At 38.9% G+C, this 568907-nt stretch overlaps 5 protein-coding genes and 1 long non-coding RNA gene across 52 annotated transcripts; 2 read left to right on the top strand and 4 right to left on the bottom strand.

The window, feature by feature from the left end:
• Positions 1-1115: 1115 nt before the first annotated feature.
• On the bottom strand, positions 1116-121898 carry ptprk (protein tyrosine phosphatase receptor type K). 24 transcript variants are annotated; one of them, XM_044168611.1, is made up of 42 exons: positions 121556-121898; positions 114899-114922; positions 72995-73117; positions 65428-65588; positions 64293-64344; positions 64132-64190; positions 59654-59735; positions 58063-58178; positions 56735-56909; positions 49010-49122; positions 47756-47936; positions 38517-38699; positions 38113-38232; positions 37591-37700; positions 37277-37478; positions 37067-37172; positions 36086-36158; positions 35690-35812; positions 34466-34540; positions 34250-34286; positions 27564-27699; positions 23747-23776; positions 20394-20554; positions 19321-19356; positions 17271-17282; positions 16661-16848; positions 15288-15387; positions 14412-14557; positions 13016-13033; positions 12258-12294; positions 12020-12117; positions 11445-11561; positions 11014-11168; positions 10718-10841; positions 9444-9593; positions 8675-8848; positions 7732-7749; positions 6862-6993; positions 5943-6068; positions 5676-5839; positions 5043-5178; positions 1116-4153 (listed from the first exon to the last, which is right to left on the bottom strand). In XM_044168611.1, the coding sequence occupies exons 1-42, from the start codon at positions 121635-121637 to the stop codon at positions 4100-4102; spliced, it is 4509 nt and encodes a 1502-aa protein (XP_044024546.1). In that variant the 5' UTR covers positions 121638-121898; the 3' UTR covers positions 1116-4099. The 24 variants fall into 24 exon arrangements, with proteins under 24 accessions (XP_044024546.1, XP_044024567.1, XP_044024544.1 ...); XM_044168632.1 differs by lacking the exon at positions 114899-114922 and adding an exon at positions 112174-112270 and having other exon boundaries at positions 10706-10841; positions 121556-121897; XM_044168609.1 differs by having other exon boundaries at positions 10706-10841; positions 15288-15375; positions 121556-121897.
• A 12971-nt stretch (positions 121899-134869) lies between these two features.
• On the top strand, positions 134870-137550 carry LOC122863254. The gene is made up of 3 exons (XR_006374956.1): positions 134870-135514; positions 135687-135728; positions 137226-137550. It is a non-coding gene; the product is annotated as an uncharacterized LOC122863254 (long non-coding RNA).
• Positions 137551-160573: 23023 nt separating this feature from the next.
• On the bottom strand, positions 160574-175504 carry LOC122863550 (vesicular inhibitory amino acid transporter-like). The gene is made up of 9 exons (XM_044170126.1): positions 175444-175504; positions 174682-174859; positions 173194-173911; positions 166383-166519; positions 165419-165545; positions 165122-165324; positions 163594-163831; positions 163136-163298; positions 160574-162647 (listed from the first exon to the last, which is right to left on the bottom strand). Exons 1-9 carry the CDS (start codon positions 175502-175504, stop codon positions 162328-162330), a joined length of 2145 nt encoding a protein of 714 aa, XP_044026061.1. The 3' UTR covers positions 160574-162327.
• Positions 175505-176695: 1191 nt separating this feature from the next.
• lama2 (laminin, alpha 2) lies at positions 176696-366617 on the top strand. Of its 10 annotated transcripts, none has more exons than XM_044168814.1 (74): positions 176697-176891; positions 214599-214769; positions 217165-217277; positions 230702-230753; positions 231587-231777; positions 237085-237264; positions 238725-238814; positions 241489-241606; positions 243097-243275; positions 243376-243475; positions 243950-244007; positions 244972-245074; positions 245274-245414; positions 248321-248485; positions 261395-261499; positions 265593-265804; positions 266784-266895; positions 267871-267984; positions 271096-271223; positions 275690-275776; positions 283125-283336; positions 289326-289432; positions 290313-290585; positions 291668-291848; positions 295098-295234; positions 297277-297408; positions 298346-298450; positions 301178-301321; positions 307861-308037; positions 308272-308457; positions 308691-308809; positions 309199-309316; positions 310933-311085; positions 314559-314683; positions 314881-314967; positions 315381-315574; positions 319004-319146; positions 320392-320490; positions 322474-322585; positions 328313-328475; positions 332239-332317; positions 332410-332541; positions 333851-333967; positions 334226-334389; positions 334762-334900; positions 336192-336294; positions 336634-336750; positions 338106-338288; positions 338607-338612; positions 339381-339535; positions 340188-340331; positions 342538-342671; positions 344014-344173; positions 344259-344383; positions 344825-344987; positions 345584-345728; positions 346146-346284; positions 347538-347658; positions 348793-348948; positions 349798-349851; positions 353667-353818; positions 353913-354089; positions 355384-355552; positions 357607-357693; positions 361164-361276; positions 362697-362790; positions 363116-363211; positions 363671-363751; positions 363912-363989; positions 364196-364274; positions 364368-364499; positions 364674-364804; positions 365221-365440; positions 365583-366617. In XM_044168814.1, exons 1-74 carry the CDS (start codon positions 176825-176827, stop codon positions 365741-365743), a joined length of 9759 nt encoding a protein of 3252 aa, XP_044024749.1. In that variant the 5' UTR covers positions 176697-176824; the 3' UTR covers positions 365744-366617. The 10 variants fall into 10 exon arrangements, with proteins under 10 accessions (XP_044024752.1, XP_044024749.1, XP_044024755.1 ...); XM_044168820.1 differs by having other exon boundaries at positions 315381-315436; XM_044168818.1 differs by lacking the exon at positions 176697-176891 and adding an exon at positions 176981-177114.
• A 678-nt stretch (positions 366618-367295) lies between these two features.
• rgs6 (regulator of G protein signaling 6) lies at positions 367296-457513 on the bottom strand. 8 transcript variants are annotated; one of them, XM_044168831.1, is made up of 19 exons: positions 457392-457511; positions 455730-455800; positions 451902-452212; positions 392789-392885; positions 390316-390366; positions 389170-389276; positions 386332-386383; positions 384207-384271; positions 383908-383984; positions 382260-382341; positions 382078-382152; positions 381574-381675; positions 381307-381368; positions 377414-377524; positions 375387-375512; positions 372516-372702; positions 370077-370166; positions 369591-369644; positions 367296-368643 (listed from the first exon to the last, which is right to left on the bottom strand). In XM_044168831.1, the coding sequence occupies exons 3-19, from the start codon at positions 452109-452111 to the stop codon at positions 368593-368595; spliced, it is 1599 nt and encodes a 532-aa protein (XP_044024766.1). In that variant the 5' UTR covers positions 452112-452212; positions 455730-455800; positions 457392-457511; the 3' UTR covers positions 367296-368592. The 8 variants fall into 8 exon arrangements, with proteins under 8 accessions (XP_044024766.1, XP_044024761.1, XP_044024764.1 ...); XM_044168826.1 differs by having other exon boundaries at positions 451902-452215; XM_044168829.1 differs by lacking the exon at positions 455730-455800 and having other exon boundaries at positions 451902-452215; positions 457392-457513.
• A 10123-nt stretch (positions 457514-467636) lies between these two features.
• On the bottom strand, positions 467637-553136 carry sipa1l1 (signal-induced proliferation-associated 1 like 1). 8 transcript variants are annotated; one of them, XM_044169484.1, is made up of 27 exons: positions 552854-553135; positions 523675-523743; positions 510964-511038; positions 506445-506520; positions 503298-503480; positions 501392-502966; positions 500910-501132; positions 500305-500435; positions 498046-498234; positions 497236-497410; positions 495143-495246; positions 494627-494784; positions 488737-489316; positions 486469-486567; positions 485995-486170; positions 485330-485614; positions 484705-484854; positions 483862-483992; positions 479318-479415; positions 478527-479017; positions 477210-477401; positions 476098-476266; positions 475275-475509; positions 474702-474872; positions 474276-474387; positions 473272-473350; positions 467637-471781 (listed from the first exon to the last, which is right to left on the bottom strand). In XM_044169484.1, exons 6-27 carry the CDS (start codon positions 502829-502831, stop codon positions 471638-471640), a joined length of 5532 nt encoding a protein of 1843 aa, XP_044025419.1. In that variant the 5' UTR covers positions 502832-502966; positions 503298-503480; positions 506445-506520; positions 510964-511038; positions 523675-523743; positions 552854-553135; the 3' UTR covers positions 467637-471637. The 8 variants fall into 8 exon arrangements, with proteins under 8 accessions (XP_044025419.1, XP_044025420.1, XP_044025425.1 ...); XM_044169485.1 differs by lacking the exon at positions 506445-506520 and adding an exon at positions 544153-544313; XM_044169490.1 differs by lacking the exon at positions 506445-506520 and having other exon boundaries at positions 500910-501129; positions 552854-553136.
• Between the last annotated feature and the right edge of the window lie 15771 nt (positions 553137-568907).

Here is a 568907-nt window from a genome sequence, read left to right on the forward strand (position 1 = left end):
ATTGTGCATGCTGGCTCACTGCCACACTGCCACGGCTTACTGGGAGACTTGAAGCACCTATGGCATAAAGTGCAGAGGCACAGAATATATGTTTACATGAACTGTTTTATCCCAGAAACATAAACTACACTGCAAAAACAAGATGTCAAGCAGTAGTGAGGGAAGTCAGTTGTGTGGGTGGTGGATGTGTGAGGTATGTTGGAAGGTAAACAATAAATCAACAAAAACACAGTATATGAAGAGACCTTCACTGAGGGGGTCTGAAGTGGATCCTCTTATAGAGCTTGAGGAGCATTGGAACCAGGTGTTCCCAGTTGTACAGCCCTGCCCACCAGTTACCATGGCAGACATTTTTGTCATAGCAGGAAAAGCACAGGTGTGATTAATAACATTGAAGATGTACATATCTGACTAGTTTTGCCAGTTTCAGGGCACTGGTATTGCTTCTTGGTACGACTTTAGCCATCGTTAATGTTATTGGTTGCACCTGTGCTTTTCCTGCTACGACAAGTCAAAATGTCTGCTGTGTAAAAGGTTTAGTAGAACAACAAGCAGAGGGCTGTTACAACTACTAAACAAATGGAGCTTAAATTCACATGTTTATTGTCACAACCACTGACTTCCTCTTATCGTTTTGTTAAGTTTCTGCAGTGGAAAAAGTGGGCTGTGAAGATCATGACACAACATGCCTCAGTCTTAAAATGCTGTCAATATAAACAGTGGCATAACAGGGCCTGAACACCCACACAGGTGTTTTCAATTTCTCTGGCTAATAAGACCTCAAGTCAGGCGGTGCTGGCAATTACGTGATGTCATCAAACTGTATGGACTAATGAGTGTAACTGTTCTGCCTCACAAGCCATAATTAAGCCCAGTTTGTACACACACACACAGTCTTGAACAGAGGGCTTATCCACATAAGTGTAAACACCTTTGTGGGTGGACTATGGGTGTGTCGGTGCTTTAAGGGTAACAGTGTGAATATCATCAGGTTGTTGGATCAGAACAGCTTGGTTGAAGGTATCAGAAACTACCTCATCCATCCCAACATCTGTGTCTTTTTTAACTTAACATCCTTTTAATTGTAAGCTAACAACAGAACACGCCCAACAGAATTTTAATTAAAGAAGTGGTCTTTATTACAGCAAAGAAGCCAAACATTACAGACAAGAATAATTATGAACCATGAATATCAATTCTATACTCAGACTGGCCTCTCATCCATACACCTGCTTCATTCACTACTCTTCAGGGCCATTACTTCAGATTTATTAAGGAGGAATTATGGGCATCTTAACAGGATTTGCTCCTTAGTTTTCCCCTAAAGTGTGTGGTTAAGAAGGTTGACATACTGTATTAAATTTCTGTCATTGACCGCTTCCCTTTTCTCTCTCTGCATGCTATAGAGATTGCCATCAGTTTTGTCCCACTGGTAAACCCCATCATCACTGAAGGCAATATATGGCTGGATTATCATGGTGTTACAGCCTCTGAATTTTCTCTCCCTTCAAAAAACTGAAACTTGATGTTCCACTAACAGAATACACTTCTGTATTCAGTGGAAACTATAATGCTTTTTAAACAATATCTGTCAAAATTTGAAGTTGAATCCCCCAGGAGTACAATCTCTGACTTTTTATCTACAACAGAACTAATATTCTGACATTGCATCCATCATCTTAATCTCTACTGTTCGTCCAACAATAGAGCCTTTTAGAGTACTCATGATAGTCTATTTACAATAACATCCTTAACAGTAGACCTGGACTACTCTTGTTCCAACCGAGTGGAACCTCCGACATTTTATTTACAATAAAGTTGTTGTTTTTTTCTGAATCAGTTTGTGCACAACAGAAACACATCTGGTATTCGTTAAGCCTGTAAAGCCTGACAAAGAATTCATGAAGCATTCTGATTAATAAAACACATTGAATCATGGTCCAAAAGGTATTCAAAACATTGATCGTCCATGAGAACGCATTCAACGAAGCCCTGGTTTGCGATCTAAGATGCTGTTAAAATGCTTGTATCAAGAAGGAGATGGCATATGATTAGGCACAATAAATGTTTTTTGTTTCACAGTCCTGCATGTTTCACTCACTAAGCCTGTTTGCATCACTGTGTATTCAAGGATAATGGTGAGCAGGATATGAGGATGAAGATAAACAGCTTATCCCGACTACGACGTTAAGAGGGATAGGAGCTATTATCCAAAATACTTTGTGCATAAAAATGCACTGATGTTCTACTGACCACAAACAGAGCAATGGGGCTTTTACACAAATAAACCACGGTAACATCACAGAGAGTTTCATTAAGTGAAAACAAGACAATACTACTGAATTCCACCTAAATACTGAAAAACTACTTCTAATGCTTTAATATACAGCTTCTATCAGGGGTTCTTAAACTTTTCTTCATGGACCCAAATTGGACAGATGTAGCCTCTTACCTCAGGATCCATTACGGGCTCATTAAATCATGCTAAAACTCTCAATACTCCAGAGGAAACAAACTTGCAGCCCATTTTGCGTCCCAACTCACAGTTTAAGAAACGCTGGTGGTAGAGTAAACGTGGAATGAAGAATGATTGTTCTTACAAGCAATGCAAGTAAACAAACAATAAATACAAACAATGTGCTTTATCCATATAGACATATTTACACAAAGTCTTTGGCTTATGAATAAACATCAGCTACAAAATAATAATAAAAACAAAGAAAACAAGTGTTGGCCACCAGTGCACAAAACAAATTAGGCCTGGGGTCAGTTCACTTCCAATTCCATTCAAACCATAAATGGAAACTGTAATTGACCTGTTCATGAAAGATCATTTAATCTCAGTCTTATCTAAGAGTAAATAAACCGATTCCCTCGCACGCAAAATCTGTTTTGAAATTAAAATATCCCATTTGTGATTTGGTTGAATTGAAAGTGCATTGGGCCCAGCCCTGAAACATGATTATGCTAATGTCATATGGTTGAACAAAATCTCAAATGTTCAATTTTTACAATTTGGGGTACAAAGAAGACTTCAAAACTTCTATCCAGTAGATCAGTAAATGCCGCAACAAAAGCAGTCAGAGAAAATCAACTCTGCAGCTCACAATGACTGCAGAAAACATAAACAATGACACATATCACACTTTTTTGAGTCGTCTACATTTTAGTGAAAATCCTACACATTTTTCAAGTTGCCACTTCATGATATCGTAAAAAACAAAACAAAAAATCTAAAAGCCTAATACTTCCCATGTAAACTTTTTGTTTTTGTTTCATTGTCAGTCTTGATTCTTAAATGCTACTTTATCTAATTAGCAAACTTATATAGATATTTAGGTTATTTTCTATCTCTATGTATTCTGTTATCTGACAATCTACTGTATGTAACCAATGTAAAATGTGTTCAAAGGGGCTAGTAGGTACTTAATTGACTGAAAGTCACATGAAGATGCTGCTGATGTATGGAGTAGAAAACAGAAGCATTCACAGATATTGGCCAGGCTGTAACTTTAAGTTTCTTGTTCTTGTACAAAAGTACTGGCTGCAAATATTCAAACATCACCATGATGAGATGCCGAACACTGTTAAGTTACTCAGAAATTAGCATGAGAGCAGGAATGTGGGGCCACTGAAAACTTGAACTTGCAGTTATTCAAAAGCTGTGTTTGCAAGGGGGAGGGAGACATCTACAGTGCACATTGAGTACTGTAGCTGAAACAGCATGAGGCATCAAGTCCATGGGAGGAGGCTGTGGTGAGACGCTAAACATTTAAATGGGGCCCAAAACATACAGGGGCCCGCTGGCACTCAAAAAGCTGTACAATAAGCGTAAAGGAGTAAAAGGAGTAAAATCTCTTCCTCTGTTGCACTCCCAGCAGCTCCTTCTGTTAAAAGTCTCAACTTTTCCCTTTGTTTGGATGCTTTACAACACTGCATGAGGAGCCGATTTCGCTTGTACCATTTGTAGGGACGCAAAATGGGTGCTACAGAACGACCACCACAGAGGGGAGGTGACCAAGCGAAAACAAAGGATCGAACACACGGGAAGTGAAAAGATGTTCTGCTCTTCTCCACCTCCTCCTCTTCTACCCTCTGTTTAGGAGGACTCGATAAACTCCAGTGACAGGTCGTAGCAGAACCGATACTGTTCCTGTAGACAGACACAGACACATGAACTGAACTTAATATCTGGGTGGTCACATTTTGGTTTTACTTTGCAAATATCACAACAAATCAAAGCAGTTGAAGTGCAGACTATCTATTTTAAGGTGAACTAGAACTAGAACTTTGAACTAGAGCCATATTCAATCATAATCATGTGAAACATATTAACTTTATACATACTTAAACTTATATCAACTTTATACACATATTAACTTTATACATACTTAATGAAGTTAAAATAGGCATATTTAATTAAATTTTGTTTATAGGATTTTACATGGCAGTGCTCCCAGCTACTTTTACAATTATTTTAAGAAGGTGGGGGATGTCAATAGTCACAACAGCAGAGCCAGTGTAGCAGACTAGTGCAATGGAAAGGAATAAGCTACCTTCTTTAATTACAATTCAAATCCTCCTGTCTTTAAAGTGAGAACTAAACAATGGCTGCTAGATAGTATTCCCTAAGTGAATGTGGAGATTGTATTTGTATAATCTACCTTCTCCTTCACTGATATTTGCATCTTAAACCTGTTTCACAACCGTTGTCATTTATGATTATTTTCTTTTGAGTGTCTTTGATACTTTTAACCTTGTCTGCTTTCTGAGAAGATTTTATCAACTGTTTAGTAATATGATTCAGTTTTTTGTGCTTAGTATCTAATATATATCTAAATGTCAGACATTGAATGCCTGTCTCCTTCTATATAATGATTGGTGGACTGTGTAAACACCAGGGCCAACAATAGAAAAAAGGTCCAGGACTTTATCATTCTATCTCTGATACCTGGTACCTTTATAAATATATTGAAATGTTGTCAGTAAACCAAACTTATCTCCCTCTGTTACTCTCACGCTCCCCCTACTTTCTAACTCACCGGAGTATCCACCATATTAGGTTTGCTGTTCCTCAGGGTCTTTACGGCGTGGAAAACATCAACCACACTCTGCCTCTTGGCCATCTCGCACACAATGCTGCTGGCACAGAAAACTCCACTACGCCCACCTCCATTTCTGTAAACACACAGATAATAATACAGAGATATGTGACAAAATGCACAATTTAATATTTGTAGTTTTGCCGCCTCTCACAGTGTTGATGGCCCTGATTTTGGTACAAATCATCCTGCTTGTCAGTAAATGTTGTGCATCATCAGACAAAGATCTTCTGGTAAAAGAAAAGTGTCACTCTGAGTGAGTTCATTAACATGTTTACAATAATCCCCAAATGGTGCCAAGATAACTGGTACTACCATAACTACCATTCCTCAAGTGGATATAAGTCCTTATTAGACCACTGCTAGATAGTCTAAACAAACATGTTAGGCACATTTGGCAACCTTTTTTTATTCTTTTCATATTCACTTGAACAGATTAACAAATATTTTTTCACAACAGAATGCTCATTTGTTCCTTACAGAGCTGCCGATTTTTTTTTTTAAACACACTCTTGCTGAATGGAAGAGGGCGATAAAAAAGTGTATGAGACCGTATTCCTGGTGTGTACTCACAGGCAGTGCACGATGGTTCTTCCCTCTCCCTCCTCTCCCTCACGCTGCCACTGGTCGACCTGCAGGATCAATTTGAGGAAGGAGCGTTTGGAGGCGGGGACTTCTCTATGTCCCGCCCACCCCAGGTACTGGAACTGACGAACCATCAGGTAGCCTTCCTGAGGCTGAGAGTTCAAACAACATGCACATTTAGAGGAACAGATTCTGTTAAACAGCAGCCTTGTGTTGACCTCAGCCAAAAAATAATAACAGTATGAATCTACTAACCCTGGTGAGGTTGCAGACTCTGAAGAGTCTACTGATAACATCACAGTCCATTGAGCAGGACATACATTCCACCTGGACCGGACCATAACGCAACATGCCCTCCTCTGGCCAGTACTGGGGACAACCCTGAGTAGAAACAATAACAGTATTTAGATACAGTATGCAGACAGAAACTGAGATAAATGGCATTAAAAAAATTCTAAGTTTTAAACATTTTTCTTGCTATTATTTTCTTTATGTTATATGATATGATATAAGCCTATTTGAGACCTGGGTGAGCAAAGGACAATTTTCTACCTTTGTAGACAGTGAAGTTGTATTCTGTTCATATATGCTGACTTTGGTGTGAAATCGATATTGAGGCTTGACTGACATTTTAAGCCAATATTAGCCTTTTAATACAAATTTGCACTAACTGCAAGGCAGGATTATCTTCTTCAGTATTATAAAGGTTCCTCTATGTTCACAGACTAGAGTTTAATTGGATTTTTCTTTGATACAGCTGACCATAGAAATCATTCCAGTGTGGCGTGCAGAGTTTTTACTATACAGCTTTAGGAATGGCACAGTATAAAACATTAAAACATACAATTTTGCCCATATTCAAAGATGATACCTGTGTTAGTATCTGTTTTATTTGTGGAACTCTACAATATTGCCCCTATTATTCTTGGTTATGACCTTCATTGCTTAAAATGTAGGTGTATCTTTGTTACATATGTCTGTGTATAAGGGTATATATAGTAGGTATATGTTTCCAGTATAATAACGTTATTAAAAGTTATATTACTATATTTATTGATGTTGTTGGATGAAAGCTATATATCTCCAAAATATCAGCCTCTCAGAAACAGTAACAGATCTTTGACATATTGAAATGATTAAGTTATGATACAAAGGCAACAGAAAAGTGAATTACCTGAGCCAGGTCAATCTCATTCAGCATCACCAAACTGGTACATCCATAGTCGTAAACCAGACGCCAAAAGTCTTTGACAGTGTTAGGCAAAGGATGCTGGGTAACGATGAATGCAGCAGGCTGTCTGTAGCTCTGCAGGAAACAAACAAAAATAATGTCAGGTCTTTCATACACACAGTGGTGTCATTTTGTCCACAAACTTAAATTGTTTGTTTTTTTAATTCAGCAGTATGAAGCAGTAAGTTGAGCTTTTCATATACATCCTTCACATCTCTGCACCTAAATATCTTTATCCTTGTTTTTATTACATCTTCTCTCAAACATACACACACACCAAAACACAAACAGCAAAGCAGAGTGGGACAATTTGTGGGACAGCAAGCAACACAGATGATGTTTGGTCACATGATCATGCAGTGGGCCTACTAAATTGTGAGGGTGAGGAGCATGCATTGCATATACAAATACACTGTACATATAGTACATCTACATCTATATCTAGGGTCAGTTAACTTCATGTTCAGTTAAGTTTACATTAAAAATGTCTCTAATGGCAAATTTTGCAGTCAGAACATAAAAGAGAAAATCGACAAAAAGACTCACAGTTTCTATTGATATAATGATCTGACTGAACTGAAAGTGAACTGAGCCCAACTCATCCTGAATGAAAATGTGCAGCCACATGTGTGACATGGGTATGAATGACTTTGGTGACTTGTAATCATGAGGAGAATCGAACGTGAGGGGGTCAGGTTTAGGATTTAGGATTTAGGGTATAAATGGCTTTGCTAAACATAAACCTGGTGGCAGAACGACACTGAAGCCATGAAACAAATCCAGTATTGGAGATTTTAAGTAAAATCCCATTACCTGGAACTCTTCTGACAGCTTGGTTAGAGAGAGGCCAAAAGTAAGTAACTAAACTTGAAATGTAAACTTTAAAAATTGGACTGAATTCCATAAGTTTTACAGCAATTGCAGTATTTTTGTTGGAGAGAAGCCAGTTTTCTTTCCACACCATGCATGTATTACATTTTGTGTTTCAACCATTATTATAAACTCACATACTGTATCTACAGCCCACCCCTATCTTTCCCTCTCTAATGTATGAAGACAGACCTGCTAATAAACATTAAATTGTAATTATGTCTGACAATGACCAGATATTGCTATCTTACCTTAAACTGCTACCTTCTTAATGACTTTGTTTTTCAAGTCATGGTACACTGGCAACATGTTGAGACAATGTCAACTGTTGCTAATGTAAACAATGTCCTGCAACAATGTTAAAGATTGGGTGGTGGCCAGAGAAGCTAGTGGTCTTTTAAGAACCTGGATTTGTCTCTAGCCTTCTGCTGCTAAAACCACAAACACAGCATCACACAAACAAGGAGGGGAGTCTGTGTGTGTGTGTGTGTGTGTGTGTGTGTGTGTGTGTGTGTGTGTGAGAGAGAGAGAGTGAGTGAGTGATTGAGTGAGTGAGTGTTATATACATATGTGCATAAATATATGAATGTACATGAGTGTTTCTCTTTATTATCATTTGTGTGTGTTTTGTTTTCAACAAATATGTAATTGCAGTCTGGGACAACAGACCTTATAAATTATTATTATTTTTTTTTTTACTTTTTCACATTGTATATACTCAAATTGTGTTAAAAGCAACACATCTGTTAGTCTAAAAGGCTATGTCCACATGTACTCATCAAAAAAGAACACACACAGTGTGAAAATGTCCCAAACTGCTCTTGCTTGATATGTTGAAACTAACACAACCTTACTTTATGTGCATGTGAGTGTGTTATAGACTTACATCCATCAGAGCAGCATTGATGTAGTTGCTGCTTTCTCCATCTATTGTAATGAGGAAGGGTAGGCATCTATCAGGAGGAAGGCCATCCATAAAGCGGTTCTTATCTTGGTTTCTAGGCAACAATGCAATGCTGCAGTCTTCAGGCTGAGGCTGAGGAGTTACCGAGTTTAACGTCTGGGCAAAGAGAGAGATATGTATAAGTTAGTGCATAAGCATTTTTTTAGGTCCCTAAAATGCTTTACCTTCTTGTGCAAAGTTAGGAATCAAAGGTGGGTCATATTAAGATGGAAATATATTCTAAAATCATGCTAGAAAAACAGGTGTCCATAACAAATGTGTTGCTGGTACGTTAAAGGCACCCTGTGGAGTTTTTGACCACTACTAGCACTATGGGGCAATATTTTTACAAGTGAGTCTCAGTTTTGTTTGTATCGTGTTTGTATCATTCCTGCTGTTTGTCATGCTGTTCCACTGATCGACAGTTAGTGGCGGTAACGCGCCAAGAAATACAGAAATGCGCCAGCAAAAGCAAAGAAGAGGAAGACTGTTAGCAAGTAAATGCAGGATTTAAAATACTTTAAAAAATTGGCTCTGCAAATAACTGCTATAATAACTCAGCTTCTAAATGCATTTTAACTGATATGAATTCAAGCTGACCACAGACTCTGTTCTTCTTGACGGAAAGAACTGTAAACTTCTTACAGCCAAGATAGATTTTGTAGGGAGTGTCACTTTAAGGGCTTAAGATACAGATTACAATCAGGTTTACCTGGAACTCATCCTTCAGATGTGACGAGTTGGTCTGCGAGTCGATGCGGATCAGCTCATAAAAAGCCGCTTTGAACTCGCAGACTGGTATGGCTGTTTCTCCACATAGACAAGCCTCTAGTATGGCATCATGGATGAATATATACTGCTCCTGAAGACATATAATTCAAGACATGCATATCATCATACGCATACACATCTTTCACTCCTAGATAAAAACATTGGCAAACAATAAAACACTCACAACTTGTCACATGGATAACACAAACAGCTGTGATAACAAATGAAAGTGAGCATGCTGACACTATGAGTGAGTGATGACTGATGGGAGATGGAGCTATGAATGAGATGAGATGATGACTTTGGTTTGCTTCACTTCAGGAAACTGACTTGTGAATGTGCTTTGTTATCTGAATCTGATGGATGACATAAACTGTTGGATTGTTACACTGCTACAGACTAATATTTCCTAAATTTTAGAAGTGTGAACTGATAGTTAAAAAAATTACTACAGTATGTGAAAATTATGATACTGACAAAAAGTGTCCATGAAAGAATGTATGGAGCTTGTGTTCCCAACAAAATAAAAATAACTCTAAGAGCAGCAAATACATTAAGAAAGCAACAAAGTTCTTCTTTGGATGTTTAGAAGGGTCACTTGTGCTTGGATGTGTCTGATTGTTAATAGTGAATATTTAATCGTGTATTCTGTACAGTATTTACCTACTAAGTAACCAGATGTACATACTTTACAGAGAATGCTAACAATTGGAAAACAGCTACTGTTACTTCCATGTAGGCATGCATTCCATGTTTGTATCTGTATGTGCTAGGACTTTTCTTTATTCAGTAAATGTTTACTGAGGATCACTGTCTAAAATTGTGGGTGATGGAGGTGCTTCATTCTAGGTGTATCATGCATCACTGTCTGCCACAGTGTAATTCTCGATCCTACCACTGGATGGCCCCAAAGTAAGATATTTTCAAATCCTTGAAAAAGTGGCTTTAAATAAATTATGATGAAGATGAATTTCACCTTTATCCAGGTCACAATAACATTCTTACAGAGAAATATATATTACATTAAATTGTATGTTTACTGTGTTTATATAGTGAGATGACATGTTTATGAATGGGTGGCAGATAGAGGGCTTGATGTAGTCACTTCAGCATGCACAATGCTGAGGGCTGAGTCTTATAGTGAGGGTTCATTGAGTATATTCTAAGATGTGGATGCAGATGGAGGATGGGTAATGCAGTCACCTCAGTCTGTACCATGTTGATCCTCCTGGAGCGAAGAGCCTTCACACAGTTGTAGATGTCGACCACTCCTTCTCTCTCCGCCATGTCCAACATGATGTCAATGACTATGAAACAGCCTGTACGCCCTGCTCCAGCACTGCAGAGAGAAACAGAGAGAGATCATTTTTTATGTCTATAATTGAGTGCGAAGAGATTTTAGTCTGATATATTTATGACTTTTTATGTATATTTTAGATGTAAATGTAGATATGCATATTGATCATATGTGAGTATGTAAAGTATATAAAGGTCTGCATGTATTTTTATACCTGCAGTGGACCACAATTGGCCCAGCAGAGGGTGGATTGGAGATTTTAACTCTGCGGATGAAGGAAAGTAGTCCCGTGGCGTGATATGGAACTCCGTGATCAGGCCAGCCTGTGAAGTGGAACTGCTTGACTTCCCGCACCTCGTTGAAACCACGCTGAGTAAAGACAAAAGACATCTTTAAGATTCATTTCATACCTGTCAAGTTCACATTTCATTATATATGTTCCATCATTGAAAATAATTAGTGTGGAGCTCCCTGGAGCCACACGGACAGACATCCTCAACAAGTCACACCCCACATTTTTCATCATTAGTTTAATCAGGTATGAGAATTACAAATGTAAATATTTTGCAATACTGTAAATGATGCTAAACACAAAATAAACGCAAAAAGGACACAGAGTCATTATGCTAAAAAAATATCACTCACCCTCTCCAGTGTAAATGTGCGAACCACATATTCAGCAAGAGGTTCAACCTCCACAAAAGTCACCTTGAAGTCTCCGTACACCTCTGCATCATCTGGCCAATACTTATAGCACTTAACCTGTTAAAAATTAATTTATGATTAGTATTTGATCAGTATAATACAGGGACAACAGACAATACAGTATAATGATTGTAATAAAACATATTAAAAGACCTGGATCAAGTGAAAGATATAGCATCTTATCTAATAGAAAAAATAGAATATAATGCCGCAGCAGAGACGGGCCACTCATTTCTTTGCACCAGTCAGCTGATCGACATTTTTTCAATTAGCACAAATTCAAGTCAACACAATCAAAAAATAAAATGCTTGAAGAATATCTCTCTGGCATACGTGCTAAAGCTACTTCAAAGTGTTACATGATTCTGATACATGATTTCTGACTTATTATTATTTTTTTAAATCTGACTATCCAATTGTCAAAGGGCATGAATATACTTTGCATGGCAAAACGCAAGTAAAAAACTAAAACTGCACAACAGAAGAGTACAGAAGAGAGGAAAAGAGCAACTTACCCTTCCAACTTCCACCAGATTGGTCACCATGACGATGCAGGCTGACTGTTCCTGCCACACCATCCTCCAGAAGTCATACACTGTCTCATGAACAGGACCTACACACAGATATGCAAAGACACATATTCAGTACTTTGTAGGATTGCTATGTGTGAAGAAAATGTTCTCATTTGTAACATCCTGTATAACAACGTTTTTTGTATTATAGCATGTATTTGACAGTGCTGCAGTCTCTTACCCTGAGTAGCAATGTAGTGACTTGGTCTCTGGTAGCCCTGAAAATACACAGGGCAATAACACAACAACTCAATATGCATAAAAACTGTATTTATCACTTTGTAAAATGTTAAAAGTCTCTTATCACAGTTGGTGACATCCACAGTGCAACATTACAACTGACAAAACAAATCTGTCACAATATAAACATTATGGAGCATCTCCAAGAAGTTTATAGTAAAGTTAACAGAAATATTTTGACAATATAATGAATGCAATTGTCATTTTTGGGCTACATGTTGCACTACATATTATTTGTATTCAAGAATTTGAAAAGTTGGTCATCTCATCAAGGTGATGGGATGTGGGAGAACCTTTACTCTAAATACTCGTACCTGACATTTCTGAATTATCAAAACAAAGCTGCAAAATTATGCCCAAAGTAAGGCCCTGCCAAAGTCTACAGATGACTCTGCATTGATGCCTGTCACCTTTAAAACAACTGTTAGGTGTAAAAAGCTTTGACAACCACTGATCTGGGTTTCTTGATGGCAACAAGACAAAAACAGGTACTACGCAAAAGCACATTTGTGGGATGTAAGGAGGACTGGTGGGAGGGCAAGATGGAGTGAAATCTTTCATGCAGCAGAGGCCCCAACAACTCAAAATGTACGGACAACGTGACTTGATGCATGTCATGACAAGTGTATGAATGGATGTATAGGTGAATAGGTGTAAAGGTTGAGGGGCATGAATGAAAGAATCCACAGTGATACTTACATCCCTGTACAGCCAAATCTATAGCCCAAGCCACAGGCAGAAAGAACAAGTGGAAGAAAGAAAGAAAGAAAGAAAGAAAGAAAGAAAGAAAGAAAGAAAGAAAGAAAGAAAGAAAGAAAGAAAGAAAGAAAGAAAGCACAACAATGTCAGTGAGTGTCAATCAGAAAAAGAAAAGTTGCATTGACATAATGGGAGTTTGAACAGGACATGCAGAAAAAAAACATGATCTGAAATTTAGGATTAGACTGAATAGAAAGGACACTTCCTGATGTCATTTGACCACCTCACAGGCAAAGCACATCAAGGTCTAAAGCCCAAAGACTCAGAAAGCTGATTGTTTACAATCTCATTTATATTGTTGTTGACAAGCTTTCTTTGTCTCAAGGCTTTTTGAGTAAAATTCAAATTATGTTACAGTCATCTAACTATAGTTGTACCAACATAGACTAGCTGGATACACCAGGGAGTGTCCACTCTATTCATTCTAATTCTAGCTTATTGTGAGTGGTAGCATGCATGTGACAGTTTTAATGACAGTTAATGACAATATAGAAGACAATGCTATAAGCAGTATTGGTGTTTAAAAAAAGCACAATGTGTGAGACTAACATGCAGATGATTGTTGTAAGGTGACAGCAGAGTGGAGAGGTGGAGATAGAAAAAGATGAATGGGTGGGTGGATGGATGCGTCTTTAGATGGCGTTATGGAGTGATTGGTGAAAGGACAGACAAACGATCGAACGAAAATGAAGGGTATATACATAAAATGGATGAATGCATTGAAGGCTAAATGCAGTGACTTACAGGAAATTATTCACTTTTTTGCCTAGAGTTAGATGAGAAGATCGGTACCACTCTCACGTCTGTACAATAAATATGAAACTAGCACCAGCAGCCGATTAGCTTAGCTTAGCATAAAGACTAAAAACAGGTTGAAACAGCTAGCCTGGCTCTGTCCATAGGTAACAAAGTCCAACTACCAGCATGAAAGAAAAGCAAATACGTTTTCCAAAATGCCAAACTATTTCATTAAAAGAGAGTCAGAATATGAAGAAATAACAACATCTCTCTTTGTATAGCTCTTAGTGGTATATGGTTGTATTTCTGTAAAACCGAGTCCTACTAAATCCAAACAATGACTAAAAATCTAATGTTGTATTTAATGTAACTCACATAGTCTAAATTGTAATTTAAACTGGCTGTATTAGGATACTATGATAAATTCAGAATGGATGGATACATGAATACATGAATAGAGACAGGAGAAAGACAGCAACACTGACACCTGAGAAAGACACTGTAGTGTATGTATGATGTGTTTTCGGGGTGGCTGGATGCATAAAATGGTACGATGGATGACTGGTAGACGCAATAAAGGTATAGAGGCCTGACATACGAGCGAGGGAGTGTGGTTTCGTTGGTTTCGTTGGGAGCCAATAGTAGCATTCGATGCGTTTCCACTTACATCGATGTAGTTGGCGTTGATGTAGTCGGAGGAGGGGTCGTCTTCAATGGGCTGGAGAATAACCCTTGAATGGTCATCTAAAGAAAGACACATGAATACAGTGTTGAAGAGAGCAAAAGAAAGCGATAAAAACAAAGAGAGAGATGGTGAGATAGAGAGGAAAGCAAAAAGAACAAATATTTTTTTAGGGCAGAAAATGGCACTGACGGGGTTTAAGCCTCTGAAAACGTATCTTCTCAATTGGTTTCTTACTATGACTAATAGGATCTTCACTGTCAATCAAATCTGATTAAACCACACCTACACAGTCCTGATAAAGCAGAATAAATGACTTTTTATGTGTTAAACTAATAATATGTAATACCTAAATCTTTTTTTTTCATTGTTTTTTGCTTTTTCTATGATGAATATTTAATATTACAGAGAAAAAACTAAAATTTTTGTTTTCTAGTGGCTTTAAGAGAACATATGTACAGCATTTCTCTCATCTGAAAAACAGACTACATTTAGGGAAAATAGGTTCTATGGCTCTGTAGAGGCTTTAAGTTGATGGTCCTAAAGTTTCATAGTATACTGTCATAAGTAGTTCTTGCTATAACACTGTATCCTATATTAGACATAAGGCAGAACTACAGAATAGATCTTAGTTGTGAGTCCTTGAAATGTTCTCTTGTCTATTTGTTGTTGTTGTTGTTGTTAGTTTATTGACATAAATATCACAATTACGCTCCTCTTTCCCCTTTTCTTCCTCCTGTAAAGCACATTGTAACTTCTGTTGTGAACATACAATAAAGCTTGCTTGCTTACATGCTATAATGTTCCCATAGCGGTTCTTGGTACGGTTCTGCTCCTTCTTGGCCACATCCCAGGAGGCCGACTGGCCCTCAAAGAAGCTCTGTATCACCAACAACAGACAAAACAATAGGAAGGAAAATTACACGTCATGGATTCTTAAAAATAACATTCCTGCTGGATAACTGTGAGCAGAAAGAAGTACTTAAATGATTGTTTTACTCTAGTGGTTTTATTCCAAGAGTGCATGAGTGGTGACATAATGCTTATTAGATACAAAAGAAAGGGGGCAATAAATATAAGGTTTGTAGCTTTTTGACTGTTTAGTCAATAAGGAAAAAATTAAGAGGCAATGCTGTTCAGTGCAGAGGCAGCACCAGCAAACCCTCCCAGACCTATTCACTCAAGCATGCCAAGACTTCAGCCTGACCTGAAGAAAACCAAGACAACTTTTAGGTCCCCCCCCCCCAATCACACACCTACACACTGGAGGCTGGAAGCACTTTCACTTACCTTGAGTCCACCATCACCAACAACCTGTCACCTGATGCTGAACTCAACAGCCGCATTGGAAAAGCAGCCTCTACTTTTGGGAAGCTCACAGCTAAAGTATGGGACAATGGCGAACTCACAGTCCACACAAAGGTACAGGTGTACAGAGCCTGTGTCATCAGCACACTCCTGTATGGTAGTGAAGCTTGGACCATGCTGGGAATCACCTGGACGGACAGGATCACACACACAGCAGTCCTGGAGAGAGTGCAGCTTCCCAGTATGTACTCTCTCCTGAGGCAGCCATGTCTCCTCTGGCTGGCCCATGTCCGACAGACGAATCCTGAAGGACATTCTCTACGCGGAACTGTCATCTATCAAGAGACAAACTGGCCGCCCACAGCTACGGTATAAGAATGTCTGCAAGCAAGACCTCAAGTCCTTTGACATAAATCCCATCAACTGGGAAGAGGCCACTCAGGACTGTCCTCAATGGCAGCAGGCACTCTGTAGTGGGCTGCTGACAAATGAAACCGCCTTGGCTCAATGCCGAGAAGCAAAAAGAACGAAGAGGAAGCAACAACAGGACACCACCACATCACCAACATCAGCAGGGCTGATTGAACTTCACAGCCACAGCAGACGAGGCGCTAAAACCTAACTCCCAGGCACAGGAAATCTATGGTCTTCTGAGACTGCGATGCCGACGATGTGTACAGTACATTTCAGATATCTTAATGTATTGCACTGTCAACTCCTCCGATATAGGATCATAAATATCTTTGTCTGGGTTATACTTAAGGTAATAACATGTGCATTACTACTAACCAGGCTACTAATACTACTGTTTTTGTTATTAGCACTGGTAATAAAAGTACTGCTAATAATAATCTTACTTCGTACTCCTCCTTAAAGCCGTAGCTGTCAGACGTTTTCATTAGGTTGATGTGCTGCAGAAGGTCGGCGACTCTGATGGCAGGGTGGAGCTGTCCTGTCTGATAAGGAGATTCAGTTCCTTCACAGTGATACCGAGGAACATCCAGAAGCCTGCTGTTCTCTGCTGCAGAGGCACTGTGGTTCTCATCTACAAGAAGAGAGGAAATTACTGGTCAATTCAATCGCAAAATAACCTAAGTTTGCATTGCATTTATCAGTGCCTTCACTAAAGGCACTAAAAGCAGCGTTTTATACTGTCCAGGGTAGAAAACAAATAAAATAGATTTAGAAAATTTCTTATCAGGTTGGAGGGATGAGTCATGCAGTAAAAGCATTTCCAAGGCTGTGTAAGTTAAGGTAGGTTGTATAAAATCATGTACATTCACTGATTACTGGCTTGAAGAAAACATATTATTTTTACCCATATAAGAGTTACGAAATAATGACTTTTTCCTCTTCCCAAAACCAGTACTAGCTGCTGGCTTTGAACTATTTCCATAAAAACAATACTGCATTTTCCTCAAACCAAACGAAAACATTAGTCACTTTGTTTTCTCTGTCTATACTCACCTGTGATTGGAACTACATGTCAAAGCAGCAGAAAAAGAAAAGAGCAAAAAGGTTTAGTCAGACTGCAGGATAAGACGATTTGTTAGTAAGACTCTAAACATGAACTACAGGTTACGTTGACACCTTTGATCGATCTACAAGGACCTCAAAGGTTTATACATAATGGATGATCCAAAAAAATAGTAGATGATCTCACAAAATAATGGAGCATGACCAAAAAATGATAATAACAAATCCCTCTAAAGTGTTGAACATTAAGTGAATTTTGCCACTTTATATAACAACATCTATAGCAACATAAAAGACACTAAACAGCAGGACACACCAACTTAAAATGAGCCTAACAATGCCCAATGCTATTTACAACTCCAATTAAGTAACTGCTGCTTCAAACATATATTTCACTCTACTATTCCAAGCTTTCAATTCCTTCCATACGCATTGTAATGGAAAAAGTCGGTGGTTTTATTCAATATTTACAAGGTTCACCACATGAACATATTTCAACACCTTGAACTATATTATAATCTGTTAGTCAGTTTGAGAATAAATCAATACATTTAAACTACTATATAGTGCAGGAAGGCTGCAGGTTCAATTATCACTTGTGAGTATAGCATCTATGATATAATTAAGCTTGTACATTGAAAAAGTATTTCAGTTGCAGGTAATTATGGGGTCAAATTGTTTCAGAACGTCCAGGTGAACGTTTCTGCGCTATGGAGAATAATGTGAGTTGGCAGTAGTAATGCACAGACTGACAGGTTGTATAATGGAGTAGCTTGCGGTTGCAGCACAACCAACTGATTTCATCTTCACCACTGTTTATTAACTGACACTGTTTATTTCATCCAACTGATGCTTTTCTCTGCTCTGAGGACATGTTAGCTCATTACTGATTGTTAAAGGTTTGTTAAGCCCCTCGTCAGGCCAATTAACAGTAAACTTGACCCGACACTGCCTCTTAATTTGCTACTTCCTGCTACTTCTTCCCACTCTGTGATGTGATTGGCCAAGACAGATTGTAACTGCAGCCTTCACTCCAAATTAGAGGTTATGGAACAGTTAATTAACACAGTTTGGTGGCGTTGTGGATTGTGGAGCCCTTAAGGGTATGTTAGAACTCCACATCATGCTGCAGTGTCAACACTAGACTAAAGATAAACACATTGCAGTGCAATGCTGGAGCTACAGTAACATCCAACTTGGCAAAAACTACTGCTTTCATGACTTAGACTGGGGCATCAGCAACAAAACAAGCCTAGGGAATAACACAGATGGTAGATACTCAAGCAGACTCCTAGATCCAGTGCACAGAAAAACTTCCACCAAACATACAGGGCTGTAGGCACCAAGTTGTTCAGTGTCACTTGATTTCACAGATTTAATCTGCAGTCGTTTTGCAGTGGCAATGTGACAAATTGTCTTCCTCCTTTTAAGCATCAGTCTGTCGTTCTCATTCTGTCGTTTTTGGGACAGGAAATGGCACGCCTTAAAACAACTCCAAACTGTGGAAAAAATGAGGTCTCTCAGGGAGAAGGATGGTAATTACAGTGAATATCAATAACTCTCAGTAGGAAACAGAAACCATGGCTGGATTGGGAGTGACTGAACCTAGGGAAAACACAGTACGATAGATGAAGTGCTTGGCTGTTGGAGTTTTTAGTACCGGCCATGTTTTACACAGAGAGTTTATGGGTCCCTATCTGTGGTAATACTTGAGACCTTTGTTAAACATCTAGCACTTCGAAAATATAGATAAGAGACAACATCGTGGTACCGAAACTTCAATCAAGCCAAACTATCCACCCACATAAACATACAGTACATAACAGAGGTCAAAGTACATAACACTGCAGGATGTAATGGAAACTTTGACCATGTCTGATATTTTAACTGGGCATTTGGACACAAAATTTGGACCTATGTAATGATGCACAAAGACATACAAGACGGGGCTACAAGAACAGGGGCTTTGAGATGATGATGGGTGATCAATAAAGGGAACTAGCGGTAAATGTGACATATCCAACCATGCCAGAAGTCTCACCTAGCACAGCAGTAGGAACCAGAGGATCGTTGGGCACTGCAGGAGGAAACAAGGTGAGGAAATGTTCTAAATGTCAACGTTATTTAAACATAGATGAGGACCTATAAGTGAGTAGTGAGCATCAGGAAAAGTCAAACGCTCACAAAAATGGGGAGCTGTCAATGGCTACTGATGGACTACACGTTCTCCAGTCATGACTTACACATGAGTGAAAAAGATACATCTTAAAGATCATCTATCTTGGCAAAACCATCCCACGATTTTTGCTTTGCTCAATGTGGTCTGGTCTTTAACCTGAGTTAATTTAAAACAATTTCTTTACAACAGATGATCAGCAGTTCTCTCAGACATAAACATGTACCCTTTCTTTGTTTCCAATTTTCAAACTGTAAAACTTATCATGGCTGAATTGATTCTTCAGTTGTTATTTCTACAGCTGAATAATTAAGCGATTAATCAGTCAGTTGACAGAACATCAATTGGTAAGTATTTTGATCATCGATTCATCATTTCAGTCATTTTCCAGGCAAAAATACCTCCAAACATAACCTAGTTCCTGCTTCTCCAATGTAACTTTTTTTTATATCACTGTAAACTGAATATCTTTGGGTTTTGGACTTTTGGTTGGACAAAACAAGACATTTGACAATGTCACTTTAGAATCTGGGAAACCGTGATGGGCATTTTTCACTATTTTCAGACATGTAGAGACCAAATGATTAGCCCAAAAAAACTAATTGGGAGATTAATGAATAATGAAAATAATCCTTAGTTGCAGCTCTAGTTGTTTCTGCATTTAAATGTTGTAGTGAAAACTGAATTTGTGAACTATAACCTGGCTGTTAGTAAAAATAACCTTGCAATTGTAAAATTCAAGTCTCATCAGTGATGATAGAAGAGAAGAAAGATGAAAATACATAGATGAGTTAGAATGGAAAAGGATAAAACAGAATATTAGAATATAAATTCACTTATTGACAGAGTTTTGTGTTTTGAAGATAGTCCATGGTTTTCACTACTATGGTTAAAAATGATAATAGTAATAGTGATAATAGTCTTGTTTATGAACCTACATCTGTTGTTGTAGTTGTGAGAGTCCATGAATGTCACAGCCATGGGATCCTCTCCATGCAGAGTGCTCTGGTCAGCATAGCTGCGATCCATGGCATTCACCATGTGAGTCATTTCCTGCCGTGTCGTTCCGATGGCGTCTTTACGTTTTTTAGCCAGTTTCCTGTCAGGGACAGAGACAGACATGGTCAGGCACCTTATAAACAAATGATACAAAGATCAACTAGCCTGCAGACCACGGCCTTGTAATGAACAGTCTCAAATTTGTAAGTATGGTATGATTTTGTATGAAGTAGGTGGTATCACGTCTTTCTTGGTAATAACAGCACGGCTGGGGGCTGCAGGCTGCTGATTCAAGATGCAGAGTTTAGAACCAACAAGGAAGAGAAAAGGAGAAAAGAAAAAAGGTGGGGAGAAGAGAAAAAGAGAGGAGGGAAAGAGGAGAGAACAGGCAAAGGAGGCAGAGGAAAGGCTTGTTTGTAAATCGCAGCATGTAACAGGCTCAGCTATAGGAGCAGAGGGAAAATAGTATCTAATACAGACCAGGGAAACTGACCTATGACCGACAAGTAGCAAAGGGAAAACCTGTGATCAACCTCGGTACAATAGATGAGCTGTCAGATGAAAGCCTTTGAAAAACGTGTTTTATTCTCAACTCTATATTTGTCTGAAACTCTAATTCCATGAGCTTTCTTCATTATCAGATGTAGGCTTTCAATAAAACAAAAAAATTATAATATTTGGTTTTCATCCGACAGCAAAGATAGGAAAAATCCCATTAATGAAAACAACAGTAAGGGAATGACTTATGATCTATAGAAGCTGAGGGAAAACTATTTACCAACCAAAGTACCACAGTTATCATCCTCATTTCATAAATAGTCAGTCCAGAATTACGAAAGAGCGGTACACAGTATTTCTAGGAAAGATACATTTTAGAGATACCTGATTTTCAATTTTATTCTCCTATTTTTCTTCACAGGCAGTTTTGTATTGTGGAATTAAATGGTATTTTCATTTTTTTTTGCCAGCAACAGAAATCTCTCTTTATCGTGCCTAGTGAAGAAAAATAACAGGTTAAAATATATATATATATATTTTATATCAAAGTATCCTTTTTAGGTTTAATTCTCTCAGTGTGTGCAATCCATATAATCCCAGGAAAATAACTGTAGAGGGCTTAATACTTCGAGCATGACAGAGCATGACAGAGCATGCAGGAACATTTTGTACCCAGAGCCATAGATGTACATCAGTTAGGAGAACATCTGTACAGGTCAACAAACATTTGTCATATTTTTACATGGCCTGCTTTAAATGAGTTATATCAATTTGAGCTCCAACATAAATGTAAAACATATTGTCTCAGAGGTTTGATGAAGAAATCAATTTGTGATTGTTGCATAACTGATACAATGTACGGCTCTGACTTTTTCCCAGTAAACGGACAGAAAGCATGCTGTGTTTTATTGTATATTTTACCTCTTGACCCCAAAATACACCAACTCCACCTCTAAGACCACATACACACATAATATACACACACGCTCACACACTCAGTAGGAACACTGATTTAACTTCTGACCAGGTATAGCTGTTTGTGTGAGTGTTTGTGAGTGTTTTATTGGTTGTCTAACAAAAAATGAAACTAGGACAGAAGGCGATATATATATATATATGTATATTATAAACCACTATATGCCGTGTACTTGTACTGTATATATTGTAACGGACAGAGAAACAGAGAGAAAGAGAGGGGGTAGATGTGACCAGAACTAGAGTGGATCTCTATTTGAGTTTTATTTATTTTTAAGGTCTGAACTGTAAAATTAAATTGTGTTGAATTGATTTTGAGCACAATATGTCTTAAAATGTACTGTAATATCTATTGGACATGTCTGATCATTAAAATGGTAAATGTATGCCAAGACACCCTGCAAATCTCTTATTAATGAATAACAAAACTAAAAGCATGGCAATGTCCTCTCCTGCAAAGAGATAATCTTTGTGAGAGTGGTTTGGTAAAATATGCCAGGAGATGAATTTATAAATTTGAAAAATCGTTTAAAAAGGTTAGATGATCTGTATGAGGACAAAAAGAGACATTTTAACAGTAAATGCTGTTCCTGATAAATGTGAACAGATGCTAAATTGTCTCGCCATTTCACTTGAACTTCTTGGAAAACTGCTATTACTACTGGTAAATAGCAAGTAGTGGTGACCTTGTGCTATACTAGTGGGTTTAGCGATTTAGCTATTTTTGAACAATCCCATCTTTCTGCCCATCTTATCAAATCAAATGATTTATAACTGATACAACATTACTTTACACTTATAATTGATCAGTAACTGCCATGTTTCAAAGAGATGTAAATCACATTAAAAACGTTTTGGCACCATTTCATGGGACTTTAAAGCTACACGATTAATGCTAACTTCTCATGCCTTATGTTGGCTACATTTTATTTATGTGTCTGGTGAATGCAGGCACAAGCTGTTGATAAATAAATATCCATATATATTTATTAATCTATGCTTTTGTTACTGCTAAATAGTGCACTAAACAATCCTTTTTAAAGGAAGTGATTAGGGATCCAATTTGGTCACAGCTGGAAAGAGACAAAGAGAGACAGAGTAGAGAATGGAGTACCCACAACATGAGAAAAACCACCAAGAACTACCAAAATCAGAGCCATGTGCTTCAAATAGGAAGCTGACTGTTTCAGGACGGGAACCAGGAAAGAGACACTGAGCATGTGTCGCAGAGTTACCATGATACCTGTGACTTGATGGGCGGATGGATGATCACATGACTACATGCACACAAAGAGCTACAAGTCACAAGTGCAGCATTCTTTTTTCAAATAACACGCTTAGGCCTGTGTCGTCCAACTTTGGCCTGCTTTGTTGTGGTTTATGGCCAACTTTGGCCTTTATAGCCTGCTTCAGAGCAACTTTGGAGCATGTAGAGGACACCACGGCTGAGGTCAATTCACAGTCGGTTCAGTCCCTTTAATAGAAGCTGACACTAAATTTGTTAATAATTCAGCATTTATTTATTTCTTGTTATGTTTAGACAGGAAACCATCAACATTCTCTTGCTTAAACACGTTTTCATTTAAATATATTTATATAAATGGTTGAAAATAACTGACTGACATGAAAGTGAATTGACCCCCACCCTGGCAAGGCGTCAATGAGGATGGCTTTGGCTGGTTGGTCAGAGCTGAAAATGTGTTTTGTCTTGAAAAAAGTATACTGCATCTTTAAAAATAACAACAACTAGCCACTAATAATTCGCCCAATAAGATAACAGCAGCTAGGTGAGCTGATTGTTGATTGGTTGTTTACTTACAGGTAATAAGAGTATGAATAGTAGGTCCTCCTGGGGTTGTGAGCCAATCAGAAAGCAAAGAGTGAGACACAAGGGTCATGAATATGCAAATTAGGACAATACTGTCCTGTCCCAACCAGCAACAACAGAAACAGAAGAAAACACCTTTTGATTACTAAGAGACTTAAGAAAACTATTACTAAAATAACAACGAACTATCAATATTTGACTTTTAACATGCAGTCTTTCTCTCCTTTGCTTCTGAAAGTGTCATATTTAAAATATTCATGCAATATTTATAATTTTATAACTGCATTTACTGTAACGGCCTTGATTGGAGATGTTTAGCCCTAATCAGCCAATCACCTTTACTTACTCCTATGGATACTAAACAATTTTTCAAAACTAATATAAAGCTATCTGATCTGTAACATCACGCAACTCGCTTCCTGTAAAGCAAGCATGATGTCATTGCGATGTCATCATGTCCCACCATTTTAAAGATGCAGTATTGTTCAAAGTTCAACGGTTCAATGACAATGAAGATTGATCTCCCCAGAAACCTTTATGGAAAAACTACTAAACATTGTCAGCATAACCTCACACTCATGAGAGTGACATAAAATCACAAATCTTTTGATACAATTAAAATAATTTTCTTAGTCACTTGTCACAGTTTAGTTACAAATCAATCTAAAAATGTCAGAATGAACATTTATTTTCAGAGGCTAACACAAATGATGTCATAATTAAAAAATAAACATAAATTAGACTGAAACCAAGTTTTTAGGACTCACTTTAAGTAGCTCAAAGGCAATTTTCTATCCCATGCAGAGATATGCAAATAGGTTTTCTCTACCAGAAATGATGTCATGAGTTGATCGTTGGTTGCTACACACTCTCATAAATCAAAATCAAAATGTAACTAAAAAAACAAACCATCACATCAAGTATATACCAAGAAACATATTTAAACATAATACTTGTTTATGTAAATATTAATTGTTTCCAAAAATAACATTCCTGTTGTTCATGTTGGTAATATGTAGTTTCAGCCTGTCAGAAATCAACCTAAATATAACATTTTAACATGGTGTTTTACTTTACAGGAACACTGTCATCCTGTGGCAGTCCCTTGAATGCTTAGTGATCTAGTGCTAACGTTTATATGACGTCTCCTCTAGCCCAAATGCATGAATGCAGCTTGAGCTGGTTACAGTTCAAAACAACAACAGACACTGAATTCGGTTCCTCCAGGCTGTGCATGCAATTACAGAGTCGCAAACAACAGTTGCCTTTCAAAAATGCATTATCTTTCAATTTGGACCAATTTTCTATTATCAAAAGGCCTTAAATCCTCAAGGGACAGATAATGTTCAGTAAAACATGTTACAGTAGTCAGGCCACTGAGTGCAAACTATGGATCAAACACTGTCAAGTTTTTGGGATGACACTGAGTATATTTCAAACACTGTTGGGTATCACGTAATAGTAACAGCTTATAATAGATAAATAGAATATTTCTACCCTACACTTTAAGCTTTAAGTCCTTTGGTTATCATTTACAATTACAGTTTGACATTAAAGCAGCAGCACAAATGCTGGATCACATGAATTCATTGAGAATTAGAATAAAAATATGGAGGTCAGCGGCTGCTGCGGTGACGAGCGTTACATAATTACTGACAGTAATTTATGTCTGTAATTGTTTTTGATTTGCTGAGTGAGCTCATGATTGGTTGTAATTGAGAGACTGGTTGCTCTGTAAAGCCTCTAGCAAGATGCAATACTTCAGTGTTCAGAGGAGATCATGTACAGTATCTCCTGAAAGAGACATTTTCTTATGTTGATGATAATTACATATATATTTCTTGTAATGTGTTCAAGATACATGATGGTCAATGAGCAAACCAAGCTATTTTTGTTGGTACTTTCTATTATAATAAGAAAAGATGTGATATGATGCACTTGACATGAATGTTTCTGCCCCGAATATGCAAATTAGAGTCCTAATTATTCTCTTTTTAATGAGGCACTCAGGTTCTCTGAACACCAGATTTTAATTGAAAGGTCACAGGAAGAACGACATGTTTAATTATTACACACATACACTTGTGTACATGACTTTTAAATGTGCATACACATATGCACACACACGCCCTGAAAAGTACAAAGACATAATTCAACCTCATGTAACCTCACAGTGACTCTGAAATTTGTTGAATAGATAGTGGTTTTTGTACAAAACAAAAATTGTATAGACTTGGTGTGGGGTGTTGAGTTTAAAGCATGAAGATGGCTCTCCTAGCAGCTTCACAGACTTTTGACGTGATTATATTACACAATTCAAGTAAGCCACTGTGAAGTGCCTTGTGTTGTGTCATAGCTGGAAACAATAAGGATATTCCGTGAACTTTTCTATTTCAGTGTCTGATGATGTTCGTATCCTACTAGACAGACAACTATGGTACTGTAATGGTACAGCAATGCTAATTACTGTGGTGGTTCATGAATAATGCGGCTATCATGTTAATAATCCTCAAACATGTTTCATTGGAGGCAGATGTGAAGCACTGGAAATTAAATTACTTCTGGTGAGGCAAAACAACTTGTGGTGCTTCATAGACATACCGTAACAGTAGCCATCCTAACTTATTACAGAAATTGGACAATAGCATAAGACTACCAGGTTTCTAAAGGAAATGTCACAGACATATAAATAAGAGTTATCTTCTCACTACTGTCTAAAAACTGCAGCTGCATTCTCATGTTGTAACTGTGTTTAGCCACCACATGGTGGAGCCCTGCACCAAACTAACACATCACAGCCCAAAACGTTTTAGTGACACCAGGACCAACTGTGACTCTTCTCAATACTATTCTTGAAGTGAAGGATGAGACAATAATAATATCGTTCTTTCAGTCTTTACGTTCACATTTTCTTTCTTTTCTTCTTTTGTCTAAAAAAGCCTTAATCATACCTGTACAAACAACTTTTAAGTGTGAAATCTAGTACACCACATTACATTAAATTGTTGCTCTTAAATTCTTTAAAGTGTGAGCCTGAACAAATAAAGTGTATGGGGCAATGTCTGTGCTCCAGAGTCTTAAAAAAGATTAATGTCTTTGTCAACACCTCTAGCCCTAACTCCAGCCAACCACCCTTCACTCTCCACTTTCCAACATTTTGCTTTTTCCTCAATCAACTTTGTCAAAATCTCAATTTTTATTCACAATGGACCTTCATCTATGTCTCCCTTTTTCTCTACAATACAAATATAAGTTTTTATTAGATATTATGTTATGTTACATATAATATATTTGTTATTATATCTTCTGCTTGAGGATCTCTTTCACTGTTTCTCTTTCTTACTCTCAGTTGAGTCAGTTGTTCTGAGTGATTGATTTGTCTAGTTTAAATCAACAGCTGTACTGTTGCAAGAAAAACAAATATGGCTTCATATCTTTCTTGCACTAAATCACACAACTGTGAGGCAAGAGTTTCTAATTTTGGAAATACCATATTTTCGCATGGATCTTAGGAAAACAAGCCTTCAGCTATTTATTGCCTTAAAAACAGAACAAACTTCAGGAAGTGATCAAGCTGGATCTGAAGGGAGATCAACGTTTATGGTGGATGGATGGAAGATGGTGTTACTACAGCAAATACTGGACCAACACACAACAAGAGAATGGATTTAGGTGCACATTTGTGTCTGTGTGTAGTTGCATCTGCATGCGTGTTGGTGTATTACTGTTGTTCATGTAGTATTTGCACTCTTCATGAAACCCTCTATTAAAGCTGTTTTAGTGGGCGGGGTTAGGGGTTATCACTCACCTCTTCTTGACCAATAGGATGGCTACCAGCACCAGCAGTATAAAGACAAGAACACCAGCACTGATCCCAGCAATCTTCACCACGCGATCCGTCTGTTTAGCAGGGTCAGGGATAACTTCTGGCTCCTCTGTAGCACCTATAACATAATGACAATAAAATGACATCAATACTGTGAACCTAACATAATATCAGCTCAACCTACCAGAATACTACAGTTATTATTACTGACTCCTTGGTGGTGTTAGGAGTGGACAAAATAATCAAAATGATAAGAAAAGGTCATTTTACATCCCCATTTGTAAAACACTGGTGTATTTACAAGATGCAAAGTGAAAAACACCACTAAAAATATTATTATTATTGTTAAAATAAAGGTTATCTTGTGCTATTTATATATAATATACATTTCAGTGGAAAGCTGCTAAATGACATTCAAGGGACATCAGCAGGACTTCAAAATCTTAGGGAGACAAGTGAAAAAAATAACAACTTCTTGAAATGCTGCAAAAGTATAAAAAATCCAAAACGAAGGCTGTGAAAAGTGGATTTAAAAAAAAAAAAACAACAATTTGTAGTTCTTCTTTTATGTTTCTTGAGTTATCTTATGGAGTTAAGGCTGAAGTGCGGGACTTTTACAGAAAATGAACGCCCGTTACATTCAAGCCCTTGCCAAACAAGTTCACACAATGCTGATTAAACCTTTCAGCGCTGGGTAAATCTCTCTGTATTTCGCAGTATACGGAATTTTTATATTTGGTGTCTTTCCTGTGCTGGCCCACCGGTAGTGATGCGTTTTACGTCAACTAGCAATGATTGGTTTGCCAGAGCTGAAGGGGGGAGCAACCCTAGAGACGGAGTAGGCTACAGCAACTAGAAGTATGGCGGAGCATATACATCATAAGCACGCGTTGACAGTGTTTGTGTAATTACTCGCTAAGCAGAAGGGAGAAAAGTTCTGCACTGCAGGTTTAATGTTTGCTGGAAAAGTGAAAAAAAAACCCAAACGTCTCTCACACTGTAACCTCTGAGATATCACTCACTAAAGTACTAAAAGCTGTGCAAGGTTGAGGTTGCTCTATGTTATGTGGAATACATGTGTATAAAATTTCCAAAAATTTCCAGTATATTTCTTTTAACTGACAAGCTAAATTTTTCTAGCTTTCAATACAACTACTGTAAGACACTGAAATTATTTTTGTAAAGTCAAAGTTCCAACAAAGACTGTTTTTTCAGCAGTAGCTTAACAAACTGAAAGACAAACATTAACAGTTGGAATTATCTTCAAAAGCTGTATCGTCTGGGTTCTTCCTATCAGTGCGTTTTTTTTACCAAAGAGCTGCATGATATCAGACAAAGAAAAGGTTAAATAGTGACAATGTTTATAACCACCCAAACCCTTTGTTTGTGAAAAAATCTTCTGAGGCAGCGAACCAGTCAAATAAAACCAATCCCACCAGTCAACTAAGCTTTCCAGGAACCCTGAATCAGTGGTGTAGACCTTCTCCATATTTCAGAAATGTTGTTCTCTTGCACTGACTATAAGCCTATTATACAAGTAATAGAATCTTGGCACTATTTTGAAGTATTTACATAACCCTGTGTCACCTAAGGCACGCAAAGTATGCCACCCAACAGCCTCAGGAATTGTGTTTGTTTTCTCTCAAGCTGTCTTTACAAAATGCCCTCACATCAGCTAAGTGGTGAGTGTGATAAGGAAGCAAATCCTGATGAGCCATTTAAGTAGGACGGTTTAATCATCCCTGTGCTAAAGATCAGGTAAATATCAAGTAATTCAGACAACTGCCAACACAAATGCCATGGTAACTCCTCATTCATGATGCAGATATAGCCAAAAAAATTTTAACAGTAAATTCTTCATTATTTTGATTGATCTGTAATAATGAACAAAAGAGATTGTTTCTACCCACAAGAGTCGTTTCTGCTGAACAGGTCACATCTGAACATTTTAGAGAATGTGTTTTATAGTAGACATCTGGGCATAAAACAGGTATAACTTTAGCAACACAAAAAAGAAACGCGACTCTACAGACTCTAAGAGTCTATTAGTAGTTGAGATATTTCAGTCTGGACCAAAGTGGTTGATCAATCTAGGGCCATGGCGCTAGCTAGCTAAAAACTATTCATGAGAAATTAGTTTACTTAACAATTCTACATTTTTTTGTAAACTGTAAAGATAAAATCCTGTTAAAAGGCAGTAACAGTATCAGTGGAAGCTGACAATGTTTATCCCTGCCCTGTACCATCTTCTGGAGATGGTTCATTTGAACTAAAAACACTCAGCTTACACAGATTTCAGCTTCACATTCATTTTGTTGTATCACCTGATGGTAAATGTACTGAACCAGTGAACTCTGCACACTCACTACTCCTACTCCAAGCTGCAACCACACTAAAGAAAACATAAAAAATGAACAGACATTGACTACATATTCACAAATAAAGAAATGCTCAACTGACTGTGTCTTGCAATGTGCCTTTTCAGTGTATTTCAGGTTATCCTTGGCATCATGCGCTCATTGGGAAATGCCTTTGAAATTAAATTTGACTGTAGCTGTCCAGTGTTTCTGCACCAGTGTCACTGTACTCAAACTCATTTCTGTTCCTGATGACTTCAGAGAATTGTCTGAACTCCCTGATTTCGTCTGTCTGGAATATAACTCACAAATGATATTTCGGGCAGAGTGCAAGCTGTAGTGGAGATTCAACCCTGTTGCTCATGGACAGAAAGTCAACAGAAAGAGAGCGAGCATCTGTTTTCATGCTCCTAAGCTTAGTGATCTGATCCCATAAAGCCAGAATAGTTCGTACTGCAACGTAAGAACATTATCATGCATTATGATAATCCAAATAATCCAACACAAAGACATATGCACAAAAGTCAATATAATGCAATACATCATCAAACAATAATCCACTTCTAATTCTAAATATCCACAAGATAAACATAATCTCCCTCTCTCTCTCTTTATCTCCCTCAATATTTGTGACCTTAACATATTATTTTGTTAGAAAATGTTTTCTGCCGCGGAAATCTTTGAAATGCCCCTATCCAGCCCCATGTCATTATGTAACAATATTACACTAAAACACAGGACTCAGATTGACAGATGAAGCATGAGCAGTGATGTGTCAGCCAAAATGTTGCTTTACAGGATAAGGTTGGCGTTCTATTCTATATATTTCTTATTGTCAGCAAATCCCATGAAAAAGTATATACACAATATATACACACCTCTGAGAGCCTCTTGGTTCTGGCACTCAGCTTTAAAGGGACAGTTCACCCCAAAATCAAAAATACATATTTTTCCTCTTACCTGTAATGCTTTTTATCCATCTATAATTTATGTTTAGCAAGTATATAACAGTTATAAGTAATATCATTTGAATGTAAGTCACAGCAGAACCTACCCATAAATGCCACTGATGAGCTTACTACTGTAGGTAGCTACTGAATATGTGTCCTAAAGTTACTTATAGAGTTAGACCGATACATTGGCCAATATTAGCTTATTGCAGAAATAATAATAATTGCAGTTTATATGTGGATCCATACGTAAAAAGAAACTGTGGTAAAGAAATGCCAAAAAATGCTTGAGGTAATTTAGAAACAGTGTCTCCGTTACATTATTTGTCCACCAGAGAGCAGTGACAAGTTTAGCTTTCACTCATGAAATTTCCGCTCAGCATATATCTTGGTCACAATTCTTTAAAAAAATAAAAAATAAAAATGAAAGGTCCTTATTATTTTTTTTAATATTATGAGTTCATGAAAAAAGACAAAAAAAATGTTTATGTTATGAGTTTGTGAAAATAAGATTGGCCGATATATCATTATTGATATGGGCAACAGCCTCAATCATCTAGTATGCTTTAGGCTGTAGTTTAAAAAATTAGGTCAAATCTGTCTTAAATATTTAGCAACCACCAATTTCTTGTTTTATGTTAAACAAGGGTGACTCTATGACTCCAAATAATTTTGCATTCGTGACAGTATGAAAATGGCCTCATGATCTTTTGGTTAATGGCACAAATCTATACCGCACTTACTTTTTTTCCCAATGACTGTCAGACCAGAAATCAATGGACAAAGGTTATCAAAACAAGACATAATAAAAAAGAAAAGCAATCTTTAAAAGGTTCTGAGTCTGACCTCATAATGTCAGCAGTAGCTCTTAATGTCTGTAAAAATTATTCAGGTCAGTACACTAACACTCACAACTTACCCACACAGCCACAACACAAACACACAACCCTGAGGCAGCAATGACAATACACAATACCCCAGATGACCTAATAGGACCACCATCACTTAATCCTCCCTCCTGGACGCATGGTTGACCGCACACACACATGCAGAGGGACGGAGAGAGAGAGAGAGAGGAAGGGACAGTCGTCTGACCTCTCTGTCCATTAGTGTGTCTTTCTGCCTTATTAAAAAAAAAAAAATAATAATAAAATAAGTCTTTCAGCTTCACTCAGAACTCCTCAGGCTAGAAAGACAGAGCGTTACCTCTTTCCTTAACCACCTGTTCTAGTAACTACAAACACCAGCAATTCTTGAAATATGATGACACTGGAAACATAGTAACTTCCCACATTTTCTCTTCTTTTAGAGTGGAAACATGACACCTTACAGGCACTGGAGGGTTTGAACCACACCTTTGATCTATTCCATGGGATAAATTTCCTATGAGCCTACTGGCTTACATGTCTTGGCCACATTGAACTCAGTGACCTAGAGAGAAAATAGGCAAATTCCTATCAAAAGGTGGGCTTTGTTTTATGAGCATGCACACTTTTATATTAACTACAAATATCTTAACTTATTCAACAATTCCAGTTCTTTTCAACTTGGCCCTTCTTTTATTCTAATTTATTTATTATTTAATTTTATAGGGACAAGTATATAACATGGAACAATGCCACATACCACAGTATTTATTGCCTAAGCTAGCTTACAGTGTCTGTCCCTAGATGGGTTGTTATAAAAATACACAACTCTACCAGCCATAATGATTATTTCTACAATCATTGTGGATGATTGTGCTGAAGATTATGTCACTTTTACCGTGTAGTTTTATGATTCTTCAGCACTAGAAGGTCAAAACAAGGACCATCAGTTGTTCACCACACCTTATTGAATGTTTTGTAAATATGACATCAACCTTCTACAGTATATAAGTAATTTTATAGGCTTTTATCTCACACCTATTGTCTCAAATTGTCGATATGTGTCAACACAACAAGGAATTAACCATGTCCAATGTATTTATAGCTTTTCAAAAAGCTACAAACATTTCCTGTTTGTTCATTAATAATTGCTGTCTGTTCATGACTGTTGACTGTAGAGCTGAAAAGATTAGTCGATTAACAGAAAATTAATCTGCAACTATTCTGATAATCGATTGGTTATTTTTATCATTTTCCAAGCAAAAATACCATACTTGTTCCAGCGAGCTCTGAGAAATTGTGCTAGGCATTTTTCACTATTTTCTGACATGTAAAATACAAAACGATTATTCGACTAATCAAAAAGAAATGATCAGCCAATTAATGGATAATAAAAATAATTATTAGCTGCAGCCCAGCTAATAATTATTTTCATTATCCATTCATCGGCTGATCTTGTTTTTTTTTATTAGTTGACTGTTGTTTGTCAGACCAACATTACCACTGTGCTACGCCTATAGCATACCTTAAAAAACATGGAAAATAAGGCCCAGGCTGAAAATAACCAGAATGCAGTTACAGTTTTCGTGCAAACGTGAGCACATTCTATTTTCATTCATCTTTTCACCTCTGTTTGCCTTCTAGTTTTGCGTTACTAGCCAAATAAATACTTAAATGTCGTAACTGTTTGAAACTCAACACTACCAGCCACCAGGATTGTCAGTTTCATCGAAAACATGGTAATGTATTTTTCTGTTTATCTTTGTTCTTACTCCACACAGCTAAACTCTGATCCATCAGCAGCATTTCTAAAAATCTTTCCTGAAAACAGTGTGTGTGCACTTGTGTGTGTTTCTGTGTGTGTGTGTGTGTGTGTGTGTGTGTGTGTGTGTGTGTGTACTTATGTGCGGTTGCCCAGGGATTAACTCCACACCATTTAATACCAGTCTGATAATCTATCAACATATGGCTGCTAGTAAAAACATGACATTTAGACTGTGTGCATATATGGGGGCTAAATGTGCACACAAACACATAACATGAATGTGTTTTCTCTCTCTAACATGCAAAACATTATATTGTCCCCACTAATACTCATAATACAGAAACATACCCTTCTCTGTTGGAGACACATTGGAGTAAGGAACTAAGCAGATTGTTAACAGTTGTATCATAACAATCTGTATCATAACAAACTTGATGCGCAGGAAATATAATAAAAAATATAATAAATATCAGATTAACAACAATCATTAAGGGACAGTAAGCAACTTAACAACACAAGATAAGCATAGTTGACAAGACACAAAAATACATAAATATAGTTACTGTACTATTATTAGTGATATCCAAAAAAATATTCTGCAATGTTTTTTCTCAGCGGCCAAATTCTGGAAACATTTTTGACCACCTGAGTTGCATCTGATTGTCCAGTTAACACTGATCTAGGGTCATTTTTGACAGAAAATGGTATCAACAGTGACAGTAACACTTACCTTTAATAGCCAGCCTCAGACACTGTGTCTTAGTTTCCTGAAGAAAAAAGACAAAATAAGAGAAATATCTGAGTCCCAAGTCCACACACACAGCACACTATAGCATCAACCAATGAATGTGTACAAATAGTATATTTACTCATAGCAGCTAGCAGGTGAGAGCTGTAAGTTCACTGTGTGTTTACTGTGTCTTCGCATGAATAAATATTTATTTACCCTCTCTGTGCTGCTGACAGCTTGAAGGTAGATGTTGTAGTTCTTTCTTGGAGCCAGTGGAGGATTCCAGAAACCCTGGGGATTAAAAGGAAGTGATCATCAACTTTATAAGAGGCTAAATACACGTAGATTGTCAGGTTCTGACACGTATTACCTCTGCTAAAGAGGATATGTTTTCTGCCTTATTGGTTTCTCTCTTTGTTTGTTAGTTAGAAGGATATCGCCGATATCGGTAAAGGAAAAGTTCAACATTTTAAGAAATATGCTTATTCGCTTTCTTGCCAAGAGTAGATGACTCATGTCTGTACACTAAATATGAACATATAGCCAGCAGCCGGCTAACTTACAAAACAGATTATAAACAGTACAAAGGTAACAAAATCCACCTTCCAGCACCTCTAAAGCTCACAAATTAATACATTATGTGTTGTTTATTTAACATGCACAAAATCTAAGTTGTAAAAACGTCAATTTGGCGTTTCTTATCTAACTCTCTGCCAGAAAGAAAATCAGCACATTTCTCAAAATGTTGAACTATTCCTTTAACAGATTTCAATTCAATCTGATGGAAAGCTAGGCCAAGACCACAAAAGAAATTATTTTTGTTGTTTTTTGTGCATTAGGCATTTGTGTGCATTTTCACTATTTTCTCATGAACTACTGCACTTGGTTAAGTGAAGAAATTCTGGCACATGCATACAGCACATGATAAACGTGCCAGATATCTAAACATTTGGATTTTGCAGCCTTGGTGGATGTACTGTATGTGTTCTCTGTGGGCTCTATAGTCTGTTTGGTTGTAAGTTTAACCATCGTCAAGAATAAAACCCATTGTATTACAGTATATCATAACAACCCAAGTTAACTCAAACTTAATTTCCCCTTGTCTGTTACCTTTTTTGCTATGAGGGAAGTGCACATTCCTATACTTCTATAAGCTTTAAGTTTACGATGATTTATTTTTTCACTTTTTCACATTTTTGCAGAACTACATACAGAATATGTTGCTCAAGGGCGCTCTGGTAGCTTACCTGGTAGAGCGTGTAGCATGTATCAAGGCTGAGTCTTTACCGCATCGGCCCAGGTTTGATCCCAGCCCGGGTCCTTTGCTGTCTCTCTCTCTCCCCTGCCTTTCCTGTCTCTCTCTAGCTATCACTATCGTAATAAAGCAGAGATGCCCCCAAAGAATATGAATGAATATGTCGCTTAGATAAAAAGTCTTGCCTGATATGTCTTGTTGTCTCCCACAGTGAAAGGGAGTGGCTCAGGTAGGTTGCTGGGGGACAGCTGGGCGGCATAATAATATGGAGATCCACCGCTAGATGCACTGTGGTAGGAAACTGGGACCTGGGAAAGAGGATATATTTACATAGAAAATAATATGTCTATAAATCTGGCTCACAAAAAGAATGTAGATTCAGTTAAACTGGAGATTTTCTTCTGCAAATAAAAGGTCTGCTTTACAAGAGTTGTGATCCAAAACTACAATGGACTATGGACAAATGGTGTATATCTAGTGTAAAATTAATCTTTTTCGGAATGAAAGCAAACAAGCATGTATATTAGAAAGGTTGTAAAGGCACAGCTTTGTAAACCTATGTTGAACAGATTAATAATCACCTCGTAACAGTCAGAGGAAGCTTGACGACGAGTTCGCTGAGGATTCACTTCCTCAACTACAATCTGGTATGCACTGTAGACAAGAAGACAACGTAAATATGTTATTAATTGACTTTTTGTTTTTTCATTAATACACTCATGATGAACAAAATATTTCTTAGGTCTAATTTCAAAAACAGGTTGCGTAGTCACATGTCATGTTTATGTGGCCTTGCTAATTTAATTACTGTTTGTCAACTTGTTTTTTGACAAGAATACCTCTGATTCCATGTTACTTCCAGAAAATAACATGTTTGGCATAATTATAATAATAGCTGATTGTACTGTAATACACATGTTCAAGTTTGACCACTGCATTTTTCACAAATATACTTCAAGGCTTAATGGTTGCTTTACATTAAAGGTGGGGTATGCGATTCTGGAGAAATCCAATACCATGATATAGAGCAAACAACGACAAAGCAAGTGATGTAACTAGCTAGGTTGTGAGTTAGCTTAACTAGATTGTAGGTTAGCAAACTGTTGCTACAGTTGCTGCTGCGAAGCTAACAGCCAGAGAGGATGAGACAGTTTCCCAGAGCCAGCACAGCAGCTCCAGACAGCGATACTCACAACTCTCCTGCTACTATAGCTAACATCCCAACAACAGCATATCTTGGCAAACTAGAAAGTAAGCTGAATGTCCGTGGGTCATTAAGTCATTTAACGTTACCAGACACACAAATCATGGCTGGAAAGGCTGGAATAGCCTAACACACTGAACGGACAGCTAGCGGACCGTGAGGAGATATTCGCTGAATTTGATAAAAAGATGTGTATTGGATTAGAATCACATACCACACCTTTTCGCAGAGATCTAAATATGTACAATATACACACCAATTACATGCTAAAAGTAAGAAATACATATACTGGTGTGACAAATGCCAGGTTTGGGTATGCACTGTATACTGTATATGTATATATGTATGCATGCAGTACCTTATAGGTGCTCCCTTGGCCTGGGCAGGTTTGAGCAGGACAGTGATGGTTGTTGCAGTTTCATTCAGGAAGGCCTCTGACCCATCGTACTCATCTATTGTCGGGGCTGAAGAAAGAGCATGAGTCTGTATTAGTGTCCATGTATCGCCTTGCGATTCCGAAATAAAATCAATAAACAATCAATAGACAATAAAACATATTATTTTCCACCTGAAATATTAGTAGTCACGTTGAGCGTGGTTGCAGGACCGAACCCTTTGGAGGTGGATGCACGTATAGAGAGCTGGTACGTGACACCAGGGTGGAGCTGGGAAAATAGGTGATGGGTGGCGTTTGAGGGCAGAGACACTGTGAGCCCTGGCCGCTGGAGAGGCACCGAAGGGTCAAATGAACGCACACCACTGTAGCTTATCTGAGGTGGGGCAGAGAGACAGAATCTCGGTTTATACATTTTCCCCACTTAGCACTAGTGATTGTTTGGCTCCTACAACAATTACTATTCCTACTGCTTCTGCTAAGAGTACCTCATATTGTATGATGACTCCATTGGGTTCAGCCGGTTCCTTCCAGTAAAGAAGAATTCTGTCTTCAAATGGAGTTGCTCTTAGTGACTGACTGGGAACTGTGCCTGGAACTGTTAACACACACACCGACAGACAAAATTATACAATGCTAATAAAATTAACAGTAAAATTCTGTCCTCCAAATGAAGGAGTTCATAGTAAACACAGCAGTGGCTTTCCTGAACCATGTTGAAGTAATACATGTACCCCACAGTTATAGTTGAAGACATTTCTTCATTTCATGTGGCTTTCCCAAAAATATCAGCAACAAAGGTAGGATGTGACGTGCCTTTTTTATTCACAACATCCTAGCACTAGTCATGATCTTTTTTGCGCATTTTGTACTACTTCCCAACAGTGGCGGTTGTGTCACCTAAACTGTCAAAGTATCTGTAAATAAGCTCTGCACATAAGCATCACAGCATTAGAAGCATTTACTTTTACTTTAACTCTTATTTATAAAAAGTGCTTTGTGCATCGCACCATCTTCATCAGTTTGTATGATGGTCTCGTCACTCTCTTTCCGTCCCTCTGGATTAGTCAGAATCATCTTCAGACTGACGTTGGTGTAAGGTGGCAGGTTTCCCACCAGGTGGCGTGGTGCTGAGAAGAAAAAACATACATAACTCTATTGTAAAACAATAATGTATAACATTTTTACTGCATTTAGGGCTGCAACTAACAAGTATTGTTCCTACGTACTACTTCATAGTTCTGCAAATCCCACTGCGAATCAGCACCCCAGAAAAAATTATTCACATGCCAATACTGCAAACGTTAGGTACACTCCCACTGGACTACTCAATCAAGTATTCAATGTATAACAGTAAAACAGCAGTATAAGTAATGGTAACAAAGCCTGTATTAATAGTTAAACTGAGTATTACCTTTAGGGTCCATGTCCAAGCAGTCAGCTTTGCTGCGGTTGTTGGCAGTCATATAATGGTAGCAGATGGTGACGTTAAAGGTGTGACAGCGAGTGATGTTGTAACCCAACGATTCCCAGTCCACCGCTATAAGACGAGACCTGGTCTCAGCAATCTTTAGCCTCTTAGGAGTCCGCATAGGTTCTACAGAGAAACAGAGGAGAACACAGGGAAAGACAATATCATGAGTTTTCATGTGTTACCCAACAGATTATTTCCATATGCACTGTGTTAGACTGTAGCACTCTGATCATAAATATGCCGTTAAATAAAATAAAAAAAATCATCATTCTTTGACGAGATACAGTAATATGTGAAAAAACTTTGGTGAACTAAGACGGTGTAGTCCCTCATTCGTTCAGGAGTGTTCTATCGTAGAAAAGGTTTCAGTTGTAGTCATCTGGACACTGTTTAACAAACATGTTCGGTGAACTTAAAAAATATTTACAAAGTTTCTTAGGTTTACAATTCTGGTGCACTGTGTGTGTAAGAGGTAGATGGACTCGGTGTTGCCAAAAAAAGAGCAAGAGCGCTGAGTCATCATTTTCCCCAAGATGAAACAAGAGGGTTTTACGAACATCTATTTCTGCTCCTCACTGCTCATAATTTCCACAAGGCACGTCTTTGGTTTCCATCTTTTATATGTATTCAGAACTGTTATTGTCAATATAATCTACTTTCTCTTCCGCCTTCCCAGGGCTTTAATTGCCTTAACTGGCTCATTTAAATGGATCAACAACCCCCAGACCCCACCCACCTCCACACAGACACACATACTCACACACAGTCACAGTCAAGACCGCAAACACAAAACCAAACCTTTCCTCATCTGCTTTCTACTGTCTCATATCTACTATATTTCAGGCACTACATTCATTGAATGTTTACCAACTTGTGCTTCCCAGCCATTCAACAATAAGGGTGGACCACCTCACATAAAAGAGCTACTCCTCAAGCTGCTGTGGCTACCCATCTACCTGGAGGAGCTGCCGTTTTCTGTAGGAAAGCTATAATCTTTAGCAGCTACAAATTGTTGTAGAATAGTTATTTCTCTAGGTAAGACAACTACTTCTATAACAAAAGCAGATACCACTCAATCAAGAAGGTTGGTATTACTCCAGAAGAAATATCACTCTTTCTACCACTCACACAACAGTTACCACTTGATCTACATGGGTTAAAGCATGATGTATACATCTGCATCAGGGTGTTCAGATGGCTGCAGTTACATAGGAAGCAGCTATGCATCTTCTCAAAACTGGAGCTACAGTTTGGGGCTACAAATGTGTAATTTTTTGTCTTTTCAGAGATACTAAATGAAGACCAAACGATTGGTTGAGCTACTTGTGTTTTCTTCTACATGTGTCTGATAACGGTACATATACATTTGCCAGAGAAGTAGTAGTGGAAGTATTCAAACCTAAAATACTCCATTACTTGCAAACTTTTAAATGTTACTTACGTTAAAGTATGTAAGGATTATCAGTACAAATGTACTTAAAGTATCAAAAGTAACAGTAAAATTGACCCTGGGAGTGATAATAATATGACATATCATATTACCAGATTATTAATGTGTAAGTAGCATTTTCCAGTAATGGTGTAGTAAGTTGAGGTGGAGCTAATTTTAACTATTTCATATACTGTTAGGTAGTTTAATCTGTACCACTGCATCATAATTCATAAGCTGGTCATGTATGTAAATTTTTAAACATTAACTATCAACTATAGTTATCAGATAAATGTAGTAAGTAAAATGCACAATAATTCCATCTGCGATCTACTGGAGTAGAAGTATAAAGTAAAACTGAAATACTCAGGTAAAGTAAATAAGTGTACCTCAAATTTGTACAGCACTTGAGTAAATGCTATATTGCACCACTGTAGTGAAGATACCATGCGCCAAGTTGAAGAAAGGTTTAGTAAAAAGTTTTTTTTTTCAGTTAAGACTAGATGATTTAATATTTTTGACAGCTAAGAGCGCAATAGGTTATCATGACAAAAAAAAATCTTGTTTGATCAGGCTCAATGCAGCCAATACCAAATATGCCTTGACACTGATCTTGCAGATTGGCTCTGGCCATCCCCAGACTAAAGTGGAATCTATTACTGGGCAACCAGAACTAATTTAATTAAAAGTGTTGTTTATTGTTCCTTGTCATAAACTGTCTTCATTCACAGTGATAGTCATTCTATCACCTGTTGATGTCCCTTCCCTTTCTATCTCTGTCTAGCTGTAACCCACCTGTTTCCTTAAGTCCTTCCAGGAGTTTTTAATAAAAACAGCTCACCTTAAATAGAGACGCAAGTCTCTCCCCCAACCCCTCCTTGTCTCACTCTCTGTTTTTCTCTGGGTCTTCCTCTCTCAGAGGAGACAACACAAGGACACAAACTTGTCGCTTCTTCTGACAACCCTTTATCTGCCTGTCACTCACATGCACAGAAACTCACAGGCACGGGCACTCTAACACTCGGTTATTACCCTAATACACACACACACGCGCTTCAGGTTGTGACAGAATCAAGATTAAATCTGGGCAGAGCATGTATAGGTGTGTGTTTATGTGTGTGTGTGCACGTTTCAATAAAACTTCTCATAATAAGAATGTACCATCAAGGACAAACAACTCTGATACAGGCTCACACACACAGAGCTGTAAGCGAAATACAAACATGTTGAGGTTTGTTAAGTCATTTAGATGTAAATAGCTCTCTAATAAACAGACATATGAGAGAAAACGAGAAAGAAAGAAAAAAGACAGAGAGGAACGAAGGTTGTGAAGACACCCGGGCAGGTAATTGTCTGCTGAGCAAATATTATTGCTTAACTGTGTGTGTGTGTGTATGTGTGTGTGTGTGTGTGTGTGTGTGTGTGTGTGTGGTGTGTGTTAATAGCTGAGGGGTCAGAGCATTTCATTTTTGCTTCAACCTGTTATTGGATGGTTGACATTTAAATAGAGCGAGAGGGAGACCTATTGCTTTCTCTGCCTGTCTCTCCCTCAATTTCTGTCTCTTGTCTTGTCTTGGTCTCTTCCTCTCTGTCTGTCTCCCAGTTTAAATCAATACTTGTGATCCTCACCATAAACCTGGCTATTAGGACACATGCGCACAAACACACACACACATACACACACAGTTAGGGCAGCGTAATAAATTGTATTGATTTCAGGGAATTTCGATGCTAACACTGCTTCACAGTGAGGCAGTCTTCAACATGGAATTAAAACAAAACATATGACTAGCTGCCTGTCACACACACAACGCACACACACTTCTAACCTGCATTTCAAAACCCCATTCCCCTCCTGACCCATAATGCATTGCTGCTTATATCTGTCTATTTACTGTAGGTAGTGAAAGAGCGTAGAGAGCAAGGTAGGAGGAGAAACAATGAGAGAATATGGACAAATAGAGGAAAGAAAGACAGACAGTAGGGCAAAGAGAGTAGCATAGAAAATGAGTAAAAAAGAGTGCAAAAGCAAAGCAATGCGTGGAAAAATGAAACAGGGGCTGGAGGGAGCGAGCGACTGATAAAGGGAGCAGAGAGGGAAAGAGAGAGGCTGAGAGGAGGAACGGGGAGAGATGATAACTAGTTTGGAACGTGGCCAGAGTCAAGCGGGACCAGGTCCAACGGTAAACCACAGAGGCTGCCTTGTCCCTTTCCCCTCCTCCGGTAGACAGACAAATGGCTGGATTCATGTTGGAACTAAAAGGCTTTGTTCTCCACAGTGGAGCTTTGAAAACAACAACAATACCAATAAACAGCAACAATAACACCAAGGACGGCAAGCTTCATATCAGCAGAATCCAGAGGTTGGAATTAAAGAACGGAAAACAAAAGGAAAGGAAATGAAACTAAATTAAATAGAAGTACGCTAAGGGCGGGAAAAAAACCTGTCCCCCAACATGAAGCATTGGGAAGAGCCAAGAAATATACAGTAAAAAGACCATAGAGCAGGAGAAAGAAGCTTAAAGAAAAGCTGAGAAGAAAAGAGGTAAGGAAAGGGGAGAGGATAGGAGGGGGGAAACAGAAAAGGTTGACAGGAGATGCAGCTAAATCCAAGTTAATCTGTCCAATTAGTTCCTGGTAATCCTTCCACTGTCATGAGGAAGACAAATGAAACTCTGGTTATTCATTCTGTCTCTAACCCTCATTTTCTCTCTGCATGTCTCTGTCTCTCTCTGGGTCAGATATAAGCACATCAAAGGTGCAAATCTGCACTGCAACATTCATTCAATTTGCACTTGGGAGCTATGTGGAATTTGATTCTGATTTGCCTATGCAGAGGCTAATTTTGAAATCAGCAACCAGGACTGTCTTCGAGAGTTTAAAAAAATGGTATAGATGTTGGTAAAGTGGTAGGATTTGTCAGATATTAACAAGCTTAGAAAAGAAATTAATAAGGTAACAACATTCAAAAACATTTAATCCCAAAAAAGGTTGGTAAAAGCAATGAGGTAAGAGTCATTAGGACTTAATAAAAAGGTGTGCCTTCCCAAAAAAAAAATGTTGCTACATGTCAGGGCTACAGCGGCTAAGGAGATACCACGTGGGGACCGCAATTATTAAGAGTAACATGAACATGAAGCATGGTGAAAAAATATATACGGTGATCCTGCGGCATAGTCCCATATTCAGTAATGAAACAAGGGGGACCTTCCCACCATCACTCATATCACAAAGTAAAAGAAAGAATATAAAAACAGTTACTGTGAGGAATATAATTAAAACACGATACAGCCTGATCATGTACGATACATCCATTTAGTGTTGCGGTGGAGCTATCAATGGATGAAATCAAACGCTGAACTATAAATCAAAGCCTACACCAAAGGTATCTACGGCAAGACTCCCGTTAGCCCTTTGTTTCAACTATAAATCCAGTTTAAGAGTGCAATCACACTCATCCCTAAAATAGTATGGCGATTCTGGTTCACTTTCTGATATTTTATCTATTGTATTAATCTGTACATAATACTTATTACTGCATGAAAATGCCTTGCTTTACATTAACAGCTCATTTTAGTTCACAGCTACAACTCTCCATCTCATTGTTGTTTTTAATGCTTTTCTTGGTAAAATGGTCTATTGATGGACTGTTTTTCCTTCTGAGAAGCTGTCACGTTTTGTCTTTGAACTCTATCTTTCCAGCTCCCCCTTTTTTTGAGATTTATATACATTAGAGTTATTCTTCCCCAAATCTACAAATCTGCATGTGCCTATTAAAGGCAGACAATTATCCATGCAAAACTGACCCTTGCAAATTAGTGAACCTTAGTAAAACCATCAAAAATTGCTGTAATCTACCACATGCACACACACAAACACACAGCGGACAGTACTGTCTGTATATCTCTTAGCTGCTATTTCAAGGGCCTGGCCTTTAAAGCGGCATACTGCTGACTGTGTGTGTGTGTGTGTGTGTGTGTGTGTGTGTTTTTTCACATATATAAAGAAGTACATGTGATATATTGTGTGTGATTCCTACAACATCTGTGCTTGTGTATCTGGAAATATATGTTTTGTGATTCCATTCTTTCATTAATCCAAGTGATGCTGAGTTTGAGCAACACCCGAGAAATACTGACTCTCTGAACTGTGTGTGTGTGTGTGTGTGTGTGTGTGTGCCTGTACATTTCTCTCCATTTCGATACCTCTTAGTGTGTCTCTCTTCTGTGTGTGTTCATGCCTGTTAGTGTGTGTCCGTGTGTGTGTGTGTCTAACCTGCCATGACCAAGAGGTTTTCGGCAGAAAATTCAGGATTTGGATTAAAAGCTACTTCATCACCTTCTTCTGTCACACACACACGTCCACACAACACACACACACACTCACTAACTCTTCACTTCAAGTTGATTATTTTTCACCCTTCAGACGAGAGCAATAAATCACCGCAGAAGAAAAATCAAGAAGAGCTGCAGAGAAGGAGAGACAGAGGGAGCATGAGAAAGAAGTAGAGATAGAAAAGAAATAAAAAGTGCAGAGGAAGAGATGAAAAGAGAAAAGAAGAGAGGAGAGGAAGAGATGAAATCCTTCCTGTTATCATATCAATTGCTCTGCAGTGTGATTTCTGCTCTGTATCTTATTAACTTTATTGGTTTTTAATTAAACAGTGTTTTGTGTGGTGACATGCTTGGGTTTATGCATGACGTTTGTGCACATATTTCCCTGTGTGAGCGTGTGTGCATGTTTTTATTATTTTGCGTTGAACTAAATATTCAGTAAACTACAGGTGGTGGGATCAGACAAACCTAACCAAACAGAAAAAGCAAAGGAATCATTACCATTTAAATAACATTTGTACCCTGTGTGTGTGTGTGTCTGTCTCTCTTCTCTCTCTCAACAGACACAAATATACACAAGTCCATCTCCAAAAGTGTGTGTGTGTGTGTGTGTGTGTGTGTGTGTGAATGACCTTAATCACACTGGAAACAAAGAGAAGGGAAAGACAGGTAGGATAAGATATAAGGTAAGATATCACTACAATAATAATAAAGTCAGAAGAATATCCCAGTAATAACAACTTAGTGTCATAACCTAGTGATGTCAATGTATGTTGTCTATTCAAGGTATTTATAATATAACGAATTGTGTCCAATTCATGTAGTATTGTATTTAGCATTTAAATTGTATGTACTCCGTTATGTAAACTGTGTTTTTTCACTGTGTGATACAGGAAAATTATTTATCTTACCAAATATGAGGTTAAAAACGTATTCATAAAGGAATAGCTTGACATTTTGGGAAATGCGTTTTTTCATTTTCTTGCCAATAGTTACATGAGATAAGAAGCTACAGCCAGCAGCTTGTTAGCCTAGCCTAGCATAAAGACTGTAAACAGGGAAAAACAGCTAGCTATGCTCTGTTCAAAGGTGATAAAATTTGCCTACCAGCACCTAAAGCTCACTACTCAACATGTTATATCTTGTTTCATTAATCTGTACAAAAACTGAAGTGTAAAAATGTCAAATTGTGGTTTCACAGGATGTTATGTGCTGGACTATTTCTTGGCTGTTGTTGCCTTCATGAGGCGGAGACCCCAGAAAGTTACTACACTCAGCCCAAATCCCCAGGAACTGCGCTGGGCTGTGAGGAAATTTTGGCGTAGTGGCCACATTTGTTATTGCACCTTACGGCAGCATCTCGTGACACACATTGGCCCAAAAAGCATTTTTCCCATACACAATCATTGCTGAAAAACGGTGAATAAGGTCTAGAAAAGCCATATGATTATTAATTCCGTTTTCCCATTCATGTATGCTGGGAGCCAACAGGAAGTCAGCCGGCTCGGTCAGCGGAAGTCTTGGAAGTGCATGCTCTCAACCAGCTCGGCTGGAGAAGGACTCTAGTGCGCATGCTCCATGGGCCCAAAAACGCAGAAGCACGAGGAAGCCTGCAAAGTTTTTTTGGCATATGCAACTTTCATAGGACTGAATGGTCCTGACTGAATTTCCCAAAATGTTAATCCTTTAAAGCAGGACAGAGAGCAGAGTGAGGTTTCCAATACAAATAAACTCTTTTTCAATAACTATGCTTTCCTAGTATATCTGGGGATTTCTTTTTTTGCATTGTTTCAAGAAATGAACACCTGTTTTAATTACAAAATTAAGTGGAATAGTCTCCACCATATTATCAGCATTTTTACATTTCATTTACAAATACATTTACAACTAAAACAAAACTAGATGTTGATGTAGAAGCTGTTCATTCGGACATTTGCTGCAGTGCTAGTGTTGGAAATGCATTAGAGTCAAAATCCCTCAAAAACTCATGAAAGATTTTTTCACCTATGATCATCACTCTTACACTTGATACACTGAATAGATCCGAGTCAGTAGACAAAAATTATTCAGATATACAGAATGATTTGATGTAATTCTCTAAATTCATAATCATATTTCCCTGCTTTGGTCTGATATCAACACATCATGTGGATTACAATGAGTTATTGTTGTAACTCAAATGTGTTTCTGCGTGAGTGAGGAGAAGAAGATTAATTTCCTCTTCCTGTCAAACAGGAAACTGTTCAATACATGAGTCGCCTGAACAAGTCTATGACTTCCTCTCTGTCAATAAACACACAGGCACACGCACACATACAGATTCATTCATACATACACACATGGGTTGCAAGACATCAGTCGGGCCCCGTGGTTATGAGTTTTCATCTCTCTTTCATTTTCATTCTCCAGTTTCATCATTCTCTCGCCTCCCGTGCTCCCCCCCATTCTCTCCTCTTTCTTTTCTCGCTTTATTGTTTTTCATCATCTCTAGCTCGCTCCTTTATTCTGTTTCTCATTCAAACTCACTGCTTTTCTTTCTGTCTCTTTCTCTCTCATATCAACTCTCTCTCGCTCACTCCGTCTCTCTCCCTCAGGCTAGCTGTGTTTATATTTCAGTCGTTTATTTCTACAAATGTCAGACAGTGTTTCTGCCCTCCGTCTATTGATCCACAGAGAGAGAAAGAGATGGGGAGAGAGAGAGGCAGTGCGAAAGAGGGAAAGGCAGCGACAAAGAACGAAGTACAAAGAGATATATAGAAGGAGGAATGGGACTTATGAGAGAAAGGAGGAGTAGCAGTGAGAAAGCAGGAATGAGGTGAGAGAAGAAAAGAAAAAGCAGGATAAAAAGTGAGAAAGGTTGAGAGAGCCTCCAGTATTTTAATCACTCTTTCTCTCAGATCACTAAGCAATCATGGACTGACTCAGGCTCTCCCCTCCTTTTTTCTCTTATGCTACCTCCTCGTTACACCTCTCCGCTCCTCTCCCTGCCTGCTCATAGTACAAATATCACTCCAGCAACTAAAATATAGATACTAAGACGAAGAGAACAATGATATATGGACAGATCGATCGACAATCAGACAGACAGAAAAAGATGTGTGCACAAGCAGACCTGACTAATGTCAAATCACCTACTTTTTTCTTGCAGAATACAATTTATCTTATTTTAGGTGGACATACATGTTTATGATCCACCTTCATGGAATTCATTATAGTAAAAACTGTGAGGAAATAGTGTAAATATAAAGTTGTTTAATGGAAAACTTACAATCATTTAAGATTATAACTAATATAAACTGTTCAATTTATTTTTGCAATTATTGATGGCTGTTTTCCTAATAGTAATCACAAAATGGATTAGTTTAGCCATAATACTGTATACAGTATAATATAGTATGTATGTGTCTATGTCCTACCTGCACATTTGGTCCGGGTAATGAGTGGTGGTCCAGGTTTGCCTGTCCCTCCCTCTCCTGGTCTGGTTAGTAACACTCTGATCTCATACTCTGTGTCTGGGTCAAGATGCCATAACTTATAGTTGGGAGAGTTCACAGCGTGAGTCTCCGTCCAGCTTCCTGATGTCATACGGTACTCAACCTAAAGGAAAAAAATTAAATATTACATATTATAATTATGTGAGTATTCAGTATTAATCAGACTTTATGCTCAGTATCATTGTAAATGTCAAATTATAAATAAAAAATATTATTAGCTTTCAGATACTATTCATCTAGTGGGAAATAAAATCAGTCATCCATCTTAAAGGAATAGTATGACATTTAGTTAGAAATAGTTCCGGACAACTTTTTGCCTCTGACCAGTTGCCAGGCAACCAGTAGAGACTCCAGGAAGTTACTGGTCCCAGCCAAGAAAAAGTCCGGCACATGATTCCCCATAAAATGGCAAATTGTCATTTTTACACTTTGGTTTTTGTACAGACAAAAACAAATAAAATATGAAATCTTAATTAATGAGTTTTGGAGGTGCTGTTAGATAGATTTTGTTACTGCCGGACAGAGCCAGAGCACTATAGGCGGTTTCCACCTGTTTACAGTCTTTGTGCTAAGCTAAGCTAACTGGCTACGGTATAGTCTCATTTCCATTTCTTATCTAACTCTCTGCCACAACGTAAATAAGTGTATTTCCCAAAATGTTGAACCATTTCTTTAAAATAGTTGGCATTGTAAAATACTCTATAAATACACAGACATGATCACATACAATGTCAGCAAAATATCAATACATTAGTCCAAAATTACCGCTTATATCACTGCTTAAAGAAATTGTTTGAGAGTTTGGGAAATACGCTTTTTTGCTGAGTTAGAAGGGAAGATCAATATCACATGTCTGCACACTAAATATGAAGCTACGCCTGGAGACAGCATAGCTTAGCATAAAGACTGGAAACAGGGAACTGGAAACTCAGCAAGAAAGCGAATAAGCCTATTTCCCAAAATGTTGAACTATTCCTTTGACATATGTCAATTAGAAACCATTCTATTTTCCTGCTTTCTTGTGATAAATGTTCATTGAAGATTTACTTAACATTTAAGTAATTTTTAGGATAAACGCATCATCACTGTGATGTCCTGATTTACAGTGGATTCATACAATGTTGTTACATACAAGTCATAGCTTATAAACCATACAATTTCTCATACTGAACATACCTCTTTCAGGATAATAGGTCCATCTCCAAATATGGAGTTAGCATTTAGCTGAATCAGCAGATATGTAGGGCCGACGCCTAGCAGCTGGGGTGGGGCGATGGGGTGCGGAGGCTCTGAGGAGAGAAAACAATTAACAAGATCATAAAAGAAGGTTTTGAATTGCCTCACAAGATGAATGACACACTGTAGAACAAGGTCACAGCAGAACAAAAGAGGGTAGTGGCACAAGGAATAACATACTGTAGTCACTGTGATACAAAGCCTTGTTGGTTTAACAGCTGATGTGATATTTGTGAGCTGAAATGAATATTTTAAACAAACTACCAGTAAACAATGACAACTATACTAATGGCACAGATTATAAGGGACATCCTAACAAGTAACAATTGCACTGACCTGCAATATTATCACAACCAAGCTGTGTGAATGTCATGGTGTACTAATTGGCTAAACATTTGTGGTCATGCAGTGGAGTAGAGAGTAAGTACTATTTCTCAGTATATCTCTATACTATATCTCACTAGCTGATGTTGTTTGGAATTTTATTTCAATCCTGCATTCCTGTTCTTACTTTACAACAAATAATAATTTAATACTAGATTTTATTTATAGAGTGCTTTTCAAGATACTCAAAGACGCTTCACATAACATACTTTATATACAGTTACTTTCATCTAACAGCTTGTAGCCATATTATTTCACGCACTGACACTCCTTTGCTGTGTTGTGGGAGTTATAATGAACTTAATATTAATGCAAACACACCCTTTGCAGCTGCTTCACATCAAAAGCCTTCCACGTTCAAAACAAGAAACTGGAAGGCTTTTATTGTGAGCTTCAGAAAGTATCTACCATAGTGACCGATACTTTGAGCCCTTTTCAGACATGGAATATGTAAATTTCCCGGCTTCATTTGACTGTTAAAGTAATGGCTTTTTGTCGTTCAGACATAGGTGTCTGTTATTTAAACGTTCCTTACGACATTTATGGAAAGAGCCATAATGCTAGCGTGATATTTTGGTCTGGCGCAAGAGCTGGTACCTCTCAAGAACTTTCGAACCTTCGAGTTTTAAAAATAATAATATGAAGTAAAGAAGAGTGTTTTTCTCTTACAGGCTGCATGAGTGATAGATTAAAAAACTTACTTTGCTGCTGAAGTGAATTCTCTAATAAACATTCTCATCAGTTTCATCATTTAATGCTATTAAACAGTGATATCCACTGCCTATTTTATAAAGTCCATCAGTGCACAAGCAGAAAATGACAAGATGCTAAGTTAACGTCTTTTGCCCTCGGTCACGCTCAGATTTTTTTTAGAATGATTTTACATGAGAAGGATCAACTCAACAACTTCATATTGGCTCTTCACAGTGTTTTTTTGGTTTATTAAACTGGTTTCATTTTCTTTCTTTACCTGCTGCAGCCTTTACGTTAATCTAACAGCATTTTGACTTGTGCCATGCTGAAAGCGAAAGCAGAAATGCTACTAGGTCCGACCTAGTCAGATTATGCTGTTGTGACTTTTATGTACAAGTGACTCAGCCGCTTATTCAGACATGTGACCTAAATGTTAAATTGGCAGATTCAGATTAATGTAAAGGGGTGCAAGTCCTAAAGGGGCTTTGGTTAGCAATTGCTTGCTAACTGCAATATAAATAGGTATGCATCTAGATTTTGACATTTTTTCTGCACATTTTGCTAGCAGGATCAGGGGTTCTGATCATGTTTGCTCACAGTGTCATTATGTATCCCAATGTAAAGTCCAAATGTTTCTCTAATTGGTCTGCTTCTCATTTTTGATTGGTATAGATTTTGCAAGGGAAACAGTAAGGCATAATCACCTTTACCTACTTGGATTTGACTGTATTTTATAAAAAGTGACTTTAAAATATTGTGTATGTGTAATCCAAACTATAAAAACAATTGAATGAGCAATTACTTTTTATTTTATTTTAAATAATTTGATTGCCTTCAGTCATGTACCACGTCCATGATGCTCTCAGTGAATAAATACTGTGTGTATGTACTTGTATGTTAATGTGATGGATGTGTGATGGTTCAGGGCCAGTCAGTCAGATCAGAGCTAACTGTCAAGCATCTGTGATTGACAAGCTGAAAGCACAACACACACAACCTTAAAACACGCTACATCAAAGATTTATCTACTTGACATATATACACACACAGATCAACACATGAATTAATCACAAACACTCTCCACACACACACACACACACACATACACGCTGTGGTCTATCTCATGCACAGTAAATCATACAGATTTTATCTCTCTCAGACACATACTCAAACACACCACCAGGCAATATTGCTATCAGTATGAAGATAGGGGAAAATGTGATTTTTTTGCAATCCAGCTTCAATCATATATCAAAGTAAGTATTATCTAAATTATATGTGCGTGCATGTGTGTTGCTGTGCATGTTGTTCCTTTAATAGTTATATTTTGCATTGCTGTCACCTCTTTTTATCTGTGTGTGTGTTTGCATTTCTGTGTGTGTGTGTGTGTGTGTGTGTGTGTGTGTGTGTGTGTGTGTGTGTGTGTGTGTGTGTGTGTGTGTGTGTTGAATATGGCTGTCAGAGAGGTGCAGGCTGGGAAGTGTCTTTTTAGCATCAGATGAAACACTGTAGTTTGACAGCACATGCGTGTGTGCAAATGCAAATACACACACACATACACACACACACACACACACACACACACAAACAAACACATGCAGACAGAGTTGAATTCAGATAATGAATGTTGAAGCGACTTCAGAAAACCAACAACGTCAACAACATGTCAGCTCTCAACGCCATCAAATAAACAAAGTAAACAGCTTGATGATTAACAAACAAACAAATAAAGAAATAAAGCAAAAAAAAAAGATAAGATTATTCAAGGAAACAAAAGAGTAGGTTCGTCTGCATGCAGCCGGTGTGTTAACTTGAATACATGTTTGTGTGTTAGTTAAAAACCTATTGAATATCTAAAAGAAAAATAATAGACTTAAAAATGAAACAGTAAGAAATGTAAGTGGGTCGTTATGTGACTCCAGAGAAAACAAGAGCTGGAACGGGTTCATGCTTTTGATTTTCTTCTTCATTTTGTTTCATCACTTGTCATTTGTACAGTTGACCTAAAAAAATCTAACAAATCATCAATGGTGTTGTTTTGCGATGGGTTTGTTGTCATAATCTTTTTTTATTATTAATCACATGTGTGAATGTGTGAACTCTATTATCATTTCTCATTTTTTGGGTCAAATGTAAATGATAATAACAAAACAAATAACATTGGGAAAACTTCAAATGTCGTTTCTGACCTAACCCATCTGCGTGATTAATTTGTTTTCACTGTCACTCACTTTCTTTACTGATATTAGAATTAAAAAAGCTTGGGAAGGCATTGGTAGAGGGTTTGGTAGATTTTCTGATGTAGTAAACAAACATCAAGACAGAGACAGACCAGCATAAAGAAAGATAGACAGAAAGAATGAGGATAGACAGTTATTTTGTTGGTGATTGGCGCCCACTAGGCATGTTCTTCTTTGTTGTCCATCGTCAGCAACCTTGTCAATAAAGTTTAGTTTTCACAAACTGCTGCTGACATCACCATGGAGCTCACTGGAGGACATCTGACCTCCAGAACAAGAGATGTGTATGAGTGTGTGTGTGTGTGTTTCAGTCGTATCGACAGCCAACAGTGGTAGTAGATTTTCTATAGTTCCATAATGCCTGAAGCTTCACCTGTCACTATTACTTAGAGTGTGTGCCTGTGTGTGTGTGTGTGATAGGTTAAAAGGAGAAAGGGACATTTTAGAAGTGAACCATTACAGGTTTAAGACAGTTGTATAAATTCAAGTCAGTTGTGTGTCTGCATACATGTGTGTGTGTTTGTGTGCATGTGTGTGGCAATAATATTGCAGGAGCTTTTTAGGCCATGGGTTGTGTGTAATGCATGCTGGCATGGAGTGTGTGTATGTGTGTGTGTGTGTGAGTGTGATACGAGCTGGCGTGATGATGCGCTCTGTCACCGTAGGAACCAGAGGGCAAGGCTTTATTAGAGCTTGGCTCTGACCAAACCACTAGTGACACACACACACACACACACACACAGACTCAAATACACAGTCAGACTCTCTCATACCTCTTTGTCTCTCAGACACACAACAATTATATACTATTCATCTACAGTAAAACTTGCCATCCATCCATCTAGTGTTGAAACGTAGGGCTGGGTATCGAACTTCAATACCTTTTGGGTCCTGACCAAAAACTGTAAAATAACAAAAGCTGGCATTGAATGTCTTGTTCAATTTGTAATCTTGTTTACTTACTGTTTGAACAAATAGCTCCTAATTTGAATCAAATGTTTGCAATTTTAGACTGATTAATGAAAGATCTTGTATGGATGCTTGTGTTTAGACAATATTTAATATTTTAAGTTTGGCTTTTTTTTGTTAAGTAAAAAAAAAGAATGTGTAGAAAAACAAGTTTATACTTGCTTTACTATGCTGATACTGAAAAAAGTCTAACTGAATTGTTTTGGTATCCATACAGAAACATGGGTACCATATCACCACTAGTACTGAAAATGATACCCAGCCCTGCTGAAATGATTAGTCGCATAAATGATCGATAAACAGAAAATTCATCATCATCATTCATCAATTAAATATTTACATGCCAAACTCAAATGTGAGGGTTGGCTGCTTTTTTCCGTTTTATGTTTGTAAGTTGAATACTAGAGCTGAAACGTAAATTAATTGACAAGTCAATTGACAGAAAAATAAACAGTAACTATTTTGAATGTCAATGTATGCTGGTTTTCTTAACTTTCTATGAACTGAATATCTTTTCTATTTGAAGACGTCACCTTGCGCTCTGGGCATTTGTCACATTTTGCCATTTTTGGCCATTTTGTAGACTAAACAAATAATTAACTTATTGGAAAAAAATACTAGATGTAGAATTATCTGGGAATCTTATATCACACCTCTCATGCTCCCATGATGCACCTCTGTCTCTACAAAATGTGCTTCTTTTCCCTGATCTTGACAGCTCCAGCACACAATGGCACATCTCTGTCATCTACATGTTGTAAATAGCAATAGACTAGGCCTGTGCGTACCTGCACTGAGGCAATCACATATCACCCAGGGGGAACACTTTTCAGGCTTTGAAAATGAAACCTTGGTTACTGTCCAACTGCCAAACATTTTTAATATATACAAGTCATATTTTGGCACTTCCCTATGATTCTTTCTTGCATCTTCCTGTTCATCAGATTCCTACCAGATACATAATTCCTCCAGTAATCATCCCTCATCTTTCCTCCTCTCTCTTAAATATAAAAAGTAAAATATTCAGAGTGAAAATATTAATAATGCAGCTTAATTCTGTCCATATTCATGGCCGTCAATGTCCTGCAGGAACCTCAAATCTCTGACACGCATACTTTTCAAGAAGTGAAATAAACATATTCCCTGTTCCTTTGATTTCTCTCTAGCTCTCATCTCCCATCTGATATTTATAATAAATAAACATGAGGCTCCTCTCCTTCCACATTCATACATGCAATCCTCATTCTTTTATTGTGATATCTTTCTAACAACCAGACTCTGGATCAATATTCATAATCACCAATATCCCTCAGAGCTCCAAAAGCATCTTTTCACAGATTGTGAATGTGGCTGGTTTTCAAGCCAATGCCTGGCTATGAAATACACAGCACCCAATATGTCAAACCTGAATTTATTTTCATATATGTAGATTGGTCCTATTCATGTTTAGACACGTGTCTCCTGCTGTGCGGACTCCTCATCTCTCTCCTCTTTGCCTTCTCAAATTCAAAAAAAGATGTTGATGATAAATAAACATTAGCCACTCATGTATTCTTACTATATCAACGGGAAAAGGTTTGTTTCCCAAACCACCATATTTTCTTGACCAAAGAAAAAACATCTATTCATTCCCAGTGGAGATTGTAACCCTAACTCTGGCGGTGTTAGTGTCTTCCTCAAACGAAACAGAGAGTTGAATTCCTAAAGTGGACAGTGTAAGAGCTCCATTAGCTGAGCCACACCAGCTAATATTCATATTCATGCAGCTCGCTTCTGCTTTGATTTCTCATTTCTTTCTCCTCTGCCATTTCTTATGCAGAATAATAAACATGACTCTGCTCAGCTGTTTACATATTCAGACATATTCCTGATTCTGATATGGATATTCTTGGGATAATGAGCAGACTATTTACATTTAACTTTTCTTCACCATCTCCACTCCTCTCTTTGCTCACCCTCCTCTGTCTCCCATTTCTCCCTCCTCCTTTCTGTCACTCCCGTATCATTCTTCCTGAATTTCCTTCGCCTTTACCCTCTCTCTGCCCTCCTCCTTTCTCTCTCTCTCTCTCTCTCTCTCTCTGGGAGATGAATTGAATATGTAAGCTATTGGATGTGAATGAATAAAGCATCCCGTCTCAAACACACATCGGTGACACCTTATTAACCACATGTCAGCTGCACATGACAGCCGGAGCACACACAGCTTCCACACACATTCACAGCATACACATGTGCACATAGACACTAACGCAGCTCGTTCACACCCACACGAGCATCCACACACACACACACACACAGACACACACAAAGAGCATTTGCACATACACCCACACACGTACAAACACAAGGCTGGCATACGCAAATTTGCATACACTCACACACAAACTCTCCTCATTAGTCTATATTGTGTTAGTGACTAACATTTATCATTTAGACACAGTGAATGTGCATTTGATTGCAAAGACATTTGACAATGGAAAAGTTATTCACACTAAAAAGTAACTCATAACGCAAAATATATAACAGGGTCAAGAAAATAACTTTGGTCAGCGACAGGATCACTGAAAGATTCAAATCAACTTTATAACTGACCATAGCTAAACGCCTCTGCCTAGCAGTGAATGTTCAATGTTAGCTTAGCAACCGTAATTAGGCACAATGGCTCTGTCAAGCTTTGGATTTTTCAAAATGGTGAAGCAGTATAAGAGTGATGCTTGGTATATAAAGAGTTTGGAGGGTGGGGTCTTATTTTTTTTAAACTTATTTATATATTTATTTGCCTTTCCAAAAACACATGAGCAAAAGTGTAAGAAAAGGATTAAACAGTGTGTTTATATGCTCTAACGTCAGTTGCAAACTTTAGCATGTAAGCCTACTAGCTTACTACATACAGTAGTAACCTAGCTTTTACCTCAGAATAGTTAGCATACCATTAACTAATTATATACGTTTGTGGAGTTGGACGACATGACAGCACCCCAAAAGTGAAGCCAAAACATCGGCTGGCTGCAGTATAGGTCATAAACCCCGCCCTGCCATGTTAGTGGAAGGGACATGGTCCAAACTAAAAACTCAAAGTACACGTCAAATACATTTTTCCCAAAGATGGTTTCTGTAATTTTAGGTAGTTTAGTGATAAGCCTGCTGCTGTCTACCTCTGTCTGACATCAACGACCCATAGTTTCATAAATTACTAAAAATGTTGAGTTATCATTGTAAACTGCATTATGTGCAGTGCGAGAACGGAAGGCTTGACAGCAACAGAAACTAAGGGGGACTGGCCTTAGCAAAAATACTGAACCACCTTTGTTACTTTCCACTAAAAGCTATCTGCTAAAGCAGAGAAAAAAATCTCCAAAAATATTTTTTAAATCCTCACCTCTGACGATAAGACCCGCAAAATTAGACACCCCGGAGCCACGCTCTGACTGGGTGACGCAGCGGTACAGATCTTGATCCTGATTAGTGACTTCTTTGAGGTGGAAGGAGGCAGCGAACCGTCTGTGGTTGATGTTTTTGGTTTGAGCCACAGGAATATCTTCTCCATTTCTCCTCTGAATCAGAGAAAAACACACACAGACAGATCAGGTGATGCAGAGGCTGGTAGAGGGTTAACTGCCTTGCTCAAGGTCACAAGGCAGCACTGGACCACATACGCCCACGTGCACACACACACACACACACACACACACACACACACACACACACACACACCCCTCCCTCTACTTCACTGACAGCAGGTTTGAAGGTCATGACTACAATAGAGCCATAATGAAATCAGCGGCTATTAAACGTTTAATCATGTTAGCTTCTAGGATGTATGGCCTGGAGTCCCTCTGTGTGTGAGTGTGTGTGTGTGAGTGTGTGTGTGTGTGTGGGGATGACACTTTATTATTGGGCGTACCAGTCCTGAGGGTGGCACAGTGAGTACAATGTTTCATCTCTTTGTGTTTGTCTATTTCTACACCATCATATTGGGGAAATATATATATTTGTACTTCAACATTAGAATGCAAAAATATTCCAGATATAGCCAAGATTGAACGGCCCGCCCAGCAAAGATGAACAATAATATTTAAGGGTTGTTTCACATAAATGACAAAAAAAACATATTTTCTCACTTACCTCTAGTGGTATCTAGCCATGTCTTTTTTGAAATACTTTTTCAATACAGTATTTCTGATTCTGATGTAGATTTTGGTTATATTTGCTCAGTTTTTGAGATAGCTGTCTTTGTTATTTCTGCCTCCAAACATATAAAAAATGTTTGTGGTGCTCACAGCATTGAACAACTGTCAACTGTTTTCATGACGACTGTTTTTTGGTTGAAAGTAGTTCAAATGAAAACTGCTCACAGTGCACTTTGTGGATTATCTAGTAACGAGGTGGTGCTGTTAAATTTTGCAAACGTAACTTTTCAGTGCTGTGAAATTAACCACAAATTAAATTCTATTCACAGATATTTGAAAACATGGGCAAATAAAACTTTTAAACTTCTATTAAATAAAACTATTTTCATGGCTAGACACAACAAGAGGTGAGTAAGAAAATATGTTGTAGTAATATGGATGAACAGCCCCTTTCAAAACAGGTACATTGCATTTACACTTTATATATGTTTAGCTGTAGTTTCTTGTTCACCCCATAGCAGTAGACTGAAGCATGATTTGTATTTACGTGTGTGTACATGCATGTGTACAGCTGTACCTGTAGCCAGAGTTTATTGTTCGATGTGTCTCGTCCCGTAGCAATACACTGAAAGGTGGCGTTTTGTCCGGCGTTCACCTCCACGTCTCCGAGACGCAGGAAATGAGGGGATTTATCTGCAGAAAACAATAAAGAAAATGAGTTTACAGGAAGGTTATATGTATTTGTATTTTAAAATGTTTTTGGTTTAATTTTATTTGTCTGTTCAAAGTGGAATTGAGGTGACAGAGCCAGAGGGAGCTATGGATACAAATAGGTCGAGTTATCGCAAACACACCAAATACATTTCAGGACGTTTTCTAACCCTAAGGAATATGTTCATTATTACTGCGATTAGATTTTATTGGAGTCAGATGAAACCAAAGCACAGTACTGCATTGCCACTGGGAGGTAACATCAATGTCACATCCAGTATATATAATTCACATAGTTACCAATTCTAAATGACCATGCTAAAATATGAGATACTGTAAGCCTTTTAGACCCTGAAGATGCAGTTCAGCTATGACATTTTTATTCTGGGGAGGTGATTGCAATCATAGATAGCAGCTACTATGGTGAATGAAAACACACACACGCACACACACACAAACTTGTGTGTCCAGAAATGCAGCTGTGAGAATGAATGCTTCCACTGTGGAGACTAAGTACTAATTCCTTTTCAACTACTTGCTCCTTCCTATTAGGAGTCCTGCTCCTGTGCCTTTAAAAGACTGGGGCTCTTCTTTTTATATTTTCTCAGATTCCACTTTATCACTCACTTTATTGATAAAATGAATGTCCAGGAGACATATCGTTAACTTCTGATGGAGACAGGGACAACAGGGATGCCAAGACCTCACAAACTGTACAAGAGGACGGTGCAAGACAGTTTATTTTTATGACTTATAATCAATAGAATCTATTCCGAAGCAAAATTGTCCTTAAAGATTTCAGTGCTGCTACTAGACAGATGACCGAAAAGAAGTTATAATTGCTTCCTTTTCAGCATAGGGACCCTCCAGGAACCTGCCTATGGCTCAAGACTAACAGACCCTTCTGTTAACAGTAACAGTTTGTCGTCACAACTCTTTTTTGGCCTCTAGAAGTAAGGAAACACTCAAGCGAAGGAGAGAAGACTTGAGACGTAGCGAGAATTTAAAATGGATCGTAGTCCTCATCTCTTTCCTGTCAGTGTGAGACAAGACAACTACTGTTCACTGCTCTGTGTGTGTGTGTGCGTGTGTGTGTGTGTGTGTGTGTGTGTGTGTGTGTGCACGTGGGTTAAAGAGAGAGAGAGAAAGTGCTGAGTGGTCAGAATCTTCTCTCTCTATGATTGGCCTAATACTGTCTCATTTCCCGCTTCACTTTCTCCTATTCCCTCTTTCTGTTTCTCCCTCTCACAATCTCTCTCTCCTTTTTATTTCTCTCATTTTTCTCTACGACTTGTCTTTCTCCTCTCACTGCATCCCTCCTCTCCTGTGTCACCTTCCCACTTATCTACCCATTCAACTGCAACAGAAACCATCCCAGGTACAGTCTAATTAGTGGCCAAAGCTATCAGCGTCTATTCAGCGAACTAGGACTAATTGCTGGCATGCTAATGACTCACCGCACGGGTAGCTGAGCACCTGAATGTCGTCAATGGCGATGAAGCCGGTTTTGCTGTCCGAAACCTCTGCTTCAAATATGACCTGAGAAAAGAGAGAGAGAGAGATTTAGCTATTACTGTCTTCATTATTATCAATATTATATAGCATTTTTTTTAAATAATAAATCCTTTATTTAAACAGGTAGTCTCATTGAGATCCAGATGTCCTTTTCAAGAGAGACCTGTGAACAAGATTTCACACACAATTTACATACACAAAACAGTGGTTCCACATTAATGAAAACAATTACAAGTAGCAATAAAAATGCTTGAGAATAAAATATACAAAAGAAATGAGAGCATCGAATACTATTCTATTTTTAATTTACCCTTTGAATTTGTTTGTTGTTATATTTGTTCTGATGAGTGTACTTGCAAAGTAAGATAGTGAATTAGAATATCAAGTAATTTCTGACCCTCTATTAGCCTGGAAATGGAAAAGCTTGAGCATACAAAATGTACAAAAACAAAATACAGCAAAAGCAAAAACACTGGAAATGCCGTTCCTAGGAGAAAACTGAAACTTACATAACCTACAAATGCTCTGCTTGCACATCACAAACCCTCTATGGCACTGTTACCAAATCATCAACCCTCTTTAGTGTTATTACCAAATCAGACACTGTGCCTCTGAACTGAGTTTTAGATTAATTCTGAGTGTACTGGAAGCTACAAAGTAAGACTGTTGCCATTTAAATTAGCTGTCAAAGTGATGGATCCAATCTAAGTTGTCACAGGATAGATAGAAAGTCAGTGACAGCCACCAGTGATGCGCAATAAACTGGATAAATACAAAGCTGCCATCCTGACTGCTGCTGGATTTATACATTCTGGCCAACAAGCCAGGAAGGATATATGAGATACTTCCTGTTGGATCATAGTAATCTCCTTTGGTACACATAAAATGGCTTCCAGAGAAATGATAATAATGAAATCAAACGCGGTAAGGTAGAGAATGAAGGTTTAGAGCCTGTCTATTTGTTTTTCTTTCCCATCCCATCCCTCTCTGTCTTGTCCCTACTTTCATTTCATTCTTCTCAACTTCTTTTGCAACGTCTACATCTGCTTCTTTTCTTGATATGACCACATTGTAAAACAAGTGTGACTTGAAAATTTGTGAAAATTACAAAAATAACGTGTTTTTTTGCCACGCTAGCGTTGTTAGCGCTAACATTACCTATACATTACATACACACCTATACTAAACACCAGCATGTTAACATTGTAATTCTGAACATGTTAGCATGCTGGCATTAGCATTTAACTCAAAGCACCACTGTCCCCAAGTAGAGCCTCACTGAGCCTCTAGCGTGGCTGCAGACTCTTAGTCTTGTTTACTTCAATTTCTGGTTGAGAAACTGGTATGAACACATGTTACTCAGCAGACTATGAGTTCATTTATCTGTATTTCAACACACAAAAATGGAATAACGAGTCAGTTTTTTTTAAATCAAATAAATAGAAAAAACATGAGAAAAGTTGTTGTTTATATTGCCAACCTGTTTCTCTAAATTCTATATTTCGAGTAGAGTGCTAATACTGCATTCAACAGGTGCTTCCATTTACCACCATCTCAGTTCATCAACTCGTGATCTCATTTATCTCTCTTCCCTCCCTCCTCCTTGTCCATACATTAGCTCTCTAACTCCCTCCACTCTTTATTTCTTCCATCACCATCCCTCTTTCTAACAATTTCTGTCTCTCACTTGCCGTCTCTGTTTTCTAACAGTGTTTACTCAGAGAGGAGCACTGTAATGAACAGAGGAGAGGAGGGAGGAGAGGAGGTCGCTATCAAAAAGAGAGACAGAGGGAGAAAAAGAGTGAGGGGGTGAGCAGTTGTTGTCATTCATCACCTGTAAGAGGAAATCTGCCATGAACTGTTTACCCATAGCTTATCATCCCCTGCTTGTCACACTCTCCCCCTCTCTGTCTCCCTCCCCTACCAATCTATCTTGTCTCTCTCTCCTATCATCTTTCACTCTTAGCTCACTGAGGAGCACAGCAGAAAGACATCGGTTGACTTTTAATACCGTCATCTGTGTCTGCCTGAAGACTGGCTTGCCTGTCTGCCTGCCTCCCCAGTCTGCTGATCGTTGTTTGTTATTATAACCACGTTTGTTTTGGTAGCCATAACTGACATGACCTAATGACTTCTTCTCCTTTGTGTGCACAAGTACGTGTGCAAATGTATAAAAGTTATCTTTCTGAAAAGTCCAGTTTTTGTAGAAAGTATTAACTTCATTATTAAGACAATATTCAGAGACTTAAATCTTTAAATCATTATGATCTGAATGTCAGATTTGAATTTGTTTTTGTTGTTGCTTTCAAATCTCAAGCCAAGTCCCTTGGCAGTGAAGTCATGTTTCACAGCAGTCAAGTTTCATTTTTGTCTCAAGTCTATTGCTCTGTTAATGATCATGTATTTCAGAAAGTGGATTTGAAATGCCTAGGGTCACTGCGGCCTGGATGCAACTAATTGCTCATTTTGTTTCCTTGTAGAATTCAATTATCAACCGTAAGACCCTTTGCATTCTGTAATCCATGGATCCGATGGTGGTCGTCTCTGAGGAGACAGTATTTTGATCATGCAGGTGTCAAGCACTCACTGACTGACTGGTGTCATCAGTGTGAGGCAGGATTACTGATAGCTTGGGTTTATAAGTTCTCACATGGGCAAAGCAACTCTGAAACGCTGAAGGCTGAGGACTGACATATCATCACTCCAGAGCAGGGTTGGACGATAGCGTACATCCTCTTATCAACCAATCGCATATATCACTTTGATGTATGCATGTATGGGCACTGAATCAAAAATGTTTGAATCAGCAGGCAAGGAGTGTTTATAGTTTGAATCCTCTCAGTCATGAGAAATGTCAGCTGGGTTTACATACCTGTACTTGTAAAAAAATGTTAAAACGGCAAAAAGCAGCACTGAGACTTCTAATACTGATGGAAAACAAAACAATGTGGCCAGTGCCACAAATCCTGAAATTCATCAGAAAATATAAACGAAGGGCTGCAAGTAATGATTATTTTAGTTAGTCAAAAATTTGTTTAAAAAACTTCCATGCCAGTTTCCCAAAGTTCAAGATAGCATCTTCAAATTACTATTTTTGTCCGACTAACAGGTATATGACAAAGAAAAACATAAAACTTAACATTAGAGAAGCTGAAACCAGCAAATTGTTGGCATTTTTGCTTAAAGAAATGACTGAAATGATTAATCAATTATCAAAATAGTTGATTAATTTTCTGTCGATAGACTAATCAATTAATTGACTAATCGTTGCAGCTCTTATAAAGTAAAAATTAGACCAAATTAATTCAACCAAATAAGGTTGCTTAACTCTATTGCAGTCTAGTGATTGTCAAGGAACTCACTCATCAACTGAAAACAATGTTTTCATTCAAAATAAAGAAGAAATAAAGACAAAACTGTAATTACAAGGTCTATCGAAATAGTGCAGCGAGGGAGTGTGTGTGCGTTTTGTGTGCGCATCAATTCTTGTGTGAGAGTGTGTGTGTGACTACATGTGTCTGCATGTGCCTAGTCTTCCCCTGGTGAAACCAATCTCATTACAACTCAAGCTAAAGTGCTAACACAGAAACATGTTCCAACATGAAAAAATACCTTCATAACCTCAAATCTAATAACCTGATTCATAGCCTGAAAAAGCTACATAAGCCTCAGCAAACCAGGATGATTATGTTCTATTAAAACATGTTGACACACAAGTTTCATGCTGGTCCTCCCATAGTCACTGAGGGCCATTTTGGCTCCAGATGGGCCATTTGGAGGATGCTTTCACACTTCACCTTACAGTAATACTATAGGGTCCCCAGGCTATGTGTGTTAACATGATCTGTGTGTGTGTGTGTGTGTGTGTGTGTGTGTGTGTGTGTGTGTGTGTGTGTGTGTGTGTATGCCTGCTAGGACATTTTGAGACAAGCTATCCCACAGCATGCACACATCTGTCAGCACCAGCCAACAAACACACACAGATCACGCTGACTGCCTGTCATAAAACAAGATAGAAGAAGAAACATACAAACACATGTGTTCAGTAGAATGCAATCCACTTCAACAGTCCTGCAATAGTTTTCTACCTCTGTGACCTCTAATCTTATACTGTTCAGGTTTTGAGAGCATGTACAACAACACTCACAACAATATCAATGTCCAGCACGGTGACACACCCCCATGCATGCAAACACATGTGCACATACATGCACACACACATTTTTTTTCAGTCTCTAGCCTAATCGTCGCCTCCTGAGCCTCTGTCGACACAAATAAATCAGCTGCCTGCCTCACAGCATGTGTTTGTATTTGTTTGTGTGTTGTGTATTCACATGAACACAAGTGGAAATAAAGAAATATGTACATGATTAAGGAATCATGCATAAACACAGCCGTTGGTGGTTATTTGAGGAGTTACCTGATATTCATTGGGCCAAAAGGTGGAAACGGCGAGTTCGGCTCTCAGCCAGTCTTTACCTGAAAGACAACATTACAGTCAACACAAGCAAATAAAATCACAAAAGTGTCAGAATAAGTTATGAAATGAGAGGTTGAGTGGTGCTCTGCGCCTGTCTTTACCAGTGTAGGACGTCACATTCCATATAGGGTTGGCCAAGGGACCCTTGTTTACCTAGAAATAACACAGAGCACAATATCAGTCACAAAATAGTTCACACAAAAATGAACCTAAAAAACATACAGTCCTTTGCATTTCCTGATGCACTCAGAGAGGCCTCCTATCCATTTCACTGAGATGTCTTTAATTACACAAACATAATAATAATGGCATAGATTATAAGACATTTAAGTCTAAATCGTGCTTGTCCCTGTCAACAAGGAGGCCAGAGGTCAAGGTCATTGAAGGGCAGTCTTAATGCTCCCCTGCTGCTCAGAACCAGGAAGTGGTAGAATCAGTAAAATGGCAATCTTCTGTTAATGTGTTTTCTAACTTCCACAAATTATAAGGAAACTCAGGACGAGGAGAGATGGACGCGAAGACAGGACAAGACAGTGTTTTGGAAACAACTAAAGTGGAGGGAAGTTAGGATCATTGCATCATAAAATGCAACCAGGTTAAATGCATCCTGAGTGTATCCCCCACACTTTGTACTTTGACAGATGTCATACAAAATAACATAATCTTACATCACAATGTAAAAACAAAGAATGATTACAAAAGTCAATATTTTATTGTTAAATCAATCGTTAATGCTTAATTAGGCAACCTTACACAAACTCTCGGTTAAGGCAAGGCAGTCAGCAGCCTCTATTGCATGCTAGCTGCATTACTTGTGGCTGTGTTTCACAAAATCCAGACCACATTTCCCATAAATCCTGTTTTGTTTTGTTTTAACCAAAGAGGCTCTGTTTACCATCTGCCATTGTGACAAACAGAAAGCTTTAACTCAGCACTTGAACTCATCCAGAGTTGATTTTGGAGTAAAAATTCAGTCCAGCTTGTGTCTCATGAAATCAATCAACCTTGCCTCACACAGTGTAAACTGCTATGTAGAGGCCAGTAAAGGCATTGAGATGGTCTTGTCTGTTTACATTATTAATGTTAATGTCTCAAAATGAACAAGGTAAGGAAAGATTGTTTACTGGGCAGGTAATACCATATAAATTGAACCAGTACAATCAGTTGCAGTCCGCAAAGACATATTAACTACTGCATCTCTATTTTATTCTGTTCTGTCGTGTTTTTTCTCATTACCTTCACTAGGACATTGAGGGTGCCAGGGCTGGAGCCGTCAGGGCTGGTGAGAAGATAGTTGAAGTCGATACAGTGTGTGTCATTCTCCTTCATGACTGGCAGCTGAAACCTGGCCTTCTCCCCAACGTCATACTGAGAGATGTCCACATACATGTAGGAACCTGGACACAGAGACAGAGACAAGGAGAGGGTCACCAAAGATATAAAAAGGCAACATCACATGTAATTCGAGGGGGATCGGGTTCACAGTGTAAATCTGACCAGAATCAAGACCCATGAATCAGCTCATTTTTGTTTGCAGCTGTTTGTGCTTGTACACCATATACCTGCTGAAATTCACTTCCTGAACAGACTAGCAATGGTGCCCTCTGAGGAGGTAGTTAGTGTGTAGACACTGTGAGTGTTATGACTGGACTTGCCAAAGAGTAGGCTGTATGCCCATTGCCTGTGTTAAATGTACCTATGTAGAATAGAACCAACTCTTTTTGCTTTTTTCATTCCCTCTGTTTTTCTAATTTTCCTGATAGAACTTCTCCCCTTGCACATTATTTAAGACTTGTCAGGTCAGTAAATTTAAGTTATCATAGTTTATCTAAATTCAAACCTTCTGTTTATACTCTGTCTATTGTATATTGCATATTCTGGTTTTGTTGTCTGTCTTGTGATGCGTGTCACTTTAAATTTCACTGTACATCCTGTGGTGTGCATGTGATGAATAAAAAAATCCTTGAATCTTAAATCTAAATCACCGCTTACCCTTTTCTGTATCTCTCTGATAGTTAGTATTACTATATATCCATGTCTGTGTGTGATGTCTCCAAAGTACGCCGAGGTATAAAGTAAGCCAATCAGGAAACCAGGACATTCTCCTGTGACAACAGTGTGCGTTTGAGTCCAGTCAATTACACTTTGAATTTGGCCTTCCCACTTTGACATAGACACTTTAAATTAGTGAGTTTCTTGTCATGGGAACAAAAACCTAAAAAGAACCTTTATTCTTTCCCTTTATGTTTGCATGTTTTTACTCACTTCTGTTTTTCTCTCCTCTCATTTCTTCTGGGCTCACAGTACAAGAATCAGTCATCAGTCCACCCCAGACACATAAAGCAAACCCCTGTTACTACTACGACTGTGTCATTTGTTTCTCCTTCGTGATTGTGGGGCTGTTTCTCAGCAAGCCAACAACAAATAAAGACAGGAAATGGGAAAGAGAAGAGAAAAGCTACTTCCTATTCCTCATTTTATGTTCTTATGAAATCACCCAATTTTCTTTCTTCTCCTCTAATCTTTTGTTCAACCTTCTCTTCTCTGTATTCCCTGTCTCCTTTCATTTCTGTATATGAACTGTGTAGCTTCCAGGTGATAATGATGGTAAATGTGTGAGTGTAAAAGCAGAGATACATATTAACAAAATTAGTGAAACTTGATCAAAATCGTGTAAAGTGGCCAGCCGCTGTAGTTTGCACAGGCTCCTTATCCACCCTGGTCAAAATTTTCCACAGCTTGCAATATATCATTGCCTGCAACTACCCAGCAGTGTCACATGATCAGCTGCATTTTTCATAGCTATCTTCTGGGCTGTGTTTTCTGGTTTACTTATTTTATTTGCATTATGTTCCTCCTTTCTTTACATAAGTCCATTCATTTTGTTATTCTAATATGATGTCACTGCTGATGAGAAAGATGAGTAAGTCAAGAATACATGTGCATCAGGTACTTTGTTATGCCTACTGCCACTGCTATACCTTGTACTATACCTTGTACCTATAGTAGCTGACAGCAGGAAATGGAGCTCGAAATAATACATAATCTGGGTGTGCTGACAGGACAGTCAGACAGCCCATCCAGATGTTTCAGTAATCAGCTCAGACCTCAACCAGATGTTGTTCCAGTGAAATATGATGAAATGTGATCCTTTCCTGCCTCATGTCTAATCTCGAAATCTCACATTAGCTCATCACAAACAGAGAGAAAGTAGCCATGATAGTTTTTTTTTCTATTTATAGAATTGAATTTAATTGAACTAGAGCTGAAAAACTGCATTGATTAATGGGTTGGTCAATCTTTGAAAATCGATCAATCATTTAAGTCATTTCTCAAGCAAAAATGCTAAACATATGTTGGTTTCAGCCTCTCAAATGTGAGGATTTACTGCTTTTCTCTATTTTATTTTGTTGTAAATTTAATATCTTTGGGTTTTAGACTGTTGTTCGGAAAACAAGCAATGTGAAGACATCACTGTGGACTGTGATGGGTATTTTTTCAGTTATTTTCTGATATTTTATAGGCTAAGTGATTAGTCGAGTCACTGAAAAAATAACTGATAGATTAATCAATAATGAAAACAATTACATTGTTAGTTGAAGCCCTAAATATAACAGAAGAGAACAGAATAGAGTAGAACAAAACAGAACAGAATAGAATAAAGCAGAACAAAATAGAGTAGAACAAAACAGAATAGAGCAGAACAAAATAGAGTAGAACAAAACAGAACAGAGCAGAACAAAATAGAGTAGAACAAAACAGAACAGAGCAGAATAGAGTAAAATAGAACAGAGTAGAACACAACAGAACACAACAGACCAAAATAGAATAGATCAGAACAAAACAAAACAGAACAGAATAGATTAGAATAGAAAATAACATAATACAATACAATGCAATATAATACAACACAATATCTGTGCTCCAGTCAAACAAACACAACACTCCATCCTAACTGGTTAATTATATTTGCGTATTTTACCATGCACAATATGTTCTATACAATGAGCTGTAGGACAATAATGATTATCACTTATTGTTTAGCTAATCTACTGTGAGAAAACACTTCTCTCTGCAGAATACTGCAGAACATAACAGGCTTTCAACTAGTGCACACAAACATGAGCGTGCATGAACACACACACACACACACACACACACACACATCAGCTTTTCAAAGCCAAACACTGTATCCTAGTTATTGGATTGGCCCTTTCTCTCTGTTGATCTCTATTCTCCTCTGTTTCTCTGTCATTACCAACCCACCATTGCCTCGACACACACAAACACACATACACTTCTATTTCAGTCATAGCAGCATTAGAAAAATCTTACTTCCTGGTTTTGAATGTCACCAACCAGACAGAAAATGAGAACGTCCAAACTGGACTATAGCCAATCAGACCAGAAACAAGACCAGACCAGTACCATTCTCTATAACCAAATTTGTAATCTAAATCCATCCAAAATGAACACACAATGGATGTCACTCCTTTTCCTTCATTTTTGGCACTGATACTAAAATGGTGACATGAGAAAAGTGCCTTTAAGATGGCTGCCAAGATGGTGTGCCAGCTAAAACTACTCCTATCAGTCAGAGACCCAAATATGTCACAACATACACAACATGGCAAAAATATAACCTTTAGCACTTCAGCTAATCATAACTCTGCCTGCTAAAATGGATTAGGTATAGGTAAAAATAACTGAATGATATTTGGTAAATAGGGCTCTCAGCAATGTCCAACATGTTATAGCGTTACCCAATGCATAGTTACTGAAATAATATTCAATAATATTCTAGAAATCATTCAAATGCTTCAATATCAGCCAAGAGAGACAGGACAATAACAACACCTAATCTGAGACAAAAATAGCATTGGAAAATATGAGTAATAAAAGACTGACAGTACATGAAACTGATACAACACCCATGCTAAGAAAGCAGACCTTGTGATGCCAAGAACATCTGACACCTAGTCTGCCAGTTTCTAAAATGGCTGATTTCTTTGAACTGCCAAAGTCTAAAATGGCCGCTATTAGAATGACGACAAAATAAAACGATGAGACTAAAAATATCCCTGTGACAGCCTTAAGACCTAGATATGTCACATAACAACAACAGCAGCAGCGTGGTAGACAGAGGACAGTATTCTTCAGCAAAACAGTAACAGCCTGCTGTTGGGATAACAGCTAAAGGGAGAGTACTTTCAGCATTTTATGGTATCAACCATATTAGGCGGGTTACAAAATAGCTGACAACCTCTTGGATTTAAAATTCCACAGTAAAAAACATGCAGCTCATCCACAATAAAGAAACAAGACTCACCATGAACTTCACTAATACTAGTCAAATATGGAACTGATTTTAATATCATTTCATTCATTTTGTCAACACTGCATGGCCCAAAACAGCTTGTGTCTCCTCAGTCTGTATACCATGTATACATATACCATTTTTCTCTCGATTAATCCATTATTTGTTTGGTCTATAAATTGCCAAAAGTGGCATCTTCAAATGTCTTGTTTTGTCCAACAAACAAAGATATTCAATTTACTACTGAATTTACTACTACTATATAAGACAAAAAATCCCTGTAAATCTTCATTTGAAAAGCTGTAATCGGGGAATTTTTGGCTCGAAAAATGATTTGAATGCTTAATCGATCATCAAAATTATTTCTGAATTTCCTAATTTAATTAAGTGATCGTTTCAAGCTCTTGTGCTCTATGATTAACTTGACATGTCTTAACAATCTAAATGCTTAACAAATAAATATAGGATTTACAATTTCACTTGAACTAAAATTAGATGGGATGTATATGTTTAAAATCCAGTCAGAGAGGTTTGATTTAATGGTAATTTTAAGGCTGTATAGTTTGTGTTGCTGTATCCATCATTATTCACTCATTAAAACATCCAGTGGACAAGGGACCAACTCTACTGCAGTTTAAATGCCTTTTTTCTCCTCCCTTATTAGATATTACACTGTGGAAAACAAGAGGAAAGAGAGAGACATAGAGCGAATGGCATGCCAAATAGGTTTAGAGTGGTACTGGCTGACAACATTATGAGTCAAGAGTATCTGCTTTAGTCCACTGAGCCACAGAGCCCCAGCCCATGAATGTTCAACTGGCACAACAAACATTGCCAGCGTAGCATCTAGACCCTGCCATGGTGGCTAGTGCCAACATCTACCCCCAGAGAGATTACATAGAATAGTTTTATCTCTATTACGAAAACTGCCAAACCATCCCTCCCCACTCAGTACTGCCTTAAGCATAAATGGTGATTAGCAACTGTGACAAATCAATGTGGGTTATAAGGAACAAAAGTATAATTGTTGGCTGAGCTATCAAATGACTCTAAAACGATTCTGCGTTAAGCCCTAAGATGACTTCTTTCTTCTGCCAATACCTTTGACAGTATATAACCCTCTGAACTACTAATCAGCAAAATATACTTACTCCCAAAGGTCTTTGAGATGCCATATACCCTTAACAACTCCCCAAAAGCAAAGGGGATAGGTGTATCTAAACTTTCAGGGGTCAAAAGCTAAAAAGGTTTAGTGCCTATGCTCTAAATCATGCCATGCCCTCAGGAAGACTGCAGCTAGCCAGACCAGAGTACTTTTAAATTACTGGTGGCTAGGATTGCCTGAGAAAACAACAATTCTAATAATAGACATTACCAATGTGTCCCTGGGCAAGGCATTTAAGCTACCAACTCAACCCTTCATCCATTCCCTATTACTTCTTCCAAATACAAAACCTAGCCAAGTGTTGTATCTGTAATCCCCTCCAGCAGCCTCGTTTTCCATCCACAGCAACACTGTCCCACACCCTGCTGGCAATATTAACACATCAAATGTCAGTTCATGCTCCCGTACCTTTAGGCAATGCTCTGAACCCCCCTTTAGCAATCAACATCTCCAAAGCATTAACCTGCCCTGCCATCCCCATGCCCCTGCTCATTCCACCAGCTTCTACAGGCGTTAATGCTATGCTAATTCCAGGCATTACCTCTGCGCTCTTGGGCAAGGTATTTAACCTCTTCAAACTGCCAACTCTGCCCTCTCTGCATAGTGACACCACTTGGTATTAATAACAGTAAATGCTAGACTTTGGCTCTGTACCACTGGGCAAGGCACCCCACCCTTGTGTCATGGCTTAAATATATGCAAGACCACATGCAAGCAAGCAAACACACACACATTTTGGGAGGAAATGTGTGTGTGTTTGTGTGAAAATCATAAAGAGCTGGTGTTGAACTGAACCTTTCTCTAAATGTCAGTGAGACTGGGTTGTCATGATGATAAGCAGGAGAGATAAATAATGGCATTACATTGTCATGGCAACAAAGTCATAATTTTCCACAACAGAGGAAGAGAGGAGTGGGGATAAGGGGAGAGGAAATAAGGGGACAGGTGAGTTAAGGAAAGCATAGGAGAGGAAAGGATCGGAGAGGAGACGAAAGGAGACGAGAGGACAGGGAAGGAGAGGAGACAAGAGGATAGGAAAGAAAAGAAAAGGAGAGAAGAAAAGAGGACAAGAAAAAAGAATGAAGATGAAAGGAGACAAGAGAAGAAAAGAGGGGAAAGAGACGAGAGAGGTGGAGATAAAATTAATGAACAAACTCGTGTTTGCATGTTTGTGGTTGTTTCATTTTAAAATAGTTCATACACCAGTCAACATTCTTACTCTGTGGTTTTAATTTTGTAAAGCCAGTTACTATCTCAACATTGCATAGCTGGTTATTGTTATAACATTTTGCTTTTAACATTGTAAAGCAGGCAACCTTCCCTGTTCCCTGCCGTTGATTAATGACCTCATATTCTGTTAATTAGACCCTCAGCCCTGAGGCAGAAAGATTTAATTTCCCCTTCATCATCATCATGGAGAAAAAAACAACTGATTAAAGAGGAGAGGAGAGGATGTCTTGGAAAAGAGCAGAGAGAGAAGAGATGGGAATGGGATATAGAAGAGAACGAGGTGTCAGTGGTGGAAGAAGTAGTCAAATCCTTTACTTTAGTAAAAGTACTGATACAACAATGTAAAAATACTCCATTATAAGTCCTGTATTCAAGCTCCTACTTACGTACACAAGTATTTTCAAAATGTACATACAAGTATCAAAAATAAAAAGTAAAAATAATAAAGTACTGATTATGCAGAAAATGGCCCCTGTGACTGATATATATTACATGCTTAGATTGTTAATACTGATGCATCGATATGTAAGACACATTTTACTGCTGTAGCTGGTCAAGGTGGAGCTAGTTTTGACTACTTTACATACAGTTCAGAAGTTTAGTCCAGTGGTTCCAAAGCTGGGGGTCAGACCCCCTACAAAGGGTCACAAAATAGATCTGGAGAGTTGTCAAATGAAAGAAGAAATGAAGTTCTGCTACACAAACTTTTACTCACAGACATCTGAACCATGACAAGTGGCCCCAACTAGACACTGCTTTTTTACAAGTGGTCACAAGCCAAAAAGCTTGGGAACCACTGGTTTAATCTTTAACATTATATTGTATTTTATAAGCTTATCATATTTTGTTCTATGAAAAATGTTAATCTGAAAAGTACCTATTAAAATTAGCTGTCAAATTAATAAAAAGTAAAATATTTTCCTCTGAAATGTAGTGGAGTAGAAGTTAAGTATAAAATGGAAATACTCAAGTAAAGTACAGGTGACTCAAAATTGTACTTGAGTAAATGTACTTAGTTACTTTCCCCCACTGTGAGGTGCTGAACTCCAGAAGTAGATGACAAAGACAGGAAGAAGGAAGTCAAGTCTCACCTTGTGGCAGGTCTGGTGAGACGTATGGCACTTCCTGGGTGTTGATGTGCGTCCAGTCAAAGTCATCATAGGGATCTTGCTGGTAATCACACTGAGAGAATCCCTCATCAAATGTACAGCTCCCTGCAAAGAAAAACACAATATGATTTAGTTCACCGCATAGCATCAATGATTATTATGACTGAATTCACTAAATGTAATTATTTTGAATGCAACATGAATTCCTCTCTGGTCTTATCCAGTAAAACTTTAGATTCTTTCCTGTATGTTGTTTTCTGTGTGTGCCTGTGTCTCAGCTCATTAACAAACCACCAGGAGTCTGAGCTCCAACAGTCATCACTCAAGGCCAGTCAGCATCACCTCTGACTCAACCATCAGGGCCTTCAGCTGATCATCTGAGCCCATCACCACAGCCTCGGGACAACCATGTGCGAGCTGGCCGCCTGTGGCCCCGCTTTAACAGGAAGTCGCTCTAATACAGAGAGATGCCACTTGTCCCTGACGGCAAGCTGAGATAATCAACTTGCAATGATATGTGGCTTGTACTGGCAATATTGCTGATAGAAATAGCATGCTGGCTACTGCTAGCTATCTGATTCATTGACCTACGAGTGATGCACGGCTTGTGTTAAGAAAATGGCTAGAAGAGATATGGCTAAGAAAAGCCACAATGCCATCTGATTCAAGTCACTGGTAGTTAGTGGTCACACAGATGTGTCCTCCTTTCCCTTCTTGACATTGGATAAAGTAGAAGTGGTGGATATGGATACAATCTTCCATATGTAGTTTTATGATAGTGATATGATATAGTACACTTACATAGTGCATATAGTACACAAATACACAAAGAAACCATTCATAGGTAAAATAAATAGATTAATTGGACTAAGCGCTGGGCAATATTGACAAACTGAAATATTGTGTTATTTTAACACAAATACTATTAATTATCAAAATAGTTGGAATTAATTAACTAATCGTTTCGGCTCTAATTAATATAACCAAACCCAAGACGATACTGAATTGTTTATCACAATATAAAAATCATAGTGGTTTATTGCCCAGCTCTAGGCTAAAGCCCAGTTCAACCATAACACAGAAACAAACAAATAGGACTGTGCATAGTTGAAAGGACATTATTTAATGACTGAACTTATTTGGCCACATTAAATTTGCCAAAATTACTTTATTTAGCCACATTCTGCCACAGGGCCTTTGTCAAAACAATGTGAAGAACAACATCATTACAATTGCACACAATAGGAAATGGCGATAATGCTGACAAGGCCAAAGTTTGGCTAAACAAGAACACAAACCACTGAGAACATTTTCATATTTTTTTCTTTCTTGCGAAATGTGCAAATTTTTAGTTACTGAACCTTTTGTTTTCTAGAGAGTGGAAGACATGAAAGAGTGGCAAACCTCAACACCAAGATACACGGATGGCATGTTTATACAATATCCACAACCACTAAGAAACCACTAAGAAAGAAGGTATATGAGAGCAAGCCACCATGAAGCACTATCAGCAACCAGTCTGCCAGCAACATAAATCTCCTAGCATTCAGTTAGCGCTACTGCTTTGCTACCTGTGTCCTAGAGCGAGCTGCGGCGGCTGTGATGGAGAGCAGAACGACAGGCCCTCAGATACCCCACTGATCTGAGCTCCCTCTACAGAGGGATACCAAGAGGTGACAGCCGCCGCCGGAGGAGAAACAAGTTAACATCAAACTAAGCGACTGTCTTCGGCTGCCGGCTGTATGGCTGGCTGTGACTCACAGCCTCAGAGATGCACTGGATCAAATTCCTCTCGGCGTCATTCTTTAAAACAGCCTCTCTTCGTGCAATTCTGTTCACTCCCATTCAATTCAATTAAGTCTTTGTCACAGCAAGTTACCTCCAGTCATAATGCGAAAAATGCTGGGACATGTAGAGGGCACAAAGCACAACAACACACATTTTTCTACTCCAAACTATTCTATTATAAACTCAACTTGGACGTACAGACTCTAATTCTACTGATGTCTAACAAATGCTGCTGTATGTGTGTGTGTGTGTTTGTAAAACTCGTGACTCCATGACTTCCTGTCTCCCACAGTGTGTGTGTGTCAGTTTACATCTTGCTGTCAGGTAGCTCTCTCTGCATGGGTTAAAAGAACAAAGTCTGGAGTAACAAACTACTATACGGTTAAACACATGCTAATTATCACATATAACATGACATGTAATGGGTGTAACAGTTTGTAAATGTGTATGTGTGCGTGTTTTAAGATGTGAAGCACCTCATTCACGTTTTGAGCTTTTCTCTGCATTCATCAAAAGTGAGGACAAGTGTAGGTATGTTTTATGTTACTAACCGTCGGTATAGAGAAAGGGTAAACTTGTGCATGTTTTGCAGCTGTGGTGGAAAATAATATCCTTTGTTAACAACAGGATAGTACATTTTCCACTTTCTTAGAACAAAAACTGAATTCCTAACTGTTGGCAAAGTGAGAGTTAAAACTGGGCAACCCAGTAGTTTCATTATGCTTTTATTATGCAATTTATTATGCATTTACATATTTGTTTGAATTACTCTGTATAATCTCTCAGTAATTATTTTAGCTTTAATGACTGTGATTAAGGTATGCAACATTTTTTATTTCTTTAGAAAGCTTCCAAATAAGGAGAGCGTGTGTGTATGTATGTGCATCTGTGTGTGTGCGACTGTGATAATATCAGGGGTAGGGGAAGGGCGTTATTATGTAAACAGAAATATTCAACAGATTTCTTCACTCTAATTGAAGATACCAATGAAGCCTGAAACCACATCTAGTACCACACTGCTCTAAGCAATCAGAATTGCATCCATGTCTGGCATGGCTTTTATAGTACTATTGGTTTACACCACACAGTATTCTACGTACATACTCCTGGTGGGTTGTGGCAGTGACCACATGCACAGCAGTACTATATGGTTCTTTGTAAGAGTAGAGCTTTGCTTCAGATTAAACTGTGTCTTTGTTCCAAAATGACTCCCAAAAGGCTCAATCATTCAAACACTTAGTGAAGATGATCTTCAAGTTTAATTAACAAGGTGGGAATATTTAAAATGCTAGCTATGATTGTTTAATTAATGTGGCCTTTGATTAGCTTGCAATTTATGATGAGACAAGGCAGTTGTCATATAATAGTATCCAATATTAAGTTTGATTGCTAATGTGCATGATAACACTGTATTATGCTAGTTCAAAAGCACTGCAGTTTACTGTGAAGCTGGTCCTCAAAGGGTGGTGGGCATTTAAAGTATCACAGAGACAGATGAGTGTTGAAAATACAAACCCACTGCAACAGTTCAAAATTCATGTCAATCTCAGTCGTATGTAAGTTATTTTGTATAAAACTGATTCCATGTAAAAACTGATGTGAAACATAATTTATTCCTTGCTCACCTAGCGTTTTGTGCTCAGTACTGCTACTGGTGGCTGGAAACTGGGACGATACTGATATATTTTTGAGTATTAGTCTAGTGTAAAGCCTATAGACATTCTGTGTTTTCTTTAAGTGATAAATTGTTAGGCCACTGTTTTGACAATGCATAAGCACTTAGCCTTGGTTTACCTGCTGCAGCGTTTGTTTGCCCTTGTTTAACCTTGCTGAAGCTACAAAATATATACAGAAGCTCTACTTAGTCTCAAAGCTTTTTTCTGGAATGTATGCTTCTGAAAGCAGTATACAGTACAGTGTACAGCAAAACTGGATTTAAACCCATCGAGTTTAAAATATGTGCTGTGGGCTTTTAACTGTGTATACACACACACACACACACACACACACACAGTGAGTTCCACTCAGCTCTGATTTAGTGCCGTGGTAGAAGAGGTATTTTGCCTTGGCTTAGCTTGTTTTAAATTCCGCTTTACTGACTGGTTTACAGTAAAAGAACATTTCTCAATCGTAAAGCATTCCTCTCTTCTTGACTGCACACCTCTGATAGACGTTCTCACTGCTTTGAGCTGCTAACATACTAAAGAAAGTAGTTGTGTGTTCGTGTATACGTGTGTGTGTGTGTCTGCTGAAAATGGGGTCTGCAGAAACCAAATATGTGTGAAACTGTCTGCACACACAAACCTCACGCTAGCTCGCCCACATTCTCAGTTAACACTTCTCTCTTTCCTAAATGTCCTGCCAAGTTAAACCAACTCACACACACACATCAACAGGCCTCTTGGGGGCAGCAGAAACAAGCTGTAAAAAGTTTATATGGCGCACTTGTTAGCAAACAGTTGCCTGCCATTCATTTGGAACCGTGTTTAAGGCAACCTTATGAATGTAAGTGCAATATTCACTGTCCTCTTAGATCTGTTTTGGTCTCCACAAAGTCTTGAGGGAAATATCTGGCTCTTTAGCAGCTAAATTAAGCCTGGGCGATAAAACGATATGAGCGATATGTACCGGCGATAGACGCTTCATCATGGAGTGAGAAAGTGAGTGCAGCGGGTGAGGAAACTGTTGTTGAAATTAGCTCAGTTAGGTGTGCAGCTAACTTAGTGGTTCTAGCTCAGGAGCTTTGGACGGCCGAGAGGAGAAGGTTTTCAGGAGCGGGTAAAGGAAAGAAACTTGAATTCAGGAGGTGTATGGTTGTATTGTTCTGTTTTTGAATGTTTTTAACTCTCAAGTCTTAAATTCTTACACATTGCACCTTTAAAAATAGGTCATTAAAAATGATCAATAATTATCGATACCAACTAAAACATTTTATTGTGATAGATTTTTCAGCTATATCGCCCAGCCCTATGCTAAATGCTCCACTGAATTCACCAGCTAGTCGCTAACTGTGTCCGTCTGGTATTTGGTGCTGGGCAGCTAGTGTACTGTGGGGCTTTTACAGCTTTTTTGCGGAAAACAGGTGTCTGCTGTGGCTGAAAACGACACGAGGGTGGTCAGAGTGAACCAAAATAGTAAAATTGAAGCAAGTAAAACCAAACCAATTTGATCTATTGTTGTTATAAAAATATCGATTATAACTGCTTTAAACATGTTCCAGAAATACAGTGTGTATTTGTGTATTTGTACTGTGTCTGTCTGTATGTTTTAATTGTATTATATTGTATAACAAATGCTTACAACAATTTTCCAACTATATGCACGAGTGTGTGTCCAGATGGGTCATTATTGCCCTCCTCCCCTCCATTCACAAGGACATAGGAAGAGAGAGAGACCAACTGCATGCTAATCACTTCCTAATCAGCTTCTGTGATTGGCTGCCTCGCTAATGAAATAATGGAGACTCATTTGCATAATAAAATAATTAGAAGGACTTGATAAAGGCTCAAGGGCAGAGAGAGGAGCCATACACACACACATACACACATAGTGACATAGGAAAGCCACAGTCTTTTCTAAAAGATTGTTGAATGGCATCAGACACAACATCTGCCACCGTCACTCAGAATCATTTTGTGGTGATTTGCATTGACCTCCACCTCCAGGAGGTAAGTCAAACAAAAGTGCTTTGACAGAAACTGTTCAGAAACATGGATGCAGACAGCCCCCAGGGGGTCGCCAGCAAAGAAGAGGACCATGTTCATTTCTCAGTTATTAGCTTAGATCAAGATTATTAGTTGGCAACACGGCATGAATGTGTAACAATTCTCAGACAAACAACTAGTTTGATTAGCTTTCCTTTTCTCCAATGTGATCTAGCCAATCTTCAGAATAGACAGTATTAAATCAGATCTAACACCTATAGTCTGCTCAGATAGAAGTCCCTGGGACATGTTTAAATCAAATGAAGGTCTGAGGTGCTTTTTTCTTTCTCTAGACAATTCCTGAAAATCTATTATGACAAAGAAACTCCATTATAAGACATGGCTGATTATCGAATATAAGAATGGTAAGTCAATACTTGTGCCCTTGTGCAAAACATTCCTCCTTGGTTGTCTCAGACAAATTTCTCAGGGAACTGACAGACGCAACTGACAAATGCTATGGTCAGATTTGCTTTCCTTTTACATTTTCCCAGTTTGCAGAGTCAGTTCTTTGTCGGACATAAAGAACTTGGACGTTGTTGGAGCCACGTTGAAAAAGACAACATGTGAAGCTGCTCTGAGTGACCTTGTTAAATTACAAGGGATTAGGGACTAGATTCAATACTAACCTTAATCACGGTTAACATTATTTTCATTATTATGAAAAGAAACAACCATGACTTATTTTAACATAGAAAGACACACAGCAAGTTTCCATCATATATGTTTTCTTCAAACTACCCAAAAGAATGGTCTACATTCAACAATGCATGCTGGGAAGTCTGTTAATATGCAGATCCTGTTTTTTTTTAAGAAACTTAATTTAATGAGTTGAATGAACTCTGTAGTACATTCATTCAACTCAACATGTAGCAAGTTAGAAGAACTCATGTTTATAAGTTCTGAAGTGGTCTGAAAATAAAACTAGCAATATTAAGTTAAATTAACTTGAAATTAATAAAAAATATATCTATGTTAAGTTAATGAGAATGTGTTGATTCCACTTAATTCCTGTATGATGATGTGCCATAGCACATCTACAGACTCAACACCCGAGTGCACTCATATTAATCTCGGGTGACTTCAACCATGTCAGTGTTTCAACAACACTGACTAATTTCACCCAGTATGTGAGCTGTCCTACTAGAGAGGAGAGGACACTGGACCTGCTGTATGCCAACGTTAAGGACGCATACAGCTCTTCCCCCCTCCCCCCTCTGGGTAGGTCAGACCACAACCTGGTTCATCTTAAACCCTGCTATGTGCCTCTGGTTAAAAGGCAGCCTGTGACCACAAGGACAGTGAGGAGATGGTCAAAGGACGCCTATGAGACACTGCAGGAATGTTTCGAAGTGACAAACTGGGATGCACTCTGTGAGCCTCATGGAGAGGACATTGACGGGCTCACTGAGTGCATCACTGGCTACATTAACTTCTGTGTGGACTGCAATGTCCCAACCAAGACGGTCCATTGTTACCCAAATAACAAACCGTGGGTAACAAAAGACATCAAGGACATTCTAAATGCCAAGAGGAGGGCCTTTACTGATGGTAATAGGGAGGAGGTGAGGGCAATCCAGGCCGACCTGAAGGTGAAAATCAGGGAGGCCAAAGAGAAGTACAGGAGGAAGCTGGAGCGGAAACTCCAGCAGAACAACATGAGGGAGGTCTGGAGCGGCATGAAGACCATCACTGGCTTCAGACCGACTGGCAGCAGAGGAGTTGAAGGCAGCTTGGACAGGGCCAACGAACTGAATCTGTTCTTTAACAGATTCGACACACCGGCTCCTGCTCATCCCCCCTCTAACTCAGCTGCTGTCGGCCCTCAATCTCCTCTGAGTACTCTGCTCCCCCTCCCCATCAGGCTAACGGCCCTCTCCAGACCGACGACTCCCCCTCCCCACCTGTAACTTCTGCTGTGTGCCTGACTGCTGACCAGGTGAGAGGACAGCTGATGAGGCTCCACTCGAACAAGGCTGCAGGCCCCGATGGCGTTAGCCCCGGGTGCTAAAAGCCTGTGCCCCCAGCTTTGTGGAGTCCTTCAACACGTCTTTAACCTGAGCCTGAGTCTTCAAAGGGTCCCCATTCTGTGGAAGACATCTTGCCTCGTTCCTGTGCCGAAGACGCCACGTCCCAGTGGCTCCAAGGACTACAGACCGGTGGCACTGACCTCCCACATAATGAAGACCCTGGAGAGACTAGTGCTGGAACAGCTGCGCCCATGGTCAGACCCCTCCTGGATCCCCTTCAGTTCGCCTACCAGCCCCGACTGGGAGTTGAGGACGCCATCATCTACCTGCTTAACCGCATCCACACCCACCTGGACAGGCCGGCAAGCACGGTGAGGATCATGTTTTTGACTTCTCCAGTGCTTTTAACACCATCCGGCCTGCCCTGCTGGGAGAGAAGCTGGCAGCGATGCAGGTGGACGCCCCCTTGTGTCCTGGATTGTGGACTACCTGACTGGCAGACCACAGCATGTGCGGCTGCAGCACTGTGTGTCAGACAGCGTGGTCAGCAACACTGGGGCCCCTCAGGGGACTGTCCTCTCTCCCTTCCTCTTCACCATCTACACCACAGACTTCAGCTACCACACAGAGTCCTGCCACCTTCAGAAGTTTTCTGATGACTCTGCTGTGGTGGGATGTGTCAGCGGTGGTGATGAGACGGAGTACAGGGCTGTGGTGGGTAACTTTGTTTCATGGTGTGAGCAGAACCATCTGCAGCTCAATGCAACAAAGTCAAAGGAGCTGATTGTGGATCTACGGAGGACCAAGGCACCGCGACCCGGTTTCCATCCAGGGGTCAGTGTGGACATTGTGGAGGACTACAAGTACCTGGGAGTACACTTGGATAATAAACTGGACTGGACCAGGAACACTCAGGCTGTTTACAGGAAGGGCCAGAGCCGCCTCTATTTTCTGAGGAGGCTGAGGTCCTTCAACATCTGCCGGACAATGCTGAAGATGTTCTATGAGTCTGTGGTGGCCAGTGCTATCCTGTATGCTGTTGCATGCTGGGGCAGCAGGTTAAAGGTAGCGGACGCAAACAGACTGAACAAACTGATCCGTAAGGCCAGTAACATTGTGGGGTGGAGCTGGACTCTCTGGCGGTGGTGTCAGAGAGGAGGATGCTGGCCAAACTACACGCCATCTTGGACAGTGTCTCCCACCCGCTCCATGACGTGCTGGCTAAACAAAGGAGCACCTTCAGTGGAAGACTCATCCCACCAAAGAGCACCACAGAGCGCCACAGGAAGTCATTCCTGCCTGTGGCCATCAAACTATTTAACTCCTCCCTCTAAGGATTAGTCTGTTTGACCCTAGGTCACTAAACTGGACATTGAGCATTACATCTTAATAATAATTGTGCAATATTCTGTTCACTACTCAAGTGCAATATTAGTTTTCCCTTGTTAGTTTTTCTTATTACTGTTACGGATATACCTCAATTACTCTCGACAGTACATGCACCTCCGCTTTTACTATTATTTATTACATAATTAGTGACATTGTATTTATACTGTACTTCACCATCTACCAGTAAACCCACTTGGTACTCGACACTTAGTTTATCTTATACTTATACCAACATGTTACTTAATTTATTTCGGACCTGTTTATAGTTTAAATTATCGTTTTCTCCTGTGTGCACTGACGTAAAGAAGAGCTACTGGAACAAAGAGTTTCCCTACGGGGATCAATAAAGTATTTCTGATTCTGATTCTGATTCTGATACAGTGTAATATATTGGGGCCAATCAGATGACGGTGACATTACTAAAGGTTGGTTGTGTCTATCATCACGTCTTGGCCCTGTTCACAAGCTGAGGCCAAGCTTTCAAACTGTCTTTCTATCTTTTTCAGCATTAATAACAAGTTTAATGAGGATCAATAAATATTAAATTGAATCACATTTATACAACATGAAGAGAAGAGAAGAGGTGAGGAGAGGCAAGGAGAGGAGACGAGGAGAGGAAGAGGAAGAGAAGCTCCATTTTGCAAATGGAAACAATTTTCAAGGACAATAATTACATTTACATCATTAAAATCCAACTCCAACCACCAGTAATCCTGTTTCCCTCCAAATCAGTACAATTTTGGCTGAGTCCAGTTAATAATTACGTTTGCTGACCTGGATTTCTAATCATATGTGGCTTTGTGGGACATTACATACCAGTGAATCACTTGAGCGGTTTTAGTTTTTGGCTCAAATGCATGAAGAAAGCTTAAAAAAGGAGAGGTATAGCATGACTCACTTTACATGATCATAATGTCTTATATATTATACACTATCCCTTTATAATGCCCTCTTGACATTGCTCTGTACTGTGGCATATTATACTCTGTACTCCTGTTGCTGTGTTTGTAGTTTTTAATCCATGTGTGTGTGCGCGCATCACTGAGTAGCCCTGACGTCGACCGCTTCAAGGACACTAATAAAGTTGTACCTTATCATTTACTTTCTCTGTGTTGTCTCTATTTTTTTGTTCTCTTTCTCTGCCTCTTGTTCTCTCTCTCTCACTCTCTGAGAATAGGTGAAATTAGCCTGAAATGATACAAGGTGACATCAGAGAGGCTGACACACACACACACACACATAAACTCTCACTCGTCACGCCTCAGTGGCCCTTGCAGCGCAGCGCGACGCCATCAAAGCCAAGCCCCATATACACACACCTCGCCTGTTAAACATACACACTGGCACGCGCATTCACACACCCAAATACACACGACTTACACAGCAACACACTGTCATGCAGACACATGCACACTGTCACACACACTGACACGCATGCGTGCACGCACACACACTCAGAGCGGTAGTTTAATTGGAAGTGCTGAAGGCTGAAGAATTTCGCCTTCATCTCACAATGCTGTAATTGAATCTGAGACGTGTGTGTGTGTGTGTGTGTTCAGCTGATTCAGGAGTTTCCATTGACTGTAACAGTAAAACAGAAATGTGTGTTTTTCCTTCTGTGAGGAGCCTTTCCATCCTTCCATCCCTGACTATCTTCTCCCCTCACCCTGCTCCTCTCTTGGGGTTAATGCGGCTTTTCAATTCAAATTCAAACTCAAGCAGTTTTCGAGCACCACATTATTTTCCACAAACTGATGATTTGGTCGTACAGGCTCTTTGGTGAAAGGCAGTGGGAAAAAAATAGCAGTGCACAGAGCACCCAATCTTCAAAACTGTATTGGGTGCTGGTCATAAAAAGGATCACAACAAACAGAATGCCGGGACTCATAGATAAATAGTCTTCTTGTTTATTGTGGGCAAAAATGAACGTGTTTCAACTAGAAGCCATCATCAGCGTCATCATAGCTGAAACGCATTTGTTCTTGCCCACAACAAGCAAGAATACTGTTTATCTGTGAGTCCTGTCATTCTATTTGTTGTGATCTTTGGTGAAAGGCAGCCATGACCTCCATCACTGCATGTTGGCATTTCATTGACCAACATGTCTGGATAGAGAATGTTTTTAAAAATAAAACTTTACTGACTGAGGCAACAGTTAATTCTGAGTTGTGACCGAGAAATAGCTCACTTGATGAAGGTCGAGTACTTTCCTTATAAAATTGTAATAACATAGTCTTTTGCTGTTGAATGAGGCTCTCATTGCTATGTTGTAAGACAAAAGAAGCTGAATGTAGTACCTGAAAACACATCTCTGCTTGGACAACTGCAAACAAAAAGCACCATCAGCAGACAATGAGGCATGAACGATTTACTAATGACCTGCCATCACAGTATCACTGTCACACAATACAATGGGAATGGGAACTGAGCTGCGAGGAACCATCTTTTGATGCTACAGTGGCCCTTTTTTGAGCAAACTATTTGGTTCCACATGGCAACCTTATCATTAAAAGGTTCAATCTGAAAAAGAAAATAGTCTTTCTTACTCTTTAAAGCGATGTTGCATCAACTGCAGTCTGGAAAAGGTTGTAATATTGCCTGTAACAGGGCTGGTGCATACTACATATGGATCAATGTAAAAGAAATGGTATTAAGAAGGGCAAATCACAAGTTTCCAGAGCTCCAAATTGAATGATTTGCCAAAACTAGCTAAAAAAAAAGCTAGACAGGGTCTAAATGGGCCAGGTTGATACATTGGTCGTTATTAGCCTGTTGCAGATATATTGGTAACAGTATATGTCGGCTGATATGTAACAAGAAATTTCAGTACAGAAATACCAAACTAGGTTTGAGGAAACAGTGTCACCTAATGTTTTTAGGTATTTTTGCTTGCAATTAAAAACAAAAAATCTAACTGTCAATTCATTTTCAGCATTAATACTCTAAGTAGCTCTAAATTCCTCATGTTAGTGACATAATTAAAAAACCTAAATGACCTGTTGACAGTCAACATGACACCTAACCTCTAAATACATCACACCTCTATGGGATTATCTCTTTTCTCCATTTCTTTCTTTCTTTTTCTCTTTGTCTGACCACTGTAATCAGTATGTGTGTGTCCGTCCAGAGATAGCTGTTAGCACTGTTAGCAGGGGTCGAAACCTTCCATAGACACTATCTTTATGACATTAACCTCCCTCCTGTGCTTTCTCTATCTCCCTCTTATGCTCTCTGTGTATCTCTCTATCATTAATCTCTATTACTATTCAAATGCTGACATTTAAAGCAACTTCACATGCTGACTGACTGACTGGCTAGCAGATAAGGCACGATAAGAGAGGACAGGAGAGTAGGTGGGGATGATAGAGAGACAGAGAGAAGAGCTTGTCGTTGACAAAGAAAATTGGGAAAATCTTCCTCACCTCTCTTTTACATCCCTCCCCCCTTCATGCCGTCTGTGAATGAGTTTACCCATAAGCCCCAAAGGGAGTCAGATTTCACTCGTTCTCAGGAAAGCTGAACCATCCCCTCCTCTTTTTGTGTGTTTGTTCACCCATTTACCTCTCCCCACACCCACTTCTCTGTTTACTGTCTCCCTGTCCACTTCTTTCTTTCTGTCGCTGCCAGTGTGAGTTACAATACAGTTTGGTACTAGAGGTGCCCATTTAACAATTCACTATAAAATATAGAGGTCATCAGTGAACACTGACACACTTCAGATTTTTGTCAAAGACGACAGGTCAACTTTCTGTTCCCTTTCTGTAGCAATAAGAGCTGAACTGAAACAGACAGAAAAGTTTTATGGCTGGCAATAAAGCTTTAAGGTGACTCTAGACATTGGTAGCTTCTAACGTCACAGAAAGTCGAACCCATAAACCATCGACACGATCAGATCCCATGTCAGTGTGTCATTCTGAATGAGTCAGGGGGGAGTAATTATTGAGCCCTTAGACGGCACTCAGCTCAGCTCAGAACTGAGAGCACAGCTGGTATTTTCTTTCAAGTAAAATCCCCAAACAACAAGTCTCAACAGGCTGCTTCTCTCCACCCTTCATCGCACAGTTGACCTCAAAAATGCTGACTGGCTGACTCACTACAGACACTCAGCCTGTATAAACTTTAACCATATTATGACTCAAAGTGGGAAAAATCCAGGAAGCAATTAATATTTTATCGCAGATCTCTTCTCCAAGCATCTAAACATCATGTGAGTGATCTGAAAGTCATAAGAAATATTACTTCCAGGTTTTGCTGTACAGCTCCATAGACACACACAATGTGAATGAGGCTAGATGGAAAAGTTCCGTTGAGTTATACAAAAGGGGCCTGGACTGTAAAGGGATCAATACTGGACAGAATGGGGTCAGAATGATTGCTAGCGATTGGTGGCATTTGGGCGGAGCAGCGAGCCCCGCACCTGTATGTACTCACATGCCACCATAGAGAGCGAGCTTCTTTACACTCTGACACTAAACCATTCATCATGTTCCCTGATAGCTAACTGATAAATTACCAGGAGAATACAATGAAATAATGCTTCATCCATTGCAGAGGATTTGAATGGGCCAATTACAGAGCAGACAGGAGGTTTGTTTCTGAGCCAATCAGGGCACAGCTGATGTTTTGGACTGAAAAGCAGGTCTGTTGTGGACGAGATAAGAGCAGAACAAACACACACTAAACACCAACCCCCAGAGACATGCACACACACACACTCAAACAGACACACAAGGTAAGTAAGGCCAGATGGAGAAGGAAAGAGGGACATTTACGGAAAACAGAAGGGAAGTAGAGGGACGAAAGACTGAAGAGGAAGGGAAGAGTCAGAAAAGCGAGAAGAGAAAGAAACCTGATTGTGAGTTTAGAAAAAAAAAATCCCACCCAAGAGCTATAAGCAGGTTAAATCTGAAGCAGCTAGCTTAGCAAGTCAGCACAGAGGCTGGTGACACACTGAACTGCCTGGCTGACTTCTCCAATTGTCCAGCAAGCTGGTTCAAAGGCTGGCTGACTTATTTACTGACTGACCGACTGGCGGGTCGGATTTAGTCTATCCTATGTTTGTGCAGCAGAAGCATTTCTCTTGTTCAGCCTGTCGGACAAAAAGCAGTTCTCCACACAGACACACAAAGAACAACCTGAAACAGCACTAATACTGGAGAGACCAACAGAGACGAAAAGAGAAAAAAGACAAACAAATAAACACACATTTAAAAAGGCCTCTAAAACATCTAACTTCAAAGAAGATAAAAGCACCTAAAATAACAATTGGAAAATGTTTCTGGGACTTCTGAAACCAATAAAAATCAAATATGAAAAAATAATATATCTCAAATAGAAAAAAAAAATGTGTCAAAGAAGCTCTTTTATCTGTGGTTGTGACACAGTTCTGTCGAACAACAAAAGATACCTAACGATAGCATTTACTGTCCTGGAGGAAATTTATTTTTTACTGCAAGCACAGAAAAAAGAGCACATTACAGTGGTGAAAACCATAGAGACCCAAACAAAGGGAATAACATACAAGTGGGAATAACAGGCTTAGAAGGCCAGACAACTACCAATGCACCTATTTCTGAGACTGTCTGCAGAGCTAAACATACATTACAAATTTCTGTTAGCCTGTCAGGATGGTGGCTGTGCTGAGGGTAAAAACTATGTTTGCAATGATAACATGCATAAATAAAGACCATAGCTGTTTGTCACAAGTGCCAAGACCATGTGTATGAATGTAAAACAACATGTAACAATATTTACAGCTATGTTTGCACTGTGGTCAGTGGGTTTACTTCCAAAGGCAGGTGTATATTAAATGGGAATTCAGTTTAATGCAATCTATGTGTTATTTTTGTACTTTTGGCCATCATTCCTATCAGTGATAATAACACTGCTGTCATCAAGTTAATTGCTGACATCTGGGAAGTAGGCAACATTTCTAAAAACACGTCAGACGGGAGAGAGAAACATGGGCGGGCAAATGATCAAACAGGTTTGGAACAAACTGCTGCATTAAATTATTGCATGAACTGTATTTTATAAACATCTATCACAGTTTAAAGAAAAACTTTCTTATTCAAGTTTGACCTACTATACTTGCTGTTGCTGTGTGCACATAGTTTGGGTGCACTCACTTCTGGTTTTACCTCCAATAAAGTGGTTTATAATCTGGCTAAACTGTTGAGTTGTTTACAACCTTACTGATCATATGATGGCTCATGTTTCTTGCCCTATGTGACTTCATTGTAGCGATGTTGTGGGGTCACTGTTTCCAGTTTACCGTAGGATGTTTTTTTAAGGGCCCGATGTGGCCCCCTTTTATCGTGCCAAGCCGCGAATACATGCATTTCCAGTGCAGCCTCTCAGCAGGGGATAACTGTGACAACCCACGCTGTTGACCGGGGCCAACCTGGGACGGTCTCCTCAGTTTAAACCAGAACTTAAGACAAATCATGAACAAGTTTAAACTTGTTGATGATTGGCTCAGAGTTTCTGGTTCAACGTTGACCTACCGTACGTGCCGTAGATGTGCTCACACTGTTTTCCTGTGCAATAAAGGAATATTATCGACATTGTGGGTTGCACTCACTATCAGTTTTACCCCCAAATAAAGTGGTTTAGATAATCTGACTAAACTGTTGGTTTGATTACAACCATTCAATTCAACTGATGGGTCGTGTTTTTTGGAGGGGATAACTGTGCCAACCCCCGCTAACAGGGCTGACTGTGGCCAACCTGGGACGGTCTCCGCCCTAAAACCAAGCCTTGTGTTGCATTACACTTAAGACTTTCTGGTTCAACTTTGACCTTCTGCACTTGTTGTAGTTGTGTGCAAACAGTTTTCCCGTGCAATGAAGGATCATTACCGACATTTCGGCTGTCCCCTTTTTAAGCTTTATCTTGAAATAAAGTGCTTAAAATAATCTGGCTGAACTGTAGGCTTGTTTACATCCTGACTGATCAGGCTTGTGTTTTTTACCTTCTCTTGACTTTGTAGTAGCAATGCTGCTGTGTTCCCAAATCTCAGTAATTCAGGAATTTATTCAGGAAGTCAGTCAAGAAATCAGGATTTAATTTGCAAGAAAGACAGGACAACAAATTACATACTGTATATACAAGATCACAACAAAATAATCTTCACACACACAGAAACACTGATTAAAACAATCACAAATATTAAAATATTGGTAAGTACAATTTTAAAGTGTCTAACTTTTGTTTGTTTTACAGTTCACTCCAGTAGTGAGGTACACAATACCAGAAACCAGTTTTGCTCAGTCTACCTTATAACTGACAGAAATGATGGAGAAAACTACAAAAATAAGACCCCAGTTGTAATATACCAGAATTTTCCTTTAATCAAGTTATCGAAATGTGTAGCATCTCAAGTTTCAATTGTAACAGCTACTCTTCAAAGAGAAATTACAGGAATGTGAACACACTACTACACTCCTACTTTCTCTTCTGTCTCTTTTCCCTTCCAAACACACAATCAGACACACTAGCCTGAGGACTGGAGAGAGTATATAACTGCAGAGTGTGCATGAATATGAGTGTGTACGTTGTCACCTTCAGCAGCTAAAATGTGGTCAAACGTCACTTATGGCCTGAAAAAGAGAGAGATATGAGACAGAAAAAGAGAGAGACAGCGGCAGAGAGAGAGAGAAAAAGAGAGGGTGAAATAAGTGCTACAGAGACCTCCACTCCCCCTGCCTCCAGGTTCACAGCGTGTGCATGTGTGTGTGTGTGTGTGTGTGTGTGTGTGGTAAATGAGTTTTGGGAGTTGTCGTCTCTTTACGATAGCTGTAACTGGCCAGAGGACAGCTGTTATTACACTTTACAACAGGGAAATACTGTATGTGAGTGAGTGTGTGTGTGTGTGTGTGTGTGTGAGAGAGAGACAGAGTGCGTGTGTGTGTGCATAGTTTTCAGAGAAAGAAATGGAGAAACACTATGGTCATGTACTTGGTACTTGTGTCGTGTGAGTTTAATGATAAGGAAAATTAAAGATGTTTTGGATGGGCTCATTTGGAAAACGAGTCATTTATATTATGGCAAATTATATTAATTCACCTTGATTCAATAATTCACCCAAATCGAGTTATATAAACTCTTATGTTTCTATGAGTGTGTGTATGTGTGTCTTGGCACTCAGGAGTGGCTCATGGGAGGGAGAGGCCAGTTACCTACAGGGGAGTGGTCTTTTAATAGATATGTGTGTGTGTGTGTGTGTGTGTGTGTGTGTGTGTGTGTGTGTGTGTGTGTGTGTGTGTGTGTGTGTGTGTCCATTGTTAAATGACAAAGCTCTGAGCAGGAAATGAGTCGAACCGGTTTCTGATTCACATTCAGGTTACAGAGCATTGCCTCAGGCTTACACACACACACACACACACACACACACACACACACACACACACACGTACACACTCATGTACACACTATTAACACCAGACACCATTGTTAAATGTGTCCCTTCTCATTGTTTCTTTATCTCAGTCTGCACATATTGAGGTCAATAGACAAATATATGGGCTAGTTTGAAGCTTAATGGTCAGAGCGATGACTGGAGGGTTGCTAGTTTGAATCCCTGCATGTATACACACACACACACACACACACACACACAGAGCACCAGACTATAACCAGTGGCCTGTCTTTCAGCCGTTGGTGTGTTGAGTGAACACCATGAACTCTGGGTCACTGAAACCCTGTCAGCCTTTCATTAGGAAAAACTCTGAGGCCTTGAGTATCAGAGCAGCTTTTTTTTGTTTACCAAAAGAAGAAAATTCTAGTGCAATCCAGCTCAGAATTTAGCCATATAATTAATCATTTGGTCAATAAAACCAGTTACAAATAGTGAAAAATGTTCATCACAATTACCTATAGCCCAAGGTGACGTCTTTAAATGTTTTGTTTTGTCCAACCAAAAGTCCAAAACCCAAAAAATATTCAGTTTAAAATTACATAAAACAGATAAAAGCAGGAACACTGAGATCAGCGGGGACCATGTGAAACACATTGTAAATCCACTACAGCAGAGTATGAAAAAAAACAGTCCTGCACAGTTGGCAGATGTACTCGTGTACATGTATCTTGTCAGTGCTGTACAGATATCACCGTCAATTTTCCTCCAGCTGACAGCAAACACTGTCTCCTGTAAGCAGAAAATGTTTCCTGACCTTGACAGAAAGCCTGGCCATTGATTTGGGGTCGGCAGTGCATGAATGAGTCTTTCTGGAAATAGTGATGTAAAATGTCAAAAATACAACAATTTAAAAAATGGCAAGTAAAAAAAACCTTCCAGAGATACAAAGCTTCTGCCTGGCCCTGACAACATTGTATGCATTGCAAAATCTTAAACCATTTGTAAACTGCATGAATGCAAAGCTGAATTAAAGGGCACCATTGATTGTCATGTAGAACTGTATAAAGAAACATCAAGATAAAGAAAATATTTCCTCAAGGATGCCGGGCATGTAGCTGACCCTGAAATGTCCATTTCATGGAGAGTGTGTGTGCACATTTTGAGGGGTTGTAGCCTATTGCTCCAGGGCATCAGACCCTGTTTTATCAAGCAAGGACTCACACTAAGACAGACCCTTTAATGTCAGAGTCATAGGAAGAAATATAGACGAGGGCATCATTGAAGCATACACACACATTCCATGACCTAAGACCCAGACATGAACACAGCACAGGCTACACAAAGCACGTATTACAAGTCAGCTCACAATGTACAATGTACATAGTAGCATAGATTACTTCCATAAGATTTCCTTTATGCAGCACAGGAAGCCTATGGTACTCATACAAAGACTCCTGTTGCTAGTTGTGAGTTGCATATATTCTTGTTCTACCTTTTCCCAGCTGAAATTAAGAGAGGAATCAAACTCTGTGGAGAGGTTTTTTCTGTAAACATGCTCTTTAACTGAAACATTTTGGAGGGGAAGGAACAATTTAATGTGATACTTTCTTTATTGACCCTTGTGGGTAAATGTTCTTTTGTGTGCACCCCTCTGGAAAGATCCAGATGCCTGCAGGTGGTAAAGATGAACTGTTTTACACAGAGACATTTCAGCACTGCTACATGTCACTGCACAGTATCTTATGATTACAGCTGAACACATCCGTCCCTGAATATATCAATCTGTTTCCAAGGTCAAGAATTTTTTAGGCTAGAAGTGTACATGTGTTTATTTTAAAAATGTGTTTGAGGTAGAGGTATATACATTTAGAAGTAAATGCTGCTAAAATGGTAGCAATATAGAAGGGATTGCTGATGCTCACCAACAGAAGCAGCCATTTAAAAACATTTGAAAGATAGCAGTGTCTTTCTATAGTCATTATAGTAAAAAAAACTACCCCACTCTCCTTAAAATGCATCATCAAATTGACAAATTCAATCATAAACAGCCCAACAGCGACTGCAAATTGATGTCATTTAATTACCTAACTATTCAGTTATATGAGTTGCATGTTTCCAGTTTATTCCTCATTGGTTAGGTAGAGTGATTGTGAAACAAATCAAAGGGTGGTGACTTCAGAAATGATCACCTAAGCAGTGCCAGTTGACTTGACATGAGGGAACACTTTCCCAGCTCTGTGGGGTATTCTGTAACATTTTGTATTGCTAAATATTTTTCTATAATATAAATATTGTTACTCCCCAATTATAGAAGATCAAAAAAGATTCGCTCTAGTTGGAACAAAGTGGCTGCTTATGACCACCCGTGTGTGAGTGTTGCCCTACATCTTTTAAACTTTCCCACAGTATTGTCCTTTCTATCCTTGTCTCTGTCACACATACAAGCTCTCTTCCTTTTGTTTTATATACATGCACAAACATTCACAAGCTCTTACTCCCATTGCGGCACGTAGCCCACAATGTGTGCCAAGTAATTAACGCTGTTTGTGTTTGTTCTGTGAACTGTTTGGAACCTTGATAATGGAAAACAAGTACGGACTGGCCACATTTTCATTTATCCCATCGATCTATCCATGTCCATCTTTCTATCCATCCCTCCTTCTGTTGATCTCTCATCCCTCCCACCACGACCACTAAACACACACACTTCATCGCTTTCTTTCTCCTCCTCCCTCCATGTTGGTGCCATCGTTCACGGCAGGCAGGCAGAAAATGTTCGTTCCTCTCTGGTTTGTCGCACAAGGAAACCATTGGTTGTTATACAACAACCCAACAATCACTGCCCTGTTTGGTTGTTGACTTGTGTCTGGGCTGAATTTACACACACACATAATCATACCCAGTCACTCTCTCTTGCTCTATAGCGCGCACACACGCAAATCCAGAGAGCAGTCTTTTTCTTGCTCACGTTAATGTAAGTAATCAAAGTGGACAAGGGGCTTTGTAATACTGAGAGAGTGAGGGGGGGGGGGAATCATCTCCTTTAACTGTCCACTCCTCTCTGCCTCCTGTCCTGCAGGCGAGGGGGAAGGGAGAGAGGGACGAGGAAAGGAGGAAGGGAAACTGATAGTGACACAGGCAGAGGAAAGAGAGGAAATACAGACGTGATGAAAGAGAAGATCAAACCAGTTTGCCACTTTACCAGCATTAACAGCCCATTCGGTCCTCAAACTGGGATTTTGCGATCAAAACATTTTTGTTTCCTTTCAGAATGAACAAATCCCCTGACAATGCACAATGTGGACCATTTACTGAACATTTACTCCATAAAACCCATGAGATGGACTATAATTTTCCCAAATCACTGCACGATATTACAGCAAAAAAGCATCAACTAGCAGTCTGTTGCAGCTCCATCCTTTGATTTACAACAAATCTACATCCATCAGTGAAACATACAGAAGCTGCTGTAAAAACTCCTACCATAACAACAGATGCAATTTGAGAAAAATATACACACACATTTACAGAATAACTGGACTGCATAGTGTTTCTGGCAGGTGAGCTAGACAGATCTGGCTTCTGGTTTTGGACAGCACCTCTTACCATCGCTGCTGCTTCAATAGGAAAAGATGCAACCAGAAAATGTTTATGGATGTTTGTGTTTGTGTGTTATTATGCCATGCCCACAGGAGTAGAAGTCCAAACGATCAGGACTAAAAATGTGCGTTCCCACATATCTCTCTGAATGCATGCATGCGTGTGTGTGTGTGTGTGTGTGTGTGTGTGTGTGTGTGTGTGTGTGTGAGATAGTGCCAAGGGCGTTGTGTAAAATCCTCTCAAACAAACAACTTGAAGAGTAAAAAACAGCTTCCTTGGACCGAATATGTAGCCATGGGCAATATGGTGGAGTGTGGATGTGTGTGTGTGGATGTTGGCCTGAGGCAGTGTGTGTGTGTGAGGAGTGGATTGCTTCATGCCTGGACAGACATGAAAGGTAGAAAGAGACAGAGAGCATGCCCACACACACACACTGCAAACAGGAAAAGCCTTTTGCCATAGTATTCATGTATGGATGCGTGAACAAACAGACAATTGAATGTACCCATCTACTTTCAGTATGAACCCAGAAGACACAGACATTAAAACACTCATGATCATTGTGAACAGTAAGGCAGAGAGTTTTTCAATAACTTCTAAGTCGAGGGAGGTGAGAGAAGGGGATTATTCATATTTTACCCCATTGGTTTTAGATTCTTGTTTTTGTGGGTTATTTTAACAATAAATAGTGTTGTTTTTATTATAAGTGATATTTAGGCCAATTATTTATGATCTTAACACATTGTTCTACTGTGTATTAGTTCAGAGAACAGTAATAATGACAGTTGTTTGCAATGCCTAACTACATGCAAATAATGTACGTTGTCTACTTAAAACACAAAGTCTGCAACTAATGATCATTTTCATTATCAATTAATCTGTAGAATAGTTTTCAAATGAATCGTTTAGCCTATAAAATGTGAGAAAACTGTGACAAAAGGCGTTAACAATTTCCAAGAGCCCTTCTTGACCAAAAAAACACAAAGATATTCAATTTACAGTGATAAAAAGAGGAAAAAGCAGCAAATCTTCACATTTGACAAGCTAAAACCAGCAAATGTCTAGTATTTTTACTTGACAAATGAATTAAAAAAACTAATTCATTAATTAATTAAAGAGATTATTATGACATGATTATGAAGGAAACAGAGAGTGGACAGGGATAGGCATTTTATCAAAAATGATCAGAACTAAATTACATACCTCCCTCTCTGTAGTGATTTTGGTGGCCAGACTTTTCCCTTCTTTGGGTGAATTTAGAGAAGCATAATGTAATCTTAAAATTAGCCTGTACCAGAAAAATATGTTCAGATACATGGAGAGAGGGGGGACCAAGTGGAAAATCATGCCAACATCGCAAGTTAAAAAAATCAAAAGCTATAATGATAGAATCCATGCTGACTTGTATGTAGTTGACTCTCTCCACTGTCAGTCTAAAATGGTAAGAAGTGATAACTTTGCATTTAAAGTAGGACCAGTTAGTAGTGGTCGATATGTATCCACTGATCTTTAGAATATTAAATGGGTGAATCTGTCTGTAACAGCAGAAAGGCTGAATGGAGCACATTCCTCCATACAGACTGAAGCTGATTTCATTACAGATAAATCAGATTCATCTATTCAGTGTCTCTTTCTATCTGTCGGTCCCATTCCATTTCTCTCCCCTTCTTCCTCTCTATTACTTTTCCCCAATTCTAGCGCTCTCTCTCTCTCTCTCTCTCTCTCTCTCTCCCCCTTCATTTTAGAGCCTTTCCTTATTCCTCCTTTCCTTATCTTTGTAATATAATACATTTGCACACAGATGAGTAGAAAAGAAAAGAAGAGAAGAGATTCGAGGAATAAAAAGCAGTGGATAGTAGAAAGAAACCAGGGGGAAAAGAGAGGAGAAAACAGAAAAAAAAGAAGTGTGTTAAAAAGCTGAGTCCACCAGAGCACTCACAACAAATTCATCTCTCTCTCTCTCTCTCTCTCTCTCCATTCCTTCTTTCTTTCTCTCGCTCTCCCTCTGATACAAGCTGGCCACAGTAATACAATAAAGAACTTGGCTCAGCTCCGTGCGTCTGCATGCATGACACTGTGTGTATGTGAGTGTGTGTGTGTGTGTGTGTGTAAGGTAGACGACACCTCTTACTCCCTACTCTCTGTCTCATCATTGCAGCTGTTCCACAGAGGTGTGTTTCAATATATCACCCTGTCACACACACACACATACACACACACTCAGTCCCTGCTTAATAAGCAGTATTCAGAGCTCCAGGGTTTATAGAAGCTGAAACTGCACTCCTGCACAAAACTGGAGCCTTTCTCTCCTTAGGTCCTTCTTCATTTCTTTTTCTTTATTCCCTTTCTTTTGGCTTTTTGCCATATTTCCTTTGTTGCCATTTCTTCCTTCCTTATATATCTTATTTAAATATACATATTTTTTGTTCTATTTTTTCATATCTTATTGTCTATTTTCTATTTATGCTTTTTGACTTGCAGTAATTGCTTTATCTTTCTTTATATTTTCTTCTTGCTGTGTTTTTTGTTATGCACCAAAATACCAAAGCAAATTCCTTGTATGTGTAAACCTACTTGGCAATAAACCTAATTCTGATTCTGATTTCTTCCCTTCTTGGCTTGCCTTCCCTGTATTTCTTCTACTGTTCTTATTAATTTCATCTCTTTCCTATTCCCTGATTCTTTTCTTGACCTTCAATCCATCCTTCTTTACTTCCTTCATCCTTCAGACAAACATTGAATTGAGTAACTTGAAGCAAGTAGTGTTATACAAATAGATTTAAACCAGTGGCTAGCTCTTTCAATGACCATCACTAGAGCTAAAGCTATGGACACTAAACCAGAAGAACAAAGAACAGAAAAGTGCCTGAACGTAATCAAAAACACTACTAACTAACTGTGTTTGCAATCTCCCAAGAGCTAAATTTCCACATTTTTTAATGCCACTGATCATTAAAAGCAGTTGATTTGTGCCTAAAATACACAAGCAATTTAATATGAATGACCCAAAGACATTATTTTAATATTTAAATGAATAGTTCGACATTTTAGGAAATGCAATTATTCGCTTTCTTGCAGAGAGTTAGATGAGAATATTGACAGGCCTACCACTCTCATATCTGTCCATTAAATCTGAAGCTACAGCCAGCAGCTGGTTAGCTTAGCTTAGCTTAAAGACTGGAATATGTAGTTTTTCCACTTTGGTTATTGTATTGATTTAAAAAAGTCAAGATTTAATGTAGTAATTAGTGACTTTTAGAGGTGCTGGTAAGTGGATTTTGAACAGAGCCATGTTTCCAGTTTTTATGCTAAGTCAAGCTAATCAGCTGCTGGCTGTAGCTACAGCTTTAGCATACAGACATGAGAGTGGTATTGATCTTCTAATGAAACTCTCAGCATCACAGCAATAAAAGCTTATTTCACAAAATGTCAAACTATTTCTTTGAGGGGTATGATATCAAATTAACGGTTACCATCAACATGAATACAAATCAGATTTAGCATGACAAACTGTAAGTGTAAATAATCACCACCAAGGAGAGTAAAAGCACTGTTGGGCCATTTCACATCTTTTCGTTAACTACACAGTTCATGTTGATTTTATTCTTTCCTTTGCTTTACTGTTTGTTCTTTGTCCTGACTAGCTGTCACACTGAATGTGAGGAATGTCAGTGGTCGAGTGATTTTTATACATGGATACAACAGAAAGCAAAGAGAAAACAGAAAAGAGAGGAAAAAGAGCAAAGAAGCCGGAAGAGGAAAGTGGACACCTGGATGCGTCCTGAGGCTCTGCAGGGAGGAGGAGAGAAATCAAGGAGGAGGGAGGATGGGTAGAAGGGTGGGCCGTTTCCTTCAGCTGTTCCCTCATATGGGTGCGTATGTGCTGTTAAGTGTGTGTGTGTGTGTGTGTGTACGGTCCATATGTGCATTAGTGCTGGAGGAGTTGAACAGGGGGTCATACCAGATGGACACACACAGATAGACACACAAATGGCAGATTCCACCCACTAGCATCATGTAACCACAATTCAGCAGTTCCTGATTGCATGCTATTTCACATACAGTATTCTCACTTTAAAGCTGCAACATAAGAAGATGCTTTGCCCATGGAAAGTGTGAGGTTTTTTCTCCAATTCTGTTAGATTCAACAAAATGAACTGTTACAAGGTTTTTTACTGTTGCTCTTTGAATTAAATGGGTCCAAATTGTTCTTCTGTGGCACTGATTTCAACAGTCATCAAGTAATTCACAGACATTTTGTTTTTATCTACCAGTACATCAAAGCTCCTCCTTTGATTGCAGATGGGAAACACCTGCTGTAACATCACAGACTGGGATGTGGCCAGAAGTGCAACAAAGTTTCTCCCCAAAGAGAGCAGTGGAGCGCTAATTTAAATCGATTTAATTTAAGATTTGAAAAGCCTCTAATCTTTACAAAGTTCCTTTTTAACACTGTAGAAGGGCTGCAACTAGCAATTATTTTCATTCATCGATTAATCATTTCTGGCCTATAAAATGTCAGAAAATAGTGAAAAATGCTAATTGCAATTTCCTAGAGCCCAAGGTGACTTCTTCATATTGCTTATTAAGTCCAACCAACAGTCCAAAACCCCAAATTATTACATTTAATATCATAGAAGACAAAAAACCCTAGCAAATATTCACATTCAAGAAGCTGGAACCAGGGAATTTTGGACATTATTGCTTAGAAAATGACAAATGATTATTAGATTATCAGAATTGTTGGCCATTAATCTTCTGTCAAAAAGTTTCTACAACTAAGTGTTGCAGCTCTGTATCTCAACTCATTACAAAACTTCCTAAAATTAGTCTTTATAGCACTGTGTATAGTTGTGCTACTTGTCAGGTCTACACAGAATCATTTTGGTTAAGAGTGGATCCTGCAAAGCTCTCAAAGATAAATTGTGTCTATTGACCCCGATCAACCTCTCACTCAACACACACACACACACACATCACAAACATCACAAACATACAGACACTGACTATCTCTTGCTCTCACACCCACAAACACACTCCACTTTATATCCTCAGCACTCCACTCACCACTCCATTCCTCATCCAGTAAATTAGCTCTTTGTGTGTGTCTGTGTGTGTGTATAAGCTGAGGTGAAAGGTTAAATGATGGCCATTAAGATTCATCTCTGAGTTCACTACCAGCAAACCAAACACACACACACACACACTCATTCACACACAGACAGAATCAAACGAGGGTGGTCTCGCTGTCAGAGTGCAGCAATTGTCTCTCCTCTTCTGTTTGTCTCTCGCCTGTCATTTAGACTAATTCAAATCACTGAATGCATAATGAATGCAGTAATTGTAGCATTAAAGCAGTGGTAAAAAGCAGAGATCACAACAAGCTACTCATTTTGTTGCTTCTCGATTTTGGCTTCAAACTCCTTATTTGTTAAGCGATTTCGAGAGACGAACGGCATGTTTAATAATTCCTGCATAAATAACTTTTTGTACATCTGACCATCTCTCTGTGGATCTGTTGTGGCATGCCATCTACACATTTCATAATATTCGCTCTCTCTCTCTGCCCTCCTGCTGCCTCCTGGGATGAATAAAGGAAAAGAGGGCTGAAGTGGAGAGGGTTACAGATAAAGGGGACAAAGAGAGGGAAGAATCAAGTGATGATTGAAATCATTCCATCTTCACACCTACAGATTGGAAATCGCCAAGCAATTTCCTACTTTCAATATGTACTCACAAAAAGAGTGTGAGTGTGTGTGTGTGCGTGTGTGTGTGTGCGTGTGTGTGTGTGTGAATGTGTGCCTCTCAGTTAATCCCTTCCTCACTGACTAATTGACTGACTGACTAACAAGGAAGTAACTGGCTGACTGACCAACTGTCTCATTTTCTTCAATCTGAACTTTTACACACAGAGACACACACACACACATAACACACACACACACAGATACAGTTTATACACACACAGCATGATGAATGAGTGGACCCTGTGTCAATCCCAGCATGCCTCTCTGCTTGGAGGCAGGAGATTCTGTCATCACCACAGTTACTGTCAGGACGCATCATCGGTAGCCGTGGCAACTAATTAAGACCTGCCTGTCAGGCCTGTGGTCAGTGTGCGCATGTGGAAACATATATGACCGGACAAACACATTCGTATAATTAACTACCTGTCATAAACACACGTGCGTGCACACACACACACACACACACACACACACACACACACACACACACTCTTTTTCAGCCAAAGCTAATGTATCTGCCAGTATGCATCAACATACCCAGTGTGTTACTCACCACGACTCACCAGTCATTGGTCCCACACACACCCACTTCACACATAAACTTAAATCCTTGTGGAGACTTATTCATATGTGGGAAACCATTGGTTTCATTTTTATTTTTTTTGTACTAAAGTCCTTGCAGTTGTAAAGAATTTGTGTTATTATTAAATTTGTTAATCACAATGCTTGGTAGTGTGGAGCAGTGGTGGAAGAAGAATACAGATCTTTTACTTAAGTAAAAGTAGCAATACTACAATGTAAAAGGACTTGGTTACAACAAGTCCTGCATTGAAAAAGTAAAAAAAAAAAAAAAGTATTTTCAGCAAAATGTACTTAAAGTATCAAGTAAAAGTATTTAATGCAGAAAAATAGCCTTTGTGGCCCTTGAGTGTTGTAACTTGCTATATTTTATTATGATTACACTATTACTGATGCATTAATGTGTAATAAGAATTTTAATGTTGTAGTTGGTCGAGGTGGAGCTAATTTTAAACTATTTTATATACTGTTGGGTAGAGCTGAAACGATGGGATTAATCAATTTACACAAAAAGAATCTATAATATAATATTTGGATAATCGATTAATTGCTTCAGTCATTTTTCAAAAAAAAAAAAAGCCAAACATTTGATGGTTCCAGCTTCTCAAACTGGAAGATGCCGCTTTCCTTAGCAGTATATCATTGTAAATTGAATATCTTTGGGCTTTGGACTTTGGTCAGAAATATAAGACATTTGAAGACAACACTTTGGGCTCTGAGAAACTGTGATAAATTATCAGATTAATCGAAAATATTGTGAAAATAATTGTTAGATGCAGCCCTACTGCTGGATAGTTTAGTTTATTCATATTTTAGAAGCTGTCCATATTTTATATTTTATAGTTTGTAAAATCTTAATTTGTAAAAAGACTCGTAACTACAGCTGTCAGATAAATATAGTGGAGTAAAAAGTCCAATATTTGCCTCTAAAATGCAGTGTCATAGAAGTGTAAATGGGAATACTCGAGTAAAGTACAATTCCTCAAATTTGTACTTAAGTACAGTACTTGAGTAAATGTACTTAGTTACTTTCCACCACTACTGTGGGTATTTTGTTTTTTAAAATTGCTTTTGATGATGATGGACTACTTTTTGTCTGTCACTATAGCTCTGTCTCAACTCTCAAAACAAGCAACTAATATATATCGTCCAGTTAAACAACATTAAAATCATGTTGCAGCCAGTTGCACTCTCTATCTCTCTCCCACACACTATTACTAGTGAGCGTCCACATCCGTCCTCAGCACATTACGCAATGATGCAGGGTCACTGACTGAAAAGTGTGTGTGTGTGTGTGTGTGTGTGTACGGTCAGTAATGAGGTGTGACTAGTGTGTGTCAGTGAAAGTTGAGTGATCAGCATAATGAGCAACAGAACATGGAGTTAAAGAGAGAGCAGACAGGAGGAGAAGAACGACAGGAGATGTAATGGAAATCAGAATCAGAAATACTTTATTGATCCCCGAGGGGAAACTCTTTCGTTACAGCTGCTCACGAAGGATGTATTAATATCTTTTTCATAACGATTGATTACACATCTAAAGGCAGTCTGTGTCTCTGCAAGTTGTTTTTGATGCTACTGGTGTTTGATGGGACAGACCAAAGAATGACTGCATATAAGAGACTTAAGGAAAATGATACCATTGTTGTCAGTCTGAAATCAGGTTCAAGTTACTCTCTAACGTTATTTATTTCCTTGATGATGAATTGACTGATGTCTTAAAATGAGAGACATTCTGTAACAGATAGAAGCCTGCCATCACAACAATATATCAATCAGGATACTGGTATCTAACAACCGGTTTTATTTGCATCACAACTAATACAACACTTACGGCCAGTAAGTTCTTGTGATATGTCAGGAATAGGGGTGTAAGCGGTACGTGTATTCGTCCCAAACCATTCGGTACAGGACGCTCGGTTCGGTATGTGACTTCCTCGGATCGGTACACCCTGTGACCCAAACTGTCAAAATAGTCTGTTTATGTTGACTACTCGCACCCACGGAACAGAAATTCTAGAGCATGAGTTTTGCCCGGAACGTTTTGGCAAAGCACCAGTTGCTGTCTATCAGCTGTAGCATGCTAGTCGGCTTAGCCCGGTTAATCAAGCTCATACAGTGTCGCTGCTTTTGAATGGTAAACATAAATGAGAGACCAGAGCTGGAGGATCCTCCCTGACATTAAGATCCACTGTATGGGAACATTACAGTTTGCCGGTTAGCAACTATGAGTGTCAAACTGTATGCCGACATTGTTCAACTGAAGTCGGGTATGTCTGTGAAAACAATTCAAACGTCATTTACAATGGCATCACCCGAATGTGTTGATTAGCAGAACGAGACAAAACCACACTGGAAGCCGACTCCGTCTCCCCACACAGATTCAGACTGTGCCAAAGTAATAACTAAGGCTATGGGAGTGTTTATCGCTGCAGGTATGCGATTATACTCTGCCTATATATGGGTCGTCTATGGGTCGTAAAGAATACAGAATTTAAGCATATGGAAAAAGTGCTTGAGCCCCGATACAATGTGCCTTCACGTGTGCATTTCAGCACAAGCAGAACTTATCAACAGTCTTACAATGGAGCATTACTGACATTTGTCTTATTTATTTATTCTTATTGACAATATGACAGTATTTGAGCGCATTAAATGCGACAGTAAGAATCATGGCCAATGAGCCGCTGTTTAATGTTACATAACATTTAATACATTTTTTCAAAATAAACCACAAAAATATATTTTTTTCCCTTTCTTTTAATCTATTATGTTTAAATATGAGCATTTTTTAATGGAAAATGGTAATATTTCACTTTTGGTGAAGGGGGCAGGTTACACCAGCTGTTCCTAACCTCAAACTTAGTCTAATTGTAAGTTAAGTGTTTACAAAGTAGAGATTTAAGCAATACTAAGTTAAAACTGATTACACCAAACAAATTACTTCTTACATAGAGATTAGTTGTTAATAAATATTTACACCGAGTACTGCCAGGTGCGTAGCTACCTGAACCAAATGACAAAATTAATGTTAGCTTTCTAATTTAAATGTATAAATTGAATATTGATTAGTAATGATTTAGACTGTGAATTTTTTTAATTACATTTCACAAAAATAGCACAATACACCTGAAGTAACAAAACAGTAAGCCAATAATATGAACAAATGAACAAATAACATTGGTTACGTTGTGTGATTTGAATTTTTCAACTGATTCTAAACACTGCCAAGTCTCTCCATGTATGCATTTATAAATAATACAAAAGTCATACCTATATATTACAACGTTTAATATATATTTTGGCCCGATAAAAATGTTATTTTTGGAAGTTCTGTTACAGCTTGTGATACTACCATGACTTCTTGTTTACATGATTGATTGCTTTTGATTGGATGCCGCTACAGATGTTACACATTAATAAAGCCTTTACTAGCTAAGACATTCCTTAAGTTTTAATGGTGCAACCGGATTGAGTAAAGGACTAGTTTGAACTAGTTAGTAGCTAAAAAGAACGCAGCCTTTACAAACAAACTTACTAATGGATTTACAAATAGCTGGTGCAACCCAATCCAGATCTCAATGTAACATTCTTTATGCTAGTATAACTTCATGTAAGTACATCATGCATTTGGATTTATGCGACCTTTAAGAGGTGGGTCACATGTGAAAATTAGGTGGGCCAGAATGTGAAGAATGTGAAACAGAAACAGGTCCCCTGAAAGACAAACAAACTGATTTCAGAGCAGAAACCTATCAACCTCTGCTCATGATTCCAGCCAGTTAGCAATGTCAACACACACACACACACACACACACACACACACACACACACACAAGAACAAGGAACAAAGTGCATCTCTCAAGTCTCTGCCTCCATCTGTGTGAATATGGAACATATACAAGTTGTATATGGAATATACCACTTGTTTTTGTCCTCTTTCTGCTGGTCAAAGTGTAACCCAACTACAACCTCAAATCAGAAAGCAAGGCAATGCTTTCTGGTCCCTTCTCCACATGGTAGCAGTGAGTGTGTTTGAGCATTAAACCCAAAAACAGGACTTAAGAGGAGGAAAAACTAGCTTTACAGACCAAGATGAGACAAAGGAAATCCAACCTCTGCATCTTATCAAACCAGCATAACTTTCCCTCCCTCCCTCTGTCTCGCTCCTCTGTTGTTATCAGCAGATATGAAGGGGGTAAGGAATGAAAGAGTGCAGCTGCAAGAGTTTGTTGTGTCAATCTGCTCTGTTCTTGCGTAGTTCCTTATCACACTTCAAACAGCTCTTGCTCCTTCTCCCACACACTTTTCTCTGCCCACTTCTATTTTTTGTCATTTACTCCCAATTCACTCTCCTCCATTTTGTAAAAGGATTATAGTCCAAGTCTGTGTCACCCAGGTTAGGACCTGTAACGTACATATAAATAGCTTCTTATCGTGGTTCTAAGCCATCTATGTCAATCTGCTCTTTTCTATTCTACTTTCTTAAATTCTGCTTTGTTCTATTCTATGCAGAAGAAACAACATTACACAGCAAACTGCCTTCCTATCAACTTCTATGGTATATTGAGAGAAAAAGTTAAGCTATAAGACCAAATAATGGTGACAGTAATGGTGACTCTTTTATTAGTCTTAGTTGTAGATCAAATCCAAACATATACATATATATATATATACATATATATATATATATATATATATATATATATATATATACATATATATATATATATATATATATATATATATCTGCTAGCCAAGCCATATTTTTAAGTATTTGTTACTTCACCTCTCGACAAACTGTATAAAGGTGAGACATTGCAAATTTGCGAAGCTGACACCCATGAAAACAGACTGGTAGCAATACTACCCTGGTTGTCAACAAAGAGGTTCAGCAGAGACCTCATCAGTGGATTCAATTTCCATTTACAGGGCTCATGATTTTAAGGTGATCTGATTCAGTACATGGCAACTAGAAACGCTGCCACTATTCAGTCAAATCTTGAAATAAATCAATTTCACTTTTGCTACACTCATATTGTGCACATTGTTCAAACAACAACCGTGCCTTAAAACAATTTCGTAAGGTGAGTTTTCACATCTACAAATGCTCCTAGAACACACATATAACAATATATTTGTGGCAAAAGAGAAAGCTTTCTAAATGAGCTTATTGAAAAAGCCAACAACAAAGAAAAATGGCATCGTAGTCCCAAGATACATTAAATTTAAGTTTGTTAAACCATGCTTCATTATACTCTAATAACACGCTAAATTGATATCACAGCAGCCAAGAAAAATGATTTACAATTCAGTTAAGGAGTCAGGATAGTGCGCTTGCAATAACAGCCATGGAGTGAAAAAAACAGGCTTCTGTCAAGCCCACACTTTGTTCACACTGTCATTTAGAAGAAGTTTGGCTTTCTCATTTGCTCTCACAAGTAGGTGGAGGTTTTGCACTGTTCTAGGACGTGTTGGTTGCAAGCAACAGGCTGTTGTTTTTCCTCTGATTCTAAGAAAAACCAGGCGATATCATTAATGTGACTCATGTCATAAGGAATCCCAAAAGAGAAAGCTACAAGTTGAGTCTCTGGTGCAAAATCACCATACAAATAATAAATATAGACCAAACTACTTATGTTACATTGACAAAGTTGAGGATCCAGTTAACCCCTTCACATGCAGTTTTTCCTTTTTTTTCTCCCCTTAAGTAGCTTTGAGGTTGTAAATATTTACAGTATTTGACATATTTGAATTCTATATCAGTTTGTTCAGTCTTCATTAGAGCTCTATGATCGTTAAAGTGAAATATTCAAACCCATCCATCAAATAGAAATATTGTAGATGTCTTGTACATCATTTTATACACATTTCCCCAAAATTCAGCATGAAATATTTGGTATCTTTGAAAAACGTTGGGATTTCTGCTAGAATATCAAATAAAGTTGTGTGAGTTTGAAAATGTTTAGCTGCACAACATGTGTTTGTAACGTGCAGTCAATACTAGATCTGATTAAATTTACGATCTTAAGACAATTAAACATGTTCACAAAAGTCACACAAACACTTGTATTGCTTTGTATCTTTGTATGCATGTGTGTTTTCAATCGTGTTTGTACATTTAAGACAACTGGCAACAAAAGCTCTAAAAAGTTCTCACAATCTGCAACTCTTCACTAACTTACGTAACAGTCACAACTTTGTAAAAAAAAAAATAAACAAAACATCACTAAGCTTGGTCTGTTTGAACTTCAAAAAATGCTCAGTTTAACTTAAATGAAATCTGGCATCTTTGAAGAGAAAGAATATACCAAAGAGCAAAGAGAAGTGTCTTCTTTCTCACATTATACAGACAGAGCTGTGGATAAAACCAGAGCAACTCTTCAACAACTTTAAATGACTACATAAGAGGTCATTTCAACCCCCAGAATATTCAGCCTATACCCTTAACCTAAGCACACTGGTGAAATACAAGGTGTTTTGTATTAAAACTGGTGCTACCATCTATGACATTATGGGTCCATGTATATATCTTGGAAGAATCAAGTAAATGGGTATATCCAAAGAATACTAACACCAGTTAATTACGACTGGCTTGGCTAGTGGGATGTTAACTTTGTGTAAAGGGCATACGGTTTTAAAAAACAAGAATACTGTATTAAGTATTTACTTTGGCAATTTAACATGTATCAATGTTTACACTTGTAGATGTGCCATACAAGAACAGGAGAATCCACTTGGATCTATATGAGAGAAAAAGTGCAAAAGAAAAAATATATAGAATACTATTCCTATTATTAACAACAGAAAATAGATCCTTGAACAGCAGTTTTTTTTTTTTTTTTCTATAAGCCTACATGAAATAAAATCCCTGCCATGACCTGTTTTATTAGGTCCATATTGTTAAGCTTTAACATCACCAGCTCAACACCATCACAATGATGAAATAATTATGTTTAGGTCATACACACAGCTAGAAGTAAATTCACTAAAAACCTGCAGTCGCTCTACTTCTCCTCTTTCACTCCCTCTCCCACTTCTGCTGCCTCAATTAAAGTCTCTCTGCCCCCTTCTTCAATCTCTCTTGCTCTCTTTGGACCACTAACCTTGATTCACTGTTCTCACTGTACTCGACTGCCTGGGACTGGGACATGCATTCATACACACACACACACACACACACACACACTAAACACATACACTAAACACAGACACATGTACAGACAGAAAGATTTACAAGCCAACACGCAGAACTGAACGGGAGATATACGCATGTACTTGACCATGGTAAAGTAGAAGTGGTTAGTTTGGGGCCAGTGTGAGGGGAAAGTGTGGCTAACCAAAACCACATGTGGCTGACTCTCTCTCGCTCCATCCAGAGGTATGCGAGCCTCTGGAGTGTGTCAGTGTGTGTGTATGTGGAGGGGGAGGTGTGATAGCAAATAGAATGAGAATGAGAGGCAGAGCAAGCTCATGGCTTGACTTTAACCTTTATTTATCCAGGGAACAGTTCTGTTGAGCAGACATGCTGTTTCGTAGCCATACTGCTATACATTCACAAGGTTACACGCTTGGGAGCGGCCCCACTGTAACTACAGTTTTCTACTGGTGGCCACTGCAGCAGTGCCACTAGATCAGTCAAAGGTGAAGTGCTTTGCTCAAGGGCAGAGTTACAACAAGTACAAAGTAGTAGTTACTGAAGCCATGGCATACATCAGAAATTGCTGTTTATGAGTCAAATAGGACACTGACAATACAATAGTTTTTCAAACTGTTTCAAATCAAAATGTTTGCGTCCAAACAATTACAAAAAATGTCTCTCTTCTGTTTCTTCCTTCATAGTTTCAGTACAGCCAATCTCACAACATAAAATATGTCACTGTATATATTTTTGCTTCTACTGTCAGACGTCAACAGCAGTAATTTAATTACGGATAACGTGACTGCACCTGTTTACTGATGCAGTCGTTTGACAGCATAAACTTGAAAACATGTCAATGAAAACTCCCATATTGCATGATCAGCTACACATTGGCATACATCTCACAGTATTTTTCGACCTTGGTCTTATTTTCATAATTGTGGCGATTCTGAATATGGGTCATAATAGCTTTACATAGTTGAGAACTGAGAAGTATTCTACAGGTTGTCATTTGAGTTTTTCATCTAAAGAATCCATTCATACAACAAAACATCAACACAGTTTTTTCCCATTCCGAACTCAACACACAGACTGCAGTAGTCCTGTTTCAAACCTGTATTTAACTTCAGATAGCTCACTTTGTAGTGAGGGACTAACCCTACAAGACAGAGCGACGCTGTGTGTTAAGGTAGTATTGTGTGCATGTGTGTGTGTGTCTGTATGTGTGAGGTTGACTGTAAGAGACAGTTTATGTCATGGGGAGGTAGAGCTGTATCTGCTAACCGTTACTCCAACAAGACAGCTCGCTTGGCTCACACACACACACACACTAACGCACACACAACGAACACACACGAGATGCACATACCAACACTTTATTTACCTTTGGCCCAATATAGACATAGTGACAGTTAACCTAGCCACTTAATACAAAGAGACAGTTTCTTCTACAAAGACTTATATTCACAGTGGGTGGGGGAGTGCGTGTGTGTGTGTGTGTGAGTCAGAGTAAATCTGGCTGAACTGAAAACAGAGCAGAGAGAGAAAACACTAACAAAAGCATTCCAGAAAGTGGGTGAGAGAGATAGCAAGAAAGAGAAAGAGCAAGGGAGAGAGACCTTGACGTGATACAGGAGGGGGTGAGGTAGAGACGAAGGGGTGAGATGTTTTGTGCCAGCGTGACACCGTAGAGAGGAATTTGTTGTTTAGTTTTTGATAAAACACACAGAATCATCATTGGTTCGTTTGCCAGCTAACTGACATCAACTGGCAATGGTTGAGGTAAACTGTAATTACTTTTTGTTATTTTGATAATCGATTAAATATTTAAGTGATTTGCCAAATATTTTCTGGTTCTCGTGAGGATTTGCTGCTTTTATCTGTTTTCTATTACTGTAAACTGAATATCTTGGACTGTTGGTTGGATAAAACACAATCTGAAGATGTCACCTTGGGCTTTAGAAAACTGTAATGTACATTTTTTACTTTTTTCTGACAGTTTTATACACCAAACCAAAATTCAATTCAATTTCTACATTAGTTCATGTATTGCTTTTCTTGTGTTGGCTCACCTTTGATATGTTTGTCCTGTTTAATTACAGTAAAACGAGTTTAGGACACTGGGCTGTTGGCTGATTGGTTGGCTGAACCTTGTCTTAGATGTCAGTGGTTGTTGCAGCTATGGTCTATGGTTTATAGATAATTATTGAAAATTGCAGTATGAGTAAATTTAGGTCAGTAAGAGATTCATAATGTCTGTAATTCAATAAATTAGGATTACTGTTCAGCCCTAATAAGAAACAGTGCTTTTGAATCAAACTCACATAACTCACTTTTAACTTGTTCTAAAAGTACAGTATTGTTTTTATGTTCCTATTGTCCCCATGGTGTTCCTATGTTGCCCTGTGTATAGCTCCCTTCACAATTAAAATTTCCACCTTAAACAGAATCCACACACTTTATCCATGTAATACAACACCATTCAGTCTGGATTTGGGAACACAAAATCCCACCCTTGGTCTTGTTGTGGGTCTTTGGAGGGGAAAGCACTGAAACTGGAGAAACAGGGAGGAGAGGAGGTGGGATGAAGAGGGGGAATAAAGGGGCAGTGGATGTGGGGAGTGGAAGTAGGAGGAGGACTATTTGGGAGAGGGGGGATAAGGAGTCCATGAGAAGGGGGGGAGGGATTGATAAACATTGTGTTGCTTTGTTTAGGTTAGTGGACCATAAATTCCAAGGAAAGGGAGGGAGGAGGACTGGAAGTGGGGACTGAGGTAAAATGACCATTAGGAGAAGCTTGGATGGGAGAAAAGGAGGGAGTTGTACTTGGATATGTTTGGAGAGAAGGGAGGGAGTAGTGAAGGGAGAGGAGAGTTCGTTTGACTAAACTGACAGATTTCACTTGACTCCACCAGACACGGTGGAGTCTGCGTAGTATCAACATCACTGGGGAGTGTGTGTGCGCCTGTGTGTGTGTGTGTTGCGCTAGTGAGTATCGACATAAAAAATCAAATACCTTCACAATAAGGATCTCACGGCTACCTCCGCGTGAAAACCTCACATGTCCTATTTTGGTGTTTTTCTTGGTTCACATGTTGCTCTACAGCTGTGTGTCCGTTGGGAATTCCACTGCACTGCCATCTTATCACTTCCAGTGGAAAGGACACACTATTTGCACCCTTCAAAAAAACTCTGCAGTACTCTAATCGGTGCAGCTGAACTCCCAAAAGGATTTATTCAGTGCTGCTCACTTAAAAACAGAAGTGCCTTGGGGAAATACGTTTTCAGTAGGTGTCCTGAGCTGACAATCTATGGAAACCGTGGGAAAACTATTGTTTAGTTCCATGAATGCATGGAAATAAATCTAAATAGCTGAATGTTTGGAGGTATGAAGTTGTAAATCAGCAGGCAACCCTGGCCCCTCTGTCTGTTTAAGCAGTTGGTGGTACTGCATATTTTAATTTTGAAGTAAGCAAGTAAAATACTGTGATGTTTACACATCATTTGTGACCTCTTCTTAATCCCTGAGAAGAATGCATTTCAGTTGAAATGACCCAGGCTACAAGGCAGTAATACTGTTTTGTAAGGATTCCATTAAATTAATCTCTTGTCCGTACTGGCCATCAAGAGATGCCTTCCAAGTGCAACTCCAGTGGGGTACAAAAATGCATTTGAGAGTTATTTGAACCAGCATAATACAATAGTTTGATAGTAACACTTTGCATTAAAAACACTCACTAAGACTGCTGACACTTCAGACTCTTCAGACTTTTTGTACAGAATGAGGACTGAAGATTTCAAACCAAATCTTTTCCATTAAAATCCATTAAAATCTCTTCATAGATAGAAAGGACAGGAGGAACAATTACAGCAACCTTCTGACACTTTCAATGTATATATGGACATGTGAGTATTGTTTTAAGACAGACTTGAAAAAATGTGAATCTGTTGATTATTCTTTTATAAACAATGAATTGTTCCCTCTATCAAATATCAGAAAACTGTGAAAATGTCCATCACTATTTTCCAGCGTCAATGTTAACGTCTTTAAACTGCTTGTTTTGTGTGACCAAAGAGTCTAAAACCCAAAGATATTCAATTTACAATGAATATAAACATGAAAAAAATCATCAATTCCTCACGTTTGGGAAACTTGAACCAGCAAATGTTTGGCGTTTTGGGTTGATAAATAACTTAAACGGTTACTCAATAACCACATATAAATAACTTGGTTAATTAAATGTTTCAGCATTTCTTTTTTTATTTAATTTGTGAGTCATTGGGCTCAGCTCTCTTTAAAATATTTATACCAGTAAAGTGGAAAGTTTGCAGAAATCAAAGGTCAATGATCCTCTATATATTAACTTGTTACTTACTTGCTAAATTTTATCATATTTTATTCTTACTTGTTTTGGAGTTGACAATTAAGACACCATTATATTTATATATTTAGAATGCTTTCCCTTAAATACTCTAATGTGTATATGTTAAACATGCTACATTTATGACTGAAATATTAATATTTGGCTTCATCACAGACAGTGTTTCAGAAATCAAGGCTGAGGAGGACCAACCAGAAAACTGACAGACAGATGTTCAACATTTAAATGTCTGTCTGAAAACTCCCACACACAGCCTGTCTGTTAGAGTGATTGACTGTAGGTGCGTATACGCAATTGCTGTCAGGCTGACCATGTGTCTGCAGTCATCTAGTCATTTGCAGACAGGAGGGACACACACACCGGCTGGCTGGCAGGCAGACAGACAGATAAAACGACAGATTAGGATGGCAGACAGACAGATAAAAAAAAAACCTGTGTAACATCATTTAGAGGAAAAAGATAGCTCTGGAATATCTGCTAGAAGATTTAAATATCTGCTTACACAGACAGACAGAGGACCAGCATCGTGGTGATGTGAAGATACATGGTCAGGGATGGAGATGATAATCTTAATGGACTGGTCATCTGTCTGTGAGCCCCTAATTCACACACACACACACACACACACACAGTGAAGGGTTTATATATCTTGAAAGCTTTCTACTGCTTAAAGCTTATAGCTTAAAGGGCAGAGGAGAGTTATTAGAAAAGACTGTAACAACAGTAAAAATAGCGTTCTTTTTGATATCAGGATATACGTACTGTAGCGGTATGGCTGAAAGTGACTGTAGCAGAATGTCTTCTGGGATTTTATCATGAGACTACACACAGAGATCAGAACGGAGACTTGCTATGGTATACTGTATTGCTACTTCTGTGTGTGTGTGTTTGGTTCAGCTTCATGACAGATGTTTGGCCATGTCTATAAATCCAGTCCACCTGAAGGCTAACATGAAGAGGCTCAATCTTTCCCACACACACACAAACACAGCTTTGTTGTCACATTTACTCAACACACAGACAAAAGCACTGCCTAAAGTAAAGGAAAAAACAAAGATGTCTCAGTTTGGAACAAATTATGGTGTTATCTGTCACTTTAAAGACACCTTCTTATCTTAATTTGTGTAAAGTGTCTCTTAAGGAGCTTTGAGGGTGACAAAAAATAGCTCTAGCAAGTACACTAAAAGGCACAAGCCCCTAAAATGTTATACTCTGGATGATCTTCCCATTGAAATTCTCCATTAAAAGATCATTTTTGGGGAATTTGTCTTTATTAGGTAGTTGATAGTAGAGGGAGAAAAAAAGAAGTGTGTTAATGTGGCACACATCCCAGGACAGATTTGAAGCAAGGACACACAGTTACACTTTGACCAAGTGAGCCACCAGAATTCCCCAACACTCATATATTTTTGTCTGAGTGGTTTGGCTTGACCCCAGTATCAAACATTTGCTAAACATGTGGGACAATTGCAGGGTTTGGTCACAGTGACAACAGGGAAACTAGAGGCCGACACTCAGATCAGCCTCAGGATGAGTTCTTCACTTTAAGTTCCTTGTATGAAACCTTCACAATAGTATGTTAACGTTAATATTATGGTATTAATAACTAATTTACAGAACTGGCTTTCAAAAGAGTTTTGATTTTAAGTTTGAGTCTGTCCCTATAAATTAGAAATGAATGGAGATTTGTAGTAAATCCACAGCCAATCAACTAAATCGCCTTCAAATTACAGGAAGATTAAAGACTAAATCAGAACCTATCCTTTTAAACACTACACCTTTATTAATTTCTACCTCATCTACAAACTATCAAATAAGAACTATAAATTGCAGATCTTACAAACACATCCTGTCTCAGGGACTGAGTTGAGTGTAATCTACTGAGATTAGTGAGAGCTCATGTAGAACCTACCAAAACCATTTTCAAGACCTGTCCTGCTTAATATGACCTGACAGTATTTCTGCCTCGATGGGCTTTCATTAGGTCTCTATTATTTTTGTATTAAATAATTTGTGTTTTGGAGCATAGCACTCCAAATTCTATGTTTGACTCCCATACACATAGAAATCAAAGCTTAATTTTTTCAGTTTTTAAGGATTAACCAGAATGTGACTTTGTGTAAAATGAACTGAGGATTTTTATTGTCTTTGATTTTTGTGAATAAAAATATAAACATCCTATTTGCTTTGATTTTTTTCTCACAGCAAAGCCTTGTGGGATACCAAACTCTACAGTTACACATGATCTCTCTCTGCGGTGTGTCTGCAATGTATTTTACTGTCACTTTCACACAAAAAACCCATCTCCCTCATTAACAACCATCCGCAGTGAATGTTTGTGTGTCAAAGAGAGAAAGACAGAGGGGGAAGGAAATATAGAGGATATGTGTGAGATAGAGTGAGAGGATGTGTGGTTGCTTAAGTGGACAGTTATAAGGAGAGAAGAGAAGAAGAAGAAGAGAAGAGACGAAGAAGAGAAGAAAGGAAGAGGTGTGTTTGGCTACTGCGGGAACAAAGTTACTCAGAGCTCCTTGATTAAAGACCAGGCTCAACTAAATAAACAGCACCTGGAAACTTCAAACCTACCGACAGCTGTCTAACTACACAAAGACAGACAGAGACAGGAGGGGAGACACACAGACAAATGGCAAATAGATTTAACTGACAGCCAGGTCGGCAGAGTCACAAAGACAACAGCAAACCAGTACAAGAGCGCTTCAAATATTTCATCAATTCGATTCAAGTTTGTCATTGTAGAAATGACTTCCACCAAAATAGCTGCAGACATGACCTGAAAGTTCGAAGAAGCACTGAAACTATTTTGACATTGAATCAAATAATTCATGGTCCTAATAAACATTTTCATACTGTGAAAATGTCTAAATATCACTGCATACTGAACCTTAATATTGGCTTAATAAGGTGTTTATAATATTACAAAAGACGTTGTACTGGTGAGTAAAGGTGAAATTGCAAAAACAACTATAAATGAGCACTGAGTCTAAATTGGATGGTTAGTAAAGACACATCAGCTAAAAGATGAGATGACAAAACTAACAATTAGATCACTAAAACGGATGTCTACACATTGAAAAGGGAACTTTAAGTGACAGTTAAGGTGAAGACCATGGGCTAATGATGACGACACTAAAGACTATGACAAAACGATGATGATGACTATGACAGATGAAGCTCAGCTCTCGGCTGGCCGCTCACTCATAACTCACCCTTCTCCGCGCGCCCCATGTGAGCTGGATCCAACAGAAGCAAAGCAGAGAATAAGACAGAATTAGATTGGATAGCATGCACAGGCGTATAGTCACATATACAGGAGAGAAGCTCTGTATTTTAAGATGTGTAGGGCGACAACTAATGATTATTTTCTTTATTAATCAATTAAATGTTTGGTCTATAAAATGTCAGAAAAACGTGAAAAATGCCCATCACAATTTCCTATAACCCAAAGTGATGTCTTCAAACAACAAATTCCATAACAATGTGGCTTCAGTGGCTACGTAAATGCCACGTGGGGGACTGCAAGAACTGTGATTGGTCAGCTTGTTTTTTCTCCTACAAGTTTCGGGTGCTGATAGAGCTTGTTGATAGTGAAGACAACATAAGGAAGTTGAAGAAAGACTCAGAAGTAAACATCAAAAAGTATGCAGTGTGTATATATGGCTGGACTCCCATTACCCCTTGCGTCAAACATAAATCTGGCTTTAATGCAGCAGCATCCAAATGAACCAACAGCTTCAGAAATCATATAAAATAAAATTAAACATGAAAATATAACCTCACATTTGACATAACACACACAAATCTGTATTAAAAAAGTAGTGAGGACAATCTGTTGACTTGCACATGTTCTAAACCTCTGGCCAACAGATGCCCAACCTCAACCTTTACCCTCTGCTTCACCCAACCCTCATGTTAACCATAAAAATAATCATTTTCCCAAGACTGTCGTCACCTGCTGCCACATCTCCCAATCTCTCTCTCCCTTACACACACACGCACACACCAGCCATGCCTCCATTATATATATATCATTATCACCACACACACACTACTACACAGTGCTCACATCTGTGTCTGTGTGAGTTTGAGGGTAAGAGAGAGAGTGTGTATGTGCACTGTAATGTAATTAATCAGCTGAGAGTGTTGATTACTTAATCTGTCATTAGCCAATGGTGTGTGTAAGTGTGTGTGTGTGTGTGTATATGAGTGTGTATGTGAGGCAGCAGGGTGTTTCAAGGCCCTCTTGTACCGACAGCTGTAACCAGAGCCAAACAGGGCAGAGCAGAGATTGATGATACTGGACTAATACCATCATTCATCAGGGATGTGATATTTCAGGGATTTGGGATTTGTTTTGGATGTGCTGCCTCCCTTCATTTCCAATAGGACTTTAACACTTTCTTGGTTCACTTCCTGCTTGATGACTGATGATTTACACCCATCATGTATGCATCTAAAGGTTAATCCTAACTATAACATTAGGTACATTTCCATCTGCCTGTTTTTATGTATTTATTTTTCAATTTGTGCATTTAAATGCCTGAGTAGAAACACCAGAAACTCATGAAGTTGAAAAGTTGAAATATTGTGTATCAATTTGCCTGGGGTGAAAAAGTTGTGAGATCAACACTGGAACAGATTTTAAATACTTGATGATGATAATATTGCAGTACCTGCTTCTGCTTCTTCCACTTAGGACAAAGCATCCATGTCATCCTGCCACTCACTGTTACCTGCCTCTACTCCACCAGAAATCCCAGAAAATAAAGAATACGTCTCAGGTGTACATGACCACAACTTCCCCAGTTCGAGTCCAGATGGAGGCCCCTGTTCCCCCTTCTCTATCACCATAGCGGCTGCTAAACAGCACAGGGGACATGTGGATCAGGAGACAAATTAATTCATTAAAAAAATAACAAATGCTATTATAAGAGCTGCAACAATTTGTCGATTAATCAATTAGTCGGTCAGCAGAAATTTAATCAGCAACTATTTTTATATTCAACTTATTATCATTTTTTAAAGCAACAACTCCAAATATTCTCTGGTTACAGCTTCTGTGGTGATTTACTACTTTTCTCTGTTTAATATCTTTGTAAAATGAATCTCTTTGGTTTTTGGACCGTTGTTTGGACAAAACAAGCAATTTCAAGATGTCACCTTGGGCTTCACCTCTCCATTTTCTGACAGATTGTAGACTAGGCAACCAACGATCATGTACATTATCGATTAATGTGCTGATTACATTCTCCATTAAAAATTGGGGGGAAATGGCCATCACAATTCTCAGAGCCCATTCATTCAGTTTACAATGATGTAAAACAAAGAAAAACAGTTCATCAATACAATGGAAGAGCGGGAACTTGTGAATGTTTGGCATTTTTGAATATGACCGATACAATTAATCAATTATCAAAATAGTTATATTAATTTCTACCAATCGACTAACTGATTAGCTATTCGACTATCATTTAAGGTCTATTATAAACTAAATGAATAATCAAGAAAAGAATTGGCAGGTAAACAATAGTGAAAATAATCGTTAGTTAATCTTAGGTGGGAAGCGGCAATGACATGCCATGATGTCTTCCTGGTGCTTGATTAATTATGATGATAAAGATAGTTGATGGAAACGTGCACTGATTCCCATTTTATTTTGCCAAAATCTCAAACATTTGCGTGAAACTTGCACACCATGGAATCGTTTCTCATGACTAGCTGAGTATCCTGTCACGGTACATACAGCTTTTGCACAGCATGGTGTATGGAAACCGGAATCACAACTTGTGTCAATCATGTCATTTTCTCATGTTCAACTCTCTGACAACAGCAAGAGGCTAAAAGGTTGCACAGTCACTACGTGTCGCTACTCGATTTTTCAACACAAACCCTCAAATTCATTCATACACACACACATGCACATAGTCTAATGAGGGATTAGCTAATGAATTCTCTCAACAGATTAATCACATTTTACACACACGCTTGTGTGCGAGCAGACTTCATCCCCAAACGACTGAAGAAATGAGCCAGTACTTTCAAAGAGATGGGGTTTTTTTTATCTGTTTCTACGGATGTCAGTTTAGTGATAAAATTGAAATCCATAGAAACAGATTGGCTTTGAGCAAAGTGATGTTTGATTTGAAAAGAAGACATTAAGATGGATCTGAAGGACAGTGGACTGAGGCATTACTTTTTAACGAGAAAATAAATAAAACCGCATTTGATTTGGCGCCATCTTACATGGCATAAGTAGAATGAGAAGGCATTTTCACATGAATCTAAATGAGAGGCAAACATTTCAAATGCTTATCTTTGTACCACTGTACTCCGGGGGGCTTAAAAGCATCGGCCTCCCTCTTTCTCTTTAAGTGACAGCAACACACAAGTTGACACACACATTTGCTCCACGCACACACACAGGACATGACAAAGAAACACACATGCAGATACTCACACACACACTCCCTCCTGCCGTTTTCACAGTCTCTTGAGTAGAGGAGATGCCCACGGCCAAAAACCAATGGTTGCATTTCTTGTTTTTCCCCCCTTCTCCTCTCCTCTTTCTCACTATCACTCTCTTTTTCTAGCCTTTCAGCAGGAAAACACACAATTTTATTTCATCTTGCAAATGGAGCTGAAAAGAAATTATAATTAAACTAACTTGGTTCAAATGTTCAAAATACTGAAATAATTTACAATTATAATTAAACCAGCTCAGATGTGGTGTTCAGTAGCAGTGGCAGCCTTCTAATTCGTCTGGAGACACTAATGGAAAACAATTATTTCACTTCATTAAGATTAAAGACGCTTGGAATCTGTGTCACAACTCGATCAGAGAGGAGACAGATTTAGAAAGTTGTCAAATTAACATAAACTCAGTTACTGACTTCGTAAAGGCATTGAGATGCGCACGTTTTCACATTTATTATACTGACTTTGTAAGTGATGGGCCAAAACAAAACTGCCGCAAAACAGCATGATAAGAAGAGACAAGAGAGACACAGATTTATAAAAATGCCATAATTTATAGTTTGACTTTCGAAATGGGAAACTAGAAGATAAAGAAAGAAATGAGACAGATTTAGAGAAAAGACATCTTAACACAAACTCAAAGCGACTTTGTTTAAATATGACTGACAGTTTTAAATCCTTGCCACTGATTTTTCTTGTCCTTGTCTGTGATTTCAGAGTGCAACAGCTACTGACGCTGCACCGCTACACATATCTCTCCTGTGATTCTCTGCGATTTCCTACATTATTGACTTCTGATCTAATAATCACCTTTTCTCAGTGACAGTTCAGACTGGCTGCATTAATGATCTGCCTATTAACCCTATCAGCCCCATTGGTTAAACATTTAAGTGATCAAATAAAACTGCTGTCAGTGATAGAAATGACTGTGCTGATCTGTAATATCTAGCATGTCCTGCACTCTCTTTGCAGATGTAGGTCATTGTTGTAATAGTGTGATAAATGACAAGTTGTCTTCTTAAACTATAATTTTTCATTGATTAGGATTCAGTGTTTACAGATAAGGGCATGGCAATTACATATTTATCTCTAGAAATTATGTCTTTTCATTGCAACTAAACGATCCTTTTCCCTGTATCTGATTTACTAAAATGACTGTTACTGTTGCTTGCTTTTATTTAAAAATCCAATTTTTATGCCAACACAACCAACTGCAAGTTCTCTTTTTAACCCCCTTTCCACACTAATGATAGCCCACCTCCCGCTCTCTGTAAAGCAACATCTAGTCAGTTGAATTTACTAGCAAATTAACAGCACTCAGATACCCAAAGAGGCATCAAAGACATTTCACACATTTGTTACCCAGAGGGCCAAATGGCCACAAGGGAGGGAGGGGGGTGGTAGTTATGGGGTGGGGGCAATAAAACGTTTCCCAGATGAAGTAGTAATTAATGTCATTTCTATGCAAATCATTAACGAATACTGAGGCAGAAAACGACGTATTTATACTATTTCCAGCACTTAAATGGAGCATCATGTGTCCTTTACTAGAGCCTTATATAGTTTTAGTATGATTTTGGAGGTCAGCTTTCTAACAGCTGTGCGTGTCTCTCTTGTTCTTTCTTCCTCTCTGTGCTGGAGTTCAGACACGAACAACTGCTGAATGCGGAAATAAAACGCACAGCAGCCACGCAGACAGGTAGAGAGAGTTTGACTGCGCGGAGACCGAGAGCTGCAGAAAACATAGGACGTTGTTTTCGTCCGATCAGTCCAGCACCGACAACGCAGCTATAGCTATAACTCCCTGCTCGAGTTCATTTAGGGGACTTTTGCATTCGCATCGCCCCGGAGCTCATCAAGCAGCAATGTTGCAGCTTTTTTTCTTCTCGGAGTGCATACGTGACTCCGACGAAGGGGGAGCAAAGACACACTTTGCGATTTGGGTTACTGTTTAAACTGGGAACCGGGAAGAACAGCATGAAGTCCATAGAAGAGGTTTCCATGCATTCCCAGAAAAACAAGGAAGAGTTCAATGTCACGGTCGTTTCATTTACTAAACAATGGTCATGCACACGGCTGCATGTAGTTTAACTATGACTATTCTGAGTTTAGGTTTCATCCTCTTCGCCTTGCAGATAGTCAATAAAATCACATCTATTACCATAAATCTTCACAGATTCACAGCTTGTAATAAGATGAAACCGCGGTCTTCAGAGAAAAAGTCTTTCCTCTCCTTAATTTAAATCATACGGTGCTGCAAGAACAATGTTCACTTCATCGGCGTACAGGCTATTTTCCAACCATTAGGTTTTAGTGCATGCAGCGCGAGTAAAGTTGGAGCAGAAGAGGATCATTTGGTTTGCAAAGAGCGAAAAGCTCACGGCGCTTGCGAACCGAACCGACCATTTCCTCATAGCCTATAAAAGAGCCACAGTCCTCTTTAAAGACTTAAAATACATCACAGACTTTAGAGAACGACACCTTAAAAATAACACATAGTAGTCTAGTAGTATTACATATGTACATTAAAGTAGAACAGGAGTCAGAAGGAATTGTTGAATGCCATAGATGAGAAGAGGATGGAAACACCACTAAGTGCAGGATCACTGTAATAACCAGACATAATATAAGTAATCACTGTGACGCTACGTGGATATTATAGTTATTAGGAGGTGATCTCCGCGCATACAGTAACTTTTTCTCCATTCATGCGCTGTTCGCGAGCCTGCACGGCTGAACTGTGAACGATGTTTCCCCACACAAGCTCTATACTCTGCTTATGAGACATGCTGTTAACCGGTAACCCCATGCAAAAGCTGTAAATGTTGGTCATTGTAGCCTGTTTTGCTCATTACTGCAAGTACATGCAGTTGATTTATGTTATGTTATGAGGTTTGTTTGTTTTTTGTCCTCAAATCAGATCGTTTTATAAAGAAAATCCTCAGTCGGGAGTCTTGAGATCCGATAAGAGCCCAAACAGAAATATTGCAACTTAGTTTTAAACCTTTAAGATAGAGTTTGTGCAAGTAAAGCCAACCTACTGCAAACAGACTGCATTCAATCAAGAGGCGACAAGCTCACACAGGCTTAAATACGACTTGCATGCAACGTAAGAAACATTTTACATTTTAACAGTGACAAAAAGCATCTTCACTCCAGGAAACCTGCATGTCTCACATCTGAGGATATTTGAAAACAGCCCCAAAGCGATAAAACAGGCACGAAGGTACATTTTCAACACGGAGGCTAACTTTTCTCCTACACCTAAAACACACCTGTCCGGAATTCATACGCTTACACAGATGGAGAAGGCGAAAAGAAATCGTCCCAACTTTCATTTCAAGACACAGAAAACACTCTAAACTGTCTGTGTTTTCTTTGTTCGTCCTTACCTGTCGGTATCTGGCCGGAGACGTTACCAACTGTCGAAAAGAGAAACAGGAGTCCCAGGAAAACAGAGAAAAGTGTATCCATGTTTTCGAACGTGGCCGTGTGTTGAGTCTGTAACAGTTTTCCCGTCCGGAAAGTTTTTTCCTGCGAGTTTCTCCGTCTTCTCCTCCGTCTTCAGTCTTCTTTATTTCTCTCTTTAGTGGGTTATTATTCCTCCTGTTGTTGTGGATTCAGCCGCCCCATTCTCTCCTTTCTCCGGTTTCTCTCTTTTCGCTTCCTATGGGGCTCTCGCGGACACTACACTTTGTTTCACGCGGAGAGAGGGAGCGCGAGAGAGAGACAGAGAGAGGCAGAGAGGGAGGGAGCGCGAGCGCATCAGAGAAAGTGCGTGACGTCAGGAGGTAGGAGTTGATTGGGGAAAAAAACAAATTAAAAGAAACAATGTAACAAAACTTGTATTTCTTGTAGTGTGTTATGATGCGTTTTGTTAGAAATGTATACATTTCCCATAAGTCATTGTTACACATTAATATCGACGTTTTAAAAAAATAGGCTACTGAAGTTTTTCCCTCATAAATAATCACCACCATCACAGTTTGAAAGACTGTATGCGGCATTTAGCTCCTTCAAAATTTGCCTCCTCTTTTGATTTTTTAAAGTTCATTTCTTCTTGTTCTCACCTAATTGTTAAACTATACATCCTATTTTCATGTATACTCAGTGGTGGAATGTACCTAAGTACATTAACTGTAGGCTACTTAATGAGGCACTTGAGTTTTTCCATTTTATGCCACTTATACTTCTACTTCACTGCATTATAGAGGGGGATTTTTTTTGTACGTTTTACTCCACTACATTTATTTGACAGTCATAGTTACTATTTACTTTTCAGATTTTACATACATAACATATTATCATCTTATAAGAAGAGTTTGTTTGTTATGATATAGATTATACTACAAGATAGTATATCAAATAGCTTCACCTTGACAAGCTACCACATTTAAATGTTGCTTACATGTTAATGCATAAATAATAACAATCTACTAATTAAATGTCTATAAAAATATAACATTCTGAAAGTGGCCGTTCTACATAATGAGCCAAGCTGGATTTGTGATCTGCTAGGCCTTTCTCTCTTTTTGAAGGAATACCTCTACACATATACACATACACAAACTCTCTTAGCGATCATTTTCATTAAGTTAATAAAGAGGGTTCTTCTTTTTTAACTTGTCAATTAGTCATTGAGTCAGTAAAATGTCAAAAATACTGACAAAACTCATTTAAAGTTACCTTAGACCACGGTGATGTCTTCAAACTGCTTATTTTGTTTGATCAACGGTACAAAAACAATAAAATGACTTGACTTACAACAATGTAAAACTGACAAAGTAAATCTTCACATTTGTGAAACTGTAAAGCAGCTATAACCAATATGTTACAATAACAATGTATCAAATGTGAAAACAGTGTGACAATGTGAAAGGGGTCACTCATAGCTATGAACCTACAGAGAATTATCACCTGAATCTGTAGCTCTGCTCGGCTTTACGGAGCTTTATAGCTTTCAGCTCATTGTCTAGCTGTCTGGCCCGTAAATTTACTGTTTTGGTTCACTCTCACCGCTCTCATAATGTTGTTTTCGGCCTCAGCAGGCAACTGTTTTCAGCAAAAAAGCTCTAAAAACCCACTGTACACTACCTGCTCAGTACCAAATGGCAGACAGACACAGTTTGTGACTAGCTGGTGAACATAGTGGGGCATTGAGTTGCTAAAGAGCCAGCAACTGTCTGCTTAAAAGTTCACCATGTGAACTTAAAAGGTAATGATATGTCAAAGTTGCGTTCACATCTCATTTCCACTGGACCTAGTGGCCAAGAAAATCATCGTTATTGCAGGTTTAAAGATTGAAATACATTCATTGCAATAAACAGGGGCAACTCTAGTTGGATCCCTGACAACAGTTAAAAAAAAGCTCTGACACAAAAATATTTATAATTCCTGGCACAGTCCAGGACCCCTGTCCAGCTCTGGGCCCCTTAAACCATTCAGCCACCCCCACCCCCAAAGGCACCCCTGTTAATAAAGCATATAGAATACAAAAGAATGGAAAAGAAAAGAATAGAAAAAACCCATATCCTCCGCAGGTGAGACACTTATAGAAACAGACACATAAACTCACGATGGTACAAAGGAATTTCAAGTTGAAAAGCTATGTTTTATCATGTGATAATGTAATAATAATGTTTGTGTTTATGTTAATGGCTGTAACTTGAACTCATTTACAGCACAGAAAGATTAAACAGAGACATAAGTTCTGCAAGACAAAAATCATACTCTTTCATATAGACACACACCAGAGCACCAGGGCTTGGCTCTGCAATGTCATCAAGTTGTACAGCCAGGAGGTACTTCTTTTTGATTTAAAGGAGACCTTGTGGACAGTTGGTGGACTGTGAACATAACTGTATTTTTTATTTGAGCTAAAAATCTCTCTGGGAAAAAGTGATTTAAATTACTTTAGCATTTGGTTGAAGGATGTCCTTTATATTCCTGGTTTCAGACCATAAAATGCATCACTGGAAAACTGTATTTAGTACATTTAGTACATTTGCGAATCATTTTCTGTATATATAATTAGATCATGTGGGTACTTGTGCATTGCACAGTATCTAACATGCTAGCACCAGTGTCTGTATGTTCCTAGTAGAAATTAAAAACAAATCATTTGCCCACATTTCACCGTCTGCCAACGGTGGTGACAGCAGTGCGTGTCAAAGTGGGGCTAGATGACATCATGACAGGCCTGCCAAAAAGACAAAATAGATATTGTGATTTGGTACACAGCTGAGCTAAATATATGTGGCGTGGATGGAAATATACGAGCAGGGAATTGCTGTGCATCCTTTTAGTGTGTTTTGTCTCTCTTAGTGCCACCTCTCCCACATAAAAGGTGTGAACAATCTCTTCTCTCAAGTTTGTGGCTGTGGGAGACAGGAATATTCAGAGAGGCAAACTTTTGTCTCTGCAGAGACAATAAATTCATTTCCAGACTTTCACAGGGTTGCTGGATTGTTGGTGTGCTCAGAGCCGGCCCTACCCATTAAGCGACATAAGCAGTTGTTTAGGGCCCCCTAGTCTCTGGGGGGCCCCTAGAAAATATATTTTTCAATGAACAATAACATGTCAATAAAATTGAACTTCCTAAACAAAAACTGGCAACATTTTGTGCCATTTTTGCCAACAAATTGTGACAAAACATTAAGCTCAGAGAAGGGCAAAATGGACAATTTAGAGAGGCTAAGTAAGTAATTTACTGTACGCTATGAAACACGCACTCCCAGGATTCTGTGGTTAAAAAAAAAAATCACATTTTGCGGTTGTATTAGATATGATAAGTTAGACAAACTTAATGAACAAAACAAGAACAAAAGTCAACACAAACTGGGATAAGTATCTTCACACATGGCCGTGTTTATTTTTTGCAAGGTGTATATAATTAAAGTCGTGATATAATTGCCAAAAAATAATTTTACTTTGGTGCTGCAAAGATATTGTACAACGCCAAGACTGCCGACTTGCTCATCTGACCACCGTCATTGCTTGTGTGTGGGTGGTGAAGTGGATGATTTTGTCGTTACTACAAAAACTTTACTCAACACGGAAGTTCTTTGATTATGTCAACAACTTGGGGAAACCGGGCAGGCATCTGAATCCATGTGAAGTGTGATACAGGTAACTAGAGAATTTTACAAATGGACTGATGAAGCTTAGGAGCTTAGGTGTAGTTAATTCTCATACCATTCTGCCATTCACTCCTTTCACGCATGCTCACTCAAATTTCCTGCTACAATTATCCAGGGTGTCAAATCGGGACATCAGCTATTCCATCAGCTGGTCTCATCTATCCGATTGCACAGTGATACCTTCATTGTCAACCCATCATCTGTTTAAATATGATTCTCTCTCTGCGTTCAGTACGTTTATGCAACTGCGTCCCTCCACCTCCCCATCACCGCCCAGTCTTCGCAGATCCATCAGCTCATCATTCCATCAACATCTTCAGCCTCAGCAGAGTCATCAACCACCACCACCACCAGTGTCTGGACTCCATGGGGGGATTTATTCTGCCGCTGCTCAGGGCAGACGCCCTCTATTACCAAAATCTCCGCGCAGAGTCTAAGCACCAAAGACTCAAGATTAACATCTCACATCATCTGTTTTAATAAACACTGTCTTTACTTCATTTACTTGTCTCTCCTGATTGAACTTGTAGTTCAGTGCCATTCAATCCCAGACATCATCTGACGAATAGCTCCTGTGCGGTCTCGCTACGTTAAACAGTGGCCAACACACATTTTATTTACATTTATGTATGTACCTCGGTATTTCTAAAACCCTGCATACGGCCCTGTCTTCACAAGCTATTCTTCGACAGTTTGCATCTTTTTGGTCGTCCTTTCTACATTCGAACATCTCACACATGAAGACAGGTGAGACTCAGCTCTTTCCAATGAGAACATTACACTAAAATATGCATCAAATTTTAACCAGATCAAGCAAAAGGCCCTGAGAAAGACCTTAGGGTTAGGGGGTAATGGACAAATACTGTATTTACTGTAGTCTATTTAAAGATAGTGTTGCTGATAATAGGTCCCACTTTACATGCTTATGTGTACATTTTGTGTGCTTAAACTAAAATTTACAATACACAAGTTGGTTCAGTGCCATGTGAAGTGGCAATACGTAACAATGAGGGGGGCCCCAAACCAAATCCTGCTTAGGGCCCCCAAACGCCCTGGGTGTGCTGGTAATTATAGGCGTTTTCTTTCTGTCCACAGGGTAAATTTGACTGTCAGGCCTAGTATTGTAAGTGTCCTGCAGATCAGCCCTAAAATATCACTCTGATGCTACTACGCTGCTTCAAAATGTGAATTTGCTATTGTTACACAGTGCTGGTACCCTGCCATTATAGACAGTAGTGTATCCTCACTGCTGTGTTTGCTGAAGTTGCAGGTTTTAGGTTGTTATTTTCTCGTACACACTGCTGTCATGACATACTTTTGTATGCATTGATGCAGGCAGCTTTTACATTGGCAGGTTTGTGTACAGTGGGCTGAAATCATTTAAGCGGTATATACAGTGGATACAACTCTATATTAGGCAGTAATAGATGCGTCAACCTGTCCAAATGTCAAAGTGTGTTCATCAGCTGTCATATGCATCTGAAGTACACATCTTGTAGAGAATGTTCACTCTTAATGACTGTAAAATGTAAAGATCTTCTTTTCAGTGCAACATATGACAGACATGTGCTGACGTAAATTGGATTTTATTACTTAGATTTTCATGTGGAAACATAAAAACATTTTCTCTACTTTGTCTATATAGTCTTTCACAGTGTGAATTCTGGTCTACAGTGATTTAAAGATGTTTGTTTCACTCCTACCATTGTTTTTTTTAAATCCCTCACATCAAACAAAACTGTCATGTTGCAACTCTTATCTGGCTTTAGGTGGCAAAAGCCAGTTGAGAAAAACATAGCAGGTAGTCATTGTTGTGTAATAACACATCTGGTAGAGTGAAAGTTAGTCTATGTGGAAAAATCTCTGTGCTGGAAATGTTCAGCAAGCATAAATAGATTTTTTTATTTGGAACCACCGGATGACCCCGTTCAACCCCGCTGCAGGTACATTGTTCCTTTGCAGGCAATTTCCAGCAATCTAACCTCTAACAGCACTCACTGGAGCTCACCAGTAGCTCAGTGCAATTTTGAGACCAAATGTACCATCCAGTGTCTGGTCTATGATGAATTGCAGAGAAGGCTCCAGTGTTTTTAGACCAACCCTGTCACCTGACAAGAACGTAAATATTGGACGATTTCGCTAAACCTCGGATTACGTTCAGTGACAATGTTTTTGTTAATATCCAACACCAATGTTTTTAGCCACGCTAGCTGCATGGCTCTAAGGAAGGCAATGTCAGTCTGTCGGTCCATCACTTTAGTCCAGACTGAAATATCTTAACAACTACAGGATGAATTGCCATGCACTTTTGTACTTTCTGACATTCATGGCCCTGAGAATAAACCCAACTGACTATGATGATCACCTGACCTCTGTGAGCCCTTGACTTTCCACCTAGCATCACCAGCAGGTCAAAGTCTTCACTTCTCCAGCGAAATATCTCAAAATCTACCTGATTGATTGCTACAACACGTTGCACAGTCATTCATGATTCCCAGAAGATATATGACACTGACTTTGGTGACCCCCTGACTTTTCCTCTACCGCCACCATGAGGTTTACATTTGTGATTTTGATAGGAATTACTTGACAACTATTGGATGGCTTGCCATGAAATTTGGTTCAGATATGTCCCCTTCAGGATGAATTGTAATCACGTTGGGGATGTTTTCATCAAGCGTCATTATCAGGTAAAAACTAATGACGTTCCCATCAGCCTCAGTTGTACTTTGTGTTTAGTGCTAATTAGCAAATGTTAGCATGCTATCATGCAAAGCTGAAATGGTGAGCATGATAAACATTATACCTGCTAAACATCAGCATGTTAGCAGAGCTTGTTTTCTCACAGACACAGGTGATGCCACTCATACATACTGTACAGTGCATGCAGCTCTCTGTCTCTCCTAGTGTCCCTCTGACCACTGCTTGATTGACAGCTCTGTGAGTCTGTTATTTTATTCCACTTCTTCCTCCACTGTCTGTCATCTGCTTTATTTGAAGATAGACAAAGAAAAGTCAAGAATGACTTTGTCCTCTTGGTTCAGGCACTTTTAAAAGGCTGAATTTTACAATGAATAGAAAATGGAAATGGAAAATCCATCAGGCTGTACCTCATACCCCAGGCTGTCCTTTCTGTTTTGGATAAAGCCTTGAATTGTCACATCACCGTAATGTATATGAAAGGGTTTTGACTCTGATAACAAGAAATTTGAAGTTGACTTGACTTGAAACAGACACATTTATCTAAATACACTGCGTTGATGATAAAGGATCAGCTGTTATAATTAAATTGATCATGAGATTTTAAAGTAAGTGTGGACAAATTTAAGTCAGAAGAGTTTGGCTGTGACATGTGACAAGATGTATGAGTCATCACATTAATTGATTAAAAAAAGTCAAAAACTTTCAAATTGTTAGTGTTCATATGACATCCAGTCGAGTACAGAAATAAAAACTGAGTGGTATTATCTCTGATTTTGGCTGCCATGAACCAAGCAGAACTCGAGGTCAGCTCATTTTATTCTGACTTCAATCTAGTCACAGTCTGAATAGAAATTAAATAAATTAAGATTTTTTAAAGGTGCAACCTTCGCGCTGTTATGTTGAATATAGGGCCCTTCCAATGCAAAAAGTCTTTCAATATTTGAATCACCATGTAAAAAACAAACTTCCTGAATAAAATTATTATAAAGGGAACTTGACACTGAATGTCCATGGGATTCTGCCTTCAGATCTGACAACTATGTAGTTAAGGGGCTTCGACAGATAAATTATTAATGCCCTTGATATAGAAAAAATCTTTGCAGGACCTACCAAACAACCAATAAATAGCTAAATAAAATGGAGATACAACTAAAGTGTTAATAATAAGATGACAAGGAAAGACAACTAGTTTTGATAAAAGACAAAATAAACAGAACACAACATGGTTTAAAATGTGAAAAAGCTGGAAAACTCAACATTGACGCCTTCTCATCAACAGACACTGAGCAGCATCATCATTCATTTGGAACCGTGTTTCTGGCCGTGTGATGAATGTAAGTCCATTATTCACTGTCCTTTTAGCTCTGTTTTGGGCTTCACCAACTCCTGAGGAAAATATCTGGCTCTTTAGCTCCTGAATGCTCCACTGTGTTCACCAGGTAGTTGCTAACTTTGACTGTCTGCTGTTTGGTGCTGGGCGGGTAGTGTACAATGCATTTATCAGAGCTTTTTTTGGTGAAAACAGCTGCCTGCTAAAGCTAGAAACGAGGTTGATGAGAGAACCAAAACCAAAACCATCAAGTTGGGGGCGGGAAAACCAAAACAATGGGCTGAATATTACAGATTGTCATTTGATCCAATGTTGATATAAAAATATTGATTCATGCAGGTTTAAATAAAGGTGAAGGTGCGTTACATGAGAAGTGGGATGATATGTTTGTATGTGTTGGTTACTGAGAGCTCAAATTCACCTCAGGCTCCACACTGGACTTAAGATTATTTTTGGAAAAGGACACAGTGCCCTTGTCTCGGTAGCATGCCACTTTATGAGGTATTTATGAGGTACTCTTTAATGATGAAAAAGATGTGACGTGAAAAAATACACTGATGAGCCCATTCAAAGAAGGCAGTTTATAAATGTCCTTAAAAATCTCCCTCCCCTACTGTGTGTACAGATGTGATAGGGGAAGGCAAGCAGGTTTAGCACTGATTATCCATTGTCAATCATGTCTTAATTGTGTTTGGGAAAGCACGGCAGCCCCTCCCACCTCAGATTAGAAAAAAAAATAAAGAGACGAAAAGTGTTAAGCGAATATGCAGACACTTCTGAAGGCCAAATGCCTGAAAAGCACAGAAAATAGAGGAAAGGAGGAATAAAACCAAAATACCACAGCCAAAAGCAAAGTATATATATATAAAGTCTATATAGCTAAGTCTTGTCAAAGCAAGTCAAAATCAAGTCTAAGCAAACAGCAAGTCAATTGTAAAAATACAGTATAAATAAAGTATTTCTGATTCTGATTCTGAAAGACTTACAGAATCAGAATCAGAAATACTTTATTGATCCCCAAAAGAGTTTCCCCTCGGGGATCAATAAAGTATTTCTGATTTCTGATTCTGATTCTGTAAGTCTTTCAGGTCTCTGAATGCTGCTGATTAAAATGACATGCTGCACAAACATTTTCCTGTCAAAGCTGTGATACAGTCAAGCATGAAAGTTCATCAGCAGTTTAAAGTAGCAGTTTAACAAAACAATCCCAAGTCAAGGTCCACTTAGCGTTTTCCAGAGCTTTTAACCATGAAGACCATGTGATTTAGTTGAAAGCTCCAGAAAAAGATTGTAAGTTGACCTTGAGTTGGGATTGTTTTGTCAAACTACTATTTCCAAGGTCAAGAATAAACTTTCATTCTTAAATTTAAGACATCACAGACGAGAAGTCCTAAAAGTGCACCTACTAAGCTCACATGATAATACATCCATTTCCATGAAAACTGCACAAATTCCATGCGCTGATGAAGACTGTGTGATTTGGATGAAAGCTCTGGAGCTTCTGGAGGTGGTAATGTTTGTCAAACTGTGTTAATTGTGTTTTTTGTGAGACCAAATCTTTTCAATGCTTAGCCATGATAACTAAACATAAAGGTGTGTAGCTATGCATGGCCTGCCTGGCGTTGTTTTATTTATTTTTCATTGTTCCAACATTTTCTAGTAAAAACTTAAGACTTCATTGTTTTTACTTTCAAATCTCAAGCGAGTCAAGCCTCATGGCAGTCTATTCCAAGTCTCATGTCCTAATTTTTGTGACCTATGTCTGACTCAGGTCCAAATTTCAAGTCTTAAGTCTGCAGCTCTAGTAATAGTATCAGTTATGAGCCAAGTTTATTGGAGAGGAGAAGAAAAAGAAAGGAGAGGAGAGGAAATTAAAGGAAAGGAGAGGAAAGGAGAGGACATGAGAGGAAATGAGAGGAGAGGAAAGGAAAGGAAAGGAAAGGAAAGGAAAGGAAAGGAAAGGAAAGGAAAGGAAAGGAAAGAAGAGGAGAGGAGAGAATGTTTTCTTTTTGTAGACAGAGTTGGCAAAGCTCCACGTTAACACACATACACAGAGTTAAACCATTTGGGGTCTGTGTGGAGAGATATGCATGTTCATGTTCAGTCTCAAGGTCACAGCTATGGTAGGAAACTGCTGTGTGTGTGAGTCTATGTGTTTATATTTGAAAAAAGACAGATTGGGAGAGAAAGTTTGTGTGTGTTATTTGTCTCATGCATACTCAGGTCTGAGGTATGCAACCTGGTGTGGGAGTGTGTAAACACACATGCACACAAATATGCACTTTTGCATACTCTGCACAATTACAACACTCACACACACTTACTTAGAAACATACTTGAAGCTAGTTTTTCAGCTCATCCTTCAACACAGTGTAACTCTGGGTGTTGTGCTCACTGGTGTGGACAGATGTTGCAGAGTTGTCCGACAACTTGCTGAAGGAAATTTGTGTCTGAACACTCAGCCAAGAAAAGATTCAGATGAAGCCACCAGTTATCATTTGCACAATCATGACAATATTTCCCTTTAAAGATGGTTCCCTGAATGTTTTGAAAACAAATCATCTTGCCTTGTCTGTCATCCTGACTGCCTGTCGTTCTGTCAACGTATCTGTGAATCTGAATCAAAGATACAATAAACAGCTTTGATTTACAACTTTCTGTACAAGGAGAATATTTTCTGCAATAGTCTGTAGCAAAACCATAATATTGTTCCAGGAAACAAGGAAAAATGTCATCTCAGTATGAGGTGATGTGTATTTCTAGATAGAAATCACACCTTGTGCAGCTTCAGTGATTTTCCTGAAGAACTAAACTAAAAGAAAAAATAAATTATTCCCTGCAAGCAACACAAACAAACATGATATCTTAAAACAACTGGAGATGATCCCACACTGCAGATTGGCCAGTAAGCCTGTCCACATAGTGGAGGCCTTGTAGGAAGCAGCTGAATTTTATTTTTGCAGCAAGTTTACTTCCAGATTTATATTCTGTGCCTCTCTGCCAATGTATGTGCATGCCTAGAAAAGCCATGTGACAAAAGACATGGCCAAGAATGGTAAATTTAACCCAGAACATAAAGTCTTCATGATATTGCTGTTGAACATTCTGAAGGAGTACTACTTCCTCTCACAATTTCTTGGTTGCCTTTTAAAAAAATCTGTATTGTGTGTTCCTGTGCAAAATATAAAATGTTCTTAATCACAGCTTTTAATGACTTCGCCACTTCACACATACTAGTCCCATCTATGCGAGCCTGTCCACTGAGCCATGAGGGGGAAGGGTTAGTCCACACTATAACCATAGCCAATTCTTCTCACATTGCTCACAGTGTTCACAGATTCAGCCAAGGCAGACACAGTTTGCTGTATTTTTGTGCAGTGCTTGGCTTTACTAAAAGCTGTGAACCTGATTTAAAGTGATAACATGCAAGATCAGTGTTTGGTTTTGTTGCATTTTGCTGTCACTAAAGAACAGCAGATACAGGAAATAAAAGCTTCTTTGATCTGGCTACAAGTTGATGTAAAAAAAAAAGGGAAATAGAAAGTGGGAAAACTGACACTGAATGACATGCTAATGTGAGAGATCTTTAATTTTAGAGGTATTATTCTGGAGTCTAGCATCTGGTGTATGGAGCTTTGAAGTATCAGCATTGTCAAGGAACTGTGTGTGTGTGTGTGTGTGTGTGTGTGTGTGTGTGTGTGTGTTCCTGGTCCAGTTTGGCCTATAAGGTTGGCACTGCCCACTTGTCTGTTCTGCTGTTACCATGACAATGCCCACCATGCCAGGCCAACACCATATGGTTGCTATGGTAACGTTCCATTTTTTTGGCTGATGCCAGTGAACCAGGTGTATCTGCCAGCTGGTAAGGACAGGTGGATGGTGGGAGTATGTGTGTGTGTGTGTGTGTGTGTGTGTGTGTGTGTGTGTGTTGCGTCTGTTTTAGAGCAGATAAACCAAAAACATTGAGCCTCCAGGAGACAGAATAAACCAGAAAAGATCAGATCCTAGCTCTGTGTTTTTCATCATTCCCAAACACTGATATTTAGAAGCATCGATTCATCATTTGTGAAACTCTCCATGGGTTTACAGAGATTTTACCTTTACTGTGACTCTGAATTATAAAGACCTTAAGATCCCTGACAAACTAAGCCAACAGTAAGTGTGCCTGTAGTTCTTGTGCATCCAGCACCATTGGTTTTAGTTGGCCTGTATCAGCTTCTGTTCTGCCAATCCAGCCTTTTGAAGCAGGGACTCAGTGAGAGTGACCTGTCTCTGAAAATGATTGGCCAGTTTGTTGATTTGTTTTTCTTTGTCTCCTTTTGTAGTGATTTTTACAAATACTACAGTACACATAAAAAGTGTACTTTATAATTTTTTCCTGTTGCATGTTGCAGGTAGTCTTTAGGTTAAGTACTGTAACTTTTAACAAAGGATGTGATCCATTGGGCCATCAGGTTTTCACACCAATAGTGTGCTAGGTTTTGAATTGTTTAATTTTAAAATATGTTTTCATTATACCAGAATTTTGACATTAAAGGTGCCCCATGGAGTTTTCTTGTAAGCAAAGTTTTGTTTTACATTTAGAGTTACTCACCAAGACTTATTGTATGTATCCTTGCAGTCTAACAAATGTGTTGAATGCATTTCCTTCGCAAAGCCAATTTTTTTTCTAATTTAAATTCTGCATTGTTTACATCAATGTTTACTTGCTCACAGTCTTCCTTTTCACTGCCTTTGTTGGTGCATTGCAAAGCTTCTTTACGTGTTACCGCCACCAACTGTCGATCAGAGGAGTAGTCTGAAAGGAGAGGCAGGAATGTATATATGGCGTCAAGTGTGTACTTGTACACGTGGATGTCCGTCTTTGTGCTAGTGCACGATACAATCAAAATGGGAACCTACATGTAATATCCTTGCTCCACAGCACTACTAGTGGTCAAAAACTCTGCTGGGTACCTTTAATAGCTACTGGTACAATACTACCGTTAAGGAACCATTAAGTAATGTGACTGAGAACCTGGCTGACTTATTTGTGTCACTTGTCTTGGACAGCTTTGGCAGCAACTTTTGAAGCAGGGTTTTGATGGGAGTTGGGTGTGTGTATTTGTTAGAAAGTATCAGACGCCAGAGTCAACAGATTGCAAAATATCAAACTGACTGCATTATTGAAATAGTATATGGCTCCTTGTTTGATCAAACAGTTTTGACTGTGATTCAACTCAAGATTGCAATTGTACTGTTAAATTATGCAATGGCTGTTGCACTCTAATGTTAAGAACCAGACTGAGGCTCTATTTAACTACTTTACCTTCTTCAGTTTAGTTACCATTCACATCAACTGAATGGAATGTGTTTATACACTTGTGTACACCTGAGATAGGTTCTAGAATCCTGGTGATTCCAAACAGAGGTAAGTGGATGTGGAAGATGGATGGAATGTTGTCTGGTAGTGATGTCATAAGTGTATAGACATTCTCAGAGTTGGAATCTCCCTCTGGAGGGTTGAATCCAGTAGGCGACTTGAGGGGGGACGAGAGGGGGCTTAGCAAAATGACTGAAATTCGTCCCCCTTATGAACCTGCTCAAAAGATGCTCTGTGCTTTGTCTCGTAGTGGTGCTTCACATTGCTGCTTTTAATTATTGCCATGGTCTCGGAACATATGAGACACACTGGTTTTGACCTGCCTGTGAGAAGATTGAACATGTTACAGTATGTTCATTCTTGATTAAAAGCCCTCAAAATTAACAAATCACCTACTGGTTGGATCAACACAAAAGAAAATGGAGGCTGCAGCACTGAAAAGACAGCTGAGGGCAGACAAGCAAGGGCGTAGGTTTGTTTGGTCTCAACATAGTAGGGACACAACAACCCACTCCCTACCCACCACATCCCCCTTTATTCTCAAAATCAAAAGACTTTTATGTTGTCATATGAATTCTCGAAATCTCAGATAAGTTTTTCCTAATGGTGGCCCTAATACTCTCATCACTGTCTGCAATTGTTTTAAAATTTTCTAGCTGTGAGCACCACCTCCATTTCTTTGTGGGACAATAGTATACATCAACAGCCCACTCAGAAGCATTGCTTCATGTGCTTACTGACTTTTTCAAGTATACTTAATTTTGTCACTTTTCCAGTGTGAACACACTCCTCTACAAAACTTGCTCATTAGTTTAAGGTATGGAACTGAAACCCATCTTATCTTTTAAAAACGTGTGCGGTCTACCTGGTTCGGGAAATTATCTAATGATTTCAAAATTCAATATTGCATTCAATCTTTTGCAAAGGTATTATTGTGTTATTGTTATTGATAATTAAACATTGTGACATCACCAACATTTTTTGAATAGATGATGTGTCTCCCAGTGGATCATGTGAAGTATAAAGAATGGGTAAGTCCTAAACTTGGGGTCATAAGGTTTATAATTGACATTCACAGCAGGCCAGAGAGGACAGGGAACATGAAAAATTGCATCAAGCTTTGGAGCCTGTGTAAGAGTTTGCTCTTGCCAGAGGAGAGGTGTGTGTGTGTGTGTGTGTGTGTGTGTGTCCCGTTGCTTTTCTCTGTGCATGTGTGTCTCTCTGTGTGTCATCGTAAATGTGTGTGCTTACATGTACACTATAAGTATCCGTGCGTAGGTGTGTGTGTGTGTGTCTTTGCCCGTGGAGAGGAGAGGAGGTAAATTCATATCAGAGTGTTTTTGCTACAGGCATGGCAATTATGGCAGTTTTTAATAACTATGCTTTATAATCATTTAGTACTGATGATGCATACACACACACACACACACACACACACACACACACACACATCTCTTGAGGCACTAATGAATTTAGATGTGATAGGCACTGAAGCTGAACTTAAGGGAGGGGGGGGGCAGAGAGAGATAGATGGATAAAAAGCGAGGAAGGCCAAGAGACAGAGAGGCGGGGAAACTTTGTTTTCAGTGTAACAAAATAACCATTTATGCATGAAAATGTTGTGCTGCATCCATCATTTTTTATCAGTGTGTTCAGGAAAAAAATGATCACTGGTTCAATGAGTGTGAGACCATTCTGATACCACAAACACACAAATATTTTCAGTAAATTAAATTCCTACAAATTAAAAGCCTTCATAAATGTTCCCTTTAGACTAATCCAGTGGTTCCCAATCTGGGGGTCGCTACCTCTGCAAGGGTCGCAAGATAAATGTGAGCACTCACGAGATGGTTTATGAGACAGGAAAGAAGAAAAATAATGTTCTGCTACTCAAATGTATGTTCTTTTCCCCCCGATATTTCTCTTAGGTTTTTTTCTAGTGAAATACTGGATAGTCTTTTCCTTCTTCATGCCTTTAAAAGTTCTTCAGATAAAACTAAATTTAAGAGGTTTAAAGCGAAAATTAATCTTTGGTTAAACTGCTCACAAGTCAGACATATTCAACCAGTGATGAGGGGTCACAAGCAGACACACCTGCATTTTAAGGGGTCACCAGCCAAAAAGGTTGGGAACCAGTGGCCTAATTAACCAGCTGATGCATGTGCTGCACTCTCTAGCACTACTCACTGCAGTGGAATGGTGAAAACCAAAAACAGTTTCACTCAGTATCCTTCAAACGGAGTACTCATCTGAAACCCCCTTTCTGAACAGACAATTTTACTATCACGACCACTTTTTGTGAGGTGTGCAGAGGTCTGAAATAAGGCAGGATTTTTCTCAAGCTTTCTTTTGTGATTTTTCACACAACTATTATTATCACTTATTATCAAAAGTAAGCTTTGCGTTTGAGATGGGAAGGAGAAAAGTTTTAGATAAATAAACCATCCTCCTCTCCTCTCCTCTCCTCTCCTCTCCTCTCCTCTCCTCTCCTCTCCTTTCCTCTCCTTTCCTCTCCTCTCTCCTCATAGGTTTAGACAGGTACTGAGTGTGGCAGAGCTGAGTGAATTGGTTGCTGAGATGGGTCATTAGCTTTTCGCCCTTGCCATCGATCTGAGCCAGAAGAGATGGGGGAGAAAGAGAAAGAGCGACAGACAGAGAGAGAGACAGGAGCATGGCTGCGCCTTTAAATTGAGACGATTGGAGAGAATCAAACAGTGAATGGAATGACTGCAACAGGATTGGCCAGGTTAAATGGATTAAACTGTCTAAAATGCTTTGTTTTAACTTAATGTCACAGGTCCAGTAAGTGAGCCTGATAAGGCAGCCATTTTGTGCCCCATGATATAAGACATTGGATTCAGTTTATTTTGAAACACAAAATGGTATGAGTGAAATCCATAAAACCAGCAAAGAGGATTATTTTAGTCTCCTGTTATCCAGACCAGCTAATCTACCGAACAGAATTAATTAACTAATTCTAAGAAGGTAGTGGTCTGAATGTTATTCCAATTCATTTGTGTAACTGTAGTAATTTCCTTGCTAAAACATGAATGTAAAACTGCTCAAACTATGTCTTAGACTGAGAGAGGCACTTCAAAGTTCAGGCAGGGATGATTCCATTGAACAACCCTCCATCTTCTATTTTGTCTTTTTTTTAGCCATGCTACTGGCATGGCTCTAGGGATGGCAGTGTTTTTCTAACAGTCTGCTCGTCCACCACTTTGGTCCAGACTGAAATATTTCAACATCTACTTGAATGATTGGCACAAAATTTTGTACAGATATTCATGATTCCAAGAGAATGAATCTTTGTGACCCCTGACTTTCCTCTAGCATCACCATGAGGTTGACATTGTTGATATTTAGTGAAATATCTTGACAACTGTTGGATGGATTGCCTTGAAATTTCATTTTAAAATTAATTGTACACACATTCATGTCCCCCTCAGGATGACGTGTAATCACTTTGGTGATCCTCAGATATTCCATCTAGCACCAATATGAGGTAAAAATTTTATTTTGTCCAATCCTTGGTCAAATTCCTGTAAAACCCCAAATCCCATTCACCTCAGGTGTACTTTGTGTTTAGTGCTAATTAACGAACGTTAGCATTCTAACACGCTAAACTAAGATGGTGAACATGGAAAACATTATACCTGCTAAACCTCTGCATGTTAGCATGTTGATGTTAGCAGTTAGCTCAAAGCAAGTACAGTCTCACAGGGCCACCAGTGTAGCTAGGCCTAAACCCACATTCCCCATGTCAAAGTGTCCTTGGGGACCCCGAATGACACCAAATTGCTCCTGAGAGCTGTGTCTTCAGTGTGAGTGTGAGTGTGTGTGACTGAGTTAGTTTCTTTGTTCTGATGAGCAGTTGGCACCTGCCATCAGTGTATGAATTGGGGTGAATTGGGGTAACTGATGTTAGCAGTTAGCTCAAAGCAAGTACAGTCTCACATGACCATCAATGTGGCTTGGGTTGCCACCCATCCCATATAATACAGGATCGTCGCCATATATCGCCATATAATACAGGATCGTCTACACTGGAGCGGCTGTGGCTTGGTGGTAGAGCAGGTCGTCTACCAATCAGAAGGTCAGCGGTTCACATGCCCCATGTCGAAGTGTCCGTGGGGACCCCAAGTGTCTGTGGGGACCCTGAATGACCCCAAATTGCTCCAGAGAGCTGTGTCTTCAGTGTGAGTGTGTGTGACTGAGTTAGTTTCTTTGTTCTGATGAGCAGTTGGCACCTGCCATCAGTGTATGAATTGGGGTGAATGTGATATGTAGTGTGAAGCACTTAGAAAGGTGCTATACAAATACAGTCCATTTACTGTCCCTTACTGAATCAATACTGGACGTGATTTATCCCATATTTGCACACCGTATCCTTATGCATACACTACAGTTTCACATTCTTGGCATGACATGAGAAATAATAAAACCAAAACAGTTTCACAAGACATAGCAGAGAAGTATTAAACTTTGAAATTGATGCATAAAAAGCTTAAATTGGTGCAAAAAAAATCACCAGAATGCAGGAAATGAAGTGTTTGACACTTACAATCCCATGGGGGAGGACCCCCAGACCCACCCACTTGATTTGTGTCCCCTGGGCATGGGGCCGCTGGCAAGGTGTTCCTTATTTTTCCACATTGAAGGAGACAACCCGAAGGGTGGCTGAACACAGGGTTTAGACAAAAAGCGAAGCAAATTTTCATCTCATGTCATTCGCGCAAGTTTGACCACTGGACAGTTTGTGCAGTCTGTGTTGATTTGCCCCAAACAGTCTGTGTACCAACTGTACTGACATTAGCTGTAAGCTAGCTAGAAAAAGATGCACCAACCGTGTCTGTGGAAATTTGCCTGTGTGTATTTGTGTGGCAGCTCAGCCTCTGTCTGATCTCTCACCAAAAATGGTTTTCGGATATTTGCCTCCAGTCTCTTTCGTTTTTCCTCTTGTCTATGAAATAGAATCATAAAGCCCTGGGATACGTGCAAATTTGCTTTGTGTTCTGTCTGAATCCACAGTTCGTCTTGTTTTCTCCTACATTCTCTCGTTCCCCCTCCACTCCTCCTTTTTCTTTACAATCATGCATTTTCCTTCACTCCACACCATGTAATTATCATGAAAGATGTGCTGCGTTTGTGTTTCTTTCTCTTCACACTTCTTATATACAGCCTCACACATCTTTTAGGAGTGTAGGTGGAGTTTCCTCGGATTCGACTTTACGGTAAAACACCTCAATCCACTCTGCTCATCCCTTCCACCATCTTTATAATCTTAATGAGCTGTGACATCACCGCCTCGCTGTTCTAACGGACTGTGACATCACTGCGGTTGTGTTTATTGATTAAAACGCTGGCAGCCTTCAGGAAGTAGAAATAAGATCCCAATCCAATCACGGGTTGACTTAATGGCATTAGTAGCTGCCATTGGCTGGCTGGTTGCTCAGTAACCTGATTAGTACTAAAGCAGTTTGATGTTAATGAGATTTGCTCTTATTGGTGTCTGATCAAATCACATCAGGGATATGCGTGCACAGACACTCACATACACATACAGTACATAAACCTTAAAAAATGCAAGAAGAGACGCACATACACTATATAGGCATTAATGCACACATGATGAAAAGTACATACAGGGATTTATGTATAAACTCACTCATGTGCAAATACAAACTCATGTATCTGTAAGATGCACAAACACACAAACACACACTTACACTGCATTATGATGATTTCACTGCATTAAAACAAACAGAAAACCATCAGACAGACTCAGAAAAACAAATCAGGAGCAAAAAGGGTGGAGAGAGGAGGAAGAGAGAAAAATAGAAAACAGAATGATGTGTACAACTTGGTTTTGACCCAAAGATGAGTCATAGGATGTTTACGATCTGCGCCCAAAACGATTCTGTTAAAGCTGCTGATTTTGAGGCACAACAACAAACTGGAACAGAGAGATAGAAGGGGGGAGATTTAGGGCTCCTCAGAATCCAAGTTCTGCATTAACATCTACAAACATCAATCTGCAGCGAAAAACTCCATCAATCCTCTGGAATTGATCCACTTGGAGAGGCAATGCTAAGAAGTAAAACACCCCAGCGGGGTACACAATCATCCTGCGCGAGATTTCCAAGCCACGTGGGCGTTTTTATACACCAGCAGTATACCACATCTGCTTTGAATTTTTGTCAGGGGTTTAAAATGTCAGATAACTTGGTTTCAACATATTTGACTGTATCTGCTACAAGAGTTGATTACATTGTAACAAATAAAGAAGAAGGAGGCTGCAAACCATGCAAGTATCATGACCGGCTGTACACCATACATACCTTCAAGACTATGACAATACCATAAATACTCAAGAATAAGAAAAATCTTGAGAGCATTTGAAGATCATGTTCCAAAATGAGATTATTTGGCAAAAGTGAATCAAGGATTTGATTAAAAAATACATTTTTCAAAGAATGTGGATGAGTTCTTGGTTGACAGAAAATTCGTACAGACCGAGTCCTCCTAATGCAATGCTATGATCATTACTTTTTGGTTTTGATGACTGGCTTGGCAAATGGCGCACAGCTCATGACAACCTGCCAACTGGCCAGGACCTGGTTATGAATATTCATGAGAGAACCAACTGCAGAGACTCAGACTTAATGTCCACAATGAACCGGCTAAATTTGAACTTGCATCCTTTCCTCTCAATTTTGGCCTTCTGTTCACGCTAAACTTACATTTTTCACACCCCAGAAATGGCTTTTCAGAAATGCCTTCCAGAGTAAATAAATCTTAAAAAGATGGTGTTGAAAATTTTTGAGTGTGTGAAAGTAGAATGTGTGTGTGTGTGTTTGACAGTGAGTGTGTTTGTCTGTTTATCACATGTAGAGAGACCTCTTACAAGACAATGCAGAGGTAAAAACCTGTTGGTGGGGGTTTTGTGTGTGTGTTTGTGTGTGTGTGTGTGTGTGTGTGTGTAGGTGCAGGGTTCCTTTTTCTTTGTAGGTTGAAATGCCAACTCCTCTTTTCACTCTTACTGATTCCCTTATAATTAATCAGCCATGCAATTATACTGCAGAATAGAAAGAGAGAACAAGAGAGGAGAAGGAGAGAGAGGTAAAGAGACACAGGGGATAGGTAGAGAGAGAGAGAGAGAGACAGAGAGTATAAAAACTTCTATTTGTAATCTATTGTGGGGGAGCGAGAGAAGAGAGAGAGATGGAGAAAGAGAGGGTTTCTCTTGAAAGGTGATAATAAGGAGCCCTTAAAAGAACAAATGAAAATGTCATTTGTGCCCCCATTCTCCCCCCCCTCTGTCCTGTGGAGTTATAATGAGGGGGAAAGGGAGAAAGTGAGGGAGAACGAGTGTTTCTCAACATGAGACCTTTTGTCGAAACATCTCTGCATCTCTGTACCCCGACGTCTTTCCTCCTCCTCACCATCCAGACTATCTTCCTTCCCTGTCTCCCCTTCAGCACCCTTTTCCCTTTGTTGTGTGTTTTTTTTTCTCCTTGTAAAGACATGTCTTCCACCACCCACGCCACCCCCTCCACCTTCTCTTTTCCTCCTTCGCCTGCACTCCATTATGCCGGGCATTAATTCCAGGTTGTTATCAAGACGATAGGTTTGGATTGGACCAGAGCTGGGGCTATGTGCCCCTTCTCAGCCAATAGAAAGGTCAGTTATTATGGTAATAGGACACAGTTTGATATTAGAACCGCTCTCTTTGTTCCAGACAAGTTTCATTACTCTGGAGAAGCTCTCATCACAAAGAGCAACCCCTCACTCCAGCTCTCTTTTGTTGAGAGGATAATACACGAGGCGGGTGAATGTAGGAACACTGTCTGCTGGCTGTAAATATTCTGTTGAGGTGCCCTTGAGCAAGGTAATTAACATGTGACTGCTTCAGTGAAAGCAGGTGCTGTTATAGTTTGAAATACATTGCTTCTGATGTTTATAGAAATAACTTAAAACACACTCACACTGAAATGAAAAGAGCACATTCATAAAATAAGACTCTAATTTGGGTTTTGTTTGCTTTATTCAGAGTTTCCATTCACTTTCAACAGAATTATGTAATCACAGCAGATCATATTGAATGCTTCACAAATACATCTTGTTCTCACTTGAAATCATTCAAGTGTCAGACCTGCAGTTTTAGTATTGCAGTCGATAAGAGAGTTCACTGTTCGGCACTGCCTCACCTCCGCCTCATTTCATATTGTAAGCGACGGCCACTGAGAATTCAGTCATTTCCAGTGTGAGGTGAGTGCAGATCCATGGGCAGCCTGGCAGGCAGAACAGGAAATGGTCTCCTTCAAATTGAAACTGCTGTGAAACCGCAGGTGAATCATGTTTAGCTTTTTGAGGCCGTCTGCATACAACGCTGTGCTTGACCACTGACATGACAGCCCTGATCCCTCTGTCAGAGAAGAAAAGGTAACTCTTGCTGTGTGTGGTTTTCTTCTGGTGTTTGTACTGTGCCAGACTTGTCTGAATCATGAGCGCCAAGAGGTGCAGCTCTTTTTGTTGTTGGTATGTACAGTCCTGCAGCACATATGCAGTGACTATATTGTCCTCTCTATGTACAGAGAATAATGTAACTTTTGTGAAAATGAAAGAAGAAAATAATGGATTAATTAAGAAAAATAGCAGTAAAACATACTTTTAAAAGAAAAGATATACCCCAGATGATGCATTCAGCATTTCAGAGTGATATAATGTTAGATTGAAAACTGACATTTAATCACAGGACAGGCATCCAGGTGTATTGACATTTAAGGTGATAACATAGGGCTGCAACTAATTATTATTTTGTTTCATCTATTGCTCAATTTTCAGATTAACTGATAAATCCTTTAGTCTATTAAATATCCAAAAACAGTGCAAAAAGCCCATCTGAAGTGCCCAGAACCCAAAGATATTAAATTTGTAGTGATATAAAACAGAGAAAAGCAAATCCTCACATCTGGAACCATGTTTGGCATCTTTGCTTGAATAAACAATTGATCAGTCATCAAAACTGTTGTATATTTACTGTAGTTGATCGAATAATAGATTACTGTATGAATCTATTCATTACAGCACTGATTACATGACAAGTGTCTGTCATTGGTCAGTGTTAAGAAGCAGTTGCCAAAAGTAAAAACTGGGCTACCTTATAGTTTGTGTTAAGGTGTGTGGTAACCCTCCAACCCTGTGGCACAGTAAAATTCATTACAGTCACAGACACTTACGTCAAGGAATTGACATTTATAACAAATAGTGACTTAAAGTAAGAGTCAGTGACATTTTAATATATACAAATGTTTGTCTTGTGTATTCTCTTTGCAATTAATAGAACACAGTCATGATTCAAACTAAACCCAGTTCATGAAGGCTTTTAGATTTGCTGTCCTACACAGAAAATTATGGTCTTCTGTGTGTTTGGAATAGACTGTATAAACTAAATGGAAGAATATTTAGCATTAAAGCTAGGGTAGGTAACGTTGGAGAAACTAGCAAGAGACTCCAAAAATCCCACCCCCTCGCTTCAGGCCTCCGTCCAAAGCCACTCCCCCAAAACACATTTTCATGTGCAATAAGTGCATGGGCCAAGTGTGAGCAGGTAGGCAGGCAGGTAGGCCAGCCAATCATTGGATGGGCTTATTACATTCCTGCGACAGCCACAGATACTGGATTTTTTTTTTAAATTCCAGAGCATTTGATTTATTGATTGATTTCAGGATGTAAAGATGATTTCAAGAAATATAACAAAAAGTGCTTCTGAAATACATTACCTTCCCTAACTTTAACAGTGAGAGCCACTGTTGATAAACAACAATAAATTCGAGGGCAACATATCTCAGATTGGTCAGCACTAAAGATGGCGACACAATTACACAAACTTCAAGCATTTTAAGTATTACAACTTTAACACCAGTGCATTCAAAATAATGATGATGTTATTGCCCATTAGCGCCTGTAAATGGAGACCTAGTTGAAACTCTGCTCTTTCCTCCTCTTAGTGCTCCCACAGAGAAACAAGGATGTCGCAGAGAAGCTCCGTGGGTCTGCAGGCGACACACTGCTTATCGTCAGAGAAAGAGTTTAGGATGATTCTGTTATGCAGCCGCAGGGAGGCTGAGTCCAGCTGGACCAGACTGATCAGAGATCAGCAGAACACACCGTGGAATCAGACAAGACTATTACAAAGATAGAGAGGCTTTGTGTGTGTGGGTGTGTGTGTGTGTGTGTGTGTGTGTGTGTGTGTGTGTGTGTATGTGTGTGTGCGCTTCTGCATTGGTCTTATTTTCTCACTCTGTCTAAAATCGTGTGTATGTGTGCATGTGTGCGTGCGTGTGTGGAGACAACAGATGGGAGGTAGAAGAATCAGTAAATTAATCCTCAACACATCGCAGAGCACTAATTACTGATTAATAACCACTGGACTGCTCTAGTTTTTTTCTCTCATACACACAAATTTGCACACGCACACACATACAGGTTTATCTGGTTTAGATGGGTGTTACAGAAAATTTGTCAGAAATGGACAGAGGTAGGTCAACAGAAGAACAGAATTGACAGAAGAGAATAAAAAGACAATGACACACACATATATATATATATATATATATATATATATATATATATATATATATATATATATATATATATATAGAGAGAGAGAGAGAGAGAGAGAGAGAGAGAGAGTGAGAGAGATAGAGGGGAGATTTGGCTAGAGAGAAAGAGGAGGAGGAACAAAAGAGAGAGAGGAGCAATGCAGGGATGCAGAGGTAATGCAAGTCTATTGTCTTTTCATCACAGAGCACTCATTGTTTCTAATCCATTTAAGCACACTGGAGTAACTGACACACACTACACACACACACAAACATAAATCCCATACCGGGTTTAGACTAATTGTTGTATTGTCTGTTGTTTCACTGGAGAGGATTCATATTCATCTCAACATGACTACGATAGTGTCTTCATCTCCTTATTGTCTTTTTGTTTGTTGATCAATCAATCAATCAGTCTATCTATCTATCTATCTATCTATCTAGTAGACAGGTGCTACTCTTCCTTCTGCTGTAAAAAGAATGATGGATAACAGATGTCTGTGTACAGCTACAAATAACTGCAGTGGATCAATACAGTACGTGTTTGTACTTGTGAAATTGCTCCAGAGATAAGCTTGGTTACATCAGCTCTGTTGAGTTAATGATGTTTCAGTTCAAAATGTATTTTTGGCAAGTTTTTCTTTCCAGCCAGAGATTAAACCAGTTGATTTCAGTGACTAATGTATTTTCACCCACAGAGGAGGCGGACACATCATTCAAATGAACTTGTGTAGTTTATTGGCTGGTATAAAAACTGGTAAACATGTATGCCTACTCATAACATCATGACACATGGTTGTCTCTACTCTAGGCGATTTAATTAAAAACAGGTTTCACTTATTAAAATGAAAGCTGTTTGGGGCAAGTCCAAGTCAAGTCTCTAGTCTTCATAATCAAATTGCTAGTCATCTGCAAGGTAAAAGGACACGTTTTTTTTTAACTTAGAATCATTAAGATTTTTATGAAATCAAACCCTGTTTTAGATACTGTTTGTGGTCAGCATTTTCTGCAATAGCCATTCAGTGTATTTACATTCTGTAATTACCTCTTTTTATATTTGTTTTCATAGTAGTTGTTAATGGCGGAGTCCACCATTCACGCACGCTGGATTCAAATTGCCTTCAAACATGAGTGATTCACAGGAAAATAATGCATGCATGTAATCAAGCGTTATTCATGTCATTGATAACAACTTCGCTCACTTCACTCTCCTACAACTGTATCGGAGCTGCATTAAGTTACTGCTAATGCAAATGGAACATTCTTCTGCTTCTGCTTCACAGTAAAAGTGTTCAAATGGCAAGGGTGCCGTTCTTTTGTGAAGCAGCCACAGGAAATGCAATGTATTTGTCAAAGAGCTTGCACCAACCGCAATGATTCATCAAAAATGTGTCTGTAAAACAAGACAACAGTCTTTTTCAGCATTTTTCCGCCAATGGATCAGTTTTAAATAATGCAGTAATGGAACAAGAATGAGAAGCTACAGTGAGCAAGGTAACCAACTCCTGTTACTGTGTCCTGCTATCGTGTGGGAAACTACTCGTGCCAGTGTTTTTTACTGACTTTAAAACAATGAGTGTTTGTTTGGTTGCACTTCAAACAGGTACACCAGTTGCTTTTCTGTTGTATTTCTGACAAAGTAGATGCTCAAGGAGTTTGCTGTACAGTAAACTGCACTTGCTGTTACCACGGTAACCATGGTGTTGCCAAATCAACCAGGACTGAGTCTTTACATTACAACTTTAAAGATTTTAGTTTCAAAGCTATATAGTTGAGACCATGTCCATTCAATGCACAGGCCTAGTAGTTAAATATTTAAGGTGTGACAATGCTACGTGAGCCAGACAGTTGCCAAGTCCAAGTTAAGTAACAATAAGTCATATTTGCGACTTAAGTCAGACTCAAAACTCAAGTCTACAGCTTATTCTAAGAGGTAACTCTTTATTTTTGCTATTAATTGTACAGTATAACTCAACATTGTTGCACCCTGCAGACAGATTTTAGTGTCTTTGTCCTCTTCACTTTACATCAAACAGCTCAGCAGGACAATCACCTGGAGCTCGGTGTGTCCCTTTAAGAGGGACAGTGAGTAATGGATGGACTGGAAACTCCGCAGACATTACTCAACATAATGGACAGACAGAGAGAGGGGGAGGAAGAGGGAGGAAGACATAGAGAGAGTTAGTGAGAGTGGTAGTGAATGTGTCCCGCACTTGATCATGCAATATTACCTCTCTAATAGATAAAGTAAAAAATGCTGAGTTGTAGTTTTCCCACCTCTCTCGTGGACCATCTATCTCACTAACTGTTACAGCCTGTGGAAGCTGCTATTTCTACAGGAAATTACCATAGAGCCTTTACTTCCAACAAGAATGACCACATTAGCCTTATCTCCAGCAGAAACTACAATATGCGGAGCTATTTCCACTGAAGCACTCAGATGTAGACCCTACAGTATATTCCCATTGTGGCTTTTCATTCTCAGAAAATAAAATTTTAATTGAAAAGTTACATGGTCTTTTGTGTGGTGATTAAATCTAGTGAACCCTGTGAGAACCCTGGACCCAAGAAACTCATTTATATCACCGTGTAGATTTTTGGAAATGCAGTCATTTTTTATCTAAATGTGGAATTGTTCATCTTTAATCCTGAATTAGATTTTTTGGAAATGCCTTTTATTTTTTTGCCCAGCGGCAAATATATGAAGGTCCACTCACAGTCAGACCCATTTCAAGGGTTATAACCCCCATAAACATTTCACATGGAATTTCACAGGAAGCTGAGAGCAATAATAATTTACATTAATTGATGTGGAGGTAATTCAGTGGGGATGTATATTGTTAATGCGTCGTCTATATTCTACAATTAATTTCATTTAGTTTTTTTTAACACAATGACTTACAATTTTCACTCAAAAGGCTAAAGGTTAACATCACCAAATGAGTCTAATGAAAACCTGTTTTGTAAAAGGTATTGTCATAAACTGAAATAAAACTAACAAAACTTTGTGGGAGAAGTAAAGTAGAACAACTTGTAAAACTGCCTAAATAAATGTATCTGAAAAAATGGAAATTTAAAGGTATTTAATTCTGCCATGACTGGCAAACTTCATCTGCAGATGAAGATCATGTGATATGATGAAAGTACCACAGCAGTCACTAAATGGACCTTGAGGTTAGATTGTTTTGTTAACATCACTTGTTAAACTTTTTCTTTTTGTTTATGTGGGAAGTAAAAAAGTTGAATTCCTGGTTATTAACAGTAATTTCTCATTGTAGAATGGAAATATTTGTAATGTAAAAAATAATGTAAATTATTCCCATGAGATTCTATGTTAAGTAACACTGAAGATAATGTTTAACTAAAAAATGTTTTACTGGGAATACAGAATGGGGAAAAACACTTCCGGAACCTGCGGATCCTCCCACTTCGCAACTCTATATATTTCAAAATACCTAAACTGGAAGTGAAACAAAGTAACTTAGGAAAAAGAGTACAAACTCAGCTAACACAAAACACAAGTTAAAACTTTACAGCTTCACATTTTCAGAAGTGAATTTCTAGTCATTCAATTTGTGTGTCTATCTCACAAACTGGAAGCTGAATTTTTACAAAACAGTCTCAAACGTTTACATAGAAATTGAACACAGTATTTCACCAGGGACATAGGTGGAAACAAATAAGACAAACAGCTGCGGTAGTGTTAGGTTCATGGCTAGGGTCAGACATTTGCCATACCTTTACACTAGGGCCAGATCCAAAACCAACGCGGACAGCTGAGTTCTGTTTATACTACATAGGGCGTCCGCATACATGGACTTGTTCACACATGTTTGTCGGAGTGTAGAGTCAGGAACCTCACGAGCGTGGGCAGATGACAAAATGTATGGCACACGGACCCTTACAAATGTGGACACGAGAAGTATAATTGGCACTTATGTACGTAGATAATTCAATGTAATGTTAAAGGTTTATCATTGTAAAATGCAGCAATCAAGCAAAATGTGTTTGAAAAAGTGTTGGTGATACAATTCTAAAAAAAATTTGATGAGGGGAGTATTCAAGTCTGGTGTTCCCTATTTTCACTTCATTCACACGCACGCACGCACGCACGCACGCACGCACGCACGCACGCACGCACGCACGCACGCACACACACACACACACACACACACACACACACACACAGACACACACTCAGATCATCCTGTGTCCTGCTGTTGAAACAGAACAGACCAACAGCTGCTGAGAACCAATATCACTAATGACTGACCTCATAATGTACAACAAATACACACACTCAGACACACACTAGACTTGGCTACCAATCAGTGCAGCATGTGTGTTGTGTATCAGAACATGTACCATTACGTATGTGTGTGTGTGTGTGTGTGTGTGTGTGTGTGTGTGTGTCAGATGTGGGTCATTGTGTATGCGATCTGTGTCTGATGATATTAATTTTAATCGTCATCTGTCTGTCGACACCACATCTGCCACAGCACAGAACTGGAAAAACCAGAGTAGACTGGGTTTTTCAAATGTACCTGTTAGTAATGTAATAATAGTAATTCAGTTATCCATGTGTGTTGTAGCACCAATGAAAACATGAATTACATTTGAGAGCAACCTGCAATTAGGAATTATTAACTGAGGTTAAAATGCAGACACCACTGTTTTCACAAGTCAATGAAAACAGACAGAGAATCAGGGAAGAATGAATGTATGCCTCCATCACTAATGTAAAATGCTTCTTAAGTAGGTTTCAAGTATGTTGCTCTTGTTGAGAATGGATGTTTTTTTACACAGTGTATTGTGTAATTCAGTGCCGAAAAGCTCACTGGAGCAACACTGAGACCAAAGCATACACTGGTCAAGCAAGAGTCAGGGCAGGTAGTAGGGTTTCATGATTATGGTTGAAATAATAATTGTTATAATTTTCCTCAATACTGAATAGCTTCTTTATTCATCCATCTTTGGGGAAAAATGGGGCAAAGCAAGCCAGTTCACTCTACTCACTGCAATACAAGATTTTTTGGCTACTTGGGGGCAAGTGAAACAAGTACACAACATCACCTTTTAAGTTGATGTGGTGAACTTGTCATCAAACAGTTGCTTATTTAAACATCCAGCAGTTACAGAGCAACATTATCATTCATTTGCAGTCTTGTATCTGGCCATCTAGTGAGTATAAGTCCAACATTCACTCTCTTTTAGCTCTGTTTTTGGTCTCTACCAACTCCTGAGGAAAATTTCTGGCTATGTTCACCAGCTAGTTGCTAACTGTGTCTGTGTGTTGTTTGGTGCTGAGCAGGTAGTCGGATTTTCAAGCTTTTTCGCTGATAACTGCTTCCTACTGCGGCAGAAAACGACGCTATGAGAGCGGTAAGAGTGAACCAGAAGTTGCGGGCTGGACAGCTAAACAACGAGCTGAAACTCGGCCTGTAAACCCGAAGAGAGATGCAGAGTCGGGTGATAATTCGTAATACCCTGTATGTTCATCACTACAAGCAACCTTTTTTACATTACACATTGTCATTTGACACATTGTTGTCATAAAAGCATTGATTAATTTCGACACACAAGCAGCATATAGAAATGCACTTTAAATAGGAAAACACAAAACAAGAAATGCTGTCGCACACAGCAACAGAAGTTTTTGGGTGACCCTAAAAAGTGTTGACTAACATCATTAGTAAAAGGCCGATGTTAGGTATACAGCTAATAACTCCAGTAATATCAGAATCACGCAGTTGGAGTGTTAAAACTAAAATAAATATTATCAGCTCTTACAACAACATAAATTAGTGCTCGATCAGTTTTGACCCATAGAAACATGAAGGAACATTGTAATTGATAGGAAACTGCTTTCATGTTCAGAAAATAAGTAAAATAAATAAATAATAATCTTATTTCATGTAAATTACATTCATATACAACTACCTGCTTTAGCCAAAAATGCTGTGCTCTTTCTGTATTGTGAAGGGGTGTATGGCGTCCAAGCGTTGGTAAGTAAAACTATTTCAACAGCACATGTTGTAATAATTTCCAGTTGCTTTCAAATTTGTCTGCATACTGCAGATTACTCCCCATTGAGTTACTACCCACAGGTTTTACCAAGAAGTGTCTTCTCCTTAAGAGTGATTCATTCCCCATACCTTTTCTTTCTCAGATCTATAAAAACCTTTCTTCAAATCTTTATTAATAATTCATTCTTTCTCAAAACTGAGTCAACAACAAAAGAGTTAGCAACAGCTTAGCAACAGCCCACTGATATATCTGTCCGATATACCGATCCTGCTCCAGTCACAGATTATTACCAGCTTGATAACACAATTTTTATCTAAATGCCAAAATTTTAAGGCAAGACCAGACAATACAGGAAATTAAAACCTTGATTAATGACTTTCAAGGGAGATCAGCCTTGGTAGACGTTACAAACAAGAAATGTATAAAGGAAAATTACATTTATTTAAAAAATCTAAATTAAACTGGTTCGGATGTGTAATCACAATCTGAATGTTCACTCTGAATATTCACTGTCCACCATACAGGAAATAGTTGTGTGTATATTATTAGTGTTTCTATGATGAGGCATCCTCCACATCTGCTGACCTCAAGCTCAAAGAGATTAAATATGACCCAGGCTTATTAGGGTGTTTAATTATCATAATGCTCTCATTATGTTGCTATCGCCAGTGATGCAATATTATTATCATTTCATTATTTATGTTTGTTTAACCTTGTAGGTTAGCTGGGCATAAATTCTTATTTGTAGTGACAGTCAAGCTCGGGGCAGGGCTGAGATCAAGTCACAAAGAGGAAAATATAGAGACAGTCTGTCTCATGATGGAATCCAAACCACATACAGTAGAGTGTACAGTAAAGGAAGCAGGTAACTATCAAAGCACATGATGTAGAGAAAGAATGGTTTAGAAATGTAAGAAAGGCAGCAGGTGCAGGAACCAGAAAGTGTTTTGACTAGCCTATTTTTAAAGGATATGGCTGGGATGAAAAGATCAATTTTAGGGATTTTGGAAACCATTGCAGTTGCTGGCAGTCGCACAGTGGAGTGGGTTACAGCCAAAGGAGGTGTGAGCTTCGGGGAGGAGGAGAGGAAGAGGGGGAAATTGCTGGAGCTGGTGGAGATGTGGACTGGTGAGCTCAGATAAAGCAGAGTCCTGCCAGGGATGGATTTGCAGATGAGTTGGTCTGATGAATGAGCGAGTACAGCACTGATAGACTTGTAGGACTGCCCATAACTCGTTAATATTTATGACAGCAGTAGCTGACCAAAGTGGTTTTATTATAATGTGCAGGCCAAGTTGAGTGCTCAGAGGTCCACCGAGCATGCTCCACTACATCCTTTAAGTTTAATATATTCCTTCCAAACCAGCAGGTATTTCCACAATTACGTGAAATACATACCATAAAATAGAAATAAACTAAATAGCAAAAAGTAGTAATGACTGTAAACACTTAATATCAGGGATTAAGAGAAATAAAGAATAAAAAGGCCAAAATAAAATTAAAACACAATACATAAGTTACATAAATGCATGAAAAAGTTATTCACTAACTTTCACCAACAGCAAAATGGAAGTACATTATATAGAGATGTAAGCCTCAAACCACTGAAAAAGCCAGAAAAAGCCAGTTTTTAAGAGAACAGGGAAATACAAATGTACATTTTAAAATAGGTCGAACAAACTACTTACAAAAATATTAGACAATTTAATTATTTCACAATATTATAATACCCAGGTACAATATCCCTGATACTTTAATTTGAAAATAACCAGTATTACAAAGACTGCTGACCTTCACTTTGCAAAATACTGGCAACATCATCTTATTTCTCCCATCAGATGTATCTGACTTGCAACACTCTTGTCCCTAAGTTCTAAGTGTAGCTTTGATTCAAGTGCAGCTTGCCCAAATTGCAGTAGCTGGAATGTGAACCTAGATTGAAAAAGATGACCACATTAGCCCTGTCCTGACCTTGTTGCATTTGTTCCAATTTCAAGGTACTCCAGCTGACATAACATTACATGGACTTGCACCATCTGAAGCCTGTCTGAACCCACAATGTAAAACTCCTGACTATTCAGAGAATGAACGAAAAAATCTTTTTTTCTCCTACAGAACAACCTTTGGTATTTGGAATAGTTTTCCAGCGCTTGAAAAGGCACGGCGGCTTAGTTTGAATAGAGTACAAACCTATTACCACTACCTAGCCTCATACTGTTTATGAACTGTTATTCCCATTTGATTACTGCCTATGTGTATTATTTTGATTGGAAATGACTGTTTACATATTGACTAAAGATTTTAAAAGATTTTTTGTAAAGCCCATGAGGATTTTTTATTTGCTTGTTTATGCCAAAATTCAAGACTGGTAGAATATTGGTGGATTGGTATTAAAAAAGGCTTTTCTTTGGAGATACAATCTTTTCACCCAACAGTGACAAAAATCAAGGTCTAAAGGAGATGTGAGGTTATTATCCCACAAAAAGAATTCACCAAACTAAGCCAATAAAGCTCTAGAGGGGACAATTGTGACAATTTTATCGCTCTGAAAGCAACACACACATGCGAACACACATTTATGACGTATACACATGCATACATTCACATACTGTACCCATGTAGAATATCTGGGCACATGCATGGCTATAGAGTACGAGCTGAGCTGAACTGATATGCAGACTTTCACATACACAAATTCAACCATACACACATGTATGATGCCCTACAATGGCACTCCCACATACACATTCACACACATACACAGTGTCTTCGCCAGCCAGATGTGAGAAGGATTAGCAAAGTTGGCAGTCAGCACAGCTCCTTATCCACTGGAGCTAATTCATTTTACTACGCTACCTCGCCCTCTCTTTCTCACCGTCAATCTTTGTCTCCATCTTCACCTTATGATCTCTCTGTCTGTCTCTTTTTCTCTGCCTACCTTTCTCTCGTATCTATCTTCATCCCTATCTCCCTTCTTTTTCACCCCCTTGCTCTCCTCCTCTCCTCTGTTGCTTTCAGTTCCAGCAGGAGCATTTAATTTGCTTTGTCAGGCAGGTGAAGTTGTCTTGGAAAGCGCTCCTTGCCTCCGGTGGTGAAAGCCCTGTGCTGATCAAGGTGTAGCGTAGATGGGTGACGTTATGAAAAGTGATAAAAGCTGTATCAATTATGACTCAGATATTTGAAGCTATTTTAAAATATTTGACCTGTATAAGAAGGTCAGAGGTCAGAGAATTAGATTCACCCAGGTGAACCCATATTTACCATGTTAAATCTAAATGGTGCTGGTTTGACCTTGGAGCTGGTAGGGATTCAGCATTTTGTATAATGACACTAAGGTCACACCAGAAAGTGGCATAGCAAAATTCAACCGCACATCTTTTTAAAATATTTGATATCCTAGAAGGTTTTTGGTAACTAGTCACAGTGCTAGTTGGTGAACTATTGTACAGTAGCTGGCGAGCTAGCCACTAACACACTAGCCAGCTAGTGCTAGTCAGTCACAATAGCTCCCCAAGCTTCTTTGTATTTTCTCTTACTGTGACATCTACTCCCCCCTGGCATTTTGATCTCGGGAATGTACATCATTTCATTCAGAGCTGTTAGAGGGCTTCTTTTGTGCAGTAGTTTATACTTTGACAGAGGAGTGTTAAATAAATGTGGAGGGTGCAACACAGCTAACAACCTACGATAGCTTCCTCCATTTTGGACTCTCCGTCTCTCCGTTCCCTCAAAGATCAGTATTGTCAAGACAGATTGCTATTGCTCAACAGCACAAATTTGCGTGTTAAAATTCACCATTCACCATTGTCCAGGACCAGTTGCCAAGCAGCCAGAGGACATTCCAGGTGATGTGAATTGTCGTTTTTGCACTTTTTTTTGGTACAGATTAAATAAATGAGATAGGAGCCAACATGCTAAACAATAAGCATATTTCCCAAAATGTCGAACGTTTCTTTTAAATCCTGGTGTGACCGGCCTTCAAGTAGGATACATGCTTTCCTTCACAGGGGTTTAAACCTGGGTCATCCAGTTGAAGGACAGCCACCTTGATTGCCATATGTGACACAGTGGATACTTTTATCCAGAGCAGCTCACAGTGTGGTGAGTGCATACATCTTGTACATAATTGGCTCCGGTGGGACTGACTGAAACAACCTTCCAACCTGACCCCAGATGACATGGAACAACCCAACCTGCGCTAAATCAGAGCCAATAAGGTCTAAAAGCACTGTACCTGTGTAAGTATCAGATGATTTAAGAAGTTAGGTGGCAAGGCATAATGGCCTATTGTACAACACTGGACACAGAGATTTTTTTTTAAAGAGGACCTCCCTTCAAAGTGATCATGCTCTCTGGAAAATCAAACACCAATGTGCACCTGTTAAGTGCTATTACTGTAATTCACAATACCAAAAGGCATGGCAAAAGCCCAGCATATAAATTGTATCATTTATCATTGCAAAGTACAGCTCCAGGTATATTGAATACAATTGTGGGGACAACTGTAGCAATGACGAATAACAAGATATTAGGTCTGCTTTATGATAAATCATTTGGCCCAGAGGTCACCAAGCTATCAGCACAGAGGGAACATTGTTTTGTGTTTTTTTGTATGGCTTCCAGAAAAATTGCTGGGGTTTTGTAGTTTAATGCTGTTTTCAGCACAGTAATGATTAAAAGATGAAAGCAAAAGAAATTACTTCATGCATGGATGTCAGTGTTTTGTAGTCACTGCAAGAGACAAGAGTTGTTGTAAAAATTAAAGTACACCTTTCCACTGTCACAGTTGATTTTTCATTCAATAAAACATTAGTCTCATGCATAATTTCTTTTTCCATTGTATTGTGTTTAATGGCCACTGGTCACTGTAAACAACTGGAAAAATCAAAAAGTTACCACCTCTTTCAGTGTTCCTGTTACAATCACAATCAAAGGTTTATTGTTAGGATATTGTTAGGATGGCAAGGGATAGATGACAGCAGGCGGAGGCAGAGGGTGGGAAGGCGATGGCGGATGGCAGAGCTGAGCTGAACAGGATGGCAGACGAGGGAGTGAGCATAGCTTGCTGGGGATAAGCTCAAGGTTTAGCAAGCAAGCAGGCAGGTGAGGCAAGGCAGGCAGGCAGGGAGGGAGACTGGACAGTAGTGATCCTGGAAGCACAAGGAAACTCGGTAAGTACAGGTAATTCACACAATACCAGGAATAACGTTGAATTCACTATTGCAGAGCGGCCGAGAGCGAGAGACTACCACTGTAGTGGAAACAACGATCTGCCGATGAGATGAATGATGAATGACAGGTGTGCAGACTGAGCAGGTGAGTGGGCTGAGCTGCAATCAGGAGAGAGCGGGGAGAGTGACAGGGAGGATGCCATGCCCACCACACACACACACACACACACACACACACACAGAGCAGTGGCGCCTCCAGAAATGTTTTAATAGGGGTGGCCGGTCAAAAGCGTCTGGCGTCTGACTGACTATGCAATGCATTTGTTGTTTTCTTTCACATGAAATATTATGAAAATTATACATTATTGTTTTCAATGAATAGTATCAAATGTAAAAATCAGATACAAGCATATTATGCATACAGTAATCATTATACTGGGGGGGGGGGGCCTGACAGAGAGACAGACAGACGGGAGAATAGGAGACACAGGGAAAATAACTGGAAGCACGGCCAAGACAGTTCCATTTATTCTAAAATTCACTTCAGGTATGGCGTTTGTCTTTTGTGTTGTTTGTTTGCTGTTCAAATCATTTATTTTTCTATCTATCTCCTGTCTATCATGATCGTGATAATTTCATTACCATGTGGTTGAACATATGAAGATAAAAAGGCCAACTCTTTGCAGGATCCAGATATGAACAGGGACCTTTTAAAAGTGAAACGTTTTTTCTGTAAGTGGAGCATTTTAATTCCTCTTTTAGAGAGCAGATAGTAAAGATTTGTTAGGAAACGAGGGCAGAGAGAGATGGGGAATGACATACAACAAAGGTATCTGGACTTTAAAGCTAGAGTGCGGGACTTTTACATATGGATGAATGTCCGTTACATTTAAGCCCTTGCAAAATGAGTTCACACAATGCTGATTAAGCCTATCACCGCCAGGGAAATCTCTTTATTTCGCAGTAAACAGAGTTTTTTTAATCTGATGTCTGTGGCGACATTCCTGCGCTGGAACAATGGCAATGATGCGTTTTACGCCAACCAGCAAGGATTGGTATGGTTTTGATTTGCCAGAGTGGAAGCAGGGAGCAACCCAGAGCCATGTAGAGAACTCTGCGATCTGCAGAGTTATGAATTATTATGATTGTATAGTTTGTGTAAATATGCTTTGGCAAAGTTGTATTGTATGAACTCACGCCAATAAAGCCACTTGAATTGAAATTGTTGACTCAACTCTCTCTCTCTCTATGTAGCTCTGGAGCAACTGCAGCGATGGAGTTGGCTACAGCAAATTGGAGTAAAACCTATGTAGCTATTACATTTACTCTACCTAAATAATGGATTACTGTCTTGGAACTGTGGAAATGTCGCTGTATTTTTGTAACTATTTCTGAGCAGGAGCCTGGGGCGAGCTCACTGTAGGCATACATCATAAGCATGCGTTGACAGTGTTTGTGTAATTACTCTCACTGCCAGAAGGGGGAGACAAAAGTTTGATCAGGGATGTTGCAATTACATGGTCAACACCTTAAATCCCTGGACCACCAGGATGCCCCTACAATACTAAATGTTAACCTATACAGTCAATATTCCAATAGTATAGTACATATATTACTTTTTGCCTCTGTTGAGTAGATGCACTGTCCTGTTTGCTTGTGTTTCACAACAGGAATTATATATGTGCTGTAAATACTGTCCCCAGGTGGACAAAATTTAATTGGCAGATGCATAGTGTGCTACTTCAGAAATCCAGTCATGCAACAAGTTGAGACCAGACTGATCCTAAAACTGTGACATAGTTAGAATTTGATTTGGGTGAGATTTGACCGCTGGGTCACGACTGCCACACTTGCTGGTAGTTTCACAGTTTCACACTGAAGACACTCACGCTGACAAGTGTCGTTTAGACTCTAGACTCTGAATTATCTTGTCTGAGTGGATCGGCACCTGATGTTGAGTTTACTTTACATTGAGGCTTCTCAAAAAGACCAGCATGTTGAGTTTGAATCAATCTGTCCTCAGGGTGTTATCAAATTACAGGTAAACTCTTTAGCAGCGCTGGATACTGTACTAATTCCTCAATAAAGAATGTGATCACATTATTACAATCACATATTTGCTAAAAATCATACAAGTCTGTTTTAGAATTGGTCCAAAAGACTGATTAAATCATAGAGATGAACAACATTTCTTCTAATACGTAACGTGATACATGTCCCTTCATTTTTCCCTGTCTAACTGCTGCACAGCTGGTTGAAAACTGATATTAGTCTGTTTAGCAGGGGTGGAGGCATCGTCACCATGATCCACAACAGGACAATGCTCCTTTACCACCAGTTTGTCACATTTGTGTCAGGTTAAAACAAGTATTATATGTCACCTGGCTACATACAGACATCTAAAAAAAGCTTTTATTTTTTAACCAAGTATATCCTAGTTTTGAAGTGGACGCCCAGACGTCTTTTCACCTTCAACTCACCAAAAACTGTTTGCTGGGGTGTGAAGGATGGCTGAGTGGGCATCCAGTGTCTGAATCTGTCATCTTCTTTTAAAGGCCATTTTAAGTTGTGTGTGTCTGCGTGTGTGTGTGTGTGTGTGTGTGTGTGTGTGTGTGTGTCTGCGTGTGAGAGAGAGAGAAAACGATGGATAGCTGACAGATTGACATGCTGTGTACATGCCACATTATGATATGAAACTGACCTGTTTCTCTCTCTCTCTCGTACACACACACACACACACACACACACACACACACACACACACACACACACACACACACACACACATCTTATAATGATGTCTGTAAGGAGGTGACAGGTGTGTTGGCTTAAAGACTTTGTCATCCTGTCAGCTGTGTGTGTGTGAGGTTGTAACATGAGAAGATAGACAGTTTGTAAGCCTAACCCTAACAAAAAAAAATGAAGAAAGGTGGAAAAGCAGGAAGAAGGAAGAAAGAAGAAAAGAAAAGAAAGAAGGCTGGAATAAGATGTGGAGACATCTTATTATCACCACCCAGTATTGTTATTAACCACAACTGACATACTGTAATATTGAAGTTATTTTATACCAAATTTATAAATATTATATTATACTTACACCTCAAAATTCGTTTTGCCAGTTTTTTTATTGATGCTAAAATTCTGCAAATAGCACATTAAAGTTTATACATTAGTATTCTATGTAATTAAGTGCTTTATATTAAGTGCTTATCTGCCATTATGCAGTACTAATAATCTGGGCAAATTATCTAATTGTGCTTTTCTGATTCGTGCCTTTATGGATTTACAACAAAAAAGATTTGGTCACAGGTTTCTTGTTGTTACATGTTGTGTTCATTGTCTTTTAACATCTCCTCCCCTCTTTTTGTCATTCTGCCTCTCCTTTGCACTTGATCAAATAAAACTTTATCGAGCTATAGAGATTAACAATGCAAATCCACACTGCTTTCAGAGACAGTTTTCTGCTCAGACAAAATCATCCCATCTTGCGAGGTTACTGTTGTGCAGTGGTATGCGATATGTGTGTCGGCGTGTGTGTGTTTATGTCTAACTAGTGACTAGTAGGAATACAGCGTTCCCACAGATGCCTGAATCATCTAAAGTTACATCAAACTCCCACAAGAAAAACTAAAAACTTTAATTTCTCCACTCCTACTTTCTCTTTCTATTGACCTTCTTTAATTCAGCTGTGATTCAGTTCTCTTGTTTTTGCCCTTTCTCAGTCTTATCTTTTTCCTGCTCATTTTTCTTTCCTCTCACTTTTCACATTTTCAGTAGATATTTTTAACAGTGTGAAAAATGAAACCATTTTAGTCTCTATAGTTCTTTTTTTCTTTTCTTTTCTTTCTCAGTTTGGTTCAACCCACTTCCACAGTGCGTTGGAAGCACATAAACAGAAGCAGAACCAAAGCCAAAATTACTCCCACCTGCCATGATACAAACACATACATGCACACACGCCCATGCACACACGCACACATTCCCTCCATACATATTTTAACATTAACAAATTCAGACATGAGATAAGACAAACATTACTCAATATTCTCCAGTCCAAAGGAAAAGATAAGTTATAGTTTTTAATGTTTACTTTCCCCCGAAGCCAAATTAGACAATTTTCACAATGAAGATAAAGTTCACACATTTAAATCACTGAAGACTGCATTTTTACAATAATGCTGCACAGCAAAAATGTTCATCTAGACATTAAATCTTCAAAAATAGAATAAACTGTACTGTAGTCCAGCTTGTTCCACTAATTGCCACAATTATCTTGTCTCCTTACAGCAACACCATAGACTGGAACAAAATTTGCACTCTTCATGGTTCACTTTTGAATTACAGCATATTTAACAAAACTCCATGCGAGCAAAAACCTGGGACATTCTTGTATCACTGTATTACCAACTTTGTGACAGTCCTCTTTTGCTGTCCAATGCAGTCACAAAAAACATGAATCATATTTACTTTTACTTCTTCTTCTCACAATCAAGACAGCGTGGGAAATGAGATTAATAAGTTTTGATGGTTTGGTTAATAGAATGCCACAAACATCTCCGCTGGTGACAGCTGAATGCATAAGAAGCTTAAAGAAACATGCGGCTGACATACTGACTTTTATTTTGTATTGTTGATTAATTCTCATCACTCACTTCACTTGGCATCATGTGTAATATTTCACTATGGCAACTAAATGATTTTACTTCCATATGATGTTCAGTATGTACATTATATGTAGGGAAAATGACAAGACTGCTTCAAAAAAGAAACACCAAAAGATCATAATTGCATTCTGAATACCATCTCAAGGACCATTACTAGCTTTTTCCGGAGATTTCAGCTGCATCACATGGTCTTCATCAGTTGACATGACCTTTAGTTGTATTGAAAATGTCTTTTTTTTTTCAAAAGATGAGTTCTATTATAATGTAATAATCAAATTCATTCATGGTAAAATTGAATAATAAAACAAACTCTACAAACAATCTATTTAAAATTTACACTGATGTGGATGTTTTCCTTTATGTATTACAGCTTCATTTATTATTTATCTGCAATATAAAAACATACTCTGCATGATATGCACTCTACCCTGTCCGATCTCATTGATTCACTGCTTCTGTAGAACTGTACAATATGAAATTTGTACATATTCTTTATGGCTTAGTTCAACTCCAATAATGAACTCTTTGAGGGTTGATTTCACATGGTCAGACACATGAATCTTTTGCGCTTTGAATAACTCCCTACTAGATTATTAAACTTTCTCACTATATGCAGATAATATCTAATATATCCTAAGGGAATAATCACACTCTTCCACTTTTTTTTCTGGCTTTGGTTTATGTTGAGCATTTCTCCCCTGACCAGACACACAGTTTGTCACTTTAAATTTACTAATTTAGCCGTTAAATTATTATTTTTTTAAAGTAAATCTCATTATCATTTTAAATAAGAATTTGAACTCAAAATAAACATCAATTAAAGATTAAGAAGTTTTAAAAAAGTTGGCCCAAACTGTCTATTTTACGTCAACAGGACTAGGACTATTTTAGAATTTTTAATGATGTTTAAACCTGCAGTAACCAATTGTTTGGCCACTTTGAGGAAGCAGAAACAAACAGTTCTGTTTCGTACATGCTCTGCCCTCCATCGGGCTTTGCTTTGCCAACTTTGTCTATCTGCTGTTTGGTGCTGGGCAAAAAGTGTACAGTGGATAATTAAAGCTATAAAGCTGAAAATATTACAAAGGAGAGCTTGCAACTGTGCTTCAAAATGACCTGCTTGATCTGTCCATCCATCCATCAATTCATCATCCATCCCTCCTATAGTCCTTCCACCAGTCTTTTTACTGAACAAATCACACCAGACACACTACAGATGACTCCTAGACTCAGTATACACACATCTATCAGCCGGTCCCTCACAGTGAGGCGGCCCCACTGCAGTCTGAGGTGAAACAGGCACGGCAGTATGAGTGTCATGGCTGCCCCGGTCACACTGCCTGTCAAACCCATCAACAGGGAGAACCTGGGGACCAGCAGGGCCAGTAGGTATGATGTCATCAGCATGGCACCGCGAACCAAAAGGGCCGGACGAGACACTCCTTCACCTCCATGTTTGGAGTACGACGAGAAAACAGCATCTGTAGAAAGATTGAAGCAGAAAGGTTGAAAGGCTACACAAAACGTGTGGTGGCAGTTTGTGTTGACCCTGCAAGCAACTTTTGTTTATGGGTCGCTCTATTCTGACTCATTATTTTCCAGTTGCATCTGTGTAGAGAGGCGTCATCGGCCTCCAACTTTAAAACTGTGAAATCATATTTTTCCTTATTTACAGTAGGACGTCATTTTAATGAGATAGTATAAGTACCAATTAAGTAACATTGTTTACTGTAAGAATTGACAGTTGTGTTTTAAATAAAAGCTGTAGAGGACAAGGATGGTTTTGGCATTTGCCCAGTGAAATTATTCATCTTAACACAACATTACATCACTTGGGGATGTATTAGTGCAAACTACTATGAATTTGATTTTTAGATGGCACGAAGGAACACTTACTTCATTTATGGTGACAATACTTTGGGCAAAGTTAATGGTTTGATTATAAAATAGATCTGTCAGGAGTGTTCACCTCCAAGCAGACAGGTCTGTAGTATTTCAGCAGCAGAGTAGAATGGCAGAGGGTAGGACAGCAGGGCTTTAGCCAGCAGAGACAGGTTGACGAGAGGTTGAAGGTCAGAAGGCAGGTTGTCTGTGATGACCTCACTGGTCTCTGCCCCCCATGTCAACACGGCCTAATGGAGGAAGAAAACAATGCAATCAGTTAATCAATCACTTCATTTGTCCGTCCCTTCTTCCATCCTTTGATGAGACCTGCTGTTGTCAGCTAGATGTCTCAACATTTTTTGGATAATTGGCATTTAACAAATTATAAAATAGTAAGAATGAGTAGCTGTAAAAACTGTCAGTATATTTATTTAACTCTGACAGCACAAAACTACGTTTCTTTCAGACCCATCAGAGCCATCACAAACGCAGACAAGCAACTCTATCAACTCAATAAAGTCATTATTAGACAGTGTCACTAACCAGTAAAGAAAACATAGTTTTCATGATGCAGGCGGCACCATGAGTCCACGCCAGCATGGCATTAAACTGCCCTCTGTCCTCCATACTGCCCTCTAGAGGAGGGAGGAAGATCTGCGAGGTGTAGGAGAAGATGATGACGCCCACAGAGACGAGGAAGTCCTCCGGGTCCACAGACAGAGACAGACAGGACCAGGACCAGCTGCTGGCTCGACTCAGACAGTACAGCATGACCAACAGGCTGACAGAGGGTCAGAGACAAAAGGAGACTGGAATAATCTCTATGACTGGAATAAAGCATCTAAAATTAATGTAATACTAATCCTTTCATTTATTCATTCATGCAATATTTATTTGTACAGGACGGTCCAATTAGAGTTGTTCACTCTCAGGTACACAGGGCAATAAAAGCAGAAGTCCTACCTAAAGACAGATGAGGAAAATGAAGGAAGAAATAAATAAATAAAATACAACAAATAAAAAGCAGAAATTAATAAAGGGACAGTAAATTTCAATCGCATTCAATTAATGAAATACTTTATCGTCACTGTCCAAAGAAAACCACGTATCTCCAAATTTGGTGATTTTTAAATTTTCAGATAAACTGAAGGATTCATTGTTCCTGTTTGGTTTTAGAAAATTCTCCTACTTCTTCAGCTAAAAAAACAGTTGGGTCAACTGAAAATATGTTTCGGCACCAAGCTGGAGGTGGACTGTTCTTCTCAGCTCGTGAAAACTTGACGTTTGGAGACATATGGTTTTCAGAGGACAGTGATTTTATGTTTTTCTTAATAAGATATAATAAATACTCCTTAATCTATAATTACAGAACTGGAATAATTTAATTTACTGTATGTCATTCATTTGGAAACACCAATAAATCTAACCAAAAATACTGCCACACATCCATGAATTGAGGCTCAATTCAAAATAACTTGAGACAATTGACTGATATGAACACATCCTTCTGAAACAGTGTTTTGATATTTTTTACAAAACTAGTTAAATGTTGTGTTGTACCATTTACCATTATGTGTATGCAACAAATGGTTACTTTTATTAAGTGATTTAACATTTGCTCCTGAGGGTGATTCCCATTTAATCCAAGCAGCAGCAGGAGAAAAAGGCTAGATAAAAGTCCAGATAAAATATATCTCTGCTCAAGTCTTTAATTGTCAGGGAATACACTGAGAAATAATATGTATTTGCACATGACTTAATAGAGATCAGAGGGATCCAGCAGCTGGAGAACTTCAAGACCCAACTCCATTTTCCTTGTCTCGTGCATAACACCTGGCATGAAAAATAAATCAAACAACCAGTAACAGCGGTGTGTAGCAGGTGGGAGCAGACAGCATAACCAGCAGCAGCTGCAAAATGATCACAAGAGTGAGAATGAGAGCAGATTATAAGGACCGCCTTGTTGTCTTGATTTAATACAATTGGTGGAGTTTGTCAGCTGGTACTCATCAGCTGACAGCATGCACACATTTTCTGCTCCGTCAGAACACACGTGATTTTACTCAATCACCTGATCAGTATGTGAGCCAGGGAGCACAGCAGGCTGAGCGTAGAGACTGGTCTGAGATCAGTCAGCAGCAGACAGGGCAGCAGGAACATCAGAGACACCAGAGAACACACCGATCTAGGAACATCCATCCCTGATAAACTGTCAGACAACAGACTGGTGGAGACGACTAGATACAGGGTACAGGTCATCAACAGTTCAATCACCTGGAAAACAGGGTGCAAAGAAAGACATTTACTTCAGGCATTTACTGTATATTGTGGGAAAACAAAATAATTTTTTCTCTCTTGTGTGTGTTACCTGAGCTACATTAACCATCCACCCCCCCAGTCCAGGACAGTTGGGCCACAGTCCTTTGCAGCAGGCCTCCACTATGTCCTGGTAGCTGTGTCGGACTCTGACCTTTGACACCGAGCCAGACCCTCCACTGAAAGATACAAACACCTTACTATGATAAATTGTGTCTGATATAAATTCACATTTTTGACCATTGTCACTGATTTCAAAGCTACAGCATGTTGCCTTCGAACTAATACGCACATTTTGAATATATCTTTTGCAAAAAGTAGTTTCCCCCAAAAATGTAATATTTTCATTAGCTGTGTTGAAGCTTACATTCCAGTGTTTGACATGAGCACAATGAGGGGTTTTTTTTGTAACAGCTAGCAATGTATATTTAAAATCAAACTCATTTGAATTAATCTGAATCAGAATGTAATGACCCCACACATTAATGAGGAAATAGAAAACATAAATACCACAGTTTTGCAGAACACAACACATTCACATTTCTTTTAGCTGTGGCAGTAGTGTATTTCTGAGACTCACCACTGCTGAATGAACAGAATAACATGTTTGTGTATTTGGACTCTAAAAACGCTCTACTTTGTGTTCCTAGCACAATTGGGTTTAGATTCCCTCGAGGAGTCTGAATAGAATAGAAGGAATAAATATGAGAATGACTCTGTTGTCAGAAATGATAGTCGCCACTGCTGAAAATATAGAGAGAAGAGCACCTGCAGAAACTCAAACTTAGTCAACAGTGATTCCATGAAAAAAACATCCCAGTATGTAGTCTTTGGGAAGTACAGCCCAGAAGTGCTACAGCAAGTTAAATAAGGTGCTTTGCTATCAGTACAATAGTAAGGCGACTGTAGTGATAAAGTGCTTTTATGTAATAAAAGTGATGTAACCTAATTATAAAGTGATATTACTGTTGGCTAATTGACATCAAACAAATAAAATAAAAAAATAGGAACCCTACCATTGTTCCTCTTCATAAAGACAGGTCACCAGGATCCTCCCTGTGTGGTTGCAGACCCAGGCTGACAGAACCAACAGAACAAGACCCAAATAACCTGACTGGACCAGAGCAAAGGGTAAACCCAAGACAAAGATACCCTGAGGGAGAAGAGAGCGAAGGAAAGAAAGAACATTGATGGGTAGGTTTAAGAGGACAGTGAGAAATATAAGAAATGAGTAGAGACCAAGGGGTGCCCTAGTTCAGTGGTATAGACACAGACCATGTAACCACGACAATTTCTGGTTCCATTCTGAGCTGAGAACATTTGTAGCATGTCGTTACATCTCTTTCTCCCTGTGTTTCCTGTCTCTGTACTGTCATACTATCAAAATATAGGCAGAAAGGCTGATGACAAAAAGGAACTCTCTTATCCTCTGCACTTCTGATATTTTCCATTATGTTCCACTGGATCACTTGTTACTGGATTGGTTTACAGATTTCATAAATGTGTGAAGGCTAGTGTGCAGTAAAGAATTCTAATTCTAATCATTAAGAATTAGAAAAATTCTCCATCCATCTATCCATTTTCTTCCACTTATCCGGGAACGGGTCGAGGTGGCAGCAGGCTAAGCAGGGGAGTCCAGACGTCCCTCTCCCCAGCAACGTTTTCCAGAAAAAAAATTATAAATATATGCAATATAGTTATTAAAATGCCTAAATGTATAATGGCCCGCAATTTTTCATTACATATAAAAAATGTACATATGTCACAGTTGTAAGGCAAACTATGCAATACAATTTTCAGTCAAGACAAAGAGAGAACAAAAATGATAAATACAGAAAGTAGGTAGGGGAAAGGGAGATGGGGAGTAATAAGCAAAAAGTGAACAGATGTATGAGAAATGTGATTAAACTTTTGGGCAACCTAAACGAAAACATCACTGCTTTGAAATTGAGGTACGTAGTTCCTGTAAATAAGGTACAAAGAATACAGTGTACATTAGACCTCTTAACCTCTGCAAGATGCTCAATTTACACTTGTTTCCATAAGAAATAATTGCTGAAAATTTTTAAAATATTAAAACTCTGTTGCAAGAAAAGTGGAAAGGAAAGAATAAGGAAGAACCATTCATGGTTGGAAGATGAGGAGGCGAGAGGAGAGTTTTGGCCTGATGCCTGGAGAGTTCGAGGATGCAGGAGACCAGCAGGAGGAGGAGGAACAGGAGTGTCGAGCTTTGGCCCATCACCGAGGGGAAAACGTTAGTGACTGCCAGAGTGAGGAGAAGGGAGGAGAGGTAATGGAGGAAGGCAAGAAAAGAAGAGGATAGAGGAGAGAAGGAAACAGAATGGAGAGAAGGAGGAAGGAGAGGTGCAAACTCACGGCTAGAGAGCAGGAGGTTGAAGGAGGAAGAGAAGGAGGACGAGGGGAGATCAGAGGAGACAACAAGCTACTTTGATGGAGCTGCTGTGTTTTGAATGTTGGAACACGGAGACTCGCTGAGAGAGCTGTGGAAACACATCATAGCACATCATCACCGCAGACGCACACAGAAACACACATTGTGGATGCATAAACAGACAAGCACACATTCTCTCTCTTTCAAGTTACTATTTTGTAACTGGTGTCTGTTAGGCATATGCTGACAGAGCTTTGATGTTCAAATGGAGCTGGTGGGGATGAAAGCAGTTTGAGAGAAATCTGACGCTCAAGTATATGATTTCATCTCCCCTCTCTCTCCCTCCACTTCTCTTTCTCTCTGTGTTTTTGCCAGCTAATTCCTCATTGGTTACTCTGAGCACAACCCGAAGCAGCTCCCAATCATAAATGGGTACAATAAGGGAAGAACAAAAAAATCCCTGACTGGCTTTGAAGAAGATGGAGAAGATTATTCTTTTCAGCTCCATCCTGCCAAAGTCTGACACCCAAGACACCTTTAAAATCTGTTTATTCAGGGAATGTTGATCAAACACATATGCTCTTTTCATACCTTATATACTCAATATTGGCCACCAAGCAGCAAAGGTATCTCAGTGCTGAGAAAAATAAAGATTATTACACATTCACTGCTCCTGTCTGGACTTCCCAGGTGCAAGATTTCAACTGCTGCCCTTCAGGTTATGCACAATATTTTATGCAAGCACATGTCCTATGCACAAAAAGTGATGTCTTCTCCCCACCATGAGGGGATAAGGTGGAGCAGACGCATCCAGAAACAGACAGGTTTGACATTTAAATAACTGGAAGTGTCTTTTTTTTTTTAAGTATGACAAATGTTGTACTCTTAAGTTTTATCAAAGTTGTTTTATTTGTTCAAATGAACTATGTGTACCATTTGTGCCTTTGTCTCATAATCCTTTCACAGTGTATACATGTCATTTTCACGATTTTCATACACAAGTAATGTGCATTTTAGAGTTTATAAAATGTATTGAGAAGATGTTAACTACTGTTACTTCTTACGTCCTTTGTCACTGATCATGATCGGTAAAAGGTCGGACAAAAGAGCCGCACACTTTCGTTTCGATCTAACAGAGATCTTCGTCAGGCATTGTCAAATGACCACCACAAAGCAGAACAAGCTATATGTAGACACAAACGCATTCATCACTCAGTCACTCAGGTGGTTAGGATCTGCATGATTGTGAGTCAATCTACTCTCAGAATGGACCAATCAGAGCAGAGCTGCATAACACTATCTGATACTCCCATATAGGGGACAAAGAATGCCTCTATGGAAAGGGCAAAAAAAAAAAATAAACATAACAACAAGAACATATTAAATCTAATACATCACAAAACTTAGTCAAATATGAAGCATGAATCACATAAATCATCAAAAGGAATCATAGAAACTGCTGTATAGAAAAATACATAGGAAAAGTAGAAAAGTAGAAATCAGTAATATTTTACTTGCCCAAAAGGGTTTAAACATCAAAAGCAAGAACAAACTAGCAATGGGCCAGAATTTGTACTGATACCTACAACAGGAAAATCAACACAAACAAAAGAAAGAGAATTTAAAAAAAGGGGGATACAGCAACAGTTGAGAGACGATCAAAACATATTTATATCAAAATCTGTAAAAGAAGAGGAGGATCTGGTAATCATACTACATCATACAAATGTTTGTTCGAAACGTTGCTCTATGAAATCAAACTTGCTAGGAGCTATCCGTACACTGTGCAGATCTTTTGTCTGACTTTTGCCTTCAGTTTGTTTTTTGATTCGCAACCTGTAGTGTTTTGGACGTGCGAACCCTACACTCTGTTTGTCCATGATCATGAAAGGTGCCATAGCATAGTGAGGGTGGCAATGATGATGGAAAATCTTACTACTTTCATGGTAAAGATTATATTAGAGCTGAAACGATTAGTCGATTGATTGGTTAGTCGATCGTGAAAAAATTGGCAACTATTCTAATACTTCATTTATCATTTAAGTCATTTTTCAAGCAAAAATGCCTGAAATACATTCTCAAATGGGAGAATCTGATGCTTTTGTCTGTCATATATAGAAAATGTAATATATTTAGGTTTTGGACTGTTGGTTGGTCAAAACTAGCAATTTAAAGATGTCACCTTGGGCTGTGGAAACTTGTGAAGGGATTTTTATAGAGCAAATGACAAATTAAAGGGGTACTCCAGCAATTTAGTAAAGCAATTCCATAAAGGTGCGTGACTCACAAGGGACAGATTTTAAAAAAGTATGGTCAAAATCAAAGCAGCAAAAGCAGAGATATCCCATTTTTAGTCCCTCGCATGGGACAAACTCCAAAAAATATGGATCCTACATTTCCTATAATGCAACTGGATAGCATCTTTTATTAAAACTGCCTCCTAAATGCCAACGTCTGTCAGACTCCACACCTTTAGTTTGTAATGCAGGCTTTCTGTTAAAAAGAACTGGGGGGGGGGGGATTTTGCTCTCTCCAGAGCCACAGAAGAATAATACAAATGTTTTCACAGGTTGAGTTGTGCTCCTCGTGATGAGTAAACTGAACCTCATGTGTAAAAACTGTTGAAGTGCCCCTTTATTTAATCGAAAAAGAAAAAGCACTGGATTAATCAATGTTGATGAAATTTATATAATTATCTGCTGCTCAACTGGGTTTTTATATTAGTTTTTAAGAGTATTGTGGTAAATAAAGGTTAGCAATTTGAAGATGACACCTTGTCTCAGGGCATGTTTCATTATTTGCTGATATTTTATAAACCAAATAATTAACCGGTTAACTGAGGAAACAAACAGCATTGAGGATTGATAATGAAAAGAGTTCCTCTGATAATATTTCTAATGAAGATATTAGTGGCAATGATAATGATCATAATAATGATAATGAAGATGATGATAATAATGATAATGATAAAGGAGGTGATCTACCAAATAACTGGTGGAAGATGACATTAAAACTGCAAAAATGTACTTTTTAATGAACTAACCTGCAGCATCTATTCATGCTCACTTTTTTTGCAGGGTCTTTGGGTGTATTTGGCAGCTTGATGAACCAAATAACTTTTGACAGCAATCTTTCCAAAACAAAATGGGAACATTCGTCATTTCCCTACGGCTTGTGCTTGGATTTGAAAAACCCATTTACAACTTGGAACTTAAATTTTCAACCCAGTTTAAGGTAAAATGTCACTCAAAAACAGATAGTAAATAGGCAGTTGAATTAATAACAGTTTTTCTCAGTGTCAGAAACAAAAGGTCTACATCTCTAATCTGCGATCAAGACACAAACTGGTGCTGCCTCATTAACAGTCAGGTTGGAATTAAAAGTAAGTTTCATAATATTCCCTGTTGCCTTGAGAGCTGGAGCTGGTTTTTGCATTTTTGGCAGCAAATTTGCTCTCTAATAAAAACTTTATTAAGTTGGCAGACAGTCAGTTATATTGGCATCAATAAACTACCACCGGAAAATACATATTTTCTTTTTAGCCTTGATAGGAGATAAAACTGCTGTTCTTTTTTTCCATTATCAAGACATCTGTTAGCCCCTTAACAGATGGATCTGTCATTATGACAGGTGTTTATACATCAGATACATTCTGCGTCTTTTATTGTTACTATGTAGTTATCCATCACTTCAAGCATCCAGTGAATCATCACCTTCAATAAATAGATAATTTTTTGCTAAGTTAGTCATCCAGTAGTCACCTTAACTATCTGTAACCTCAACCAAGAGTGCAGTTAATGAATGATCTATAAAACATTACCCAACCCAACAGCCCCGGAAAGAAGCTGATATTGTGATAGCAGAGTTTTTAAAAAAAAGAAAAAGAAGGAACTATTCAAATCACAGCATGATTTAGGGACAAATTATATATTTATATACATATATAATATATATTAATATATGTAGAAGTATTGAGGTTATCGAAGTAATAAATCATAGATTTGAAGAGGCAGTTTAAATCAGTAATATGGAATATATCACAGTCACAGTTTTCATTAGAGACAGAGGTTCTGTGCCTTGTCTGGCACAGAAACTTGGTCTCTAATGAAAACTGGAACTCTCTGGCACTCAGATAGATAGACTAGCATCAATAAACCAAGCACATAAAAGACTTGTTTATCTACTAAATATCATGTGCGTATGTGTGTCTGTATTTATGCTAATGGTGATTAAAAACCTGTGTGTTTACAGCAATCTGACGCATAAGCATTTGATGCAAATTCACCTCAACTCCTGAAGGACCATGTTTGCATACATCTGTCATCATTTTCGTGTGTGCGTGTGCGTGTGCATGCATGCATACACTGTATTGATGCCCTACTGTCATAATGTTCTTTACGGACCCAGTGACGCTGTTCAATTACATTGCAGTTATTCATGAACACATAATAGTAAACACATTTACATGAGTATAGCAGTTGAATACAGCCCACCATTTACAGCATAATAAGCTATTAGCATTACCGGCACGAGGACACACTGTGACTGAGAGCTTTTCTTTTTTTTTTTTTTAACAATTTGATTCACACTTTATTTGATTATGAAGACCAGAGAGTGCCTGTCTGACAAACAGCCTGTGAGACCACAAAGGATTGTTTAATAATATTAAAACACAATGGGAGCGGATTAAATGGTCTGCAAGTTTAATGCTTTTTGAATGTAGTGTGCAGCTTGGCGCCTAAACAGTTGGCATTTACATTTTGGATTTGTCTTCTACAAGAGGAAATAGAGAGAGACAAAAAGTTTTGGAGAAAAAGGAGGAACGACATGCTGAAATTGAACCAACAAAATAATTAATTCCATGTTTACAGCTGCAATAAACGTGAGCTATGTTATAAGGAAATCAAACTCACAAGACTGCTGTTCAGCAGCCGACTCAAAATTTGAAACAAGGAACAACTGGATTGCTGTGCAATGATTAAATAACTTTGACCAACACATGTAGGTGACAAGTTCACCATCAGGGATTGGATATGTTGAACAGGTTTCATGACTGTGCAAGTCAGTCTTCATGCTGTACATTACATCAATTTGGCAGAGGCTTATATTCAAGGTGACTTACATGTTTTCCCCCACATACTGGGAGCAATTTGGGATTATATGTGTCTTGCCAAGGAAACAGGAAAAGTGATCAAAGAAGAATACCCCTAGTGACATGATATGGCAGCCTAGAAAGTAGTCTAAAACTATGGTATAGATTGGCAATGGTTCGCAGTAATCTGTATTTGGGGTTAATAATATAAAACATGGAAAACCTTTGCAATGGTCCTATAAATTAAAATTTGAAAGTAACCGAATATATTCCAATGTGCTTTTTCACTTTTCTTATGTATGGAAAAGATTTCTGACCATGCATGGATACTGTATAAATGTACCTGTATAGCATTTGTGACATTCCAGCCAGCCTCCCAGGCGGTGAGGGTGGCAGTAGGATTCAGACCTGTGGTGCCGGTATGGGGGCTCTGAACTGGATTAGCAAAACTCATCCTTGCTCTCTCTTCTTCAAGGTTGATACAGAGCTGAGAAGTTCCCTCCACAGTTTTCTCTAATTCCTTTAGCTCCTCTCTATCTTCAGAAAGTCTCAGTTTTTGCATATTCCCTCTAAGCAGGCCAGCCAGCCTGTAGGATCTTGTCTTGTTACCCTGGTTCTGGTTGAAACTCGGGTTCTCCTCGCTGTTGCTCCCCATCTTGTCAGCTTGCATCTCAGAAGATCTTCTTCCTTTACCATAACGTCTGGTGTTTTTGAACAAAAGTGAGTCTGCAGTGGAAACCGCTGACGTTATGGTGATGCTACTGGGTCCAGTGGAGATTACAGTAGCTCTGGTTTCTTTAAAAGCTGGACTCTCCTGCCGTAAGGTGCTGCTGGATCCCTTCAGGTTAGGAGCTGGTCTCTCCCTCATAGTGCTATTATCTTGCTCAATCAGAGACAGGCTGCTTCTTCTAAATGATGTTTTGTTTCTTCTGGTGTAATCAGAGCCTGTATTATTTTTGTTTGTGATGCTGTCGCAAGGCAATCTGTTGTCTTCACAATAGGTTCTGTTCAACTCATCACTGTGGGTCAGAATCAGCGTCTCTTCATCCTCCTGAAAGAACCTGCTGATCAAAACCACTTTATTAAATTTTGAGTTTATGGTTTCTGTGGCCTCACCCACTTTACTAAAAACAGCACCTTTTTGCTCCGATGGGAAGACCAAGTTCTGTGAGTACTAAGAAATAACTGAAGTTCTCAACGATACCGCTATTCCTTCACATGTAAAATGACAATGAGTTTGAGAATTAAGCGCGGACTGCTTTGATTTGAAGGGACCTTCAGCTAAACTTTCAGAAAAATGTCATTATGCTGGGGTTAATTGTTGGAACCTAGTGGAGTTAAACTTAATCAAAAACAACAAAAATAATTAAATATTGAGAACAATATCAATATATGAAAAGAACAACAAATGGGGCTTTTTTATTGAATGTAAAGCACGTTGTGACTTTCACTCTACTGTAGAAAAGTGCTATAGAAATAAACTTAACTTGTTTATTTTTCTAATTATGTGTATATAAATACACAATGTCACATATTGGTGCAGGTAGATATTTATGATGAATCTAAAAAATATTTATTTGTTAAGTTTTTACTCAGTTCTAATAATACATAATACAAAGATCCTTTGTGTATATATATCAATGAACTTTGCAGATACATGACGCTCACTGAAGTTTAATATATTATGTTATAAATGAACACAAAACAGCTTTGTTGATGATAATACACCTACTTATAGTCATATATTTATTATTATATAAATAAGCATTTCAATATGTAAATCAATAGTACAGTAAATCTATAAATGAATATTTCTGATGATGTGACTCACCTTGTTGTCCAGTCCAGGTGTAACCTCGACAGTGCCCAGCCCCACAGAGACCCAGAAGCACTCCAGGGCTGCCTAGAGCTCTGAGCCCTGTGAAGAGAGCCCATCTTCAGCCTCGCTGTCTGCAGAGTCAGCCTCCCTGCCTCTGGAGGTCTAAAGGTCTGGGGGAACTTGACTGACACTGGACACATAAACATACTCATACATAAATTCTCACCCAAACACACACAGACACACACTCAGAATGTCTGCCTATAAAAAAAACTGTACCACACACACTTGCATTACTACACACATGCACGGGTGTATGAAGTGATTGACAAGTTGGTGAGCTGTAACATTATAATATACCAGTGTTTTCAACTGTGAAGGAGTAAACAGCCACAATGGCCTGCACAGTAGATAAGTACACTCAGGGAGGGCAAAACTTTGTTTGATTCCCGTTTATTTGCAGAATAAAATGTATTCACCTTTACATGCTGGTATAATATATAAACTCACATTACATAATAGCAATTCTTTAATAAAAATGTTAACCTGGACACTTAGGTGGTTGTGTTTTGATAATTACCAGCTGTATGTCATCATTTGTTACTCCACTTCAACTAGTTTCACATTTCACTTTAGGAACTTTTTGGAAGCATCAAACAATGTTCTGAGTTTAGTGACAAACCTTCTCCACGCAAATGCATCAAATATTCACAATTATCCCTTATTTCGTGTCTCTGTATGTACAATTGGCTGTGCTTTTATGACTGTTCATACCTGGCTGCTTCAGTTTTGCCCCAGAGTGTGGTGAGTTGTGCAGGGCAGCAGGAGGAGCCATAGAACAGTTGTGTCACTCGGTGGACACAACTGGACCAAAACTTCTGTCCAACTCTGCTCTGTGCTCCGAATAGTTCTTTTCAACTCTTCTCCTTTTTTCTTTTCCCTTCTGTGCTCTTTGTTTGTGGTAGCCAGAGCTGTGCTGATGCAACATTTCATTTGCTTTGTAGCATCTGAAGTTTTTATTTCCAAACCTGCTCTAGTTTTGCAGCACACTGATGTACGCTTCAAAGCCCTTTATGGATTCAGTGTTTTAGCACCTGCTTCACACTCAGACACTTTCACATGTTCATTACCAGCTGTGAAAAGTTTACTTACAATACTGTTTACAAGCTCAGTGGACTACAACAAAAAGTTATCTGATTACCCTAATTCAGGGTTGTCATATGCTCCCAAAGGTCCCAGGATGTTAAGTAAAAAAAAACAACATTTGACATGATTGAACTGTTAGCAGTGGTGGAAAGCAACTAAGTACATGAACTCAAGTACTGTACTTAAGTACAATTTTTAGGTACTTTAATTGAGTATTTCAATTTTATGCTACTTTATACTTCTACTCCATCACATTTCAGAGGCAAGTTTTGTACATTTCACTCCATTTGACAGATATGGTTAAGCTACTATTTGAATTAATATCTTACAAAACATAAGATCAGGTGATAAAATATGATCCATTGCTATAATATATAGTGTATATAAAATAGTTAAAATTAGCTTAGTCTCAACCAACTAAAACATAAAAATGCTGCTTACACCTTAATGTATCAGAAATAATAATACAATAATATAATATAACACTCTGATGAGGGTCTTTCTGTTGCCCAATTGGTACTTTTACTGTTGATACTTAGTGCTACAAAAGCATACTTTGTACTTCAGTAAAATTATGAATGAAGGACTTGTACTTGCAATTGAGTATTTTTATAGTGTGGTATTGCTACATTTGCTTCAATCTATCTATCAAAATCTCTACAAATCTCTTTTATCATTTTCCCTGAACAGTGAAATTGTGGATTTCTGTAAAATGTACAACATATTTATGTTATTAACCGACCATGTTGAAACAGTATTTTGATTCCCCCTGCCAAATTTTCCACATGTTTTTCATTCATTTCTAACTCCCTCTGCCCCAGGTTTAAACCTGGAGAGAAGGAGGAGAGAAGAGAGGAAGAGGAGGGGGAGTAGAGGGAGAGACACAGCAAGAGAGTTTGGGTCAACCTATGTGAAACTTTCCTCTGCCATTCAAATCAACTCAGAGCCGCGCGAGAGGACAGCGCTGACCCCACACGCGCGCGGTACGATATCAAACTTTTTGGACGAAATGGAGCGAGTCCGGCTCGTGCTTCTGACCGCGTTGCTATGGCAATGCTGCCATGCCCAGCAGAGAGGTGAGTCCCCCAGGGACTGATAGATAAGACTGCCGATCGATACACCAATACACGGCACTGCGAGAGTCATTCACACACAGAACAGCACTCAGATGTGTGGCACTCTCTCACGGCTGTTGCTCATAAGCTAATCAGTCAACAGCTAGCTACACCTTTTCTAGCTAAATGAAAAGATTCATGTCTGACTACGCGAGAGGTTTTTAAACGTCCTCTCATCAGTTTGGTAAGCGAGAAAATGTCCTCATTGCTGACAGTTGTTGAAAACTCTCCGCTTTGCTGAGGGTTTCTTTAAACTTTTGCTTCATTAAGATTAACAGAAGAGTGCAAATTATGTGAAAAACCCTTCAATAACACATCGTGTTAAGTCTAATTATAACAACAACAACAACAACAACAAAAAACCCCAGCTGGAATGACAAGAGAGCACAGATGAAAAAGCAGACAGATGTTTGTGAGTTAGTTTGGAGCAAGGAGGTGCTTGGTCTGTTGTTTGTGATGTCTGTTGTGTAATTAGAAAACATTGAGAAACATTATGAATCATCAGGGGTCAGAGAAATACATGTCTTAGCTGTTATTTTTAGACTCATAAATCAAATTAATGGGTTGAACTTCAACATGACAGACCTTGAGATTGCTGAACTGTATGTACTGAAACAACACAAATAGATGTAATTTGGATGGCCCTTTTGCAGTTACTGCTTAGCCAACAGAGTTTATGATTACCCAGTGTGCACTGTATGCTATTTAGTCTCACAAATTATGTCTACCCCCTAGGGAGTCTTGCTTTTGAACTTTTCACATAGTTCCAGCGCGTTAGACACTCAAAATGTAGCCTGTACACAATGATATGTATGCTACTGTGTAGGCCATATTGTTACTGTTCCATTGTTAAACATCATCAGATGATTTCAAAGACTCAGTAAAATAAGATATTTTTGGCAAACAGTAAGTTATCTATACTAACCTTTGACATTGTGCCACATTGGTTTTGGATTTTGTGCAATTTGCCTAGTTGTCACTTTCAGAATGATATGATCCAATTGTGATTTAATATTTAATTTTTAAAGTAAAGTATGTATCAGTATACATTTACAGGCCTTGTACAACCACATAGGTAGTTGACTTTGGTGTTTCTACTGTGTTTCTGTGTTCTCTTAGTTAATTGACCGACAGGCCAGCCTTTGTGTATTCCTCTAGAAAAGCTAACAATCAGTCACAACCTAACTCGGTTTGTTCACCCAAATGATGAAAGAAAAATATTTTCTTTTCTGTCTCTAGTGAGATCTAGCCTTGCAGATTTGGTTTTAAGATATCCATCTCTGAGTTTTTTGACACCACCTAAATACAATGAAGGTGGATTGATTTTTGTTTGTGGTGCTTAAAGGACTGACAGCACTGGCAACACTTCTTTCCAGAAACAGTGTACCATGTTTCTCTGGATAATCCACAAATCTCATTGTCCACAGTTTTCTGTAGAACTATTTTCTACCAAAGAAATGGTCCCAATGAAAAGAAAGACAGATTGATGTTGAATTTCTAAAATATTATTTTCATTGCTATGAACTCCGCAAACAAAATTCGATTCATCCACTGCATTGCTTTGCAGGAAGAAATCTCTCAAACCCAGACAAATAAAACCACATCAGTCTGCATGCCTGGATACCACTGGGGTTAAGAGAGAAAATATTAATTTCTTTTTTTTTGTAATTTTGCATGAACCAACCCTTCATCAAGATCAAATCAAGTCATGAAGTGCACTTGAGAAAAAACGCTGCTCTTTAACTTGGTGTATTTGTGAGGTTTTGAAAGATTAATTATGTGCTTTGTGTGTTAGGGCCATGACATAGTCAACAATGAAAAATGAGCAAGAATGTCTTCAGCAGAGATCGGGATTGACAGCTGGGACAAAATCAATATAACATGGTGCACAATAAGAGTCAAAATAATGCTGTAGAATTGGACATTTTTAGGAGATGATCGGTAAGCTGTTTGAACATATGAGTGTGTGTAGGGTTTGTTTGCATGTGTGTGATTGTACAGCGGGTGGGAGAGGCCATCTGCATTAAGAGCCTCATTACCAGGCGTGTCAACCAGGCATGCTCTCTATCAGCGACAGTGCTCAGAGAGACACCAGGAGATAATCAGAAAAGAGAGAAGAGGCGGAGGAGGAGGGCTGAAATAGAAAGGAATAAGGGTGCGTTCAAGAGTTATTAGGCATTGGAGGAGACATCAATGATAGAGAAAGGATGGGTGAAACAGGTAGACGGAAGGTTCAGAGGACATGAGAGAGAGAGAGCGGATGAGGTTGAAGCAGCAAGATAGTTTCCTCAGTATCAACAAAGTTTTTGTGCTGGTTTGAGGAGAGAGATGGAAACACAGTTGTTGATGATGAAAAGACACTTACTTTTTTGGCAACATTACAAACATTCAAGCAAATTTGCAGGAGAGTTGGGCAGATTGATCATTTTACTGTAGACCCTGCAGGCATCTTATCAGACTTTATTGCAGAATTAATGGATAAACTGGGTTAATACTGAAGCAGTTAGTCAATTAATCGCTTAGTCGATGAAAGGAAAATATACTGACAACATTTTGATGATTGAATAATCGTTTAAGGGACCTGGAAAAACAATTTTGTCTATCATCTGACTATGTGTGATGGAATACTACATGAACACAACATTTTCTACAGTTTTGGCTAATTCACATTCAGATTTTTCTGTATTTTTGTTTTGTCTGTGCATCTCACTGCTTTGAAGTCGGCAGAGCTCAGTTGGAAAAATGTGATGTCAGGTCGCATTTTTTTGTGCACCAGTCATGATTTATCCAATTTTGATAAATGAGATGACAGTTAACTTAAACTCTTAGAAAATAAAATTTTTTCCAAACCTTAAATTTGATTGTCACCCATTTAGTATTGAAAATGTAATCTTATAAATACTTTCGAGTATACGGATTTGGAGTCTCGTTTCAGGGACTGTAGGTCATTTATCACGCAAAAAAGCATCAAACATTTGCTAGTTAAAGCCTCCAAATGTGAAGGTTTGCTGCTTTTCTTTGTTTTATATCACTGTAAATTGTTGCGTGTTAGACTGTTAGAGGAAAGTAACAAGATGACATCTTTATAAAGATGTCATCTTGGGCTATAGAAACTTGTGATTGTGACTATTTTCAGACATTTTATAGACTGATTGATTGACTGATAGTCAAAATAATCATTAGTTGCAGCCCTAAACTGGGTTTTCATATTGGTTTGTTGCTAGTATTAGTCAATAAATGGTAAGTGGAATACTAATTTCACTGCATCATCATAAGCCCTGAAATGTGCAGTGTAATCAGCAGCAAACAAACAAAACTGCAACATAGCCTGGACAGTATGAATTATTTTGCACCTGTGAAGACCTAGTTTTATATACTGTACATCAATAAGATTATTCTTGCAATATAAGTTTTGAACTCTGACTTTGTATCAGATAAGAGTCAGTATGATGCATGAGACTCTAGAGCCAAGCCAAACAACTGTATCGATAAAAGATTGTAAAATGTCAAGAATGTGTGGCTGTCACTGGGGAAAATTTGAAAAGTTCTGAGAAGTTGCCAGAAAAGTTGACTTGTTGAGTTATGTGTGTATTAATGTGAATGTTACCAACCTGCTTTGCTTGAATAGATATGAAGTAAATTCACTAGAGACACCAGTGTGGAATGAATCCAGACAAGGCTCGTAAACCAACTGAGAAATCAACATTTTTATTTAGCAAATCCATGTGACTTATTCATATTATCGCTGTCCTGCAGAAACCTCATACTGCATCTTCAAAAGAGCAAACATATCAGGAAGGGTGAAAACGATTGATTTCCCTGTTGTTGGACTTTAGCATAATCAAAGATGCAGCCTGATCCTATGAAATATATACTTCTTGGGTGGATCTATGCTGAAAATATAAAAAATAGTTAATTTGTTGATAAAAGGTCTCTTCAGAGCAACTACAGATGTGTTTATAAGTTTATGGTAATGTGGGTTTAACCAAGCTGGGCTGAATGTGATGTGAACTCACAAGAGGTATCGCAGTGAATGCGATGTGAATCCAGAGTGGGTTTTTCTGCCCATCAGAGAAATCAACATTTTTATGAGGTGAATTCATCCCAATGTCATAATGTTTGTAAAATATGTTGATCTCAGTCTGCTATGTTAATGTGAAAGCAGCAGAGCTTAGCTGAATGGATTTGATGGAATACACCAGAGGGAAAGCTCTCAGACTTTCTCAGCCTGGGACCCAAATTCAGTGAATATAATCAGTGTGTCCTAGAAAATAAGAGGGAAGGAGGCAAGGAAGGAAGGTGATAAGGAAGACAAGAAATCAAGAAGATTGGAAGGATGCAGGAGGGTTTAGTCTAGTTGGCTTTGTGCTGTAATAACAGTTTATATGGCAAAATTATATGTAGTTTGCAGCTTCCAGCGCATGGAAATCAAAAATCCAGTATCAAAATATTAGAATAAATAATTTATAATTATAAATTTCACTATAGGTTTTGTGTATAATAACTTGATTTGCAAAGTAACTACTACCTACTGCTGTTAAATAAATGTAGTGGAATAGAAGTATAAAGTAGCATGAAATGGAAATACTCTAGGTAAAGTACAAGTACCTCAAACTTGTACTAAAGTACAGTACTTAAGTAAATGTATGGTGTTACATTCCACCACTGCAACATATACTTATATATTGTTGATGCACTTAAAGTTTATTTTATATGTTCGTCTCTGCAAATAGAGTTAGACTAATAAATCGGCCAGGCTGATACATCGATCGATATTTGCTTATTACAGATATATTAGTTTCAGTTCATATGTCGGCCGATAAGTAACAAGAAATTGCAGTACAGAAATGCTAAACTATGTTGGAGGTAATTTAGAAACAGTGTACAGTGTATTATACCATGTAGAAACTGCAAAATGTCCCGCTTAGTATGTATCTTGTTCACATAAAAAAACCCCAGCAAAATCTAAGGGATCCATATGAAAAAGTTTTATTTATGTTATGTGTTGGCTGATATAATGTTATCAGACTTTTTAAATCCCCAAATTTTGATATCTGCATTGGCCTCAGAAACCTAGTGTTGGTTAGGCTACAGTCAAAAAGTCCTTGAGCGAGACGCTGAACTTCAAATTGTTCCAGATGTGTGTATGTCAAATTCGCTTTGGATAAATGTGTTGCCAAATCAATGTGATCTGCTTGTTAGCTGTACCTTTTTAAGTACAAGGACAATGCGTTTTATGGCTAAATCTATTTGAACTGACAGTGTATAGTTATGGGAAGAAAAAGGAACTATAGTGCAGTTTTTGCTGTGAAACACCTTTTTTATTGAATTACAAAAGTTAACTTTTAATGCTCATCCTTCTTCATTCATCAGGCCTCCCGCCAGAAATGAAAGTTTGTCTTTTTTTTAAATTGAGTGGAGTTTTGGAGTCTTACACTCAACCTGGCACTTGAAGCAAGATGTATGTGTGTGTCTGCTTGTTTTTAATAAATGTAACCTTTTTAAGTGTAATTATATTTACTCAGATATATGAGATAAGGCTCATCACAGCACTTGTATGTTTGTATATGTTTGTAGCTTACTGTCATACTGTGTTTGTGAAATTGTCATTGGCTTCAAGGCAGTCAAAGACACAGATCACATGACCACCAACAGGTGTATGTGTGTCTGTGTACTTTAGAGGAATCCTCTGGGAGCTAAAATTAGCCAGGTGCTAAGTTGGAACGGTGCTGTTTCCTTTCTGTCAATAAGAAAGACAGGGAGCCAGAGAAGAAAAGAGAGAGAGGGATTCCATTGCACTGACTTTGACATTTTAAATCTTGGTTTGTTTTTTTTCTTGACACTTGTCATAGTGTGGGGCAGAAGTAGGTCAGGACGCTGGCTGGCAGCTAAGTGATTCCTGCTGATTTCAAATAGTAAACTATGCACTGACAATAACTTTTTGGCATTGAACTAAATAACAGTAGTGTTACATGTAAAACCTCCGTGGTACAGTTTACATTCGTTTAGTTTTGGTGCGAAATCTGTTACACTGTTGCTTTATGGCACAAAAAAGGAAGAGGATGCTGTTTTCCGAGCAGAAATGACACTGAAGCTTTCAGTTTCTTGCAACGGCACATTGTGGAGGGAGAAAAGTAGATGAAAAATTATTGACACAGGGGGAAACAAACATGCGTTGGGGAACGGGACAAGTAGTGCCTTTCTCTTTACTGCAGAAAGAAAAGGGGTTTATGGTCTCAATTTTGAAAACACAAATAGTGACTGGAACAAGATAGTTGATGTGACCATGGTGCCATTTGTTTATGGTAATCATACCAATGTATCCCACTTAATTTGAGAATAATGTAGGCCTACGGATGTTCACAAAGGCTATGTTCTGATTTGCACAAGCAATGCATGAACATGTGATACATAAACAGTCTAATATTTCACAGGACAGCGTAAATCCTAATGCATGTATGATAAGCCTCAAAATTTGGTTCAGTTTAATGCATATTTAATTATTTGCATGTATCATTGTATTTGTTAGTGTATGCTTATTACAGTAGCGTTAATATTTGACTTGTTCTTTTCCTTGTGAGGCTGTGCTGCCTCCTACAAAGCACAGCTTGCACTGAACAAAATCTAGGTCTTTGCATGTGTGTGTGTATGCCCATGTGTGTGAGTGTTTCCTGGCTGTTTTGTTGTCAGAACAGCATTGATAATGCTGAGGAGGAAATCAATAGTTAATTCTACCAGGGACACAATAGCTGCTCTGCCCAGCTCCATTCTACTGTGGGCTTAGACACAGAAAGAAACAGGGCATGAGTTGGTGAATTGGTAAGTGTGTGTGCATGTGTGTTTGCTCAAGCTACTGCACCCAGACTGTTTACTGTGCCTAAAAAAAAAAATAAGCAAGACTGTGATATGGATTTGCAGGGAAGAACATAAAAATTGTAAAATAGGTTGGATGACAAACTTTTTAGGTGGGTGTACAACTCCCAGCTAGTTTGAATATATTCCTTATTTTAGGCCAAATTCTGCTTAGAAATAATCCCATGTGTTTGCAATATATATGAAAAATAATGGAAATGAATTCAAGTAAGTGTGTCTAATGGTGTCAGTGCTCCACGTTGAGAGGCTTCAAAATAAAAATTAGTATCTTGTGAAGTCATGTCCTTTGTACTCCAACTTGTAAATTTCAGTGAGGCATTTCATTAGCAGAAATAACAACTAAAAGAACCCAACTTCACTCAGAGGCACCGGTCCAGTGCAGTTTGATGGTTTCATTCCTCTGACCCTTATAGATTTTCTCACACATCAGCTGCTGCTGTGCGGGTAAATTGCTCTCCAGTAGCATTTTGCTTTTAGCCGACCAGGTAGCTAACTTGAATAGTAAAGAGCAAAATATAGGTTACACCTTTGGAGTTTTACTGCAAAACCCATATTAACCAGTCATTAAATCTAGCACTGAGTCTTAAAACTATTGTGCAGCTAAAAAACAACATTCAGTTTTCTCATGCAAATGTGCCTTTTCCCAATCAAACGCCTAGAGCTGCAACTAACTACTGTAATTATTTTCATTGTCGATAAATGTGCTGATTATTTTCTTGATTAATCGATTAATTGTTTGATCTCTAAAATGTTTGAAGAAAGTGAGGGTGACGTTTTCAGATGTCTTGTTTTGTCTGACAAACTGTTCAAAACCCAAAGATACTCCGTTTACTATTATATAAACACACAAACCCAACAAAGAAAAGCAGCAGATCCTCACTCTTGATAGGCTAGAACTATGTAATGTTTGGTGTTTTTGTTACTAAAATTACTTAAACAATTAATCGATTAGCAAAATAGTTGTCAATTGATTTTCTGATGATTGACTAATCAATTAATTGACTCATCATTTCAGTTCTACAAACTAGTAGACTAATTAGAATTTTCACACTGTATCAAGCTCTGTCTAGAAAACACATTCTTCCCCACAAAAAAAGGCATTTAATATTTAATTTGTCACCCATCTGTAGATCTGAGTCTACGTTCGCTATGGGATTTGACACTGTGACCTTCTGGCTAAAGCACTGACGCCTGACATACAGATGTACAGCTGCTAAAACAGAGGCTACTGACCCCCTTAGGATATATAACATATATCTCTGCAGCTGCAAAGACTTTGGAATGACCTCTGTTTCTTCATCTTTCTTTCTCTATGTCCTTCTCTCATCTCTGTCTCGCTCTCTGATCTTTCTGGGTGCTTATATTTTCCCAAAGCGCTTCCTGTGGTAACACATGGTGTCAATATTGAGCCCCCCCCTACACACACACACACACACACTCGCACTCGCAGACACTTTCCCCTCCTCCGCCATTCATAATCCTACATCCCCTCTCGCCTACTTCCTTCTTTCCTGTCCCCTCTCTGCTCTTTCTTTCCTTCTATCCTTTCATTCCCTGACCTCCTGAATGTCCTCCTCCCTTTTCCTTTCTCTCATTTACTTGTCTCCTTCTCCTCAGTGTATTCTTGTATTTTGTAATCTTTCTCTCCCTTTCTTTCTGTCCCTTCACCTCTTCTTCCCTCTCCTCTCTTTCACTCATTTTCCAGACATTATTTGGTTGAATAACAGACACTGATAAGACATCCTGCACTATTGTTAAATTGTTTTAGTGCATTGTTTTATGAAGTCTGGACCTAAATATTTGTCTTACTCTTTTCAGAACAGTCAATAATTTATTGGTAAAATGTATTGATTGTTGCTAATGATGGACTTCTTGCACATCTCTGCCCATCAACAGCATTCTGTGCTTTGCTGTTTCTCTATTATGTGTCCTTCCCCCTCTCCTCTGTGCCCCCTCATACAGCCCCCCACCCCCCAAATCTCCTCCTCCCCCACCTCCTCTCCACTATCTGTCTTTCATCCTATGTAGGAGTACCACTGACAACCTCTGCAGCCATAGCTGAGCTCACTGTCTAGCCTCAGTTTGTTTGTCTTGCTACTCCTTCACTGTTGGTTTCTGGAGGTCTTATTGTTTTGTTCCAGCTCAAATAATTTCAGCTCAAAATCTCTGTTTATCCACAGCGAACACACTGAGAGCAAGCTGTCTTTTACAGGAGAAGTCTGTCTGACACAGGCAGTTCAAAGACAGCCATAAAGCAAGACAGATGCTCCCCAGCTCTGTCTTGGAATTTTTAGTTTGTTGGATTTGGTTTGTGAATGTTTTTTTTTCTGACTTAAACTTTGGGAACTAGTTCTTAGTTTGTTGATTTTTGGTCCGGGGTTGTTTTTCTCTAAGCTCTCATTATGTTTTATCTGGGTCGCGGGGCTACAACAGTGGGATGCATGAAAATGGTTTCTTTGAATCAGAGATGATCAGGTTTTGGATGAATCACGTGATAATCAGGTTCATCATAACTATTGTAGGTTTACAGTAAATAATCCTAGATTTAAATGAACTGGTGTTCTGTTGTACAAGTCAGGTGTGGATGTGAAGTGAACTCCAATCACAGTCAAAGCATGAATTTGATGATTTAAGACTCAACTTCACAAAATCAGAAAAGAATTGCAGATTTTGACACTGACTTGGACCAGGGTTGAATACTGGTAATTCAGGTCCGTTCCTCTATAATATGTCCTGGGAATTCTCACCAAAATCTTCTCCAGTTTCCCCAGAAAAAAAACGTATGTAGTGTTTTTGTGTTTGTGTGTTTTTGTGTGTGTCTTCAAACCGCTATATTGAAACAACAGTGCCTTCGCCAAACCTCTTTAACACTGATGCCCGAAAGTAATGCTGCATTAGCTGCTGACAGTTTCTATTTGCGCTGTATGTATGAAGTACTTTTAACATGATGTTTATCCAAAAATGACAGTATCTGTAATTTCAGCAACTGCCCAATAATATCGTGTTATTCATAACCTCTATTACTGCTGTGCAATATCCTCAGTCTCATTATAATCTTAATAGCTACACTTAACTTGACAGTTCATGCACTATTACTTTATACCGTATTATTATCATCAACCGGTAAACCCACTTTGTACTTCACACTTATTTTAATTTTATACTTATACCCACTTGGTACTTAATTTATTTTCTGACCTGTATTATAGTGTATTATATTTTTTGCTTAGTACTTCTATTCCTGTGTGCACTGACGTGACAGTGAGCAGCTGTAACGAAAGAGTTTCCCCTTGGTGATCAATAAAGTATTTCTGATTCAGATTCTGGTTTACATTCAAGTGACAAAGATCTCTAGTGGCTGTAGGAGTTATGACTCTTGTCCGTTGGGAGCAAAGAAGGAAGCAGTTGTTATAAAGCCACACAGTCAGACTTTGACACGAGTGACCGCAGTTCGTTTCTGGTTTCATACTGACAGTTAATGTTGGTTTCTTTCAACTGTGACCACGATCATCCCTAACTTTCTAACCAAGTAGTTATTATTAATCTTACTGATCAGTCTAATGACTAAGCTTAATAAGTTATTTTAACCCAAAAGCTGAAATCTCCCTAACCTTAACCAAGTGATTAACCTAACCATAGTGGTGTCACATCAGAAAATGCTTTTTATTTCTGTGACGTTGATTTTTTGCAGTTTTAGAAGGCACTGACAAATGATGTTGCTTTGCCAATAGTGGCGTCACATCAGAAAACAATGTGTTGTTCTTGAGGGAAATTACAAACGCCATATTTGGTCTTTTAATTTGGAGAACCTGTTGGTTTATCCCTAATTGATATTGTTTTTATCTCTATCAATGGAAAGAGTAAGGTGTGCTGGTCCAAGCGGCATGTGTAAGGGCTGCGAATTCTGACACAAATTGTCAGTTGGGTGCAACAGGTTAAACCTAAGTGAAGAAATACAGTTTTACCTTCAGATCTTCCAGAGTGTTGTTATTGCCACCTCACTTTGCTTTGCCGTCTTAGCTCAATAATTAGCTGGCTAACAACAAATAGAAATATCAACTTCGTTAAAGGTTTTTCTGTGGGTTAATGAAGAGCCTCAGGGTAATTTTGTAGGACAAGCAAACAGACACTAAGGTAGCAATAAAAAAGATGATGCAGCCTTAATTAGCGGATCAGCAGAAGTAGAGGAGCAGAGGGAAAAAAAATCTAACTTGTAGCCTGGAGGCAAAGAATAAGAAACTGGAGATGCAATCATAAAATTCAATTTTTTGACTAGTTATACAGTCAATTTAAATAAGACGGTGTAGTCCCTCATTCGTCGTAAAAGAGCCAAAAAACAGGACAAAAGTGTAACTGAACCAAGAAGGAACGGTGTCTCCATTCCTTATGTGTCTGGACTGTCTGAAAAACTACAAAGGATCTTTAGACAGCACGATGTTCCTGTCTTCTTTAAACCAGGCAACACTTTAAGACAGAAACTCGTTCACCCTAAGGACAGGTTACCCACACAGAAACAGAGCAATGTTGTCTACTCCATTCAGTGCAGTGAGGAAAACTGCAAAGAACGGTACATAGGCGAAACCAAACAGCCACTTCACAGAAGACTTTATCAGCACAGACGACACGCTAACTCAGGATTACAGAGCGCCGTGCATTTGCATTTAAAAGCTACAAACCACACATTTGAAGACAGCGAGGTGAAGATTCTTAGTAGAGAGAAGAGTTGGTTTGAACGGGCGTCAAGGAAGCCATTTTTGTGAAGAAAGAGAACCCTCTTTGAACAGAAATGGTGGTCTGAGATTTAATCTGCCCAAAGTCTATCAGAGTGTATTATCACCTTGGTCACGCCTATCACATGCTAATCAGGCACTTAGCAGTGATGAAGTAGATGCAGCCAGAGAACAATAGGCCTGATTACTGATTACTGGGCCATCTTGAAACTATTAGGTCAGTTCAGGTGAAACTAGCTATTTACAGATACTCAGGCAGATTCCTTCCTGAGGGCAGGGCTTATGTAACTCAGAGTAGTTTAAATTTCCAGTTCCCGTCCAATTTTTTCACAATTGAGAATGACTTCCGGATGGGAGCCGAAACGTCTTGATTCTGAAAACAGTGCCCAGATGACTACGACTGAAACCTTTTCTACAGTCAATTTAAATGTACAACCTAAAACTTTATTCTTCAAAGGGTTAATCACTTTCAAGACAACATAACACTGCCAAGTGTGACTTCTCCTGCAGTTCATTCAATGCAACACACGGCCTACACATGTTAATATGATTTAGCTTTTTGTCTGCACATAGTCTTTGATTCTTTGGCTTTGTTGTGGCTTCATAACGGAGTCCTTACTCCCAAAGCAAATTTCCAAAACTCGGTCATATTCAAAGCTGCTAACCCAGTTTATTAAGCCTAATCTGGAAAGACCTAGAGACACAACAGAAATATCAATTTTACGTTAGTGCAGTTTTTATACCTTCTTTTTATTGAAATGAAAAACCTAAAACCTTTTTACAGAATAATTTAAGGAGTCTCCTCAACCTCAACAGCAAACCCAGTGTACCAGGCTCCCAGCAACATCAAAATGCTTTGTGGATCATGATTCAAAAGCTGAGTTTTACACTTTGTTGGCAAGTCTGCTGTGGGCCTCTGTGGTCAGAATGTCTGAGCTGAGGCTTCTTGTTGACTGGTGTTTCTCTGAAGTCGTGTAGCCTATAGATTGATAGTGGCTGGTTGTAGTGGCTGCTAGAAATTACCACTTACTTCACCCACGACATTCATGTTCAACACATGGTCACAATATGGTCTTCAGAATGTGTGTGTAAGAAACAGAAAGACATTGTTGAAGAATGCCTTTGAATGTTTGTTGTTGCATGTGTTGTTTCTTTATGTGTCCAGCTGTGATGATTTTGTGTCATGACCTTCAGTATTAAAGCAACCTCTCACATTTATGTCCTGTCAGGGTCACCGTCCTCTACAGTTTGTTATCATGACCTAAGCCTGGTGTGTGGTCCATGTCAGAGGGCGTAAGAGTTCGGACAGTTCATGTACAGAGGACTGTAGATTCAGGTCAATAGGCTACCCTTGAGCCATTTTCAGTTACAGTGTGCTGGAACCTAGAGTTCATCCTCAAAACTGAAATTTGAATTTGTAAGACATGACTTGAAATTGAATGTAAAAGCTCAGAAATATATATGGCCTGTATTTAGTTCTTACTTACTTTTCCTTGGTGATTTAAAATGATCTGTTAATTGGGGAATTGTGTACCTTGACCGCTGACTACACGGAAACCACCTCCTCAAACACTGCCAACACTGAGCAAATACTCCTCATTTAGCCAACTAAAATCCTCTGGCACACTGAGGTGATTTGATTGCAATGTTTTTTCTTGAAGTGTTGGGTATTTATCATTAACAGTAATCACTACCATGGCTAAAAAGGAAAAGAGAAGAGTGCAACCTGCCTTTAGCAACACAAAAGTCAAGATACACTATTTGACATGCGATCTCTGGGAAGTGTGGTGGAAAAAACACCACTTGAATGACCACTGCAATGTTTACAAAAAATGAGTTATCCTGCCAGTGACCACTTTAAATCAAATGGCAGAGAGACCCTAAACTCAACTGACTAGCTTTTAACTGCTAAAACTGGTGTGTGTTCTTTCAGTACCTGGCAAGTCTGTAGTTTTTCCTCATTTGTAACTTTTAATTAAAATCAAATACGTACAGCTGGTTTGACTGACAGGTGGATAAATTAATGAATGAAAAGTCTAGGGCTTCCTAACACAACAATTGCCATTTCTGGCTTTACTGACAGATCTGTATGCAGTGCACACATACTCTTTGCAGCACAGCTCCTAGATAGAAGCACACACAGAAAGAGGCAGCAAACAGAAAGGCCATTATTTTGGGGCTGAATGTTTGTGTGATTGAGCTGATAAAGCATCAGAGGAATAAGAGTCTATTAGACTGGCCTGGTTAGCTATGGATTTAACATTTATACACACCTTTTGTGTGTGTGTGTGTGTGTGTGTGTGACAAAGAGAGCAAAAAACACAGGCAGAGGCAGAAGTAGAGTGAAGGAGGAAGAAAGAGTTATGTGTTGTGTATACATTTTTGCTTTTCCATTATTCCAGTTTGTTTTCTCATCAATATTGTGTGTGTGTGTGTGTGTGTGTGCAGAGAGAGAGAGAGGGGGACATTCTGTATGTAATTTCACATTTCCATTATATTTTTTGTATTTCCATTATTCTGGTCCAAGACAAACCCACAGAGAGCATAATGCAGAGCAAATGTTCACATCTGACACAAGATGAAATATGTGAAAAATGGTGTGTGCGTATGGACGGGGGCCACAGAGCCTTTGCAGCCCTGCAATAATAGACCAGTGACACCTGGGAATTTTGGGAGCTGGTCTGTGATTGGACAAGGCTAGTGTGGCGTGAATTATTCCACAATCTCATTTCCTGTTCAGGGCACAATGAGGTTGGCAGAGATGAAGTTGGGTCGTCATGTGTTTTGTGCTTAAATAATGTCATAATGGTTGGCCTTAAGGAGGAAACTAAACCAAAAACAAACACTGAAATGCCAAAACTGAGAGAAGCTCATTTTGATGAAGTTTGGAGGAATGATTCATCTTGTTGCTGAGTGTCCCACAGGCTGCCAGCTTCACTACAGAGGGATTACATGTTTCTTTTTTCTTGGTACCTGTTGGTTTATTAACTGCAATGGCTACATATCGCTGTAATATCTGATTGGCTGAATAAAGTATGGGTACATTTATTACCTTGCTTGAACCAAAACACACAGTTCAAATCTCAAAGCATTTACCCCACTGGAGAGTCTCTGAGCAAGACATTAAGAGCTCCAGAACGTCTGGGCTGTGTCTGAATTTAGTTTAACTATATTTACTTCATGCCATTTTAAAGTTTGGAACAAAAACTGTTCCATCTATATCATGTAAACAACTTTTTGCTAAAAATAATCTAATTCTTCACTTTTTGCTAGACATGTAAATAAAGTTTTTCGCAGGTCCCTACTGAAGAGTTTAGAAATTAAGTCATGAGCTCAAATTCCCCCAGCGGCCCCACCAGTATGCAAAAATCTGACATGTTCTGATTATTTTCCTATTTGTCCAAATGTTATAGCTTACATTTAACTGTTACTTTTCAAAAAGTTTATTTCCCTTCATGATGATCTAAATGTTTTCAAAACATTCTTAACACTGCCAGGAATATGCTTCTGATTCTGAAATGCTAAAATCATATTATAGATTGATTATTGTGTCTAATAAATATAATATTTATTAGAAGAATGTAAACTCCTTCAGGTCATTAAAACTGCAAATTTTAGAATCCGTACAGAAGACATGAGGTTGACTGTGTGAAAGAGGGACTGATGTTGGACACAGCACAGCTCTTTAGCTGAATGTGACCTTTGATTCCCCTGTTGGTATCAATGAAGTATCAAACTGTTAGTGTATCCTAAAATCAGGAGCAAATGCCAGATTCCCTAAAGCAATAGGCAGAATATTTGGGAGAAAAAGTTTTAAGACTCCTGAGAAAACATTTGTCCATCAAACCTTAGATATTCCAGTTTTTAATATCTCTGAGACTCATACTTTAGGTTTCTTCTGCTGACCTTGTTTGGGCCCACAGAGGAAAGCCGACCTAAGCATTCAGCTGAGCCCGAGGCTTGTTCTGACAGTAGGTGGGAGGTGGGTGGTCCGTCAGCACATTTGTTCCTAGAGGAGTCCACGGCTCTGTTCTAGCAACTCAACCAGCTCATTGTCCTCTGCTGGCTTGGACCCTGTTAAGAAAGATTTCTGTTAGTTTGACTTGTAGGGGTCTTTCTCTGCTCTGCTTTATGGCATACATATTTTTTTTTTCAATTTATTGTTTTTTATTTACAAGCCAAATCAGATTTAGCTTCTTCTAACCAGTGTAATATCCCTGTCCAGGTTCAGGTTAGGTTTCTCCTGAAACACATTGTGCATGACTTTTGGCTATGCACATGCATTCCAACTTCCACTTTGTTGTTCAGTTGTGTATTTTTGTAGGTGACTGGCCAGATGTTTGTGATATAACGTCATGTAGACTGTAGAGTTATTTTAGTGGCTACAATGTGCAGTATAATAGCAAAACATAAACATATTTCTACTATGTATATGTCAACTGTTAAGGCCCTTATGCCAGGCCATTTGAGCTTTGAAAAAGGCTTAACTGACCATTTTGTACTGATGCACAACAGTCCTACAGGAAGACATTCATCACTGAAAAGGCAGAGATTAAAAAAAAAAAAACATCTACACAGACAGTAGGCTTGGTAGCCCAGACTGCAATGCAAACACAAAACAGGTTGTTTTTGAGTAAGGAACAAGGTCTTGTATTCTCTCATTATGTTCTCCTCACCTACACATACAGTGGCGTCCCGTTCTAAAACTCTTCAGTGAGTTAGCTTTCTGAGCTAAATGAGTTAGCTTTCTAAATCATCCTGTTCAAGTTTTCATGGCTAAAAAGTTAGTGGGGTGTGAAATAGGTTTTGGCTAAAATGCCTTAGATAATGTTTAGGACAAGTTTAAGAAAGTTTCACATTTTGTTTTGTGAGATTTGTGAATTTTAGAACTTTTATGAGCCCTAATAGAAGGTGAGACCAAATGGCTCACTATTTGGAAATTGTATTGGAGCGTCCTGATGGTAAACACACATGCCATATAAATGCAACGCCCCAGTTCAGTTTCGACCAGGGATCTTTGTGGCATGTCGAACCCTTCCTCTCTCCCATGTTTCCTGTGTGTATCTCAACTCTTCCTAACCAAAAAATGCTAAAAAAAACAAAAAAACATTGGACTGCCTCAGGTTTGTCTCCAAATTGCCACACTGTTACGCTGCTTTAAATCCTCTAACCTCTTACACTCCTCAATTTAATAATATTCCATTGTAGATTTGCAAAATCGACCCCCACCCCCAAAATTAAAGTATTAAGTAAGTATTGTAGGTTTTTTTTTATATGACCTGGTATAATTTTAGCCTAATGTCAGAAATACATTCAAGAAACTTTTGAAGTTATAGTGGAACCATAGTGGAGCTAATTGGCCTACATAAAATTATTGGCAGGCTGCTGAATAAAACAAGTCTACACTCTAGGCAAATGCATCCTGGGAAATGTAGAAAGCTACCAAATTAAATGCAAGTGGGTAGGCAAGGTTGATTAAGGGAAAGGGGGATAAAAAAATGATTACATCACTTAATCACAATCTAAACTGCTGGAGATCCGTGACCAACAGTGTGAGCATATCTGGAGGGTGTGATGGGGTCCTTGAATCACTCTCTAAAGTTCAGGCACAATTTCAAATTAGCTCTGTGTTGTTAAGTTTGCCACTGAATTGCAGTTTTCAAAAAGTGTCACTGTAATGAACATATTTCAGTGACATGCACTTATCAGGTACAGCCTATAGCATAAGTTCTTGTGCTGTTTCACTGTTGCTAGATATGGACGGACTGGTTCTCAGGCTACGTCACAACCGTCGCTAACATTTGTCTGTGGCTGATGAATTACTCACACACTCAAAGTCACACACATTTACTAACACTCTCTCTGTTTATGTCTTTTTTCTAAAATATAGTCTGTCTGATGCATAAATTCCATCTGTTTCACAACAGACACGCCTGTGGTGTGTGTCATAGACTAAACAGCTGTTCAGCAACTGAAAACCTTGTAGCACTTTATTCTAATCTATTCTATTCTGTCATATTTCCTTTTGGTACTCTGTGCTTTATTATAATGTGATTGGATGCCGATTCAGTTACCAGATGATGTTTAGATGGGAAAAATGTTTTGTGATGCAGAAACCGATGATGATTTGTGTTTTTTCAGACCACAAACCGGTGTTCTAATGGGAAAACCAGGTTTTCTGTGGTTTCTCTGATTTACATAATGTTTCAGAACAGAACTGACCACAAGATTTTTTTTTTCTCATGGCCCTTTTCCCTAGTCCTCTGCCGATTTTGTGTGTGTGTCTGTGTGTGTGTTTGCTGAGGCAGCAGGTCTGTGTACGTGTGGCCAGCTCACAGCCGTAGCTGGTGATGCATGGCCGAACCAGAGCTCCAATAATGAGCGGAATCAGCCTTTAACGTGGTAATGTGTCATTTAGGGCCTATCCATTTAGCTAACGACTTGCTTCCTTTTGAAACCTATTAGCAGTAATGGTAAATAGCAGCTCCCCTTTCAACTCACATTTGATAATATTCCCCTTCTCTTCTCCTCTGTTTGTCTTCTTCTCTTCTCCTTGTTTTCTCCTTCGATATCGTTCATTCTTCTACGTCCTCTCCTTCCTTTTTCAAGTACTTCCATACCCTCTCTTTTTCCCACTCTCCTTTCTAAATCCCATCATCTCACCCCCCACTTCCTGTTTCCTTTTTAGGGCTGTAACTAATGATTATTTTCATTATTGATTAATCTGCAGATTATCTTCTCGAAACAATTTAATTGTGTCAGATCCGTTCACGTCCTCCCCTTTTGTCTTTCTTTTTTGCCCTAAAGTTTCTGCTCTTCTTTTTTCCTTTTGGTTTCTTCTCTGGTATTTTTTTCTCTTCTCTCCTCTCTTTCATGTCTTCCTCTCTCCTTTTTTATCCTCATCTCTCTTCTTTATTCCCATGTTCTCGTCCATTTTTTGCCTTTCTTCGCTCATTTCCCTACCTACATTTTTTCTTTTCCTCTCCTCTACTCTCCTGCCCATAGGGGCTCATTCATAACATCTACCCATTACCCACCAAGCTATTAGGTTTGCTAACAGTGAGATCCATTGGGTGAAAATCAATGTCTATCCAGGGAGCAGTTTGTCTGTAGTGCCACTGTAATGAATGCTATATACTCCAACACACACAGCTCTCGCCATCTCTTTCACACACACACTCAAACACACACTCACACATACAGGTGCAGACAGCGTTTGAGCATTAGTGTAACGGATAGTCAACCATACATCTGAACTTCAGTGAAAACAAACACGGCGCAGCATGAATGAGCATTGCAGTCAGTGCTATGCTGTGTTCACTCATCCATACTTTTCCTCTCTTTGCAACTATTTCTCCTTATCGCTCTCACATACTTTTATCTCCTTCTGTTTTTCAGTGTCCCTCTCTAACTAATCTGTCATGTGAACACTAACTGAAACAGGCAACAGTACCTCAAGAGGCTGAATGTTTATGAACTCCAAATGATTTAGTTTCTGTGCTGATCACTTACAAAATCTCTAAATTTACATCTCCAATATCATTAAGCATAAAAGATTGAATATGTTCATAAAGCACTGTAGACACACACATACTTGACTATTACGCTCTCACACACACTGTAATGGATTCTATATTGTCAAATACACATTTCAGCCACGCTCAATCTAACCTGAACATTTCCCGTGCCAGAGCAGTTAGCAGTAGCCCGGGGCCAGCTAATAGCAGATGTGTAGTCATCAGTGCTGGTCAAAAACGATGAGTCAGCAACCTGTAGTTCAGCTCTGTCAAAATCCATAGCCATCATTAAATGGTGTGTGTGTGTGTGTGTGTGTGTGTGTGTGTGTGAGAACCTCCTAAATCCAGATGAGCTCATTCCTATTTCAATCATTCTATTCTGAATTTTATTCCCTTTTATTCACTTTTGTGTGGTGCATAGTTATGTCTGATTTCGAAGATACATACATATTACATACATACTGTACATACATATTAAAAATGTTACATATCTGAAATACTATGCAAAAAATCAACTTTAAGAAAGGATTAAAGTGTGTATGAACTGGTTGCTAGGTATTTCAGTCATTTCAGTCAATGATTCACTTTGTAAAGAAGCTGTTTTGTATAGCTGCCTCACTGAGCTCTTTCTCTGCCTCTGGTGGAAACTAACGTGTGCCAGTAACATTGAATAGATCTTTTTCACTGCAGGCATTTTGATTTTTAATTAATATTATTGTATTGATTAATATTATTAGCTGATACAATGCAATGATTGCTTGAAGGCAGCCATCATGTTATTAGTTTCACCTGTGTTGAAATGGCAATTCAAAGCAAACCTCAAACTTTGTGTATGATCTTCTGCCATTGCTAGACTGTGGCTGACCCTGACTTCTGACCTCCCCGTGAAAGGACAAACGAGCTGGGAATGTGCTTTTGGGAATCAATATATGATTTCATGTTGTTTTTGGAAATTTCTGTGACCAAGACATTGTGTGCACAAGCAGATAAAAGGTTCCAGTGGCCCATTCATGGGTGCATTTGTAAGGAGTTAAAACACCTTTTTGATTTATTAAAAAAAATCAATAATACAATTATTATCCTAGCATTAACATATTAAAAGATGTTTTGATGTTTGAATGGCCAATACTGCCCTCAGAAATCTAGTTTATACAAATAGCATAACAATTTATACAATTAAATACATAACCTAAAATACTCTTAGCCCCACTGGGTTGCACTTCTTTCTGTCAGTAGATTAATGTACAAATCCAGTAAGCGAACCAGTTCTAAACATCTGTTCTGTATTTTTGTTGGCCTGTAATGACATGGACAATAAAGTTGTCCATGTTGACTTTCAGATTGTTGGCTGTGTATGCTGTCAGCAGACTGTAAAACTGTTGGAACTAATCTTAAGGTCTAACAGAGAGACTAATAGCAGCAACTATAGCTTCCGTCTCTCTCTGATGGCTAGCTAGCCATATTCTCTTCAGTACTGTGAAGAAGTTGCTCCTCAGAGAAGACAACTGAGATTAATTGTGTGTGCGTATACAGTGAATATTACTCTTGACAACTGGCTGCTCCAGTTGTACATACTTTATTGATTGGTCCCCATGGACCCGCCCACTCAACTCTTCAGCCAATTGTACACTGTTTCCCAGTGTCATTCATAAGTCAGTTGAATAGAGAAAACAGGAGAGGAGAAGGAGGAGGCCATGAGACGAGGAATGATGAGGAAAAACAGAAGAGAATAAGAAAAGTAAAAGAATAAGAGAGGTGCACAGACAGAGATGAGCGACATTAACGCTGTGGCGTGTGTGTTCGGTTTCGATTTCCGTGGTAACCGTATCTTCCTGGAAGCTCATGCATGTCCATCTGGATTTCCAATTACCCACAATCCCTTGTGACCCCACCCGCCACATCTAGAGAATGATGTTATTTCCTGACCTAACAAAACACACACTAGATAGACAGACCTGCACACTCCCAATATTCATCTACACAAACACATGTACAAAATACATCCTACACACATAGCAAGGCCTTTAGTCATCACACAGTCATGCTCTCCTCCATCGTATCCTCTCAACATTTGCATCAATTTCCAACATAAGAGATATCTTTTTACATTTTCATTATGTATCAGAATTAATCAAAACAAACTTGAAAAGAGATTTAATTAATCATTTTCATTCTTGACCTTGGAAACGTCAGTTGACAAAAGAATCTCACCTCAAGGTCTATGAAGTAGCTGTTCTGGACCTTTCAGTCCTATCACAAATCACATCATAAATTTGAATAGGTAATTTGTAGTGAGATCAGAGAAAAAAGCATCATTTTGTACACACCACACCATCAAATTTGATTTCATATTTAATATTATATTGAATATTTAGCAGTTAATCGCGATTGTGAAAAAGACTGGTCATTATATGGCATATTATGGATGTTTTACAACCTTGAGCGTTATCAATCATTCGTAATTGTCATATTAAAAGTAGCTTTTCCTTTGGCTTTTATTACATGATCATCATGTTCAATTGTGATCGAAGCTTTATGCATACATATAAATATTAAACTACTTATGATAAACATAACTATTCATAATCCATATGTAATATTAAGCTAGCAATTGTTTTTCTTTGTTTTTTTTAGATGATCTTTTTGCTTTATTAAGATAGTGATAGATGAAGAGAGACAGGAAAGCCAGGGGAGAGGCCGATGACATGCAGCAAAGGGCCTGGGTTCAATTCCAGTTCCAATTGAACTTGGGCCGCTGCGGAAAGGACTCAGCCTTGATACATGGTTCGCGCTGTACCAGGTGAGCTACCGGGGTTCCCCATTTTGTCCTTTTTCATTAGTCAGTCCCATGTTCAGTTAGCATGACCAAGTTTCGTTGACCAGTTGGCAGCATTCTGGAGAGCAAATATCCAACAAGCATTATGTTCTCAACAGACTCTCTATTACCTCCCCCATCTGGAAGTTTAATTTTTTCCAACTGTGAACTGTCTTTTAATCTTGTCCATTAAAGTGAATTGCTACTATAGGTATACAGTAATTTCTCTAAATACCACTTTTGTGACCACTGTCACAAAACCACTGCTTGCATACATTGGGAAAGCTTCAGCTTCTGTGAGGTCGAGTTGTTTCATTGTTTGGCTTTACTTGAACATAAAGGTCACATACATACTGTAAAAGCCTGAGCAGACACTGAACCCTGACTTTATGTCCAGGGAATGCTTTGGACTTAAAGCAAGAGCAGTCAGCAGCGTGAGGAGGAACAATTGCTGAGCTAAAGATAAATGTCCAAACTGATTTTCCCAAAAAAATCATGTTGTTTGCTATTCTATTCGATATTGTTGTGAGGTTGTGAGCAGAATGTTGTAGCTATGAGAAGATTAGATCCTCTACCAGTGATAAATCTCTCTGGGGCTATAGGTCAAGTTGCTCTCTCTTGTAAATCTACTCACTGGCATGTTTTCATTACCAACACCAACATATCCCCTAGACTGCGTGTGTGTGTGTGTGTAGTGGCCTTGGCTGCAGGCTGGACTCTAAGTACTAACCAAGGCTAGCACAGATGAGTTCCTACTTAAATCATACACAACCACACACACACAACTGTGTCTCTGAGGTGCTTGTGGGTGATTTAACAAAGTCCTCATCACTGCCTCATCAGGTATGGACTGGGTGTGTGTGTGTGTGTGTGTGTGTGTGTGTGTGTGTGTGTGTGCGTGAAGGAGAGCAGTTGGTCCATTGCAGGATAGATTTACTGCTGGCCGGTATGAGCTCAGCTAAATCACTTCAACCACTTATCCAGGAGTTATTGCACATAAACATCCCCTCTCTGTGCCCCTGTGTTCCCTGAATTTTTTTTCAATTTAAGTTTTTATGCAGTGTAGTTTTTTTTTTTTTAAGTCACTGAATTTTGATTTCCACATGCATTAGTATCATGACAGTGTTTGCTCGTGCTTCATGGTTAATAGATCTGAATGTGAGAGTTTAAACGTCCATTTACATAGATTCTTTGTCGCCAGTGAGTTCCATACCGAACAGGAATACTTCAAATTTGAAAACAAAACCCACCTAAATACCTCAAAAGTTTTTTTTTTTTTAATGTATGTTGTTGTCATGTCAATAAAGGAGATGCACAAAAGGTTAACAGAAATAAAATTGTTCGAATTTGCAATTGACCGTTTGCTAAACCCCTCCCTCAAATAGTGATTGTCCAGACATAGCTTAGCAACAGTAACTTGGCACGGCAGACCTGTCATGCTTTGGGGGACTTTTCTCAATGTACCAAAGATGTGTGCATGGGGACCTACTATAAGAGCAATACTACATATGTAGAGATGAGCAAGAGTTAGAGATGTGTCATTTATTCACCTTTCCAAAACCAAAAACGCAAGGGATGGATTAAACTGTGTGCTCATCTGCTACTGTTTAAAGTAAGCTGCTATGGTTAGTAGCTTACTGGTTGCTAGCTTGCTACCTACATAACAGACACCCAGCATTATTTCTAAGGCCAAGAGGTGGCAAAACAATGTGGATGTAGGCGTCCCAGTTGCTACAGTAACATTTAGGGTAGTGGCTTTTGCCTTCTCCTTAGTAAATTTGTTTTTCTAAGATCAATTGGCAAACGCATTGGTTAGCCATCATCATCAAACTTTTCTCTGGTAAAAGTTAAACATTGTTTGAATATACTAACAATAAAGAAAAAAACAGTTCACCTTTTTGTGGCTTGTCAAGCATCCAAATGGGGCTACATTACAAAGAATAAAAATTGTATTTTCCCCTATAATACAATGCTATTATACTAGGGTTAACAAGCTCTACCCTGCAATACAAGAACAATCATTTAATTTCATGTCTTGGTGGTTAGATTGATAATGTTTTGCCTGGGACCTGTAAATGTACGCTGCTGAGTTAGCATGATTGTGAAAGCAGCAGTTTGTTTCAGTTAAATATTCTGTTGCTAGTAGCAGCAGTTTGTTCTGGTATAACGGACAATGTAACTAATCTGACAGTCAATACTTCTATGAATCCAGCTTTCTTGTTACTGTTCTAATAATATCTTGGGTAAGTCATGTTTATGGTATTAAATATTTTTTTTTAATTTGTACTCACTATTGGGATTTTTCAAACAAATCAGCTGAAAATGTCATTATTTAAGCTAGGTTTCTAACCAACTCACGGAATTAGCATTAATTAGCTAGCTAGCTAGCTACATCTATAAAATCTGCCAACAACAGTTGTTAAACTGACAAAATTTAAGTTGCTGGCTAAAAATGAGAAGCCTGCTTTTGTGTACTTCTCTAAAATGAAGGATTCATTGTTTCAAATATCACTTTGAATTTTTAATGGCAATTCTGCCACCGTTATCTTGGTTAACTAGCTAGCTATAATGCAAAACTTGACAGTTACTAGGGGAGTGGGACTTTTGGGGCAAACAGACAATTGTCAAATGAAGGGTTTGAGTTTGAAATACTACTTACTAGAGAATGTAAAGGCAATATTATGTTGCCAAAGCCCTCCCACGTTTCTGCACTATAAAGAGGGTTGTAATTTAGCCTACATTCTAGTGCAAAATTAATTTGTGTGCTGAGAGAACCAGTGGGCCTCCTGGAGACAGTTTAGATTTAGACACACCCCAGTCTGGAGCACAGTGATCACCATAGCCTCCAGCAGAGATGGTCAGTTCACTGACATTGTGTTTGTGTGTGTCTAAGTAGGGAATTAACTGTCTATAACTTTGTGGTTTTCCTGTTTAGTCTGAGTTTGTGACCGTCTGGAAGAGGACAGCATTTGCAAAGATCAGCCTTACACACACACACACATATTTTGGGTGCAATTGCAATTACAACCAGAAACTTAATGCGCACGTGGTCATGATTTTAAAAAAAAAAAAAAAAAAAAAAAAAAAAATATATATAATATATATATATATATATATATATATATATATATATATATATATATATATATATATATATATATTTTATATATATATAGTATGAGTTCTTAATTTAAAGTACTAATTACAGTATGACATAAATGAAAAGTTAAAATCAAATAAGATTTAGCGTTGCTTGTAGTTTTTAGTTAATAAAATGTGCTTTATGATAAACGATCATTGACTCTTTACTGTCCTCAGTTCTGTCTTCATTGCATTATTACAGCAATTTAAAAAGATCAGCCCAGTGGCAGACATGGTATATGGAATCAGGCAATAATGGAAGAGAAAGGGAAATCTTGTCATGCTGGTGTAAGTCCATGAAATGAAATTTAATTGAAAGAGAGACGAGGGAAGTGAGATGGGGCGATGTCCTGACCCTTCTGATCAGCCCACAATCTCTTTCCGTCTCTTTTACAAGCACTTTCTGCCTTTATTTTCTTTGTATAATAAGTCATTCATTGCTGTCTTTCAAGGCAGGGTGACTGACTGTCTGCTTGCATTTTCCTTTGGAGCTTCATTGCTGAACACACACACTCGCACACACTCCCGGGGCAGGAAGTCCTTGTGAGAGCAGGATGTTGACTTAGTTTTCATTTCAGCTTTCCCTGAAACCCCTGGAGGTTGACAGAAGAGCGGCCAACAGATGTAAAGCGAGAGATACTGGCAGGGAAACAAAAGTATAGATTAATGTACATTTTCTAACTCTTATCATGCCAGATAAGTAATAATAAAAGTACATATTTATTTACAGCAATGGTGTGGAAGGATAATATTAAGTAAAACAGCAGGGGAAGGCAGACTAAGATTTTATATGTATATACATTGCATAATGAAAATTATTATGAGGATCCTACATGTCAACGGCTTCAATGCAGAGTAAGTATGATATGAGTTAAGGCCTAGAAGTAACTGAACATGAGCATATATCCAAAGTCAGTTTAGGCAGTATCTGCTACTGACTGCACCAGACGATACCTGTATTCCATTTCTGGGGCTGCACCCTGTCTTCTGGAAAACCTGTCCTGTCCAGTCCATTTGAATCTGCACCTCCTCTCAGACCCTTACAGAGACAAAACTTGTAGTACATTTGGCATTGCAGTCATGTGATATTTCCCAACTTTGAGTTGACAACAATTGGCTGTATGCAATATTAAACGACTGGCCAGCATGTAATGGTTATAGTCACTACCAGTATCAATTTGTCCACATGATTTTCTCAGCATGGCATTTGAGGGGAATATTTCTGAAAATGTTGACACTGCTAAAAACCTTTTTTTTTTTTTTTTTTTTTTTAGCAATTTTCAAACAGTTTCTAAAGCCCACAAAAGGGTTTCAATTCACTAAACTCCTTTTTTATGACAAAGTCTCTAGCTGTAGTATCAGTTAACAACAAAACCTCCAACAATGCTTCTTGTAACGTAAGTAAAATAAAATGTTAACTGATGACTAGTAGATCTGGCCTGTCCTTGTGTTTCTTTTTAGTGACAGTGGTGGCGTGGGTCAAGGGATAGCAATGTAGGCTAGTCGGTCGGCTGGTCCACTACTTTGGTCCAGACTGAAATATCTCAACAACTATTTGATAAATTTGACATTCATGGTTCCCAGACGATGTATCCTACTGACTTTGGTGATGCCCTGACTTTTACTGTAGCGCCACCATGATGTTCACATTTGAGGTTTTGTTTAAAACTTTGCGACAAATAATTAATGACATTTTGTACATAAATTCATGTTCACATAGGGATGAATTGTAATAACTTTGGGGATCCCTTAACTTTCCATTTGGCGGCATCATCAGAACACATTTTTAATTTGTATAGTACTTTTGTTTATGACCATACCTGCAAAAGTAATGACATCCCCATCAGCCTCAGCTTTAATTTATGTTTAGTGCTAATTAGCATTTGTTATCTTGTGATTGTGAACATGGTAAACATTATACCTGCTAAAAATCAGCATGTTAGCTTTGTCATGTGAACATGTTAGCATGCTGATGCATTTCTTCATTTTTAAGTACAGCCTTACGAAGCCGCTAGCATGGCTGTAGACTGTTAATCTTGTTGACATATGGTTCCCAAATCATTTCTCGCATTTCAGGGACTAATTTCTAAAAATGTCTGGTTTTGATTTAAATTAGAGTCAATTTTAGTGATTAGAACTACACCTTTAAACTCTTTTAGACTAAGATATAGCAAATACCACACATTGCCAAAGATCAACTATATCCTTTATGGATGAATGTTTTTAAAAAACAAAAACAAAAAAGCCCCAGTTACAAAGTGTGTAACACAGAAGATATTGTGACAAACTGTTTTTTAATGTGGAGGTTTGTATGGGTACAGAAACAGGGAGTGACAGAAACAGAGAGCCAGTCAATGTCCAGCAAATGTAATTGACCATCTATTAGAAAAGTCATTCATTTATCCAACGTGTCAGTACGAACTGTGTTACCATAGAAACAACACGCAGCAACCAGGGAACACTGACGGCTGTGTGAGTGTGTTCTAATATTAAACCTTTTTGTTAGACGTGAGCTTTGCCCAACTTAACTCATCAATAAATGTTATGATGTGCAGCAGCCAGGACAGGTTGACAGCAACGTGTGTGTGAGTCTCTGCATGTGATTTAGGATGAAGACTGATTACATGCTATATTTAAAGCTTTCACTTGTGATTTTTATCAAGTGATGCTAGTCCTGCCTGGGCTCATTTCCCTATCAATTTATTCAATTGAGGAAATTGTTCTTATGTTAACTTCAATCACTGAAAAACTTTTGTCATCACAGTTTGTACCATTTTAGGAGTTATTCAAGAATATCAATTACTGTGTGTTTGTGATTAACTTATTAGATTCAAATTGTTGTTTGTAGGAATTACATTATTCTGACAAGGAGTTGACACATAATGTTCCAGATGATGTCCCTATATAGAACCAAAAATAATGTGTATATATTTTCAATGTAGTGATAAATGCTACACCTGGATGCTGAGATGCTGGGTTTTCAAATTGCATTACATCCAGTTATTCTAAAATGTTACAACTTAATTATCTTGTTAAACCAAACCCTCTTTTCTCATATCATGATTTGATTATCTCTGCCATGCAATAACAAAACATTGTTTTCTTGAGATCATGATTTAATTAAATACCTAAATAATTTAACTAAGGTCTTGAACTGTTGTGGTGATGTCCTGCTTAATGATCAAGCTCTTTATTGGGAGAATGCTTTACTGTACTTAAGCTCTATTTTCACTGTGTTATCTGAATATCTTGAGATAATTGTCTTGTTATCTCAAGCCAGAATTTTTTTTTTTTGTTACAAGAAAACAAATAGTTTGATATATCAAGATTACAAGATAATTATGTTCTGATCTCAAGACTGCAGGATAAAACCAAAAATGATAAATGTAATAAAATTACAATCGCCATCTCCCTCCATGTCTATGCTTGGCAGTGGAGGGTCATATTCTCTTACTTGTATTTTCTCGCGATCACAACTTAATTTCTTGATAATGGGATTTGTGTGTTTGTTTGTGTGATTCATAACTTTTGCCCCATTACTGTTTCCTTGATGAGAAAAAACCCTTGGGAGCTTGATATAATGTAGCCAAAGTGGACACCAAAGATTGTTTTGTCTGAAGGAGAAACTAAGTTGGATCATTGATAATATTTTACTGTGGTCATGGTCACACACAGGCAGACATGGCAGCCAGAGTCAGTTAGCAAGTAGCTATGATCTCAAGAAAACAATTTTGGTTCTTTAATAGTCATTAAAAGTTAGATATCTCCGGATAACAAAATAATTAAGTCATGATCTGTTGAGTGTGATTGTAGACACAACCGCTGTCACTTTCACCTGTATGAAGACATTTTGAGTATATTTTTCACAACTTGGGACATGGGTTGAATTCTTCTGTCCTTGTTAAACTGTTAAAATCCCATTTCATGGATTGCCTTGTTTGTGAAACTCAGAGGTAGAAGGGAAATCATATTTCAGGTGTTTATAGCACATCTGAGCTAACAAAGCAGATTAGTTTCCTAGGAGAGACCCTCACAATGGATAAAGATGAATCCAGGACTGATTAGTGTTTTTACTGTTTGTCGGTGTGATGCGATGCATTAGGCTGGAAATCCATTTGTGTGTGGGGTGTGCATATCTTGTACATATTCATTTGTACGTGTGTGTCTGCATGGTAGATTAATTGTCTAATAACTATATTTGTAAATGTATATTTTTGCATATGATTTTACATGGGGTGATCCTGTGTGCGTGTTTCACTATTTTGCATAGATATCTGTATGTAAAGGCTCTGTGTGTGTGTGTGTGTGTGTGTGTGAGAGAGAGAGGGAGAGTATACAGGATTATCGCAGTCTCATCCCTCATTCCTATCCTGGCCCTGACCCTTTTAAACAACACTCTATCTTTCTCTGGGAATCCCTCCATCTATCTCCATCAATCTTTCTATCTTTTTCTCCATCCATATCTCTCTCTCTCTCGCTCTCTCTCACCCCCCAACTACTCAGGATGGAGGGAGAGAGAGCGAGATGCAGAGAGAGATGATCCTGTCTTTTTCAACCTTCTTCTTATTCCATCAAGCATGCATCTAGCCTCAAAACTCAACAATAACATATCCATCACACACACATAAGCACACACACACACACAGCAGGGCAAGCAGTGCAGTCATCGTCTACCATGACAGAAAAAGCAAATAGTTTTATTCATAATGTAATAAGAAGCTTTTATATGATAAAAATAATTTGCTGTCATCCTGAATCTTGTGGAAATCCAGTCATATCTAGACATTTTCTAAAGTGTAGATTTAACTCCCATATTGATATCTTATTGTCTTTCTTACCACAATGATGAGTAGCATGCTTCAGTATCATCACTTCTGTAAATAGTACACGTGTGTTAGTGCATGTTTAACCTGCGATGTAGATGGAAGTGCAGAGCATCCAAAGTTCACTTTTGGACTTTTTTAGAGTACAATAACTGCAATTGAAAGGCATGGGTTTTTTTTTTTTTTTTTAATCCGTAGTTAAATGGATATGGATCTGGTTCCAATTCAGTTCAGGCACATTGTGTATTGTTTAATGTTGCATTACTCCCCTCTACTCCTCAGTATTTTACTTTAGACATTCGCAAGGTGCAAAGGATAAACAGACACTTAACTCAGTGAACTTGTTAATTTGATGAGGATTTGTGTTACATGTCACATGAACACGCAAACAAATGGGGGAGATTCATAGGTGAGGGGGAACAAACAGGACAAATAAGAGTTTATACTTTGACCAATAAATAAATAAATACATGTTTAACTTACTTGGTTTTTAAGACCACATCTTGCATCAGTAGATGAGGTGTGCTCAGTTGTCATAGAGATGGTTTAGTTTTTATCAGTTGCCTTAAGTATGGATTTTTGGTCACGTAATAACATGTGACAACAGAGCAAAGTCCATGCGCTGATGAAGACCACAAGAAAAAACAACCAGAAAAACCAACCAAGTACCTTCAAGCTAGGTTTAGTTGAAAAATCAAATTTCACATTCTCTTCCCCTCAAGTATCTTTATATTGATAGATTTCATTTACATAATTTTAATGCAATGTTACAATATATTAGGTGTGACTATTTTCAGAAGATATTTACATACAAGAACATTCTAACACGCAACAGGTAGAGGCATCCACTGTTCATGTCACTCAGCTACATCAGCCTTTAATACTAGGAAAACGCATACAACTTCTTTGGCAATGACATTGCCCAGATGTCACTGGGTGTACTTATACATTTTGACAGTATTATAATTTAGAGCCTGTATGGCAGTAAATCCTCTTGAGACATCCGGTTAACAGAGCGTAGACAGGGGATAGAGAGGCCAACAGACAGACACACAGACAGGTTACCATGGTTATCAGAGCAGAGAGAAAAGAATGGAAGGTGATGAACTTGAGTAGATGTGTGTGTGTGTGTGTGTGTGTGTGTGTGTCAGCCGTAGGCAGACAGTCATTGTGTCCTTGTCATTTAGTGATTCTGAAATCTGAACCCTGTCTTTAGACAGCCCTCTCAGTTCCTATGTTGTTATCTCACCTTATTGTTCAACATAAAAGGCAAGAGAGAAAAAGTGTTATCTGTAGCCACAGTTAGTCGTTCACATGATCAGATTCTTCCAAGAAATAATTTGGATGTTAAGAAGTTGCTATGACGGCCAACACAGACACTGAGAACCCATGGAGATCTAAAAATAAAATTTAGTTGAAATGATCTCAGTCATTCTTTATTGTTGCTTCCTGCATTATTTTGTGAAATCAGGACTTTAACACTTTCCAAAGATGTTTTCTAATGATATATTATTAAGGTGTGAAAATGTGTATTTGTTGTGAGATTATTTATTAACTTTATTTTGAGTGAAACGCTTGCTGTCTACCACCTAATTTGAGCTGTATGATGTTTAGCCTATGTTGAGCAGCCTGGTTTCAGATCTCTGAATTGCTGCCCACAGCACCATTTTTTTCAGCAATTCAATTAAATCTGGTCTTATGCTCATTGATGGTTGTTTCTTCTGGTTTGAGAAACAAATGAGCCAATCAGAGATTTGTAGGCAGTTTTAAGGATGTCATCTTCCTGTGAATGGCCACAAAAATGGCAACAAGTGTGGATGTGATTGATACAGCTTTTGAGGTTGTTGTAAGTCAGCTTGCAGAAATAACTACTCTTAAATTAAACATTTTTTTGACCAACATGACAAACATTAAGTGAACTGTTCCAAGGAACTGCTACAGCAGCTTCCGTATCAACTGAAAATGACATCAGCGGTGCTTTGAGCTAAATGCTAATGTCTGCATGCTAACATGCTCACACTGCCAGTGCTAACATGCTGATTTTTAGCAGGTATAATTTTTGCCATGTTACTTAGTTTAGCATGTTAGCATGCTAACATTTTTTAATTAGCACTACCTAACACAACGTACAGCTGAAGCTGATGGGATGTCATAAGTATTTGGTCAAAAACCAAAGCACTGGACAAATTACAATTTTAACCTGATGGTGGCGCTAAACCAAAAATGTCAACCAAAAAGTCAGGGGATCACCAAAATCAGCAGACTTCATCCTCTGGGCACCATGAATGTTTGCACAAAATGTAATGGCACTCTGTCTAATATTTCAGTCTCGACCAAAGTGGTGGACTGTCAATCGGACAAACATTGCCATCACTAGAGCCACCTCTCTAGCATGACTAAAAACTCCTCCACCCAAACAGAAAAAGATAAACATGAACACAATGTCAGACTGAGTAATGAAGTGTAATGGAATGGCAATTCAGTCTCATTATCAGGCTATACATAAATGAGTAGTGCAACCTGGAATGTCTGGTTTGGGTAATTTTGTGTATTCAGAATATTAAGTGCAATATTAAATGATGCAATCGGCTGCTCCTTCTGGGATTAAGAGAATGCGATGCATGTCTCAGGCAAATGAAAATTAAATATGTGTTAAATTTGTAAAGGAATAGGAATAGTGTTATGGGAGCAAGCAAGAGTTTAACACTGCACCAAAATTTCCCAGCTAAACTGGAAGAGATGGAACTGGTGCAAACCAAAACATGTGGATACACATGGAACAAATTAAGTTCCCCATTGAATCCCTGTAAATAAGACACGCTGAACTGATAGGAAGCTTAAGGTATTAGCCGTCCCAAATCAAGGTAAAATGACACTATTAAAGATTGCACAGTTTCCCACACACATTTGTATCTGGTTGGAGACTCTTCTTGTGGATCAAAACCCAGGAATAAGCAGGATGTTGGCTTGATTTCCTGGCAAAGCAGGAGGCAGTAGTTTATAAATGGTGTGGAGAAGGACCATGAACAAAAAGCAACTGTTTTGATCTTGTATTAATGCCTTAATTAAGATATTTTTTATACTGAAGTCTGGTTACAGGATTTCCTGTGTTGGCAACATGACAACAAGATGGTGCACACTTTGTTTGCTCTTGTAATAGATGCATGGGTGAATAAATCCAGTAGGCATGAGTCCTGCATGCTGTTATGTCTTTTTAGAGCTTTATCTTTTGCCTGCTGTCACAGTTCAAATTGGGAATAAAATGAACAAAAGAGTGCAGTGAAAAGAGTTCAACCTGCTCTCCACTGTCTGGAGTCTTTGAGATGTGGACCAAATATCAGACTTAAAATCTTGAGGCATCCCAAAACTGTGTCACGCTAAAAAGATGGAACTGAAAAGACATTCATACAACATGAATAAAAGCAGCTTTATTATCATTACAATGTTCAAGCTGAGGGACAGAGCCTGATTTACTAAAGGAAAAACAATTTAATCACACTATTTACCACCCAGTGAAACATGTTTTAATTTAGGCACAAACAAAAAATTATTTTTAAATGTACCTGGTTTGCGACTGCTCTAGTAAATCAAGGGGTGAGTCTTCATTTGTTTCGCAAAACTAAAGATTAAAATTTACCTACAGAGCGAACTCTCCTGTTCTCTCCCAGGAACCTAGATGTTAAAAAAAACCTGCCAGAGGGGCGAAATAGTACCTTTCTTTTTTTTAGCGCCCAAGTTTGTCGCCGCCATAATGCAAGATGATTTGTCACTGTTTAATATTCGCTCACATCCGCTGGGCTGACTGCCTTTTTTTTTCACTGGTATATTCTGCAGTTACATCACTGACTAGGAATTTAAATATTTTTTATAATCCGATAATCTGATTATATATCATCATCCATCGCAATGTTTCAATGTTGACATCGTCCTATGCCAATTCGGTAGACATCGGCCAACCGTAGGTCCCTTACTTACTGTTGTCTACTGATGTCTAATTTATTTTAAGCTGCATTGTCACCATTAAAAGTGTGCTGAATTAGCTATTAGCAGTTCTTGTTTACAACATCACTGGATCACTATGATACTAAAGAAAACTTGATGATGATTCTCAGGCAAGTTCTTGAGTTATAAGGAGATACTAATATCTTCGGAAAGTGTAAGTAACTCTGAATCTACAAATATGTGTATCGTGTCTTTGTGTTCACATTTAACTGAATTACGACTCTGAGGAGGAGTGTGGTTTTTGACACAATAGGGTGTTAAGGTTTTTAAAGTACCTTAATTGCTTCCATGAGCTGTGTGCTCATGGAACGTGTTGGTAAGTGGGCCAAAATCAGCTGACCAAACTATAACTAAGTAGTTTTTAGGACACCAGAATGGAAAAAAATGTGCGTCTTTATCTCATTAGATGCTTCATTTTTATCACCAGCTACCTATGTCTTTTGCCTGTCTGTCATTTTGTGCTGGGCATGTAGTGTACTCTTTGGTGCTGGTTCATTAAGGGGGTTTTGAAGAGTGGTGAGCCTCAGTCAGTAAGTGTGCGTGCCGTAAAAACAATATGAAGTGCTGAAAAAGGCTAAAAGCTGTACAGGGCTGCAGAATTGGGTGTTAATTCTTAGTGGCTTTGTCACTACGAGCAATCCTTAAATGATATGAGTCAGTGTTAATATGCAAAGTATTTATAAATCCAGTCTTAAAGGTAGGGTATGCAATTCTAATAAATACACGTCTTTTTGTCAAATTCAGTGAATATCTCCTTACTAGCTGTCCGTTCTGCGTGTGCGGAAAAAAAATCTGGTGTTTGTACACAGCCCTGACTCTGTAAATGGGAAACAAACTCTGAGTTGAGTCAGACCGAGCTACACAAAACTGTTCCAGCCATGATTTGAGTGTCCGGTAACGTTCAATGACCTGCCCACGGACATTCAGCTTACTTTCTAGTTTGCCAAGATATGCTGCTGTTGTGATGTTAGCTATAGCAGCAGGAGAGTTGTGAGTATCGCTGTCTGGAGCTGGTTTGCTGGCTCTGGGAAACCATCTCGTCCTCTTTGGCTGTTTGCTTTGTAGCAGCAACTGTAGCGACAGTTTGCTAACCCACAATCTAGCTAATGTTAGTTACATTACTTGCTGTGTCGTTGTTCGCTCTATTACATGGTATTTGTCATGGTATTGGATTTCTCCAGAACTGCATACCCCACCTTTTTTATGTGTAAATGTGCTCTATAGGGAATTAATAATGGACGTAATTGTAGAAGTATAACTGCTACAAATGACATTACACAGTGAGAACTTTTCCTTTATGAAAACACTGTTGTGGAAATCTGGGCTCCCTCAGGGGTGTGGATTCTCAGATATCATAACTAAGAGGTTTGGAAGCATGTGTGTTTGAGTGTATATAAGTTGTGAGTAGTTGTGTGAGAATGTGTACACACATGTGAGAGACTTTGGCCAGGTGTCAACACTGATGAACTGTGAAGAACATCTGAGACACCCAAACAGCTGGACCCATCTGGACACACACACCGTGCACACTTTCACAAATGGTTCTGCTCTGTTTTTCTCTCCTTCCATCCGATCTTCCCTTCCTGTCTGTCTCACTTGTGTACAGTTATTGTACATTTATGTGTCTATGTTTGTATATCAGTTCACATGTTGTTTAACTATAAAAGCTGTTGACCTTAAACCAGGACTGGGATATCTTACGTAACATACGTACGTGCATGTGTTTGTGTGTGTTTGCCAAACAGGAAATGTGAACCATGTGAGCAGTATGTTGAGCATTCCAGTACTTTAAGTCCAACAAGCTTGCCAGTCACTCTTGAGACTAATGTGCTTTTACTACAAGAACAACACAGATGAGTCATGCCTAGAAGACAAAATACAAATTGTACGCAGTCTCATGGTGCATTTGTGGTGTTGAAATGTAGACATAAATACCTATCATTTCGTTTAGAGCTGTCTGCTCCTGAGGTGATCAGTTTCCTTTACTTCTTCTTTGGATAACACAAGCTACGTGGCTTGCTGGCTGTTAGCAGTCACACGTTTTATAGCATGTGCACATACTACAGAAGTGCTTTTGATTGAACAATATGATACATACAATTATTTGTATCTAAATTAATTTCATACCTTGTCCTAAATTCATTGGGAAAGGAGAGGAAAATATTTAATTACTATTCCTAGGCAAGTAGAGTTGAAATTATTAGTTGATTAATTGACTAGTCTACAGAAAACAAATCGACGTTCACTGGTTCCATTTTCTCAAATATATATATTTTTTGGTCTTCTGTGACAGTAAACAAAATGTCTTTCGCATTTTGGACTGTTGGATAAAGCAAGCTATTTGAATATCAACTTGGGCTTTAAAAAAATTGTGATGGGCATTTTTCACTAATTTCTGACATTTCATAATTCAAATGATTAACTGACTGAGAAAATAAATGGCAAATAATCAAAATACGTGTTAGTTTCAGCCCTAAAAGCAAGTCCAGCCACTGTGGCTCTCCAGCAAAACACTTGTCCTGCTGATAAAATCTTGCAGGGATTACAGTACACGTTATTTTCTTTTTCCAGGATGGTAGGAGAAAAGGTTCACCCTGCACCGTAGTGAGCCCCTCATGGCTGGAGCTTACTCCCCTTGGTTATAGTCATTTGGCTCCAAGAGTTTAATATAATGAGATTTTGAGAATTTAAGATATGTAGCTCTACTCTCATATCTTGGAGGAGGTTTTTTGTTTAATACCACAACCACCCATAAGGGCACTAGGGAGGAAAGCAAAGTAATGTATGCATAGTATAACTTTATTGATGGCTTCCAACAATATCCTAGAAAAAAATCCTGTGTTTTCCATAATATATGTTCTCCTCAAGTTTACATTCTGTTCCTGCAGTGAAAAATATCCATGAACAGGAAATGAAAAAAAAATTGCTTGAGCAACATAATGCAAATGAATAGTCCTTTGATATAGTAGCAGTACACTGCCCAAAGTCTGTGCAGTTGAAAGCTGGCCAAAGATGTTCTCTGAATGCTTCTTTTCATCCAAAGATGAAGTGAATATGGCTCTCGCTATCTGTAGGGGTAAATGATGTTAACTGCATTAGACTGTGCTGAAAATACACCCAGATTAACTAACTTGGATGATATAAAACACCTGCCCTCCCCCTCATGTTCCATGCTAATTACTCATAACCTCAGTACAACAGACATACAAGCGTTAGCTGGCTCACTCGGAACAAGGCTACACAGAGAAACCAACATAATTTTAATGATTTGAAATACAAACCCTGTAAGCAAAGCAAGATGTGCTGGATGGTCCTAATAACCCCTACTGTATTCCAATTTGGAAATTTAACAAATTTTTTTTGCTTCGAAGAAGAAAGCCAGCCTGACTTTTTCTTTGAACTGCTCTGAATGGATTTGAACCTGTGATTAGTGATGATCTTACTACACAATTAAGCTGAACTTTTTGCAATTTCACTCTCACTCTCACTGCCAAATGAAAAAAATTTACATCAATTTGACAAATTGACACACTGTGTGTGTCAAGCATAAACAAGTGTATTTCCCAAAATCAGACCTTTAACATTGTTTTGTATTGTGAAGCACTTTGGGCTGCATGTTTGTATGAAAGGTGCTATATAAATAAAGTTGAATTGAGTGTTTTACTCCAGAAAGAGAAAAGCTGCTGCATCTAAATGTCTAACAGACATCCGTACTAATACATTTCATCATGTATTTCTTTATGTAATTGCCTGTGTTTTCTTTCCAGGACTATTCCCGGCTGTGTTGAACCTGGCATCCATGGCGGATATAACAGCTAATGCTACCTGTGGTTCATCGGGTCCAGAGATGTTCTGTAAGCTGGTGGAACATGTACCAGGCCAGCCTGTTAGAAACCCTCAGTGTCGAATCTGCAACCAAAGGAGTACAAAACCATTTGGTAAGAAAGATTCTCTCTCTCTCTCTCTCTCTCTCTCTCTCTCTCTCTCTCTCTCTCTCTCTCTCTCTCTCTCTCTCTCTCTCTCTCTCTCTCTCTCTTTCTCACGACTTTATAGGCATGGTGATTACAATAATTAATCATGCTAGATTAGTTAATTACAGCCCAATTGGCCAGATGTTAACCAATCACTTTGTCTGAAATGATAATTACCGAATGAACTGATGAATCAATCGCAAAATGACAAGATGACAACACAAAATTAGCCTGCGATCATAATTCAAACAGCCAACTAGACTGTCAGTTATTTAGTCAACAAATGATGCAGTTAAACGCTCAGCCAGTCATACAACCAACCATTCAGGTAGTCAGTGAAACAGTCAGTTATTAAACTAGTAACCAGTGATTAGTCAGTCAACTAACTGCTTAATCAGTCATCAGTCAGCTAGTGAGTCCAATTAGTTTTTGCTACTTGCTTAACTAGCTTGGCTTAGTTAGCTTACCAATCGGCAAATTAGTCAACCATGATGAGAGAAAAAAGGAAAGGATGTACTACTGCAAAAAGGGGGTAAGGAAAAATAGAAGGAAAAGATTGAAAAGAGTGAGGTGAAAAATAAAAGAAAGAAACTCGAGAACGAAATGGTCATTTCAAAACACTTCTATCTCCATTAATACTAAGACCTAAGACTGATTTATTTAATGTGAGTGATCAGTTGAATGACCGACTTGCTCACTGTTAAAGGAATAGTTCCACATTTTGGGAAATATGCTAATTCACTTTCTTGCTGAGAGTTAGATGAGAAGATGGATACCACTGTCATATCTGTCCGTCCAATATGAAGCTGGACACAGGAGACGGTTAGTTTAGCTTAGCATAAAAACTGTATGCAAGGGGAAATGGCTAGCCTAGTTCTGTTTGTATGTGAAACAATCTTTTTACGGGGACCTCAACAATTAACATGTTGTATCTTGCTTGTCTAATCTGTACAAAAACCGAAGTGTAGAAATGACAAGTTGCGGTTTTACAGGAAGTTATGTGGACTATTTCTTGACCAGGCAGGGAGTCTTGTTGTCACAATGAGTTGTTGAATAGTTACAAATTGTTATTATACTTCACTTTTTGCATGAATTAAACAAACAATGTAAAATGTGTGTATTAGCAAGCTTCAGAGGTGCTAGTTGGCGGATTGTTTTACCTTTGGACAGAGCCGGACTAGCTGTTACCCCGTTTCCAGGCTTTATGCTAAACTAAACTAAAGGTTTCCTGGGCCGAGCTTCATATTTTATGAACAGATATAAGATGGTATACAGTGGTGTGACAGTGTACAGTGTTTGCCCCCTTCCTGATTTCTTATTTTTTTGCATGTTTGTCACACTTAAATGTTTCAGATCATCAAACAAATGTAAATATTAGTCAAAGATAACACAAGTAAACACAAAATGCAGTTTTTAAATGAAGATTGTTATTATTAAGGGAAAACAAAATCCAAACCTACATGGCCCTGTGTGAAATAGTGATTGCCCCCTAAACCTAATAACTGGTTGGGCCACCCTTAGCAGCAACAACTGCAATCAAGCATTTGCAATAACTTGCAATGAGTCTTTTACAGCACTGTGGAGGAATTCTGACCCAATTTACTGATTAACCGATTAATTGACTGATTTCTGGCAGACAGACGGACTTACTGAACGGTTATTTACAGGATTTCAGTATTTTGGTCATCCTTTATTTACTTGCAATGTAAGAAATCTGTATTCTGTTTTCTTTTTCAGCCTCAGAAGGAAATAAGATTAAAAAAGAGGGGAGAGGAAGGAATTTTACTAAAGGATATATAGCTCCTTCATTTTGCTAGTGATAGTTGCCATGGTTTTTAACAGAAATGTCATACATAAGTAGCCTGGTGATAGACAGCTTCAAGTCAACCTGAAACACCACATCTTCACTTAAAAATACTCTCTCACACACATGTAAACACCGAAACAATCCTGCATACATAAACGCTCTGCATATTGACCTTTGATATATAATAAACTAATAATATGTTTTACCTACCTGTTCCATTAACACTGTTGTGTGCAGTAGTAACAGTGGCCACAATAGCAAATAGGGTGACATTTCTTTAATTCAGAAGTGAAATTAAGTAATTTCAAATGGAAAGGAAATCTATTATTCTTTCTTTTAGGTAGAAAAATGTGCTTTTGATGTCCGGCCTTGAATAATTGAAATGCCAGAATTTTAGAAAAATAGTGGAGAGAAACATTTTCCCCTTAGAACAACACTGGATTCAAGACAAAAATGATTTTTAGTTTTTTTTTTTTTTTATTTGAATAGAATGAAACAACTGATGTGCTCTTTCTCTCTGTGTCTGTGTGTGTGTGTGTGTGTGTGTGTGTACAGAGAATCATCCCATAGAGTATGCTATAGATGGGACCAATCGTTGGTGGCAAAGTCCCTCTATCAAGAATGGAATGGAGTACCACTATGTGACTATCACACTGGACTTGAAACAGGTAGACACACACACACACACAACTTGTAATACTAAACTTGTGAGGATATTGTATTGACTTATACATACATTCCCTGGAGGCTTACCCCAACCTTAAACCAATACTCTACTACAGAGAAGACACCTAAACTAAGATGTCTTCTGAATTTCAAACGTTTACTCCCTGTACCATTTAAAAGGTGGCTACATAAAGTCCTTCACAAAGAATGACAGCTGTGGTTGGCTTGGATTTATGTTGGTCTCAAAGGATTTTAATGGTGACTTGTAATAATTGGAATCCACTGTGACCGCCATGAATCAAACCTGACCACAGCCTCCATTCTCTGTGAAGAGGCAAACTACCTTTTTCCATTTATCAAGGTTCATTTAACAGCATCAAAAACATGAATAACTTAGTTGCTGTGCAATTTTAGTTGGTGTGAGTGGCCCAGTATACAGTTTTTGGTGCATTTTCATTCATGGGAATGATGGGAAAAAAATTGTCAAAGGAAACAAATATAAGAAAATGAAGAAAAAAATAAAATGTATAATTCATCTCAAAATAAGGAGAACAAATATCAAATTAGTTTAAACTAATAATAATAAAGGTCTGTATCTGTATTGTCTCATATCACATATTTTATTGGGCTGGTTTGGCTGCAAAGGATGGATGCAGACCCAGCCCAAGCTAAGGAGTTGAGGAACTCCCTAAAAAGATGGAAGGACAGTTAAGGATGACATAGAACCTCAAGATGCCAGCAGTAGCACATGTATGTACAGAAAACCACATTCACACTACATTTTCCCATATGGGGAATTTTGAACTCTACACAGGAAGATCCCAGGTGGCTGGTGTATTTGAACCCAGGACCTTCTGTGAGATAATACAATGATAATATACTGATATGGCTTGGCCTGTAGCCAGATTATGAAATGTAAAGTACAAATACCTTTGGATTTGTGGACTGTTGACAAAATAAGCTTTTCAAGAGATGCATTTGGGCTCTGGTAACTTGTGATGTGCTGGAATTAGTTAAACCAACTTTGCTATCAATCATTCATTCATAAGCATGCGTGTCTTTAAATAATGGGGTTTCCATTTTTGATTTGGAAAGCTTGGCAGGACTCTCAGTGATTAAGAGGCTGTGTACTGGCATGGGATGATTAAGGACATCTAGTTTTAGTTTAGAAGTGTGATTAAACAGATTACACTGCCAGATTATAATTCTTTAGATGTCATGAGAATAAAACTAATGAGGCTGAGAGACTTCAGTTCATGAGAAGCCCTGTAATTAAGAAAAGCCTATCAAAAATTGCTCCAAAGGTTAAAAACAGATTCATTTTAGATTAATAATAAAAAAGCCAGTATTCTAGACAAAAATGCCATGAAATGAAATTTAAAACAAAGATTCAAGCATCAATGAAACAAAAGCCTGAAGTACCACAAATTAGCAATAATAAATGAATATTGCTCGAACAGAGTGTGCTCTTTACATTTTGACGGCTTTGTCGTCTTAAAGTACATTTTTGTGGTCTCAGTGGACTGGGTCAAGATCTTTGTCACTCTCCCATCTTTTCTGCCTCTGTTCACAATGCGCTGCAAAGATGCCTTAAATTTATCAAAAAGTAGCGAGTTAGAAAAGAGCTCTGGGGAAAAATGAAGATGGAACGTTGATGAGGGACAAAGAGAGACGTACAGAGAAATGAAAACATAAGACCATGACAAAAAAAGAAACCGAAATAAACAGGACATAAAGCCACAGTGCAGAGGGATATAAGTTTTAGTTTATTGAAAAAAACTTTGAGGCTAACGAAGATGTGAATGGATGGCAAAATGTAAAGCTCTTTGAATAAATGTGCTATATATTGTAAATGCAGTCCATTTACCAGTCCATTATTGTTGTCTTTACAGGCTTTCCTTGTCACTAACTTAATATATTACTTCATGTTACCTAAAAGCTAAAACCCAAAACCTGAAGGCAATGTTTTAACGTCATTTCTTTACATTGTGGAGGACCTGACAAAGTCTAAAAATGCATTCCAATGCAACAGAGCAGTAAAGACATAGATGCAGCAGCAAATTCAGCCATCAGTTTATACACCATGGTTAAGTAAAGAGTCAACCAACAACAAAGTAGCATAGTCTTCAAACTCTCACATCCTAAAACAATTAAAATGGCAAATCAGCAAGCAACAGCAGCAATAAAAAACAGAAACTCCCAATTTTTGGCAGCTGGCTAAATTCTCAATGAGCAGAATCCCAATTAACATCTCCGCCTTCCATATTGTAATCTTTCTGTACTATATTAATAAGTTGAACACCCAATCAAAACAGCTCATTGGCGATCGAGACCTGTTAAGTCACAGCATGATTCTGCTGCAGTCAGTGCAGTGTGTAGAATAAACAAAACAAGACCAAAAATTATAATAAAACAAACACAGCTTTGAATTCTGTCTTTGAGAGTCGAATACTAATGTAGCAAGTGAATATTGGAATATTTCAGGTCAGCCTCCTATTATTCATATGGGATTGAATTTAGAGGCAGAGAGAGGGAGAACAGAAAAATAGTAACAGGCAAAACTGAGGTGAGCTTTATTTATTTAATTTTTTTTGCTAACCATCACATACGTAGAACATAATTATATCTCTGGACAGGAAGCAGAACAGCAGCCATGTTGACATGTTAATGGCTTCAGGCCCATCAATCACACCTTTCACCACTGTGTGGCTGCAGAATATACACACACACCTCTCACTGGAGTGGTGTGGCCAATGAATCAATGAATTTACTTGCACTTTACTTAAGTACAGTACTTGAGTAAATGTATTTAGTTAGATTCCACCACTGCTTCTGACCTTAATATTAGCGTGTGGAGCAGGAGACTGACATGTACACAAACATACACACACTATTCTTGCTCTTATCCACAGTCAAACTTACATTGAGATGCACAGAAAAATGAATGAGAAAATGATTATAATCACTGACAGCTGGATAAAGAAAAAAGAATGTGAAAGTATGGGGGGGAAAAAATCCTCTTCTTGCTCCATTTGTCACGAGCAGGTTCTTTAAAAGCTTTTTAATACCAGTGTACTTTTTCTCAGTGACCACCTACTGAGCCGATTCAGCTTTAACAGTCATCTTCATATAATGGCTGTGTTTGACATGTCCACAGCATTGTATAATGTGTATTTATTTCCATGAAAAAGCTGTCCATCAGTATACAGTAGTAATTGTTAAGGTTTTCATTTGACTAACTGCCACTCTTATTATCTGTTGCCATATTTGCTGTTTCCCCCATGAAAGACAAATGATCTTCAGGATTATCAGTTTACAGACCTGACCTGCCATATTTGTCACAAACCTGTCAAGAGAACAAACTTATGAAAAAATCAATATTGAACAAACTTTTCAAAACTTGGGGAATTCCTTTAATGTCATGGTTTTTGTAATTCTCACTTTCTACAATATCTGTGCATCAACTACAGTATGGTTAAGGTAACGGAAAGATCAACGAGTAATAATGCATAAGTCTGATGCGGAAAATTTCCAATCACCCTGACCTCCACACCTTTCTTTCCACCTCGCTACATAAAGGGCGCACAACAAGTCCTCCAAAAAACGTTGGTGATAATACATTGTTTGTCCATGCTCTCTAGCACAACACATAAGCATTTTCTGATCTGACACCCCTACCGGCAGGACGACATCATTTGTCTGTGCCTTTCAGAAATGTTACAAATCATTGGTGAAAAATAAGGTTTGGTTTGAGTTAGGCACAAAAACTTGGTTAGGTTTAGTGAAAGAACAATGTTGGGTTAAAAATAAGTAAAAATTAAGTACTTAAGGTTAAGGGACCTTTGTCATCTTGGTTACATAACAAACGAGTGGTTAAGGTTATGGAACGATCATGGTCATGCTTTAAAAAAAAAAAAATGTTGGTAATGGGAAACAAACAGTGGTCTCCAGTGTTAAAGTCCAATGTTTGTTGACCCATCCATCCACCCTGAGCTCCTCTCCACGCAGACTTTTTTTGCTCTATAACAAGGTCACCTTACTTCCTCCTTTGCTCCTGAACATTTTGAGGCACTTTCTGAAGCGACTGATGCTGCTGTTCTTGGGTGGACAGTCTCAGGGCTCGGTACTTCCCGCCTTGGCCCTTAACGTTACCATAAATTGTAAGGATACTGGGCTGGTTTGGCATTAGCACTTGATTTTTTTCTTGTCATCAGTAATGTACTGTGCAGACACAGTATCATGGTATGAATTTTAAAAAAGTGTTTAGTATGAATGTGGTTTTAGTGTTGGTGGGTATATATATATATATATATATATATATATATATATATATATATATATATATATATATATATATATATATATATATATATATATATATATATATTAGTGACGATGCTGCCTAATGATGATGATGAGTGATGATGAAATACATGACATGCCGGCTCAGACGTCGCCCGGCCAAACAAGGTCTGCGTCAGGAACCAGGGCATCGAGACGACAAATGGGCTACTGGAACAAGACGGAAATGGGCGAGATGCGATAACAAGGCTCTGTTGGAATGCTACTACTCCAGTAACCCTAGTCAGAGGGGTTACATGCACAGGATGTGGGATGAATGGTTACTTCGAAACCCACATTCGAGGCTTACGGCGAAGCAACTAGTAGCTCAGTGTTCCAACATCCACAAGCGGCAACTGCTATCACAACTTGAGATTGACGAGGTACAACACAAATGCTACGGCAAGGGGGAGCCAGGACTACAGGTCAGAGGGGAGCAACCAGCAGCTCCCCAACCAGAGATTGGGTACGAAGCTCCAAGAGAAATCACGCTGAACGAGAAAGATAAGATCATGGCTGAATGCTTAGAGATGTACAACATCAACAGGACTCTAACAGACTTCATTGCAAACTCGATGAGGCTGTGGAAAATCACCCTTGAGGCCAATGGCCTCAGCCAAATAATCTGATATCAAGAAGTCCTACCAATGGCTAGAGCGGGCTGGATTGAAGGACAGCACAGAGGCACTCATCATGGCTGCACAGGAGCAGGCCCTGAGCACCAGAGCAATAGAGGCCCAGATCTACCACACCAGACAAGACCCAAGGTGTAGGCTGTGCATAGAGGCCCCTGAGACAATCCAGCACATAACTGCAGGGTGTAAGATGCTGGCAGGAAAAGCATATATGGAGCGCCATAACCAAGTAGCTGGCATAGTGTACAGGAACATCTGCACTGAGTATGGACTGGAAACCCCAAGGTCAAAGTGGGAAACACCTCCCAAGGTGGTAGAGAATGACCGAGCCAAGATCCTGTGGGACTTCCAGATCCAGACTGACAGAATGGTAATGGCGAACCAGCCTGACATCGTGGTGGTTGACAAACAGCAGAGGAAAGCCGTTGTGGTTGACGTGGCAATTCCAAGCGATGGCAACATCAGAAAAAAGGAACATGAGAAACTAGAGAAGTACCAAGGGCTCAGAGAAGAGCTGGAGAAGGCCTGGAAGGTGAAGGCAACAGTGGTGCCTGTGGTCATCGGAGCACTCGGGGCAGTGACCCCCAAACTGGAGGAGTGGCTACAGCAGATCCCTGGAAGAACACCAGACATCTCGGTCCGGAAGAGTGCAGTACTGGGAACAGCAAAGATACTGCGCAGAACCCTCAACCTCCCAGGCCTCTGGTAGTTTTTTTTTTCATTAAAAACTGCCTTACAACCAACTTCATCGGAAAAGACTGAAAACGATCCTTCATCACGTAACTTTCAGTTTATTACTTCTATTTCTTTGATCAATACAAAATTGATTGAAGATCATACTCACTGTCATTGATGTCTGTGTGTGTATGTGTGAACATGTGCCTTCTTCAGTGGGCGTTCTGTGTATATATATGTGTGAGTCTTGATCAGTCCGACGGAAAGCTATTTACCCTCCAGTGCACTGAATTTCCCTTGCGACCTCAGTCATCTCACTCAGAAAATGACAGTGGGCTTGCGTGTGTGTGTCTGTGTGTGGTTATCGCCTGTGACATCACTACCCTCATTTCCTCTCTTGTTATTGTTGAGCCTCTCTGGATAGAAAGACTAAATAATGAGAGAGTGGGAGCGGAGGTCCATGTGTGTGACTGTGTGTGTGAGAGAGACAGTTGATGTCTGTGTATGTTTGTCATCATTTTTAGATGAATTCTTGAATTGTAATTTTGCATGCAGATGCATCTGACTTGACAATCAAAGTCCTCTGCAGATACCTGTTGAAAACTATCTCTGACTTCATGAGAGCTTGGTTTCTAAGTTCTGGTTGTTTCTAAGGTTTAATTTACAGGTCTAACTCTTTTTCATTTTAAATATATAATATATACACTTTTTATTTTTCTTTATTATTAGGTTGTTATACCTCCAGTCATTCCATATCAAACTAAAAGTTTTCCAGCCATGCGTCTCCAATGTGTGAAGTCTTGTGTTGCTGAAGGCTTAGTCATTAGTATGCATACAGATTAAGAAATTACTAATAAATGTATCAGGACTATTGTACCATGAGAGGTTAAACTTGCCTCGCCATGGCAACAATCTTTTGTCAGCTTCAGAGGAGCTTCAGTTAAATTGCAGTTATTATGGAAATACTTCGGCCAGTTTGATTGATGGACAGTTTGTTCGACGTGTTTAAATCGTGTACCGGCTCTGCTCTCTTAGGGGCGGGAGGAGGACCTGGCAGAGTGATCAGGGTCCTGAAAGAGGCTGTCAGTCAAAGTGCTTTCATTATCCACAGCTCTTAAATACCTCAACACACAAAGACTAGCATAAATGCATAAATTCGCTACATGAAAAGTTGGAAATTACACTGTGATCAAACCAGAGAGAGACTAATTCTCTGCATGTCCATAAAATGCATTTTGGAAGAACGCAGTCAGTGGTTATATACTTTTCAAAGTTTCACTAAAAGGTGAAGAAACTGCATTTATGTTTAGAGAAAGCTTATGGGTGGAAGTGGGACAATTTGAAAACATGGTGACACAGAGCATTTAGAAAATGATGATAGTGTTGACAGAGATAACTGACCTTATTGTCACCAATGCTGAGTGATCAGTTAGAGAAAGTGTTAATGATACCATTAGAAAAGGCGAATGGGGAAAAATAATGAATGGAGTTCACATGTCTGGGTAGCCAGCTGTCTTCTGTTATATGATTTGAGAGATTTCTATCATACTTTGAGGGGAAATTCTCCTTTCTCCTGCCTTCAGTGCTGTTAAGTTAAATATGGCTTTTTACATTCTTGTTATTCTGGTCTTGTCTTAATCTGGACTCACAGCTTCAGATCCTATATAACAACAGAGGGCAAGCCCAACCTTATCCAACATAACTTCAGACTCTCAGACTTACGAATATGCTCACTTGAATTGGTTAGGAACCAGACACACTGTAATCAGCCTTTTTGATCAATAATACTCTCGCGGTTACAGATAAGGTAATACTTTGATATAATATTTAAATGCTCTGTCACTATGAGCCTCACCCATTTCACCTACCAACCACAACTACAGTACAGTGAATGTTACACAACTCAGAATGGTGCCAACATCATTAAGAAGCCACTTTCAAGCACATGGATGTCATCACATGAACACACACAGACCAATGAAACAGACCAATGACAGTGCTATACTTTGTATTCAAAGTTATTCTAATATCCAATTCACTGTATATTGCAGCTTTAAACCTTAACTCTTCAACTTAAAATAATCACAGTCCAATTTACCACAGTCTGCAGTCAGTGTCCTGGTCAAGGACACCTTAATAAGGTAGATGCTTAAGCTTGGAGTCCACTGGTTTTCGTGGACTCAGTGAGCCTTTAACCACCATAATTATAGCTTGATAACATATATGCTTGAAAGAAAACAGCATATTCATCTTATAGGAGACATTTTGTGTATTTCCTATTGTAAATGGTCATGGGAAACATACCTCAAACTTAACAACACTGCCTACCTAGTGGCTAGAGAAACACTTCCTTTTCTTTGCTTTTATAATAATTAGGAACATGAGAATGATATGTGGTCAGAGCTTTTAATGCTAGAAAAAAATCTTTATTCATAACAGAGAGAAGGTAAATGAAACATATGCTGTACCCAATGAAACTTGGTTGGTCTATGTTTGACAGTAGTTCGGGCCAAAGCAAGAACGTGGGAGAGATTGCAGCATCTGGTGTTTTGTGCAGACTAAAGCCTATTTAAAAAGCTTAAGGCCAAATTACGACCAAGTCTGTGAGCGAGCGTGTTTGTGTATGCATTTGTTTTATTTGTGTGTGTTTTTGGCAGTTCAGACAGAGAGGCAGACTTAAAGAGAATGGATTTCAATTGGCTGTTACACACCAGACCTTTTCTGTATATGCTGCACTCCACTGCAGCCTCTCCACTGTTTAAGACAATGTGAAAAACACAATAACTTGTCTTTTTTATATTTCATATTATTTTTCCTGCAATTTGGTTAAATATTGAAGTCTATTCTAATGTATTTGTTGCAGAGCTGTCAAGAGACTATCATTCAAAATACTGCAGCATCCAAAACATCTCCCCAAATTGTTTTTAGTGGCAGCTCAGTGGAAAAAGCAGAACGATCTTGCGATGTGATGACTGTGTGGCTCCAGTGAATATCTCCAGCCTGTTTGCCTGAACTAAGTTTGGCAGTCAGGGATGCTCGATGATTCACACTATTTAGAACTGGGCCAAAAGCTACTTTATTAGTCCAGTGAGATGTTAACACATTTTCATTTGAAGTGACAGTAAATTTTAAGAGTCCACATACCAGGTCTGTTGCTCTGATGGCATTTCTACCTGTCTTCCTGCATGTCTGTGTGTGTTTATGTCTGGATCTCAAAACAAAAAAGTTGTTTTGTTTTTTTTTTTGTCAGTGTTTTAAGTCTTTGTGTCTCATTACAGTCTTATTCCACTTAGTTTCTGATCAGTCTTTTGTGCCTTTTGTGTGCAGATCCTGCTATAATTAGCTGAAATACTAACTGGAATTAGAGTGTGATGCCAGTTTATCAGGCCAGAGAGATTTTAACACGTTTCCATGTGAATGGCCGGTAAACACCAGCTGTTCAGTAAAACCGCTGTCACTGTGTGTCCATATCACGCTGAGACAAAATGGATTCTTCACAGTCCATTTAATTGTAGGCAACCCAACCATACCGGACACAGGGCTTAATTGGACTGATTGAACATTAAAATAAACATTTTAAGTGCTCATTTGGCTGTTACGCTCAAATATCTGCCAAAGGCCGTTCCCTGGCAAATCATGACAATTTCTTGTCAAATGTGTAAGATTTCTGCAATAATATGCATGAGAACTATGTGCAAATGAACATTCATTTGTATTGTTTTGAGTATTTAAAATCACTTGTGAGATTTTAAATCATGTCATATCTGGAGATATACGCAATTTTGTAGCCTTTAAGGACTTAGTGAGTAATTTGCCTCCACTCCTCTGCAATGTCAACATTTCTATCTGAAATAATATGCAATATAAAAATAAGCAAATTCAGTCAGTCGTTTATTTTAGAATCACAAGTACAGATAAGAGAGTACATTTTACAGTAGTAATGTCACCTTCTGTCATAGGCAGACAGCAGCCTACTGGCATGTCTACACAGGAGTTGTTTCAGCTGCGTTTTTCAACAAAAAGACCAAAGCTACCCTTATTAGCGCAAGTTTATTGACATTCTGTCTACGTGTCCCTGCCAGCTCAGCTGTCAAAGACATATACCGACACACCCACTTCTAGGCTTGAAGGGTAAATGAGCATTTCTGATATTTCTCCAAAGATTTATTTTAATAATAAAAAGTATTAATAATGAATTTAAAATCACTTTGACATAATTTTTGACTCCAAAAAGGGAAGACCAATTCTGATTTCAATTTTTAAAATTCAATCTGTCCTCTTAGGGAGATGACCAAGACTTGGTCTGAGCCAAACCAGGCTACAGAACAAAATAAAAAATAAATAAATCTGTTTAAAAAGAGAATCTAGCCAATTAAATTTTATACCGAAGGCTGATAATATGATCTGTTCATGACGTGGACTCACCATAAACGTACCTACGACGTTAAATGTCATGGATGTCATGGAAGGACGGTGACGAGTCTGCATACAGATGGGAGGTTGAACAGCTGGCCCTCTGGTGCGGTCAGAACAACCTGGAGCTGAACACTCTCAAAACTGTTGAGATAACAGTGGACTTCAGGAAAAGCCCCCCAACACTGCCCCCCATCACCATATCCAACAACACGGAAGCCTGTGGAAGCCTGTGCTGTGGAAGCCTTCAGGTTTCTGGGATCCACAATGCCCCAGGACCTAAAGTGGGTGTCCAACATCGACACCATCATCAAAAAGGCCCAGCAGAGGATGTACTTCTTGCGCCAGCTCAGGAAGTTCAACCTGCCTCAGGAGCTGCTGATCCAGTTCTACTCTGCAATAATCCATCACTGTCTGGTTTGGATTGGTAACCAAACAGGACAGGAACGGACAGTCGGGACTGCAGACCTGCCCTTCATTCAGGACTTATACATGTCCAGAGTCAGGAAACGGGCTGGAAACATCTCTGCAGATCCATCACACTGCGGTCACAACCTTTTCCAACTTCTCCCCTCGGGTAGGCGCTACAGAGCACTGTACGCCAAAACAACCGGACACAAGAACAGTTTCTACCCACAAGCCATCACTCTGATGAACAGTCACATAGTGTCAGGAACAATCCCTGTGCAATAACCCCTGACAAAAACATCAACTGTACCTGTAAATTTATCTCATTGTTTTATGTAAATATTATCTTTTTTTAAATCTACACACGCTGTATATACTGTATATCCACCTACCTCATGTATATAAAGCAACCTGTTACATTAATCATATTTATTTCATTTCACCATTTGCACTTGGTACCATTGCACTAATTCTTACTGTTTACAAATGTTACTGTTGTTGTTTTTGTACTTTGTACTAAATAAATAAATATATATATAATCTGTATTGCACATAGTAGCTTAATGTTTGTCTACCTTGTTGAGCTTGTCGTCCTTGTTTTTAGTTGTATTTATGTCTATTTCTGTGTATGTACATAGAGAGCAACGGAAAACCGGAGTCAAGTTCCTTGTATGTGTACACATATCTGGCCAATAAAGCTGATTCTGATTCTGGATGCAAGATAAATATTCATTTACCAGCCGTATGATTTCTTGCAGGACAGTTATTGGTGTGTTTTATTTGTTGATGCTGTGTTGAGCTTTAAAGGCAAAAAAAATCCCTCGTCTGATCCACAACTGATCAAAAGAGAATATGACATACTGCAACCCTACACACACACACACACACACACACACTCTGCATTAGTTAGCTGTGTTCATCTATGTTTAGCTGCTGGAGCTGCCTAGCTGTCCCAAAGCTGTCACCATATTACAAGCTACCACTGAGAGCTCTCTTACACACACACACACACACACACACACACACACACACACACACACACACCATCCCAGCCTCGATGTGAATACAAGTAACATTCACTTTTGGTTTGAATGACTGCTATAAGGTTACCCTGAAATACACTTTCTCTCTCTCTCTCTCTCTCTCTCTCTCTCTCTCACACACACACACACACACACACACACACACACACACACACACACACACACACACACACACACACACACACACACACACACACACTTGGTAGCTTTCTCCCTATTCTAATTGCTGCAATGTGACACTGCTTCCCACATCACGAGAAGAAAGAGAGATATACTCAGAAAGGACGGGGTGAAACACAGGGTGTTGAAGAGAGACAGGGAGTCAGCATTTGACCTACATCTAATGTTTGCTTGTCTTTCTCTGTCTGTCTAATTGGTGATCAAACTGAAGGGAAGTCATTTTGAACAAATATTGTATTTTATTGAAAAACAATCTGTAATTTCAGTATTTGTTTAGAATATTAAAAAGGTGAAGATGAAGAAACATCAATAATTCAAAACTCCAGATAAAAATCAGGCAATAAACATACCATATGCAGGTGTCACATTCAATATTGTTTTTATTTACTTCAACATGCTTTAAGGTGGGGTATGCGATTCTGGAGAAATCCAATACCATGACAAATACCATGATATAGAGCGAACAACGACACAGCAAGTAATATAACTAACGTTAGTTAGGTTGTGGGTTAGCTTAGCTACGTTGTGGGTCAGCAAACTGTCCCTACAGTTGCTGCTGCAAAGCTAACAGCCAGACAGGACATGACGGAGCCAGTACACTAGAGCCAGTACACTAGCTCCAGACAGCGATACTCACAAGGCTCCTTCTACTATAGCAAACATCACAACAACAGCATATCTTGGCAAACTAGAAAGTAAGCTGAATGTCCACGGGCAAGTAATTTAACGTTACCTGACACACAAATCATGGCTGGAATAGTGTTGTGTGGCCCGGACAAAAATATGTGTATTGGATTAGAATCGCCTACTGCACCTTTTAAATGGTTCTTTATAGTTTCCTTCCCATTTTTTTCTCCATTTTAAGCTGTCATACTTATAGTCTGGACTATAATCACCAAGAACGGACCATGTTTATAGTGGTATACACTTGTAACAGAAAACTGAACAACTTTTTATATGTGTGAAAACATCACTCCCTATTTACCATATAGTGCCCTATATTTACCTTATGTGTATGTGGATTCTGAGTGTGAAAATTATGCTATGCTACTATACAGTGCCCTCAAAAGTTCCTACAATGGAACAAAAAAGCAGTGCCCATGGCATATTGGCTACTTTCTGCAGTCCTAATCCCACAATGCATTTTATGAACAAAACTGTTGTGCGACATTACACCTGTTGGTGATAACCCAAAATGATGATTATTCAAGTGTCCGAAATCTAAAGTAGCTGCTCACTATAGAGAAAACAAGTGTCTTTATACAGGGAGAAGTGAGTGAGTAAACAAGTGAGTGATTTCAGACACAGCTATAATATATGTGTGATAAGTAAGTTAGTGAATCAATCTAATCCTTTTAAAGGGTCCATGTATTTGTTTTGTTGAAAATTGTCAAAGAAACGTGAACGTGAACTTGGGTCAGCAAACGTTATTGTACATTGAAAGTGTTGGATTTAGGGGAGCTTACCCAATTTGTTACAATACTGATAGTATAATGCTAGATTTTGTGTCAGCAGGTCCAATAAAAATGAGATGACAACTAGCATGAGTTCTTTTTCCACCACATTTTAAAGTTCTATAACAATTACTAGGTCTGCTATAATAATGGATACAAACCTAGTGTTCCAATGGAAAACCAAAGTGTCACTCACTTCTCCCTGTATATACAGGTACCTGTATATTATAGGTTAAATTGTTTTTCATTCATTCTGTCCTCTCTCTGTTTCTCACAGGTTTTCCAGATCGCTTATGTGATCGTAAAGGCAGCCAACTCACCTCGCCCAGGTAAGCATTCTGCTTCATAATTTGGATTTAGGCAGCAACACAATGTTCCAGGTGTTAACCTTTGTAATTTTTACCCTAACTAACAAAGTTGGACAGGAACCATATCTTTGCCAAATTCAGTATGATTGTCTCTTGGCAGGAAAACTCATGAATAACACTGTTAAATCTTGTGATCAAGTTGATCAAGCAATGAGCAAGAAGGGATCCATCTGTTCATACACATGGGCAAAAGAGATCATTACACAAAAGAAAGCATAAAACTCTTGTTGATTTGTAGACATAACAATAAAACAACATGAAAACCATTTGAAAGTTAATTTTGGTTTACACATCCCTTTGCAAATATTAAACTTTTTAAAAGAAAGACATTAATGACAACTGAAGATAGAAAATAATGCGAACTGGCCACATGTTTCAATATTAAGTTAAAGTGCATAAAGATGGCCAGATTTTGTGCAGCTAATCAGCTAATGTTAAGTTTTAAATAAAATGAAACTGGCATATCTTGATAGTTGCATAGTGTTTCATAGTGTTGGTAGCAGTTCGTATATATTCTGTTTAGTGCCATCTAATTTGCTTATTTGGTTTTTCCATTAAGTGGACTCTCTTCACTTCACATTTAATCAATTCAGGAGGTGGACTATCGGAGTTTTGGTCTAAGCTATCAAGAAATATGTGGAATTGAATGTTCTGTCAATTTTCTATGTATTTTAAATAGGGTGACCTAAATGCAGTCTTGGATGTCCATTATTTTTATTGATCTTTTCTCCTGTCCACATCACACATTTGAAGCATTTCATCATCATTTTCTTCACCAATGTTCTTGTCCACAGGTAACTGGATCTTAGAGCGTTCAATAGATGGTGTGACCTTTGAACCCTGGCAGTACTACGCCATCACAGACACAGAGTGCCTGACAAGGTTCAACATTAATCCACGGACAGGACATCCATCCTACACCAGAGATGATGAAGTTATCTGCACATCTTTTTATTCAAAGATTCACCCTCTGGAGAACGGAGAGGTAACACTTGTAGCTAGAAAAGTTGTTACACTGCCACTGTAATTGACAGACAGGTAAATACTGACATGTAATTGTAATTGTCTGCAGTTGAGTAGGGTTTAGTTTTGGATGGTGCTAGTGGGTTGGGTTGACTCAGGCTGGGATGGAATGGGTTGAGTCAAGTTTGGTTAGGGTGGATTAGGTTTGGAAAATGTTGATTGGGTGAGTAGAGTACAATGAGTTAGATTTTGCTAGGTCTACTTAAATTTCATTGAGTTAGACTGAACTGAGTTTTGGGTAGATAGACCTTTGTTGAGTTGGATTGGGTTGAGCTGGGTTGATGCAGGATGACTTGGGTTTGCTTGGGTCTCAGAAGGGTGAGTAAGGTTAAAATTGGTTAGGTGGAATTGAGTTTAGTTAGTTGACTTGGGTTGCTAAAATCTATGCCTGCAAAGTATTGTTTTTTGTACATTATTGTGCATTTGGCACACATTTACCTTTTTAGATAAATATAAATGTACAAATACTTTTATGCACAAAGATGTACCACTTGTCATTGTCATGTCAGTGGCCAGACCCAGATCTAGGTGCACCGAGCCCAAAACATTTTTGATTCGAAGTCTGTGGTGAACACAATCTGATCACCACCTGAAAGACAGGGCCAGTTGTGACATTTCTGGTCTAATTCTAATTCTTGTAATGCGGACCAAAACGCTGGACCAAGATGCAGAGCAGGTAAGGTAAAAGGCATTTTACATGGTCTTTGTTCAAAAACATGGTCAGTAACAGGTAAGCAGCCAGAGAAGGAAAACAAATCCAAAAAGGGAGCAGGCAGTCATGCAGGCAGGAAAAAATCCAAAGCAGGTAGAGGTCATAAGCAGGCAAATGAATTAAGAATAAGCTCAACTCATGACACCAGATATACTACTGTATACAACTGTACAGAATCAACACAAAAACCATATAAAACAGAAAAAGTTTGTAGAAGCTTTATAGAAGCACTCGTAAAGACATCAGTCTAGTATTGCTACATGTCCGGTTTCAGATTAATAAGTAGATTGGAGCTTTTTTTTCTAAAAAGTGGATATATTTCTTTTAACATGAGCAAAACCGTTAATATTTGAAATTGTGTGAAAATTGTGAAACACACTTACACTGACACACACATGTTGCACACCACTGTTTACTGTTATGTTGCTTAGATCAGCTGTGTGTGTGATTGCACCCAGTGAGAACAGAGGACCAAGCCTGCTATAACTGACATTAATGAAGAGAGAGAGGACTGCGGAACACACACACACACACGCACGCACGCGGTAAAAACAAACTAATCACACATCTCCCACACAGGCCTCTAATTGTAGATGTCTGTCTGAATATGTGTACGCATTTACATGGGTGCTGGTGTGTGTGCATGCTCGCACGTCTGCATGCATGCGTGTTCAGTGTGTGTCTTCTTATGTGTTTGTAATGTATGTGTGTGTCTGTGTCCTGCGGGGGAGCACTAGAGGGGGTGCGAGCTGGGAGATGTCAAGAGCTGCAAGTAACGACGGAGGTGTCTGAATGTGTGTATGTACTGTGTGCGTGTGTGCGCGCGCAGGGTTGACAGCTCCCTAGCCGTCTGATCACAGTGAAACCATAATGAGTTGTAGGCGATGTGTCACAGCATCGCACACACATTCACAATGTCACCCCACCACTCAACACACATGCACACATACACAACCATCTCCTTCGCTTCTTCCAAGTGTGCAGCTTGCACCCATCAAGTCTTCCCCCTTGACACACGCACACACACACACACACACACACACACACACACACACACACACACGGTCCACCCACTCTGTAAGAATTTTTTGCAGATGCCAAATGTTTCTTTTTGCCACATTAGTGAGACAGACAGATGGACGGACAGGCAGGCAGACAGAACCTCACATTCCTTGTTATGTGGCTGCTTGTTGATTATTGGCGATACAGAATATAAATTCATGCTTATTCTTCTTCGACACTGATATAAAGGCAGAGCAAGGCAGTTAATAGAAAATGTCTTTGGTAGACAAAATTCTAATGTCTACCAGTGTCCATGTTATGAGGTGTCCTCATGAAGAAAAGCAACAGACTGTGGATAGAAGCCTCATTTTGCATCATGGTAATCTTACTGTGCATCATCAGTTATGGGCTTATATTTGATAACAATGTGCAGTCACTGGGAGGACCAGCGAGTGCGCAGAAACAATCACTGGGGCTGTTGTTATTATTACTGGGTTCGGGGTGAAAGATTACGACAAAATTGGACGATTCTGCCAAAGCCCGGATTATATTTATTATATTTTAAAATTCTTGCTGTATACAATCTCTGCATATGGCAACAACAGCATGGTTAAGGTTAGGGAAGGTTTGTGGTTATGGCTAATAAAATGGCGAACGTTAACTGCAGATCAAAGGCAGGATGCGAACTGCGGTCTCCTGCATGAAAGTCTTACTTGCTGACGTGCTACACGCCCCTCAACCACCCACTCACATCTTTACTTTTCGCCTTACTGCATGTAGGGCACACTACACATAATGTTGGCTATGGATGTAAATCATGAGGTGCAGAATCTTCCAATATGGACTTAATTTGTAGGGCTACTGGGTGCATTAAAATCGCCCTACCTCACCTAGAGAAATGGGATGTAAGCTTCTGCCTGTAGTGTGTGAGTGCATTGGTTTATTTTACTTCACAGTAGACTCTTGTAACACTTGTGAAATAGCTTCAAGTTACTTTGTGAGTAATTTGTAGGGTACCACTTATTGTGATATAGCAAGCTTGTTCTTTTGCTCACTTTGTGTCTGTAAAATGGCTGCTTTCTCCCATTTCCCTAGCTCCTGTTTCCCAATTCCCAATTCTTCAAATTATTACTCATAGTCCAGTGTTTTAGTTACTTTGTTATTTATCAGTCAGGTTATAAAAACACCAGAACAGAAACTTGTTTAACTTGTGTAGTTTTATTTGTGTTCCACAAGATTAGGCTCTGATAAAAGGTGTCAGCCCTACTGTGTGAATGTAGGATGTTTTCTTTGTCTCTGGGTACATCCCAAGTCTCTTATTTGATATTTCCTTGCTCCTCACTTGAACCGGAAGTCGTTCTCGTCTGCTATCTTGAAGGCTGTCTCAAAGCTCTTATTTCTGCTCCGAAGAGTGAGTATCGAGGAGTGAGGAGGGATCTATGAGGAGCCATGAGCGAGGTGCCATGAGAGCAGCCTTCACGGAAGTATTTCACTGGCCGACATGCCCCCTTCTTGGATATCAGTTATTGATTGGACGATGCAGCTGATCGGACTGATCTGATACATCACATTATCGCTGGACTTTCATACCGAAGTGAAGACAAATAACAGATTAAACTCAAGTGTATCACTTCCAAGTTATATGTTTGATTTGTTTTTTGATTCACCATCTAGTTAAAAATGTGTTAATTGTAGGTCTGAACAACAAAAGAACCCCAAACAACTTTCTTCATTTATTAGAAAGATTTTTCTTTTAATTTCTTTCCACCATTAACTTTTATTATTGATACAATTAAAGTCAGAGAGAGTAGGAGAGTCAGCAAGAAACACTTTTTTACATAATTTATTGTCATTTCCATTCAGTCACATGTGAGGCTGGTAATTTCTGAGCGTCTGGTTTCATATGAGTTACATAATTTCAATTTTCCCTGAAACATTTAGCCTAATGAATCATTTCCAAAAGACACCATAGTCATATTCTGGGTTATCCAATAATGAATGCACAATCAGAATATCAATAAATACTGATGCAAATAATGAATAAATAATAAAAACGCATTCGGCCAGTAGAAATGATTCCTGTACCTCTGAGCAGGACACAGTATAAATATAGAATGCAGGTTGTTATTTATGTGCAGGTGTTTATTAAACAGATAACAGGCTACAGAGAGAAAACACTGCTGCTGTGGCAGTGATAACTGTGTGCCTTTTTAGTATTAGCACAGTGCACATGTGTGCAGACACAAACTCCATCAAAAGTCTCTACAGCTGTTAAAGCTGAGTGACAGCTAATCCAGCTGTGATCAGCTGCCGCCGTAATCAGAAATGGGCGCTGCTTCACGTGACGCTTCAGAGGAAAGGACATCTCATTTATCTAAAAACACATTTCCTTGTTTCTTTGGGTCTCTCCACACATACCAGGTGGGAAGGACTTAGATGCAAGTGACGGAAACGTGGATGCAATTAAGAGACTTGAGATGTACGTTCTCTTTCTGTTGTTGGTGCAGATCACCTGCTGAATCAGTGAGAGTGAAAACAGGTGTGCATGATTAGGTCCTCTAAGCAGTGATTGACTGAGCACTGTCACATTGTGGAAGAAAGGGTAAAACTGCTCTTCAGTAAATGACATTCTGAGAGTACGATAAAATGTATTTGTCTGCAGTAACAGAATAATCTTAAATTAATGCTTTGTTCTTATTGTGCATTCTTTAAATGCTTTGTATCAGTCTAGCTTATCCTGAGCAGATGGTTTGTTCCAGGCTGAAAAGGTAAAAGGTCAATCAATGGTCTGTAGTGGTAGGAGGGCAGGTGGCAGCTTATTGTGAGGCTGCAGATTTTATTGGATGAATCTTTTTGCTACAGCTATAAATTATTGTTAAGCTTCTTGGGTTTTTTTTGTTTCATTTATATTTTTACAAAGAAACACCATCTTTCTTCGCACACTGCTCTATAGTGCTGCTTTTTTTCAACATTCCCTTTAAAGCTTCCAGTGCCAGTCACCTTCTACTGCTCTGTATATGGGTTGGCGGCACTACTGTGTCTCCTGGTAGTCCTTTAGAACAATTAAGAATCACCATTTTGAATCTATACCATGTACCAATACTATACTACCACAAAACCCCATATATTTTTCTCTCTCTCCGCAGCCATTTTGAAATGTATACCTCTTCTATCAAAGGTGTTACATTTAAGAATCTTTTTGAACTTCAGTTATATTATCAAATTAAATGTACAAATACTAAAAACAAATAACACCATGATTGAGGCGATTGGTAGCCTACATTTCAAATTTATTTATTTTTTGCTCATGCAAAGACAAGTCATTTTTATAATCTAACAAATGTGTCATAAACAACACTTCCTGTTACAAAAAGGTTGATGCTATTCCTCCTCCTCCTTCTTTCAATTTGTTGTCTGTTTGGCTTCACTGAAGAGGCTTCCCGCTCCTTCCACCATCTGCCGCTGCGAGAAACTAAAAACACCTTTAATGTTTGTCTAAGAACAATGTCTTAGTTTAACTCTGTTACATGTCAGTATTTACCTGTCTGTCTATAGATCCACGCGTCTTTGATCAATGGCCGTCCTAGTGCAGATGACCCCTCCCCGACCCTGCTGAACTTCACCTCCGCTCGTTACATCAGGTTGGTGTTTCAGCGAATAAGAACGTTGAACGCCGACCTCATGACTCTGACACTCCGTGACCCCAGAGATATCGATCCCATTGTGACGAGACGGGTGAGGCTCAACACACATGCTCAACACTTTTTTAATTTTCTTTTTGAAATTTTAAATATCTAATATTATCCAATAATTTTTAGATTATGGTAAGTCAAAGTTGTGATTTAGTATCTCATAATTGTGATTAGGTGGGTCAGAACTTAAGAGACCTCAGTAACCACTTACAATTTGAATTAAATAAGTCATAACTATGAGATACCAAGTCTAATATTTGCATTTATTACCAAGTCTAATACTTAAGATACTATCTCATATGTTTGATGAACAAAGTCATAATTATCAGATATTAAATCATAAATATGACTCAATATTACAAGATACAAAGTCTTAGCAGTGACTTTTCATTTAAATGTTTAACTATTTGACTGGGCTTACATATAACAGACTATCATTCTTAGTTTGTCATAATTTTTGGTTTATTTAGGCATTTAGTTTTCTTGTGATGGTCTTCCATACAACTCAGAGGGTTTAATGTTTACTACATTAATGTATCTTCTATGTATTCATATTCATTCAGAAGTAACAATGCTTCACAATATTGACTCTGCTTTCACAGCCAAAAAATATGAAAATGGGAGAAACTTTATTATAACCATATGATGATCAACTGTTACGAAAGCTTGTGTCATAATAAGAGTCACACTATTATGCTTTAACCTTAGCAAACCAGAAATCGGAAGGTAATGTGACAATGAACCAAAATCAACCTTGACTAGATTATTGTACAGGGTCATTTTTGTGTTAGTTGCAAAGTATATTTTTTGCCGATTTGCTGAATTATTTAAAAAATGTAATTTATTTTCTGACTTACCAATTAATGCCAATTAAACTTTTGGAGCAATTATTTTTGGATCTATTATGGTCAATTACAGTAGATGATGACGATGATGATGATTAAAGAAAAGGTTGGGACAGAGTTTACTTGAAAACTTTACTTGCAAACATGTAGGAAATATGTGTGGAACGGGGCATCGGTACAGTCTTTGACCTTATGTTAGACACAGCAATGTTGCCATGTTATTTAGTTTCTTAAAAGTGGAACTCAATCAGCCAAAATGAAGGCAACAGCATTTGCGACTGAGGAGTTGTGATTTGGAGTGTTTTGTGTGTGATTCAAGAAGCCGAGCCGGTAGGGGTGGGCGGCTGTAGCTCAGGAGGTAGAGCGGGTGAGTGAGTGAGTGTGTGTGAATGAGAGGCAAATTATAAAGTGCTTTGAATAGACGCACTACATAAATGCAGCCATTTACCAACACTGCTGTTCAACATATCACCAGATATGGTGTTAGGCAGACCATCATGACATAATTTGTTAGGCCAGGACATCCCTTTTCAAGTGTAATCACCACTGAGATAAGAGAGCACAGCCTTGTTCTGTATTACTGCCTCTTAAACTGCTAATATGCTCATTAACGCTGTTGTACTCATAATGTGTTTTCCTTCTCTCTCTCTGTTTTCAGTACTACTATTCCATTAAGGACATATCAGTTGGAGGGATGTGTATCTGTTACGGCCACGCCAAAGCCTGTCCACTCAACGCTGTTACAAAGGTAAAATACTTAACTCTCTGTTTCTCTCAGCCCACTTAACAAAACCACCAAAGGTAATGGAGCTCCTCCAAAGAGCACCTCAGGCACCAGCTTTTTATCTACCGTCTTATATCAAACGTTCTGTGTGTCTGCCTGTCTGCAGGGGACACAGGTGACACAGTGAAGCGTTGTCTCCCATGTCACTTCAAACAGCGGAGTGTTTGATACCAGACACCTGATCTTGCTCTCTCTCGCTCACCACACACACACACACACACACACACACACACACACACACACACACACACACACAGAGTCTTGTGTCCTTTACATGTCCTGAGGCTGAACCACGAAGACTAACTCACATGTGACACTGGAGTCTGGTCCCTTGGTGATGATGTCATTGACAATAAGTGATGTCACTGATGTGAAGAGCTCCAGTTTCTTCTTTTCTCCTCTCTCTTCTTCCCATCTCTAAAAGCCATATGAAATAGGGATTTTAAAGTGACTGAAAAAAAGCAAACCAATTACCTTTGACCATGTGTTTATTGGCTGATATACTCCCATGTACATTTGGGCAGCTTAAAAGATTCAATCACATACCAATTGCATGTATTTTATATTTCTGTAAATAATTTTCCAAAGCACATTATGGCATTTTTCTGTGCAGTCATTTTAGTTTAGTAAGAAATGAATCTGCTGAGATTTCAAACTTGCTTATAATACACCACACTGAACATTTCTACCATTTAATTTTGTGTTAAACTTATGTCACTGTTAAATGGTACTGACTTAATGTTTTCTGTGTTGGTGCGATCACATGCTCAAACATCCAGGATTTAGTTGTCACATAAACACACCATACATGAACATACTAGACTCAAAGTCCAAAAATTCAAATTGTTGTAAAGTGCAAAGTCACCATGGTGTGTCAGTCTCAACAAACTTTCAAGTCTCTGCAACTTCGTATTCTTACCATAGAGACGTACTAAAATTAGTAGCTGCCTGGAAGGTGGTTAACTACATTGAAAAAATCTTTGCAAACTGATGTATGGTTTTAAGGTTCAGTGGGTGGGTATAGTATTTGGTCCAGCAGAATAATGCATTTTTAATTAAAATTATGTATTTTTAAATGTGTTTCTACTAGGGTACTATATAATTAGTCATAGGCCTAAATGTAACATATTATCAACTGCATTCTACTTTATCTACCTTTGATTTTGTAGAGATTTTCTCTCTCCCTCTGTTCCCACAAGACATTTATCTCCTTTACTTTGATACAAGTTCATCCATCCATGCAGTAAAGTCCTGGGCAGACGTTCAGGAAGCCGAAAAGGTGGAGACCTGTGAGATGATTTGTTGATGATCGTCTACAGAACATTTGTTCAGATGCATGCTCAGTACAAAGGCAGACTGAAGCCAGAGCTGTAGCGTTGTCTCAGATAAAAGGGGCAAATTCACTCGTGCCAACAAATCCAAACTTGGCTCTCGCTGTGCTATTGTACTGCTCTTCTCTCAGTTAAATCTGGCACCCTCTCCACATCAACCAATTTACAGAGAGTCCTAAATTGAATTACTGAACCTCGAAGTTGGCAAATTTCCTGCTACATTCTGCTTTGACTGTGTTTAGTTTTTAATTTATTTTTCTCCTGGGAGAGTAATAGTGAACTCATTTGCTACCGGCTGACAATCTGGAAAGTGAACCAAGTTCTTTTATTGCAGTAGGCTCTCCTGTGAATACATTGTTTGATAGGCTTTCAGTAAGTCATGCATATTGGTAAATACCTGTTTGCAGCCCTCCATTTTCACATTCATGTGAATGTTTATGACATTGAAAATGAATATTCACACAGTTAAAAATCTTACAATGCATATCTCAGTGTGGAATGATATTTTAGTTTTTAAATTAAAACCAGACTAAATTTCTGTTTTTTATATTTTGGACATTTTAAAGAGTAGCCTTACACTACCTGATAATCTCTAGTAGTTTAAAGTTCTCACTCTGCTGCAGTGATAAGTACAGTATACTAAGGGTGTTGTCCGTACCACCTTGACATCACTGGTAGTTGTGGTTACACATGCAAAAGACCACGAACTCTCAACCAAAAAAGGTAAAAAACAAAACAAAAAACATTTCAACTTGGTGATAAGTTAAAGATAGAGGACTGTGTTACTCTAATCATCAAAGTATTTTACAAAGTTAAAGAGAGCTGGTTGATAACCTGCACTTCTTCCTGTAATCCAGGAAACTAGCACGTGGTTAAGAATGGAGTGCAACCTTCCAATTGTATGTACCTTGTATAATATGTATATATGTAACTGTATATATTGTTTTTATTTTTATTCTATTCTAATTTTAAATATTTGTGTGTGTGTGTGTGTGTGTGTAGGGTGAAGGGAGCAACAACTTTAATTACATTGTGCAGCCCTGTGTTGTGGAATGATAAATAAATGGACTTTGATTTAAATTTGTGTCAAGCCAGGGTCCAACATTTTGAGATTTAGATGGCTACACTGGAATTCAAATTCGACGATGGCTCAGATTGTTAACATTTTTAGCCTTCTCATTGAAGGCGCATTTATTTGAACGCAGTTGCTCATGTGTGTTTAATTGACAAATCTGTGAAACCTCTACACTTTTAATGTGTGTTTTTCATGTATTTGTGTGTGTGTGTGTGTGTGTACACATGTACAGAAGTTTAGCTGTGAATGTGAACACAACACATGCGGGGAGAGCTGTGATCGCTGTTGCCCTGGTTACCACCAGCAGCCCTGGATGGCAGGAACCTTCAACACTCGACATGTCTGTGAGAGTAAGAAAAACGTAACACAACAACAAATTACACATTTATATTACACACAACTATCCACAAGTGAACAGCAGTCCATCCACAACACAACAATTCCCCAACAGACACTTGTCAAACTTTCCCTACTTGGAAATGTTCTTCCAGAGTTCCCATGGTTCTGCAGGCACCCAGTGTGTGTTTATTGTAATGTAGCATATGTACCCACACACAAGTCAATTGGTGATATGACTGTAATATTACTACAGCACGCCTACAGCCTATATGAACACAGGCTTTACAGAATTGAACTGTGAAGCAGCGCACTGTCTATTTAAGATGTATAAAGCCATCAAAAGTCACCTTTGCATCCATTAACCTTCATCAACTATGTAGCAGCAGAGTGGTAAGATTAGAGGCTTCCACCTGTCATCATAAAACTAGGGTTACAACATGTAATCTTCATTTCATTTCACACAGGCTACACCTTCTAACAGGCTCTGTAGTCTTAGTGGCCTGATAACTGCTTCCTCTGCTTTGACACTGACACAACAAAACTGAGGTGACAAGGTCCTGACTGGCACAGTAGTAAAGGAACCAACCATGACAGATCCATTCAGGGCAGCACCAGAGTGTCCCAGCACTGAACAACCCGACCTTGCAGAGTTTGAAGTTGGGAATGCAGCAGAATTATGCAACCTGGTTCACAATCATTGTAAAAAGGGATCTAATGCAGAGGATGGACAACCTCTAACTGAAATTAGGCACCTTGGGGACCTGAAAGAAGCATAAGGGGAAGCCCAGCAGCACCACACAGCTTTACAGGTCAGCAGTGCCAACTCTGAGATCAGACCTGGAGAAGGGCCCTGAAATGTTCTGGAGATAAAAGAAGTAAAATCCATCCTCATAGTATTATAAACCTTATAAAATGCTGTGTAGTGTTTTGGCATCTGATAAAGCCTTCACGTTAATGGATCTGCTACTCAAACCGGCCATCCCGGATCGTATTTCATTGTCTCGTGGGACCTGAAAAAACACGCCCCCACCAACGCAGCGCTGTTCTTGGACTGAACATCTGGCAACATACAGGGCAGATTCTTGTGATACTTGCTCTGTAACACCTTTTGAAATCGTGTCCACAATCAGATTGCAGAATGCTTTCCTCTTATTTGTAAATTTTAGATGGTAAGCTCAGTGAGTAGGAAACGGGGCTAATTCTAGGCTCCACACTCACTACCATATTGTAGGAAATGGTGAGGACAAGCTAACTAAAATGGAAGACCCACTTTTTCTCTCTGGGCCTTGTAGATAACACGCTGCTCATGGTCCGCATGTAAACCTTAGGGTGCAGCCTTCAAAATAGGATTTGATGTTTTTCTAAACTCCGATGTGGAAGAAGTAAATGGATTAAAAAGCGGTCCTCTTTGCTTCATGCTCAGTATTTGGATAGAGGCAGGACTCAACAATCCTATCAAATACAGTACTACACTACCAACTTTGTGTGTGTGTGTTTTCAGAGTGTAACTGCCATGGTAAGGCAGAGGAGTGCTACTTTAATCAGACCGTAGCAGACCTGTCTCTCAGCCTGGACACCCGTGGTCAAAACAGAGGGGGTGGAGTCTGTATTGGTTGCCGTGACAACACAGCTGGAATCAACTGTCAGACATGCGTTGCTGGATTCTACAGACCTACTGGGGTACGTCTCATACACATGCACCTGTACCTTATTTGAAATTCGTCATGATTAAGTGAATGTTAACAGTGTGTAAAAATGTTTGCCTTTTTCACCTGACCAGGTGAGCGCTGAGGAGGAGAACCCCTGCATCCCCTGCTCATGTGCCTCACATGGTTCTATCAGCCAATCATGTGTCGCTGATTCAAGCCAGGCTACGCCCAGTATGCACATATACTTTTTTAATCTTTTTGTCTGGTCCTTATGTCTATCAGTCTTATTCTTTCTGGATATTGTTCATGTCTTGAAATATAAATAATTTCAGTTCCTCAGTAGACATACATAAGTTTTCAGTGAATGCCAACACACATTTCACATTTTAATTCATTTTAGTGATACTTCAGTAACTCCCAACATTTCATTGATTCAGTCCTGCTCGATTTCCTATGGGGTTGGGGTTAGTCAAGTTCAGTTGCATGCACAGAGGCTTCTGTTATTAAAAACTGCCTGCCTTTGACGGAACAGAACAACTATTTATATTAGAGATAATTTTACTCCTCTTTGTAATTTTATTGTTTTTATGTCTAGAAAGAGGAGTTATTTTAGTGCAGCCACTTCAAAGAGATACCCATTCTGTTTCACTCACACTGTTTGTTTTTTAAAATGTGTGTGTGTCTTTGTGTGTGTTTGATTGACAGGCCAGCCAGCAGGGTCATGCCTGTGTAAGGAGGGTTTTGGGGGTCTGCGATGTGACAGGTGAGAGACACAATACGCGCACACAGACACACATACAGAGACACATTGTGATAGGTGAGCAGAACCTTTCAGCTGTTGTCTGTTCCAATTAGTGTTTGGCAATTGCCAGAAAGTTTCCATTAAGATCTTTGATGATATTTATTGTCACACACACACTTGGTTTTGTACCTTACGCTATGTAAAGAAGTCACTGAATTAAATGGCCATGGTATAAATGTGAGACATACTGTGTCATTTGCTATTTTGATTTACTGTTTTTGTTTGACAGCAACTTTGATATTTCTTTAATAACATCTTTTACATACTTTAATCTCTAATGGAACTGAACACAGCCTGAGATCATTAAGAAAAGTCTTGTCATTCCAAACTTCAGGTTAAACTCACAACAATGAAATACAAATCAAAGGAAATACAAACAACAAGAAAAGCTGTATAACCTTTAAATCTGTCAACAAGGTGCTTCATCTTAAATTGTTAATCTGTTATTGTATTATCTCTTATTGCTGTAATTGCTTGTTGTATTATCCTCTTTCCCACTGCAAAGACTCAACTTCCCTGTGGGTATCATTCAGGTTTAATATAATCTAATCTAAAAGCTGATACAACTTTTCCGCCAAACTTTTTAATGACCTGCCCTCATATCAGGCCAGCAGCATAAGCGTTGTCTTTAAAATCACTTCTTAAAATGCTCTTTAATAGACTTGCTTCAGCTCTCTTTCTCTGTTAATTGTTTCTTTTTAAACAGTATATTTACTCTGAGATAGTACATGCATGCACATGACCTGTGGAGCAAGATCAGCTGTTTGTTGCAAACTAAAGGTTCAGTGTCTGACTCAGAATCAGTTTGATCAGGATGGACTCAGCCGCTGTTAAGAGAACTGACCCTGTGACCTTCTGGTGATGGGAAGGCCTCTATAACAATCGTCACCTTCATCTTTATTATTGTTATTAAACTTGTCTCCAGGTGTGCTGTTGGTTATATGGGCTACCCATCCTGCCAGCGCTGTAACTGCAGTGTGGAAGGAAGCACCAACGATGACCCATGTATAACGCCCTGCGTGTGCAAGGTACCCACATTCATACACTTAGACGCGCACAAATAATGACAAGTACTCTGCGCTAACCTTTCTAGCCCTGTCATCATTATCTTCACCACATTAACACTGCAATCACATGCCTTGTGCTCATAACGTCAGTTTGAGGGCAGCCCATAAACTTTGCTGCATCTTTCTTCTGTATCTCTCTTTCTGTCTCTCTCTCCTGCAGGAAAATGTGGAGGGAGAAAATTGCGACCGCTGTAAAGTGGGATTCTACAATCTTCAAGGTGACAATCGACGTGGCTGTGAAAAGTGCTCCTGTATGGGCGTTGCCAGTCAGTGCTCTGCCTCCACATGGACCTATCAGAATGTAGGCAATGTTACGCGCGTGCGTGCGCGCACACACACACACACACACACACACGCACACACACACACACAGTTAGCAGTAATCCACCAACTAGCCCTGCCAGTAGTCTTTGTTACAAAGCTAATTTTGTGAGAATGCACGGATGAACTTTGTTGTTCCAGTTTCTAGTGCGACCAGGTCTTTAGTCTGTTGTGATTGAGATTCTATAGAATAGAAGTCAGTAAAACTGACAAAACAATCTTACCACGATAGAATTAGTAGCTAGAGCTTTCAATCGTGTCACATGATCTTCCTCAGCAGATGGCGTTTGCCCAGTTGTTATGGAATTGTAGATGTTCAAATTTCTATTTTATCTGAACACTTAAAGACTTCTCATCCATGTTGGCTTAAAAATGGAGATTGAAAGTTCATTCTTGACCTTGGAAACGTTAGTTGACAAAAATATCTCACCACAAGGTCCATTAGTAGCTTTTCTGGAGCTTTCAATAGTATCACACAATTTTCCTCAGTCAATTTAACTTTCTCTTTCTGAACACAAGATTCCCTTTAGTTGAATACATTTGGGCAAGTGTACATCTGATTCTTAGTGGTGGATAGTGATAGTATCAAAGCACAAAACTGACCCTCAGAAACTGCACGAAACTTAGTTAACCCGGCACATTGCACTTATTTTATCTGCTTCTGTTATTATTTTCTCTTACATAACATATGCATAAAGGGAAGAGAATCACTTCACTGATTAACCAAAAGCTGTTTTAGATAACAGGAAAACTTTTTGATAAATATCCTCCAGGCACAGAACGCATCGGACACAAAGTGCAAAATAATAAATTAATCTGGCCCAGAGTTTTTAGAATAGCTAAAGTTAAAGGCATCTGAGATTTAATAAAATGATAAAATGGAGTCACTGTTGTATCAACGTGCAATAGTGAGTCATAGTAGGGTAATAAGTATAAAAGCAAAGACAAATCTGTACCAAATACACATTTAAGAGCGTGGCTGTGGATGGAGTACAGTGGAGATGAGAGAAAAGGAGAAGAGTGAAAATGAGGAGGAAAGAGGCTAGATGAGGAAAAAAAGAGGACAAGACTGGAAAGACGAAGGGAGAAGACAAGGCAAGAAGTAGGAGAGAGGTGAAAAGAGGAAAACAGTTTTTGACTGACAGGCGGGGTGGGAGAGGAGGGAAGAGGAGACGTTGACAGGATGACAGCTCTGATTTAGACACCGATAGAGTGCAAGTGTGTGTGTTTGTGTTCAAAAGGGGAATCCAAGGTCAGGTTAATTGCAACGACAGATGTGTGTCTGGCTGTGTCTCCTTCACACACACATATATACAAACACACACAATCTTTCAGGAGTTGAGAAAAAAACTCTTTCTAGGTGTCAGTTGCAAGACTTCCAGGCTGACATGTGACAGATGTACAAAACCTTTAAACATATCTTAAGTTTTACATTTTTGTTGATACAACCTCTCATTTCGATCAAACGGAACCTTAAAATCCTAAAATGTAGTATTTTAAAAATGCACAAGCTATACCGGCACTAACATAACAAAATACTGCTGTAGATCTGAATATTTCTCATCACTGACATTTTCCAAGCAGTTTTATTTGTGACACTTCAAAAATAACTTGAATTTAAGGTTGTTTACAGAAACAGTTGAATTGACCCTTTGGTATTAATTATGAATTGACCTTTAGAATCCAAACCAGTTGAATCAAAATATGTGTTGATCTGTTGTTCAGTTTATGAGCATATATATAAGTAAGTTTAACTTTAAGAGATTAATTTGCTAAAAAGTGTTCAGGGGGAGTTTTTTTTTCTTGTACAGACCAAGGGTCTAAGGACAGAGGGTGTTGAATGCTGCAAAGTCAATACAATTGGCTTAACTAATAAAATGCTGACCAATCAAATGCTCATTCAAAATTCATTCTGAGAAAATGGCACTACGTTCCTTTCTGTTAGAGACACTTACTGGCAAGGGGATCATTTAATGTTAAAATGTTTATTTACTTATTTGGCAGAATAGGCTCTACTCCTGAGGGTGCTGCCCAGTGAACCAAAGCAGCATTGCAGGATTCAGTAGGGAGTGCAATAAACTCCAAGGGCTTTACAGAACAGAGTCTAATCACCACTTAGATTTTACACAAAGTGCACAAATTAAGAGATGCCAAGTTGGGTTAGAGGAGGAACGTAGATAGTGGAGGAACACATCTATTGAGACAGCCAGTACATTGTAATGTAGTAGGCGGCAGCAGCTGGGCATTATTAGTAAAGCTTGTCAGATTATAAAGTCCATCTACATTGAACATGACTGGTGACTTGCTTTAATGTTTGCTGTCAGATGCTACTGGTCTGTGAGTACAATTTTCAATACTTGGCCAGAATTGATCTGATTCTTTATTTAAGCATGAAGGTCAGTTCTGTTTGAAACCCTCTGAATATACTTTTTTAAAACCACACAGAAATCTTTTCAAAGATTCATATAAATTGTTCTCTTGATGACTATATTTTGACATTTTACATCTCTACATGACTCCCTTGCAGTTTAAGTGAGGAGCAGCAGTGCTGCTAAAAACTTACTATAACAAAAAGTTAAAATTGAAAGCCAACTTCTTGTTGAAACCTGCACTTTGCTGCAACAGAGAAAAGAGTCCAATCTTGCCCAAACTCCTTTACAGAATGACCAGAGATTTTGTGTAATTTTCTTACGTTACACTGCACAATTTCTGGGTGTTGAATTTCAAACAGCTGCACATAAAGTTTCGTTCTCCACTTTTAAATGAGACATATGATTCAGGTCTATTAAAACTGAACACCGGCCTTCTCATGTCAATATAAAAAAAGTTGTTTTCTCAGTAGATGGAGCTGAAAGTAAATCTTCAACTTCCTCTTCCTGAATCTAGGAGACCACTCTGACAGGCTGGCACCTGGTTGGAGATACAGGAGGAAGAGTGTGGTCTGTTCACAGACAGACACCTCCATATCTGAGCGTCCGACACTCAGACGTTGTGAATGATCTTGGCTCCGCCTACTATTGGAACGCACCTGGACTATACCTGGGAAACAAGGTTAGATGCAGACACGCACTCATATACATTAACGCATATTGTTCATATATACTCCCCACTCAAATCATAATGCGATTTTCTCCAAATCGGAAAGTGGAAATTGTTTAAACATTTGCTTTGAGTCAATAATGCTTTCCTGTTTACAGAACCTTTTACCATTGAGCAAGGCATCTGTCCTTCTTCACTTCACTTTCAGTGGAAATTTCAGTGAAAATGTAGTGGTTGCACTGTACTCTACAACTCCCAAGTGTTAATGTTTTGGAATTGTATGAGTTCAAGGCATAGTAATGAAGGTTGGCTTCTTTTTGTTTTTTTGACTGATCTAATTTTGCTCTCTGTTTTTTGTGGGTAGATTATCCTGTACAGTTGACAACTAGGGGATATGAGGAAATGCAGCAAGTTATATTTAACTATCAATTAATTACACCTGTGATTATTTCTGTACTTGGTGACGTAATGACAATTTCCACTTCTACCAGGTTATTTTACAGTATTACTGCACTGGTACCATAATTTAAAATGTCAGCATCATGGTTTGAATAAAACAATTAAAGAATAAATAATTGAGTGGCTAGAAAAATGTTGTCAGTGCACTGGAAAAATGTACATTCTTTAAATTCAGGATAGACAAAATAACAGTGATTTGATAAAATACAGTGCCTAACAGTACACAAACTGCTGCTTCAAAAATGACCATGAATAACACCTCTCTAATACAGTCTCAACACAAATTTTACTTACACAAACATTATTACTTCTCAAACATAATGTTTTTAGAGACTTTGTACTGGATTGCATTAGATTGGACTGATGTTCCTGTTGTTCCATTCCCTGTACATATAAAAGATGTGCCACTGTCATGCTATAGCAAGCATGATTTGAATATACTGCATCTGGTGTAAAATAAAAAATAAAATAAAAATTTAAAAAAGCACATTGATTAGGTGCCACACTATGAAATTTCCTAATTTCCCAGTACTTAATTATATAATACAATTTTAAATTTCAGCTGTTTTAAGACTGCTAAGATGGTCAGAAAGTGTTTTTATTATTCCGAAGCACCAACAATTAAAGTGGTCAAAATCACAATAGTAACTCAGTTGTGCAGTTTTGTTCTGTGTTGTTCCAGTCTGATTACACTGTAATAACACAAAGGTGAGCTGCAATCTATTATGTGATCTGATTGTCAGGTTACTTTCAGGTTACTGCATTACAACATTAACAGCTCTTACCATTTTACATTGATGCATTGATAGTGTTCACAGGCAAATATGTAAAAGCTGACCAGAGGCTATATCATTAGGACAGGCTTGAATACATAAACAGATCCACTTTATGATCTAAAAGTATATCCCCTGGATGTAAGTCTGGTGAAAACGTATCCTGCTGGGATGTTCACCTCCTTCACAGCCGTGCTTCTCTGTATCTGCTCCTGCTAATGTCGACTGTTTGAATGTGCACTGTGGTTTTCAGTGGCCACAATTACACTTTATCACTCCAGCTGGCAAATAGCTGCAGTCCATGTTTCTGAAGTTGAGTTGTTGCCCTACCACAACAACAGACTGACTGTGATGTTAGTCTGGGTGTCATGGCTTAGAGGAATATACCACAGAATTTCATTACTTTGCACCCTGCAGGCCTGGCTTGTCATCTCACTTCTTTGTCTGAACCTCTGTCCCTGCCTCCCTCTAACCATCCCTCCATCCCTGCTTCTTTTCATTGGTCTGCTCCTCTAACTCTCACTCCATCTCTCCAGGACTTCCATTTTTCACCTCCCTGTTCCTAAATCATCATCCCCTACTTCCCCCAAGCTCTCTTCTCTCTCTCTTTCTGTATCTTTCTCGCTGGCTTTGTGTCTCTCAGGGTAAACAGTGTTTCGCCTGTTGAACTCGATAATCAACTGTTTTTCTCTTAGCGCACACACACACACAAACACATGCTCAGACACATGCGCGCACACTCAATCAAACACGTATTCTCATTCAAAAACATACTCTCACACACAAACACTCACACACACACTCCCAGGCCTATATAAGTCCGATAATGATGTGTTTGGAGGCATTAGGGACAGCGGAGCAGAACCGAATGCCTCCAAACATGGGAAACAAACAAATTACCACTGTGTGTGTGTGTGTGTGAGTGATCGCTAGGAGCAGTGTGCGAGTACTGTATGAAAAAGCAATTCTTTGCTTCAATCTCTGATTGTGTTAGAGATAGATGCTATGTGACTTGACTATGCAACTCTGTCTCTCTCTCTCTCACACTCACACACACACACACACACACACACACACACAGTGGTCTGTCATGTTAGCGTGTATCATTGGAAGTGACAGGCTGTATGTGTAATGACAAGCTAGCAGTCGATATGAGTATAAATGTGTGTGTGATAACGTTCTTAATTCTCGTGCATGACCTCCTGTATCATTAATGCCAAGGATGCTCAAGTGCGCTCTGTGGATGCTCATTGGTCCAGAAACATGTTCTACTGATGCTCATTGGGTATTTTATCGGGTGTATAGATTCAGGGACTGCTCATTCACAAGGCTGGCCATTACTATCATTAAACTGTGCTCTGTTTAAAAGAATATTTTTGCAATGTTTCCGGTATATTTGGCAGTGGAGCGTAGATAAGTAGGAATCCACATGAAACCAAATATAAAGTCACGATGCTGCAACTATAAGAGTGTAGCATTATTTTAATGATGTGCTCTGCATGTTTTTAAGACGTTTTGGTGACAGTTCTCTACTTTTATAAGACTGGAGGAGGCAGACGCTTAACTGGCTCCAAAAAATATAAAATATAAAAATATTTAAAGCAGCCCTAATATTTTATATCAACAATGCATTAAATGAATGTGTATGTGAAAGGGGTTCCTCATGATGAACCTACAGAATATTATCACCCGACTGTGCAGTTCCTCCCCCTTCTAAACATTTTAACATCTTTCAGCTCATTGTTTTGGTTTTACATCACTGAACTTTTGATTCAGTGTCACTGCTCTTACCAACCGTGTTTCCAGCAACAGTAGGCCACTGTTTTCAGCAAAAAATCTCTAATAATCCAACAGTACGCAATCTGCACAGCACCAGACAGCAGACACACCAGCTCGTGAACATAGTGGAGCATTTAGCAACTAAAGATACAGACATTCCTTTCAGGAGTTGATGGAGACCAAAACAGAGCTAAAGGGGGAGTAGATATTGGACTTACATTCGTCAAGTGGATGTGTAGATAAGCAATTGTTTGCTAACATTTTCACCATATCCATTTTATAAGATGATAATACAGTATGTCAACATTGTGTGTACAGCGTGTGCTTTTGTTGCCCAAGTATTCAAAAACGTTTTAATAAAAAAAAAAAATTATTTTGAATGTTCACATATATACAGCATACTGAATAAAGTTATAGAATATTTAAAATATTTAATGTACATTACGTTGGCTTTTCGCTCAAATTGGATATTTATCAGTCAGTGTCATCAATCTTCAGTAATGGATGTCATGGAATTTGGTTGATTAAATATTTTTTGTGACTCAGAAATACTACTTGATGAAAGAGTATCACCTCAAGGTCCATTTAGTAGCTCTTTTGGAGCTCTTTGGATCAATTTGAGCAGTGTCATGGAAATGTAGATGTTTTGAGCACTTTAAGGACTTTTTGTTTATGTTGGCTTAAAAGTTGAGTTTCAACGTTCATTTTTGACTTTGGAAACAGCAGTTGACAAAAAAATCTAACTTTCCATTTAGTAGATGCTCTGGAGCTTTTGCCAGCCTATCACCTGATCTCCATCAGCAGATGGAGTTTCAGTTAAGTATGGGAAGCTCTTCAATTGTACTAATTACAAAGCAACATAAGAGCCAAATTATTTAAAATTTCATTAGCAATTAGTCTTATGGTCCAAATGTTTTGTTTTAGTGACTTTTCCTTCTGAGAAAAAATGCTGAGTATCTTAACTTTTTGGGGATGTTTGAGCAGTAAACTGGTCAGAAGTAAAGACGTTTTAAAATCCAAAGAAAATATCAACTATCAGTTACTTTGTCAGTCTTCAAAAGTAGTCAAATCCTAACCTCCTTGTATCCATCGTGTACCCAGGTTTACTAAAAGATTCACAGCCAAGACAGATAAAAGGCTCAAAAACAAGAAATGCTCATCATTTGGAGAAAAGGAGTGACAGAAAGAGATTAAAGCAGGGAGATAAAGGGGGTGATGGATGAACATGGAGAGATGAGATACTTCCTTTGCTGAAAGTTGAGAGAAAGCTCAAAATATGTTGAAACTTGACACGCAAACACACAGCTCAGCTTGTGTTACATTTCATACAACTCCCTTTCTAACGCTGCCTCTAACTTCCCCAACTTTCTCTAACCATTTTTCATATTTCTTGTCTACCTTCTTGTCTATATTGTCGTATAAAGAAGTAATACAACATAATAATCCTTTTTAAGAGGAAAACCTGCTACAGGTGCAAACCTGAGGCAGAATAGTGTTTAGAAAAAATGCTCCGGTTTCACCTTGGTTATAGAGGTTGACAACTCAAAGTTGTGATAAATGAAGTCTTAAAAGTGTTTCTGTAAAATACTTTTGTATAAAATAAATTCTCCCTTTTTTCTGAAAGAGGAACATCGGCTTTTACCAAGTTGCTGAGCTGTGACTTATGAGAGAGAAAAATGTGTGTAGAGGAGTGTGTGTATAGTGCCACTTCTAATTTGGTTTTGATTGCATGAGATGGATTCCCCCTCCCATTTCCTCACTTTCTTCTCTACCTCCCTTTTCTTTTTTGTCACTTACATGGTTGAAAAAGTGCCTTTACATCAATCACAGTGGATTTGTTCCAGTTTTCATCAACCAAATAATTTGGTGTCATGCACATTTGTGTTCCTGGAAAGTGTGTGCAAAGCTCCACACAGCAATCCTATGGCTCAGAAAAAAAGAATAGAAAAACATTACACCTGATTTCCAGTAACAAAACATAAATAATCATTGCGAACCTGAATCTCTGATGTTTTCATCACAAAAACATAATGTCAAACAAAATATACCACACAGTGAATGTCAGCAATCAATTTGCTACAGTGACTGTCTTGAAATTAAGAACACATTTTTTTGTCAACATTCCTGTTGCAGAGGATGCTACTTTTAACCTTTAAAGATGTGTGAAGTAATCCATTAATAGCAAAGCATAGATGCGTCCAGTTTTGTGCCATAAAGCTTCCATTGCGCTGTCAAGCAATACATAATTTCTTGACAAATCCAACATGTTTAAGGCAGTGTGGAGGCTGATAGAGGCTGATGGTGTTGTATTTACAATCACAGAATTAGCATGATGTTGATACTTCATGATGACGCTACGATGCCTACAATGGCATGTGTGAGTCTGATCCCAGCCTCAGAGGTGGATCTTCACTGACTGTATTGAATAAAGGGTGTCATCTTGCCATTGTCTGATACTTCAAGTCTGATACACAGCAAGCTGCTGGAGTTGACTTTCAAGAGTCAGCGAGCCGTGGGAGTGCAGAACAATAATTGATTGGCTCTAAGAGGCTGGAAGCAAATGAGTGCGCTGCTCTTAGTCATCTTCCTGGATGAGACGTGCATACTGAGTTACAGTCGATCTAACCTTCTCTCCTCGGTTTAAATGAGAAAACAAGAAAATAAACCTAAACTAACACACACACAAATGAATTCTACAATTGATTTGCGCAACGGATCTGTCCAGTTTCTGTCGTCTTTGCCCTCCTCTCCCTCTTCTTGTCGAATATGTTCATCACCTCTGGCTGAAATGACACTTTCAGAATGACACACTCCCAATGGTATATTTTTGGGTTCTGTATCTTCTCTTTTCTTTATATTTATGGTGTGTATGTTTACCACACTAATACAGAAATGATGACAGAATGACATTTCACAATAGATGACCTGCATGTTTATGAAACTTGAAGGAACCGCCACTGCTTCATTTTAAGTTTAATATAAGTTTGAGTGTAATGACTGCCTCGAGCACTTTCTTACTTCCACCCAGTAACATGAATCATAAAAGGCAGCAAGCTGAAAACTGAACTCTTTACTCCTTTGTGTTGTTGCAACACTTTTTAATACATAGCACGCCTTACAGAAGTTCATTTGAAGTGTATTCAGCATCATCTAAAGCACCATGGACAGCTGTCATTAATAAACTCTTAACGGCACGTGTGCACTTGGTCTTGAGTGCTGCTTTAGGAAACGCGTATATACATTTAAAGGTGGGGTATGCGATTTTGGAGAAATCCAATACCATGACAAACACCATGCTATAGAGCAAACAACGACATAGCAATTAATATAACTAATGTTAGCTAGGTTGTGGGTTAGAGAACTGACCCTACAGTTGCTGCTGTGAAGCTAACAGCCAAAGAGGACAAGATGGTTTCCCAGCCAGCAAACCAGCTCCAGACAGTGATACACACAACGCTCCTGCTACTATAGCAAGCCTCACAACAGCATATCTTGGCAAACTAGAAAGTAAGATGAATGTCCACGGGCAAGCAATTTATGAGTGCCTGACACACAACTCATAGCTGGAATAGTGTTGTGTGGCTCGATCTGAGCCACTTTGTTTATTTCCCATTTACAGAGCCAGGGCCGGAGTTTTTAGCGCACACACTGAATGGACAGCTAGTTGTAATGCTCATAGAAAACACTCTTACTTTCGAAGATCGATCGTTATCGGGAAATGGGGCCCAGCATATAACTGTAAGATCTTGTAACTAAGATGGGTAGACATACACAAACTCACATTCCCACTATCCTTTGTGCATTTACATTACCATGTTGGTTTACCAGTGCTGCTTCCAACTCAAGGAGCACCTATCTCCCACCAACAGACATAATGCAGCACAACCTAAAGCCAGTCTGCACAGAGGCTGTCCCTGAAGATATGGAACAAACAAGACCGTGCTCTGACTTGCCCCAGTGCTCATACCATAGACTGTATATAAAGATGGACGACACATCTCCACTTCCTCCCACTGTACAAAAATGAAGCCAGAATATCCCAGATACGAGACCTGCCATCTTGCGCTCGTAATGTCATATGGAGCAAGATTCTGCACAGTAGTGATCGGGGTTGGAGTCACAGTATCGAGGTCCCGCCCATACACCTGGCCGACTCAATCACCAGCCGGCCTCAACTGTCAATCATGACGTGTAACCCCTTTTTATAGCATCAGAGTTTGGTTTTCTGTTCAATCTATTGGAGTATATCTGGAGCCAATCTAACCCTACTGCCTATTACTGTGTGCATCTGTGTGTGTGTGTGTGTGTGTAACCGATAGATAAACAGAGTGAGAACTCCCGATACCAATTGCAAACAACCACAGGCATCAGAAAGGCGACACAGGTGTGCATGTGTGTGTGTATGTCTTGTTTTGCTGGGTATTTGTGTGTGTTCTTGTGTATGCCTGCTTGTGTGTGTCATTTTAGGGGAGTTTGTTTTCTGAAGCTTAAATGACAATCTGGTTTTCATTTCCTTTGTCCCCACTTTCTCTCTGCCTAATCTCCTGAAGAGAGCATCAGTTGCCACTGTCTGCTTTTGTACTCTAAAAACTGAGGTGTACGAATGCAGGTTGGCAAACATATTTCTTTGAAGAAACTAGCATGTGGTATGCACAAAAGGAAGTTGCATACTAATAGCATATTTTAGTTTAAGTAATGTCATTACTCCCTATAATCAGTAATTTGTTTCATTCTACGTAGTCACTGTACTGTACCTCAACACCTACAAAGTTGGTGGTTGTATGAATAAAGATAAGTTGATGTGATTGAAAGCACCAGAACAGATACTAAATGGACCTTGAGGTGCATGTACCCCCAAAAATCTGCTAACTGGGTCTCTTTACAAAAAAACAACAGAATATATTTTCCAACTTGTTTTACACATTTTCTTTTCTATGAAAGGATATTTTAGCTGTTTGTTCTCCCCAGAAAGGCCAAATCTGACCCTTTTAGAACAACAACAGTATTAAAATCGGGATGGACTAACACTTGTAGGTCATTAAAATACCCTGACTTGGTTAATTAAAGTTTTGGAAAAGTCATATTACATCAGTTCTCTGGTGAGAACCCTGGAGGAAGACTGAGGTCGATAATGACTCATTTTCACACCTCTTCTCACTCCATGCCAAACCTACTCCTTAGCATAGGCAGCAAATTAAATCTCATAACTTTACTCCTTTCATTTACTCAACTCTCTCCATCCCTCCCTCTTATTTTATCCTTGCTTTGTGACTCTCTCCTACTGTCCTGCACACTCTGTTTCTCTTCCTCTCTCCTCCTCTGTGTGTCCAGCAGTAGCAAACAGGATGCACATGTATGTCACTGAAACAGTATTTTAGGTCAAGGATTTTCTTTTAGGAATTTGTAGTTGTACATTTGCATTGGAGCATGCAAATGCACAAAATTCCTATCTCGACAACCTATTTAGTTTTAACAACGAGGATTATGTCTTTTTTCTTCTTATTCCGGCCACTAATAGAGCTAATAACAGGCTTATGGAGCTCTCAGGGAGGATCCGACTGATGTCTATTGTAGCTGTGTGAATGTGTGTCTGAGTGTTTATTGTTCCTTCGTTTCCACTCTCCATAAGTCCCCTCTCCCTCCCCATAATTTCCCTCTCCTGCTGTGCTATTTTTCTGTCTTTTTCTTCTTCCTAGGTTTTGTTTCTTTTTTTTCTCCCTCTTCCCCAGGGTAGAGATGGGTCATTAGGTTGCCATCACACAAGCTTTGATTATTGTCCAGGTTGAGTGGATGGCGTCAGAGAAATTCGTTTTCTGAGAAATGTCAATAATTTCAAAGGAAGTAAATTGCTAAATTCAGGTGTGCTAAGTGGATAGAGAATCATCCACAAAGAAGTACAAGTGCCATCAGTGCAAAAGTGTTCCTGAGAATACACAGAAGAAGCTTTTTCTTTTACTTCTCAATTCATATTCTGCTGAATGGTGACTGAACAAAAAGTAAAGATACAAACAAGGATAAAACATGCAAATCAACTTTTTATGCAACATCTCTTTGCACAAGTGGATGAGTTAAAGCAACCTATGTAATCTTTTGGTGTTTTTATCAAGGTTTTATTTTTAGCTGTTGGTTCATCAGAGAATTATCACCCAACTCAACTAGTTTGAGGGCCCGCAACTTTACTGTCATCACCTCAGCTGTTTTCAACGCTCTAAAAGCCTACTGTACACGACCTACCCAGTATCAAGTAGCGGACGGACAAAGTTAGTGACTACCTGGTGAACATAGTGGAGCATTTAGCAGCTAAAGAGCCAGATATTTTATTTTCCTTCTGGAGTTGGTGGAGACCAAAGCAGAGATTAAAGTAGAGTGGACTTATATTCATCAGGTGACAAGAAATACAACTCCAAATGAATGCCAATGTTATTCCGTGTGTTCTGGACATGGAGAAAGGCAACTATTTGCTAACACGTTCACCATAGTAATGATGATATGCGAGATGTTGTTTTCACAGCTTGTTGTGCTGCCTCAAAGTGACCAAAACAAATCAGTTAATGCAAGTTTAAGCAAGTTTTCATTTCAGGCCTAAAGACTTTTAATAAGCATACATGGATGCATACTTGTAATATTTACTGTAATGCAAATATACTGTATATTTCTAAGAATTAATTGGCTCGAGGACTACATTATGTTCAGCCAAATAATATATATACTCAATTGCTTGAGTCCATTGTCACAATAAATGTCATGTTATGCACAATGTCTAATCTTACACAAACACTGCTGCTCTCATAAGTCTCTGTAAAACATCTTCTGTGGTGTCTTCTGTTTTCATCATGCTGCTATTTTGTTACAGTGGAACAAACTTGAGTTTTTTTCAGTATAAGAGACTTAAGTGTGAATGCAGAGTCCACACTGGAGTGCAGATGAGCTAATGGCGAAGGAGGTAGAGCAGCACAAGTATCTGATGTGTGTAGGCTGTGTAGTGTGGGTTTAAACTATGATTTTACTGTCTTCTGGAGTCCAAATCAGCAAATGGGGTTAGATAGAGAAGAAGTGTTGGTCAATAAAATGTCCACCCAAGTACTCCTCCATGCCTGCTAGTATGTATGTGTGTGTGTATTCTCAGTCAGCTGTGAAATGGGTGATTCCTCCTCTCGGTTTAAGAACTGAGAGTAATGATGTAGAATGGAAGAGGTTTATGGAGGCATTAAGCCCACCTCGTACACCCTCTCTCTCTGTCTCAAGCTCTATTTCTTCGTCACTCTCTCCCTCTTCCTCAATGTCCCCCTCGCTCTGTTTTTATGGTGGCATTATTATCTCGCTCTCCCACCCATTACTGTTCAGGTTGGAGCAGAATAATAAATTTCAGGATCATGCCGATGCAGCGTTTCTCAACCTAAAGCTCATTCTGTGGACTCGACAGAAACGCTGCACTGAAACACACAAGACAACAAAGATTGTAGCATATTCTTGTTCTCCTTACTTTTGAAACATTTTTAAATATTTTTTTTAGGAAAACACTATCACTATCTAATGTTACAATGTCGGATGTTCATATTAAACTTGGCCAAAGTTTCATGAGGTAAACGTATGTAAAAGTAATCCCTGTGAGCAAAAAACTCTGCTCTGAATACTAGGTTTCCAACGTTTTTTTCTATTTTGTCCTTATACGGTCATCTGCTCATGATCTGCATGCACAGCACTCCCATGAAGTACAAGGACGTGGCCATCCACCGGCTCAGTCTGTCTCAGTTATCAGTTTAGCCTATTAAGATTATAATGACAGTGGATATTCCGCAATAGTAATAGAAGTATGAATAAATATCAATAAATAGGGAATTTTAAACTGAAAAGAGTATATTGCACAGCATTATTCAACCGCTTTTCGGTTGTGAAGGAAAGTTAGTTTCTTGATGGACAGATGGCTTTACTTGCTGCTAAAGTAACCCCTAACTACTGCTATCTTGACTTATTAACTTGGTCCCAGCTTTTGCTATTAGAGCCCCCACACTATGGAACTCTCTGACTACTGAACTCAGACACACTAAGTCTCTAGCTTCTTTTAAATCTCTTCTTAAAACTTTTCTCCTTGTGAAAGCTTTTGGAAATGCTTGATATGTCTTTATTGTTTTAACAGTTATTATTTTTATTTTATTTGTATGTATTTGATCTTATTCATTTTATTGTTTTCCTCCTTGCTTATGTTCTTTGACCTTATTCTCTTTATTAGGCTTTATCTGCCTTGTCAGGTTTTATTTCTTTTTTGTAAAGCACTTTGTAACATTAAGAAAAGTGCTATATAAATAAAGATTGTTATTTATTATTATCTGCCCGGAATGGGAGCTCGGAGCACCAAGGAAGTGTTGGTGTTTACACCACTAGCACAGGAGCTTTGGACCACTGGGAGGAGGAGGTTTTCAGGCCCAGATTCTGAGCTCCCAGTCCAGGCAGAATCAGCTAAGCTAATAGGACTGCTAGCTGCATGGCTACCTGAGCTAACTAGCTAACGGCAGCTACAGTTAGCAGTGACTTTTAAAGCCATCTGTCCATTATGTAATTCTGTAAATGAGTGAGTTGAGGCAGAGCAGCTGGAAGATATCAGAGGGAAAACCAGAAAATGTTTTCTCCATAAAATATGATCCAGTTTCACCAAAATCAGTGAACAAAGTTATAAAAGTTGTTTTTGTACAGTTATCAGTGAGGCCCGGCCTCAGAAACACTTTAGCTTTAGCGGTGTCTATTATTTTTCAAACCTAATTCTTGTCTCATTTGTGGTCTGATAAACAGTAAATTCATCAAATTCAGTGACCCATATTGCTATTTTCCCAGCTAAGTTACTGTAGCTGTCATATACCATCGAGCTCTAGTGGGCTCCCAGAATTAAGAGCTGGAAAGGAGCATAAAAGGTCCCCTTTAAATAAACTGCGTACACATGAGAATTATGTTTTTGTCACATTCATATCACAAGCTTTCTACAAAATAGAGATTCGCTGGTTCATTTCATACAGTACCTACAATTCAAACTTGAAACAAACATTTACAGCTTTACAAATAGGTGTCACAATTTTTTTGTAACAAAATATTCAATAAATAATGTTTTTAGAACATTCGAAGATGAGAATTTTTTATGCTATGGTGGGATTTTTGAGACTTTATTTGACTGCATTAGATTTCTGTTCCAGTGTGCTTGCTGCAAAAATACATTGGCAAGAATGTGTATAGCATCATGTGTTTCCTTTGGTCACACTTGCCTTCTTAATCTTTATGTGCTCCCTGATGGTGTGGAGTGCTGCAAATATTGACTCTCCTTTACAATGAGACCTTGTAACTTTTGAAAGAAGAAACAACACATACTTCCTCTTACAAATTAAAAACTAAATTAATAAGCAACAAAACACACCCTTGCTCAGTTCAATACACTCCGTGATTTATCTGCTACAACCTTTGTTAGGTATGACTCGTGGGTAGTGTTAGCTAATGTTTGCAAACTTTAGATATAGATATTGCTGTGTAACTGACTGTTACACTATATATATATATATATATATATATATATATAGAGAGAGAGAGAGAGAGAGAGAGATATATATATAGATAGATAGATAGATATAGATATATATAGATATAGATATAGATATATATATATAGATATATATATAGATATAGAGATATATAGAGATATATAGAGATATATATATATATATATATAGATATAGAAATAAATAAAGTTACGTACTGTCACTTTAAATCTGCCAGCATTTGGCTAAGCCTAATGAACTCCATGTAGGTAAAATAATCTCTGTTAACAAATGTACACATTAAACATTAATCACATCAATAATTTTCCGTAATTCTATAGAGTTTTGCAAATAACATAGACTTACTAATCTGTTTCTCTGTGTTTCTTCAGCTTTCAGCCTATGGAGGGAGTGTGGTTTACACTGTGTCTTATACTACAGACCAACAAGAACAAATGGCCATTAGAGTCACCTCAGAACCTGACCTAATCATAGAGGTAAGTTTGCAAACATCCAGAAAGATAAAGACATCATAGAGCATTAGTATACTTTTATATTGAAAGCTAATGAAGAGCTGTTTATCAGTATAACTGCCTTTATCGTTTTGTGCTATTTTATATGGTGTGTGTAATAGGTTTTGATTTTTAAAGTTGTGCTTTATTTTAAACCCGGTCAATAAATCTGGGAGATTCCTTGGGAGCAGTGGGCAGTGTAGAGCCCTGAAGTAAGCTCCAGTTCTCTAGGCAGCGTCTTGGTCAAGGGCATTGACCAGGAGTGTTCCTAACACTTAACACATGCATGGTTTGGAAGTGGGAGGAAATGGTCACAACCAGAGTGTGAATGTGTGCGTGTTTATGTATTTGTGTCAGCAACATTATTTAACTTTTTCCCACAAGCCATTGACTTTTGCACCAGTGTAGACCGCTAAACGAAGTAGCAAATAAAAGCTGTTAAAACACACACACACACACACACACACACACACACACACACACACACACACACAATCAGCTACAGCTGGCAGAGAAATGCTGAACTTAGCAATAAAAAATGCAGATGTACAGTCTCCCTCCCCTCTCTCTGTCTTTATAATGAGCAGGTTGTGATATAATGTATGGCAGCAATAAGCAAAGCAGCAACACTATTAGTTAACTATTTATATCTCGTTATATCACTAAACAACATTGTTTGTATGGGTGTACAGTACACACACAAATACAAACAGGCACATAAGCAGGTTTTTCTGTGACAGAACTGCAGAAGTGATCCCGTTATTTCATACACACAACTTTCTACCAATAACATGTTAAAGAACAGGAAATTTTATTTAGAATAGTGTAAAAAAAATTACCGTATCTGTAATAAGCTGCAATAACTTGTGGAGGTATCTACTTTTCAGGTGCGGACTGGAAAAGAATTAAATGATAATTAAAAAGTTTCATCCTGTAGAGATGCAATTTTAGATTAAATATGGACACAAACGCAAAAACTAATTATAATATGACTTTAAATTGTATGACTTTCATTTAGTGAAGGTGCCATAAAAAATGTGAGACAGAGAGAGGGAGGGGGAAAGACAGAAGAAGGAAAGAAACAGGGAGGAAGGAAACAAGGAAATAAAGAGGGAGGAAGAAAAAAGGAAGGACATAAACAGAGGAAGGAAGGAAGGGAAGAAACAGGGAAGAAGGGAACAAGGAATTAAACAGAAGTGAAAAAGAGATGGATAGTCACCGACCAATGAGCTTGTCTTATTTAAAGATGTGTCAGTGAGATCGACTGGTGGGGAGGAGATGGGAGGAGAGGAGGACAAGTGTCGGTCTTCTTGTCAACAAAAAGCTTCTCCAAATGATGCCGATAATGAACCACCTACACACTGTCAACCATCTTTCTCCCTCTTCACTCTCTCTCTTTCAGCCTTTGTCTCGTTTTGTTTCTTCCCCCCCTCCCTCTTCACTCTCTCTCTTTCTGCCTTTGTCTCGTTTTGGCCCCCCCCCCACACACACACACTGTTTACTCTCTGCATGAAGTTGTGATATTGTGTGTTGCGTGGTTTTGTTCTGTTACTTTGTGGGATCTGAATAGACAATAATCTCTCTGTTTGTCTGTATGGTTTTGTTGATTTCCACGTCTTTCTCTCTATCCAGCCCACTTTATCAGCCTCCATTAGCACAGTTAAAAAAACGTGCAAATACCAAGCTATTCATGACAACAATAACAACCAATGTACTGGAAATATGTGCATCTGGAGTTTCTGATTTAGCTTAAAACAGATGAAAACTTGATTTTGATTTGTTTCCAAATTCCCTTTTAGTGCTCATTAGTGCAAATCTATATATTTTGAGCCCTTAAAATTATTTGTGACCCATGTTTGAATGAACAAATGAGCTTGGAGCTGAGAGCCACATGGGAAGACCTGAGGGGTATTCCATCAAGGTGGATAAAGGAAAATCCTGGCTTAATTTGATAAGTCTCGCTAGTTTAAGTGAGAGATCTGTTCCATTACTGTGGTTTATAGGATTCCCTGCTCAGTAACCAAGGGAACTTATACAACTGGATTAGCATGCTCCATAGCAGGCTAACTATCAAGTTTAATTTAGCTGTGTGTCAAAGAATGCCAGACGGGCGGAAACAGAATCCCAAAAGAATGTTCCGTCAAGTGTCTTTTTGCACTCGCATCACATATGTCATGTTCTGAAACATAAATTAAGAGCTATTTCAGTTAATCCCCATTTTATTCAAGGTCACCTTTATTTTGGAGGGAAACATTTTAGTTGAAATCTTAGCTTGTATAATTTAAGAAAGAAAAGTGTGCCAACGTTGTGTTGGAAGTTATTTATTAATTCCCTCATTTTGTTCAAGCTGAGAAGACAAAAAACAAACATTAATTACAGTCCCAACCATGACCTTCTGCTTTGTTTAAATTTATACTTACATCATTCTCCTGTTTGTTTCTCCAACTTCTTAATTTTTAGCTTTTTGTACTCCATGTCCAGTTTCTGGCTTTCACTACCAATGAGCAGATGACACTTGTATATTGAACTGACATCCTGTGAAAGAGAAAATGTGTCAAATAGTAGCTGCTTATATAGTTGATAACAGCAATATAAGGAGTTACTCACTTCACGTACTTGACGTACTTGCTGTTCCAGTCATGTCCTGCAGCAAGGTGTAAGGTTATATATCATTTGTAGAATCCAGACACATCCAAAACATTTCACATTTGGTCTTACTCTTACCTCTGGCATCTGTGGCTGCATACAGTCTCCTCATCAAGGGCCCAAGGCTGGTACCATCTCCCTGCAAATAGAAGAACACTGCAGTTGATAAAGCAAAAGAAGAAAGAATTGCTTAAAATGCAGTGTTTAAACAAAAGACCTACTCGCACATATGTCACACAGGGGATCTAGCAGACATATAGTGTCGCCACTCACTGAAAGATATAGGCCTTCCATTGTAGTAGACAATACCTTGTACATATTGCTTCCGAGTACCTTGGGGAATGATGTCCCCCCTATCTATTCCCTCTATTAGTGAGCGCCCCCGGTTGTAGCTCAACACCAGCTCCTCTGTGGGTGTGAGGTCCTCAGGTGGTGGTCCCCCACCAGTAGCATCTGTGTTTTTGTTTGGTGGCTAAAATGGTACATATTTACAGCTACTATTTTAACACATATATTTTACATTTAATAATAATTTTATTTATTTAGAACTTTTCAAGCAATAAGCACAAAGTGCTTTCCCATGTCAGAGGATTAAAATCATAAGCAACATGTGCATATACATACAAGCATACATACACCTCAAACAATTAGGCATTTAATTAACAGTAAATGCATTTTAGTAATTTCTCCTAAGTTAGCTTACACCATCATTTTAAACATACATCTGATACTATCTAGCCTGCTGATAATATAGCCACAGTCTTACTGTAGGCTAGTGATCTGAATGTTCAACAAATACAAATGTATAAGAAAGATATAGGAAAGTGCCAACCTTATCCTTTAATTACTGAATTTGATTTTCAGAGACAATAAAAGATAGACAGTAAAATCCTCTCTTTCAGAAACTTAATGAAAACAATTTTCTCTGAGGTGTTTCTTGTCAGTCTGCCTCTTTGTCTCTTTCTTTCCGTCTTTATCTCTGCATCTCTTGGCCCTGCTACTACTTTCTGTCTATTTATCCCTCCCATCTACTTTTTCAATTAGTTTTTATTTAATAGTTTATTGGCATGGTGAGCTCGCTCTCTCTCTCCCCAATCAGTAGTTGTCACTGCGTTAGCCGCTACATGCCATTGATCTGTTCTCAACAAGAGATAGTCAGATACCAAGCCAGGCTTAATTCACTTTGCATGCAGTCCATTCAAAATGTCAATAGAAACTGCAGCTCATTACCTAATGACATATCATTCACTCTTACCCTCTTTTTCCCCCCTGATCAGTTGAATATCATAGTCCTTTCTTAACGAGGTGTCATACTGCATTTATGTTTTAAAGAATATCCACTTTCTTGACTTATGGATTTAAAAGCGAACTGCAGCAAAGGAGAGATAAAAACCCACAAATTTAAAATGTTTCTTTCTACTTTCTCTTCCAGGGAGGCGGGATCAAGATTATTGACAGAAGGTTTGGCCAGCCGGTGTACCCGTCCTCGCCAAGCACCAAAAACACTGCTCTCCTTCCTGAGAACTTCCTGGTTTCAGAGAGCGCGCAGCCAATTAGTCGGAGGGATTTCTTGTCAGTGTTAGCCAGTGTGACCAGAGTGATGGTCCGAGCCTCTTATAGCACAGAACCCAGCGCTGTGTACAGGTAGAAACGCGCACACACACACACACACACACACACACACACACACACACACACACTCTTAATACATTTCAATCCACTCTTACATTTAAACTGTTGGGCATTATTGGATGATAACATACAGCAAGTCAAGTATCCTGGACATAGTCATAATTAGTATTTTTAGTATGGTGTTTAGTATTGTTTGTTTTGTTTTTTTTACTTTAAAAGTCCAACAAATCATTTAATAGATGTAATATGATGTGATGGATATGCAGTTTGTTTACTAGTACCTATTGAATGCCCTATAACTGATCAGCACTATCAGAATCAGTACCTGAACTGATTCTACTGTAGTGCAACTATTGATGGGATTCCATGCAAGTGTAGATATTGTCCCATGACAAGTATGTACTTTTATGGGAAACACTTGATAATAGCATGAAAATCTTGTTAGTAAAATGTACATCACTATGTATACAATCAACGAAGTTCAGAATTTTTGCAACCGCTAGAGTCCCTTGGTGAACAGTTGTACTTTGTTGTTCTTAAACACAAGAATAAACACATTTTCATAGTGGTAGTGTTGTTTTGCACAGCCGTTACACTATGATCCCAAATTTTAAATATTAAGTATTGAATAGTAGCAACAAATGTAAACCCTCAGCAGCCACAGTCTTAGCTTTTTTACAAAACAACTTGCCTAGAGTTGAGACTCTCAGGCAGTTCTTTCTTATAGCCTCCTTAAAACCCTACTTTAATCGTCTATAACCTAAACATAAAGATGGCGGTTTAATTGGTGAAGCTTATCACTGTTTGGAAGTAAATTCTGCCTGAGAGAATGAACTCAGGTCATAAAAGTTCTAAAAGCCTAATCAGCCAAATAACCCTGCTTATTTAAGTGAAGGCGTATGTTTAACTGTAACAACTGATAGACTACCAATGTGCCACATGTTTATGCTTGATATTTCTGTGTGTGTGTCTGTGTGGTGTATGTATGTAGACTCCTCTCATTCACAATGCAGGTAGCTAATCCCTCTGCAAGAGGAGAGAGAAGAGCATCAGCTGTAGAAATCTGCTCTTGTCCTCCTGGATATGCTGGAAATTCATGTGAGGTAAACACACTCACACACCTACTGCAATTTTAAAACTTCCTCTACAATAACCAATAGAAAACAGTCTTGAAGAAAAAGCACATAAGTAAAATTGTACTTTTACTCTTGTACTTTTTTCCAAGACTCCAAAGCCATTTATTGGAGTTTTTTTTAATGTAAAATGTCAGTCAACAAATTAAGCACTTGAGTACTTTTGTTTACAGATTAGATCAAATAGACTCAATAGTCTTTTCAAATTAAACTCAGTCAACAATCACAGTGTCTGCAAGTTCTGAAAAAGTAACATTTATTCTTCAAAGCTTGCACCATTATATTAAACCATTAATAATACAATGGTATCAGGTATAACATAACCTACAATATTTCAAGCAAATTTTAAGACTTTGGAAGTTCATTTCATCCCACAGTGAAAAATGGAAAGGGAACCAATGGCTCCCTAGAAGGAACTGTGTTTATTGGAAATAAAAACTGTATTACACTTTGAGCAGTGTAGCTGTAAATGCAATTTTTGGCAAATGAGCTACACTAAAACATCCAAACACATCAATTTGCTCCCTAAAGCTTTGTTTTATTCTATTTTTCTCTTAGTATATCTGATTCTTAAACATGTTACTTGTAGTATTACATGACTGATGAAAGGATCGTCCCAGTTTTCTTTTAAAGCCTCCTGAGCAAAACCACATTAAATCAGCGTTTAGTTTCAGAATGTAGCTGACTTACTGCTCTTCTAGTCTTGACTGACACACAAACCCACATGCACTCGTACGTACGTTACGTTTTTAAAACTCAACAGACAAAATCACACACAAACATTCACAGTGTAACACAGAGAACTGCAAAAACACACACTCAAGGTGCTAATTAGAGGATCAAAGGGATAAATACTCCACACGCAGCAGCTTAAAGACAGACATCTCTGTTTTCCTGTCTTTCTAACTGTGTGGGCGTGTGTGTGTGTGTGTGTGTGTGTTTCAGGCGTGTATTCCTGGTTTTCGGAGGGTTAATGGGAATCTGTATAATGGTGTGTGTGAAGCTTGTCATTGCCACAGACACGCTACACAATGCCACGAGATCACAGGACACTGCCTGGTAAGATGACCAATAAGTTGAGTAAGACACTTGTCTGTCTGTCTGATCATTTAGTTTTATTCAGTGCTCAAAATCGCGATTGAAGTGATTTACTCCGCTTTACTCTTTCTTTTGAATTGGTTAGCCAAAAAAACTTATACAACTTTTTTGAGGTACCAGACATCAAGTGTTGAGAGCAGCAAATGTAAAAGCTTTCATGAAAAGGTTTTATCGCTTTTGATATTTACAGAATGTCAAAAGACAATACCAAAACGGAAAAACATTATATTTTGAAAAATGTGCAGAATATTTCGAGTTGCAATGTTATAATTTTAGACAGAATATTGCTTGTATTGTGCTTTTCCTTAACACATCATTCACTTTAATATCACTTTAACTCATAAAGCTGTCCCTCCATTTGTCATCATTAAGATATAATAGTAAATAACTTGTCTGTCATGAGTAAATGAGCTGACATTTTTATTTATGTTTTAAACAGTCAACTAGCCCATGTTCACAGCATTGATTTTGCTGAATAATTGAGAGAGGTTAAATCAGTTGGCTGGGAGCCCTAGATTGCTCACATGTATTGGTCAATTCATAGTTGAGAGTTCACTCCATAAACTGTAGGAAACATGAATGCAGTGTCTGTGACATGACTAATAGGCTGCTGAAATCTGAAACAGCCTGGTATGCAAGTGCTGCAAAACAAGCAGTAATTGGTGTGGATGTCCTGAGGGAGCTTAGAAAGGGAAGACACGCCCTCTCAATATAATTTTATGACACAAAAGCTTAAATCAGATCAGCATAAAGGAAAGAGAGACACATTGGCTTTGTATACAAGAGTGAAGTTAGGAGTCACTTTTTCAGTGCAATGTTCTTGGAACCACCATCTAGTGGCCATCAGAGGAACTGCAGGGTTAAGAGACGCTCCGTGGCTTCACAAATGGACATCAAAATTAACTTACACAAACACGCATTTAAATATACTGGGGAGATACACACACGCATGCATGCCAACCTGCTCATGTGCATCTGCACACACACATCGTCACTCCCCAGTCTACACATTGCCTCAGGCTTAAGCTGTCAGTTAGCATCGAACTAAATAAAAAATACACTAATACACACACACCAGCACACACACAGCTGTGGATTTTGTATTACCATGTTATTTTTCATTATAGATGAGGAGGATGCTGGGATATGTCAGATGGAGGAACACACACACACTCTGAGCCAGACAAAGACAGACAGACGAGCAGGCTCAATCGATCTCTCTCTCTTACACACACACACATATACACAAATACATACATCCATCCACAGAGAGAAGGACAACTTGGTTGAAGTCGACTTAGCTGAGGACTGTGTTTTCTGGCTATAGCTGACTGAATGATGCCGTGGTTAACACAGTGTGTATGTGTCAGGATGTGCAACATATAAAAACAGGGATGTGTCGGCCTAGAAAAGAAAATAACAGACAACCTGATTTCCCTAGTGGGAGGGACACAATCAACACAAGTAAAATCTTAAACTGAAATGTTAAACACAAATTACTATTTTTATTCTGCATCAGACCAGTGAAATGTCATGCTGAAGAAGTAATTTTAATTAACTATTTTTGAGGCAGCTTTGGAATTAGTTATTAAGGAATTATTCAAATTTTGTGATATTACTGTTGGTGGAGACAGAGTTGTAAGGCAAACCAGTCAAAATAAGGCACGTTGTCAGTCGTGTTGTTTCGTTAGATTCACACTAGATACAACTGAAGACCCAGTTAATTAAGGAAGGCATTTAGTTAATGTAGTATGTTTTTATCTTCTCCCACTGTCACTTTTATTAATTTTTATCTCTCTACGTTTTTCATTGGATCTTTCCTATTTTTATAAATGTATCTTTTTGGTATCTATTGTGTTTTGTTTTTAAAGCCATACTGTGAAGCACTTTGGGCTGCAATTCATGTATGAAAGGTGCTATACAAATAAAATTATTACTATTTTATCATTGGTTGTCATCTCACACATTTCTATCTTGACATTAGCCAGAGTGTCAAAACACGCATGGCGACACACCGTCTTGGCAATAAAACATTCACAGAAGAAAGAAAAATAATAAGGCTGATATTAATATATCAACAAATAATACTGAAAATAAATAAAATGAATTCATAGCCATATGTTTTGCATAGTATTTGTAATTTTCTGCTATCATTTGTTTTCAATCAAACTTTTTTAATTAGTGGAGTTTATTAAACAATGAACCCTGTATTCACCCTGTATTGTAGTGTTTTTTATAGGTTCTGAGGGACATTATTGACCAAGTGTTTGGTTGAGGATGTACCTGTGAATCCTATGTGCTTGGTTACTATGGTAACAAAATGTGATGCTAATCCTGAACCATATCATTAACCTTGACCTCCTCAAGATTGTTCCTCCCGCTGCTGTCTGCTTGACAATGATTTGATGTGACAACTTTATTTAATAACAACCATTTTGCTTTTCTAAAGATGTATCTACAAATGTCTGCTCTTCTTATTGCAGTGCTGTAACCTTTGTGCCTATTAGTTTTTACCTTTCTAACGTTTAACCTCTAGAAGCAAAGTGTGACATTAATCACACTAAAATATAGCTATTGTTAGCTCTTGGGTCATATTCTTTTTCACGGTCCTAACTTGCGTCCTACACTTGGTATTAACTGCAAAATAACTTAATTTGTGGCTCATTATTCAGCTTCATCATCATTTTGTGCTAAAATTGGATGTAGTTCTACCTGTCTGTGTCTGTTTACAACACATGCACTGAGTTCGTCAGTTTTTGCAATGAAAACCAAAACAATGTTACTAAAAAAACGCAAAAACTGTAACTGTATTTGTTTCCAAGACAATTTCAAGGTTTTCGAGAAGTTTTTCGAAACACTTGGCGAAAATGTTACTTTTAATGGTTTAATGGAATGCGACTGTTGTTTTCTTGCCTAAAGCATGATTGAAGACAATATTAACAGATAGGTTTTCATCATTGCAGAAAGTGCTTAAGATCTTCTCATGACACTAAGGTTAACTGATCAGACGGTTTGTTTGCCTAATACTCAATTTGTTTTCCTGATTATAAATGAACTATGTGTCTCCTCCAGGACTGCTCCCACCACACAACAGGCCCCCACTGTGACACCTGCGTACCTGGTTACTATGGCAATGCCACCCGTGGGTCACCTGCGGACTGTCACCCCTGCACCTGCCCGCTCAATCTTCCTAGCAACAAGTAGGTTCTGAATTTACTGGGGGTAATGTTGCCATGACAACAATATCTAATCAAACGCTTCAGTCTTTCACTGCTGATCCCACAGTGCAGATCTCTGACTTTGTGGCCCCTATTTTCTCTTTTTAACCCGTCTCTTCATAATGTTCTCCTTTCCTCTCCTCTCCTGACACTCAGACTACATTTTTTTTGTCTTTTAAAGTATATCACCACAATTAGATGCTGCATCACTGTGGGTAGGAATTATAATGACTTGAATAGAAATATCATCACCACAGGTAGAAGCATCAATATAAGTGGAGAAACATTATCCCTGAGGGTGGAAATGTCATCACTGTTGGAAGAATCAACTTAACTGTGGCTAGAAAACTTAACACAGTAGCAAGCTCAAACCTCCCACTACTAATAAGGTATCTAAAAGCTTTATCATACCATTCATCTTGTATGGAAAATCACTCATGCTGTGCTACTTCAGTCTCAAATCACGGTTGTTCAAGTTACAGAAAGTACTGTATCTGGTAAAAATGTACTTTAAAAAAGCAGTGAACGAATATCCGATGTATGGAAAAACAATGTCACATTTTACACATTAATAAATTCTAAATTAATTAAAATCTTAGTAGACCTATCGTACATAAACACCAATATAAAAACACATTAAGAAGACACACTGACACCTTCTCCAGGGTTAAGCACAGCAGTCCATTGGTTATACTTTTACTTTAACTAAATTGACCTCTAAGTTACAAATAAGTGTATTGGAGAGTAATAGAGAATATGTATGAAATTCTATGCAGTTATTTAAAAATGAATTCAGTCACTGGTAATTTGGACTGCACAATACTGTTTGTCATAGAAGCAGCCCAGTTTAGAGGCATGGGATAGGGCTACTCACCTGATGGTTCATCAAAATCAGGTGTATTGCCAAATAGGGTTTCACATAAAAGGAATTTACCTTAGTATTTTGGTGCAAAACAATAAAACATAGTAAGAGAAAACGAAAAAATAAAAACTATAAAAGTGAAGAACATATATAAATATAAAATAGAAACATTTACAATAAGAAATTTAAAATATATCTGTAAAATATATCTGTCTAGGAAGCATGCAGACCCTGTAGGTCATTCAAATACTGTATGTACTGGCAGGTTTCCCACTTCATTGCAGCTTGGTCCACCTGTGCTGAACAGAAGTCATCTGAATACTGCCGCCTTTGCTGTTCTGTTACTTCTCCCTATACTATGCTGGCCCTGCTGTCACATCTTGGTAAACTGTTTCCCCTCTGTTGGCATGGAAGATGCCATCATTGTCGGCCCTGATCAACTTTGAACTTGGAAGCAGTAGTTGACAAAACAGTCTCACCACAAGGTCCATTTAGTAGCTGTTGTGGTCCCTCTTCTTCTGCCTTCACTATGCATGTAGGTGCAAAGATATACAATGAGTTGAACACTCTTCCAATAAAGTTTGAAGACAGGAGTTGTCTTGTGAAGTCTTTACTGGGGGGAGTTGTGAAACTATGAAAACAGTATTTGACAAACAACAAATTCAATACTAGAATTACAAATCAGAAAAAGGTGAGGTACCATGAACAAGAGTTAGACCAAATATATTGTAAAAATTAATTGCCAGAGTAACAGGGAAACTGGATTCACATTGTCCCTCATGCCAGGAAAAAACAAAGTATCGCTAGTGAAAGACCAACATTAAGTCCCGATTGAAAATACAGTAATTAATCTAGTCAACATACACAAAATCCACAAGAGTAAAAGTACAAAGAGTAATACATAACAGTTAACACAACACATTAGCCTCAGACAGCTAGTATAATGCCTAGCTTGGTTGGCAGAAAAACTAGACTAACAAATCAACAATCACTAAACAGCTATAATGCTACAACAAGGGCATTTGGAGAGTAGATGAAATATACCTGTCAATATTTGTTCAGTCACAGATCTGACAAAATGGTGGATGTAACTGCTATGGAACTGTGCTAGTAGCGGTTGCTAATAGCCACGAAATGTTCAACTGAAACCAACTGTTGGTGTCAGAATATCTTTCTGATTTTGAAACTTAATTTGCACAAAAGATATTGTCATAAATAGAAACAATACATAAACATTAATTAAATTGGATATTGACCTCCGCTATTATAGATCTGCAGTTTCTCCAAATGACCAGCGAGAGATGCTGTGTGTTAGGTGCACAGCATGGGCACACACACACACACGTGCAAACAGGCAGCAACAGCTGAGATTCTTCATGCAGTCATGACACGTCATGTTCAAAACTCTCAGAGCTAAAGAAAGATACAACTCTCTCTCTCTCTCTCTCTCTCTCTCTCTCTCTCTCACACCTCTCCTCCTCTCTTCCCTCTTCTGCCCCCTCCCTGTAACCCCTGCAGTAATAATAGCTTGAAGGTGCCATGCCTTTCAGCACCTCAAAATAGCCATCTAGTCCCTTAGGTTCACTGAAGCCAATCACTCAAATAGCCAGCCAGCCAGTCAGTCAGACTCTGTTACCGTTAGCAGTAATCTCTAAGCTCTTGTCAACATCTGATAAATTGATGTCCATATTAGTTTAAGCACGGTGGCGATTTACAGCAAATCAGTACAAATCAGTTTATTTCCGCAGTGCTGTTCCACTTTATTTACACCCAGGCTTAATTACCTCACTACCAAGGAGTTTTTTCAGTCTTTTAATTTGTCTGTCAGTTAGATCTCAATCTACTTTACAGGTTTCAGGGAAATTTACTGGAAGTTCCTTGGTGAATTATCTATTCATAAAGGCCTTAATCATTTCTACCTACACAGATTTACTTCCACTTTGATTTCTATTTTAAAAAGCTATTTTCACAACTGTTCTTACAAAAGTTCACCCAGTCTTTCCTAAAATTGCTACACAGCTTACTTTACTTTACATCCCCAAGTGTTTTCCTGTAACTAAGGTAGCTAAATTCACGTAGTCATGGCCTATTTAACATATTTGCCACAATTCTTTGTACACTGTGCAGTTGTAACCAAATTTGCATGTCAACTCTGACCAACCCCCAAAATTGGATGTTGTTTCACATAGATGTGGTGCTACAGCAACATAACACTTATTTGATGGTTTGAGTCTGAGTCACTTGAAATTTGCATGATTAATCCTTGTAAAAATCCCTAATATTCCCAGGATTTGGACATTCTACCCAAAATCTGCATGATTATCTATTCTTATTTATATATATATATTGATGTAGATCTGGATCAGATGTCGATTAAAAGATTGAAGTACTATTATTAGAGTAACTCATTTAGATGACTGTGCCGCCTTGGCAGAAGCACTTTCCAAGTGCTTTCTGGTTGTGTCTCAGTCTTGAATGAAACCTTTATACACATTTGATATCTTATAGGTTGGGAATGTGTTGCTGGGCATGACTTGATATATCAGGATACTACCATGCTCAGTCATTAAACTTATCTAACAACTTTAGGCAACATTTAAATGTGCTTTATGGTGATATTGGATCTGTTTTCTTTTTGCATGAATGTAATGAAGTACCTTGATTTGTCTGGTATTTGGTTTTCTGGATTAGCCAAAAACAAACATTCCTGTCTGGTTATTTTATCAGTGAACAGTTTATGTTTGTGAAATAAAATTGTCCATATACCATGATAGAGATTTTATCCATATTACTCTCTCTTACAGTAGCAGCATATAATCTGTAATAAAAGTTAATAATGTTCTGCAAGTACTGTACATGACTGAAAGATAGGTAGACAAGTGTAGATAGATAAAGTAGATAAACGTGTAATACATAAATTTTTGTTTTGGGAGAAATTTTTACTTTACACGTGTTCTCCCATCACATAATTTTCCCCCAAAAAGCATTTAGAAATTGCGCTGCTACAGTACCTTGACTTAAGCATTGCCCACAATGAGTACAGCAGGTTTTATACAACCCCAATTGTACTTACAAATATAACCCATTTTATACAACAGTTAAGTGTTATTTTACAGTTTTTTGTTGTTTACATGCACTGGCCAAGCAAGCTTACTTGTAACTCCATGAGCCAGCTTGCAGTTAGCATGCCAGTCAGTCTGAGTCCTGGAACCTGAGCCAGCAAAACTATCTATAGTTTATGGAAGTGGGAGGGTGACAGAACGAGGGTAAGAGACTATCGCTTTATTCTGTCTCTCTCTCTGTTCATTTCGGTTATAGTTTGTAGGGAGGAAGAGTGTTTTCAAATTCAGGAGTGTGTGGAAGTGCAGACGTGTGGGTGTCAGAGAGAGGAAATTAAGTGTGTGTGTCTTACAGAGTTTGAATGTGAGGAGTAGGGACACAGGTGTAGGTGTGTGTATATGGGGAGACAAACAATGGCCTTAACTCACCTCTGTCCTCTCCTCTTCCTCCTCCCTCTCTCCACACTGGGACAACACTACCAATTTCATCAACAACTTCAACAACGTCGTCATGGTAACTACAATAGTTTTAGCCCCACCTGCCACCTAGGTGAAGAAGGGGAGTTGCTGTGCGACCAGTGTCAGACTGGATACACAGGACCACGATGTGACAGGTAACACACAAAACACACACTGAACATAAAAAATTACTCATAAACACACAATTATAGTGTAGCTAAGTTCATTATTACTGAATACAGAGCTGGAAATCACTCAATTCATCAATATTTATCAAAACCTATAAATGCACATCCATCAATCTTGTGATTTCAAATCTGTTTTTAAAGTTTACCCGTATTTTAAATAACTCTTTGGCCCATTAAGTACGAAGTATGTTTCATGACCTAATTGCAGCATCAGAACATAACTAACTGCACAATTGAATATGAGCACTAATCTTTAAATAAAGCTAATGTTATTGTTGTCATTTCTAAAAATGACTATTTAGAAAATAAATCAGGTCTGTAGTCAGCCATTCCCAAATGAAAACAGAAACTTCTGCTTATTAACAGTTTTTTTTTGAGCGCTCTATGTCTCATTGTCCAGCTAGCTTTCTGTCCACAGCACATTTATGAGTTGAGTGACATTCTTGTTCCATTAGCTGTGAGCTTCTTTACCAAGCCAGTACTAATGAGAAGTCTCTCTGGATGCTAGTCTTGTTAAAACTTCAGGCTATACTGTCATGTGGTGACGCAGACTAAGTAAATATAGTCTTTTCTCCACCCAGGCTCACTGAAATACAGCACATTTTGACTTTTCTGTATTGAACTGAAACTCCCATGAACTGAAATTATGAGTTAGTATTCAGTATATTTAAGTTTTTGCATTTTTAAAAAAATAAATGCTGTAATTACTGTACAAAAATGTTGCAGTCGAGTTTAATCTTGTAGCTCTGAAAAGCCAGCTTTTCAGCTACTTCAGACAAAGCCTTGTGCTCAGTTTTGTTGGACGGCAGTGTGGGTCGACTGAACATTGGATGTCAACTTAATGTTGAAATGTGCATGTGTGAGCTGATGTGTGCAGTGAGGTTAAAGTGCTTGATAAGTACTAATATTTTCTTTGTGATTTACTGCATAAATGAGTAAGTGACCTTGTTACAGTTCATATTTTTCCCGTAGAAAGAGGATTTGGATTGTCTTTTTTTCTGCAATATTATATGAAGGTCTTCATCTTCGGTTCATCAGAAAGGGTAACAGCAAGACACATAACAAAGAATCTCACATACTGTATACTTTATACCAAATGCTTTATTGCTAAATTATAAGCTGTTAATAAGAACAATTTTGTGAAAAATCCTTTTGGCAGTTGTTTATCCTTTAAATGTGTGTAATAATCCAGTTATAAATGTTGGTAAGTCATGAATAAAGGGTTTTTGATCCATCATATGTGCAGTAGTAAATGTTAAGTTCTTAATAAATAGATTTTTGGTCCAGGGCCAAACAGTTCAGCCAGTCGAATGGATTTTTCGCAACCCAAAAGTGTTTCTCATTAATGGCTTATAACAGACCTATTTACTTTTAATAAAGCCTTTAGTTACAACGTTAAACCCTGTACAAAGGTTGCCTTATTAGAAAGTGGTATCCAAATATCAAACAAGTTCATTTATAGCTATCATATTGGACGTGGAGGATACTGACTAAACTAGATCTGGAGGGGACTCATTAGAAACAAGTCTTTATGCTCCTGACCCACAATTTAAAATAACTATATGAGAGGTCTTGGCTGCTCCTTTTTTAGTTTGCTCATTTGCAAGAGACATATCTCTCTCTTCAAGGTGTTGAAGATGTTGTTGATTTTCCTGTGGTTGGCACTGAAGGCAACATTGTAGCACTGGATTCTATGTCTCCTACTGTGATGTGATCATCTTTGAATTTTCTGTTACTGAAGTTTGCACAGGGAGTGCTGCACAATTTACAGAAATTCAAAGTGTCCATTTTATTTGAGAATAGCAAATGAAAGTGCTTTCATTAGCTGGATACAATTGAATTTCTATTTTGTTATGTCAGTCAGTGTTAGGTGTGTATCTACATTGACAATTATTATATCTTTAAATAGGTGTTCAGTTGCACCGTATACAGGCCTTTGCTATTTGTTGCCAGTTAAAAGAGAGCTGCTGGTGAACACAGAGCTTCAGCTCGCTGCTATGCATAGTCTACATGCCTCGTCATGCTGTCCACAGCGGAATCTCTCTGTCTAGTCTTTTTATAATCCTCCTTTGCCACTGGAAAGTAAACTGACTAATTGTCAGTCCATTTTTTAACTGTCTGTCACAGAGATGCATCGCCACTGCACACCAATCCAGCCAATGACCAAAATTGTCTAGTGTCAACAGAGAGCCCAACCAGTAGAAGTTGACTGCTTCACCTTTCTGAAGTATTTCCATGCACATCCATTAGTGAGAAATTGCATGAAGTGCATGAAAATAAGTGTTTTAAACTAACTAACAACTAAATTGGATAAAGCTCCAATAATGATCACAAGGTGTCATCAGAGCTGCTTTTTCTAGATTAAGATAATAGTGCTTGTTTTGGGGCGATTGTGTGCCAAATGTGTATTGATATGTTTGTGTATGTAAATGTTGTTGAATATACAGAATGCATCTGTGTATGTACATTCTTGTGGTCGTGTGTGTGCTGTTCTGACGCCTTATGGTGCCTCCAGTCAGTGAGAGACGACAGCTGGTAAACAAAAAGGAGAAAGAAAGAGAGACTGTTGGTTGCTGCACCGACTCAGAGCCCATAGGAGCTGAAATAAAGTAAAATAATATTTTATTACTAATAACAGTATTAAAGAGATAATCAGCAGTTGGTTGTTTTTTGTTCTATTAGTCTAATTGATACCTGCTATGCGCACTACCTGCCATTACACTTCATTATCTACAGTGCTTTTGTTGTTGTTAGTAGTAATTAATTGTAATGTGCCAATTTGTCTGTATTATGGGCTTTAACAGAATAAGCTACTCTATTCCCTCCATGCTAATAGACTATCCACTCGCTGCTAAGTGATTCTGCTTTTCAATTTCCTGTCCATAAACAGCCATTTAGAATTTAGCTGAAAGCTGTTTAATGCAGCTGCCTAACAAATATGTCAACTAAAACACTTTGAGTTGTAATCTGCCATTTAGTTCTATCTAGGGTTTGTCAGTATATCCAGATGTTACTGGTCTAAGGTATTTAAGGTATTTCTGATTTTACACATTAATTTGTTTTTTTGGTGACTCAACAACCCCATGTAGCTAATTTTGAATGTTAAGGACTTCAATATAGAGAGAGAGAGGGAAAGACAGAAATTTCTGTTTTATGAGAAAAGTGCCGATACTTCCATTGCTTCACTCTCTGAGTGCAGCAAGTCACAATTGTTCTTTGAATGTATTGAGGTGATTTAAAACTGCAAGATGAAACTTTTTTGCTTTGGCAGCCTGAAGTGGCACTAAGGTTGATTATTAGAAATTGTAAAAGTTAGTCATATTGAAACAAAAACAAGACCTTATTTGATCTTATTTCCCTGCAGTGAAACACATACATTTCAAAGTAAAAAATTACTACAAGATGTTTATTTACATGAAAGTCCCATTTTACTCCCTAAAAACACCCTGCCCCAATTTCTAATTTTAGCAGAAAATATACAGTAGCACTCACAGAGAGCAAGTTGATCTAAAAAAATGTATGAGGGAGGAGCAGAGCCTGTCTTCCCCTGGCGCCCACTCCCCATTTATAACACTAAAAATAAAAGAACATAACTTTTAGGATCCCTCTGTAACTCTCTACCGGTTGTGCTCACTGTCCGCTTCCTGTACACTCTGAAGGCTTTGACCAGGTGTCTGACCCCCCCCCCCAATATATCTCCTTAAAACACTCTGGACTCTCCACTATAAATACCTTCTCTTTCTCTTGAGGCCCAAGTAACTACACACATACACATACTGACAGTATGTAACATAATAGAATAGAAGCTTCAAGTGTGAATTCATCTTGTAAACTAGAAAGGCACTCGGAGAGTGCAGACATCCGCCAAGGCCAATAGTCCAGTCTTCACGTGTGCAAGCGCAACTACTATATACAGTATGTCTGGATATATTTCCCCAACTATTAGATTTACCGTATGTCAAGCAAGCACGCTGTGGATGTAACAACAACAACTGCGGACAAAGCAGGTGGAAATATTGATTTTCTACTTTTTACTCGAGTTGTCGGCACCTGGAGTAAAACATTACCTTCACTTCACATGGTTCATTCTCCACTGCAGCCACTCTGCTCTGCCGTCCGCTGTGTGTGCGTGTATAGGAGCTGAGCCCCGCCCTCAATCAAACACGGAGAGGACAGAGAAGCTAGCGCAGCCATCCATAAAATATTTTCTAATTGATCTGCATGATTCACAGGGGTCACATTTTTAGATTGGGAATACCGGATTAATCCGGTAAAGAACATCCCTGGTTGCTTATTTCTTACATACCTGCTGCATTTGTTTCTACAGTGATGTTTGAGGTGGCTCTTGTGTTTTGTTATATGTTTAGTTGCAGCACACCATTCACTGTAATTACGACGGGCTATGAATTCAGTTAATTTTGCCATAGACACCGGTGTTACACTTGACCTGTCTCGCAATATTAACGAAAGTGAAAAATTATTTGTGTATCCACCCTATGATTTGGATCCGCTCCAAAATTTAATGGGTTCTTCCTTGGCCCATGCCTCACCCTTCCACCAAGTTTCATGAAAATCGAGCCAGTAGTTTTTTCATCCTGGTTACAGACAGACAAACAAACAAAATGCACCGAAAACATAATTGGTGGAGGTAATAAAGCGAAATACAAACGCCCACTTTTGCTCCTCTTCTCTATCTATCAAGAAGTGAGATTGCTGCCACTACGATTCTCCACTTGACTAGAAGAATGTACTTGTAGCATCACACACACACTAACAGAAATACACACACAGACTTCAGCAACATGCACACACAGAAGCTAATAAACCAGTTCTATTGAGTACCAAGGAGGGTCAGTGGTAATAATGGCTGGCTGCTCTTGACTCTTTCCCTCTCTCTGTCCTTTCTTTTCCCTTCTCTCTAAATTCAATTCTCTTTTCAATGTGAAAACCTTTCCTCCCTCTCCATCTCTCTCTCCTCTCCTCTATTCTCTCTCTCCCACTCACCCTCCTCCCTTTGCTCTCCTCTCTCATCTCAAGTCCCAATTCAGCCTGTAGAGCTTTATTTCAGCTTAGGCCTGTTTTATTTGGTTTCAGTGGCTCTTGACACGTTGCAGCAGTCTCAGGTTAATATATTTTGCAGCACCGGGACTTCCTCTTATTATTAATCAAACGAAAGAGGCTGAAAAGCAAAAATATAAATCTTGAAATGGTATGACAGTTCTCACAGTTGTGTGTCCTTGTCCTCATTCGAGGTTGCCAACAACCATTTTTAATTTTTGTTTCCATGAATGATACCAATCAAAAGGATGGGATGTTTTTTTTCACTCATTTTTTTCACTGAACACAAAGAATCTTGACGACATAAAAGAATCTAAACTATTTTATTTTTTATTTGCCAGACAGTATCCCAGTTATGTTATTGCCTTCTAATATGGAGCCAATCCTCCTGACAGTAACCGCACATCTACGGCGATACTTGCTGTTTGAGAGTTCCTGGTGAACTCTCCATTGCCATAAGTTTGCGGTAATGCCAGAGGCTTCGGAGTGGATGAGAAAAAAAAACTGACAGCATAAAAAAAACTGTCACTGAAAAAAGAGTTACATGAATGTCATTGAAAAACACATCAAAATGCAAACGTTTCCAAATAAAATGAAATAATTTTTAATGCCTGTTTTATTTTTCAAATTGAAACATTTTTCTGTGCCAATACTAGTTTCAGTGCCAACACAACTTTTTCCAATACTAATGTTAAAATGCCAATGTTTCCATTTTCAGTTCAGGTTTTGTTTTCAATGCCAAATTTTATTTTTGATGCAAGATTTTAAAGTTGCTGTCCTGGCTCCATATTCCAAGGACACCACAAATATATCAATCATACCTTTCTAGATATAAATCTTTGAACAGAAACAATAACTGCTAAAAGACATATATATTATTGCATCACATTGATTTTGTATTATTATTATTATTATTAGCAGGAATGGCATTTAGATATTTCTTGCTTTAGGTTAATAACAGTAGTTCAGTTATATGAATACTTTTATGGGCAGTCTGCTGTTTTGGAGCTAACTGCCCTAACAGCTTATTTTTTATAAACTTTCATTTCATATCTGTTGATGTTTGCTTTGGCTCCGTTGCCCTCTAGCTCTTTGTGTGTATATCTATGAGTTAATGTCTGTCTGTCTGTGTGTGTACGTGATGTGAGTTCATGTTTAATATGAATTATACAACAGGTATCTTCAGCCGAGGAGTCTCACAGGTCAAAGACACACCCATAATGATGCCGATACTTACAATGGACTCAGCTAGATGAGCTTTATTGCTTGTTTATTTTGTGACTGGATATTGGTTGCCAGCTCTTGTGGGATGAGATCTGCTGTAATTAGTGATCTTGCATTTGGAGATAGGTACGTTCTTGTCACACAAGCTAGAAACTGAGGTAAACAATATTTTTGATAATATTTACCTACTGAATTCTGAATTGTTTTCTGTAGTTGTTAGATAGAAAAGAAAGAAGACAAGGTGAGCCACTGCATATTTTCTTGCAGACCTCAAAGCTGAGAAGTATTATTTGCTGCATGAAAGCAGAGCAAAACTGTATTTTCAAGAGATGTTTTTGCACTACCTGCTCTTATTATTATTATTATTATTATTCCAAACTAAAATTGTATTCTGAGAATGAGAATATGACATCTTGTTGCTACAACTTGAAAGTAGACCAGGTGGGATAGTGATAAATTGTTGAGGTACTTTAAAGCTATATGTAGAATTGTATGTAATTATAGCATCTTTCAGATTATACCGATGGCATACGTTTTTGTTTGTAAAAAAGGAGACACTGTATTTTATCAGATTAGTGTCTTTTTGATGCTTTCAAGGTGGCGGCAGAGCAGGGCAACTTTGTAACCTCTTTCCAGGGACAGATGAAAAACAGCTTTTTGGCTAACTCTGGCGCTTTTATAGCAATGTTAATGTGCACTGCCCCTGTTAAATAAACCAATAAATAAAAAATAAGAAATACCACTAGGAGTCGCCAAAGTCAGAAACTAGAAAAATCCTGGGGAAAAACCTGCACAGACCTTTTATGTAGCAGAATCTTTGCAGGATTCACTAGCATATTTGCTACCTGTGTTGATATGCTTATGCAATTTGTGATGCCAAATAGGAAATACTTGAACCCTCAAAATATTCCAACATATCTTCTTTTTTATTAACTGTTGAACACTTGTTCCCAGGCAGCAGATCATGTTTACAGTACATCCAATACAAAACAGCATTATCACACTGTTTCTGTATCTCTCGGCTGCTTCCTAGATGTTCCAATGGATACTACGGCCAGCCCACTGTGCCAGGGAAGTCCTGCCAGCCCTGTGATTGCCATGGCAACCTGGACCTATCCATACCTGGCAGCTGTGATCCAATCACAGGCCAGTGTCTGCGCTGTCGCCAAGGCTATGGCAGCGCAACTTGCGACAGTTGCGCTGAAGGTTACTATGGAGACGCCATCACAGCAAAAAACTGCCAACGTAAGTAAACCGACTAACAACAAACATTAAAAATACACAAAGAAAGAAATGTAAATCTTTCAGGAGCTTTGATTTGCTGCTGTGGTTTTTGATTCACTGTTGAAAGCTACAGTTAGTCCATAAAACTAATAATTGTGGAAGTAATAAACAAATCCATAATGAAAATGTAACGTGATAAGTAATAAAATATTTTAATATTAATATAAATAAATTAATATTAATATTAGTTGTACAGTACATTTTCGGCCCATATATTATACTTATTTTAAAGTGGTACTATGTTACTTTTTAATTAAATAAATGGCACATTCATTATTTTAAAAATTAAAAGTTGAAGCAATAAAACACACCCTTGCTCAGTTCAATACATTCAGTGATTTTGCTGCTACAGCCTTACTACTCTAGTATGAACACTAGTTTATGGTGGCTATTGTTAGCAAGCTTTTGATCCATATTGCTGTGTAACTGACATTATTGTGTTAGTTCGTTGACTTTATTATTCATTATTGTGTATTTCTGTACAAAAGGCCACAGTGGCCGCTGTTCAGTGAAAGTTACACGGGCTTGCTTTAAAGTGCAGTATGATGGTATCTTTGTTACGTTCTAAAAATACAGATATTTTACTATATGAGGTTTTGGGATCACTGTCATAATGTTAATTATGCCCCTATTTGTAAGATTGGAAAATGTACTACGCAGTGGTAATGAGTCGCAGTGGTAGTGTCAAAAAAAACACTCCATGCCCCTACCTTCCATCCCCACTGGCCGACCCTGGACACTGAGAACAAATTGTGTAAAAGCAACATATTGATTGAACCAGTTTGTCTTGATATTGTCTACAAACAGTATGCCATCAGAATGACTTTAAGGTGCTGTAATCAGATTTAAAAAACAATTCCACACGTAGGGACTTTAAAAGAGAAAACATCTACTTTTCCAAACAATAATTACAAAAAAGCCAATATTGTAGCTTCAGTGTCTCAGCAGGGGTGTTACACTGAAGAGTAGTATTTCCTCTATGAAACTCAATTTTAGCTAAATGATACCTTTAATCTTTTCACTAAAACATTGAGTAGATAGTACACCATCTGGAATGTGTGGTGTATGTATTTGTGTGTGACTGTGCAGTGTGCACTGAGCTTTTGACGAAAACAGTGGCACTGGCAGCAAGACAGGCAGAAAGACAGATTAACATATAGAAACCTCACTTAGAATGATAGACAGGAAGGCCAATAAATAGACAGATAAAACCGTCAGATGAGCACAGAAGAAGGTAGACAGGCTGACAGTGGGTATTAATGTGTATTTGATGTTGTTCATTGTTCTGTAGTTGTTTCCCCTCTCCACCCAGCTAAATGGTTATTGATTAATCAGCGTGATCTATTGCCCTCCTACAGTTCTGATCGGCTGCTTGTGTCTGGGAGTTTGAGGGTTGTTATTGATCCTGTACGAATGTTCACCAAGAATTATTAAAACACAACAACTCTCTCTCTCTCTGCCTCTGTCAGTCTCTCTCTCTCTCTCTCTCTCTCTGTCTGCATTGCTCTCCCTATCGCTCCCAGTCTTAATGAATTTTATTGAGTGGAGCAGGAGAGTTCAGGCCAAGTCCATCTGTGCACTATTAGACTGTAAAAATCTTTTACTTTTTCTTTTGATGTCAGAGTTCCCATGTGCGGCCATTTTTGCTGCAGCCATTTTGGGTGTCAGTCGGGGAATGGAGAATGGTTTGATTTTGCAAGCAAACTTGACCACAAAGCAATTTGTTTGAGGAAAAAATTTAAGACCATTAACTCCTTAACTCCTCCTCCTCCTAATCATTTTTCACATCGTAAAAATTTGCAAGTTGTTGAAAAAATCTGTGAATTGCACTCTCACACATTTGTCCAGTCACTGGAACAAAGTGGATGTGTAGTAATTCAATATGTAATCATTTGTCATTTACAGTACAAACTGCTCATCTTTTTATGATCATACCTTAGATAAACTAGTCCAGTGCCCATTCAAAACATGCGGGTTCGGAACGGGTTGATTGCTTGGCCTCCGGTATTGCTGCTTGCAACTTTCTTAATATCATTGACCTATATCATTACTGTTGATAGAATTCATGCTGAAGCTAGCCAGCTACACAAAGTTTTAGCTTGTTCCCAGGGCGTTACAAAGCACAGGCTGACATTATTCTCTGAAGGTAGCTAGCTAAAATTGGCTTAATAACATTAAGTTAACCACTGCGTAGGTTTATCAAAACATTAACATTAAAACTCAAATTAGCTGTAGCCTTGTTAGGTATAACCAGCACCGTTGAGAGAGAGCGAGAGGGTTAACCCTAAACATGACTCTGGGTATAATGTAGTCGTGCATGTGTATGTCTAAGACTATGGGTCTGGAATTGCCGCGTCTAGAACTGCAGGGGCTCTCCGGCTCTGCAGGACGATGTTTCTCAGCTTTCTCAAGAACCACTCATTCAAACTATTTGACACTCGACACTGCACTTCCTTGGGTCCTCAGCAATACACCCGCCAAGTGTGAAGTTGATCGGATGAACGGTTGTCGAGAAAATCAAAGGACAGACATACATACAGACAGAGACTCCTTGCATCTTAGTTAGATTGCAGGGTGGTGACTTTTTTTTTCCCTTTCCAAAACCACAAACATGAGCATTTGACACAACTCAAACATCGGTTAGTCCGAATACATACATAACTAATTATATTACACAAAGCTATTTTGTGCTACAGTGGCCAAACAAACAGGAAATTTATATCAAGCATACAATTGATGTTTTAATGCATTTATTACACAATGTTACGGCTCTGTCATTTTGGCCTCAACGCCACATCTCAACAGCATGCTTATAACAGAAAACTTCCACTTTTACTTGTTTACCTTGAGTGTGGGATCAATTTTCAATTGGTATGTACTGCATGTATAATTTATAGATTGTATAACGCCTGGACATCTCACCAACGCACCATTGTAGTGCTAATGATATAGAATAGATGCACAATAGCTACTCCTACAGTTTGCTTATATGACAGATTGCTTGGTAGACCATAATGTATTTCAAGTTGAAAAAAATTATCTTCACCATCAAGGCCAGAACTGAAAATAAAAAACACAACAAAAAGCAACATTTTATCCCACAACAAGGCCCGCATTGTAGCGACTGACAGAACGGAGTCCAGATGGTCCCCAATGGGTGATGTTAGGGGGGGTGAGAGACTTTGTGTGAGAGAGAGTGTGTGAAACTGAGACGAACGTATATGTGCATGTTTTCTTGTATGTGAAATTAGGCGTGTGTGTGAGAGAGAGAGAGAGAGAGAGAGAGAGAGAGAGAGAGAGAGAGAGAGAGTAGGCGTGAGTAGGAGGGCATGCGTGCCTCTCTGCATTTGTGTGTGAAGCACAAAACAATGTATATTGTGTACCATGTGTGTTTCTGCATATTTCAGTGTGTGTGTGTAGTGTGACTGTTGTACCCCCCTCTTTCTCACTTTCTCATCTCACACTCAGGGCTGTCCTTTTGTCTCTTTTACATCTAACAGTAACGAATGGCAGGAGGTAAAACAGGCTACGAGTGTGCATGGGTCTCTATGTGATGTGATAGGCCTTTCTAATTTCCTGAGGTGTGTGCGTTTTTGTGTACCTATTTGTGTGTATGCGTGTGTGCTTCTGACAGCCCATCCACCAGATGGAAGCTGTGATGTTCAAGCTTTTAATTTTATATCTAATGGGTTGATTGGCGTGTGTGGGTGTGTCTTTTTTTTCCCTAGTAGGATTTAAACACACAAAGTTAAATAAATAAAGCTGAAGTCATTCAAAGTATCTCAGAGAGAGAGAGAGATGTGAAAAGTCGTCTGTGGGAATGAGTATTGACATTTCTGTAACTAACCCATTTAGGAAGTATAAAAACTGCACATACATGACAAAGGCCATGAACTAAATATTATGCAATCATTTTCAATGCCAGAAAATGAGGCACGAGGCAGAGATGAGAATCTTATGGTTTATAAAGTTTCAGTGAATGTACTACCATTAAGAAAGGGAATGAACTCGCCCAAAAATTCAATGCAAACTGCTTTGTTTTGACTGGTTCAATAAGAAGACTGGTTCAATAAGTAGTGTACCTTGACTTTTTATAGCAATTTATTCCTTTTTTTTGTGGACAGTTTTTAGCTGCCCTGTGCATCAGGAGTCCCTTCTTTGCGTTTCATCTCTGTCCGATCCATGTAATGCTTCCTTTATTGTTTTTCAATTTCACAAGTTTTTCTTTTCTGCCAGTGCTGGTACTTAACACTAGATTTTAATCAGCGAAAACAGGGTCAATTTGAGGGTATTGTGTTTTTTGTAGCCTTTTATTATTGACAGTAGAGCCATGACTGGAAATGAGGGAGAGAGAGATGCAACAAATGTCCCCAGCCGGACTTGAACTGGGGACATTGTGGTTCATGGTCAGCGTCCGTAAGCCACAGGGCGCCCCAAAACAAGGTACATTTTTTTAAATTACTCAACACTGTTCACTGTTTCTTGTTGACAGTATTTAGCCTACCCATGCATCAGGAGCACCTGCTTTGTGTTAAATTAGTCAGATTCCAGTAGTGCTTCCTCCATTGTATCGTATTGCATCTTCGTCTTCTTAACCAAAAGTGTCGATTTATACATCAGTGAACATTTAAGACCTAAATATCTTGTTGTCAGTGTTTGGTTGAATTGAAGGTGGTGAAGAGGTTCACTGATGGTGATTGCAGCTTTGCCTAGATGGAGGACTCACTAGCTGCTTTTTGTTATTATGTTTTCGGGTTGTCTGTCAGTCATATTCTCATGAACGCGATATCTCAGGAACGCCTTGAGGGAATTTCTTCAAATTTGGCAAAAACAAGGATGAACTGATTTAGAATTTGGTTGTCAAAGGTCAAGGTCACACCTCACAAAATACATTTCTGGCCATATCTCAAGAAATTATGACGATATTTCACAGTTGGTTGGACAATGAATTGGTGACAGTTTTGACTTAAAGGTCACTGTGACCTCAAAATGACCTTAACAAACACATTTTTGGCCATAACTCAAGAATTGATGTGGTAAGTATGACAGAATTTCACACAGATGTTTAATGGGATACAATGATAAAGTGATGACATTTTTTACCCAAAAGGTCAAAGGTTAACTTCACTGTGACATCATGATGTCCTGGAAAAACACTTTTTTGGCCGTTATTTAACACCTTCTTAGGAACAGAAGGGGAGATTGTGAACATATTTCACAGTTGGTCGGACACTGAATACTTTTGACTCAAAGGTCATTGTGACCTCAAAATGGGTTTTTAGCCATAACTTAAGAATAAATTGGGCAATTCCAGATTTCAACACATGTTGACTGGGGCAACACAATGAGTAAACAATAACTAGCACAGTACAGGCTTTCACTTCCTGCCTCATTCTGAATTGCGAGCGTCATCGGAATCATGTGACTGCAAACAACGGGGGCATACAACTGCGGGGCGGTAATTCTAGTTTTTACTCTTTTGTTTTTCCTGTGCACAGGTGTGCACACTCAACACCAGATTTTCATCAGAGCAAACACGGCGAATCTACATTCTCAAATGAATGAAAATGTGATTTTCTCTTGCAGCCTTGCTTTGTCATTTAGGCTCATACTGTGTGTTTTTATATAGAAAACATAATCTAGCAAAACTAAGTCAGCCCACTAGACGGAAGAATCTATTTGGGAGAAGAGAAGATTTTTTCTAAAGTGCAGTCAGCAGGATATTAAAGTGCATATCGACAGCTAATCCTTAAGAAGACCTTAAGCTGGATTTGAGCTCTTATCCAGGTTACTGTAGTGTGAAGTAAACACACTCACCAACTTGTTATTGTTAAACTAATATGTGTAATTATATGTTCTCATGTAGAAATTCTGCCATTAGGAAATGATAATTGACATAAAATATGCTGTTTTCCAATCCCTCCCTCTCCTCTCCCCTTCTCTCTTGCAGCCTGTCAGTGCCATACTAATGGCTCTGTATCTGAGGTCTGCAATAAGGAGACTGGACAGTGCCAGTGCAGAGGAAATGTGGTTGGACGACAGTGTGACGAGTGCATGGTAAGTATTTTGACAGATGCCAATAATCTTTACAGATACTGCCAATATGTGTCTGCGCCATTCCTGTGTAGACGTTTTATTCATTTATTTTTCACCACCATTGGTGGCACTAATTCTACTCCTTTTTCTTGTTGTAATCTGCCAAAATCATGTGTGTAATGGACTGCTTGTGGTCTTGAGTGTTTTAACCCCAATTACATCTACTGTGATGATGCTTTTATTTGTCTTACAGTTTTTTTTCTCATCACTTTACATCAAATGTGTTTTTTAGTTTACCAGCAATGTGATGGGTACGTGGTAGGTCAAAGGCTGATTTATGTTCCTTCAAATTGTAATTCACTATTAATATGTACTATTGTACTATAAATGAGGTAATATAAGGAATTAAGGGAATGTAGAGATCTCTAACTCCTTGAAAGTCATCAGTATCCTGCAGAAATCAATCTATGTATATTTTTTAATTTACCTGCACCTGAGTTTTTGCTCTGTCAGCTATCAAGCCATGATAGGTCAATCCAAACATATATAGTTTCTGCAGGACAAAGAAGATGCAACATTATGTTAATATTTCACACAAAACGGTTGTTATTTTTTAATATGTAAACTTATTCATAGTCAAGTGCTTTATCTTTTCTGGTGTACGTTTTTGGTTATTTTATTATTAACATAACTATAAGTGTAACAATATAACAATGATTATCATAGTGATGATGAATAATTTTTCTCCACAAAAGACACATTTTGATGTTTTTCTTTTTTTAACTTTTACTTTTTTCACTTCTTGTACTTTCAGTTTGTTGTTTTTATTTGTCCCACTCACTCATTCTCATTGGTCCCCTGTCTGTACCCCCTCCACCCCTCTGCGTTGTCATTGGTCCAGCCTAACTGCTGGTGGGATGCTGAGCGTCAGGAGTGTATGCCCTGTCGCTGCAGCCCTCACGGCTCCATTTCTCAGCGCTGTGATGTCGAGGGCCGCTGCATCTGTCGCCCCGGTTTTGTGGGCCGGCGCTGCGATTTGCGTCGCCAGGGTTACGAGAGGCGGGAGACACGGAGGCCGGTGGAGCGCCTTCCCATGGAAGCCGTGCAGCAGAGATGGGGGGGGTCGTCCCGCACGGGGGGTTGTCCAAGGGGGGCATACAGGCCTAAGACAGGGGTAACACACGCTGCATGTGGATGACAGTGGTGTGTTTTAAGTAGCATGGGAGTGTTTACCTGGTGTGCAAAAATATTATAGATGCACAGACATTTGTGTTTAAGAACAAGTTTAAAACACATTTTACATGTGTGTCAAGCATTACACTCTTTGTGTTTGTGGATGTGATGGTTTGAGGCCCACAATTTTGAAACATTGCATGGAAAGGGAGGTGTGTTCTATGTAACGGTTGTACTACTGGCATGGCTGTTTCTGTGTTTTTCTGTGAAAGACATTTCCATTTCAAGATGCTGCTGAGTGTAAGCACTAATGCAAGGTCTGGAGTGCATTATGCTGGGAAACATACACAAAATGAGCAATCTTTAACACATTTTAATACTATCGTGCAAATGAGACATCAGAAAATGTCACCTCTTTAAGTAATTCATGTTTGTCATTGCAAAATAGGCGTTGTAAATGTCATATATATTTTTAGGCAAATCATGATGTTCATGATTTTTTTTTAGGTAGCCACATTATGCATTCAGGAAGTTGAGTTATTTTTGTTCATTTTCATCTGAACTGCACAGAATTCAGATATTCCTTTCAGGCAACATTTCAGAAGATTTGTTAAAATTGTCTCAGCTGGCGTACTGTAGCTTAAGGGGCAGTTTGAGAATGTCTGGGTCCGGTCTGAATTAACCAACATGCATGCCATTGTGTTTTATTTTCCTTAGCAGCAACATGGAGAGTGTCAGCTTTCAAAGCCCCCAGTTTTTAGCTGGCTTCTAAACTGAAGACAAATACAATAAAAAATTCAGTCAAGTCATCTTTCATGTTCTCTCTTTATCCCAGAATAATACCTTAAAAATACTGAAAAATCTTGAAAAGATTGGAAATCTTCACAAATACAAAATCTTTATTTTTTTGCTCTTCTTTTTCATTCAGTCTTCAGAAACAAGTCTTGCATCTCATGTTATTATAACATCCTTGTCTCTAAGTTGCTTGAGTGTGTCTGCAACTTGTCTTATCCCTAATTCCGCTACCTATTCTCAAGTCCATTTACAACGCCTTTGTCCTTGTCTGTTTTTGTGTTTCTCCAGCCTCAGACCCACGGCATTACCACAGGTGGAGTGTGTGTCCCCTGTCACTGTAACTCGTTTGGTTCTAAGTCGTTTGACTGTGATGAAACCGGTCAGTGTCGGTGTCAGCCAGGCGTCAGCGGACCCAAATGTGACCGTTGCTCACAAGGATTTTTCAACTTCCAGGAGGGCGGCTGCACACGTAAGCATAGACAGTGGGGTAGAATGGCGAGTGTTTCTTTTAAAAAGTGGGCTAACCCTGATATCAGCCCACAGAACAAAAGTATAGCTCAATCCATTGGAAGCCCTGTATTTATACTGTAATTTGCAATGAAAGTAATGTCAGCAGTTGCAAAATACAAAATTATTAAACTGCTGCTCTGTTCTTCTTTCTTTTTAATTTAAAGTTTGAAGTAAAATTGCAAAGAAATTCCATTGAAAAAGTTAGTGTCAAAAATGCATTTTATATTTATATTTATAATTAATTGCAAAGCAAAATCTTTTTTCTCACAAGCAGGACAAAGCTAAACATCATCAAAGCAAAACATGGCCAAAAATGTTATGAATGTGAGCCGCTGGCTTTAGTTAAATTAGTTCTGCTTTGTATTCAGAAATACAGTACTTTGTCAGTGTAGGCATTTCTTCCTGTTCCAGTTTCACATGGACATAATACACTTTGTATCTAAACTGTAACTTCACAATAAATAACTTGTAGTTTGAAATATCATCAGATTCCTGCAGAAACCACAAATTTCCTATATTATAAAAATCAGACTCGCAGAATTGATGAACATGTATTTTTGACATTACACCACGTTTTATAAATACTTATACAGTTTCCCCCAGGGTTTTGAAACATGCATCTTGGCAAAAGCTATAGCTACATCAAAGAAAGCACCGATCCATACATGCATATGTATTTAGATGATGGAAGGAACAAATCAAAGACTGAAGGAAGGAGGGAGGGAAGGAAGGACTGAGGTCAAATTAGAGAATCAAGACCAAATACTGTGTCTACGAGACAGTGGAAGGATAAAATGTTGCCAAGAGAAACTAGCTGCTGATTGATATGAACATCTTTGAAGGTTGAACACACAGAATATTAATGATATGACCAATAAATTATGGAGCTAACACATCTCTTATTCGTCTTGGCTGGGGAACAAGCAAAACAGCTGATCATTATACTGTATGTGAAGAATGTTTAAGAAAAAGATCATTTAAATGAATCAAATCAAATTTTGTCAAATTTACAGGGAAATCCCTTCTAACAAACATGAGGCTCATCAATAAATGCTTGGTAGTAAAACAAAGGGTATGAGATACCTGTACAAAACAGCTTGTGTCTCTCAGAGTGCCTGTTTGCAATTATCTTCAGTTTACAGCAGGGAATTGCTCATTTTGTTTTCAGATTTCTATTTATTGACATTGACACTTTCTTTCTATAATTACCATCCTGTTATCATAATCAATGTAGAACTATGAACTTTCCGTCTAATTCAATTTCCACAGTTTTTCTAAAAACCCTTCTTCCAGTAATGGTGATTCAAAGTTAAATCAGCAGGGATGTCTGTGTTTACACGTCAAATTAAAGGTCAAGGTTTGCCCAAATTGTACAGCATGTCACTGATTGAAACTTGTAGCACGCTGGTATTGGATGTTTTGGAAGTGGAGATGGAATTATTCTTGCAAATATGTGAAATGCAGTAAGAGGCTGCACTCTAAATTGACAGTACTGTTTAATAATTTTCATTCAAATGCATTTAAATGCATAAATGCCACATTCTTTCTCTTATAAATGAAAAGTTGCATTCAATAACCCTTGCTCAATTCAATACACTCAAGAGATTTTGCTGCTACAGCCTTACTTGGTCTGGTATGAGCAGTAGTGTATGGTGGCTAATGTTAGCTAACTTTATATAGGTATTGCTGTTTTAAGTTACATACAGTAAGCTCACTTTAACATACAACTCCTAGCTTAGACTAATGCTAGTCTCTAATAGATACTGTAGGTACTCTAGTCTACAAGTCAGACGTGATTATCGTTTCAGAGCAGTAGTTGTTGTTATTGTTAGCTGACAAAAAAGAAAAAAACACAATGGAACACTATCAATCAGATGTATCAGTTGTGAACTGATCAAAAAGTGTACATCTGAAAGCTATTAGCTGTTAGCTGTTTGTTGCAAGAGCTGAGGATTTTCCCTATTGTTGGAGGGTGTGTTACATCTGAAAATACTTTCATTTTTAAAATTTCTATTCCAGACCGGTCTTTTTATAAGGGAATATGTTCAAATTATTAAATCATATGCCCTAAAAACTTGGCAACTCAGGCAGCAGGTACAGCAAATTTGTGCTGCCCAAAATGAGGATTAAGCATCCACGCACCCCAAGTACGACTATGAATAGCTTTTCCCACAAATCTCCTTATGCAATATATTATTGATGCCAACTACTTTTGACCGCCAAGAAGAACAATAATAAGTTAGCCAGGAAGGCTGGTCATACAGGAGAAAGACAAGATAGGAGTGGGAATTAATAGTTTTGATTAACCTGAAGATCACTACCACAGTGCAGCGGTCAGGTTACAAAAATAATATGCTGGATTGTGTTTAATGTTCCAGGAAATGTACTGCAGGCAAGTCAGAATACAAATACGACTTACACGAATTAATCAGGTGCCATTCCATTACATTTCAGGAAACTTCATTCAATTGATGGAAAAATTAACAAAATAATGCACCTCTCCTGTAAAGATGACTTCACATTTCATGAGCATTAACATTTCAGCTTAACCAGCGTACTTTACACTGTGGGAAAGAGAGTCCTGTGGCAATGGCAATTGTGTTTTCTGGGGAATGGTGGTGATTAAGTTAATTGGAGGCGGATAAATTGAAATGAATGACACGGGGGGATTATGGGTGTTACTATAAACAAGTCAATCTGTATGCAATAACTCAATAAATTACCCTTCCTTCCTGCCCAGGGACTCCAGATGTAAATTAGCTTATAGGTAACTCTGGTGAAGCTAAGGTGCAATGCCCTGTCCCTGTCAAATACATAAATAAATCTAATAAACATTTTCTCTTTCACTTTTACTTTTGTGGAAGGTGTCAAATAACAGTTTGATAAAGACAATGTTTCTCTATTTCACAAATTCATAATAGTCCAACTAGATGCACCAAAGTGTTTACCTCTAGTTTTTAACAAAATGTGGCAAGCCCACTTTCCTGTTCTCAATACCAGATACCTTGTTTTTGTTTCAATTTGGAATCTGCTAGCCAGCATGTCATTTTGTGAAAGAAATGCTGTCATTGTTGAGAACTAGAAGAAATAAATTACTGAAAAGAAATACAATCAGCTTTCAAGTGGTATTTTTTACAGGTAAACCACTGATTTGTCTTCAAAGTTTATTCTAAACCATTTAAAATGTACTTCCTCTCCTCTCCTACAGCTTGTCAGTGCAGTCATGTGGGGAATAACTGTAATGCCAACACAGGACAGTGTATCTGTTCTCCGAACACTATTGGTGAGAGGTGCGACCGCTGTGCTCCCAACCACTGGGGCCACGATATTGTAACTGGATGCAAGGTAGGCTGAAACTGTCTTTGCAAAGGGCATTTGCTAACATTTGTGTAACCTACAGTACTGGTAATAACATCTGGAGAGGCTTAGCAAACACACTGGAGGAATGGCACAAAAATTAGGCAAGTGCTATATAAGAAAGATTAATGATCGGTCCACTTGTCATTTTAACAAATGTTTTGTTTTGGAGACGATGAAAAACAAAAGCTTACTGAATCTTTCTGAGTAATTTTACTTTCCAGTATTAAGAAATTATTTGAACCCTGTCAGTGATGATGAATAAATCCTTAAGTTTCTCATTTCTAATAATGTTAGTAGCAAAATACTGGAATATATTAATCAACATAGACTATGTTTGTGCATACTCAATATATTAGTCTAAATAATAAATTGCCACATAACCCCAATAAGTGCATAGTAATAGTATAAATATAATCAAAGGAAATCACAGAGTATTCTAGTTTTATTTACAATTTGTAAATGTATAAATGGACTGTACTTGTATAGTGCCTTTCTAGTCTTCTGACCACACACTACATATCGCATTCACCCCATTCACACACATTCATACACTGATGGCAGAACTGCTCATCAGTACAAAGAAACTAATTAATCATTCACACATACTCGCACACCGAAGGCAATTTGGGGTTCAGTGTCTTGCCCAAGACATGTGGACTTGGGGAACCTGGGACCTTCAGATTGGTGGATGACCCGCTCTACCACTAAGCCAAAGCCGCCCCTAAGTCTTTATAAGTCTTTGTCTACTTTGCCTTTTTCTAATTCAGTCGTTTACCACTTTTTTTCCACTACCATCCTTGCGGTTACATCTCAATGCCTTTCTCCATAGTTCTCTTCTTTTTAGCTCCATTTTACCTGCTCTCCCTTTCTTATTTTCCTTCCTCCACTCTTTTCTGTGTGCTTCCTCTCTTTCCTCCCATACTCTGTTCTCTTATTATCACACTGCTTGTTCACACAGCCTTTTCTCTGTATTCCCTCCTCTTTATCACCTTTCTTTCTGACTCTATCATTCCCATTTCCTCTGCTTCTCTGTTTTGTAACACGAAACACGACTTTGTTCAAAGTGTTTAAAACATAATTGTTCTGCACTGAAACTATCTCACCAAAGGGCTGGGAGGCAGCAATAACAGTAAACTATTAGAAGTAGCAGTAGACTATTGACTATGGACATGAAAGTACTGTAGGTCTCAGTTTAACAACAGATTGATCCAGAAGAGTACATCAAGGCAACAAAGAGAGATGCAACAGATGTTAGTGGTACCAAACAAACATAAGAAGGTACCAAAGACAACAGAACAAAGTAAAACAGCAAAGCAGAAAGTTACAACATAGAACAGAAGAGTCAGTGCAACAGTACAACAAAATAAATAACTAACTAACTAGAACTAGAAAATAGATACACACAGCAAATTCTTTAGTGTTAAAATCATTCCTTCAATAACAGTGAAAGACTGTTGCTTTGGGTCAAGAGTTAGTTGAAAATCACCTGTAAGGGCTAACACTTTGTTCACTGTTTATATCAGCCTACACCAGCAGAGTTAATTCAACACTGAAGATCTTGATTCAACCACAGTTGTTCTAATTTCACCAGATAGCCATTTACAACTTTTCAGCTTACGATTGTGCAGCTTTTGTCTCTCAGCACACATAACAATCATCTATTTTTATGTTTTTTTGATTTTTTAACTGAGACATTTGTCAATTGTAATAACATCCAATGTTGTTCAGCGATTGCTTTTAGTAAGAAAGTGATGCTGCTGCTACACTTTGGTGTTAACAGGTGGAGTTTTTAAAGTGATTTCACTCAAACTCATCTTTTACCTCACTGAAGTGAAATAAAATTTCACATTTGTGTGTCTTAGTAGGTCTCTAGGTTGACTGTTTGCACTAAGGCACCAAGACAAATGTTTGCGTTGCACTTGATAAAAAAATAGTTTCTGCTTGATGTTCTAATGTCTGAATAAAGTTCATTGTTAAACATTAAGACCAATAACAGCAACAAAAATAATCTGTCTTTGTGTTTGCAGGAGTGTGGCTGCAGTGTGATCGGCTCAGTCACCCAGCAGTGTAACGTCAACACAGGCTGCTGCTTCTGTCGCGACTCCTTCAGAGGAGAGAAATGCAATGAATGTCAAATTGGATACAGAGACTTTCCTCAGGTGAATGATCCATATCAACACTGCTAATATTACTATTATTATCATAAAGTGTGCTTTTATTTTTATTGAGATAAGAGAGGAGGCACTGGAGAGAATCGCTGATGGGATTCCATCATTGAGGGTTGAAAGTCTGTGTGACTCGACAAGCACAAGGGAGAGAGATTTTCATAGACATAACAGTGTGGATTTAATGAGCATAAAAAGCCTCAATAAAAGGATGTGTTCCCTGCCTCATTGATGAGAAGCCTCATAGTGTCATCACACCAGGTGTTTTCTTTAGACCTTAAGTCAACTTTACACCAGAACCAAACTTTTGTGTAGCTATAGCATATATTCCTTCAACAGAGGAACCTCCTGAAATGAAAAGATGAACAACATGCTGTACATAAAATATACTGCCGGATACTGGCTGCAGGTGTAATTCATTAACACATGAGAGCGGAAACATTCAGAATGGTGACATTATTTACCCTTCATACCAATGGGCACCTGATTTACAAACTGATTTTGAAGAAACAGTTCACCTTAAAATGACACTTCAGTCATCTTCTGACCACCATGTTAGTCAAAACTAGAAGAAGGTAGAAGAATGGTGAATAGTTTTTCATGAATAGCATGGCAACAGAATAAAAATAACTTAATGCTCCTGTTTGGAAGTCAGTGTTCAGAGAAATGTCATGGTCTTTTTTTAATTTTATTTAATTTTTTACACTTTTTGAAACTCAGTAACTGGACAACTCTGTGTTTGGTGTTTGTCTGAACTTTTAGTTTTGACAGTCATAGGAGTGAGAAGATAATGGCAACATTTTCATTTTGGAGTGAAGTTTAATGGTTTGGTGAAGCATAAAGCTAGGACACACTCTGGTAGCTCCTCTCTCAGCCTGTTGTATTGTTGATAACAGAAGCTTGGCGTTGTCTGCATCCACATTTCCCACAGTGCACCCAGTGCGAGTGTAACTTCTCAGGATCGGACAGCCAGACCTGCGACCTGGAGAGAGAAGTTTGTGCCTGCGCAGATCGAACGGGAAAGTGTAGCTGCAAGGTACAGCATACACTCACAGAAATATACACACTTTTACTTGGCCACCTTCCCACATGATGTTAAAGAGGAATTTTGGCCTTTTATTTTTTCGCTTATTTTTTCTTTGTAAATAATGTGCGTGATTGTCAAACTGAAGAAAACATGCACATCCTACAACATTTGAGTGTCACATAGAAGAAACAACACCAATTATAATGAGCTTGGAAGCATCATTAAAGCTGCCTATAGGCAAGTTTGATCGTGTCAAAGGTGGTCCAATTTTTAATGTATTACTGGCAAAATATGTGTTTCAAATTCATCTTTGTGTCAGCCTGAGAATCACTGAGCTCAATGAAAATGAATAAAGAAATCCAACAGTAACAAAGTAAACAGGTATGTTTTAGCCTTTCCATGCCAACCCACAATTTTAATTCACTTGTTGCCTGACAAGACTATGTAAGAATATTCTTAAAGCAAGTGTCATTTCAAGTAGGTTAATTAATAGATTAATTTTCTTGTTTCCAACTAGAAAAACAAGGCTGTGTGGAAACATTTTTAAATTTCTGCAGAACTACCCACCAAAATAAAGTCATGCAGTTATATAGTTTAAATAGTCACATCATCTAAACACTCCACATTATTTGCTGATTGATCCAACACATACACAATCTGATCAGGCTCAGTTGATTGTCAATGGATGTTTTCCAGATTTAATGTAAATCTTGAGATTAAAACTGAGCTTGTGAGATGTAGTCTGTAAGACAGTTTACCCATCCAGTGACAACAATACAATGACCACTGACATTCTGCCAAGCCACAGTACTTTTACTTTTCAGAAAGTCTCAGTGAATGAATGTGAGAAAACTGTGCTATTTGTTATTTATCCTACCAGGAGATGATGGTTTAGATTTTAAATGTCAATGCAGATTTAAAACCTACTGCACATGGATTCTCTGTCCTTTTTATCTGTGTATGTTTATAGTCTATGTTTGTGTGTTTTGTGTTTTATAGTATATGTGTGTAAGTATTTCAGTAAATGTCATACGCATCCATAAGCTGACACACACAAAATCGTGCTCTCACACAAACACACACAGATAAATAGATGTATACATACATATATACTGTATACACATACTGTTTTTTCTTCTATGTTGTCTAGAAATAAGCAAGTTAAATGCATCATTACCAGATTTTTATTGGTGTAAATATCATATATTGACACACACACACACACACACACACACACATAAAAAGCATATATTTCACACCTCATCCTCACTCTGACAAGCTGATCACATTATCACACACGCCTCTCGTCAATAGCACACAAATACATGCACATATTCAGTACAGGCACACCCATACTGGAACCCAGACTACCTTTCATCTCTGCTGTCATTTGCTGATCACATTTTCCCACATAGACAGCGACAAGTACTAAAAGAGAACATTTTGTGTGCGAACACACACATGCACTTACCTGATTCTTGGCCTGTAATGAGGCTTCAGATCACTGGGTGTCATCTTCACTCTGAACGGGTAGGAGGTTGACTGCCTGTCACTCAAACAGTCATTCGATCTGTCACCGGTCTCTCTGTTCATCTGTTATTTCTACTGTCTGTGACGTGTTATGCTGATTACCTGTCTGTCTGTATGCCTGTCTGTCTGTACATCTCCATCTATGGAAGTATGTGATTTACCTGCATTTCCTTATGGCTTTAATAGCGTCAGATATCTCTAAAATTAAAGAAGTCACATTTAAAGATGACAGAAATCAAAATGTGGCCCCAATGTTTAAACTTGTGCAGAAATGTTGATCAACAGAACAATTCTGATAATTATTTATCAAGCAAAAATTCTTAAAATTCACTAATTCCAGCTTCTCAAATATAAGGATTTTCTGCTTTGTTTGTTTTTACATGATTGTAAGGTGAATAACTTTGGGTTTGTGAGACTTTATAGACAAAACAAATAATACATTTATTGAAAAATTATTTGATGATTAAACTGATCATTGCTAGTAATAACATAATGACCTCGTATTGACATAACAAATGCTATTAATGTAGAGTACTGAAGTTGGCGTTCTAGGTTCCTTCACTATACCTTCGCATTCCTCTGTTGTTCTTGGTCCTTACTCACTAACCTGCAGGACTTTTTGACACAACTCAGCATTAATTGGATGACGTTTTGTTGACAGCACTGTAAGCCTTTTCTTAGCAGAGAGGAGGCTTAATATACAGGCCTGTCCACAATCCCATTTTAGACCAGTCAGCTCTCGGCATATTTACTCAAAATGTAAACAATTCAGTGCAGTGAGATACTTATTTCCACCCCAAAGCAACCTTTTTTCTGTGTAGTATTGGTTGGGTGTGTTTTAATAGCTTAAACATGTGTTCTGTAGTCCATGTTAACAAAATCTAAGTAAATCAACTAAGTATCCCATCGTTATTAATTGTGTATAGGTTGGTAAAAATAAAGGATTATAAGCTTTCCAAAGTTATATTACGTTTCTCATAACTGGCCCATGTCACGGCATTTTACTGTTTTCAGATTGATTGTAGTTTGCAACCGCAAGTTGCACATAATGCAAAATTATACAAATTGTAACTGTGTGGATTTAGTTGCTTTCAATGTTGTCTTCACTACATGCAGTCCACTAAAACAGAATTTGTTATTAAAATAATGTTCAAATTTTTCTTAAAAATCACAGAAGCTTACATCACCGATGTGTGTTTATTTAAGGCAAATGTGGAAGGAGACAACTGTGACCGCTGCAAGCCTGACACGTTTGGGTTGTCTGTACGAAACCCACTTGGCTGCAGCAAGTGTTACTGTTACGGACTTACACAGTCCTGCACAGAGGCACAAGGACTCATCAGGATGTGGGTGAGTAGACATATCTTAGTTGTTTTACTTATTTTCTGTCATAGTTATTGTTTAACAGAAGAAACTTTAAGTATTTGGCTGAAAACGATGAACGAAGTGACCTTAAAGGGACAGAAAAGGGAAAGAAATCATGACCCGGTTACTCAAGATAATCCACAGACAATCCAGACAAATCATGTTGTGACCAGTTTCATGTGGAAACTATTTTCTCTCTACCGATAGTTCCTACATGAAACTGCTCACAACAAGCTCTGTGGATTATCTTGAGTAAATGGCTCATGATTTCTGGAAAGAGACATTGCTCTTGAGTTTTTCAAATGTATTTTTTGGCGCTTTTAACACCACAAGCCAAGTGCCATATAGTTTCATTATGTTAATAAAATGCAGACATCTCTATGGCTGATTTCTCCAAAACTCGGCAACTCACTACAAATCAATCTAGATGGATAAATAGCACTACAGGTAAGATGAAAAATATGTATTTTTGATTTGGGGGTGAACTGTCCCTTTTAAGCAACACCTTACTGTTTTTTTAAAATGTTTCACCAACGTAAGACAAATGTGGCCACATTGGCTTAAATGAAAATGGAACTGGGTGGATCTGTCTAACCATTCATGAGTTGAAATCAGTAAATTCATATTTTGAACCTCAGTACATTTCACAGTTGAATTTTAAAACAACAGTGAACTGAGAGACAATTTAGGGATTTTGGTTACTGTTGTGCACTTCAGGAAAATAAGGGACTGAGAGTCAGAGAATGCTGTAAAACAACTTTTGGGAAACTTTATTTAGACTCCACAAATACTTATGGTTTCTGGTCTGTATTGTGGTTCATTTAGGATTTACCTCTAATGTGTTCTCCATGAATCTAACCAGTAGATGCCTGTAAGCTGTACTTTCTGTACACACTGTCTGTGCCAGCTTCCTTGCTGAGACAACACATTTGACAGCTGGCTGCCTACAACTGACTCTGCATTATGCCAATGTTGTAAGCTTCATGTTCTTCATTAATCATTATCTACGGACAATCAGAGGCTTGTTCAAATAATTAAAGTTAGTAGATCTAATTTTACTTGATTTTTGCCAAGTAGAAAATCATTGTTGCTAGTTCGTTTTTCACAGCCTGCCTGGCGGCTGTCAGTAGGTTACAAATATAAAGAACGTTGGCTGATATTTACAGAGATAGGATAGGTGTGCTGTATTTGGGAATATTGGCAGTCTTTGGAGTTTCTGTTGCACAATCACAATTCAAGGCTTGAACTAAACATGGTTTAATTATTCAAACAGGCAATTGTATTGGCTACTTTTTGTGATGATTGCTACATACTGTAGATTAAGGAGGAATTCTCAGTAATGAGAATTGTTGCTTGCTGTGTGATTTTCTGCCCCACTGGAGTGTGAATTAACAAGGAGGGGAGGGGCGGAGGGATAGACATGAAGCAAAGATACTGTGACGTATTTGAGTCAAAAATCTTACTTATCTCAGAGTCATAACTCATACACAGACATGAAAAACCTATGAAAAGAAAAAGAGAAAGATCCACTTTCAAATACAAGGACATCACTCCGGACGGGATTTAAATTACAACAAGTTTGCCGAAAGAAAGGAGTTGATTGTGGCTGTAATTTTTACTGGGATGGGGGTGAAAAATTATTCTTTAACATGCTCCGCATACCTCCAAACAGTGGTTTCTCCCGTGTTCTACTGTATTTCAAGTTTTGGATGTTTTTCTGATGTCACACAAGTTGCCAGATAGTCTATGAAATCCACACATTACATACAATTTCAACCCATCTGTCACCGCAACCTGGCAACCCACAACCCAATCTTCTCTGCACGAGCAGACGGGCCATCGTCAGGGCAGGACAGTGCTTCACCAACCCAGCCCCCCACCCCCACCCCCCGCAACGCCAAAAAACCCCCCAGATTTTGAAACGGAAATGTTGGCAGGTGTGGTGCTCCGGGCAGGATTAAATTGTCAAACACAGGTAGTGTTAAAATCACCCCATCTCCCCTAAAGAAATAAATCCAGTCTGAATGGGGCTTTAGTGTAGAGTGTTAGCATGCTAGCATTTGCTAATTCGCACTAAACACGAAGTTCAAATTAAAATTTGACTAGATCGTGGGATTAGGTGAAATATTCAGGACATCAAAGGAGTTACTACAATTCATCCTGAGTTGGACATGAATGTCTGTGCCAAATGTCACAGCAGTCCATCTAATAGTTAAACCACAAATGCCAACCTCATGGTGATGCTAGAGGAAAAGTCACTAAATCATCAAGCCACATCGTTTGGGAACCATGAATATCTGTACAAAATTGTGTGCCAATCCATCCACTAGATATTGAGATATTTCACTGGATAGATTAAAACTTTGACCTGCAGGGGGCACTTGAGGAAAAGTCAGTTGATCATCAAGGTCAGTAGGCTTCAACCTGCGGGGAATATAAATGTCTTTTCGAAATTTCATGGCAATCCATACAATTCTTGACCGAAGTGGTGGGCCGACCGACAGACCTGCTTTCCCATCTACAGAGCCATGCCTAGCCTAGCTGGCTGGCTGGCTTCTCAACATCAAAATTCAAACACGAGTGTGGATATTACGGATACCTGCTGAAAGTCAAAAACAGAGGTATTAAAGTGTATCAGACACCATCAGACAGTCAGCCAGCAAGTTAGTAATTGATTGTTGAGTGGCAGCCTGTTTTTAATAAAGGCCCTTTATCTCAGAAACCATCTGCGATAAACTGGCGTTTCCGTGGTAACCGTAGAGTTTTCCGATGGAGTGTGGCGAGCAGCTTCATTTGAACGACAAACATTCACTTCATTTATTGTTGACAGAGAGAGACGGGGGAGAGCTGGACACAGAGAAAGAAAGACAGAAAAAAATGGAGAGTTTATTGGAAAGAGGGAGATTTTCTCTGAACCACTGAATCGTGAGATTACACTGAGTGGAGTGGGACATATACACACACTATACACAGTACACATGCATTCACATACACAAACATACATACACAAACTCACACTACATGGGATTACACAGAGGTTAGGGGAAGGGGACACGCGCAGACACAGACACATATTCTGCCATACACACACAACCTTTTTTGTGGTATTTATATCTGATTGGAGAACTGTGTGTGTAATTGGACTGATTGGATTGTGACTTTTCACTAGTTGTTAAATACTGCTGTGAAGAGCTGCACTAATATAATACAGTAAAATCTATAAAGAACTGAGATAAGATGAAAGCACTGATAAGATAAGGAGAAAAGGAAAATACCATCCAGAGGACTCTCTTAAAGGGACAGTTCACCCCAAAATCAACTGAAACAACAAGCTCTGTGGATTATCTTGAGTAACCGGGTCATGATTTCTGGAAAGAGACATTGCTCTTGAGTTTTTCAAATGTAATTTTTTGCTGCTTTTAACACCACAAGCCAAGTGCCATATAGTCCCATTATATTAAAAAAATGCAGACATCTCTATGGCCGATATCTCCAAAACTCGGCAACTCACACCAAAACAATCTAGATGGATAAACACTACAGGTAAGATGAAAAATATGTATTTTTGACTTTGGCATGAACTGTCCCTTTAAAGACGAGAGAGGTTTTGCCCCCGACAAATGTCAGCATTTTCTAACTAGATTATTAATTGGTAATTTATCCAGTCATAGAGTGCACAATAAAGTGAAAGTGAGCAATAAAGGAAACATTAAAAACAAAGGCCTGAACAGGCAAAATGTTTTAAAAAAATAGCATATGAACTCTTAACTATCTGAAACATATTAGTCCCCAGATAAGTAACTTGTTATGTTTGTTGCCACTGCTCCCTTTCACACACCAGGTGCAATATTTTTGCACAAGCATTGTGGTGCCTTCCATAAAGATCCTGTCATGTCTGAATGCCATAACAAACATCTACTTAACAGACACCTATTTCTAAATACTAATAAGCCATTACTTTAACAGATGGATGAAGCCAGCAATATTATGTATCCCCCTGTCTGAAAAGGGCTATTTTGCACATTGTTGAAATGACCTTTATAAAGGTTCATGAATCCCTTTATTAGTTAAATTCAATGTTAAGAAAAAGAGAATTTAATAAAACCCCAGAATTATAAAGTACTGTTAAGTAGTAAACAGTATAAGAGAATAATAAAGATCTACTAAATGTATACATACTTCTTCCTCTTTAGGTACATCTTATACTTCATAATAATATAATTAGAATAGACAAACTAGTTTTGTAAAATAATTTTTCAAAACCATTAGTAATAGTTTTGTTTTCACAGTTAGGACATTAAAACAAAGCAATGACACTGTACACAGTTTAAAAATGTTTAGTCTCATTCATGGAGATGTTAAGATTAAGTTAAGATTTGGTCTATTGGCGCTATATTTCTTAATCAGTCATTTTGACAGTGTATTGCCAGATGGCAACAGGTTGGCTCCATTTAGATGAAACCAGAAATGCATGGCTTGGTTTGTTGATATGCTATATACAGTATATCAGAAAGACTCCAGGCTCTATTGGTGATATTTAGACGCTCTGCAGATCTCCCTTCCATAAGTTAGTATTAAGTTCTATGTAATCTCTTAATAAGTATTTTTACAGAAATGGCTCAAATTTGGATTTTATGATAAACTAAACGTTTTTGTCACTTTTTTCCTGTTACTTATTTTATTTGTTGTATCAAGCAAACTGCATAAACAAAACCAGCTACAGTAGCTACAGTATATAAATATTTGGAATTTAATTAATTTTAAGTACTACTTCAGACAAAAATTAGCAATTTCTTATTCCATGTGTGACTGCCTCTCTGTTATATTGCCAGTGTGTCCAAGCTATAGTAACCAAAGAGCACTCTTCCATAATGCCTTAGATATTATTCACACAATATCAACATATCAACTCTGCTGGACTATGGCGACAGAGAGAGGGAGAGATCCAGGCTCGAGCAGATGAATCTATTTTTAAATTGGTCCACTCAACCACAACCCACAGTCAAAAATAAACCCTGATATTATTCAAGTAATTGAAATATCAACACATAAAGTGGGGGACAGAGAAAATGAGAAAGAAAGGACTAGATTTTCTCCAGACTGAGGCATCAGTTTCAAGTTATATTCAGAATAGAAAGACATTTACATGAACTGACTTTGACCACTAATATGGAAATAACAACTAAAGAGCAATCCTCACACTAACTGAAAAGGGCAACAAAAGTTGGCTTTACCCATTATTGGCAGAAAGAAAAAGAAAAATCACAGCAAAATCAACTTGAAAAAATAACACAATTGTAAAATACAGGTTCCCCTTATTGAAAGAATGTGCTATTTTACAAGATGCACAGTCTTCCCATCACCAAAAAAATCATGGCAGGAAAGTCGCTTTTTGCTGCACTGAAACCAGTGTGCAAAATACAAAAAAAGCAGATTTTTTACTTTTATATCTCAAATGTGATGTCAGCTGAGGAAGGTGTTTGGTTACACAACACGCAGTACAACACGATTTCTACTAAATGCCATCAGATTCAGCTAAAGAGTAAAGATCATTGTCTATTACATAACAGATAATTATCTTCAGACTTGAAGTGGCCAGAATTCCTATACCCATTCAAATACATTTGTCTTGGCTGCCACAGATGTTTTTGTAAAACATGCGAACTGACAGTATTTGACAAGAGACCAGAAGGCATCTAGTCATGTTCCAATCAAATGTTTCCATAAAAGGTGCCTTCATTTGGCCAGTTTTGAGAGCTGCATAGTTCCGTGCTCATTAGTTAGGATAGTCCACAATCATCTGTGCCCACAGATAAAACAAGACCCCAAGGACAGAAACCAAAGATCAGAAAAAAAAAATCTGTAACAAGATAGTAGTCTCAGACAAAAAACATTTGAAACCAATGTCTGCAAAAGTTAAAGAACAGTGAGGATGGAGCATTATATGAGTCAGTGTCATTAGGAGGTGAGGAAAAGAGGAGATTGTGTGACTGAAGGAGAAAAGAAAAACACTGGCACTGCACACATGACTCCTGGACTCACGTACACCTGATTTACAAGTCTGTGTTTGGTATGCAGTATAACTTATGTGGTTTAATTTATGATTACGCCTTTCTACCCACCCATATATGTGCATATGCTGTATCTTGCTCAGTTTGTGTCAAGTACTACATGGTGAAATATTGCTGCGTAACCAATATGTCTGAAAGGTGTACCTCTCCAAAATCTATCTTTTTTGAGTCAATGACTCAATCCCAAACCCTGCAATTCTAGTTAAAAAAGTCTGTACTCATATTTTTTTAACTGAGAACAGAGCATCCATTATTGGTAGCCATTCAACACCATTTAAACTAATCATAGTACTTGTAGAGCAAAATCCATGTCTTAGGTATCCACCCATATACTGAACAGTTTCCAGGGAATCCTAATATTCTCTTCAACAAAAAGTATTCAGTTCTTGGGATTCATCTACAAGGATCAACACAGCATCACATTAATATTGTCATCATTGTTGTGCGTTCCAGTTAACGCTGAAGCCAGAGCAGACGGTGCTCCCACTAGTGGATAAATCCAATGCTGTGGAGACAAGGAGAGGAGTGAGCTTCCAGCACCCTGAGATCCTCGCTCATGCAGAGCTGGTCACCTCGACTCTCTCTGAACCCTACTACTGGAAACTGCCAGAGCAGTTTAGAGGCTCTATGGTAGGAAACCTTACTGCGTTTGTGTTATTTTGTCATATATATTTTTGTGTTTTTTGTGACATGTCTGCCACTTCACTTTTAGATGACTAGGCAATACAATTTTTAATTGTCTTCTATAGATATTTTTAATTCTCTGACCATCAAAAAAAAAAAAACGTTGTTTGTCAGAAAGACACTGTCAAATCAGTACAGGCTTGCTAATGTCTTCAATCAATTCTCTACGTCTTCCTTTAGATCACAGCATACGGTGGGCAGTTGAAATATGCAGTGTACTACGAGGCCAGAGACGAAACTGGTCCTTCCTCCTATGAGCCTCAGGTCATCATCAAGGGCGGTCCTAACCGCAATGTCTTAATGACACGCCACATACCAGGACTCCAGATTGGTCAGCTCACCCGCCACGAGATCGACATGACAGAGGTACAGTAAGGCTTTGGATGAAAGTGGGATAGAATAAGTCTAGACGTTTTGTAATAACTTCTTTTAAATCCAAACTTAAAAAATAATAGTCCTAAACAGAATATAGATGTACTTATTTTTGGCGAGCTCTGTCGGTCAATACAAACAGGGTCTAATACTTTGGTAATGGACTGCAGTGGTAATATTGATAAGTGTGTGTTTGTGTGTGTGTGTGTGTGTGTGTGTGTGTACAGCATGAGTGGAAGTATGCAGATGGTCGGTCTATGACTCGTGAGGACTTCATGGACATTTTGTTCTATGTGGACTACATCCTAATTAAGGCATCGCACGGCAACTTGATGAGACACAGCCGGTAAAACACACACACCTCCACATAGTGTGGTCCACTCTTAAATATGAAATTTGATAGCTTAATAAAGTATTACCTGTGGGAAAAATATCCGTGTTCACTTGTATCTCAAGGTGTAATGAAAATTGTCTCTACTAAAAGCCACAGCAGAAACATTACAACCTGCTGCAAATAATCGTTGTTTTTCTCTCTGGATATCCCAAATGATACATCCAAATACATGTGTATATCCTCTTTGACATTATGAAAGGCAAGTATCTTAATTTCAGAATTTCCAAATGTCCTAACAAACCAGTGCTATCAGAAACACAAAAGAAAACAGTTGTAAAGTCGTAATCATATTGCATTGTTATATTTATGGATTTGATTGTTGACTTCTCTCTCTCTCCCAGTATTTCAGAAATCAGTCTAACAGTGGCCGAGGAAGGCAGACCAACCAAAGAGAGTGAGAAAGCACATCAGATAGAAAAGTGTGATTGTCCAATCGGATACTCTGGACTTTCCTGTGAGGTGGGCGCACCACTAATCACATGCATGCACACACCCAAGAGTGCACACACATGAAGACATTATATCTGCAAAATGTTAACTTTTCCAAAAGGTATTTCTAAGAACTGTATTTTACTACAGTTTTTTTTTTATTTGTAATTGATGAAGATATCTTAAAAAAGAATGTAACCAAGATACGTACTGAGCAGGACATGTTACAGTTGAGAAATCATCTTTCAGTATGTTGTTAGAAACTATGAGTGAGGAGAAGAATGTTCACAATTTAGCCAGTATAAAATGTAAAAATCCATCACTAAGTTTCTTAACATATAAAATATCAAAGACATTACAACATTCTGGATCAAACATTACAAACATTAATTACAGAGCGGGCTGAACTGTCTCTCTCACTGCTCAGAGGAATGAATGTTTTTGTCTGCTGCCTTCACACTAAGAGAGAATGTAAACATGGAGACCACAGACTCTGACTTAAATAGTATCTCCCAAGTTTGCAATTTATATTTAGTTCAGTATTAAGCCTCTGCGACGCCTTTCAGACTCTATTTATTTTATTTTTAAATTTTTTGCTTTGCTTAGCTAGGATTAAGCCTCACTGAGCGTCTCTTCCACTCAGTTGTGATTTTGTCAAAGCAATTGACTTTCAGCTGCGTCCAGCTCCTTCTTTTAAGCCACAGAAAGCATATAGCAGTGACTCAATCTTTAGTTTAATGAGGATTTTGTAGAGACAGCTTATGATACACAGACGCAGCAGTTCTGGGCAATTCCGCTGGATGGCAGCGCTTGAGAGTCATTTAGGTATTATTGTGTTAATCTCAAAGGAATGCATGAGTTGCCAGCAAACTTTTAACTATATTTTTCAACCTCTGTTTCACTTTGTCGCCTGCTACTTGGAGTGCTGAAGAGCAGCCATCTATATCGCCGGGGAAAAAAATTAGCAGTGTACATAATTTAGAAGCTACAGATACTGTTGAGAAAAGTGCCAAATGGAAGCCAAATAGCAAGCAGTAGCTAAACATGAAATGTTCAGGTCGTAGAGGTCTTGGCTGACAGATGGCCATTCTATTTGTAGCTGCCTTCGTTGTTAATAAAGTATTTTTAAACGGGCGTTTAGCGCTAGCAGAGGGAACAGATGGCTCTTTAAATGGACTCCATTAATTATTACTGAACAGGAGAGAGAGGGAGAGAGAGTTACCTTGCGTGTGTGTGTATGCATGTTTGTGTGTATGCAATGTGTGCCTGTGTGTGTTCAAAAGTTACTGAAGGGAATAACTCTTAATTGTGTGTATGTGTGTGAAAAGAGAGAGTGGTCAGCAGTTGCCTAGAGAAATAATAATTAGGGATAATTATGTGGGTCCACGTGTATAGTTGTCTAGAGTGTGTGTGTGTGTGTGTGTGTGTGCGTGTGTGCGTGTTCCTTGTTCTTATATCCCAGTGGGAACTATGTGTATGTGTGCTTCTGTCTGAGTATGTGTGTGTGTATTCCAATATCATGCATGGTTTGGGATTACAGTGGAAAAACTGGATCTTGTATTTCAACTTTACTAAATCTCTACTCTAATTATCTCTCTCATTCTTTCTGTCTGTCTGTCTGTGTGTGTGTGTGTGTGTGCGTGCAGGAGTGTGCTGCAGGTTTCTACCGTCTTCGCGCCGGTTCCCTAGCATCTGCTCCAGCGTCCAGAGTGCCCACCGCTGCCGGCATGGGCAGCTGTGTTCAGTGCCAATGCAGTGGGCACTCTTCCACCTGTGACCCTGAGACATCCATATGCCAGGTAAATGAGTGTGTGTGGGTTTGTTCTGCCACTGGAGACCCTCATACAGCCATATGCCAGTTAGCTTCTGGAAACAAGAGTGAGGTGAGAGAGAGAATAAAGTGTGTGTGTGTGTGTTGGGAGTAATGTCAGGTATTGTAATTAACCCTGCAATAATTAACGACCCCAAGCATATTCGTATGGATTTGACCAAAGCTACATCCTTACTTTTAGAAAGAGGGGACAAGGTGATCTTATCAAAAGATATAATAATTAGAATTAGAAGACATTAAGGCAAAGAAATCGGGTAAGCGCTGTCATTGAACTGTTCAGAAACAAGCTCCTGTAGTTTTCAGTCTGACATCTTTAGTTTTATAATTTATTTAGTGCAAGGGGAAAGAATGCCACAAAAGAGAAATGTTTGTTGTGATAATGTATGTTTGAAGATATTTCTGCCGGCATGTCTTGCGTAAATCCAACAGGTGGCTTGTGAGATACAGTAAGTCTGCACATGATTTTGAAATTGATACCTTTTTTGCACATGCACATAATGTTTAGTATTTTTTTGGAAGACATGAAATATTGCGGGTACTGCAGTTGGCTCACCTTCTTTCATTTGATATCTGCCGCACTATTGCAACTTTCCTTTTTGGAAAGCAGAATTGTAAACCTATAATAACCACCAAGCGCCCAATGCAGCTCAATTTTTTTTGTCAAAAGCTTGTCATGGTCGAGTGCTGGAGTGTGACTCTGATTACTGACTGAAGAGCATATAAATAGGGCAACTAAAAGGATCAGCAATTATGCAAAATGTTTTTTGGTAATCTTCACTCTGATCAATTTAACTTGAAATGTAACCATCATGTAACTGTCACTGGCTTAATGGAACATTTTATTCCTCTAATCATCGAAAAAAGAATTCAGTCATAAAAAACAGCTGAAAACAGCTTGAATCAAATAAACTTAGTCTTATTCTTAAAGGAATGTCATTCCATTTGAAAGTATGGATTTAAAATGTTCAACTTTTATGCACCATGAGATCCTCTGTATGCTAGAATTAAATTAGCACCAATGCAGTCATGACAGACAAATGTTGGCTGTAATCATCCTTAAAGTCCCTGCACACCAGAGAATAGTTGTGCTCTAATATGGATGCCAACAATTTCTTGTCTCCCCTCCAATGTTTTCTGTTTTCTAATTGTTTTTTTTCTCATCGCTGTTCTACTACTACTACTTACTCTCCTGTATCTTTAATCCACTCTCCTTTCTTCTACTTCCTTCTATCGTTTTTCTTTCCTCTACTCCTCCATATTCTTGTTTCTTTTTATCTGCCCCATTCTCATCCCCTAAAATATCTTCCCTCTCATCCTCAGTTATGTATTTAACATTCTTTGTCTTCTTTCATCACCCTGCCATTCTCTCTGTTATACCTTCAGTTATCTCATTTTTCTTTGCCCCAATCTCCCTCTACACCCCCCTCTTTCTTTCTCACCTCTCCTTAATTTCTCCAGTTTTGCCAATTTGTTCCTCTCTTTTTGCTTCTCTGCTCCCTCTTCTCTTGTGTTTGATTTCTGCCTCTCTCTGCCTCCCAGCCATTTTTTTCTTGCCCATTTCCATCTTGCTCTCCATAACAGCGTCATTAGCATTTTCTAACCGAGCGGGCTAAATTGAAAATGTTAAACGAGTTTGTTTCTTTGGTAATTAGCAGTAACGAGGAACACAGGAAGTTAATGGAAATGACTTGCCTCGTTAGGAGGCAACTTCCTGTTGCACTGATTGAAGTTCCCATTTTCAACAAACAAGGCGAACACATAAGACAGAACCCTGGGGATATGAAGAGGAGAGAGCTTTGTGTTTTAGTTTATACAGTGTGTACATATTGTGGAAATTTACTGTATTTATATAAACGCACTGTATTTTGGCATAGTATGTCATCAGAATAGTATGAATGCAATTATGAATAGATATTTGTGTGTGTTTGTCTGTATAATAATCATAGCCAAAAATAACCTGAAAATAAACACAAACATCTCTGGATATGAAAATATTTTGGATGTATTTATACTTGTGTGTGTCATTGTACCCTATTGACTACCCTCATGACAACAGGTGAGTGAAATGTAAAGTAAATGAGTATTTTAGATGGCCAGCTCTTGAGGAAGGAAGCTTATTAAACTCTTTGACGTGTGAGATCACACCTGTCAGCTAACAGCTAGCTGGCTCACAGCACCTCGTCATGCAGGAGTGGGACTGGGCCCAAAAACCATTCATTATTGTGTGTGGACGGCTACATTTCCTATCTGAAATAGTCCAGGCTAGATATTTCTGTGTGTGTGTGTGTGTGTGAGAAGACCCTAGAATGGCTCAGTAACTGTGGGTGGTGAAAAGAAATGAGTAATGACTTACCTGCTGCTCCGGTAGAGATGCTCAGCACTGCAGAAGCAGCTGCGATCACATTGGGTGTTTCCCAGTGACAGTCCGGATGTGTGAATCTGTATGCATGTAAACTAACTGCTCAATCAACTATTTCCTGGGGGAAAAAGTCAGTAAAAATCATCTGATGGCTGTTTTTCATCTTTTTGTCTCGGTAGCAAAAGAGAATCTAAGAGACTGGCAGCTCCTGACTTTGAAGAGATTTGAACTGAAATTACCTTTCTGTCAACATGTTGTCAAACATTTCACTAACCGTCTCTGAATTTACCACCTTACAGCGAAGCACACAAGTGATCAAAAGTGCTACTATTATCCAAAATTGTGAAGTGAACTGACAGCGGGTAATGATAGCAGTATGCCACTATTTTTTCATACTTTTCATCTGGTGTTGGTGTACATCAATCAATGGTGCCAGGATAATTATCTCACTCACCAAAAACAAGCTTCTTCAATTCCGTTTTGTCAGTAATCAAGGAGGGGATGATGGGTGACCCCGGCTGTCGTCCTTTCAATTACTCATTGTCGACTTGAGACAAGTAGATACATACAGGGGATTGTGCACAGCTTAGAAGTTATACTAATTTCCTCCAATCTTTGATTAGAGGGTCTGAAATATGCTTAAATCTCAGCATACATGAACAATAGATTCATTTTATTCCACAGCTGCCTATAAACCATTCAAAAATAAGGGGGAGGTGTTCTTGCTCAAGCAAATCTTGTTTTCATTGTGCCAGTGGCAATATTCAAATACAACAAGCAGATAAAACTGTAGCTTAACTGCTGTTAATTTAATTTAAAAATGAGTTTCCTTTTTAAAAGATGAAAAGCTTTCTGGATAAGCAGCAGCTGTTACAGCTGCCTACATTATGCTCACACAATCAAAGTCTGCTTTTAAACCCAACCACACAAACCAAGAACTCATGCTGGCCAGAGGATGATGGGAAATATAACACCTACACATCAGGGTTAGAGTCATGGTTGGGTTAGAGAATGAATGAAAGTCAGTGCAGTGTCTTCACAAATATAACTAATAACAAATATAATATTGTGTTTGTGTGTAGAACTGTCAAGACAACACAGAGGGTGATCGGTGTGAACGCTGCGCTCCGGGATTCTACGGTGTGGTCCGAGGTTTCCATGACGACTGTAAACCCTGCGCTTGTCCCCTCACCAACCTAGAGAACAAGTAAACTTTCTCTGTTTATTCATCTCTGTATCTGTATGTATCAATCATGTATCGTGTTCCCTATTACATATTTTTGCACATTTGTCATTTTCTCAGCATTTTGTTAGATGTATTGTAAAGTATTACAATATTTCTTGTATGTTCACTGTATTTCCTTTTTATAAAGTATTTTCTGCGGAAAATCTTTCTGTGTCAAGTTTCAGTCCAGCCTGTGTAGCGGAGGGATTCGATGATTACAGATGTACCGCCTGTCCTGAGGGATATGAGGGCAAACACTGTGAGAGGTGAGACACACACCCAGAAAATCACATTCTTCCTATAATTATTGAAGGCCAGATAAGCTTAGAAAACATGACATTTTAATATGGGACATAGAATTGAATCAAATGCCCAAAACATTTGGACAAAGTTGCTGACAATGAAAGTATAAGTAGTTTGTGGAATTTTGTAATTCAAGGTGATGTAGGTAGTATGCTACATGAAAACATCTGGTGGGGACTAGGGTAATTTGTAGTGTGTGTGCACATTGTAGTGTTGAAGTGTGAAGTTTGGTTACTTTAGCAACAAGTGCCCGGGAATTTTTTCTCACTTCCTTTTTGTGCACTAGCTTCATTTGTTTGTGGTCTTCATTAAAAGCAAGGGAAACTTCTAATTGCAAGCAACAATAGTAGTTAACTCTTTCCTTTCCCCGGTCCAGGTGTGCTACTGGTTACCATGGTAACCCGCAGATGCCGGGCGGCCGCTGCGAGGAGTGTAAGTGTTCCTTGTGGGGGGCATTGCCTGGACCATGTGACCCTGTCACAGGCCAATGCCGCTGCAGGGTCGGGGCATCGGGAAAGTCGTGTGACCAGTGCATGGACAGGCATGTGTGTGGACCATCTGGGATCATCTGTAAGACTAACACGCAGCTTTTTATTTAGTGTATTGTTGGTGCTCCTTTTCTTTCTTTTTGTCTTGTCCTTTCTTTTTCTTTTCTTTTTCTCTCTGTCTTTCTTCCTTTTTTTGGCTTTCTTTTCATTCAGGGTGTCTGCATGTTGTATAGAGTTTTTATATTAGTTAGTTATGAACTAACAGCCAACAGATGCAGGTTTTACTGAACATGTGGTCCACATTATGAGAATATTAATCTTACTGTAGTGCCAATAATGAAATAGAAAAATGAATAGAGGCTAAAATCATTATAAAGGCCTCTTTGACTAGTCTCCAACAACAGAAGCTACTAAAGGACCCCAGAACTTAACTTTACCGTACCAGATCATAGTAGAAACAACACATTTGGAAAGTTTGAAACTGTCTTTAGATTACTGAAACCTACAGACATCCTCTCTCCCTCTTTCTTCTGTTTTCTTCTATTCTATTCTCTCTGGAGGCCCAGCACTGTCACCTGATGTTGTGATTTTTACTTTATTTTGGCGATGAAATGCAAATGAGCAGTCAAAACCCCTTCTCCAGTTGCCATGGGAGACTGCAGAAGTCAGATTCAAGTCATTTAGAAAATAATTTCAATGTCATTTGGATCTAATTTAAACTTAATATGACCATAATGGCCGGGTCAATTTGGTGCCATTAGCATGTCTAGAGGTAAGAGAATGTAGAAGAAAAGGTTGTAAGACAGAGGTTGATGGGAAATTGCTGTTGTCAGGTCAGAGAGGGAATTGCTTGCTCAGGTCTTTGTGTTCAGACACACAGCATGTGTTCATAAATTGGCAGTGCGAGTGCTGCAGTGCACCCTGACACCAAACCGGTCGCCTCTACGTCCAAACTATAATCACAAGTCCTGATGGTTTACACAGAGTGGAGCGATCAGACTGCTGTTCACTTGTTGAAGAGTGAGTGCACTCTGCATTTTGCCTCTGCTCTGCCCTTTTTCCCATTCTACCAGACGCAACTGAGCACTTTTGAGGCGGCAGTCTTGAATGAGGGAAATGCAGGTAGCTCTCACATATACCATATAACATGATTTGCTTTGAAATGCAGCTAAATTTCAATACATGTCATGGGTTGCAGCATTAAATCTTGCCTAAATCCACACGAGTTATGTTCAAAAGTTATTAATTTTGTAGTGAAACATACAGAAATTAGTATGACCTCAGGAAATAGCTATCTGCTTATAAACAATAAAAATACCTTAAGAATCACAATCAGAAATCATAACCATAAGCACAATATGATATAAAATCTAGGTTTAAATCTAACCAAGATGCAATACATCAAAAATCTGATCAGCAAAACCACCAATTCTGGAGAAACCATTGCCATCTGACCTTAAAATGTCCTGTATTTGATATTTACATTGTGTCTTGATTAAACTAAACTACATTGTTACATTAATATGCACTTTCGGTACTCACGTTAAAATAAAAGTCTGAAAATACTGACATGATCATACAGTCGTCCTTTCTCCCTGTAGCCATTGTTGCTGCGTGGCACTCAGCTGTTTTTTTTTATTCCACTATGAGATTTGTCTTCAGCAAGAAAACACTTCGACTAATGTTAGGTCAACACTATGCTAGTTAACGTCAACTTTTACTGTAGCTGTCTAATTTCGAGCACTGTGGGTAGCATAATTAATAGCATCCCTACAATGTACTGTACTCTTTGATTTGATTAGAATGTAAATATTTACCTAATGTCTTATATTGTAAGGATGATTTGAAATGGCATTTTACGGTAAGTGTTGCAATATAGGCCCCCTGTAATTATTAAATGATGGGGGGGAGGGTTACCTAAAGCTAGCTAGCCATATCCTAAGATTACCATCGTGATGCCAAAAACAAAAGCAGAAAAAGTACGACGCTGTGCCTGCAGCTTGGCACAAAAACTATTTTCTAGATACAAAGATTAAACCAAACGTTTAACAGCTGTAAGTTACTGTCTAAGGAACACAGGCACAGGTGTGTAGTATTATTATTATTATTATTATTAGATAATCCTTGACATTCACTGGGGTTTACTTTGGGCCTTCGTGGGGTGTTTAGTTTCAATGTTTGTGATAATAAATCGTAATATGCTATACTCTTTATATACTGTGAAGTTCAAATGTGATAATGTGCATTATTTTGGCCTGAGCGGCACTGCAGCTTAATCTGTTACAGCTCTGACCACAAGTCTAATGACTTTGTATTGTAGTTGAGTTCTGTGGCCGCCACTATAGCAGCTAGTGTAGCTTTTAAAGTATGTACTGCTCCGCTGACACACAGAACTTCAGCATCAAAAAGCCATGGTGAGTTTATGGTGACAGTAAGATTACTTTTTTGTCATCTACTTCTACCTTTACAGTAATATGTGTCATTATAAAAATCTAACATGCAAACTTCAACAAAGTAAACAATTTTGAGTGTCAGGCTAAAACATGGCTGAATCATCTCAACAAAGACTCAGTAATTCTCAAAGCAAACTTAAAGGTAGCCAAACATACATGATTGTAGTGACAGTCAACCAACCAGCGCCACAGAGAGCAGACAGTGATGGAAGTGAGGCTTTTTGTCTGTAATCACTCCTTGTACCAGTGTAGTACAGGATGTTTTCAAGCTGTTTGGAAGTTAGTGAATGCAGTCCTTCGTCACTGGGATTCTTTAATGGCTTGTATTTGAAAAGCAGTTATTAACTCAGCTACCACGTACAATGTACTGTACATTTACTATACCTGTTTGTGTGTATGCATGTGACTGCATGGATGCATTAGTGTATCTGAGTGTTGTGGTTTTGTCAGAGATTGATAGAGTAGAAATTGTTTTTATTTTATTTAATTTATGTTTGATTTCCCTTGTCAGAAATTTTAATTTCTGCAATAAATCAGCCGTGGGCTATAGAAGGAAGGAGAAATTCAAACACACATACACAAAAACCAGAAATATGTGAATGCCTATGTCTGAGTGAATTCCCTGGTGTGTGTGCTTGCGTTAGTGTGTGTTTTTAGCCTGCAGTGTGTGCTCATAATAGGTGCTTTTGCCTCTCTGTGGTGAATTTCATGCATCGGCAGCCCTGTCTTTCGGATGCCAGAGTCACTTAAACACAAAAACACAAGCAGTCACCATGATCACGCACTGATGTGTTTACAGACTCACAAATAAATCATAGAAACACACATTCATTAGTGAAAATACACATATGTGACTTCATTTTCTTTCTTCTTCTCTCATTTTCTTCCTCTCATTTTCCTTTGCCAAGTCAAAACTCAAACTGCAGAAGTTTCAACATGTACACACACCCACACACACTCACAAAACCAAGCAAACCATCTGTAAACCTCTCTGATAGATTTAGTTGGCCTTGTAACACACTAGAAGTGTATAACTGTGTTTATATTTGTTTCTCTAGCCTGTGATGATGAGTGCTCGGGTCTGTTGATCAGTGATATGGATCGCCTGTATCGCATCATCACTGATGTTACCCTGACCACACCCCTCCCACCGCCTTATAAAGTGTTATACCACTTCGAGAACATGACAGAGGAAGTCAAGGTAAAATCTGTCTCTGCCTGGTTGTTTTCAAGGATGTTTTCAATAATTTTTTAACTCATATCCCAATTCTAAATTATGTCATTACTTTCATTTAACTGAAGTTATCACTTTGTCTTTAACTGACCATTCCCTTAGCCCCACCCCCCTCAGTTACTGTTGTCAAGTTTTACATTTTAGCATGGCAAATGCAGTATGATAATGATAACAATGCCATATTTGCCACTCCAAATTCTTAGTAATATCCTTGATAGAATTTCAGATAGAATAAGACAAAAGCAGGCTTCTCACTTCTAGTCGGTTACCGTTGATTTGACTGACTAGCTGTCAGATTTTATCAGCTGTAGCTAGATAGCTAATTAAGCTAACTGGCTCCACCAGTTGGTTGAAATCACTCTCACTGGCTGACTTTTTAATGTTTCCAGCTGACTAATTTTAAAAGGAGAATCTTGTAAAAGGGGTGCTATAATATAATATTGTGCTAAAAGACTGAAGCTACATGTCCCAGGCAAAAAGTCTGCATCCTCACTAGTTTATGATTCATGTAGAAGACAGAAATAAAGTAACAGCATCTTTCTTGAATTGCAGTGTAGATAATTTCTACCATAACTCTGTTTGGATTATTAGTTTAAAAGTCTGTCCATATTTTTAAATAATCGCTGATTGGGGGAGGGGTTTGGCAAAAGGTCAGTTTGTTTGTTAGTTGTTTTGGATATACTTATTTCTTAGCAAACAACTAGGAACACTTCCAAAGAATAATTTGTGATTTTGATAGTAACTGAGCAACACTTGATAGTCCATTGAGATGGCTCACTCAACCTGTGCTAGTTAGAGGAACATTGTCATTACCATCTCGTAGTGAGCTTGTGTTATGAATTCCAACATCTTCATTTTTCTTTACTTGCCTCCTCCTCCAATACAAATCATCATTTGGGGCTGTTGAACATTTGCATTGTCAACAACATGATGCACACAGTGCTGTTAAACTTGATTAACACTTACCATGTTTCCAATGTATTGTGATAAGAAGTTATTATCATATTTACTGTGTAATAATTCCAATATATTGGGTTTTATCAGATGTTTTCTGTTTAATTCTTTCTTTCTTGCCTCCTGCCCTCCCTTGCTCATCCTCTTCTTTTTGGCTCTACAGCATAAAGCCAGGCAGTTCAAAAGCATAGCCTTGGGCCAAAATATGTCAGACATTTCTCAATGTAATTCCTTCATCTCTCTGTTTCTCTCCTGCAGCACATGCTGTCACCTCAGAAAGCTCCGGAGAGATTACTGCAACTGGCCGACTCCAACCTGGGATCACTCGTCGTTGAGATGGACCAGCTACACAGCAGGGTACAGTCACTTCTGTTTTTCTTTGGGCTCAGCTTTAGTCTCTGTCATTGTCGTCCTTGCTCTCTTTATCCTTCTTTCACCCTCTTTCTCTGTCTGTCTCTAACATAACAAGATGGAGCAAATATAGACTGCCACGGGGAGAGAGATCATAGTTTAGGGCACCACTTATATACAAAGAACAGCAAAGACAAGTCTAGGCTGTAGCCAGCTGCAGCATGCTGATTGACATAAAACCAGTACAGAAACCAATTCAACCATTTTTCCAGCGTGTTGATAAAGTGTCAGAGGGATATGTGACACATTTTAAAACAGAACTTGCACTTAACCAGCTGAGCATGAGTCTACAATGTGCTGGGACTATTTGGTCTGCAGAAGGATTAATCATAGACAAATTATGAGACAATGGACCCCTGGGCACCATACTTGGGTTAACCTGCTAGGGACCCCGGGGTAAAAATAAGATGCTGGTCCCCTATTGACCCCTCCATTCCTTTTGCTCTCTCTGTGAAATATGCAATACAACCTGGCCTCAGGTTTGCAGTGTGGTAATTTGATCAAACACAAATGAATTTAGAAATATTTTAGCACAAAACTGATGTAATGAAAGTTTCAAAAGTGGATTTTTGCATAGGGATCCTGTTCAAGACAGGGCTTTAGGATTAGAAAATATAGCATGCCCCACCTTAAATGTGCTCTCTAGAGTTTTCTTGTTAACAAACAAAAGTTATGGTTACATGTACTTGTTTATGCCACCAACTATCAATCAGTAGAATAACATGAAACCAACAGCAGGATGTGAATCCCGCCACCTGCACAAGTAGTGGTCAAAAATTCCAAAGGGCCCTTATCATGACAGTTTATATCGTATTTTTAATGGTGCATATTCCAAAACATTTTTTAATTAAATTAGCACAAACCAGTTAAAACAAAGTATGGCTGGAGCTTTTGGGGCCTCTGGAGTCCACTATAAAAGGACTTGGATGTAGATCAGGATTGGGATCAGGTCATCCCTAGTGTTGACTGAGTCTTGTGAATTTCCAACTAGAAATGTTAATAGTCACTTCAACCAGAGGCTCTTAGGGGTCCCTTAGGCCCCTGGGCCTGTGCCTGGTAGACCCATTTGGGAATCCACACAAGCTTGAAAGTATTTCAAATGAATCATTTTAATGCTTTTGTATCAAACATATTCAGTAAACATCTGAAAGCATTTCTATGTCTTTGCCCTCATACGGAATGTAAGAATCTATACAAACTTTTAGTTTTTTTACTTTACAATCTTTAGAGTCACAGATAGGTCTCAAAGACAAGTTAACCAAAATAGAAAAACACTTCTTGAGTAGAGGGGGTCTACAAGTGGTAGTGTATAGTGCCAAGTGGAGAAAAATTACACTCACATTCACACTGTCAAGCTACACCCTTTTAGGGACTGTGGCCATGACATTTGTTGACAGCAATGCTATCACTCACACCCCATCACACACATACTCACTCACAGACACCAGCTAAAATGATATAGCATGGTCTTGTCAAATCACAACAATAATTACCTGCTCTTTCTGTGTGTGTGTGTGTGTGTGTGTGTGTGTGTATTAGATTGAGTGTCTCTTAGGATGTGTTTTCATGTCTGTCAAAGATTCGTCCATCTCTCGTTTTCCTGGTCCTGTGTGGGGGGGGGGGTTAATGTGTGAGCTTGTGTTTTCTTTTTATGTCAATAATTCATCCATCTCTGTGTTTGTGTATGTTGTGGCATGTGAGTGCACATGTAAACAAGACAAACAGAAGGTAAACAAACTGGACTGCACACACACACAATAATATTGATGTGTGTGTATGTATGTATTGCCATCATTGTCATTCCTTTTTACATCTACTGTTAAGACCTCATCCCTCAGTCTTTTCCCTTCCTTCATTAGACAGAAGTCAATATGTTCACTTATTCAACACTTGTTTATTATTTTATAATCTGTTTGTGTGTGTGTTTAGGCCACTAAGGTGTCTGCTGACGGCGAGCAGGTTGAGGATGATGCTGACAGGATTCATAAACGAGCTGAGGACCTGGAGCAGTTCATCAGGGATACACTGCTGGGAGCTAAAGGTAGCAGAAATGAACACTATCTCTCCTCCATTAACTGCCTCCATATCCTGTCAACTGGGATTTTTGGATTTATCTGTCTACTGCCTCACTAGTTTCATCTGTTATTAGAGTGCATTGCATTATATTACATTATATTAAATGTAAGGGATCCCTGTGGGAAATTTGGCTTATTACATTAGAGGAGAATGGGATATATAAAAGAATATGAAAAGGTGAAAAAAGAAGCTAATGAAATGAATGATTATACTAACAGGACATATTAAAAAGCAGCAATTAAATAAAGATGTAGCATCTTCAGACAGACTTAGAATTGAATTGGATGTAAAAGAAATACTACAGTAAAAAAGTATTATTCCTATCAAGACTAGTTTCAGTGTTATTACCCAATATCCCCACAAAGCAGAGACTTTGTTGACCTACAGCCTGTATTTACACAATTCTATCAGGCCCACCTTTGAAGGAGAGACACATTCAAAGTGAGACAACAAAACATCTTTCTGCCTCCTTGCTAGCTCACTAATGGAAAACTTAGCTCAAACACAATGGCTGATGGGCCAGCGGCCAGCTACTGGTGCTCAGTGCCAGCTGCTGGTGCAGAGTGTTGCCTGAACAATAAAGACGGATGCAGCAGGCTTCAGCATCACCAACCATGGTGATACAGAATCACCTACCAAGATAATAGGGTGCAGTGATTCAGTTTATTTTATTTTGTTAGCAGCTAATTAGCAAGTAACTGTGCTAGTGCCCTGGGAGGTTGGCTGTATGTGGCAACAGAGAAACTGCACATGCAAAATGGTGTTTGCGCATTTCTCAGGTATAAACACTTGCTCTAACACAAATGTTAGCATGCATGCTATAGCAGAATCCTGCTACCATGAGTTCCCTTGGCTCTGAGACACACGCTGAGACAACGCTTGTAGGTAACGTGCTTTATTGTTTCCTTTTTCCACACACAAGTTTTCACCCAGCATCAGCAGTTCCTCCTGGCCGCGCCTCTGCTTGCCCTGCTATGGCGCTGGTTCAGCTGCTTCCTCATCTGCAAGTCTGTGCATAGAAAGACCAGTCTCCCTGGCTAGCTGTCGTGGCTCGGGTGTGTGTGTCCCAGGTCCAGCATGCTCCTGTGTATTTAGGGAGAGCATAATTAATCAACCAGTTTCAGCTGTGACAATTACCTCTCCCTGACGCTGTTCACCTGAGCCACTCCCCCACCTCGCCCTCTGCAGCTGATAGCTACCCATGCCCACCTCCACACATGCATATAGCCATGTTGCAGCATTTCATAATATTGTTGTGTTTCGGTCCACTTGATGAATGTAAGTCCAACACTGATTAGAGTGGTGAATCAAAACAATAAAGTTGCGGGCTGGAAAACCCAAACAATGAGCGGAAAGACGCTGAAAAGCTCTGTAAAGCTGAGGGGAACTGCATAGTCAGGTTAGGAGTCACAGTCAAACCTCTTTCACATACATGTAAAATATTGACTATAGCAGCTTTACGCTTAGCGGGTTATTTAGTTGTTCATCTGCAGTTTGATAGTAAATGAGTAGTAAATCAATTAATTCACTTACAAAGCCTTTTTGCAAGGTAAAATCCTCGCCATTTACACACTTGTGTGTTAAATTTCTTTATGCTTTTGTGTTTTTGTTTAGTCACAAACCACATATATTATATCCAAATATTGGATGTCAGTCCACAGCTTCAGGTTTTAATGCCGTCCTATAGCAGGATGCAATGTTCCAACTGGTGTAAAACATTCTCTCAGAGGCCGAACTTTGTGGTAGAGTCCAGATGGTTCACTCTAGCAGAGGTGGCTTCATACAGAGGACTTGTCTCGCTCTCTCTGCATGTGTAACTTGCAGATAGTCATTCACTTCAGCTTCAGTATCTTTTTGCCAGTGCAGCTGCAGCGTCTCCTCCATCAGCCCCTGCATCAATGGCTGTGTGACCAGCTTGTGATGTGTTTTTCTCCTTCGACATGTCAGCCACAGCCCTTACATATGCTCCACTGGAAAAGGTATCACTGAAGTCTAAAGGGGGTTTGTGTTTTGTGTAGTGATTCCAGGCCATCAGTGTCCTCCCATGTGGAAACTTATTTTGTCAGTGGACAAGAGTTGTGCAGTTCTTCTGTTCAAGCTGTCTTTTCACCATCTTCAGCCAGGAGTGCTACCTTGCAGGTCACCCTGACCGTTTTTGCTGGGATTGTTCAAGCTCTTCTTTAGTTGCTGCCAAGGCTCACCACATAAAAAAGGCATAGATCTTTCTTTTGTACACCCTCAGTTATTCCCCCTTTTCTCTTCTCTGCATTCCATATCACTGTTAAAGATGCAAAAAACTTGTGGATGTTGAAACTTTGCATCATTCTGAGAATGTTTAGGACTTCTCATTCATGTCATCTGAGTAATTGACTTAGAAGATGAGTTTAACATGGCCAAATTACAGCATAAATTAGCAAGTGAATGTTGTGGGTTGCCAAGCAGGGAATACTGGGAATACAAGGGGTTGGACCCAAACGCAGGCACAGAGGCTGAGCTGTTAAAAGTCAGTGATTTATTGGAGAACAAGAGGCTTACGTGGTGGTGAGGCAGTCCAAATCAGGCAAACACATCCGAATACCAGGCAGCAAATCCAAAGTCCAATCAGGCAGATAGTTCAAATACCAGGGTAGAAAGTCCAAAACACAAGAAAACACGCATGGAAGAAGACGAACTGGCAAAGATCAAAGGAAGAACACAGACTTAAATACACTCAGGTCCATTCTGCTTTGGTACAGAAACACGCAAGAAATCCTGGTGGCATGAGTGTAATCATAGTCCACATTGCTTGTCGTTCAGTGTGTTGTCCTCTATGTTTACTTTCAATATGTTCTCCTTTCAAATTGTTAAGACTAAAAAATCTGTGTATGTTGGTGGAAATAGTTGTATGTTGTATGTATGAGGAGTCTTGTGATTGTAAATTTCAACAATCTCTAGGTCTCTTTCCAACTTAACTTTAAGTCACTTAACCCTGGACATCTCTAGTTGAGTCTTAGTTGGATTTAGCAGTTTAGCAGTTTGTTTTAAGTTACTTTTAAGTAAGTCTCCCTACCCCACTCTGATGTGGGGGGGGGGGGGAAGTGCTCTTAAACTCTGTAATTCAAATAATTAGTTATTTTGATTACCATTATGAAATTTGGTTGTCTTCTGGGATGAAAAGAAAGTTACCAAACCGACACATTCTGACTGGCTGTGATGAAACTGTCCTCTCCTTGTTGTTGCTCCTAGTTCTCTGGCCCTCTGCCTAATCACAGTGTGATTATGGTTGTGTGCATGCGTGTGTGCGTGTGTGTGTGTGTGTGTGTTTTCTGAGAGGGGGACAGAGAGCAAAAGAGTGTGTGTCGTAGCTCACTGGATGATTGAGAGTAGTAATTAGAGACTTAATTAGTGGCTATCACAACACACACACAAACACCACATACACAACCACTGGTGCAGATGTGCACACATTCATACAACTATGCACACACACAGCCATACACAGACACACACGCACACACATAATGAGGCAAGAAAATACTGTACACACTTTCCTCAGTGTGTGTTCCCATGTTTACTAGATACCATAATATGATTCCATCCACGTTTTAAGTGTTTAATTGGCTTTTAAATCCCACTATGTAATTATATGGCTGTGACACACACACACACACACACACACACACTCCCAGACACACAGACTCACACACACATGTGCATATACAAATGAAGCATGCGTGCACATACACATATGCAGTGCAGCTGTTCATTAGCATGATGGCTTTAGTTCTGTCTTGGCTCTAATCACATCATGTTTACATTTCAAATAAGAAGAAATGCTGCATTGCCACAACCACACACATATACACACACACACACACACACACAGGCCCACCCACCTACAAACACAATATTTAAGTTTCAACTTGCTTAAATCATACCACGTTTACATTTCAAATGAGAGAGGAACAGACCATCACTGCAGACACACACACACACACACACACACACACACACACACTCCTCATTAAGTTCCAGCAGTTTGAGTATTATTCAAATGAGCCTTGGAGTGTTTTAGTGCAGTTTCATCATTGATTGGTTTGAGATTTCACTGTCTTTAATTTGATAAAAGCAGGGCAAACATGAAGTCTGCCAAAATCACTGACTTTGACTGATGTTAAAACAGTTTGTGTGTGTTTGTGTGTCTCTGACTCACTCTCAGCGTGTGTCTGTGTTTAAAATGTGTGAAGATCAAATGGTGTGATTTAGTCTTTCTTTCAGTTTGAGCCATAAAGCTGAGACATGACAGTAGAGTCCACAGACAGAATGTCTATCAGGGCTGTATACTGCATGTCTGTATACTGTTAATATAGCTTTTATTAATTTTTATTTATATATATATATATATATTTAAACACATCTATACATACTGTATCTGTCTTCATACTGTGTATAGATGATTTCAGGTAAACAATAGCAATGTTGTTCCCAATATTTCAATATCTGGTTTTTAGCCGTTGCCTGTGTCAGTGAAACAGCAACACAATCCATAATATTTTTCATCTATTTTTAGGTTAGACTTTCTTAACAGCCCAATTAATTCATCATTTCAGTCGGTTGATCAGTCCACCACTTTGGTCCTAACTATTGGATGGAGTGCCCAGAGGATGAATCGTACTGACTTTAGTGATCCCCTGATTTTGCACCACAATGAGGCTGGCATTTGTGGTTTTGAGTGAAATATCTCAAACTATTGAAGTCCCACTCAGGATGAATTCTAATGGTGACCCCTTAACTTTTCATCTAGCGCTAACATCAGGTCAAAATTTCACTTTGCCCAGTACTTTGCTTTATGGCCAAATACCTGCAAAACTAATGACATTCCCATCAGTTGTGTTTAGTGCTAATTAGCAAATGTTAGTGTGATAACATACTAAACTAAGATGGTGATAATGGTAAGCATTAAATCTGCTAAATATCAGCATTTATTTATAGTTAGCATTATCATTGTGGGCATGTTAGCATGCTGATGTGAACATTTATCTCAAAGCACCACTATGCTAAAATATAGCCTTACAGAGCTGCTAGCATGGCTGTAGAATGAAATAACTATATGTTATGTGAAAGGAGTTGCTTGTAGTGATGAACCCACAGAGCATTATAACCACTCTCTTTCAACCCTGTTTGCAGCCAGCTGTTGCCAACCCCTAAAAACCCACTGTACACTACCTGCACAGCACCAAACAGCAGACGGACACTGTTAACTACTAGCTTAGAAAGAAAGTTGATCATCAAACAGCTAAAAACCCAGACTTTTTTCTCAGGAGTTGGTAAAAAAACAAAACAGTGTGTCAATAGTGGACTATTGGAATTAATGGCTAACATGTAAACTATTACAACTTTATATGGTGATAATAAGTCAGGGCAGTGTGTCTCTCAGCTTGTTTTGAAGTTTCTCTGCACTCAAGTGGCCAAAAAGTAGATTACTGAATGCAGGTTTAATTAGCAATCAGGGCAACTAAAATAAAAGCTAATTATAGTAAAGACACTTGAGGGATTTAGACCTATACTTTTCCATCGTTTTTACTGTTGATGAATAGTAATGAAGTGGAATTTAACCTGGAATAGAATTTTTCTTTCAGCACTTGTATGAATGCAACAGCATGAACTGAATCAGTCCATCTTCAGCAGTCTTTCTGTGCGTCTGTGTGTCCAGATCTCCAGTTGAAGGCTGCCGAGTTGAACCAGACTTTCTCGCGGAGAGATGGAACTCCAGACAAAAGCCTGAAGGAGATGAAAGAGGAGATCCAGGCCATGCTAGCCGAGATGAGAAAACGACAGCTGGGAGGGCAGAAGAGCATCGCCGAGGAGGAGATGGAGTATGGACACACACTCACTCACACACACACACACGCAGGTCATGTATCTTCCTCCTACACACAAAAAACCCCACAGATTTTGAGAAAGCATATACAAAAAGCAAACAGACCAGTCTTTGTCTCAGACACAACTGAGTGCGCACACACATTTCTGAGTATGCACACATATATGATGAGCAAACCATAGGTGTAAATTTCTTGATGAACAGAGTAGAAATATGGCAAGAAGAGTATTTGGAGATAGGAAAAAACTGAGCATCTTCTGCTGTTGTGCACTTTCTTTTGTTTTAACGTTTTGTGGTTTTTGTTGTTTAGAGTTGTTGTATTAAGGGGTTGTTTTTGTGTTTTCTTTTTTTTTTGTCTTGTTGGTTGATTTCATTGTTTGCATGGAACCACATTTTTTTCACCTGTTGTTTTGTTTTTTATATTACTTTTTTTTTTGTTTTCACACATACCTGTATGCTAATGCATTCATCTTGTGTGTCTTAGGTTGCCTTTGTCCCTGCTGGGATTCAATCCCACTTTTCCATGTTCTTGCTTGTTGTTCTGCGTGGTGTTTCCCCACAAGACATTCACTTTCGCTGAACTTGCACAATGAGAGAGAGAAAGAAGACAGAAGTGGAATATGCATAAAATTCACCTTAATAAATCAATATGTAAAAACACTTTTACCTGCATACTATAAAACATTTTTAACTGTCTTATGAGTACATTTTTACACTAGCAAAATGACAAACATAACACAATGAATGCAATTTTTTCCTCCAAACCATGTGTACATTTTTTCTTAACATTTTTAAATGCATGTCACACATATTTGGATGTATTTTTCCTAGCTTTCCATGCAACCAATATTTTTTTTACATTATGAAAATTAGTTAGCAGTCTCTTGAACCCTCTGTCAGTTATGTTATCATTGCCTTTTAGGTGTTAAAGTGCAGAATCATTTAAAAAGTATGCACTGTTACCTATTATTGATATGTAACTTTGACAGAAATGAATGCAGACTTGGTGTTTACTGTTATATAAGTTTCAAGAGTCAATTAGAGTCTAATTGATTTTCATATCATACAGAAATGAATAGAGCTCAGTGGATGCCTGGAGTAGTAGAACAAATATAACAACACCACACAGCATTGTTTGCAAAATGGTTAGCTGTGATGTAGAGTATGCATGATTTGTAGTACAGTAAAAAGGTTAAATCATGCAAACCACTGGTCCTTAAATTCCTTTCTTTCATTCATTGATTTCTTGATATTTTTATTTTTTTTTGTCACAGGAGACATTAGGAGTAAATACCTTCCATTGAGCAGACATCTGATTGCTACATATCCTAAATCCATGAATTTCTGCTGATGTTTTAACAAAGTGTTTCTCACTTTGTCGCTCTCACTTTCTTTCTCTCTCTCAAGGCATTTGATGAAATTAGAAATCTACTCTCTTCATCCCCCCTCCCCCGTCTGTCTCTTTCAGCAGTAAATGTTGACGAGGTCGATGAGTTAATTAAAAGTACTGTATCGCCGTAGGGGTAGAAACAGAGAGAGACATGCGAAGAACGTGTAGTGAGAAGGAAAGTCACTGAGGGAGAGGAGAACAACTGATAGATGGACAGGGAGTTGTAGTGGGAGAGAGTATGAGAATAAGAGAGCCAAAGAGAAATTGCCGTTGCCACTGAATGACTTGTCTGTCAGTCTGCGGTTGATTATTTTACTGAACCCTGAGGAGAGATTTCAACCAGAGCAGCAGAGAAAAACACAAGCATCAACAAATGTTGAAGGGATGCTTCAGCAAAATGAACAAAGCTGGCACAGTTATGAGTTTCATATTTTCTCATATTTTATATATTTTCAGTATGTTGTTAGTCTGAAAAGTTTGCGTACATGCTGCAAATTTGACTTTTCATGTACTGTATTGCTATACTGTATATTGTGATGTTGTAAAAGTCAGTTGGGTAATGGTTAAACTCCCCTTCCATTTGTTATATTCTGTTTTCTTCATGCTATTCCCCACAGGGTTCATTAAAGTTTCATCAAACCCAATCATTACCTTGCATATATCCCCAAAACTGTGTGAAATTGTCCTCTGAGTGATGTCAACTGGAGGACACTAGATCCTTGTTGTCTTAATTAATGCTGAAGGTGAAAAATAAGGCTCTTTAAGGGGCGCTATGGTAAACATATGGTTATTAAACTGTTTTAAATACTTCCAAAGTGCGAAAGCTTTCTAAAAATGTATGTTTTGAGCTAAAGGCTGAATTGCAAACCTTGACGAACAGATCAAATAAAGAGCCTGCGAGTTCAGCCAATCAACTCGAGTCCAGTGCTACATTCACATGGCATACTTTTTTCACTGCAACATATATCTAATGCACCATTTTCATAATGGCAGTGTACTTAAGGGCCGGGTTATGTTAGCAAATAACTAGGTTGTACAACATGCCGTCCGACCACAACAGAAGGCAAAAGTTTTTATACTCTGTTTTTGAACAGTCACACTTGAAGGTGGTGTGTAAAGCCTGCCTTCATAGAGACTGCCTTCACGTAATAATTGTTTAAATCTGGGGACAACAGCACACATTTTCAGACATTCATAGTGCTGCACTCAGTTGTACACAAAGTGACAAAAGTAGTTGTGTAAAGAATGAAAGTGGGCTTAGTGGGAGTTTGCACCCTGCCAACTTTCTCACCTCCACACAGCTTGCCAATGAATGTTGGATCGACAGTTTCAAAAAGTTGACAGAAATTTTACGCAACCCCTCCAGCTCTGATGTTGGAAAGGGGTGGAGGGGTTTTCAAAGCTGTTCGACCATCCCATCTAATAAGCACTTGTGATGCCGTATACTGACCCCTTAAGCCATCGGTGATCCGCTTATTCTTTTGCTGCATGCTTGCTGCCACACCGCTCGCCTGAAATCTATCTTTCCCTAGGCAGAAAAATTATTATCATCACTCCCCATTCCCAGCTGTGCTCAGCTAGTTGTCTCCATGTGGGCAGTGACGAGGTCAGAGCTAAGATGCCAAATATCAACGCTGTAAATATTCACATCATAATCCATTCCACGTGAGTTGGCTGACTGGACTATAGTTAGGGTGAGAAAAGCATAACAAAACTGTGAATAATTGATGAAATACCCCTTTAACAAAACCTAATGACTGTTTGAAGTTCCTTTTTTTGTCACAGCTGTACTCTCTGAATAGTTGTATTGTCAGCTCTGGGTATCTGTATCTGCATACTGGATGTAATGCCAAATTTATGCCTTAGAATATCTTCTTCAGACACACAAACTGATAAGGCCCGTGTCTGCAGTGGTTAGGTTTCAGTTATCCATTAGAGTCTCGCTCATTGCCAATTTTATCTGTTGCTGTTATTGATATAGCATGCCATGCTGCAGTGTACATTAGCACATGTTGCTTCACCCGTCCGCCCAGTCACATGCAAACACGCATTAGTGTGAAAATATTTTAAATGTTTTACACTACCACAATTTAATCCAATTTAGCCTGAGGGGTCAATAGAAGAAAATCGGTTTCATTGGAGTATTTCAACATTCAGTCATATGGAATGATTATTGTCTTCGCGCTAGCAGAGGCTCTGTCATGCATCACAATAACTCTCCACTTCTCTCCTCTCCTCTGTGAATTGTTGCATTCATATCTACTAACTTATTCCATGGTTCTACTTTTGTAATCCATGAATAACACTGTGTTAAATGACCAAAATATAAATGTAAATATTCTAATCCATCCCTTCCTCCTCCTTCCAGCCTAGCAGAGGAGTTGTATCAGAAAGTGAAGAGATTATTTGGCGACCCCCATCAGGCCACAGAAGACCTGAAAGCAGAGGTAATTATAACTTCTAATCTTTACTCCTTTTATGTCTTGGATGTCCCTAAATTAATGACATTAACTTAATGCTTCCCCATCTGCTTCCTTAGATAAAAGAGAAGCTCTCAGACCATGAAGGGAAGCTCCAGGAGGCCCAGGATCTACTCCACTCTGCCCAGGGAAAAATGAGGCAGGCTGGCTCACTGGCTGAACAAAACCAAGCTAACCTCACAGCCCTGGAGGTACAAACTCACACACATCCACACACATGGACAAGCATGTTCCAGGCTTTAAGTGTTTTCTGTGGAGAGTGACAAGGTGACACTAAACATTAACTGTCTATTGTTATGTTAATATAATCCATGTGAGTTGGCTGTCTTATATGACATTAGTTTTTAAATGAGTAACAAGTGTTGAGTTATGGATAACTGTTTTGGGGGTATTGAGCCCAATTTACTTGTGATTACCTAAGAGTATTTAAACTTTTGGGGTTGGTCTCCTAAAATGAAAACATCCTAAAATTCAAAAGAATCATAAAGAGTGGGATCATTTAACCATCTATTCATCTCAGACAGTGATCTTATTTATATTCTTATTTTCCTTTTGCATATGATTCATCATAAAGGAAAGCTCACAGGCAGCACCGATACCTAACAGAGCAAAACAACAAGCATTTTTCAGGAAGATTATTATACATGTCCTAGAGGAAGCATTCTGCAGCAATCTCACACACACATATACAGTACACTATCTTATCATTCTCTTTCTTTTTCTTTTTTAATATCTGTCTTTGTCTTGCCCAGACCTTGCAGTCTTTTCCTCTAAAAAGAAAAGCTTTATGCAGTGAAGAAAGTAGAATACGCACACAACAAACTGGGGTTATACTGAGTTCACACGTTATTTAATCAAATCACTAATTGTGTGTCCCTAGTGTCCTCTAACTGTTGTTATTATTTTTAATAACTGGAAATCCTTTTACCATAAAGAGGTTTTTACAACAACAAAAAATAATAATTTCTCCGAATGATTGCTCTGTCAGTATTATGGGTTATTATTAAGTTTTTCATTTAGATTTGACTTCAGCGAACTGACCAAAATGTAACATCCACACAGATTCTGACACAGACTCTTCCTCATACTATCTATGCATTATGGATTAAAAACTTCATTAAATGCTCATTTTGAGGCATTTTTTTGTTTGTAAATTGTGATAGAAATATATTTATTGACGAAAAAGAAGATTGGTATGATCACACAGGCAAATGGAAAGACAAGGAGAAACTTTGTCCATGAAAGTTTGCATGTGAAATATACAATCCACCACATCATCCCAGAAATGCTATTGGGCTGTCACCAGGCACTTGCTGTGGTTGTATGTTCATTAGAGCTGAAACGATTAATCACATGACTTGGAGCTTTAGCACATTGTAATGGGAATTTTTAACTATTATGTGACATTTTATAGACCAAACGATGAATCGATTAGTAAAGTCCTAATGTTCATCGCATCAGAATCGTGTGCAGCTATTGATCCTGGTTTGTTTTGTGCAGAGGAAGCGCTCTGCAGTGAGCGGAGTGAAACAGGAAGCACAGGATGTCCTTGGTGAAGGAGAACGTCTACTGGAGGAGGCAAACCAGCTTTCTGACAACATCAACAAGGAGATGGAGGTACTAAAGTCAACCTCTGTGTTTTGAATTTGTCTCTTTGCTCTGTTAAATTCTTCAATTAAAATAATTTTATTGGCATGAAATACATAAGTACTACATAAAATAATCAGCAAGGATATTACCATGGACATGGCAATATGGTAGCAGTAAATACTAACACAGAAAGTGATTTGAATGGCTCAGTCCTTTTTTTTTTTTTTCAATCTCCACTCCACATCACCAAGCAAAGTGAGCAAAGCCTCTGTTTTCTGCCTGTAGGACTTGGAGGAGATGGAAAGGGATCTGGATCCTCTTCATGTCCAGCTGGATGATAAAGTCAGTCGCCTCACCAATGGTTTAAGTGACGGCAGCCTGGCTAATCACGTCCACGATGCAGAGGAACATGCCAAGCAGCTGAATGAATCTGCTGCCATTTTGGATGGGTAAATATAAACACATTACCACGCATTTGTACATGTTTGCAAGTAGGTAAATGGCATGTAGGATTTAGATTGGGCTAAAACTAGTAGATTAATTATTTTTTCTTGTTGTCTTACTGACAAAAATAATAACTTTAAAGACTGTACTGTATTTGCGGTAGAGGTGTTACTGCAGAAATTTGAGAAAAGTGCAAACCGACTTCACGATCACTGAGTTCAATAACATATACTGTATGAGGTAATGATGGTAAATGTTGTGTCTTAAGAGTGTTCTGCATTTAGGTTTTCATTACTTAACAAAATGTGTGTATAGCATATCAAAAGGGAAATAACAAATTGACATGTTTCTCTCTTTTGTCCTCTCTCTCTTCACAGTATTTTGGCTGAAGCTAAAAATCTTTCCTTCAATGCAACAGCTGCCTTCAAGGCCTATAGCAACATTAAAGCAAATGTCGATGCAGCGGAGAAAGAGGCAAAGGCAGCCAAACAGAGGGCAAGTGAGGCACTGGCACTGGTAAGTGGACACGTATACCAACACACACACAAACACAGGCACACACCTATTGACTAGATTCAAAATAGGAATTTCTTACTTCTGTTCATAACAGCTGTTTCCTTCAGAGTTTCAGGAAGTATCCCAATATTTTTATTATGTATAATTCATTATGAGACATCCTGTGCCTGATTAGTCTCCTTTTCCATGTTTTCCAATACTTTCTCTAGTGCATGATTGTGAACAGCAAATATTCCCTACCAAAAGAACTGTACAGGTATATTTATGCTATATGCGATCCACCTCTCATTCAGGTACTGCATATAAACTGTAAATACCAAGCACAAGCATCTAGCTATCCAGACAATGAAAGTGTACTTTCAGCACAAGAGGTGGTTGTGCGCGTGTGTGTGCGTGCGTGTGTGCGCGCACATGTGCGTGTGTTCGGCCTTGTGTGTGTGTTTGTGCATTGCAGTAACAGTAATGTAAGCTCGGGCTCTCCATTAGTCATGGCTGAGAGATCAAAGCACTTCTCTGTCCCTCTTCTTCCTTCTTTTTTTCCCCCTCTCCCTCTTTCATTATCATGACCACACACACCTGAAATCTCCTTTTTCCTTCCTCTTTCCTTCTTTTATTTCTTAATTTATTCGTTTTTTTCTTTTTTCCCCGTTCTTGTCCTTGTTTCACACTTTTTTTCTTTTCAGTTCATTCTCCATTTGTTTGCTTTTGTCTTGGTTTCATTCATCTTCTTTGATTTTCTTTCTCCCTTTATTCTATTATAGTTTTGTTTCCTCTTTATTCTTTCGAACTTTTTGTCCTGTGTGTCAATTCATTTATTTGCCATTTTTTTCAGATTTTTCTGAACATTTTACCCGTTTCTTCTCGACTCATCCCCCTTGTATGCATTTATTCACCTATGTGTCTTTTCTTTCTATATTTAATTTTTTCGTTTCCTTTGGCAAGAAAGAGGTAAAGAGCAGAAGAAGAAATGGCAAAAAAAAAACAGGGAAGAGAAGCAAAGAAAGAAAGAAGGAGTTGAAGGTGGAGAGTGAATGTGAGGAGGAGTTAAGTCTGCAGAATGCCTTTCTTAGAATATCATTTAGCAATGCAAAGTAGTGGTGCTTTGATCTTACAGAAAGGTAGTATGCAGATTACTGCACCTTTTTATGTGTCACGAAACATATTTCATGTGTGGGATCAAAATTTTTCTGGAAGCATTTTTAGTGAAGGCATGTTAAGTCACAGATTTTTGCACTGTTACTCTGTGTGTGTGTGTGTGTGTGTGTGTGTGTGTGTGTGTGTGTGTGTGTAGGCTTTAGGTCCAGAGGTCCCAGTAAAGGAAGCAGCTCAAGGTGCCCTTCAGAAGAGTCACAAACTGCTAAACCAAGCTAAACAACTTCAAAATGATGTCAAAGGTAACCATAAGTGTGTGTGTACAATAGATTGCATACAGAACATATTATATATTGCATGCAATGGACAGTATAAGGATATAGTTAGGCTACTAATTGTTGTACAAGAAACTGTAGTCTATAATGGGATTACAGTAATGATATAAAAGATATCATATATACATATATATTAAGTGATATGACTTTTATTCATTTGAAACAGTTTATCTGCTATCAATGTCACTCTTCATTTACCTTACTTTGACTTACTGTCAGTCACTCTTCCCCATAAGGGTGGTGAGGGAAGTGTTTTTATTAGTAGGCAGCCTTCCGTCATCATCATAATTGTGTGTGTGTTTGTAGAGGATGCAGATAGTGTGGCCAGGCTGAAGGGCAGAGTTAAAGCAGCGAGAGACAAAACCAAAGACCTGCTGAAAGCTGTCAATGGAACCATGGCAACGCTCAAAGCTATCCCCAATGGTATGACTGCACAAATACAGTGTGTGTGTGTGTGTGTGTGTGTGTGTGTGTGTGTCCGCGCGCGTAGGAGAGAGATAAAGAGAGAGTGGATCAATATCACTGTGCTGATAGAGGTCAGTTGCTCTGGTAAACTCAACTTGACACATGTCAGTACTCACAAAACACACACAGACACACAGAAATGCACTGCAGTGATAGTGAGGTTATTGAACCACAGTGGATACACATGGTTGTGTTTGGATCAACATGCGGAAAACTGTTAAATGTAACTTCTATAAAATGTAAATGGATGACCTAGAGGTTTAACACAACATGCTAAATTCAAATCCCAGTGAGTAAGTTCAAAATAACACTACCGTAACAGCAACGGTCAGATTCCTAGAAACTAAAAGATCTTCTGACACTGAACTGCATCAAAAGAAATTACTACTGAGTAAAATACTGAGATGAAGTGACCTTTATGCACTCTCCATACTACAAGGTCCTGATGTCAGTTGTGTTTCAGGAGTCAGAAAGATAGTTTGATTTATCATATAGAACATCCTTGAAAAATTAGTCTAGTGTGCATAGATTAGACGTACAACAGACCAAAACTGAAGATACAGTAAATCCCACACTACATACTAATATTATACTAGTATAAACTATGTTCTGCTCTGCGTAGTATAATATTTTGGCAGTTAATATACCAAAAATTAATGTGCTTTACAATTTTATAGAAGAGGAAATTATATAAAATGTGTGTCAATTATTGAAAGTTTCAAATTTGGAAACTTAAAGGTAAGTATGCATTTTGTTCATAGGGGTTCTCTCACTGCCAACAACAATTTGTTTTAAATATTTCCGATTGTGAGTAGCTCCTCAATTTCTGTTGTACATTGAGGCAATATTTAGTTTAGAGAAATGTTAAATTAGAATAATTATGTAGTATGAACCTGTGACACAGCTCAGATCTATGTATGTGATGCAGTGTCAGTTCAAAATGGTTTAGAATTAAAGTCTGACAGACTACTGCATTAGTGCCACTTCCTGCCTCCATATCTGACCCAAGATGTATCTTTCGTTTTTCAGTTCACATTACCCCCATTGTTAACTAAACAAAGCAAAAACAACAAAAATGTGTATTCATGCATACTTGTCATTAGAATCAGTTCAAGCTAGAAATGTCTCATAGAAAACTGCTGTCACACTGATCATTTCCAACATAAATATTTCTAAAAAATAAGCTTCATCATATTCATCATTTTGACTGGACAATATACAGTATATCATATCATCATCAATAATGCTAAACCACTGATTATTGTATGTAATTTGTATATGTGTATGTCTGTATTTTTTACATTCTTTGACAGACACAGCAGCTAAGCTAGCAGCCACAAAAGCTATAGCAGCAGATGCTAACGCCACGGCCATAGACGTCCTGGAGCGCCTTGGGGATTTGAACCTACGACTCCATGGCCTACACGCAAACTACAGCGAGCTTGAGGACACTGTCAATGCAGCCAATCAGATGATCCAGGACCCTGAGAAAAACAGTAAAGTTTACTATTGGCTAGTTAGATAGTAACATAGTCTAGTACTAGTAGTAATAAGTAAAAGCAGCAGGAAAATCTTGTATTTTGGGTAGTCTAGTCAAAATTTTTATTTATTTTTTTTTTTGGCTCATTTAGCATTGGCTAATTAAATTACTTACTTACTTAATTACTTACTTAATTTTGGGTTTTACCTCCTAAACATTCTATTTTCATCAACAAAGGAATAACAAAACCTTGAAACTCATAACACATAAATTGGTAAATTCAACCAAAACCTGATATTTTTCTCCCTGTCTCTCTTTTTTTCAATCCCCACAGCCATCAGTATGTATATTTCACTTACCTTAATATAAGCATTATTATTACAAGTGGTGCACCAATGCCATGTTGTAATTACCAAGTAATGATGAGAGTACTGTTACCTCCCTGCCAGCACACATTTCTAGACATTTGTAGGCTTTGCTTATTAAATAATTTGCCAGGATATTTTAAATCACCACGTAAACACTGTATCATCGAAAGCATTGTGTTAATGTGGTAATTTGGGCTTAACCAATATCAGCAATGTCAAAATGATCGGATTTCAACAACAGTATTGGAGCACCACCCATTAGTTGTATGACCATCTTTAATAGCCATACAGTAAAAAGTAGTTGCTTCTAATATTGCCTCCGTTCCGCTCTGCTCGAGCATGAGAGCTCTGCACATTGCAAAGCATGGAACTCTATTTTTTTTATTTCTAGCTCTCTTTTTTTTCTGTCCTTCCAAATTTTTCTCTCTTCTCTTCCAGTTTCAAGCCTTTACAACATATGAAAGTAAATAGTGTAGTAAAGGTCCTCTTTTGAATGCTGAGCTATGCTAATTGTTCGGCTCTCACTGGCTTGTCCATCTTTCTCTGTCTTTCTCCATATTTCTCCTCCTTCTTTGAGTAATATCTGTGATTTCCTCAGCTGCCATTATTCGTCATCCTTTCCTCTCTCTTCACGTGCTAGCTCTCCACACTCTCTCAGCTATAATACGCTGTATTGTATTAACGATAACAAGTACTGTACTGTTCTGTATCACTACTGTACTTTATGTCTCTCTCCTCAGTCCACGCTGCAGGAGCTAAAGTGAAGGATTTAGAGGATGAAGCTGACAGGCTGTTGGAGAAGCTGGAGCCAATCAAAAAGCTGCAGGACAATTTGAGGCGAAACATATCGCAAATCAAGGAACTGATCAACCAAGCCAGGAAACAAGCTAACTCAGTAAGTTGTCAACACACTGACATGTACAGCTGTCAGTCTGATCATATTTAAGGAGAATTAAGTGTATGTTTTTAAATTTAAATCATAAATTTATGTAAATTTACCTTTGTATCACATTGCATTATATTATGAAGTTAATGTCTTGTGCTGTTTTTATTTTTTGTGTATTTATGCTGTACTTCCTTTATTTATGCTGGTCATTTCTTTGTAAAAGTGAAAGACTAATTTCTTCTTTTCTTTCAAAACATTATTTTCCATTACACTAGTTTAAGGCTTCTTTTTATGATCTGAGGTATAAATTTTGTACCAAATATTTTCAATAATTTTCTAAAAATGTGAGTGAAATATATTCTGTAAATAAAATAGGCAATTAAAATACCCTACTTATTCAAATAGTCAGTTTTGGTAACATTGGCAACGTATTAAAGTTACAGCAAGGTTTACGGCAAACGTTGGAAAGATGCTGCCCTAATTTTTTATCTAAAGCCATGAAATTTGTATGACACTACATATAAGTCAACAGCAGACACCAGAGTAACTTTAACCCAGTTTTGCATTAGTTTTGTTTCTAACTAAAATGCAAGACAAAAGCTATAATTCTTCATGTAGATACTTCATACCTCATTTCTCTTCTTTTTCTTCCTCTTTCCAGATCAAAGTATCAGTGTCATCAGGTGGTGACTGTCTCCGTAGTTACCGCCCCGATATCAGGAAGGGGAGGTACAACACCATTGTCCTTCATGTTAAAACCACCACACCTGATAACCTGCTGTTCTACCTGGGATCAGCCAAATATGTAAGTATACTGCGTACTTACTTACTGGGTATATAGCACAAATTAGCACAAATGTACAAAATTGTGTATTTATTTGCTCCAGTATTGCTGACCACATAGAAAATCCAGTTGACAGTTTAACATTTTTTAAATGTTTCATATTAAAGCATTAATCATATTTAATACAATGTTGAGGTGCTGTACATTGTGTAGCATTTATCATACTTGAAAATGCCTGCGTTCCAAAAGTGTGTACACACGCGTGCACACACACAGCCTACACATACACAGCCTACACATACTCCCAGAGTGAACTGTCTAATATGAGAATAATTAATACTTCTTGACACATACTCAGTAACACCCCTATAAACATAGCACACTGCTGTTTTAAGGTACCACTGATAATCCCTACGTGTGCATATGTGTGTGTGTGTCCTAAGGAGCAGCAGCAATTAACAACAAGTTTATGTTGCTATCTGCTTTATCCTGATTTCCCCTGAGAAATCACTGCTTTGCTTCATTTGACTGGGAAGTCTTGAACGCGTGTGTGTGTGTGTCTCTCACTAATATTCTCTAATAGTGAAGAATTCAGTATGAATAGTAATGCTCTGTTTGTGTGTGTGTGTGGGTGCACGCGCACCTCTAACATTTCACTAATAGTGTGTAATGCTAGTTGAATAATAACGATGCTGCCCTGTGATCTGTGCTAATGAATAATCGCCATTACCCTGGAGAGACTAGAAAGATAAGTGTGTGTGTACTTATGTGTGTGTATAAGTGTGTCATTTGTGTCTTCAAATGTGACTCCCTAATAATCTCTAATTGTGCAAAATACTAAATGAATAATAATGTTGTGTGTGTGTGTGAGTGTGTACTTTAGAGACAGCATCCAGATGAGAGCATATGCTCAAAATTCTCTTATTAATTTTTTTGCTCATACATAAGTAATAAGGCCATTAATCAAAATACAGCAAGATCCTGTGAAAATCCACTTATAGAGACAGATGGAGAAAACTTCAGCCTTTGTACCCTCAGAATAGACCAGAGCTGGGTATGAAGTTTCTCCACTGTTCACTCATTCACTATTCCCTGCATGATAAATACTCTGTAAGGATCTCTGTAGCAAATAATAAATTGAGATTTTGGACACTTATTAATCATCATCATTTCGCATCACCGCCAACTGTGTTGCATCACTCCTATGTTCCGTCATCTCAGGAGCAACAGCAAGGCTATGCATTATACAATTTTCAACAAAAAGTAGTGTAAATACTATAGATGCTACTTTTTTGCAGAATTGATTAAATATTTATTATTTGACATAAAGTGAATGTTTCCTAGTTCATTCGTCCATTCTTTGCATAGTTAGTTACATGGCATTTACACCTGATCGTCAGAGGTGTATCTGACGACCTTTGGTTGAGACTTTCTTTCCTGAATTATAACCTAACCTATTTTATCTGCTATCTGATTACAGTGCAGTCATTCACAGTCATGCATGTTAATGCCAGACTTTAAAGGCCTGGAGACAACAAAATTTAACTTTGGTTGTGGGTAGTGGGCAAATCCACTGCTTACAAAGCTACTTTCACCTTTTTCTGGTTATATTGCTGCCATAAACACCTTCACAAAGTGTTGGATTAGTTAAGAAATGTCCACCTAGGTTTACCATGTCATTTTTCCCCATCACATTTAGAAGGTAACTTCCTTGATTTTACACATGTAAGATCCAGCGTTTTTGGATCTTGATGTATACCAGAGACGTAAAGTTAGGACATCTCAGCCTCTGCTGCTTCAATTTTGATCATTCTTTTTGAATCTGTGTCTTGTGAGACTTTATGGCAGTGCAACACTAAATTCATGGAGTATCCATTTAATACATGTACACAGAAAACCCCACCCACATGTAATAGATATACAGTATGTCTCTATATACGATGGCCTGTGAGGCAAATTTCATTACCTCAATTACATGTTTAACTAAAGGAATCTGTCTTAAAGTTATATTATGTGTCCTAGATACAGTAAAACAAACCTAAATAACATAAATAGACCGGTTTTCTCATTGCATCTTTATTTCTTTATCTCTCCTCCTCTCTCCTTCCTTTCTCTCTCCAATTCCTTGACTATGTTGACATGATGACTTATCACAAGCAATTTAGTGCAATTTTAGTGTTCAAAAACTGTTTCTATACATATTTAGCATATGTTCTCTGTGTCTCAGGTCGATTTCCTGGCCTTGGAGATGCGTAAGGGGAAGGTGAATTTCCTTTGGGACGTGGGTTCAGGTGTTGGGAGGGTCGAATATCCCCATCACGCCATCCATGATGGGAACTGGCACAGAATAGAAGCATCTCGGTGAGAAGTTTGCGCACACGCACATGCTTTATTTCTGACACATTTACATGCTGAGTTTCTCATACAAACACGCTTCCAAAAGCCAACACTTATGTTGGCTACAATACAAGCAATAGTCAACATCGTCACATTTTATGTTTCAACAAAGGAACGTTGAGCATAATGATGATGCACAGCTCATGCACTTACTTCATATTCAGACATACATACGCATATGCATACACAAACATGCACCTACAAATTGAACCTTCAATGTTATAAAGTGGCCTCACAAAGGGAATCCATTGTAGAGCAAACAGATTCACTTGCTTGCAAATGTATAGAACATACTGTATCTCCAGGTCCCACTCTATGATAAACATCAGCAACTTATTGATAAGATGCAGGCACAGTATTTATTATTACTTATTATTTATATATGTTTATTTTGAAGTTAAAACAAAACTCAGTGATTCAAAAACCCAAGTGAAAATCAGATTTTTTTTTAAAACCTCTCCAGACTTGAAACATTTATTAATATTATTACTTGTCTTAACATGATGTACATTTAAGCAATTACATGTTCCGTACTTTACTTTGCTACTGTATCATCATGTTGTGGAGGTGTGTCACTGATGTCCAATATCAAATATTTCATTAAAGAACTGTCAAAGCTACAGTAGTAGATACACCTTGTATTCTCATTCACATGGACCTATAGATGGTTTCTGTTGATCTATTCACCTTACCCTCACTATAACCTAATCTAATCAACAACAACCAATAGTAACAGAAAAAATAAACCAACCTAACAACCACAGGACATCATTTCATTTATGCTGCGGTGGAAAACATGTTGTTTCACTTGGGAAATCAAGAGTTTGCAGCCTTGACAGCTTGTGGCATATCATTACATAGATACAGTGTAATCTAGCAGATCCAGTTTTTCTCTGTGAAAGCTGAAGTGGTGCTGTATACAGACCGTCCAACACAAGACCCATTCACACCAAGCAGACGTCCCATCTGCACCATGTATTACCATTCGAGAGATTTCCCAAATGTGCTTTCCAATTGGATCACACAAACTATAAGTCTTAAAAATGTTCCCCCACATGACACAAAATAGCTGTTCCTGCTTTGAAAACAAACTCCAAGGTGAGAGATTAATTTCACTGTACAGCTCAGAAGTTCCACCGCTACAAACTGGTTCCACTACGTGTTTCTATCATTCATCTTTAGCACCAAGAGTTTGTAAAAACTGATTCCAAGTCTTCAGTCACTGTAAATGTCTTCCAAGAGATACAGAATGGCAAACAAAATAACATCAAACCTGTTCTGTCTTTCTTCTTCTCTCTGTCTCCAGTAATGGGTTGAATGGCACCATATCAGTATATCCTCTGGAAGGCTCTATGGCTGGTATGATGCCGACCCCGGCCAGTGCCAACTCGCCCACAGCCTACACCATTTTGGACGTCGACCAGAACGCCTACCTGTTTGTAGGAGGAATACTCGGCACTGTCAAGGTATCTGTCTGTCTCTTTGTCTGTGTATAACAACATCAAGAACCTCTCTGTCTTTTTTTCTCACTATTTTCCTCCTATCTTTTAGAAAGCAGATGCAGTAAGAACAACAACGTTCACAGGATGCATGGGGGAGACCTTCTTGGATGGTAAACCTATTGGACTGTGGAACTACAGAGAGAGACAGGGAGACTGTAAAGGATGTGTTGTCAGGTATACAAATACTTATTCACAAAGTTTTTTATATTTTTCATAAATTGCAATTTTTTTCTCCTTGTTTTCTGCTATATATATATATATATATATATATATATATATATATATATATATATATATATATATATATATATATATATATATATATATATATATATATATATATATAATAAAATGGATGTTATAAAATCATACATTTGTATATAAGTTTACCTAACCTGCTGTTGTGTTATAAAATACAATGTATGAGATGAAAAATTCTCCATCAGTCAGTTTTCTTGTGGATCTTGTGGTCCTTTTTAATATTCAAGAGGCCACTTCATCATGTTTGCTACTTTGCAATTTATTTTTGTGACATTTCAAACTCCTTTGACAGTTGGATGGGAAACAAAGCAACAGTAAAATGGACTATTTCTTGTCTGTGTTTTTTTTTTTTAGCCCCCAGCGTTCAGATGGTGAGGGTACAGTTCAGCTGGATGGCGAAGGCTACGCCGCAGTGGGACGACCAACCAGGTGGAACCCCAATGTTTCCACCATAACCTTTAAGTTCCGCACATTCTCCTCCGAAGCCCTGCTCATGTATTTGGCTACTGAAGATATGGTATGCAACAAAATGAAAGGATGTGAAACCCAAATGTATGTATATAACCCATTGCTTTACTTGCATAATAAATATTTTACATTGTACCATTCAGGTACCATTCTTACTCAGACTTATGTAGAATCAATAATAATATGAATAATGTTTAGTTTAAGTCACATTTTAGAACAACAAAAAGTACAACAAGCAATAATCAAGACGCGCAGAGGCCTTGCCATATGACTGTAAACCTTGGATGATGTGATATCACCACTTTACACAAAGTGAAGACACTGTATACTGATTGTGTCCAAATTTTGGTTACTAACTGCATAAAGTGAAATCATCTTTTAAGAGCAATGCCCAGAATGCACTGTTGTAATGTGAAATCCTGTTCAAAATTCTGAATTGATGATTATGATATTTTAACCTCTTCAGCCTGTTGGGTAAAAAAAAACCTTTCAGCCCCTGGGATAAACTCATAAATCAGTTAAAATAATAACGTATTTTTCAATGTATATTATTTCAACCTGTTGCTGCAAAATACTGTTATTGGATTGTTATTGGATTTCAAATGTCAGTACCTCACAATTCTTTCTCCCCGGTTGTCTCTGTAGAAGGACTTCATGTCCCTGGAGCTATCAGAGGGCAAGGTGAAGGTGAACTTTGACCTTGGGTCAGGAGTTGGCCATGCCATATCAGATAGCCGCCACAATGATGGACACTGGAAATCCCTCACCATGTCACGGAACAAGAAACAAGGTACACACAACAACAAGTCTACATTAGCAAAATATTACACTAAACTAGGCCCTACAGTACACTACATTTGACAAGACTGGTCAAGATGAGCATAAATAAGATTTGATAATCTGGCAAAACTAAGTTAGACATCATATTAGTCTAGATTACATATACTACACATATAGAAATATTTATTTATTTAATTCTTTGTTTAAACAGGTAGTCTCATCAAGATAAATATATTTATCTATGCACATGAACAAACATACACAGTATAAGCACAAAGAAAACAAAGTCACAACAACCCACAATTTACATGCACAATAGACATTGCTTGAGTATAACGTTTACAAAAAAAAAAAAGATTTCAATTTTAAAGTATATTATCTATGTCAGCATGTTCTGTTGTTATTTATCCTCTAACTGTTTTCAAAGCCACGGTGACCGTAGTGGATATAGACAGCAGTGCTGAGGAGAAGATAGTGGCCACATCTCAAGGTTCAGCTACTGGTCTGAACCTCAAGGACACCCAGAAGATCTATTTTGGAGGGCTGCCTACTATTGGAAACTACAGGTACACACACACAGTTGTAACACTTTCATGTGCACATTTAGATACTCACATATACTGTACATGTATTTATTGTAAAGCAGGCCATAATATGTAATGTGTATTTATTATTGTTTTGCATTCAAAGTGAAGGCAGGATCTTTTAATTTTTTGAAGATAATGAAGATGAATGAAGTCGTTCTAATTCATATGTAATGACGTTTTAACACATTTTTCCTAATGTAAAAATCTTTTGACACTTCACTGCTTTATAATTAAGCTGCCAAGGCTGTGTTTTTTTTCAGATTTAGTTGTTGATCAAGTACAGTCAGCCTCTTCACAACCAATTATAACTCTTTTCACACCTTCTAGTCTGTCATTACACCATCCATGTACCAGAAGGTTGAGTAGAAAAACTTGACTATTTTAGATGAGTCATTAGTTGAAACTGTTTGTGAAGTGTGCTAATCCTTTAATATCATGTTTTGTCTTAACAGCATGACAACCAGGTAAATAAATCTCATAATCAGACATATAGTATATTTTATTGTATATTGCCCTCAGCATGAGGGCTAGCCATGCTGATGATGCTGTATAGCCCACAGTTTGTTTGTATCTTGGCTGGCCCCTGAGGCTCCTGCTCCTCCACACGGCAGCTGGAAATCACTTTCTCTATCTTTTATTAATCTGGATTTGACGTTTGTCTGTTCAGCAACATTTAGGTGGAATTTCTCACATTTATGACTCTGCCTTACAGGCATCATTGCCATAATCATATTCAAATTGTATTTTAGATGCGGATCTAAGTGTCTCTACCAATTATTTGTAGCACAGCATGCAACAGTTTTTGCTGAATTGAAAGCCCTAATTCACTGAAAACAATTACAGAGGTGCATTACACTGCTAATAACATGTTCAGTGTGATCAAAGCCCAAGATTATCTGACGGTAGAGTATTTTTTCTCCTTTCCTCTTGAATAATACTGCAGCCTGGACAATGCCTGACATTACATCAAAATCAGTTATGCTAAAAACTGATTCATATAATATATCCCAATTTAATGGACAATAGGGACAAACAGCATTTTCAAATTATTCTTGTTGTTGACGTCCAGACGCCACTCTGCTTCTGGATACATGATGCAATAGCTTCACTGCTGCAGTAATTCAGCTTTTGTTAAATTATATAACACTGCTGAGAGACAGGAAATTCCATGGAGCCTGAAATTTCTTCAGTTATATATGCTCTTAACTAAAACTGTTGTAATTTCTTTATAGGCCAGAGGTCACACTGAAGCGATATGCTGGCTGTCTTCGGGAGATTGAAGTCTCCAGGACTCCATTTAATCTCCTCAGCAGTTCAGATTATACTGGGGTCACTAAAGGATGTAATGTAGAGGTAAGAGTGTCCACTTAGCTGTAGGTTTATATCTCTACAGCTTATTGAAACTCTTAAAACCCTTAGATTATATTATAGAGGTGTGACTGTCTGCTTGCATTTATATACTTACTGAAGATACACTATAAAATTAATTTGTTTCTTACTAGTTCATATTTTAATGGAGTTAGTAGAGCATGTAAAGTTACCCATCCACAGCACAGTATTTGCAGAATACAGATATGTTAAAACATTGCTGTAGAATAGCGTTAAGATTGTCTACCTATAGTATTACACAATGCTATTTAAGGGGTTTATCATGTCACTGAATAGAATGAGTGAATATGTACATGGGAAATTATTATACAACAACATACACCTGAATGACCTCTTCCTCTGGTTCACCCATTCTTGACCCTGCCTCTCGTACTTTCTCCTCTTGCATGTGTCTCTTTCACTCTCATTTGCCATTCACTCTGTTTCTTTTATACAGTACTTTATTCAGGAAATAAAAGTGCCTGTCTGTAAAATATAAAAATGAAATGTACAGAACGTAAAGAGAGAGTGAAGGTCAGAAATGTAATGACCAGTTCAAACTGTCTTATTTCTTTTTCATTTTCCACGTACACACACAAACTAGTGTGTCACACGAACACACATACACTAACAAGCCATACGATGCATTCACCATGATTTCTATACACTAGTACCATTCATTCATGCAAACATGCAGCCAATCTCCCGGAATGTATAAAGACTGAATGAGAGATTATTAAGGCCCAGGATTGAGTGTCTGTAGAGTGAAGGTCTTTCTGTTCCTCTTATCTGTTTTTTTCTTCATTCACCAACCACTCTGTTATGCTACAAGGATGAGCGTTTCTGTGTTTGTGTGTGTATGTGTGAGTATTTCCACTTTGCAACCACAGTCAAAGTAATGAGAAGTGGATGACAGCGCATTTAATAGTTTTTGTAAAACAGATTGCCTCTAAAAGTTGTCTCTTGTAAGAGTTAAGCCTCGACTTGACTAAAACCTCAGAGGGAATTTAGTCTGGTCACATAATTTTGATCAACCAAACTCTATTTTTTTTCCACTGCTTTTGCTTCTCAAACAATTAATCTATTCATTGATGCAACTATTTCATCTCTGTCTCACAGAACCTGTACACAGTCAGTTTCTCTAAGCCAGGATACATGGAGCTGGTTGGCCTGTCCCTGGCGGTCGACACAGAGATCAGCCTGTCGTTCAGCACTCTGGCTGACACTGGGACCATATTGCTGGCCGTAGGTGGACCTTCACCCATCAGCCAGCAGGTTCGGTATCATCTATTTCGTTCATTTAAGCTGTGACTCACTTCCTTAGGTTAGCACTTTATTTTACAGGTCTTTGATTTCCTAATAATTTCCAAATAATTCTTGGAAGTTTCCTGAACTATGTGATTTGGTACTAATTATAGGGAAAATAGGAAAGCTCAATTCAAAATCAAATAAATTCATTGATTATTAATATATTATTGGATACTTTATTCTTTATATATGTTTAATTGTATACTTGCCTAAAAAAAACCCACAAAAAAAAAAACATTTGCTCATTCAGCTCATCTGCACTGACTAAAAGACTCTCTGGTTCTGAATGACTTGAAACAGATTAATTGGAAGTGTACAAAATTAACAATGTCTCTAATTTCCATATAATTAGTACCAAATTGTATAGTTCCAGGAAACATCTTGGAAATTATTAAGAAATTATACAAAAATTGTGGACCACTAAAATAAAGAATTACCAAATTAATATACTCAAAGTGAGTATGACGACTAAATCAGCTTGACTTTTGAGGGTGCTGTTAATGTACACTATTGTCTAGCAATTAAATGCACAAAGGAAATAGAGGAGCTACACAGCTGCAAAAAAGTCCAAAAGTCCAAAGGCGCAGTTAGACAACAAAAATTGTAAAATACATGAAAAAAACCGTATGCTATGACAAGTCCTTACTGTATACTATTATTACGTGGTATGAAATCAGTTGTAGTAAAACATGTACAATCACTCTTGGGAAAAATCACGTTTTGTTATGCTCCTTCAATCTTCACTTGCTGTACGCACAAAATGTGTAATGTTAATAGCATTATTCTCAAATTTTTCTAAAAATCTTTCCACCACAGGCCCGGAACACAAACCTCTTGAACTCCAAGCGGAGACGCAGACAGTCTGGAGAGGTGGGTTCAAAACATGGACACACTCATACACACCCACATACTGCACTCCTTTCCGTAAGTGAATGACGTTTTCATAAGTGCATATTAATGAGATTTGCATTTGTTGGCAACTGGGCTAATTGGATTGTCTTTTATCCAAAACACACACACAGAAATGTCTATTCACAGATACACAAAGACACGTTCACATAGTGGCTGTTGATCCATTGTATAGTAGCTATCTTAGCTTTTAGCTGACCATGCAAACACATGCATACATGCACACAAGCACCCTTTCTATAAGTGAATGGAGTTTCCATGAGTGCATATTAATGAGATTTGAGTTTGTTGGCAACTATGCGGATTAGATTGTCTTACGGCTAAAAACACTTACTCATGCGCACACACACACGTGTGTGTGTGTGAGAGAGAGAGAGAGAGAGAGAGAGAGAGAGAAAGAGAAAGAGGACAGAGGGTTACATCTAGCTTATCCATCATCACTGGTTGTTGGGCGCATTAATCTATTTTTACTAACTATGCTGGCAGGCTGTGTGCGTGTGTGTGTTTGTGTGTGTGTGGAGAAAGGTTAAGCAAGGTTAAAAACACCATCAACTCAACTTGGCCCTGACTAATGGATGTTTTAGAGAGAGATGGGGAGAGAGAAGGGGACAGGAGACAAAAGGATGGAGGGAGATTTAGAGGTGAAAGGAAGGATAGAGGGGAAAGAGCGGAGCTGGAAAGAAGAGAAATGATACAAGGGGGGAGGATAGGAGAAGACAGCGAGTAAAAAAAAATTAAGTGATGAGGAGAGTTGATAGACAGAAAGAGAAAATGGTCACAGAGAGGACAGATGAAAAGGAGGAAGAAGCTTGGAGCAGAATAAGGGAAGCTGAGATGAAAGAGAGTATAGTAAGAAGAGGGAAAGATGAAACCAAAAGGACGAAAGAAAAATGTTCAGCTTGACCATTCACAAAATATAAGATATTCACCACAAAAGCATTTGGTGTCATAGAAAGGTGATCAGCGAAGAGGAGGCACGGCCATGATGTTGGATGTGAGAGCTGCTTACACCTCTGACTGAAACAATATATTTCTGGGGAATTTCTCATCATATAAAAAGGGATATCAAGACCTTGCTCATCCAGGAGCAGCACTGCGTGGATCTGAGTTTGAAATACAATCCCCATGCCCTCTGGTTTTCGTTCCCTGTCCCGATAGAAAGAATTAGGATTGTTTTGTAGCTAAAATGCTACTGTAGCTACGGTACTTGATTGAGGAGATTAAGGGGCTTGTAACACCTAGCAAAAGCAAATACAAGCAAAAAAAGATAAAAGTTTTGAGTTCCGATTTTTCCATTTAGTATTATTGATTGTTGTTTGCAGATAACCTGAGTGTAGGGTTCATCTGAGTACCAATGCTGTCCCATCCCTATAGTGAAATTTGATTTGTTTAAATGACAACCTCTGCCATTTGAGCAGAACATATAGCTATGCAAGACTACAGCTCTCCACAAAGGTTTATCTTTTTTATGTAATGTTTATCACGCTGTGATTGGCTGAGAAGTTCGTTATTGGGTCTGAGGTGAAGGGGCAAGGTGATTGTGATTTACATCTGCATACAGAACGTCATTCTTCCTGGACCAGCCATCCCCTCGTCCACTCCAAGCCTCTGGCATCACCGCAAACCTACGGCAAAGGCTTCCATGAGTTCACTGGGAGCTCTCAAACAGCAAGTAAGTCTGTTTCTCTCTGCCGTTGTTTTCTCACATAGAACCGGGCTGGGTTAAAGTTAACTTTTAACTGACGTTATGCTGGTCTGGCAGAAGCCTGCTGGAACTAGCGCTAGCCAAATGACAGCTAGCTCTATGTGAATAAACAATGGCAGAGAGAAACAGACTTACTTGCACTTTGGGAGTTCCAGGTCCAGGAGGTTTATGGCTTGTACAGCCCCTCATATCAAACCAACCTCCCTTTGTCTGCTGTGCAAAATTGTAAACCACAATTCCAAAACATAAATAAACTTTTGTTCGCACTAAGGTGTGTTGTTAAAAAACAGTTTTACAATGAAGAGATTAGATTGATTTATAAATATTAAACAAACGCCCTGCATCACCCTGTCTGCATTCTGTACTGATTTCAGTCACGGTTTTAGCCTGCTGTACTTTACTTGAACCTTACACCAAAATTTGCACACACATGAAACCCAAATCCAAAATATAATCATACATGTATAAACTTCAAAAGCTGAAAGATTTAAAATATTGAAGGTGGCAGAGATGTGTGTGTCTGTGTGTGTTTTTTGTGTGAATGTTTTACATAAGATTTTCTTGTGAATATGGGTTAGTGTGTGTATAAGTCTTTGCATGTGTGTTAGCTACACACTCTTTTATGTATTTGCTTTTATGGTTGTATGTCTACATGTCTGTATCTGTATGTGTGTGTGTGTATCTTTCCTTCAGTGTATAAATTCATGTGTACGTGTGAGTTAATTTGTGATAGTCTGCCTTTGTCTGTATGTGTGACATGTGTCTGCGTCTATGCACCTGCGTGTACATGTGTGTGCATGCCATTGTATCTGTGTGTGTGTGTGTGTGTGTGTGTGTGTGTGAGAGACGGCGCAGCAAGAGGCATGTTGTAGCTACATCTCAGTTCAATTTGTCCCCGACCTCAAATTGAAATTCCATTTTCAGGTGGTAAATTGTCTCCCACTTCGCCCTCTGGCACACAGTGAATTAAAATTCAAATTAGCCTGACCCTGCACCACTGCTCTCCAGCACCTCTCTGCCTGTCTCTCTCTTTCGCTCTCTCCCCATCTCTATCTCGCTCGCTATTTTGCTCTCTGCCCTCTCATCTCTTCCCCCTATTATCCTCTCCTCTCTGTTCCTCTCATCTCTTGTTATCCTTTCCTCCCTGCTCTCCTCTCCTCTCCTACCTCTCTTATTTCCCCCCAATTTCTCTCTATATACTCTCCTTACTCATCTCCCCTTTCCCCTTTGACTTTTCTCTGCTCTTTACTCTCTAGTCTCTCCTCCCTCCTGTTTGTCTTTTCTCCATGCTTCAATTCTTATCTGTCTGGTTTTCCCCTCCTCCTGTCCTCTTCCCGACAAACATTAAAAAAAATTGCAACATGCAGGAGGTGGACAAGTTTATTACTTACATTATAGTTATAGGAAAAATTCTTTATGGAACAGTTTTGAACAGATGTGCTTTGATTATTTAGATCCTTATTTGATAAATTGATGCAGGTAGCAACTAGCTGACAATTTTTCTTTTCAAAAATACACAAGAACAAAATGAAGACTTTGGAGTGGCCTAGTCAAAGTCCTGACCTGAATCCTTTTGAGATGCTGTGGCATGACCTTAAAAAGGCAGTTCATGCTCGAAAACCCTCCAATGTGGCTGAATTACAACAATTGCAATTTATCGCAAACGCTTGATTGCAGTTGTTGCTGCTAAGGGTGGCCCAACCAGTTATTAGGTTTAGGGGGCAATCACTATTTCACACTGGGCCATGTAGGTTTGGATTTTGTTTTCCCTTAATAATAACAACCTTCATTTAAAAACTGCATTTTGTGTTTACTTGTGTTATCTTTGACTAATATTTAAATTTGTTTGATGATCTGAAACATTCAAGTGTGACAAACATGCAAAAAATAAGTGTGTATATAGATAGATAGATAGATAGATAGATAGATAGATATCCAGGTATATAGTGAATTTCAAAGCCCTTCTCTCGTGCAACCTGGACTTTACCTTCTACATTTCATCTTGTGTCCTGAGAGTAGTTTGGATGTTCAGATTTCCACAGCTAATAAAGTTTATCTCCAACTCTCGCAGCCCTACCTCTCAGTCATGCTGAACAAAGGCTCTCTGGAGGTCTTGCTGTTTACCGGCAACCACAGTCCGCGTCGTGTTATCAGACGACCTGAGCAAGGCATACTGAATGATGGGAGGGAGCACTCACTGCGCATAGAGAGGCTACCTGGCAGGTTGGTGTTTGTGTGTCTGTTCAGTCTGTGTTTATGTTTTCCTACCTGTGCAACAATATAATCAATTTAATACTTTTTGTGTGTTTTCCACCAGATCTTTTGCAGTTCAGGTGGACGAGGAGGCCAAGAGGGAGGCAGCGCTTCCCAACGACCAGCCAGTGAGCTTGCAGCGTATCTTCCTTGGTGGTATTCCTGCAGAAGTAGAGCAGACATCCAACAGAGCCAACGTCCCATTTCAGGGATGTATATGGAACCTCATGGTCAACGCTGTGTACGTAAAATTCAGTCTATATATGCAGTCAGATGTCTGTTTAATGAAACAGAGATTAGTGGACTTGGTCTTATTCTTCTTATTCAAATGTGTACAGTATGTTCTGGGGGCATGATCATGCATTGGTCTTTTTGAAGTACCAGTATTGGAACAGAATAGAAAAGTTGTTCTGTGTTGTACTGTGATAACATAAGTGGAACATTGCAGTGGGCATTTCTAAGTGAGTTTTATTTTGCAATTAACCATTAATATTCACTCTTCTTTGCTCCATGTCTTCACACTTTTTGTAGCTGAATCACATCCAAACCTAAATTCTAGTTACTGTGTGACCCTGGCCACTTCCTTTAGTAATCTGGATCTGGTAGCAAAGCGAACAGAATCAGTTTTTTTTCCATCAGAACCATCCTTCATGTACTGTGTTGTGATCTGATCAGGTGAACATTTCTTTTAAATAACTGAAAATATTCTTTTTGATTGTGATACATCCACAGAGTAATATGGTTCTGACATCACAAGATAAATATGGGGTAAAAAGAACAGAGTCAGCTTTTGATTTTGGATATTTCTTTGCCCCTGTGTTCCACCATGTTAAAACACTGACACAGGCAAAACTTACCAATTGATTTTACTTTAATTTCCTTTACAGTAGACTGTAAACTGTTCACCTTAAATGCACTATATTAATTCTCATGCTTCAAACTGGGCAGCTTTACCTCATTGTCCTAATGTTTACCCAATAATGTTTTCTGGCAGTAGACGACAGGCCTAATTTTGACCTCATGCACTGTTTGGTTAAAGCATATTTAATGATTGCAGGAGGTCATGATGATGGTGTTGATGGTGATGATGATAAAGCCAGTGTCTCTTTCTGCCTGAACAGCAGTAATAGACCTGTCCAACATCATAAACATACTCATAACTCAAATTACACCTCTCTCTAATCTTTGTGTGTTTATGTTTGTGTCTGTTTGTCTATCGCTCACCTCATTTCACCCTACCACCCTGATTCTGTAACTTCTACTTAATATACATCAGTCTATCTGGTAGTGGGTCCTCATCGTTCTTTGTGTGTATTTTCTGTGGTTGTTCTGGAAGATTGTTTGGTTAATTTCTTTCAAATAACTCATTCACTCACAACTCTAATTCATTTTTCTAGCATTATACATGATCATACTGTGGTAATAGGAACCTTGTCAATGTACTGTGGCCCTGACTCTTGATCTTGTTCAGGTGTGTGGTCTGTGTTAGCTAAACATCTAATAATTTTAAATCTAATTGCCCGTCCATTCCCCAGTCTCTCAGATTTTGCCCAGCCTGTGTCCTTTGAGAATGCTGAAATCGGCCAGTGTCCAAACCTCGCCCCTCTGCCACCTCCACCTCTTCTGCCGGAAGAGGAGGAGCCTGAGCCACACAGTCCTCCACTGACTCCAACCCCCGTTGCACCACCTCCAGGTCCTCCCGCTGTAAGTGGCTCAAATTAACGTGGAAACACCCGTATTTGGACTACTAAACACTCATAGGCATAACTTTCATTAATATTTTTCAGCAGACGTATTGCTACGGTATTAAAAATAAATAAAATATAAGAGTAAGTAGGGGATATTACGTCAGATGGGTCTTTATTTACAGTAATATAATGGCCATTACTTTAGTTTTACTAAAGTACAGCTGACTTTATGACAGATGCACACAGAGAAAGTACAACATAAGTTATATATATAGAGATACAGTACAGTAAAAAGAAGCCCATACACCAATATACACACATATTTATAGAAGCACAGACATGTCCTACTCCACCATATTTTATTAATTTTTTGTTACTCACACATACACACACACAAGCACACAGATATTTCTCTCTGATGAAATGCAGCCATGGCCTCGCCGTGTTAGCTTAACGCTTCATCACATAGCAGTTGTACAGCCCATTAACTCTTCTTTATAGTCCCTTTAGCCTTGAGCCACTAAACTCCACCTCTGGCAGCCTGTCATGCAATACAGCGCTACACTAGGCTAACTGTGCATGCCATTTATGCATTTACGAGTCCACAGGAAGCCAAAACACTCTCAGCTAACATTTAGCTACTATGCTAAGAGGCAGTGATTCATTCACATCATACCCTTAGCACTGGAATAGGCAAGATATATTGTAAGCCTTACAGCAGTCATAGGTTATCAGTTACCCAGTTACCTGCTAAACTACACCTCTAAAAGGACATTGATCATGAAGCACAGAGCCAAAGAGCTATGCCAGTTTAGCTATAACTCTGTGGTTTGTTGCTTTATGATATACAGTAGACTACATGCTGTGAGAGGCCATAGCTCTTTGAGTCCCCATCTAGATTTTAACAGACCCTCTGCAGTAATTATCGTCATGATTCATGTTTTGTTTGTTGGGTATTTTGTTATTGTTGATCCTGTTGACTCTCACTCTGAACAGCTTTCCATTATTGCCCCAACAAATTACAATATAAAATTAAATGTCTCACCAGACTATTTTAATTTCAGAAGACATGGCCTTTAATCCACCAACATTACTTTTTACAGATTATAGAGAACCAACGTCTCGTCAGAGTTAGCTTCTGTTCCACTGGCCTTCGTTCCAAAGTGTATTGTTGTATAGTGTGTGTCTTTTTTTGGTCTTTGACAGTATATTTACTGTCTAATTAGTAAAACATATCTTTTTTTCTTCCTTCAGCAGAAAGTAGTCACCATTTTTGTGTTTTAATGGATTATGTCATGTAGTTAAACTGTCATTATGAAACAGCTTTTTATAATGCCATTTTTATAATTATAGGGCACAATTTTACACAATTAGTACATTTTTAATTGTGCTGCTGCACCATGTGACAGAGGTCTGCGCACAGGTTGCAACATGCGTTTTTCATCAACAGCAAAAGATTATTGTCAGACTGAAGAAGTAATCACAAGTTGAATCACAGCTGACAGTAAACATCAGTCTCAGCATGTGCTTGAATAAAGAGGCTTCTTTATCTCCCACTTTTCTGTCACAACATATTCTGTTCTTCTGATTCTTGAGATTGTTGTGAGAACCAATTTAGAGTTTGAAGGGGCACCTTGCCGGCTCTAGTGAACCTCTGAAAAATAAGATTCAGACTTCAGATTAAATTTTTTTAAGAATGTAATTTTTTAACTTGCTGTTCTGATTGATGATGTCATGACATCTGCCTCTAATTAACTTTTTAAATCACAGCTCTCTAATTTCCTTCACACTAAAATTCAACATAATTAGATTTTTTGATTTACTTATTGTTAAGATATTGTTGAATGTTCTTTATAGTAATTATACTTCAATTCAGGGTTAAAAAGGGAGATGGAGTCTAAAGGCTTCTCCATTGCTTCATTAACGTCTTCGACCTTTCATGTTTATGAGATCATTGCCTGCCTGTAGCGGATTGGAGGGCTGTGTGCTTGTCATAAACACTGTTGCCATTCTGGCTCTGTGGCTGCCACTAATCCCCTTCCTTTCCACTCCCTGATTGCTGACCTACAGGAGGCCACGCCCCCTGCCGCACCTGCTACCACACCTACTGCTGCTGCAGCCCCGCCCACTGCTAAACAGGAGCCCAGCATTGACATGGTATAAATATTGTATACACACACACACACGTTGACACAATTTAAAGGATAAGGCTGGCTATATTTTTGTTATTGTTAACAAATCTCATGAAGAGACCAACATCATCAATGCGTTAGTTCTGACTTCCCTACTCTGTCAGTGCCACTCAGCCCCAAGGCCATTGCTTCCTTGTGAAGATGTAAATTTTTAAAAATGGTTCACAAATATACATATATAAAAGGCCAAGTAATTACAGTAAACAGCTGGGTACTGGAGACTTTAGCTAATGTTTTTTTAAGTTAAACAGGAATAAATTGTGTATTTGTTGGGGGCTATTTTCAGCCGTGGTGCGCTAGTATTTACATATTTGCGGCAGCAGGAAGGGATTGACTTAAAACAAAGTGCAATGCCCACATTCATGGTGATAAATGAACATGTCACCCAGTGCAATGGTGGACTCACTTATGTGTTTTAATAGTTTTTGATCAACAATGGAGCGCTATTGCGTAGAGGCAAAGCTTTATCAGGCTTTGGTTACACAGAGAATAATTAGTAGGATCACTACATTGTTAGTTATGATCTTTTCATAGGATTTGTTGACAATAAGAGAACTATAGAATATCACCAGATGTATCCCTTAAGGCATACTTTCTCAACCACTGGGCCGAGGCCCATGAGTGGGGCATGAGCGCCCTCTAGTGGACGTGAAATGTTTTCAAGTTGAAGCTAGTGGGCCGCTCACGTCATCAATTTGAGACGCTTAATTTGTTGACTGGTAAGCTAACCGGTAGGCTGTAGTGTGGCGACTGTCAGTGCCTGATCCATACCAGCTGCCCAATCTGTCCTGGCAGTCAAAGAAGGTTTCTGCAAATGTGTCTGTTCAGAATTACTCGTGATGTGAATGACTGATCATAAAACAATCCTACTGACACTCAAGATAACAAAATGGTTTTTAATCATTGGAAATGTAAGTTGTAAAGCTGTTTCATCTGCAGTATTAGTTGCCGTAAGCTTTTATAGTTTCAGTTCAAGACCTAAGTTTGAAACACTAAGCAATATAGTGACATATGCTTAAGGAACATTCTTTAAATGGGTCTTGAGTTGAGCAGTAAAACATTTGTACCTAAAGCTAATTACGACCAGAGGCCAAAAGAGTAGCTTCTCTTAAACCTCTAATAAGCAGACCAGGACTTTTGATCTCTCAAGAGTGGTGGCAACTCGTACGCACACATTTAAACAAAATCCTGACTAAATGACTTATGATTTAATTGGTGTGACCTTCATCCAAAGACTAGCCATTCTGAAAGGGAGACCGTCTTCCTATTGTTAGCTTAATGGAAAGACGCAGAGGGGATGAGAGAAAGGGAGGGAAGAAGACAGAGAGGGGAGAGATGTGAGCGGAGAGAAAAGGTGCAGCCATGGAGGAGGAGGAGGAAAGAGAGGGAGAGTCTTTCTGAACAGAGCAGCGCCCGCCTTTTGTTGGCTTAATGGAAAGACGGAGGAGAGGAAGCGGGAGAAGAATGAAAGGAGAGGGAAGGAAAGAGCTTCTGAGCAAGTGACATCTCCCTTTTGTTAGATAGGGAGAGAATGAAGAAGAGCAAAAAAGAGGGAGGTTGAGGAGGTGGAGCGGATATGAGGACAGAGCCCGATAAGAGGTGAGTGTCAGCTGTAACAAAGCAAGGTCACGGTGTGGGGAATGTCTTCACTTGAAAGAGAACAAGGGAGGAGAGGAGATTAAGACACACACACAGATGCTCAATCAGCTCAGGTGCTGGCCCTCTCTAACTCTGTCTCAAAATGACACTGGAGGTATGGCAAAGCAGCTTTGTTACTTAATAGGAGATGTATTCAAGATAGGAAGAAGAGATTCGAGGAAAGGAGAGGAAAGTGTAAGAACTGGGGCAGAACAGGTGAGGATGGGGGGGGATTAACAACTGAGAAAGTAGTGAAAGTGGACATGGTCAAGGAGTGGAGAACAGGAGGACATAAAGACAGGGGTGGGTGATGGAAAAGGTGAAGAAACAGTTGAAGGTGGAGGAGATAGGACAGTAAGATATGTAGGAGAGAGGAAAAGAGATGAGGAGGTGGTGGGGCAGGAAATGACGAAGATAGGAGGAAAGATGATGACGAGATAAGATGGGAGGAGAGGAGATATGGCAAGGTGGAAAAAGTCAGAAGAGCAAGAGAAAAGGATGGGTGGAAAGAGAACATTAAGCAAAAGTGGTTAAAAAAAGGACAGAACGAGAGGAGGGGGCCTAACGAAAGGTTGTGGGAGTAGAGAACAGGAGAAGAAAGTGACAGAAACTGGAGTGGAGGACACAATAGGAGAGAAGTACTAGATCAGGAGAGGTGGAGGATACAGCAGGAAAAAAACATGAAAGGTAAAAAAAAATCGGAAGGAGTAGGATATAGAAGTAGAGGAAGGCAGCAGGAGGAACAGTTATGGTAGAGGAAAGGAGTAGAAAATAAATACAGTGTAAAGAAGAGGAATATATAAAAGGATGGGGAAGAAGAGAAAATTAAGGAGGAGTTGTAGGGAGAATTAAGAGAGAAGGAAATAATGAGGTGAACAGGAAAGGAAAGAACAGAAAAGAAAAAGTGAAATGAAAGGAAATAGAGTAAGGGAGTGGAGAGGTAAAGATAGCAGATGGGAGGACAAGAAGAAGATGTGGAATAAGAAGAAAGGAAGACTTGGACAAGGAGAATATATATGAGGTAGAGGAGGAATAAAGAAGAGGCAAGTGGAAAAGAGAGCAAAAAGCAAATAGTCATAAAATAAGATGCCTTTACTTGTTACAACACTGACACCTTCTGGTCACTGGCAGAAATGCACCCTGTAAAAAAGACATGGGGCACAGTATTACTCATCTAATGCTTTGTTTACCCTGCTGCCAATGTGAAACCCAAATCAAATGGAAATCAGACTGTAGTGTGTGATGTTTGGTTCAGATGAAAAGAAAAAATGGGCAGGATTATGAGAATCAAACTGCGGGAGGGTCCATTGATTTGAAAACTGTCAGCCAAATCCACCTTGGCAGTAACTGATTTGAGATGATAAAGAAGAGACAGTAATGAAAGATGATTGCAATTTAAAAGATTTTAATAGACCATATGCTGCAATTTGCTGGGACCATCTGAAATATTCAGTATGGTAATTTGTGCTATAAGGATAAAATTATATATAATGTAGTATATTAAGTATAGTTTTGTGTAAAATTAAAATGTATCCAATTTTTTCACTGCCCATCCAAGGCCTCAACTATAAATCTACATGAACTTCATCTCACTCTAAACTCTTCATTTACCTGTTTTATATAAAAAATAGTTTGACCCATTTTGACTGACTGGCCCTGCAGATCAGAAGCAGTAACCATATTAGTGTGATTGGCATGTGTTCTGCTCAGGTGTTAAGGTTCCTGTTGATGAGAGGCAATAGAAGCAGTGTGGTGAAACCCTGTCAGTATAACTGACATTTTATGTCCAATCTCCAGGATTCATGTGCATCAGCTGTGGCCCCGACAGCGCTCGAGAAGGCATATCAATTTGGACTGACCAGGAACAGCCACATGAGCTTTGCCTTTGATGACACCAAAGTCAGAGAGAGGTGTGTGTATTCAGAATAAATAATCATCTTATTGTTTTATTTTGTGGTACTGGCGTTCAGTGAGGTGCACACAAACATGTTTTTCAGATTTGTTTATCATCTGTGGCAGATGCTAAGTAACTTGCACTGTGTATCACCTTAAAATACAGACAGCTTTTTGTGAAATTTCCAACACTGACACAAACATTGCCATTTTAATCTAAATCAATACAAAATTTCCAAAAATATACATATTGCCAAAATAATCATTGTATGCACAGATGTAAAGTGGTGGAGTAAGTATTCAGATCTTTTACTTGAGTAAAAGTAGCAATACTTCAATAAAAATATCACATACTGCATTACAATCAAAAGTCTTGCATTGAAACTGTCACTTTAAGTAAAAGTATGCAAGTGTTATTAGCAAAATGAAAAGTAAAGTGCTATACATTGTATTATAACTGAAGCATTAACGTGTAAGTAGCATTTCACTGTTGTTGTTGGTCGAGGTGCAGCTAATTTTAACGTAGTGGAGTGAAAAGCAGAATATTTGCCTCTGAAATGTAAAGTAAAAGTACTTGTACACTTGCAACATACTCAACACAGCAAACTGTGACCCATGTGTAGGTGTGTTTGTGGCATCTTCTCAGGTTTTTGCTTAGATCCCAATTCTACATAAATAAAGGAAAACAGAAGTGAGTGAGTGATAGTTTGGACGGGATAAGATTTCTACCAACACAGATATACAGGTCAAAATCCAGGGAAACATTCTCTATAACTATTGAATTAGTGAACCAACCCTGAAAATACAAACGATGATAGACATAAATTCAGATATACACCGATCAAGTCTATAGCCAAGGCAATGGTTTGTGTGCAGTTTGGGTACTGTACTGATCTTATAGTTTTGTTAATGGATGAGCGGAAAAGGGAAGACTGTTGTTGCCTGAAGACTTTGGCTGTTCTGGGGATCAGACTTGTAACATTTACTGGACGTTTTCTTTAAGCAGTAGGGTAGCTTGCTGTCCAAATCAAAATGTATCTTTCAGTGCTGGAAAACATGATCAAATGCCAAGGTAGGTGTCTTTCATGCCCTTTACTCTAATATTCCATGATATGCCTTACTGAATACAAATCATTTGATTTGTATATTTTTCATTTGGTTGGGAAATTATACTTGTACTTATTTAAGTGAAGAGATTTTCAGGCATTTAAATTAAGACTCAAAATATTTTAATAGACTTAACTGCCATCCATTGGTAGGAAAAATGTTATTACCTTTGCAGGAAATTGCTTTTCATGTTGAAATGCTGTGGGAATCCAGTATTCTGATAAAAATGCAAAGCATCACAAAGACATACTATAGAGTACCTGTTTTAGAACTGATTTACTGTGCATTCAGTAAATGTTTTATTGGTATAATCGTTTGTATGTGTCTCAGGCTAATATTGGAGTTTGAGCTGAGGACGAAGGAAGAGTCTGGTCTCGTTCTCTACATGGCAAGAATCAACCATGCTGACTTTGTTTCCATACAGGTATCCATCGACTGCTCTGTCATTCTATAACATTTCATTTTTCCCTGTTTGTGCCAAGCTCCTAGTTGTCTTTAAAAGTTGAAGTTGGTCTAGCATAACACAAGCTGCTTCTTTGTATCTTAAAGCAGTCTTTGACTCTATTTCACCACCTCTCATTGAAATAAGCTTCAGCTCTGTTTACATCAGATTTTCTGCAGTCTCACATTGCCCAACCTTTCACTTCCTTCCTCTGTTTTCTGTGAGGCTGTACAGAGGCTGAATTTGTTTCACCAAGGTAATATTAACCATGTCAGCTTGTCATCCCTCTGTCTCTCTCTTCCTGTAGATCAAGGATGGACAGGTTTGTCTGGGTTATGATCTTGGTCATGGAAACATTTCTGGCTGCGTCCCCTTCTCCATTAATGATGGGAACTGGCACAAGGTAGGACAGTTTTTCAGTCTTTCATTCATGCTTGTTGGACAGATTCTCCATTTGTTCACCTATTCATTAATTTATTTGCTATGAAGGTAAAAAACATTGAATTGAATTTTTAACACTTCTCTACTGACTTGCCCCCTTCATTTTTCTGTGCATACGTATGAATATCAGAGTTTAAGACCAGGTGTTTATTAGAAGGTTGACAATAGTTATTTACTGATATTTTTAGAGGGCCATCTATTTTAGATCGTAAAGCTGCTGTTGCTATGTACATTTCTTTTTTTGTCACAGCTTTCATGCTTCCTGGAGACTCATTTATCATAGAAAGACTTAACCACTTTATTACTTTAAGATTCAGTATTCATTAATGTAACAGCACATGAAGGCAACATATAGTATCTGTTGATACTGGACTTCTCCATTCATTCCTTTATTATTCAATGTCTATCCATCTCCTTCCAGATCCGTGTGAGTCGTAACAAACAGAGAGGTATACTTATGGTTGATGGGCGATACAGTAAACAGATGATCAGTCCAAAGAAGGTATTTTTTCTATTATAGCCACTTTTCTCATACATGAAATCTTCTATATAACTGCACATACAAGTAGTTACATTACATGGTAGACTAGTAAAAATAAAATGTTGATTCAAGTTTAAAGGATTGTTTTATTGTTGCATTAATAATTTATTCTTCTTACCAGGCAGACCTGTTAGACGTGGTGGGAGTGCTGTATGTTGGTGGATTACCCAAAAACTACACCTCCAAGAGAATAGGACCGGTAAAAAAAAAAAAAAAAAAAAAAAAGACCCATTCTATTTAGTACTTCAACTAAGAACAGATTATTAATGTCTGTCAGAATTCTGGCCCATTTCTCTGAAAGTGGATATCAGTCAACATGATTTGCAGTTTCACCTGAAGACTTACTGTTACTTACGTACTGTTGAGTGATTGTTAGATTGAACCAAATGTTCTTTCTGTTCCTAGATTCTCTACAGTATCAATGGCTGTATCCGTAACTTTAAGATGGTGGGAGGTCCTGTAAGCACGAAGGCTGCCGCCACAGGTAATGAGTTAACGCGTTACACAATTACCGTAGTCATCAATAATTGGGTTCGAATTGTTGTTTCTTTAGTATTTGATTAACCTCTTTGCCTAGGTCGCTCTGAGGCCGTCATTGAGGACTTTAAATTGAACATGGCCACACCCACCTCTAGTCACATGGTAGGAAGATGCTTTGTAGCTACTGAGACAGGCACCTATTTTGACGGCACTGGCTTCCTGAAAGCAGGTGAGATGAGATGCTGACAAGCCCCCTTGTATGCTGCATTGCATTGTGAAATGTAAACATGAGTTGTGAAATCTTGTCATGGGGTTAGCTAGCAACAACCACCTAACATAACACCAGCGAAAATGTACCCTTTTCTTGTTATAAAGAGGTAAATAATAATCCCTCTCTCTCTAGTGTCTTCTTACAGAGTGGGTCTGGATGTGTCAATTGCATTAGAGTTCAGAACCAGTAGAACCAATGGAGTGCTTTTGGCCATCAGTAATCAAGCCAACGATGGACTTGGACTAGAGATTGTCCAGGGCAAGGTACATAACAATGGTTATAGGAATAGTTCAATATCTCTTGTCTGTTCAATATTGAAGCCCAAAGACTGGAATCGGGGAAACAGCTAGACTGGCTCTGTTCAATCATAACAAAATCTGCTTACCTGCACCCCTAAAGCTCACTAATTAACACATTATATCCTGTTTGTTTAATCCATACAAAAACAACAATTCGCCATTTTATGAAGGGTTTATGTGCCAGAATATTTTGACTGAGTAGTTGCCCCCCTGAAAACAAATAAGTGTACTTCCTAAAATGTCAAACTATTCCTTATAATATATTTTAATTTTTTGAAAGTTTTACAATGCAGATCACATTAGTATATGCAGTATCTATGTACAATATAAATGATAGCTATAGATTGATTTTGTTTCCATATTCCTTCCTGTTCCCCTAGCTGCTCTTCCACGTTGACAATGGAGCTGGACGAATCACAGCGGAGCACATGCCTGAGGGGGAGGGCTTCTGTGATGGCCAGTGGCATTCTGTCACTGCCAACAAGCTTCGCCACAGGGTGGAGCTGGTGGTCGACGGGAAGCAGAGTCAAGCAGAGAGTCCTAACGCACGCTCCAACACATGTGACACCAACGACCCCATCTATGTCGGAGGATATCCTGGTATGACTGCATTCTAACACAATAATACTTGCACAAACAACAAAATTGACATTAATTAACACATAAGAACTGTAGTCTGTAGGTCCTGCTGCTGTGGTAAAAACTAATCACACAACATGTCCCTGTTTTATTTCCCTCGTAGATGGAGTTCGTCAGGCAGTTCTCTCTACCAGCACTTCCTTCAGAGGTTGTTTGAGGAACCTAAAGATCACCAAGGCTTCTACAACCATGGATGTGCACTTCAACAAGGCTCTAGAGATTAAAGGGGTCCAGCCTCTCTCATGTCCTGCTTTAGCTGCCTAACTGGTACCATAGAGCTTCTCCAAGGAGCTGCACTGGGTACAGTTTCTATATAGCAATGTAAATTCATCCTGTTTGTTGAAATAAATTTTGCTGCCAGGTGTGGTCACTGATGAGAATCTCAGTGTAAAGCATGTACCTACTTGTGATAAAATGTAAAGACACATGAAAACATGTGTCTTGCTCCTGTTTGGGGCCAGCAAGATGCAGTTTTCAGAGTGCAAGAAGAAAAACGCTCACCCTGCCTTTATGTACAGTGTTAGGCTGTAGTCAATAAATCTATAATAGCTACAAATTAAGGTCTCTTAAGAGTTTTAAAATGTGTTTCATAGTTTGTCCACTAAGTTTATGTGAAAGACAATATTAGGATTAAGATCTGTGCAGTGGTAAAAGGTGCTCACAGTAAGCTAATTATATTTTGGGGTATGTGTGATTATCCTTCATAAACCATGCTGCCTGAGCCATTTCTCTGCTGATGGTCACTTTTTTCATAAAGGAATAGTTAACACACAAATTAGTATTTTATAGCCATTACCTTCTTTTCAGCCCTCTGCAGCAAAGGGGGCCAGTGATCAAGTCTTTAGAGTTCTAAAAATGACAACAAACAAAACAAACACATCTAATGGCTCTAAAGCCAGAAGAGCTTTGGTCCAAATGTCCAGTATTTACTTCATTACATATAGAGTCCACTTGATTAACCCAGTGACATGAATACAGTAGAAATTATGCCTGTCAATAATGATACTAACTTATGATGGTGAATAGATCAACATTTCACACGCACAAGGTGCAGCTTGTAATGCTGAGATATCAAATTGAAGGTACAAGGTTTCTGCAGTGCATGGCGTGACTGAAATATATTCTTGATAGCATCACACAGATTGTCCTGTCCTCCTTTAAACTGCAGAATGACTAATTACGTTGAAATGCTTTCTCGGAAATAAAGAGAAATCTCTTAACTTTTGAACCATGAGAATGTGTTAGGACCCATAAATATTTGTTTTATACATTTTAGTTAAAAGTAATATTAAAAGGACACTTATTAATAAAATTAAGATGGAAAAGAACCCTGAAGTTGCTTTTTACTGAAACTCCACCAGGTGGTGCTACTATGACAGACTGCATCCAATAACTTACATTAATTCTCAAGTCTTAGACCGCATTCAAACTAATTACGTTTTGGGGATATATGGGTAATGACTTTAATATTAAAGTACTATCAAAGTTATAGTGATAATTTCTATATGCTTGCTATTCTGATTTAATTCAATATTTCTTCTCTATATTGTGTCCAAGTTACCAAGACACAAGAATTAAGATTGAGGCATTTACTTTCCAAATGCACTAGAGGGCTGTATGTGACTACCAAAGAGCAAAGATGTACCTGTTAGACGGAACTGCATTCAAAGTCCAAAAGCTGGTGTTTGGCTCCATTACCCCAGGATTGTTCTGGAAACTTGACATTTCCCCATTTCATTTAATGAAAAGGGGAATTTCTTTGCAGCTCCTGGAGGAATTAACAGACACATATCAAATAATGGGCCAGATCCCTCCCTTTACTGTGCATTCCTCTTTTATTATCATGGTCCTCTTTACATAAGGTGAAAAATGGTTAGAGGTCGGTCGGTCCACTAAACCTTGTGGTCGCCTGCAGTGGAATGTTCAGAAGAACAGAATAAAGCCAAACATAATAACTCACTCATACACCCGTTTTTGTAAAATGATCAACCTGTCCTTACCATTTTTTGGACAAGATTACACCTCTGTCTGTTCAGTGCAGTTGTTAGAGGGCTTTGAGAAATGCTTGCTAAAAATAGACAATTACAGTGGCAATCCATGAAATTTCTTTCCTTAGATCATGTAAGATAATCTAAGAAATAGATAAAGAACAGACTCATTTTGCCAGTACTGTGATGCTTCTTGTTGTCTGTTAATGACTACTGCAGCTGATGGCGCTCTGTCTTTTCAGCCCTTGAAAAACAAACAATATTGCTGCCAGAAATTTTACCAATAGTAATTTCCTGTTTTCCAGGAATGATCAATCTACTGTACCGAGAGCAGGTCAAGGTGTTTAGAGGAGAAATTATACAAATTGTCATCAGTAGTTTTAATCAGTCTGTAATGAGCATAAAAACAGACAGTTTATATAATTGTATGAAATGTAAACACACATTGTAACCAACTAATCCACTTTTAGACACACAGAGGTTGTTAATCTTGTGTCATCCCACATTAGTAGATTGATCAAAAAGCTCTTGTACTACTCCACCTGTTCCACCATTAAAGCAGGAAGTCTGACTGCCATCAATGTGAAGATTGAGCAGTTCAATGGTGCGGATGTTTACTGTGAGCCTCTTTCCCTTATATCATCCTAGTGAATGATGTGAGATAAACAGCTAGCTACAGCATTAATCTAAGTCTCATTTTGACGGCATTCAAGCATTCCGTGTTTATATCACAGAAATGTAAAGCGATAGCCTCTTCAGCTACCATAGTAACATGAGTGTAGATAGTACAGAAAAACAACGAGACAAAACAACAAAGCCTGGCGTGGTGCAGGCTTTTGAGTAGAAACCCCCTAAGAAGAGTAGCATTGTTTGTCCTCTACACTGTGACGGCACTGTCCTGGTGTCAGGTCTGGTGACTTATTGCATGATGTCGGTCCTCTTGAACTGATCTGAGGTGATTTTCAAACGTGGTTGCACTCCAGTCCAGCAGTTTAGGCTTGTTTGTGGTGCCCTCACCTGCCTCCCACAGCCACACCCATATACCCCAGGGTCCTTTTCCACTTGCTCCCCAGGGGTAAGCAGCTCTTCTGGGTATGGTTCCTCCTACTCTTGATCCAGGCCTTGTCAGGACGACTGCATGAGACCCGTCAGTCGTTTACCCGTCAGTGACTTGCCCTGGTAGGAAGCATAGAGAGCAAGGGAGGTGAGGGCAACGGCTGTCAAAATGCCATCAAGTTAAAAGCTTTCCTGAGAATTTAGAAAGAGCAGTGTGGGAAGAAAAGTGACAGAAGCAAGAGACTGGTCTGCAAAAAATATATCAGAGCTTAAGGTAGTGATGTATGGTTAAGTAGATATTAACAAGTGATTGTCAGTAAATGAATAACAAAAGCAGTGATGCAACAAGGAAATGCCATTGTGGACTAGAAGCAAAACATTTATTTATTGATTCTTCTCCTTCGTGCTCATCGTGTGTCTGTGTACGACAAGGCTTCAGGTGTTGATTTGAAAGAAATAACAGCAGTCACTGTTTCATGAGTCATAGTGCAGACAGTAAACAAAACTCTTTACACAAACTACATGAATGAAGCCAATAGTGTGGAGCACAGGGATGTCTTAATCCCCTTATTTGTCTTGGATTTTACATTGTAAAACCCTCCTTTTATACATCTATCCTGCCATCTGCTCTTCAATATTCCTGCAAGCAGTTCTTTGTTCATGGTTATAAAGCTGGACAAATTAATTAGTACGATGAACAACTTGTTCCCCTCAGTCAACTAATCACCAGACCATTCTTTAAAACCAATATTAAGAGAAAGAACATGTCCCCTCAGGGAAGGAGCAAAAGTGCATTAGTTACATTAAATCTTTTAGCTTTCATGATTATAAGAGTGAGCAAAAATAGAAGTAAGCCTGAAAAATACTTCATGACTAATACACTAATAAATAATCATTCTTCTTCTTCTTTGATTTCTTATAAGGTAGTTGTAATTACTAATTCTCCTCCATCACTGTAATATGTCTCTCTTTCTGCTGGGATATGACACAGCAGTGGTGCATACCACAACTCTTTATACTTTAATGAATGCAGTTTAAGAGTTAAAAGCAGGCAATGGGACACTCACCACACTGCGAGTGAACTTCTCCAGGGAGGTGCGTCGCCCCTGCTCTGTTTCAGGCTGGAAAGTCAGAGAGAAAGTAAAAAGGGCGGAAGAGTTCAACATTTCAGTGTTCAAAGCTAATATATTTACATGCATCTCACAAACTTTAACAAATTTGTTCAGATTTCAGAATGCAATTGTAATTTTTGTGGCTCCTTTGAAATTATATTGTTCAACTTTGCATTTATATATGGTTGATAGAAGTTGTCAGAGCAGTTTAATTAATGCAAATATCTTGAATGTTGAGCAGCTTTTAGTATGGCATTATTATATATATATTGGCATTCTCTGAGCACCTCCTGCTTCATGGCTAGAAACCACCAGAGGAACGGTAAGTGAAAGTTGTCTTGTCATAATTTGGGTGAATCAACCCCTTTACAAAGCAACTTTGGTGAATAGACTTAAGTTCCTGCAAATTTAGCCACAGGATGATGACAGACACACGCTTACTTTCTTCCTTGCCATCAGCAGGTCCTGGTACACATTGGAGCGCAAGAAGCGTGTATAGCTGTCACTTTTCATCAGCTTGTAGATGTGGTCCTGAATGGAGAGAGTGAGAATAAGAGGCATAAAGAGAAGACACATGGGTGTAAATGTTTGCCTGAACATGGTGGATAATATATATGGCTCTGTGTTAATGATGTACAAAACTTGCAAACTCAGTCAGAGTAAACTAAACGAGACAGTCACTGAGGAAAAAAAAAAAGATGGTGTCAGTATGTTGCCAACTCACTGACAGGAGAAATCTTTTCTTTTTTAACTCTTCCCTTTTAAGCCTGTAACAGGAGAGGAAATTTGCCGCTCAACCCCCAACACTTCTTTCCACCAACCTTATCTATCTCCCAGCGAGGCATATTCTCTAGAAATCACTCTATAATATAAACCCATTTGTTATTGGTGAAGCGTGTAAGAAAGACAAATGGGGCAGACAACACTGACGATCACCTTAAGATAAATTAAAAAGGTGATATATCCAATCTGAATGGCACTTAGAAAATTTTCCTGCAGTGTGAGAGAAGGTGGGGGAACTGGGCTTTGTTACTAACATATATACACTGGCCTCAATAAGAAAGAATGCCAATAGGAGTATAGGTATGTGGCTGAGAAATCTTGTTCCACATTTTGAGAGTTAGCTGAGAAGAGTGATACCACTCTTGTGTCTTTATGGTAAATATGTAGCTACAGCCAGCAGCCAATTAGCTTAGGTTAGCATAAAGCTGGGCCATGAAATAGTCCGGCACATGACCCCTCATAAAAATACAAATTGTCATCATACTTTCATTAGTTTCTTAACGTATTAATTTGTGACCTTCAGAGGCGCTGGTAGGAAGATTTTGTTATGTTATCTTTGGAGAGAGCTAGGCTAACTGTTTACCCCTGTTTCCAGTCTTTATGCTAAGCTAACCAGCTGACTATAGTTTCATATTGGCCATATGCAGACATGAATGATATTGATCTTATCTACTTCTCAGCAAGAAAGTGAATAAGTGTTAAAAAGTTTATAAAATTTTGATTAGTGTTTTAATGTCTAATACTGCATTTCATATCCAATTTCTTTATGTGTGCATTATGTAAAAACACTGTGTATGAAGTGTGCTATATAGCTAAAGTTCCTTTGGGGGCGCCCCGCTAGCTCACCTGGTAGAGCGTGTAGGCGGAGTCCTTACCACAGCTGCCGGGCTTCAAATCCAGCCCGGGCCCTTTGCTGCATGTCGTCCCCTCTCTCTCCCCTGCCTTTCCTGTCTCTTTCTACTATCACTGTCCAATGCAGCAGAAATGCCACATGCCTGTTCTCTTGTTCTGCTAACTCTTTTTTTATTATAAACAATCAGACATGTTTGGTCAAACTGAGAAGTTTAATTACTGTGTTTTTTCGATGGAGTGTTACAGTATTTCGTGTGTATGCAGTTTGCACATTAACTTCTTTCAGATTATTGGAGGTGCAACTTTGGAGTTTTTTTCTATTTTTTAATGTCCAGCTTCCAAGCTTGCAAGCCTTCTTCTAACTTATGCGCCTTAAACACTGTAGTCTATTACAGTCTACAGTGTTAAAGTATTACCAACCAACATTTAACTGACCAATATGTGATACTGTAACTGTATTACTTAGAATATACCCCAGCCACCCCCCTCCCCCACGGAACATAGCACAGGAAAGGGGGTATAGATAGATGGATATTATGTGAGGACACATAAGTGGCTAGTACAATATGAAGGCCAATTATGGTGTGAGCTCAGAATCGTGAATGGATGTCTCTTCATTCCTCCCTCTCTCTACTGTATTCAACTTCTATCTGTCTCATACATTTTGAACTTGTTAAATGCAGTAAGTGTGCAGAGGTCCACTCCTTAGCCAGTGTTTTCTGTATATTAAAAAGGCAGCGGGTGTATTATTTATGTGCATTATTGAATTTCAGTTTAGCCAGACGGCTTAACCTTTCAGCTGACAGGTGGGAATGAGGAGGTTTGGTTCTTGCATCGCTAAAAGAGACTGTATGGCATTTTAAGTACATGGATCATTTTCTCGCTCACTCTTTTAAATGTAATATATAAATGTGTGTCAGTTGTAGATATTGTTATGTCTGTGTGTGGGTGAGGGAGTTAGAGGTTTTAAAGGGATGTCCCCTCAATTTTACTGTGAAGTGTTTCATTAAAACTGGGAATGTTAATGCTGGAGTCCCTGTAGGGTTTATAGTGGGGTCCACAGCAAAATGAGTACTTTAATATCATTGTTATTGCACTTTAGAAGCCTGTATAAATGAAAATATTTGACTGGTTTGATGACTGAGTTCCAAATGTAGTTTTAGGTATTAATAACTTGTTAAAAAGGATGTCAAAAAACATCTTCCAATGGGATAAATTTACCTGAAGTGTCTTGTCTGTTCTCACCTGTGCGTCCTCATAGCTGTATCGTCCGGGGTCTTTCAGGTTCTGACTTGTGCGTTCGTAGCTGTGGGAGTCCAGGTTGATGGCGCTGGGTGCTCCCTCCGCCAGGAACTCTGCCCAAATTTCCTGCGCCCTCTGTGCCACGTCCTGCTGGGGAATCCTCTTCAGGTCCTGCACCGCCAACCAGAACCTGCAATACAAATCAAATTCCCCTCAGATAATTATTTGACTCAAAGGCCCAGTGTGTAGGATGTAGTGGCATCTAGCGGTGAAGTTGCAGATTGCAACCAACTGATTACCGCTTGCCTTCCAAGCGTTTAGGAGAAACTATGGTGCCCGCTAAACTTGCGCAAAAAGCGAAAGGCCCTATCTAGAGCCGGTGTTTGGTTTGTCCATTCTGGGCTACTGTAGAATCATAACAGTTCAACATGGCAGCCTCCATAGAAGGGTGGTGTGTAGATGGTAACCCTAGATTTGCTGAAACTCTCGCGAGATTTGTATGCATTGTTTCTTCAGGACTTTCAGCCAGTTGACCGCTGTTTGTGTCCCGTGTGAAAACAAAAGTCAACGTTGACTAGTTATCTTAACCCAAACCATTATCTTTTCCTAAAAGTCAACAGTGACTTTTGGTTTCACACAATCTGTAATATTCACAGATTAAAAGCTACCAGCCGTCGGCCCAGTAACTCTTCAAAAAGACATGACGTGTGAAACCTGTGGAGATAAAAAAGTATTCCAATAGCCACATTTAACATTTTAAGGCATTAATTTTAGATAATTACTGACTTTACTCCAATATTAGTTTGTATCTACTGTATATTGATCTGTAGACTGGTTCAGCAATATAGAGAGAGAAACACCTCTGGGGTCTCCTTCTCGCTCACTCACTCACTGTCACTCGCTCCGTCAGTAGTGCTCTTCCAAAAGTTCCCTCATAAAAGCAAAAGCAATTAAAGATCCAGAAAAGAGGAACGGGGGGGGTGTTGGTGATAAGGGTGTATGCTCTCTCTCTCATACTTTGTGTGTCTTATCTCCCTCTGTAGCTCAGAGGTATCACCAACCTCCATGTTATCTCTCACAGTTCATTCCCAGAATCTATTATTCCTAACAGGTAACAAGTTTTCACTCTCTCTCGCTGGCTTTTAGAGATGTGCACTCCTCCTCTCACTCAAACACACCCACTTATTGCTGCTCTGCTGCATAAAGGCCTAAACACGATGTAGTCCATGAATCTGTACGTCTAAATGAAGGATGAATCTAATATTTGTACTGTGAATCAATAAACAATTCAGCAACTTCATTAAATTACAAGAAAAGACACACTTGTATATTAGTACACATACAAGCACAGACACACTTCATTTATGGGATATGAGTGATTAGCCATACTGTTGCTGTTTGCTACTTGTATGTTATCTTTGGATGCTGGGGGGGTTGGATGTGTATGAATGTCTGAGTGTTGTTTTGGGGGTTTATCTCATATGGAGAGACGATGACAGTGAAAGGATAAACGGATTTTGCAAAATTCAAGCAGTTTCTAGTCTTGACTGCCCATACAGAAGAGATGCCATCTCTTTTTGTTTAATCTACAAACAAACAGAAATGTAAAAACAACAATTTGTGGTTTTACTGAGAGTTACATGCTGTAACCACGTCTTTGAGAAAGACAGCCGTGAGCAGAGTTGCTGCACAGAAGTGCTGGTTGGATGGATAAACTGTTGTCAAGAAATAGTTACAGTGTAACTCCCCCTAAAACCACAACTGTTATTTTCACATTTCTGTTTACGTTCGGATTAAACAAACAAGATACAAGCTCTAGTGGTGTTGGTAGGTGTATCATTGACCTTTGGAGGGAGCCAGGCTAATTGTTTCCCCCTGCCTCTTTATGCTAAGCTAGGCTAATTGCGGCTTGGCTCCAGCTCCATACTTAACACAAAGACATGACAAGCTAGTTTTTTCTTGCCACTGTCGCCAAATGCTTGCTGATGGTGGGATTTGTTGGGTCTCTGTTAATAATATTATAAAGAGTACGGTCTAGACCTGCTCTATAGGAAAAGTGCAATGAGATAACTTCTGTTATGAACTGGCACTATATAGATACAATTAAATGAATATTGTGTGTGTGTGTGTATTGTCAAAATGTCGAACTGATACTTCAACTTCTATTTTTATGCATTTTACATACCACACAAACCAAAATTGATTTACATTTATATTGTATTGATTCTAGGTACTCATATAGCTCTTTGTTATTTTCTACCATTTTTCAACAGGGATCAGTGAAGTTTCATTTTATCTAATCTTTTCACATAACTTTTTTCCACTATTGCTGTGAATATTTCCACCATGCAGATTTGTTCTTAAGTGATACATTCCTTTCAAAGAAACCAGTTATAGGTGTATCTTGCTGAGCAAAACTCAAAGTAATTATACTTCCAAGTGCAAAGATAATCTGTGTAACAATGAAGCTCAACAGGATCCTTTTTCCTACTCCTTTTCTTCCTCAAGTTTTGTGTTCGTCACATTAGATTTCTGTGAGTGGCACTCTTTTCTTTTGGAGGTATTGGAGATCTGTACCTTGAACACACAAACAACTGGAAAGTGGAAAATCTTTCACTTGTGATTTGTTTCTTCCCATGTTTACAGTGTGCAAGTGGGTAGAAATGGTAGGCTGGAACAAAAGGGATGCCAAAAAGAAATCTGTTTTCTGGCTATTTTCAGAGCACTGAAAGCTTTTGAATAACTGTCATAGTCAGCGAGTTGAATTTTTCTAATGGAGAAAAAGCCTTCCCCTTTGCCATTTTCATGAACTGGCAAAAATCATCATAACATAAAAATGTTGGAGATGATTACTGAAGCATCTTGTGTGCTCACCGCAGGTTTTCTGAGCTAAACTCTGACTTGAGGAACTTGAGGAAGAGCTCCTGTCCTGCCGGGTCCTTCAGGGCCTCCTCTAGAGAGAAACCCCACTTCTTCACCCGCTGTTGACTGGGCTCCTTACTGGGAGAGATGGGAGAGAGAGAGATAGTATAAACATCCACCCGAAGCTTCAGCAGGGAGGAGAAATGCTCAGAGTGGTGAGGGCTGACAGATAAATACAGGGGAAGGCCTAAGACATTAAAACCTAAAATTCGATTGGTCTCAGACATCTTAAAAAGACTGATGTTGATGTGATATTAGTGTCTGGAAAACTGTGCATTATGATTATGAACATTCATCTGAAATCCAATCATTTTAATTTCCGCTGGGAATATATTTTCTCCTATCCTGCAATTAATCAATCCAGCTGAATTATTAAGCTACATTAGGCACAATGATTATACATCTGCTCTAATTAATTCCTGCATAATTCAGGCAGGCCAGGAGGGCAGAGCATAGTACAACTTATTGAGAGCTGCAACCGCTCTCTCTAAGAGGTAAAACGTCAGTAATACAGTTCATTAGATTCATATCTCTGAATAACATTTCAATGGATGATCAATAATTTGACATTGTCCAATATTTGTCTGTAGCACATAGGTGGATTATTTGATTTGGATTGAATGATTAAGCTGAATTTTCTAAACAAATTCAAAAAATGGCCAATCACTAGTAAAAGTAATTACCTATAAATATCCAGCGCTGGACTCAGTACTGCTGTTAAATCACACATAATTCTACCACAGTGATCTCAGTTCAATATACTATTTCTAAAAAAACAGACTGATTGATTTTTTTTTTTTCCACTGGTTTTTAGAATTCAATAAAATCACGTTTTGGTGGACTTTCTTTTTTAGCATGCACCACTGCAAATTTCATCATACACACCTGATGTAGTTTAAAAGAGTACTCATTGTTAGACTCAGGATGGACAGTTTAAAAAAAAAAAAAAAGGATAAAAATTGATGCTGCAGCCCCAGAGATATCGTCTTTTCCATGTATTCTTTTTCCTTGTGAAAACCTGGCACCTACATTACCCACAATGCCACTCAACTGCTGACAGTTCGGTCTGAGATTCATAGCAGCTAATGTAGCTTCAAAGTGCTAGCGTCAAGCAGAGATGAGGAACGGGCTACAGAAGTCTGGTAAGCTCACCTCTTTCTAAATACACACAGATTTTTTTCATTTTCAAACTTGTGGTCTTCAGTTGCCTCAAGTGACTTCACACAGCTCCCTCTGGAGCCAGAAAAGGCTTTATCCAACTCTTTTCACACATGCAGTAGTACTCCCAGTACTCCAAAGACCTGTAAACACACTTTGATGTGTAAAATGGGTGGAGTTCCCCTTTAAATGCTTGAGCAGCTGAGAATATTTTCAGCCAGAGATGAAAGTAAGGTGACATGAACAGTCTGAAAGTGACATTTACATCACGTGAAATGTTTGTCTTTCCACAACAATTAATTATAATGCCTAGTGCCCGGTAAAGAAAACTTCTCCAGTAGACCCTCATGTATTTTGTAGTGAGTGAAAGGCCTTTTATTTTTCCCCAAGCACCTAGTCACTTGCCAACAACTTTATGAATGATAGCAAAATGAGGTGCAACAGCTTATTTTCTGTCAGTGTAGTAATTCTTTCACTGGGTTTTACATGAATTTTATTTTGGTGTGTAAGTTATTACACACACAATTAGGCACAAAAAGACAACAAAAATGCAATTACTTCCAGCCAAACAACAAAGCAGAAAACAATACAACCCTATAGCACAGCACTGATTTTTTACATGTTTTGGTAATCAAAATTAATCAGCATATATCAACATTCAATTCAAGAAGGCCATGATTATCCCAATCCCTGTACCACATAAACATTGTTTTGCAGTTTGTATCTGACTTTGATATGTAACTTGCCAGTTGAACTATGAAATGAAGAGAAAATGTTCACTGGCTGTGAAAGTGAAACTGCTGTGGTTTCTGGTTTTGTACCTGGCCTCCAGATCCCAAAGGGAGGGATCATCGCTGGTCCATGGGTTGGACGGTTCCGGTGCCGTCACAAACGGGTCATACTCCATGAACTGCTCAGTGTAGCTTATCAGACTGACACACAAAGATACACACACAAACAAGGGACAGAGGATAGAAGAGGTTGAGGGCATAGCTCGTCAAACGTTTAACAGTGACATTTTGACCATTCGTTTGATGAGATCAGTATTTCCTCCGTTTACCTGATAATAATCGTGACTTGATAGTTTTCAGAAGCAAATTGAGTTAATTATGTAAAAAGAAATCGGAACATCTGTTTTGATCAAAATCACCAAAGCTCAGATGTGAACCTGCTACTTCTCTTTGATAGTCTGAGACAAACAAGAACTGAGAGACACAGTGAAGCAGAAAGCGCATCAACAACAGCAGGGCTCTGAAAATGTTTGAAAATGTTACTGCTCACAGTTTAAACAATACCTCGAGAATGTATTATAACACAACGTGGTTTCTTTCCTACACGTTGGCCACTGTAGAATCCCTCCATAACATACAGTATCTGTACTGCAGCTATAACACCTTTGACCACTAAAAAACAAAACAAAAAACCCACCTACTATAACAATAATGTGTGTCATGAATCAACTGATTATGCCAGTTCATGGCTAACATCTTCATGTTGTTTAAAGAAGAACAAAATGTAAATTTCCTCAACATTTCCTCTGAGACAGGGAGCAATATAACCTTTGCAGTGCAAAAAGTAAAAACCAGGACCAGGCAGAAGGAGTTCAGTGCAGTTTTGTTTTATATTTAAACTACAGTATACCTCCTGCAATCTTTCCATTCACATGTTATTGCACTAGAGAATATAAACTCTACATAAAACATTAGCGGGACCACTTAATAGGTGTTAGGAAAACTGTTGAGGTCTTTGGACCTAAAGAGACACCTGAAACTTTGAATCAGGCCTGTAGAGCTTATAAACTAACAAACACCCAATTCTATCCTACACCATCAGCAATAGAAATTAACTAATCAGTCAACCAAGAAACTAAACTAAAACCAATACTCAATTAAAGAGAGGATGTCAGACAAAGACAATGGATAAAACATGAACAGTACAGTGTACAACAGCCTGGCAAGAAGAGAATCAGGACCACGGACAGCAACAGCATGAACAGAATCCATTGCAACCAGCGCTCTTGTTTGTTTGGGTGTTCATGTGCAATTCTGAGCTGTGCATAAGTTTAGTTGCAAGAAAGTCATTTTGTTAGCACAAAAAAAGCTTTAATCATTGAGCCATCATTGAGATTTAAGAGCATCTAGAAACCGATGAATAAGCCCAAACAAGGACAAAATCATGAGCAAAATGAATGTTTTAAACCCACAAGAGGGAATTATGTCACTAGATTTAGACAACATGTAAGACTATCTTTGCTCACTATCTTCAAAGCTTTGAACTTTGGTAGTTTGCATCCCTAGCATGAAACCTCCAACCCAAAGAACAGTAAAAATCTATATAAGTAGAAGTGAAGCGTCATTCTGTGAGAGCCCACCTTTGACTGTGCATCATTAAGCTTCTTCCTGTGTGTATCTATCAGCTTTTATTATTATTACTATTATTTATCTAAAAAGACTTTTCAAGTGCTCAGATGTGCTAAACCAGCTGTAGGACATTATAAAAGTAGTTTTCAACTGGATTTTGCACTCATAAGTTTATATGAATCTGTACTTGTGCATATGGAAGTATGTACACACTGTTGAGACTGCAGAGACCAATTCAGACACTAAAGTAAAAGTAAACCAAGCATCAAAAAGTGCTGTACACCCACATGTTAGGAAATGATTTTCTACCAGCAGTCAACACATTTATCATATATTTTGTTCTGCAATTATTTTGTTTCAACAGCAGCTCAATCTTACTTTAATAGCTGGAACTTTGACAGAAAACATTCCAACCGACAGTACTGTCATAAGCTTACTGACCCAAAAAGTGATTATATTTGACAAATTATTCCTAATGTGAAGTGATTAAATAAATATATGATACTGGTAGTTTTGAATGTTATTGTCAAACGTGATCGATGTTGTTTGTCACTGTGTTTCTTGCAGTGTTTGGATAAATGCCCCAAACTATCCGCTCTGTGGAGCACCAATTAAACTTAGCTCTGTGAGTGAAGTCAGGAGGTTAAAGGGTCAGGGAGGCAGAGCAGCGCAGCAGTAATCACAGTTTTCTGCTCTGCTGGGAAGCTGTCCTGACTGACTGAGCAGAGGATGGGACTTGTCGGGCAAGCGAACACAGGACTCTGTCTGCCACACAGGAGGGATAGGGACTAGAAACACATGCACACATGTGCTTTGTGTCTTTCGTGCACTACGGAGAAGGTAGACAATGTAACAAGAACACCTGTACAGCTTAATGCAATAACCCCACAATAAATCTAATATTTGTGAAGCACTTATTGATGTTATCCGACAGTTTGCTCTGACCATAACCATTTCTACTTGAATGCCTGACCCCAACTAAGTGGGAAGGATACTCAGTGCAAACACTTCTTTAAGTTTTATTCAAACAAGTGAAAAATCTGCCTGAATAATAAGATTTTCTAAAGCAAATTAACTTGATTAATTTACTTAATTTTCTCAATTCTAGTGCAGCGAAACGCTGTATGTGTAGGGTTTACTTCAGTTGTGATGATTATAAAAGACAAAGAACACTGAATGCACTTTTGTCCAACTCAAGATTTTACTGTCATGATCAGGAAGCTGAACAGTATATGGAAAGTCTCTGACTATAATAAAGCACATAGCTCACTTATATAGTCATGTCCTACAGATCTAAATATACCCCCTTCTCATATCCTTATTAAGTCATATTCTGTAGATCTAAACAAGGGGCCCCTCTGGTAACATATACAAAGAGGGCCTTATGTAGGTGAGAGTTTTGTGTTAATGTTCATATTAGTGTTTGTGTGCTGTCCATATATTTGGACAAATTATATTTTGATGGTTTGGCAACATTGTTTTTGAAACTTTCATGCCAATAAAGGAGTCTTACTGTAAGAATCATGAGGATACCAAGGCACCAATAGTAATATACAGTACATCCATCACTAGTATTCCTTAAAACAAGTGGATTTCTAATGGCAACAGTTTGAAATATTCCTACTGTAATGGAAGATTTCCTTTCACTTATTTTAATTAAGTACATTTTTAGCACTGTAGACAGAAATTACTTGATAAGATGGAGATTTTTGCAGTGCCCATAGAGCATTTCTGGATCTTATAACCTCACTTCAATTATTTAATCCTGGTTGCTGGACCCCATTTTAAAGTGTTAGGTTAGGTAAGGCAGCCCTTATTTGTCTGTTTTCCATGGGCTGCCACACAGATGGGAGTGACATGCATGTTGAGTGACATGAGCTGGCCTGTGCCTTGCCCGTGGCCCCCTATTTCAAATTGTCAAACTGATGGGGTGGGGGGAGCAGGAAAATCCAGAAAGAAACCACAACCTACTTAGCCTGTAATCCCAACCCAATTCATCCCCAAACAACAACAGCACAAATGCTGTGGAATATAAGCTCTTACTTACACTCTACTTCCAAATGACAAACTGAAACCACCACAGGTTCATATGGGGTGTAAAAACCAAATTACCTCCATCTGCCACTGCTCTAGTACAGATAGTAAAAGGGAAGTAAGTAGAGCACAGGTTTGCCCGATTATAAATGGTCAGAGAGAGCACAGCAGATGGAAAAGCAGGCAGGCGGCCTCTTTATGAGAAACGCTGGTGTCTCCTTCTCATCTAACATAATGTGCAGACTGGAAAAATAAAGATTAGACATGCTCTTCACGATGTGCAGTATTGTAAGTGCAGCCGAGATGTGAGTTTCCTGTACCTTTCAGCAACTTTAGACATCTTCAAACAGTGACGATCTAGCTGGGTGTTCAGGAATAAGATCTGAAAGAGGAGATGGCAGGAGTCAGTGTTTGTGTATGCTGTTTTTGTAAGAGAATAGCAAACAAAATAGTATAATAAATGCCTTGAATTTTCTAAAATATCAGTGTATGATTGCAGCAAACAAGTACCTCGATATTACTATAATAAACAAACAAGATCATGGTTTGACTTTTCAACAATGCACAACATTTGGACAGATTTATACCTCTTTCTCCACATCCTCCTTGGTGCCTTTCCTGCAGTGGTGCGAGGGAGTATGTATGGGACTCTGAGACTGTGTTCCCTCCTCCACCAAACCATACACTGACTGGGCCGAACAAGATGAGACAGGAGAAGTGGGAGAGGTAATAGAGAGTTGGAAAGCATACTTATTATTTTCTTGCAGAGTAGATAAGGCATGAAAACAGACGCCAAGAAAGCCACAGTACACTGTGTTGTTAAAATTTAAGGGGTAAACTGATTCATCATCACTTTTATGCAAGCAATCATTTTTGAACAGTGATGATATGATTAAGTTTTTTATCAACTTTTTGACTATTTTTCCATGTGCACATTTATTTGTAAACAGATACCGGTAAGTGAAGGTTTTATAAAACTACTTTTTAAAAAAAAAGGAGCTTTTCTTTCATTTTCAAAACCTTGGAAGACCTTCACCTTCAAGGACATCAAAAGGGTCTAAGCATCACATACTTGTCATTGGAGCTTATACCTTCTTAACTCTATGAGGGTTCTTCATGCGTCTACATTTCCTGATGTCCATCTCTGTCGTGTTAACACATCCAGGCTGGAGAAAACACGAGCAAAAAACATTATTGCAGGCAACACTGAAAACCCAAGAGAGCTGTGAAGAGATAGAAAAGAGACAGTATGTGGATGGAAGATGAGGCCTACCACAGGTCTATGGACATCCCAGAAGGCTCTCTCCTGGCTGTCAAGGATCTTCCTCTCAGTTTTATCCTTTTTCCTGTCGATCCTGCAGATGAGATCAGTCAGTGAGAGAAATACAGCTTTCCCGGCATTAGCATTAGAAGTGGCAGTTGATTTAGGATGAAAGGTTAAGAAGGGGAGAAAGATAGGCTTTATAATCTCGAGCCTATATGTTCGTCAGTTTTTAACAATATTGACGCTCCTGTCCTTGCAGGAGTTGCCGTTGGACACTGTGGTTTCCTCTGTGGACAAATCTACTGCAAGGACATAATTTCTTTGTGCAATGCTGATCATTTGGTGCTGTTCAAATAATCAAACCTGCGTCCACATCGGCGTCTTTATTTGGAAATGTGGGCTACACATGTCTTGATAGAATGGCATAAACAATAACATCTGCTACCATAATTTAACCAATAGTCGAAAGTAACTAAACACATATACTCAAGTACTGTACATAACTACAATTCTAAGGTACTTTTACTTCACTTGACTATTCTTATTTTATACTGCTTTATACTTTTACTTTACTACATGTCCTTTATACTTCATTACATTTATTTGACAGCTATAGTTACTGGTTACTTCTCTTATAAAATATTTGTCATGAACTACCCAACAGTGGTTAAAATTGACCAACCATGACCAACTGCAACAGTAAATTGGTATTTACACATAAAAGCATCAAAAATGATAATCCAATAATATAATGTGTAGTAATTGAACGCTAAGAGACATTTGAAGAGTACTTGACACAGATGAATACTTGTAATAGTATTTTTAGTGTGTTATTGCTACTTTTACTTAAGTATCTGAAAACTTCCTAGCCACTTTATTTGTACAGCTATACACTCTAATGCGATCCAGTACAACAGCTCTGCCACATATTCTACCTTTGCTAAGCTTACATTGGCCACTTTCCGAGAGGTGTTAATTCATCTATATGTTTATTATTAAGGTCGTAGTAAGTGGTGGTGTTGTACTGGACTGCATTATATTGACAGATGTTTCTAATATTCTTCCCCCCTCATGTTTGTAAATGAGGTGGGCAACACATTAGAAACACCTCAATATAATGCAGTCCTGTTCAACACCATTGCAAACTACATCCTCAATAATAAACATATTTAAATTAATACTTCTCTAAGAGTGTAAATCAAAACTGAACATGATTATCTTTGTACAGGTAAAATTATGGTTTACCTGTTGTATTGGATTGCATTCGATTTTACAGGTGTAAGGAATAAAGTGGGCGCTGAGTGGAAATCTTGATGTTTACATATTCATAAAGGGGATCTCCCAATTGTAACCCATTGAAAAATAGATAAAGCAATATCAAGATCATGCTCCCTTGATAAAAGAACATAGTTCTGTGTGACCACCGGCTTTTTAGAAATGTTGGTCACACAGACCAGAAACCAATCATCAAAAAGGAGCTGCATGCAATTGGCACAGTCAGTGTTTTTAATGGAATCTGCCAGAAACACTCACTGCTCATGATATGGGAGGTAACACTGAAATTATACTGTACTGTTTATCGTTTACTTTAGGAGTGAATGACATCACTGCGTGCATTGTAGTTTCATGTGTTTCCGTGGTAACAGAGCGCACTTACTTGACCTGGGCCTCAGCCTGCATGTAGATAAACTCCCACTTCCTGGCAAAGGCTCTCTGCAGCCTGGCTAGGTTCTCCTGTTAGAGAGAAGAGACACGGAGACATATTATGATCAAAAATCTCCAAGGAAAAAAAATGAAACAAAATAAAATTCAATGTTAAGATATTTCACAGTTTTAAAGTTTGACTCCGTTCTGAGATGCAATGAGACCTTTAGGAGGTTGTGTTTTTCTGCCCCAAGATTGACACACAGATCAATACTAAGAAGTAATAGCTTAGAGGAACAGTCGAGCACTCACCGCCTCATAATCAGCCAGCTCCAGCCTGGTTTTATTCTGCATGGTCCGCTTGCACAGGTAGATAGCTGAGAGAGAGAGAGAGAGAGAGAGAGAGAGAGAGAGAGAGAGAGAGAGAGAGAGAGAGAGAGAGAGAGAGAGAGAGAGAGAGAGAGAGAGAGAGAGAGAGAGAGAGAGAGAGAGAGAGAGAGAGAGAGAGAGAGAGAGAGAGAGAGAGAGAGAGAGAGAGAGAGAGAGAGAGAGAGAGAGAGAGAGAGAGAGAGAGAGAGAGAGAGAGAGAGAGAGAGAGGGAGGATCGAATACTTGAATTTAACAGTATATGCATTCTGCTCCCTCCATTCATCCACTCATCTCTCATCCCCTATGCACCTGCCTCACCTCTCCTCACCTCCCATGGTGTGAGAGTATAATCAGTTTCGGAGGCCGCCTGTCCACCTATCTGTTCCTTTAGGATTATGAGGTGGAGTGTGAAGAAGCGCTCAGCCCTAAACTCCAGCCTCTGTGACGGGATGAAGGGCAGGAAGTGGAACGGTGACTGACTAATCCTGTCGACTAGTCCTCTCTACAGCGGAGAGTACAAGTAGTGCTACAGTACATAGCTCAGTGTGAGGTTATTTGTTTTTATATACACAGGTAAAACCTGATATGTAGTGTGTTCACACTGCCAGGTCAGCTTTTATTATTATGTGCTTTTGAATGCCAGTATATCTATATACTAAAAAATAAGACTGAGGATACCAGTAGATCTATTATTTTGTGCCAATATTTGCTACATGTAAAGTTGGTTATTTCCAGGCCAAATATAAGTATTAGTATTAGAGGTATAATCCTTAAGATTTTCATGAAATCAAACCCCATTGTTGATACTATTTATGGTTTGCAATATCCATTTAATGTATTTATCTTGTGTAATTACCTCCTTATAAAGGTAGTTTTCATTATTAGTGGCAGAGTCCGCCATTCCCACATGGGATTTAAATTGTCTTAATGTTTCCTCAGAATTTATTTCTGCCAATATGTAAAAACCTCTAAAAACAGAATATTCAGGCCAAGATGGGATGCTACAACAAACCCAAAATGATAAAAACATTTTTATTGTTAGCTACTCTTTTGCTAGCTTAGACCTTATTAAAAATAAACTCCGCTATGCATTCAGTCTTTAAATGAAAGTTACAAAAACATAATTGTGCAGTTAAAGGAATACATGAAATTGAATTGAAAGTTTGCCTCACAGTTTTTGTGCGTGTGATCAAGTAGAAATGTGCAACCATATCAGATGTCAACTGAATGACATGGTTGATATTCACATGTTTATACAGTTAAAGGTGAGTATAGGTCATATGCAAACAAACAAATTGGACTAGCCCTATGAAATATCTAATTTGGTTTGCCACATTTCATAGCTTCACCTATTAATCACTATTAAACCTGTGCATGTAAAGTAGAAATTGAGACAATTATCTATACAGTCAAGTTATATAGGTATAAAAGATGAACATTGTGGGAAGTGAGTTAAGTTCTACAGCCAAGCCGTAAATATTAGATTAAATATTATATTATATACAAGAATACGTTTACTTTCTTTATTTAATTAGATGTTGCTTAGTGAAGATAAAAAGAAGATTTGTAAAAGACATCTTCTAAAGTGCTCCAGTGGATCCAGATTGATCCCTAGATTGGGTCCAAATATAGAGGAGTAAGTCTTACAGTTGTGTATAGTTTTAACAGTATTCTGCAACACTTGCTGTGAATTTAATTTACAGACTGAGTGCACCAAAAACATTTTCCAGTGTGACAGGAAATTTGTTTCAAAATAGAAAGTCATTTGTGAACGTTAGAAATCTGAGTACCTGTGAAATTATACAGTTTAGACAATGATACAAATCAACATCTCTATCAACACTTCCTCAGATATAGCATTATAGTCTTTTTGTGCCATGCAATGGTACTGTGTATTTCTATTTAAACACTATTCTCAGAGTTATTAAAAAAGTACTGTTAGGAAAATCAATTTGATGACCAAGCATTGCTCCTTAAAAAACGCGGAGGACATTTCAAAGGAGGATGTATCGCAAGAATTTGTTGGTGAAAAAAAGAAAATGTCAATGTATCCCTTTAAGATTCTTACCATAGTCTGTGTTCTCAGGCTCCCAACAGTTGGATGGCCAGAAATATGGCGCCTGATGGGAAAACAAAGTGAAAAGGTGAGAATCAAAAGATGTCCATCAACCGGCGGTTAGAATCAACAGAGAGAGAGTCAAAATTATGCAGGCAAATGAACTTTGACAAAAACTGGAGTGATGACAATGACCTTTACGAGACAGTTGTTTTGCCTCTAAGACACAGCAGTGCACATGATTGCCTTGCACCACTATGTGAGCAATCAAAATATTTTTATTATCAGGAACGGATTCAGAACAGCTGACTCCTAAGACTTTTCCACATCCTGGGGTGTCACAGAGGTGTGGGAGTACCGCAGCAACACAACAAAACGAGAAGCGATGAAAGCTGCAAAATAAACAATGGGAAAGCAGAACAGTAAAGCCACAGGTAAAATAAAGCAACAGATGATGATAGGATTGTTATGTGACAAAGCTCGCAGGGTTTTGAATCAAAGTTTTAAAACCATCTTTAATTGTTTCAATGAGGGGAGATTTTACATGGTGGTAATTGTTTTGATTTTCCTTCTCTGTATTTCTCTTTGTCTTGCACTTCATTTGCCTGGAAAATGAAATGCTAATGAATGGTGATTATCTTTATGAAGCCTTTCTTATGGCAAACAGCCCTCCTCCTCCTCTTGTCTTCTCTTCCACTTCACTTTGAAGGAGGAGAACCAATGTCAAAGCACGGTAATGTGCACTGCCGTCTGGTTTAATTAAACTGCTCCTCCAGCTCCGGTGGAGACTCAGCCCTCCAACAAGACTCAGTGAATAGGAAGGAAAAAGATGCTACACTGTACATTCATTCTAATCTCGCTACATGCTTTCCTTTCCCCACTGAGGAATGTGAAAACATTGTTTCCTATTTTTAATTAGGAAATTCAGGATAAAAACAGTCTGGTATAATTAATGTGTGACTTTAATGCCACCGTCTTATCTGTGAACAGTGAAGGAGGAGTAAAATGTCAGCAAGTTTTTCTTTCCTCCTTGTTCCTTGATGAGACTCTAATTCTAGTACACGACTCAACTACATTATGTCTTTCTGTCAGGCTTTTGGTAGCCATCTACTCAGCCCGAACCAAGACCTGCTTCCCTCGCTCGCTTGATGAATATTTTAATAGCTCACCATTCATTTTTAATAGGGTCACAGGATCCTAACATAGTACTGAAGAAGCTGTAGAAAGCGGACAGGGCCTTTTGTCATCAATCTCAAGATTGGTGTTTTGTAATTCCATAACAGAACATGTAATCTTAACAGCTGATTGGGGTCTCTATTAAACTAAGGACCCCTACAATCAGATTAACCTCACTGGACCTTTCAGTATCTCTCACACTAATGCAGGATGAAGAAAGGATTAGTTTGAGCAATTTGCATTTGTTGGAGAAAAAGCGACTGTATTCCATTCATAATAAAGAGCCATTATTAGAAAATCTTTTTCTTTTTAACTCTAAGTGCAAAAATACACAATTCCAAAAGTCGTATTCTAGTGGAGGCCCTGAAATTGTGAATTTTAGTCATTTATCAAGCTCTTTTTAATGTCCTGGAGCAACCTTGCATGACTCAAATTCAGTAAATGTCATACTATCTATATAAACCTGCTATGTGTAGCATTAACAAGACTAAGAGTCTACAGCCACGCTAGCAGCTCTGTGAAGCTGCACTTAGGCAAAACAGTGCTTTGAGCTAAATGATAACATTCCTTTGCTAACATTCTCACAATGACAATGCTAACATGCTAATATTTAGCAGGTATAATGTTTGCCATGATCTTATTTAAGCATGTTAGCATTCTAATATTTGCTAATTAGCACTAAACACAAAGTAAAGTTGAGGCTGATGGGAATGTCATTTTGCAGGTATTTGGTCATGAACCCAAGTTTTGTATAATTTCAGATTTTGACATGATGATGGCGCTAGATGAAAAGTCAGGGGATCACCAACGTTTTTACAATTGATTGTAAAAGGGACATGAATGCCTGTACATCCATCTACTGTAACAGTTCCAAGACATTTCACTCAAAACCGCAAATGTCAAACTCATAGTGGCACTAGAAGAAAAGTCAGGAGATCACCAAAGTCATTAGGATATATTGTCGGGGAACCTATAATGTCTGTACATAATTTCGCTAGTGGCGCTAGAGCAAAAGTCAGGGGATCACCAAAGTCATTAGGCTCTGAGGACAATGAATGTCTGGACCAAATTTCATGGCAATCCAATCTTATAGTTGTTGAGATACTTCAGTCTGGACCTAAGTGGTGGACTGACTGACATAAAGGAATGGGGCTAGCGTGACTACAAACATTTCTTTTATTCAGGTATATCAGTGTTTCTTAAAACTAGAAATGTTGCCACAATATTTTTTCCTGTCACAACGAGGACACTGTCCAATCTTTCTTTCTGTTGAATCTTTCCTCTTTTGTGCTATAAACTAATCCAGCAGATGTATCGCCAAATTCAATCTGCTGTCACAAAATGCAGAACTAGATACTTCTCAGTTCTCTCAGCAATTACCTCATATGTGTAATGGTAATAATAATGTTTCATAATCAGTGTGTTGGCTTTCTTGGCAACATTTGATATACAACTCAGTATCAGGTGACAAAAGAGAGGTTCAACAAAACATCAATTAACTATTTCACTATGTAACCCTAAACCTGACTATGACCCTACTTTTAACATTTTCACAGAACTCACTTGGTTGCCCTCTTAGCATCAGTCTTGATCTATCTAAACAGAGTGAACATGATCTATTGATACTAAATGTAGCTACTTGTTTCTTTATTATCACTTGATGCTCCTGCTCACCTGAAAGCGGTAGAAAGTGCTGTCGTCTTTGAGGGAGAGGACGTGGTCTGAGATCGGGAAGAAGTACCCCTGAGCTGCGATGAGACTCCCGATGTGCATGGCCTCAGCTGTGAAAGGAACAGAACAAGGAGTACAGATCACAGCGGGTTCCTCAGCACTTCACATATTATCTGTGATACAATATCTACTTGGACTGAATTAACTCATTGTAGCAATATCAGGACAACGAAATCACACTAGACATTTTTGAACAAGACATGAATATAATACAATGAAGCAGCTGCCAAATATGAAAATCTTCAGAATATGTTGAAGATTTGGAGAGGAGCGACAAATGTGCCGTCTTTTGTCATTAAAGGTCACACATTAGCTGCATTTAAAGTTTTTGATCACAGTTTACCATATATTTAGACAGCCTGTTTTATCCTTTTGAATTCAAATTGGATTTCAGCTATAGGATTCAGCCCTGACGTAGTTTGACTGGAAATGTACATGGATGACTCAATGACTGAATCAGTGTCCAGGCTGTGGGCTACTGTACCAACAACATACACTGCTCTCCCACCACCATGCCTCAGGTCAGGTCAACTAAACAAATCCATAGCAAAACTTAGCCGGTATTTGTTATAACGCTAGTTTTCTTAGTTTCCTGCTCATTCTGTGTTCTCCATTTGCCAGTATTAACTTGTGAAAACCTTTTCTGTTTTTTTCTGTTGTCACAATGTTTGAGTTTCTGTAGGTTAAGTCAATGCTAATGTGACCTGCAAAGATCTTATATTTATTTCAAACATACCAGAATTGATGCTTCTGAAAATGTAAAACTTAAAAGATTTTTCCTAATGAAAGACATGCAGTACATACCACACACACTTTGTCACCCAACAGCAGTCCAGTTTATGAAAGGTCAGACAAACTATTTAGTTGCCATTTTAAGTAAGTTCTCAAGATTAAGATAAATGTGTCCCTGTATTTTATATTGTACGGTAACAACATCAGGGTACATTTGACAGCCACCTTAAGGAAAACTCATGCTTTGATATTAATGCTTATTTGTGGTTGTTATCATCTAAACTGGGAAATGCTGCACTCAGTTTTTCTCTGAAGTCATTATATTCAGCACAATGGTATAATTTTTTCAAAACTTGCCTGGATCCTCTATGGACAGGTTCTTCATCAGCCACTGTACAATATCTGCACCTGAATCAGGTCAGACAGAGAAAGACAAGTGACTGTTATACAGTGTATAGTCACAAAGAAACAATGGCAGAGATGGGTATGATTAAAAAAATGTGAGAATGGCAGTACGAAAAAATGGTGTTATTACACAAGATGAATAAAATTAGATGAATAGCAAGAAGGTAGATGATAAACTTAAAGACTATTACATGAAATAGAGGACAATTTTGCTGGCTTTAAACTAAGTTTTAGTAAGCTTACTTAAAATTAGCTTGCAGATGTGTTTTTTCAAGAAATAATTTCAACACAAGAGTTCTAATGAAGAGATAACTTTTTTGACTATTTCATCTCAAGCGGTTGTCTTGAAAGAAAAGTACCCAAGGAAAGTCTCAAACTGCTAAAATGTAAAATTAGGAGAGCAATATTTAGAGAATTGACTTTATTTTATGTGATTTGTATGAGTGGCATACTAAAAAGCTTTTATTTCTTTTTAGATAGAGTATCATCTCATCTGTGCTTCCCCTCTGCTTTCTCTGAGTCCCAAGGGAGGCGGTGTTAAATCCTTCATCATTCATTAGTTTCCTGGCCTTCGGCACTCAGCTGCAAACATTTGAGCTGCTGTTCTGCACATCCATCTGCTGCTGAAGTAATTGTGTTTATTGATTCGCTCTGCTTATGGCATATTGGGTAATGCATTTTCCATAAGTGCAAGGACTGAGGGGAAAAAAAAGAAGAATGTTAATAGCCTTTCTTTGTTTCCATCATTTGTTTGGGGTGTGTCAAAGCCTCCCACTCTGGCTCCAGCCTGTTAAAGTGATTTAGATTATCAATCGAAGCAACTACAGCCAGCAGGCAAGGTGGCTGACTTCAGTCCCTACCTGTCAGGTACAACTGGCTAATAGTGTTTTTATTTTTCTATTTTAAATGTTTATTTATGAGTATGTTTTACTAGTGATTCACATCAATACAGTTCCACACATTGACACCTACAGTCCTTGCTCTGCTGAAGCAGTCGGAGGTTGATTGCCTTGCTTAAGGGCACCTTGACAGTAGGAGGACAGCATTACTCATTCCGTCTCCACACTTACACTTTTCTTTTCCAAACACTTAATCATATGTTGTCCTCCTACTTTCCCTGCAGCTATTCAGCTGTTCTCCTGTGATCCACTGCTGAAGAAACAGAGCAGCAGCCTCAATAGAACCAGGATGAAATGCAGCCACAACACATATTGTGGTTTGGGTATAAGAGTGTGACTCAGCTGGAGTTCTATCTTCTAGCTGTTCCAACACTATTGCCAACGATTGTTGTTTGAAAACTTATTTACATTTTACAAACATTTACACAGATTATGCAGTTAAGTCCATCATACTGTAAACTTTAATCTCCATACATGTTGGATTGTATGATTGCTTGTACACAGTTTTGCATGTTCAGCTGACCTGTGTGCATCAACTGAACACTGTCTCTAGTTTAGTGATAATTAGTAACAATTTCCGGGAAACTTCCTAGGCAATTATTGGAAAATTACAGACCTGTATAATAAAATGTTACCGATTATGTAAATTACAATACCCAAGAGCAAAAATAACTTTTGGGATGAGAATGTCCAGAAGACTGCCCAGAAAAGCAATAGCATTGGTCATTTGTTCAAAATGCAAAACTGCTCTAATAAATATTTTTGATGAACCCACAGAAAATTATATAGCGTTAACATCTTCCATTGTTTTAGTTTTGTGTGAACTTACTCAGCTCGATGTGTAACTGTTTGCTGACATGTTCACCATAATACTTTATAAGCTATAAAGCTAATGTGTTTACAGATTGGTACGGTGCCCCCAAGTGGACAAATTTATGCAGGTTTAAACAACCTATGTTTAAGTTTTCTCACTTGAGAAAATTTGACATGACTGTTCTCTCTCAGGAGCAACGGCAGATGTATTGTGAAATTGTTTTGAGGCAGCAAAACCTCTTTGTGAGGAAGTCGAGGAGAACGGTTGTGTCAAAGTGTGTTAAAAGTGGAAGACCCGTTTCATTTTAACCAATCTTAAATCTGGCCGCAATCTTTTCCTGACCGTATGTAAGTAGTTTTAATTGTCTCAGCCTAATCAAACCTTAACCGTAGAGGTGGCAGATCAGAAATGTTTCATATTTCAGGTCAGAAATGCTCATATGGGTAATTTTGGAAGGCAATGACAAACAACACAGTTTGTAGTTTATGGTGGATCCACAGGGATTAGGGTTAGCACTTCCCTGAACAACCTACCCTGGAAATGGGTTTCACAAAGAGGATCTAGGGATGGTCTCCTCAGGGTCCCCTTTTGTCTTTTTCTCTGTTCACCAGGCACTAGCCACTGGCCATCACTGATGCACTTTTAGCAGTTTGTTTGTACACTGCAGGGCTTGTCAGTCTTTGACATCTCTTTTTCTCGGTCTACTTCTTACCTGTAACAACACTGGGGATTTTGGTCATGAAACTTTTGACAGTTCTGATGGGCACACCCTCTGTCTCATCCTGGATGTGAGCGACAATGTCTTCAATCTGCGGAGGAAGACAGACAAAAACGACAGAAAGAGGGACAGAGACAGAAAGGGAAAAGGAGATACAGTTAAAACAAGGTGGATAAGACTGAATTTGGGGCAAGCCACACTCGAAAGAATGATTAAATGTGCTATATTCAACATATCAATAAACCATCACCACATTAGTTTTATCTGCCAGTTTCTACTCTGCATTTTATATTTGCCTCCTTCAAAGTCTGCATTTAAAGTAACTTTTTTTGCTTCAAACAGTGCATCCTTTGAAGCTTGATCCCTCACTCTAATCCCCTGACCCAGCGTCTTGTTTTAAAAGTAAAAACATCACATTAAGGAAGTAACAATCACATTTCATGGGACCTTTAAGCATGCAAAATACACTAACTTTAATTTGTTTTATTTAATCACTCCATATCATTACTGTACATGGTTATAACAGTAAATGCTTTTGTAGATATTATGATTGCAATGTTGACAATCCCTCTCTGTACAGCTGCTTTTTTGTTTGCATCAGAGAGTGGGAAGTGAGAAGTTGGTCGCTTTGGAGACAGCTAACGCAAAACTACCACACAACTCAGCAGCTATATTTAAACTCTGAATCAAATCCTGAGCTCGCACACACACACACACACACACACAGAGACAGAGAAAGACAGAGACAGATAGAGAGAGACAGAGAGAGACAGAGCTACATACGTTTCTTGCACCTGGACCATTAAAGCGATCACATTAAAGAAATGCTTAAAAAAAACTGTACAAAAGACATTATGCGCATAGTCATGCATGCACAGACATCTAAGCTCTGAGAAAAACACTTTCAACTTCCTGTGCTTCTGTTACTTACAGTGTATAGTACTGCACATGTGTCCTCATACTGTGTGCATTATTCTGACCCTTTTAGCTCTATGAGTATATTTATAATGTGCGAGCTAGCTGTCATTGGAGTACAATTCCAGCAAGCACCCACGCTGGGTCAAAGCTTACGTGACTACTTCCACAAAAGACTCATGCATGTTGTACAGTGCTTTAAAATAGACAGAACATACTATGCATCCTATATTGTACAAATCTTCCCTGATCTCTTTTTTTTAAATTATTAAAACATTGTGATATTTACATGCAACATTTTGTAATTTTGCTTTGCTAGACTAATTTTTGCTTATGAGTAGCTGATGCATCATACCTGTAATATTATCGTATCATCATATGTCTTATACAAAAAAGTTGTTCTACCTACTCTGTCTTTAGAAGCTTGATAATTTGACTAAGAACATGTGATTATTTACAGCAGAGAAACCTCAGGCAGGAATTACAGGGTGAGAGTTTAGAGCTGGCAGTAAATCTGCTACAGAAGAGAGAAATTCAGCTGCTTTATAAGAGCAAAAGGACAAAGGAGCAAAATCATATTAGTTTTGGCCTGTGTATTTTGCATAGCTCAGTTGATTATATATGTTGTTTTTTGCTTAACATTAGCTCCGGGAATGACCATCAGTAGTTTCTCGAAAATATCACAATTGGTTGTTTGGTTTGGTTTATTTATAACCTTATGAAATACAACATACTAGACAAAAAGAAAGATAAAGTCTTGAACTTATTTCCATCATTGTCCCTATTTACAGTCCATACACCATTACCAGGATGGACACAGACATTGACCTAAGTAAAATTGGAGACTAAGGACTGAGCAAAAGCCCTGGAAAACTAAATAATAAAAGCGGACAATCAATGCAATATTTTCATGGAGCAAACAAGCTACAAGGTTGTGCTGTAATGTGTTTCCATCACCTACCCCCTATCAGATGTTTTACATCTTTACATTAATATCTTGTGGTCATAGTTATCCACACATCCATCTAACTACCTACCAAGTTTTGGCCACTTAAAGGAATAGATCAACACTTTGGGAAATACGTTTATTCACTTTTTTCCCCGAGAGGTAGATGAAAGGACTGATACCACTCTTATGTCTGTCAATTAAGTATGAAGCTAGAGCCAGGACACAATTAGCTTAGTTTAGCACAAAGACTGGAAACAGGGGGAAACAGTTAGCCTGGCTCTTTTCCCAAGTTAAAAAGTCTAAGTAACTAACTAAGCATAGTTTCCAAAATGTTGAACTATTCCTTCAACAGAGTCTGGGGTTATGGTGGTAGCAGAAGAGCATTACTCAGCAAATATTAAAAAGAAAAGCTCACAAAGCATGTTTCATTCACCTCCCAAGAAAAGATGCTCCCAGCCAGTCTGAAAATTCAAACTGACAAGCCTTCTGCTTTTACCTCTCTGGCCATCAGACTGCTGTCACCCTGTTCGCGTCTCTTGTTAAAAGAACTGAATCATGGCTGTCTGCCATAAGCAAGGGCAGAAGCAGCTTCAGGCTACACGTCAAAAAGAGTGTAGAGACAGCTGGTCGAATGACTTTAATGGCTTCCACTGTCATGAACAATTCACTCCTGCCCCACCAATCAAAACTAGTATTCACTACAGATTCATTGCAGGTTTCAACAGCCGTCAACCCCAGATTTTTAGGAAAACATGCCAAAATTGCTTCCTGTATGTCTGATGACAAAAGACACAACATACTACATCTTTAATCCAGAAATAAGAAAATTAAAATGCATCACTAGATGTTTCCCTTTACATGGATACAACATAAATACAAGTTGAGTCATAGTTGCGTTAGATTAGTCACAGTCATGAGTACAAAATGGATATATCTAAGTATGTATGTAAGTATGTTAGATTATTAATGATTGGCATCATCGCTGATAGCCACTATGGTTGAACAAAGAAGAAACTTAAAGACCAAAAAAATCCAAGAGGAAAATGCATCACATTACTGGTCACAAAAACAAATCTGAAGACCAATTTGAGTTATTTAAGTTAGGGTTAGGGCCTTTTTTGCCGTAGACCTCTTTGGCACCCCTGCGGCGCCAACACAGTGATCCCATTGAAATAAAAGAGTGGACTGCCTTTATTCACACAAAGCTGCTGTCTGTCTGAACATGGTCTTAAGACTTTGTTTTAGGGTTAAAGTTAGAATGAAGTTTGTTTTAAGCTCAGGATGAGGGTTGGGCTTAAACTGGTTGTATGTCAATGAGGAGCCTCAAGTCCATACAAGTGACAGCTAAGTGCAGTGTCTGCTGTGTTTTTGGGTTGTGTGAATGTGCCTGTGCTGTATGAGTGTGTTTGTGTTGGCTTTGAGTGCAGCCCAGTGGGAGCAGATTTCATCAGACTTATTGCGAGCTACTCTATTTAATGCCCCGTGGGGCAGTGGGCTGCCTGATTACAGTGTTAGCACCACACGCTTAGCATGGACCAGCTAGGGGGCTGGCAGGCAGCTTGGCAGACAGGTGGGTTATGGGGCGACAAGGACTATGCTGTTGATTGTGGTTTAATGATCCCTTTGAGCAACTGCATTTGTACTCAGCAGTGATGCACATGCCATCGTCTCCATCCCTCAGTAATCTGTTTATTGTTTGAGTGGGTATCATCCTTACTGGAGTCTTATGCAAGACTGAAATAAGCATCTGATGGATAGTGAAGTGTAGAGAGGCATAGATGAGCACGATATTCTTCCAAACTGATATTATGGCAAGATAAAGCTTTACAAACTGATTTAAGCTATTTAGGCGGTAAAGGAAATATTACATTTTTCAGTACTGTTACATCCACTGACTTTTCTCTGGCCTCTTTTTGGAAGAAAGCTGTCTATCTCTCACTGTGTTTTAGGTCTGCCACGCCCCTTTCTGAGTGCCTGGATGACCCACACCTGAATGAGCCAATAAGCTGTTTGTTGGGCTGGTGCTGCTGTTGTTGAGCTTGTTGCTAATGTTGTTGAAAGCAGCTTGATACAGCTCTGTTGATCCTTTGTCTTTGCTGACTAATTGGTAGAAGTGCCTTGTTGAACTAGTCTTGGTAACTTTAAGGAAGCCATGTAGGGGTTCTCGGCCATTTATTTTGCTTCCCTTTTTTTCCTCCTATTTTGTTATTTAGGGAGCTTAGTACTGTTTTTCTCTCTGATTCTGTCAGACCAATTGAGCTTTTTATTTTCTAGTTAGTGTGGGTTTTGTTTATTATTTTGGCCTTATTTTGACACCTTATTTGCTTCCATTTCTGCAATTTTAGTTGGTTTAGTCACTGTTCTGTAAATAAATGTTATTCATTGTTACACTTAGTGTTTCAGCTGCCTTTTCTTGATGGTCTGGTTCCTATATTTGCAAAGGTTTTGGGTAAACTTATGTTATGTTACTTTCTGTGTTCCCCTAGACATTAAATAAAGCTTGTAACAAATACAAATACCACAATGTTAAAATATTTCATTATAAATCCTTCATCCTGCAAGTATTATCAGCAAACTGTACTTGTGGATTAAAAATAAAAGTACGCATATTCCAGAATAACACCTTTCAGAGTGTTGTTATTATATATTATTGGATTATTACTGATAGCTCATATGCAAGCAAGCCAGCTTTAGCTGGTTGAGGTGGAGCAAATTTTAACTATTTTAAACAATGTTGGGTAGATTAATTTAAAAGAAAAGCATTACATTTTGTACGATGATCATGTGTTTGGTATGAAAAATCCTAATTTACTGGAGTAAATAGTACAGTACTTTATTAAATGGAAAATCTCAAGTAAACTACCTCAAAATTGTATGCTGGTACTGCAGTACTTGAATAAATGTACTTTGTTATTTTCCACCACTGCATTTAGATCCAGATTTTACCGAAGAATACATGTAGCAGTTGTAGATGACTAAATGGATTCCATCTCAGCCTATATTTGATGCTACTGTACATGTCCAGTGGATTTCAATTGTTGTTGGCTGTGTACAACAAATTTTCAGATCTGAACATTTATTTTACCTGAAACATGGATGCTTTCACTCCTGACCAATGATAAGTTACGTATGAGTTTTTCATAATGGAAGTGCGCCAGAGCATCCTGAGTCAGCCACGTTGACCCATGGGGAGAGGCCACTATGACTGTTAGCTTAAAAAAATACCCCCCTTTTGAATTCATGAAACAGCTGCAATTAACCTTTCTTGGCACAAAGAGAAATCTGTGGGAGAGGAGTCCGACAAGGCCATTGCCACTATGGTTAGTTATAATGAAGCAGGTAAACATCCTGCTGAGAGAGAAAATGTCAGCCATGGCCCAGAGGGGCGGGGATGTCTGCGCAGAGATACCTGGGCAACACATTGAGAAAAGAGAAAAGACAGAAAATTACCTCCTCTGAACCATGGAGCTCCAAGCCTTCCCCACAGTGACAGTTTAACATGCTGCCAGATCGATAGCAGGCTGGCTGAAGGCCAGCTGGAGAACAAGCAGACAGCTGACTGGCATTCAAGTCAACGATACGGCGGTTGAATATTCTAGCTGTTTATTTGACCACAGCTTTGACTGTGAGACACTTTAACCACCTGAGAGATCAGAGCCTTTGAAACTGATTATCACTCGTCAAACACAATGCTGCTCAAGCCTAATTTCATTTGATGGATTGATGTTTCAGATTTTTGAGCATTAAAATGTACCATGAACCTACAAAAAACTAAAGAATGTCACCAAGAGCAACAACCTAAGAATTACATAAATGACAGCAAAGTATTAAGCATTTACTTTGGATACACTAAAACACTCCAGGCAGAAGCTCAAAGGGTCTATTATAACTATCATCCATGGCAACAGTACCAGCCTGTTGCCTGAAAAAGGCAGAAGAATCTTTTTTCCTTTTTTTTTTTTTTTTAAACCAGCAGTGCGGTTTAAAATTGGGTGTGTAATTCTTGTGTTTTATATACCTCAGAGAGAAAGCTCAAATATACCTGGGAAGAATAGCATGCTACCCCCTGAATTGATTCATTTAGATCTCTGGGGAGGCAAAGTATGTGTTCAGACTAATCATAAGACACCATTCGCTGATTTAGTTTCTTCCAGAGCCGCTTCAGCACATCTGCATATTACCTTCACAAGATCCTTCATAATCAAGTGCTAAGACACCACACTGATTGCAACATGTGCCTCTGTGCTTTAAGTGGCACTTGCATACTGACAAGGAACACTTGGACAGAAAGTCAAGTGACAACAAAAGGAAAAGGAGATGGGAGATTGTGTGAAAGAATTTGCTGATAGCCACCCAAACAGATACAATTTGTCTAAAATGTCATGCATATATTAAAGTATGAGCTTAAAATATACAGGCTTTCGTTTGTGAATGGGCTTCAGGGTTCTATAAGTAATGAAAAGAATTCAACATAAAGCCGCAAGAGGCTGCACTCTCACTTTACCAGGAATTCTGCAGGTACACACGCCAGTTGTGGAAGAAATACTCAGATCTTTTACTTAAGTAAAAGTAGCAATACCACAGTGCAGAAATACTTTGCTACAATTAAAAGTTATGCATTCAGAAAGTACAAAAGTAAAAGTACAACAGTACTAGCATCAAAATACACATAAAACTTTATGCAGAATGGCCCATCTCACAATTAAAACTCCCGTCACTTTAATGTTGCAGCTACTAAATATGGGGCTAATTTTGATTACTTTATATATACTGCTCTGTAGCTTGTGAATTTCCCGGGAGAACAATAAAGTTATATCTTAACCTATGATAATGCATCATCATTTATTTGTTGATTATATTTTGTATTATTAACCTGAATTTGGAAAGGAACTGGTAACAAAAATTATCAAATACATGTACTGGAGTAGAAGCATAAAGTAGCAGAAAATGGAAATACTCAAGTAAAGCACAAGTACCTCAAAATTGTACTTAAGTACAGTAGTACTTAAGTAGTAGTACTAGTAGTAGTAGTAGTAGAGTAAATGTACTTAGTTAAATGTAAGCATATACAGATCTGTTACAATCAATACAATTTGTAGAAAGAGAATGTATCTTTAACATAATGTGATTACCTCCAAATTTCTTTCTGAGGTAATGCAGAGACATCTACTGTCAAGTGGCTGATCCAAGTTCAAGTCCATTGATGGAGGCAACCATTCACTACATGCACTGAATCCCTGCCAGCTCCATGGGTGTTTTGCTGTAAAATAACCTCACCTCTGACCTTTTGGGGAAGCAAAATTAAATTGTTAATATGGCAATCAGTGATATCTTGTGTTATCATTACCAACAGTATATTATCAAGATTTCCAATATCAAATGTGTCTGATGCTCAGGTAACCAAATTTTGGCTCAACTTCTGGATTTAAATAGATTCAAATAAACTTAATCTGCATTTTAGGTCAATGTCATGCACGTATTCATATAGCATGTTTATTTCAGAGCTGCTTTCCAATCTGGCACATTATGTCGGCGGAGACTCATTATCCACATCCTAGTCTGCAAGTATGTGGTATTTTATATTACGACAAATGTTTCTCAACAAACTCTCCCAGCATTTGATATCACACTAAAAATAACTTCATTATGTTCCCTTGAAATGCAAAGTAGCTCATTTCATAAGTAGAAGCTCCAATAATATGGTGTTATTGGCAGACATTTTGTTGACGCACGGGGTTGAGCATCGTGTTCCTGCTCGAGTTATCCAAATGTCAAACAATTTCATTTAAGATTTTTGAGAAGGTGGCAATAAAAGTGGAAATACACTACAGAATTTAATGTTTGTTGTCAAACAGATTTTAGCACTATACTAACTGTACTTCAAAGGGTGAATACTCATTCATAGTACAATATACTGTATGTGACAGCAGCTTAGAAAACATACCTTGGAAGCCCTCTTGTGCTGGAACAGTGCAAACTTAGTGTGGAGAGGTCTGGCAAAGCAAGGCTACCTCAGAAACAACCTCAGTGCCTCAGCATATCAAAATTTCACAATCTACTGCCAACAATTACCAAAAACTACTGATAAACTTGTACTGCTGCACGATTGAGAGTATCCTGACGTACTGTTGTACAATCTGGTACTCTAGCTGCACTGTTGCAGACAGAAAGGACCTGCAGCGCATAGTTAAAATGGCTCAGTGGGTCGTCAGGTCCCCCTGCCCAAACCTAATGGACATCCACTCGAGCCGTCTAAACAGGCATGCCTCTAACATCATGACCCCACACACCCTGGACACTTCCTGTTTACCACCGTCCCCTCAGGTAGACTCGGAGCCGTACACACACGGACCAACAGGCTCAGAAACAGCTTCTTTCCCAGAGCCAGACAGCTGAACCCATAACCCTCTTTCTTGTTTAAAAGAACTAGGCTACAGTACCTCCCTGGCCCCAAGGGCAATATATAATCGCTGCTGTCACAGCAGCAATGGTCGCTGTTGGACCCACAAAAAAAACAAACAAACACACACTACCATGAATTACACATATATGAAGTTTCAAAATTAGTAGAGTTTTAGCCTTAGTTTGGTTTAATATTCCCTGGTGTTTAAGCTATAGCTCTGTCCAAAAATAACTTTTAGCACTAGTTTGGTTCAATATGCACCTGTGTTTTAGCCCTTGTCCAGTCCAAACATTTATCCTTAGTTTGGTCTATAAAAAAAAAAAAGCCCTGGTTTGTAATTTGTATTCATTAGTGTTTTAGCCCTTGTTCGGTCCAGTATTTGCTGGTTGGTTCACCAGCACAACACAGTTGTTTGAACAATGCTGTAGTATCAGTATGTTTAGAGACAACAGTGGTGTGAGTAGTGTGACATGTATAGACACTTTGTTGTGTGCTTGAATGTGTGTGTGTCAGTGTAAGTGTTCTCAGGTAACTGGTCCTCCAGGCTTTCCTTTCCTCCCCTGCAGTGCCAGAATCCCATAGGTGCTGCTCAGAGATCTCTGCACCACTGCAGATAACACATGGCTCTCTATATCACAATCAGGCTGAGTTTTAAGATTTCACTGCCAGGGGTCATTCCAGGGATAACTCTCCTTTTTGCATTTTATCATATCGCTCCACCCTGTATTGTGGCATATATTATATTGCTCTAAAGGATTGTAGCATTGAATCCTCTGAGAATAAAGGCTTGTCTGGGTTTCTCTCAGAATCACATTTTCAGCAACAGGATCATAACACTTTATGAAATGTTTTCATGAGGTATTCTAAGGAATCATGAATGTATATTAAAAGAACATTATAAGCCCACTCATTGTGTTAATGAATTAATACATTATCTATTATGGTCCCAGTGTAATATATGATCTGGTAATATGCTACTGTATTATGAGAACCTTACTGTCATTTTTTTTAAAAATAGAATACTAGACTCATATTGCTTTGTATGGAATAAAACAGGGTCTCTTTATGTATAATTTCCTTATCAATAAATATTGTATGATCCCTTATAGTTGTAATATCTTCCAATAAACTTTGAGAGAGGATCTTAGATAAGAAAAGGCCAGACTCCCAAAAGTGTCTTAGTGTTACATAAGCACATGTTCTCTGTTGTAAAATTAGTGAAGGAGAATGATCTTGGTGGTTGAACATTTTCGTCCTTGAAGCTCTGGATTAAATTCAGAGAGATTAAGGAGCATAAATATATATTCAGAAATTACCTTTGTGGGGTGCTAAAACATAAAATTATAAAGTAGGCAGAATTATAAAAAATATTGTGCGGCATAACCATAATGAAAAGAACAAACAACCCTGCACTCAATTCAAGATTTATAGTCTGTTTTCACTGCCAGGAGTGTTTATTACAAGTGATTTGTACACTGAATTGCACAATTAATGTCTTTTCATACAGCTTCCTGGCAACAACTTATAAACGCAGCTAACAAACACACACAGAAGTTAGAGGTGGCAATTTATTGGCCAGACATTGGGGTGTGAGTGCCTGTCTATGTATTTCAGCAGTCATGCTGGGGAATAATGGTAAATAAAATAATAAGTGCTTCAATTAATGGTAAGTGCACTGAGATGCACTATATGCTTGGACTTGAGGTCCAAGCAAGACTACCTTAAACAACCACAACAACTCAGCCTTTCAAGATAGTACCAAGTGTTTGTGAGCTACATCAGCTCTCACACAAAGAATAATTAGATGTGGAGGTCAGATAAGACCAGCAGCTGCCCTTTGGTTTGGTTCAAAATTCTCTAGTGTTGTATTCACTGTAATTTTCACTTTTTTATTTGAATAGTGACAGTAGAAAGAGACAGGATCGCATGCAGCAAAGGGCCCTGGCCAGATTCGAACCCGAGCAAGCTAGTTCAATTTAAAACCCTAAGTTGCCCTGCTGCAAAAATGAGTTACCTGAACTAAAGCTGAATAACTAGTTCAAAGTCATCTTATGAGTTATGAAAATATAAAACAAACCAAGTTATGTTCAAATAAACTTCAGGCCAATAACTGTCAATGTGAGTGACAGTTGTTGATTCAACTTAATATTTTATGTTTATTGAAATCATTTCTCCCGTCCATATTGAAAGCCCTTCCTAAAGCAATTCCAATGTAAGAAAGGACAAAATCCACAGTCCTTGTTCCATGCAAAAATGCATTACAAAGTTCAACCGAAACTAATGAGGTCTGATTTAGCTAGCTCAGGCTGCCTGAGAATCTCTTCACAGCCAGTATGGACAGGTCAATGATTACAGCAACCAATAACTCTTTCAATGTACTATACATATGGGTGTGTGAGAATTGTTTTAAGACAGACTTGAAAAAAAAGGGGGAAATTATTCATTAACCCTTTAAATGCAAATCTGCAGTCAACTACAACAGGAGGCATTTGAGTTGTTTACCACCATGTTAAATTAAATAGAACTATGCTAATGAGGTCATTAATTAATGCTTCATTTGAGGTACTTATTCCTAATAATAATAACATTAGTTCAAGGTGCAATGTAGTGTATAGTTTGTTAGTGTAATTATTATTTTTCTATTATTTATTTTTGTTGTCTAGCAATAATCTACCATAAGGCAATGCCTGTGGTGTGCTGTGTATGACTCACTTTTCTCACAGTCTATATTATTTATTTCCCTAAACTACATATCCTCAATGAGCTCTTTACTATAAAAAGGAAATGTATCATTTGAACATTTCTCAGTAACATGAGGAGGCTAACTATGATATGTTGACCTTTTGTAGAAGTGTGCGAGATAAGGTTCTGATAATGAATCTTCCCTGTGATGGAAATTGTTTAATAAAGTCTGGGCACGTACAGTTCAATGCACATGCACTTCCATAAGATTACTTCAATAAGAGGATTTGGGTAATCCCACATTATCTCATGCAGGGCATTAGCATTTTTCTTGATCTGGGAAGAGGATTGCCATGCCAACCTGGCAAAGGTCAAATTAGTTTCATCGAAATTATTAAATGTAGTGACTTTGATCAAAATGTATGTATGTGTGTGTAGGCATCATTCACATATCAACACAGTTTCTCACACACAAGCACACGCACCGAATGAATTGCCATTCACCCTGAGTGGGTGTAATGACCGCAGAGATGGTGAAGTGGTCTCCCTGTAGAGTGATGGGGTTTATGTCTGAAGGTCAGATACGATGGCTTTGTGACAGTGATGAGTCTTACTGGTTTCAGCCCAGTGCATCTGGCAGCAGGGTGATGTGACTGCTAATGGAAGTGTAATGGCAACAGGATGGCTTTTCCACAGTTGACTGCCAGTGCATGTCTATCTGACAGCAGATACCATCACTGAGCAATTTATCAGGATGGACCACTTAATGAAAAAGTCATCTGGTTTCTGCATCTGACACTAATTATATTGTTTCTCCTACAACCAATAACCAATGAAAAGATTATCTAGAATCATACCTCAGGAGTTTACTTCAAAAGTACTCACCCATGGCTACTGTTCATATTCAACACAAGTGGCTGGATAAAATAGGATCACTGATAAATTAATCATGACTTCAATACGTTATGTAGGAAGATAGGTTTGGTCTTGGTTAGAAGTTGTTAAATACGTTTCCAAACATTGTTTAACTATTGCAGAGCCAATGTCTACAGCCACGCTAGCTGCTCTGTGAGGCTGCACAATGGTGTTTTGAGCAAAATGCTAACATGCTCTGAATAAAAATACTAACATGCTTTTTGGAAGGTAACCGTTTATCAAATTCACCAACTTAATTTATTGTGTTAGCATGCTAAGATTTGCTAATAAGCACTAAACACAAAGTACAGCTGAGGCTGATGGGAATGTCAGTTTTGCAGGTATTTGGTCCTAACCCAAAGATTGGACTAATTAAAATTTTGGCATGATGATGGTGCTAGATGAAACGTTAAGGGATCACCAAAGTTATACAATTAATTCTGAGGGGAACATGAATGTATCCCACCTCTCTAGTCATCATGGACCTTTAAACCATGAAATTATTTTAATACACAGGAGAAATGTCTGTATGGATACATGTGTGTCCCGGCAGGCATGTAGGCCTACACACACGCACACAAACTATAGGTTTAGGTATAATATTCATGCACACATTCTAAGCTACAACCTTAGCCATCAAACTGTTTGCCATAAATTAAATTGGAAGTTATACAAATGATGCTAATCATGAGAGAGAGATAAATAGAGAGATAGATATAAAAAATAAAACAAATCAGTCTCATTTTTGAAGTTTTCTGTATTTAACACTGGAATTTCCAAAATGTTGTCTTGTTCACTCTCTCACTCAGTTACCCTAACATCATTATAAAGCTGCAAAATGTAAAAAGCAAACCACCAGCTAACGTTATCAGCTAGATGCCAACTAATGTTACTCCTCATATCCTTGTGTCCGTCTTTTTCAGTTTTAGCTGTTGGCCGGCATTAAGTCAGGTAAGGTAAATATAACTGTCTTTCTGCTATAAACTTAATCAATTATATACTGGCCAGTGTTTGTAGCTAACATTTGTAAACTGATAACCAACAATCTTGACAGATTACCGCTATGTGTAAACTTTTACTTATGTGTGTGCAAGTTGTGGTCCAACAATAGTTAACTAAATTCTGTTAAAATATTTGTTTTGTACATGTTTACAGTCACATGACTGAACATACATTTAAATAATAATGTATGAAATTAATGATTGTTTTTCCTTTCTGGTTCACACTCTGCAGAAGAAGACTGGTCTTGCAGTCAATCCTGTTTCTCCCATCCCAACCCCCCCAACCCCTCTGGAATCTGTATCAAATGTATTTTTACTTGATAAATAACTTAAATTAATACTTTATCAAAATTATAAGTGTGGATTTCTGTGTTGGCTGTGAAATGACTCATCTGGTGGTGACGAGTGTGCCGGTAAAAGTCATCAAATGCTTTTGAAATTTGAAAGTAATTTCAGGATTACTTTTGCAAATTCTTGTCTTTTTTATTTAGCTCCTCAGAGAACTGATGTGTTTAAAAGGGTTCCTGGAGGCTCCCCCAAAAGGGTTCTGCCAGTGTGGCAAACTGAGGAACCATAAAAAGGAGTAGAGTTTCCTTTCATTGTTACAGTGTACCGTCAGTGACATGCCGTAGCAAGTAAAATATTTTTATACCAAGTTGGCAAGTTAATATCTCCGATGTTTACGTTTCATTACTATCATGGTGTAGCTCCGTTCCTCGTGGGTGAGGACATGGAAGAGGGAGAGTAGCCGGCAGGAGCAGAGGACGAAGCAGAGGTCAGCGTGCAACTGGTTCCAGCAGCCTGGAAACTGGCGAGCACGAATACTCCGTTGCTGATTGGCTGCAATAGTGTTGTGTGGCTTGGCTGGAGCCACTATGTGTTTCCTATTTACAGAGCCAGGGCTGTGTATGAACACCAGATTTTTTTCAGCGCACACAAAACTGACAGCTAGTGGACCGTGAGAAGATATTTGCTGAATTTGACAAAAAGTGTATATTGGGTTAGAATCACTGACCCCACCTTTAATGGTGTATTTAACCACAACAACCTTGACATTGGAATATATTTCACTCTGATTACAAATAGTAATAGCTCAGATCTCCAGCAATACTACATTTTATCATAGTGTAAAGGCTGAATATATAGGAATAGGTAACCACTACATTACTACAGTACTGACATTTGTAGTTCGAAATTAATGGCTAACAATAACATACATTTCAGTGAGAAATAACCAGTGCAAAGACTGTAAAACGTAGTTGGACAAAAAGAGTGTTTTGAGTGACGGACTGCTATTACTCTGGCTGCAGGAGGAGCAGAGGATTACAGCCTCAGCCTCCCTTGGTATGGTTAGCACCTTTGGGACGTGACACCTGCTGCAGTGAGGACAGGGTGTCCTCGGCGACAGTGGTTCAACAGGCCGTCTACCTGACTGCAGCAGGACCCAAAAGATTATCTGGATTTAGGCATGAAAGGCCATTCTTTTTTACAGCCTTCCATCTGTTCTGCCTCAGCAAAAAATATGAGTAAAGAAAGGCTGAAAGAGCAAAGAGGAGGGTCAGGGAGTGTGACAAAGTTCTCTACTTTTTCAGAAAAGTAGAAAAGCCCCCTCATTGCTAATCATTTTCTATTGAAAGCAGTTCAGTCACACCCAATTTTATTTTCATGGAGGGGTGGCAAGACATATTTGCTTCCAGTTCTGAATTGACTGGCGTTTTCAGTTCAGTCAGATTGAACTTTGACACGTGAAATTGCAAGCCTCTCCAATGTCCATCCAGTTTGAGAGAGGGTGGGATTTACCTTTCATTCAGGAAATACTGTTTCTTTATGTTCTTGTTTATATAAGTGCCTGGCGACATAACAAGCAGCAGAAAAGGAGGGATGCTGCTTAGCTGCAGTGAGAGTAAAATGTTTGATAAGGTGTACAATATACAACTTTGTGGGCTGCTGTTAGCCTGCAAGCCCTGCTAGCTCCCGCAGTTGCTTACAATCCTACTCATGCTATTTCCTGTCCTGCCTGCTTTTGGCCACACCAAGCAATTAAAATTTGTCATGCGAAATCCGGTCTTATCACACCTTCAGGACTGTGTGGCTGACATTTCTCTCACTCTCCTGTACGTTTTGTTGCACCTGTTAGGGCTGGACAACTCACACCTTTACCATTTTATTAGTACATGAAGTTTGGTGACATTGTGTAATTCCCAGCATAGCTCCTCCCAAATTCTACCTGAGCACGAGTTTTTTGAGAGGTCAAAGTTCTCACAAAAACTTGGTGATTGAGTTTCCTGTCTGGCAGAGTTCCGACCGACCACAGACAGCAGAATGTGAACTGAGGCCAAACACTCCCTGGGCAATAATCAATCCAGACAAGTTTTCATTGCTCCCAGTGAGGGACACCAACAGAGCTGACCTCGCGTCTCAAAGCCAGACACATCCATACCTGGCAGAGAGTGAGTAATCATCACAGGGGGAGGTTGATTATTTTCTGTTTTCTCTGCTCACCCATGGGAGTCCAGTCTGCCTACAGCAAATTATGTCATTATTGTGACATCAAATAACTAATCCCATGTTTCCCTCATTAAACAAGAGATTCAAGAGTAAGAATGAACATTTTACTATCATTATCCTTATCACAGCTGACAATGGCATCCAGATATTCCAGAGAAATTAAAAAGGGATCTTAAAAAGAGGTTTCTGTATCATTTTGCCCCCATAGATGCACAGTAAAATTATCCAGACTGTAGAGAAAATTCACATGGAGCAATAAAATTCCTTGTTGATTATTGCAACCCAAGAACACACAAAAACAACACTGCCAGTGTCACATAGCCAATGTTTCTTAAACTGCAGTTGCCATTTAAAATTTTCCTTAAGGGAGGTTTGAGCTGTGTGAAATGGTGAAAGTGCATTTAAGAAGAGAAACATCACTTTAAATAAAAAGTATTAAAATAAAGGCAGCAAGGGAAAAAGCACTTGGCATTTCCTTTCATAGATGAGACTGTGCCCATTCAACTTCATTTTTAGTTTGTCAGTAAAATCCATTAGCCTACAATTTACTGCTCTCCTGCTGCAGTGTCAGTGAATAGGGACGGGTACATGTGGGTGTCTCTTGAATGGCATTCAAGTCTTTATCTTACCTAACACTTCTAGGATTTAACATGAAATAGCACTGATAGAAGAAAAGCATTTTGGGATCTCATTAGAGCTTTGAAGTCTGTCAGAAAAACATCTATTGGAAATGCATGCGTTTTGACAGAGGACTATAGTATATCTCTCATTCTAACTTCAGTCTACCTCAAAATGCGAGATGTTGTAAAAATGTGTAGTAGCTTTTCCTGTTGTAGGGGTGGCAATGTCGGTCCATCACTTTGGTCCAGACTGAAATCTCTCAACAACTATTAGATGGAATGCCATGAAATTTTGGTACAGACATTCATGTCCGTACCAATTCCAAGCAGTTCCACACAGGGTGTGTGTACCTTACCTCACTCACTGACTCTACTCGCGAGCCACTAAACCAGTACCATAAAGGCTAGAAAAGCTATGCTGGTTAGAATAGAAACGACAACAAAATTTAATAATTCGCAACATTTTATTGATAGTCTCTACAGCAGACGGGGGTAAAGAGAAAGTGCGGCAGCAGCATGACAGGCCAGGTCAGAAATGAACAGCGCTCGGACCAAAAGTGCCCTTGAATGCTCAAACTTTTTCTTTTTTGCTGTTCTCACTTGTTATTTTTTCAAATAAAACAAATCTTTGTGCCATGAATTGGGTGTTTGACAACATAATTATTATTATTTCAGAGTTTAGTAAATGCCCCTAAAAAGGTACAAGGGAGCTTTGTTAAAAATTAACAAATCGCCTGTTGGTTCCAGGTCGATAAATCGTCTTTGGTGACCACCTGACTTTTCATTTAGCACCATCAGCAGGATGACATTTGTAGTTTGGAGTGAAATGCCTCAAGAAATGTAGATGGATTACTATAATCTGGTTAACATTAGCAGAGAGAAATCAGCACGTTAGCATTGTCATTGTGAGCATGTTGACGTTAGCATTTGTTGACTTGTTAACAGACTTGTTAAAAACACAGAAAAACTGTGGCTACATACAGTAATACAATGACTCTTGTGTCATTTAATAAGAAATTGCTAATTAATATAAATCTTGGACTGCCTGTAGTAATGGCAGTTTAAGGTAGGAAGAGGTGTGTGGGTGCAGGGAATCGAAAGTTATTTCTGCAGATAGAGCAGAAGAGCCCTTAAATTGCCAAAAGATTCCTCACAGAGAGAAAGAAAGAGGCTTACTGCCCAAACTTTGACAAAAGAAAATAACTCATAATTACCTTACATACCCACACATGTGCATGTACAGAGAACCACACACACAGTAAAAGCACAAGGTTATTTTTCTTTAAAGAAAAACAGCCTCTCAGAATTACATAACACTTTTACACAGACGTGTACACACACACACTGACGCACACACATTTTCTCTCTCGACAAAACAATCTGTCAGACCTGACCGACATAAGAACACACAGCTAAAACCTTGCTTTTTGTTTGAACAAAACTGCCAGAATCTAAATCACATACACACACAAAACTAAAACCCTAGCTGTAAGTGTCGTTCAGAACACGCACCAAATCATTTCACATTCCCATTGATCAGTGGGTGGCAGAGCAGTCAGGGACAGACGGCTGGGGTCTGTTCTGTCGGATGCAATGCAGACTGGGCCTGATCAGCGCTCAGTTGCAGAATTAAAGAGGGGGATGTGTGGAGTGTTGATGCCCATGACTCCAAGTCCCCTCACCCTGGGGAGCAGTTCATAGGCTGTTTCTGAGCACAACATAGAGGACTGAGATCTGAGAAATAGGCCAAAAGCCCAGCTCTGGCTGGAAATAAAGGCTGAGACTTCAATAGCTCTGAACGAACAGCACTCTGGCTCTTTTCCTTTCCCTCTGTCTGTTTATTTTCTTCACTCGTGTTTTGTCCCTGTAGTATCTCTTGTTCAGAGGCACTTGCCCAAGCACTGAATAATATGTATCAGTGAAAATTGTAAGATTAAGATGGTCATGTTATGCTCATTTTCAGGTTCATAATTTTATTTTGGGGCTGTACCAGAATAGGTTGACATGGTTTAATTTTCAAAAAACAATTTTTTTTCCCTCATGCTGCACATTGCTGCAGCACCTCTTTTCACTCTGTCTTGAATGCTACCAAGTGAGGCATGTCACTTCTATTCAATCTTTGTTGAGAGTTGCACATGTGCAGTACCTAAGACAACTAGCCAATCAGAAGCAGAGTAGGCTGGGTCCTGACGAGCAAGGTAGTGTGATCCAAAACAAAGCTGCTTCAGCCGGTAACTATGGCTTCGGTTCAGCCATACATGTGCCAACATCCCAAAACCAGCTTCACAACCCAGACAAGGAGCAAAATCTTTTAGAGTGATAATTTAATTTGTGACTAATTTATACATAACATTTTAACTGTGCACTGTCTCTACATCACAGTAACAACTTTATGTCCATTGACTGCTTGGAGGGTCTCTAACTTTTTTTAATTTCATATTTAGGTGTACTTGTGGAAACTGCTCAATTCGTGCATTATGACGTGCGTTACATAGTGAGGTAGATGTGTTACGGAAATAATGGCTTAACTACAATCGAGCTGTTTTCAGGCAGTTCAGGAGCAGTGTTTTCTGTGGGAGAGGGTAACTCCCTTTAGGGTGGACTTTGGGCTTTTTCACTTTGCAAAACCTATTACATGCAACAAAAAAAAAGATATATAAACACAAGAAAGGGAAAAAGCCAAAAAGCATAATATGATCACTTTAAAGTATTGATCAGAGACCTCTTCATGGCTCCTTGGCCATCTCTTACAAGAAGAAAATATATTGAAGACACTGGAGCAAAACTGCTGGTGTGAGCAATATGTCTTTATACCATCTGTTAAACACTATTCTCCGTGAACTCTGGACTGCAGTGTTCTTTGAAGAGCTTCAGCCTTATGCCTCTGCAGATCTTGAGAATAAGTCTATTCAAAAATACTCTGCATACCTCTGGTCTTCTGTGTACAGACTTTGATTTCTTTGAGTGCCAATTTTCAGCTCTGCACTGTTCTAATGAACTGGTGCTGGGAGACGATTAGGGACCAGAAAAGAAATTCTGTCTCAAAGCTGTAATTTTTTAATGCACATAACCTGAATGCCTTCAAGACGTGTCTGTAATTGATGTATATTTTTAATTTAGTCTTGTAGCTGAATCAATCCAAACTTCTTGGTGTTCTTTTTTCATGATTCACAGTGTTGAATATGCACACAGAGAGGAATTATAACATCTGAAACCAGTCTTTCACAAGCTGATTTTTGGTGCACAGTGCATGGTCAAGATTTCCTCCAAGCTTTTGCATTGGTCACACTCAGCAAGATGGAAGTAAATACAAATATCATTTTGATTTGACTCGTTATCACTGCAAAGTTATTTGAAGCTGGTCTGTTTTGTCAAAAGTGAATTAAAACAGGAAATTCTGTAGATTTTTGCAGTTTATAACCAAGAGCAATGCAGTTGTTGTGTGACCTGCGCTACCTGCTGATAATGGACTACCAGGGAAATGTTAGGAGTGTTTGTGTCAATGAGCGATACAATGACAAAGAACATATTTATTGTGCTGGTTTCAAAATGTGTGTGCACTTGTTGGTATGGAGCCTGTGTTCATACAAGAGAGACTGAGGGAATGAGTAAGTGGTAGTGTGGGTTCCCCAACAGATTTAACAACCAAGCATGCTGTCTACGTTAGATCCTCAGAGGTCCAATTAGAGTGGAGACTGAGCTTTTCTACACTCAACCTGCCCAACTGAAATAGAGCCATAAACACCTTCCATAGAGGATTTATTCTTCTTAAATCCCAAGTGCATTCAAAAGAAACCACAATGTGAAAAGTGTCCTTCTCAATAAGTTATTTATTCTCACGTTTTGTTTTAAAATCTTTGATTTTTGCAATGATTACAACTTCCTTTGTCCACATTCATCAAACTAATTGCCTGGACTGTTCAGTTTCAGCACCCTGAAAAACTAATTTTAAACAGTCTCAATTCAGCTTGACAACATTATTTGTCATGATGAAACAGTGCTACCTTGTTCTTCTTTACAAGACAGTTCCAGCACTTCCAGGAATTTCCCCTAAAGCAGGAGTCAGTAACTTAAAAAACACAGCTGAAGAAGGCCTGAGACAGTCAATTTAAGAAAATAGCACTGATTCCAAAAAATCTTGAAACAACTGGATTTCTGTGAAGTTATCACTCTTTACTCCACTTGATTTGTCATACAGGCTTAACTCCAGCTAAGGAAAATATGGACATTTCTGCAATGCAGTTATTCCACAGAGGCTTTTGTCTGTTTTTCCATTTAGGAGCCCTTAAAAAGGTGTGTTTTGTCATATTAGGATCATTGCACAAGACCAAATTTGCAGCTGTAAGAGGCTGTAGGCACAGCTTTGCTTTTGAGCTAAATGCTAACATCAGCATACTAACATGGTTACAATGATCATGTTAACATGCTGATCATGCTAAACCACAACCTTAGTTTAGCATGTTAACATTCTAACATAGCTAATTACCACTAAACACAAAGTACAACTGAGGCTGGGTCATAAACCAAAGTATTGGACAAATTTTAAGCTATGCTAGATGAAAAGTTGAAGGATCACCAGTCAGTTGGATTCATCCTCTGGGACCATCAATCTCTCTACAAAAGTTTATGGCAAGCCATCCAATAGTTGAGATATTTCAGTCTGGACCAAAGTGGTGGACAGACATTGCCATCCCTGGAGTCACACTGCTAGCATGGCTACAAAACACCACTTTACTGTCACTTTGTGTAGCACTTTTCTACGAAAATGAAACCATTACCAATAATGCAGGTAGAAAAAAATTCCAAGTTATAGATCAATAATTCTTTAACCTTTCCATTTAAAAAGGACCATTAGTATACATATTGCCCCTTGAGGCAGTCCCATCAATATATCTACATTACCTAAAACATTGTACTCATGCATCTTACCCCGCAGGGCTTGTGCCTCTGGAGGTTTCAGTCTGCTCTCTCCAAGTCAGACAGAAACCCCAGTGCAAAGACTGGGATTCCTCAAGGCAATAGATCCGAGCAGCTCCATTCTTTTTAACCGAGATGGTCTCGCATTGCTTATTTGTAGGACCAGAAGTGTACTTCCTCCAACCTGAGGCCATTAAACCATCATTTGGTATTAAATACTGCAGCCTTAAAATAGTCCCAGTAAATAACAACTCAACTGAACCTTAGTTTAATTTTGCATTTATTTACAGCTTGTCATTTCAAGGTGTGAACTTGAATCTATGAAATGCTCTGGTGATTTGTTGCAAAATGGTGCCATAGCCTTTTAACCAAAAGCAGTGAAACAAATGAACCAAGAGACAGTCCATTTATTTGTGTTAGTATTCAAGGTGCAACAGCAGCACAGGTTTCCTCCAGCTCTGTGAAGAGACACCCATATTTCAGCCTTGCATCAAGGAGTGCCATTGATTGCTGTGATGGGCCCCCCGGGAGCTGCTAGCCTGATAGACACTGGAGCAGCCAGACATCACTCATCCAGCCTTCTGTATCCTCCCGGAGTCCAGAATAGGCCTATTCATCCTGGCCCAATCTCAGAGCCATATTCTTTTTTCTGTGAGACCCAGGAGATGAATATGCCCATTGGTTATGCCATTGTGGAGATTGTAGGGTCCCAAGCTGCCACTGCTTTTAAGCCATTCTTGCGAGCCGTCAGGCAGGAGAGCATACAAGTGTACGCTTTGACAAAAAATGAGGGAGAAAACACTCTGCAGACACAATGGCAGAGAGAGCACTCTGCAAATGAACAAGTGAGTGGGGCTTGGGGATACACAAAACAGCCAGACAGGAAGTGTACATCAGGGAGAGAAAGACCTCAACATGATGGTTCATTTTGACTTAAAGCACCAGACAAGAGGACACCGCCATTTTTGAACATAATCCCTCTCTCCTGTTCCAATGAAGCAGCAGTTCAGACTGCAGTATCACTTTAACTCCGCTTCACTGAGGGCCAGTCAAGCCCCTGGCCACTCATAAACAAGTTATGCTGAAATTAACTGTGGTGAAGCGATAATGTAGTCATTATGCTGTACTCAAACTGAACTGGAAAACTGCCTCTACCCCACTCATCAAATTTGAAAAGTCATTACGAAAAGAGCCAGGAAGTTTAGCGAGGACATGGCAGAAGGGCTGAAAAATACAAGTCTGTGATTTGCATATTTACAGAGTGAGGGTTGTCTAGTGAAATCAGTATGTACACTACCTTTCACCCTTTCTGTTGCTCTCCCCCATTTCCATTCTCTATTGCTGTAGACTTTCAAATAAAGCAGAAATGCCATAAAAAAAAGTAGCTTTTAATGAAAATAGAGATCGGCTTGAATGTCAAGTGCAGTAGATGAGGCTCCATTCATTGCTGCTGAATCAGGCTTGAGCAGTCAAGGAAAGCCATAGCATTGGAAAGTCATTTCTTGGAGGGAGATAGCAGCATGTCATTACCAGGAACACTCTGGACAGTTATTCCTCAGGGCAGCCAGGGGGGAGATAACATACACATACACTTTCAATCTCTCTGACACACAAGTACACACACTTTGTCCATTTGTTGCTGTGTAAAGCAATTTCTGACAGCACGACAGCGTCAAAATAAAGTAAAGGAATGAATGGAAATGAATTTGATTTGAAACAAAAATGGGTGTTGGAATGGGAAGTGAAATGTGGAGGTGAAACAGGGCGAAAGGAAGAATGACAAAAAGACTTGGTAACATTGCAGCAAGCAGCAAAAAAAACATTGTCATCCCAGGATCAGGAATTGAACGCAATCTCTCAGCTGATGGAGGAGAATAATTTCACTCATTCCTCCAAACTATCAATAATTTACTCTTGCATGCAAAGACTCACATGCATGGGGAGAAAGCATGCATATATGCACACACATGCAGTTTTTCTTCTGTTACATAGGTTTCAGTCATCACCATGTTTCAAAAGGATTCCCTGACAATATGAACAATCCTAGTTTTAAAAAGCGTAATATTCCAAAAAAAAAAAAATGCAACTTTTTCCATCTTTTATAATAAACATGCATGCACACAACACATACACACTCAAAACCATCCTTTGGCCACTGAGCAGGGGGCCCCATTAGTCTGTGATGATATTTAAAGGTGTCAAAGTGATAAAGTAGAGCAGTGGGAGACCTCTAGTCATTTCTCAGGACTGTTAAAGGCCATTGTGATTCAGTTAATGTCAGAAAACTGAACCTTTGGCCCTGTTAGGTAGGCTATAAACCACATACAGGGTAGTGACATCAACATGAAATCACACTCTGTTCACTCAGCTGTGTGCTTACTGCTCAAGAGCACTACTGTACAGCTTGTTTGAAGTCATTAAAATGCCTTGCATGGAAAGTAATGTGTTGTAGCATATATGGATCTCATATGGATCAAATGTAAGACAGACATTCATCGCTGCTATCCATCCAGAAATCTAAAACAGCATTTCAGCACAATGTAGTCAAATGCTAGAGAAGGTGAAAATTTAAATGTCTCACATGGCAATTTTGTGTAAATCCTTTTCATATAAGAGTTTCACTGATACTCCAAAGCCAAATTTGTCTCTATTTTCAATGGTTCATTCCCCCAGCTGATTTTATACAGTGATTAGAGATCAGGGGAAAAACAGACTTGAGTTACAGAAACTCAGATTTGCTGTCAAGGCTGTTGCTGTACTGAACTGTGAGGAGTCTATTTGCTTTGTGTTCAGCTTATATCTCACCCCTTACTGGTAGCTTTGTCTTTTCTTGAATTTAACAAAAACAAGCTCAATCCTTCGCACCACGTCTCTTTCCAGCACATTGTTTACTTTGATAGAAGACCATAATTTGGACAAACAAAGCAGGGATCATAGTTCAAAAATCTTCAGTTTCTTTGGCTATTTTTTCAACAGGTTTTTCCTTTGATGTGGACTTTGAGTCCTGAGACATTTTGGCTGAGCATACATGGTCTTTCGGAGGTGTATTTATCAATTATGCACGGAGAAGACATTATTCATAGTGGACAGGGCCCAAAATTGATCCCTACTGCACATGCTTGGTAACCTGCAGGAATTTTAATTAGGCCCTAACCACAGAGAAATCATATACCATATGGGGAGAATAGTAGCGTCATCCAATGCAGATAAATAGAGGATTGGACACAATGTTAAAGCAAAAAGTTTTAACTATGTCTGTATTAAACTTTCTTAGTGTCATCTGACAGCCCCACTAGATTTCTACCAGTCAATGGTTTCATACAGTGTAAAGTGTCATTTTGCATCACAGCCATCTGACCTAATTGGCTCTAGGGATTGCATGTTAAACAAGCATACGGTAACTCTCACACCTATGCTACTGCTTCAATAAAATGTCAAACAAACTCAGTTGAGACTAGCAATAGTCAAGCTACACCTGTGGTGAGTGAGCCTATAATTATGAATTTTCTGCTTGTTTAAATAGCCTGTAATTTAGTGATTTAAGCATATTTGTATTGTAGTAGTAGTAGATAGTGGGAGTGGGAGTCTGTGTGTGTGTGTGTGTGTGTGTATCTTGAATTTTTGGAATGATTATTTTCTTTGGTGTTTGAATTTACTTGGTGGCCGTTTGGTTATCCGTTTCTATTTGGTGGTGAGGTGGTTGTTTTAACTGATAATCTGACCAAATGTTGTACGGTAAGCAACAGTCTTTGCACTGTTTGTAAGTTTTCTATAAAAGATTCATGTTTCAGGCACACACCAGGAAAAAAATAATCACCTATGGCCATCACAACCCTCTAACACTGGTGACTTCTCTCCACCTTTATCCAGAGGTCCATATGAGCCAATTTAAGTCTTTGTCCCATAGGTGCTAATTGAGGGAAGCTCATAGAGTGTCAAAATTCATACCCTGGTTCATATACTGTGTAGCATTATATGCACAGAACATTTCGTAGCCATCTGCCCTTTAGATAAAGATATTTTTTTGCACTTGGCTGCAATACAGACATGGTCTGGGTTTGGCAAAAACATGAATTGTAACATTAATTGTTTGAGGACCATGAGTATCTACATGTCATGCCAATTTGGCCAGAAGCTTTCTGCACCAAGGATTTGGATGAATGGCCATCCACCTGCTTGCAGTTATTTAAATGCAATACATGATGATAAAAAGTGGTGGTGTATTCAACTATTTTACCAGACTGCTGATTAGTAAGCAAATGTTACAGCCAGCGTGGTACGCAGTGAAGCCTGACAGATCACAAGGCCATAAAGTCTGAAGGTGTTGTTTAGTCCTCTGGGTTAATTAGACTGCAGTGAACCCCACAGATGAAGCAACTCCTTTGAAAAATGGCCCTGTCTCCATTCATTAGCAGTCACACACACACACAAACAGACACATACTGTATGAATACCAACCCCAACAAATACACACCATAAGCATTACAACAACATGCACACACACAAGAAGCAATTAAACAATGGTATTAACAACCCTGAACTCACTCAGCCAGGATGTTGGGATGCTCAGTAATTTGATCTCAAGTTATGCCACGAAGCATTTTACAGACGGGAATATGAAGGAGGCATTTAAGTTCAGTGTTGCAAAATAACTTTTAGTTTCATGCAAATTTGTTAGAGTTTCAAAAGCTGTTTAAATGTGAATAAGCTATTTTGCAAAGTACAACAAGACCTCACATTCACACCAGTTTTAGAAACCTCTTTATACTGAGAAAGGGACGATATTGTGGTTCAGATTTGGCACAAATCACTAGTCATCATGTCTTGTTTTGTGCATTTAAAACAAGTTTTGAACTTTCATACAGGTGACTGTATAACTTGCTGGAATTCTTTGATCCAACTCATTTGACTCGATGTGTGTCATTTGCCAATTAGCTTGTGACCCAACAGCAGATACAGACTGTCATTTCTTGTGTCGGTCTAATTTTAATATGCTATTATGATCACTGTACAGCAATGCACCATACAATTATAAACCAATTACTTAACATTTCAAGCATCTAAAACTTTGTAATGAACAAGGTTCAAATGAGAGTGACCTCCCCTTCTCCTCTTTCTTTCATGCCTGGAAAAGCTCACACTACATGTGTGCAGACTGAAGTCAAATTAAGTTTTTCAGAAGCACTCTCAAACACCGGCAGCTTCACGACCGACTGAGTGTGATGGCAGATGCTGAATTTTCGCCTTTCTGTTTCCTTGTCAAAATCTCAAACTGCCAATTACTGCTGGCTTCTCGGTGAAGAAAAGAAAAGAAATAAGCTGGGGCCACTCCATCTCCATCACAGCAGGCAGCGGCTAAATTGAGATAAAACACACCAAAGGGAAAGTGTATGCAAAATGATTGCAGTCTATTTTTTCAGAGCCAGGCAATGATGTCTGATTGCAGATATGCAAATAGCCTGTCAAAGGCGTTATTGTCTGCGTTTTAGCCATTAATGACATTGAGTATGTGAATAGCTATAAAATAAAAAAAATCTGCTCTATCAATGTGGAATAATTGTGCATCTCAACCTGGTGAAACTTTCTGCTTTACTACAAGAAGTTATACACTGTAGGAGATAGATACTTTTCTTAGCCTGAAAGTGAAGAGTTTTATAGAATGTATTCCTCAATATCAATTTGTGTATGCCTAAATGCCCTTACCAGCCTGTAATTAGCTTTTTACTGATTTGGGGCATAAACAATATATGTGAGTAATGACAATGGTCAGTTGACTGTAGCTTTTAAAGTGAGACCACAAAGCAGAGATATGAAGCACCATCAACAACAAAAGACAACAATGATACACAAAATAATAACATTGTAATTGTTTTGTCAGCAGATAGACAAGAAGCCTCTATTCCTTCTACTTAACATTTGGATGAGTTAGTAAACCACCAATGGTATAAATTTACAAACTCTTTACATTTCATTTCTGATTTTCAGAAATACTTATGCCAGGATAATAACGCAACCCAATAGATGGGGCCACCAGGAATGAAATTGACCATCAGACGCTACAAGTACTTTTATCTTGTGTAGTGTGTCATAGTGGAAGACAACCAACACAGTATACACAAAAACGAGCATTTTAGAATTTTTTTCCCCTCTCTTGCCTAGTTTGACAACTGCATGTTTCATGATGTTGACCTTTAGGAGCACAAGGCGCTCTTCCACTAAACACGGTGAAGCCAAAGAGGAATGATGTTTTTTTTTTCCCCATTTCAGTGAACCTGTAACCATTTGACTTTCGCCCTGGGGTCAGGGGCATTATGCAAAATTAATCACACCTTTAGGCGCCACATCACCCTCTGCACACTATATGTATACTGCACGCCCACATACTCAAGCTGTGATAAACAGCAAAACACAATTAGTTGCGGTCTAACATGTAGTCTGCCATGTCCCTCAGCAAGTCACAGCAAGAATTCAAGACCATGTTGAAATAGAAAAAATATCGTGCACTCTGATCGCATATTACAATCAGTATAATTATATATTGAAAGACACATACACACAGACAGAGACACAAACCATTTATATAGTTAAAAAAAACATTCAGGTATTTATGATCTTTTTTTGTCCTCTATCAGTGACCTGTAAGATTTGCAATAATTGAAAGAACTTACTGTATAGCTTCTCATATGTATGAATGTATCATTATCATGTAAGTCTGAGACTCTCACTTAGCTATTCACACAAACATCAAAATTATCTGTTAAAAAGATAGTACAATATATCGCCATGATAAATACTTTAATGTTAATCGTGCTTTGTCAGTTGCTCCTTTGGCCTACAAACAAGACTTTTCAGCTTCCATAGATGAAATACAATCTCTAGCACTATAGGTGGTTTGCTGTGGGGATTTTTTTTGTCACTTTTATTGATCAACAACCCTATCAACACCCCACCGTTAAAAAGATGGTCATTATGGAGCAATGAAAATCTTATCTATTTTCACTTTAATTAAGCCTGCCATTGAAATGCCATTTGTTTCATCCTTGACTGATCTCTGCTGCTTCTCACTGTTCTGACCGCCGCCAGAGGTCTTCATAGTCTGATTGATTATCGTTAATGGCCCAGTGACACACAATACTTTTCATATCATTTTTTAGCACATCCAGAATCTGACATAATTGCTTTGCTTTGACAGGACTCACAGCCATGAAAGCCATCTTTGAAGCCTCTATAAAATTAATGACAAATCCTCGGAATATATAAAACAGAATATATTGTTTCTCACAAACCCAACCTGTCAGACTCAATGGATTTGTATATTTGCTTTGCACAAAAACCTTGCCAAACTCATAGCCTATTGCTGCAGTAGCTTGATTAATGGTGCCATAGAAAAAGCAATGAAATGCTACATTTGCAGTAATCCAGGACAAAGTCTGCCTGCCTAGTGCCATTAACCTACATAACAATGGGATTGGGGCAAATACGGAGAGCTAATAATAATAATAATAATAATAATAAAGACTCAAAGACTCATCCCTCCATCCCTTCTCTGCCTCGGTTCAGTGATGCCATGAGTTTCCAAAATGACTTTCTGTTCCTGGTAAGTGGCCTCTGTTGTTTTCAGTATGACTGCTATGATGGTGCTTAACTTCACTCTGGAGTATAATTTCTGCATTCTGCACTGATGACAAAATCATGTGTACAATTAAAATACTAAGTTATGGCTTTCGGTGACAGCAGCAAGATGTGATGTTGTAGCTAATAACTCCTCTAAACTTGATTAAATTCATAAAGTCCATCAATAACCACCAATATGGCATGTGAAATCTCAATTTAAAGGAATAGTTCAACATTTTGGGAATAACAAATTTTTTTGCAGAAGGTTAGATGAGCAGATCGATAACACTCTCGTATCAAAAACCAAAGAGTAAAAACAAGTTGTGGTTTTACGGGGGGTTATGTTTGTGTCTCATGCAGTGACCTCCTGGTGATTGGCGTCAATCTTCTCAGCAAGAAAGTAAATAAGCATCTTTCCCCAAAAGTCGACATATTCTTTTAAACATGTGAAAAGGTGAAGGGTGGAGTGACTTGAAACTGGTGAACCAATAGTATCACTTAATTTACCGTTGGATGGATTAATTAGATGGAATCATGTCAAAACCAGCCTGTGGCAGAGTCTGAATTTGTAAATTTTTGTCAATTTGTCAAATCTCACAACCGCTATTTAAACCTAATAAAAAGCTCATCAATATACAGTATAACGAAAAACCAAATTCAAGCCCAGTGTCTGAAATGCTCTCTGACTCACAGGAATTAAATTAGCAATCATTTGACAGCTGTGAGGGGAAAAGATGAGATCCTTGAAATGCACTAGAGATAATAGTTCATCAGCTAATATGGTAATACCTCATTAGCAGAGTTTCGGTATTGAATGCTGAATTTTGTACCTTATTGAGCCCTTTTTTCACAGCAATTCCGCCAAATTCAATAAATATACAAATACATTAAGAATACTTTACTAAGCAATTTAAGCAAATATCCCTCCAAGGCATAAACACGTACTGCCTCCTACACAATTGCAATTTATTCAGATAGATCAGAGCACAGGGTTGCCTACAATGCATTGCCCCTGGAGCAGCTTGAGGTTAAGTGCTTGAGGTCAATGGTACTTAAGCCATGTTAGCTGGAAGTGAAGGTGTAAAACCCTCCAGCAAAGCAAGCAGCAGGTAAACATCATCATCATGTTCCTGCAGTGAACATCAACCCAGAAGGGTTTTCGAACTTCCAAAGACCGTTCCACCCAAAAAACACATTTAAGCCATTTCAAGTCTTGAGGAAAAGTTGAGGAAAATGTCATGTCGGAGCAAGTTTTAGAGATTAATTTTAAACAAACCAATGGTGAAACAGCTGCAAATATGCAGTTATTAGAGTTCCCCCATGCATTCTCACTCATTCCTCTTTGAATTACAGTATGAAAAATGAAAAGAGTGAGTTCACCGTGACTCAGAGTAATGTTAGTGTATGCAGCCTGATACATAGCAAAGCATACCTATGTAGGAGTAAGAGTGCCAATTATTTAAACAGCTCTCTGGAGCTCTTTCCAAACCACGAGACGTAATGTAAGTATAAGTGCATTTCCACCAGATGCAATTTAGGCAAATTATCAGATAATGTCAAAGATTATGAATAGCTCTTTCTGCTATTTTCCACCTTCAGTAGGCAGATTTGGTCTGACTCTGCCTGAGAACCATGAATACACAGCACAGCACAGTTATATTGTGTATATCCTGTATCAGACATCTAAAATATTTGTTCTGTGGCACTTATATATTTTAGTTTGGGAAGAATAAATAAGGACAGTTGATTTGAATACAGTACAGTCTGAGTCACCTACACCTACTGTATCATGCATATTTCTTAGCATTTTGCAAGTCTCCTTTTTCTATTGTTTTTTAGGTGTTGCTGGGGATTTGGAATGAACATGACCGCACATCTACGGCGATGGCTTTCAGGAGTTCACCTGGAACTCCCAAACCACATGCAAGTCTGTTTCTCTCTGCCGTTGTTTGTTCACATATAGCCTAAAGTTAGCTAGCTGTCATTTGGCTAGCGCTAGTTCCAGCAGGCTTCTGCCAGACCAGCACAACGTCTGTTAAAAGTTAGCTTTAACCCAGCCCGGTTCCATGTGAGAAAACAGCGGCAGAGAGAAACAGACTTACTTGCTGTTTGAGAGTTCCCGGTGAACTCATGGAAGCCTTTGCCGTAGGTTTGCGGTGATGCCAGAGGCTTGGAGTGGACAAGGGGATGGCTGGTTCGTTCACTGGACATTCTGTATGCAGATGTAAATCACACTCTCCTTGCACCCTTACCCATTCTTCTTACATACACACATATATAATATTAAATGTATACATTTGCTGCATGTGCGCAAATGTATGAATGTGTGAGTGAAAATATATAAAAGTGAAAATATGTGGGTGTAAGAATGAAAATAATGTGAGTGAAAATATATGTATGTTGGGAAGTTGAAATGAATTTATTCATTTGTGTGATTTTTAACTGAACTTTCATTAGGACTGCATGCTCTTTTGTATTGCAAAATCCCAAGGGCATTTGAACACATGGCATCCCAGCCAATAGTGGTCTGTCTGACCTGTGACCTGGATGTCACCAGGTAAAAAAATGTCATTGGCCATTGTTCACACTCTTTCTCCTGGAATCCTTCACTGCGGCAGACAGCCGTGGCTGTCTCCCTCTCAGTGTGGCCTTCTCACCAGCAGAAACCCAACTGAACTCTTTTCTCCGCTCTTTTCCTCCTGGAAGGATGGCTGCTTGCTGTCCTCCCCGTGTAATCTGCTCACCAGAAACACGCAGCAGACCTGAACTCTCCTGATCTACAGCAGCGCTGCAAAGGCCTGTTAGATGCAAAAGTTTATCGCCAATGGCTATTACACAAAGCCTGCCAGCCACAGTGGTGTGAAGAAGTGTTTGCCCCCTTCCTGATTTCTTATTTTTTTTGCCTGTTTGTCACACTTAAATATTTCAGATCATCAAATTTAAACTTAATTTATTAGTCAAAGATAACACAAGTAAAAAAAAATTTAGTTTAGTTTTTAAATGAAGGTTGTTATTAAAGGAAAACAAAATCCAAACCTACATGGCCCTGTGTGAAAAAGTGATTGCCCCACCTGTTAAAACATAACTTAACTGTGGTTTATCACACCGGAGTTCAATTTCTCATGCCACAGCCAGGCCTGATTACTGCCACACCTGTTCTCAGTCAAGAAATCACTTAAATAGGACCTGCCTGACAAAGTGAAGTAGACCAAAAGATCTTCAAAAGCTAGACATCATGCCGAGATCCAAAGAAATTAAGGAACAAATGAGAAAGAAAGTAATTGAGATCTATCAGCCTGGAAAATGTCATGAAGCCATTTCTAAAGCTGTGAGTGAGAGCCATTATCCACAAATGGTGAAAACATGGAACAATAATAATGTTCGCCAACAACTATAACTACTCGTGTATAATTAATGAATGAAAATATAGTAAAACGCAGTTTTAATATAAAATATGTCTTCATAGTAGTAGTTCTAATTGTTGACAAATACTGTACAATACACATTTTAAAACATTCTTATAGCTGCTGACTACTACATTAAATGGTGTTATAAACCATTTATTAAATCTTTGTATACTAGATGCTAAGTAGGGGAACTTAATAAAACTGGTAACACTATTATTACGCCAATAGTTTTGTTATAATTTACAGTACTTAAACTATTATTATTTATGTGTAACATTTAAGTTTCATATTCATGTACACTTGCTTCAGAGTAATTTCAGTTCCTACCTGCTGTTTACGGGGGACAGTTGTGAGTGTAACAGTAACGGAGTATGTGCAACAATAAGAGTTGAGAATCCTGATGTGAACTCCGAGAGGGAGACTTTGGGTGTTTTACGGTGTTGCCCTGTTGGTGTTGATTAAAGAAGATTATTCAAAGAGAAACTGTAGCTGGCTTATTACACACAGCGCACAGTGACTGGAGAACACTACCCCATCACGAAAACAGGGCTTGAGAAAATGGCCTGCATGGCAGAGTTCCAAGACGAAAACCACTGCTGAGCAAAAAGAACATTAAGGCTCGTCTCATTTTTGCCAGAAAACATCTTGATGATCCCCAAGACTTTTGGGAAAATACTCTGTGGAATGACGAGACAAAAGTGGAACTTTTTGGAAGGTGTGTGTCCCATTACATCTGGCGTAAAAGTAACACTGCATTTCAGAAAAAGAACATCATACCAACATTAAAATATGGTTGGGGTAGTGTGATGGTCTGGGGCTGTTTTGCTGCTTCAGGACCTGGAAGACTTGCTGTGATAAATGGAACCATGAATTCTGCTGTCTTCCAAAAACTCCTGAAGGAGAATGTCCGGCCATCTGTTCGTGACCTCAAGCTGAAGCAAATTTGGGTTCTTCAGCAGGACAATGATCCAAAACACACCAGCAAGTCCATCTCTCAATAGCTGAAGAAGAACAAAATGAAGATTTTGGAGTGGCCTAGTCAAAGTCCTGACCTGAATCTTATGAGTGGGCCAAAATTCCTCTACAGCGCTGTAAAAGACTCATTGCAAGTTATCGCGAACTATCACTTTATCACTGTATGTGAGTGAAAATATATGTTTGTGAAAGGAGAAATATATGTGTGAGTGAAAATATATGAATGTGAAAGGGGAATGTATGTATGTGAGAGGACGATAATGTATTATGCTTGTACGGCCCCTCATACAATACACTTAATGTCATATCAGTTCATTAAACAAGGGAAATGTTCTCTAAACTACAAGGGCAACTTACTACAAGTGATTTACTACAGATTCCTCTCATCTCTTTAAGGTGGTCACCATCACCTCATCTAAATGGCAACATTTATCAAATCAACGCCCCCATCTTCTGTAAAATTTCTCATCTCCTGCTTGAAATGTATTCACCTGCCCTGCTCTTCATATTTGACACCCTCTGGCATGTCTCCCTGCCTCTCTAACAAGCAACATTTCTTCTCGACTTGAAAACAGCCTCTCTCTGAGGCAGAGAAATTAGTGTGACAAGGGAGGTGGTTTTGAAATGAGGATTTAAAAATGAGGCAGCAGGGGGTGGGCACAGGCTTGTGGTTCCCAAATGGTATCAGTAACAATGAAACAGACCTTATTAGGATGTCTATACAATCTTACTCTAGCGGTGACCCGTGGGGCTCGGAGCAGAATGGGAGGGCTCAGTTTTGGTTTTGGTAAGTTAAATGGACTGTACTTATATAGCGCCTTTCTAGTCTGACTACTCAAAGCGCTTCAACTACATATCTCATTCACCCCATTCACACAGCGATGGCAGAACTGCTCATCAAAGTAACTAAGCATTCACACACATTCACACACCGAAGGCACAATTTGGGGTTCAGTGTCTTGCCCAAAGACACTACGACATGCGGGTGGACGACCCGCTCTACCACTAAGCCACAGTCACCCCTAGTTGATAGTCTCATCATAGCAAAACGTTCAGGCTGTGCTTAAAAGGAAATGACAAGTATATTTACCATCAGTGCCACAGGAAAAGGCCTTGAAACCCTGCACACATACACGGTTACACACCTATATAAAACACATATGTGCATGCATCTACACAAGCATGTAACCTTTTCTCACACACAAGATGTTGCAAAGTGTAACAATCTAATAGGATTACTTAATTTGTCAAGAGCATGTGTCACTTGCGGTGAAAAGCTGGATAGATTCACCCTTTATTCATCATTGATTCTCTCCTAGCTAATTCCCCAAACAAATTGCTGTGGTAGTCTGCTTTCCATGAATACTGTCATGCCTTGTAGGGTTTTAAAGAGCAGCACACAGCCATGCCTGGAATGTTTTCTCTTAGTTAATGGTTCAAGGAATAGATGCATGATGAATTTGTCACGGGAGACAAGATGATGAGAATAGATGTAATGAGGATGACTTCTTATGGATATTTTTTTTATTTAATCCTTTATTTAAAACAGGTAGCCTCATTGAGATTGGGATCTCTTTTTCAAGAGTAAGAAATAAGTTGGTGGGAGCCACAAGTAAACTATAGGTTGTTTGTTGTTATTTACAGTAAGGTGGATGCAAGCTCTTGGGAAATATTCAAGTGTAGTACAGAGCTTTCTCAGAATAAGCAGTCCAACAGTACCAAACTCCTAACTACTTTGAAAAGAAACTTTAGCAGTACTCTTTACAAAAATAATGGAATGAAGGATCAGATACCAAACAAACTACAGTATATTTTTGGCACTTTGTAACCCGAAATGTATAAAAACAAAGCCTTAGTAAAATGGATACAAAATGTTACACTGTAACCTAGGTACTATACACATTACCTTTTTTGTTTACCTTATTTCCTTACATTTACTTAACACATTTCTGTTGAGTAACTGAGCTGTACAATACACTGATAAATAATATATGTTTAGTAGGAATCATTTCACTATATTATTTTGGACTGTTGTGCACTTACATTTATGGCAACACTTTATTTTAAATCCCCCTATTTAGCATTTAAAAGCAGAATATAAACATTTTTATAAATGGTTAACAACACTAATGTAGTTGTAAGCAGATATAAGTGTTTAATAATATGTTCGCCAACAACTATAACTACTCGTGTATAATTAATGAATGAAAATATAGTAAAACGCAGTTTTAATATAAAATATGTCTTCATAGTAGTAGTTCTAATTGTTGACAAATACTGTACAATACACATTTTAAAACATTCTTATAGCTGCTGACTACTACATTAAATGGTGTTATAAACCATTTATTAAATCTTTGTATATTAGATGCTAAGTAGGGGAACTTAATAAAACTGGTAACACTATTATTACTCCAATAGTTATTTCGTTATAATTTACAGTACTTAAACTATTATTATTTATGTGTAACATTTAAGTTTCATATTCATGTACACTTGCTTCAGAGTAATTTCAGTTCCTACCTGCTGTTGTTTACGGGGGACAGTTGTGAGTGTAACAGTAATGGAGTAATATGCGCAACAATAAGAGTTGAGAATCCTGATGTGAACTCCGAGAGGGAGACGTTGGGTGTTTTACAGTGTTGCCGTGTTGGTGTTGATTAAAGAAGATTATTCAAAGAGAAACTGTAGCCGGCTTATTACACACAGCGCACAGTGACTGGAGAACACTACCCCATCACGAAAACAGGGTTACACAACTTAAGTTAATAAAGCTTCTTGAAGCAGCGCACTGATGTAGAGAAACCATCATCTCATATTTCCACAACAAAGGAAAACTGAGTCCCATAAGCCCAAACAGCAGCTCTTACTAACCTACTGACTCCCCCCTCCACCCAGTTAATCGACTTTGTTTCATGGAGGAGGACTGGCTCCAAGGACCTTATACCCATAAATAATTTAATTTAACAGTAAGACTTGAGTTTGTGCTTTGTTGCCTGCACAGTTGCAACTAGTGGTGTAAGCCTTAACACTAACAAGTGAAACACTGGCTGAATGAACACTTTGATACTCCCAACGAACCCAGAGGCTCACAGTGTTTGGCTGAGTCAGCCTCACACACACACACACACACACACACAGCTTTCCGGAGAGGGCAGACTAATAACTAAAACAATATCCACAAACTTCTCTCAGCTAGATGAACTTCTCCAGCATCAAGGGTCCACTGAGGTGTCAATGAAAGTCACCATTAACAAACCTCAGTCTTCAACACACACAACAAAAGAATCTTTGAACATCAAAGAAATTGAACATGAAAGCATCAATCACCTGGGTATCAAATATTCCTTCTCCAGATTGACAGCCAGGCCATTTCTCACTCACTCAGGCTCTTAAGTAAAACATTAAAGGGCCAGACCACACTTTAAGTTTCCCCCCTCCCTCTAACTTCTACAGTTGTTTACGTTTGTTCCGAGACCTTTCGTGAAAAAAGTGTGGCTGTTCACCACCACTGCCAAGAAACAAGATTGCGACAATAATTATGACAGGAGCAGAGGAGGAAGTAAGGTGGCAGTATTATCGAGTGACAATGTTTACATAGGGGGGAGGATGGATGGATGGATGGGCCAATAAAAACACCAGACTTTAACCTGGGAGACCGCTGTTTTTTTCCCATTTCAAACCAACAGTCAACGTAGTTTTTTTTAAGCATGACCAAGATCGTCGCCTAACCTTAACGCAGTGTTTATTGCTTTAACCATGACAACGCAGGCCCCCTAACCATAACGGATTTTCACCCAGGTTCTCAAAAAGTGCTCTTATAACCAAAACTGATGCCAAATTTTTACTAGACTGCCAGTGTAAAAGTGCTCTATGATCAGCGTCAGCAACTATGAGAGAGTAAAGACATGGACCCTTGCGGCAGTGCCACCTTTGGCATTGCATGCTGCTCAGATTTTAAGCCTCACCACTGCACTAGAATGTCTTGTTCACATCATTTAGACTGTAATAACAAGTAAGCGTGTCAGTCAAACAGTTCATGTCAGCCTCGCAGTTGTAATTCTGAGTCGGAGATTGGGAATTTATGACAGCTACGATATCTAAGAACTATAGCAGTGTCAACAAACCGGCTCTTCTCTGCTCACTGCCTTGAGGTCAGATCAGCTCATACTACCTGCTGATCGACAGCCGGTCTTCACTGCTGCGCGTCCACCAGCTCTCTTTAGGTTGTTTCCAGGTCCTCTCCATCCAACACTCCTCATTATTGCTTGTCCCTGATGGATATTGATCGCTTTCAGTGAGCTTTGTCTGTCAGTCTGTCATCTGAATCCTTGCACCACCTCAACCTTATGAAATATTAACATCGACTAGCACAGGCCAATCTCATGGATTAATGCCTTTCGCTGAGTGAGGTGGCTCAAAACTTTGAGAGAAGTAATTCTGGATTTTGGCATCCTTCAAATCCAAGTAAGCCTCTGTTAAAGCCTTAACGGTGTTATTTCTTAACAAAAAAAAAAAAAAAATCCTCATTCAGTCATTGCTACCCATCTGCATGCTGAATTAGCCCTTCATGTGCTTGGTTGTGGTTGTTCAAGGAGAAGAATAAAAGTGTTTAATCAACCAAGCCACTGAAGAATGGAGCAGGAAAGGCTCTGCAGTGAAAAAAACAATACTGAAATATTCGGTTCGGGAGAATGAGCAGACTTTCACCTTCAGCTTCATAAAAGACTTCTTATGATTGTTTTACAAATCCTTGTCTTGAAATAGGAACTTTCACCAAGAACGAATGCGCGAGCAAAGTGTCTCCAGCGGCCGTAACAATGCAAAGATTAGGAGGATGTTTTTGGACTGAAGCAGCAAATTAGCAGATTCACTACAAAGCAACAGCATTTTGCCTGAAGGGTTACAAGGAAAGAAGATAAAGAAAAGGATTACTGTACACAGGAGATGAATTAAGGGAACTGTAGATTCCTCTCTGTGTGTATATGATTTGTAGGGGAAACAAAGAGTGATGGAGGTGTAAAGAGAAAAAAACAAGGAGCAGATTCAAATGGAAAAAGAGAGATAGATAGAGAGACTGGGTTCATATAATTGAAAGAGTGCCATAATAGATCAGCCTGATGGTCTGATAGAGCAGGAAACCTCTTCACTGATGGATGGCTTGATGTCTACATCTTAATGGGCTCTATAGATGAAGGAGGGAAAGAAGCAGGGATCTATAAAATCTATACTTATCTGGATTGTGTAAACACCTCCATCTTCTCTTTTTGGAACTAGGGGGAATGCAATGTGGGGAAAATAGCACAGATTTATCTGGATCTCAGTCTTTGATTCATCATCCTCTTGTTTTTTTGTTGTTGCTGAGCTACTCTCCAAGGCTCCTTGTTCATTTCATTCTGGCACCACAATATGATATTGCTGATATCACAGCTTCTACTTACTAATTGCGATTCGGCTGACTATGCCAAATCTTTCATTCTTTCTTTCCCACCATTCTCTCTCTTGTCTTCCATCCTAATCACTAGTTTCCATCCAGCTGTAGCACAAATTTTAACTGAATTTCCAGGAAATCTGAAAAAGAAAATGCTAATTAATGTGCATTTCCATCCACTACCATTAAGCGAATATCAGGAGCTGGTTCATGGAGATAAACAGCTGGTGGCGCTAATTCTCCAGTCCAGTAAAATGGAGCAAAGCCACACAGAACAAATGAGGAAGATGAAATGAAAAAATATGGGCAGGTCCTGTGGCTTGTTGGGGTGCTGTATATATAATCTGCAGTATAAATCTGTCTATTACTTCAACTGGGCAAAGCAACTGGGCAACCGTACTGAGCTGTAGCACACACACAATTAGATAATTATTTTAAGTATTTGATTTTGTGTCAGAAGTCTGAGATCTGGTTAAAGTTGCATTTTTCTGTCCACACTGTCAGGGAAACATTGTAATTCATCAATCATGTGTCATCAGCTGATTGGACCCATCTTCAGCTGACTCCCACCACCAAACACACTGCCACTCCACTGATGCACATTGCCGTAAACTCTGTCCACCACCACAAACATGTCCTGTAATAAGACCCAGTGCAAGCCATTACAGAACTATGTCTGGTTGTTTGAAATGGTTTTCACATTTATTGAATAATATCCCCAAAGACCCCTTTCTCACCAAATATATTGTTGAAAATCTTTATCTCTAACTCTCAACAGCTGCAAAGTCATAATGAGGACATCCTCAGAAATAAGATAAATAAATAATATACACACATGCAGTATAGCCCCACTGTGTCCCTGTTCTGCTGACTCACTTTAGAGGTCACGATGAAGAGTGAAGCAGCAAGCGGATGTGCAGCAGCTTGAAAAGATACTGACAGGAAGAGATAAAGGAGAAGTGCTCTGTTTGCATGACTAACAAAATAATCTCACAATTGTTAACAGTACATCAAAATGTTGACTGACAATATGCAGTACTATGGCAAAGACAATTAACTAGGCTGCCATTTAGGCACAGCAAAGATGATTTAAGTGACAGCAACAAGCAAATAGTCCCAATTCAAACTGTGTACAGTTTTCTCAGCACTGAGATTCACATTTGATCTGTTCTTATTCAGACAGTTTAGTGTGTGTACAGAGGATTTCAGGAGTTCTTAGCGTCAAACAAGCTCTTTCAAAGCCTTTTTATTCTTAAAATTGGAAAATTGTCAAGCCATGTCTCTTTTCTGTACCTTGCGGCTGAGCCATTTCTTGGATAGAGGATGTATGCTTGCTTTCAATTCTTTTTGTATTTATTTGTTTAGTTAAAAAGATGAGTTGGCCAGTCTAGCTAAACACTTGACATTCATCATTTCAAACTTTGAAATGCTTTGAGCTATTCATGAAGTAACCTTTGACAAACTACAAAAAAAAATTGCAGCACAGAAAATCATATTTCATTGCTAATTTTATTAGGTTTAGCATAAAACCATGGCCACATTTGAATCACACATCAACTGAATATTAGTGCATATTATCTTTCCCACTTGTGTCACATCAGGAACCAGGAGCACTAAATTCCAGGCACATAAGAGAATCAGCACAATACAGTGTGAAAATGCATGCCTTTATGTATTCATCCCCTCAGAGACACATCTTGCAGTAAGAGTGTCTCCTCATTCTTACTACAGTGTTTAAATCATCAAAACAAAGCTAAGGCAATAGAAACAAAGTAAAGAATGAACACTGTTCTCTCTCTTTATTATGTGGATCATTTTTGATCTGATAAAGAACAAGTGCACTAAAGCCGAAACAGACGACTTGCTCATCCAAATCAGGTCTCAACATATCAAAAGACCAACAAGTGCCCTCTAGAAAAACACACAGAAGCGTTTTCTGATCTGACGCCCCTACCAACAGGACGACATCATTCTTATGTGTTTTCCATAACTGTTACAAAATCACTGCTGAAAAATAAATCTGTTTTTGATGTGACAACGCTATTGTTAAGGTTTGGTTAGGTTTAGGCCCAAAAACCATTTGGTTAGGTTTAGGGAAAGATAATGGTTTGGGTTAAATAAGTACTTTGTTAAGGTTAGGAGACCTTCTTCGTCATGGTTACAATATTAAAAACTTGGTTAAGGAATGATCGACGTCATGGTTTAAAAATACCAGTGGTATCTCGTGGTTGTAAATGGGAAACAAACAGCAGTCTCCTGTGTTAGAGTCCAAAGTTTTGTTGACCCATGCATCCACCCCGACCTCTTTTCTATGTGGAGTTGGAACATAGTGTAAATTCAATCATTCCCCATGGAGTCCACATATTTAAACAATGCAATAAAAGTTAGTTACAGTTGAATATGGTTCTTTGACACAATATCACTAGTAAATGTACTGCATGTGATAACTTATGGTTCGGTATTATATAATAATATCATAAATCCTGCTTTTCTATACAATGAGTGCCCTTATGGGTTGGGTTTCTTTAAAGTAGTACATTAAGTGGTGCGCCACACCTGATGCTAACCAGCCAATTATGGATTTCTGGACGACAGGGTGTCATTACTATCAAGCTTTCGACAAAGACATCACATCGACATGTCTTAGGCTTAGTTTTTACTAATAAGAATATTTTTGTACATAGGTTACGAAGTTGTTGCTTTTCTTGTCTTATGGTATTTTAAAAAATCTTTACAAAAAAAAAAGTTTTATCACAGAAGCATCCCTATCTTAAAAAAAAAAAAAATCAATTTTCTGCACTGTCACATTACTGCTCTAATAGAATAATAGAAATACACTTAACTGTGGAAGCACACATCCACATGTGACAGCTCAGACTGAAACATTGTTATCACAAATGGACTGTTAAGATAATCATGATGTAGAGCCAGCTGACAGCTTATCTAATAAAGTGTGACAAGTGACAAGAAAATAAATTACATTTGAATGTGTTTTTAATGTGAATATTGTCAGGTGGGAATCAAGCTAAATGAAATGTAGACTGGAGGAGGAGGATTGAAAAATTCCTATTAAATTAAGAATTGCATGCATAAATTGAAGGTTTTTCATCTTCCTTTGTGTCTCCCTCTCTTTTATATTCATGCCTAAAAGCTGCTGTTACTCTGTGTCAATCATAAAGCCTCACGTATGGCACACAATTTCACCACAACTTGAGCTCCTGCTTGAAGGTCAGCATCACAATTCAGCTGAGGGGAACAAAGTAAAACGAAAGCCATTAAACATATTATAACCTTCTGTCGCTGAGCGAGAGAGGATTGGCGTCAGTTTCTGCCAATGTGTTTATCTACCAACAGAGCGTGTGGAGAGAGGAGTGTGGCAGCAGGTACAGTGGAGGGAGAGAAACAAATAGAGACAGCATGTATAAAAGCTTAACCTGCACTGCTGCACATGAGCTCAAATACACAGTACTTTGGAGAGAATAAAAAAGCTTACAGTTAGCCTATCAGACCAATATTGGCCTTTAAATAAAACTTTGATGACACCTGGTTACAGTTTTCCACTTTAGCTATGATTCATGTTCCTCTCAGACAACAATGGGTCAACGTACGCATGTTTAATCGTGCATAATATTTTAATATAATATCTCATACATATGAACAGAACTAATTTCAGTTGTGCACTGGATGAGTTTACACAACAGTCTAAAATCTGCAATTAAACCTGCCTCACATAGACACTACTTCCTTGAAATCAATGAAAGCTGCTCACATTGCATTTGCTAAACAACAGTCTAAGTCACTGGTTGCCAACCTAAGAGACTTCATTCTAACAGCACCAACCACATCGTTCCTCTTATGCTTTGCCATGTTCACATTTGTGCGCATAAGAGAGTTCTGTGCTTCTAAGGATCAGCATCATGCAATACCTCATAAACAATGTTTACCAAGGCGTTGGGTAGTCCTTCATTATGACATACTACATGGTATAAAACATGTGGCTGTCACACCTGACAGACATTGCAGACACCCCACATCTTTCGGGTCTGGTCTGATCTACACTTACAACATTTTCACTGGCTGATAAGGCAGAGATTTCACTCAAAAGGTGCAGTGATATTAGCACTGGTACAAGCAGAATTACTTTGTTCCATGCAACTATACTGGAGTAGTAGGCTTTGATGCTCTGCTTAATACTTTATGACTGGTTTACCACAAACCAGCTTCTCTTTTGGTTTATGTCATAAAAACCTCCTTCATAATTGATTTTCAGCTGGGAGGTCACGGTGACCTCAGCTGCTCAAGTGTATTTAGGTCTGGGTTAGGCCAGTCAAACTTTACTACCCTTAAACTCTGATATGAAGCAGAAACAAAGACAGATGTAGATGCTGGTTCCACACCCTTCACATGCATTTGAACTGAAGTGAACGGAATATAAAAGTGTCAAGTCACAGGTCACACTGTGTCAGCTGACCACACCCAGCACACCTCACTGCAGTGTTTTGGCCACTTTACAGGCCTTCACACTCACTCTGTACGTTGACAAGTGTTTTGCTACTGTTGGCAGGAGCCTCCTCAACCTCAGCCTCCACCTGCTTTGATTCTGCTCTCTTTTTACGCACCCTGGGAGGTCTTTATTTCGAAACTGATTCCCATTGGGGGGGGATTACTTGCAATGCTCCCTGCTTGTTATTTTAAGAGGATATTCTGTTTTGCCGCAGCAGGGAGCATCTGAAAGAATAGACTAATGCCATAACCATTTGATGTGAGTGCTCCTGACAGACAAAGCTTGAGGAGACAAGTTCATTCACAGATCTATGCCCTCTAACTCTTCATTTACAAGTTGCGAGCTAATCAGGCTACAACTCCTTCACAAACTTTCCTTGTACCCCATGGGTATCGGACATCTTTATCTAGATCGGTCAAACTTGAGATGAGGCTACAGAGTTGTTTTAACCCCAATAACTCCACATGCACTGAGCTGCTGAGTTTCCCTTGGCTTTGTTCCCACTGGAGCTCAGAGACAGCCTGGCCTACTTCTCACTTTACTGAAGTATTATTTTGTGCCAACACAGACAAAATTGTACAATAAGAGACACATACAGTGTAGAGAAGGGGAGAGCAAGGACAGTGAAGTAAAACAGGCTGGTAAGGGAAAGACAAAAACAAATGAAAACAAGGGAGAAAATCTAAGTCAGAGCAACCCTGTGTTTATGTACAACTAATACTTTTTGTTGTGCACACTACACAAGAGCTAGCTCAAAGTTCAGTTCACACAGATTAAAATTAACTAGTTCACAATTTTGAATTAAGTTCACAGTACCAAAAAATGAACTAGTTAATTTCTTCCATTTTTTTTCCCCCTTAACAAAATGCTGTGCTTGACTTGAGTGGAGGACCTTTGCGGGTGTTGGCTCGTCTTACCCTTTGTTAATGTTTTCTTGTGATCATCATTCACTCCCAGATATTTCCCACGAGCTGGTTGGATACTTCGGCTCGCTGTGACGTTTCAAAAATCTGTGACCTGAAACACCCCCATGCCGGGTGCCGTAAAACACAGTGCGTGAGCTAACGACGCTCAAGTCCACTAGTTGCACACGCATACGTTCAGTTCACTAAAAACATGAGCGTGTTCAATGAACGGCGCTCTTTTAGCGCGTTAATGCACATCACTGCTTTTTGTAGGAGACATAGTATCGCCCAGCTTAAAACTGTTCACTGCCATTTGAAAATGTTCATACTGAACATGTTTGCAAATGTCCACTTATTTCATTTGTTTTCCCTACAATATCCACTCCTGGCAACTGAACCATGTTTAACATTTTAATTGTCTTGTTTAGTTTGACATTACGTAAAAAAGGACATCAAATCACACCCAACTACAAAAATTCCAAGATTATGACAATAAAGTTTGATGTAGGCTAAAGATAGCAAAGATGCATGAGTCCAGGTGACATCATGCTACCAACAAACCAAAACACTCATTAAAATCATTCCCAGAAAAAACATCCAAGAAATAAATTATACTAAAAAATAGATACAATTTTAACTGTGGTGGTTATGTTTAGGCAACCAAAAGCACTTTGTTTGGGTTAGTTAGAGATTATGTCTTCATTAATAAAGTCAACACTGACTTAAACCACAAGATGGGGGACTCGCAGTTCAATATTTAACCAACTGTGATCTTTCCCAAACCTTAACCAATGTCAATGTTAAGGTAAAAGACACAGTGGACAATAAAGTTATTAAAGTATTGCATTGTACTATAATACTTTGACACCAATTATGTTTCCTTCAAAATATATGCTATTTGGCAAAGCAAATTAGTGGTACATAAATACATATTGTAAAAGGTAAGATTGGACAGAGACAAAGATACAGACAACATGATAAAGTACTTGTTCTCAAAATGTTTAGTCTATGTGAAAAAGGCACTTTTATTATTTTTTTTACAACTTTTTAGCTAACAAATAAGATTGTGGTTGAGAGGATTGATCATTGATCTTGCAATGAATACATTTTCTTTTGTGCTATAAAAAAAAAAAATCCAGCATATTTCCTGCAAAATCCATCCTGATGGTGCACAATGTAAAATACAATGTACATCCAATGATCTTTTAAATCAGTCTATTATGTCTGTGTTTTTAGTGTGCTGAAAAATTAATGCTGCAATGATTTATGAACGTAGTAAAATGCTGCAGGTGGCCACTCATGCAAATGGCTAACAATACAAAGTGAAGAGTAACACTGCAGGAATCTGATTGGCTCTTGATAGATCGATATTGTTCTCTAGTGACTGTTATTCATGTCACCTTAGCTTGATGATGTATCCCATTGTCATGTCACAAAAATAACAAACTGAAATAAACTGATGAAGACAGACGAAGAACCAGAAGAGTCTGTGGCTGCACTGGGAAATTTTTGTTTAGGTCTGTAAATACAGCACGTCTCAGAAAATAAAAAGGGTAGAAATAAAGCTGGATAGAGACAGAACGCAAACAACTCATCTAGGTTAACACTTAAGGGAAGAAAGGCGTGTGGCTACAGACTGATTGAAGCAGGCAGAATCAGAGACAGACCAGAGTGAAAGGAGATGCTAATGGAAAAACAATGCATTGTCCTACTTCTGTATCATCCATCAGTTAAGTGTGTCTTTTCCCTGTCTAGTGTGTGTTTTCTGTGTGTCTATCCAAGTTCCCTAATGGACCCGGGGCTACATGGGGAGCATGACTGACAAAAGTTCACATTCATTAGTCATAAACTGCCACTTGGCGCAGCAACCTCTACTTTGTCAGTTCCTGCCGTCCCCGAGCTCCCTCAGACATTCAAGTAAAGCCCCATTATATCTCGCTCACTTCACCCAACACACAATACTGGTCTGGATCCATACAGCATTAGCTTTATGTTGTTTGTATCTATCTCTCCATCCATCAATCCATCCATTCATCCTCACACAAAACATCTGGATTCCAGCAGCACATGCAGATTTGTTTTAAGTGTTCACAGTCAAAATGAGGTACATATTGACCCTGACTGGAACAGACTCTGCTCAAAAGGGGTCTAATTGGTCGTGACATCTGAATTGTAACTGTGATGCACCTAACAACATTATGTTGTAAAAAATCTATCAGATTTTCCACAAAATAAATCAAATATAAAGTTGAAGCAGAAAAAGAGGTTTTTCTCTGTTTGTTTGGTTAAGATATTTATAATAATGCCTCAAAATGAATGTGGAGATGATTTATTGATGTTCAGATCCTGCGTGTAAAGCCTTTATTATTTATTTGAAACATTTAATATTTTGGTACCTCTGTAGTCAGGACCATCCCGTCCCAGCTGGAGGACGATAAGAGAGACTTGCTTTGAATGAACTGTGCTGCCTCATTATTTTGGCGCGGCCTGCGTGACTGGCTGCTTCGAATGAACAAAACAGGTGTCACCACATTGGGCTGAAGCAGCTCTACAGTGCATTAGCACAATAATGGCTGCAGGTGTATTTATTCACTGCTGAGCTCGACCTATCCGAATATTAACACCTTTCTAAATATATACACTTCCACTTTGTAGAACTGCTGTTTCGCTTTCTCACACCCCCTTTCTTTTCATAATTATGTCTGAATATATGTGTGTGTGTGTGTGTGTGTGTGCGTGTGCGTGTGTGTGTGTGTGTACATGTTCAAGCTCAAATGTTCTTTGTGTAGTTGTAGTCCTTTGATGTGCAGTCCTTTGTAATTTCTGCCAAAATTTGACAAGCGAGAGGAGGTTGCGCTATGTCTGATTACAGCCCAGAAAACGCCTGCGCCATTGTTTTCCTAACAAAACAAAATGTTAATCCCTATTACACCATGAATATCTGTGAGATTAATTAGGGATTAAACAATTTGCTCTCGGGACAAGACCACTGTGTGAACAACAAAGAATTATGGTGCTACAAAACCCAGATAAACAAACTGCTTGCATAGTGATTGTTGCCCATGCTCATTATTTGCTGTGAGTCACCATCTGCATCCTAAATATCTCACATACAATCACACACAATCCCATTCCCAATAGATGTTTAATGCTGACAACCTATGATTGGCTTGATATATATATATTGTAGTATTTTTAACATTTGTATATTTCATATTGCTTTTATGGGTTAACTACAGATTGCTGTTGGTTGCTAATCATGCATTCCTGTGATCTAAGTATTTAATCCCTGGCTGCAAACAAAGTTCCTTTGGGATAATAATGAATAATGATCCCCGAAGGGAAACTCTTTGTTACAGCAGTTCGCCTTAAATTAAGTACCAGGTGGGTATAAGTATAAAATAAAATAAGTGTGAAGTACCAAGTGGGTTTACCGGTTGATGATGATAATCTGGTATAATACAATGTAATAATATAAGTAATAAGTAGTATAATTATCAAACTTAAAGTACTTCTTCTGCAGAACAATGGCCCCTGTGACTGATATACAGTATTATTGTACATTACATTATTAGGTTGTTAATACTGATGCATCAAGTAGCTTATTGTTGTAGTTGTAGTTAAAACTACAAAAGCTAGTTTTAACTTCTTTTTACAGTTCAGACAGTTGAGGACACCTCCAAAGACTCACAAGGGAAATCTGAGGGGTTGTGAGATGATTAATGGGGTGGGAGAGAAGAAACATCTTTTTTGCCAAAAAAATCAAGTTTTTTTGGCAAAAAACTTGATATTTATTTTGGACTTTTCTCCAGTATTTGCTTTTCTGATGAAATATCCAATATTGGATGGTACCAGATAATGTTACCTCTTTGGGCCTTGAACAGTTATTGAGTTAGTTGAGAAGTTTATAGGGGGAAACACTCTTAACTCATAGACCTCTGAAACGTGACAAGGGTTCCAACTAGACACTGCTTTTTTGAAAGGGGTCACAATGCAAAAAAGTTTGGGAACCGTTGGTTTCATCTTTAACAATGCATTGTATATTATAAGCTTATCCAATGTTTTTTAATGTAAAATTTGAATTTGCAAACTAACTAGGAACTACAGCTGTCAAAAAAATGTACAGGGGCGCCCTGGTAGCTCACTTGGTTGAGTGCGCGCCCCATGTACAAGGCTGAGTCCTGACCGCAGCGGCACGGATTTGAATCCAACCCGCGGCCCTTTGTATTGTATATGTCATCCCCTGCCACTTCTCTCTCCCACATTTACTGTTTCTCTTCAGCTGTCTATCAAATTAAGGTAAAAAGCCCATAAAAAAAATCTTGTATATCTAGTATAAAATAGCATAAAATGTAAATTCTCAAGTACAGGTACCTTGTACTTTAATAAATGTACTCAGGTAGTTTCTACCACTGATTTTCAGGTGAGCCTGTGCCCAGAAATATGAATATTAATCAACTAGTTGTGTATAGCATCACTCTGTCAATCTAAAAACAGCCAAGGGAATTCACTGATGTGCTGCCAAACCCACTACATACATTCATACATACATACACACACACACACACAAAGACCGTATATCCACGCAACCGGTGAAAATCCGAAGTGTTGACAGAAGCAAGGCCAAGTGGGTTCCTCTGACACCTGCTGTCCAACACAACCGGAGCATAACAAATACACTGATGCCTCAATAGACCCGCTTTGCTGTCAGATAGGAGTAAACAAGTGAATGGGCTTACAAGGAACTCAAACTGGTTCAGATCAGACTCATTCAAGTGCATCTGGTTGTTCGTGTTTCTTTTTTTAGCTCTGGTGCTTTGAGATTTGGATAGAAACTGACACACAGAAGCTCTTAGCAGCTTGTTATTAAATCACTCAAACCACTGAATAGAAATTAAAGATAATCCAACTTTCAGCCTGTGTCTTATTCTCTTATCAAATCGCTTTAATTACTGGCAATTAACGAAGGATCAGTTCCCATTGGTTTAAGACTGACTTTACCAAGGATTAAACACAAAGACACTCATTTTGTCTTAGATCTGTTAAAACCCGCCAAAGATTCAAGGATTCATTCATTGTGCCAGTTACTCATTCAAAATCAGAAACACCATATTGAATCAGTGCAGCTTTAAGTGCACACTGAGGAGGATTAGTTTGGATTAGAAATGAGTGATACAGGAACTCAGTGGGGACTCAGGATGTCATTATTTCTGCAGGCCCAGGGAATACTCCCTCCTAGGGAAGGACTGCTGCCACTTTTTCACTGCCAGCACCAGATTCTGCAGTAAAATGTGGCCAGACCCCTGTCCTTAACTGATCCATTACTTTTAATGTACTACCAAGAATTCAGTCTCTGGGGATTAATTGGACAAAAATGCGATCTCTTCTAATTTTCTCCATTAAAGAGATTCAAACTCTTTGCATGAGTGCGTAGGTGAATTATTATTATTTTTAGGCGCACACGAACAACCACGTTCAAGTCCAAAAAAAAAATTATAAAAATAAAAAAAATCTATGATTACTGCTTTAAATTTTGAAGTGTATTATAGTAATGAGTTTGATATTTCACATTTACATACACACACACCCACACACATATATATATAGTGTTAGCTTGGTATTGCTTGCAGTAACAAGCAGTCAACAGTGCCAAAAAATAAAGTACCTTCATGTTAACACATCAAACTAGACCAAGGATTCACAAAAACAGCACAAAAAAAGAAAAAGAAACGTGTGATAAGCGCAATCATCCCGTCGTCTTTAAATTTGCAATTTAAACTTCCCCAATTAGCCTCTCCCCATCACCTTGATTTGATTAGCCTGCTGCTCTCTACCTGCTCTGTTGTGATGAGCTCTCCCCAGATATCTGCAGGCGGCTACACTGTGATTAGATGTGCTTAGTCATTCACTAAGTGACAAGCAGCACACACACAAACCTACATGCAGGCATACATGAACACACACACGAAAACATCTCTCATTCATTCACTTATACAAAAGCACAAAAACAACTGTAAGTGTAGCATAGGTCTATTCATGCACACTCAAACCCAGAAAACACTTTACAGTATATCAATACAAGGACACTAACACACCCATATACAATGCTTTTAAGTTGTCGCATTGTTTAGCAGATTTAACCACCTACCGTATCATTCACTGTTATTTTGCAAGGGAATGTACTAATTTTTTATGCTGCTCCACATAATTTCTCCTAAAAACAACTGCACACCAAGTTAAATGGAAAAATCTCCCTTCTTTGCAGCAGGCAATAATGCAATCTACAAGCCTGAAAATCTGTTCAGCTGCTAAAAATGAATGAAGATGTTCCTACGTGATCAAATTAACAATCTCGAGCCGCAGTATCTGCTTGGATACTGATGCCATCAGAGTTCGGCAGAAAGCTGTGCAGAGGTTCAGCAAGCTATGATTCATGTTCTTGCTCACCAATGAATATCTTTGCCATGTGAAATTGCCTAGTAAATATGCGCTGGATCGCAGGGACTAGGCATGACTGGAATTTCATGATTCATAAAGGGGCTCAGAAGCTCAAAGGCATAAAATAAGTGATCTCCTTGTGCAGCTTGCATTTCATGTTAACAATAAACAATGTAGTTATTAAATTAATTCTAAATAGTAACATTAAATCACACTGAATTGGTTTTATTGCTGCACAGACCACAATGTCCTTTATACAATTACACTGTGATGGTTCTTCGTAGGAGTTTGGACCTATAATAAATAATTTCATCTATGAAAATTGTTCTTATTTGCCGGCATTTTATTTAAAAACACATCAGAAGATTCCTTTGCTCTAAAGGAGAACCTTGAATTTTCCCTGTACATGTGTGTAAATTCTTGCAGCCATGTATGCAAAAGAAAAGCATTTTGCCTCTGATGGTCTTTTCTTTTTTTGTAATTTATTTAGACAAATAATATATACAACATACAACATGTACGGTACATACATACACCCTCATGTATCTTGTGGTCATGTAATATGGCCAAAACCACCCCCACTAATATAGACACACCATGGGACTGACATGTCATATTCAAAGGAACCAATCTAATTCTCCCAAGCAAATACCCTAACACACCCACATACATCCACACAGGTAATGTAAAACAATACACACACACACACACACACACACACAAACAAATGTAGTAGCATTAAATCAGAATGTATGAGGTAGGTGAATGGGTCAAAACAGTAAAACAAGATAATGAATGAATGAGTGAATGAATGAATGTATGTATTATATATTAAGAAAATATCAGGTATTCTTGTTTCAAAGTCGCCCTGTAGACTTCAAAGGATGGGCAGCTGACATGAAAAACTGTACCTGAAAAAAAATGGGTATAAATACATAAAGATTCCTTTTTTCTCTCTTAGGACTACTATGAAGTGTTCTGGACATCTTGTCAGGGCATTTGCAACACAAAAACAAAATAAAAAGGAACACACACAGCGCCCAGCCGGTAAGAACTGAGCTTCCAACAACAAAAATCCATACTTATGCACTGGCTCTTCAAAGACTAGTGTGAAAACATTATTTTCACATGCTTTGCAGTTTGAAACTTTATGCTAACAGCTGAAGGCCTGTTGCAGCATTGAAGTTGAAGTAAATGCACTCTGGTTATGTTTCATAGACCAAAACGTAACTCTAACTCTGCAGAAGACAAGCAATCTGGTCTGCCTCTGGTTGTCTGTGTAAAATAAATAATCTTTAAAACAATTTCATATTTAGTCCAAAAATCTCATCTTGTTTAGATTATCTCAACACTTTACAGGATCTTCACAGCTACAAGCGAAAATAACATTTTTAGACAACAAATGAGACTGGAGAATTGATGGATTTTTTGGATTTTCATTGCACCTCATTAAATAAAAGTGTCGCATGGAACAAACATACCAATGATTTGGTTTCAAGCTTTACCAATCATGGGGCCATTTATGCCTATCAGCATAAATGTGCTCAAGCTAATTCTATGGCAAACTGCCTGCAGTACTAGATTGTGATATATGCAGACATTTTAGCCCGATACTGATACCTTGAAGGAAGGCCATGGAGGAGGCAGGTGGTGCACTCTCCCAAACCAATTGCCACAACGCTGAAACCACTAAAGTTTTGGCCTCTGGCTTTGTTCCAGATGGGGGAAATGACAACATGCCAAGAACTGAAACCAGCCAACAGGCACAACACAGCAGACATCAGACTGATGTTTGACAGGCAGAAAAATGGGAAGGGAGAGTGCAATTTGAGACTATCCTCCCCAAAAGAATGAGCAAAACATGTTTTTTTGTTCAAATGAAATGATGTTCACACTTTCCTGACAACTGACCTCTTTGAAGTGACTGTCCTGAATAACATTAGATTTCTTCAAACAACCAATGCTGTGGCTACTTCTGCCTTGGTATTTAAAACATGAAGCTCTGGGATGAAACTTGATGGATGGATGGTCGTACAAAGCGTCTGACTTCAACACCTGAGACCGCGGTCATGAAGCCAATCTTTCCCTAACCACAACCTTTTAAGAATCTTAACCAGGTAACTTTGAGTGCCTAAACTTTACCACAGGGGTGGCAGATCAGATAATGTTTAGATGAATAATTTTTTATTTGAATTTTTTTCATATGGGTTGTTTTGGAAGAGGCAGACAAATGGCCTTGTTGGTAAACTAATGAATACTCAGATAAACCCTGCCTTTCACTGCAACCTGATGTACAAATATTGTGGTGCCAAATGCAAAATAAAAAAAACAACAAAATCATACCCTGCTGAGACAGTCCTTTAAGGCACTCAGGTTTGTTCAGCAGCGAACCCCTGCTGCAACAACCATCTCACTGTGGCTTTTCAACCTCCGAGCTGTCTTTCAGGGCACGTTCCAGCAGCTCAGAGGAATATGGGAACAGGTATCTGTATAAACAGCTTGTTAAGTAAACAGGCCTTCAACAGCTGCTATTGTCATAATGGAGACCAGAGGATAATGAAAAAAGGTGCAACACACACACGGCTACACACACACACAAAACACACACTCAACAGCAGCATACACAAATACTCTGCATCCCATTTTTTCCCACTCTCACACACACAGTTTCTGAGCAGATGCTGGCTGACAGATTTGAATTCATGCTGGTGAAAAGGTGAGTCAACACCCTCCACTCTTGTCAACAGCATCGAATCTCCTCACCTTAACGTCACCTTCCGTGTGTGTGTGTGTAGGATGTTGACAATGAATATAATCTAGTGGTGAGGGGAAAAGAATATTCAGTTTGATACACACATATACTGTATGTACAGACTGTTGATGTATGGTACACACAGTTTTACCTTCTCTCAGATAGAATAGAAAAGATTACAATAGACTAACATAGAACAGACTGATGTACACAGCTACCAAAATAAATAAGAGGAGGAAAAGGAACAAAAAAAAAAAGACAGAGCCGAGCAGATGAATGGTTCTCTATAGGCAAGAGGCATTACTTCTCATCCTAATTACTCTTCAAGCACTGACCCAGTATCAGCTCTCATGTTCTGCCTTCATTTAACCCTCCACCTCCAACCACTAAAACTAACCAGAATCAGCTTAAAGTCTGGGTTTTAAATTAGGAGTTTAAAAAAAAACAACCAAAACTTCTCAAATCTCCATTAATTTCAAGTGGAGTTTGATACTTTGCATCCCAAAAGCTTTGTAAACGGTGAATCCGGAGCACGATTTGCATCCCCCTCCCGTGCTTGTGGATGACTGATGGCTCATCCAGAAAGATTCATGGGAATGCAGTTCAGGGCATGTGTAATAGCAAATGTCGTGAAATCAATAGCTCAGCTTTGTTGTTTAAAGGCAGAGAAGCCGAATGGACATTTTGGATAATTTCAACACAAATCATATTATGGAATGACCATGGTCTGTGTTTAAAGGCTCTGTTGTAAATATATAGTCATTACGCTGTTTTCATGTGTAATTTCAAACATGGCCGCATTTTTTGCTGTGATATTTTAAAAACTTGCCTACAGTAAAACCCTTCTGAAACTTGTCAAATGTTCCATGTGTTTATTTTCTATACTTTATTCAGCCGTGTTGTTATGCTGGATGTCTTCTCCAGACAGCTCCCACTGGGTTGCTATAGCTAAGTATGAATAGCAACTAAAGTATGTCTCTATTATAAACCACTGGATCACAGTGGGATTCAGTTTATATAATAGCTTTAATTTACATCATATAAACTTAATTGGACATTTCACTGCAGTTGGCAGGTGGTAATTAAGACAGCTGTCATTATACGTCAGTTACAGATGTGTAACATAATAGCAGCAGTACTCTCATCAGCAACATTAATGTAAGAAAAATCTGAGTGACAATAGCAGTTTTAAAAATGTAATTAAAAGTTACTTTATGAAACACAGTTAACACTTCTAAAAAAGTTGTGTTATCATGTTTCCTGAGTCCTGCGAATGTGGGTGTGTAGCTCCTCCTGCATGGACCAACTTATTAATGTCAGCCACATCCACTCACTTATCCGGGTTTATTGTGATTTAACTCTTTTCACCCCAGCTTGTTACAATTTTACTCTCTCTCTCTCCTGCCTTTCCCCTCTTTTTTGGTGGAGAAAAATTGCCTTTGAGGAGAGTGAGGAGTCAGCTTAAGCATTTTGTTTGCACAAAAGTGCATGCAAATATTATCAAAATGCAAAAAAAAAAAAAAAAAATTTAATAAATAACAGATTCTAATTTTTCAAAAACAGTAATTTAGGTAACTTGCGACTTGTCCGCAATGTGTGCTGCCTCTCACACCTGGATGGATGGATGTTTTGGGTAAATAAAAGCCTGAAACCTCTTCACATCTCTCTCTACATTTCAAAAACATATTTTTGTTCAATTGTGGGAATATTTTTATACAAATCCAGCAGTGTGCACAAAGTCACAACCCACATGGCTGACATTTTTTTTTTTTTCCCCAGGGTGGTTTTGTTTCTTTCTCAAAGTGAATCTGACAATGATCTATTGATGCTGAAACGCTACATGAAACAAAACAGATACTATGCATTAAACATAGTACAATACATGAAGCATACAAATCATGACCCCAAAACATATCCTTTCTTCTCCTGAGGTGACTGTACTTCTCTTTAAAAAAACAGTCAAGTGATATTACATCACATCTCAGTTATTCCCCTGAAGTAAACTTTACTGTGTGTAGCAGCCGTGTGTTCGCAGATACACTAAGATCTCTGGGTGTATAAGTTGTAAACATCCATCTGCTGCTCAGTTGCACTTTCTTCATCATCTCTCTATCTCCACCTCTTTTCATTTTTTCTTTTCGCTCTCTCCTGCACTTCTTTACACTTTTCCTTATTGTTTTTTTCTCCTTCTCTCCCTGTGTCTTTCATTCCCTCTCTAGCCAATTTCTTTTTTACACTTTTTCTTTTGATCCCTAAACCCCCCCTTTCCAACCTGCATCAGGAACTCATTTATCAAAGCTGCCTGTGGCTGTTGGTGTCTTGCAATTCCTGCTGCGCCTCCAGCCTCTTTCAACAGATATAGATTTTCAAGGCTATAGACAATGACAGTCAACACTGAGTTCACCAGTCACATACTGTATTTTTGTGCCAGTTATCAATATATTTAAATTTTCCTTTTCCATCTGTGGAATGTTTTTCTTTTCATTGTGGAAATGCCAATGTAGACAGATAATTGATGCTGTCCATTGAAAGCAAGGTTAAAACTTTCTCTTTAATCATTCGACACCACAATAAAATTATTTCTCTGTCTAGTAAATAAAACTGTCGAGAACAAAAGGTCGGTGATAGTGTATTTTAGACACACTAAGTCATAAAGCTGAAATCAATACACCAAGCTTATTGATTAGGGCTACATTAGTAAAACAAATGAACTAATCTCATAGCAGAGAACGTCCCCTTGTTACCGCTACAACTGTTACCTTCATTGTGTATGTGTTTGTGCACACATGAGGTCTCAATTTTCAGTGGATCTATGCACTTCTGGCATATTTTTATTTTTTGTTCATTGGTGATCGTTTTTCCATTTGTGAGTGTGCGTGCTTTTGTATGTCTCATTTTGAGTTTTAGACATTTTTGGAAAGTGGGAACATTCAGTCCAGTCATCACTTCTTTGTTAGTGTTGTTTAAGAGCAGGTTATAGGGTTAAGGTTACAATGAGGTTTATTTAAGGTTGGGGTAAGGGCTGGAGTTACGCATGTAGTTGTGATGTTTAGGGTTAGTTGCTAGGGAATGCATTACATCACAAGAATTTCAAAAAGCTGGTCCCCTTAGGGTTAACCCTTATTTTCTGGGGCCAATCATTGGTTTTAAGGTTAGTTTTAGGTTTAGGTTAAAGTTATGGTAAGTATTGGAGTTAGGCATGTCACATGGGTAAGGTTAGGGTAAGCATTTGAGGAATGAATGAAAGTCTATTAAATCTCCTCACATGCGACAAAAACAAGTTAATGAGTTTGATTTTTATCCTTCCCGCAATACTTATCCAAAACAGCCCAATACAGAAAAGACAAATTAGTGGAATGGAGGGACCACAGGGGAAGATAATCATTTTGTCTTGGTTGTTTTGAGACATTAGACTTTTTCCTGTAGCTCCATAATACATACACACACACACACACACACACACACAAATCCAACTCTAAGTACTCAGACTGCCGCAACTTGAGGATCACTTACATGCTGGTAACTAGTTGTTTCTTTCAGCTCACCTTTGAAGAAATTTGTCTACGAAGGTTCAACTTAATTATCCGACGATGTCTTAAGAAAGTTGGATCACATTAATCAGAAAGGCTTCTTCAGTTTAAACTATTGTGGGGAAGAGAGTGCCGGTATTTATACCAGTTACTACTACTGGTGGGTAATTTGAATTAGTAGAGCATTTTGGATGAACTGCAAAACGTCTTCAATCAAAACTCTAGTCCAGTGATTTGGATTCAACTTTCTCCAGACACCTTTGACAAGTTTTAAGCTCTAAACTGTCACACTCCGCACTAGTTCAAGGTAAAACACACAGCAACAGAGTTTTGATTTGCGCTGCTGAAGCACTAATCCCACCAAGGCCTGTACCGGAGGCTGCTCTGTCGTTATCGTGCTGACTAGCAGTGCTGTCACTGTGTTGCATTACTGAAACAGTGGGTTCCGTAAAGATTCACTTTGACTTCATCAACACACCATAAAATGTGAATCTATAAAGTCCACTGTGTGTATATATATAATGAAAAGTTTTTTGCCTGTATGAATTGTAGTTCTTGACTCTGATTGCAGAGTGTAGTGACACTTCCCAACAGAGAGAAACAAAAGTTATTTCAGCCAGATTCTCCTTGTAGCTCCTTCCATTACAGACATGCTACATGGGAAAAAAAGTTTCAAATTCTCACAAATGTTGAGTCTTTAGCTTTCTGTCACTATCTTTCATTCTTTGTCTCATCTCTTCTTCCTGGCACAATGTGTATTTTTGCAGTCATGATAAAAAAGTAAATGTGTGCACTCTCTATCTGCTGGTAAGCAATACTAACAGGAATATCACGGCTCTCCTCCCTGCTGCTTCCAGACTCACAGAGCAAACACCGTCTCTCTCTCTCACAGTGCATCTATCATGATAAAACACTGCGGGGGGATGATGTCTATATTCACATGTCCCTGCATTCATTCTCAGGCTCGGATCATTTTAGAGGAGATTGCCTTTGGAATAGATTCATTATTTTCTTCTCTCTTTTATTCAGTTCCAGATTATATAAAATGACGTACTAACTTGACTCCCAAAAGGAGAAACGTTATATTCTCTTTCCCCTTTCACAACGAGGTCAAAGGGCAAGGTCAGCCACAAAGCAGCAGCCTCTTACCATAACAGGAACAGAATCCCAGGTCCTACAGTTACTTCTGAGTAATATTTTTAAACACATCATTGCTATTATTCATTCTCTCAAACTTTTGCCCACATTGCCCAGAAATGCTGGTCACAAACCGATTCTGCTACATGTTTCCTAAACCCTTCTTACTGACCAAGAGAAACATGTTAGCTTTGTTTTTAAATCCGTATTTCACTGCTTTGTCCCTCTGTCCACAAACGAAAGCTGAAAGCTTCAGCTCAGTTTGCTCCAGGACGACAACAGTGTGCCTCCCTTCCTGTTTTATGCGGTGAGGCAAATGCTGTGTCATCATTTTCTAGGAATCTAGAACAAATTTGGCATGATTTGTCAAGATATACTATGATGGAAAATTACAGTATTAGAATACACAGATGTAACTCCATTACTAATTGTGACTACACTGTAGTCCCCAGATATATCATACAGTACCTATTTGAGCTTAATTATTTAATGATAATGTAGAAATGAATCATTCATGTTAAAAAGCTTCATGTACCATGATTAATACAGTTTTTGTAACAACTGGACACCCTGCTACCACTGTAACTTACATCCCTTATACACACACTTATTCTGAGTGAGACCTACTGAAAGCTTGGCCAATAAAGATAGTAAAAGCGTTAAACCTCCCTGCCCTTGTCGCTGTGTTTTGCCATGGAGTTTGAGTCTTGGCTAGTTTGCATTTCTTTGTGTGGAAGATTTTCTACAGCATAGTTCCCAAAGTGGGTACTGCGGCAACTGGACTAAAGCTATTCAAAATAACTAAAATCAGGCATTATGGTGAAAGCTACTTAGTTTATGTGTTTTCGTGAATAGGAGACGCTAGCTGTCAGAAAACCGCCAAACGTGGAAGTAGTGCCAAGCTAAGCTCAAAAGACTTGAGAGAAAACCCCCCTCTTAGTTAATTTCATGTTTGAACAGAAGAAATTCAAACAATTTGCAATCTCAATTTTATTCATTGTTTAAGTTTAATATTTATCTGCAGATCAGCACATAAAGTTTCATTAACAACTGCAACATAAACTTATTTTAACCAGCGTGAGAATAGGCCTATATTATTCCATTTTTACATCAATACATCAACAGTTTGTTAAAATAAATTGACAGATATTCATGCCGACATTTTGAGCTGAAAAGGATGCACGTGAGTGTGGGGGTGGCATGGAAGGGTGCACTTAAAATAATAAAACCACTATGCAAGGGTTCCGTGGTTTAAAAAGGTTGGAAAACACTGTTCTACATAACAGCACTTGGACAGGACTTTGCATTGCCAGCGCTAGTAGGAATTCAAAGCCTCTCCTTGAGTCTAAAGCACCAACAACAGAAACCAAGTTTACCTCTTCAAAAGTAAAACCTTGAATTCAAATAATTATCTCTATTCCCAGTAGCTCACAAACTTAACCAATTAATTGATAAAAATACTTTAAAACAACAAAAATCAACAGCATTTAGTTTTTGCTCTTACCTTTCTGTAGACAATCATGTTGGGGGAGTCGTCATCTGGGTCCACAGTGCTCATGGACCTCATGGACAGCAGAGGTCGGTTCGGGGTCATCCGGACACTCTCCTTTGGTTCTTCAGACCCTTCATCGGCCTCCGTCGCCTCCACAGTGCTTGGCTGCTCCTCATCCTCCACCTGCTGCTGCTGCTGCTGCTGCTGCGGTGCCTCAGCCATCACTACAGTCTCCCTTTCAGGCTTCTCCTGCGTCAAGTTATCCTCTCCTCTTTATCTTCCTCCTTTACGTCCTTTTGTGTTCTCTCCTCAGTGTCTAGAAGCTGCTGTGGGGAGAGAGAGAGAGAGATGAATTAGACAAGTACACCTCTGCACTGGGCTCCAGTCCCCCATCTCTCTGTCTTTTTTCTTGTCCTCTGTCAGCAGGCAAAGGGTGGAAGAAATGAAGGCATCATAAATTCTCCTAGTTTTCTCTGTTATCTCTTCTCTGCAATTCCTCCTCCTCCGCTGTCACATGGGATTTTTTTATCCCTGCGGCTTCTGTCTTTTACCGTCACTCATCTTAATTATAAAATTAAGAAGTCCATTACAAGCTTATTTGCCATTATAGATAGTCATATCATGACTAATAAACACTTGTTTTACAAACAGGAAATAAAAATGTACTTCTTTACTCAACTTTTACTTTACTGCTTTTTTTTTTAAATACAAGCTACAACTAAAAGAGGGAAATCTCAGATACATGGATCTTAACTTATTGAACTTAAATTTAAAATTATTTCTCTATAAAGTCCTACAGAGCATATTTTAAAAAGACTAATCTCTTTCATTATTTTGTTTCATTTTTCTATGTTAAAACATGTATAGTATATCCTTTAACAGTGTAAATTTGTTTTATTTTAAATTAGGTAGAGGTGATCAATAAAACATTTTGGACTTTTTTCCTCTCCCTGAACATTAATTTTCATTGTTATCTGTGTGTCATTTGTTTGATTTTAAAATAAACACAATTTGGTTTGGGTGTGTAGACTACTGTAAATAAAGACAAATGCACAAAGCAGAAATTATTCAAGTAAATTGCTCACAGAGTGAAAAACTAAACTGTAGATATACATTTGATTAAGAAAGCATAAAAAAATCTCGCTTCAACATTACAGAACAACCAATCACAGAAACGCAAGTACAACACTGTATGACCCCATGCTGTATGTGTGCGCACACACACACACACACACCTGGGCTTCGACTGTTTTCTGATGGTCTGAAAGCTGTCAAAACATTGACGCCTGAGGACAGATGAGCAGAGACAAAGTGAAAGAAGAAGAAAAGGAGTAAAGGAGGAGAAGAGAAACAAAAGAAGAGGAGAGTACATAGAGAAGAGAAGAAATTAAATTCAGTTCAGGACAAGAAGAGGCAGGATGCAGGAAGAAGAGAGGAAAGTAAAATAGTAGTTGGTAAGTAAACAAGATGATGTAAACTGAAAAGACGCTTATCCAAACCTCCTACATCCCTCCATATCTCTCCCTGTCAGATTGAACTAGCGTCACTGTCCCAGCGTATTACATCCCAACCATAACTGGGACCAGTTCTCTCTCCATTTAGTCCATCCTTAGTGGAAGAAGAAACTGCCTTTCACTTCCTCATCAAAGCACATTCATCTTCAGTCAGCTGGTTTCCTTAATGGCTGAATACAACACCATGAATGTGCAAAATAATTGCACAAAAAATTGTACTGGAAATCTGAGGAAAAACCCAATTCCTTACTTGATTGAAAAAATATGAACTTTGAACGCCCAACTTTGATTGAAAACCACACAAAGAAAATGCAAAGGCTTCTTTCGGTTGCAGCTACTTGCTACAAAATATAATCCACTGGACACCTTGTTCGCTTGCATCTAAAATTAATTAAAAAGAACTGACTGTATTGTCTCTAATATCAATGGCATCTCCATTTATACAATATAATCATATTCTCAACACATATTCTACAATTTCTTTCCATTATAAATTATTAATTAGTGCCGTCAACTTCCTTTTGTGCAAAAGAAAAGAGTCAAGCTCCTCACAAGGATTCAGATTTTCCGGCAATCTGCTTTATCTCAAGAAATAACATTATTTGAGGATGTAATGAAGGGTTTTGTGAAAGAGCTTTGTGATTAAATTGCAAGTAAAATCTTCCCTCCTACCCTCTCAAATGGGGCCTGCTCTCTTGATTCCAGGCAGGTTGAAGTAAAGTGAATGCTTCTGAGAAAATCAACACACTCACAATAAAATACATCGGTGCAAGAAGGCCACAACAGTCCAACGTGGAGAAAAGAAGGCTCTGCACACTTCAATGCAAATTTTATAAGATAAATCCTGGACCTTCTTCAGGGAAATGTTTGACAAAAGGAAACCCAGAGCATTTAACGACTCATATAGAATACACCTGTGCTTTGCCATGCAAGTGCACATGGGAAATGCAGTTTTTGCACATTTGTAGTTCCCAAGTCCAAATACATAGGAAGCTCCAGAAATATAACCTATCACAACAACTGAGGATACATTGATACAGAAAGCACCCAGGAAGTGAAAAAATATAATAAGAAGTAAGAAAATACAGCACAAACAATTTGGCAAGTGTTTTTTGGCAATTAACCTGCTGGACAAAGCGAATAAGCATATTTCTTAAACTATTCCTTTAAACTGCAGGGGGGTTTCCCACATACACTTTATCACAGTCATTCTACATGACACTGTGTTATTATTTTAGTTTACAGCTAATGGGCATGACAAAATCAATATTGAACTTTTGGATGGCTGCAAACACAATGTGCTTCAGTTTTCATTCAACTTCTAATGCTGTCTGGCTGTAAACTCTAAGTAGAGCATTGCTTGTTTCTGTTTGGATGCAGATTATGTGTGTGTGTGTGTGAGTGAGTGAGTGAGTGAGTGAGTGAGTGAGTGAGTGAGTGAGTGAGAGGGAGAGAGAGAGAGAGAGAGAGAGAAAGAGAGAGAGAACATACAAAGTGAGTGTGCAGGCGTGAGCCTCGGAGGGCTGCTACATGTGAGGAAAAGAACATGCAGCATGTGTTTGAAAACCCAAATGGGACAAGAATTTAATGCATTTCTGAATCAATAGTTCTCAAATGCTGTCTTCATTATATGTGTACCATCTGCTTAACAGGTATTCCAAACGTGCAGCTCACCGCGAATAGAAATGCCAGATTTGTTTCCCAGTGATGCGCAAGTTCATAGGTCCCATTGCTCCATCCTGCTGCAGGAATCCCATGTAGCCCTGCCGGCCTGGGATCAATACCTCCAACATTTGCTCTGACTCTTGATTTTGCATATAAATTAAACGTTCAGGTTGAATACGTTCATCTGATCAGCAAAGATCACACAGTGAGGAGCATCTCACCCTCTGTTTGAGTGTGTCTGTAGGTGGCCCCCCTTTTTCTGTGTTTGTCCAGTGTCCATGCTAATTATGGTTAAACACATGTTCCAAACACATGTGAACTGAAGAATTTTAACAATAGGTTAAATAGTTGGCACCCAGAGTTTAAAAAAAATCTTTTAAAGTATACTTTTGCTGTGTCTTTTGTAATGCAAAAGAGTAACTAACACAAACATTTTGGCTGATGCCTTCATCAGTGTGCAGCTCAGTGATTGTCACACTTCAACCTTTTAAACAAGTAAGTGGCAGGTGCACATAAGTAGAACAAAGCAAGGACTGTCATAGAAATGGAACACATAGAGCAGATTTCAAGGAAACGCACACTGACTGACTAATGTGTGCTTGTTACTAAGATACAGCAAGAGTGAACTTAAAACTAAATATTTTTCACTCTGAAAGTTTACCTTCAATTATTATGGAGTATGAACACACCAGGTAACCAAGGAAGAATGCGGTGATCCTTCACTATACTGCCCTGAAATAAGAAACAAGACACACATTTTTAGGAAATCAAATGATGACTGAAGAAAGAAGTAAACCATTTATTATTTTTCCAAATGAACTTGGCTACACATAGAGCTTCTTTCTTCTCATCACATGCTGTGACGAGAGAAAGTCGATGCAGAATGAGACTTGCTGTTTCTTATATCTCTGCTATCATTTTGCCTCTGGACCCTCCACAGTGCAACACACACCCAGTGTTTTCTTCACCACCCATCCTCTACACTCCAGGCGAGACTGCATGAGGATGTCTGGATGTTTTACACTGCGGGATGGCTGTAAAATAAAGGACACCATCAGTCCAGCAGCCAGCCATTTTATGCTTAATGATAAAGGTTCTGTTGCAAAAAAAAAGGAACAACCAATTACAATCCAAAACTGTGATGTGTGACACCAAAGTCAGTGGGATCCATTGCTGGTCATTTTGTGTGATTAATCAAAAGTTTTGATTTGCGCAGTAAGAAAGCCAAATCTGTTTAAGGTGTCACATTTAATTCTTTCTAATATTCACAAAATTAAATCATGGATAAATTTATTGAACACATTGATTTTCTTCTATTTACTATGCTGCATAATACACCGGATAAACTACTGACTGCACACTGCAAAGAGATCCACCAGTCAGTAACAACCCAGTAAACTGTGACTGGAAGTTTCAAAAAGACAAAATCCTGGAGAGCACATGGAGAGCAAAGTATGTTTGAGAAATTATTACACTGCACTCAAGTGTGTACAATGCTAAGTATGTGAACACCTGAACATTACACCCATATGCTCATTTCAAAACTGTGAGCATTGGTTTGTAACAGCCTCCATTCTTCATTGGAATCTGGCTGCAAGGATTTGTTCCCATTCAGCCACAAGAGCATCACTGATGCTGGCCAATAAGGCCTGGCACCCAGTTGGCATTCCAGTTCATCCCAAAGGTGTTGGGTGGGGCTGAGGTCAGGGCTCGGTGATACACATCTACATAAGAACACGGATCTCTCTCTCCAACAGCTGTCTGTGGTCTCTCTATCCTCATAGGATACACTCCCCAAATACACAGAGCCAGCAGCGCTGCAGCCTAATTTAGACTGTCTGACACACACACACACACACACACACACACACACACTCACTCACTCTCACTAGTGGTCCAGTTGCAGACAGTTGCATGCACGCTTTCACCAAACACCCAAATGCATGGACATACTGAGCACTGAGATACTGTACACACCACACCTCACTGTGTCTCTCTCACTATCTCACACATATTTTCGTGCACATCCTAACTGATGTACAGCAGACAAACACACGCTGACACTCACAAAAATTCATTTCAAACGTGGTGTCCTTCCAGTGTCACTTAACTTACCGGCTGATTTCACGCTCCTTTCAATCACAGGTGATATTAGCACATCGCAACACTGACAGTGTTAAGATTATGGAGCACGTTAAAGCCCACAGCCTCTTCTTTTATACATATTCTTAAGGCTATTCCCTCTTTCTCCATTTATTCTTTCATTCATCATCATCTCTCTCTCTTTCATCCCCTCTTCCCCGTCCCCGTCCCTCTTTCTTACCTCAGCGCTGGCTTCTCTCTCGCTATAAGCTCCGAAGCCAAAAAGCGGTTTCACCGACCCACCAGAGCGCTGCACACAGGAGAGAGAGAGAGAGAGAGAGAGAGAGAGAGAGAGAGGGAGGGGGGAGAGACAGAGAGAGAGAGAGAGAGAGAGAGAGGGGGAGAGAGAGACAGAGAGAGAGAGAGAGAGAGAGAGAGAGAGAGAGAGAGCGAGAGAGAGGAGGAGGAGAGAGACAGAGAGGAGGAGGAAGACAGAGAGGAGGAGGAAGAGAGAGAGAGAGACAGAGAGAGAAAGAGGAGGAAGAGAGAGAGACAGATAGAGAGAGAGACAGAGAGAGAGAGGAGGAGGAGGAGGAGGAAGAGAGAGAGAGAGAAAGGTTCTCTCTCCACTAATATGCAGTCTTTCCTGGTTTGTGAGTGTGTGTGTGTGAGTGTGTGTGTGTGTGTGTGTGTGTGTGTGTGTGTTAGTGATGCAAGTGTTTTATTTACAGTAGGAGTATGTGAACACAATCTAAACTACAACAATCATGGTTTTAAAACTAGATTTACTTTCTCAACATGCAAGACAACTGCGAGTCATTGTTAATGTTATTAGATTCACCTGTGCTTTTCCAAAATGTCAGTCAATATCAGTCAAAATGTCTGATGTGAAAAAAGGTCTATCAAAAGTTGTATATTTAAGTAGATGTGTTTAATTATGTGGAAATTGCATATATTTCGGTGAATAATATCACAAAGGTTTCCAACCTTGGGGTCCCAAAATCAAATCTGAGCAGTTACAAGATAATTAAATGAATAAAAATGAAAGAAAAATACATTTCTGCAATTCTAAATGATGTTTATTTTCTCAGACTTTTTGCTAACATTTTGCAATTTTCTTGTTAAAATTAAACAACGTCTTTAGGCTGAAAAATCCTTCAAATTATTCAAATATATATCTCAGATGGAAAAATCACTCTTAAATTAAGCTGATTATGATTTACAGTCACAACCTGTGACAAGGGGTCACAAATAGACGTTACAAGCCAAAAAGGTTGGAAACCTCTGCACTAAGTAGGCTTTAAGTATCAGTACTGTGCTTTTGTATAATTTTACTTATGAGTTAATAGTCTATACTATTAGAGTAAATATAAAAAAATACAACCATTTATGTACCTTTGTATCTGTACTCATATTACAGTAATACCAGATCATACATTCTGAACTTAATTTATCTCATCATTGCTTCACACTCATAAGTCCACACATTCAGACTGTGAGCTTCCCAGAACTACAGGGGGACCTGTTTACCAGCTGATTAATGTGACAGCCCTCCAGTTATAAACCTGCTGCTCAAAAAACCATCCACCACAGCAGTTTGCATGTGTTCAAGTGCTTTATATGACCCCTGTCACTGTGCCCCCTTTGGTTAGAATGTGACTGTGATGTGATTCTTAACATATAACAACAACACATTGTATTCTCACTCTCTTATCGCTCACAGAGACTGAATTGACAGAAAATGAGGTAACTATATTACAACATCACATCATGTTTTGATCCCTGCCTCTGGTTATTTAGGGGTTTAAACCTAACAGTGCTTCCTACTGCAGGTGAGAATAATGATTTGTGTCTAAATCCTGGTGTCTTATTTGTCTAGTAACTCTGAGGCAAACACTGTCGGTGTCACTGAATGTATTTCCTGTTAACAGGCAGCCATTGTCAGGGTCACAGATAATACTGATTTTTAATATTAACGCATTGATCTTGTCCATCTGGCATCCAAAAGCTCCCAGGTTCTGTTCCAACATAGCCAGTATCAAAGTGTATTTAATGATGGATGAATGGAAAGATCTGTCCATATTTTCCCAGTGCATGGTGGTGAAAAAATGAATAAATGAATCAATACTCAGGATTGTGCTGCTGTATGTTGTGGTTATTTTCACCAGTGTTTTGCAGTTGTATGAATGAGGAGCATCCTTAAGCATGCTATTTCTTTTGCAACACATTTATAGCTTCTTAAAAGTATTACAACTCACGCCATAAGTAACTTAACACGCTAGTGGCTCCACATGGAAATGGAAGGTAACTGAGTGAACATTTTAGGATGGGTTAAAGATCCGTAGTGCACTTTAACTTTCAGCTCCTCACGTCCCACAAGTGGAGAATTGACCACAGCCAAGAAGAGAGTTATATTTTTGCATTTAGAATTAATCTAATTTCTGAATGATGTTTGCCAAATGTAGCTTTTTAGCACAAGTTAAAGCAGGAAGACAATTTTAATTCTATTTCATCATCACTCTGGGGCTCCACCTCTCAGTTATTATCCAATGATTTCACTGGGATTTGTTCGCAGGCTTTCCTATCATCCAGTGATCATCTTAGCTGAAGAATATTTACACCACTTTACCCTTTTTGTCTTTCTCTCTGCTGTCATTGCAGTCTATGCCATTTCGCCCTTCCACCACCCCACCGCCACCAGTGTCAAGGCCCTGTCCATAGGTGAGATCTCAAATTGGCTACTATTTATAAGGTTCTATCCCTATAAATCTATTTTATTGATGGGGTCAACCAAGTGCATTCTCATTATCTTGTTGTTGCAATGTTTTAGTCACTACCTTGTTTAGGTTTAAGTTGTGTAATGAAACATGAATGCGTTCATTATCTCAGGATAACAATGTTGTTTTCTCAAGATGAGTCTATTATACCACTGAAGAAGAAGAAAGGTGGTTTTGTTGAGAGAACAAAATTAACCTGTTAACATGAGAAAACAAGGGTATTATCCTGAGACAACTTGAGATAATTAATTCATGATCCTGGGATAACAGGATTTTAAAAAACATATCTATGACAACAATCCTCCACAGCTTCCATCCTTTTGTGGTTTTATATCTCAAATGAATAGATAAATGCACTCAAGCTCTATAATATCCGCTGAACGGTAAATGTTCACTCTTCTCCTCCTGCAATAAAGCCAGTAAACTTTCCCCACGTTCACCCCTTCCGCCTCTTTCTCGCTCAGTGTAATCTCTCCTAAGTTCTCATCTTGTACAGAAGCAGGTCTAACAGCTCTAAACCGGGGAGCCGCGGGCCCGGCAGATAAACTCTGATTGGGACTTTTGGCTGAGCACTGAGGCACATCAAAGCATCTGATGCAATGATGGACTAAGGGAGGAAACTGAGAGTTTACTGTAGTCAGGAGAGCTACAATCCCTGCTGTGTGTGTGTGTGTGTGTGTGGATGCAACCACATCTTACATTAAGCATGTCAACACAAAGCATGTTTACAGTGATTCAGGCGGCATATTCTCACTGCTGGTGGTGGAGACTAAAAATTTTTGCTGCCCTAATTCAACAGAATATTATTGGGACAGAGAGTGAAGTGACAGCATGCTTCAAAAGCCAGTTGTTTCTCTCTTTCTCACTTTCATCTGTTGTTTAGTGTGCAAATGGAAAAATGGATGTCAATAAGCTCACAAATCAATACTTGCACTTACCAGCTAACTGTCATCAAAAACAACATTGATACTAATGGACCACTCTGGCCTGACAGATTGACATTCACACACACACACACACACACACACACACACACACACACACACACACACACACACACACACACACACACACATCATGTCTACTCATGGATGGAAACTATAGCCTCCACTCTGGACCAACTGAATTATTGAGCAACAGTAAACAGGAAGAGAAGATCCAAGTGTGTGTGTGCATATTGGTAAGTGGTTGGGTGGGGGTTGCTCTACTTTTGGTGCTCTTTTATTGCTACATGTCTCGTGACATGCATTTACACACACATCCATGTTTGCACTGCAATACGCTGCAAGGACCTCGAAAAACAAACCTCATTTTACTGAACCCTAAAGCCAAGTCTTTCAACCAAAGTGGGGTAGGGGAGTGGGCGTGGATCTGTCTGTTAGCACCCTTTGCACCAGTTTATAGCAAGAGCTGTATAAAGTATATTGTATAAAACTGTATAAGGTATAAAAAGAGTAGTGTTTAAAATATATGTTTACTTTTACTGTTTTTTATGTATTTTGAGATGGTACTTTAACTTCAGTAAGAAATAAATATCTTTAAGAAAGCCACACAAAACTACTGTGCATAACTCATGTAACTAATGTTAGCATTTTAATAGTAGCGAGGTGTAAAATGGATAGAGTAGACTCTACTTTTATGCTAAACTTATAAGCATATTTTCTTTTCATTCCTACATTCAATTTGTTTAGATATCTGCAATTCCATATGTGGGACTCAGTAATTGTCATTGTCATTTACAATACAATATGGACAATGTTGGACACTGTGATGGTGGTTAACCCCTCAGCCCCCCAGTCCCTCCTCCAGAATTTAGGCAGGAAACTCATTTTGTATTTTTATAAGTTGAACAGGAGTTATATGGATGGCACATGCAGGCAGTTAAGCGAAGCCTGGGGACCTTAGACGTCTTGAGGAAGCATACAGTAACTGTTTTGATATAGTTGACCGAGAGCTGCCAGTGAGTTGAGATGTTGTTATCCTGGTGTGTCTTACCTTACATAACCTGGTGAAATTGGCGGAAAAAAATGGCCCATGCACTCAAAAGGCCTGGTTTATTCATGTAAGTGTGCTACACGTCACCTCAGAGAATGTCTGATTATGAGTAGTTTCCTTAAAAGCTACTATATTCTTTGCTTGATTCATTCTTTGATATTAACCTATAATAAAAAGCAATCTGGGGAGTAATATACTCCCAACTGTCTACACATACTGTAACAGGGGGCTCCTGAATTCCCTCAAGATTAAATGGGAGAATGATTTGAGGCTCGAAAAATCTGACTGTGTGGAGGAAGGTGCTGGAATTGATTCATGCATCATCTATATGAGCCATGTGGTGATACAACTCAATATAGTGCATCATATCCACTGGTCCAAGTCTCTGTTATAAACATTGACACATCTGACCTGACTCTCACAAAGTCCCCAGCAGAGTCCGAGAACATTTACATAAAGATAAAAACATGGGAAAAAAACATTCAAATCCATCCATTTTCTGCTGCTTATCTGTGTCGGGGTCGTGGTGGTACATTAACAGGGCAAGCAAAATAGCCCAGATGCCCTTCTCCCTGGCTTCTTCCTTCAGCTCCTCCTGGGGGATCCCAAGGCCAGATGGGATAAATAATCCCTCAGTGTGTTCTGGGTCTGCCCTGAGGAAATCCCTCTAGTTGGATGTGCCTGAAAAACCTCCACAGGCATCTGGCATCCTAATCAGACACCCATCTTAGCTGGCTCCTCTCAATGCAAAGCAGCAGCACTGTCATTATGGGTAAGTCCAGACGCCCTGCAGAAGAAACTAATTTCAGTTGCTTGTCTCTTTAAGTATTTCGGGTTCTACCTAAAACTCATGACCTAAATCTAAAGGATAGTGCAGGAGTAGGCTGGGTAGATGGAGGGAGTTTGCATGTCAGAAGGGTGAACTCTATTCTACAAATTAAGAGGTGGCCAACATGAGTTTTGGATGGTTTTATCCTCCACAGCTCTATTTTCTACCAAAATTAAAACATTTTTGTGGCAATTCTCTCAAATTAAAAGATGGCAGGTATACATCCACAGAAAGGATTTGGAATTATTCCAGTATCGAGTTTGTTAATCACTTTTTCATGAGTCAGTCCAAGTCTTTGTTAATGGACTAATTAGAGCTTTTCACGATGCTTCACGTCTTATAAAAACTGAGACCAAAAATAGAAATAGTGGAGATGCCAAAGATGTGTGTGTGTGTGTCAGTGGGACGGCTGAATACACACAGCCATCGCAGACAGTGACGCAGACTGACAGGTATTGTGTAAATTGACAGATCACCTTAAAAAGCGCAAAGGGACTGTTCGCATCTCGAACGGCAAACAACAAAGCTCTTCCTCTGAAGAACAAAACATCTCTACTTTCTCTGTTTTTCTTGAGTGCTTGATGAGAAAGAGAGGCACAGAGACATGAAGGCGTTGTGTGGGCTGCTGGAGAGTGCGGGATAAAAGTATCAAGGGTCCATGCATGACACAAGAGAAAGAAAAAGTCAAAATATGGCTGCATGCTGCTGGTAAACAGAGATGTTTCATTCTGTTTTTCCAGTCACATGGCGGCAGAGATGAAATGGATATGCAGCCATGTTAGAATGAATAAAAGCTGACAACCTTCTTATGTACAGAATAGAGTTTGTGGTCTGATATAAATTTGTCGAGCAAATCTATTGTGTATCTAATTATCAGGGATCTCCAAAGGTTTACAGTAGTTACACATTTGGCCACACAGTCCAAGTTACTGAAATCTTCTCCAAATATGCTTAATGCCACTTTGTGCAGAGCTTTTACAGCATTTTTCAGATTATTCTGATGGCATACTGATGGCTGTGATTTGTGTCCTTATTGGTGTTTTCTGTAGTTTCTAAGCTACTCGCTAGAGGTCAAAGGTTACGAAACCTCTGTGTTTTGCTGCATCATGGCTCAGTAGCAGTAAACATTCAAAACACAAAAACAGCAGCTGGACAACAGACTAATACTCTTATTCTTCTTCAGGTGGAATCGACCAAACTTCTATTTTGCTTTTCATCTTTTCATTGCCAGCACCTTACATGGTAGCTTACTGCCATCGGTGTGTGAATGGGTGAATTAGAGACTAATTGTAAAGCCCTCTGGGTAAAAGTGCTATATAAATGCAGCCATTTACATTTTGATGAAGCTGCCAAAAGCTATTCAATATTTCATATTAACAATGGAAAAATTGACTGTGTGATGTGAAAGGGTTGCTCATAGTGGCGAACCCACAGATAACTCTGTAGTTATCTTCAGTTCTATGGAGCAATTCAGTGTCTTTTAGCTCATTGTTTTGGTTTTCGGGCCCATAACTCCATTGTTTTTGTTCATTCTCACCTCTCTCATCAGCATTCTTTTCCAGCAGCACCATGAGGCAGTTTTCTGCAAAAAGCTCTGATAAACCAACTGTACACAACCTACCAAGCGCCAAACAGCAGACAGACACAGTTAGCGACTAGCTGGTGAACATAGTGGAGCATTTAGAAGCTAAAGAGCCAGATATTTCTTTCAGGAGTTGGTGGAGACCAGAACAGAACTAAAAGGAGAGAGAACATTGGACTTACATTTGCCAGGTGGCCAGAGACACATCTCCAAATGAATGACAATATTGCTTTGTATCTGCTTGATGTGTAAATAGGCAATTGTGTGCTAACACATTCGCCATATCAACTTTATAAGGTGATATGTCAATGTTGTGTTTGCAGCTTGTTGTGCTGCCCCCAAGTGGCCATAAAATCAATGAATGCAGATATTTTACGGCATAGCAGGCAGATTATGAGTGTATAATCTGAACCTACCAGGGAAATTATTTGTCAGAAAGTAACATGCAAGAGATGGCCGAGTTCAAAATATGTCATTTTATTATGTTGTGGGGAAGCACAGCAGTTAAAGTGGCTTTCAAAAGTTATTTGAACTGGTATAAGACATGAAGTACAGTTTGCAGCTAAAGAGTACAGATATTGTACTTAAATTTGTACTTTAAATATTGGTGCTGCTTTATTGTGTTTATGAAGAAAGGTTCTTGGTTTCTCCTTCTAAACTGATTGGGGAATTCTGGCAGGAACACAAAGGAGTAACACTGTTTTCTCCCTTAAAAACTCTCAGACTGTCCCTTTTTTTGTTTTTTTTGCAACCTGGATACCCCTGAATCTTGGAGACACTGAATGATGGTCTCATTTTAAACCCAAAAATACACATTTAGCTCTTTGCAAATGAACCTTCACAGGCACAAAAACGCAGCAGGTTCCTGTTCTCCCTGATTAGACTTCAATTTAGGTATTGTACACTTCTCTCTGTAGCAAATCCTTGAAAGGAACCCCTGGTGATTCAGCCCGCACATTTTCCACCTGTACCAAAGATGACTAATCCTCGGCCTCCTCCGCATTAAACCTCCCCTCCTCTCTACTGACACTACGGCGCTGGCCTCAAACAGCCCTGAACATCGCTGCAGGTGGACAGACTGAAACAAGCACAGGTCAGTCCACAGCAGCAGAGCTGACAGACCAACAAGTCTCTATATAGTTCTCTCAGCTGCACTACTTGTTCTGTAAATGAATCAGATGTTTATTCTTATAACGGTCAGATAAATTTGTTAAAGCACTTGAACACCAAAAAAGCCTAGTTTTATTTTAACAGTGAAATCTAGTTTCAGGTACCTTTATCTTAAATTTCTCTCATTGCTTATATCTAGTCTTTACTGTTTTTAGGGTCAGATACTATTTCACAGAGGCTTAATATTTATGCTTAAGAAATCTAATTTCTTCTTTTTTTTAACATAATTATTTATTTGGAGACTAACAATTTTCCCTAGATTACACAATATTTTGCTTGTTTGTAGACAGGGATTTTTTTCACAAGAGCATGTATGTGTTACTTTCCCAGGAGGGTAATACTTTAATTAAATACACGTTACCTATTTATGGCATCAAAACTAAACAAATTTATATAAAGAATAGTCCAAAACAGCCTTATTATTAAAGCTCAACACTTAATCTCACAACCTGGAAACGTTCAGTAAAATGAACAAGTAAATATGCAGTGTTGCATCGAAGTTATTTAGGATGAGCTTTTCATCCACTGACGTTTAGTTCCAGTGTGGTACAGTACTGTTTTTTCAATAAATTTAAAAGGTAGATATATTCTATATTTTGTGTTATCTAGAAAAGAAAAGGCTGAATTATGTTACTATCATCATTTCCAATTATCTCTTTCAGCAGTGGTGAGCAGCTAATACGTAATGAGTGTAGAAGAAAACACAGGCGAGGTGGTTTCTGGCTCTGGCTGTGAGAGCAGTTAAAGTGCAATCAGGTGAATCAGTAAAACAATGGCGGCCCGAGGCAGACACAGTCCAAATCCCAGACCTCTACAGTCTCCTCACTCCCTCTAGTTACTCACTGCTAGATACAATCAGACAGTAGCTCTGCAGGAGAAAGTAAATCCACTTCCCTTCTGCCTGAAAGTGAGCTGTTGCTATTAGTGTATGAGAGGAACAGAGAGGAAAACATTATGACATATTATGTTGGCTGCTGTTAACATCTAACATAAAAATCTATTTTATTTGAGGTGATTCTTGAAGCTTTTGACAAATATTTTGTAAATTAATATGATTTTTTTGTTTGTATCATTGACGATGCATTCGGCTTTCATGGCAATTTATTTATCTCTATTGGGTTTTTTTATATCATTTCCCTCCAGCATATTACTATATATTGTATTATATATTATATCACTATCCAATTTATTCAGGAACATTTGGGAAACTGCACTATCGGTTAAATTCTGATTTTACCTTTATGGACACTGACCTAGGGTATTGGACTGTATATAGCTTTCGAATGTCAATTGATTGTATCGTTTTTCTACTATTCTTTACTCTCATCTACTTATTCTATCTGCATAAAGCTAATTTTTATCAGTTTTGTTATGTCAGTTGTGCTTACGCTCTTGCTCTATACTACACAGAAGTGTCAAATTCTACTTTTCTCCACCTTTACTTTTTTCTTTTCACTTTTTGCTTCAACACTTGCTGACTTCTGGAGAGAATCTGGCGTTCCCACAATTATGACAGGGAAGGTTACATATAAAAAGCTATATATAAATACCCCAATTTCCCTCTAAACATAAAGTTGATTTAATTAAATAATTAAGAGTGTATGACATTCAAAACCACAAAAACATGGAATGTGAAGCAAAGACGATTTAGGGATTTAAAAAACTAAAATATCTACTGTACACACATTTTCAAAATTATATATATATAAAGTACACATTTTTTAGATATATTTACGTATGTATATATATTACATGTTCATCTTAAAAACATTAGTAAAAATACAATCTCAAATTTCATCTTAGCAAAACTTTCTCAAAATTAGCTAAATTAGTAGCTTGGTAAGTCAGGTGAGCTACAACAAGAAGGCAGCCATCTTGCATTTGACAAATAAGAGACTGCTACTTCCTGCATTGCACTGATGATCCACTAGAGGACAGTTAACATGTGCCAGATTGTATACAATAGGTTTTTTTTAGGTAATTATTGATCTTGTTGATGATATACAGGTATCAGAAACTCATGTATAAAATATGATACAAATGGAGTCATATTAAAAAAAGTTAGCAAGAGATCAACACAATTAAAAGGCAAAAGCAGTATAGTGCAGAAACACAAGTCAACAGCACCACAAATCGATACGGCATTTATTTATTTCAGAAACTTTAATACTGTGATCACTGCAAATGTCTTTTTCATACCTTTACATTTTACAAAGACAATGGTTCCGGGATGTAAACAGTATTTCAAATTCTGCAAAACTTATGGTCCTTTTGAAAATGTGTGCTTTATCTCCAGTCAGAGCTGATCACTTCACTGTTTAGTTTGTTCTTCCAACAGGAGGAGACATAACGGATCACGACACAGCGGCTTTGTGAAACCTTCCTCCCCTGCTGCAATCACTAACCTCGCAAGTTGTGCTTGACTGAAAACCAGCACCCCTACAGTACAAACAACATCCAGCCGGCTCTTGTGTGATAAGTGATGCTTAAGGAAAAGAAGGGTTCAGATTTTTTGAAGTGAATAAAGTCAAGCACCTTCCTCTGTTTGTCGGGAACTGCACTGGCAGGAAAACTACGGAGCAACATCTAGACAAGATTACATAGGAACGGATCAAATCACTCTTTTTATCCAAAACCTGTAAACACAATCCTTTTTATAAAACATTGTGCAAAGGTTCTTAAAAATAAAAGATATTACAAAATGGAATAATTGAACATCTGAACATTCACATTTCCCATATCCTTCTGAAAAGCACCAAAAACAAAGCTGAGGAAAGAAAAAACTATTTGCACTGTAAAATAACTCAACATTCACACTGGAGTAACTAGAATGATGTGTGTGTGTTTATGTCTTTGTATAAGGTTGAAAACTGTATCTAACATCCACCTTGATGCACACTTTTAAAGATGCGAGCAGTTTGGCCATACTTCATTTGAAATACAAAAAACTAGAGCCATGTACAGTAAAACATTACCTATTAGTCATCATTTAAGCATCGACATACAATTTACAGTCAAAACTTCCTGGATTGAGAACATTTCTGCCTACATGACTCATATTTTGTGTATATTTTGAGGATTTCACATTACTGGATGACTGCTAGACTGCTTTTCCACAACTGGCCAACTTGTTAAAACAACCAAATCATCTCACCAAGAGAAATACTTGAGCTATTGACTGTTCACTGGTGTTGTTACCGTCCATACAGACGGACAAGAGATTCTTAAAACAGAACCAAGACTTCTACATCTTTTTGTTATGAGTCCACTCATCTCCCTGCAAAACTGCAGAGCTGAATGTCAGTTATAGTAAACATCACATTTCTTTAGGCTTGTTTATATTCTTCTTTACATTCAGACCGGGTGCCGTTTTGTGCTATATGCTGCAGGGTTTTAATTGCATCAATTTAAGATACAAATTTACTTTAAGAGATTCAAAAACTGGGAGTGTTTTTTCATCAAAGGGCTTCGACAGGGAATTAAGGCTTACACCACGTTTGTGAACAACAGTTTCAATGTACATGCTCACGTTAGCGACCTGAAATAACCCCAACACTCCTGTAGTTGTGTCAGACACCTGGCTGAGGAAATAACTTTGTGGCTCCTGCTTGTGTTGTAATTAGCTTTGTGATTTTAGGGAAATTTACTTCCAATACACTCTTATTACAGGGGCCAGCTGCACTAAAAGATATACTGCATGTAACTGAATGCAAAGGCACACACACAGACACATTTCCATACACTTCACACACCCTGTGTCTCAAGGCTGGCCAGCCTGATTGTGGTCCAGTAAAAATATTCATATGAACAAGAGAAAGGCTGACGAGCATTTATGAGGCACAGTCTACATCTGTGAGTATGAAGTTGATTAAGACTAATAAGTGTGTAAGGTGAGTGTATGTTACCAGGTGTGTTCATATTTCAGGATGAAGAAGAGCCTTTCCCTTTCATCTGTTCCCCAGGTGCTGTTTCAAAGGCACGTCCCTGCTCTGCCTGGGAGTAAATGACCAAAATAAGTGACTGTAGGCACGGCTGGATAGACTGATGTACATTCACACTATGACAACACACACTGCCACTGGTACAGTAGGTAATGTAGCTCTCTTTTATCATGGAGTATTTTAATCTAACCATGTAAGTAATTTTTGTTGATTTACTTTCTAAAAAGATCCTCACATCACCAACAAATACCCAACTTGAGGCAAACTATAGATGTTAAAATTTAACATACACACCCACATACACACAAGTACACCTAAGGTCTGCTCCCTTATCAAAAATCAACCTTTGATTGTCTCTCAAAGCTGGCTTCTGATTTTTTTTCCTGTTCTGTGTTTGTGTGGCCTCCCGGTCGATGTCTGACTGATTGCTGAGGAGTCGTTGGAAAAATACAGAGTGACTGGCAGCACATTTAATAATCATGACATTTCCACTGGTCATCACTAGAGGGCACTGTAAGCAACACAACAGCAGGCTTGGGCACCACAAAATACAACATAATACAGAATAAAAAGCATATAGTCTGGCTTTAGCCAGAATTAAGAAAGAAAGCCATTTAAATAATATAGCTAGTGACCTTTTTCTTGAGGAACTAAACACTGATGTCAGTTGTACTATACGAATAGAACAACTTATTTATTGGAATTATAATACAAGGAAATAAATTAACCTGGGAAAAAAGCCCCCCCCTTACTTTTCCCTCCCAAAAATGTCTCTGCCATCAGCTGGCTCTCTGTATTCCAGACAGTGGGATGATGAGTGGAGTCCTCACTTTCCTTTTTCCCAAAAGCACTATGTTCACTGCTTTAATGGACGAGGATGGAGGCTCTTGTGCAGCAGAGACTGGTTTCTTCTAAGATCAACCTTTAAAACATCTTTTCCCACATCGAACTTCTTCGCAGAGCAAACTCTCCTTTTTTTTTTAGAGATATAGGAGTCCTGACTTCTTCCTATTGCTTTTGAGACACATACAATTTGGATGGACCAAAGCACTCTGGATATTAGTCATGTTTTATGGCACCACATGCCGATGGCTTATAAATATACTCCTCCGTTGGGTGTTGGTTTGTGCTGTAGAGACAGACAGGATGCTGTAATCCACATCTGAGTGACATATAGGAGAAGAAATGGTGAGAAAAAAAAAAAAAAAAAAAACACTGTACAAATCCAGGTTTCCCTCATGTTGAGGCGGATCGACCTGCTTCCATCTCAGTGGCTGATGGACAAACAGCCACGACAACCCTTCAGTGGACAGAAGCTTTGAGGAGAGAAAACACAAAACTTCTTTACTCTCCATTTACATGTGAAGGAAATGAAAACCTCTCCTGTGTCCAGTGGTCTTGTGGCTTAAGATTTATTATGTGTGTGTTTGTGTTACAGCAAACTCCAAGTGCCTGTGCTGGCAGATTTGTAGCGTACCTGTCTGACTTTGCATGGCATTTCAGAGACTTCTTCTTTTAAGTCACATGGATGTCTCTGCTACCCTCTGCTGTGGCGGGTTTGATTTGGGACAAAAGACCCAAGTCACCTTTCAAAAAAGCTGGGAAACATTTGATTAAAATAATTGAAAAAAGGAACAAAGCAATAACATAAAAGGCCAGATATCTACTGTAGGTTGTCCCAAAAAGAGAAGCACATCCACTGAGAAAGCATGGCAGGGGGGGTCTGGTGATTCTTTACGTCCACATCAGGAAGAGGCAAAGCTGACTTATTTAGAAAGAGTTGGGAGGGGAACAACTTCCTCTTTGTTGGCAATTTTGTGAAAAAGATTTTGGCACAGCAAGATGAGAGAAAGATATATTCGGCAAGCTCTCATGGTCCCATTGGAAAGTAGAGGTCAGTCCTTCATAAACGACACCCATTTTTCTTGAGTCTCATCCTGAGAAGTTTAGAAGAGGGTTTGTGGAGACTGAGACTGGTCGACAATATTACCCGCTGATGTTTGAAGCCAATGGAAGATGGTTGGAGGGTTCAGCATCAGGCTAATTGGGTCCAACAACAACAACAAGTCTCCACTTTTGTTGTGCACAATTTTTTGTCAGTGTCGATCCCCCTCTGCCTCTCTGTCCAGACTGTGTGTGCTGATGTATGCATTTGTGTACGTGCGTGTGTGAGTTAAAATGTGCAGGTCGGAGTCAATTCATGTCAATGGTGTTGAAGACCCACTCGGTGAACTTCTTGAGCTTGGCAGCAGAGGTCTGGGACTCCTCCTGCAGTCTCTGGTTGTCCTCCCAGAGCCTCTTGATCTGAGCCTGAAGTCTCACCTTCTCTTCACGCTCCTGTGAAAGATAGAGAAAGGTCAGGTACAATTAATAAATTAAACGAGTTATTAAGCAGTTAACTTTAAGGGGAAAAAATGGCATGAGTGTCTCTAAAGTACAATATGGATTAAAAAAACCAAAATCACTAAACACTCAAGATTCAACGTAAACACAGTACTCTCTGTATAAATATGCTCGACTCTCTATCTGTTTGGTGTTTACATAAACATCTCAGGCCTGCAGACAGTGAGTCACCACTAGATATAACTTCAGGACTTTGTGGGTGGATTTTATTAGTTGACATTTTGAATCCGCCAAAGGCACTAGTTGGGTGCATGAACATAAATATCTAGCCAGTTAAAGAAAACACTGAAACTGTGGAGAGTTTTGGTTTATGCTGTCAATCAGCAAATTGCTACTGGCTTGAGGATGGCTGAAGAAGGTGAGAGTGAATTTGTTTTCCTGGTGTCAAACTGATCTACTGCTAGTTAAAAAAAAACAAAAAAATGCAGACAGCTCAAAACAACTCAACCTTTAAAAAGGAACTACAGCAGCAGAGGACCTTTTATCTTCCAGTCCTGTCAGCTAAGAACGAGGTGACAGAGCTATTGTACATGATCACCAAAATTGGATGAACTAAAAACATTCCCTGATGCTGATGCTCTAAGTAGAATTTGCTGTAAATATGGTTCCATCTGGTCTGTGATCAACATTAGAGGCTGGAGCTAGTGGTATAATGGTGTGAGGAATGTTTTCTTGGTACACATTGGGCAGTAAAGGACCAAGTGAACATCATTAGCTAGCTTGTTGCTGACTTCACAGGCACAGTCTGTTGTTTTTCAAACAGATACTGGTTCTGATGGTTTCTTGAAATGAGAGACTGTAATTCGTTCCCTACATTTGACTATAAGAGAGACTTTTAGAAGTAGGTGAACATGATATTTGTAGCATAAATGTGCTATCAAAAAAATCTGCAAGAACTGTTTGACACTGGAGTTAGCTTGGATCAAGATAGGTGTGTGAAATGCATCTCACACTCACACACGCATATAAAGCAAGCAACGCATCCCTGAAAGTTGTTTTTGAGCCTTTTGCCTGGGAACACAGTTGAAGTACCAAAATGTGAGTGGATTGGAAACAAAGTTAAACCATTCCACTCCTTTGAAGTGACTTGAAGTAAAAAATAATAGTTTGAGTGATTGCAGTGAAATCTGAGTCGGCAGTTAACAACGATAAGCAGCAGAGCAGAACCAAACCAACAGTGGCAACACTCAACTGCTGACTGTGTATTTTCTATTGACAACAAAATATTTATTTACATCTGCTCCCTGTTCCACTGCATGCAAATAAACCAAAGCCTTTCATTTTTCATCCCTTCTGGCACTTGAATAGAAAAGGGGAGCCAGAAAAATTATCTTTTAGCACAACACAGAGTAGAGGTTGTAAACCACAAAAAAAAAATAAAATCAACTGAAACTCTGTGCATATGTTTGCTTTTTCTGTCCCACCTTCTTCAGGTCCTCCTGGAGCATCTTCACCATGGCCTCCAGCTTAGTCACCTTCCTCTCCAGCCCTATGTGACCCTCACTGTGGAAAAGAACGAAACACATACCATTGGTAGGCCTTGTCAATACACTCAGTAATAGAACATTATACTCTGTTATGTTCAATCTTGACCTCAAAACTCGCTGCAGAACCATGAGTGAACACAGTTTACACTATGTGCCTTCGACCATACTACCAAGCCCCCAGGAAGTGCTCCGGGCTTTGAAGCCAATTTGACATAGTGGCTAAACGGTGGAATTACACAACCAGAAATGATTCGTTTCACTACCAGAATTTGATCCATAGGGTCCGATGACATTTGGAAAGTCTAGAAGAGTTGCACGATTAAATCATTTTATCCCCCTTCAAGTCAGCAGAGTGCTAAACCGGAATTTTGAAGACTATAGTGTGCTTGCTCCTGTGGGGCCACACAATGTGGAAGCTATGCAGAAGATCCGGGTAATTTTATACCCAGAAGTCAAACTTTTTTGGCTTCATTCGCCACCGAGCAGCTTTCACTGGAATGACTGGAGCCCGGCTGTATCCAGTTCTCTTTATACTACCCATTGATCTACTGTTCATTCTGTATATTACTGCATGCAATGACAATACATTTTAAATCAAATCCAACCTAATATGACCCCAAAGGACATGAATATATAATAAAAAAATAAAAAAACACTAATTGAATTAATTGAGTCTTGAGCAATAGTTAACTAAGATTAGCTTTACAGATGAGGTAGTGAACTATACATTTTCCTTCACAAAGTAAAGCAACAGGCTCACTTTTACTCTTTACTGTGTCTAGTTTGGCTGCAAAATGAACAAGCTGCATTCCTGAAGCCACTTGTGGTCTATATCACTACTAAACCAGTAACCACATTCCCTTTCAGTTATTAATAAGGTATTGTGTGAATAGAAGTAAATAAAATCTAGAAACAAACTGGTAAAGAGTGTATGTTGTTACCTAGATGACGGCCGTGACAGTGGAGCAGGCTGCAGCTCTATATGGGGTTGTTGGGGACTGGAGGCACCGCTGCTTCGGTGGTTTGAATCTCCAAACACATAACTTCTCTGGACTGGAAGACGATAGAAAAATGGACAAAAGGTGCACACAAGTCTAAGTTACAAATACACAAAATCAGCCGCAGGTGCAGGCAGATGCATAACGAATAAAAAAAAAACCCACTACAATGATGAAAGTCTATATTATAATAACTTGTAAAAGGCTGTCACAAGACTGACACAGCCTTTAGGCCAATTCGATGTTATCTTTACCTTTATTTAAGGGTCATAACATACAGAAGTCAGGTGCGTATTTTAGTGCACTTGTGCAAAGGAGATAAACCACATAAAATGAAAGACGTGTGCACTTATTTGTAATTGGTAATACCGTAGTGTGGGTTTCTTTCACTCTCAAATGTATTGGCCACATCCACAAGGTGTGTCCACTCCAGGGGGCTGTCCCTGTCTGAAGACGGGAGGGGCATCAGCTCCTGGGGGATAGGTCCACGATGACGCTCCACCAAATCCACCAATGATGTGTCAGATGCCGAAAGGTCACCTATAAAGAGAATGAAGTTGTGGAAAGAACTGAATGTAAAATTAATTTTCCATATTGTTTCTATGACCATTACGCATTTTAAATCAAAAGGGGGCAGCAGATACACATCTGGAACTTTTGTCAAATCAGATCTATCACATACCAATTCGGTTTATTTCAATTATTTTACATTATTTTAAAAAACAAACCACATGACTTAGTGTGGATGTATAAACCTCCTTGTCCTGGAATGATTTCACTCCATTGATAAAATTACCACTTAACATGAAGAACTATGGCTACAAAATGTACTCTTAGATGTACAAATAGATACACCTAAACATATTTTGAATGTGAATGGACTCCAGCTGTTACAAATACCTCTATGAGCAAGATACCTACATCCTTCGTCCTGCCTCTTACCATGGAGTTTGACTCCCAGCTTATAGGAGGGCCGTCGGAGGGGAACACCGCGGGTCGTGGGTGAGCGTGGGAGGGTGGAGCAGCTGAAGAGAACATCAGTGCCGAGTGCTGGTTCAGTAACTGAGTCGCCCAGGGAAGGAAGGCGCTGGCCACGATAGATACTCTCATCTGACAGGGTGCGATGGAGTGAGCGACGGCGGCTGAGAGGCTGGCCTGGTGGTGATTTCTGGCCGTGCTGCACAGGAGTTATTGTGGAAATGATGACGAAGTGTTATTGTAAATATTACTAAAACACAGGATCTGAACCCATGCATTATGTGGGTGAACACCTGTATAGAGACCAAGAGCAACAATGCTTCTGGGTGTGGAAAATTCTCTAGGCTACATCTACTTTAAGTTGCCAGAACTTTAACAGCATTTATTACCATTTGCCTATTTTTTTGAGACATTAGTTACAAATAGATGTTGTCATTTATTGCCTGAATGGGATGTAAGATGGACTGGACAAAGTGGATAATTTATTGAGGTTTCGAAGTGTACCCATCCTAACAGAAAGCTTTCTATTAAAGAGACACACATTCAGAGGGTTATGTGTTAAGAGCAGAATTATAATGGTTTGATTTAGCATAGTCCAACAAGGCTTTATCTAGCAAGTTTTAAACGATAGCATTATTCCATAATCTGTTATTAATCAACAAGAAAGATTCACTGATATATAATAGCTGTAGAAACCTTGCTAGCAGTACTTTAGTAATTTTAGGATATGTTCCTTTTAATGTGTCTATTAACAGGAACATAATTCTCAAACATGCCTGCGATGTACCTTTTCCTTATGTCTTCGTGGTGGTGGAGGGCTGTCTGGGGCACTGTGTCTCTTCACATCTTCCTCCATAGTAGATTTGGCATGAGGCTGGGGTGAGTGCATATCCCGAAGAGAGGGCCTAGCTGCTGGGGTTGGAACAACCTCCACTCCACCCTCTCCTGGAGATTTCCTAAAACACCCACAGACACAGCCAGACGATTAAGCAACCACAATAATGAGATAAATTATTAATACACTGATAAATAATAAAGATATGTGATCATTCAGCTTCAATAGTAGAGCTTTTCATTGGCAAATTGAATTCAGCTACTGCATCACAGTTAAGCCTCTAGTGTAATATCCTCTTCAACCACAGGGGGGTAATCAAGTAGTACGCATATTATTACTACCAAAGGACATTAATAGGAAAGTACAGTGGGTGGACAAGTAATGGGATCAAATGCAGTCTTATACAGCAGCATTACAATGAATACTATCATTGTAAAGCTAGTAATGTTCAATTTTGTCACCCTAATACATACACAGGGATGCAGAAAAAAAGAATGATGCAGTCTGATAAAACAACACTGCAAACCGGGGTCTAGAAAGTTCCCTCATCATCTCTGACAGTCTCAACATAAATGCAACATTATAAGCTTTGCAAAAGGTAGTATTGATTGAGCGCTACTGTGATTGTAAATGAATTGCATTATATTGTACAAGTCCTCGTGTTCATTCCCCACTCCCTGCAGGAATTGGTAGGCTTACAAAAGCAGACCTCAACCCTGGTTCAGTTGTTCCAAACTGTCCCAAACGACAGCAGGGATAAAAGACTAGGCATTCACTTCTAATGTAAGCACTGTAGGTAGACTGTTACAAAACCACACATACCAGAATCCACCAGACTGAAATCGCTGGAGAAATTAAATGCTGAGATGACATAGTTTTTAAGGGCCACCTATTGCACCTTTGAGCAATGCACTTGAAACTCCACAAACCATTAATACCATATAACTTAAAATTTGTGTGTAACTGTGTGCAGTTTAAATTCACTGCTGGACTGGGAACTACAATTAAACCCACTTTATTGTTTCCTCATTTCTTTTTCTTTTTTTTTTTTTTTTGCTCCTTACTTGCGTGTGTCTCCAAAGTCGACAGAATTGATGGTGGAACCGGGCTTCCTCCAGCCAATCAGGTACTTGGACTGAGCTCCCTGGCGGGGGTAGAAGCTCTTGGGCCCAGGGGACGCAGAGGACTGGGATGACGGGGAGGTGGCTGAAGAGGAGGACTCCTCTCTTGGGGAACTGTGGCCTGAGTGCCTGGCACTGATGGACAAAGGCAGGCAACAGAGGGAGGAGAATGAGAGGGGTTACTCATCATGTCAATAAATGCACCACAAATAACAAAAGCTTAGATACTGAATTAAGACTTGCTCAAACAGGAAGAGTGAGACACTGGAGTTCTCTAAGCTCTAGACACCAGTTCAGCTATGAAAAGTTGGACACGTGTTTCACATTTCCTGAGACCTAATGTGGAAAGATAAGAGGGAGTTAATATTACTCCTGTGCTTGGTTTCCAGGAAAAACTTGCGAGGGAGGTGGTCTAGTGTGTGTTCTTCTTAGGTGAAGAACTATTGGCTTGAGTAATGAGAATTGGAAAAATGCTGCAGAGGTCAGGCAAATACTGCGATGACAAATTACACAAGTGGAATAGGTCGAATTTGAAATTAAAACTGAAATCAGTTAAAGCTGTAAGATGCAACTTTTATTCAGAGAAATTAGATTTATGCTTTCTTCATTATAATTCTGTGCTGATGGAAGTGCTCTCACAGATGATTACCTCAGTCTCAGGCATCGTGTTTCTTTCAGGGTAAACAGTTCTTTAAGATGAGTAAGAAGTGTTTGAGCAAGAACTTTGCATTTGTTAGGCCTCAAGGATATGCATAATGCATAATGGTGAGAAACTCTGAATGTAAACCTAACTTTTTACCCTAACCACAGGGTACATTTAAAACACTGGTTCCCAACCTTTTTGGCTTGTAACCTTTAATAGCCAAGCAATACCTTCCCGTGACCACTCATCACAGGTCGTTTATGTTTATGAACTGTGAGCAGTTCAATCAAAGAGTGAATCCCTTCTTAGACTGTTTCATATGAATAGTTTATAGAGTTGTGAAGAGCTACAACAGTTTCCAAGAAAACACAAAGCTTTGAGAAAAGTCAAAATAATAAACAAGATAGAGGAAGAAAAACCTTTCTGCTTAACTTGATATATCACAACCACTCAGATTTATCTTGCAACTGCATATGGGGTTCCGTACCCCAGGTTTGTAACCACTCCCTTAAAACAAGTTTTACACTGTACTTCAAGTTTTGCACAGACACACTAACTCCTCCTCACTCTCACACAACCACTTAAATAAATATCACCACAAAAACACACAGACAGACCTCGAGTGTGATCCAGCGTCACTCAGACTGTAGGTGCTGCTGTCTCTAACGAGGAGATGAGTAGGTGGTGTTCGGCCTGTCCCATCCAGACTCCTTTCTCCCGGAGGGCCTGGAGACTCGGCAGCAGCAGGCGACCTCTCCAGCATCCTGCGGCCTCCCTCGGTGGGGCTGTGCCATGGAGATGCTGACCGCTGTTCCCTGCTCTCTCTGCCTCCACTGGGTGCCAGCAGGGAGGTGGTGCTGCCATGATGAGAATGGGGGTGAGTGTGGTGAGGGGCTCCATAAGAGCTGGTGTCGATGCCGCTGTCAGCTGACGCCCCCTGGAGGTAGCCTCCTCCTCCCAGGCCGTTGGGCTCTGTTTCACCCTGGTCACCGCTGGAGCCTCCACCCGCTCCCATTTCGTACCATTTATCGCTGTCGCTGTGGCCCCCGCTAGAAGCTGTGCTGGATAGAGTGTTGCTGCTGGAGTGCCCAGAGTAAGGGCCATCCGACTGCCAGAACAAACAGGAAGTGGAAGAGCAAGGGGAAATGACAGTTGAGGGAGGTTTCCATGTTAGAGAAATTCAGCAAATAATCATTAAAATTACATTAAAACATCAGACTACAGTATTTTTAACTATGCTAACAGAATGAACTTTAAACTGTATGCTAACAGAGATTCAGAGGTCCTTAATACAAAACAAACAAGTCATCTGTACCCAAGAAATTGGAAAGAGAGGGGTTAGAGAGCATTTCAACTGTTCTGTTCTGATTGTGTAAGTAAGTAGTGTAAGACAGGTGTAAAGCCTGACCTGGCTGCCCTTCTTCGGGGACAGATGGATGACCTGCTCCTGCCTCTGGATGCGGGGAGCTCCAGAGTAGCCTTGACCAGACTTGGAGACTGGAGCCTCTACAAGAAATGGACCAATAAACACAGCTGGGGTTGGTGACGAACACATGCACAGACCCAGCGGCACAAACAGACTTGTTGATGATTCAACAGAGAAGTTACTCTCCTCTTTGCTCACTTATGTGTATTTTGCTACTACAGCACTCATGCTTCCAGGAGGCCCATAACGCTGACATTGTTTTCATTCTGCCTCTGCCGTGTCCATGAACAAAAACCCAGATCACTTGTCATCAAAAGCAACACACATCAAACAGAAATTTGTCCCCAGACGATCCCTGCTGGCTTTATTTGTTCTGGACAAGCTGTGCCGCATGAGGGAATGTGTGTATGTGTCCTAAAGCGAAACACAGGGTATAAATGGGACTGTTGTGTAATTGTCTAGATGTTATGCAACAAGACATACAGAGTAGCCAGATAATGACCACAGCACCATAAGAGGGAGAGCTAAGGGAGGTATCATAACATCTGCTAGAGTGAATCTAGTAATGGTGTGAATCCCCCCCATATCTCACTTAGAATATTCATTACGCTGCATTGTTTTCTCTGTTTCTCTCCATAGGGCTCTCTGCACTAATTAGAGATGGTTGCACATGTGCTTGTTTGAGTGCTTGTTTGAGTGCATATTGTATATATATATATATATATATATATCGCATCTCGCCCATTTATTCTGGCTAAAGAAGCTCACTGCACTCCATGAGCGCCTAGCAGCACAAATGAACCAGCTGCTAAGAGATGGGACGCACCCTGAATGGCTTACCGAAGGGCGCACAATCCTGATCTTGAAGGATCCCGCAAAGGGTACAGTCCCATCCAACTATCGGCCAATAACCTGTCTCTCCACAACATGGAAGCTCATGTCAGGCATCATCGCGGCTAAGATAAGTGGACACATGGATCAATACATGAGCAAAGCACAGAAGGGCATTGGCAGAGGAACCAGAGGAGCCAAACACCAACTCCTGGTTGACAGAACAGTCACCCAAGACTGCAGAGCCCAACACACCAACCTGTGCACTGCCTGGATTGATTACAAGAAAGCATATGACTCAATGCCGCACACATGGATCACTGAATGCTTAGAGATGTACAACATCAACAGGACTCTAAGGGACTTCATTGCGAACTCGATGAGGCTGTGGAAAACCACCCTTGAGGCCAATGGTAAGCCACTTGCACAAGTATCCATCAAATGTGGCATATACCAAGGAGATGCTCTGTCCCCACTGCTGTTCTGCATAGGTCTGAACCCCCTCAGCCAAATAATCAACAAGACTGGCTATGGATACCGACTCAGGAACGGGGCCACCATCAGTCACCTCCTCTACATGGATGACATCAAGCTATACGCTAAGAGCGAGCGGGACATCGACTCACTGATCCACACCACCAGGATCTACAGCTCTGACATTGGGATGTCATTCGAGCTTGAGAAGTGCAGTCGAATGGTGACAAAGAGAGGGAAGGTAGTCCACACAGAAGGGGTCTCACTCCCAGAAGGAACAATAGCAGACATTGAGGATGGTTACAAGTACCTTGGAATACCACAGGCAAATGGCAACCTCGAAGAGGCAACAAGGAAGACGGCAACGGCCAAATACCTCCAACGAGTAAGGCAAGTCCTAAGAAGTCAGCTCAATGGCAAGAACAAAGCCCAGGCAATAAACAGCTACGCCCTGCCAGTGATCAGATACCCTGCGGGAATAATAAGATGGCCAAAGGAGGAGATACAGACCACAGACGTTAAGACGCCAAAGCTCCTCACCATGCATGGAGGGTTCCATCCCAAATCCAGCACCCTGAGACTGTACGCTAGCCGTAAGGAAGGCGGCCGTGGACTAGTGAGTGTGAGAGCCACTATCCAGGATGAAACATCCAAGATCCACAAGTACATCCAAGATAAGGCCCCAACAGATGACGTGCTCAGGGAATGTCTCAGGCAATGGGGAACAGAGGAAGACGTGCTGGAGGAGGGACCATCATGGGAGGACAAACCCTACACGGGATGTACCACCGAACATAACTGAAGTGGCTGATATCAAGAAGTCCTACCAATGGCTAGAGCGGGCTGGATTGAAGGACAGCACAGAGGCACTCATCATGGCTGCACAGGAGCAGGCCCTGAGCACCAGAGCAACAGAGGCCCAGATCTACCACACCAGACAAGACCCAAGGTGTAGGCTGTGCAAAGAGGCCCCTGAGACAATCCAGCACATAACTGCAGGGTGTAAGATGCTGGCAGGAAAAGCATACATGGAGCGCCATAACCAAGTGGCTGGCGTAGTGTACAGGAACATCTGCACTGAGTATGGACTGGAAACCCCGAGGTCAAAGTGGGAAACACCTCCAAAGGTGGTAGAGAATGACCGAGCCAAGATCCTGTGGGACTTCCAGATCCAGACTGACAGAATGGTAATGGCGAACCAGCCTGACATCGTGGTGGTTGACAAACAACAGAGGAAAGCCGTTGTGGTTGATGTGGCGATACCAAGCGATGGCAACATCAGGAAAAAGGAACATGAGAAACTAGAGAAGTACCAAGGGCTCAGAGAAGAGCTGGAGAAGGCCTGGAAGGTGAAGGCAACAGTGGTGCCCGTGGTCATTGGAGCACTCGGGGCAGTGACCCCCAAACTGGAGGAGTGGCTACAGCAGATCCCTGGAAGAACACCAGACATCTCGGTCCAGAAGAGCGCAGTACTGGGAACAGCAAAAATACTGCGCAGAACCCTCAAGCTCCCAGGCCTCTGGTAGAGGACCCGAGCTCGAAGGATGAGACCACCCGCGGAGGGTGAAGGACAAATTTTTTTTTTTTTTTTGTGTGTGTGTGTGTGTGTGTGTGTGTGTGTGTGTGCTGCGCAAGACTATATGGGACTACATGTTGTAGTCTTGTTTCTCAAGAGTAGTTATAGATGCGATTTTGGTTAAAAATTGCTGTGTATAGGAAGGAAAGTCATGACAAATAGAAATTTTCTCACCACCCAATGCTTGAATTAAACATAAACCTGCCACAGGATATCAAAAGAAAATGGCGCAAATGCTGTGTTAAATGATAGACGCAACAAGAAAATTTGATGCAATAATTACTCTAATGCAAAACCCTGTATACATTAAGGGCTAAGGTAATGTCCCATTTGTGTGTGACAGGAATTGAGAGACAAAAAGTAAGAGCAAAAGTGAGCATTCTGCCCTCTGCATGACTTATGTTATTTCTGGACGGAGCAAGGCCACATCATCATTGCTGAAGACTAACGGGTCAAGGGGGTAAAAATGGGAGGAAGAGGAAAGGACAGAACCCTAAACCACAAAAACAGCAAAGTAGACTGTGTAGGGCTGGACACTTGGCTGACACGGGCCGAGCTGGCCCAGCCTGCATTGTTCCACCCCGACCAATAAAGACATAAGTGCTATAAACAACCACAAAATGAGAGACTAGGGCATTTCTCTGTGATTGTGGCGGTCAGGAACAGGTTGAGGACACGGCCGAAAGTAGGCTGGTCAACAATCAACCAAAGCAACATCCTGCTGGGAATCAGAGGAGCGGTAGAGGAGCATGTAGTCTTTGTGGCTTTCAGAGACGGAGTTGGAAAACAAGAAGAAAACTCCCAAAAAACAGTGCATGGGTGAATAATCGTAATTAAATGAAAGCCAATGTACAAGAGAATAAAAAGATGAATGAGAGGCAAAAATAAGTCATAGTGGAGAATGAGAAACAGACTGGAGGGAGGGAGGGAAGGAAAGGCACACAAAGAGAAGGTTGGCGAACTGTGTTGACAGGAAAGAAAGGAATTTCTCCCCTTTCTCTTTCTCCTTTATTAAACCTTATAGTACAGAGTGAAAAGTGACAGAGAAAAAGCCATATACTTTAATTGAGATCACTGTTTGATCTCATTTCCCCCCATTCAATAATTATCTCTTTCCTTTTTCTGTTTGTCTCATTATCTTCCCACCTTTTTTGTCTGTTTGCAGAGACATTGAGATGTTCTCTGTGAAGGCAATAAAATTCACAGCTTGCAGAAGAGGTGGAGGAAGAGGAGGAGAAAGAGGAGAGGAAGGGGGGAAGAAGGGGAAGAGAAGTGCTGTTTAAGAGTGTGGATGCTGTCAGATTAGTATCTCAGTTCTGGAAGGAGCTTCTCCAAAAAACTGTCACTAGCAGATGAGGAGGCGCAAACACAAACCCCATACACACACTCTTCTGAATACCTGTCACTTCAAAAGATTTTGCAATATGAATGAATATGGATGATTTCTTTCCTGCGCTGTCCCTCCCTCCCCTGCTCTTCAAGAGTCAAGTGTCCTCACATTTCTCCCATACAAAAACACATAAAAAAATATATTTACATTGCTGAAAGCATTAGAATCGACCTAGAGTAGAGTGAGACACAGCACCTTCCTCTCTTACTAAGTTTACTGTATTAACTCCACTATTTCTCCACAAGATATATTCACCTGTTGACCCTCGTTCGGCTCCCCCTTCCTCCATTCTCGACCAATTGGGAGTTGACTTTCCACTGGACCCGCCCTCTCCAACCACCTCTCGTCTCTCCGCAGACATCGGAGAGTGGCGGTTGCTTACAAACCTGGTGAATGCGCACACAGGCACAAAATCTGAATACTTTGTTTTTTATTCAGCTTCTTTTTTTTTTTTTTTAATCAGTTCAATGTGTGTTTCCACTGACTAAAAATGCAGAGCTAGAATTGACAGAATAACAGAGTTTGAAACACAATACATTTTCCCACAGGCTGTAGTGGGTGGAAGTAAAAAGAAAGACGTTCTGTAAAGAGCATTATCATACAAAGACACACAAATGCTCTCACCTCACTCTCCTACACTATTGTCACACACTGTTACAACTGTCAAATTAATCAAATCAAATGAAACTTTGGCTATATTACAAAAAAATTAAATATGAAATTGATAAATTAACTTTAGTTGGGTTTAAATGAATAAATCAGCTTCCTAAATGGAATCGAGGACTCCCGCAGAAATTGTTTTACAAGATCAGTGACTTTGTTTTTTGTTGTTTTCTAAAGATGAAAACTGAGACTTTGTAACATTATACATCAGCTCATGACCATACAATCATGACAGTTAAAATGAAAAGACAATTAACAAACATGTTTCTATCATTAATAATTACACAAAATAACATTAATTAAATTACAAAAGAAAGTGCCACAAGGCAGCAAAACACTTTTTTGTGATAATGAGGGAAATGTATCAAAATTTCTGGCATCATTTGAAACAAACCCAGCCACAGACAAACAATCCCTCTCCCCCCTCTTCCTTACTGCTCAGGCATGGACTTCTGTCTCCAGTGAGCAGAGCTTCCGGAGGCGTCACTGGAACAAGACAGGTTGCTGGGAGAGCTGCGATTGTGAGGGGAACGACCCAACGCCAGGGAGGAGGCCAGGCTATAGCTCTCACTGCCCGGAGACATCCTGGTATACAAATCAACACATATACACACAGGAAATGTAAGAATTTACATGCACGTGGAAATGGAGGAACTAAAGGAAGATGAAATAAACACAGCAAAGCATTGTAGCAGCAACATGTTGTAAGTTGTTCCTTCAGAGGAAATTCCATTGATTGCTACGTTGTGGCCATAGTTCCCACCCTCTGGATGAAAAGAAATGGCAGGAATACTTAAAAGCCTCTGCTTAAAAATTAGCTGCATACCCAATAGCTGCCTTTTGCGTGCTTTGTTGATACACTAGCTTGCAGAATTTGCAATGATGTTTTTGTGTTAGAGGCGAAAATATGTATCATTACCCAAAAAATGATGACTTCACCAGCTGCTAGCCTTCAAAATCCATATTTTCTAGTTTCTACTTTGGAAATCTCTAGCACCCTCCCCCTAATATAAATATTATATTCAAATAATCCATATTTAAAAAGCCAAGAGGCTCTAACCTCTTGGTGTCCAGGGGCCGGCCATCACTGCTGACACTGCGTGGGATGACTGCGCCCCTCTCCAGCCTCTCAGCTGACAAGGTTTTCCCCACTGAGCTACCCAGGCTGATGGCCCGATTGGGCGTGTGGGGCTGTGGCGAGGCAGTCAGTGACTGCTGAGGGCTGCTGGATGTCCTCTGCCACTTGTTGTTGTTGCTGCGGAAGGGGAACTTGTATTCGAAGGAGCCACTATCGCTGCTGCTGCCCTTGTAGTCTGACACAGGCCGATAGAGCTCTGAACAGCCTCTGTAGAAGTGGAGAAAGGACATTTTGTTTGAGAAGCAAGTGTTGTGTGTGTGTCTGTGTCAGAGACGGTTCACATAGCTTTTCTTTCTTCTTGGCAGGGATTGAAAAAGATCTGCAATAAATATTTAAATATCCAGTGACACAAATAAAACTAAGAGCAGTATATCTGCTCTTGTATGTTAATTAGCTAGGTGCACTAGTATTTTATTTAGTCTCTTAAAGTAATGTGACATCTGATGCACCACTAAACTTGAAACTATGAAAGGACAACAGTTCTGTTTACTATCTCTCCAGATAACCAAATCAATATATTTACAAAAAAAGTGGTTTGCATAAGAACTTAAAGAACTTTTAATGGCACCTCCCCCATCCCCACATACCTGCGTGGAGTGGCATCATCATGTGGAGGGATGATAACAACACGCACTGTCACTGAGGTCCGCAGGAGGTCAATCATCTGCTCATGGGTCAGTGTTGCTACAGCAACTTTGCAGATTTCTACCAATCGACTTCCCTGCCGCAGTCCTGCCTGCCAGGCGTAACCATATGGCTCCACCTATTAGTAAAAAAGTTTGATTACATTACAGCTGCAGTGGTGAAATGCTTCAGTCTCCACAGTAAAATACAGGTATATTCACACCCTATGTCTCCCTTCATTACCAGTAAACAACTTAAAGCTACAAAATAGGAACTAATCCAATAAAAAAGCAAACATACGGGCAGATCATCATTAACAAGTAGAGTAAGGCTAATAAAGCATGTTCAGATCTGTAAACACGTGTTTTACCCGAATGAACTAGATTGCTTTAGAGTACATTTTCAGAAGAACATCTGAGTTATGTACAGACAGATACCTCAGCCACGATGCCTTCATAGTTCACGTGGAAGCCGAGCTGCCCCAGGCCATTTCGACGAAGCGTCATCTCTGATGTCTCACAGCCCTTAGTCAGGAACTGGACATAGGGAGGGCAGAGAGATGCACATAGTACAGATGAAAGATGAAATGACAGGAATGATCAGAGGAGAGATGATGAAAAAGAACCAAACAGGTCAAGAGGTGAGGAGAAAAAAAGTGTATAGAAAAGGGGACATAGTGAAAAGGAAAGAACAGAGAGAAAGAAAAATGAAGGTGAACTTATTTTATCTTCCACACCAGTCAAATTTGCACAACCACCAAACACTATTTTCATGTGCAGAATCAGTTGCTGTTTGGAAAAACCTTTAATAGAATACTAAGACAGTTAATGGGATTATTTTAATCTGAAAATGTGTAGGTCTGCATGTGTGCAGGTGTGTGAACATGTTCAGTGTACACATGCTTCTTCGAAGTTGAAAAGAGATACTTTTTAAACAACTTAAGTGATCCCTAAGAGACTTATGGCCATAAATAAAGATGAATTAGTGATCCAGCATAAGTGGTACACCTCTCGCTAGATGTGCGCGCTCATGCATTCACACACACTTGACAGATGACAGAAATGAAAGCAGGTGCGTCTTTTGCGGTGACACTTCAGGCTGTGTTCACACAGAGATGCGTCGCTTAGGAGAAACACTTTCGAACTTCACATTTTTTCATGGAAGGATGTGACTCTTAGCATTCAGATGGGGTGGGGAATGTTTTAAAACGGCAGCGGGGGGTTTTTTTCACAGGGAATAATGTGGAAAAGTTGAAAATAGTAAAATCTTTAAGGAGAAACAGCCCAGATCACCTCTCAAATTGCAAAGGGCAACCAATGAGTTGACAAAAGATCTGGTAAAACCAATCCTCATTCCAGACTGCTTTTTCATTGTGGTTGGTCACAACTCATCCCCCTCTCTCTCCCTCTAGTGACGTGCCATGTGGCTTCAGGGCACCTTGCATTTCTCTGTCTGAACAGGGCATCTGAACAGCACTATAGAAGTCAAACTCACAGGGAAGCGTGAATAAGTCATGCTGCAGACAGGCACCTGATAGGAATTGTTATGATGCTCTCTGATGTTTCTGAATGTGTGCGTGGGAGAGGAAGACAGTACAAGAAAAAAGAGAACGATGAGGAGCAAACAAGAGCAAAAAAAGAGAGCAAAGAGAGGAGAAAGAGAGAGAGAGACATACAGAGAGGAAGCGAGAAAGAGAGACGAGTTCCAAAAAGCAGGTGGCCCAAGGCCACATCCCTTCCTCTCTCTGGCACTGAGGTAGTCCAAATGATTGAAGATTAACGCCAGATGCACAAAATGCAACATGAAAGTGATACATTTCGGAGTCCTGAGCCAAATAACGTGTGTGTGTGTGTGTGTGTGTGTGTGTGTTCAAATATGTTTGTATGCATATGTGCAAATCAAAGATGGTGGACTCACTCCAGGTTACATAAATACATGATAAAAAACATCAAACACGCACACGCAGTTTGAAGGTAGGGAGAGGCTGGGGAAATGAATGTATTCTAAAGCACTGATGATTACATAAGAAAACACCTTTTTTCTGACCAGTTTCCATGGAAACAGCTAAGGAAGAGCAAGCACCACTTCAATGTATGTGTAGGTGTATGAGCCATTAGGAGTATGTTGTCCAGAGGTGTTTCTGAAACTCCCTCAATAAGCTGAGACCAGTAATGAGACAGCAGCTTTGGCATGCAGACACAAAAATGTTGTCATTCTGGCAGACTGACAGCCAACAGTAAATAGTAGGAGAGACTGTGAGTTAATTAATTTGGTTTCTCAATAGTTGTCTGCTCACATGAATGAATGTTTGTCACCCCAGCCATTCTTTGGTTTTACTCAGTCTCCCAACAACCATATGGAGTCTGGTTTAATTTTGCAGCATGAGTAGTGCCACCCATTTGGTTACAAGGACCAAAAAAATTATTCTGTTGACACTGACAAACTACATTATATAAGTCCTCTTGGCACCAACTGACCTAATTTGATTTTGAATGTGTAGTTGCCAGGCCCTCAGCTACGAAAGCAGAGGGCAGGAAGACCAACAAATGTCAATGATTGATATAATTGTGAAAATATAGCAAACAACTACTTATTAAACATAGTACAAGCAAGAATAGGTTTTATAATTTCATTATCTAAGCATGCTGAGCACACAACCATCGTCTTATCATATATGTAATGTATTTGTGTGTGTGTCTTCTGACCTCTAGACGTTTGACCACCTCTTTGAAATCCTCAGTGTTATTACTGATACTCCTCAGAGACACACTTTCTCCCCGCTCGTAGAAAATCTGCAAAGACGCAGGGCTGCTCAGCGTCCAGCCAATCACATCCTTAGTGGCACAGTTGAACACCACGGCCTTGGCCTCCTGGTCCAACAGGATGAGAAAGTCATTGGATATGGCCAGTAGGGCCTCTAGCTCTCCTCCGGTCCCGTGATCCTCAGCGTGGACCAGCCAGGTCACCGCCCCCAGGCTGCGCAGCTCTGCCGCTCCATACGGCCGGCTCTTCTCTTTTTTCTTGTGGGCCAATGAGATAAAAGGAAACTTTCCCGAGGGGTCGATGGGTGTGCTGGTGGTGTGGCGCTCAGCCAGGTCGCGCAGGTACTCCTGGCGTGTCCGGGTGGCCATGGCACGGAACTTCTGTGACTTGTGGGCAGCATTTTCTGCATTGATGACCTTGGCCAGCAGAAAGTCCCGAAACACAGAGGACTTAGGAAAGGTCACGCCTTCTGGGATAGGGGGGCCGAAAGAGGGCACGTCTTTGGAACGAGTGACCGCCACACTACAGGGAGAGGAGCAGACCAGAAGAGAAAATGAGGCAAGAGGAGAAAGAAGGAAAAATGGGAGGAGAGAAGAGAAGAATTGGTTAACAAATTAGTTGTTCCAGTATTGAATTTTACCAATTTAGGGTGGGTATTTTATTCAGACATCATAGATCCTGTGGCTTAGATTCAGTGTTTTATTACACAGTAAATCTGCTCTAAATGTCACATCACATCCAAGCTTAAGATTTAAAAGTTGCCAGATTCTGCGACAGAATTTATGTTTGATATAAAACTTCATGCTGTTTGCTCACTCAAGTATGGGAACAAAAAAGGATTTCTTGATTTCACATTAGTTGTTTACTGCGAGCTTCGTCTGTATAAATGCTGTTCATAATAAGTACACAAATTTGCTATTGTGTGGAGGCAAAGTGAATTTGCCTTTTCCCAATACAGTAGCATGTACTTAATTTATATGTCCTATACCTCCCTGTTTTCCTTGCTCTGCACCTCCCTTCTCCTCATCCCCTTTTTCCTTTCATTAAGTCCCTGGAATGGCCATGTGAGGCTGTTTGCCCTCTCTGGTATGTCAGGAACTCAGCTGAGCAGCCATGGAGAAGAAGGAGAGTCGAGGAGAAGGATGAGGCGAGAGTGCTATTCCAAATCTCCTGCCCAAAGCCCCAAAAAACTCAAAGTGAGGGAAAAGAAAAATGTGGCTGAGAAAAGAGGACTGTGTGAGAGGACTTACTGCTTACTGGAAAAAACATTTTTTCTGTTATGTGAGACAACAGACTTACAACCTGATCTGTTTAATGTCTCAGTCTGAAGCGATTGACAAAAAAAGGGTAACAGTGGCCTGAAATGGCTTTTCATATGACCAAAAAAGCACTATATCTGTACATGGGTCACCTGTCCTTGTCTCAACCTCTTCTTGACCAAATGAGCTCAATCACAGATCCTCAGGTGATAATTACCAGTTGACAAGAGTAGCACTGGAAGTCGTGCCACACGCCTCCCTGCTGACATGCGTCAGCACACATGTTGACACCAGGATTAATTGCTTTGTCTAATAAGCAACTTAAGTCAGTATGTCACCCACATATTTCTAAACATACCTCAGAGACACCCTGTCCTCACCAGAGACGGGTGGTGTTCAATTATACTGACCGTCAAATTGTTGACACCTCATTTCCCACCTTTCTTTGTTTGTGACAGACAGAGGTAAGAGAAACATCTTTTTCTGGTTGAAATTGCCTGTTTGAACACACATACCTTTATAGTACAGTGTTGGGAATACCCTCAGTAGTTGCTAGTATGTCAAAATGTTGCTTGCATTTCCCACATGGCATATGTACAAAACTCTCAAGGACAAAAACAAGAAGTAAGGAAGAAGGTAGTGTGTGTACATGTGTGTAGCTGGAGGGTCATACAAACATACTAACAGAAACGTCCCTGCAGCTATTTTGGTAGGAATTTGTGTGTTTTCATTTAACTGCTTGTGTATTTTCAATATGAACCTTAAGTCGCTCATTTCTACCTTCACAGAGAATGATTCAAACAGCTGATAAATAATAAAATAAAAATTGCATCACATTGTCAGTTCATAGCTCATCTGATACATTTTAAAGTTGCAAATTTTTTAATGCATTGCCTTGTTTGTTTGTTGCTGACTGCTGGGTTTCTTTGACCTTTATGTCATATTAGAAAAAGTAGAAGAAAAGGATTTTGTCCTTGGAGGTTGAAAACATTACTGTATTTCTCTCTAACTCTACGAAGCCTTTGTATTTGAATTTAAAATCAAGCATAAAGTGCACCAGATACTACATGCAGTGGGTACAAATAGTTGATTCTGTTCAGTGTAAATGTAAGCAATAATTTAGATTTCTAATAGCTTGGACAGCCAACATCAGTGGATGCACTGTTTAGCCCTTATGTTGACACACTTCCCACAATTGTCTGCTAACAAGTTCGCTAGATCAACTTAAAAAGTGATAATATGTCAAGAGTTGTGTTTACCGCTTGTATTAGCTGACCCCAAGTGTCTAACCCCCAAAGTTTCAGACTATTGATCATTTGAAAATCAGATGTAAGCAGGTGCCCTTGCAGTACGCAATATGAGTACTAATGTGCTGCAAAAGATATGTTTGGTGCTTTTGGGTTCACCTTAACCACACTGGCCTAGTTGAATTGCATTGGAAGACAGCTTTCCCTGCAAACTGTAAGTGCAGTAATAAGAATATTACATCAAAGTATAGTAAATAAAATTTTGAAAATAATCTATTGGCATGATATCAACAAAACAAAGCCCAGATAAAAAAAATAAAATAACCCATAACCCTTTCACCTTGCAGCATTATTTTTATATTAAATAAAATTATAAATTTTTAAACTGAAATCCTCAAAGTAAGTGACATATTGTCGAGGCGTCTGCTTATCTGTAGATGACAAATGAATCAAGCAGGGTATTTCAGAGAGGAGCAGCTAAAGTGGTTATAGGCAGGCTGAACAAATGATTAAAATAAAATGTGACCTTTTATTTCTATTCTTCTCCATCACTACAAACATCACTCAATACATTACACTGGAGCTCTAAAAGCACTTGTACTGATCTCAAACACCTGTGAGTCAGTCAACCAAAGACCTGTGACTCATGCAGAACAGAGAAGTGATGGAGAGAGGTTGAGGTATGAGAGCCAGAGAACAAGGCAGAGAGAGCATAAAAAAACTGAATGAGGGAAAAAAGAGATCGAATGAGAAAAGAGGGTGAGAAAGCCAGAGAGAGAGGGACAATGTAGTGCAATGGGAACTGCTGGGCTGTGTGGCTGCTGTGTGATCGGCATGGCAGGAGGTTTGGCAGTAGAAATGAAAGAGCACATTCCTGTGGTTTCAGTGATTTGTGGTCTTATAAATATCCAGCGTGTGGGCAGCTCCGCTCTTCCAGTATCCATGACCTGCTGCCCACTGAGCCAGGGCAAGAAAAAGAACATGTCAATACCTATTGGAGTGGGTGGCTCAGAGGTGTACTGTATGCATGTGTGTGGATGTGGGGAATGTACATATAACATGTTTTTGTCTACTTGACAACTAGTCCTCAAAGCACAAACCATTTATGTTATACAGTATTTACGTTTGCATAGTGGCTTTTCTTTCTAGGGCACATTAATCACATTAAAGGACGTGCCCTAGACGGAACAGAAGTAAGAAATCAGGGAATGAATTCAGGAAAATATATACTGTATATTCTAACACGAAAGATGTCATTTAGAGACGGCAATTCGAGTTAGCAGTGTTTTCTCTTTTCTGTCATTGTCACAGCACTTCTAATGTACAGTAGACTGCACAGAGAAGATTAATGTGTACCCCAAAGATTTCATATGAAAATGTCTTAACTCAGAATGAATAATCTGACTAGCACCATACAAAACACTGGGAGTCACGTCCAGCTCAGTCATACAGTCACTATTACCTCATACTGCGTGATGCGTGTTTGTCTAGTCTAGTAATAGTCTCATAACTGCTGTGATGCATCTATTTGGGGGGAAAAAAACTGCATTTGCATCTATTTTACTAAACATATGCAAGCACTCAGCACTGAAGACAATTGTGAATTGTTGCATTGCCTGGAAATTTAATCTTGACATTTACACAACATGTGTTAAATGTTTAGCACAGTGACACAATGCCAATATATTCCTTTAGGAAAAAACAACATAATTTTTGGTCAAACAGTAGCTCTTCCAGCAGTGCTCTCATATCTTTGACTAACCAAACTAAAATCAGACTGAACACTACTTGGCTAATGACTTAACGGCAAGGTTTTGGCTGCTTGTGGAAGACGGATATCTATCATTGTCAGATAGCACATTCACTGAGGTATTGTGCCTCCCAGCATCAAATATGTGTGATGTGGTGCTCTGGTATACATGAGTTTAGGTCACAAAAAAGTTTAGGAACCACTGCGTTAGAGGGCAGAGCCATACAAAATAGAACAATGAAGTGAGCTATATTTCCATGTCCTGTGTGTATGTGAATGTCCCCTGGAACCTAGAGGAAACACACCAAAGATTCAAAGCATCCTTACTTAATACATTATGACCCATAGTCCAATTCCCTGTAGTGTCTATGAATCGTAATTTACTTCTGAAACCTGATGTTTCACCTCTATAGTGTGTGTGAAATTAGTTTTCACTTCAGAAAACTTAATTCACATTTGTGAATCACAGAAGGCACGTGTAAATAGTATTTGCTCTATATTCACTCTATTGCTGGGCTCTTTGTTCGTGTGTGTGTTGTTATTCAGTAATGAAGTAGCCCCATGGGGGACAATTAAGACCTCACACAATGTGCTCAGACAGCAATTAAAACAGCCATTAGTGGGAAAGGAAGGAATAGTCATAGAGAGCAAGATAAGAGAGAATGACAGAAAACTGGATAACAAGACAGAGGCAGGAATAAACAAAGAATGAAATGTCCTTCATAGCTGAACAGCTTTAAACAGGAAATAGAGGAAAGGCAGAATATTCATTATTTCTTAAAAATTACTCTGGATTGGCACTTTGTATTTCATATTACACATATCTGACAATGTGGTAATAAATCGTGAGTTGTAGAGAGGGCTCGCAACACTCACAGCCTACTCTATGATGGAGTGATGAAACTGCAAAGGCAATGAGAGATGTATAACTTTTTGAGGCAACAGATAAGAGCATTATTCTTTCAGCAGTGATGGAAAGTGATTCCTGAGGATAAGTCATCGGCATACTTTAGGTAAAACGAAGTCCAAATTATCTATCTAGACTTTTTCAAAATAAATCTACTGCACTGGTTTCAATATGAGATGACACAATATAAAATGACCCCCTATTGTACAACAAGTAGTTTTGGATAAACTATTCAAATGGTAATTAAAATGCCATAAAAATTACAATCTACAACCTGTCTTTCTAATTCCATTTTAATCACCTCACAGAAAACCAGCATGAACCAATTCAGCTGTTTAGTCCTTTCCAAAGCCTTCAGCTGAATAATTGTTCTGGCAATAGGTATTCTTTCTTTCTGTTTTTCAGTCACATACTCACACACTCTCCTGCCAAACTTGTGGACTAGTACTAGATTTTTAAGCTCACATCTTCTACCATGATGTCCGGTGACACCACATTTCTTTCATGTAATATAAGCCAGGAGATAACTCCTGTACTGTAGGTTAAACTAAGCTGACTTGGAACTTTTGGGGCTGAGAAGCTAGAAACGCAACAGAGCGGCAACGTTTGGCGACAAACAACACATAATATAACACTTACTTGAAGGAAATAGATATGAGTATATCTCACCTATAGGAGCTGTTCTCGGAACATGGGTTATGAGCACGCACAATGACAAAGACATGCTGGAAGTGTGAGCGAATGTTTTTGGGAGTGAAGGGGAGTGCCCCGGGTTCCTGGAACACAATCGTGATGATATCATTCCCAATATGACGCTTCCGGAGTAACTGGAAAAGCACAAAGACAGCAGGAGAAACTACCGTTAGATATTGAGTTGTAATAATTCAGATACCTAGAAAATACAGAAAAACAATGCTAAACTTATTGCTTTAAATGAGTTCAATGCTCTTTATTATCCATTGCATTATATCTAGACAATTGGTGCTTAAAAGCCATGTGTAAACTCTGTAGTGCATGCTTTTAATTATTTCCATGGCATAGTCAAACTGAAAAATAAATGTGCATGATTTTATGACAATCTGACCTAGATAACCTTTTTTTTTTTTAATAAATACAAAGCTGCAACTTGCTCGTGGACATAAAGACTTCAGTGCGTTGGAACTGTGAGTCCTTTAATGAACATACCTGTTGCTTATTGTTGGGTGTGTAGGGCAGCATAGTAGACACATGGAACATGATCTCATAATCCTTGTAAGTGGTATACATGGAGTGGGTGCCCGTCGAGTCAGCTGAAGGGGATACAATTACATGTGAATTTCTCATGCTTTGGAGTACGGAAAAAAAACTACAATATTTTATTTGCTATAACATAGTCCTTCGATCGGAACAGATCTTAGGCCACTCTCTTCAGGTGAGATCGGTTTCTTGGTCCACACCCAGATTTGGAAAAAGCATTTTTATTCCCCAAGTAAGAATGCTTGGTAAGAATATTGCAGTGTGAATGCATTTTATAACTGTAGCTTCACAATTACCTATAGTTTAGTTTAGTTTAATTTCGGTGTCATGCCAGACATCTGATTATAAGACACTGCTATTTTACAAAACATACATCTTCCGATTATATACAAAACAAAACAAAAACAAACAAACAAAGAACCCCCCCCCCAAAAAAACTATAAGTATTAATTTAAACATAAATCTTTACTTTGTAAAATTGTATTAAAAATCAAAACCTACCTAGACATTCTGTAACCATAAACATCCTTTCCATAAACAACTATTGCTATTAGATACAGAGAAGTGTTTATAACAAGTCCAAAATACTGACAGACAACAGTCAACTAAAAGATTCTTATAATTCAAAATATACATTATTTATTAATTCTCTCTGAAAGAAATCCATTATAAACTACTATACTATGAACAATACCAAACATCATCTTTATGTTCCCCATCTTCCACTGCTGCAAATGCTGATCAGATGACCCAGTGTTCCCTGAGCTCTTAAGGGCTCTTGCCCTAAAGAAAGCCACTGCATATTAATAACCACTTCCACAGTCTATCGATGTGCTCAATTCAGAGAACAAAACAGTCAAAAGGCGTTAAAAGGCCATAGTTAACCCAGCTAGATTACCTCAATTAATTACACTCCTCGTATAGGAAGTTCTTTGCATGGCTGTATTTTATTTACTAGAGGCTACTGAAGGTTGTATAACATGCAAAAAATGACGAGTTTTTGTCTCTCAGAGCATTATGGGGGATGACTTAATTGATATAAGGATAGTATGGAGTTAAATATCAAACACAGGCGTAGAAAGCAGACAATATGTAGACATCAATTTTGTCTATAGAGAAGGCAGAGGTGGTCAGACAAAAGAGAGAGGAAGAGAACACACAGTTTCCCCAATAGAATAATCTGACACCAAAGGCCATCTGTCACATGTCTGAAATTACAGGAACTTTTGTTTTTATGTTCAGTGCATAGAGAGGAAACAGAAGAATCACTGAAAGGAAGCCAGAGGGATTAAAGCAGAGTGAGCCTGAGGGGCAGAAGGGAAAAGCAGAAGTCTCAAAAGCTAAGGTGTTTCAAACGTCTGGGGCCTTATTAATAAACACTGCATATGGACTTGGGCTTGAAAGATATGTGCAGCACTTCATGCACTTTGACATTTTGAAGACTGCAAGAATTGCTAACACCAATGGCAAAGTAGTGAAATAAAGAAGAAGAAAGAAATGTCAGTCCAGTGTTTCATTTTACTCCTCACATTGCACATCCTTACCCTAATGAAAATCCTGATGTTTGTTTTGAAGTGATTTTAGGTTATGTGAGAGGACATGTACTAATAAGTAGTGCTACTTTTTCTTAATTTATGAAATTATTTGGACATCTGGGCTGATATTATTTGCTGCAGTGATATACTGCCACTCCACAAATGTTATCTTGCTGGTCACGCAATAGTTTTTACATATCATGTTTACATATTACAGTAAATATTTTTTCTGATATCAGTCCCAAACAAATAGCGATTTAACTAATATGAATATCAAATTGCATGTTCAGGCATTGAACAAACACATCATGTCAGAGGGGTTGGTCACCTCCATCAAATGCTTGCTGGGCAACTGAACACAAGACTCCTTTAATCAATGAGAACTTCTACTTGGTGTTTACCCTGCTGCTGTGGATTAGGCATTAGTTTCAGTGTCAGTGTAACACCATCTGAAGGTTTTTCCACTGTACTTGTAGAACAACTTGTAGTTTCTGTGCATATACATACTCTTAGTGTCCAGCTGGGCCCGGTACTTGGTGAAGCCTTTGAGTCTAACCCTCTCCCCCAGCAAATGAAGGAATTCCTCAAGTGCAGGACCAGCTGATTCATTGTTGTACATCTCTTCCTCACTGCTCTGTCCTGCCATGCAGTACATCACCCCCACTTTCCGCTGGAAACTCAACTGTGGAGAGAACCAAGATTGTTGAAATGAAAAGTATATTACTGTGTAAAAATCATCATGAGTAACCATGTTGACATTTTAGGAATAACCACCATGGGTTGTTCTGCAGTGACAGAGGTGCCATTTTCCAAAGAAATCATGTTGACATTTTGAGAGGTTCAGCTTTTGCTGATTGCATCAGGGAGCATGAGTATCAAAGAGCTTGTTTTGTTTTTTTCTTCTTTTTAAGGTTGAGGTGTGTGTGTGTGCATGCCAATATATAAGGGAGATTCTCCACTTAAATCCCACATAATAGTCTGTGGGAGTGAATGTATAAATAAAGCAAAAATCAAAAATCAAATTAATAATAAATAATTCTGCTCCACAATGAGACATCCTCCTTTGAAAAAAACACCTACACATAAAATGATTCATAAAACACAAAATAAAAATTCTTTGCTGTGCATAGTACAGAAAAACGTCTGGGAAACTAGTGTCTTTAGGTAAAAAATTGTGCTGAATGGATCATAGTCTGAGTAATACTGTCTTTTTACTAAATTGACAGCAGTAAAAAGGGAATTCACCCAATATGAGCAATCGCAGGAATTAATCAAAGTCACCAAGCCCAACTAAATCTCCTCACTGTGCCTCCTTACCCCCTGCTCATCCAGCTTCATCAGCTGCTCAGTGACCTTAGGTGTGTTGAGTGCCAGGCGCAGGCAGTGGACATTGAGCTCAGGCACCAGGTACTCTAGCACCTCTTTGAGGGGCAGGCCTCGAGCTAGACCATGCTTGGATGTAGAAGGTACTGCATCTTCCAGGATGGAGCCTCTCAAGGTATTCAGCTGTAGACAGCACAACCAGAGGGAGGAGAAAAAGATTTTTTTGAGTTTGGATAAGAACACCAAACCAACCAAACACAGTAATTTGCTGGGAAACTGGAAAAGACTTACATACTATCTTAAAGAACATTAAATATAATATAATTTGACACCTTTTACTGTTGCTCATTCTACTCATTCTGCTCAAGAGCTTGAGTTCATCATTATATTTTAGGTAAACTGCATTGTCTATCATTAATGATCAAAATCACACAGTCCAAAAGCCTTAGAGTGAAGACCCACTGTTGTATTATAAAAACTTGTGCTGTTGGAGATACGATTGTATGAAGCAGTCCAAAATGCAACAATGCCACAATAATTTCCAATTTTTTTCTCTATTGATCTGTGGGGTATAAAATACTTTGTATTAAGTAGGGCAATAAAACTGACCAACAGAATAAAAAATGTGTAGAACACTTCCAAGTGTGATTTTATCTTTAGAGCACATTACACTGCAGCACTGCAGAAGCTTGGTCACAATAACAGAACCAGATTTAGTCTAGTTTTGTTGATGTTTGCTGCTTAGATAATTTTTCTATTGGTTCTGATCATTTTTGGTTGGGTCCCTCCCTTTCTGCTTTGTGCAGTGTCTTGGTTCTTTCAAAATCCCCCTATAACTGGCAACAACAAAAGCAAAACTAGCTGTCCAGCCATCAGTAGAAGTCTATGTTTGGAAAACTGCAAGGAAGCCTGTGATGAGGCCTACCGGCCTGTGCAATTAAATTCAATTTGCAGCATAAGAGGGCTCTTTTCAAAGGATAATCATGGCCATTGCTGCATCATGGGCTCAGGATCGCTCATAAAATCAATCTTTTTTCTACAAAATCCAGACTAAAAATGGATTCTGTCAGACCATGTTCTCTGCTAGTGCAGGGAAAACAAAGTGTGGAGAACTGTCTGGCTAAGCGAGAGAAAACAATGCGTGTAGGTTTTGCAGCTTTTCTACTATGAAGACTCTTCAGGCTAAAACAAACTTAAGGAGGACCACCATGAATAAATCAAGAGGACTGTAGAAGGACCAGGACCAACATATCTATCATGAACAAATAAACGCAGCTGAATATCCATAATGGTCCCATGGCTCTTAAGAATCACTTATATGTTTTGTGTTTGTGTGTCTTCAGATAGTGTTTGGTAGGCACAATGTTGGTGGGAGAGAGGACAATAGCTGTCCTTAGTGGACACTGGACTTACTTATCTCTTCAACATCAGTGCATCCCACTCACTCACTCCCACACAGACACACATATATATCTATACCTGCCCAGCTCCTTGCTCTGAAAATAGCAATTACAGAGGAGAGAGGGAAAAGAAAGGAAGAAAATAGAGGAAAACACAGCACAGTAGGTCGTGCGTCATCCCAAGAGATTGGAAGGGCTATTACTCATGGTGTGCTTCAATACGAGAGCAATGCTTTTGCTCCTCTACTCAAATACATTTGGCGCTATTTTAGTCTCGTTTAGCTGCGAAATGGCACAGCTCAGTCCTTCACAGATGAAGGCTGACAAAGATGGTAGGTGGGCGTTCAGCTCAGAGAATGAGGACATGGATCTCTGACTCTAGTGTGACTATAGGAGGAGATGACAGCAAAGCTAGAGGGATTCAAAAATTTCCAATCACTACAAACTGCAGTGGGAGAATACATTACAAATTAAATCAAACATGCAATGATTTGAGGCGGTGTTAAGGAATTGAGGCGGTGGCATCTAAGGTCGTATCTGACAATCTTAGATTGAAGCTTTTATAAAGTCTCCCCCCAACTGGGTTTTTCAATGAGCAAGGCTGTGCACAGATCCTATATGCTAACTCCTACACAATTTGAACTCATAAGAACATCACTCAGTACAGAGTGTACTAAATATTGACACATTTGTGAACATGAACATTCATGGCTCCAGAGAGAACAGCTAAAAATACAGTATATCCTGATGAATGGACAGATCAGTTAAACACAACAATGAACAAAACAAGCTGATAAAACACAACATATGTAAGTATAGGGTGTAAGAGTCTCATGAGTCCATTTCAATGTACCTCACTCGTTCTGAAGATGACCCTGTAGTTGTACTGCTGGCCATGCTCCTTGTTTTCCTCCAACTTCTCCCTCCTCAGACTCACTGCCACTGGGCCCAGGTTCTCATCTACCCCCAGGTAGTTCCAGTGTTCTAGGGGTGTGGAGGAATGGGATTTGAGGCAGGGATGGACAGAAAAGGATTAAGTGAAAGAGAGGAGGAAATTACAGAAAGCAAGAGAAATTGAAGGCTTTGCCACTTCGCCTATTTTAAAGCTCAATTCTATTAGTCTAATGTGGGGAGGATGTAAAAACAAAACACAAACCCCTTCATGTAAAAAAAATAACTTCACTAATGCTTCATCCACTGCTTGCCAATGTTTATTTTATTGCTAGTGAAATACAGAATGAATTTGCATGAATACTGAATATTGTACCAGTGTTCTTCTTAGCTGAAGCTTGGCTATAAGCAGAAAACTGCATTTTCTCTGCCAATAATAGGTATATATTTTTAAATTACTAAAATATACAGTATATAGTCAAAAGCATTTCAGAAAGACAACTTCCACACACCTTTAAAAGTCAAGAACTCAATGAATTTAAGTCCATACTACCCTATTTTTCTCACCTCTGAGGTAGAAGTACTTTCGGTAGTAATAGGCGCCGAGGTCAACGTGTTCCACAATGTATCGTTTGGACCTGTCAGCATGTTGGCTTGGCCCGTCCTTGGAGGCCTCCAACACAGCCACTCCAGCATTAGTAAAATGAGTAGTAAGGGTGGCATCCAAAGGTCCTTCCTCTGTACTGCCAGAAGAACTGCTTGAACTGCCACCACTACCTATGCTGCCCTGCTGGAGGATGGAAGACAAGGAACAGTAAATAGAGTAAGCTGACAACAATATAATTACATTTAATCTTCAGTGCATCTTCAACATGCAGTAACCAACTTTTAAGTGATCTTCAATCCTGGGATTGCAAAAAGTTCAGGAATTAATATTGCAGATTAAGATTAAAATTGAAGAGCCCTAAGGGTTATCTTTTCAGGAACTAAGACAAACAACCATATCAACTTATCTATTTTATAAAATCCTATTCTTGCACAAAACCTACCTGTTTAGCAGGAGAGATGTTCCTCTCACCCTCTCCACCAATCTCATTCCTGAAACAAGGACAGCTGAGCACCAGGTCATTGCTCTTGTCATCACCAGGGTCCAAGGCAGGGTTGGTACCGTGTCCTCCTCCTGTCCCCTCCTTGCTCAGCTCCTCCTGTGAGCCACAGGGTGACCCATACACTCCACTCTGATTGGAGGAGAGGGAGGACGTGGCCGAAGCAGAGGCAGCTGCAGCAGCCGAGGCACCAGTAGTGGTGTTCTTGCGTTTGGACCCGGATTGCCGACTTTGGATTGCCTCATTGAGGTCAAAGAGTAGAGACTGGACATCAAAATGAGAAAAGCCTTTTTGGCACACCCAGGGCTTGGGAGGTGGGCCACTCTCATCCCCTTTCCCCCCATCTTCAACATCTGAGCCAGTCCTCGATGTGTCACCCTCTACCTTCACACTGCGCAGTTTACGGAATATTGATTCTCCACCTGTCTCTGACTTTGACCTCCTTTTCAAGTGCTTCTCTCGTTCCTTCAGCCGACTGGCAGGACTACCTCTGGCTGGACCTAAAGGTCCATCTGGCAGGTCCAGGGCTGCCTGTTTTATTGGGGCCACGGTAAGTAGCTCCGTTAGCCTCTCTGGAGCTGGGCTTCGCTGATCAGGGGCCTCAGAGGACTGGTATCCCTTTAGCATGTCAAAGAAGCTCTCTCCTGACACTCCATGTTTATCTATGGATGAAGTGCTGCCATACTCACGGTGCATGGGTGTCCACCCGGAGAAGGACCAGCCCTCATTGCCATCCCCATCCAGCTCACTGATAGTTATATCACTGTTACTGCGCTGGCGGATGCGCCTCATGCCTTTGCGAGGTGAGCCCAGATAGCCATCTGGTGACAGAAAGCGATTGTCCTTTCCTTTGCTCTGCATCTTGCTCTTTAGTGTGTTGTGGATGTTGCGCAGCATGGATGAGTCCTGTGGGCTTATCAGGTGGCCAAGCTTGGCTGACAGATTGCTGTGAGCTGTGACGGCTGACACCCCTCCTCCTCCACTGCCACCACTACCACCAATACCACCACTTCCTCCTCCTCCTCCTCCTCCACCACCACCTCCTCCCCCTCCTCCAAGTCTTTCTCTATCTCCACTTCCTGATCCTGAAGAGCTGGTGGTGTTGGTAGAGCTGGGTGAGTCTGTTTCCACGGTAATATGCCAAACACCCCCGCCTCCCCCATCTTTCCTTGGGGGCCAATCAGCCACACGAGCACGAACCCCCATTTTGGGGACGCCGGGGTTGGTGCCAGTGTTGGAGGAAGAGGAAATGTGGGCGCTCTCACTGCGGGGTGGTGGTGCCCCTCCATTGGGCAGTCGCAGGCGGCGGGTATAGAACTCATCAGTAGCCGGCACTGAGCCCCCGACCGAGCGCTCTGTCTGAGAGCGCTTCAGACTGGTCATGATGGAGATGGGAAAGGGTGTGGGGAGGGGAGATGGGAGAGAAAGGTAGGGATGGGTTGCTGATGGGTTTAGATTAGGGTCAACATAATGCCCACGGAGTGAAGTGACGAGAAAGTGTTATGGACACATTTGGTGCTGCAGAAAGATAAAAGGAAAAGAAAATGTGAATAGGGCTCAATGTTGAATAATCAATAGTCAACAAAATATTTTAAATCAATGGTCTCCAATAAAAGGAATGGTGATTACAGTAAGTGTGTAGAATTTCACCAATACCCTATGGCTTATGAGATATTGCAAAGATAGCTGGCTTTAAACGCTTACAAATCAAATAGTAATAGTAGTAATAGTAATATGACTGCTGAAAAGGTAAAATATACCGTACATAGAATATCAAACACTGGCATCAGTATTTTCAAGACCATAAGTTTGTATTCTCTACAATAAATTTATTTTAGATATGCTGTACCTTTACAGAGCTGAAGCTTGATGAAAAAAAATGTGTTAATGGTGAACTTTCACAGCTGAAGTCTCTAAAAAGCAGTCTGCATTGCAACCATGCTAGAAGATAACTCAATTCAGTCTGGATGGGACCAACTCAGGAACTAGTAAAATAGTACAGAGAGAGAAAGAACATAGGTAGAAAGGAAAGCTGGAAGGAAACAGAGGAAGAATCAGAGAGAAATCAAGTTAGAGAACATCCGACATCACATGTTGGTACAGAATAAAATCTTAAGCCTTACTTTCAGATACTCCAAGAGCCACTATTATAAAGTAAGCACTAGGGAACTATTTTAGAACAATAAAGCCTGCAACCTCATGTTCATAACACAGACAAACAAGCAGAACCAACAATAAAAATGAGGCTATATTTGAGAGCCACTATATTTGTGAGCGAGAGTAGTCACATGTAAGACCAATAGCTCATGATTCAATTCACAGCTACATTTTTCTTAAAGGGAAAGTTTAACCATTTTACACGTCGAGATCAGTTTAATGGTCATGGGGAGTATTACACAGCCTGTGCAAGTTGAGAATGATGTCTGCTCTGGCTCTGTAGAGAACTTTGCCCAAAATAACACTAGTGATGTCATCAGGGCTTCCCGGCTTGGGCTTGGAGATTACACATTTTTAACAGAAAGCGTTTGTTACAAACAGGAGGCATTTGGACTTCATGTCAGCTAAATACCTAACCAAGTAAAATTACAGACGCTTCAGGATTTAATTCTTGTTGCCATCATGAAGGGAGTGTCTTTCTTGTTTGGATTTTTCTTCATGAGATCAAAGGAGCCATGACACACTTGACCTAGCTGTCAAAAACCTTGGACAGCTCTTAGACAGCCCACACAATTTGGAATGTCCCTTGAAGGGCTCAAGAGATTAATGTAATATAGAAAAATAAGTACAAAATCCATATGTGAAAGCCACAGTAAGGGTGTACAGCATTCATGTGTATGGGCAATTTCGGCTGATTTAGTTGGCCAAAATTATGACAGCTATTGCCTTACACAGCCATTAATGAGAGAACTAAGGAAAGACTTCAGTTTGCTTGAGTACATGTTTGTCTACTGGTTTGTCCATAATGGTGCACAACCTCTCTCTTCCAGACCACAATTTGTATCACCATGGAGATAAGGACTTGTATAGTACATGTTTCAGTGTGTGTGTGTGTGTGAGAGAGAGAGAGAGAGAGAGAGAGAGAGAGAGAGAGAGAGAGAGAGAGAGAGAGAGAGTGAGAGTGTGTGTGTGTGTGAGAGAGAGTGTGTGTGTGTGAGAGAGAGAGAAACAGAACGATTGACCCCTTCCCACAGACCTCTCTGTGAACAGTTTCATTCCCATACTCTGGGGTTGTGTCACAATTTCACAGATATATCATAAAATCAAAACTATCTGCATGGCCCAATGCCACAAGTTGTCTGAGATGAACTGTCCCTTTACCAAAGATCTGAGGTGCTTTGTTGTAGCTGCCTGCAGCCTTGTGGGCAGCACTCATGCCACTACAGTCTCTCCTCTACTTTAACACTGTTTGTAAGTTGTTCAGATGGGTCTGTTTGAGCAGCATGACATCCTAGTCTGGGCTTCGGTTTGGCTTTAAACACTAAAGTGTTTGAAGTCTAACAGGCAGAAACTCAAAAGCAAAAGCTCAGTCTTTCCCATTTCATAGCCAGGTGTTGGTGAGAGTATGTGTGCCTGACTGGGAGACTTCCATTTGCAGACACACATACTGCATAGGCTTGTGGTGGAAACATTTTTGATATGCTAAAGAGGCATTTTAGTTTTCTGTTGGGGATCATATTAAAAAAAGACAAAGAAAAATACATACTGTAAATTTACCGTAAAGCTCAAAAGCAGCAGTGTTTTCCCACACATAGACTTTATTTGGCGACCTATTTTAACATTTTTTATTTTTTTAACCGTCCGAGAGAAACGACGCCATCCACGATCGATTAACTAGTGGACAATCGCCCCTCGCTCTACCCCTTTATGTAAAACACATAAAATACACAAAAGCAATAAAATAAACAGCCATTTTTGGTAAAATCAGGATATGCTTTCAGATAAAAATGTGTTTTGAGAAAAGACTTAAAAGAAGACACTGATTCAGACAACCTAATGTCTTTGGGCAAGTTGTTCCAAAGCCTCGGGGCCCTGACAGCAAAAGCTCCGTCCCCCTTTGTTTTCATCCTGGAATCAGGAAGAGACAGAAGACCCCTGCCTGAAGATCTCAAACTACATGAAGGTTCATAAAGGATTACAAGGTCTAAAATATAGTCTGGGGCCAGGCCATGAAGAGCCTTAAAAGTAATCAACAAGATCTTAAAATCAATCCTAAAACAAACAGGGAGCCAATGTAAAGAGGCTAAAACGGGTGTGATATGATCGTACCTCTTGGTCCTGGTTAAAAGCCGAGCAGCTGAGTTCTGTACAGTCTGCAGTCGTGTCAAAGTTTTTTGATTAAGACAAGTGAACAGGCTGTTACAATAATCAAGGCTTGAGGCGTAATAATCGCCACAATCTTGGAACATGAGACATACTGGTTTTGAACTGCCTGTGGGAAGATTGAACATGTAAGAGTCTGTCCATTCTTGATTAAAAGCTCTGTTTTCACTGTCTACTTTTTTCTTTTTAGAGCAAGCCATGTGAAATTATTTCTCCGACTCGTCTCGTCTCTACTCCCCCCCACTCGCCCACTGAGCAGTCATCATGTGAGTTGTCTAACTGGTGTATTAGTAGGACAGACATACAATCATCTTGGGTGGAAAATAATTAAACAATCTCAATTCACTCTAAAAAGATCATGAATTGTGCAACTGAAAGAGCATGAATATAGATGAACCTCCTCAGAGGGGTATTCTTCTCTGCCAGCAAAATAAATTAAGCTTGCCAAAATTTTTATCAAATATCTGTACAAAACTGGCATGTCTCCAACCCAGTGTAGAAGCTCCTTCGATTAGACTCAAATCAATAAAATACCAAATGACAGAAAGCATTGCACAATCCCCAAAGTAGCATTTATCCAAATGCAGGTACAACAGTATAAGTCATAAAGTAGCAACACTGCATTGTCCTCCACTATAAGCCAATGACACTCAAAAAACATATCCCAAATAACTACCTTCAGAGTGCCTTTCTCTTTCTCCGCTGAGGACTGAGTAGTACTCTTTAATGAGAGTTGGAGAGAACGAGAAAAACTGTGAAAGAAAGAGAGAGAAAGAGTTTAGAGAACAGAGTGAGAGGGCAGAGGATTATACTGTATGTTAGGTTGGGAGATTGGGAATTGAAACAAATGAATGTGGTGTAGCGTGCCTCTCTGCAGTCGCAGAGGGCCAATTACACTGACAGATACTAAACTTTAGCAGTGTCTAAATGAGGTAAATTCCTGATGTAAATATGTAGCATCACTGCTCAATGCAGCAAAGTGCTGCCGAGGTTGTCTGCTGGCCCAGTCAACTGGAAGCTGTTAAAGGGACTTAGCATCTTACAGATAATGGTGGCTGGGACCATTAGCACGACATTACCGAACCATGAAAGCGTTGTTGTAACATACTATCAAGCATTTGATATTACAGACTCAAATCCGGTAATAACAGGAGAGTGAGTTTAATAGTCAAAAAATAAAAAGACTGCAACTTTATTTTGTACAGGTACTTTTCTGTGAAGTACTGTAGAAGCAGTACTTTTATATAAGTGCTAAATTAATCAGATTTACTATTATTGTTATATTATGATCATAATAATTAGTATTCATATTTGTAGTAGTAGTAGCAGCAGAAGCAGTAACAGTAGTAAAATTGACAAAGTTAATATAGAACTGAGGCAGTGCATGTAATAGATTGTGTGTGTTTGAGTTAATTGTGAAGGGCCCAGGGACTTGTGTTATTAACATTCATTATAAATTACGCATTTAAAAAATATCTAAAATTGAATAACCGCATAGATAGATATCTGACTTCTATGTGATGCTGCTATCTAAAAAAAACATGGTAACACTTTACTTTACATGTTATACAAATTATAGGAAAACAGAGACAAAGTTCTTTTTTTTTTGTTTCTTTTTGGAATTTTGTTGAAAGAACTGCTCCAATTATACCCGAGTTAATCGCATTCATTATGAATTTATTGTAGAAAAGGTTTCAGTCGTAGTCATCTGGACACTGTTTTCAGAATCAAGACGTTTCGGCTCCCATCCGGAAGTCATTCTCAATTGTGAAAAAATTGGACGGGAACTGGAAATTATATAATTAAATTAATATTGTATTAACAGATACTCAGGCAGATTCCTTCCTGAGGGCAGGGCTTATGTAACTCAGAGTAGTTTAAATTTCCAGTTCCCGTCCAATTTTTTCACAATTGAGAATGACTTCCGGATGGGAGCCGAAACGTCTTGATTCTGAAAACAGTGTCCAGATGACTACGACTGAAACCTTTTCTACGATAGAACACTCCTGGACGAATGAGGGACTACACCGTCCTATGAATTTATTATTCATGGGTTGAATTGTTTGTTTGCCTGTAGACACATTTTTGACATTTTTGCATGTTCAACTGACCTGCTGTGCTCTAGCTAAGAGACTCTTGGCTTCACTAGCAATTAATGGAATTAATTAACTTACGTGTACCAACTGAACACATCTCAATTTTCCCCATAATTAGAACCAAATTACACAGTGCTTTCTGGGAACCTTCCTATAAATTTACAGTTCCATATTAGTTCATTTTAATGAAATTATAAGAAACTATGGCAACCTGTAAAATAAAGTATGACCAAAAACATTGATGGGGAATAAATGATAATATTTACGTATTAATTCAGTAATAAGTACAATGTTGCGAGGGTGTCATTATTGTTACTATGTTGATTTACAAATGTGTAAGCCATAGTATTGCTCATGCTTGTTTAAAATGTGTCTGGCTGCTACAGTCTAAGCTTGTTGTCAAGCAGCACAGGTGTGCCAGTATGGGCACTGTGTGACTACTAATGTGCTCCAGTGTACAGTGAGTCATACACACCTAAGATTTACACAGCAGACAAGCTCTGTAACTAACTGGCTGAGAGAGGCTAGGGCTGAACAATGACAGGAGACACAGTCATAGAAAGACTCTTGAAAAGAGAGGGCACGAAAAGTTGAGCAGAGGGTTCTGAGTGTGCATGTGTGTGTAGCTCAGGTGACAAGACTGAAACCCTATATCATCCATTTCTTCTCTTCATTCTCAGAAATACTGTCAACTGGAACCAGTTAATTTTTTTAGAGAATTGCAGAGTGAATTAGTGTTCGGCATTCATTAATCAGCCTGTATTATAGTTGAAGAAAATGGATAATTTTTCCCAGGCCTGTGTTTAGTGAAGATCACCACCTTGCAATCACAGAGTTATTCAATGACAGAAGAATGGAGGAAGGGGACTAAAGAAAACACCAAAATTTAAAGAAACAAAGGAAGAAAGTAAACAATCTATAAGCTAGTGTCAATTGTGCTGTTTTTTATGTTGCCAAATCTTTGACAATTATACACCTGTTTGCCCAGACAGACATCATTACCACACCGACTGGTGAGTCAAGTCAAGTCACGTCATGTTTTTTGTAAATCCTGACAACACATACAATGTCTCAATGTCTCAAGCCCACAACAGAAACTGTTTCAGACTCAGCCAAGGCTCTCTAAGGAGACAAACAGAAGGAACCAAAAGCCTTTGGACATAAAGAAAACAATGGAAGGAAGAACGGAGAAAATTCAAAAAGAGATCCCTCTTCTTGGATTGCTGGTTGTGCAATAGAAGCCGTAGGTGGGGAAATGGCAATTACAAACAAACAGAAAGAGACACTGACTCAAACTTTGACAGCATGTCCTCCCAAACACCTGCTGCCAAGATGCTGCTGGGCATAGGTGTGACCGTTAAGGCAAAATATCGATGTGTGTGTGTGAACATGCATTTGTTTACAAGTTTTTGTAAAGCCACTGCAGGTAACACAAAGAGCCTTAGGACCAAAAAAACATGGAAAAGATCCAGATTATGACTCAGGCATTCAGTGTGCACACTCAAATACACACAAACAAAGGACCCAGATGATGAGGAATGTTGCATCACATTATTTTTTCTCACCCAAGTTATCGTTCCCAGGCTCAGTGGCAGCGGCACTAGTGTCTCAGTTTTCAGTTAGTTTAAACTTTGTGTCAGTGTAGATGGGAAAGCAACTCTTCAGTCATATTCAAACTTCATTGAATATAAACTATATGCAGAAAGTTTCAAAGTAGTAATGATAGTTTCAAATGTGCTCTGGGAATTGCAATTCACAAATACATCAGCACTGACTGCTCTGCACCAACGAGCTCTGTCCCCACAACAAATATTTTAAACGAAATGCAGGTATTTCAAACCTCTCGTGTGTCAAAATGTACCAGTAGTGGCCTAGTGTTCTTAAATGCTACACAGCCATTTGAAAGCCAAATAGCTTTTCATCTCAGCTTGTCTGGTTGTAGATGACAACATGGCGGGCCAAGACACAGAGGGAAGATAAGGAGAAAAAATAAATAAATCAAACATTATTCTCTTTGAAAGCCGGGCAGCAGGCAGTCCAATGTGTTAGAGTTTCAGCTCAGAGCCTTTCAAAGTGAAATTGTAATTGTGTGGAAAGATAAACGTGCTTTGCTGCTCTGCAGAGCTCAGCAGTGGGGTGGGGTCTCCTCTCTGGCTCAATGAAATGTAAAAGGGGCTTTTTGGGTGCTCTGAAGTCTGTCGGTGTTGTCTTTTTCTCTCAAGTGTGAAATTGCGAAGGCGTTTTACGGCACACACTCCCCTATCCCCAGCTATCACAGAATAGCAATGGAGGCAGTGGGAGGAGAAGAGCAGAGATTTGACCGAGTGATGAGTGTGTGTGTGTGTGTCACAATAGTTAGAGTAAGTGCCTGTCACTTAATATTGGAATATATGAATTTTGCTATGGTTCTAGGTAGCTAAAAGGTTTTGCTTTTGAATAAATGTGAAAATCTTTACAGTTTCATAACAAAATATCACCGTAAAGACTTCAAAAATGTCCCTTAATACTGAACAGTGACTTTAAAGAATGATTGTTGTCATAAATCAACATTTCAAATAGCTAGTAATGGCCAGGGGCACAGTCTGCTCTACACACAATTGAGTTGCACAGAGCTGCAGTCAAGGGTATAGTCTTAATTGTAAAGTCATAAATGTGTACTTTCTCTTTTTTTAAGATTATTTTTTCCTTTATTTGGATAGTGACCGCTGCAGATAAAGACAGGACAGGCGGGAGAGAGAAAGGGGATAACATGCAGCAAAGGGGTTGGAATCGAACTCAGGCCGCTGCGGAAAGAACTCAGCCTTAAATGGTACACACTTACCAGGTGAGCTACCGGGGTATCCCAAATGTGTCTGTTTTGTATCTCCATTTTAGCTGCAGTTCTCAACGGTATCATTACAGATGTTAAACAGATGTTTTTGAAGCACTGAGTCACAACTATGGAACATGTCATTTCCACATTTGTGACTCATTTCTTCATGACTCCACTGACACTTGTATTAATGTCATTGTGACTTGTGATTTAATGAGATGTTCTTTCTTGCATTTCACCAAAGCTGGCATATGCACATGCTTTATAAAAATGTAAAATATTCTTACCTGGCCTTGGGGGGGGAAAAGGGTATGGCTCTCCTTTGACTGTGGGTGTCTGGATCTCTTGAACACACAAAGCACCTGAAAGACAAATAAGAAAAAAGTGGAAGGTTGTAAAGATCAACCTCAAATGGCATCATCTTGGCTAAATAAAGTTTATTAGATTCAGAATATATAAGTGATGTGAAGATGCAGCAATATCTATCAACTGATGACCTGATAATCTACCTCAGGTGAGTGAAGGACCAGATTTGCACTCGATTGGCTATATACACAATATAAACTAAACTATGTGTGTGGTGAAGTAACTGCAAACAACATATCCTTTAACGATATAGTCGAGATGGTAGCTTCTTACATTTCCTTTGCATTATATTGTTCTTCTATGTTGCATGTCCAGTCACATTAAAATTCTTTATGTGGTGTCCATAAACACAAAAAGGTATTACTTTCCAGGGAAACCTTTTTGCTGCACATTACACTCGGTTGCCATTTTATTGGGTACACATAGTTAGAACTCATGCAGCACTAAATTCTATCTTCATGCAGGTTATAATACGTTTTTGTTGAAATGGTTTAAGAGAGGTGTTGATTCAATGTCATGGTTGTTTTTGGAGGCTGTAGTTTGTGGTGCTGTTTAAATTTATTGCTTTATACTGAAAAGTGTTTTTAATATTTTGTCCACCTCCTATATTGTCTTAATCAAAAATCTCTGAAATGACCGGAGACTGTACAGAACTCAGCTGCTAGGCTGTTAACCAGAACCAAGAGGTACGATCACAGCACACCTGTTTAAGCCTCTCTACATTAGCTCCCTGTTTGTTTTAGGATTGATTTTAAGATCTTATTGATTACTTTTAAGGCTCTTCTTGGCCTTGCTCCAGATTATATTTTAGACCTTTTAATCCCTTATGAACCTTTACGTAGTTTGAGATCTTCAGGCAGGGGTCTTATGTCTCTTCCTGAGTCCACGATGAAAACAAAGGGGGACGGAGCTTTTGCCATCAGGGCCCCAAGGCTTTGGAACAACTTGCCCAAAGAAATTAGGCTGTCTGAGTCAGTGTCTTCTTTTAAGTCTCTTCTCAAGACGCATTTTTATCGGAAAGCCTCCTGATCTTATCTGAGCTGTCTGTTTATTTTGTTGGTTTTTATGTATTTCATCATTTACTGTGGTATTTTAATTCTCTCTCTATGAAGCACTTTGTACTTCGTTTTGATAAGGGCTCTATAAACTAAATTTTATTATCATCATCATTATTATTATATCAATGAGGGCTGACTAAATTCCTGGAAAAACAGATCCCAATGGGTGTTTAAAATATCAAAAGGCAAAAACATTCAGTGTCTCCCATGTATAGAATTTTTTTTTTGTTAAATATATTTGCCCTAACTTCACAAGTCTTTGGAATTTGACATTTTTTCTTTCCATCTTGTTAGCTTGAGAGTGCACAGTTTTCAATGCTTTTAAATGTCACATGTCAGCGAACATGTTAACACACTGTCCAAACACCCTTACTCCATCCCTCTGGATTAAAAGCTATGATGATGCCTCTTTCTATGGGGAAAAGTAGAGATAGGAGTGATGGAAATGGAGGGGGGAAAACAGGACAGGGATTTAGAGGAGAGGGGGACTAAGGATAAGTGCCACTTAGTATTTCAGGTCCACAGTGTGCAAAAATGACACAAATAGCTATGGCCTTCCTACATCCCCTGCATGCAAGTGAGTGTGTGTGTTTGTTTGTACTGTTCCCGCAGCAGCTCAAAAGACGGTTTAACATACCAGTACAGTGAGAATATATACAAGAAGAGGGAGTTTACCTCAACATCACATGTATGACTGCTGCTTCTGCTCACCAATGCATTTTAATCAAAGCCACAAACCATTTCCACAGACAACAATACCAGTTTCACCCTCACACACATAACACACACTTCCTTGCCTTCCTCCTACTGCATTTCAGGTGTCCACACTTAATTTCCCCTCCTTTGTACCTCCACGGTGCAATGAGATGTTTTTCTAGTTATTGTACTATACATCTACATTCCTTTATCAAGTGAAAACAAATGCATTCATAAAGTGTAGATAATGTACACATGTGATATACATGTGAATTTTATTTCAAATACAGTATTAATTCACAAGTAATGTATACAGCAATTTGACACAATAACAGGGATACCTGTCCAACAATCAATACAATAACGATGCATTACATACTACCTTTGTGGAGCTTACAGTGAGTTTTGTTGTTGTACTGGTTTGTATAATACTGACAGGTGTTCCTGTTATTTTGGCAATTCCAGTTCAATCACTATTGAACAAAACTTACTGTACAAGTACTGTTGATCCATATCCATACTGAACTACTGTGCTCTTCACCATCACATTGGCTTTAAACTATTCACACAGGACAGTGCTATCTGGGTCGAGTGAGCTCTGATGAATCAAGTCCATACAGCCAATTGCTCTTGTGATGGGCTGATTTATTATTTATGGCAAGCAGAGAGGATTTTTGGAGGGTGCTGGTTGATTGGTTGGTTGGTCAGTAGATAGGTAGAGTGATTTTCCCTGCAGGCTGATCTGTTATCTATAGAGTGATAATAGTGATGTAACCACGTTATCTCACAATTCAAACTATGACTACCGTGCTCATTCCAAAATCTTTGAGTTATGTGTGTTTGAGATGTAGCTTTTCATATTTGGCCAAAAACATATTCACATGAGAGCATATCCTCAGGTTGCCTACATTGCTCTTCCCAGTAACATTGTGGAAAGCCAACACAGACCTCCACATTTGTGTTGATTGCACTGGTTAATTTGAGCATAAAGTATTTTACTGGTCAGATGTAGAACAAACATGTTCCACTGGTGAATGTAAGGTTCTGTTTAATCTAGCTGACATTAAATTGTTTTGGTCTCTGCAACCCTGATTTTATGGATTATGCACAAGGTGCAGGTTCAGCTTGTACTGTTAAGATGGTGGAATATTGTGCCATGCACATTTTTTTGTTCCATGGTCATTCTGCTGAGGAAACCCCATTAAATATCAAGCACATTTAGTTCAGGCTGTCCCCCCTCCATGAGAGACAGGTGGCTGCTAAATGGACTGATGAGACACAACATAAGTACAAACAATTCCTGTACCACAAATCCAATGGGCATAAAACGTCCATACCAACTGGCCATGGTCCGATTTTGCCACATTTTATACAATTTTCCGGCCTAAGCAATACTATAATTGGCCTGACTGCAGTGGTGTTAAGGTCAAGTTTACAAATATCAAAAAGCCTCTTGTTTAATTTTAATGAAACTGCAGGTATGACACATCTCATTACTAACAGGCCCAAGGGGTACATGCTTCTTGATGCCTGCTGCTTAATTTTCTGAGGACGTTTTATTTGTTTTGATTTTAGAAAAAACTGTGGCGCTAAAAGGAGGTTGCTGTGTTGTTTTGACTTTGACAAGTCATTCAGGGAAGTGCAAACAGCTGTTTGCTTGTATTGTCTGTTTAATAAAAAGGTATTTCTGCTTTATTATGTGATAGTGATCGCTGGAGAGAGACAGGAAAGGCAAGGGAGAGAGAGGGGATGACATGCAGCAAAGGGCTGCGGGCCGGAATCGAACCCAGCCGCTGCGGTAAGGACTCTGCCTTGATACACTGGGAGCGCGCTCTACCAGGTGAGTTACCAGGGGCGCCCCACACGTCCTGTCTTTAATCTCACTCTTTTCATGAATTGGCTACAATACAGATCACTACTGTTAACAATCAATGATTAAGTGTAATGGATTTTTTTTTTTAAATAAATAAATATATATCACTGATTGTTACAGTAACTTAATCAGCAATACCTAACCCTAATGGGACACAAAATTTGTAGCAAAAGACCTATGGGCTAATCTGAGAAAAAGTCATTTGAATCTCTGAATTGCAAGCCTGACAAGCATGTGTTTCTTTCTCTGAAATATCTTGGCACTTGCTGACATTTACTGCAAAATGCATGCTGTCACACCTTGTTCACTCTTGGATATCTCCATAAGACAATAAATAAGTAAACAGGGGAGAACACACACATGCACTCAGGCACACAGACTGAACAAGGGTCCTATCTGAGAGGTTACAATCCATTTATGATAGCCCTTCCATGCCTAAAAATAAGCAAATGCAATAACCAAGCTGCAGGCATCATGTTTGAAGGATACTGTTCAGGCTCCTCAGACTCAGAGGGATTTGGCAGTAGCTGCATGGTTTGTGTGTGTGTATATGTGTGTGTGTGTTAGTGATACACTAATTGTTAGTCAGTATTGGTATCACTGCAGTAGCAAAAGGTAGAAGATATTGAAAAAAATATTTATATATATAAATTTAATATAGATGTGTCTTTTCAGCAGCGTATACAGTGTACTTGTCAAGACTAGTCACTTAAACTTTGTTAAACTAAAGAAGATCATGGAGTAGAATTGCTAGCTCTGATAAACATCATGTTCATCACGTTCACTCAGTAAGCCAGACAGAGGCAAGTGGCTATTAAGATGGCAGCTGACATACAAATAGCCTTGGGGAATTATCTGAATTATGATTAAGACGTTTTGTGCATCAATGCTAAACTCTTTAGCAGAAAAATTGCAGTGCATTTAAGAAGTGATTATTTTTGCCACCCCTGCTTTTCAGGGCAGTTGTATCTGTTTGTAGTGTGGTCTGACCTCAGCAGTGAGGTGGCATTGTTAAAAATAAAACCATGAATCAGGTGAAATTTGGCTTCATATGAGCACTCTAGCCTATTTTTCTGTTTTCATCCATTAAATTATATTTAATAGAGCAAAATGTCATTAAAATAGTAGAACACATTCTAGGCAAATGGCCCAGTCAGCTGTGCTCAGACAGCAGCAATGAAGCCACCTGGTCCTCTCCAAGAGCCACCTCCGCACCACCACCACGAAGAGCCCTCTAATCTGTGCCAATCAGATGATGCTAAACAGCCATTTGTTGTTGAATTGAGGACCAGTACACGCCCCTTCCTCATTTCAACAGCCACTGCAGACCCTAGAAAAATGCTGGCAACATAGGAAAAGCAAGCACAGCAGTGAGGGTGACAGAACTAGCAGAGTGGTGAATAATATAGAAAACGAACTGTGGTGTAATTAACATGGTGGCTGGGGGCTGATGTACTGTAGATAGATAAAGAAAGGGAGTGAAGAGAGGGCGTTGAGAAAGAGGTTGGAAAAGAGATATGCAGGGTAAGATGAGAAATTAAATTAAAGAGTGGGGAGTTTAAGAAAGGAACATTTTGGAAAAAAAGGAAAACAGAGAAGCAAACACAAGTGAGAGGAATAGAGTAGAAAACCCATTTAATGCATCACAAAATACTGGTACATGAAAGTTCAGAGATGGAGGGAGAAAGGCAGGGACAGAATAGAAATGTAGAAGATAATTACATGTTTCCCAGCAGCAAGTACATCGCAACATGGTGTCACTAGCTCTGTTTCAATTCTGTAATACAAAGTTCACTTTTAACTGGTAACACAGGGTACATTTTCATTTATATGAAACAAGTCCACAGAGTAAATGACGATGTCTTGTTATCCATTGCCAGAGGTGCACAGGTGACTTATTTAGCCACAGAGAGAAAGCCATGGATTACAGCCATCAGAAAAGAGCTGCAGATTTCCAAAATGGCGCTGCTCTGCGTGGGCAACAGTGAGCTAGAACAGCACTGCAGTAAAGAGAGGAGTGAGTAGGACTGAGAACCGAAAGCAGCTCACTCAATATTTGTGTATGTGCGGTTTTTTATGCAAGAAGACAGAGGAGGATAGACAGTCAGACAGATACATGGACAGCAGAGGAGAAATGAAAAATGAAAAATAAGCAAGGGAAATATGAATGAAGGCACAGAGGAATTCTACAGATTCCCACCTGAGCACTCAATCTAAGAGTACATCCACATTAAGCCGGTTAAATTTAGACGTGCCTCTTTTTCTCTCCATTTCAGCCCTCTGTCCATGCTAAAAAGCATTTCTCACCCAAAGGCTGAGCTTTTCCTAAACAGTCTCCAAAGTTGATCAATCTCATAAATGCCAGCTTGGTGTGTACAGGGAAAGACAGAGCTTTTGCAAAACAATGACACAAGTTAAGAGGAACTTTCTCTCACATCTAACCTTCTCTGTGATCTCTCATTTTAAAAGTCAAAATAGCTGATCACACAGCACAGGTGTGACCTCTATTTATGTTGATTTTGTCAGACTACATTGGAATCATAAAATAATGATTTTATTAGCACCGTAGCTTACTATCTGCTGGTTAGCCACTAGTAAATCCCTATTTCATACCTGTTCCCTTGTCTGACAACAGAAATATAAAATAATGTAAATGAGAACAACTATGTCGTGTATTTGGTTCGTGAATATGTGGGCGGCTTTTAGATGGTCTCTTACGGAGAAGATATTTGAAAAAATGTTTATGAGATACTGGATGTTTGAGGCCGATACCAACATTAATATTTGAGATTTAAAAAAGATTTGATAAAATGCCAGCTGATAGAACTATGCAATGGTAACACCATTTCTAAATTACCACAAACTTATCTTTGGCATTTCCGTACTGCAATTTCTTGTTACTTACTGGTCGACATATACACCAAAAAGTTATATATGTGTTAAGCTAATTTTGCCTAGCCACAAGGGCTCTAATGGAAACTATATGGCTTTTGGATGAGTGGATCATGATCAGTCCTGTGCTGCATAATAGCAGCACCCCTACTATAACCCTACTTGTGAAAAGGAGCAGGTCAAGCCCTTTCTCGAGTTAGCAAGATAATGATCACTGTGAGAGTTCAACAAAAAAAAAAACACCTTTTGACCAAAAATTGTTACAAGATATGACAGCAAATTGATGCATTTTTTTAATCAAGAAGGGGAGGAAAAAGAAAAAACTAAAAATAAAATGGCTGTTTATACCTTGCAATAAGGTGTGGACACAGTTAAATACAGGTGGCTGTAATGTGCAGTGAATATATAGTAAGGAAACCCTGTTCCTTCCTGTGGCTTTCCAACACAGGGCTGTGCCAGCCTTTTCTTTAGTCAAGGAAGCTGTCTCACATTCCAACAGGAAACACATCTCAGCCACTTCCTGCTTCCCCTGAGGAAGTGACTTGGGAATGGGTGAGCCAGTCACACTCAAGACTGAAGTCTGGGTGAGAGTGATCGTCAAGAAAAAAGAAAACTACTTACAAACTGGTTCTATAATAGCTCAATAAACAGCAGATTATCTGATTAAGTGTTACAGTGTGTTAACATTACTCTGCTGTTTTTAATGCTAAATGGCCCAGAACTTCCTGCAGCTAAATATTAATAAGACTGAGGTAATTATTATTGGCCCTGGCAGAGCTAACACTCATGCTTCAAAACATCTGGGCTCTCTGTTCCAAAATATAGCCCAAAACTGCAAAAATATTGGTGTCATCTTTGACAACAATGGCAGCTTGAACAAGCATGTCAATACAGTTGTCCAGTCTTGTTTTCTGCAGCTCAGGAGATTCTCCAAGATCACTTCATTTCTGAGAGACCGTCATACATGCTTTTATTAACTCTCGTTTGGACTACTGTAACTCTCTCTACACGTCTGAGTCAAAAGAGTTTTCATAAATTACAGTTTGTCCAAAATGCAGCAGCCAAACTCCTCACCAAAACCAAAAAAGGGGGCACATTAGTCCTATTTTAACTATTCACTGGCTCCCGGTAAATTTTAGAATTTATTTTTATAAAGAATTTATAAAGATATTATTGATAACTTTTAAGGTCCGCTCTGGACTCGCACCCAAGTACATCTCAGATCTTCTGACACCACGCATGTCTGGTCGCAACCTGAGGTCCTCAACCAAGGCTCTGAAGGATGACCGGGCCTTTTCTGTTAGGGCCCCCACTCTCTGGAACAACCTCCCTGAGGAGATCAGACTCGCAAGCTCTGTATCCTCTTTTAAATCCCTCTTAAAAACATTTTATAAGAGTGCTTTCAGAAGGTTTGTGGTCAGACTTCACTTTTGTCTGTTAAGTCTTAAGATTTAAAACAGGTTTCTAAATATTTAATATTTATTTAATATAATTTCCCCAGACTTAATTTAGTCTTAGAGGTCACACACCACTTGTCGCGGTCCCCCTCACCTGTAGTATTTATGTCTTCTACTCACACGCACGGAACAGAAATTCTGGAGTGCAAGTTTTACCCGGAAAGTTTTGGTGGTGCACCAGTTGCTGTCTATCAGCTGTAGCAGGCAGCATGTAGTCAAGCTTGTAGTGTCTGTTTCCTGGTTCTTTACAGCAAAATTGGGCAACAATTAGTGTCAAACTGTATGCCGACATTGTTCAACTGAAGTCGGGTCTGACTGTGGAAACGCTTAAAACATGACATTTATGACAGCATCACCAGAATGTATCGATTAGCAGAACGAGACAAAAACTGAAAGGCGAGTTTCTCCCCACAGCTTTCAGGCAGCCTCTCACTGCAGATTCAGACCGTGCCAAAGTAATAACTAATGCTATAGGAGTGTTTATCGCTGCAGGTATGCGACCATACTCGGTCATAGAGAATACAGGATTTAAACATATGGTCAACGTGCTTGAGCCCCGCTATAATGTGTCTTCACGTGTGCACTTTAGTCAGCACAAGCTGCAGTTGTTCAGGAATTATCAACAGGTCAGAGTCTTACGATGGAGCATTACTGACATTTGTGTTAATTATTTCTATTTGTTTGTTCTTATTGACAATATGCCAGTATTTGAATGCCTTGACTGTTACAGTAAGAATTATGGCCAGTGAGTCACTGTTGAATGTTTACATTTTTCAAAATAAATGACAAATGTTACTGAAATTGACACTAGACAGCAATGATCCATGGTTATTCTGAGGCCATTGTCAAAGCCTACACACTGCTAATAGACCGTTTGGCAGTAAGGAATAAATTGCAGCATTTGTTTTGGGGCTCCCGCTGACAGGTAAGAAGAGGTTTTTGCCCAATTATAGGGGGAAAGGAATGAAGCAGGATAAGGTGGGCCACTAGAACAGACCTAATGAGGACGTGGTATGATTGCTGCGGGACTGGAGAGACACACGCTCATTTGTGCCCACAGAAAGCGTATTCGATTGGTAGACAATGGCCAGAATGAAGTGGCAGAGACAGTGATAGAGATAGATAGGGAGAGATAAATAGTTACAGATAATGGAAGTGAGAAGGATTGATTCCTCATTCAACGTGAGAGTATGTGGAAGGAGATGAGATGCTGAGACTGAAAGTGGGAAAGAGAGAGATGGATACAGAAAGTAAGTGAGTAGTCAGTCCATCTCAGTCTATCCCCTCACTCTTTTTTCTTTTCATCCATCCTTCGATCTCACTCATTAAAACACAGCGGGCAGAGGCAGCGCTTGGGGAACCATCCATAATGATACATGATACAAGTCCTTGAAGTACAGTCTCGCTGCATGCTAACACATGTAACAGAGCTCCAGATTAACTTTTTCCACTAGTAGCACTAGTGCTCCCTACTGAAAATTATAGGAGCACCAGCACAAAATTTGCACTATCCACATCCTGGACAAGTAACTAGTATAAATTACTGTATTAGTATAATATTATAACATAAAATAAATAGTATAATGTTAATAAAATAGTATAATGTCAGTATTATATTAATTATATAACGTTAGTATATTCATTATAATTTCATAATAGTATACTATGTAGCCTACCCACTAGTATTAATTCGAGTTGGACAATATAGCAGTTTAAGAAACACACAACCAACATTTATAATTGTTGTAGGTTTTGTTCCTTCATTAAATCCTTGTGCAAGAAAAATGGTCTACATCACTGGTTAGTATCTAATTTGTTAATGCTAAGTACTAACTTGTAAATAACCATAACCATTCATGCATAACAATGAGTTCAACATTTCGAAAGTTTACTGTAGCAGATCAACCTCGACCCATCTAGGCTGTGATTGGTCGGTTCACGAAAAGTGACATTGACGAACGCTTTGACTATATGAAAAGTTGAACATGTTTCAACAAAAGGCACCCGCTATAGCTAAATAGCCAGCTAGCCAAACCCGAACCTTGCTTATCTTATCCCTGTCTTACGGCTTCAGCTGCAAAACTTTGACTAACAGTTGAACTGGTATTGGAGGAGGATGTGGGCTGGTATATAATCAAAGTTGGCAGACAACGCGTCTCTCTCGCTCTTGTTTTTATGTAATGGGCTGCTCAAGCGGCCCACAGAGCTAGCGGCACACCAGGATTTCTCGCGGTGCTCCCAATGGCCAGTCCGACTATGGGAGGGTCTGAATGATCTTTTATTTTGAAAAATGAATCGATAGTTTGTTTCATTGTCACCAAAGGGCCAAGCAAGAGCACTTACGGACCGGACACAGGTATACACACACATAAGGAAGGCGAGTCCCCACAATGTGACTGTGTAAACAGGTTTATGTCCCCACAACATGAGTAATACACGCTCACACAAATACTCATCAATTCTCGCTCCCTTCCAGTGTTTCATATGATATACGATGATGATTTTAAAAAACAAAACAAAAATGGGGGGAATATTTGCAAGTCACATTGGTGCTCCTAGTTATAAAATTTAGTAGCACTGTCTCCAAAAATGGTCGCAAAACGTGACTAAAGGGTCGCAGTATGGAGCCCTGGCGTAAGCCTGTAATAGAGCATTTACTAGGAGCAGAACAAAACCTGAAAAACCAAGGCAAACATACAACAGGAAGGGAGTGCTCTGTTCAGTGAGAGTGCATTTCCATTCAGACAACATTTAATGGGCCTGCAGTCCATTGTACCAGACTGAATACAGATGTAGCTATTGTACATCCTTTACATCCACATATAGTCATACATCCTTATGTAATCAGCGTTGCACATTGGTGAAAGAGATGTTCTGAGAATCCCAGAGAACCAATGCACAATCGATGCAAAGGATACCACTGTATGCAAAAAAAATTATGTTTTTCTTGAACATGTAAGTAAAATTCAACCCTTTTCCCTCCTGTGAGGAATATGACTATTAGTGGTACTTCACCTCAGTTACTGTGACTCAATGCCATCTGAACCGACACTCACTGCCTTGTGCTGGTTTCTTCCTAACCGAGATTGATTGAAAGATTGTATACTGTAGTGCTCTTTAAATGTGCAACCCCCACAACCCCACATATAAAACTGCTTTAAAAGTACATAAAATACTACAAAAATATTTAGATAGACAGTCTTAGTGGTTACGTCTTTGCCTGAAAATACAGGGCGAAATATTTTGTCTCTTTGTAGCTTGAAGACATCGAGACAAAAAAAAACCTTTAATGAGCTTGAAGCGGATTGCGGCAGTATGTTTTGGAAGGCTTTAAATGGGACAATAAAACTTTTATTGTAAATTTGGATTGTATCTTCATTTTTGAACTGACTTTTTAAGTGACTTCCAGAGTGCTAAATTATCAGACATCAGCTACTTTTGGACCCTCGTAGCTTTTAATAAAAAAGTCTCTCTCTTTGTTTGATCTCTCTCATTATATTCCTTTCTTCCATGTTCTGTTATCTGTCTCTCTTCCCTGGTGTGTTTTTCTTTCACTCGCCACACTATCTCTCAATCCTAGTCTTTCTCCCCCTCGCTCCTTCATACTTGTGTGAATATAGTAGTGTCTGTATGTGTGTCTATGTAAGTGTGTGGGAGGGGAGGAGAGCAGCATTGCTGGCTGGAGGAGGAGGTGAGAGAGAAAGAAAAAGAAGCGAGAGAGGGAAAAAAACAGACAAGCAAAGCATTTACTGGAACAAAACATGCTGTTTCAATCTCATAGATAAGGGCCGCCTACTCACCACTTTTTATCTCGAAGCAGATTACTCCTCATTTTTACAATCTATATTTTTTCCTAAATTTTATATATTATATTACGTATAATTCCTAAGTTTATTCTACATTTATTTATAGTCTAGGACAACCAGAACAGTTGGCATTTTTGCCACCCAACTGAATGACATTAGAGTTGTTAGACCCACCATCTGTCCAGTATATAGTGTAGCTCCATATCTCAAGTAGGTGGCCTTAAATTTGTAGTGCTAGAAAAGACCTATTAACTTGACTGAGGTCAATAGGAATAACACATTTACATTAAATTAAGGTGTTTTGCCTTTCAGCAAATTCTCCATAAAGTGGGGGAATGCAGCAGAATTGAATCCTTAACGGATAAAATAATGGAGTTTTGATTATCTTGTGGAGGTCACTTTTTAATTCTATTATTACAGCACTGGACACACATACACATGCATAACCAGAGATGGCTTGATGAAATAATGTAAAATGAATAATAGCCAAGAATGAAATGTTTAGAGAAAAAAATGGCATGGAAATAGAAAAAAAAAAGGTGGGTCATTTTTTTCAAGAAAGGATGTAAACAGGGAAGCTTGGTGCTAAAAACTTGATGGTAGCCAAATATCTATCATGAGCAAATTTTCACCAATGGTGGCAACAATGACGGACTAAAATTACTGTTCTTTCTAATGTGACAGGTCGGTAATACAGGGTCATTCACTTCAAGAAGTCCAGTAGTGCAAGAGAACAACAGTTACCTTGACAACATCTGTACATGTGCTGCCTGATGAATTTAACCCAAACTGAAGAGAACAGCAGGAGACAGCAGACCCTCAAACCCAACTGAGAAAGTTAGATACTCACTAATGATCCCAGTATCTTGCCAAGGCCGGTGAACTGCAGATGACACGGCCTGAAAGCTCTCAGGTGACCCTGAAAGAGAGACAGTTACTTTTTTTAAATAAAGAATTATGTACATAGTAGAGATGTCGATCCGGGTATATTTTAAATAATCGGTAACGGCTAAAATAAAGCCGATCAAATTCTGATCCTTTCTTTACTGTGTTTTGTCCACCTCAGCCTGCTAGTGTTGCAGCGCTGCTCTCCTTAATGACAGCCAGGCTCTACAGAGTGATACATCTTCTCTCAAGCTGATGAAGTCACGTCAAGTTCAGGAGTCACATTCTCATAGTTCATCTTTCATTCATATCATATCAAGAACTTAAGCTTATAAACTTAATAGTTTTGAACCAGGACCTTTTGATTCAAGAATCAAGTAGTTCATGAAAAATAAGCTGTGCCAAATTTAGCAGGTTACAGCTGTTATTTCAATGGGATACATATTTAATCATCATTTAGGTAAATATAAATATCGGATCCAATCCGATACTTACTTGATCAGGACATCCCTAGTACATAGTGCAGCTGGCCAAGTTAGAATAAGGTCTTCACCTCAACGGTGAGTTAACCCCAGTGATTTGGGAATAAACTAATGCAGTAACTGTATAGGAAACTTTAATAATACATAAATAAATGGTAACCAGTTACTGTGACACCTCCAGCCTGATGAAATGTACTAAGGATTGGAGGGTTTTACTGAAATGTGCAGCAAATGCTAAATGAGAAACAGAAAAACATCAGCATTAATTAAAATACACTTGTTCTACAAAAAGGTATAATGAGAGTCCTGTTACAATAAAAATTATACAGTTAAAATGATTCAAGTGCTGTTCAAGATCTTAAAAGGTTCAAAGTCAGTATTGACAAAATAACTTACCCAAAACAAGAAATTAGGGCTGCAAGTAATGATTATCTTCATTATTAATCTGCCGAATATTTTCTTGATTAACCAAGTCAGAGTTAAACTTGAAAAGTGGCTCAAACATTTATTCAATTATCAAAATTGTTTTCAATAAATTTTCTAGCAACTGACTAATCAATTAATGATAAATAATAATTTCGGCTCTAAAACAAACAGAAAGATGATAAGAAACTGGTTCTCTGGACTAACAGTGTGGCCTCAACTATAACATCCAGATTAGATTTTTCATTATAATGCCAGAACATGTTCATATTTCTCAAGACTGAACCTGTCGAAAAGCACTGGCAAGTCAGAATTTGGTTTTGGTTTCAGTGATACCTCCTCCTTTAGGGACTAGTTTTCTTTGATACCCTTATCTAAAAAGAAAAAATCCCACTGAAAACAATGAACTGTTTTACAACAGAGTCCTGATTAAAAAAAAAGTATGAAGACAGAAACAACAAGAGCCTTGGCTTTTCTTTTGATAATGCAAATTCTGAACTGTGACCCAGGAGAGTGTGTGCATAACATAATGATTGCCTGCATGTTATTCCACTTCAGATAATAGCTGAGTGATCCTGCACTTTGACAAATAAACAGACTTAGATCCAATCAACTACAGATCCTTTTACTAATATTAATTAATAAAGCAATATCAAATAGAAAGCTACACTGCATATTTTTTGAGGGGTGACATGACATGTTTCAGTTATCAAAAGCCTCTGGGGAAAATATTAGTGCCATTTTGAGTATCTCAAAATGGTAGTGGTATTCCAAGTTCAAGGACCATCAGACACACTAACAAGACTCTAAAGATAATCATGACTGTAATGAAGCACAAGCCTTAATTGCCACAGTCTAATGAACACCATCCATTAGAGTAGTTACAGAAGTGATACACATGTATAATGCTTATAGCCAGCTTGTGTGGATGGGCACCAAAGAAAAGAGTGCAATGTAACAATCCCAAAACATGCTCCAACAAAAATGTGACAAAGGTTAACAACAGTGCACTGTCCACTGTAATCACAGCTCAAACAAGTCATCTGGCAGTTGTTTTTAAACACACACACACACACACACACACACACACACACACACACACACACACACACACACATATTTAATTTCCTCTCTGTGGAGTTTGGCTGGATGTTCTGGAGAACTGAGCCAGCAGCCGCCAACTCTGCAGACTGCAGAGACACTTGTTATAAATTCCATCTGTGTGGCCCTGTGAATTCATTTGACTTGACTCGACTCGATTTGTCATGTGTACTCTTCACTAGCAACTTTAACAGAGTCCTGATAAAAAAAAAAAAAGAATGAAGACAGAGACAACAACAAGAGCCTTGGCTTTTCTTTTGATAATGCAAATTCTGAACTGTGATATCAGATATCACCAACCCATTGATTATCGTGTTAGGCCATGGCAACATGGTTTGACAGATCTGACAAACGCAATATGTATGACCTTGACTTGATGTGACTGAGAGCTTAATTGAACCAGCTCTGCCAAAGACAATTTCATATATATAGAAAAATGACCCGGCTAAGTTGTATTAACATAAACTGGTATAATATAAAAAGGTCTCAGCAAGGAATTGTTTCATGCAAGGTGTTAGCAAAGCACTGAAGTCTCTTGTATGATCAACCTGAAAGAAGATCTGCAATGCAAGATGCCATGCAGCATATTGTCTTCATTGTCTCATAAATGAGATTAGATCATACTTGAGTTTCACATTTAGTTACAAGGACACTTTAATCCCACAAAAACGGGTCAGATATCTCGTCTCCAGAATCATTACCACATGTATTTTCAGTCTTATTTAACACCTGGTAACAATTCAAGAAATTGTTTAGCAGAGGTGGTAAATGATATGAACATAGACATCAAGATCACAAGAACACAAGATCAAGCTTAATCACACAAACACTGACACATCTAATCAATTCAGTCACTGCAGGATGGCATAACAGTTTTCTCAATCATTAAATGCATGGCCTTTACTGTGTGATTTAGCGCCTCTGACCTTTTTCCCTGAAGGTGTATGTTATATTTTATAAAAGTTTAGGTTTAAGTCTTTATTTCAGGCAAGGCAGCACATCCCTCACTACAAAATTTGGATACATTTTTATCCAATGAACGAGCAGCATTGCTTTTGTAATAAACTACAAACTTATTTTTATATTCCAATCCTCAACTTCAAAACAGAATTTAATCTCCAAACCCGCTACATTGCCATCTCTCTATATGTCAGGCTATTAGCAGTGTTTCTTCTAGTGTTTTATTTCAGCAGTGGGAAAGGGTTTTGTTGTACCTGGGTGGTGCGCGCGTGCTGCCGGCGTGGTGCGCGCATGCCTTTTTCTTACAACTAACCCCGTAATGATGAGGTTAGGCAGGGGAAGACAGTAAGGTCTGTTGCCAAAGAATACTCTATCTGACATGTGACATTGACCAGATACTGCAAGAAATTACAAAACCTCAGAGAACAAACACAAATGAAGCAAAGTATCAGCAACAGCTCATTATTGTGGATTACAGTCATTTTTAAAGTAATTTAAAAGTCAGTGGTGAGCTCTTTTTGTTCTTGGCGAACCATAGGAAGATGTTTAAGTGTTGACACAGCAATTTCTTCAGATTAATATTTTGTGGTGTGGTCTCAATTTTTAATTCTTCAGTCTTACAGTTATAATTTACCTCAGGTTGTGTTTTAACTTGTGGGGCAGGATGTAACAATGTAACTCCTATTTGACATCAATTAATGAATTAAACATTGCTATTTGTAGTAGACAAATAAGGGTACTTATAGGGCACGAGTAATAGGTGCTGAGACAAAAAGTGTTACAAACATCCCCAGTCTCCCCTATTTTAGAACTATAAGGCATTTCTTTCCCTTCAAAACTTCGGGGCATAGCTAAGAACCTTGAGCCCCTCCATAGCTGAAGTAACGTTACCTGACTATCGTAGAAAAGGTTTCAGTCGTAGTCATCTGGACACTGTTTTCAGAATCAAGACGTTTCGGCTCCCATCCGGAAGTCATTCTCGATGGACGAATGAGGGACTACACCATGTTACCTGACTATCTTCCTCATCTTCCTGACATCATGTATGTTTCTCTTCTTGGAGAAATATTTTAACAAATGCATCTGAAAATGCAATCAGGGATATTTTAATACATAGCTTATATAAACATCATTGGCAATTATTTGACAGACGTTTATTGAAGTAATGTTACCAGTATTGTGATTCACTGAGTTCGATAACGTTAACGTTAGCTGGAACATTATTATACAATATATTATAAATATTAATAATAACTAGGCGGCCATGAACATTAATAGAGAATACATTTCGAATGTTTATTTAAACTGTAAAATATATCTAACTTAACGTTGGCTAGTTAAATCTACCTTTTTTCTTGTTCTCTGGTAACATAATCCTATCCTCTGCCCTGTTTGTCAGTCTGCCTGAGGAGAAAATGCTGCAGCTACTCGCGCAGTTTCTTTGGCTGTCATGACTTCACGAGTGATTGACGTCCCGTCACTGTTCCTCAAAATGGAAAGAGAGTGGACGACCATCCGTTTGAGTTCAGTGGAGCACACAGCTCAGCAGAGTCATGTAATTGCGACTTCATGACATTTCATAAAATTCTGAAGCAGCTGCATTTTGCGGCAGGCCGCCGCTGCAAAATGTATATAATGGAAACATTGATTAGTACAGGCTGCTGAACTGCACTTTGGACCTCTCCGTAGTCTGTTTCTGCATGCTGGCATTCAGCCTAATGAGGCTTGCTAATGGTCCACCCATGTCAATGTGGGAAAACCTTCTCTCTATGCAAATTGAAACACATGTTCACAGTTGCTCAGTGCGCACTCACACTTTCTACCAACATCCACAGTTGCTTAGTTGATAAACAGACAAACATAACCCAAACACGAGTCAACTTTACACCAAACCTTTGTCTGTCATCCTATCATACTGTATCTCACACTCTTCATTTTTCCTTGCTAGACAGTTCTGCAGATGTTAACTTGAGCTACTGCAGCCTGCTTTAGCCCTGTTACAGAACACTTTTTAGGACAACTGATCGAACCCGATCAAGGCAACGTGAGGGATGACAAACTCAGGAAGCCACAGAACAACTTTTTTTTTAACCACACCACCAAAACAGCTTTCCTTTTAGACGTTTTCTGACTTTCACATACATGACCCACATTTTTAGGAGATAATAAGAAAAAATGCAATGGGAATGAGCATACAAACTTGAATGAGACATACAGTACAGTAACTAAGTGGACAATCTTTCGTTCCACCCCACCACTTATCCGCTGGTACATTGGTGATGACTGCTTCTGCAGGGTCTAACTTCGATTGGCTTAGCAAGGCTACACTCTCACAGGAACTTGTCCATTAGTCATGCTCTGTTAATATTACTAGTTAATGATCGTGAGCCCTGTTTCAACACATTTATAAAGTGTGGCCTCAGTCTGTGGCACAGGGGAGTTAAATGTGAAACCATAGATTCCAGTTTTGACAACTTTATTCCAGAGTTCATAAGAAAATCCAAAATACTGTCTGTGATTCTGAAGAGCTGGTTGCTCAGCAAGCTAGACGACCTAAATAGAATCCAATGATTTTTTTTTTTATATAAACTAATTGTAAGCAATAATTTATTCTTAGAAATGCAATGGAATTAGAGCTTTAAAGCAACTGCATAATCCAGTCAGGTTTGTCCGGGGAAGTACAGGGAACTGCAGCTATGACCAATACTGTGACTGGAGGCTGATCAGGAAGAGAATTGAAATGATCCAGACAAAGCTTGTCTAAAATCTGCAGAATGCTATGAGAGGGGAAAGTTAAGATACAAGAAATCAGAAGAGTTTCAAAGAGAGGGCAAACAGATGACAGTAGGGCTGCTACTAACTACTATTTTTCTATCGATTAATCTATCGACTATTTTACAGATTAATCAATTTAAAAAAAATATACCAGTTCATTTTATTAACTGTATAACTGTATGTCATTGTATAATGCAGCACAAAACAAAATGTAAACAAAGGTTTACATATTAAAGTGCAAAACTGTAGGTTTAAAACGGGCAACTCCAACATGATAAAAATAAAAACACACACACTGGCATTGTCAGTCAACGTAAAATAAGGCCAGATTCTAACCTAAACATATTCTCAAACACTTATTCAATGGAATTTCTGTGGTAGCAGGCAGATGACTTTATGGCTTTGTATTAATCAGCTACAAGGATAAAAGATATTAAAAAGCTCTCTTTACTAATAAATAGACAACACTATGGTTTCAGAAACGTTGCGGTGGTCAATCTGGCGATCAGACCGGTCTACCAGCTCCAGTCGGTAAACCAGTTCATGGAGCAAACTATGATACTCTCCCAGTTGTGTCTTTGCCTGGTTTATTTCGTGTACCCAGCTTCGACGTCTGTGCCTGGCTTGCAGTCTATGCTGAAAAATAGCGATACCAAGAAGCGTCCTTTGGTTTGTGTTCATTTGTTTGAGAAAGAGAGAGAGACAGCGGTGGTCGAGCGACATAGAGAAGGAATAAGGAGAGGGAGCGTGATTGTTTCACAGCGGTTATGTTCTAAAGCATAAATAAACATGACCGCACCTCCACGCTGTTGTTATGATGCAGCATTACTATTGAAGATATTGAAGAAAAATAATGAAAAACCATGCGTTGGTTAAAAATATTGATCGTCATTGATTACGTTGACTACTCGCGGCAGCCCTAGATGACAGATAAATGAGAAGGAAATGCAGGTTTTGGAGAACAGAGAGAAAAGGAGCAAGGGAGAAAATGACAAGGGCAAAACAGGTCAGAGCTGGTAAAGCCATAGTGTGGGCTGGCAGGATAGTTCACATCTTAGGCCAAAGCCACATGCTTCTCCAGATGCTTTTACACCAGCTCCTGGAGCGAGGCATAGGACAGCTTACTGTACTTTGAAATTAAAACATATAAAACAAAACAGACACATCTCTAAGTCTGTCAAACAGCAAAGTGTGAGGGCTCCTTGACAAGTCAGCTGTAATTTTCAAAATCAGCTTTTGTTTGTAACTGATTATGAAACACATTCTGGCCTCTCAGCTACACATTTCCTTGGATTAAGAGATTATGTCCGCCTGGTAAAGTCAAGTACCAATGTCAAATTCAATCTGCAAAACATTCCATAAATGTTAAGTTTACAAGACCAACTGTTGATTTCCCTACTATTATGCATTCTTACTGTAGATTTGAAGCATGTTCCATCCATTAGCCTTGGCTATAAAACAAAACCCAATATGACCAAAAAAAAAAACTGATTAAGAAGAATGTGTACCTTGGCAAGATTTTTTAGGAGACAGCTTCACAATACAAATCATGCTGTGGTATACTGGATTCAGACAGAGCATTAGCTCAAGTTGCAGGTCGTAAAACAGACAATGTCCAGATGTCTGGCAGGGCGCACAAGAAAGCAGAAGGGGATTTAAGGAGCTAGCTCTCTTTCCAGGCAGCTACTGATGGCCATGGCTCCTCCCAGTCGAGGACCAAATCCATATTGGGAACCACACTGAAAACACCAAAGAATTCAAAAGGATTTTATCCCAATTTCTTTTAAAATTTGTTTTTATAGGACAGCAACATTTGTTGGGCACTCTTTTCAGTTGCGGATTAACACATATTTTGTGCTTTAATGAATAGTTATGGCACCTGGACAATGTATGAGGCATTGACTCAAAATTAACTACAATAGGCACTGTAGTTCATTGTAATGAAGGAACATATCACCTAGTGCAATGGTGTGGCTCATTTGTGTGTTTTTAATAGTTTTGGACCACAAAGCGATAAGCTGTATCAGGCTTTGGCTTTCACAGGTAATTATTAGGATAAATTCATAGTTAGTTAGTTAGTTAGTTTTGGTCTTTTTTTTTAGGGGATTTGTTGACTTCAACAATTAAAAAAAGAACATTGTAACGATACACAATGGCAAATATTTGAGGAATGTGGAAATTTAAGACACAATGCTTTTGGAAAACATTCAATATTTATATAGCTGTATTTGGCAAAGGTTCAGTTCCTTCATCCAGACATCAAGAGATAAATCTCTATACGTTGTGTATTTTGAACAATGTTTCTTGCACTTGGACACTATTAAATGGTTGCCAGGCTGACCTAGGGTGTGTCATAATTTCACCATACCAGTCTTTTCAAAAGAATACTGTCAGGGGCTCCGAGGAACAAAAGATAGATGACATGAGAGACTGGAAATAACCTTCCTCACAATGACACACTTTTTCCTATTCTGGTCCAATCATGGAGACTGATGAAAGCCTGTGCCTCTTGCAGAACAGACAAGGGGGAATTAATGATCCTGACTATTGGCTTTTGTATTCTTTCACAAAGAATTCAATTGATATGAATTACGCTCGACCAAAATATGCTTGCAAAAACTTGCCATTGTAACCCATTTCTCAGACACAAATTTGTGTTGCCACGTGTGCCATTAGGTTTTCACTTCCTAACTAGTTGACAAGAAGCATTTAACCTGGAAGAATAATTAGCACCTTTTAAGTACTTCTTATACAACCCACTCTACCTAAGCCTGGCCTCTAATCCTCAGCTGGCAATGCTTTACAAATGCCAAGACTGTGAAAAGAAAAACTGCACTGATGTAAAATCAACACCTTTTTTTTTTTTTTTTTTTTTTTTTTTTTAAATGGCCCATAAAAAATATCAGCCCCACACCCCATACTAAGAGAATAACCCACATTACAGGAGTGAGTCGATAAAGTGTGGGGTACGACGTGGTACATAGAGGGAGTGAAATAGCATATTGTATAAACCACATGAAGGTGTATGGGGAAGATCAGAGAACTTGCAGAAACTCATAGTGCATCAAATTCTCTGTGGATTCCATGTCAAAGCCATTTCAAACCCACCACAAGCCAGCATAAGCAGCTTTGTTTCTTTGCCACCTATCCTCACTTTCTGCCCATTCTAAACCTATCTTCATTGTTTTGGCCACAGTTCTCTATCAAGTCTCAGCTGCCTGCTTTTCACATTCCTCAGTCATGGGGACATAAGCTTCAGTTTTCCTCTCCCACACTCTTCAACCCTTTGGAAAACAGGGATACATGCTGGCGGAGCCACTGTATCAAATCTATTTGTCGGTTAAACCTTCTTCAGAGTGGAGCCTGGATTAGGCCTGCTTTTAGCTGCTGCTGCTGCTATTCAGCGAAACCTGGCGTGTGTGTTAGCTTGCACCGGCGGCCAGTGAGCTTTGACGGGCCAAGCTATTCGTGAAGCTACCGACTTGCCAGGAGGAGTTCACCCAACGGCCACAAAAGCCTCCGACTTACTATCATCATGGTAATAGTCATCAGAAGTGTGTGCTTATGACTGTTTGCATGTGAATGTCTATGCAACTTTGTGTGATTTTCCACAAGTCAACATACTAAAAGCCTATTGAGAGAATTAATGTTAATCACAAGAGTATTGAGGAGAGGACTTTCAAGTGCCATGGCAGCGACGTGTTTGCTTTTTTGGCCAAGTATCACTGCCATGAAGCCAAAAAGATGAGAAGAATTAAGGACAGAGGAGGAAGAAGAAAAAGGAGGAAAATAAAGGAAGAAGGAGAAAGCATGTGTGTCTGAAGAAGCCTGGGAATCATCTGTGCATAAAGGGGAACTGAGAAAATGTGGCAAGGAAGAAAAGCATGACCAAAGTAGCAGATCCTCTCCTTCGACTGTAAATCACACCAGAGCTGAAGTCCACAAGCAAGAGACACGGAAAGAGAGAAGAAGGTGAGGTGGAGAGAGGAAGAATAGTGTTATCCAGAAGAACAGGCTAAATCTGAGTATAAAGAGTGGTTGAAAGCCAAAGAAAGTGCTACAGATAGAAATATAAATAGGACAAAGTGAGACAGAAAAGAAAATGTTAAGTTGGGACTCTACACTTCTTTCCCTCCTTGAGTTCACAAGTTCAACTGGTAAAACCTTTCCGTTCTCTCCACTTCTCCCCCGTCTCCAGACTGCTATGTATCTGCACTTCAGTGAGCACAGAAAAGGAAAAATATCCAAGATTCAAGTAGCCAAGGAAGTGTGTGTATCTGTGTGTGTGTCCATGAGTCTGTGTGTGTGCTGGGTCTCAAAACCCCCCCTGTACCTCACCTCCTGATACAGCCATGAAGCAGCATTAACATTTAATCACTGTGGTCAATGATGCACCTTAGAAAACGTTCAAGTTGTTCAATACCTCTGTCTCACCACAATCTGGCGAAGTACAAGCCTCTACAGTTATCTCAAGTGTGTGCGTGTTTGTGTGTGTGTGTGTGTGTTGTCTATTGGGATCCAACAGTGTGGTAAAATGTTGATAATGAAAGCTATAAATCACTGCTACCACATCCCCAGCCTCAAAGCTCATAAAACTCCAGCCCACAACAGCCTGACAACAAAAACATGCTGTTTTTTTTTTGTTTGTTTCTTCACTCGATCTTTTCTTTACTAGCGTTCACACTATAAACAACTGCAGTGGCAGAGGTAGCCATGGCACAGCCAAGTCACCGTAAAGACTCTTTCCTCTTATTTCGCCCCACTACATTTCTCCTGACACTTGGAGAAGTATCTCCAAGGTGTTGTTGACTAGAAATCCTTGTAGTTGGTAATCTTTTTACCAACTACTGAGTGATATGCAGGCCTGTAAACTCCAGTGAAAAAGGTGACAGTTCTGAGAATGGGGCCTAAGTCTAAGCTTTCCGACGCACTGCTTTTAGTGTGTCGCTGCTGCTTCTGGGCCAAACAAAGCTTAATTAGTTAAAGAGGACCTACACACTAATTGTGTACAATTGTGTACACATAATCAGATTCTAAGTTGGCATATGATGTTAACACATGTGACTTTTCCCACAAAATTCCTCTAGTGTGTAAATAAAAAACAAAACAGCAATTTTTTGCTCAAAATGACCTTGTATGTCTGCTTGGATTTAAAAGTTTGGTTCAGCTGAATTCTCTGGCCCTTCCCTAAGTGTGACGAAATAGGACTTTGAGATCTATTATGCATGTTGACCCCAGCAATATTTCAAGTTACAGCAACCGAAAACAGTTTCATTACAAAGATAGGGTCAAGCCGGGTACTGCCTTCAGTATGTGTCTATGTGTATGTGTCAGTTCAATGTGTCTGTCCAGGTGGAGCATGAACCCCTTCCCCCCTTCCCCAAATAAAAAAAAACTCTATTTATATAAAAATATATTTAATAACAATCTGTCAGTCAGCCTGCAGACTATATATATATATATATATAAAAATAAAATAACAAATGAAGCTGTATGTAATTGACAGCCAGAGAACTCATCTTTGCAAATGGATCTAATTCCGTGTTTCTTAACAATATGATGTGATTTCTATGATACTATTTTGAATCAAATGAAGTATTATTAACTTCATTTGTCTGCAAGTATTTTATTTCATAGGACATATACATAAGTCAGGAAATCTGAGTCAATGCTAGTCAGAGATGTGTAGCAATTTACCAACCAGCTCCTAAACAAGACTAAGGGAAAAAATGCAGCTCTAATAACATCAAGGTAAATAAAAGAGGGAGAGAGACGAAAGTGTACGCTCAAGCTTTTAATCCTGACATCTGAAGACACAAGCCCAGTACTTACAGCAATTAGCCCAGTCTTGTTCTCACTCTGCTCTTTGTTGTGCTGACACTCGAAACAATCTGAAAGCACCAGACATAGTCCCAGGTAGCATCATAAACAGGCAAAGCCACAAACAATGTCTGACGAGTTCTGTGGGCGGACAGCTTAAGTTAACCGATCAACTTAACAGTGGAGAGAGCGGTCAATGGTAAATAAAAGCATAAACAAATCTCCATGTTTTGACAAACAGAAAGAGAGCTCTTTCATTGCTGGTGTAGTTCTACATTTAAAGTTAAAATTAATTTAAGCCAAACCCATAAAAGGTACAGCGCAATATACAGGCCTGGAATTAAGTAATTTTTAGGGCAAAGCCACTTTGGCATTTAATAAATACAAATTTATTGGGGCATCGCAGCCAAAATGTAGGGCACCAAGGCCAAAACCAATGGTGCAATGACAATAAGTGATAATTGCATTGTATGATGGATATAATCAACAATTAGGAGTCAGTATATATTGAAACACAGGACTGAGTTTACTTATACTGTACACTGAATTTTTTACTTTTCCACACTGTCTGATTGATTTGTAAAATGTGAACAATTGTAAATTGCTAATGTAATATTTTAATGATAAAATAAAGTCTATAAATAGGCTACAGGTGATCAAAATTAATCTAAACAAGTTTCAACACCCATGCAACTATTAACATTTGAGTCTGAGATCATAGAAGCATTCACAAAAATGACTCAACTGGCTACCAGCCTCTGTTGGTTAGCTGTACTACTTTAGTGGGAGGACCGTGGAAATGAGATGCGAACCATTTCAAAAATTAAGATTTCTCACTAAAATACGTGCTGATTGGTGGATCAGACACACGCCGAAACACTGACTCATCCCACTGTTAATTCACTGTCCATAGTGTGTGTGTATGTGTGTGTGTGAGAGAGAGAGAGAGAGAGAGAGAGAGAGAGAGAGAGAGAGAGAGAGAGAGAGAGAGAGAGAGAGAGAGAGAGAGAGAGAGAGAGAGAGAGAGAGAGAGAGAGAGAGAGTATTTGAGTATGTGAGTTTTTTCAGCTGTTACCAAATTTACTACCCGCTTTGCTGCTTCCTGTTTGGTACTGGAGAGGTATATGTGCAGTCCAATTTTCACCACAGATATTTTGTTCACAATGTAACGTTAGCACTATCAGGGAAAAACACCATATATGCGCTCCTTTAGTGGCATCGCGCTGAAAAAGTAGCAACAGTTCAGATCTATGTATGTTCGTAGTTAGTGAACACTATACATCAATATCCTGGTAAACTTTCAAACCCATGTGTATTAATACTTACACTGTACAGTGTTTAGCTGTTTGTGCTTATCACATAATGTTAATTGTTAGCTAATGTTAGCTAGCGGGTTAGCTGTTGATGTTTATTGTTTACATTAACATAGCTATATCTGAGGGAGTGGGAGAAATCTGTGCTACTGTTGATGTCCAGAGTGAGGACAGAGACACTGGGAAATGTGAGTTTATTTGCTGCATCACATGTAGTTTTAAATTAGGAAATCCGCAATTTCATTTTAAGGGCACAATGGCCAGTTCAAAACAGGGCATGTCAAACTGGCCTTGTGGGTAGTTAATTTTAGAAAAGGCATTACAGCCACACTCCGGGGCATCCACAGGACTGGCTGTTTGGCTGTGGTATAATTCTTGCCTTAAATACATAACTTATCTTGTTTATGTGCTTAACTAAAGGTGGGTCTTTTAACAAAAATCTTCACAACCATGTCTCACATCAAGTTTGGCAAATATTACAGATTTTTTTTAACATTCTGAAAGATAGATACACGTGTAAAAATGGATACTATACCATATCTAGCTTTAGTTTGATAAACCATGCATGCACCATGAGACTACACAGTAGTGATCCCAAACCATCTTAAGAAAGCCATGTGTATGTAGTTTTTATTCCAACCAAACTCAATGGCAGCTGATTCAAAAAGGACAATTAATCACTAATCAGGTGATTTGGTGGTGCATGAATGCAACTATGCATTAATACGACTCTCAAAAGACACATGGTTGGAGACCACTGAGGTAGAAAATCTGCACTTGTTCGATTAGGCCTAAACCAGCTGAGAGGCAAATGGCTGTGAGGGCATCAGTCACAAGATGAGGAGGCAGATTGAAGTGTATGTTTAATGGCCGTGAGAAAAAGTGTGCAGGGGTTCCTGGGTTATAGCTGTTATAAGGGATGGGAGGAGAGGAGGATAGGGCTGCAGACAGCAAGCCTTGTGACACTTTGACAGATGTGAGCATTTGCACCTCCCAAAGGGGCAAAACAGAGAAAAGGCTTTTGAATAAAAGGCCTACCACTAAGCTTTCTGTGCAGTGCCCTCAGCCCCACAGCTCATAACCAAAGAAAGGGTCAAGCCGTTGCTTGACTACAGGCATCTGGGGCTTTTCCTGGCAAAACAAAACAATTAAATGTGGGAGCTGGATCTTCTTGAGGTTCACCTTTCCTTCCCTCTCCCTCATCAGTCTAAAACCTCTACTGCTCTACTAGTATTTCTCTCTACCCTCTGACATTTTCCCCAGTACAGATCAAGTGTCTTTTCATTTCCTTTTACTTCTCTATTTTTACCTGCCTAACCTCAACTATTTCTCTTTCATCTATCTTCCTTCCCCTCCCTATCTCTACCTCTCTGCCTCATCTCTACCCCCGTCTTCTTGCCATCTAGTTCTCATTATCTATCCATGTATCTCTATGTAATGTCTGTGGGCATCTCACTCTCTCACTCAATCTCCCTCTGTGCCCCACCTCTTCTATTTATCCCTCTCATTTGAGGACTGAATCAGAGCTGTGAGGACAGCTTTGGGTGCACAGAGACAAAAGTACAAACTTTTGCACAGGAAACCCAGAAGGTGCCTTCCAATCGCCACTATGCTCCCATCGGACCCTGTTAGAGTGGCCAAAATGGTTAAAGTCAGTAGAGGCTGGGCGGAGAAAAGCCAATAGAAGACAAGTTCCTGCTGTGTGTTTTCAGGCAGTGCTTAACAAATTGTTGCTGCACGGTTTTATCTATCCATCAATCACTCCAGGCCCTGAGCCTGAGTCCTGTCTGTGTGGTCCCATTTTTTCTCTTAAATGTAGTGCACACTCGAAACAGAGAAATATATATTTTTTTTTATTTATTTTATTATTTATTATAATATAGTGTGCTTAACCTCAAATTCCAGTGTGTCGAGTTGCCATTGGTATAAAAGAAATGTGATAACCTATTGGCAACCTTTAAAATTTTCACTTTTTCCCCAATTACATTTTCATCAATACAACAGGCACACCAGAAATAGATACATGAAGTCAAAGCTTACACTGGAGATGAACATGTCCAGAGCTGAGCCTAATATTTTTTTAGTTTGGACATTTCCTTTGGATATAACGCAACACAGATTGCTATACTACACAAATAGATCACAGCCAGTAGCACTGCTGACATTTCTTTCAATTCTTAATGGCTGAAGCACATAAAGGAGTTTGACAGTTTTGTGTGGGTTTCAGCCTGTATTTGCTCAAAACAAACTTCTATTAAATGGTACATGCAAGATAACATCGGTTTGTCTGTGTGTCTTGCTATAATGCTATATCAGAGACAAAGACTTCAAGATAAAACACAGACGCCTCTTCCTTTAATTACAGAGGTCTGGAAGGGCAACATGATGAGCTTTTAATGATAGTGACTCTGATACAGGCTTTTTCTAAATAGAGCTGGCAGGGTGATAGGCCCCTTCCTGGAAGACACCTGTAGTCTATTATTCAGTCTTTATTCAAGCTTTATGCTGCTTGCAGAGTCTGCCAAAAAAAACACACCAGCAGGCTGGGGATATTAACAGTAACTGAGTCTTCACAGAAGTTCCTGTCCACAATCACTGTGTAACACATTGCCAACACGAGGGGAGAAGATAGTGTGCATTGGTACTAACTAGTGTAAAGTGACGTTTCTACAGCACATGATGAAAGGATATTTCTTTTTGATGCATTGCTCCACTGACAAGTGGCTGTAGGGATAAGAGAGCACTACAGGAAGAAGCTTTAGTTGTAAAAATAGAAAAATGGCTTCCAATTACCGTTGTTAGAACCCAGCATTATCATTACGCTCCAAGGTTTCTGACGACACAACAACTGTGCTGTCATGGCAACACAGTGCCGGAAGAGATGCTGGTGCTGCTGTTTTATGTTTTGCCCATTTTAATTTGCCTCTGATCCACGCAGACTACATGTGATTAGTCTGTTCAGTGTCAATCTGTTCATTGACCTGTACTCCCCCATGAACCTACTCTGATGAGCGCAGGTGGACACATCAGTCTGCTTGGCTGGCACCACTTCACCCATGGGCTAAACAACACAGCACAGCTGGGTTCATCTGATATTATGTAACGCAGCACCACCCCCGCAGGCCCTGTTCATACTACCCCTCTCCTCCTACTCTGCCTCCCACTACCCACTGGCCATTTGCAAGCAGAGGTGCATTGTGAGACAAGAGTGCTTCAGTACTGACAGAACCTGTGGGGATATTTGTAGAGGATTCAGCTTTGGAAAACACAAAAGTTTAAGATGAAGCCCATGCAAAGAGAAATACTGTCCAGTGTTAGGCCAAACAACAACATTTGGCTAGCGGCTTATTGTGTTCAGAGTCCCCACCCCACCCCACACACAGTAACTGCTTTAAATTCCTAAAACAGGTGATTATATTTCAGGGTTATATCCATCATTGATCCCACCAGTGATTCTGCCTTTACTCCTTGGAAACAAATTTTGTTACTAAGCAATACTTGCCAAAAGTGGAATTGCACCCGTTGCCTGGCAACATTAGCTTATTAAATCTCATATCAGGAAGCAATGAGGACCAGTGGTGTTTTGAGTTACAACCCTCTAGATACTTTTCTCATCTCGGGTACAGACTGTGATATCCAACTACAATCGCGCAATTCAAGTCATCTGATATCTCATTATATCTCTACACCTGCCCTCTTACAATCATTGACATAATCCAACACACAGGCACAAACTTTAGCATTTGAATTCATGGAGCAATAGTATCCCCCTGACAGGTTAGTTAGTTAGGGTTATTTTGTGAAGGTCTGTTCACTAACTCACTGACTGCAAATATAATTGGGTCAAAAAAGGCCTCTTCTTTCAAACCAGTATGTCAGTGATGAGACCACAAAATACAGAAAATAAGGAAGGCAGGCTGAAGTGAGTCCCTTCATTTCACCCTCTCCTCAACCGTGGCCATTTACCCCAAGTGCTTTATGAGATGTTAAAGGGCTTCAGGCAATCACTTCATTAAAAACAACCCTGTGGGCCATCATTGAAGACGCTTTACTTCTAAACTGGCCTGCTGTCATTAGAAAGTACCGCTAGGGCTGTCAACTTCCCTCCCATGCGCCAGTTGCTTCTTAATGAAAAACAGCAGCTTGCTAAAGCTCACACGTCTCACTTCCATAAACCACTGATCGAGCTTTCCTCCTCACAGCTGTAGAGACCCAGCGGAGGCATTAGCTAGAAGTTGTCAGAACGCCACTGGAATGGATCAAAACGCTTTGTGGTAAATCGCCTCCGATGACCATTTAAAGCACTCCAACGTCATACTCCCGCCCGCTCAATTTGAGTGACTGGGTAACAAGGCAGCAACAGTCTGAGTTTATGGTGATAAGGAGAGATGCAGAGGAAACAGGTGTGAGAGGAGGAGAGCAGAGTCTGCAAGTGAGGTTTTCTGATTGACAAGGCCACCATCACTTGCTCCCGGACTGAAGAGTATTTTAGCATGATTGAGGGATAACAGCAGTTACTGGTAGGTGACAATTTGAAAGACAAAAAAGCTGGTCTGGTGAACACAGAAGTAACAATAAATTTGATAAAAAGAGAAAAGGGCTGCAACTTACAATTATTTTCATTATCAATTAGTCTACGGATAATTTTCTTAATAAATCATACACAATACATCACAATTTCTCAGAGCTTAACATGACGTCTTCAAATTGCTGACCAACAGTCTGCATTTTGAAGACCAACAGTCCAAAACCCAAATATATTTAGTTTACTATATGACAAAGAAAAGCAGCTAAACCCAGAAGGTTTGGCATTTTTGGACAATTATTTTTTCAACTAGCCTAACAGATTAAAATCAACTAATTGTTTCAGCTCTAACCATTTTAGTCTACATAAAAAAACCCACAATAATACAGGCCATCTTCACTCAGCAAGTCTTTGTGATTGGAAATTAAAGCATAAATTTGATTTTCCTTCAGTTTACAGGCTATCTGAGCAAAAGTTCACCCTCTAGCCTACAGAGGGTCAGCGAGGTTAGGACTACATTCACTAACTGACACCGGGAACAAAGCCCATTGGAGTTGGTTTCTCTGCAACAATATGCCCCAGTGTGTGTAGCCCAACACTTCCAATTCTGCTTGTCTAAATAATCATTAACTAGTTCAGCCCTGGGTAAATATTTTAAGAACCTCTGTAAACTAGAAGGTAAATACACACCTCAGAGATGGGGACATAAACACACACATACACAGTGTAAGGAGGGGGAGGTTGGGGTAGTGTGGAACGTAGATTTCATTGTTCTTCAGCATGTTGAGCTCAGATGAAGCTGAAAACAATGAGGTCATCCCTATTGTGTACACACAGCATTCTCACACATTCCACTGCATACCATTGTACACCCATGGCTCAGCTAAAAGCATGATGGGATGAACCCAGTGACAGACTGATGTACTTTTACTAAACATTGAACCATGAACCTGAAATCTATTAAACCCAAGAATGGAAAATCCACTCTGGCTTGCAAGGCCATCACCTTACATGCCAAAACACTTCCCTTCTTGGATGAGCACAGTGAGCAGAAAGCTTGCAGTGAGCACTACAGATCATGACAGGCCACTTTCCTGTTTTGGTTTCTGCTTCTACCACCTGCAAGCCAGATGTTGTAAGCCTGGGCATTATGGCCTCAGTTTTCTGGTTTTTGGTTTCTACAGGTCCACTTGAGCCAGTCCGATCTTCCAGCCTAGTTTATGTCTGTCTGTGGAATAGGAACTGGAATCAACAGAATAAGCAGATGAATCAATTAGTTGATTAACAGAAAATTCATCAGTAACTTCAATAATATATTAATCGTTTAAATAATTTATCAATCAAAATGCCAAACATTAATCGGTTAAATGTTCTAAAAATGAGCATCATATCCAGCTCCTAACAAGTATCAGTGAGGAATTTACTACTTTCAGCATTATCACTGGCTTTGTGTCAGCATGTAGATCTGCAAAGCAGGAAGACTGTTAAGGGTTCAGCCAAAAGCTGTTGCTGCTTTCAGTACATCAAGATGGATTTATCTGTTTACCTCCCCTGGCACAATCCAGGACCTCCATGGAACCCACAAACCCATGCAAGATGTCTTTCATTACGAGGATCCACCAGAGCTCTTTTCTCCCTGGCACAATGAGCGAGTGCTAGAGCCTTATTCAACTTTTCTTAGTGAAATGACATCAATGAAAATGCACTGAATATGCATATAGCCTAATTTTTCCTTGACTGTTTATTAAATGCAACTTTTCTTACAGCAATCTTTAATCCAGATCCATGCTGTTTTGTACAATAAGACTTTTACACCAGTGTGTTCAGCTAAATAGTAGATATGCTTTAAACTGAACTAGATATTGCTACACAAACATTATACACACAGACATGAAACCACCACCCACCGTCAGACAGTAGTTGGTAGAAAACCAGGACAGGAATCACTGTTAGCAAACTTGTAACGGCTCAGCTCATGCAAGAAACATCCATCTATCCAGTCTGGTCAAGGACGTAGGAGGCTGGAGCCTTTACTGTGCACTCACAAAATATTCAGTGCATAATGGGGTAAGTTAAAAGGCCAATTCATAGATATGTGATAGAACATATACTTAGAGGCTTATGTTGCCAGCACTGTCAATCAAATGTGATCAAACCACACCAACACAGTCCTGCAGCTTAGCTTCATCAGTTTTTGAGTATTAAACTCATGGTAACTAATAACTTAAGATGTTTTTTTGCAACTTAACTTTGACTGTTGCTTATTTTGTCAAATATTAAATGTTATAGAGAAATACTTAAGTTTTAACACTACACCCTGGTCTGATCACCAATCTATCACAGGGCAACATTAATCCACTAAGGTAATTATAGTTGTAAGCAATCTTTTTCTGTATTTTTTAGAGTTATACTCAGGTAGTATACAGTATAATGGCTCCAGGAGAGAGGATAAGGAGCATTTGTTTTTTAAGGAAAGCAAGAAATAGTACCAACAGAGCCTTCTATAAACTTTGTTTTTCTTAAAGCTAAATCTTTCTTTAAAAACTGTCCACATATTATGAGCTTTTGACAGATTGCCTTTTAACTGACATTTTAAAGTATCTTGAGTACTAAACCACATCTCTACCTGAAATGTATGTTTCAGTATCTGAACATAACCCTTCCCAAGCAGCTGCATTACCAGAAACATCAACATGGCCACAAGATTATCTGTTTGGTTTGTTGATGCTCAGTTGGGCATTACAGCCAAGGAAGAGAACTCAAACTGACAGTCAAATCACAGAGAATGTCAATTACAGCACACTTAATGAATCAATTTTAAGGATGGGAGACAACTAAAAAGCCTTGACTTTAAAGCCAGATTTTCTCTCTGAACCACCATGGCAGAGCTGCAATGTGTGGTATGACACAGAAGAACACAAAATCCCTCATATCTTCTTTATCACATAAAGTTGGCAGCTGCTTCAAAGCTTGCTCAAAGCTTGCTTTGAGTTTTATACTCTGCATGTAGTATAGATTTCATTTGATCAAAAAAGAAAACTTACTACAAACAGATGACAGCTTTCCCAACTTTAAGTAGTAACAGTTTCCTTTAGATCAGAGAGGCGACTCCATCCAGCAGTGATGAACAATGACCAGGATATGCCTTCCTTTAATCCCGTGATTGTTTCCCCTACTTGTGTGACTGTCGTCAGAGGAGGCTTCCCTACAGCAGCATATGAGAAAAGTCTGTTAAAGAAATGGCATATTTGGCCATTAGCCTCTTTTACAAACTACAGACACAACCTGTTAAACATCTACAAGTTTGTCAGAACCTAACTATTAACTGACTGAAAAGTAAAACCAAACCCAGACTGAATTTTCCTTCTTTATTTCAAGAAGCTCTGAGGTTGCCTGATCATACTAATCTTGTATGAATATATTAATCAGTAATTCAAGAGGATGATCTTATTTTTGGATGCTTGGATGCCAACATGAGGATGGGTCAGATGTTCCAGGGGGATATGGGTGATAAAAATTAGCCATACTCCATGGTAACTGGATTGTTCTGGACAGAATGTTAGCAAGGGCTGAACAACTAATTGAAATATTATCAAAATCACAATATGGCCAAGTGCAATATCCAAATCACACAAGCTGCAATTTTTTGATAAAGGAAAAATGTGTCACCATACCATTATAAATGAAGCATTGTGGTGCTACAGAGATGCCCCGGCCTACAAATCATATTATCCAGACAGGCAACGTGTTTTTTAGTACAGACCTAAAACTTGGCTAAAACTTCCAATTACAGAGCCTCCTCATCACATAATAAAAGTGCTTTAATCACTTAATATAATGTCCTTTGCAAAATTGCAAAACATTATTCATTATCTTTCATCTCTCATATTATTCTTCACTCAGTATCTTACAAAGCAAAAATGTATACCTATCTGGCTGAAGATTTCCCCACTTGAAGGCATTACTGTTAACTGAGATAGTATGATGGTTTGGCTCCAGATTTTGCTCCTGGCGCCAATTTACCAATCAGTTTAGATGGACTTGAATTCTGTGTGCGATGTGGTGGACTATTTGACATTGCTGCCATGGTTTCAGCTGTTTGAATTTATACTGACTGTTGCTGTGAACTGTCAAGAGCAAGACTGATGATCTTTCTATTTTCCTTTAATTATCCCAAACATTGGCCAGTCATTGATTATACGTCCTAAAGATGTGAAATGTTAACTCTTCCGCAACACATTTGGTTAAACGACTGAACTCCCCCAAAGATATTGAAGTTAACACTGTGGTGTTTTTCATGTAGAGCTGTGGGTACAGCCTAGCTTGTGTCAAACCACGATGAGCAATCCAGAATGACTAAAGCATGTTTGGTAACGGGTAGAGGATCATTTGTGTATTAGAATTAATGGTGCATTATGTTCTGTCACACGACATGCATGTCTTTCAGGTTGGTGCTTCACTGTCAGGCAAAACAGTTCATCCTGTACAAAACAGTATGTAGTGACTAAATCCATGTGGGTAACACATCCGGATTCTAACAAGTCTAAAAAAACTCCTTTTAAGTATTTTATTTCCTCTTTCCTGTTCTTGTTAGCCAGACCAATGGACAAAACGGATGGAGAATAAGCTCAAGTTACCAAATATTAATTCTTAGGCCAATAAACTCAAGTTGAACGAGAAATTCAATCTGGTTCCAGACTGACAATCAAATCACATCTTGAGTGTTAAATTTCAGGTTAAAAAATAATAAGTAAATAAAATGAATTTCAGGTTGCAGCTTCACACACTCACTAATTTTCCCAAAATGGCACAGGAGAGACAGCAGCAATTAACAAATCCAACAGGGTCAGAAAAGCACTTCTATCACCAATACCAGCCCAGGCAGCCAACAGTAGCAACATCCTTTTAGTCATCCAGCAAGACAGAAATTTGAGAGCTCTGTCTGCTTGGAAACAGATGGCAAGGCAGTTGGTGGGAATTTCTGCAATGCTCCTATACATGTTTGGGGATAAGATTTACAGTTCTTGTGCACTGTCTTGTTCTTGCGATGTCATCATGGAGTCAAACAGAGGAAGAGTTGATGACATCCTGAGACAGTAGTCTATTTCACACACAAACACATTTTTGATGCAGATTAATGAACACCATGTTCCACCTGCACATGACTTTTCAAACCAGACAGATGCCACGTTGTTGTTGTTGTTCTACCCATTTTACAAACTATAACAAATTACAAGTAAATCACAGAATCACACTCAACTTTGTATAAAAGCACTGGATATTTACGGCAGTGATAGTGCAGGCAAAGTGGTGGAACTCCATAGCATTTAGTTTCTTTTTTTTTTATAAATATATTAAGTTAACGCAACAGCGTACACTTTACAAGCATGTTTGAGCATTTCACAGATTAAAAAGAGCTTTAGGCTAGTTGCCACCAATGACTACAACAAGGTTATAATAATCATGCAATAATTTTATAGCATAGTAATCCAATATTTATTATCTACATTTACTGTTTGATGTGTTTACCCAACGCTGAGCAGTGTTACATTAAATCCCTGGCCAGGAGCAAAATCACAAAGCCAGATGGAATATGTGCTGAACCATTCACATCAATCTCAAACACTGGTTCATTCTGGATCAATGCATTGATCTAAAAGGGGTCTAAGAAGGCCACATGAAGGAAAAAACAGAAGTAGGGTGACTAGATGTTCTGCAGCAGGATTGCAATCAATCTCATTGATAATTGTAAAGTATTTTGGGTCTACACACATAAAATAAGTTGAAGGGTAATGTAACTTGGATTCTGCCTAGTTCCAAAAGTAAAGGTTTGGCTAATATCAACCTGCTTGGGCAGAGGGTTCCCAATATTGTTAATTGTCTTTAATCGGCTTTAATAGACTAGCATTAGTATTTCATATTTTTAATACAAGCCACTTTTGGATTAGAATTTGGAAATATCTAAATTTACTCTTATCGGTGCTCGCATCAGATACCCTGAGTTGAGGTGTCGGAATCTGTATCAGGAGAGAAAAATATTGGATTGGTGCATCCTTAATGGACTACTGTTGAAGTTGTCCAAAATAGCCACATAGAGTGCATAATCTTTCCATCTTTGTGCAAAAGTTTAGGTTTTAGCATTTGATTGTTGTCTGGTGTTAATTGTCCACCCTTCTAAAAGTACTATGGTGAGAGTTGATTGCTAGCGAATAGGGGTCTAAGCGTGTACGTGTATTTGTCCAGAACCGTTCGGTACAGGACGTTCGGTTCGGTATGCAACTGCCTCGGATTGGTACGCCCTGTGACCCAAACTATTACTGTCAAAATAGTCTGTTTATGTTGACTACTCGCACCCACGGAACAGAAATTCTAGAGCACGAGTTTTACCCAAAATGTTTTGGCAAAGCACCAGTTGCTGTCTATCAGCTGTAGCATGCTCATCAGCTTAGCCCGGTTAGCCAGGTTAGTCAAGTTCATATAGTGTTGCTGCCTGTGAATGGTAAACATAAATGAGAGACCAGAGCTGGTGGATCTTCCCTGACATTTAGATTCACTGTATGGGAGCTGTAATGGAAAGAAAAAACAGACTGCATGATTGTATAACATACACAGGACTCTCTGATATCACACATATACATATGACATTTTGTGGACCTGGTACATAGTGTGTACCAGGCACATAACTGTTTGGCGTCAATACTTGATCTGTGTATAATTGTTTGGACTGCGTGATGAGAACAGTTCATTGATAATGATGATATGGAACTATAAAACATGCTACTGACTTATGTCCAGACTTCAGGGACACTCTTCTCCCCGGGCCGAGGAGCCTGACCCTGAAGACTGGATAAATAACTGATGCTCCTTTCCATCTGTACTCATTCATAGCAGATTAAACTGATGTATGTTTTGCTGCTGTGAGTCCGTCTGCAGACGTTTGAAGTAAACTTACAGAAAGACAAGTGGGTGCCTTGAGTGTTTCTTTATTCTGCAGAATTGCCACTACAGTTTGGCATTGTCGGCGTTTTCACTCGTGTGAAAGGACTTTGGCGCTCGAAGCTGCAGGTTAAGACCGTGACTCTGTACCTCAACCTCCCCGGCAAGGGAGGGTGGAGACGCTAAAGTCGGGTATGTCTGTGGAAACACTTCAATTATGTCATTTACGACTGCATCACCCGAATGTGTGTGAACGAGACAAAACCAGACTGGAAGGCGAGTCCATCTCCCCACAGCATTCAGGCAGCCTCTCACTGCAGATTCGTAATAACTAATACTATAGGATTGTTAATCGCTGCAGGTATGCGACCATATTTGGTCTATATATACAGTGTATGGGTCATAGAGAATACAGAATTTAAGCATATGGTCAAAGTGCTTGAGTCCTGCTATAGTGTGTCATCACGTGTGCATTTTAGTCAGTCCATTGTGACAGCCCTGTATAAACCAGCGCAAGCTGCAGTTGTTCAGGAATTATCAAAGGTTTTACAATGAAGCATTACTGACATGACTGTATTTGAGTGCATTAACTGTTACAGTAAGAATCAGGGCCAATGAGCCACTGTTGATTGTTTATTTTTCAAAATAAATTACAAAACTAAATTATTTTGTTTTCCCTGCTGTACCGAAAACTTACCGAACCGTGACCCTAAATCCGAGGTACATATCGAACCCTGACCCTAAATCCAAGGTACATATCGAACCCTGACCCTAAATCCAAGGTACATATTGAACTGTGACCCTAAAACCGAGGTATATATCGAACCATGAATTTTGTGTACCGTTACACCCCTACTAGATAATGCTGAAAGCATTTAAGTATTGTTCTCATAATATCTAGGTTGTTCGCTCTCTCAGGGCTCTCCATCTGTACAGTATGTTCCTTCTGTTTACTTCTGCATGGATTAGCCTGCCTAGTCATTGTTCCATGATGTTTTTATAGATTTTTTGCTCATCTGTCACAACTGAAATCTGAGCTTTTTTTATAATCCATGCTGCTTTCATGTGCTATAATCCACTCTTACAGCACTAATTAGGAAGTTATTTCACCAGCCAGAGAGGAGAAAATGGAGAAAGGGATTCGATGCAGGGAAAATTTTGCTTTTAAGTCCCCGCACCTCAGGTGGAATGGCTAAAATTAACTGCTTCTGCCCTCTCTTTCCTTGTCTGGCTGCTATGAAAGGCCCTGACATAGCCAACTGAAAGCCTCAACAGGGTTTCCGATTTATCCTCTGCAAAAGACCATGGATCAAAAGAGATATGCAATTTCACATATCAGAGAAAATACCGCAAGGTCTGTTTATTAAGTGAAAACAATATGCTGGCTTGCACTTCAAATGCATCCAAGTACACAGACCTAGGCTTTACAACAACGCTGCACTCAAGTCATCAAGGATAAAATATTTAAAAATACTTTCTGGATTTTGTAATCTTAGCAAAATAGCTAGACATGCCCAACTATCTGTTGAATTACTAGAATGGTTACAAGTTCATCTTGCTGTATTATCATTCAAGACAGGTGGCTGCATGAAATGTATATGCAAAACTAGAATACCCATTCTCCATTTTTATTCTGCATTTTCCCTCAGTTTTTTATCTTCCAGTCTTCACAACAGGCAACCACCAATTTGTTCACAAAAAAAGTCACCACTTGAGAGGGACCCTAGTTGATCCATAACACCAGTACGCTGGCTCACTTCCATCAGAATTTCTGTATTCTGTCTACTGTCAGACCTGGCAAATATACCACATCTTGTTTGTAGTGAGAATTATGCTTATAATGGGCAGTGCTAAATAGCTAGCGTAGCATCCTAGAGCCATCCTGGAGTGATTCTGCTGTTGCCAGTGATGCATTTAACACAACGCTATTAGGCAAAAAAAAAAAAAAAAAAGAAGAAGAAATAGGTGTTATGTTCAGGTTACGATAAAAATCTGCACAGCATTTGAGTGAGAAGGCCACATTTAAATTCTCTATGCAGGAAAAAGGGCCCTAGTAGTTTTATTAAATCATTCTGCCCTGCAGTGTGATCTATTCACTGTTAACGTGTATTTCTTGCTCTGGTATCTCTCAAGAGACAGCCCACCCCAAGACCTTAAGCTGAGGGAAATCACATTCCAATCTCCAGCATGCAGTGTGAGAGAGAGGAAAAGGAGGGAGACAGAAACACGGAGAAAAGGAGAAAATGAAGACAAGGGGGAGGGAGGAGGAATGGGAGAAAGAGAGAAGGGGAGATAAGGTGAGGGATGTGGACAGAAATGATGAGAATGTCAGAGTCCTGGCATGCTTTCCACAACAGGAAGGAAGCAAGACGAGAGGAAAAGGCTATGTCAGTGATGGGAGGAGGGAATCGTGGGAGGTGGAGAGTAAAGAAGTAGCGACAGAAGTGAGACAGAAGGGGAGGACAAGGCAGAGATGCAAGAAAGTAGCCTGGTAAGGGAGGGGGGGCATAGTGAAGCTAGTGTGGGAGATTGTAAACAGGTAAGACCCCATTTTCAGCTCCTGTCAGCGCTAATGCACTGAATGTAGACAGTGAAAGTGCAAGGTGGCCAGCTATGAGATTGAAATGGTCCTCTTTTTCCCAATTTTGCCAGATTTCTCTCTGTGTGCGCTGTCAAAAACATTGCCTGTTCCAGATAGGCCTAGGCTACACATTAGAGGATTTTTAAAAGAGTGACCACAGTGCATCTGATACAAATTTAAACCTAAAGATTTTGCTTGCAAGCACTAACTAAGGCCCTGGGGAAATCTTCAAAAAGAGCCCCTAATGTACTTACAATCGAGAGGTTTGAAGCCCTTTTGAAGACAAGTTTTTAGCCAACTCCAACTGTTTAATCCAGGAACACCTAGAGAGCTGTTTCAGGTGCTCTACATCCCAAAAGCCCTTTGATAATCTTTTAGCTGCTCATCAGCAACCCTGACATTTTTCTTTTCTCCCACCTCCCCTTTAATTCTGCAGCTACATGTGTTATAGAACATGTGCGCCTCCACCTACACACTAGATTTCAATAGCCTACTTAATATTGTAAATGCAACACAGCCTCCAGATCTGCTAAGCCTTGGCATTCACTGGCACTGACAAGGGAGGCTGGTGGCATGAGATGTTTGACTGCTAATACATGAGAGTTTTGGGGGGTTTTGACACAGCTGCTGCAGTAGCCAAAGCAAAGCAGACAATGCAGTTGAAATGCTGTCTCAGAGAGAATATATCTCTAATGCTGCTGTTGTGTTTCAAGTTGAGAATTTGACCCACCCCGGCCACCCGATGAATAGAGATGAGATCTCTTTGACGTGTCCATTTAGGACTTGTCAAAGGAGGAAGGAGTGTGTTTCTGTGTGTGTGTGTGTGTGTGTGTGTATATATATGTGAGCCCCCTGGAGGACTGAAGCTGGTAGCCTGAGGACAAGACTCCACAGGTTGGTATGGCAGCAATAACAGAAGACAGAGCAGCTACAGGGGTTCCAATTAAAATAAAAAATCCCTTGCAGGGTGTCATTAGGGCAGAAGAGAGCTCAGACACAAGCATGGACTAACAAACGTGCATATAAGTAAACTTTAATGAGTGTTGGAACTTGTCTTAACTAACCTAAAGCATTACTTAGTTTTACGCAAATAATATAGTTTGTGCATTCTGTGGTTAAATCATTTGATGATCAAAGCCTTAAGGCACCTTCATCACTTAAATGTAGCACCAGTGTTACATCACTACTCAAATCTGACAAGACTACACAGACGGCCATTTTGATTAATGACACTGGATTTGACAGAGCACTGGGTAGAAATTGGACCTTAACTTAATAGTTGATTTCCTGCAAGTTTCTGGGTGTGCATTGTTTTCTTCAGTAACCGATTATGCATGATTAATAACATTTAAATAACCCAGAAGCCTGGTTTTAAGAGAAACTCATAAACTTTCCCTGCAAAAACCAACACACGGTCGCACCTCTCTGAAGGATTTCTGTGAATCCACACCTTACAGAAAGCTTGGGCGAAACGCTGCAAATGTCCACACAACCCACACAAACGACAGCAATGCATGATAACAAATTGCACTGCAACAGTCATGACTTTGCACTAAGAGCTCCTGAGAAAAAAAAAGGCTGCTTCACTATAAGCATGACAAAATTTCTCAGATATGAATAAATCACGTCACAAGTTAAAGATGGACAGCGAGGAATGACAGGAAACCCACAGGAGCGACTGCAGCTAGCCATCCCAATTATACAGCGGTCACGCAGAGACTTAACCAAACAACAATTACCTTTATCTGATGGTCCTTTTGCTAGGTTTCCTGTTTATTTAAGATACACGGTGAATCGTTGTCTACATTTTAAACTGTGACTTGTCTTATGGAGAGGCACATAGGACGAAATGTTAACTGAATGGTGGCTATAAAAGCTACACAAATCGACATGTTTAGCTAACGACATGACTGATGACAGCGCTCGTTAAAATACAGCTAACTAAATCAGATATTAGCTACAAAATAAGGCGGTGGATGAGCCGTGACACACCAGACAGTAACGTTACTAACATTACCCAACTGCTAGCTAAACTTTTTAGTGTAGTTTTTTTCTCCGAAGCGTTACCTGAAATCCCTGTATGGATGACATGAACGTTTACCAAAATGCTGACATGCACAGATATCGAATAAACCATTAACAACTCTACTGTTGTTAACCAAAAACTAACGGTGTTGATATCGCCTGTGTGTCGGTGGGAAGACCAACGCAGGAGGGAGCGCACTCACCTTTATTAATTTCCACCTTGTCGGCGCTGTCGGGAGGAAAAATAACGCTCTCGCTGGTCAGTCACCGGCATACAAAAAACCGTCACGGCCGGTAAAGATAAAACGAACCGGCTGTAAAGAGTTCGTAGCAGAAAACCTCTGGGGCTCTTCACCTTTGTGTCTGTTGTTGTCCGTGCACTCCGCCGACCGCCTCTCGGTTTGTTCAAATCAGAAGTTCATCCAAACTTGCAGCGGTTCGCTCCGCCTCGCGACGACGATGAGGTCACCGCCTCCCTCAACTCCTAGAGGCTCTACTCTCGCGATACGAATCAGAGCGGTCGTGCTCGCAGATGAGTAGACTGCGCAGTCTCGCGATACGACAGTGAGTTGGATCGAAAAGAGCGGAGGGGCAGATTGCTGTTGAAAGGATGGGAGAGAGGGAGAGCGTTGCTCTGGCAACGGAATCGGATGGGCTTTTCAGCCATGGCTTTTCTCCTCAAGCAACTGGTGTTTGTGTTGAATGTTTGGGTGGTGATGAACACTGCATATGATGAAACCCAGGTAGCTGGTATTGCGTCATCCATTGCATTTTGCATGCAGGTATAGCGAAATAACAGGGCAACCAGAAGCTACATATAGGCTAGCTGTAAAGTGTGCTACCATGAATCCTGGGTCCCTTGACAAGATGACGCTGACTGATTTATGACATCATAATAAGCCACAGCTATCTGTGTAGCTCCTCATGTAGCTTGACAAAAAATTAATTTAAAAAAATCCATATTCAGTCCTTTTAGCCCTGTTTTGTTTTCCACCAACTCCACAAGAAATATATGGGACTTTAGCTGCTAAATGTTTGACTTACATTACCAGCTATCTGCTGACTTTCACTGCCATTTGGTGCTGTGCATGTAGCACTCTGTGGGTTAATCAGAACTTATTTAATCACTGTGGCTGGAGATGTGGCTGATGAGAGCAGTGAGATTGAACCACAACAGTACAGTTATGGGCCATAAAACCAAAACAGTGAGCTAAAAGACACTAAAACACTCCATATAATTGAGGGGAACTGAGTAATGTTTTGTGGGTTTGTCACTACGAGCAACACCTTTCACATTAATTTGATCCTCTGTTAACAAACATTGATTAGAGCAGCTTAAAACACTGCTTTTCACAGCTGTGATTTATAACATCCCATTGTATTGATGAGTGCAGCAAGATAATTAGGTAGAAGCAAAAATAAAACTACCCCAGAGCCCCTTACAGTACTATTGACCCCAATAATGGATGCAACCATGCTCCGTAAACATGAGATGTTTGTTCTGCATTTAAGGAAATCAAATCACATCAATGACAGTAACTAGACACTGACAGTGGCAAATTCAGCAGGACTGAAGGAGATGCTCTGAATGTGCTGCGTTTGTTATTATTTTACCTCTCTAACACACAAACCTATTGTATGACACAGACAGGATATTAAACATTCATTCAACCCGTGTTTGTCAAGGGTAAATGTCAAGTAGTTCCACAGAAGTCACAACTAAACAGCGTTAGGGTGGTTCAATGGCGTTTAAAGTTGTTGCTGCAGGGCTGGAATTGTAACTTGTTCAGATTGGCTGAAATTATGTTTGTTCAGACACTGGGATTTCTCTTATTTATTTGCAGCAGTGGAAGAAGCATTCAGAACCTTTTTGAAGTAAAAGTAGTAAAACACACACTCATAAACATATAAGAAATACTCCATTACAAATAAAAGTTGCATGGCTGTTTGTCTATGAAGATTTCTTGTTCTTAGGTCACTCTTGAAAAAGAGATTTTAATCTCAGTGACACAACTTGACTATATAAATAAAGTTAGGAAAAGTCTTAATTTCAAGTAATCGATTTAGCTAGCTGCATATTATCAAATGTAAAAGTACTCTTTATGCAGCAAAATGGCCCCTGTGTTCTATGGTTATACATTATACTATTGTATTAATAAACGTACTACAGTGGTCTGATAAACTCACTTCTTTCTAACTCCACACCCCCAGATTTTTTTCAATTTCAAACTTGTAGTTTTCAGACCCAACCAAGTAGTATTACAACTTACTTACTAGTCAATTGCAGTGGTGTGTCCAGACATTATTGACTGGGGTGGCCCAAATATGGGCACTGACTTATGCAGGGGTGGCATGAAGTATGCGTGTGACACACACGTCCGAATAGCATTAATTTACCATTTCTCATTAATTACTGTACTAACATTACAGTAACTCACAGTTTCTTACATTCCTGTGTTCGTAATTTTCATTTAATAGATAAATAGACCTACCAATCACAACACAACAGAGTGGCACCATACAAATGTAATATATAGCTTCTGTACTTTATTCTCTAAGTCCTCAAAAAGAAACTGTACCTCCAAAAGTAGGCTACATACAAAAGAAAACACATTCGTCAAACAGTTGGTTCAAACTAAGGTCCCACCTCTGACCAGGCAGATAGCCAATCATAGTTTAGCATGGGGTGGCACCTGGGGTGGCCAATCAGATTTCAGGGGTGGCCCATGCTACCCCAAGCCACTCCCTGGACATGGCCACATTTGTCGGACTTGGCACAGCTCCCTCTAGAGCCACAGAAAGCTTTATACAACTTTTTTCACATCTGCAGTACTACTCCCCAACACCTGTAAACAGATTTTGATGTGTAAAATCAGTTATAAAATACTGTAGTGAAGTAATAGTACCTAAAAATGTACATAGGTATGGTACTTGAGTACATGTACTTTCAGAAATACTTTAGTGATCCCCAAGGGGAAACTCTTTTGTTACTCTTTGTTTCTTTCCACCAGTGTTTATTTGGTGACCTGAGGAAAAGTAGATCTCTAATGGCATCAGAGATCACAACCAGTGAGGCTCCTTTATTAAAACCTGTACAGAGTAACCTATGTTTACCAATTTATCATTGACGTGTCTGTTTATCCCACCCAATAGACAGCTTTTGCATAAACATAACCCACCACATCCTCCTATGTGACAGACGATTTTGAAAGACCCACCAGACAATAAATGTCACAAACAGCAAATCTTAATTACATTAATGTAGGTATCGGTTAGCAATAGACAGCAAGAAAGACGCATTTACTGTATGTATGTGAAAAGACTGATTATAACTTATATGCTGTAAGCCCAGCTTTGCAGATTCTACCTGCTTGCTTTCCTCACATACATTAATTATTTCAACATAAAAATTTAATTAGATAAGAGAAAGAACACTGCCCTAATTAAAGCAGCTCAGTGGGTACTAACATAAGGAGTGGGTGAATAGTATGGGAGTCACAGGAATTCATTTCTCTCTCCTACACAAAATAGTAACAACCTTGTTCTCGGTATTCTCTGTCCTCTGTCTTTCTTCTCAATAATTATTAATTCTGGTTCAAGTGACAGTTCATATTCTCATCTTCATTTACTCATTCTCTCCACATTTACCTCTGCCTTCCTTTTATTTCCACTTTCCATTTATGCATCCATTATTCTAAAATGTCATCCAGGATTACATAACAATCTAATAAAGACAAAGGAAAAGACATTACCGTCATTAAAACTCTCTATTCCTGTAGCTCTATGGGTCCTAACACTACCCACCCCATTCTGTCATGGGGCGGATATTTGTGTGGGCGGTTTGTATTGTTCTCTGGTGAAATACTGCTCCCCCAGGATTAGCTCAAGTGGTCTATTTGGGTTAGCCACAGAGTGAAATTCAGCGTGGATTAAAGCATAGAAAAGACACATCACTAACAATAAATGACAGTGAAACTTTACTGTTGTATGCCAAGAAAATAGTGACAAAACATAATTCCTCTAGTGGTGGAACTGTGAGGTTTATACTGCCTGAGAAGTGTCCTATGTCTATAATCAGCTTTATTTATGAGTACAATGTAATAGGATCTTTCTAAACACCCTAAACTACTGTAACTTCATTATTAGATTAAAAGATGAATGGCACATTTACCCACCATTCATACTGCAGGAAAAGCCCCTGTGCAGAGCGGAGGCAGACTATGCAGCCTCTCAAAATACTGACTCCTGATGCAGAGGAGCGTGTGTGTGTGTGTGTGTGTGTGTGTGTGTGTGTGTGTGTGTGTGTGTGTGTGTGTGTGTGTGTGTGTGTGTGTGTGTGTGCCAGTGATGCAACAAACACTTTACCAGCTGCTGACATTTCTTGCTCTGAAAACTCACTTTCCAGCTCATTTTCTCTGAGAGTAGACCTGCTAATGCATGTAGTGTATTAGTACATACAGTATTATAGTGATAGTGATAGTGAGCAGCTGTAACGAAAGAGTTTCCCCTCGGGGATCAATAAAGTATTTCTGATTCTGATTCTGATTCTGATAGATACTACATGCCCTAGTCTTTGGGTATGCACCAATCCAACGTTTTCCCTCCTGATATCGATTCTGATACCTCAACCCAAAGAATTTTCTGATGCCGAGTACCGATCCAATACAATACTGATAATGGAAACATTGAATTTTATAATAACATCAACAAAAAAAAAACGTTTTTAATGTGGTCTCCTCATGGCCGATACTCCATCAGCTTAATGTCAGTATAGGGGCTGATACCAACTTGGTGTGTCGGATTGGTGCATCTCTAATAATCTCCATAGTATACTTTTTTGGCAGTTTGTGCACAACAAAGTAATGTACTTTACTGTTTTTGACTATCAGGAAATGATAAAAGATGTGCGCTGATGGACATAAATCAAAGTGCAACCTTGGAAATCAACTCTTCGTTTCACATTTGAAAACTTAATAGAAAACAAACTAGCCTTCATTTCCAGTGTGCCCTGCATTGTGGGACAAAAGTGTCCATCCAAAAACAACAAACAATATGTACAACACATATGTAGTTCGGAATTGGGACACAGATCTTGTCAAGCCAAAAACTGTCCCAGTTCCATACTACATGCTAATTTTATACAGTATGTATTAGATACTAATTGTATTGTATCATGTTTGTTCTGTTAGTATAAAATAAATCAATTAATGTCGCCCAATTTCATACTACATGCTAATTCTATACAGTGTTTGCTATATATTAATCTTATCTTAGTATATATATAGGATTTTTGCAGTTAGTATACAAAAAAACAGAAAAGTACTTTTCTGTTTTGTACAGGAAATGATGCACTATGTGTCCTAATGGGCATCATTGAAACTGTGACTTTGGAATACCACAAGCAAAGTGTTTCTCCAAAGATTTAATACTTACTTATTTGTTGTTTATTTGTTTGTTTTGTTTTCTAAAATCTTCATGGAGCTGTTTCACCAATTTGTTTTTAATGTTTTGCAACTGTGAGACGCTCCTTCATTTCCTTTGTGCATTGCATTGTGGGGCAACAGTGTAGGTCAACATCACACTCAAACATCAAGTGTTTTTTTTGTACTGATTTTTACTGGAATATACTTATTACTTTTTGGAGGTCACAGATTATCTCATGCCCCTTTAATTTCATGAGGTATAGGGCCTGTCTTTGCACTTGCGACATCTTAGCCTATACCTCCACTATTATCTTTCATGTTCTCTCTTGGTAGTATGATGGCCTGATCTGTGAAGAAAGAAGACATCTTAATGAGGATGGGGGCTGATATTATCATATCTGATGGTGACACTGCAGCAGCTGACTATTACATTGTGTCTGAGATATATTAAGATGTCAAGTAGTGAAGTCAGACATGGGGCGGCCACCTACAGGATACATGACCGCAGTAACCCAGAGAGAGCGGTGGAATTCCTGCCTCTGTTGCCCCTGGAAGCAGAGGAATGAAAAGAATGGGCCCCATTCACAAAGTTCCACTCAAGCGGCGTTTCGACAGTAATAGAGATTGACATGAAGAAAGACGACAAGATGTTTTCACATACACTGGCTCTTTTGTCTCCTTTACTAAGGGGCATTATGCAGAGAGTGTGCTCTGAAAATAGACAGAATTTGATGCACTTGTTTTTCATAAGTGGAGACCACTGTGTCTTGATTGGAGTGTGTGTGTACAATTAGTGTTTTGTTGCATATTGTTATTGTGAGAGTAAACTGCTGGTGTATTTGTTAGGCTGAGTGATTGGCAGACAATTTAGGATTTACAGGAGGAGAACAGCAATGTTCAGTCCAATCCCTCCAAAGAAAGAAAATCCTCAGAGATGGACAACTTTTTTCTCAGCCCTTACATCTTGTCAAAGACTGTGGGATATTTTGAGCAAAGTGGATACTTTATGCCTCATGCATGCCTAAAGAATATGAACATCAAATGCATCGATTGCACATGAAGAAGAAACACAACTAACACAGAAACAAGAGTCTGCAGCAATGCTACCAGATCTGTGAGGCTGTACTTAGGTACAGCTGTGCTTTGAGCTAAATGTTAATTTCAGCATGCTACCATACTCACAGTGACAACGTTAACATGCTAATGTTTAGCTGGTAATGTTTACCATGTTCATGTTAGTATGCTAACACCTGCTAATTAGCACCCACACAAAGTACAGCTGAGGCTGATTATTTTTGCAGGTATTTTTTCATAAACCGAAGTATTAGACAAATTAAAATTTTGATCTGATAATGACACTAGATGAAGTTATTAGTTATTTTTTATTTTTTCATCCTCAGGAGAACATAAATGTCTGAGCCAAATTTCATGGCAACCAGTCCAATAGTTGAATTGATCATGTTGATACCATGACCTTGAACAGGATAAGCACTTTAGAGAATGGATGGATGATTCTATGGATGTTCTAGTCTTACCAGTGCATGTGTTGCAGTGTAGCCTGGGGGATATGGCTCAGATATACTTGGTTTAAAGTAGTTAGAGCTAGACAAATAAACCATTTCATCACAAGCCATATGCAATCAGCTTTATTTGAACATGCCTTAAAGTCCTGTTCACCAAGTTGAATGCCAGTTGCGAAAACAAATGCAAAATAGAGAGGCAGGCTTTCTCCTCTTCTCCTCTTCTCCTCTTGTATTTTTATGCTCTTTCAATTTTACTCTCACTTTCAGTCTGGAAGCGGGTAAAGAACAATCAGCGTACGCATGGAACGCATTGAAAAACAGTTTTGTTATTTGTTTTCTTGTTCACTCATTGTAGCTGGATTTTTTCCTATGCAGCTAAAGCAACTTTGTAGAACTAAAAGGTTGTGAAATCTTTGTCTTTCTGCACAGTTCAGTTTTTCCTCAGCTACAGGGACCTATGCAGGTCTGTCCCATGGGAATTTGGGTTATCATTGTGCATGCTCTATGCAAACTCCATTACCAATCTGAGATATGTATTACTTATTGAGCGACTTATATGTTAAAGAAAGTGCACTGCTAGAGATGAATATATAATATATATATTGTTTTCCGTCACTGCATGTGGTAAAGGGGCAGGTGGTTTCTGAGAGGATTAAAATCCGAGCTGCCTGTCAAAAGCTGCACTGCACTATGATCCTCGCAATCCCAGCCTGCCTTTGTACAGTACAGGAACTTACAGAGAACTCTTTTAAGATATGTTTGAAAAGGCAGAGCCATAGACAGAATTCAAGTTCAAAATACCTCCCATTTGGCACTGCATGCACACACACGCACACCTCCCCAACAAAGAGAGCTGGAGTGGGGTGACTCACGCTGGTGTGAAAACACAGTGGAGAGGTGGGAGGATGACATCACAGCACCCTGCAGAAGAACAAGTGCATTGGAGTTGGACCCTGTTCAAGCACGCAAATAAGGGCACGTACACACACACCTATATATGTATATGTACACACACTCCTCCTCCGCCGCCTCTCAATCACATCAACCGCCTACGCCACACGTGCATTCAAACACACACTGAACATTTCCTCACTAGAAATAACGTTGGTTGTCCTGAGGAGACGTTGGAGTTGTTGTGCAGGATTTGGGGGCCGAGGTTGAAAAAAATAGATATTTGAAAGGAGAAAGTACCATCCACCTCAGATGCTGTGAAACTCCACCAAGCTCTTGCATGTCTGTGTATACATATCTGCGTATGCATTCAGTATATGTTCACTCCCTGCTGCTTGGGCAGCTTCTGTGATGATAGCACAAGTAGAAAGGAAGTGTGTAACTGACAACCAGAAATTCCCCCTATACATACTGCATTCAAATGCAAAATCACTCACACGCATAGTGTTTCTAATGCGATTGAAAGGAAGGAGGCAGGATTAAATCTTGATCTGTGAGACAAGATGCTGATGCAGTGATTCACCAACAAAAACACATTTCACCATGCTTCCAACAAGCGCTGTGTTTTCCTTGTGATTAAAAATAGTTAACAACAGGCTGACAAATACATGCTTGAGTCTTGCAAACATGGTTGCTTTTGACAAGACAATCTCAGCTCAAGTCAATTTAGTAGCTGTTCTGGAGCTTCAGTGGGTTTATCTGAGCTTTCTTCACTGAACAACTGCCTGCTGCTGCTTGCGACACTAATGCGTGGTGATAGTAAACCAGTAAACAGTAAAGTTGCAGGTTAACAGGTTCATCACTATGAGTGGCACCATTAACATGACACATAGTTGATCAGTTGATCCATTTCATATATTGATCAAAGCAGCTTTAAGGACTTCTTGTTTATGTTGAAACTCAATGGTTGCAGCATAAAGCATAAAATCCACAAACTCAGAACTCAGAACATGTTACCTGTTATGTGATGCAATCAGTGCAATCGGGTGTGTGCGTGTGTATACAAAGGTAGGAGGATGGGACAACTGACTAATTTGAATTGTACTGGCTTTATATTGCTTTCAAGTGCTCCATGGAGGCCCCTAATTCTTAGTTTGGAAGTCTCAAACACAGCTTTTCTAGATTGAAGTGCATTTGGGTAGAAATAATAAGAGGGACCCTGGAAAAAGAAAGTGTTTACTAGTTGTTTTGTTATCAACATCAAGCAGCAAAGAGTTATTTTGGGCTGCAGTTGTAAAATCAAAAGGGAGAAAATGTAACATGTGATTGATATTTAAAGCAATATTAATAATTTTTTTGGCGCCAACACACATATTATCACGTCATAAAGTTGATATGCAAAAAACATTAGCAAACAGTTACCTACAGTATTTACACATCGAGGAGACAGAGCGTCATTGGCATTAATTTGGAGTTGTGTCTCTATCCACCTGATGAATGAATGTCCAAGCTCCTGTGCTAGCGGTGTAAACACCAACACTGCTCTGAGCTCCCAGTCCGAGTAGAGTCAGCTAGCGTTATTGGGCTGCTAGCTGCATTGCTAACTGAGCTAACTGAGCTAACTAGCTAACGGCAGCACAGTTAGCGGTTACCAGTCGATGGTGGTTACTTTAGCAACAAATAAAGCTATCTGTCCATCAGGAAACTCCATAAATCCCCAGAGAGTTGAGGCAGAGCAGCCGGATGACAGTGTTTCGTGTGTACTCCATCCACAAGAATTCATTTTTCCTGTTCTTCTTCTTGTTGTTTCGTACTTTAATATGATGCGTTTGGTGCATGAGTACATACTTCCGCTTACACAGAGGACGTCATTTGAGTAGGTGGTCCTTTAATTTGGTCCAGGACACATTCGCATACACACTGCTATAAGAATGTGGCCATATGCACCCTAGACCACCTCTGAATGTGGTCTGAGTAATTGGATCTCAATGCTTCCTTAATGCGACTTGGGTTCATTCACCACTGAGCTGTCCACTTGTGATTGAATCACCCAAGATGCATGTTAATGCTAGGTGTAAACAGGGCCATAGATGGAGGTGGTTCTCAACACAGGTAGCTTTAAAAAGCACAGTGTAACCACAGGTGGTATGAGAAGATGGAGGACAAAAGGATTCAATGTTAGATCTGCCTGTACAAGAAACCTTCCACCTACATTGCTACATCAGAATGTGTGATTTAGAGTTTATTTTTTCCACTGATTTTCTGGCATGCTGTGACCATAAAGCTACAGCTCCATTTGGAAGGGAGGCATTGGCGAGGATATTGGGAAGTGCAGAGCGGAGGGGGGGTGTCTGAGTCTGGCTTGGCAGGGTGCTACAGCAGTTAATTAAAGCTGCAAAAGCAGGTATTTCAGGATTAGGAGTGGGTGTGTAGAGAGGGTCTCTGGTGGCCTTAGCATGAAGTTGTCATCTCATGGTTAATAGTGGCTGTGAACATTTGACTGTGCTGATTGTGACTCTAAATGTACAATGTGGTCGTCTCAATAGAATTCATTTAATGAGGTCCATATTTTTTCTACAACTGGGCACTGAATATTTTTGCCAGTGATAACATATGATTAATTTGGTGTTAAGATGTCATCGTACTGTCCAGCAAATCATAAGCTACATATTCGACTAACCATTGTAGTCATATGTAATGGACACGTGTGATTATTTCTCATGTTTTCTTTTCTTCTGATCACAAATAATGTTGTTATTTTGACATACAGTAGGAGGATTATTCATCGTCACAAATTAATTATTTCATGATCAAGAGAAAATGTCCTGTAATTATTTTCAAAATGTCAAACGATAATGACAGAATTATTTGTAAAATTGTGATCACTGGAAAACATTCATAAAGCCAAGAAAACACCCTTATGAAGACAGAAGAAATTGATTTATTGTGATCTTCAAAGCTGCACTAATCAACATTTTTATACAATGAATTAAATTACTATGTGTAAGGTGAAACAACATATCCACAGAGCGTTATCACCCATCTCAGCAGTCCTCCTCAGGTCTACGTAGCTTTTTAGTCTCTTTTAGCTAATTGTGACCTATAAATTCCTCTCTCATCAGTTCTTTGTTCAGTAGCTGTAAGTTATTTTCAACAAAGAAACCCACAGGTAAACTGATTGTACACAACCTGTCCAGCAGCAATCAGCAGACAAAATTAGCAACTTGCTAATGAAGAAAGTCGAACCTCTAGCAGCTAAAGACCCAGATATTTTTCTGTGGAGTTTATGGAGACCAAAAGCTAAAAGGAATGCAGAAATTGCTCCATGTCTGCCTGGTGTGTAAAAAAGCTAGTAATGGCTAACACATTAAGATAGCAACTTTATAAGGTGATAATATGTTGGGGGTAGGGATTTTTCAGATTGTTGTGGAGTTCTTCTGCCCCCAAATGTGTAATGACGCTTTAAAGGTAGCTATTAGAAGTTAGCATCAATGAAGGATATAGAAAGCCAAATATAAACTGGAATTTCCGGTTTCTGTTTCCAATGTAAGAATACCTCATATTTTTAGCGGCCTTTAGTGGACGCCATTTCCCACAAGCCCAAGACCTTTGCGGGCTTAACATCACCAGCTTGATAGAAGGGGCCCATTGGGTGGCCATGACTAGTCTAGATATGGCTGTAACAATAACAGGACAGTGAAGGCCAAATAGCACAGATGTTTTTTAGTCAGCAGAGAAGCTAAAAAAAAAATGGAGAGATGACATTAGAAGTGTGTGGGTTGATATCATGGATAATGGAGAAACAAACAGCTACAATATTGCTGCTATGCTAGTGTAAATTCATGAGATGTGTAGTTTTTTGTATGCTAACAAATGAATCCTTGTTTAACTTTGCTAAAGTTTAAGTGTTCCAATTCTGATAACAAGTGCTAAGAATATTTTAGTAAACCACAGGAACACTTCTTTCATTGAGTTACAAAAGCTTGTGGAACAGTGGCTCGCCTGGAGGTGACGTCAAGACTCTGTTAGTAACATGCTAATATTAATGTGCTTGCAATTAATGTTGTCAAATAGACAAAATCATTTATTGTGTTAAAGTAACCTCACTCGAGGCTACGTCATCAAAATGGTTTACATTCACATTAAAACAACCTTTTACATGTACAGTGGTGTGTAAAAATGTTTGTCCCCTTCCTAATTTCTTATATTTTTGCATGTTTGTCACACTTAAATGTTTCAGATCATCAAACAAATTTAAATATTAGTCAAAGATAACACAAGTAAACGCAAAATGCAGTTTTTAAATGAAGGTTGTTATTATTAAGGGAAAACTAAATCCAAACCTACATGGCTCTGTGTGAAAAAGTGATAAAAAAGTGCGATAACTTGCAATGAGTCTTTTACAGCGCTGTGGAGGAATTTTGGCCCACTCATCTTTGCAGAATTGTTGTAATTCAGCCACATTGGAGGGTTTTTGAACATGAACTGCTTTTTCAAGGTCATACCACAGCATCTCAATAGGATTCAGGTAGGACTTTGACTAGGCCACTCCAAAGTCTTCATTTTGTTCTTCTTCAGCCATTCAGAGGTGGACTTGCTGGTGTGTTTTGGATCATTGTCCTGCTGCAGAACCCAAGTTCGCTTCAGCTTGAGGTCACGAACAGATGGCCGGACATTCTCCTTCAGGAGTTTTTGGTAGACAACAGAATTCATGGTTCCATTTATCACAGCAAGTCTTCCAGGTCCTGAAGCAGCAAAACATCCCCAGACCACCACACTACCACCACCATATTTTACTGTTGGTATGAGATTCTTTTTTGGAAATGCGGTGTTACTTTTACACCAGATGTAATGGGACACACACCTTCCAAAAAGTTCAACTTTTGTCTCGTCAGTCCACAGAGTATTTTCCCAAAAGTCTTGGGGATCATCAAGATGTTTTCTGGCAAAAATGAGACGAGCCTTAATGTTCTTTTTGCTCAGTAGTGGTTTTCGTCTTGGAACTCTGCCATGCAGGCCGTTTTTGCCAAGAGTCTTTCTTATGGTGGAGTCATGAACACTGACCTTAACTGAGGCAAGTGAGGCCTGCAGTTCTTTGGATGTTGGGTCTCTGAATGGCTGAAGAACAAAATGAAGACTTTGGAGTGGCCTAGTGGAGGTAAGTTGAGCAAACTGTTTGCAAATGTTTATTCAACATCTGTTGCATAATAGCCGAACCTTATATGGATTCAGATGTGAATTTGATACATTCTAGTGAGGCTGACAGACGAAGAAGAACAACAAAATGAAGACTTTGGAGTGGCCTAGTCAAAGTCCTGACCTGAATCGTTTTGAGATGCTGTGGCATGACCTTAAAAAGGCAGTTCATGCTCGAAAACCCTCCAATGTGGCTGAATTACAACAATTCTGCAAAGATGAGTGGGCCAAAATTCCTCCACAGCGCTTTAAAAGACTCATTGCAAGTTATCGCAAACGCTTGATTGCAGTTGTTGCTGCTAAGGGTGGCCCAACCAGTTATTAGGTTTAGGGGACAATCACTTTTCACACAGGGCCATGTAGGTTTGGATTTTGTTTTCCCTTAATAATAACAACCTTGATTTAAAAACTGCATTTTGTGTTCACATGTGTTATCTTTGATTAATATTTAAATTTGTTTGATGATCTGAAACATTTAAGTGTGACAAACATGCATAAAAATAAAAAATCAGGAAGGGGGCAAACACTTTTGCACACCACTGTATCTCTCATTTTCTAGTCTGGGTGTTGTCACCTCGCCAGTGGACATCCAATTTGACAGAACTGAACAAACCAAAGCTTGTATGGTGAGAAGGTCAGGGAAATTCAGCTCGATCTCTTGTGTGAACATGAATGAACTCCCCTGTCTACAGTCTATACCTGCCCTTTTCAGAGAACTTGTCTGTCATTCTTCTTTCTCACTTGCCCACGCACAGATACAGTTATATCACCCCAACTCCCAAACATTCAATCATTTACTCACATACGCTGACACACACACACACACACACACACACACACACACACACACACACACACACACACATATGGCCGAATGTCAGACAGCTGCAAGACCTGGAGTAATGTGGTAGCGGATTGTGTTGCAGAAAATGATGATGATGGCCTCTGCTCACAACAGCAACACTGAACTCCCACCTTATGTACATATGTATGTGTGTGTGTACATGTGTGTGTGCGTGGTTGCTATGTGTCAGTATGCAAGTTGACTTGTTATTCTGTACGTGTGTCCGTGTGTCACTCAGCCTTGTGATAGATACTGAGCTGTCATTTTTGTCAACCAGACAACAGTTCCACATGCATATTCATCATTATGCTAATTTCACCCGAAGCGCTTTAATGAGTTCACAACATTAACAACTCAGATGAGGTGATGAACAAAAGCTTTGCAGCTTTTTTGCTGTAGTTCTTACTGAGAAAACCCAATCACTGGCGAATAATGATAAATTAATATCACTACATTTTTTCTGCGTGCCCTAAATTAATGTGTAGGGCGTACTAAAACTGTCAGGCTTCAAAAGGGGTTTAGGAATAAAATGGGAATTAGGCTATTTAAAGTATTCAAGTTATTTTTTTTTTAAAAGTGACCACCAGATGGCAATTACAGGATTCTGTGCTAACTAGTGGTTCTGTTTATTGTTGTAAATATTTCCTATGTAACACTATAAATAACTAATACGTTTCTCACCATGACACATTTTAAGTGCCTTATACTCCTGCCTTATAAAAGCAGGCTCTGCCAAACTGAGGCGTAGAACAAGATAATGGGGTAAATCTGTCATCTAGTGGTCCAATTAGGAAGTAAAGTAAGTTCCTGAAAAGCCCCTTTCTGTCAGTACAACAACTTTTGTTTGAGGACTCTAATGTATACCAGAGGAACACAGATCAATGCATTGAACATCAATCTGATAGGCAACGTCACTGACTCCAGCTAGCGACCTTTATTGCATGTCACGCCCCTCTCTCTCCCCCATTTCCTGTCTGCCTCTTCACCTAACTCTGTCCAATAAAGGCTAAAAAATGCCCAAAAAAAACATAGCATGAGCGGGGGATGAGAACAGCTTGAGCAAACATTAGTCAAGGTCAGATAAAAAGGCTATGTTCAGGGTGTGATGAGAATGGAATGTAGCAGGGAGAGAGAAATATTTCACAACACCCGCCATTTCATGATACTTATCGATAGGGTTTGGTGATATGATGATAAATACTATGATGGTAAAAATATGTTAACCAAATCAGTTTTGTCTCTCCCAACTGAAGAATTGCTTACTAGATCATTATCATGCAGGGACATTGCTCAAAAGATCTATCACTTACTACAGGAACAATTGTGTCACCCTTTGATCAAGGTCAAAAAACCATGGACAAGAGACCTCGCTATGGACATATCTCCTGAAGATTGGAAATCATGTTTAAGTAACGTCAATACAATGCACAAAAATGGGCAATAGGTTTATCCAACTGAAAATAATACACATATGGCATCAGACACCACAATAATTATATAAATGGAAATTAATACCAGTAGACTGTTTTGGGCTCAATTACTGAACTTAAGGAGTTTGACTTCTCTTCCTTTTTTTAAATGGATATTACTGAGACATTGGAGGAAAAAGCATCCACCCCCTTGTGAAGAATGGTCTACAACAATGGCTCAATTCGCTTCTCAGGAGAGGGTCACATACCATCTATTAAACAAGCTTGATCAATATATATTCACATGGGGCCCTTTCACTGCCTGGGTATCTGTAACTAAGAGATCAATTTAGTAATCCAATGTAACCATGGACTGCTGTGCCTAACCCTGGGGAAGATGTCATATGGGTGTTTCCAACAAGTCTCCTTTCAATAAAATGTTCATTAAAAAAAAGTTAACCACCAGAGATTTTTTTCTATACTGAGTTTTCTCAGTTGTCAGTTACTACCTGTTGTCATACTTAGGTCATGTGAAAGACTACTTTGAGTGATGAGTGATGAGTATTAGATTAACAAAATGTTTTGCTTTAATGTGATGAAATACCTTGATTTTTAAGGTATTTAATTCACTGGCTTGGCCGAAAACAGACACTCCCATCTGGTGATTTTATCTATAAAAGATTAATCTAATGAATTTCCTATACTATATTCCAATTACTATATCACAACATATATCATTATCGTGACGTAAGATTACCTTAACTGTACCATATAAGATCACCTTACCCACAAGATTACCTTGCCTTACCTTCATATTGCCCACCCCTGTATATCAGTATTGTAAAAATATTCTTATTAATATCTAGATATTGATTTCATCCAAATCACTCAGCCCTAATTTGATATTATGTTTTTTCCATTATTTTGTTTACCACCTCTGAACAATAAATAACATGTTGTCACTCATCACT

The sequence above is a fragment of the Siniperca chuatsi genome, linkage group LG16, assembly GCF_020085105.1.
Source record: "Siniperca chuatsi isolate FFG_IHB_CAS linkage group LG16, ASM2008510v1, whole genome shotgun sequence".
In the NCBI taxonomy this organism is placed as follows: domain Eukaryota; kingdom Metazoa; phylum Chordata; class Actinopteri; order Centrarchiformes; family Sinipercidae; genus Siniperca; species Siniperca chuatsi.

What these genes read in the sequence shown, in the direction of transcription:
- ptprk (XM_044168607.1), bottom strand. Translation starts at nt 121,637, where the DNA reads ATGGATACACTTTTCTCTGTTTTCCTGGGACTCCTGTTTCTCTTTTCG. An exon ending in GCACATTTACACTGGAGAGG is followed by an intron (nt 11,169 to 11,444) that starts GTGAGTGATATT and finishes GTCTTTACTCAG; the next exon opens with CGTGGTTTCAACGAGGTGCG. An exon ending in AGAACCATCGTGCACTGCCT is followed by an intron (nt 5,179 to 5,675) that starts GTGAGTACACAC and finishes GTGTGTTTACAG; the next exon opens with AAATGGAGGTGGGCGTAGTG.
- rgs6 (XM_044168829.1), bottom strand. Translation starts at nt 452,111, where the DNA reads ATGGCTGAGGCACCGCAGCAGCAGCAGCAGCAGCAGCAGGTGGAGGAT. An exon ending in CAGGCTGAGGCCCAGGTCAA is followed by an intron (nt 382,342 to 383,907) that starts GTAAGTGCGCTC and finishes TCTCATCTGCAG; the next exon opens with GATCGACAGGAAAAAGGATA. An exon ending in GGGATGTCCATAGACCTGTG is followed by an intron (nt 382,153 to 382,259) that starts GTAGGCCTCATC and finishes TGTTTTCTCCAG; the next exon opens with CCTGGATGTGTTAACACGAC.
- lama2 (XM_044168814.1), top strand. Translation starts at nt 176,825, where the DNA reads ATGGAGCGAGTCCGGCTCGTGCTTCTGACCGCGTTGCTATGGCAATGC. An exon ending in CTCAATCTTCCTAGCAACAA is followed by an intron (nt 271,224 to 275,689) that starts GTAGGTTCTGAA and finishes TAACTACAATAG; the next exon opens with TTTTAGCCCCACCTGCCACC. An exon ending in GACACCAAAGTCAGAGAGAG is followed by an intron (nt 361,277 to 362,696) that starts GTGTGTGTATTC and finishes TATGTGTCTCAG; the next exon opens with GCTAATATTGGAGTTTGAGC.
- LOC122863550 (XM_044170126.1), bottom strand. Translation starts at nt 175,504, where the DNA reads ATGGCTCCTCCTGCTGCCCTGCACAACTCACCACACTCTGGGGCAAAA. An exon ending in CACCTGGACTGGACAACAAG is followed by an intron (nt 173,912 to 174,681) that starts GTGAGTCACATC and finishes TTTGATCAGCAG; the next exon opens with GTTCTTTCAGGAGGATGAAG. An exon ending in GGATGGTTAATGTAGCTCAG is followed by an intron (nt 165,325 to 165,418) that starts GTAACACACACA and finishes CCTGTTTTCCAG; the next exon opens with GTGATTGAACTGTTGATGAC.
- sipa1l1 (XM_044169489.1), bottom strand. Translation starts at nt 502,831, where the DNA reads ATGACCAGTCTGAAGCGCTCTCAGACAGAGCGCTCGGTCGGGGGCTCA. An exon ending in TCCGAGAACAGCTCCTATAG is followed by an intron (nt 489,317 to 494,626) that starts GTGAGATATACT and finishes CTCTCCCTGTAG; the next exon opens with TGTGGCGGTCACTCGTTCCA. An exon ending in CTGTCACGGCCGTCATCTAG is followed by an intron (nt 473,351 to 474,275) that starts GTAACAACATAC and finishes TCTTTTCCACAG; the next exon opens with TGAGGGTCACATAGGGCTGG.